This window comes from Rattus norvegicus, chromosome 7, assembly GCF_036323735.1.
Source record: "Rattus norvegicus strain BN/NHsdMcwi chromosome 7, GRCr8, whole genome shotgun sequence".
NCBI lineage: Eukaryota > Metazoa > Chordata > Mammalia > Rodentia > Muridae > Rattus > Rattus norvegicus.
In genome coordinates this window covers 119,005,167-119,548,187 of record NC_086025.1, presented here as the reverse complement: position 1 = coordinate 119,548,187, position 543,021 = coordinate 119,005,167, and the positions used below count along the sequence as shown (strand labels likewise).

At 49.2% G+C, this 543,021-nt stretch overlaps 3 protein-coding genes, 2 long non-coding RNA genes and 1 other non-coding gene across 15 annotated transcripts; 3 read left to right on the top strand and 3 right to left on the bottom strand.

Moving 5' to 3' along the window:
* Positions 1 to 90,916: 90,916 nt before the first annotated feature.
* On the bottom strand, positions 90,917 to 375,904 carry Tbc1d22a (TBC1 domain family, member 22a). Of its 6 annotated transcripts, none has more exons than XM_039080323.2 (14): positions 375,635 to 375,904; positions 358,028 to 358,084; positions 356,960 to 357,291; positions 353,388 to 353,564; positions 296,463 to 296,533; positions 286,668 to 286,796; positions 284,835 to 284,897; positions 276,200 to 276,314; positions 242,232 to 242,341; positions 224,784 to 224,859; positions 197,078 to 197,205; positions 141,759 to 141,854; positions 92,474 to 92,598; positions 90,923 to 91,443 (listed from the first exon to the last, which is right to left on the bottom strand). In XM_039080323.2, exons 1-14 carry the CDS (start codon positions 375,694 to 375,696, stop codon positions 91,416 to 91,418), a joined length of 1,569 nt encoding a protein of 522 aa, XP_038936251.1. In that variant the 5' UTR covers positions 375,697 to 375,904; the 3' UTR covers positions 90,923 to 91,415. The 6 variants fall into 6 exon arrangements, 4 of the variants coding, with proteins under 4 accessions (NP_001388807.1, XP_038936251.1, XP_038936255.1 ...); XR_005487292.2 differs by lacking the exon at positions 90,923 to 91,443 and adding an exon at positions 94,603 to 94,701 and having other exon boundaries at positions 92,502 to 92,598; NM_001401878.2 differs by having other exon boundaries at positions 90,917 to 92,598; positions 375,635 to 375,823.
* On the top strand, positions 123,697 to 123,759 carry LOC120093936 (U7 small nuclear RNA). The gene has a single exon (XR_005487648.1). It is a non-coding gene; the product is annotated as a U7 small nuclear RNA (small nuclear RNA).
* Tbc1d22al (TBC1 domain family, member 22a like) lies at positions 375,880 to 376,509 on the top strand. Its single transcript, NR_176818.1, has one exon. It is a non-coding gene; the product is annotated as a TBC1 domain family, member 22a like (long non-coding RNA).
* Positions 376,510 to 398,302: 21,793 nt separating this feature from the next.
* Positions 398,303 to 442,514, top strand: Cerk (ceramide kinase). 2 transcript variants are annotated; one of them, NM_001134861.1, is made up of 13 exons: positions 399,618 to 400,017; positions 417,610 to 417,723; positions 418,307 to 418,429; positions 423,799 to 423,924; positions 425,802 to 425,865; positions 427,221 to 427,366; positions 430,965 to 431,039; positions 432,860 to 433,012; positions 435,940 to 436,045; positions 436,714 to 436,790; positions 437,541 to 437,746; positions 438,744 to 438,952; positions 439,995 to 442,514. In NM_001134861.1, exons 1-13 carry the CDS (start codon positions 399,876 to 399,878, stop codon positions 440,047 to 440,049), a joined length of 1,596 nt encoding a protein of 531 aa, NP_001128333.1. In that variant the 5' UTR covers positions 399,618 to 399,875; the 3' UTR covers positions 440,050 to 442,514. The 2 variants fall into 2 exon arrangements, with proteins under 2 accessions (XP_038934781.1, NP_001128333.1); XM_039078853.2 differs by lacking the exon at positions 427,221 to 427,366 and having other exon boundaries at positions 398,303 to 400,017; positions 418,307 to 418,506.
* On the bottom strand, positions 417,306 to 418,413 carry LOC134479762 (uncharacterized). Its single transcript, XR_010053459.1, has 2 exons — positions 418,286 to 418,413; positions 417,306 to 417,937 (listed from the first exon to the last, which is right to left on the bottom strand). It is a non-coding gene; the product is annotated as an uncharacterized LOC134479762 (long non-coding RNA).
* A 1,798-nt stretch (positions 442,515 to 444,312) lies between the features above and the next one.
* Gramd4 (GRAM domain containing 4) lies at positions 444,313 to 517,963 on the bottom strand. Of its 4 annotated transcripts, none has more exon segments than NM_001427302.1 (19): positions 444,313 to 446,603; positions 446,918 to 446,986; positions 447,606 to 447,690; positions 448,469 to 448,562; positions 449,358 to 449,502; positions 450,728 to 450,882; positions 451,008 to 451,117; positions 451,184 to 451,227; positions 451,649 to 451,720; positions 452,898 to 452,946; positions 453,923 to 454,014; positions 454,467 to 454,558; positions 455,559 to 455,584; positions 456,139 to 456,271; positions 459,011 to 459,084; positions 463,158 to 463,278; positions 478,009 to 478,129; positions 486,802 to 487,012; positions 517,764 to 517,963. In NM_001427302.1, coding segments are annotated over 19 exon segments (1,827 nt in total). In that variant the 5' UTR covers positions 517,793 to 517,963; the 3' UTR covers positions 444,313 to 446,498.
* Positions 517,964 to 543,021: the final 25,058 nt, after the last annotated feature.

The following is a 543,021-nucleotide window of genomic DNA, read 5'->3' as shown; positions in this document are numbered from 1 at the left end:
AAAGGTTCCATGTCATTTTATAAGTGGGTTTTGGGTATCTGCAGGTTTGGGTGTCTGCAGGGGATCCTGGAAATGGATCCGGAAGCTATTCTGTGGGAGCCACTGGGGCAGGGTGGGGAGATAGAAAGGAGACAGGGCACGTGGGTGGAACTAGCACATAGCTGGAAGCAGAAGGTGGTACTAGCCAGAGCTCCTGTAGGGTCAGGGCTGACTCTCTTCTTCAAAAGCTAGTTAGGTTTTTGTTACCTTGACACAAGCTAGGGTCATTTTAGAAGAGAAAAATCTCAATTGAGGGAGCTCTTCCTGCTCAATGGCCTGTAGGCTTGTCAGTACGGACATTTCTTTTTTGATTAATGACAGATGTGGGAGGGTCCAGCCCACTGTGGGTGGTGCGACCCCTGGGTTGTATAAAAACCAAACTGAGTAAGCCAGAGAGGCTTCCAGTAAAGCAGCACTCTTCCACGACCTCTGCTTCAGCTTATGCCACCAGGTTCCTGTCCTGGCTTCCCTTTCTTTCCGTATTGGGCATCATTTTATCATAGAAACAGAGAAGCAACCAGGTGAAGCTGGGAGCTAGAGCAGTCTAGCTGCCATCATGGACAACAGAAAGAGAGGTGGCCTCAGAGAGCCGGGGACAGTAGATGTGCCTTGGGCTCTCAGGCAGTTCATCCAACAAAGCATGGATCCAGAACATAGAAAATCAAGTTCCTTCTTCTAAGGAAGATGGAGCACATTCTAACATTTCATGGCTTCTAGAAGAACTGACACTTCTCCTTCCCTCTGAACTGTCCTCCCCCAGCTGTCCCACACACACCCCACAACTTAGCAACACTACAACATCCCCCAGCTCTAGGAAGCACAGGGTCTACATGGAAAAGCTTGCAAAGACCGAGAAAGCCACGATCACTGAGGGCTGCCGCCCCAGTTTGCAGATGTGATCCCTCAAGAAGAATGCCCTGGGGACCATCTGGCACCTAGACAAACTTCCTCAGAAAGAGTTTGCCACGTGGCTCAAAGGCGTGCCCAATGCTCTCATCAAAAGCCACAACCAGTGCAGCTTCAAGACAGGAAGAAGGGGAACTCCTTCCAGAAAATTCCAAGGTCAAGATTTCTGAATGCAAAGCCTGCCTATGGCTCTGGAATGATAGCACGGTAGAAATAAGGAGATGGCGTCTGCTGGGGACCCTGCTGTCTGCAGACAGCTGCAGAGGACGTGGTCAGAATCCCAGTATGGTGGTCTCCTTGTGGTGTGAACTCCAGGGAGGGGAGGCTGGCTCCTGATTTGGTGCTAGGACAGGGGGATTCCACCCTAGTGGATTCACTGGGGCATGGAAATTGCCTTCCCTATGTGCCTAAGCACAGACTTCTAAGACCAGCGCAAATTTATTTGAAAATATAAGGAAGCACAGAGAAATGGAAAGGCGTTTCACGATGTAGTTTATGGATTCAGAGCAAAAGCATCATCTTTAGAAAAATGCAATCAGAGACAGCTCGTCAGTGACGTTGAGTGAGGGTTATAATTTGAAGGCTGAAGAGGAATTATTAAAGTCCTGGGAGCAACATCTGTGGATGGTGAGGGAAATGTCATCATTATTTTGAAATATTTGATATAAAATTTCAGCTAGATTCAAAACCTATTTGCATGATTACACACACACACACACACACACACACACACACATCACACACACACACACACACATCCCAACATTATATTTGTCAGTGAAGGAGAAGAATAACTCACTAGTTGGGAAGAACAAGATCACCGTCTGGCTCAGAGGAGAGAACAGGGTCAAGGACCTGGGTCAGTCCTGAGGTGAGGTTGCCAGTGGGCAGAATGACAGCAAGTGGCGTTTGATCATTTGACCCCAGGGTCTGGCTAGAGCTTTGTGTCCGTGCTTTGAGAAGAGGGAGCCAGAAGCCACCGGAGGCCATTTCAAACACAAGGTCGTGCAACAAGGTCACTGTCTGACTTTCATTTTCAATCTTATCTTTATTATATTTTATTTATTTATAGAGGGTGTGCATGCCACAGAACACACATGGAGACCAGAGGGCAACTTACAGGAGTTACTTTTCTCCTTCTATCCTGGGAGCCCCGGGAAATCCAACTCAGGTCATCAGGCTTGGTGACAGGTACCTCCCTCCACCTGCTGAGCCATTTCAATAGCTCAATTTTCATTTTTGAAAAGGTTTCATTTTGGAGCTTAAATTCAATATTCAGTGTCTGTACCATGTGGTACTTTTCTCCATACTGTTCTATGATGTAAATCTGTGAACATTGGCATGAGGGGTGTGTTTATGGTCCTGGCGATGAGAGCAATATTCAGAGACCCCAAAGACTGGGCAGCTAGCCTGCAAGCAGGACTGTTAGGTACAAACCCTGTTCCTCACAGGCAGGTGACCAGACAGCAATGGGGACATTCCAGTCCTGGTTCTTCGCATGTAGAATGAAACACCTCACCTCGGAGAGTTGTATCTGCATCCAGAAGGCAAATTCACTAATCAGAGCAAAATGACTGTTGAACACACATCAGAAATCACATTGCAGACAGAAGACAGACATGGAAGGCAGTAGCAGCCACTGAAAGCTCACATGACTGGGCACTCAGGTGCCAGTGATCACGTCAAGTCTCAGCTGAGTGACAGTAGAGCCCGGGCTTGCAGGCCAAAGCTCTTCTGACAATCTCTACCCAGTGACTGTGGAGATAGCAGGGTCAGCTCACGAGGCCTAAGTGCTTACACTGCATACAGCTGTGCCCAACGCCCATTTGTTTCCACTGTTCCAAGGAGCCATCAGCTCAGGCTGGGTCCCCAAGGAACATCCAGTCACCTCAGTTCCCTGTGGACCACACGCACCTGGAAGACGGCTCAGAGAAGATGGAGTGGCAGTGGCCTCTTCCCACAGTCTTCTCATCACAGCTCACTCTGAAGCATTCTGAATCATACCCTAAGACCCTGGACATACTCCAGTCAAAGTCAAGGTCCTGCCAGGCTCGATGCGATAATCAGAGCTTTTGCTAGCATCGCTTCTCCAAGAGACGGGTCCATGTCAGTCAGTCATTGGACCTAAAGAGAGATTTTTTGGAAATTTATCAGGGCACATGGAGTGTTCTCCCACCCAGACCAGATGGAGGCAGAAGTCCCTGGGGATATCTGTACACACACACACACACACACACACACACACACACACACACACAGAGTTGACTCCTTGGCATCATTAACTAGGAATACATAGACACCACAGGCGTCCAGTGCATCTCAGCCTCTTGCCAGCTCTGCTGCCTCCAGCCAACGAGCAAGGCCCTGTGAACAAGATGCCACAGAAGCTGTCAGCATGGCCTCTGCCTTAGCCATAAGCAAAGCTGGAGAGACCAAGGCAGCAGGCACCCATCTTCTCACAGGGGAGCCTACACACCCATGTGCGAGGTGTGCGGGGGCAAGGCTCTACCAAGGTGTCTCTCCCCACCTTAGAAACCATCTTCTTCTTGGGCCTGTGTCCAGCTCAGGCTTCCTCCTATAACAACACCAGTGACGTTGGATGGGGGCCCACCTGTATGACCTCATTTAGCTGAGTTACCTTCGTAAAGTCCCTATGTCCAGACATAGTCACATCCTGGGTCTAAGGGGTATTCCACCTGATAGATTTCAAGGGCTACTCTCAGCCCACAACAATTAGCAAGTTTGTCCCTTGATGTCTCTGGACCCTTATCTCTTCTGTCTCCTGATAGCAGTGTGAGCCTGTCTGCCCCTGGCATGGCCAAGATTGTCACGAGGTTTTGGAGAGAGCCCCTCACAACTTGCTTGCCAGCCCAGCCCACCTTCCTGCCTCACACAGAGGGGAAGGAGCAAGAAGCAGGTACAGTTCAGGCAAGAACAGAAAAGTGAACATTTTAGGAAGTTAATGAGATCCGGTTTATGGACAGACCATAACTTACTCCTGGGTACTTGGAATAACTGCCCTCAAATGAAGTGGATATCAAGACAATACACCTGTTGTGAGAAACCCAGAAATCAGAGAGGAGCTCAAGGAGAAGGTGCCCATTTGGTGATCCCATCCTGCACCCACAAACCCCAAGCCTGAGATCCTGATCCTGAAAGTTCCTGGGTCAGCAAGCCGCCTCAGCTCAGGTGACCAGTTCAAGTTCAGCAGGGTGTCTGACCTATGCAAGGATCTCAGGTGAGCTTGATTCCTCACACCAGCTGGATTAGAGCTCCTTGTCGTCTTCTGAAGGCTTAGACGTTATCAGATGAGACCCCAGAGCCTTTCAAACTCAGGTCCTGCAGCCTCCCAGGATGGAAGAGAGACTAGGAGAGCCTTCCAGGACGTTCCAGAACATTCAGGGAGAAAATCCAACAAAATCCAAAGAATACACATGGACAGACCTATGGCTCCAGCTGCATATGTAGCAGAGGATGGCCTTGTTGTGCATCAATGGGAGGAAAAGGCCTTGGTCCTGCCAAGGCTCTACAACCCCCAGTGTAGGGGATGGGTGGGGAAATACCCTCATAGAAGAAGGGGGAGGGGGAGGGGAGGGAGGTTTACGGACGGGAAACCATGAAAGGAGATAACATTTGAAATGTAATTTAAAAATATCCAATAAAAAAAATCCTACATGATATAAGAATGATCTAGAAAGCCTAGAGGACCTAGACCCTCTCCTGTGCCAAGTGCAAAGTGGAACTCTCAATGGCTCAATGGCTCAATGAGCCATTTTTGAGGAAAGCAGTGGGGTATAGAGCCCAGCTGCATGTTCTGTATGCCCTCTGATCTGGAGAGACCCAGAAGGTCAAACGAATGTATCCATAAACTCCTTCTACTAGCTGCTTTGCCTTGTAGGGACTGCTCAGAACCTGAACTCAAAGAGGCTCCTCCTGGCAGGGAAGGGGTGTGGGGAAACCTGTATTTCTAAAGTTATAAGAAGCGAAGCCTACTTTCACCCCTCAGATGTCGCTGGAGGACTCACAATTACAAAATCTGCATGGCGCACATACCCTCACTTCATCTTCCCATCGGATCCCCGGTATTCCCTGCCCTGCTTCAGACTCACACACCCATCATAGCCGGATGCACACTGGTAATTATCTCCCCCAAACCTCTGGCGGAGGCCAGTCTTCTTTGATTCTTGTCAAATCGCTTTAATTATGAGGTTGCAATTGGCCCATTCACAGACTCACCTGGGAGTGGGCAGCCTGCTTTCCACTATGCCAAGTTAGAGATAAGTTGAGCAAGCTGAAGAGTTCAGAAAGAAGTAGATTTTGTAAAAATCGAAAGTGCAATCAGGTGGGGGGGGGGGTTGGCAAAGGCCCAGAAGCTCCTGACTACCAGGCCCTGCTCCCACCTTCCCTCCTCCAGATGCTGGGAAGCTACAGCCTGTACCAGCTGCAGAGAACAGAAGACTTCCTGGGGATAGTTGACAGGAAGGGTCCAATGAAGACAGTCTGTGATGTTTCTAAAATTATACAGGGGCATGCTCACACACACACACACACACACACACACACACACACACACACACATACACACACACCTTGTTTGTAGGTCAGATACTCCCTCCCTTTGTGCATGGGTAGCCTATGACTTGCTTTGACCCAAAGAATCTAGCAAAAGTATTGTCAGGTATAGTCTGGCTTCAAGGGACCTTGTGAGATTCCATCCCATAAGAGCTCGGCCTGGAGCTCGGCTGAAGGGCCTGTAAGCAGAGCAAACAGAAGCAAGCCGGACAGATCACTTCTGCCCATGAAGCCTGATGGGTCCAGGTAGGATCAACTACTATAGCCCAACCGAGCATGCAGAAGTGACAGGCACTCTGACCCACTGGATTGGTGGGTGCTTAGTTATGCATCAACACTTGGTTGATGCTGACATCCACCCCAGCCTTCTCCTGAGCCTGTCCCCAAGAGGCAAGCCTTGTGACAGGGCAGGCATCACTACCCAGGCTGTTCACAGCCACCTCAACTCTGAGGCACAGGGGAGAAGTCCCAAAGCTCACACTTCAGGCCCATGGTGAGGTCCTGCCTTACAGGAGGCCTTCCTTTGACCTCCCTCTTTATTTGAAGCCACATGCTCCGTGTCACCCATCCTATGCCTAAGACCTACCCAGACTGACCACTGATTTCTTTCTCTGCTGGGAGCAAGTGACACCTACACACACACACACACACACACACACACACACACACACACAACACACCACACACACACCACACACACACCACACACACACCACACACACACACACACCATACACACACACACCACACACACACACACCATACACACACCACACACACACACCACACACACCACATACACACACACCACACACACACACCACACACACACACACCACACACACCACACACACACCACACACACCACACACACACCACACACACACACCACACACACACACCACATACACACACACATCACACATACACACACCACACACACACACACACCACACACACACAACACACACACAACACATACACACACACCACACACACACACCACAAACACACACACACCACACACCACATACACACCACATACACACACACACCACACACACACCACACACACACACACCACACACACACACCACACACACACACCACACACACACACCACACACACACCACACACACACACCACACCACACACACACACACACACACGCACACATCCAGCTTCTAACGATCACCCCCAATTCACCCGCAAACCCATTCTTCTCCAGTGACTTAACTGTCTTCCTGTTCTCAGCAGCCAGCGCACTGCCCAGAGGCCAGAAACCTGATGGATCCCAGCCAATGGCCAGCTGGTAACCTATCTGCTGTTTTCTCATCTCAGACATGGACATGTGTTTAGGATGGTCACAGCCTGGTCACAGGGGTGAAGTCCCTATGTGAAAGGCAGCGCTGATGCAGAGGAGGATCTGGAATGGGCACACTAGGACTGCTGAAGGACAGCACCCACATCTTCTGCAGGTAAGTTCCTGATCAAACCTGCTGATGTCTATACTCAATTCCCCGGGCTTGCTGCTACAAGACCGGGTGCAGGAGATCACGACCCAGACAGTCACCCCCTCTACCAAACCAATGTCCCCAGCGGGCACCTCTTTTACTTCCCACCTGGACCTGTGGAGCGGGTAGATGTAGCCTCCTCCAGTCCATCCCCGCCAGATAATTAGTCTACGGCCTTGCAATCTCTGCATTTTGAAATTCATCCTGAACCCTCCTAACCCGCTGGGCTTCATCTCAAATGCCCGCGTACTTTCATCTCTCCTTCATTAATTCTCACACCCGCACCCGGGCACAGCGCAGCCGCCTCTCCTCACAGGGCCGTCTGCAGTCTCGGCCCTGCAAATTGATCGGTGCTTCCTCCTTGCTGGCATTTGCACAACGGGAGACGGTCTATGTGTCTGCGACCGGCCAGCATCTCCTTTCCCTTCAATTTGCAGACGGCTCAGCTCCCAGCAAAGAAGGTGAGGTGAGATTAATTGGCAGAGCCGAACGAGGGCCATTCTGCCCCCCAAAGTAGGCATGAGGCCACGAACAAGTCACTGTCTAATTGGTTACATGTGACCCTGTCCTTTTAAAAAAAAAAAACTTAATCCTCAGTTTTAACATTTGAAGCATCATCAATATTAATTGCTGCCTCTCCCTGGTCACCCCTCACCCTGGAAAGGGCACATCCATTTCTCACAAGGAGCACGATAGACTTGAGAGTGACCTTGGAGTTTCTGAAAGAGAAGGCTTGGCTCCCTGTGTTGGGGAAACTGAGGCTCAGTGAGCAGCTGGCTCCCCTGCCTTCTGATATCTGTCTTGCTTTATGCCTGCCAAGTGCTAAGGGAGAAAGACATTCATTTCTCCTCAGATCTCCTGGCACTTCTCGAGGGTTGGAAAGGTCCTTTCTTGACATTTCCAAAGGATGGACTCTTGGCATTGCTACCAAGGGAATGGCCTAGCACATGAAGGCTCTGTAGAGATGATTAGTAAAGCCAGGGACTGGTTCTGAGCTCGGTGCCCAGTCAGGGTCACTGCCTTCTATCCAGAACAGGTAGGGAAGACTGAATAGGACCCTTAGGGTCAAGCGTGATTGCTTGCACTTGTAAGTGGCACTGAGGTTCCGTCTAGCCACCCTCCACAGGGAAGGTCCTATGCTGCAAAGGGCCTGCTAACCGCAGCGTGTTTCCCAGGGCACATTAGATACAGGGGTCCCTGAAGCAACTGCAATACAAATGGGTAGCCTTAGAGCACATCCTGGATTTTCTAGGAGGCAGAGTAAAGCATACATGGAGTCTGTTTGGTCTTCAGGGATGGTACCTACATCCTAGGCTCCTCACTCCAGAGACACTAAGGGTCTGAGATTAGAATTAAAATAATGTGTCTATATACCAAAGGACATTAAAGACAGTCAACATACATACTGTGCCAAAAACTTCAGAAAAAAAAAAAGGTTTGAATCAGACCCTCCATTAGCTCATAGGGAGCATAGCCAGACAGTACTGTGACTTCTCATCTCGGGACCCAGAAATGACAAGTGACAAATTTCTACTATGAAAACCATGGAGTTTGGGGGTTGGAAGCAAGCAGGGAATTAACACAAAATCCATTGTAGAGTCCCGCCTGGCTAGGGTACGAGTAGGAAACCTCTGGCCTACCCTACACAGAGGTCCTAGGTTCCCTCCCCAGTGTCACAACAAGAGAAAAAGAAAGACAGCTAAGGCGGGGGGGGGGGGGGAGAGCTGAGCCAAGGTGACCAGTTAGCCAGCAGTGGGACCTGTGCTCTTGAGCCCTCTTCCCCAGGCAGGAGAAGGCCACCTACAGCTTCTCAGGGGCAGAAAGCACAGGTTCAACTCTCACTGCCCACACTGGTACAACATCTCAGAGGCTCCCCTGAGCCCTGGAATACAAGCTGGGTTGACTCATGGCAGATTGAGTAACTGCAGGTCCTGGGTGAGAATCACATCATCAACCCTCAATCCCAGGGGTGTAATGAGAGAAAAGAGGTTCAACTGATAGCAACACCAGGGCCACTAACATGCCCTGGGTGAACCAGACAACAGAGCCTGAGCTCACAGCTTGTCGTGTGTGCGTCCCTTCCCATCAGGCCCTGGGACACCTGCTTCAAGCGTCAGGCCTCAAGTTCCAGAGGTTTCCATCACTGATTACAAAATGCAGTTCTCTGAGCTGCCTGCTCTAATTGCAGGCAAAGATTACTCCCACAATTTCAGGGCCAGCAGCTGGGCTAAGTGGCCGTCCCCAAAAGCCATTTCCTGCCTGGCTGGGTACAGAATGTTCTTTCCCTCTAAGTGAAATAAACAGGTCTGTACTCGTTGGACTTTCTATCTGCCGTCCACTAAAGCCTTCCAGCTCCTGAGTTTCCACACAACTAAGATTTATAGTGTCTATTCTCCCCAGAGCAGAGTCCCCAGATAATGTTAATAGATGGCTAGTTTTGTCAATAAATCCCTCTGGCAATGGAAATATCTATTTCAGATGAGTTCTCTGGAGCCATGCTCCAAGTGTGGAGGGCACTTAGCCTGCTTCCACCCACTTTGCAGGCAAGAGCACTTCTGCAGAGCTGGACTGCGCCGCCCTCTTCTCTCAAGACCCAGGCAGGTCTCAGGGCTGACGGCTTAGGTGGGAAGCCTTTCAGAAAGGGCCTCTGAGACAGCAGAACAGCCTTCCCTGGGCTCAGGGGGGAAGGGGCCCAGGGCAGGTCTCACCGAGTACCCACTGCACCTATTATATGGGTGGTGGCGGATTGGTCCAGATGCCATATCCTCTACTGAGACGGTTTCCCTGGCTTCTAACCCCACCAGCCTAGAGGGTATCAACCCCTCCCAGCTTCTGCCTGTATCTCCTGACCCCTTCGGCCCTGGCGCTGCTGAGAGCCTCTTACAGTTCCCTGACCTTGAGCTGTCCAGCCATCTGTCACCACCCATGGCCATATCTTTTGTTCTAAAAGTTGGTTTTCCAGAACAAAATCCTCCCAGCTCTAGTATTTCCATTCAAATTAAGAACGAGGCTGCCAGAGGTGTGTGAGGGGACCCCATGCTATCCAACGCCCTGCACAGCTGGGTCCCCAGCTCCCCTTCAGCACTAGCCATGTCCAGAACTGGACAATCTCAGGCCCGTACTCCAGTTCTGCATTCCTCACTCCCCTCTACGGTAGGAGGTCAGAGTTCTCTATCGTATCCTGTACCTCTGCTGAAGGCACCTAATCCTGGAGGGCCAGCAGGAACCACCTTCTTGGAGGAAGATTGTTAACTCCAGCCTTGGCCACATAATGAGTCTGTCAGAAAGAAGGAATTGAGGAAAGAAGGAAGGATGGTGGGAAGAAGGGGGAGGAAGGGAGAGGAGGGAGGGAGAGAGGAAGGGAGAGGAGGGAGGAAGGGGAGGGAGGGAGAGAGGAAGGGAAAGGAGGGAGGAAGGGGAGGGAGGGGAAGAAGAGGAGGGGAGGAAGGATGAGAGCAAGGGAGAGAGGGGGAAACACAGCTTCTGGTTAATTCTAGAGCAGCAGATAGAGACAGATTCACTGGTATCAATAATAAGAATTAATGGAGAAGGCAGAACTCACATTTACCTCTGTGTTCTGTATTAAAATTGCACTCATGTAGGGCTGGGGATTTAGCTCAGTGGTAGAGCGCTTACCTAGGAAGCGCAAGGCCCTGGGTTCGGTCCCCAGATCCGAAAAAAAGAACCAAAAAAAAAAAATTGCACTCATGTGTCACTGCCAGCACACAAGTGACACATTTACTTAAGCTCAGTCACTGCTATTGTTGCCTACAGACTTGCCTGATGATTCTTCCTCCATGGCCAGGTTTTCCCTCATAGGGGCAGCGAACCCCCCACAAGACCCCATGGACCCAAAAGCAGTAAGGACCTGCTGGGCAGTTTTTTCTCTAAGATGAAGTTCTGTAGCCTGGGGTGTACATCTGTCACTGGGGGACAGGGGACGCCAGAACAAAGCTGTTCTCTACCTCCCCATATTCAATGCTGGTGTCTCCCAGACCTAAAGCCACCTAGACCCACGCAGGCTGGGCGGGTGTCTGGCCTCTGCCCCTCTCCCCCCGTCAGCCTTCCAGAGCTGATGTCATGTTCCTTGGTTACTTGGTATCAGGTGAGACCCACCTAGGTTAGTGGGCATACTCGCTCCCTAGAATACCAAGCCTGTTGGTCACCCTGTTGCATTAGGTCAGCCTCAGGAGCCAGCTATGGTGGTAGGCTAACATTCCCAGCCACCTCTTGCCCTTTCCTTATCAATCCCTGAGCTTCTCCCAGTATCTCATCTGCTCCCGGCCTCCCCTTACCACCTAATCAGGGGGATTCCCTCCCCCTCTGCCTTCCCAGTGCCCTCATTCTCAGCAGTGTTCTCACAAGCACCAGGCCCCATGAGACATCCCTGTGAAGCTTACCTCCTCTCCCGTGTACTATTTTTTTCTCCCTCTGTCACAAGCGGCAAGCTGCTCAACACCAGTGCAAGTCTCCTGGAAGGGCAACGCAACATAGTTGCAAGCAACGGAAGCCGGGTTAAGCTCAGCAAAGAGGGAGATTTGTAAAAGGTCAGGTTGGGTCACAAGGACAAAGACTCTGGAGGGCCCAGGGGAAAGAGGGGCCATAGAGAGCTGTATTGCAACCCAGCCAGGGTACTTGCCAGCTTTGTGATCAGTACTGCTATCAGTACTGCACCCACTGGCCTCCCTCACTGGACTCATTGACTCTGGCTGCACAAGTTGGTGATCCAAGACCTCCTTTGTGGTCAGTATAATGCAGTCTTGCCGTGGGAGGGCTCTGCCAAGAAGGCGGTCTGCTGGGCAAGCAACTAAGAGCTCTATCAGTGGTGCAGCTACTGTCCTGAGACACAAGCTGCTTGCAGACATGTACTGCGGTAGAAGGGGGTGAGTGTGGGGGGATTAATGAACAATAGGCAGGATGGATAGATAGATGAATGGGTGGAAGGGGGTAGACAGATGAACAGTTGAAAGAATGAATGAATGAGAAGATGGATGGATGGAAGATGGATGGATGGATGGATGCATGGATGATGGATGCATGGATAGATGAATACATGGACAGACAGGCAGACAGACGAATGGATGGATGACAGGTGAATGGATGAATAGATCAACGAGGAATGGATCCACAGGAAATATTAGAGGCTCCAGGCAGGATACTTTCCTTTCCCTGTAATCCTGATGGCCCTGCTACTCACCAGAAACAGTTTCCTGGATCCTGCCACATCCACCAGGGCAGGCTGGTCATACATGACTTCCCAGCTACAACATTGTCTCTCTAGCCTGCCCTACCTGGGACTTCCCAGCAGGGATATAAAACCTGTGTTGGGGAAGTCCTTGGTCACCAGGCATCTCAGGCAAGCCTCCTCCTCTGCTCACTGAACACCTTTGCATTTGCCAGCCACCCATCGCCTCCATGGTGATTGCCTCCTGCCAGGGGAGTCAGTGGTAAGTCCTCCAGGAATGGAGATGGGGAGCCAAAGCTTGCAGAGCTGTGCTCTGGGCTCAGGAACCCACCACTTAAAGAAGACCCAGCTTCACTCATGATGTTCGGACAGTAGGGAAAGGTCATCCCTTGGATTCAGGACCAAGTTCCATGACCACTAAATCTACTGCAGCCTCAGGGACTGTCAAGCACCATGATAGACAGTAAGTTGGGCCTGTGAGAACAGGAACACAGACACAGCTAAAATGTTGGCCATGCTGATCAGCCTCCTTTTGGTAGACATATTGTCTTCTCCCCCTGTCCTAAATGTTCCAGAGATTAAACTAGCTCCCTAGTATGCAAGAATCAGGCCAGGGGGGACAGTTGGGTACCAAGGACCCCCCACCATCACCCCCACCTGGCAGAGACCACAAACAATACTTACCACACAGTTGAAAGCAAGAAGAGGTCAGGGATGTGGCCAAGGCCGGGTTCTGATCTCCCTGTGTAGTTTCAGCCTCCTGAGTTCTGCTTACTGCTAAGAACGCGCTCATCCTGCTGAGAGTCTCCTGGGACTCACATTCTCTTCTTTGTCCATTTTCCCAGCATAACAGTGGTTCGATAGTGGGCCAATTACTCAGGAGTCACCCATCCATGAAATAGCCAAGCCCTCGTGCCTTCCAGATAAACTGACCATTTCTTAGAACTTGCTTGAAATCTCTGTCTCCAGCCTCGGAGTCCAGGCAGTGAGCCCCCCCTTCCAGGCTATGGTAAGGGAGGGGCTGTGGTGACACCATCCCCAACCCTCTCATGACTGGGGTAAAAAGTCCCAGCCCTTCCCCAGACAGGATGGAATAGCATCGAAGGCTGTTTTCTCAACTGTGCTCTGCAGGGATTTCCTTGATCTGGAGCTAATTGTATTGGCATTAACCTGTTTTAACAGGACTAAAGTATCAATAAATCATTTTTTAGTAGCTCTTCTTATCACGGCCCTCTGCTAATGCATCGTGCTCATGGTGACAAACAGCCATGAACCACAGCTTTCCTGTAACACACTTTGTCTTTTTTTGAGCCTTTTCTCACTTCCTGCTACTTCTGAGACTTCTAAAGTTGATTTAGAGGCCAGCAAATATGAACGCAAGGCCACCACGGTGCCTTGGCCATGCCTGCCTGCTCGCCACCACGGCACCATCTCTCAGTGGCCGTTTGGCCTATCCCGCACACAACTAGGCAGCAGAAAGCAGGGACGTCGGAAAGGGGCTCAGAGCAAAGTATCTTGCGAAACAAGTCTTTGTGGGAGATTTGTGAAGCAGCAAACTCCAGATGCTAAAATCTCAGCATGGAGATTGACAAAACCTAGTGCCAAGCCTACTGGCAGCCAGGGGGTAAAAAGGAAATACTTTCTATATTTTATTTGTTTCCAATCAAATAAAGAAAAAACTGACTGAGCATTCAGGAGATGCTCTCGCACAGTTCTGGGTTCTAGGAAGACTGCTGTTTTTGTTTAGAAACACCATGAACAAACAGAACATCGCAGCAGCTCTCCCTGACCGGGTTCTCAGGAGGCACAGGCCCAGAAATTACCCAGGTGACAGAAGGGTCATGACACCCTACAAGACAGGATCTGTACTGCTCCCAAACTTGCACAAGAAGCTGTGGAAAAGAAAGGACAGAGAACCGACACTCGACAACCCCCATCTTGCCTGAGGCTGGCATCTACCAGGAAGGTTCCAGAAGATGCTTGGGTGATGTTAAGAGAATAAACGGCAGCAGGGATCATGCTTGCCCGCAAGATGCCTCCCTCGGCATCACCCCAAGGACGGGCTGTTCATAGTCTTGAACGTGAAGTGCAGAAGACATGGATACAAAGCGTTCCAACACTTACTACTTTGTACCCTGGGTTAAGTCCCTCCAAGTCCACCTCACTGTGCCATAAAATGTACTTTGCCACTCTGTGCTGGAGCTAAATGAGGAAGGCTGATGCGTGTTTCTGGGGAAGCCTGGCAGATGGTGAGCTCTTGGTGGCTGTTGGCCAGAGTCAGAGGGCAGAGTGCAAGCCTTCCTCACCTAACTCCAGGGGCATCAGCTAAGGTCCCCTTAGCCCTGAGGTCCCCTTGTTTCACTGAAGTATATAGGACCAGGGCTGTCCACAGAATGCAAATCTTTTGTTAACAGCTCTAATGAGGGTGTCTGTTCCCATTCTCCATCAGACTTTCCATCTCCAGAGACTCTCCAGAGACCCTTCCCCAGCAAGAAAAGCACAAGGGGTTCATGAGAACAACCCTTGCCACCCAGAGCCCTGTGACTTTACATTTTTCTAGATATGCATTAAATTTGCTGCCCCCTTAGTGAACCCTCCCCACTCAAGGTCACAAGAAGTAAAGTTTTCCAAGACACTTTAGAAGGCCTAAGGTTGAGAACATGGGTGTCCTAATATGTCATACTCCTCTTCACAGACCTCAGTGCCTGTGCCATGGAGCCATTCACCCTTGACAAGATCAGCCTTGAAAGCCTAGCAGCCATGGCGAGAGGGCCAGGCCTAGGCTGTGACAGTTGGTTTCATAGGAGGGTCCATTTCTGCTTGGGAAGCATGAGGACCCAGGTGTACAAGTGGACACTGCCTGAAGGCATCTGTATCAGAATAGCCTCATACCAAAGGGATCAAGTCTGGAGATAGCTGGGGACCCAAACGCCAAGCTGAAGAAGCCACGTAAAGGCAGCTGCAGGCCAACCCTGCCTTGGCGAGGTACCTACAGTCTGTGGAAGACCATCAGAGACTTACACAGGGTAGATATGCCTCAGGAGCTTGGATCATCAGAAACTTCATCCCTGTAGTCTGATAGTCTGATAGACAACAGCATAGAGCAATGTTTGTATTTGAGCTTTAATATTTAGTTCATCGTGGACTTGGACATTAATTTTGATGTTTGAAATTACTGCATATATATATACATATATATATATATGTATGTATTTTGGAGATGAAGATGTGGCTGAGTCAGTCAAACCCTTGCCCCTCAAGAATAAGGACCTGAGCTCATCCTCAGTATCCACAGAAGATAAAAGCTGGGTTTTGAAGCAAGTTACCTGTGATCCCAGCCCTGGAAAGGTAGAGGCAGGAGGGTGACTGGCATTCACTGGCCAGCCTGTCTCACCAAATTTATTATCTCCAGAGCTGTCTCTAAAGATAAGGTAGAGAGGAATGGAGGAAGACATCCAGCATCAACCTCTCTGCCTTACACACACACACACACACACACACACACACACACACACACACACACACACACACACACCACAGAGAGAGAGAGAGAGAGAGAGAGAGAGAGAAAGGAGAAAGGAGAAAGGAGAAAGAGAGAGATACACACATGCACAGGCACACGCATGCACATGCGCACACGTATACACACGCATGCACACATTCTCTATTGTGATGGCGGAGTTTAAGGGTCCCTTAAATTTGGAATTGCAAGAGCATGTCCAGTTCTCCTTCCACTGGTGTGAGCCTACAAGTGTTCCTGTGTCCCTGCAGGTGGTAACTGCGTGGGTTACCCTTCAGAAATGGCCTTGCAGATTAGCTGGAGACCTCTCTAGGCCACTTGGCACAGAGCTGGTGTCATGCTGCTCCTGGATCTAGGCCACCAAGGCCTGTCAAAGCCCTCCCCCAATTCCCCCCACTGAGGGTTAAGGATGCCCAATTCCCTAGGTCCCCACTTCCAGCCATCAGCCAGGGAGGATAATTAATCCTGTTGATCCCTAATTGACTCGAGGTGGCTCAAATACCAAACATGATAGCATTCCCTTCTCGCAGAATTTCTTCACTGAAAGTAGCTTGCGGTCCTCTTTGGAAGCAAAGAATAAGAAAATGAAAGCCACAGGAAGATAAGAGAGAAGAGAATAACTAGAGAGTATTTACATATGCAATCAGGAACTGTGAAAGGCTGGAAACAAGAAAGAACAAAGCGCGCGTGCAAACACACACACACACACACACACACACACACACTTGGTATTCTAGAAAGGTCTATTTCAGAGAGTGCAGCCCACAGAAGAGAGTACTTATGGTGGGAAAGAGAATTCTCCATACTTGTTTCTCTAGGAAGTGAGGAGAAAGGCCGTAGTGGGGGAGGCCTGTGCTTACAGACACAGCTTCCACTCTCCCTTGGTACCTTGGACGTTGTTCTGAGTGTGTGAGTGCCACCCATGCTGCCAAGGGCAGGGCACTAGTTGCAAGGCCCCGACTAAGGTCTTGTTTTTAATCCCTCACACTGATATGAACAACCCAGGTCTGCCACCACAGGGCCTCTTGGGGTGCTGATGTATTGAGCCAGGCCTGTGAGGTAGTCAATGGATCCCTTCTCTGTCCTCATGGGGACTCTAAGAGGCTGAATTTGTGACCTTGTCACAGGGCAAAGAGGCAACAGCCCCCAGATGGGAAATCATACTCATTTCACATTCAGGCTCTTAGTCACTGAACCCTGAGAATCAGCACACAGGTCACGTGGTCTACTATAACACACAGCTCTGTCATTGTGAGTCCATGACACACAAACATGACCGTATTCCAATAAAGCTTTATTGACAAAAACGGACCAGGGGCTACATCCAACCCCTGCTGGATCTCTGAATGGGTGTGGCCAGCCTCACCCCCCACCTTTGTCAGAATGTCCAGTCTCTGGGCTGGGTCCTGGGACATACATAAATACTAACGCTGAACAGGGCATGGCAGCTTCATCCCCACTGGTCTGTGATGGAAACGACAGGCATAAGAGTCCACACAGGCACCTATGAGAAGGGTCATGGCTTCCAGGAGCATGTGGCCTGGTGGAGGTGGCTGCCATGGGTGAGAGTGTTGATGGTGGCTGTGCACCAGGAAAGCAGGCAGGCGACAGAGCCCCCACCTAGCACCTGAGGACAGACTGGCATCGAGGCCTGTGGACTAGAAACTTCAGAGTCCAGCACAGGTAAGAAAGACCCATTGCTCCTGCCAACCCAAGTCAGGGGAGGAAAAGAGAAACTGGTCATAGGCAAAGAGTCAGAAGTAAAACGAACTTGGACAACCTAACCCAAGCCCGAAATCTCGAGCACAGAAAAGCAACGCCTTGCAGGAGCTCAGGAGGGAGTAGTCCTGGCTGTGCCTCAAGCATAGAGGAAGATGGGTGGTATTGTCTGGTCCGTGGAATATCAATGGTAGGACTTTTCTATATCATCCCTCTGGCAAACCACCCAGGAGAGAAGCAATATATGAGCTATGCTGGGGTAGAGAGTGAGAAACACCCCTGAGGAAGCTATAGGCAGCTACAGCAGGCCACAGGCAGCCTGGATTCTCGGACTCCAACAGATAGAGTTGTCACCATATCAGCCCTCTACAGAAAACCGGCACTGGGCAAGCCATGATGGAGACCCCTGCTCTCCATTCTTTCCTTCATGAAACTCTATAGAGGTATGGTGCTGCCATCCACTTTAGAATTCAGGACACAGGGGTCAGAGAGATAGCTCAGTGGTTAAGAGCACTGCTCTTCCAGAGGTCCTGAGTTCAAATCCCAGCAACCACATGGTGGCTCACAAACATCTGTAATGGGACCTGATGCCCTCTTCTGGTGTGTCTGAAGACAGCTACAGTGTACTTGTATATAATAAATAAATAAATCTTTTTTAAAAAAGAGAACTCAGGACAAAGGGGTGCAGACTTGCTGTAGCAACTCCAGATACCTACTCTGTCCTCCCAGCCCAGCTTTGCTTGTCCCTTGGTCCTTATCACTACATGGAGCATCTGTCTAACGAAGGCAGAGATGCACTAGCACGGCCCCTCCCGCCTCTGCAGGAGGGGAGTCTTGTCCTGACTTGGGAACCCTGTCTGTTACTTGCAGCCAATGCTCTTAACCTTAGAGCCGTCTACTCAGCCCCAAGGTTAACGTCTGAAACCATTTCAGAATCACAGTGACTCGGGGAGGGAGTGTGTAATGTGCCCCTGCTGTCAGTAAAAGGCAATTATGTAAAAATGTTAATTATAATAATTCATTAGACATATCATTGGGATTTGGGGGAGAAAAATAAACTGTGTAATAAACATGCAATAATTTATAAGTTATGCATCTTCTTGTTTTATTCTTCATCTTGGTTTGACAACAGATTGCACACCCTTTATGTCGTAACAATTAAACTCCATTTGCTTGGCTACTTTGCCAGCTTTCGGTTACCGAAAGGATACTTTGTAACTTTATACACTTTCCTATGTTGTTCCTACAAAGGTGTCTTTGTCAAGGAGGGAGCGTGGAAACAGTTCATTAGCTTGAATTATAATTCATACATATTTGAGAGCATAGTAGCCAGGGTTTTGTTTATACGTTTGCCCAAAGCTCACAAATGTGAGAGTTGGCATAGGTAGGGGCAAGAAAGGAGGGAGATAGAATTAGGACAAGGAATTCAGGGGGCTCTAAACTTCTAGGAATATTTCCTGCAGGGATGGTGGCTGTGTGGGAAGGAAGCCATCGCTAGTTTTCCCTACATAGTGGTCACAGTTGGTTTTTTTCTCATTCTTTTGAATGTATGAGCCCCAAAACAGTAGCAGATAACGGAAGAGAGGTGGTGGTATGAGAAGCCTTTGCCTCATGTGGGGACAGTGAGGTCACACAGGCAGGATAGGGCAGCGGGAGGGAAAAGACACACAAGAGCATGCTCTCCCGGCTGAGTGCTTGTCTCAGACTCCACCGTGCCTCCGCTCTGCTCAGAGAGAAAAGCCTGTTGACGTTTCCCCTACCAGAATTGTTAATAACAGGCTTTCTCTTCGCTGTCGATTCTAAACACAGTGCTTTCCCATTTTGGGAAATTTGGAGATGAAGACTAAAAAGCAGGGATCTATCTCATGACCCAGAGGGAAGCAATGAAGATTGGGTATAACGGCCTTTCAAACCGTGTCTGTCTTTCTATCTACAATTTTCCCTGATTGAGATCAGCCTCCCAAGATAATTTCTACCTTGTTTTTCTCACTTAATATGCTAGACGCTCCCTCTATGTTATTACAAACTCATTGTAAGCATCTTTGGCTGCATAATTTACTTAATCATCTGCTCATTAGAGGACATTTAGACAGGCTCTGGTTTCTCGTAAATTACTGCGATGTGAACAGCGTGGAGGATTCCCACTCGCATCTCAGAACCAATATCTAGACATGGCCTGGGAGAATCCTTAAGAAGCAGTGACTGAAGACTATACATGCATGCCACTGACCTATCCCATTTATATACTGATATGTGGTCAGGACACAGTATCCCTTATCTGAGAGCCACAGCAACAGGCAGACTTGAAATCGCATCCTAGCTTTGCAAAACATTGTCTGGGCCATCTCCAAAGCCACCACCTCGTTGAGCCTTGAGTTCTCACCTTTCACTAGGGTAGTGTGGCGGCTTGTATATGCTTGCTCCTATTAGAAGGTGTGGCCCCGCTGAAGGAAGTGTGACCTTGTTGGAGGAAGTGTGTCACTGTGGGTGTGGGCTTTAAGACCCTCATCCTAGCTTCCTGGAAGCCAGTCTTCTGCTAGTAGCCTCCAGATGAAGATGTAGAGCTCTCAGCTCCTCTTGCACCATGGTTGCCTGGACGCTGCCATATTTCTGCTTTGATGATAATGGGCTGGACCTCTGAACCCGTAAGCCAGCCCCAATGAAATGTTGTCCTTATAAGAGTTGCCTTGATCATGGTGTCTGTTCACAGCAGTAAAACCCTAAGACAGGTAGACTCATGACCAGGTACAGCACTCAGAGGACTTGAACTAGCAGAGTGTACACCATGCCCAATGCCTACATCCAATAATTGATGGCCAACGCTAACATCTTTTAAGCCCATCTCCTTAATTATGTCTGAAAAAGGATTCAAGGAGGTTCTGATTGGCTTGCCTAGAGTCGTGAGTCATCCCCTGAGCTGGTTACTATGGGCAGATAGGCATTTCAGTCCTGTGCTCACCTCTGAGTCCATGACCACTAACTCTGATGCAAAGTGCAGGGTGGTGTACATACCCTGAAGCTGTAGATAGGTGTGGAATCACACCTACCCGAACTGTAAGAGCTGAGAATGCCAAGTCCTAAAGAAATTAATTATATTCAGGAAGGAAATGAGCTACATTGGGGGAAATTATAACAGTACCCCAGGCTACTTGGGGTATCAGCTGGGGCCCCTGATAAACCACTGAGACCAAGCAGACATGGGGGTGTAACCGGTACAGTATGTGCTTCCAAGAAAGGATACAAAAGGCTGAAGCCTGCTGCAGTGACTTCTAAAGGCATAGAGGATTGAGGTTGGACAATGGTTCTGTGGGTTAAACACTTGATACACAAGCTTGAGGGTCAGAGTTCAGATCTCCAGCACCAGCATAAGTTTCAGGCGTTGATGGCAGCTGCCACAATCACAGCACTCAGGAAGAAGGGGACAGAGGTTCCTCAGAGCAGGCTGGCTGGCCAGATTAGCCACATCAGCAATCACCAGGTTCAGAGTTTTGGCTCATGAATGACGTAGAGAGCAATCAAGGAAGACAGTCTACCTCTACTCTTAGACACATTTTTGTATCTACACATACACACACATACACACACATACACACACATACACACACACACACACACACACACACACACACACACACACACACACACACACACATGTTTCCAAGACTGAAACATCAGGTAGGTGTAATTGGGTTGAGCATGCTACTCCAAAGACACCAGGGCTTCCCTAGCTGGGAACATACACCTCCATCAGGGAAATGTGGGCGGGTCCTCTGTCAATGGACATAGATACTCCCAGCCACTGCTCTAAAAGCCACATTCACCTCATACCTATCCCTATCCAAAAGCCTCCTCTGAGGATCCTGCCGAGCCTATCACACAACCCCATGCGTCACCATCAAACAGGCATTCATAGGCTTTCCAAGTGCATCCTATATTCTGCCGACACCTCCCTCCTACCCAACAAGGCTCCCAAGGAGCCGTAGAGCCCACTCTGGATATAGGAGTGGGCTCAAAGTACCAAGACCCACAATAAGGTCCAAGATAAGTTCAGGGTGCGCCCACAGTCAGTGTGGGCTTTACACCTCATCCTGCCAAAGCTGTGTGCAGCTCACACTGGGCTAGAGCTCTCTGGGCATGGCCTATTCACACTATTCCTTCCTTGCCATGGGTTACTGGCTGGGAGAGAGCAGGGTCATTTCTGCCCACTCCAGAGCCCCCACTGAAATAATAAAATTAGACGCACTTCTGGCCCTATCAATGGGAGCCACAAGCCATGCAGGAAGGTACATTAAAGTTTCAAGGCCACTGTACCTCCACCAAGGGGACATAGAACCCATGTCCAGGCCCCTTCCATTCTTCCTCTCCTGCCCTGTTCTCTCTCCACACCAGTAGTCCAGTTGCCCAAGCTGATGCTCTAGTCAGAACTGAGTCCCTCTGGGTGAGAGGTAGGATCACAACCAAAGGTGGGCTCCCTGTAGGAGTCTGTTTTTGCAGTCCTATAGAAAGGGGGTGTCAAGCTTGCTGTTTGCTGGCTCCTTGTCAGCATCTAAAAGCCTACCTGTTGTATTCAAACATCTGACGTTACGATGACATCATTGCCTACAAAATCCATACTCCAAAACTGCACCTCTCTCTCTCTCTCTCTCTCTCTCTCTCTCTCTCTCTCTCTCTCTCTCTCACACACACACACACACACACACACACACACACACACACACACACACACACAACCTTTTCCCATAGCATTTTAAGTAAGCTAAAATTCATATTGAGCCAATTCATAGACATCTTCAGCTTCATATGGCCACAGGCTGGGCACATCCAAAACTCAGAAACGATGGTGACCTTAAGGACATCAGCAAACACTGGACTGGAGAGGGCAACGGGGAGAGTCACCATACCTAGCAAACACAGAGACTCCCGCCTGCCACCATTGATGAAATAGCTTCATGTCAACCTTGACTCTTTCAGCTTCTGATCTGGCAGATTAATTTTATCTTAAATCTTCTGCTAAGGAAAGCATCAGAGTGGAAGTTATTTTTACAAGTAGATATGGTAACAAGACCAAAATTATATCTGTATTTGGGCAGCGTCTGCTAACACTACATAGCACACTGGGAGAAACCCAGTGGCTGCACAGGCCAGCAACTGTCTCTTCTCTGTTAGAAAGGAAGTGTGAGAGCTGCCTCTCTGCTCAGGTCTGCTGAGCCCCAGGAACAAGTCAGTCACTCCCTAAGTGTGAGCCAGACAAATGATGGATCACCTCCCGGACACCCATGGTGGTCTATTATGCACCCCTCCCTCTGCCTGGAGGCCAGATTCTAACAATATAGAAGGTAAAGAAGATCTGGGCCATGGGAGGCCCTGGCCAGGCAGCAGCAATCTGAGAGGGCTTCCCACAGCTAGCCTTGCTGGTCTTGAAGGCAAACAGGATTCACACTGAATAAAACAGAAAGGGAGTTTGGACTTCTTCCCTATCTATCCCCTGCTTAGTGTAGGAGATGGCGGAGCCATTTGCAAAGGCCAATACTTGTCATTGAGGAGGAGAGATGCTCTAGGGGTAGATCAGTAAACCAGTGAGTGCACGATGACCAGGAAGAAAGATCTGCAGTGGAGGGTGCCAAGCTAGAGGAAGGCAAACGCCTGAAGGCACAGCACACCCTCAGCAGGACCTCTGGCTTGCCCCTGGAGATGAGGGATATTAGCAGAGGAGAAAGCCACACAGGGTCCCTGCCAGAGCAGGGCCTCAGAGGGGAAGTTCTGAAAGTTTGGATATAAGAGGAGACTAGCTGTAGAGGAGACTAGAGTAGAGGAAGGGAACGGTTTGTCCCTTATAGGTTGAGGCTCCATCCAGGGCATTGGCCCCAGCTGGGCAGACCCAGAAACCTGCCAGCAGGGTCACCTTAAGATCTGTAAATCTCAAGTCCCAACTTCTCCAAGCCCGAGAAGACCTGTCTTCTTATAGCCTGAGATAGCCTTGTTATAAATAAATAGCCTCAGTCTCCTGGCAGATGAGGAAAAATAAGAAAAGAACAGGGAAGGCCTGTGAGCAGAGCCAGTGTCCCCTGTGCTCAAGCCTCACCCCACCACCCTATGATATGGAAGTCTTCAAAGTCTCCCATGGAAGGGACAATAAAGACATATGTTGACGACATTGTCAGGTTGCAGAGACTTGGGGGACATGGCCTTACTGGAGGGGGCAAGTCACTGCCTCTCCCTTTCTCCCATCCCACCTGTGACTGTGTCCCTCTGCCTTCCAGCCACATGGAGGCAAGTCACGGAGTTCTCACCATGTATGCCTCACCTTGCATACAACCACAGGAGGACCAGAGACTGAAACTTTTCACACAGTGAGTCAGAGTGGATCTTCCTCCCCTCAGAATGACTCCTTCAGGTATTTGTTACAGTGGCAGAGTGTCTAACCAGCACCCAGCAGCTCACCCAAAGATGCTACTGCCTGGCCTTCTGGACTCAGGTCCTGTAGTCACTATAACGAAGAACCACAAGCCCAGAGGCTTAAAACACAAAACTGTTACCGTACAATTCTAGGTGCCAAGAGCCTCAGGCGGACCGAATGGATGAGATAGGGGTTCTAGGGAGGGCCCTCTGCCCTGTTTTGCAGCTTTACCCCACTCCTTAGGCCATTGGCACATCTTGGCTTATGGCCCCACATCACTTTGACCTCTGCCTCCGTAGTCCCAACTCCTTTTAGCCATGGAGCCTCGTGTTGCTCTATCATGGAGACTCTCCTGACAGCCTGGAGCCACCAGATAATGCAGGGACTGAGGAGTCTCCAGGGCGACTAAATCCATCCTACTGAGCCACAGGGAAGCCCATGACCCCCCTCCTGTACCCCAGACACCTCTAAACGTACAGCCCAGAGTCAAATGAATAAACCATTCGTCCTCCCACATCTTGAGAATCAAAACGGCATCAGCTGAAGGTTTTCAAATCCTCACCCGAACCAAGATCAAAAGCAGCTTCAAAGGTGGATCTTGTTCCTCGCTCATCTGAATCTGTCGATCCGAAGTTCACCAAGGACCCTTAAAAGCAGAACGATGGGAGGAGAGAAAGAACTCAAGCTGTGCTGCCATCCTCGGGGCTTCCTGGGGAGGCAGAGGCATCGCACATGCACTTGCTCCATATCACCAGGTCTCTCCCTGGTCATCCTGGAAGGGGCAAATGCTCGCTTTTACCCAGGTTGCTGTGTGCCTGCGTGCAGCATTCGCCATCCATCCTCCTTCAATGGGTATGGAAATTGTCTGCCCTGGGGATGGTTGCTCAAGGGACTCCTTGACCATGGGATGGGAATGGAGGTGTGCTATAAGCCACTGAAAGAGCTTTCTTTTCCTCTCCTGCCTTATGCCAGCAAATGCTCCAGAGAGAGCCTACACCTCAGCCCAGGGCCCACATGAAAAGCCAACGCCACTTTGTGACGGCCACGAAGCAAGGGCTTTCAGGGATGCTGTTACTGCAACAAAACTTAGCTTAGGCTGGTAGATATGGAGCCAGCTGAGCTGCAGTAATGATTTACCAAGAGCTCACAGAGCTGGCAGCGGATTCCAGTCTGGATCTGCCTCTACACTTTTGTCTGGCCCTTCTTGCCTCTCCTGGAAACTCTCTAACCACAAATGGTAGGACCACAAAGATAATCCAACATGGCTACACTAGATAGATAATCCAACATGGCTACACTAGTTAGTTAGATAATCCAACATGGCTACACTAGAGTCAACTGGGAACAGGAAACATCAATTTAGGGATTGCCTCCACTGGATTGGCTTGTGAGCAAGTCTGTGGGACACTTTCTTGACTGATGTTTAGTGGAGACAGGTCCAGCCAAAGCAGGCAGTACTTTCCTTGGGCAAGTCATCTTGAAAGTTGTAAAACTATCCTAGCAAGCCATAGAGAGGAAGCCAGTAGGTAAAGCTCATCTGAGGTCCTTGCCTCTGCTTATGCTTGGGTTCCTGCTCTGTGATGGGCTGTAAAATGACGTAAACCCTTTCCACTGCAACAGTAACAAACCGGTGGCAACAAGCTTTCAAACGGACTTTTGTCTCTTAGCTCATGAGGAAAAAAGGCCTGTGCTGGATGGCCCAACATCTTCATTATGCCAAGCACTATGTAGTCATCCCAAGGAACAAACTCAAATGACTCAAAGGTGGGAACATTGAGAGCATACCATGTCATTCCAGTGTTAATCTACCTAATCCATGCCTTAGCACCTATACAGTGCCCCACAGTATGAATGCAGTTGTATACAAGGACCAGCTTTCCTGTCAAAAAGCATATTAGCATCTTCCAAGATCTGGGGAATCACAAGCAACATGGCTGTTCTGGTGTAGATCATGGGTGAGAGAGCGTACAGCTTCACAGGCTGCAGCCATGACTCCAGAGTAGCCAAGATCTGGAAGTGGGACTACAGAATCCAAGAACACAACTTTGACAGAAACCAAGATAGTATCCACAAAAGAAAGCAAGCCCTACGCTCACTAACATAATGCCAGTCGGCTACCAGTGCCATTACCAACCAACGTTGTCACCAATATTTAAAACTCACAAACCCAACAGCTAAAAAGCAGCACCCTGTTGTCTTTGACTCTCTTCTGGAGCCTTGTTGAACAATAGACAACCACTGGGCTCTGTCCTCATCCAGTTTCTTCTCAAGGCTCCTCCTCCTGGTCGTTCTTTGGCTTTGGACCTGTGGCCCTTTCCTCCACCCCACATCATGTGCTCTAGAGAGGAGGCCCATGTCTCCAAGTCCCTCATCCTGTGGAAGATGTCACCCTAGCCAAATGTGCTCACACTGAGACCAAGAATGCAAGTTCATATAAAGCGCATACTGTGTGTTTGGAACATTGCTTAGCATTCTACCCATGGTGGTAGGGCGGGTCTCAGAAAATGAGACCCTGCAAGCTTGACAATGTGATTATATCTCTGTATCTTTCCAACACCCAAGGTCTGTAGAGAGTTTACATGTAAGGGCAAGGAAACACAAGGACTTCCTCGACCCCTGTGCCCACTGTAGGCTTCTTTTCTGTTTTTTTGAGGCAAGGTCTCATGTAGCACAGAATGGCCTCAAACTCACTGTGTAGTCAAGAATGACTTTGAACTCCTGACCCTCCCGCTCGATTTCTGAGTGCTGGGATTACGGACATGAGCCACCACACCCTGCTTCCACAGTTCTTAATAGTCAAGATATGGTTCAACCTGAGTGCCCATCAACAGGTGAACAGGTAAGGAAAATGTAGCATCAATGCACAAGGTAGCACTGAGGGCTGGGAATATGACCCAGTGGTAAAAGTGCTCATTTCACAAGCATGGGGACACAGGTTGAGATCCCCAGAGCCCATGAAAAGCTGGACACAGTACATTTATAACCTCAGTGCTCCTTCAGGAAGATGGGAACTGCAGAGAGGATGAGAAGCTCACGAGCCAGCATACCCAGAGGTCAGTGAGAGATCCTGAGTCAAGCAAGGTGAAGGTGAGAAACACATGGACACGATGGCACATGGACACAATGGAATGCGTGTACCTGCACTCATGCACACATATGCAGAAACACACATGCACAAACATGCACACACACATACACAGAAACAGATAAAAACATTTGGGTGGGTTGATATGAGCCCATGGTAGGGTAACATGTCTAGCATTTGTGAGACTCAGGGTTCAGTCCCCAACACCACACAATCACAAAAAATGACAAGCTCTTGCTCCACATAGAACTCGCTATGTAACTCAGGCTGACCTCCTTCCTTGGCCTTGCAAGGACATGACTCTCCTTTTAGTTCCAAAATCCAAAGAGTACATAAATCAAAAAGATTTTTCATAAGTTACTTGGTGGAAAAAACAATCTGCCCTGATGTCCCACAAGAAGGCCTGGAATCTTTATTTACTTTCTTGGTTTGAATAGCCAAGCTTTGTTTCTAAAGTAAATTTGATTGGGGAGTATTTACTCTGGACCCACAGGCAACCTTAGACATTGTGATGCATGCTCTATCATCTTCTCCAACTTCGGAAGCAGCAGCAGTGGGAAATATACCTGTCACCAAGGCTGTAACTAAGAAACTGCAGCCTTGCCTGCCATCCTCCTGTTACAGAAAAAAAAAAATAGTGAAGAGACCAGTGCCTCTCCTCTTGGGCATGCTGCTAAATGACAAAGTGCTCAACTCTGACCCAGTGACTGGACACTTGTCTCAGCCTGGTCCTCTATCTACCTGGCTTCCAGTGCAAGCCTCTGGCTTATGAGTTCTGGAGGGAAAGCTTGGTAAGAGCTCCACATTTGTATGGTAACATGTGGCTTTAGGTTGAGAGACAGAGATGGGCCCATTAAGCTTACTTGTCTCATTAGGGCTGCAATTCCAGGATGATGTCATGATTCATAAATGCTATTCAGGTACCGGGACCCCTGGCAGGTGCCTAGATACCCCCTCCCCAGCCTGTGGCCGGGAACAGAGAAACACTCTCCCCCCAGGTGTGGCCAGAGCTGGCAGGTGGGAGGATGGCTAGCTCCCTCCTTGGCAGACTAGTTTAATTAAAAGCAGGACGGGGTGCAGAGTGCTTTTGGAGACATCATTAGCCGATCAAAGCCTCAGGTAGAAGGCAGTAATTGCATTTCACAGAAGTTTTACTGCTATCAAGGCAGAAGCAATCGATAATTAAATTAAAAGTGGAAACAGGTTGCTCCCTGACTTAGCAGATACCCAGTGAGCCCCATGATTTTGTTGAGGCCTGGAGAGGAGGGAGGCTCAGCCTCAAGTCCCTACCGCCACCACCACAGTCCATGCTCCACCAAGAAACTATCACCATTAAGAAGAGTTTATCCCCATCCAAGGCTAGAAGGGTCTTTGATGCAGTGGGTTGGTTCTAAAATATTATCATAGTGCAACCCTACGTCCACTGAGACAAAGAGGTGAGGGAGCGGAGCTACTGGCTACAAAGAACCTGCTTGGGCTCAGCTCTGAGCCCTGTGTTCTGGAGTTAACTGGCAGCCGAATTCCACAGGACTGAGCCATGCTTAGATGAGTTTGGATACCAAGGCAAGGAGATGGGGAGATGGGAACTCCTTGGACCTCCTAGGAAATCCCAGTGGGCTCAGTTAACATCTGAGGCCACAGAAGCTCAGTGTGAGAGAGAATAATCAGGTTCATCAAACCAGTAGCTTCCAAAGGTGAGAGAGCCTGAGTTTGAGAGCCTTCATTTAAGGTCCCGTGCCTGCTGCACCCATGTTCTCCTTGCTCTTCCTAAGCGTGTTGCCACCACGCCCACCACCACCTTACTCCTCTCTCTCTCTCTCTCTTTCTCTCTCTCTCTCTCTCTCTCTCTCTCTCTCTCTCTCTCTCACACACACACACACACACACACACACACACACACACACACACACCACTCCCCTTGCCCTCAGATGCACGAGGTCATATAATGTGCCTACCATGAGCAGTGTGAGTGGCTGCCAGGCTGTGAGACACTACACTTTGCATGGTGTCTGCTCACTCAACCCCTTGAGGATGGCTCCATTTGTGACACAGATGGAGATAAGCTGTCTGAGAAGACAAGAAAGCTTCAACAGGATGTGAGAGGTGATAGAAGGGCCTGGATAAAGAGACTTCCTATCCCGGTCTCCAAGGACTGAGTTCTGGGTTTAGCTTGCCAGAGGCAGGAGATGATGCTTGGGATGGGGGCACAAAGGTGACATATCTTCAACTTCACTCCTTAATGCCCACAGTGGCCATGGCATGCTGGGGAGATTACAGAGAAGCTGGGCATCCCCTTGGCCTTCTCTGCTAACAAATATCCCTTATGGGAAGCTTAGGCACTGTCTCTGGCTTCTGAGGAGAGAGCTGACATGAAGAGATGGTTTCTACCTGTTTCCACTGGCCTTCCTCCCACTGAGACTCTGAAATGTAATCTTCCCTCTCCCTGTGCTTCTCTGCCTCCAGGACCAGCTGGTAAAATCCTTCAAGGTCTATCAAAGTCACCTCTTCCGTTCAGATCTGCCAAGTCTGAGATCTGATCCTCCGTTCCAGATGAAGGTGGGGAGAGGGAGAGCATGCCCTCCCATCTACACTTCCAAGATCACAGCATCTGCATCGTGTGTACCGGTTCACTGAACATGCACTGTGTCCTTGGCACTAGATGAGAATGAGGAGACAGACTGAGCAAGAGAACATGGCTTCTGTCCTCAAGAAAGCCCGGCAGGAACAGCCTGAACTGATCAGACCACCTGACAGCTGGCGGAGAACCCAGACTGATGGTGAGCTCAGTGGAATGGTTTTAGCAGCTGAGTAGGGGCCACCAGCTTGGCCACTAGCCTAAGAAAGGGAGACACTGGGCCAGCTGTCCCTGATTGGCCAGCAGTTATGCGGCACCTTGGATACCTGCCTCAGCAGGACTGCAAGGTCAGATGAAATGGGAAGGGTTTCCCTGGGTAACCAACCACTGGGGACCAGAAGGAATCAGTCAACCTGTCCTAGAGAGCTCATCCCAGAACAGAAGGACATAGATAAGCTGTCTTCTGTGACATGGGAACTCAAATCATAAGGGAGATCTGGGAGTGTCAGGGAAGGCTTCATGATCTTGATGTGACAGAGGAGAGCAAGTGCTCCAGGGGCCATGCTGAGAAAACAACAGCAGAGGGAGAGGCTCAGGGGAAGAACTGGACACACAGAGCAGAAGCAGGGCATAAGGAAAGGGGTCCCTGGCTACTCTGTATAGATAAACAACAGCAGTGCTCTTGGGGGAAGGAGAGGAAAATGGTGTGAGTCCTAGAAATATTCATCAGAGCCAACAGAACAGCTGAGAACATTCAGCTTCATTAAATGAATATGAATGCAAGTTAAAGCAACAGTGTGCCACTCCGACCCACTTTGCTATGTCTGATGAGACCAAATAGAGGGCAACTTGGAGTCACAGCAACCTACACTCTATGTGGCAGGGTCCCAGGCACCCACAGATACCTGCAGCCAGGGAACAGTCATTGCAGAAGTCAGGTGACCATAACCTTTAGGTAGGAATCAAGCCAGGGTCTGTGCATGTAATGAATAAGCATTTTCCCTCCCTTGGTGATGCAGATATGGACCAGATTAGACCAGATTAAAAGTAGATAAAGAGAAGTTTATTAGGAAGCAGCTCTTGGGTAGGCTCACTGATCTCACAGATAGAGGTCCATGAAGTCACACATCCAGGCTAAAGCAAGGGGGTTTTATAGAGCTTAGGCAAGGAGTGAGGATGTGCCAGCTAGAAGCTGGGATTGTATCCATTAATGGTCAAAAACTAAGCCCCTACTCAGGCAATCTTGGGTGGGTTGCTGGAAATGCTGAGTGAGAGGATGTTAACCAGAGATTTCTCCAAGAAGGCATGGCAGGGATGGGGGATTAGGGGGAGAGTTTTCTCTCTGTGGGCAGGGCTGGCGGACGGAGGACAGATGGGGATTCCTAGCCCAACAGTAACACCATGTCCTGAAGTTCACCATTCCTGGGGGTGGTTAGCAAGGGTTCATCTCGCTGCTGCCCAGATGCTGTGATGAATTTGCTCAACATATAATTACAAACAGCAAATGCAAAGGTTCTTAAAATGGCAGACATTGGGGGAGGATGGACAAAGGAAGGAAGGGCCTTGGCTACATGAGGAAAGAATGATGCCTGGTGTTATTAAGACTTGATGGTGTCTTCTTTTCTTTTCAAGTTGCCCTGATAAAGTGGACTGATGAGAAGTGTCTTAAAGGAGAAAAGGGTTGTTTGGCTCCCAACTCCAGGTCACGGTCCACTGGAGAAGTCATAGCAGCAGTAGCTTGAAGCAGCTGGTGACATCATAACCATGGTCAGAAAACAGCAATAAATACACACATGCCAATGCTCAGCTTGATTTCTCCAATCTTATATGGTCCTAGATGCCCTGCCCAGGGAAAGGTGCTACTCACTCACTGTGGGTGGGCCTTCACAGCATCAAGATAATTCCTCCCAGGAACGTCAAGGTCAACCTTTAAACAACCCCTCGCTGAGACTTCCTCCTTTCTAAATCATGTCAGGTTGGTAATTAAATCTAGCCATCCTCTATAGCAGCACACACACACACACACACACACACACACACACACACACACACACACCAAGAAAATACAAAAGTACAGTCAGGAGGTCTTGAGTGAATAGCCCTACCTCTTCTGTGGCACCAGCTAGCTTTGGGGTGCTGGGGTCAGGCATATTACCTCTGTATTCACACCATGTGCATCACATGTGAACACACTGAGTAACCAGTTGGTCTTACAATGCTACTGGCCCTGAAATGGTCTTATTCTAAGACCACTGTCTTAGTGACTGTTCTATTTCTATGAAAAGTGCTTGCTTACCATTTTAGGGGGTTAATCCACGATCATCAAGGCAGAAAGCAGACGGACAATGCACTGGAATAGTAGCTGAGAGTTTTACAGCCTGATCCACAGGCTGTAACCAGTCAACCGGGCCTGGTTTGGGCTTTTGAAAATGTGAAGCCTACTCCCAGTGACACATTTCCTCCAACAAGACCATACCTTTTAGTCCTTCCAAAATACTTTCACTTCCTAGTAACTAAGCATTTAAATATATGAGCCTATCGGACCATTCTCACTCAAACTAGCACATTCCACTCCCTGACCCCGTAAATACACAGGAAAATCCTACAACCCCTTTCTTGTATCCTTGACTCTAAAGCCAGAATCACTTGACTAAAGCTACAAAGTTATGCTTGCTTGGGCTGAAACCTAGCCCCCTCCTTAAATTAGATTTGCATAAACTTTCTGTTGATTTTAGGTGTAGGAAATCCTGCTGGCCTTTCCCTTCACAGATTGCAGGATTCACCGAGTGGGGTCTTGCCCTGAGGACTTAATTCCACTTAGCATCAGGATTTTCTTTAAAGTTTGTATCTCCTTGAGCACAGAACTTGGCTCCAACATCTCCCTTCCTAATGTTCTTTTTCTCCTCAAACTGAAGAGTTTGCATTTCTCTAAGCCCTGATTTCTAATTTTCACTGTAGATCTGCATAAGAATGATTGCTAGTAACCACATAATATAGTCAGTACTAGGCTGTCTTGAAATTTCCTCTGCCAATGACATTGATCTCAAACTCCTTAAATTAGCCTCAGGCAGATCTTTAGGACAAAAGTAAAATACAGCACCATAAGAATGGTCTCTAGGTCAGCTGATAATATTCTTCCCCTCTGAAACCTCTGGATCTGGACCTGACAGTTCACACATTTACCTCGCACCGCTGTCTTCCCTGCTCCTGCTAGAGTGGTCCTCTAAGTTCTTCTTAAGTCCAAAGCCCCAAAGTTCACATCCTCCAAATGACAGCATGGTCAGGCCTGTCACAGAAATACCCCACTTCTGGAATCAAATCAGTGTTAATCACTGTTCTATTGCTTTAAAAGAAAGTATTTAACTGGGAGCTTGCTCATAGTTTTAGAGGGTTAGCCCATGACCATAATGGTGGTAAGAACATACACATGGCACTAAAACAATAACTGAGAGCTTTAACTCTTGATCCACAGGCATCAGGCAGACAGGTAGGCAGAGGGGTAGAGGAAAGATACTGGGTCTGGTGTGAACATTTAAAACCTCAGAGTCTGCCTGCAATGACACACCTCCTATTCTCTAACAAAGCCACACCTTCCAATCCTTCCTAAACACTTTTACTTCCTGATGACTAAGCTTTCAAATATTTAAGCCTATGGGGGCCATTCTCATTCAAACCACTACAGCTATTTTAAAAAGAAAATTAAACTATAACCTATCTATGTTTATGAAAGCAAAATTTAAAATCCTTTAAATGACTATTTGAACATTAAAACTTAAAAATTTTAAATATTCTTGGGGGGCTTGAGAGACATTTAAGTAGTTAAGAACACTTCCATTCTGGAAATCAGTCTGGAGTTTCCTCAGAAAATTGGACATTGCACTACCTGAGGACCCAGCTATACCTCTCTTGGGCATATACCCAAAAGATGCTCCAACATATAACAAAGATGCATGCTCCACTATTTCATAGCAGCCTTATTTATAATAGCCAGAAGCTGGAAAGAACCCAGATGCCCTTCAACAGAGGAATAGATACAGAAAATGTGGTACATCTACACAATGAAATACTACTCCGCTATCAAAAACAATGACTTTATGAAATTCATAGGCAAATGGAGGGAACTGGAAAATATCATCCTGAGTGAGGTAACCCAATCACAGAAAAACACACATGGTATGCACTCATTGATAAGTGGATATTAGCCCAAATGCTTGAATTACCCTAGATGCATAGAACACGTGAAACTCAAGAAGGATGACCAAAATGTGGATGCTTCACTCCTTTAAAAGGGGAACAAGAATACCCTTGGGAGGGAATAGGGAGGCAAAGTTTAGAACAGAGGCTGAAGGAACGCCCATTCAGAGCCTGCCCCACATGTGGCCCATACATATACAGCCACCAAACTAGATAAGATGGATGAAGCAAAGAAGTGCGGGCCAACAGGAACTGCATGTAGATCTCTCCTGAGAGACACAGCCAGAATACAGCAAATACAGAGGCGAATGCCAGCAGCAAACCACTGAACTGAGAATGGGACCCCCGATGAAGGAATCAGAGAAAGGACTGGAAGAGCTTGAAGGGGTTTGAGACCCCATATGAACAGCAATGCCAACCAACCAGAGCTTCCAGGGACTAAGCCACTACTCAAAGACTATACATGGACTGACCCTGGGCTCCAACCTCATAGGTAGCAATGAATAGCCTAGTATGAGCACCAATGGAAGGGGAAGCCCTTGGTCCTGCCAAGACTGAACCCCCAGTGAACGTGATTGTTGGGGGGAGGGTGGTAATGGGGGGAGGATGGGGAGGGGAACACCCATATAGAAGGGGAGGGGAGGGACTAGGGGGATGTTAGAGGAATAACAATCGAAATGTAAATAAGAAATACTCAAGTTAATAAAGATGGGGGGGAGGTAGTCTTAGTACTTGTACCTTTTTTTCCTAGTTTCTAAGATTAAAAACTCTGAAAAATACAATTAAGGAGAAAGAGGCTTATCCTGGCTTACAGTTCAAAGTACACCACATCATGGCAGAGAAGTCGAGGCAGCAGGAGCTTGAAGCAGTTGGCCACATTGTGTCCAGTCAGAACTGCAATGAATGCATGCTCATAGCTCGGGATCCTGCGCCTAGGGAATGATTCCTCCAACACTTAAGCTGTGTCTTCCCACATCAATTACTCTAGCCAGAAAAATTCCCCACAGATATGGCCAGAGGCCTGGCTCCCAGATAGTCCTGTGAAGCTAACATTGACCATCAAATGCCTGTGTGAACATTTAGCCCCAGGTTCTGCCTCTGTCCTGAATCTATAGAATTTTTTAGGATCATGTGCTTTAGTAAGATTTTAAACTTTTTATTAAAAAATTATTCATTGCCTTGCATTTACTTTTAATCAATGTATTTTATAACTCTCCTAAAAGAGACCCACTTCTAGCTTAGAAATTCTTCTCTCTGCAGGAATGTAGGTTCTTCACAAGCCCAGAGAGAGTCATGGTAAGCAGACAGCATTTCCAAGACTAATGCTTCTGTTCAGCAAGCAGAAAAAGTGTTGCTGTCGTTGACCTCTATTCATGGTGTGTGTGTATGTGTGTGTATGTGTGTGTGTGTGTGTGTGTGTGTGTGGTATGTATCTGTCTGTCTGTGTGTGTCTGTGTGCATCTGTGTGTCTGTCTGTGTGCATCTGTGTGTCTGTCTGTGTGTGTGTCTCTCTCTCTGTGTCTATGTTCTCTCTCTGTCTCTCTCTCTGTCTCTTTTTTTGTGTGTGTGTGTGTGTCTGTCTGTCTGTGTGCATCTGAGTGTTTTTCTGTGTCTGTGTTTTCTCTCTCTGTCTCTCTCTGTCTCTCTCTGTCTCTCTCTCTCTCTGTATGTGTATGTGTGTGTGTGTGTGCATCTGAGTGTTTTTCTGTGTCTGTGCTCTCTCTCTCTCTCTCTCTCTCTGTGTGTGTATGTGTGTGTGTGTGTGTGTGTTGTGCAGGTGCACATGCACATGTGTACACATGTAGGCAAAGGTCAACCTCAGGTAACTCTGTCCACTCCTCTTTTGAGACAAGGCCCTTCACTGAGTTATGAGGTTCACCCATCCATCTAGCTTGCTGTCTAGCAAGCTCCAGAGACCTCCCTGTCTCCACACCTCAAGAATTGGCATTATAATTGTGTACTATCAAGTCTCAGCTTTTACGTGGGTATTAGAGATCTAACTTGGGTCCTCACACATGCCTGGCAGGCACTCTCTGCAAGGCCGGCACTCTAACGACTGAGCCATCATCTAGCCTACCCAGGTAGGTATTTTTGACACACCTTATTTCACAATATGTAGAATGTGACATAGCTGTCCATGATTCTCCTTGATAACTGGCCCAGTCATAAATGCCAGAAAATTCCTGGCCTTGTTGTCAGCTCCCTCTCCACCCTTTTACAAGTGGACCCAAGGAGAGTTAAGAACCATGCTGACAGGATCCTCCAATAGGCCAAAGATATGCAAGGTGTGAGTCAGGACTACAAGTACTATGAACTTTGCTGTACCATATGCAGCCGTGTCATATGCAGCCCCTCTCACTCGTCAGTGGCATGTGCCACTCCCACTTCATCACACGTCCTATGCAGCCCCTCCCTAACCTTCTTGGGATAAATGGCAGCTGTGTTCCTGCATGAGAGCTTTGTTTCCCATAATTACAATTTGCTAAAAATGTTAATAACTGACATTTGTGGATTCTATTCATGATTGCTTCAATTAAGGATTTCCAACTGATTTTTATACAACCACATCCAAAATTTAAAGGTTTGGTTTACAAAGGGCTTCATGCCATCACAGGGTACTGGAGTCAGCTTGCCAAGTAATTGTCAAGGGCTCAAATGCTCAGGAAATCTGATGCTGAGGAAAATGGGAGTGCTGCCATTCACAGACATGGTAGATTTAAAAATATATGTATTTTAAGATCACACAGTTGTTGATTTCAAGGTTCTCTGGCTGTAGGTTCTGAGGATAGCCACTATTTAGGCAAGGAGATTGCCACACATCACTAGAGAGTCTCATGGCCACGTACACAGATCTCCACAGTCAGTGTGGCAGAATTATTTTTACCATGACATTACACTTGCCAAAATTTGTTTTCCTACTGAAACTGTGAGAACAGATAATTTGGTCTCCATGCTGAGTTTTCAGATGAGTTTACAACAGCATTATGATTTCACCAACAACAAAAGGGACTTCTAAATCCTCACAGAATCTGGAAGTCATAAGAAATGACTGAGCAAGCACTCCATCCAGCAAGGATATTAGCCTGAGGTCCTCATCTGGCTTCCAAAGCATTTATCCTAACAGATCTGCATCTGAGCAGGTCTCCCCATTTTTGAGTGTAAGAGAACACCTGGAGGGGAAACTGAGAAAATCACTACTGAGGATGAGCACTGAATCCAAGTGAAAACTCATGACTCACAATGGCATGTGGTCCTCCTGGGATTTCCTAAAACCTCCCCAGTGCTTCCTCTGTACCTGTTCCTGCATGGTACCTGCATCAAATGTGAGGATGGGAGAGGGTATGAACGCCAACAAAGAAACGTTCAGTTTAAGGGCTTTTGAGTTCATTGATTCTAAAATGATTTATGTAGAGCATTGGAGAATATGTGATACCAAGCAATCAATGAGTGGATTGGAGAGCAAGGTATCACATGAAGTACAGACCTCTGTAGCAGACTTGCTGACCACTCCTGGGCTGTGCCACAGATGATCCCACTCTCCTTCCAGAAACACTTTGTCAACATGTGGATACATACTCTGGATGTCCCATTTGCCCTCTGTGACAACCTGCTCAAGCAGGCAGGGCACAAGATTCAGGTGGTTACCAAGTGGCTGCTAAGTTCGTCCATGCCCAGAGTTGCCCCTAGCTGTTCGCAGACTGGATTCCCAGGAATCAGACTAGATAATAATCAAGTTTGTTGCTAGAGTTTAGACTTGAGTTGTTCCTACACAGAATCATGCTTGGGTCACTCATTCTTCAACATATGAAGCTATGAGGATGGCTATGGAACTATCATGGAGCCATTAGGAAGGCTATGGAACTGCTGTGGTGCTATTAAGAAGGCTATAGTGTTGAGGGCCGTTAGCATAAGTGGAGAACAAGAACCTTGGAAGTTCCAGGTTACATTCTGTGCTTAATGTCCATTTCCATGTGATAAATCACCAACCTCTCATTCCCACTGACACAAAGCCAGTCCACGTGCTGTCCCTACTATAAACTAACATCTCTGAGAAGTCATAGGCCAAAATAAACCTTTTAGCCACAGCATCAACAGCAAATGGCTAAGACAGAAAACAGGTGGCAGAGAAGTGGAGTTGATGGTGTGATAAATGGCCATGAGGTTCTTAAGTCTTTGGAATTAGTTTCCAGGAAGAATTTGGAAAAGTTCTGAACCATCAGCCACAGAACCCCTAGAGCACTATCAACAGAGCTCAGTAGGTGATTCTGGGGGAGCTCAGAAAGCCAGAGTGATGACAAGAATGTGGACACTTTATAGACAGATCTAACAGTCTATCAGGAATGACTCTAGAGACCGTTCATGTTACATTCTGGCAAATATCTGAATACATTCTATTCATGTCTTAAGAACATGAGTTATGGTAGATTTTAAAAAATAAATTAGGGGTTGGGGTTTAGCTCAGTGGTAGAGCACTTGCCTAGCAAACACAAGGCCCTGGGTTCTGTCCCCAGCTCCGAAAAAAAGAAAAAGAAAAAAAGTAAATTAATTTGATGTTTGGGTTTCTTTTTTAAGACACACACACACACACACACACACACACACACACACACACACATATTCTCTCTATCTCTATCTCTCTCACATACAGAGAGAGAGATAGAGGGAGAGAGAGAGAGAGAGAGAGAGAGAGAGAGAGAGAGAGAGAGAGAAAGAGAGAGGTGAGAGACTGTACATGCACACCAATATGCATCATATATGTGCAGATACCCCCAGAGGCCAGAGGAGGAATAAGGTTGTCTGCATCTAAAGTTCCAGCTGGCTGTAGGCTAGCTAACCTGCATGTTAGGAACGTAACTACAGTCCTCCTCAAAAAGCATCAAGTGTTCTTAACCACTGAGCCACCTCTCTGGCCCCTAGAATGGATTCATTTGTTTGACAGGGAATGTTTCAAGACAGAACAGTATTGAGATTGTGGCATGGTTGTTACTGGCTGCCTTTAGCCAGGTTTGGAGTGAGAATGAAGACAGCAAGCTCCTGTAAGCTCCCTGTGCTGCTGGGCAAGTGTATCTGTTGCCGCTTTTATTGTTCAAGGACAGTAGGATACAGCTTCTTCAACTTGTTAGCACAGGGAGCCTCTGGCTTCAAACCTGGATCAGAACTCCTGGGGTATTGAGCTGCTGGGACTGAAAAGCCATAGATGGTCATTTGTGGACAATCCAGCCTCTGTCATATAAGCAAATCCTCCAAACATCTTCTATGTATGTTAATGTATGTTTTACTTACCTGAAGTAATTATCTCTGAGGCTTCCTGCCTCAGTATGCTGACCTAGACCTAGTCCTGGAAGCTTCTAGCACCTCTACAATCTCATCTAGGCCTAAAATGTTTTCAGCCTCTGAGACTTACTGCTAAACAAGTTCACCCCTTTTAGTTCTTTCTGAGCTCTGGCTGGCTGGTTCAACTCAGCTCTTCTGGCTCAAGCTCCTCTCCAAGCTGACTGATTCAATCTGGCTTCTCTCTCAGCATCTCTTGAATTGCTCTGCTTGGCCTCATACTAACTTTGGCAATCTTTTCTAATCTTCTGGCTCCTTCTCATTCTCTGGCTCATTCTGTCTTTACCCGTATCTAATTTATCTCTCTACAAACTATCTCTAGGCAACTGTCCTGGTAAAACTGCCTCTTCCCTCGCAACTCTCTCTCTCTCTCTCTCTCTCTCTCTCTCTCTCTCTCTCTCTCTCTCTCTCTCTCTTCCCCCTTTCCATTTTTAGACCCTGGATGGTTTTGTTCAATTTCTTCACCTGTCTGGTTGCATTTTCCTATAATTCTTCCAGGGATTTTTGTGTTTCCTCTTTGATGTCTTCTTCTACCTGTTTACCTGTGTTGTCCTGTATTTCTTTAAGGGAATTATTTATGTCCTTCTTAAAGTCCTCTAACCATCATGAGATGTAATTTTAAATCAGAATCTTGCCTTTCTGTTGTGTTGGGGTATCCAGGGCTTGCTATGATGGGTGAACTGGGTTCTGGCGATGCCAAGTGGCCTTGTTTCTGTTGCTTAGGTTCTTGCCCTTGCCTCTTGCCATCTGGTTTTCTCTGGTGTGAGCTGGACTTGCTGTCTCTGACAGTGGCTTGACCCTCCTGTAAGTCTGTGTGTCAGCACTCCTGGGAGATCAGCTCTCTCCTGGTGGGATCTGGGTACAGAGAGCTGTGGCACAGGGTTAGTTCTGGGCCCCACCTGCTCTCTTAAGTAGCTTCCCTTTCCTGTCTCTCCTTGTGGTGTGTTGGGCATATACTATTCTGTCAAATTTCTCTCTGATTGTCACTTTGTCTCCCACTCAATTTGATACCACTTTCAAACATGAGTGCTTCTTCCAACTAACTAACCTTACCTTCATTTCTTAGGATTAAAGGTTTGATTAAGGGTGTGTATATATTCCAGCCAGAGATATTAAAGGTGTGGTAAGGCCAAGCTACACCACAACTAGAAACAGGTTTTTTTTTCAGTAAATAACACAATCTTGGGGCTCACAGTGTGATCAAGTATCCTGCAGCAGACATGTCTGTGTGTGTGTGTGTGTGTGTGTGTCTGTGTCTGTGTGTCTGTGTGTCTGTGTGTCTGTGTGTCTGTGTCTGTGGCAGAGCCCAGAAGTGCTCATAAAGCCTTTTACAGAGCTTTGTAGTGATAATTGTTTCCTTTCTACTCTCCATTCACTCACCAATTGTTTGGTAACACATATTCTCTCAAGCTCACACTCATACACACACACACACACACACACACACACACACACACAATTTGTTCTGTTCTTCCAGAGAAATTTGACTAGTAGAGAGGTTATCAGGGATGGCTGGCTATGAAAGGAGAACCTATGTCCAGCCAATCTGCCCTTTATACCTTGTCTGACTGACTTGGTTGTCAATACAGCTGCCCTTTCTGGGCAAGACCCCTCTCTCGCTGGGCCACCAGGAATGGAGTCCAGCACCAGGCTGACCTGCCTGACAATCTCTCTGAAGCCAGTCAGATAGTCGTTCTTCAAAGAGACCCTGGGTACTTTCACCTGGGCCTTTTTCTAGGGCTCCATTAGCCTACTGCCTGCTTATATCTGGTTCTTGAAAATACAAGTTTGTATCTCAGCTGGGCAGGGTCAAGATGGGGTGGTGGATGGCAGCTGAACATTCTAATTTGATGAAAATCATTGGCTTGACTCACCCACTCCTGGTGAGACTGTGGTACACAGACATGTGAGAATGCACACACATGTTTACTAGACCCTTACCTCCTTTGGCTGACCTCCATGAGGTCAATAATACTTCATCTAAACAACAGAACCTCAGGTAGGTTACCAAGAAGATCTGGGGTAGACACCACCTTGGAAGGCATGGGGCATAAAGGACTTCCCTGCTAACAACACACTCCTCCAGCAACTGTCCTGCCTGGGAGAGACTTTCATCTGCTCTTTACCTCTCTCCCCATGAGGAATTCAGAAAGGAGGTTGGTTTCAGGTTTCAGGCAAAAGCCAGGGGTCGGGTTGAAAAGAGTTTCACGTCTGCTGTGATGGGTCATGGGTAGGAGCCTTGGGTGAGCCATAGAACCCCTTGAAACACAGAACACTACTTCCCATTCACACTAAGCCTTCTACCAGGGAGAAACAGGCTGTGGCGACAGACCCATTGGGAACATCCAGAGCTGCAAGGTGGAGTCAGGGTATTGCTAAGCCTTACTAGGAATCCTGCCACCCCTGGATGTATTGCAAGGCCTGGGTGCTGGATGGGGCAAAAGTGGAAGGAAGTCTTGAAGTTAACAGAGAGAAAGGTCTGTGATCCCCAAATCTGTTGAAAAACAATGTCCAGAAAGAGCCTCATGTGTTTCTGTTGCTGACTCGTCTGTGTTGGATGACCACACGGGCAGGGAATCACAGCCTGAGTGCCGAGACTCGGTTCATGTTGAGATTTAACTGCCACCGGGCTAGTTGGCCTGGGCATGTTGCTATAGGTGGTACAAAGAAAACAAAAAACAAAAAACAAAAAAACAAAAACAAAAACAAAAAAACAAAAATAACAAAATAAAATAACAAAAACAACAACAGCAAACAGGGTTTCTTTCTGCCTGGCTCCATAGCCTGCAATACACACACTTTACCAAGTCATCTTGCCAGGATCTTGAGGAGCTCATGACAACAAGCTGACCCCTCTGTGGGCAGGTACACAGGTAAGAGATTGTCTGTCCCTTTGTTGGCAGTGAGATCTAGACGAGAGATAACAGAGTTGAGGAGCAGGAGGCCGCCTTCACAGACGCTGGCATCCTACAGAGTGAGTGTACTACTCAACTCTGTGAACTCAAAACACAGAGACAGTGAATAGTGACTGTTCATGCCCCCAAGGGGCAGGTTTTCTCACATGGTGCCCATACTGTTCCAACTCAGCTGTCTAGTTCATCCCTGGACCTGAGGCCTCTGAGGCACAGCAGCCTCCCGAGACCCTAAGCCCATCACAGTCTTTCTTAGCAATGGAGATTGTGCAGAAGAATTGCTGTGAAAAATGACCCCACACCAAGTAGAGGCCAGGCCCTTACACTGGGCTTGTTTATCCCATTTCCCAGATCTGGAGAGGCCTGACTTCAGAGAAAGTGCACGGGATAGACCACCTTTTCTGAGACTCAGGAGGAGGACAGGAGAAGACCAATTCTCATGCCCACCTGCCCTACTTGGTCCATGCAAGGCAATACAGTGTCACTGTGTCAAAAAAGAGCTGGACCAAACACTCTCTGTGCAGTAGTAACAAGGGGTAGGGAACAAGACCTGGGGCTGCCAGCAGACATGGTAAGACTGCAGTGTTGCAACTTAGCTCGGCATGGCAGGCACACAGAGTAGACAGCTTTTCCTCTTTCCCTCCGCCTGACCTCCTGCTCTGTATACTGGAGTTCCCTTCCCCAGACACTTTATCAACAGCAGCAAAATATGTCTGTCTGCACATCCATCTGCAAGCCTGTCTCCTGCCAGTGCCTGTCAGATAACAGAGATACAGACAGAGAAAGCACCTTGGGGACATGAGCTGGCCAGGCTGCCGAGAGGCCCAAGGAGCTATCACCACATGTATAGGAAGGAGGACACAGATGCTGTGGGCCAGCCAGCATATGCCATCACAGTCTCCACCTTCAAGGTGAACCCTTGGTCACTCCTTGCTTCTTTCCAAGGATACCTAGGAAAACAGTGGCCTTCTCCCTGTTCCAGTGCCTCCAGATGAAACCAGCTCTGTGCATCAGCCACACACTCCACAAGGGCCACTATCTATCTCTGGATCATCTTCTGTAATGGTGGGTCCCGGAGGTCCAGGATGGGCCTTAATCCATTTGCAACGAATACACCATGCACAGGGAGCTATTTCTCAGTGCCTGGTTCTGTCCGTGGTGCTGAAAATATTTCATCCGAACACGGCAGTATCCTTCCTCCTTCTAACTTAACCGGGATCCTGACCCTGACCTGACCCACACACTCCTGCCCACCTCAGAACCTTTACCTGGCACAGACAGAGGCTTGATGAACAAGGAGAGCAAGAATTTGACTTCCCATACAATGCAAGGCCATGAGCTGCTGATGCACGTATGCTGCACAGGATGGCCGGAGATACAGACTGGAGAATAGTCAATGCTCTATAACCCCACTCCTGAGGCAGAGATCAGGCAGATATGTCATCTGGCTACCAACCTTGGTTCGTACTGAGAACACTGAGGCTAGGAGCTGGGAGGCTCAGTACAGAATTACAGTTTCTCCACAGCTGGATCCAGGAAAGCCGTCATTGAGAGATGGGTGGTGTCAGACTCAAAGCTAGGCTTCTTCCCCATTCAAACCATAGAATCTGCCCAAGGGGAGCAGAGGGCATCACAACACAGCAACCCAAGAAGGCGAATGAATGTCTTCCCATACCTAAGCTGTACAAACAGCCCATCCCAGACCCCTTCCCTGCAGGACTTGTCCAAGGAAGGCCTGCAGAGGACAGCTGAGTGCACACAAGGTTCTAATGTGAAGTCTGTACAGGTCAAAGTGTGCAGCACAGACTCTGAGGCTCTAGCCAGGGCTCCACGTACTGAGTCCCCCACCTCTTGAGCAGTTCCCTAGATGTCTTCATTTCTGATGCTGGTGTCTCAGGCCAAGTGTTTTGTGAACCTAGACCTTCGTTCCCTACAACCACTATTTTGTGCATGTAAGTGTGCATGTGCCTGTTTGTGTTCATGTTCACACATGCACACATATGTGCCTGTAAGTCAAAGGTCAACCTTGGGCATCATTTCTCCAGCCTAGTGCACTTTTATTTTTTCCAAGGCAGGATCTCTCTCTGTGGCTTAGGACTTGCTGGTTCAGCCAGGTTGGCTCCTAAACACGCATCAGGGATCCTTCTGTCTCTGTTATCCCAGTGTGGGGATCACAAAAGTTCACACCAACGCCCTGCATTTTACATGGGTGCTGGGGACCAAACTCGGGTCCTGATGCTTGCACAGAAAGTGTTTTATTGACTGAGCTCTCTCCAGCCTTGTGACCTTGCGTTTGTTTTCTCAGACAGTGGTTAGCATTCCTGAAGCATTAATGATCTACTAATATGGACAGCTAGGGAAACAGAAGGATTGTAAAGAACACATTTTTATTCAAATAAATTACATGGGTTTTCTATTAAAATGCCCCACTTGTAATGGACACTTAGTCACAGCCCTTTCTGGACATCCAGTTCCACGCCTTCCTCGCAGCCATGCAGAACAAAAGGTCTATTCAGAGCACAGGCTATTTGGAATCCAGGATGGTCCAGATTGCTGCATCCTTGCTGCCTGCCCATTTGGTACACCTCATCCCTCAAACCCACTTCTCTGGAAATAAATCAGTTTTGAGAGCCAGTGCAGAAAGAGGAGAAAGTTCCCTCCGCCTCCAGGCCCGCTCTTCCAGAATCTTCTCCCCCAGGGCCCTTTCAGGCTCTCTTTGGCTCTGCCTGTGCTTCCTTCCATCTTGCAGCTGACAGCAGCTGGCAGAAGGTTGACTAGCTGGCCCAAGCATCCTCTGAAGTAGGACCCCAGCCACATATCTATTCTAACTGTTCAGAGAGCCCCATTTCCCCGAAGGCCTGCCTCTGCACTCATTCTTTTGTTGTGATGGATGCCACGCGACCCCATCTTCCCTAAACAGGTTGCCCAGTCCCATCCAAACTTGGCTGAAGAACAAATCCTGCCAGTGTTGCTTCAGGGATCCTCCTTTCCTGGCTGTGCAGCTCAGGATCTATCCCTAACTCCTGGGTGGCAGAACTAACTTCCTCCTGCTTCTGGTCCTGAGACTCAGGTCCCAGCTCATGGCTGACCCGTCACTCACACAGTGTTCACAAGAAGCAGGCACTGCCAGACTCTGTCACAAGCTGGATACAGGCCTGTCAGTCTTCTTATCTGTAAAGGGGAGTCAAACAAGACTCGTTGCACCCTCCTCCCAGGCAGCCGAGAGTAGAATAGTATCAGGGAATAAGGAGACAGCATCATCTTACCGCACAGTGTAGTAACAGCAAGACAGGAGACATTGGCCTAGCTGCCAGAGAGGCTTCACTCCCCATTCTGAGCCACACCAAGGATCTGATTGGCCTGCTTATTGAGGAAGGAACTAGAACACAGCCAGTGATCTGGCTGCCATAGTGCCAGCCTCACCAGCTCCCCAGCCCAAAGCCGTGCCCCCATGCTTCCTCTGTGGGAAGCCTTCTCTCCTGATAACAATGGTTCCCTTCTCTGCCACCTTCCTCGGTGATCTCCCTCCTAGAGGTTATCTATCCTCCTCAGTAACCTATCCCTTCTTGACCTCCTGTCCCCTTTGTGACTGCCTTTGGAACTAGACCTCTATAGGAACTAAGAAACCCCTCTCTTCAGGTCACCTCTAGCCAATCAGCTCAGCCTGGTCCTAGTTCTTTTACTTCTGAAATGTTCTGTACAGGTTACTTTCATGGCCTGCCTCTGCTCATTCCTGAATGGAGCCCTTGGTCTCCTGATGACACCTTCCTCTTAAATGCATATTCTTTGTTGGTGTGTGTCCTGGAGTCCTACCTGTTACCTCTAGGATGTGTTTACCTCTTCTGAAATCTGGGCTGTGTTCTCTCAGGAACTCAGGCTCGCTGAAGAAGCATTGGGTTCCCTCTGCCACCTGCTGGGCTGCAAAGTATGTTCCTCAGATCACTGTGGTCCAACACTCTCAGAACCCCACAGATGCCCAGTTCTACGCCTGCCCAAATTTTCCCTTGAGTGACACCTCCCAATGCTCACCCAAACTCCAGGCTGTGTGCACTGGAAATCTGCCTTGAAGACATGAGACACTGATGACCACTCACCATGGCAGCAGAAAACACTATATACGTCACAGTGTCATCTGCGCATGCTTCCAAAGAGGTCTAACGGGGCCATTTTCCCAGTGCAGCCCAGTGAGCTCAGAGGGAGCACACAGCCTGCCTTTGTGTCAGGGCAATGACCAACTGGGAGCATGGGCCGTGCAAGATGGCAGCTTTGGCATATCACAAATATCCAGGAAAATGAATAAATGAAGGGAAGAGTCATTTGGGCTCGGAGTGTGAGAGGCTTGTCTCTTCACTTTGGGCCGCGATGAAACAACATATGGAGGTAGCCTAGGCAGGACAAACTGCTTCGCTAAACCAGCAAGCTAAAAGGAAGAAGGAAGAAGGAGCCAGCATCCTGTAATTTCCTTCAGAGTATGCTAACAGTGGCCCGAGGGCTTCCCACTCGGCCTCACCTCCTAAAGCTTCCGCCACCTTCCCATAGTAGCGCTCTGGAAACTAAGTTCCTAAGCCCTTGGGAGACATCTGACAGACAAACCACAGCATATGGTCAGAGAAGTGTGTGGACCCCAAGCGAAGGGGCTGAAGCTCAAGGCAATGCCAGCCAAACTGTTAAAAGTACGGTGAGCCTAGAGTGCAGAGAAATCCAGCCCATGGGTACATCAGCATAAATTTTTCACAACCTGCTTTTAATAAGGGTTCAACCTCTCCTCTAACCCACCACCCAGCAGAGGTGGTGAAAGAGAAAAGTTATTAGGATGTGGGGGAAGTGGACCTGTTCAGCAAAAGTTCTTTGGGGGCGAGCTCAGTCCCATAGCAAACACCAAATAGGACTCTGTAGCTACAGACCGGACCTTTCAGCAGGCAGTCGCTGGGCAGCTGTAGTTTAATCCTGAAGAAACTGCCAGGCTCACCAAATGGCCTGAGGCGAGGCTGCACTCTGGAGCAGTCCTTAGACAAGTTTCTCTCAATGACGGTGCAAGTTGAGGTCAACAATGCTGTGTAGGGAGAACCAATGCATGCGAGCGGAGCAAACCAAACCAAACCAAAGCTCAGTGCTCGTCCCCTAGTGTCTGTGGGGTCATATTCATACTCCTTCATCAAGCGTCCTTTCACACGTTTGTTATGTCCAAATATCATTTGACCCGTGTTTGCTTCAGGAAAACAGTCTTTCACGTGTCTGCTTTAGCAAGACATCCTTTCACCTGTGTGCCCCAGCAAAACATCATTCGATGCAACTGACTTTCCAAAGAAACTAGAAGCTTCCACTTCATAGGTGAATAGGTAAACAACACCTATGGCAGAGGAAGAGGGGGGAGGAGAGAGAGGGAGGGGGGGGCCTGAGAGGGAAAGACTGAGAGGGAGAGACTGAGAAGAAGAGAAAGAGAGAGGGAGAGGGAGGGAGAGTGGAGAGAAGGAGAGAGAGGGGGAGAAATGGGGCAAGAGGGGAGAGGGAGAGAGGAGAGAGGGAGAGGGGAGGAGAGAAAGTGAGAAAAAGAAAAAGAGAGAGGGGAGAGAGGGAAAGGGGAGAGGGAGGAATGAAGAGGAGAGAGAGAGAGAGAGAGAGAGAGAGAGAGAGAGAGAGAGAGAGAGAGAATGAGCTATGGATCTTGGAATCTGGTGAAATTTGCATTTCAAATTCTAGGACCCTTCTGGAGATGGGGATGAGGAGGATGTCTAGCTTCATTTATAAAACTACAAATTTTCAGAGCCATACCTCTACCAACAAACTTCTTGTAAGGTCACAGAGGCCCCCGAGAGCAGACGTAAGAGAACATGAAGCTGGGGTTGAAGGAAAATGAACAATGGCTTCATCCCCTGATCCCAGAGCCTTGGGATTTCAGAAAGACAGGAAACCCCCCCCCTTCACCCGCCTCCCACCCGATACCCTGGAGACCAGTTAAAAACTGAACTTAACTGAAGTGATTCTCAAATCTCAGCACAGTGGAACTTTTGGGTGAAAATGTGACCAATGATCAATGTAGCAAATTAACACAGGTAGAAACACCCAGCCCAGGTGTTAGAGGTAGCACACGATACCTTATAATGTTACTGTGAATTTGATAATTAATTTCCAGGAAAAAAAAATGTGGTCAGAGTGAGAGCCAAGAATTTTCAGCAACAACATATAAAGTTCTGCCTGGAAGACTCATATTTCCACTGGGAAAATAAAAATGAAACTAAAACTCTAAAAAATGTTATTAATGAAATAAATAATTATTGAATAAGTTGGAAATATACCCAACATGTCTTAAAAACTTCAAAAAATGACTAACTGGAGAAATCTGGATAAAGCCAGTCCTAATCAAACTATTGAAAGTCACAGAAACATACTAAAGTGAACTCATAAGGGGGGGTGGGGCCTACACGACGGTAGGCAAGATGACCTTTGATCCTTGTCTCCAAGCCTGATGATCTGAACTCACATGACAATCCCTGGGACTCACATGACAGGAAAGAACTGAATCGCCCAAGTTGTCGTCTGACCTCCACATGTGTGTGGCATATGCATGCGCACATATAAATAGATAGATAGATAGATAGATAGATAGATAGATAGATAGATAGATAGATAAGATTTTTAAATTTTTTAAGAAAAACTACCTGAAAGGGCGTGGGGAACAATAGCTGACTTCACAGGAAACAATGCCATTAAAAAGACGACAGGAGTGTTTTTTGAACCCTGGAAAATATGGTCAACTAAAAATTCTGTATCAAGTGGGGACATTTTTAATTGAAAATAAAAATAAGGATATATCAGACGTCATCGTTAGGGTTCTATTGCTATGAAGAGACACTGCGACCATGGCTCCTATAAGGGTCAGCATTTAATTGGGACTGGTTTAGAGGTTCAAGGTTTAGTCCATTGTCATCATAGCAGGGAGCATGGTGGCACACAGGCAGACAGGGCCCTGGAGAAAGAGCTGGGGGTTCTACATCCTCATTGGCTGGTAGCAGAAAAAGAATGCCATATGGGGCGTGGATTGAGCAGCTGAGAGCTCAATGTCAGCCTCCAATGACACACCTCCTCCACCAAGGCCACACCTACTCCAAAGCCACACCTCCTCCAACAAGGCCACACCTCCTGATAATGCTACTCCCTGTGAGCCTATGGGGGCCATTTGCATTCACACCACCACATCAGACAAACCAAAGTTGGGAGAATAAGTATGTAGGAACAGGGAAGCGACTTCCCCATATCGGGTTAGAAACAGGACTTACAAAAATCTCCTTCCCTTCTGCAGAGGTCACAATGGATGTTTAAGACCTTGCTCGCCTCCGATGTGTTCCTCTACAAGCCGGGGTCACTACAAATAGATGAGAGGGGTTTTCAGGGGTTTTTTGCTGTTGTTCTTTTGTTTTTTAAAAAAGAATCTCCCCAGATTGGAAGTCAGAGGGTAGGCTCCATGTGCTGGGGGGTGCAGTACCTATATCCCTTCCGACCCAGACACATTCCCTCTGCCATATAAAATGGCCACATCCGGGCCTTGAGCACAGGATAGCATCATCCCTGCTGGGTACCAATCCTCATTCTTTTTCACAGGCTTCAGATATGTGAGTTAAAGAACTACTGAACAGATGACTACTAGGCGGGCTCCCTGTCAGTGTGTATACCATATATCTGGAATGGGACCAATGGGATCCTCGGCCATGACGAACCCAAATTAACAGGCAGCCGGCCCTGTCCAGGGTCAGTGTGGCTTCAAGGTCAACACCAGCTCATGGATTTCAGCCGTTATTTCACCTTCCACGCCTTCTTGGCTGAAAAACAGGGGAAAGGTGAGTCAAGACCCTACTTAATGTCCTCGTGGTGACTAGAAGCTGTCCCTTCCACCTGTAGTCAGAAGCCAAGACCCTCTCGTGGAATGCTGAGACCAGCCACGGCCAGTTCATACCATCGTCACCACAGGTCCGTGCATGAACTGTTTCCTGCCAGGGCCCTCTGTCCAGGTTACTTGGTTCCACAGCTAAGATTCCCACCTGACTGTTTCTTTTGTTTTGTTTTTTTGTTGTTTGGTGGTTTTTTGTTTTTGTTTTTGTTTTGTTTTTGTTTTTGTTTTCTTTTTTTTTGCCAAGGTGAACTTGAATCAGCAGGAAACTTGCCTCATTCTCCCCAAAGAGCAGAACTTAGCTTCCCCCACACCCCATGCCACACCACCACCACCAGAACTCCTTCATGTCCAGTCAATGGATTTATGTTTAACTGCTGCTTAAAGGCACAGGGGTGGGACACAGGGGTAGGGAGGAGGGACAGAGACAGAGGAACAAACAGAGGCCTGGCCAATTTTTTCCCATTTGAAGAGGCCAGAAGACAGAGTATACCCCTCCCTAAAGTACAGCGATAAATACAGGAAGTCACCTAAAGACCAGCAGCACAGAGATAAGCTGTTAGATAAGATGGTGAGCTCGTAAGGCCCTCACAGCTGAGAAGAGAGGGCTGGGTGAGGGTATGGGCAGTGGGACCCAGACCACAGTGGTCATTTACCCCAGGGAGCAGCAAGGTGTTTTCACAGGAAACCCCAGAACCCTCAGACCCTCCAGCCTGTGCTGCCTGAGGAAGATCAGGCTCCCTAAGAAGAGCAGAAAGTACCCCAACACTAGTGCACTGTGGACTCATCTTCAGGCCATCAATTGCCCCCTCAACAAGCACCCTTTGAGTCTAAGCCCCTGCTGGGAACAGATAAGAATGGTATGTCCCCGCCCTTCCTGTAGGAATGCTACACAGGGGAGGTGAGCAGGCATGTACCCAGCAGGACTCTAATGAATCCACTCTGGAAAGTTCCTTCTTCGATAGGAGAGGGCAAGCCTTAAAAAGGATGCTGAGACCATAGACCAAGAGCCATCTACAGTGAGCACAGAGGGAGACGCCAAGTCAATGCTATGGCCACTGGCACCTCAGGCTGTGGGGTGTGAGGTTCCCATGGGAAAACAGATTTGGAAGTGAGCAGGGACTGAGGTAGCTGTGAATTCATACCCAGTATGCAAAGACCCTCATCTTTCAATCTTTAATCCTTAAGGCAGCGTAGCCTTAGAGATGAGGAGCCCACCCCAGAGCAGGTAACTGGTCTTCCCCAGGACACACAGCAACTGACTCCAAAAACTTCCCTTCCAACACCATGACCCACTTGGCATCCACAAGCAGGCCCCTCCCAGATTAGCCAGTTTGAGATCTGGCAAGAGCCAGGTCAGCCAAGCTGGGTTGGTTTTACAGTGAGCAGTCTCCTCCAGACTGAGGACAAAGTTGTCCTTCCACGGGGAGACATAAGGGGTGTGAAAGAATTCCCTTCTATCAGCAAGGAGCTGTGCAGAACAGAAAAAGCACTGGGTCTGGGGTCGACTGCTTACTGCTATTGCACTCACAGACCAGACACCTCGCTGAGCTGCAGTTTCCCATTGCCAGGGCTGGGGATAGAGGAACTTCCTTTAAGTTTATACAAAGATTTGCATCTTTCCCCTAGACCAGAGTCTTCCGAGGGGCTCCTACATCCTCCTTCTGTCTTTCTGTACCATCTAGACTATGAGCTTGGCTCCCAGTTCTCTCACAGAACCCCTGCCCTTCATCTTGTGCATGGTAAGAAAGCTGACACCCACCCCTCACTCTGCTCTGATGAGCTGTGTGGTGCAAGCCCATGACCAGCCAGTCAACACCTCAGGTTTCCCATATGTAAAGCAGCCATGATAATGTCTCCTCGTAGTATTTAATGAGAATTAACTGAGTCTAGAATAGTGACTATCAAATAGTAAGAAGAAATGTTAGTAATTACAGCCACCACTTACCAACATTATCCTTACTGCCCTCATAATGACAGGGTCATAACTATCACCAATACCACCACCATCTCCACAGTCACCATTGCCACATCCCCACCATGATCATGGCCACTATAATTACACCATCATCATCACCGTCACCAAACCATCACCATCATTTCTCATCACTATCGCCACACCACACCATCACAATCACCACTGCAATCACCACCATCATCAGTACCACCATCAATACCACCAGTGTCATCACCCATGCCAGCATCACCCACAATCACCACCATTGTCATCACCACCACCACCATTACCAGTTTGTTCACCCATTAAGTAAGCAGGTGGCATCAGGAGCTTCAGAAGTCTCCTGTGGCTTCTTGACCTTTGGCCAAGCTCTTATGTAAAAAGGACTTTCCTATGTTGGAGCAGAGCGCAGCCTCTCCTACACCCCATCACGTGTTTCTGCCAAGTGACTGCCTGCCATGCTGCAGAGTTATGAGGGGCCATTTGTCTCACCGGTGTAATTGGTCTGAGCAGCCTAATGAACTCAGTGCCGCCCTAGCCCACCCTCAGGATGAAAAGGCCGCTCCAGCTCTGCTCACCCCTGACCCAGTGGTGTCTTTTATGAACGAAGTGTCACTCAGAGGACAGTGGTGGCTCGTAACTCATCAGCAATATTCATTTGGGCTTCACAGAACCGCCTTTATGCCTATAAAGTCCAAGGCAATTCAGCCCACTCCCTGCCAACCCTGCTCAGGTAGGAATCATCTGATGTTTCCATGGCAACTTCCTGACCCATATGCTCACAGACTGTGCCAGGTGCATCTTCCTAACATGCTGTGGGCTTGGAATCTTCGCCGTGTCCCCAAACCGCCATCTCTCACTGGACCTTTGTAGAAACCTCCTCCCTAGATCCCAGGCTCCAAGCTTGCTTATAGCCTATCTTCCATGTGGTCCCAACCCAGTGATTTTTACAAGTCAAATATGGCAGGCCCCTCAATCTCAACCTCTGTAGTATGTCTGTGGCTACCCTCTCCCATCGTGGTCTCTATCACACTCCGCACACAATGTGGTGTTCTGTTTCTCTAACAATGAGACCTCCCTCTCCACCCTCTCTGACCACAGCCTGCCATGCAGTCATTTCTTAAGGCCTGGGCTACAGCATGTAGCTCTTCTGGGAAGTCCCCCTACTCCCAATAAGGTCATATACTTTACTAATGTTTCTAGATGCTCCACAAAGAAATCCCAGGAGGAGAACTAGAATAGCTCCATCTCTGAGCCTCAGGGCTCATCATAAAAGAATGGCCAGGAAGAGGTCAATGACTGAAGAATGCATGCATGATGGGTAGATGAGTGTGGATAGATATATGGGTGATGGGTAGGTAGGTGGATAGATTTATAGATGATAGACAGAACAGATGGCTAGATAGAATGGCTGGATGGATGGCTAGATGGCTAGCTGGATGGATGGATGGATGGATGGATGGATGGATGGATGGATGGATGGACAAATGGATGAATAGATGAATGGATGGGAGGATGGATAGATGGACAACTGAATGAATGGATGGGTATGTGAATAGATGATGGATGGATGGATGGACGTACAGATGGACAGACAGATGGATGGATGGTTGGACGGATGGACAGACAGATGGATGGATAGATAGACAAATAAATGAATTGGTGGTAGGTGGGTGGATGGATGGATGGACAGACAGACAGATGTATAGGCAGACGGATGAATGGATGGAAGTATGGATGGATGGACAGGTCAATGGATGGATGGATGGATGGATGATGGATGGATGGATGAATAGATAAATAAGTACATGTACAGATTTGTGCACACAGAGTGGTAGCTACATTTGGACAGGTGGACAGATTTGTGGAAAGACGGAAGAAGGGTAGATGAGTAAATGGGTGGGTTTGTGGATGTGCGGTATATTCTTGAATGGATGGGTGGGTTGAATGAGTGGGTGGATGGATAGATGGCTGATGGGTGAGTGCACTTACTGGTAAGTCATGGCTATCAGTGTAGGAGTCTGTTTTTAAGCACTCTGAGAGTGTTTAAAGCGCTTGCTTATGGCCCAAGTGTGTGTTTATCTCCACACCTATGTTCTGTACTGGGGGCATTGCATTTACCCTTCAGATTGCTTCTGTTCTTTAAACTGTTTGAGTGTGGATGGGACTGAATGTCATTTAGTGGGACTAGAGGTCTGAATCTTCACACTGCTGAAAGTATTCTTCAGTGTCTGCGTCTCTTGGTAAAGATGAGGCAGCAGCTTCTGACTCTTTTTCAGGAAGATCTGACTCCGCTTTCTTTCCCACTGACCCTCTCTCTGGCCGGTGACCACAGTAAAGATAATTCCAGTCATTGCTGAGAGGAACAGCTGGGTGCTCTGGGTCTGTCCACAGCAGAGTTGTATCCTGTGCTAGCCTAGTACATGGGTGTGCACCCTGAATGGATGCCTTCAGGACAGCCCCTATACATTCTGAGCAGAAACTCATGCAGAGGCCCTGTAGCCTAACATGAGGAAATCCCAGGACAGCTGTCACCTCCAGTGGGTACTCAGACCCTGCGAAGGAAGACCACACTAGAAAGACTATCCTCCCAGGCTGGGAGGCAGCAGGGTGCACCAGCACCTTATGTGTGGTGCTGGCCCCTTTGCACATATTGCCATCCAATCCCCAACAACCCTGGGAGGTGGGGATGATGCCCTATTTCACATATCATAGGAAGATGTGGCACTCACCCCAGATCAGCAGCAATTACATGGCAGAGTAGATTTCAACCCTCAGAGGATGGCTTGTCCCATAGGAACCCTTCACCTCTGGTAGCCAATGCCCTGCCCTGGACTGCTGCCCCCTGGAGTCCAGGCACCTCCCCTTGAATTTAAAGTGGACTGGGCTGCCTTCCATGACCTCTGTTCTGTTCTCGCTGGAGCAAGCCCCCTCCTCACAGGCTCTGCATCAGAATGGAGACACCTCCTGTGCGGATCCTGTGTGGATGCATAGAACCCTGGCTTGTGCTAGCTCAAAAGATGCTACACCACTACCTCTTCTGTTCCTTTTGAAAAGCCGTAACAAACAATTTGGAGCTATCAAAGCTTTCATTGCATCTGTGTTTAAAATATTCCATTCTTTTCCCTGTAAACTGAGTGATTGTCCCCAACAGTGATGCTTCTTAGCTGAATGAAACTGTGGCATGGTTGAAATGTTTTACACATCACACACACACACACACACACACACACACACACACACACACACACAAATAGAAACATTAAGGAATTTGAGGAAGTAGCTGTTGTCCTCTCTCTAACTGAGGTCAGTGTTGTCTGCCTCTCTCTCTCTCTCTCTCTCTCTCTCCCTCCCTCCCTCCCTCCCTCTCTCTCTCTCTCTCTCCCTCCCTCCCTCCCTCTCTCTCTCTCTCTCTCTCTCTCCCTCCCTCCCTCTCTCTCCCTCCCTCCCTCCCTCCCTCCCTCTCTCTCTCTCTCTCTCTCTCTCTCCCTTTCTCTCTCTCTGTCTCTCTTTTCTCATTCTCTCTCTCCACCCTTAGTTTTTAAAACTGGGTATTTCACTGAACTTGAACCTCACCAATTTGGCTACACTGGTTGACCCGCAAACCCCCAGGACCTCCTGCCTCTACCTCCCAAGTGCTAGGAGTACAGGTGCATACCAACAACACTTGGGTTTTTATGTCTGTGCTGGGGGTTTGAACTCAAGTCCTCAGGCTTGTGTTGTCAAACATTCTAGCCACCAAGCCACACACCCCCACCCTACTATCTTTCTTGACAGCAAATACTTGGTTCTGTTCAAGCCAGAAAACGGTGCAGGTCATGGGTGAGGGAAATCATGAGTGCGCAAGTGCAAATGTATCATGGGGTGGCCTGTACCCATGTGTGCAGGAGTGCAGAGGGCAGAGGTCAACCTTGGGCCTCATTCTTCAGTCATTGTCTGCTTTTTGTTGTTTGTTTGGGGAGTTTTTGTTTTGTTGGGGGGTATTTTTGTTTGTTTGTTTCATTTTTTGAGGCAGGGTCTCTCATTGACTTGGAGCTTGCCTATCAAGCTAAGCTAGCTGACCAGCAAACCCCAGGGCCTGCCCCTCTTCACCTCTCCAGGATTACACGTGGCCACTATGCTTCACTTTACTGTTCTCTTTGTTAACATGAATTACTACACCTGACTGTTCTAGGAGGGTTCCGGGGATCAAACTCAAATCCCTAGACTTGTGTGGCACATTCTTCACCACTGGGCCATCCCTCCGACCCCTAGGCTTGTGTGACACATTCTTTCCCCACTGGGCCATCTCTCTGGCCCTATCTTTTATTAACTTAAATCGATCCTCCACAACACAGGCTTCATCGTGACTTTCGAAGAACTTTGGTATTTCTAGGAATTCATTTGAGAATAGGACGTTCACATTGCGGACATAGATCTCCAGAACTGAGACTTCATGCCTGTTCTCTGCCCGGCAGGCCCCAGAAGCCACCATGCAGTCTGAGAGAGTAATGTCTGCAAGAGTGAACCTTTATACCTCGCCTCCTTGTTTATCTCACCTGTCTCCTTCACGCCTGCTTTGAGAAGCTGCAAAAAAAAAAAAAAAAAAAAAAAAAAAATTGAGGCTTTTGAAGCTTTCATCACATCTCTGTTTAAATACCTCAGGCATAGTTTGAGTCCGGGACAGGGTTCTCTTCCCGATGAAGACTCTGTGATATTCTGTTGCAGTATTGTACGAGGCCTATTCATTTATCACTTGGCAAGCGTATTAAGGTCCATCTGCAGAATGGAAATTAGATAAAAAAAGCAAGATAAATCTCACAGAAAACAAAGAAACAGGCAGGAAAATTGAGGGGTTTCTGTATTAGAAAACCAACTGAATGTTCCAGTAAACCAATATGTAACACCTGTAGTTTTGTTTGCCTGTGAGAAAACAGACAAATCTCTGGGAATGTAACTCAAAGCATAAAGCACACAAAAAAAATACATAAATTATAAGGGTGCTGTGGGTGGTTTTATGTTGTGTAATAATATAGTCTTGAATTTTCAATGAAATGGAGCATTTCCCTAGAAAAATCAAAATTCTAAAAACCCCAGACAAACTCAATGCGGATAAACAAAGCAAAGAAAAATTTAAATGTAATTTAAGCATCTCTCCACTGTTCCTGGCTTAGCCAGCTTCAAATAACATGCCTCCAGTGCCAGATAAACAGCTCCAGACCACTGAAGTAGGTCCCTCGTTTGTTTGATAACAGCACCTAACCTTGAATCAGAACCTTCGCTTCATGATATTCGAAAAAAACCACAGGCCGATCTCACCCGTTCACAGGCACTCCAAGTCCCTCCTCTCGCTGAGCTGTAGCAGTGTGGATGCCTCAAGCTTTGTCTCCAGGCCCAGCATAGAACAAAGCAGGGAAGAAGTAGACACACTACATACAAGTCCATCAACAGAACAAACACATCAGCAGCTGGCAGGGACAAGCACCCGAGGACTGTGGCAGCTAGTCCTGAAGGGCTAGGGGGTCATATGATGTCCCAGCCCAGGGAGGAGAAGGAAGAGGAGGAGGAGGAAGAAAAAGAGGAAGAGGAGGAAGAGGGGAAGGAGGAAGAGGAGGGAAGGAAGAGGAGGAGGGGAAGAGGAAGAGGAGGAGGGGAAGAGGAAGAGGAGGAGGGGGAGAGAAGGGAGAGGAGGAGGAAGAGGAAGAAGAGGAAGTGGAGGAAGAGGGGGAGGAAAAGGTTCCTCCAGCGGAACCAACAGGGCACCCCTTTCCTAACAACAGGGCATTGAGGTGCCCCTATGAACAGTGGGTGCAGAACAAAGGCTGTTTACCTCTGCAGTGTCGGGAAAATTAAACCCCATCTCCTGGATCTGCCCAGGTGCCAAGACAGAACAAGTGTCTTGGTGTGACATCAACTAGCGTCGACTTGGCTCTCCACGCCCACAACTGTGGCATCTCTACAGTTGGCTGGATTTGGAATCATGAAGGAGACAGACTCCTCCTCGGTGTGTCCGCAAAGATGTTTCCAGAGATGCTGACCGAGGGGGAGAGATACACCGGAGTGTGGGCAGCACCATCCACAGACTGGAGTTCCTCGCTGAATGAAAAGGGGGACAGCAACCTGAGGACCAGCGTTCATCTCTCTCTGCTTCCCTACCACAGACGCTGTGTGACCGGCTGCCTTGTGTCTCTGCCACCAGACCTTCCCCATCACACATGACTTCCTAACCCGGGAAGTTGTCGTATTAGTTATTTCCCCATAGCAATGGGAAAAGTAATTAAATCCGGCTGTGGTGGCACACAAGATGCAGAGACAGGTGGATCTCTGCGTGTTTAAGGCCAGCCTGATTTAAAATAAACAACAACAAAAAAAATTAATATAGTTAGTTAAGAAGAAGCTTGTTTCCAAGAAAGAGCAATCATGGGGTAGAACCTTCCCACAGCATAGACAGCATCATGATTCCCGAGAAGTCGTCTATAAATCTCTAAATAATCCCAGAGAAGTTACCTTAATGTACGTGCACATACACAATTTCGCTCTTTGACTCTCAGTTATAAATAAATATTAAAAATCTATACTTCTCCTATAGAATAGCAATTACCGGTTAATGCCCATAGTGGAAAAAATAAAGCAGTTTGCTCAAAATAGCAATTGAGGAAAAAAAAAACACATCAGACTTAGAGTAACTGCAGTTAAAAAGTCAGTGTTTGTGGCAGGGAAAAACATTACAGGTTTCGTTGAGAAAATGTGTATGTATATGGAGAACATAATATATTATGAAAAGTCCCAACATCATAAATAGGTCAGTTCTCCTAAACATGTTAAATATTTGCCCCGATCCTAGAGGGAGTTCAAGCTGAGAAACAAGAACAACAACAAAATACCACAAAAAAAAAAAAAAAATCAGGTCTTTCCTGGCACCTAAGCAGAGGAGAATTGAAAAGAGAGTTTGGAATTGAAGGGGAAAGAGGGACCCCTCCTCCTCCCTACCCGATATTGAAATGCACACATAAGACAATGGGACTCAGACAATCTCACAGCCACAAGACTGCGTGGGGGTCTGACATCTGTAGACCTAAGCCAGTTCTCTGCATGCTCCAATGGGCTATCAATGTGTCTGTGAGGGGCTTTCCAGAAAAGAATCACTATGGGGTAGGGCCTTCCTCCAAAGAAGACAGCATTTGCTCATGATGACCCTGGATGAAGAGGTCTGAGGACAGCATGGCACTGCCTGTGTGCCTTTACTGCTGGCTGGTGAAGGCATCTACCCTACCATTGCTGTGGGGATCCTTCTCTAGCACCAGCTTTTCTATAAGGATCCCCGGTCCTGTGGACTGAGCAGCTACTGGATTCTCAGCCCCCTGGTGTGCGGGTGGCTACTGTTAGAATATCCAGACAGTGTCGTGTAAGCCAATGTAATAAATCCCCTTTACAGTGTGTGTGTGTGTTTGTGTGTGTGTGTGCGCGCGCGCATGCATGCATGCATGTGCGTACACACACATGAATGCGTGAAACGTCAATATATGTACGTATACTCATACTGTATTGGTTCTGCTCCCCTAGAGAGCTGACTATTGCATGTATAGCACACAAGAACTCTCCGAGAGGAAGCCACAACTGACTCCTACTCCCTCTGTGGGGATGGCACCATCACCCCGTGAAACAGCCAGTGTTACTGAGGTGTCCCTGTGAAACCAGTCTAGGACTTACAGAGCATGCCTCCCTGGATCTGGCTCTAAATGACAGAAGGAACAAACTCCAGGCACCTTCCAGATGGACAGGGGTCTCAGCTCTTCTCCCACCCCCACCAGCTCTGTGATATCAGCATGTGGACCCCAACCTGGATCCTGGAAGCAGGTGGGTGAGCAAACTGGAATTCTCAAGAGTACAGGACTGGCCATCCGGGAAGGCCCTAGAAGATACCAGTATGGGTGGGCTCTGCTGGAGACACGGGTACTGAGTCCTAAGAGCCATCTAGGGAGCCAGGGTAAATGGATCAAAGCCTTTGTAGGAAGTAAACACAGAGAGGAACAAAAGCAATGGTGGCTCCTGGCAGCTCCCACTAGAGCTGGCTGCTGGCATCCAGTGAGAGCGGAGGTCTACCAAGGAGAGGATGAACCATCAGGCACCCATAGGACTCAGAGCAGAGATGCAAGCCCCACCCGTGGCTCAAGTGTGAGGATCAGTTTGGGTAGTTCTATTTCTAACAAGCCAGGCTGCTGACACTAATTGAACGCCACTCTGTGTTCAGTGGCAAGGGACTCATGACAGAGGCTACTGGGCCACAAAGCCAAAGCTATTTATTCTGTGGTCCTTTCCAGAAACATCTGTCAAACTCTGGGTTAGAGAGAAAAGACCAGACTCCTCAACGCTGCCAAGCTGCTACAAGGTATGTATGGCACCAGAGACATACAGACACCTCCACCTAGACAGCCGGAAGTGCCACAGGGCAACCCCACTCGCCAATCACATCTTCAAAATGACCCGGTGGCCCACTAATCCTCCATGAAGCTGGATTAATGCAAGGAATGGAAAGAATTCGAAATTTTCTAATTAGCATCCCCAGAGAGACTCAAAAGGATATCGTAGCCATAAAAAACAAACCAGCTGTGATGTTTCGAGTGCAGGATTAAAGAGCGAGAAGGAAGACTTTGATATGGAAAACCTAGTTATTGGGGGCTGGAGAGATGGCTCGGTGATTACAAGTGATTGCTGCCCATGTCAGGGACCCAAGTTCAGGTTTCAGCACCCATACCAGGTGGTTCCCAATCACCTGTAACTCTAGCTGCAAGGGATCGGGCACTCTTCAAGGCTCTGCAGGCAGCCACACATATACCTCTCTCTCTCTCTCTCTCTCTCTCTCTCTCTCTCTCTCTCTCTCTCTCTCTCTCTCTCTCTCCCTCTCACTCACTCACTCTCTCTCGCTCTCTCGCTCTCTCTCTCTTGCACATACACACACATACACACACACACACACACACACACACACACACACACACACACACACACCTTACTTATTCTTAAGGAAGGAAGAAGGAGGGAAGAAAACAGGGCTACTAAAATAGGAGCCCTGGGTGGCATGACTGGACCCCCAGTTAGGAATTAGGCAGCATCACTCAAGTCTCGTCAAGAGAAAGAGATGGAGCTAAGAGCGTTGACTTAAGAGACACTGACTCCAGTATTCCAGTGGGGCACAAGGAAGGAGGTAGAGAAAAGAACCAAATTTTAGAAAGTAAGCAAAGTAACCTGTGAAATGAAAGGTCACAAGTCCTCAGGTCATGGCTTCCTGAAAAGAAAGCCGGGGAAAGGGACACATTTCTGCTTAGAGCCTACTGAGAACTCTGACTCGAGGCTTAACAATTTCTTTAAGATTTCCAAGTAAAAAGTAAACTAAAAATCAAAACAGCTTAGAGAGAGTCTCTGTGACAACTCGGGCTTGTGTCAAGTTGACACACAAAACCAGTCAGTATGCCTGGTTTCTACTGGCCATCCTTGTCTGCTCACTGAATGGAGTTCCAAGCCACGGTGTTCCAAGGGAGTGGGACTCAAAGCCACCATTCTAGATCCAGACAGATACAGTCCCATCCTGAGGGCAAAATGAACTTGGACTGGAAAGTGACTGTACATGGCTCTGTCAGACAGAAAAATAACCGTGGGGGGCAATTCAGCAGGATGAAAGCAAAATAAGAAAGGGATGGAATTAGCATAGAAAACAATGATGAGCAAATAGATCATTAAAAGTTATGGTTGAGTCCAAGTAATTACTGAGAAAATGAGGTTTAATGCCGTTGTTAGGAAATAATTCCCCGAATAGACAAGTCATAATGTTCTTAAAGTAATTGGCATAATGTAAAAGAAACTTAGAGACATTCTGGAAAGTACAACTCCAAATGATTGTGATAAAACTGTGCCAAATGTCCTGTCATATTTGAGTGGTAATTTGTGGCAACTGCACAATACTTGAAGTTGATGGGAATATATATGTTTTAATATTTTATTAGTTAGGGTTATTTTGGTCTCTTAGAGCAGAAACTCAATTTCCCCGGTTTAAGTAAAACTGGACATTTTGAAAGGATGTGGCAATGACTCATAGGACCCATGGGAAACATTAAGGTTGGCTCTCAGGGACAAATGCAATCAGGGGCTGAGACACCAAGGATCTCCACCATTGTCTTCCAGTGACCTTCCTCCACTCTTGAGAGCCACCAGCAAGGCCTGGTCTCAATGGCTGTCCTAGCTAGGGTTGTATTGCTGTGAACAGATTCCATGACCAATGCAACTCTTATAAAGGACAACATTTATTTGGGTCTGGCTTACAGGTTCAGTCAATTATCATGAAGGTAGGAGCATGGCAGCACCCAGGCAGACATGTGATGCAGGAGGAGCTGAGAGTTCTGTATCTTCATCTGCTGTAAGACTGCTGACTTCCAGGCAGCTAGGATAAGGGTCTTAAAGCCCACACCCACAGTGACACACCTACTCCAACAAGGCCACAACTTCTAATAGTGCCTCTCCCTGGGCCAACCCTATATAAACCATAACAATGGCACTTGCTCCCTAAATCTGTTTCTTCTATGGCACTCAAAGAAAGTTTGGTTTTGCTCTGCTCATTTACAGTCTCAGAGTCTCTGGGGAAGACTCTAATTAGCAGAGCTTAGATCAATTCCCACCCCAGCATCAAACCAGCTGGAGCCAAAGGTCAAGACCATGTTGTTTATATGGAAGTCAGGAGATGGGGTTAGATGTATGATGTGGGTCAGTGGCTTGGAGAAGAGGTTCTGGGTAGCCCCTCTTCTGACTAGATGTCCAAAGCAACCAAAGTCAGCATGACAAAGGGACATGTACACATCCATGTTTATTGCAAGAGAACTCACAGTGAGAGGAGAGAATAATTGAGGTGTCCTCAGTGGATGAGTGGACAAAGAAAATGTAGTCAATCTGAGGATATAATTCAGTGGTATGGAGTTTGCCTACTATGTGCAAAGTCCTGGCTTCAATTTACAGTGCTGAGAAAGAGAGAGAGAGAGAGAGAGAGAGAGAGAGAGAGAGAGAGACAGAGAGGAAGAAGGAGGAGGAGGACAAGGACGAGGACAAGGACAAGGACAAGGAGGAAGAGGAGGAGGGGGAAGAAAGGAAGGAAGAGAAAACAGTGTATATTCATACAAGGTAATATTGTTCAGTCATAAACAGAAGCTGAGGACAAGCCCTCATCGTATTTGAAGGTGCTATGCAAGCTGCCAAGGGAAAAAAAGCAAATAGAAAGCCACTGAATCAGGGTATCTATCAGCCTGGCAAAATGTCACCAATACTATTGTAGTGGCACCCATGCCTTAGAACTCTCTAATTAGACTTGTTCAATAGGAAGGGAGACAGGTCTGGTACTGTAAACCTAGCCAAGAGCCCCAGGGCTGGAGAAGTCATAGATGTTAAAGGAGAATCTAATACTGCCAATTCCCTGAATCAATAGTTTCTATGTGCATCCTGAATGCCCTATGCCTATAGATTAGTGGAGCTCTCAGCCCTCTTCCAAGAAGTTTCCTATGGCAGCAGATGAATGCCATTACAGAAACCCACAACTTGTGAAATGCGGTGACTTAGTGGAGCTTGCCCAGCCCCAGTTGGTGCATCAACAATACAACTCTTCTACTGAAGCTCAGGGAGCGTCTCAGAAGAGAGGGCAGGAAGACTGTAAGGGTCGGATGACCAGGGCGCCTGCTGTGAGACAGTGTCTTCAAGGTTTGAAAAGGACGCTGCACACATCATAATCTCAACAAGATGGCTGCCTGCCTAAGACCTGTATGATGACCACAGCGGTTGATGTGTCAATATAGATGGTGAAATAGTCCCAAGGCCCCACTCCTAGAGGGAGAGCTATTGACTGCTCTCAGTGACTGCTGACGGTGAAATCAGTTCCTCAGGGGATGAGCACATCCAGTTCCAAGGGATCAGCCCTCAATACACATACATATGCACAACACTGAGTTGACTCAGTAGGATATATATGTAATTATAAAAGAAAGGGCCATGAATTCAAGAAGGATGGACAGGACATGGAAGGAGTTGAAGGGAGAAGAGGAAAGGGTAGAAATGATTTTAATACAGAATAATCATGCATGAAATTATCAAAATATTTAAAAAAAAGTATATAATCCTGTAATTTGCAGCACCATGGATGAGCTAAGGACATCACACTAAGTGAAATAAACCAGACATCAAAAGACAAATACTGCACACTTTCTCCCAAATACAGAATCTTTAAAAATTGGTCTTGATGCAGAAAAAAAGCAAGGTGGTTGTCACAAGAGGCTAAGGGAAGTGGGTTATGGTTCAAATAAAGGCAGACCTGGGCTCAAGGCCAGCTGCTCCCCACTTCCCAGCAGTGTGATCCAGGAACCTCTGTGCCTCCTTCCCATCCTCCCCAAAGACTGAACTTCCTGCCCCTTACGGTAAATAAGGGGATGTCAGCCTGACCATCCCAGAGCTTGGTGTACAGTAGGTCCCCGGTGAGAACTCTTGCTTCTTCTTGTGTATATGTCATACCTCTCCTGTGCTGCGTGACAAACTGTCCCCCACAACAAGCGGGAAGACTTTATCAGCACACAGCTCGATGACCAGGGTCAGAAGACAGCTCGGAATTCCAAAACCACCCCCCATGGTTGATGGAAAACAAGACCAGCTCTTCAGTGAAGAAGAAAATCAAGTGACACAGGGAAGAGCGGGAAGCTACTAGTGATGTGCTTCTAGCTCCAGCTGGAAATGCAGCTTGTAACGGGCTGGGCTCATAGATTCGAGGGTGTGAGCATCTTCCAAGGCTGTGCGCTAATCACGCAGATTTTGTAGGTCAGCAAGACCCCTCCCCCCACAAAGTGACTTATTTTCTTTAATACAATAAAAGGTTGTCTACCACACCACACTGAAAGACAAGACCAGTTTGTCTTCCCAGCATAAGGGAGAGGACTCACCCTTAGGGAATCAAAGCTTCAACTCCTCCAAGGACAGAGGACAGTCGCTCTAGCTTCCTTGTATCCAACAGGGCAACATCATATGCATGTATACATTCAACAACACACATCAAATTAAACAAAGAGGTGTGGTTTATGGTCTACAGCTGGATCAAGGAAACGGGTTTAGCTAATCTCAGTAGGAGCAGTCTCTGTAGGGAGCAGTCTTGTCTGTAAATATCCCCAGGGGGGGAGAAAGTCAGAGTGGACATAATCGACTATGTACACTGTCAACATGGACACTCAGTCACCCAGGGCTGCTTTGTCTTCCCTCTGAGCTAAGGGGTCCTTGACATGACAGTGCCTATGTCGATGACATACGACATATGACAATGTCAATGACACATGTTCGCTCAGGACTTCCATCATTCAGGGTTTCCTCCACCCCCCTCCCCCACGGCATTACAAAGCACTAGACTCAGACTCCGTACACTGGAAATGCATGGTTGAAGGGCTAACACTCACTAAATGAGAAGGTTCAGCAGCCTCTAAATGGAAGTGCGTGACGTAAGAACCGTTAACGGAACGCTCTACAATTATTTTAACGACCTGTTACTTCAGCTTTATTTCAGCTTTTCCCATCTATCATAAATACCTCCAAGTGTATTTCCATGCACGTAATTCATAAACACCTGTGTTGGGCACAGAGTCCGGCTTACCTTCAGTAAGGAAAGATCCAGTATGAACCAACTGAGTAGTTACATGAGGGCAGAAATAAGGAGTGCTCTGTGTTTGAGTCCTAGCCACACCTCAGCATCCAGGTGTTCTTTTCCTCTCAGTCTCTGTCACCTCACCTGGACACTGGGTACTAAGTGCCAGGCTGAGTGGGGAAACTGAGGACTGCAGGATCTGCCCTTGACTAGGAATGCAGAAAGGACTTGGTGCTGCGTTCTGCACAATGTGAATTCCATCGTACCCCTTCATGAAGAAATAATAGTCCCCAAGTACACATGCTTCACACACTTTGTTGTGTGACATTATTCCTGGGGAAATGGGAATGAACATCTCACCTGTTAAGAACAGATCAATATAGGGATCCCATCCAAGTCCAACTTGGTGGCCCAATGCGTTTCTCTTGGTGGGGGTTGGTGGTGTTCTGATAGGAATGAGAGGTTACTACAGGAACAGAAGACTCCAAGGCAGCTGCATCACCAAGCCCATCCCGCCATAAAGTCTGGAAGCCTAGAGCATCCAGCACAGCCTGCAGGAGCAGCAGGTTAGACAGAGTCCTTTCCGGGCAGCGTGTCTGGTCTCTGCTCCTTCCAGGCAGCTCAGCTCATCTGAGCTTCCTCCACAATTCTCACTGCTCTTGTCTCCTTGGGGAGGGCAGGGCGTAGTGCGGCCAGTTTCAGTGAAGTTCTGAAGCTTCCAAATTGTTCGTTTACAGAGTCCTGGGGAGCCTCCCTTCAGAATTTCCCGAGTCTCTAGAACTTGCTGAGTCTTAAAAGCTTTCCTTTAAGACAGAGTGCTTCAAGTGGGAGAAAATTACTACCAACACATTTGTGCATACATTGCATGCTCACACACACACACACACACACACACACACACACACACACACACACCATATAGCACGCACACCCTCTATACCACAGAGGCTACCTATACACGCACTGCATGCCACACACCCTCCCCAACACACCACATATGAATACCACACAACACATCTCCCTTCTACACTATACATCACAGACAAGTATGCATTCTACAACATACATACATACTGCACATACCAAGTATACATGATGCATGTATAACATTCAAAATACACCATCACACATGCACCACACACGATATCAAAAAACCACGCATTACCTCACACATACCATCTGCAACCCATCCTGGTACCTTCCTAGTTTCCTTCCCAATAATATTCTCTTCATCTTGACCACAGACAGCGAACCACAGGACCAGCTTCTCTGGGGAAAGAGCTGGCCATTGGCAACTCAAAGCATGCCATCTGACAAGCCCTGTTCCCTTTATTCTCCCCACAATCTGACAAGAATAGGGGTCACCCCCACGGAATTAGTGAGTATTTGAGGCCCAGAGAAGGGACACAGTCAGTTGAAGGCACACAGCTGGTCAGTGGAGAAAAGCATGGCCCTGTTCTCTTAGCCTGACCTTCAGCAGGTGCTCTGCACTAACGATCTAACCTGCAGATGTCCCTGCATTTCATGGGACCATCTGCCTTGGGATGACTGATGCCTTAAATGGACGATCTCACGTGACTTCTGTGAGACTATCCATGTGAACGGACTTCAAGTCTCCCAGTGAACGGGTTTGAAATTCCCCCCACATTCCCAGAAAGGTCCGGAGCCCCATCTTGTGATAAAGTTCCAGCCCTTTAGAGGAAGTCACTGTCTGGGGTCAGCAGCTGTACCCTCCACGGTCTGTGAAAACACTGATGGGCAATGGCTCTGTGGCCGGCCTGGAGAACAGGCATTAATGAGCAAGAAGCTGGCCTCCCCTAAGACAAGCCCCAGAGTAATTGACCAGATGCCTAATGAACACCACAATGAAGCATTTGGCGTAATGGCAGCCTATAAAATAAACAGGGGAAAAGTGGCTCTCTCTCAGTCCCCACACAGCAGGAACCAACTTACAACTGGACCATCTTCCTGAGCCCACCATCATTAAGGAGAGGCTGAACTAGAGAGTGTGGACCTTCCGCAGGGGCCAATCCTGGACCAGTCAGGTACACTTCATCCCAACTGCTGAGTGGCCTTGAACTCTGCACCACCAAGCTTGGAGCACATGATCTATTGTGGGAGGAAGGTGCTGTCATTTGTAAGCATTGGTTTACCTGTGCAGTGGGGGAGGGAGCACTACAGGGAGCACAGCAATATTCTGCATCTACTCAGGGAGCAAGGGCCCCTAGGCTATATCCACGGTGGTGGTGGTTTCACTCTGCCTTGGCTGCCTCCATTTCCCTGAGGAGCAGGACTGGCTGCTTTCATTTAGCTATTGAGGATTCAACTATAGAAGACACACACACACACACACACACACACACACACACACACACATACACACATTCATACACACATACACACACACATACACACACACATACACACATTCACACACACATACACACTCACACACACATACACACATTCACACACATACACACACATTCACATACACACATACATACACACATACACATACATACACACATACACACACATACACACATACACACACACACACACACACACACACACACACACACACACACGCACACACGGTACCCTCACCCCCCAGGGGCTGCCAACACTTAAGGACACCGGCAGAGCTTACAGCTGGGACATCAGAGTTGGCTCCTGTTGAATGAGCCAATGGCTGAAGTCAGCACTCCAGGATGGACACAGTGGTGTGTACAGCTGTGACTTGAATTCCAGGTGTCACTGTGTCCCCACTGAGGCCCTGCATGGAGTCAGAGGCTCACATTGTAGGGGACATTTACAGATTGGGGGTATAGCTGGGTCATCCATAGCAGGGCTTCCTGCCATCGGCTCATCACAGGCCTTTTGCAGCCAGGGGTCAGACTGGGAAGGAGAGGAGGGACAAGCAGCCAGTCCATGAAGCCAGCGATGGGGAAATCATTCTGTGGAGCTGCAGAGAGCCCAGGGAAAATTGAGCTGGCACTCGTGGTGGAGGAGCTGAGTCTGAGGAGCAAAGAAGGGCCTCTAAAAGCCTGGAGGCGACTCTTCAGAAAGGAGGAAGTGCCGAGACAGAGGCCCTGCGGCTGGAGGTGCTGAGGACCTGTGGCCAGGGCCAGGGGACAGGAGGGAATGTGGCACAGACCAGGCACAAGATCACAGCCAAAACCAACCTAGAGAGGGAAGGGTTTATCTGGCTTATACTTCCAGGTCACAATTTGCCATTAAGGCAAGTCAGGGCAGGAAGTTAAGCAGGAAGAAAGGGAAGAACCACAGACAGAAACTGCTTAACTGGCTTGTCCTCTAATTCAGACCCACGCTCATGTTCACACCTCTCTGAGGTCTTTCTTGACAGCCTGGGACCACCTTGCTAGGGACGGCACCACTCAGAGTTGGCTGAGCCCCCCTACACCAAGTAGCAACCAAGAATATGCCTGACAGACATTCCCATAGGCCCCATAGGAATTGATGTAAGCAATTCCTCAGCTATGGGTCCTTCTTCCCAGGTGTGTCAAGTTGACAGCAAAACTAACCAGGACATGGTCTATATTTCTATATTTCCTGAGGACCGTGGCGTTTCACAGGATGAGATAGAGCCAGGATGTGATCAGAAGCTTCCTTGAAGCTTCTGAGGGAGCTTCCTTCAAGCTTCCAAGAGAACATTGGTACCATGCTGAAGCAGTGCCTTGCTCTTACAGTCTGGCTTACCTCAGCTGCCTGCCCTCCTTAGCACACCAATCCAAATGCAGGAGACAGCTGTACAGACAGGAAAATGGCGGCACAAGGTGTCCAATTTGCTGATATCCAGAGCCACACAGACAAGAGGAGTCCACCTGGGAGGCAGCCTGGATTGGACCAGGTGGAGACAGGAATATGGGAAATAGAGTAGAGGATATTGCTAGGGGTGGCACAGGATAAGGGACAGCAGGAATCAGATGAAAGGTCATAGGGACACCTTGAACTCACCCCCTTCTTATCATACACATCCCTGGTGGGCTTCCATAGATCAAGGCTGCATGCATCAGCCTCAGCTCCTATCCTCCTCTTCCCATGACCAAAAAGCTACCAGATGCAGCACCGAGAAGGCACAGGTACAAGGGCCTCATGGGAATTGCCTTTTGTAATGACTTGCCGTCAGGGGCTACAGCATGACAAAGCTTCTGGTACCCCAATTTTCAGATTCCAAGGCTGAAACAGGATGCTGAAGGACTTTCCATGAGGTGTCGGGGGGGGGGGCTTGCATAGAATAGGTGTCTTACAGGAGAGAAAGGCAGGTCCTGAGCTCTGTGCTGAAAGCATGACCCCAGCGCCTGCCTTCCCAGCCACTTTTACTGTCCTGTGAGGACAAAGGGGAGGGACATTCTTGGTCAGGAGGTGGGCTCGTTTCTCAAGGACACAGGGGCTGGGGACTGCCTCTCTAGAGATGACTCTTCCTCCAGAACACTCATTGAGGGAACTAACAGAATAAGGACAGGAGCCACTCAAGGGTGACAGACTCCTAGACCCATCAGCTCCAGCATCAGGATGCCCATAGCCGAGATGGATGAGAGTCACCCCAAGCACATCTCTGCTATGCCCTGTCACCTCTGCCCTGGGAACTTTGACCTTATCTCTAGCTGCCTACCCTGCAGGGGAACCTGAGAACCAGCCACACTCACGCCATAGCAAACGGGGCAGGCTAGGCTTGTCGGATGCCTTGCCACTCAGGCACGCTGCTGCCAGCTATGGGGGAGGGGCAGGGCCAGGTTCTGTTCCCACTGCACACACAGTCTGGGCAATGCCAGCAGACAGACCCCCATGAGGTGAGGAGTAGCTGACAGTGCTGACAATCCCTCCCCTCTCTATGTGACTACAAGGAGCCGGAGCCAGAGAGGGGAGTAGAGTGTCCACCATAAAGAAGCACATGAAGGCTAGTGGGGACCACATCCCTGAGCAGCTGACAAGAGGGGACCACATCCCTGAGCAGCTGACAACGCTACACACTCTCTGGGCTGCTTTCCACATACAAGGGTCAATTTAAGGACAGTCGGTTGGTCTGTCTGCCTGTTTGGCCATCTATCCTACACCTGTACATTTTGGGGGTACGGTGGATTGACTTGAGGTCTCATACATGCTAGGCAAATGCTCTACCATTGAGTGACGTCACAGTCCTCCTCTTTGTATATGAATCAAAGGTGCATGATTCTTGGCTCTCTACAGCCCAACAGTAAGCTTCCCATATAAAGCAGCATCTCCTCGGGGGCTAGGGAAAGGTGACAACCCTTTAAGAGTCATCAACTTATTACCCTCAGGTCTCAAGTAAAGTAAACAGGGTATACACAGGACAGCCGTGATAACTCTATTTAGTGCCCATATTGGCCTCAGGACCCAGAGACACCCCATCCTTGCACAGAGAAAGACCCCAGGAGACTACCCATAGGAGAAATTGCTGTAGCAGCCATGTAGTGGCTTGTGTAGCTTTGACCAAGGGTGGTAGTCCTCATCCAGGATCTTCCTGCGTTTTTACGCTTCATCCTCCCCAACCCACACAAAGTTATGTGCCCAGGGGATGGGAGGGAGCTTCATGCAACCGCAGGTCAGTAGCCCAGGCTGGCAATGTTCCTACCCACTGGCAAGTGGACCAACTTGCAACGGGGAGCCTGATCAGTTTAAAGAGGTAGGGATAAGAGGAACTCATCCCTCACTGGGTCTTTCCCAAGCCTTGACATCAGTCACCTCTGGGAAGGAGATCACGATCTCCAGGAAGCTCCAGGACAGAACTGAGAAGCATGGTCTAGTGATGGCACAGTGGGCAAGTTATAGGAAGGCTCTTACCTCTTGGTTGGACAGAAGGATGTGAAATATAGGAGAGCAGGAGAGGCAATATGCAGATGACTGGCCTCCTGATTTACAGAACCCCCACAACACACACACACACACACACACACACACACACAAAGAGAGAGAGAGAGAGAGAGAGAGAGAGAGAGAGAGAGAGAGAGAGAGAGATACCAAAGATGGGTTGATTACAGCCATAAGCAGGAGAAAGAAAGGCTAGTTGGAGTCTCAAACCACAACCACCTACCCCAAAAAGCCAATGTGTACTTGACCTCTGTCCAAAGGTCCAGACGTCAGGATGAAAACACCCATGTCTCCCATAGAACAGTGCTGGCCACAGGGCCCACACACAAGCAGTCAGATGAATTGCTATGACCCAAAGACCCACAAAGCTTTGACCCGTTAACCAAGAGGTAGGTTGTGTGACCCAGGTTGGACCTGCCTGCTGCGCCCAAATCACCAGAAGGAGCCTGTGCTGTACTCCAGCGCCGAAGACGGTAGGTTGGTTTGGCAGGCAGGTGCTAACCTTCCTGGAGTGGTTATTATACTCCGAACCTCGGCCACATGTCTTCATTAGGTCACCAAATAAATTATTACATTATTACAGTTGAAGTTGACGAGTAAATCTTATTATCCGAGTGTAATGACACTATAAAAGACGTTTTATTCATCTGCTTCGTCCTCTCGTTCCCAGTGACACTTCATTACTGCTCCCGAGACACGGAGAACTAAAACATTAATTTGGAAAATCGATGGAAATCTTTCGGGATCCGTGCTCTCTGAGCTCCGCTGTGGAGCCATGGTGACCGCTCTAGGCCAGCACCAGCTCAAAGGCTGGGGCAAGCCTCCAAGGGTGGGCCCTCCGTGAGGACACGTAGAAGGGCTCACCCAACCCACCCTGAGGTGCTCCCATCCACCCTACCAGCCTTGATCAACCGTCAAGCTGGTCATGTGACCTTGACTGTAGTTCGGCACTCTCCCCAGTCCCTCCATTTTTAAAAGGGAAAAGTGGGTGGCAGGCAGCTGCAGAGAGGCTGTGAGGATCAGGGAGAAAATCAACTCTGGATTCAAATTCCCACTCTGCTTCAACAGCTCCATGAGACTAGGGAAAGGCCTGAGCTCTGAGCTTTGCCTCAGTGGCCGGAAGACAGGGTATGTACAGGACTGGAGCTGGCACCCAGGAGTTAGCCCTGGGGCCATGCCAGCTAATAGAAGGTCAGGGAGGGAGGAAACATAAACACAGCTTGTCATGACTGCCATTCAGATAGATGGCCTGTGCAGGAAGTGTGGTTCCAGGGGCCAGAGGATGTGGTGCAAGGATTCCACCTAGATGTCCAAGGCTCAGTGACAATGCCATGGGGGGGGGCAACCCACTCATAGAATTAGAATCTAGGGGTGACAGGGGACCTTATCTGGCCTCCCACCCAGTTCTCCATTTCTAGAGCTTTCCTAAATCTGCTGTCCCCAACCTGGAGGAAACAGATGACAGACACAGAATGTCACCACCACCTTTGTCTCAGCCCCCACAGGCTCAGCTGCAACATGGCCTCTCCCCTAGGAACCGCCACCACCCCCCTCCACCAAATCCAGTGACAGATGTGTTTGGTGTCTTCTAAACTGCCTCTAATTGGAGACAGCGCTCTTGAAAACAGCTCGATTTAAAGTTGTGATTTTAAGGTTGATCATTTTTCCTTCTTTCTGTCATCATTAGCAGAAACACCAGAGACATTTCTAAGCAAATTATTTGAAACTAGGAATAAATGGTCTCCAGAGGGCCCTGAGGAGAGATGATGTCAGTGGGTGGGTGGAGGGCTGCCAGGGAGCTAGGCAGCAGGTCCTGTCCCCTACCTGGATGCCATATCCACTGCCTTGGCTCTCTTGGATATCCACATTAGACCCAGGCCCCTTGAAGCTGTCCACTCAGGTGTGACCTAGACCTTAGACTTCTGCCTTCCCTGTTTCCATCAAAGGACTTCAGGAGGTGCTGACTCCTTGCTGTGCTGTCTCCAGGCACAGGTGTCTTGCTGCCACTGACCCACAGTCATGCTGCTGGTTCTTGGTGTCCCTGCACAAGAGTCACCTACTGCCGGGTCCTCTCCCACTTCTATCCCAACCTTGCAAAGTACCTGGCCAAAGCCATAAGCACAACACAAGCACTAGTACCATCCCTGACGGCTCCAACGTGACCGGAGAAAGGAGGACCAAAATGACCTGAGTGGGGACATGTAGCTCCTTTGAGATGGCACCTCTACTGGAAGGATGTAGCGAGGAAAAGTCTGAGCACAGAGACCTCAGATCTGGTCCTAAAGTTCTCAAGATGCTGGCAGGCCAACACAGTGCAGGCCACACAGGGTTGAGGACATCGTTGGACCTCAAAGGAAGAGTCAAGAGTCCCCAGAAAGACCAGGGCACATAGGGCCCTCAGCTCACTGGGAGTCCCATTCCCTGTCCAGGATGCCACCAATGGACCTGAGGGGAGAATGAGGGTGGTGTGGGTTCAGGACAGCTGTGGGGGCCATGTCTGCTCGCTGTGTGGGGGCATCTCTTTTCCCAGTCCCTCTTCTGCCTACCCATCCTTCCCACCTCTCTCTGGAGAGTAACCCTGCAGTCTTCACTGGACTCAAAGATTTAAATAGCTGAGCGATGGTCCCAACTCATCTTGGTTTCCATAGCAACATGAGAATAACTCACATTTCCCAGCCAAACCGAGAGCGAACACATATTTTCCTCCGTGTTATGGGTGGCCAATTATTTTTAATAGCCAGGTCAGCACCAGCTGTCCCCAGATCCCCAATCTTCATTAGTATTCCCAGGGGATGACCACATGAGGGTGCTGGCCTCTAAGAGGTCACTTAGATTGCCCCAGAGAGGGGACCAGAAGTATATACTCTGGCTACGTGGCCTTCCAGGAGCGCTATGGCCAAACTGTCCCGTGCCCACCCTATTGTAATGTATGTGAGATTCTGGTTCCCTCCTTCCACAGTCATTGGCCACTGTAAAGAGCCTAGAAGACACTAAATGTTCAAAACACACTGAGCTAGTCCATCATCCATCGCTCTCCACACCCCCAGGCCAGCCTCACCCACTTGCTAGGCAAAATCTAGCCTCCACAGCAGATCCCTGAGGTAAGTCTAGCAGTCATGGCCTTTAGCCTTGGCAGTGGGGAAGGGAGACCAACTGAGGTACACCAGAAACACCCCGCAGTTGAAAGAAAGCTGTGTGAAGGAATCGGGCAGCCCTGGCCTGACATGGTCTGAGCGTGCCCGTTAGCCCTTCCCTGGATATGGCCGTAAGCCTGCTCATTAGCCCCTCTCAACTTCATTTCCCGATCACTCAATAATCACTAGGACTGGCCCTGTGTCTGACTCCATGTTTGCTGGGAATAAGCGTGGGTCGGGGCATAGCCTGCTCTTAGAGTAGGCAGCCTGGAAGGGAGATGAGCATTGTCTAGCAATGCGAAAGGGGAGGTGTTCGTCCGGGTGTTCTACAAGAGCAGAGCTGACAGGGCAAAAATCTATCAAAATGAGTTTATTAGGTGGGCTTACACTCTACCACATGGCTCATTCTGCGATGGCCACCTGCACGCTGGAGAGGCTGAGAACCCAGTAGCTTCTCAGTCCATGAGGCTGGCTGTATCAGGAGTCCCACTCCTGCCTGAAGGCCTGGGAGATTCGGGGAAAGCCACTGGTCTTCATTCAACTTTTGGAAAGCCAAAGGAGCTGGGTTCTTATCGAGGCAGCCAAGGACAACACTGGGGCGGAGGCAGCAACAAAGTAGATGAGCCCACCAGCCCAACAGGAAGGCAAGCAGGCAAAAGGCAGAAAAGAGATTCCCGTCGGTCTGAATTCCTCCTTATTTTTGGACAGCTGCTAAGGTGCTGTCTACATCCAGGGTGGGGCTCCCCACTTCAGTTAATCCCTCATAGGTGTGCCCAGATCCAGTCCAGTTGGCACTGAAGCTCAGACAACACAGAGCAGAGGGGAAGGTAAGGAATGAGGGGGAGAAGGGAGGGGCAGCCTATGCCCAGGCCTGCTCCATTGTCTGCCTAGTGGGATCTTAGCTATCTCTGAGGGTGCCTGTCCCTCTCTTCTCCCATGAAGAACATTCTAGCATTCCACCACTCACCTATGCCACTTGGTAGCTGTTGGGCAGAGGCCATCACTTCACCTTCAACCCGGGCCGCCCTCCTTCTGGTCAACTTTTCTATATCTGCCTCCCACTGGCCATTCCACCTCAGTCTGGGATGCCCTTCAAACGTATCCCTGACCCCCTCAACCTGTCCCTCTGTCTATATTCTCCACCCTGCTGCTCCTTTTCCCTGACCTCCCTGCGTTCTGCTTGGCAACACTCAGTCAGCTCCTTCTACCTGCATCCAAATTCAGTAAGCCTGCCACCCCATTTTTTTTTTTTGGTTCTTTTTTTTTTCGGAGCTGGGGACCGAACCCAGGGCCTTGCGCTTCCTAGGTAAGCGCTCTACCACTGAGCTAAATCCCCAGCCCCCTGCCACCCCATTTTTAAAAATGTGTTTAGTAGAGTTCTCTACACCCAAATCCCGTGGGAGGGAGAGCTAAACCTTCAGAGAGGCAGACAAGCCTGGGAAACCAGAAGAGACTGCTCCCTGCACACACATCTCGGACGCCAGAGGAAAAAGCCAAAGACCATCTGGAACCCTGGTGCACTGAAGCTCCCGGAAGGGGCGGCACAGGTCTTCCTGGTTGCTGCCGCTGCAGAGAGCCCCTGGGCAGCACCCCACGAGCGAACTTGAGCCTCGGGACCACAGGTAAGACCAAATTTTCTGCTGCAAGAAAGCTGCCTGGTGAGCTTGGGACACACGGAAGCAGAATTTCTCTAGGACCGGGCACGTTCTGTGTTTACCGGAAGTCCCACACCCGCGGATCCCGGCCCGCAGCAGCTCTCTGCTCCCAGACCCGGTGAGAGAGAGACCCAACCGCCTGGTCAGGTGGGCACTCCTGAGGCTGCAGAGCGGAAGAGACCAACAACACTGCTCACCCCTGCCCACATCCCTGGCCCAAGAGGAAACTGTATAAGGCCTCTGGGCTCCCGTGGAGGAGGGCCCAGGAGCAGCAGGACACCTGCCTGAGACACCACCGGAACCGGAAAGAAACAGACCGGATAAACAGTTCTCTGCACCCAAATCCCGTGGGAGGGAGAGCTAAACCTTCAGAGAGGCAGACAAGCCTGGGAAACCAGAAGAGACTGCTCCCTGCACACACATCTCGGACACCAGAGGAAAAAGCCAAAGACCATCTGGAACCCTGGTGCACTGAAGCTCCCTGAAGGGGCGGCACAGGTCTTCCTGGTTGCTGCCGCTGCAGAGAGCCCCTGGGCAGCACCCCACGAGCGAACCTGAGCCTCAGGACCACAGGTAAGACCAAATTTTCTGTTGCAAGAAAGCTGCCTGGTGAACTCAAGACACAGGCCCACAGGAACAGCTGAAGACCTGTAGAGAGGAAAAACTACACGCCCGAAAGCAGAACACTCTGTCCCCATAACTGACTGAAAGAGAGGAAAACAGGTCTACAGCACTCCTGACACACAGGCTTATAGGACAGTCTAGCCACTGTCAGAAATAGCAGAACAAAGTAACACTAGAGATAATCTGATGGCGAGAGGCAAGCGCAGGAACCCAAGCAACAGAAACCAAGACTACATGCCATCATCGGAGCCCAATTCTCCCACCAAAACAAACATGGAATATTCAAACACACCAGAAAAGCAAGATCTAGTTTCAAAATCATATTTGATCATGATGCTGGAGGACTTCAAGAAAGACATGAACACACTTAGGGAAACACTGGAAAACATTAATAAACAAGTAGAAGCCTACAGAGAGGAATCGCAAAAATCCCTGAAAGAATTCCAGGAAAACACAATCAAACAGTTGAAGGAATTAAAAATGGAAATAGAAGCAATCAAGAAAGAACACATGGAAACAACCCTGGATATAGAAAACCAAAAGAAGAGACAAGGAGCTGTAGATACAAGCTTCACCAACAGAATACAAGAGATGGAAGAGAGAATCTCAGGAGCAGAAGATTCCATAGAAATCATTGACTCAACTGTCAAAGATAATGTAAAGTGGAAAAAGCTGCTGGTCCAAAACATACAGGAAATCCAGGACTCAATGAGAAGATCAAACCTAAGGATAATAGGTATAGAAGAGAGTGAAGACTCCCAGCTCAAAGGACCAGTAAATATCTTCAACAAAATCATAGAAGAAAACTTCCCTAACCTAAAAAAAGAGATACCCATAGACATACAAGAAGCCTACAGAACTCCAAATAGATTGGACCAGAAAAGAAACACCTCCCGTCACATAATTGTCAAAACACCAAACGCACAAAATAAAGAAAGAATATTAAAAGCAGTAAGGGAAAAAGGTCAAGTAACATATAAAGGGAGACCTATCAGAATCACACCAGACTTCTCGCCAGAAACTATGAAGGCCAGAAGATCCTGGACTGATGTCATACAGACCCTAAGAGAACACAAATGCCAGCCCAAGTTACTGTATCCAGCAAAACTCTCAATTAACATTGATGGAGAAACCAAGATATTCCATGACAAAACCAAATTTACACAATATCTTTCTACAAATCCAGCACTACAAAGGATAATAAATGGTAAAGCCCAACATAAGGAGGCAAGCTATACCCTAGAAGAAGCAAGAAACTAATCGTCTTGGCAACAAAACAAAGAGAATGAAAGCACACAAACATAACCTCACATCCAAATATGAATATAAAGGGAAACAATAATCACTATTCCTTAATATCTCTCAATATCAATGGCCTCAACTCCCCAATAAAAAGACATAGATTAACAACCTGGATACGCAACGAGGACCCTGCATTCTGCTGCCTACAGGAAACACACCTCAGAGACAAAGACAGACACTACCTCAGAGTGAAAGGCTGGAAAACAACTTTCCAAGCAAATGGTCAGAAGAAGCAAGCTGGAGTAGCCATTCTAATATCAAATAAAATCAATTTCCAACTAAAAGTCATCAAAAAAGATAAGGAAGGACACTTCATATTCATCAAAGGAAAAATCCACCAAGATGAACTCTCAATCCTAAATATCTATGCCCCAAATACAAGGGCACCTACATACGTAAAAGAAACCTTACTAAAGCTCAAAACACACATTGCACCTCACACAATAATAGTGGGAGATTTCAACACCCCACTCTCATCAATGGACAGATCATGGAAACAGAAATTAAACAGTGATGTCGACAGACTAAGAGAAGTCATGAGCCAAATGGACTAACGGATATTTATAGAACATTCTATCCTAAAGCAAAAGGATATACCTTCTTCTCAGCTCCTCATGGTACTTTCTCCAAAATTGACCATATAATTGGTCAAAAAACGGGCCTCAACAGGTACAGAAAGATAGAAATAATCCCATGCGTGCTATCGGACCACCACGGCCTAAAACTGGTCTTCAATAACAATAAGGGAAGAATGCCCACATATACGTGGAAATTGAACAATGCTCTACTCAATGATAACCTGGTCAAGGAAGAAATAAAGAAAGAAATTAAAAACTTTTTAGAATTTAATGAAAATGAAGATACAACATACCCAAACTTATGGGACACAATGAAAGCTGTGCTAAGAGGAAAACTCATAGCGCTGAGTGCCTGCAGAAAGAAACAGGAAAGAGCATATGTCAGCAGCTTGACAGCACACCTAAAAGCTCTAGAACAAAAAGAAGCAAATACACCCAGGAGGAGTAGAAGGCAGGAAATAATCAAACTCAGAGCTGAAATCAACCAAGTAGAAACAAAAAGGACCATAGAAAGAATCAACAGAACCAAAAGTTGGTTCTTTGAGAAAATCAACAAGATAGATAAACCCTTAGCCAGACTAACGAGAGGACACAGAGAGTGCGTCCAAATTAACAAAATCAGAAATGAAAAGGGAGACATAACTACAGATTCAGAGGAAATTCAAAAAATCATCAGATCTTACTATAAAAACCTATATTCAACAAAATTTGAAAATCTTCAGGAAATGGACAATTTCCTAGACAGATACCAGGTATCGAAGTTAAATCAGGGACAGATAAACCAGTTAAACAACCCCATAACTCCTAAGGAAATAGAAGCAGTCATTAAAGGTCTCCCAACCAAAAAGAGCCCAGGTCCAGACGGGTTTAGTGCAGAATTCTATCAAACCTTCATAGAAGACCTCATACCAATATTATCCAAACTATTCCACAAAATTGAAACAGATGGAGCCCTACCGAATTCCTTCTACGAAGCCACAATTACTCTTATACCTAAACCACACAAAGACACAACAAAGAAAGAGAACTTCAGACCAATTTCCCTTATGAATATCGACGCAAAAATACTCAATAAAATTCTGGCAAACCGAATTCAAGAGCACATCAAAACAATCATCCACCATGATCAAGTAGGCTTCATCCCAGGCATGCAGGGATGGTTTAATATACGGAAAACCATCAACGTGATCCATTATATAAACAAACTGAAAGAACAGAACCACATGATCATTTCATTAGACGCTGAGAAAGCATTTGACAAAATTCAACACCCCTTCATGATAAAAGTCCTGGAAAGAATAGGAATTCAAGGCCCATGCCTAAACATAGTAAAAGCCATATACAGCAAACCAGTTGCTAACATTAAACTAAATGGAGAGAAACTTGAAGCAATCCCACTAAAATCAGGGACTAGACAAGGCTGCCCACTCTCTCCCTACTTATTCAATATAGTTCTTGAAGTTCTAGCCAGAGCAATCAGACAACAAAAGGAGATCAAGGGGATACAGATTGGAAAAGAAGAGGTCAAAATATCACTATTTGCAGATGACATGATAGTATATTTAAGTGATCCCAAAAGTTCCACCAGAGAACTACTAAAGCTGATAAACAACTTCAGCAAAGTGGCTGGGTATAAAATTAACTCAAATAAATCAGTTGCCTTCCTCTATACAAAAGAGAAACAAGCCGAGAAAGAAATTAGGGAAACGACACCCTTCATAATAGACCCAAATAATATAAAGTACCTCGGTGTGACTTTAACCAAGCAAGTAAAAGATCTGTACAATAAGAACTTCAAGACACTGAGGAAAGAAATTGAAGAAGACCTCAGAAGATGGAAAGATCTCCCATGCTCATGGATTGGCAGGATTAATATAGTAAAAATGGCCATTTTACCAAAAGCAATCTACAGATTCAATGCAATCCCCATCAAAATACCAATCCAATTCTTCAAAGAGTTAGACAGAACAATTTGCAAATTCATCTGGAATAACAAAAAACCCAGGATAGCTAAAGCTATCCTCAACAATAAAAGGACTTCAGGGGGAATCACTATCCCTGAACTCAAGCAGTATTACAGAGCAATAGTGATAAAAACTGCATGGTATTGGTACAGGGACAGACAGATAGACCAATGGAATAGAATTGAAGACCCAGAAATGAACCCACACACCTATGGTCACTTGATTTTTGACAAAGGAGCCAAAACCATCCAATGGAAAAAAGATAGCATTTTCAGCAAATGGTGCTGGTTCAACTGGAGGGCAACATGTAGAAGAATGCAGATCGATCCATGCTTATCACCCTGTACAAAGCTTAAGTCCAAGTGGATCAAGGACCTCCACATCAAACCAGACACACTCAAACTAATAGAAGAAAAACTAGGGAAACATCTGGAACACATGGGCACTGGAAAAAATTTCCTGAACAAAACACCAATGGCTTATGCTCTAAGATCAAGAATCGACAAATGGGATCTCATAAAACTGCAAAGCTTCTGTAAGGCAAAGGACACTGTGGTTAGGACAAAACGGCAACCAACAGATTGGGAAAAGATCTTTACCAATCCTACAACAGATAGAGGCCTTATATCCAAAATATACAAAGAACTCAAGAAGTTAGACCGCAGGGAAACAAATAACCCTATTAAAAAATGGGGTTCAGAGCTAAACAAAGAATTCACAGCTGAGGAATGCCGAATGGCTGAGAAACACCTAAAGAAATGTTCAACATCTTTAGTCATAAGGGAAATGCAAATCAAAACAACCCTGAGATTTCACCTCACACCAGTGCGATTGGCTAAGATCAAAAACTCAGGTGACAGCAGATGCTGGCGAGGATGTGGAGAAAGAGGAACACTCCTCCATTGTTGGTGGGATTGCAGACTGGTAAAACCATTCTGGAAATCAGTCTGGAGGTTCCTCAGAAAATTGGACATTGAACTGCCTGAGGATCCAGCTATACCTCTCTTGGGCATATACCCAAAAGATGCCTCAACATATAAAAGAGACACGTGCTCCACTATGTTCATCGCAGCCTTATTTATAATAGCCAGAAAATGGAAAGAACCCAGATGCCCTTCAACAGAGGAATGGATACAGAAAATGTGGTACATCTACACAATGGAATATTACTCAGCTATCAAAAACAACGACTTTATGAAATTCGTAGGCGAATGGTTGGAATTGGAAAATATCATCCTGAGTGAGCTAACCCAATCACAGAAAGACATACATGGTATGCACTCATTGATAAGTGGCTATTAGCCCAAATGCTTGAATTACCCTAGATCCCTAGAACAAACGAAACTCAAGACGGATGATCAAAATGTGAATGCTTCACTCCTTCTTTAAATGAGGAAAAAGAATACCCTTGGCAGGGAAGGGAGAGGCAAAGATTAAAACAGAGACTTAAGGAACACCCATTTAGAGCCTGCCCCACATGTGGCCCATACATATACAGCCACCCAATTAGACAAGATGGATGAAGCAAAGAAGTGCAGACCGACAGGAGCCGGATGTAGATCTCTCCTGAGAGACACAGCCAGAATACAGCAAATACAGAGGCGAATGCCAGCAGCAAACCACTGAACTGAGAATAGGTCCCCTATTGAAGGAATCAGAGAAAGAACTGGAAGATCTTGAAGGGGCTCGAGACCCCAAAAGTACAACAATGCCAAGCAACCAGAGCTTCCAGGGACTAAGCCACTACCTAAAGACTATACATGGACTGACCCTGGACTCTGACCCCATAGGTAGCAATGAATATCCTAGAAAGAGCACTAGTGGAAGGGGAAGCCCTGGGTCCTGCTAAGACTGAACCCCCAGTGAACTAGTCTATGGGGGGAGGGCGGCAATGGGGGGAGGGTTGGGAGGGGAACACCCATAAGGAAGGGGAGGGGGGAGGGAGATGTTTGCCCGGAAACCGGGAAAGGGAATAACACTCGAAATGTATATAAGAAATACTCAAGTTAATAATAAAAAAAAAAGAAAGAAAAAAAAAACAAAACAAAAAAAAATGTGTTTAGTATACAATCTGTTCTGAGTTGGGGTCACTAAACTGGCAGGCCATGCTCACAGCCTTTTTATGAACTAAGCCAATGGGGGAAGAGAGGTTTTCTTCCTCCAGATTAGAATCCAGACCAAAACCACAACAAGACAATGTGCACAGCCTCCGTCTGCGTGTCAGGCTCCCTGGCTGCTGACACAGAAACTCCATTAGCCCTGCAGGGGTCAGGAGCTGAAGACCTAAAGTAAATAAGGTAGGGAGCTCGCTGAGCACTTAAAGCCCCACTTGCCAGGGTTCCTCAGGCCCAGAAGTCGAAAGCTAACCACAGGGCTGTAGAGCCCGACCCCATGGCCACACATGACCCACATGTAGCCAGGCAGGACCTAGCCCAGCCTTAGGAGGTTGGAGTTAGCCAGGCTCTGTGCTCAGCTGCTGCTCTGGAGCCCCTGGTTCACAGGCCACTGAACTCCTGGATTCTGATCACAGCATTGGTACAGGGTTCCATGAAGCAGTGTGAACTGTGTCAGACCGAGAGGGCCGCAGATCACACTCCAAACCAGTCACTGATTATTGTTCAGTTCTCAATTTCTTCTTGAGTCAGTTTTTGGAATTTGTATCTTTCTACCTTAACACGTTTTCTAATTCTAGGCGGTGGCTGGTGCTGCTGCTGCTGCTTCTTCTGCTTCTTCTGCTTCTTCTTCTTCTTCTTCTTCTTCTTCTTCTTCTTCTTCTTCTTCTTCTTCTTCTTCTTCTTCTTCTTCTTCTTCTTCTTCTTCTTCTTCCTCCTCCTCTTCCTCCTCCTCTTCCTCCTCCTCCTCCTCCTCTTCCCCCTCCTCCTCCTCCTCCTCCTCTTCCTCCTCCTCTTCTCCCCTTCCCCCTCCTCCTCCCGCTCCTAGTATTTGTGCCAGAGAGATTTGTACATGACTCAGAGTATAGCAACAGACAGGCTCATGCGCCAGCTGTGGGATTGTTAGCAAAGGTAGTGGAACTTTTAGGAGGTGGAGCCCTCTGAGAAAGGCGGTGAATCACTGGGAGCCAGACCTTCAGGCTTTTTTAATCTGAGCCCCACTTCCTGGTCTCTCACTCTCTCCCTGCTTCCCTCAGTATAAGCAGGCAGGCTCCTACTGCTGCTGCCATGATCCCTCACATAATAGGCAGATCTCTCTGGAACCATGAGCCAAAAGAAACCCGCACTCTCCTAAGTTGCTTTTGACATAGTATTTTATCACAGCAATGGAAAAGAAACTAAGACAACTGTTATTTTAAAAAATAGGTACACAAATCAAACATTTGCCAATAATAAATCACAAGGATTTTATTTTGAGACAACTCTTTAATAGACATATAATTTTACCAGTTATTGAAGACCGAAGCAGATCTGCATGTTAATGAGAAGACTTGTTTACCTTTACATAAAGATTAAGTCTCGGCAGAATATTTTATACTGCAGGAAACAGAGCATCTTTAAGGTTTTGCAGAGTTGATCGATATTTTGATCTTACAATCGTCAATGCCAAGAGCACCACTTCACGCTGACATAGTACAAGATGACATCGTACAAGAAGTATGTTTAGGGCCATTTCAGAAATTGCTGGAAATTCCGTCTTAATTCCAAGCCAAAATTCATTTAATGATTTTTTTTTTTTAATGACTCTGGTCGACAACCAAAGCAGCAATATTAAGGATCCGCCATTAGGATACAATACAATCCAGTGTTGTGCTAATTTTTGAGATGCTCTGAGGAGTGGCAATAGGAAAATGTGAGGTCTCTTTTTTCTTTAGTTGAACCATGGTGTGTCTGTACGAGTGGAAAGCTTAGTGTGTGCAGTAAGGGTGCAGCAGTTCACAGCGTGCGATAGTCTCAACTCTGAGCCCGGGCAGCTTTGGCTGGCTCTGGCTGGCATATGGATACGTACAGTGCAAGGAGCTGGTGCTGGGCATTCAGAACTGAGGCTGCAGCAGGGCCAACAGCTGTGGTCCAGCACTGCAAAAACACCCAGATTCATTTTGCCTTTGACGCTGCATTCACCCGTGGTTGTTGGGCACTCAGACACTTTCTACTATCAGTCACTTTTGCAAAACCCACATTCTCTTCAGTGACCCCAGACAGCGGCCTGGGCCACAGCTGGGCTGTAACTCAAAGTCGCTCGGCCACACCTGTGCTTTCTCCAGCAAATAGACTGCCATTTTAGAGCAAGGTTGGAATTGTAACAAAATTCAGCAAAACCTTTTGAAACACCCTCTTCATGCCCCACAGGACTTCCCTGCATTGACGTCCCATACAGCCACAAAGATGACTCAGTACAGTGACACAGATCAAGTCGTTCCCTCAGCTCAAAGTCCACTGTGCACCTTGTACTGACTCTTGATGGCCGATGGCTTGGGGAAAATGTGTGACCCCCTCCCCCATTACAGGTGCAGAATGGCCTCCCTGCTGAAGACCCTTTCTGGCACCTGTTCATAACCTCTGCTCTGACTTCTGATCTTCCTAGGTGTCTACAGTTTGGTCTTTTCCAGAACTGGCTTTCTTCATTGAATGCATAAGTTTTGCTATATGATTTTTTTTATCTTTATTAACTTGAGTATTTCTTTTTTTTTTTTTTTTTGGTTCTTTTTTTCGGAGCTGGGGACCGAACCCAGGGCCTTGCGCTTCCTAGGTAAGCGCTCTACCACTGAGCTAAATCCCCAGCCCCTTAACTTGAGTATTTCTTATTTACATTTCGATTGTTATCCCCCTCCCCGGTTTCCGGGCCAACATCCCCCAACCCCTCCCCCTCCCCTTTTATATGGGCTTCCCCTCCCCATCCTCCCCCATTACCACCCTCCCCCCAACAATCACGTTCACTAGGTGTTCAGTCTTGGCAGGACCAAGGGCTTCCCCTTCCACTGGTGCTCTTACTAGGCTATTCATTGCTACCTATGATTTTGAAACTCATTTCCAATGACAACACCCCAACCCCCAACCCCAAACAATGCCACTGTGCAGATGTAGCATCCTGGTAGTTCACTTATTGAAAAGCTCTTCATGCCTTCACCTTTGATAATTACACATGAAGAGCTGCCTTGGGGTGGACTGACCATTAAGCTCCCAAGTCAACTGACTGCTCGTAGAGCACACTGTGGAGGAGTCCTGTGTGCTAAGACTGTGTTGGGGGTGGGAGACACCACCAAACTGTAGCCAATGTGGCTGCACCACACGGTCATTCTGGTGAATGCCAGAGGCGCCCCCCTCAAGCCTTAAAACTCTTTAAAACATGACTTTAATGGCTGCCTATAGCCATTGCGTGAATTTACATAATCCATTTACTCCCTTAGTATAAAGAAAGTTGTTTCCTTTTCCGTCTACATCGCCGATGTGGCTGTGAGGGTCGTCGTGTGTTCCCTGTACTGTTCCACAGGGCAGTAGCAATGGGGATGAGGTTCCGGAGGCTCCTCACCCTCACCCATACCCAATTTGGATCAATTGTTTGGCTTTGTTTTCTTTTCTTCGAGACAGGGTTTCTCACTGTAGTCCTGGCTATCCTGGGACAATCAAAGTGATCTGAACATTGACCCTCTAACAGTACAGGGGCACCTCACTATTTAAATCTGTAGTTCTCTAATAATATATGGAAGTGGGGGAGGGGGAGGGGGAGAGGGGTCAGACGGGGATGGAGGTGCAGGTAGGATGGGGAGGGGGAGTTGGCAGTGGGGTAGAAGTGAGTATGGGTGAGGGTATGTGGGTGTGGAGGTAGGAATTGGATGGTTAGGATGGGGTGTAGGTGAAGATGAGGTAGAGGTAGAGACAAGGGTGGGGTGGGGTAGGATGGGTTGAGTGGAGTTAGGGTTTAGCTGAGTGAACCACTCAGGCACCTAGCAGCAATGGCTGAAAAGCCCCATTGCTACTTCCCTGTGGAAGAGTACTGGGAACCCACAACGCCCCTCACAGTCACATCAGTGATGTAGAAGGAAAAGGAAGCAACTTTCTATATAATAAGGGAGAAAATAGATTATGTTAATTCAAGCAATGGCTGTGGGCAGCCATTAAAGTCATGTTTTAAAGAATTTTAATGATTGAGGGTGGCGTCTCTGGCATCAGCACATCCAGACATCCCAGGAGCTGTCTGTCTGAACTGCAGAAGGCCAGAGAGGTAGACCGAGTCATGAATAGGCAAAGTGGCCGCACCACCCACCCTGCAGCGGCCATGCTCACCACCTGACTCCAGGGGAGGTGGGGAGCGAGAGCCTCACACCTTGCAGTGCGGGAAGGTAATTTGTCAGTACCTATTACTGTGACAGATAGCCACCATCTGGCCCTGCATTCCCATTTCTAGACAAATGCTCAGCCCAACAGTGGGCGCTGGCCCTCCAGGAGATGCGCACACAGATGTTGTGAGCAGCTCTGTTTATAACAGCTCCAGCCAGAAACATCCCAGACGCCCACCAGAGTCACGAATCATCACATGGTGCTCTCTTCACCTAGTGTCAAACCACCCAGCAACGGGGACGCCCGGGAGATTATAGACAAGTCTGAAGACAAGCCAGAGAAACGTCATATCGGTGTACACCGAGGGACAGTGGGATGGCTCAGAGGGTAGAGGGGCCTGCGGCCAAGCCTGCTGACCTAAGTACCATCCCCGGGACCCACATAACAAAAGGAGACAATCAACTCCTACAAGTTGTCCTTGTTTTTTTGTAGGGGCATTTGCAATACACACACACACACACACACACACACACACACACAAATAAATAGATAAATGTTTTTATAAAGCATATATTATACTCTCCATGTATACAGTGGAGGCCCAGGCAAACCAAAGCATGAATGATGGCTAGGGTGAGTTGTGTTCGTGTTTAAGGAGATCCTTCAGGGCTGGACCTGCTCTGTATGTCCACCTCAGCTGTGATCCCTTGCTCTGCCCTTCATGATCATTTTCTGGGTGCTAGAGTCAGGTCACGCCCTCCTTCAGCTGTGGCAAACTTGACAGTGTTAAAGCAGAGACCAAGCTTTATCTTAGCAGAAGCTTCATGAAGACCGGAGACGAAGAGTGTGTCAGTTCTCTACTGCTGTGTAACAAGTGAGTCCACCCAGAGCCCAGGGTCAGCAGCCGAGTACCAATGGACAGAGATTTCCCCGGTCAGGCAGTGGGTACTGACTGATGGGTCCAGCATCTCAGGTCAGAAGCCAGGCACTAAGAGACACAGGTCTTAGCATGGATTCCCCTACGTCTTAATGAGTAGAGCTGTGAATGTGTTACAGGCGCTCGTGCTGTTTCCCTTCCGGAAGGGCAAGGCTCTGTGCTCGGCTCACTTTTACAGATTGCCGATAACCATGTGTGCTAAGGAATTCTGGGCAGTTGAGGGGCCAAGCAGGTAAAAGGGGCCTGACAGCCTGAGTTCCATCCATGAAAACCATGGAGAAGAAGGAGAGAACTGGCTCTTGCAAGCTGTCTTCTCATCTCCACTCTCCACATCAGGCGTGCAACACACATTACATAAATGTTAAAAAATTATACTAAGGGATTTCAATGACCCCTCAGTTGAGAGTGTGCTAACCCAGCTTGGCTATTACCCTCGTTCTGTGAGCCTTTCGAATTCAGGCAGGCCCTGTGGCCCAGGAATTTGTCCTCCTATTCTGGTCTGGGTCTGTTTTAACACCAGTTTTGTCATTGGCATGGGGTTCAACCCTTTGTCACCTCCAACTATAAAAACAGCCATCAACTCTTAATCGCGGCACTTGGAAGGGCTGGCAGCCTCGTGGACCAATCTGTTCACTGAGAGTTCATTTGCACACACACTCTTTTCTCCAAAGACTAAGCATCCTCTGTGCACAGCTCCACTTCAAGCTGTGTTTTGTTTGGCCAGGCAGTGTGTTATAACTGCCAGTGCCATCCTTGGTTGTCAACTTGTCTACATCTAGAATCAACTGAAAGCCAAGCAGTTGGGTACACCTATGAGGGGTTTTTCTTTCATCACCCGAAGTGGGAAGGCCTCTAATCCAGAGCTTTTGAGGTGGGAGGACACACCTTTAATCTTGGCCATGTCTTCTGCTGGAAGCTTATCTAAAGGACAGGGAAGAAGAAAACTCTCTTGTTTTGCCTGCTTGAACTCTCCTCATGTACACATCCATTCCTTCACTGGCATTAGCGCCTACGTCTTCAGGACACCTGCATATATTGAAGACCAGCTGAGACATCCGGCCTCATGAACTAACCTACTGGATTCTTGGAATTTCTTCTGGTAGATGGCTATTGTTGGACTAGACAGACTATACTCTGTAGGCCACTGTAATAAATCCCTGCCCCCATCCATATATATATATATATATATATATATATATATATATATATATATATATATATATATATGGAATTAGATGAATGTATGGATGGATAGATAGATGATAGGCGATAAATAATAGAGATGGATAGACAGACAGACAGATGGGATCTTTCTATCAGTTCTGTTTCTCTAGAGATCTCTAACACACATACTGTTTTAAGGTCCATATCTTTGCAGTATAGTTGCCATTGACCAGTATGGTGCTCTCTAAAGCTTTGCTTTAGCTCATTGGGTGGGCTGAGTTTTACATTCCAAATGTATCTTATGGTGTTTTCTTTCTGTGGGTTGGAACTGTGGCAGGGATCTTACTGCACAGTCTGGAAAATGCTACAATCTTGGCTCTTCGGTCCACAGACAAGGGCATCTTTTGGTGTAGCCGTACCTTCAATGCTTTAGCCTTTAGGATAGTAGATTTCCTTTCTTGTTAACTCTACTCTTGTCTTATGCTGACTACTTTCTTGTTAACTCTACTCTTGTCTTATGCTGACTACTTTCTTGTTAACTCTACTCTTGTCTTATGCTGCATTTTGCTTTATTGCAACCACTGTGAATAGGGTAGATTCCTCCCTCTGAGTTTGCTGCTGTCACAGCAAATGCTATGACTTTAATTCATTTACCAGTTGTAATTTCTCTTTTGGTAGAACCTGTCATGCCAACAGCAAATAGGAATGGGTTAATATCTTCTTTCTGACTCCTTTTTAAATTCTCCTCCTTATCACCTTGTCCAGGAAGGACTTCTAGCATTAGGCTGAGTACCTCCAGTGTTGTACTGAGTTCCTCCACTGGTGAGAGCAAGCAACCTTCCTTGTCTCATTCCAGGCCTTAATACAGGCTTCAGCTTTCTACTGCAAATTGTTGGCAATGGACGTCTCACACAAGGTCTTCACTCTGCAGAGGTATCGTCCTCTATACTGTAAATAATTCCTCATTTGGATACTTTTTTGTTTTCAAGACAGGGCTCTGTATAGCCCTAGCTGTCCTGGAACTCATGTTGTAGACCAGGTTGGCCTCAAATCACAGAGATCCCACCTGTCTCTGCTTCCCCAGTGCTGGGATTAAAGGTGTGCAAATCATCTAGCGTAGATAATGTTGTTAATTATGAAAGACTACTGAAAGCTTCAGTTGCTCTTCCTACATGTAAAACATGACCACATGGCTTTTTCATTCTCTTAATCGCCTGACTTACCATATTTACTGGTACGCTTAGGTTGAAACTCTCTTTGCATGCTGGAAACAAATGCTACTCAGTCTTCATAGACTGTATTTCCATGTGTCATAAATTCATGGAATTATTAAGGATTTTCATTTGTCTTCCCCTTGTCCTTCTTTTGACTTTTCTTCTAGGGCCCAGGCCTGTAGTTTAATTGTTTTATGAGGTCCTTGTCTGGTTTTGGTACCAAGGAGACTGAACACTGGCTTTGTAAATGGAATTTGGAAATGGTCTCTCCTCTTTGGGTCTTTGAATGTGAGGAAGACTGGTGTTAGCTCTTGAAATATGCGGCAGACTCCAGCAATAAACTACCCGGCCCCACACTTTTCTCTGATGGGAGATGTTAACCAGTCTCAGTCTGTCAATGAAATGGACTCAAAGGCTTAAATCATCTGTGTGTGCCTCCAAAGCTACCTGTTAAGCAGCTCCCAAACCAGGGACTGCAGAGTGGGTCTGGAAGGCCTCCCAAGTTACATGGGGCAGATGTATGTGGCCCGGTCCTGCTAGCTGCATATACTGGAGGGGAGAATGCCTGGGATGAGAGAGGAGTGGGCCAGTGCACAGAAGGAAAGGTAGGGAGGCTCCAGGAGGGGCAATCAGGCTTTCTGTTCCCACAAACACTCCTGGGCAAGCAGAACCCTGGCTCGGTGTATAGGAGCCTGACACCTTGGGTTGGATCCCTGATGTCCACATGATAGAAGAGAATCGGCTCCAGTAAGTTGTGCTCTGACTGCCACAGTTGGACCACGGCACAGGTACACACCCCACCCCGAGTCCCCACCAGAGAAATGCAATAAAAAAAACACAGGCCATATGAAGCATCTTTATTTCGTGTTTCCAACACATCACATTCAAAGCACACATCCTGCCCGGCTCAGCTCATGGCTCAGACACAGGACTGTCGCCAGCGTCTCGTACACCCAGTCAAGCATTTGCACACATAAAAATACATTCAGGGCTTAAGTTAACCTCATGGGTCCTTGTCATCTCATTAAAAAAAAAAAACACCATGGGGCAGATCTTTCTGGGTCTACCCTTCTGGCTGAGGGGTGATCTGCACCATGGAAGGATCAGGAAGGATGGCGCTTCTCCACAGAGCCACCGAGGCAGCATTCCTTATAACTGGGTGCTCCTTACCCAGGACAGGCACTGGTCTGAGGAAGCATGTCCCTCTGCTGATCGAGGACATTGGATTGCCTGCACAGCACTCTGTTGATGTCACGCCCCATGTGACCCAGGATGATCTGAACAGAAGCAGGCACACTCTTCCCTATGTCTTCCCCACAGCCTCTGGGCACAGTCCTAGTGCCTGGGCAGTGGTGTGCTGCTCCTGAAGAAGGGACGGGCCAGAGAGTGGGCTGTAGTGGGTAACTGAGGACAGGAGTTTGCGGCTCTTGCCCCAGGTGGCCTGGTGGTCCTTGGGGATCCCACATCACAGAGGCCAGACTGCCTGGGGGCATATGTGGGAAATACGTGTGGGAAGCCAGTCTGAGGGCCCTGGAGAAGCCCAGTAATGGGGGGCAAATGCTCCAACCCAGTGGCTCTGGAAAGGGGCCATAGGGCATGAAGGGGTGCCAGCCCAGCAGCTCCTGGCTATTGCCATCCAGATGGTGGTGGGAGGAACCTCCCTACACAAAGCTGGGGCTCTAGAACCACCAACTCCTGCCCTGTCATGGCCAAGTTTGGGATAATCTCTGGGGCCCTGACTGACAAAAGCCCCTGCCTACCTGGGGGTTCTTTGACCCTTCTCCTCACAAGGGCAGGGAGTGGGGCAATTAAAGACAGAAAGTAAGGTGACCATGAGAAGCCTCAGCCTGCCCTGGCCTTTTATTGTTCCACAGCCTCCCAGGATCCAACTCCTGATCTAGCTGTATTTAAACCAAGTCAAGCCTAAGCATGGCGGCCATCAAAGGCTCTGTGTGCAGAAATCCTAGCTTAGCCTAACTCATGCTCAGCACTTTTTCCTGGACTTTATTCTTTCACTTGACAGAACAGATTTGTGCAATCGAGAGCAGGCTTGAGATGGCAGCCCACCTCTGCCTGGCACCCATATAGCAGGGCTCTCTGAGGGAAACTTCCTCTTGGCTGACTGGACTGGGGGCTGTAGGGAGGGCATTTGGCAAGGTAGGGCCAGAGTGAGGGAACTCCTGGCCACACTGAGCTTCTGAAGCTAGGATTCTCTCCTGGGCTCTCTTTGGTATCTCATCAAACGAGGCTGCCTATCCTGCCAGCCCTGGACCATGCTGGGGCCCATTCTCTAGGTCAAACCAGGAAAGGGCCAGTCCGGAGGCCAGCAGCTGCCCAGGCAGGGAGGGGTACTATCCCCAGGGTAAGGCCACTGCCATGGGCCCCAGGCTCACTTCTTGTAGTGATTGGGGGCGTCTGCGAAGGCAAACTTGAGGCGATAGGCCTCAGCCAGCAGCAGGCTGACGTCCTGATCATCCCAGCGGGCAGTAGGCAGGTTCTGGAGGAAGAGCAGCAACTCCTGTGGGGAGAGACAGACAGTTCAGAGTCCAGGTTGCAGGTCAGGTCCCAAACGCACATACCTGGGAGGCCTCCCCATCAGTAGGGAGACATCTTGGGGCAGTGTCCTCAGCCACTGTGGCCCCTCCTACTCACTCCGCCTTCAACCCCACCCAGCCAGACTCTGGCTTTTACAGAGTCTTATCTGCTACCGAGCTCAGCATCTGAGAAGCCATACAGTAGATCTTTCCCATATTTCAGTTAGGACCCCTTTATCTAGACACTCCAGGGAGAAAGTATCAGTCATCCCCATGGCCAGTCAGGCTGCAGGAGAATTCTGAGAACCAAAAGCCTCTCTGAAACCAGAGAGTGACTCACGACTTCTAGCTGCCAGAGACACATACTTCCTTGTGTATAGGTGACCACCTCAGATCTCAGCACTGTGCTTATACTAGAGGGCAGAGCCAGCACAGAGGTCCCCTAACAGTCACCTTTCTCCCATATTCTTCCCAAAGCTAAGGTAACAGGTTCTGATATTGGGGGACTTGGCAATAAGATACCCTACTGAGTACCCAGGGACAATCATTCTTGTCACCTACAAGTTCAAAGACCTCCTTTGTAAATACACCATGACTGGTTTGCCAACCAAGGAACCACAGGGACATGTCCAGCACCAGACAGACACACAACAAACACATAGACACACTTGCACACAGTGGGCAGACAGCAGATTCAAACTATATACACTAGGCATGTACTGAATACAATAAACATGCATTGCACACAGTGGGCATACATCTGACATACCTTCCACACAGTATGTGCACAGTATATACACACTGCTTATACTGGATGTGTACTGCACACATTGGGCACACATTGAAATGTTCCCACCACTGCTACTCAGTACTGCTGGCACCAAGGACAAGAAGCTCTGCTTTGGAACCTCGATGCTACAGCTCCCCTGCTTTACCCAGCACCCCAGGTATGCACTGGGCCATGTCTCAGAGTAGGGGTGCCCCATAGGCTCAGGAATGTATTGTACTGACAACAGTTGAGGCCTATGTCAGAAGGGAGAACACTGTCATGGTCTTGGGGTATCATGGTACAATGCAGGTGACCCCTCACATCATGGCAGTGACAGCTTGGCTTCTCCTGTCAGATGATGGCTCACATAAAGAAACTCGGGGGACTTCATTAAGTGCTGGGAGAATCCTGGGAGACTGAAATACTAGGAGGAAATAAGCAGACATGGGTCTTAGAGGTCTATGTGGTTATCACTGCTTCCCGCAGAGGAGTCTCCAAAGAGGAATGGGTATAAGTTAGGCCCCCCTCCAGGGAGCAGCACACTCCCCTCCAATGGTTTTGCACCCTAGCTCAAGACTTGGGCCCTGAAGCCATCTTACCCTGGCTCCAGACAGCTAAAGAGACAGAGAGCAGCTGGCCTCAGAAAAGTACAGCCCAGTGGGCCTGGTTCCAATCTATGGCAGCTACTGGACTGGCCCACCAAGCTTCCAGAACCCTACTTAAATAGCATGATGGCTGGAGCTGCCCCTTAAGGTAGTACAGGACAGCATGGTCGGCATGGGTAGAACCAGGAGAGGCCACAGTGATACTCAGGAGGGTAACCCAGACTTGGCTCTGCCCCATCGTCTCCAACCCAGTGAGGAGGGAACCTCCAGCCTAGGGCTGCATACCCCAATCACAGAGCCATGTGCCAGGACGTTCTTTAATTGCCGTTTACTGTTGCTCCCCACCCCTATTTCCTTTGCATTTTGGATACTTTCTGAGGGCCTTTAAATTGAATTCATGGAGCAGATCTCCCTGGCAGCATGTCCTCGGGGACACATCAACATCAATCTACTGTCTTCCACCATTAGATGCAACTTACACGGATGCCAATCCAATTCTGAGCAGGTCATAAATAAATACCTTTGGTTTTATTTTTAATCCACTTCGCTTCATATTATCATGACCTCGCTACTTGCAAGGTGAGAAGCAATACCCTCCCATTACGGTAACTTACCGACTCCACTGCACACTCAATTTCAGAATCTAATTTAGTCCCCCAGGTTCACTGGATGGAGGGAGAATGGAAATGCCCGGCTCTTCACGGCCTGCAATGCTAAAGAAGGAAAAATCTATCCAGGTGACCTTTAAGGCAGGCAAAGAACACAGACAAACACGGCCTTAAATACAGATTTCTTTTTTAAAAAGGCTTGTCTTCCTGCTACAGCAGGCAGGGGCATCTCTTATCTGAGAACATGACGCATTTATTAGAGACTGTTGTCCATCACGAACATAGTACACATGGCTAGTGGTAACTCAGGAAGCCACTGCTGGCGGGGTACGGAGGCCGTGGCTGTCCGGGGACAGCTCTGTATTGCACAACTAGAGTGACTGGGTATGTCCCTCCAGGGAGCCCATGTGAGAACTCTGCAGGGAGCTCTTGAGCCTTCTGCCTTAACTCTAGAACCAAACCAGTGTTGTGACCACACTGGTGACTGTAAAGTAGAGGAAGGCATCTCTCCTGACACTGGCGCTGTCAAAGCCACTGTGCGAGTGCAATGGAGTGTTATACACACCTGCCTCTCTTGGTGAACCTTGTCTTTCACCAAACACAGGAGGGCCCTGTGGGGTCTGTGCTCAGTGAGGAACAAAAGTGGTAGAACTCACTGCATGTCCCGTGGGTTAGTGCCTCTCAGCCATAAGCACGTATTGTGCACTGTGGTCACCTGAGGAACGCTAGAGCCATTCTAATGCCCACGGAACTGTTGCCGTTGTCAACCTTTAACATCAACCTGATGGTGGTGCATTCCTCGCTACTCACCCCACGCTATCCACCCCGATGTTCTGGGTTCCCGAATGAAAGACACATACATGGGGCCTTACATTTTAATGTCTTAAACAGCTCAATGGCTCGGCCACTCCAAAACCTTCCCATGACTAACACCTCCCTCCAGTACCCCTGAGCTATTACTTACTAAAATCTATATTCAATCTTTGTTTCTCTAGTCCCAGTGAAGGGGGTGGAGGGCCTGGGGCTGCTCTTCCCCCGCTCTTATGTGTCGGCTGTCTGTCTGTCCTTTGCTTCTCTGGTGTGACGGCTACTCCTTTCCCAGAGGAAGGCTCTGTCTCCTCCCCCTCCTCCCCAAGTCCCTTGTCTGGGAACCCTAAAGTCCTGCTTCTGTCTCCTCGCCTACCATTGGCCGCCCGCAACTTTATTTACTAATCAAAACCTTTTTTGGGGATTCTCCTACAATTCTGAGAACTCAATTAACACAATACAAGCATTAGACCAAATCCGCAACATGACATAATCCAGGGAGACATCTCAGATGAATGAATGGGCTTAGACCCCAGCAGTAGCCTATGGCCAAGGGTGACTGGGCCATATTCTGGACACCATGGCTCCCAGATGGCACACTATGGATCCAGACAGTTTTTGTGGCAGTAAGCAACCCGGTCAGGGTGCACAGTGCCTCCCCTCAGGCGTGGGCACTTTCGAAGATGCTGAGTGAAGCGCTCAAAGTCGAGCTGCTTCTGCCTGCTCTATGTGAAGTCCTAAATGACACCTCTTCCACAGCCTTGCTGCCAAACCCGATCCTTGGGGAGGTCCCAAAGAAACTGGCTCTGTCTGCTCCTTGATGAGGAGTTGCTGTCCAGACAGTCAGTGCTTTGCAGTGTCTTCTGCACACAAGTCCTTCCATAAAGGACAATGTGGTGGCCTGCTTACATTCTTGGTTCCTCTTAGGATCCACTGCTGGGACTCTGAAGGCTGAAGCAGCAGTGATGGGGGAGGGAGGATATATGTGAAGGATCTTGGGGTCAGAGGTCAGTGGATTTTCATCCAGGCTCTGGCTCTGACCTTACCAACCTCACTGAATTCCACAGTCACATGTGTCTGTTGGTTCCTCAAACTTGGCACATGGCCCTTCATGGTCAGTGAGTGTAGAGAGCAGGCAGGATATGGAATCAATGCTTACAAATGCTAGGCAACCAGGGCCAAATCCCACTCCTGCCTTTGTTGCTGTGTGACCCTGGGCAAATCTCATACCTCTATAGCTTCTGTTTCTCATCTATAAAATAGAGACAGTGCTGAGATCGCCCCTGTTGGCTGCTGAGTGTGGGTACACTGTCCCAGAATGCTTGCAGTAAAAGGTTCTGTGACAGCGGCCTGCTGCTGTCACTGATTAATAGTATAACTGTCACTACTGAGGTGGCCGGCACCCCAAGGACAGGAGGAGCTTCTCAGCAGTACAGCTTGGAAGAAGAAACCTACTGCTGAACAAATTCCCTATCTATGGGAAAGAATAAGTCATTTAGCAGGTAGGCTGTGGGGGGAGGGAGGCAGACAGACAGACAGACAGACAGACAGACAGACAGACAGACAGATGGCATGTATGTGCTCATGCAGGTAGAGGCCAGAAGACAATCTTGGGTGTTGCTCTCAGGAGCTGTCCACCTCAGTGAGACCTGGGTTCACCATAGGATTAGGGTAGGCTGGCCAGCCAGCAAGCCCTAGGGTGCGTCTGTGTCTGCCTCCCCAGTGTTGGAATGACAAGCCTGCACCACTGCACTTAGCTTTTCCACAAGGGTTGTGGGGTCTGGCTTGGGTCCTCACCAGCACTTTACCGAACGAGTCATCTCCTTAATCAGCAGAGAGGTTTAAGAGAACAACTAAATCTGTTGGGCATAATGCTCAAAGATGGAGGATGGCAGCACCTTGCCTTGCTGCTAGGGGGCTGCATCGGCAGGGATGAGGCAGGCTCCGTGGGAAGAACTGCCATCGAAGCTGTGATGCTGCTGTGGGGAGGAATCCACTGCCCCAGGGAGCCACCGAGCTGGCCCAGCTGACTCTTATGAGACAGCTACCCTGCCTGCCTGCACCACACCTGGTGCTCCTGAGGCCACCGAGAGGCAGAAGGAGGTGTCCTTCAACCTCATTAAACCTGCTCTCCAAACTCCAGCCCAGATGCAAAATGAACTGTATTTAATTAGAAACATTTGCCAAGGGCTGGTGGGGGCAGGAACTGCTAAGTGGATAAAATGGGAAAAGCTCCCCCACCACACCACACCTCTGTCTGGGAAAAGCCTGGCAGACCTTCAGGGCAGGTGCACTCATGCCCTGTAACGTGTTCTTGTACAAGACCTGCCTTGGTGTGGTGACAGTTCATACGATTCTTCTATGTGGATGATATATCTAAGTTGGCCAAAGAGGGCCACTGCCTGTCTGTTCTAGTGAACACCAAGCCCCAAGACACAAGGTTTCTTACATAAAAGGCAAAACTGTGCACAGCCCTGAAAGGAACCATCAGTGTGGCTCTGCCCCTCATGCATGACCAGGATCCACGGGAGAGTCCAATATGAACAGGAGACAGAGAGGGTAGAGGGGAGGCAGGCTAGACCCGGCCTCTGCGTCAGGATTGAGGGGAAGAGAAAGCGGAGGGCTCAGTCAGTGACCAGGGAAGGTTAGGATGTAGGGATTACCACTGCACCTTCTAGCTGGATGCTCCACATATGAGGGTTAAAGAGAAAGGTACCCCCAGGACCTACAGCTCAGGGCTCCCACAGCTATAAAGACCCTGTAAGTGCAAAGACTAGTGGGACAGAGCTGTGGTCAGCCATGCTGGCCACAGAGTAGCTGCCAGTTTCACTCCTGGGCACACCTTGGCCTCCATTTTCTGGGCCAGCATTCTTTCTGCGGCTGTGGGGCAGACTGTAGATATGCCTGCAGGCTGCCTTTCTGTGTGGCCACACAGATTCACGGGCGTGCATGATTGGACCTGATGTGACTGGTGGAGATAGGGAATAAGGTAGGCTTATAAAAAAAACAAAAAAACAAAAAAAAAAAAACAAAAAAACAAACACCTCTCTGCACTTTCTCACCTTTTCAGACTTACATGCATTAGCAAATACTAGATGGAAGGCCCACTTTGAGTCAAGGGATGGCCTGTCAGCTAGAGTGGCCTGGTCTAGACCCTTCTTGTACAGGTCCTCTGACAGTGTCCCTGCCTGGTTACAGAGGCTCTCTATTTAAAGGGACAGGGAGAAAGCCTGGGCAGTGTGGGACATCACTGGCAAACAGAGTGGGAAGGCCAAATTATTCATTCACTGGGAATGTAGTTGGACTGAGGACTGTACTTTACCCTGGGCTAGCCTTGCAGTGATGGGAAGTCAGTAACAAACAGAGATGGTGCTTAGAGAAGCCAATGGATCTAACTGAGCTGCCTGCCTGGCTGCTATAGGCCACAGGACATCTGAAACAGGCGACTAGCTGATGTGTACCACTGTAATTCTGGATGTAGGCACCAAAAGAAGGCAGATTTTCTTTAATGATTCTATATGGCGTGCAGATTAAAATGATAGCATTTGGCTTTGCTGAACTAAATAAAGAGGTTTGTTAGACTTCATTATATTAAAATTTTAGTTAGCATTACAAGACAGGTTTCATTATGTCATTTTCAGACATAAAAATGACTGTCACTCACCCTTGTTCTCCTGTTTCTGCTTTCATATCATGTGCAGATAGTTGGACCCAGGGTAACTGTACAGAAGAACCCTGGCTACCAGCCTGCATTAGTCCGGGCTCTCTAGAGGAGCAGAACTCACAGAATATATATGCACATGGGATTTAGTAGGCTCTCATGCCAGGGAAGGAACAGACTTGCCAGCAAGAGCAAGCAGGAAGAATGCAAGCTTCCTTCTTCCATGTCCTTTATATAGGCTGCCAGCAGAAGGTGTGACCAGATTAAAGGTTGGTCTTCCCACCCCAAAAGACCTAAATTAAAAGTGGGTCTTCCCATCCCAAAAGACCTAAATTATAAGTGGGTCTTCCCACTTCAGATGATTAAAATAAGAAAAAACATTCCCTCATGGGTATACCCGGCTGCTTGGGCCTTAGTTAATCCCAGATGTAGTCAGGTTGACAGCCAAGAATGGCCACCACACACCTTCTCTTGTCCCTCTTCCCCTTTCCATTCCTTAAATGGCACTAAATGTGTTATTACATGTTTATAGCTCTGGCAGTTGAGGGCTGAGGTGGATGCAATCCAAGTTCAAGTCCAGTCAGGGCCATATACAGAATCCTGATCTGGAAGAACAAAGATAAACTCGTGAATGGATGAGCAGCCTAAGTGGCTGTGCCCTGAGCCACGCTGCTTCCTGGCACCCCTGGGCCCTGTGTGCAGAAAGACCATGGGCGTGGAGGCCAAGCTCATCAGCAGCTCCCGCACAGCAGAGAACACACAGGTCTGCTTAAAGCTACTCAAGCCTGAGGTTTACAAATTGCCAACACGCAAAGATGAATAAATTAATCAGGACAGGGCTAAAAGGGCCTGCTTGTCTCTTCTCATTGCTTTCTTCCCTAACTGGGAACGATGAAGGAGGGGCCTCCATCCTGACACATGAGGCAGAGAGCGAGGTTAATTGGTTTAATCCACCTCCCATCCTGCTCAGCTCAGCTCTGTGTGTTGGCCAGAAACTCCAAGAGCTGGAGGTGCTGCAAAGAGCCCCCTCCTCTGCCTGGAAAGAAGGCCAGGTGCCATCTCGGCCACTGGAGGAGACATGCAGGACAGAGCACAGAATTTCTTGGGCGATGGGTTCTTGACTCCTTTCTCCCAACTTGTTAGTCTTTTAAGATGAGGAAACTGAGGCACGGAGAGGCTGGGAGATGGCTGGAGATCGTGAGGCTCTCTACACACCTGCTAAAGAATGATACAGCTCAGGAGGCAGCAGAGGAACAACCAGAGCCCTACACACTGTCCCTTTGAGGGCCACCCTGATATATAAGTGAGAAGAAAGGACCTCTCCAAGCAGGAGGGAGGTGATCGTGAACCAACCACACAGAGGAAGGGTCCCAAGAACCAACTCAGTTTCTGTGTCACCTTCACAATGACAGTCAACCATGCTCCCTCCCTCAGGGCAGAGTGGGGAACAAACAGGCCACACACCTGAAGCACAATACACAGGTTTTGTTAAGGGATTGCCTGCTCTGTGTCCTCACTACTATAGTCCTGGCTATGTGAACCTTCACACAACCCTTTACAGAGCAGGTATGAAATCTGGGATCCTAGAGGAGTCAAAGGGCAGAAGAGAGGCCTCCCTGCACCTGGCTCTGGAACCTGGACTTCCATGCCCTCTGCTGTCCCGAGGCTGATCTTGTGCCTCAGTAGCCATCTCTGGTTCAAAGCTCCGCACTCTGGCTGCAGACTCTCAAGTATCTGCAAACCTGCAAACCTTCCCAGATGGGAAGCCACAGGTCACGGATCTGCTAAAGCCCAGACCTGAAGCAGAAGGCAGGGGGACAGGACATTTGTACTCATCTGCACTGAATTGCCGGGATTGTACCACAGCCAACATGAACACTTGTGTTAGGCACATGGGCAAAATGGGAGTGTGGGGGGCAGAGTGTGGGGATTAATGACACTCTGAAACAAACTGGCAAAAGACAGGAAGAAAAGGGTTACAGAAACAGAAGACCAGCAAAGAGGTATGCTCCAAAATGGACAGAAGGTGAAGCCTGGAGACATCACTGGCCACCAGCAAGCCCGGCACAAATCCATAAGGTATAAGCCCACTCGGCTGTCAAGACCAGTTGTCAAAAATAGATCTGGAGCTAGGGAGATGGCTCAGTGGGTGAGGTGTCTATTGCCCAAGCACAAGAACCTGAGCTGGATCCCTAGCACCGTCATTAAAAGCAACAACAAGAACAGAGGACATGGTGGTGTGTGCTTGAAATCCCAGTGCTGGTGGGGGCAAAGTTCGTGGAGCTTGTGGCCAGCTAACCTCCCTCTGCAAGCTCCATGCCCATGAGGTACCATGCACATTATACATAACGAGTGCACACACCCCAGACCCGGGGAGAAATGGAGAGAGGGCACCTGAGGACTGGCTAAGAACAGTGAACTCTGGGTGAACTCTGCTGGTGCGACCAAGGTCCCAGGCCTGTGCGCGCGCGCGCGTGCGCACGCGCGCACACACACACACACACACACACGCACACACACGCACACAGATCACCTCAGGCATTTCTCTTATTGTTGTGAACAACTGAGACAAACAAATAAAGGGAGGATTTCTTTCACTCGTGGCTTCAGAGGGCTTGGGCTTGGCACAGCAGAGCAAGGCAGCCCTCGCTTTGATAGCCAGGAAGCAGAGTGGGGGCCGTGTTGACTGTATTTCTTCTTTTCTCTATCAGTCCGTGGGGTACTGTGGCCCACAGCCAGAGTGGATCTCCTCTCGGTTAACTATTTTTGAACACCCTCACAGTGCCACTCAGAGGTACACCTCGCCAATCACCTAGGTGATTCTAAGCCCAGTCGTGCTAGCAGTGAGGGCTGCCCATTGCCCTCGTGAAGGTGCTGGTCTTAATGGTGGACCCCCGAGTTGGCTCACCCCATGCTCAACCCCTGACTAGCAATCAGTAGCTGAACAAATCTGTCTGCTTGCCAAATCAAGGTGCTATTCTCTCAACCACGCCTTCCGTTTTCCCATAGTTAAGTTTCTTTAGTAATCAAATGTCAGAGAAAAAGACCGCCCCTGCTAGTGCACAAAGAGCCTTGGCATGGGGCTGGGGATTTAGCTCAGTGGTAGAGCGCTTACCTAGGAAGCGCAAGGCCCTGGGTTCGGTCCCCAGCTCCGAAAAAAAGAACCAAAAAAAAAAAAAAAAAAAAAAAAACCAAACAAACAAAAAACAAAGCAGTTTAGCAGTTTAAAAATGTGTTCTCAAGAGGCATGAAGATACCCCAGTGTGTGACAGCGAGAGAGGTGACTAGGGGGCTACACAGGCACTCAGGGCCCTTTTTATGCCAACAGAGGCAGAACAGCAGGAAATGGTCCCTCTCTGGAAGAGCTGGGCTTCAGGTGGGAACGGCTTCCCTGTGACTTTCTTTTAAAAATGCTCTTTTCTAAGGGTTGTATTTTTGCAGGGGAGAGCATTCAAAACCATGGTTTCCATTTTCAAAGGCAAGCGAGGCACTTCCTCCACCGCCACTGTAGCTGGCCTGGCAGTGTCTCCTCTACAGCAGGACTAGGCGAACTCCCCACGGCACAGTGGAGGGACTCACACTGTGCCACATGCCCCGAAGGAGGGCTGCCTTCTCACTTCTCAACATTCTGGCAACCACAAGGCTTCTTGAACTGATAACTGATCCACAGAGTAGTGTGGAGCCTAGACTCCATGTCCATCCTTACACACAGGCCAGCCTGCTTTCAGGGCTATGCTGGGCCCCATGGTACAGAGGATGCTGAGGGGAGGAAGTGGGGAGCCAGGGACAGTTCTTTTGCCTACCAGATTTGTCCATGGGCAGGCTCCAGCCTTCTGAAGCCTATTTCTAGAAGCTCAGTGGTGTCAGGTGTGGGATATAGATTGACGCTGAAGAGTCTGGTATATGCAAATGACTACATCTCTGACTTGGGGGATTTCTGCCCAGGAGATCAGGCACCAGTCTAGGTCAGGAGTTCCTGGGGAATGGCAGCTCAGAATTGCAGGTGACATCAGCTGAAGCCCCATAGTTGTCCAAACCTACTAATAGGACAAAGCTGCAATTCTACAAAGACTGTAGGCCCTGGCTTCAATGGTGTATGCTACAGCATGACTGCTAAGTCACCATCCTAGCTCTGAGCTTGGCCACCAAGGAGGGCCTCCTGGGTGTTCACCACCATCTGATGAACCTGGAAGCCAGGAGCCTCAGTCAAAGCTGTCTGAGACTTCCTGTATGCCCTCAGCTCAGGAGTATGCAGAACAGGCCTTGTCTGTGGTACAGGAACAATGACAAGTCAGGCTGGAAGGGCCAAAGCCCCATCTCTGACCAGAGGGAGGGAGGCCACACCCAGTAAGCCCGTCTCTTATCTATTGCAAGAAACAGGAAGGCAGCAAAGGTTCTGTCTCTGACATCACAGGTCACTCAGGGGCTATAATCTAGTAAGTCAAAAGCACACAGAACTGAATCTAAGAGGTTGTGGCAGGCAAGGGACCACAGCAGGGCAGACTGTGCTGGACCCACACACTGCCTCGGTGATACACTCTGTTGGTCTAAATCCATTCAACTAAGGATCTCTGCCTCCCAACAAAGTCAATGTTGGGGTGACCTCAGTGCCTAAGGAGAGACCACAGCAAACTTTGCAGACTTAATTGTGAGGCCCCTGGGGTGTCCTGGGTCCTAGCTGGCCCCACACCTGCAGGAGGAGCTGTAGGGCTGTAGGGCCCTACGATCCCTCTACTTGCCCCACAGGGGCCCTGAAGTCCTTCTGCCTCACTCCCAGCCCATCTTGTAGGCTCAATCTCAGCCTTGACAGTTGGCTTCTTTGACAATACACTTACTAGTTTGAGAATCTTGTCAAGTATGGTCCAGATCAGGACTAAAATTAGGTGAGTGACAGCAGGCTGGGACTGAGCTACTGGCTGACCATCTCTCGGGCTGACCTCCCACTCAGTGGAAAGAAGGGATGCCTCAAAAGGGCCACCCTCTGAAGAGCCTACAACAGCAGTGGGGACACAGACAGTCCTTGTAATTAATTTCATTTTTTTCCCCAAAAAGAAAAACCAGCATTTGGTGCTGAAAGTGGGCTGGCACAAAGGCTCCAGCTGAGCCGGCTCCCCTTTCATCTCCCAACACAGCTGAGAGACTTCTGATCAACATTCAGAGAAAGCTCACATCCAAGCACTGCGATTAGAGTCTGTTTCATCCCCAAGCAGAATTCTTGCTTTGTGGCACCTAAGGCCAGGATGTGAGGCCATGTGGTCCTGGGGCATCACTGGGAAGGTGGCGGGGCTTAAGGCAGGATATGATCACAGGGAAGGAGCCCACACCTCCACTCTTATCTACAAGACAGCAGACTCACGGCCCTCACACCGGGATCCCTAGAGAGGGCCTGTGGAGAGGGCCTCTGTGAAGCCTCTGCCAGCTCCTAATCTCAGAGCTGTCACTAGGAGGCAGATGCAGGATGGACAGGAGGGGCCACAGTACTGTAGCTGTGGGCCTGGCATCCTGGGCCTTTCTCAAAGCAGCTGTCAACTCCACAATCTGATTCCAGGCCCAAGGGCAGTGGCAGTGCCCAGGTATAGGCAAGTTGACTGAGAGGCACAAAGGAAGAAAGGGTCCCCTCGCCTCCTAAAAGCTCCAGGTAGTCCTGACTCTGCTGGACTGCACACAGGGAGCCTCAGACAGTGCATGGGTGGGACCTGGTCATCCGGTCCTGTCATCACATCCAAAGGTAGTACAGCAAGAATGTAGGAGGGCACTGCATAGACCTGTCTTCAGCAGCAAGGAGTGAGAGGCACAGTGAGAACATGGTCCTGGGCTTCAGCAGGCCTAGACGTGACCAGCCATGCAAGCCACAGGTCCCATGTTTACCCATCTCTGCCCTTGTCTACCTATAGTTCAGCAGCAGACCCCACCATCCATCAGGCCCGGCTTATCCTTGCAGCTCTGCTTTGGAAATAACGGAGGAAACTCAGCTTGGCCATGAGATGCCTTTGATCGCACATTGCATGCAGTGTCAGGTAAAGGCCACACAAAGTACCAAGCCTCTTACCAGAATGAAAGTAAGGTACAGACTCAGCTTTTAGATATACTCGGGACAGCTGGTGAATGTGGCCCCATCACTGCCCAACATACAACTGCTACCCAGTGAGCAGGAAAGCCAGAGCTGCAGCCAGCACAGCCCTGTCCCTGCATCACAGGGCTGTGAGGAAGGTGTATCCCACAGACCCGAGTCCAAACAGCCTGCAAATGAATGGGACAGAGTTGCTGGGCCACGGCACTTGGGCTCTGTGTGACATGTGCTATGACACCTACACTCAAGACAGGGTCTCTCATTCCTTTTGTAAGTACCCAAGGTTCAGCCTTCCATTTCTCACTCATCAAGGGTCCTCCTTATTCCCAGGGCAAGATGGGAGGATCTTCCTGGTAAGGAACCTGTGACCATTGAAGTCACATTCAGGGGAATGATATCCCAGAATGTCCCCAATGACAAGGCGAAGTCAGGCCTAGCATTCACCACAACCCAGAAAGCTAGCACAACTCTGCACCCATCAAAATTCAGCAGTCAACACAGCCCAGTGCTCCTCAGTCACCCACGATTCCAGCCAAGGGATGGAGTTCCTGCCCTTCAGAGTGGGTCATGAGAGAGCTGGGCTTCAAGGTCCCCTCCCAGAAATGAACCAGCATTCAAGAATGCATTTCAAGGTACAGATTACTGACTGTCACAGAGCTGAGTTCACAGGTTCACTAGGAAGATGGCATTTTCCTTGTAATATACTTTGTAAAAGTTCTTCAATTTTTAGAGTTGTCCAACTCTGAGTTCTCACATTGATTTTCTGCTGTTGAAGAAGTCAGGTGGAAAGACATGGAGGGGAGAGGGGGGATCTGGAAAGGTCAGTTTCTACGCTAGTGCATCCAGGGAGCCATGACCTGTCTCAGCTGAGAATGTGAGGAGTGGACACAAAATCTCATACTGACCAGAGCACAAGAGGGCACCAGGCATCAGAAAGCCCCTCAGAGTGATCGACACTGCACTGAGAATGGTAGCCCACCCCTGCCTTGCTGTGTACATGGGGAGGGCAAGACAGTGGTGCAGGTTCCTCCTCTCCTCAGACACTGCAGAACTAGAATCTGCAGACCACAGGTTGAGTTAAGGGAACAGGTCCTGGTGTGGGCACGAGCCCCGGGCAGGGCAGAGCACTCTGCAGCACTTCTACATAATGACATGTTGGCATTCTGCATCAGTGCATCTTCCTTGAGCCTTGATTTCTCTGCAGACAGTGGGAGAAGGGCTACAGCCATCTTGTACCCACTTGGGCACATGGCTGTCAATCACTGTTGGTCACATCTATGGACTGCCAAAGGAGACATGGCTGGAGCAGGACTGGTCTCCTCAAGAGAAGGTTACCCATGGGAACTCTGTGGGTGTTGAGGAGGCAAAGTTTGCATGTAAGAGTCCAAAAGAAGGACAGGCAGCAGGTAGGCAGCCGCACAGAGTCCTGGAGGTCAGCACTGCTACCCACCTACTGTGTCCGAGAGGTCAACCTGAGCTGGCCTATGACTGTGTAGAGCAAATGGATGGACCTGCAGGAGAGCCAGCTAAGAAGCACACTCAAGTTGGCAGGAAAGGCCTGGGCAAGCAGGCACAGGAGGGCTGAACAAGGACTGACCAAAGTGCAGGGCATCGGCACACTTGGTGAACCAGACTACGCCAGAAAAGGTGCTGGGGCAGTAAGTATTTTGGATGGAAGGGGCAATCCTAGAACAGGCTGGCATGCAGGCAGAGTCATGACCTGAAAGCTTTCACCCTCTAAGGATTTGAAAAGAGGAACTTGTAAGTGGGAGACTGACTTCTGACAGCTCTGAGTGCTCCAGCCGCGTGGTGTCACTAGATGAGTATTACGATTTCCCAGTACTGGCAGTGGACTCTGACCGCCTGATTGCATGACATCCACTCTGAATGGGGGGCACTGACAGCACCACGAGCCCAGGGTTGTTGGTCTCAGGGGTGTGCAGAGCCCGTTTTGAGGTCCTTTTTTCACTCTACGAATGGGCTTAGAGAAAGTGCAGGTGGAGAAAACTACACAGAGAGGCTCTGACTGTCCTTCAGGATACAGACACAGTTCTCCATGCCCCGAGGGAGGGCCCTGGGCTTTCTGCTGTATACCCCCTTGAGGCACCTGACTGAGTCTGGAGACTGCAGCAGAGGGGTGTGTCACACACTCTCAGTTGAAGACTGCACCACAAGTGGTCACAGGCAAGTCATACTATTGGGACACTTTCAGGAAGTCATTAAACCCTCAAAGGACCAAATGCTGCAGAGCCCACAGATCTTCTTAGGTGCCCTTACTCCAATAGTACTCCTTTCTTCCAGAAGTTTCCTTCTTGAGTCTCCATAATGGACACCTGCAGCTTACACTAGCCTCATTCAGCCACTTCCTCTCCCAGCCCATCTGCAGAACACAGACCACCTCAGAGCTTTCACCTGAGCAGCGGCAGCCATGCCATGAAGGTGCTACGGTACTGTGCTCTGAGTGCTACTCACCATGTCTGCACGTGCGGGGGTATTCACTTCTGCAAAACGAACAATGCAGCCAACTCTAGGGATAAATACTGGGCGATATTTTACTAAATATCTAATTAAATTCCTATTTTTAGAACTTTGGGGAAATCATGTGAGGGAGATAAATGGAAACTACATGCCATCCAGCAGCTGTGTGTGCCACACAGGTTCTATGCTAATGAGGCCTGGGGCACAAGCACCCCAGCAAGCTCTGAGACTGTGCCATCGTAGAGACCAACTACGTCCTTAGCAGATCGTGGATAGGGCACTTGGCATGCCTGTCATCATGGGTCCTGCATGCATCCCTCAGGAGAAGGACCTTCTAGTGTCACATGACCCAAGCCTTAGGGTGACTGGAGAAGTAGATACTGCCTGATCATGCGTTGGAAGGAACAACTTTGACCTGCACCTTTCTACACTATGCCTGGGAGAGTGAGCCCACAAGGGACAGAGACAGCCTGGGAGGGCGGAAGCTGACAGAATGAGCCTGGCAGAGAAAGTCAGCCTTGGATTGTGGGCCTGGATAAGGTACCTTAAGTCAGAGGGAAGAGACACCATGGGAAAGGCTCCAGAGAGCTCCTTGCCTTCCCCCACTTCCTCTGGGTGGTACTCAGTCCGTCAAAGCCAGGCTGAGGCACTAACCAGGAAAAGGGGAAGTTGGGACTCACTCCTTGTCTAGGGTCTCATGCAGGATCTACAAACTGCTTAGAGACATTTAAAAAAAAAAGATTTCTGTTAAGTCCAACTGTTCTTTTTCTCTCATGCCATCTGCTGTCCCTTTCTGCCTGTATTTGTTTCAAATCTTCTTTCAAGTGTTTGCAAAGAGATGTGTGGACTGGGAGCAGCCTCCTCCCAGCAGGGTCTTCAGTAGATCATGGCCCTGTGGTGGGATCTCACACTGGGGGGTCCTCAGGGAAATCCTCCTTGCTGCCTGACAGGACAGAAAGGGTCTCTCCCTGTTGTGCTGGGTTAAGTACTTCCCACCTTTCAAGTGACTGTCCCAGGGCTCCCTTAGGAGTTCAGCAACCTTCCTCTGGCATGGCCCTGCATGCTGGCTGCAGCATTAGCCCAGTGGGGAGCCTCCCCCCCCCACCCCCCGCCCAGCTCTCTAACACATCAGAGGAGGTTCCAGACTCATACTGCCCCTCATGGACTTGTTTCTCTATCTTCGGAATGGGCTTATCAATTCACCCTGGTCCTCAGGCTTTGAGCCAAGTGCTTGTTAATGAGGGCCAGACCCTAAGTGCAGCTCTGGTCCTCTTCTCCTTCCTGGCCCCAAAGGTGCTATTCCCTGCTGAGCAATTTGGAGCCAGAAACCACATTTGAGCTGCGGTGTAACTATCCCACTGTTTTCTCAAGAAGTAGCACAGCCCACCTGGTGCTCCAGGGGGACAAGAAGGTGACTCTGAATGGAGGTCCCTATAGGAGGGAATCCTCAGTCAAGAGTTTTAGCTGCTGCCCTGCAGTCTCCAGATGCCCGAAATAGCATCTGCTGATCAGAGGTGCTAGCATGAGAGATTACCACTTTACTAGATTTTCCTTAAGACTTGAGGATACACACCAGTCAATGAAGCCACTATGAATGTCTACTCCTTTCCTAGCTTTTCCTTAAGACTCAAGGACACAAAACAGTGTTGTTGTATGAAGGGAACAGTGCCCCAGTCCACCAATGTTTCCTTGGGTGGACAGCCCACAAAGGTTGGCAGCAGTGATAGACAGGCATGTGTACCGTGGAAATAAATGGGACTTGATGGACAGGAAGAAGGTAACAGTGTTACAGACAGGAAGGCAGAACACAGGTGCCATGCTCTGTAACCTCTTTCTAAGGAGGCACCAGTTAACAAAAATCAGCTCAAAGTGGATCAAAGACTTTAAGGGAAGACCTGGAAGCCTGAGTCACTAATGGGAAGCAGGGAGTGCATGTAAATCTGGACGCGTGCAAGGGCTTTCAGAGACGGACTCCACTGGCTCAGAAAATGACAGCAGCCCTGACAAACGGGCAGCATTAAATTAACGTAATTCTGCACTACAAAGAAGACAGCCAACGGGTATGGAAAGACACCATAGAGCAGGAGGAAGCCCTGCAGACCGCCAGCCAACAGAGGATTAATAATCAACACAGAACTGCACTAGGGAAAATGATCAGTAACTGGGCGACTGAATGGAAAACATTTCAAATGAAGACCTGGCCATGGTCAGTAAAGCTAGGGCTGCATCTTAATGTACAGTACTGACTGAGCATGCTCAAGGCCTCAGTTTGAGCCAGAGCTCCTACGCATACCACCCCCAAAAAATTATGGAAAAGAGCTCCTCTTTAGCCACCAGGCAAATGCAAATCAACCACACTGAGATTCCATCTCATCACAGTAAGAAGAGCTTCTCCTCACAAAACAAACAACAGATGCTGACAAGGTCTGGGGAAGCAGGAGAAGCACCCTCATACACTGCTGCCGGGATGGAGTTAGTACAGCTGCCATGGGAACCAGGACGGAAGTCCTTCAAGACACTGAAAGGAGACCTACAGTGTGACTCGGCTACACTCCCTGGGCACAGTGGGAGTAACCTATGTCCACTTCCCACAGCAATACACAGTAACCACCCAGAAGAACCAGCCTGGGTCCTGTAGATGGATGAATGCACACAGAGAAACATGCTGTGTGCACTCACAGTGGAGTTTTACCCAGCCCGGCGGAATGCTATTAGGTTATTTGCAGGAAAATAGATGGAGCTGGAGATCATCGCGTTAAGTGAAGTAAACCAGACTCAGACAGGCAAACGGATTATTCTTTCTACTGCTGTAGTATAAATACCCTAGCAAAAGCAATTTAAGGAAGGAAGAGTTTATCTTGGTTTATAATCCAGTCATGACAGCCAGAGCTTGAGACAGCTGGTCACATTGTTGGCCCTCAGCTCACTGTCTCTGTTTTTACAGCCCAGGATCCCAGTCTAGAAAAAACGAGAGTCTGCACCTCAAGTAACCTAAGCCATAAAATCCCTCACAGGTATGCCCAGAGGCTAACTAACCTAATTCAGCTACTCTGTTACAGTTTCTCCTGGAGGAATGTCTCCTACAGAACTCTGGATCCTCTTATGGTAACACCCAGTGTCAAACATCGGAGTAAGTGTCTTCTATCCTATGTGGATCTAGGGGGAGAAAAGGGCATGACAGCAAAAGGGGGACATTGGGGTGGAGGGGGGAAAGGAAGGGACGTACGTAAAGTAATGGAGAGATGAAGACAAAGTACTTTATACACACTTATGCAAACATCAAAATGAAACCTTCCACTTCATCCAGGTAACATGCATTAATGAAAAACGACAACAAAAATTCTAGTAGGTCAGGTGTACAGACATGAAGCCATTTCCTAGGAGGAGAAGTGTAGACATGAGGTTTCCTGCTTCCTATTGTTTTGTAGTATTTGCTGACTTTTTAAGTCTGTAATCTGGTTCTGAGTTCTTTTCCTAAGCTAAACTGACATGGACCCCCAGCTTTGTGTTTATGGCTTACACTTTCCTACTGAGATGTCTTCCAAATCCTGTAGCTTTCAGGGCCATGCCCATGCCCCTACACTCACTTAACAGTCATGTGAGCACCCCTTCCACAAGCAGGTGTCTGAGGGGAGGAGCTTCCAAGGGGAGCTCGAGCATGTGGACCCTATGTGCCTCCCTGCCTGTGTGGCCTGAGAGCAGGCAGCCTGGCCTGTCTAAGAGGAGGAAAGGCAAGCGAGGCAGTGGACCTTCCCACATCCACCTCTGTGAGGCCAGACCCCTGTGACCACAGTTGCTAGGTAGAACTAATGAAGAGATTGAAAGAAAACTCTGTGAGCTTCATTCTGCAGATGGGAAGGGCTGGCCCACAGCCTCTTGGGCCAGGCAGACACAGCTGTTATCTTCCACGTCGTCCCCACCAGCAGGGCCTCTTAATCTCCAGCCAGGGTGTCCAGCACCTCCGCCTTCCTGTAATAGTTCAGAGATAATCAAATCGGATTACCTCTCAGACAGGAATTGATTTTGGCTGGCAGTGGAGCAGGCAGCCAGATGTTTCTTCTGATACATGGTCTGTGACTCAGTGGCCAATTCTAGATTTGGCCGGAGGAGGGCTATGCATGCTGGGAAGCAGGGGGTCTTCTCAGAGAAGCAGGGACTTGGGCCAGGACTGGTATCTTCCTGTAGTCACTGTTCTGGCACTGTGTGTAGCTAGCTGCAGATGGGGCTCTGGCCTCAGCCGTGCACTGTGGAATATCTGCCATCTGCAATGGAGCCCACGGCCTTATGGAGATCATACCTCCCCTTCCTCATTCAGAAAACACTTACAGGCCATGAGCCTCAGGGTGACTCAGCTTGACCAGACCTGGGCTGCACTGGAGCAGGGTTGCGGGAATGTGGGACGGGGCAGGTGGGAAAGTGGCCCTGCTGACAGTCTAGGCTGCATGTAAGTTGGACAGGAAAGGAGGAGACAGATAGACAGGGCTCACAGTCACAGGAGGGAGGTTCATGAGTGTGGGGAAGAGGAGATACACTGATGCAAAGCCAGTGGAGTCACGGAAGGAGGTACAGAGGACCGTGACAGTCGGCCTGTGTCCAGGACAGCTTGGGAGATAATGGAAAGCCAGTCTACACTGTAGCATGGGACACGGGTACTGACAGGTGAGTGATGTGGTCATCTGGACCCTAGGGAGACTCAGGTTCCACTCTGACCTCCGCCTCAGCACCAGCCTGCTTCTACCACGTCACAAGCCTCAGGAGTTCCCTGATCTTCCACAGCTCTCACGGGCGCCTTGGTCTGCCTGGCTGTAGCTCTTTGTTGGAAGACCCCAGGCAAGCACCTGACCCACCGCTCACTCCCACAACCTCAGTGCCACCTACCTCCCAGGGTCCAGGAGATGCTGAGGCTAAGAAGCCAGGAGTAGGGCTGGCAGCCTGTCAGAGGTTTGGCAGAAGCAGCCCCACAGCCTCCTCTAGTCGCTCAGCTTATGCCAACAGAGTTCTTCCTTCCCCACTGGAACTGATTTCGCTGGGCCCACCCAGACACAGCCTCTGAGCTCAAAGGACTGGGAAGGTCGAGCCTAAGACTCAGTCACTGGAAAGACCCAGGCACTCCATGGGGTTTAGTCAATGGAGAATGAAGGCCTGGCTCAGGAAGTGGGGGTGGAGGAAGTCAGGTTTTTTCCTAAAAAAAATCACAGGTATGAGATCCTGGAAAAGCCTTCAGCCTGGTGTGTGGGGACTGTCTGGCCTTTAAATCTCCTATAGTTCAGGAAACCAGTTATCTAGAAGTGTTAGTTTGGGCAGGTAGTGAAGAGTTAACATGCAGTGTCCCAGGCACCACGAGCGGAGGATGAAGTGGCTTAGCATCCTACACACTAGAGGTTCAAGGAAAAGGGAGTTTTCCACCTTTCCCTGTCTCTTCAGAAGGACTGAACCAAGCCTCTTGTCTCCTGTACCTGCCAGACTTTTTTAAAATGCCCCAGGCAAGGTTCTAGAGACCAATATTGGGCTGGTTCCTCCTGACTAGTCCCATGGTGCATATATATGCACAGTTTCCCACAGGATTCTAGGCAAGGCTACCTGCTGGGAGAAGGCCTCTGCACTTCCCAGGGCCCAGTGCTATAAGCCACCCAGGTTGTCACCACATTGAAGGTGTGCAACAGCACTGATGGTGATACTTAAAATGCAAACTTATTCCTGGAAGCCATTCAAAACTAATTAACTAGCCTGGACCCGGCTTCTCACTTTCTGGTTCCAGGAAAACCCAGGCTGTAAATCCTCTGCTGTTAGGACACTTTCCTTTTGTTTTCAAGAATGTTAAAGGGTCACTGCCAAGTACTTTGGCCTGAGATTTATAGACTCATGAGGGCAAGCACTGCTTTTAGGGCTCCATCAATTTGTAGACCTGCATGTCTGCTCCTCAGAGGCAGGCCTTGAGCTTAGAAGGGTGGGGCCTGCAGGCTCTGGGGTCCTGACACCTGGATGGATCCCCTCAAAGTCAGGGTTGGGTAGGAGCACACTCCTCCCAGGGGTTCCCTCTAGGAAGCTATGTGACACAGTGTTTTTCACAGCGTGTCTCCACATGTTCTAATGCAAAGGCTTAGTTAGCATGGCCCAGCACAGGGCTGAGGGAGGAAAGGTAGTAACCAAACAAAATGGGTTCCCACCTTGGGGAGTTCAGGCCGCCGTGCATGAATGAGAAGTGAGAGAGGGGATTTATGAGCTATAGCAGATGAGGCGACCTGTTTCACAAGCAAGGCCTCCAACAAAGTAAGCATGGACACCTCATTTAGTAACCTATGCATATTCATATAGGGGCTGTCCATTCCCGAGCAAGGCTGTTAAGCAGTTCACTTCTGAGCATGCTCAATGTGTCATAAATAAGAAGGAAAGAGAGTGGACACATTTGGGGACATGCTTAGCTCAAGGTCATGGTACACAGGTGTAAAAGTTAAAATGGTGGACAAGAGTGCCTCCAGGAATTCTCAGCTTTCATAAAAACGTTTTAGCTGAAAATAAAGTAAATGTCATTTGAAGGTCCATTAACATAGAAGACTGCCTCTAAAGCTGCCCGTCTCACTAAGGCCCCCAACAGGGTGCTGTCCAAATGAATGTGGAGCGCAGGGTGGGCGTGCGACTAAGTGGAAGGATGGCCGTGCGAACAGGCTGGGGCTGTGTGAGGGGGTGAGTGGGCGGAAGTGTGGTGGGGTGAAGAGTGAGTGAAGGGGGTGGGGGTAGATAGCTGGATATGTGGGGGAAGAGAGAAAATAAACAATTCAAGCTCTGCAGCCCTAACTTTCCCACTGGGAATGTAAAAGCTGGCCAGTTCTAGGAGGAGCCAACCTCTGCATGAAGGCACCAGGCCCAGCAGTGGCAGGGGCAGGCACACATTACTGGTCTGGCAGAAGGTTGTGCACGCAGGAGGCTGATGTCACTCACGTTCTGTCAGCACCATCAATGGCAAAACAATACACAGAGAGCCAGTGCATTCCATGACGGAGCACAATTTGGAAAAGTGAGAATTTCAGTTAAGGCTTAAAACTACTGGGCTAAGCTATGCTTTAGAACTAGTAGAATCCGATAGATAAAACTGTGTTTTTAAACCAAAATATTGGTCCTTCTTTCCTTCCTCCTGCCCTGCCCTCCCTTCCTACAAAAACCAAGAGCTCTGAAACAGATGATTGGTACACATTGTGTTCCTCACAGAACCATGGTACCTGACTGCATAGAGGCATGTTGCCTGGGACTTTCTGGGGAACCTAGGCTCAGCTCACCCAGTCAGGTGCCAGCTGTATGACCCTGGCCAAAGCTTTGAACCTTCAAATGGAGGCCACCCTACTTTCCTAAAACGATTGAAACACACCAGCATACACACAGCACACCATGCAAGACGGTGCTCAGATCTTTTTTCTTTTTTTTTCTTTTTTCTTTCTTTTTTTTTTTTCTTCAGAGCTGGGGACCGAACCCAGGGCCTCTACCACTGAGCTAAATCCCCAACCCCGGGTGCTCACATCTTACACATATTAGTGACAGCTGCCTTGAGGAGGGAGAAAGGCAAAGCCAGCCCACTGTACTGTGCTAAGGAGGAGCAGAGCTGAGGGCCCTAGCTCTGGAGCCTAAGGCTCAGGTCCTGCTGGTCTGCCTACCTGTTCTAGGCTGTTTGTACAGGTAGGGAGTGTGTGTGTGTGTGTGTGTGTGTGTGTGTGTGTGTGTGTGTGTGTGTGTGTGTGTCACTGCACAGAACAGCCACTCCATCATGTGTCACCCATCACAGGGTCTTCAAGGCCACAGTAACTGAGAGCCCCAGAACCACCTATCCCTGGGCCACCGCCTCACCCAGACTTTCAGGGCAGTTTGCGGATAAACAAGATGTGTTTTCTGAACTAGGCTCTGCCATGAAGCATTTTTCACAACTGATGCGATCCGTCTGCAAATACGTGGAGCAGGCAGAGCTGCCCTGGACAGAACAGATGGATTTGGCACTCACATTCAGAGCTGAGGGATGGGACCTCTTCAATTGATTTCTAAATGCATACATCTCAATTTCCGTTTCGAGTCCACTGTGCCCAGCGAGGAGAAACGGCCTAAAAAAAATTGCCGAGCTTCATTTGGGGTGTCACTGCTGTTCCTAGAGACCAGTCTCCACAGTGACAAAGTCGTCAGATAATGATTATAAAAGATGCTAATGTGGCGGGGAATGTGGGCAGGATGGCAGATAGGTACTTAAGTGAGGAGATTCCAGTTCTGCGTGATAATGGAAGAGGGACAGTCAAATCATTTGACTTGGTGACAGGCTCACAGGCTGTGTCTCACGGACGGCAGGATTAGGTTTACTACAAAGGATTATCTGGAGACACAAGCTGAACCAAGAATGGGGCTGTTAGTAAGGGAGGATGGGTGAGGGGGTGCAGTTTACCCTCCCTCCCCACCTTCCTGTCCTCAGAGGATGTCAGTGTAGACTTGTGGCATGCCCCAGGAGAGGTGCTTCCCCACATCCAAACAGTGGGAGGCCCTTGTATCCTGTACTCTACATGAAAGAGCTAGGGAGACATCCTGTGTGAAGGAGCTGGGTAGAGCCCAACAGGGCTGGGTGACCCTACAGGGACACTTCTGGTCATCCTGAGCAGTGAGGATCCAGGGCCGCCCCAGCCAGGAAGCCCTCCAGAAACCAAGACAGGTTTCTGACTCCTGAGGCAATGGGAGCTGTGACTACCGGGGTACCTGTGGCTCATCCCAGAGGCATTCTCTGAGGTACTGACCTCAGTGAACTCTGTCTCAAACATGTGTTTATAGTAACCACTCTCTAGAGGCTTTGGATCACTGTACCCAAGCAACCCTGGATGAGTAAAGAAAACCACCCAGCAAACAAGCCAAAGGGCCCCAATCCAGGTGGGTCAGCGTGGGGGTGGCCACAGTCCAGGTGAGCCAGCCATGCTTCAAAAAGCTGGAAGGGATGACTGAGTTTATGAACAAAGGTGCTGGTGTCACCCCGGAGAGAAACTTTCTCAATTCAGTCAGAACTTACAAAAAGGCCACTCTCTGCTGTGTCACCAGCTATTAGCTTTCAGTGCTACCAACTCAGGTGAGCTAGAAGTCATGATGAGGCTACACAGTACCATTCTGAGGTTTATACCACAGCACAAGGGGATGAAGCTCAGGCAGGCTCCCTGAGGACAGAGGAGTGAAGCGTACATAGGCTGAGCTGGGCTGGCTGGCACATGCTCAGAGACACTATGTTCAATGACAGTCCTCTGCCCCTGGCACCAGGCTTGCAGCACCTCCACACTGGCACACGCCATTTTGATCTGCATGTGCATGGTGGGTTGCAATACATGCACTCATATTCTTTGGCAAACCTTGACTGTCACCACCACCATTAGGTCTGTGGCAGCAGAAGTGGCAGCTGTGGTCACAGCAGCAACTGTGGAAGTGGTGGTGATAGCAGCAGTGGCAGTTGTTGCCCCAGTCAGTGCAGTGCTGGAGGCTGGGGACGGTGTACAGCCTTGCAGGCAGCATAATCCTGACTGCTCTCAAACTCTACCCTATCTTGAGGCATTGCATGGCTACAGGGCCATGCCTGGGGGATGGAAAGTGGGAGGGTGGTGGTGACTGTCAGCTAGGTCATGGAGAAGGGGGCTTCTGACCGTCCTGAAAACACCCTTGATAGTGTCAGGCCTTTTCTATTGTGTCACTATGATCTGAATATGCTGACAGGGGAAGACCTGAGGTCACAGAAGAATCCTTCATGGGCTAGTGACCTAATAAAAGACTCAAGAAACACTTTGTCTCTTCTACCAAGGCCAAAGGAAGAAGGCCTTGCCTGTCAGACCCCAGACCCCTCATCTTGGATGTCTAGCCTCCAGATGTTGAGGAGCAGATGTTTGTTGTTTACAGGCTCCCAAGCCAGAAAGTTGTTACAGAAGCCCATGGCTAACTCACAGGGATGGCACTGGAAGCGTATGGTCACCAGATGGATACTCAGAAGACCAGAGGAGGAAGCAAAGGATAAGCTTTGGTCATACCTGCTCCAACATCTCAGGGAAGAAAGGCAGCATGGTAGACGGGAACGTGGGTAGGGGCTAAGACATGGTCCTACACTTCTCCACAACACCTACTGCTTGCGGCCAGAGTCTCTCGGACCATGCATCCTCAGCCAGCACACAGGCACACAGAGCTGGGGACTGGGGCACTTGCTTAATAAGCTGTAACTCCAGGGAATTTTCCCTCACAACGGATGAGGTGACTGCTGTACTTTTTCTGCTTGGTGACCCCCTTAGCCTCTGGACTATAGGGAGACTAGGAGGCCCACTGGGTGATAGACAAGCACCCGTGGTGGTGACGGGCCATGGGCAGTTATGCTCCAAGACGTTCCTGACACCTCTAAGTATACCTCACTGACTGGCTAAGATGGCTACTCACTGGCTCTGGAGGTAGCTACAGTGAAGAAGCCATGGAGGAGGCAGGGCCAAGCTCCAGGATATGAGGGCAGGCATCACAGCACCCCAAAGTTAGGGCTCTGTAAGGCTGTCTCAGTAGAGGACGGAAGACAGGAATTGAAGGGAAATTGGCTCCTTGCCGAGGGACAGAGAGTGTCCCTTACTGTGGTGGTCCTGAGGCTAAATGTCAGGTATGACTAGAGCCCCCCACTGTGCCAACCTCTCTGAGAATCATACACACTAAACACAACAAGAACAAATATTTTTCTTTGCATGAGGAATTAAAAAAAAAATCAATGCAACTTCTTCCGTGTGCTTTATCTCAAAAAAACAAACACCCCAAAGTTGAATTGAGAAATCCTGTCGTATTTGCCGTAAAAACCCTCAAACAAATGTTCCTTAGCACCTTCCTCCTATCTCATTTTATCTTATTCTTTTATTTGTGCTAGATGTGAGTGAAGACTTAACAAGGCCCCTGTGACAAGTGTCCCCTTCCTGCCCTGCCCCTGCTCTGGGGCTGGTGGCTGAGGCACTATGCATTGTCTGGGACAGGTCTGCAGGGATTCAGACAGAGGAACGCATGCCACCCACTGTTGAGGTTTGGTCTGTTGCTATGCACTGTAATGTCAATCACTGGCCCCAAGCTCTGGTTGCCTCAGGAACGAGGAAATCCTCACAGACACCAAATGATGCTATGTAGCCTTGCTCCTTAATTTAAAACTATTGGTTGAATAAAGACGCCTATAGCCTACAGCTGGGCAGAAGAGAGGTGGGTGGGGCTTCGGTTCCCAGAGTTGGGGGTCTGAGGCAGGGACCATACAGAGAGGAAAGTGAAATGGAGAAAGGAGAAGATACCATGAGTAAGGGATCCCAAGAACTGGCCATGAGGGCTGGTCAGAGTAAGAGAGGTCCAGGAGGAACATGGCAAGTCATATCTCAGGGTTACTGATAGGAAAGTAGACAAAATAATATAGAGGGATGGTATCTACCCGGCTCCAGTGCTGTTTAAGGCCTATTACAAATATAAAAGCTTTGTGTCTTTATCTGGGAAATAATCAACGGTGGGGCAGATTATTGATATTAAATACTAACCACAACCCACAGCACTAACCTGGGCATCGGCAGCATCCTCCCTGAAGGCTGCGCACCCTTCTTAGCACTCACCACCTGGGTCGAAGGGGGACAGCAGGGACTCACTACCTGGGTCTAATGGGGACAGCAGGCAAAGGGCTGCTCAGGGTCCTACACGGAAGTGACTAAGTCTTCAGCCTGGCACCCTAGGTTTCTCTTACCGCTTACCTAAGCCTCTCTAGAAGTCAGTCTCAGCTGCTGACTGGGGACTTCCACTGCATCGCCAGGCCTGTGGTGCGAGCTGTCCCGCCCCAGCAGAGTCCAGGAGGCTGTGTCCCAGCCTGAGCCCCTTCTCTCCATTGGCTAAATAAACAAAGGAGATAGGGCACACCAAACCAGCAGTTCTCCACCAAGAAGCCCAGGGGTTTGCTAGTCAAGTGACTGCTGTAGGGTTTGGGGTGCTGGTCACACCCGTCCAGCCAGTTTCTCCCAGCTACTTTTCACTCGGGTTACCTCAAAGTGTCAGGTCCTCTCCTTCTCAGCCTTTGCAGGTCAGTGTCTACCAAGGTTGGCTGAATCCTCCAAATGCTGGCACACGTGAGCTCTGTGCATGAGGCCTGCTTCCGCAGGTGCCCACGAGGACAGCAGGGATCCTTGGGTCTGAGCAAACTGCAGGCTGCAGGCCCACCAGCCTCCAGCAGTGCTTCTCTATGGCAGTGTCATTCTTATTCCCAAGGAAGACTTGTCTCAGTGTCCACAAAAGGAAGCAAAAGGGGACATGTGACTCAGAGAGGGGACATTTTAATAATGCCCAAGCTGTAATTACATTTCTTTGAGGACCAAGCAGGCAAGCTTCCTTTAGTTCATCTGCCTTAGATATCAAACACCATTAATGAGATAATAAGGCCTCTCAATTAATGATTTGAGTGGTGAGTCTAATTTTTTCCTTAATGGCAGGATTAATTCACAGGCAAATGAGTGAGAGATGCTGGCAAAGTTGTGAACACTCAGCTGCCCTCCAGCTCACCAATGGGCACAGCTCTTCTGAATCGCCTGCAGCTGCCTAGGGAAAAGGGCCCTGGGGTCCCTTCACCCCACATGGGAGGACTTCTCTTATAAAGGGAAGTGGGGAGGAAAATGTACCTGTCAGAGGAAACTGCCCAGGTAAGGCCATGCAGACCTGCAAAGACACACAGGACCAGAGTAGCTGCAGCTGGCCAAGGCTGCTGCTGTATGAGACGTGACTCATCTACAAAGCCCACAAGTGCACACAGGCAGAGGCCACGTTCCAAGTGGCACAGCTGAAGCTCTGCTGCCCCTGCCACCTGCCAGCCCCAGGCCCAGCCCCATATGGAAGTGATGGACCACAGTAAGGCAGTGTACATAGGGGCCTGCCATGCTCTAGGAGAGCTGTCCCCTAAGCTACTCCAGACAGCCACAGTCCCTTTCCAAGGAAGGCTGACCCTCAGCTATTCTACATAGGCATAGTCACTTCCCAATGAGGGCTGACTTCCATCTATGTAACTGTCCCAGTACATAACTGCTGGAGGAGCAGAAAGGCCCCTCTGCCAGGGAGGTGGCTGCTTCCACATAAACTTTGGTAAATAGGGAGTCAGGCTATGCAGCTGCAGAGCCAGCTTCCCCCACATGAGGGCCAAACTGAATCCTGTCTGAGAGCCAAGAGATTGGTGACACAGACAATAACAGCCAATCGGGAACTGCCACTCAGAAGACAGGCTTGCTTGGGACCAATGGGACTCGGGTGGGGGTGTATGAAGGGCGCTCCTCAAGGATTAATAAATGAGTTTTTTGCTGCATTCTCACCTGCTCCCAAGTCTGAGCCACTGTTCTACCCCTTCTCACCCACTGCCCCCAAGGGGGTGCCAGGCAGGACTGAGGACTCAAGCAACACATAGCCACAGTCCCTTCCCAAGGGACATAAGCTACTCCACATAGTCACAGTCACTTCCCAATGAGGACTGTCCTATGACTCCCAACACAGCCACAGTCACTCACTAAGTTTTTCAGTTCTATTGTGGAGCTGAAATTTCAACCAGACAGCAAGCACAGGTTCTGGGACCTCTGTATGGCCAGGTAACAGCTCGTATAGCTCTTACCCCTTGGGGGCCATTCTTATTCAAACCACCATATTCTACTCCACGGTCCCTATAAACTTGTAGTCACATAATTATGCAAAAATGCATTCAGTCTAACTTCAAAAGTCCCCATAGACTTTCAGTATCAAGACTGCTTTGACCTCTGCCAAGACTCAAAGCATTCTCTTAACTGTAACCCTGTAAAATCAAAATCAGAATGTAGACTGCATACTTCCAACATACAATGGCATAGAATAAATACTGCCATTCCAAAAGGGAAGATATAAAGCACAGTGAAGGAACACTGGACCAAAGCAAGACTGAAAACTAGCAGGACAAACAGTCTGCATCTCCATGTCTGATGCCAAAGTGCTCTTCAGATCACCAACTCTTTCAGTTCTGTTGACTGAAACACGTTCTCTCCCTTGGGCTGGTACCTCATCCTGTCAGCAGCTTCCTCGGCAGGTATCCCACAGCTCTAGCATCTCCAACATCCAGGCTTCACCTTCACAGCTTCAGGAAATGGCCTCTCTGGGCGTCCAGGTAGGGACACCTCTGACATACATCTGGCCTCAGGGGCTGTCCTTAGCCGTGGAGGAAGATTCTACAACCCTTTTCTTGTATCTCTGCCAGAACCATGAAGGTGAGACAAGGCAGAAGCTGCCATGTTCTGCTGCTTGCTGGGGCTGGTACTCGGCCCCCTCTTTCAGTAAATGTGCTCCCACTTTCAGTTCCCGATGGTTCGCTTCCCTGTTAAAGCTTTAATCCCTTCTCACAAATTGGAAGCTTAGCTGGGCTGGGCCTTGCCCTGAGGTCATCGCTGCTTCTTCATTTGGCACCAGGATTTTCTTTGAGTTTTTTAATCTCCTTGAGCACAGGACCTGGCTCCAACATCACCTTTCCTGGTGCTACTTTTCTCCTCACTCTGCACATTTTGTATTTCTCCTTGCTCCTCTCACACCTTTACACTGTGGAACTGTGTAACAGTGGCTACTAATAACCCCATGACAAAGTTAGTAAGTTGTTTTGAAGTCTCCTCTGCCAATGCCATTAATCCAAAATACTTCAGGTATATTTTTTAGGACAAGGATGAAAACACGCACTTTCTTTGCCAAAATATGAAAAGAATGGTGTCTAGCCACTTACTATTCTCCCCCCTGAAATGTCTTTACTGAGCTGCCACAGCTCTGCCCTCAGCACTGCTTTCCATGAGTCCTGCTTACAGTATCCAGCCGCTCTTCCAGTCCAAACTCAAAGTCTTCCATGTTCCTCCAACAAACAGCCTAGTCCGGCCTGCCAAAGCAAAACCCCATTCCCTGGAACCAGCTTTTGTCTTCATCACTTTGCTGTTGCTCTGAAGAGACACCATAACTAAGACAACTCTTATATAAAGAAACATTTGATTGGGGGTTTGCTTACAGTTTCAGAGGTTGGCCCATTATCATGGTGGAGGGGAGCATGGCAGCATTCAGACAGGTAGTAGCTGAGTAACTTTACATCCTGGTCCACAGGCAGAGAGAGAACCTGGGCTGAGCATGGGCTTCTTCCAACAAAGCCACACCTCCTACTCCTATAGAAGTGTTCCACTCTCTGTAGACAAGGTATTCAAATATATGAGCCTACTCTAAGGAACTAAAACACAGCCAAAACTCCATGGTGAAGATGTTTTCTCTTTTAAGAACAAAGTAATGTGCCCAGTCCTGCCTGGCCATGCAAAAGAGATGGCATGACACAGTTCTTGCCCCTGTAGCAGAGCTAGCAGGACATAGGCCTCTACCAGTGTTGATGGTTACTGGACACAAGGCTTGCCTGTATAATTTATTTTATGTTGGTTCTTCAGGAGATGTTCTCTCTGCCAAGATTAATGACTTCATGATAATTAGAAGCAGCATGAGCCTGGAAGGCAAGGGTGTGTCTAATGTTCTTGGCAAAATTGTAAATGTTGTGATCTTAAGGCTGTGGGAAAGAACTCTGAAAACATGAGTTTAAAAATGTATAATTTCTCAACTATGCAAAATATATGGATAAAATAGGAATTATATGAGGGGCTAAAAGAACAGAGGCAGCTGCACTATGAGCCAGCTTGTCAGAAAGATAATAAAGAAGGAGATAAAGAAAATTGAGGAGTATGATCACAGGTCAAGATCTCACCCAACTAAGTTTATTGTTTGTGCTTACAAAGGCAAGCAGATTCCTGAGTTCAAGGTCAGCCTCAGACAGAGCAAATTTAGGTCCAGGCATGGTAGGAATGGTAATCTCAGGACAGGATTCCACCCAGCTGGCTTATTGTCTATGCTTATAAAGGCAGGCAGATCTCTGAAATCATTTGCCATGTTTTGTTTTGTTTTGTTTGTTTTGTTTTGAATGTACTTGCTGTTTTCTAAGAGTCAGAGGGCTAAGGTCAAAAAATGCTAATTCATGGGATAATCAAAAGGGAACTTTGGTAAACAAGAGAGAGCTACCCAGAGAGAACTGTTTGGAGAGTGAACACAGCCCTTTCAGAATTTTTCTAGCAGCTATTCTGACTTTGGTTGGAAAATCCAACAATTTTTTTCTAGCAGCTTTTCTGACTTTGGTCAGAAAACCCATGAGCTATCCAGAAAGCTTTTAGAATTATTCTCTAGCAAGAGAGCTATCTCAAGTAGAAAGCTATTTCCAGCAGAAAGCTAACTCAAGCAGACTATACAGCCAAGAGTTATCTACAGAAAACTGTCCAGGGAGCCATCTTGAGCAGACTACAGAGCTGTTACCTTGCACTCCATCATTTGACTTCAAGTCATTTCTTTCACTACTCCCAAACACTCCTTCCTCAGAACCCCATCTCCAAGCTGAAGATGGTCCTTGGCAGAAATGGTTTTCTAATTTAGCAGTGAGTAGTTTAAAACTGGCCACAGTGCTAAGATCTTGTGCACATGTACAGATGATTTGAAGTAACCAGTTTAAACCTACAATTTATGGTCAGGTGCCATCCATTTTATGATTGTACACTAGAATACACAGGGTATTGTTTTTTATAACTATCACCTAAGCATGCTAATTCTATTTCTGATACTTATTATTTTCAAGTCTCAATGTCCTAACGCTGTACCAGCCACCTAAACTTATATGCTGCTTGGGTTGAACCTGACATCTACCATGCAGACATCAAGGCCTTGGCTCAAAGTGAAATGCAACCAGAAGCTGGATCTTCTGGTGATGTGCTATATTGAGGATGAGCATCTCTACATTCTGGGTACTTTCCACCCATCTAAATAGCAATGCAATGATGAAGTGGGGATACACATATCCCATCTTCTGTCCATAGGGAAAGGTGGGGGTAATTCATGTCTAAGCTGTAATACTCCACCCTGGCCCCTAAAAGGTTCACATACATTTCAAACTAAAAGGTGCATTGCGTCCATAGCCAGGAATTCTCAATGGTTCAAGCTCCGCTCAAGGACCCAGGTGAAGTTTTCTCTGAGACTCAAGGTAAATTCTTAGTTGTGTAACTCTAACATACAATGATCCAGAGGAAACATTTCTATTCCAAAAGCAAGGGGCAGGGCCAAGAAGGAAGAAAAAGAAGAGGACTGAAAGCTAGCAGTATACACAAACAAATGCACATCAGTGTCACGGTGGCATGCTAGAAGCTCCGAAGAGCCTGGAAGCACCCCGCCAGCTCTGACAGCCATAGAGCACACAGTTTTTCTCCTTGGATGGTGTGTTAGTTAGGGTTTTACTGCTGTGAGCAGACACCATGACCAAGGCAAGTCTTATAAAGGACAACATTTAATTGGGGTTGGTTTACAGGTTCAGAGGTTCAGTCCATTATCATCAAGGCGAGAACATGGCAGCATCCAGGCAGGCATGGTACAGACAGAACTGAGAGTTCTACATCTTCATCTGGAGGCTGCTAGCAGAATATTCACTTCCAGGCAGCTAGGACAAGGATCTTAAGCCCACACCCACAGTGACACACCTACTCCAACAGGGCCACACCTTCTAATAGTGCCACTCCCTGGGCTGAGCATATACAAACCATCACAGATGGCTCTCTTCACTGTCTGGAGCTTCCTATGGCAAACACTCCATACCCCTGGCATCTCCAGTTCCCTTAGGTCTTCACTGCATCTAACAGCTTCAGGATCACAGCCTCATGTGCTGCCCTTTGGTGTGGGAGATGCTACTTGCTACATCTTACCTGGACTCCCAATACTTCAACTTGGATGGAGGCTTCCACTTGCATTCACCAGCAGCACAAGGGGTAGTGATTTCAAGCAGCAGCCAGGGCTCCTAAGACCACAGCTGCATGAGCCTGCACATCTGGGCTTCCCAGAACGATGACGTGAATCTCCATAGGTGACCCCTTGTGCACAGCAGGCCTAGGTGGGACGTCCTTCTCAAAGGAAAGTCTTTTTAATGTGCTAATACTTTTATACTCATTAGTGTCATAGGAAGGATCCTGCCATTCCTGAGATGCCATGGAGGCAGCTTTTCTACTGTCCTGGTGCAAAGTCCATGGTTACTCTCTGCTGTTACTAATCCCTTTAGGCAGCAGGTTTCTCAGTCTTAACTTTACATTCGCTTCTCTTATAGACAAGTTACAAGGTTTACTCACCCTTCTCTGTTTTAACCATCTTCAATGCAAACCTGGAAGCAGCCAGCAAAGCTTGAATTTTCCAAGTTCAGCTTTATGTAAAGTCTCCAGGTGTGGGTAAAATGTAGACAAGTTTCCCTCTACAGTAAGTATAACACAAATGGCTTCTGGTTCACTTCCCATTGGAAGCCTATATCAGTCTTTACTCTCCACATTCCTAGTCACGTTCTGGGTCCTGAACTCCCTTGAGAACCACCCACTAAGCTCTGCTTAAAACAGTGGTTCTTACCCTTTCTAATGCTACACCTTTAAACCTCATGTTGTGGTGACCCCCCAACCATAAATGTTTTTCATTGCTACATCATAACTGTAATTTCGCTACTGTTATAAATTGTAACGTAAATATCTGTGTTTTAAAAACAGTCTTAGGAGCCTCCGTGAAAGGGTTATATGGCCCTCTGAGAGGCCATGACCCATAAGTTAAGGCTTAGAGCCTACCTCTCCAGACTTCTCAATGCCCTCCCGTAAACCAATTACATGGTCAGACAATTACAGCAGTGACCACTTGTGACAATTGTCCATGGCAGATACAAAGGTGTATGCAACCTAGTGAGCTGACTCCATGGCTCTTAGGACTGAGGCAAGGCAGAAAAATCATGATGGGGCAGAACTGTCTAAATCATGGAGGCCAGGAAGCAGGTGAGAGAAAAAAGCCAGGGACCAACACACTCTTCAAAGTCATAGTCCCAAAGACCCACATCCCTCCAACTAGGCTCTACCTCCTGGTCTCCATCACCTCCTAGCAATACCACAAACCCATCAATGGATAACCCCTTAATTAGCCCAGAGCTCTAGAAAGAACCTAGTAGTCACTTCTCACTGACTGGCTCCACCAGCTGGGATCAAGTCTTTAAATCATAGAATTTGGGGGGACTCTTTATGTGCAAACAACTATAGCAGCTGAGGGAAACTTGTCTGTAAGAGAAGAGAATGTAAAGTTAAGAAACATGAGCAGGCAGCATGCAGTGGAGCCACTGTGCTGGAAAGGCTGGGCAGAACAGAGTGGGCTTAGTGGGGAGGTTAGAGCCACAGGGCTGCCACTGATGCTTGGAAGACATCTTTCCCACTGTATTGGAAAAAAGTACTTGGTTCTTTTTTGTTTTTGTTTTTTAATGAATTAAATTCCTTATCAAGATAGTAATTAAATTACATTTCTCCATTCCTTCCCTCCAAACTCTCCCACATACTCTTCCTAACTCTTCAAATTCATGGCTTCTTGTTTTACTAATTGTTATTATAATAATGCTACTCTCTTTAGCCACTACATATTTTTAGCCCACTTTTTCATGTATGTGACAAAGAAATCTGACACAGAGGAGTGGTGTGGTCAGTGGATACTCCAGGAAACTACCCAGTGCATTCTGTCAGCCAGGAGACAGAGCAGGAAGAGAGGAGTCAGCTCCTGGTAGAATGTAGGAAGGTGACATCACGTAAGGGTGGCATGTGGAAACAGCAGGGCAGGGAGAAAACAGGATGAGTTTGATGCAAGGAAGAATAACTTCAGACTTGGAAACCTGGGCCATTACCCTACCCCATCCCCCAGTGCCCAGGATCCTCTGCTGAGCCCTGCTTATAAACTAAGGAAATGTCACCCTACAGTGGTCCTCTCTGGCTTCCTTCTGGGGAAGAGGTGCACCCCAAAGATCCTGGGATCTTCTTCATTAAACCCGACAGGGTTAAATGGCTGAAAGTCTTCAAACTTTTTCTGCTATTTACATGAAGCTGTAACACACTGCACACTGAAACACCCAGTGACAGATTCAGCAACATGTCTAAAAGGGTGCAGGATAGACCTGGTGAGAAGGTAAGGGAGATGAGAGCCGGCCACTTCAGACACAGGCGTACACCATACACGGATGATCTTTAGAGCTATCTGCATATGTTCACACTTCTTCACCTACTGTACCTGACTCTGGAAGCACTGGGCTTTCCCGTGTGCTTTGGAGGTGTGCAGACATCGGACCACCATGAACAACCACCTCACAGGTCTAAGGTGTCTGTTAACCATTATCCCAGCCACGGCCAGGCCATAGACGTGAGGTTGTAGCTGCTCATCCCCCCAAAGAAGGTAAACTCCAACACAGAAAGATAACTTAATAAAATATGTAGGTGTGTCTGAGCACAGTCACAGGGCTCAAATTGATTTTCTACAGCTTCTAGACTTCCATCTCTTTCTCTGAGAACTGCCTGTGGGCTCATTTCTTAAAGGGGAAGCGACAACAGCAAGTCTGAACTACCGCAGCCCTCATACCTCTCCAAGGTAGGTGATACAGAGAGGGCACATGGACCCTCTGCCATGAGGGTTGGGGGTGAGGGGGCAGGAGCAGAAACTCGGGGACTGGGAGGGGGACAGGCAACTCCTCTCTCCACCAGCCACTATCCTCTTGTAAACAGTGAGAAGCTGAGGACAGTGGGATGTTAGGAAGGTTGGGAGGTAACTCAGGGCAAAGGTGAAGACTGGATGTCCCCAAAGGAAGGGCCACCAGGTACTCCCAAGAAGGCAAATGACTCAGCCATCCCTGCCCACAGGTAGCCCATGCTCTGCAAGTACACTCCAAGTACCTCCCATGGCTCCAGAGAACGTACAGACAGCCTCTCATGGAATTTGGCTGAAGACCCATGAAACAGAGGTTCCTCCTTCCCATACAGAAGCATGCATCTTCCTTTATGAACACAAAAAGTGAGCTGGCCTCATGTGATAGTCAGATGTCCCTCAGAGACATAATAACTAAAGGAGCAAAAGCACAGGGGTCATTGTACCAAAAGAAATCATTTTTCTTTATGACTAACTCAGCAAGAACTTCCCATTTGCAAAGAGAAAGGGTTTTTTTTTTTTCCACATTAAGAAGGAAAAGGGTAGCCACATTCCTCTTCATTCCTTATTTCCTAAGAAATACTAGGGGCATGTATGCATGTTTGTGGATACATGTCTTCATGTGTGTTCCCGCTTATATGCTCGTGTGTGTGTGTGTGTGTGTGTGTGTGTGTGTGTGTGTGTGTGTATACACTGTCAGTATGTTGACACATGCTTATATGCATATATGTATGTCTGCATGGATGCATGTGTTCATTCACTTGCCTATATATACACATAGGTGCTGTGCGTGTGTGTGCATGCGTTCGTGTGTGTGTGTGTGTGTCTGTGTTTGTGTGTTTTCATGTTGATGAAGAAGCTGCAGGCCAAGCCCCTCCTTCTCAGATGAGAAGTTCAGACACAGCAGAACACCCCCGTGGTGCTGCCTCTCTTTCTACGGACTTCCATCTAGGCTGGGAAGAAGCAACCGCCTGCGTCAGCACTGCCACTCTCCTGGGTAGCAAGCCCCAAGGTATGGCTTCCTAGTGCTGCTCCAGAGCTGTGCTTGGCACTGCTCTTTGATGGCATACAGTCCTAAGGCTGGTATTCCACAAAGTTCACTCTAGCTAGGACTGTGAAGCCTGGTACAGACCTCTGTAGGGCATCAGGCTGTCCTTGCAAGTCACGTCAGGCAGCAGCAAGGAGGGTGTTCTCGGGGTGTGCCTTGTGCTTTCCTTGTTCAGCTGAGCCACAGGAAAGCAGTGCTCATTACTTCTCTTGGACTTAAGGACTGTAAGGCTCCGGGAGCCTCTCCCACAACCCGCTCCTTTCATCTTCCCTCATGCCTCATCTTCAGCCTTTAATCACTTCTCCTGATAAGAAAGTTGCTATTCAACTTTGTAGCCCACAGGATACTTCGCTCAGAAATGGCTCAGATCTTCATGCCTGCCGCTATTACCATAATGAGCAGTGGGGCTTAATAAGGAGGGCACATCTTCTGAGGTCGGAGAAGAAAATTACTGTCCATATTCAAATGTGCAGGCCAGGAAACAAACACTCTACCGTGGCACAGGGCACAGGGGTGGGGTGGGGTGTGGGGAACACAGACAAAGATGGATATGACACAAGACCCTCAGCCTGCTCATTCTCCACGAAAACCGTGTCCTATAACATGAGTTTGGGGTGGCAGGCTCTGTGCAACAGCTGTCCTCAAAGAACAAGGAAGCAGGCCTTGCTTAGAGCTGGGACAACTACCTGAGGATGAGTCCCCCTGGGGCAGCTAGACAACTCAGGCACAAATTCTGTCCCCTCATACCTAAGTCTCCCCACTCTCTCCCTGAACATAAACTTTTCCAGCCCTTTACTACATCTAAGGCTGGGCCTGCCCCTTCTTTCCAGCAGGCCCTGTGGCCACTCTTTTCCTGTCCCCACACTCCTGCAGCTGCCCAGTTGGGAATCCTGCAGCTGCAGGCTCTGTCCTGCTCTATGTGTGAACTTACCTGTCCTCCCAATTGCCCGGTGGCCTAGAATCGCCAGCCCGTGTCTACACACCGACTGCTGCCATCCCATCCCATGGGGCAAAGCCTGTGCCCTCAGCCTGCGGCCACTGCTCCCCCACTTCTGGGCCCAGTTATTCTGGACATTCCTCTGCCTCCTTCAACACAGCTCCTACCCAGCAGGCTTACCAGCCACCAGCCACCAGCCACCAGCCACCAGCCACACTTCAGGTCTGCATGGCCTCTGCTCAGAGCTCCCACCTCTACCAACTGCTCCTTGCTCTACTGCAGGCTGTGCCCACGGCCTCTCCTGGGCATGCTGTCTCCTCAGCACTCTGGCCCTCTCATTCCAGGACACACAGCAGCACCTCACTCCCAGCTTTGCTGCTGTGTCATTGTCTTGCATGGCCCCAGACCCTGATGACGAGCCCTCAGTGGGCAAGAGTAGACAGAGAACTAGAGAAGGTTACATGGAGCCAGCCTGGGGGTGAGCAAGGTCTGCCGTATGTGCAGCCCACGCACTCAGACACAGTTTGCCGTGTGTAACCTGCCCACCCCACATACTCAGATGTGTGGCTGTATGCTACCCAACTCAGGGAAGGCCTGCTGTCTCTTACCTCCTAACATCAGCAGCATAATGGGCCCATCTCACTGTTAGTCCAAAGGCCCTACTACAGGCCAGGCAGGACCCACCTGCCAGTAGGGTCATTCCAGTCAGTCCTGCCCTCTCCATGTAAGTGGTCTAGGACTCTATCCTCTCTCTGCAGGGATGTCTGAGGCCAGAAAGTACCCCCAACTGATCTGGCACAAGGCCATATAGTATAGGTAGTGTCCCTATATCTCATCAGGGCATGGCAGGTCAGGGCCTGGGCCCCAAGGTCCTGTTCAAGAACTTAGAGTAGCTAAAAATCTCCAGGCAACTCAGAATCCCCACAGCAACACATCCCCACTATAGCACACAAGCCCCACACGACACCCCCACACTACAGCACAGGATCCCCACACAACACCCCCACACTACAGCACACAAACAGCAGCACATCCACCGCATTACAGAGTAACAGCCCCACACAACCACACACCCAAACTAGAGCACACAAATGCCGCCCACACAGCATCACTCACCACACCAGAGTTCACTAGCCATGAGCAGCAGCACTCTCACACTACAGCACGGGGCACTACCTACTCCACACCACAAGCAGCTCTACCTACCCCTTCAACCCGCTTTGCAGCAACCTGCCAGAGCAAAGAAGAAATAAACATTCATTTCAAAGATCCCTTTTCTATTGACCAATTTTGTCTTTAAAAATGCCTGGAAACGATGAAGAAGATGATCTTTAGTTTGGCATTTTGTGACATTTGCTGCTTTAAGGGTACACTGGGTGAGAGAGACATCAACCCATATAAAGCCATTAGCCTACAGCGGCTATTCATACATTCAGTTAGGCACTGGACAGGAAAGTGCGTGCTGCCTCGAGTCTGCTACATGGCCCAGGAGCCAGGACATGGCCTCTGAATAATGAGCTGGGCTAGACCTGAGGACCAGTACAGCAGTGGTCAGAAGAACTGATATCGGAAGTAAACACTGTGTGTGTGTGTGTGTGTGTGTGTGTGTGTGTGTGTGTGTGTGTGTGTGTGTGTGTGGCCAGCAGCACTCTGGGAACAGCAATCAGAAGCAGGGGCACAAGAGTCTTCGGCAGGATAAGCCTCGCAAGAGCAATACAAACCCAGGCCCCAGTCAGCTCAGCAGACGCTGGTGTCTGATACACCTTGATACTCTCAAGCTACCTACTCCAGCAGCAAGAGACCTTTCCAGCTACCACAGGATCTCTTGCCTCTGGCCTGGCTCTGACCTTGATGATTCTGGAGTGTCTAGAACCCTGGCTGACCTGGCCCCACAAACACAAAAGCCAAGCCTTCACCACTCTCAAGGGAAGCCATTCTCAAGGTGCGCCTGCTGTCCCTGTCCCACCAGTGCACAGACTGTACTGGGAAGTGGGACTTGCCAACTATACCACCTCTCCCACTGTCTGCTGTCTCTGAGTGACCTGCCTTGGGACCCCAATGGCATCACTTACAGTTGTCAGGTTCACTGGCCAAGAGTTGTCTCTCCTTTTTATGTGTGAACAATAAACAGTGTGCTAATGGATACCGGACTGCCTGCATCTCTGTGACGCAGAAGTTGCCTTCAAGACAGACACCTAGAAGTTGTCTGGATGTAGGCCTACAGGACAGGTGGCAGGGGATGCTCCCTCATCACCCCATTTCCAGCAGACAAGTGTCCACAAGGACCCATGAATGGTTCTTCTAATAAGTAGGTTGGAGTCTGGAGTAAGTGGTCTCCCCAACACCTTCAGGCAGAATTTCAAAGCTGTCACCAAGCTGAAGATAACTTCAATTACTGAGATGCCATACATGCCAACAGCCAAGGCCTTCGCCATGGAGCCCACTGCTTTGAGGCTGCTCAGAAGGCAACAAAGGGAAGTTCAAGGTCTGTGTCCCAGGAGGCTGTGCATTCCTCAGGGATGGTGTCTTAGGCCCAGAAGCAGGGCCCATCTGCACGCTGAAGCTGCTGGGTTTCTGCCAGGATCCTGCTCTTTGGTACAGTCAGGCTATTGGGGATGGGGGGGAGGTAGATTTGCAGATAGGACACCAATGACACCAGGAAGAAGCCTGTCCCAGGGAGCAGCCTTGACAGTCATCCATGGATGGGCAACAGTTCCAGAGGTATCCTCACAGTGGCTACCAGAGGAGAAAAGCACTAGCCACCCCAATACATCATACAGCTTGGGATCTGTGGGGGAACTACGACATCTGCTTCCCATGCTGTGTGATCTCCTGCCCCCGCCCCACTCTCACCCTGCCTCCGAGGCTCTCCTCTGTGATTCAGAGAGACACACGTTATCCATCACTGTACGTAGGCACATGTGAGCAAGCAACAAGGTCCCCAGAAGAGTGGGGCACATACCTTACCTTATACCCAGCAGTAAACTCCATGCATGTGTGCATCTGCCCACAGGCCTGACTCCTACACTGCATCCCATGAAGTCTGTGGGCTCAGAGCCCGGCATCCCTCAGTTCCAATCCTGAATCATGAACTCACAGAGCAGGGGCTGCCCTGAAAGTGGGCACTGCCCTGGTTGAAGAATCACAACTGTGCATAATGGCTGGGAGCAGGGGACTGAAGGGAAAGGGCCAGACGAGAGAATAAAATTATCTAGACACTACTGACCTAATCTGAATAATGATCACACAGTGGCCCTTTTGTTCAGACTTCTCTAAGCTTCAAACACGAGCCAATCTGGGGTCATCTCTGCACTGCTGCTCCTGTGTATAGGAATGTAATCCTGGGCCAGGTTTCTCCACAGAAATGTGTGCAGCATTTCCAAAGCCATCAAGGTTATCTAAGACCAGTTTGGGTAGTTATAAAGTATTCCAAACAGCCATTCACATGGCTTGGATACAGACTGAAAGTATCCTAGACTCCATGGATCACAGGCTGGCGCTGGGTCAGAAGTCAGCCCTGGACTTGAGGTCACCAGAAAGGCTCTATACCTTGGCCTCCAGGAGGGGCAGTGTACAGCCTGCTCTGCTCTACACCGCTGATCTCAAAGTACACTTTACAAAGCTCTGCCTGCTGACAGCATCGCCTGTGTTCACTTCCAGTTCTATATTAATGACCGGAATTTTTTCTAAATGGTTGCATAATTTTTCAGTAACACGTCTGACCGCTCTGGGTGTCTTCATTCATTTTCCATGAGGACATCTCCTTTTTATTTTTTCTGTGTGGATTCCCTGTATATTAAGGACATGGGGTGTGTTTTAGTTCCAGCTGAGACCCCCCCCCCCAAAAAAGCTATTTCTGATTCTCACCTGCCCTTTAATTTGTGGTGCTTCAAACAAACATTTAGGTTGTCAGTACATGCTCAGAATAATCTAGAGCAATACCTTTCCCTGAGGCTCTTGTCAGTTAAAAACCAACATTTAGTATCAAGTGTCATAAAAGTGATGTAAATGCTACCCCAAATGTGTGCTGGTGGGCTGCAGCAGGTGCTTCTAAAAGAGGCTCTGACTCTTGTTCCATTTAGCGAGGCCACAGACAACAAGAACCCAGGAGCTCGGTCCTGCCTGTATGTTCTGGTTCCAGGTCAGGGCTCTAGTCTTACTTCAGGGGAAGGATCTGACACTCCTTTGCTAGGCCTGCTTCCCCTGGTCCTGTGACAGCTATTTATGTAGGGGCTGGGCCCACAGCAGAAAGAAGTGTGTGCCCTCAGGGCATAAGCTGATGCTGGCCTACTCTGAAGAGCTCATATGTCTGGAATGGCCATGGTGGGTGTGCATGTGCACATTTGTGCATGCAGGGGTAAGCAAGCCTTCCCGTGCTGCCTCCGCACACTACAGATGCAGCGTACACTCCTGTTTCCATCCCTTGGAGTGGAGTGGAGGCTGCCAGTTCCAAACATCTCAGCACTCTAAGACGACATCACTGTTTCTACTCAACAATGGAGCTGTTCTTTCTCTCACATTTGGGGAATGCTACCATGTGTTGTAGGCGGTCACGTGAATCTGCCTTTAGTACATTCCAGGATGTCATAACAAGAGTGTGTGGGAAAGTGGTCACCCTTTGCATGGCATCTGGGAACTTAGCTTTTGACCTACTCTGTAGGTGCTAAAGGAAAATACCAGGCCAGCTTACCTGAACTATTCACATACCTGTGCTAAAACACAAGAGTTTCTCACCTGATTTCAGAGGGCAGACAATGCCCCATGACCAGCCCACAATAAAAGCCTAGTTCCTGGATCTCTAATGGGCATGGCCCCTCATTTTCTGTTGGGAGAGTGTGTTCCATGCATCTCTCGTCAGGAGTATATGGGGACCCTGCCGTGCATGCCTTTCCTTCCTACTGATCAGGTCAGGTCTCAGTGGCAATCCCACTCAGCGTGAGTTATGACCAGGGCTTAGTCATTATTAGCGCTTCTAATGGAGCCCAGATGTCTGGTGACAGGGGGACTCCAATACAAGCAGATGTGCATACAGTAAATTAGCTTAACTCACCTAGGTAAACAAGGATTATGAAATACAAGATCAGTACATTGATAAACTCAAGAGTATCTGTATTTAGACTTGAGTGGAATTAAACTGTTATCTTTCCTATTATTTTATATTATTATCTTTCCTCTATTTGGTCATGCTTGTGTTCCTACATGGTATCTGGTAAATCTGTGAGACGTGCCTGACCTGTGGACCTCATGTATCCCACATGTAACTCTGCACCTCAGTTTTGATGCCTCCAGCATTCATATGGGGGCACTTAGTCCTCAAGGTACTAGTACTAAGAGGAGTTAGTACTTTCAGGAATGTAGTCCCCTTCACAAGCAGAGCAACACCCTTACCAAAGCATTGAGCCTTAGTCCTTTTCATTCTCCGCCTTAACTACAAGAAGACACAGCACCAAGGCACCATCTTGGAAGCAGACAAAACTGACAAGGAGCTCTTGGACATCCCTGCCTCCAGAACCATGGAAAATATGTCTATTACTTATACATGATCTCATCTCAGAGACCTATGGAGACCAGAGATGGATACAGACATGGAGAGAGATGACTGGCTGACAGAGGCATACTGCTCAGCACTCCAGTGTCCAAGGGCAGGACAAACTGACATGCCCGAGCTCTGTTAAATGAATTTCCCTCTTTCTGTGGGAACTATGGGAACAAACTCCCAGAAGGACACATGCCAGAGGCAACAGGCATGCTCCAACCTTATCTTACTCATGCACAAAGTATGGATCTACCAGGCTGCAGGGCTTAAAAAAAAAAATCATCGATGCAATTTTAGTATTGCATGTTCTCCCCAAATATCTAAATTCCTCTTTTTTCACACACCTGCTTCTTGGCCTGCCTGTCACCGGCAGTTTTAAATCCTCCAGAATACATCTAGCAACTTACTTATCAGCTCCGATTTCTTTCTTTTAAATTGTGTACTCGAGGTGTGTGTGTGCGTGTGTGTGCGTGTGTGTGTGTGTGTGTGTGTGTGTGTGTGTGTGTGTCCTGTGTAAAAGTACATGTGTGTCAAAGATACAGATGGAGGCCAAAGGACAACTTGCCTTCCGTCCTCTGGAGTCAGGTCTTGATGTCCTCCAGACTAGCGGTCTCTCCTGGGATTCTTCTGTCTCCACCTCCCATCTCCCAGCAGAGGAGGGAGTACAGGACTCTACATGGGCTCTGGCAGTCATGACAAGTGTTTTACCCACTAAGTTATCTCCCTCACCCTCAACTCTGGCTTCTAACCTCCTTGTTTTTAATTACTGCTTTCTTTATTGTTATAAACGGACTAATTTCTCCTCTTTTTGAGCTAAAGGTGAACTTTGTTTATTTTGGATAATTTTAAATAAAATCACTTGAGTTTGACATCTACTTACAAGCCTAAAACCCTTTCTGTAACTCCACGATCATTTTCACCCTGACCTGTGTTAATGCTAAAGCTTGGTCATCTGTTTCCCAGATTGTTAGTGTCTGGTTTAGTTTTTTTTTTTAAATTAATTTTATTTACTCTTTTTTCCTTACATCCTGACCACAGTTTCTCCTTCCTCTTCTCCCATTCCTCCATCTCCCCTCTCTCTCAGATCCACTCCCCGCCCCATGTTTCCCTTCAGAAAAAAGCAGGCCTCCCAGGGATATCAACAAACATGGTATAGCAAATTTTAGTAAGACTAGGCACGTGCCCTCATTTAAGACTGGATGAGGTGACCCAGGAGGAGGAAAGGGGTCCCTAAGTAGGCAAAAGAGTTAGAGACAGCCCCTGTTCCCACTGTTAGGAGTCCAACTTGAATACAAGCTATAAGCCCTAACACAGAGGTAGAGGACCTTGGTCAAACACATGCAAGCTCTCTGACTGTCATCCTTCAGTCTTTGTGAGTCTCTATGAGCTCTGGTTAGTTGATTTTGTAGCCCATGTTCTCCTGGTGTCCTTGACCCATCTGGATCCTACAATCCTTCCTCCCCCTCTTCTACAGGATTCCTCAAGTTCTACCTGATGTTTGGCTGTGGGTCTTTGCATCTGCTCCTATGAGTTGATGGACGAAGCCTCTCTGATGACAGTTATGCTGGGCTCCAGTCTGAGAGTACACAGTATATATCATTATGAATCACTTCATTGATGTTTTTATTCTCCAGTCATGTTTGGTTCTATCCTAGGTCTCTGGGCTATCCAACCTCTGGTTCCTGGCCATCCAGGCAGTGTCAGGCGTGGGCTCCCTCTTGTGGTGTGGGTCTAGGCAGCCTACATGGATGGCTACTCTGATTCTGAAAACTTTCTGGCTAAGGTTGGATGACTTTTTTCTATGTTACAGCACCTTAAAAGACGGATTCTCTGTTAAAACTTAGTTTCTATCCAGAGCTTGTCAGCCCCTCTCATTATCAGACTCAGAGTGACGTCATTTTATCCAGATGAAATTGGACTTGGTTTCCTTCTGTAGGTGCTCTGCTCAGTTCCTCTGTATGTTCACACAGCTGGAGAAGTTCAAGGCTCATGGCTTTCATGATGATACATGTGCAGCCACCACTCAGTACCATAGGAGACATGAGGGCCTGTACCACCAAGGCTGTCTGTCTACCACCCATCTGAGATGCTTCTGGCTCTGAGCTGAGGTGGCAACCCCAATGCAGAGTCTGTGCACGGACCACACAGGATCCACACTGACTCCCCACAGACTGTTCTACTGTGCAAACATGTTTCCTCCTCCTCAACCTGAATGGCACAGCCTCTTTGCACGATAAAGCCCCTGTCCTTTCACTGTGACTGTCAGGTTCTCTCTTCTACTCACTGGCTCTCTCTGGAAATACTGCTTCCCTCTGCCCTACAGTTCCTTCTGTTTCCCCATCCCATCCAAACAGGCTTTTCTCTCAGACTCACTCTTGTTGCCTCCCACACTCCTTTGCTGTGGGATATACTAGGTCCTCTTTCCAATGTGCCTGTCTGGTCACCACCCCCAACCCTGCTGAACCTCGATATTCCTTGCCCTGGCTATAAGGTCCTTTCAGGGAAAAAAGGAGGCTGTCCCTGCCTGTATTGCTCTTCTCCTTTTGCAGGCAGTAGTCACCAAGCTCAGTTATGACAGCGGCACTCTTCTCATGTCTCTTCTGATTTCTCTTCCCTGTCCCCCTGCAGGTGCCCATAACAGAGAGTCTCATGTTTTCCCCAGTGGAGGATCTCCCCTCACTCCCAAGCCACTTCCAGCACGAGCTGCCTTCCAGGGTGGAAACAAGACCTGAGCCAAGCAGAACTCTGGGATGATTACTGAGCAAATGTAGAAATTGTGGATGGAGGTTGAGAGGATGAGGGACCACACAGTCTGGGGCTCACATTCAGAACTGCCCTGTCCTGTCCTCTCTAGAGTCTCACTCGGTAGCCTCAGATACTTCAGGTCTTCACTCATCCCAAAGGGGAGCAAGAGGAGGTACCAGGTCATTCCCTAAAGGCAGGCTAGTGGCACTAGGAACGGGGCCTATCCAAATCCTGCTGGCATAGATTTGACACACAATGTGGCTTTCAGAGCAGGAACTGCCTCTCATCCTGTGCGTGCTGCCTCACAGGCCCCCAGGCAGCACTGGCCACATGCACACAGATGCTACTTCTCATGATGAGGGTGGCGGCTGTGCAGGAACAAGACACAGCAGTACGCTGATATACAAGAGTGTTCATAGACCACCAAACCTGCAGGCGCCTCAGCAGCTGGGGTCCACAGGAAGACCCACGATTGTCTAGGAGACATCATTTAAACAATGCTGCAGGTGGCTGCCACCTCCTGTTTCCACAGAGCTTCTATCTTTAGGACTGAGAATAAAAGTCCCACTCCTCCCACAGGTAGAAGCCACTATATTGGCTTACTACTCCTCTGCTCCAGCTGTTTCCGGAGATTGGCAGGACAGGGCCAACCCTGTCTGGGCTAAGCGAAAGGATGCCAGGAGAACCAGCCCTGTGGATCAGCCTATGAACACAATGCCTCCTGGGGAGGTATCAGCAGTCTTATGTGGGGCCCTGCATGGTCCACATCTCAGCTATGTAGCCACTTAAGAGTGCCACACACCTGTCAAGTGTCGTCAAGTCACACTGCAGTCAGCACTGTGGGGTCATGTGCCCTAGAGGGAACAGCAGGTACTGAGGGAAGGTACAGGCTTCCTTCCCCTCATTCCCAAAATTACTTACTGAAGAAAAAAAAAAAAACCCACAGAAAATAAGGAAGGCAAAGAGTGACAAGTCCCTCTCCCCACCCGAGATACAAGACGTTCTACATCTTTGAGTTCCTTTTACCCCAAGACTCCTTAAGACTCACTGGCTTGTGGAGAGACCCCAGCTAGACACATGCTGTGCAGAGGCTATAGGCATCATGGGTAATGTCCTGGGTGCACACCACACATAGACAGCAGGAAGGTGCCTATAGGAGGACCCTGCCATGTGGTACAAAGATCCTTACACACCGAGCCATGAATGTTCCCTCAGGGGGTGCCTCCACCCACAGTCTAAAGACTCAGTGCACAACCAGAATCCATGCCTGTTCCACTCTCCCCAGCTGGCCCCCAACATCTACAGAACCACACAGAACCAGCCCACAGGCAGCACCCTAGCTGCCACCTCCCCTCTCTGGCCTGCAGGGCAGTACCTGCTTGCCCTGGGTGTGCCTCCTCCTCAAGCACAATTCCGAGCCTATGGAAATGACAGGCAGCAACACAGGACAGCCTACACGGCCAATCCCAGTGAACAGAGCAGTGGCTGTGACAGCCATTTGCCAGGAACACCCCACGGCCAGAGGCTCACCCCACCCCACTTCTACAGGGCAGAATCAATCCCTAAAATGTCACATTGGCAAGCATAACTTCTGGCACTCACCAGGACCCCAGGGTTCTTCATTTGATTTAATTCAGTTCTCTACAACACACATTTGGTTCACGACACACACTCTCTCCAGCCTCCAGGCCATTAAACCACTACCTGACTGCAGTGCAGCCTACAATCTACCCTGTGGCTCCCTGTCCTCCCCATGCACACCTGAGCTGCAAGGCTGCAAGGATGGCGTCCAGGCAGCACCACACACTGTACTGTCCTACCCCGTCCTCCTAACCCCAGGTTGTGTGAGGAGGACAGGAGGATGGCGATGACACACACAAGAGGCCAGCAGCACCCTGGATTCAGCCTCTCAGTGTGAACCCATAGTCAGAATAGCACAACTGCAGTCAAACAGCAAGTACTTACACAACCGTGTGCTGAAATAAATGCAGCCTGAGCAAGAGCAGGGGTGCCATCATGCAGCCTGTCAGGATGCCATGGGTCCTGTCTATCACACACATGGCCACAGTGTCCCCAGCCACTCCAGTGTCTGGTAATTGCACATACCTTTTGATCACCTCCCAAGGAGCTTGGGCCCTGCTGTGACACATCACTGCATATCCTTACAAGATAAAGAAAGGCTGTACCTAAGAGCCCACGATCCATGTTCTTGGTCTGGTCCCTCACCTATCATCAGGCCTTCCTTCTACCATGCCCTTATCCAGGCTGCCACCCTCACTAGGAGTGGGTTTTTACACACCTCTTGAAGCAACCGGGGCAACTCTTCAGGTGAGGCCCCTACACAGGTCATTCTAGTTGCGGTAACTGTAACTTCTGAGGTCTTACAGGCTTCTGTGGGACTTTACTGATTCCTGACAGTCATCAGGTGGGAAGCAGGGAGCTCAGCGCCATCTGAGAAGCACAGAGCTGAGGAATAAGATCACTGAGCTGCCACAAGTTACCACGAGGCCCCAAGGACCACAGGCCACCTAGCCTATCGAGAGCTGGAGGCAAGGGCGTGACCACAGATCACAGACCACAGAGTTCTGTCCCTACAATGCTGGCATCTTCTTGGCTCTACCCTAGACTGCCCACCCTGCCCAGCAATGACTTTGGCCACTAGGCCTTATGAGCCAGACTCAAGGACTCTCTGACACTCAGTAATAGCAGAAAGCACCTGGGAAGAGTCAACAGTCCTCACAGTACCTGGGCCACCTCAAGGGGATTCAGGTAATCCAGGATCTGGGGACCTGGACTACAGGGTTTCCTGGTAGAACACAAAGCTGGCAGGACATATGGTCAACAGGCCAATGACAAGTGGGTTCCTTACAGCTCTACAGTTAAGCTGGTAAGGGAACTTGCACAGAGAGGCTAAACAGTGCCTCCCAATTCACGCAGCTACCAAGTGACTGCTCAGATAGGAGCTCAGGCTGTGTGGTTTCTTTTCCAACTCAGGCCCCAACATATCACAGGCCCGGTGATGAGGGCCCTGGGAACTGGAGGTTTTGCCAGGCCCTCCAGGTTCACAGTGGTGAGGACACCCAGCTCAGGGAGCCTGGGGCTTGACATATAATAGCTCATGATGCCAGCCCAGTTCACACCATGGAGGCCAAGTGCCATCAGCTCTGTGTCCCAGCAGGAGGAGCTTCCCAGCAGCAGGAGGTCAGCGGTGGGCCACAAGCACTGCTCCTCACAGCTCCTCCACAAATCAGGCGTGAACTAGAATTTAATAAACCTTTCTCCCAACAGAAATCCTAACTCAGGCTCTTCTGAACAGCGGTTACTTACTTGAAAATCTCTTTCTTCTAGAATTTCTCTCCTCCATCTCACGAGGAAAGCAGCACAAACATATAAGTGGAAATGAGAAAAGCCCTCGGGTTCAGACTGAAAGAGAAAAAAACAAGGAGAGTTGTTTAGTGTACGGAGCCATCACCCAATGGGTAAAGCCATCCGGGTGGGCTCTCCAGTCAGGGGCATAGTGAAAGTTCATTCTCACTCAGAGACTGCACTGAAACATGCCCGTCTCACTACAATAAATGCCATTTTAAATACCCACGGTTTGGTAAACAGGGTCCCAAGCTTTCTACAATGTCAAGTACAGTAACTTTCTTTAGTTTGGATGATGACAGCCGGGATAGTGCTGGTAGATTTGGTGATGTCCATCCTATGCCAGGCACCAAACCTGAGCGTTGGAGAGCAGCTTCTACTTCCCAGAGTAGAAAGCAAGCCTGAAAGTTGAGGAAGCAGCCCCTGTGGGATACCAAACAAGCAGTGGAGAAGAGCTGCCTGCTATGTGGACACCAATAAGGAATGCAGCTGGCAGGACAGGAAGTCTAGTGGTTTCTACTGGAATTCCCACTCCTATGTCTCTCTCCAATGCAGTCAGCTGCATCCGTCCCTCTGTTCTTACCACCTCACACTGCTGTCACCCCTGAAGACCTGCTGGACCTGCCCAGGCCACCCCACTGGGCCTGCACAGCTCCGTTCTAGAAGGCTCTCATTCCTTCACCCCCTGCAACTCCTACTTAAGTTCAAGACCATATCACCAACTATTCAGACTAGAGTTACCAAGCTCAGGGCCCAGTTTGTTACCTTCATGGTTCTGCTATGTCCACGCATACCTATGCAGCTACTGTCACTGGCATATTAAGTAATGTAAGTATGCAGTGCATCAGAAGGTAACGAGCTTTGGGAAAAAATACAGCAGCAAGGAAGGGGAAGGATAACAAGAGGGGTGTTTATGCACACTCAGGGACCTGCTCTAATCTCTAGACAGTGATCAGTCAGCTATAGAAACACTGAAGCAAAGAACCAAGAGGGAGTGCCAGGCAGACAACAGAAACACAAAGGCCCCAAGGTCAGAGAGTGCCAGGGACTACCCAGAAACACTGTCAGCAGCACTAAGACAGACAGAGGCTGGCAGTGCAGGAAAGCTTGTGGGGGACAGATATGCAGGGCCCATGTCACCAGGTGTTCCCATGAGCCTGGAAAGCTCTTAGCAGGCAATTCAAAGGCTCCACTGGCTTTCCTACTGAGTACAGGGACAGGGCAAGGAGGAGACAAAGAGCTCAGGATGAGCTTGAGGCATAAAACTGACAAGTGTGAGCTCCTTGGCACATGCCTTTAACCCAGCACTCAGGATGCAGGGGCAGGCAGATCTCTGAGTTCAAGACCAGCCTGGTCTACAGAGTGAGTTTTAGGTCAGCCAGTACTATACAGAGAAACCCTGCTTCAGAAAAATAAAACCAGCCAAACCAACAAAACAAGCCCGAAAGGTGTTAGTGATGTGTGCCAAAAAGTGGGCAAGAGCCTGTACCTATCATGCACATTGTAGGTCCACAGTAAATGGTGAGCCCATAGTGTACTGCTACATGTGAGACTTTGGGGTTTAAGGGAAAGATGGGGGAAGGACCTTAACTCAGGCGGATTTGCAAAATGAGAGGCTTTGCAACTGTAGCAGAACACATTTGGCCAGACAGCTGTGACCCTAAACTTTCGCATGGGATGTGCAAGAGTTAAGCAGTGGTCTTGAGCAGGCAAGCACACTGGCAGTGGTCAGAGAGCCTAAGAGGCCCCATGCAAGGAGAGTGGGAATGTAGTCATTGGTCTTAGTGACATGAAGGGCACTGGGCAGGGCCGGCTGAGCACCCTCGGCCCTAGGGCTGGGCACTGTTTCTTCATCTCTCTGCGCTCCCTGCCCAAGTTGCTGTGGTAGCAACTTGAACAGCCAAGACACTCTGCCTCTATTCCTGACTGTGAGGGATCGACTGCCATCATTTCATTGCAGAGAATGATGTCTACTGAGGCCTGACATCACAGCAGCTAAGGAAAGTCTCTTGTGCTCCAGGCTGAAGAGAGTTCTGATCACAGTCACACGTGGTGTCTGTATTCACCAAGATGCTCACTGATCTGGTGATGGAGAAGAGTGTTCCCTTGACTGAACCAACCTTGCATTCTCAACATGAACTGCATCTGGTCACAATATACCCCAGCTTTTAATGATATCTAGGTCCTGACTGCACTCACTCTGCAAGATGAGACTCTAGATGTCTCTTCTCTAACTTCTTTGTAGGGTCTAAGCATCCAGCTGTTTGTCTCTTTCCCTTTTCCTTTCTCAGAAGAGCACGCACAAGTTTGGGGTGTGCTTCCCTCTGCTTCCTGATAGCCAGCCCCGATGTGGTAGGCAGGGTCTGATGACTTCTCTATGAGACAAACTGTACCCCTGAATTATTTCCTATATGGTTCTCTATATGCTATCCCTAGGTTGGTGGTTCTGGGTTCTATAAGAAAGCAGGCTGAGCAAACCTGGGAAGCAAGCCAGTAAGTAACACCCCTCCATGGCCTCTGTGTCTTCTCCTGCCTCCAGAATCCTGCCCTGTCTGCTCTGTCTGTCCTCCTGTCCTGACTTCCTTAAACAGTGAACAGCAGGTGATGTGGAAGGGTAAGTCAAATAAACCATTTTCTCCCCAACTTGCCCTTGGGTCATGGTGTGTCCTCACAGCAGTAAAACCCCTAAGATACTGAGTGTTTTGTCAACTTCTCTGTCACCTTGATTGTCCCCCCCCCCCCTTCTCTCTAAATGCAGAAGTAGAGTGCTTTCTTTTTCCAGCTCCTTTTTAACTTTCGAGAGCTGGCTGCGAGCTCATTAGTGTCTGGTTTTTTCATTTCTGATACAAGCAACTGATACATCTGTCAGTTGCCTTCGGAAGCCACACTTGAGCGGCACTCCACTCTCAATGAATCTGCATCATCAATGTCAAAGAACATGCCACTGGCTTTTAGATGGCTTTTTTGGATCATACCTGATTTATCAGTACATTTTCCAATCTGAAAATGCATGGCTCTTTTTTATCCCTTTAGCTTGTGAGTACTGACTGCTATTAATCGAGTTCTTATAGGATGGGACTTCAGGACTCCAGTTCTTTGAAGGTAATTTGGATTTAGGTTGGAATAGAACACAGCTTCCACAAATGCTTCCTGAGGCAGCATCCTTGAAGGACAGAGTGTAAACAGTGAGGCCACTGTCCTGGTTCTCACACAGCCAGGACTAGGCTGCCAGTGAGTGACCCATGTTGACCAGCTCACACTCTGTAAGTAGCCATAATGGACTCACCAACCTGGACCTGAACAAGATCCTTCCTTTGTTTTGCTAGTGTCAGAGTGAGTAGATGTTTCTTTAGATATCCATAGAATAAGTCGTGCCATAAAATGCCCGCTGTTCTTAAATGCATGGCTGGAATTCCTGGAGGCAGCAATTCATGTATGTCTATTGAAGAAAATTAACTCATTGTGTTAAAAAATCTTCACTCTACCAGGAAATAAGGATGTATTTAAAAATACCTATGGCAACAGTAGATTTATTCTCTTCCTATGGTTCTACCAAATTTGTTTTCTGTACTAGAAGGTATGTTATTGGGTACATACGAATTCAAAATGTCTTCTATGTCACCGCCGGTTAGCATCACCCCCTTCATCTTAAGCAATCCACTGCAAAAGTCTCTGGTTTTGAGCAGCAGTGGGCTAGCAAGATACAATGATGATCATCTATCAGCTTTGCTCATAATCTACTTTAAAATTAATTACATCCTGTATGTGTGCCCTGTGAAAACATCATCACAGTTAGGACCACGCACACATCTATCACCCCTATCATATGTCACATATGTCCTTGCAGCCATTCAGAAGTCCTCCCACTGTGCCAGATGACTACTGAGCTATCCTTTGACACACACCAGTTTACGACTCATGCTTGTTTTTCCTAATGTCCTTCACCCAGAGCTACTATTTTGAAATTTGTCTGCCATGTTCCATGCATCCGGAGTTCATTCACTGCAAATTCCACAGAACCTTCCCCTGAACAGCACACCACAGTTTGTCTTTCCATTCCCTGTAAATGCTACGCTTCCCCTGAATGGGCATACCACAATTTATTCCCCACAAATATTGAGGTGGTTCCCTGTACCTATTCCCTGCAGAGGCTGAGGCATGTAGTCCTGGATGGGCATTTCACAGTCTATCCATTCGTCTATCTAAACACACGGAGCTGCTTGCAGCTCAAGACTATGGTGCAGAGCCGTGTGCACATTTGTGCATTAGTCTCCCCATGGAAACATGCCATCACACGAGTTTCCACAGCGGCTCTACCGTGTTATGCTCCCAGGAGCGGTGAAGGAAGTGCGTGCTGCACCCCATCCTGGCCAGCACTCCACAGAGCCAAACAACTCTGATAGCCTGCAGTAGTGTTTCACTGCGGCTTCCAGGCTCCTAGCTACACTTCCCAAATGACCACTGGCTAAGCGTCCCTCATGTCACCCAACATCTTTTGGTACTTGAGGCTTTTTCTGGCTGTTTGCTATTCTTGAGTTTTACAGGTTGTTTTCTTATCTTCATCATGATAAGTCTCTTGTAACCCTCTGTTGGGAAAATATCACTGGACTAGACCTTGTCTTTCCACACTCGAAAGAGTGGCTTTGGGGAAAGGTGTCTTAAATTCTGCTGGAGGTTCCATTTTAATTTGTTACATCTAAGAAACCTTCCCCCAACTCAAGGGCACACAAGGTTTGCTTCTATTAGAGTTTTACGTTTTCTGTTTAGGCCTCTGGTACATTGCCAATCGCGTTTTCGCAAGTGTAAAGAAGCTGAGGGGCGCTTATGTACACGGACACTGCTCCAACAATTTGCTAAGAAGCTGGTGCCCACCCCACTGAGTTAGGGTTGCAGTCACCCTGGCTTTCATGTTTACCCTTCTCCAGAACTTGGCTGCCTCGCACCTCCTCCATTTTGTATTGATTGCACTGTCAGTTTGTCAATTACTACAGAAGAACTTGTGAATCTACGGATCCTGTGTGTGTGTGTGTGTGTGTGTGTGTGTACACGTGTTTCTGTGTGTGTATGCATGTGTGTATATGTATGTCTATGTGTGTCTGTGTGTGTATCTGTGTATGTGCACACATGTCTATGTATGTGTGCCAATGTGTGTGTCTATGTGTGTCTATGTATGTGTGTGTATGCACACGTCTATGTATGCGTGCTAATGTGTATCTATGTGTGTCTGTGCCGCTGCATGTTTATCTGTGTGCCTGTGTGTACCTGTAATTGCACACACGCCCACCTTAGAAACCCTGAGTTTCCTGACCCTTCACTCACTTAAGTCTCTTTATCTTCAGCAGCACTTTACGGTTTTTGGGATTTAGGTAAATTGCAATGTTTGCCAGAATGTCCCTAAAAATGTCATTTGTTCTAATGATACTGAAAACATTTTCCTAAAATCTTCCAAATCTGGTTCCTTGTGGTAATTGTTGGCTAATTTCTGGAACATGTTTTTCTTTTTTTTTTTTTTTTTTTTTTTTTTTTTTTTTTTTTTGGTTCTTTTTTTCGGAGCTGGGGACCGAACCCAGGGCCTTGCGCTTCCTAGGTAAGCGCTCTACCACTGAGCTAAATCCCCAGCCCCACATGTTTTTCTTTTTAAATCCTTAATTTCCCTTTGTCTCTATAGTGACAGATCTTTCCAAATGAAGTCAGGGTCCCTAATTCAGCAACTTGGTCCCTGCCAACCATGACTGACATGTTCTGTTATTCTGCATCCTAAAACTGGCAACCTGCTGGTGGCTCCCTGTCCTCACTTCCTTTCTTCCTTGTAGTGAACTGACTTGTCTTTACTCATTATTCCAAGGTCTATGTCTAATTGACCCAGAAATTAGCAAGTCTCTGCTCTTGGCTTAGCAGTAGCCTTATGTTAGCAGACAAGCTTAACTCCATGGTGAGCATGGAGCCTGCAAGGTGATATATGGAGTAAAGGTGATTGTCACCTGCCCAATCACCCGATCTACACATTGTCCTCTGACCTCATGTGCACTGTGACAGACAGACAGACACACACACACGCACTAAATATACAATGAAAGAAAATTAGCCATTACCCTTATCTTAACCCCAATCAGCACAGGAAGTGACCTTCACTGAGGTCACAGCCAAGACACACATTGCTTCCTCCTTCCCCAGCATCACACGAGGGGTCTGCATCATCCTGGCTACCTTCCTTAGAACCTGGGATGTCGGGGCTGGGGATTTAGCTCAGTGGTAGAGCGCTTACCTAGGAAGCGCAAGGCCCTGGGTTCGGTCCCAGCTCCGAAAAAAAGAACCAAAAAAAAAAAAAAAGAAAAGAAAAGAAAAGAACCTGGGATGTCTTTGGTGTTGCTTTCTGTATTAACGCTCGCTTGGATTTGCTCAGAGAGATGTCCTGTCTTTTGAGGTCACCACTTTTTGTGAAATCCAGGAACCCAACTTTCCTCTAGCAAGGCTCTCTTGACTGGTCCCCGCAGACTGCATCCTCACTTACTCCATTGCCATCCTCGGGGCTGTCCTATGCTGTGGTCAAACAGTTCGTTGCACTGTATCCTAGTTTCTGCTATTTAATGCTCTCGGTCTATTTGTTACTCAGCCCTGGAACTCTCTTTGGCTGCTCTCTAGAACCTTCCTTGTGCAGTTTCCCTAGGATAGTTATTTTGTCAGAGATGTCTTATCTTTTGGCATGTAGGGGAGCAGTTCTTATAAGAGGAAACCATGATCAGATCTGTTAACTTCACACCAAGAGTTCACCCATCTCTCTGATGGTCTTTGCACTTTTCTCAGAATTCTGGTGAGGCTGATTTAGGCTCTTGTCATTCTAGCCCGCATTTCTGTTATATTTTATATGTCTGTGGGCAATTCATTTTCTTTAAATCTTTTTTTTTTTCTTTTTCTTTTTTCGGAGCTGGGGACCGAACCCAGGGCCTTGCGCTTGCTAGGCAAGGCTCTACCACTGAGCTAAATCCCCAACCCCCATTTTCTTTAAATCTTTAGCTAACTAATCTTCTCTCCCTCTGTGTCACAATTTCCTTTTAAAAATTTTTACTACATTTATTTGCCTCTGTGTGTACGTATACACTTGTGCACAATACGCAAATGCATAGCATAGCATGACAGTCAAGTGGAGCTCAGAGGGCCACCTGGGGGTCTTTCCTCTCCTTCCACCATGTAAGTTCTGATGCTCAGACTCAGATCATTAGGCTTGGTGGCAGGCATCCTTACCTGCTGAGGGATCCTGCACACCCTCCATGTTATGCTTGCTGTTTAGTTCATTTATCACATTTGACTCTGAGGATTTTTCAGTCTTGCACACTGTGTCGGCTCCCTTTCCTTCTCCTTCATTTAGTACTTTCCTTGTTCCATCTCCAACAGCCCAAGCATACTCTAGGCTGCATTTCAGCACCAAATCACACCTCCCTCTCTGAAGCTGTCTTTTCTGCTGACTCCTCTGTCTGTGACTCCCTTCATTGGAACACAAGCCTGTCGGGATTCCCTGAAGCTTTCAGACATGCCTTTCCTCTGCTTGGTGCCTCACAGGACTTTGAGCTACTTAAAGTCGATTTTCAATGGGCAACTTTTCCAGGCAATTGTCAAATGACCTGGAGCTCCAAGCCCACCGGAATGTAGGACAATGGTTGGAAAGTGTGTGGGGCTGGGTCCTTCCTTTTTCATTACCTCAATGGCCAAAGAGACAAAAGGAAAGCCTCGCACCTGGCAGCCCTGAACAGGGCCCAGGTAGTAGCAATTGGCTCATTAAAAGTAATCGGCAGACCCCAGAGATCACAGGGCAGATGTCTGGGCAATACATCTTTGGGGCTATTCCTTCAAATTTCTCAACTTAGAGTTCCCCCAGATGTCTGGTCTCTGAAGTGGTGTTCACACTTGTCAAAACCACACCAGCCCTGTGGTGCATCCTGGAGGAGAAGGACCTTGTGGATTTCGCCTCTGCCATCTTACTTCCTTTAAACAGTCTCAACTTCTTCAAAAGCATGCATTCGATCCTACTAACCTTGTAGCATGTCTGCTGTGGTAGCTGCCACAGCACCAACAACACACAAAATCTCTCTGTAGAAACAAGCAGCAGCTGAGAAGTGTGGTAAGATATCGTAAGACCTTCACCCAGTGACCTTAGCACTCTGTCACAGTGTGACTAGGATGCCTCCTCTAAGAGGTACTGTCATGTACTATCATATCATGTCACTAACCATGGAGGACCACAGTTGCCGTCAGCCTCTTGTCTGATACCCCTGACCTCTGACCTTCTCCTGCTTCCTCCAGTGCTCCAGACCTGAGGCCTGCCTAGCTTGTGCTGAACTGTTGGCACACCATATACCCTTGATCGGCCAGAGAAACCCATCCTCTTTTCAGTCAGCCGAGCCCGCCCCACCTCTCCTCACCAAGGCTGCTGCCATTTCCCACACTGAGTCATTGATGGGCACACACTCTGTCTTCTAATCCTCTGTTCCACCGACTCTGGGGTCTCTTTTCTTTGCAATTTGTGTCCCCAAACCCAACAGTAGAATTAGAGACAGAATGAAACCCCATTTCCCACTCTCCTGGCTCCCCTGAGAGTCTGGTGTGGCTGGCAGGCAGCATTAGTGGACAAGACACTGGGTATCTACAGACCCAGACATTCGTTTTCCTCTCTCATAAATACTGAAGGTGAGCCGACACTTAAGGGCTGGAGGGAAATTCCCTAAGAAAGGAAGGGCAGAGCCCAGCACTGTAAGCTGAGAGGACCAGGGGGTCAGGAGTGCTGGGGGGTGCTCCAGATTGATGCCTTCTCTGTGAAGTCTTGGACACGCTCCTAACTCTGCTCATTTTATTAAGCAGAGAAGGCTCAGGTGGGCTGCAGGACACCCTGCAGGCCAACCCCACAGGAACTGAAGAGCTGGGCTGTGAATCCTGCAGCCTGAACTGTCTCCAGCTGAGAGAGGAACACGGCGTGAGCCAAACTGCAGAGAACAGGAGTTATGGACAAACGGAGTTTTACAGCTTGGTCTAAGTGGATTATTTGTCTTCAGTGACTTGGTAAATTATATTAGAGTAACAATTTGATAAATAGAAAATTCTCATCATAAATGGAAAATGGGCCTCTGCTGTAATGAAGCTTAACCCAGATGATTCATACAGCATCCCAGGAAGGGCGCATGAACAGTGGGCAGGGGGAGGGCAGCAGCTAAAGACCACAGGCTGGACCTGCTCAATCTCTTTCACCACATAGTTTGTCACCACTCGGGACAACAGTCAAGCCAAGAGGCCACTGGTAAGCCTTGTAAAGAGCCTTACGCCAGCAGAAAGGGCCATGGCTTCTAGGATTCCCTTGTCAGTGACATTTCAAACCACAGAGAATTACAGTGTAGGCTGTTTGTGTGCTCATGCTGCATATCTGGACCACGGGCTTTTTGAAAGGGACTGAGCCCTGGTCCAGTCCTTCCTTCCAGCCCCGGTTCCCTGTCCTTGCTGCCCTCCCTGCCCATGGCCACTAGGACTGCCTCAGTTTCCCAGGCTCTAGGCTCCATGAGGGAGGCGAGCAGAAAAGAGGACAGGAAGAGTTGTCTTGGGGGAAAGAGCTCCTGGACAACTGTGGTCCTGTCTTGTCTGGGAATTTCATGGGTGGGGCAGGAGCGTGAAAAGCTCCCTCCCTCAGCCCAAGTACCAACAGAACTGTAGGGATGCTGGGAATGCCCTGCTTTTCCCAGCAGGAATCCAGAAGTCACAAAACACCTGTAGGAATGGTTCTAGAAGTCACCTGTAGGAATGGTTCTAGATTGGGGAGGGGAGGGTATCAGGGAGGGTATGAGGTGCTTACTGGCCATCGTATCAGCTAGGGGTTAATATGTAATTCCTGCACCTGGTTAGATAAAGAGACCCTAGCTACAGAGATCCCTCGACAATGGGAAGGACCCATTGTCCCCAATGCTGGACCTGCCCTGCTTCTGCTCCTCTGTAACTACAGCCTGAGAGACCTGAAGAGCACAGTCAAATCCTGGAACCTGATGGCTTATAACTAAGGTGTGTCCAGAGTGGAGCACCGTGGCACTGCCGTTGCTGTCTTCGAAGGAGCATCTGGATCTCATACAGGAGGCTCCCACCCAGACATGGTTCAGAGGTATGGGAAGAGGGAGTACAGCTAGAGCCACCCCGAGATGTGCTGGTGGCCACTGGCTACCAGTCTTAGCAATGTCTTCATTCTGTCCCAGGGCTCCTCCCTGTAGGAGTGGCACAGCCCCATTGTCCTTATACCTCCTGTCTACAGAGGAAACACCACAGGAGCACTGAAGGAGAACTCAGGGTTCAAGGTTCTTATCCTGTGGTGTGTTAATAACTCCCTGTTGCTATGATCAAACACAAAGACCCAGAGTGACTATGGAGGAAAGAATTTATTGGGGCTTATGGTCTCAGAAAGTTGAGTTCATGGTGGGAAGCATGGCAGCAAGGGGACAGGCACTGTGGTCTGAGCAGGAGGCTGAGAGCTCACACCCTAACTATGAGCATGAAGAAAGAGAGAGCAACCCAAAAGTAGAACCCCAGTGACCCATTTCTCCAGCTAAGGCTCCACCTCCTAACCTTCCCCCAAAGTTCCACCAACTACGGGCCAAGTGCTCAAACACCAAGAATGTGAGGTCGTCTTGCTGGAACCACCATCCATGATAACAACAGAAGAGCAGGTTTTGTTTCCAATCATTTTGGCATTACTGTCTTAATCACTAGGTAAGGACACAGTAAATGACGACTTAGCCGTAAGTCTGCCAGGGCCAGACTCAGTCTCGCCACCCATGTGAGCAAGTTGGGAAGTGCTCCTGAGCTTTGAGAAGGAATGTGATGTTTGAAACAGATCCTGCCAGGCTCAAGTGCTGCCCCACAGAAGCCCAGAGCTAATTTAGTTAAAGCTCTTTCCATCTACCCAGAGACTGGGTATCATGCTCCCGTCCACCATTTGTAGAAAGGATCTCCTCCCTGACAGGGCTAGCAATGCACTGAGGATAAGCCAGGACTAGCCTGTGCCAACAGAGATGGGGCAAACACAGGCTTGAGAAGCCACTAGGTGGGCTTTAGTCTCTCTACTATATAGCCCCAATCACTTCCCTGCAATGGCTCCCATTTGTGGCTGTCATTGCCTGCCTGTCCATCATCGACTCTATAGTTTATGTCCCTGTCCCCCAGCACAGGCCTCTCTAACCCAGGACTGAGGCTCACTGTCCTCATGAGAACACACATCCAACACCCAAACTGGACGGGCCCTTAGGATTAGCTTGGGTGGCTCAACCACGATATCACCCAGGGCTGTGTGACTGCATCCCCACTGTAGTTCAAGGATACAAAAGTCCCAGTATGAGGAGCAACCCTGATGTCTACAGGGATGTGACAATACCTACCCTATCCTTTTCTAAAATTTGTTTTTACATACCAAGGGTGGAGCTGAACACTGACTTACAGCTCTTCCCAGCTCCTTCCCCAAAATACAACTCACCCTGGCTCTCCCACCCACAGGCCTCCAACCCTTTCTACACTTCCCCCTCAACCCCTTGCTTCCTACATGTTTCTAGAAGTGAAAGCAGAGTCTAAGTCCTTCTTTCTCTTTACATCAAACACTCTCCACCCTTTATGATCCATGATAAGAATCAGGAGTCTCGGCTTTATAAGGGCCAGATTTCCACCTCTGCAGTGATCCTAGCAATGAAAGCATAGAATGGGCAGCTAAGAACATTTCCTCTAGAACATTCTCCCATACTGGGAATGTTTGTGAGGAAGGCACTCATCCACAGTTCCTCTCCAGTTGTGACTTTTCTATACCGTGTGGACTCAGAAAGTCAAGAGCAGCAACTACGCTCCCTACAACTACAGGCTTCCCACAGACACCTGGCCCACACCTACGAAGAGTAGCCAGATACCAGGGGCAAAAAGCCCCATGTGCAGATGTCCCTGGAGTCTACACGTCACTCACGGGGAAGAGCTGCTGGTTATGATGACAGGCAGTAATGACTGCCACCTGATCCATCATAGAGCTGTGGGATGGAGGAGTAGGGCATCTGTTGCATAAGACAGAGATGAAGGTGACACTGTGACCCAGTGACAATGGCATCAGGGTGAAAAGATGACGAGATGAGTCATGGCTGTGCCTGAATGCACCTTGCTGCTCCCACTGTACCCTGAAGACAGATCTGCTGGGAGAGGGCCCTCCTACCTTGTTCACCTTGGAATGGCAGCACCCTTCCTTTGACATGGTCTTCCTTAGTCATTCAGAGCTCCTCTTAGCAGTCCTAAGTCCCCCAGACCCCGGCTAAGAGACAGACAAGTCTGGCAGAGTCTGGTATGCTGAGAAAAGACCACTAAGAAAGCCTCAGCCCACACGGCTACATCAGACTCTGGCGTCTCCCAAGTGCCCTCTTAGTGTGAGCTACTGTGTCTCTGAGCTTTACCAGGATGGAGCTGAAGATATAGAACCAGCGCAGTGAGCCTGGCTCTGTGTGAGCTGAGTCCCCACAATCAAGCTCATCAGCACATCTGTCACCCTGCAATTACCTCTGTATGTGACAAAAACTCATCAGACTCCCTTCTCAGCAAATGTCAACTCTCTATACAGAATTGTTTAAGGTAGTCAGTAGCCTGTGTTCTCCATGTCAGAGCTCATTGGTCCTGGATAACTAGAACTCTACACCCTTTCAGATAGCCCCATTCCCCACCCCAGGCCCCAGCAACCACCATCATTACATCTGTGAGCTCAACCGGTTTAGATCCACATGCTAGTGAGATCATGCAGTACTTGTCTTTCTGTGCCTAGCTTAGTGCAATGTCCTCCAAGGAACATGAAAGGCAAGCCCTCCTCCCTGGATAATGCTCATGCATTTAATATATATTATATATGTTATATACTGGTACATAGAATTATGCATATGGCTGCATGCCACATATAGCTAGAATCACATGCAAGTTTGCCCACCATGTCTTGTTGAGAATAGACATCAAGGACCTTTCCTGCCTTGGTTATCAGGAATAATGTTGCAAGGATCCTGGGTGCAGATGTCCCTCAGGACTGACTTAACTCCACAGCAGGATCACAGACCATATGGCAGTTCTATCTCTAACTTTCAGGAGATGGCAAACTGGTTTCTATAATGACTATGCCAATTTAAAATCCCACCAACCCTGTAAAAAAGGAAATGCTATTCTTCAAGTTCTCTAGGGCAAGGGCATGTGGAGATGGGTACAAGGTCAAAGGTGAAGATTAGTACAAAGTCAGTGGTGGAGACAGGTAACAAGGTCAGAGGTCAGGCTTAGAGTTATTTGTAGTTGCAACACACTCAGTCACTGTTGAGCTGTGTGACAGAGGAACGAATAGAGCCCAGCCTTTCCAGCCATCGAGGAACTGAAGTACAAGAGCAACAGACCCAAATCCATCACGACAGACCAACGCTAGCAACACAGAGCTGCATTAATCACGCTGTGAATGAAGTTTAAGCGTGATGCTATTAACAGACTGTGTATCCAGTGTACTACTAAATTGTTTATGGATATATACATTTGATTAATTGACTAACAGTTTACAAAGGGGATGATAAAAGCCAATTTCAAGGGACTTAGCTATAGAAAGGAAGGGAAAAGACTTTGAGGTACATATAAAACTTAATTTCTAAATAAATAAAGACCCAAGGCAGGATATTAAAAAAAAAACTCTTAGATTTAATATCCTGGGTATTGAGTACATGGGTATTTGTTGAGTTATTACCGGACTTTTCTGTATATTACACATTTTTCATAATTAAGAAAAACACCAGAGACCAATTTTGCATGGTCTTCCATAGCTATTAACACTCTTACCTATTTGTAGGGTCTCTCCATCTGGGTATTCCAAGCCTGGGAACCACAGGATGTAAAGACAAGAGTAGTCTGCCCAGCCTTCTGCCCTGCTAGGCAGATTCAATGGCCTCATCTCCTGGCAGTCTGGTTATCATGACCTTGGGCAGTCCTGCCCAGTAGCTTCTTTCTGGCAATGTTCACAGCTGTTCCTCCTCTCCTGGCCACACTTCTTCCCCTGGCCCTGAGCTGTGGGACTTCTGACCACTTGTTCTGTTAGAAACTGCCTGTCCCTGGTCTAAGCACCAGCATCCTGGAGCATAGAGGCACCCAAGGGGAGAAGTCACTCCTGTCCATCAGCTACCTCTGACCATTGGCCTCTCCTGTCTGTCAGCTACTCTTGTTCATCAGCAACTCCCCTCCATCAGTTACCAGAGGAAGGGAAAAAGTAAACCTTGATACCATGACATCAGGTTTCCCAACCCTGAATACCAGCTTCCAGTAGTTTCCATGTGACTTTCAAAATAAAATGAAGTTCAAAGGTGACTACAGATTAACTAAATGCAAATTACATATGATGTGCAGTTTTTAAAATGTAATAAATAAGGCAGGAAAAAAAACAAAACCCATCTATAATCGCTTTCAGTTTGTTGAGGGTGTGTGTGCGTGCGTGCGTGCGTGCGTGTGTGTGTGTGTGTGTGTGTGTGTGTGTATAGTAAAGTGGTAAAAGGAACAATTTTTCACCTTTAATTGCATCATTAAATTATACTTATAAGTTTTGGCACTGGAAAAACTGACTGGCCTCAGGCACCAGGAGATCCCCGATGTACACGTATTTACATAGATGTATTCTGAGGCCATTCTAATGAAGGAGACTATTTCCCAGTCTCTGCTCAGATTCAAATATACCAACTTCAGCTGTGCAGGCAAATGCTGGGCCATGATTTCCTTTGAAATATTCATCAGCAGGCCACTGCATGACACAATTACCTGCCGGTAATGCAGAGCACGGCCCTTTTAAAATTCACACCAACATCCCTGTGTTTGGTGCATAGGCCAGTAATGAGAACTGTAAATCACACTTCATTATGCGGCCAAATCGTGGAGCACAAATGAGCCGGCTTCAAAGTGACCGATCTATCAACTCCACGCCAACCTGCATTAGCTTTGGCCAGATACTTATTGGCAGGTGTCTGTCCATGTCTGAGAGCATTCCAGCTGCTTAAATGGCAAAGGTCACTGGCTATCACATCTGTGTATCATGAGGCAGACTCTCATTGTTCCAATCTTAGAAAGGAAGCCTTTGGGAATAAGATGACCCTCATGGTCTATGCCAGCTCCTGGGATTTTGGTTGGTGCCCTCAATACATCAGGACTCCCTGAACTGAAGCTATTCTTCAAAAGCCAGCAGGTATCATAACACAGGAAATAATACTGTCAGGAATTTCTGGTTAATGTATTCATAAGGGACATCCAGAGAAACAAAGCCAGAGAGAAAGAGGGGTGGGGTGGGGGAGCATGTGTGTGTGTCTCCATCCACACATATATGTTCATGCTAGGAGCTGATAGCATGCAGCCAGAGACCCAGAAAAAGCAGTTCAAGGTCAAAGGCCATATACCAACAGACTTCCTTCTTGCTTATAAAGTCAGTCTTTGATCTTTTATGGCCTTCAGAGATTAGATAAGTCCCCTCTATGTGATAGAGAGACATCAGTTTTATACAAAGTCCCCTAAGTTTAATTGTTAATCGCACTCTAAAAATACTCACAGAAACTTACAGAACACTGCTTGTCTAACTACCTGAGCATGATGGATCAGCAAACTGAAGTATAAATTCATCATCACAGTCAGTAGCCATGCAGGTCAAGGTCTGCCTGCAAATCTGAAGGTGTTTTCTGGTGCTATGTCTCTAGGTCCCTTTAATATTCCATTAACTAACAAGAAATCAATATTCCGTAAGGAGCTCCACTTCTGTGTGGCTGGTGTCTCTGAAGGGGTCAACCAGTTATTCTAGCAGATTGTCTGGAAGAATCTAGAGATCATGGGAAGCAGAGAGCACCCTTAAGCCCCTCTGAACCACTGATCCAGGATCTTCGTTTGGGCCTGTGAGGAAAGAACAACCTCCAGCACACAAATGAACCCCAGCAAAAGGCAGCCAAGAAACACACATAAAGGGTGAGCCTGACTTACATATTTGAGCAAGGGTCCCTCAGCACAGACACTCAAGGCACACACGTGGGACAGTGTGGGATCACAGGGCTGTCTGTTACCACCATGTCTCACATCACAGGGAGCACACTGCCTGCAAATGCTTTCTCCTTGATAGAGGAAATCAAAGGCACCCTTTTAATGCTGCTGGGTCAAAACTCCATGAATTATACAAGCACTGAAGGACTGTAGGGGGGCCTAAGGAAAGAAAAATTGACCTACCATGCCCCCCTCCCACGTCCCAGACCTTACCATCCCAAGTCTGTCTCAACTCAGCAGTTTTAGAAGATGCTGTGCCACTGTCTGGTCTATCAGTGCTGTCGTGCGGGAACCCATGACACCCTCAGCAACCTGAAACACTCCAACACTTTTAAATTTGTGTCAAGGACATTCCTGGCAAACTCAAAGGAAACTCAAAGGAAAAGATCCTGCTGTGGGCCCTGATTAATTTTACTTTGAAGAAAGAAATGACATCATGCCAGTTAGTAACTCAAAGCCTCTGTGCAAAGCCAACTTAGCCCAAAGGGCAAGCGGGCAGAAAATGAGCAAGGGAGCTGCAGTCAGGCCCTGTCAGGGGTTGGGCTGTTCTCCTGGGCAGCACGCAAGTATAAGTAAGCATCCCCAGCAGAGACTGAACAGCCTGCACCCCTGGGCACCACTGCCACTGTGTGCTTGCCAAGCCTGCACCATCACTCCAGTCCTCTGCCTGGGGTTCCCATCCACTTTCTCCAAGGACTGGCCCCTATTCTCAGAGCTGGTAAAGCCCTTCTCCTGCCCTCCTTTAAGGTCTTTGTTGGCTGAGATCTTTGGGCTCCTTCCATTGATTACTACTCTTATCCTGTGCTCTGGGAGCTTAATCCCCACCACCACTCAAGGACACTTGTGGACATTGCATTATTCACTGGCCTTCCCCAGGGGATTCCTGAGGGAATGTACCCACCTCCAGTGGTCCCTAGATGTAGGAACCCACCCCCTAACCTCCAACACCTTCTATTCTGTGGTAACATAGGGCTACTGCAGCCAGAAAGGCCCTTGTAACAGCTCCCATCCTCAGGACAACAGACAAGTCACTGTCCTGTCTCAGCGCCATCCTCACCTACACAACCACATAGTATCTCTGGTCATCCAGTCCAAACCTAAAACATAAGGCTGGCTAAACATACAGCACAAAGGCCCGTTCTCAGCTGTCATTGTGTCTGATGCTGGAATCCCAGAATTTGAAGGTTGGAACAGGAGACCTACAATGAGTTTGAAGCCAGTGTAGGCTACATAGGGAGTTCTAGGCCAGTCTGGGATATATAACAGGACTGTTTCAAAAAACCAAATGCAAAACCAGCTTTACACTCCAAACTGTTGGCTGTGCATGGTGAAGCCAATGGCCTCCGCATAAACCTCAGGGAGAGCAGCAATGTGAAAACTCAGCATGCATTTCTCAGCTGAAGAGAGGCAGAGATAACCAGATAAACCCTGAGGCCTTAGGAAGCATGGGGGCCAGACCACAAGGCCTGCATTCCAAGGCTCTGGACCATCAGAAAAGAACCACAACAAGTCTACTCCCCCAAGAGATACCCCTTGACATGAGCCCCAACTGGGCCACACGGGAGTCTCACCTGAAGCTAAGGCTACACGGCCTGGCCGTCCACCATGGGCACCAGGTGGGCCTTTGGGAGCCACATCCACCTGGAGAGGGGACAGAGCCAACCACGTCTTAGAAGGCAATGGAGACCTGAGTGCGGGCTGGCAAGTTAGGCTTCTGTGGTGCCAGTGGGGATTCCAGTTGGAACTGGAACCTGTAGGAGGAGCTGGCAATGTAGAAATAAATAAGAGGAGCTGTGCCTGATACTGAGACGGGAACAACCGGTGTCCCTGAGGTGACCTTGAGCTGGGGATTCCTGAGGACAGTGAATGGACCTCATGTGACCTAGGGCCTTCACCCTCAGCTCCCAGCATGGAAGGTACACTGGTGGGCACACAGACACTCTGCCCTAGGGTAGACAGAAATGGAGCTCCTGGTGGTGGCCGAGCAACCTTCACTGTAACAAGCTCCAGAGAGATGGCTCCCACCCATAGCAGAGATGAAGAACCACTTGCTGGGATACAAGCTTCTAGAAGAGAGGCCTTTCCTTCCCCTCGTGTGGGTCCCCTCTGCACCCCTTACTTCTGCTCTCAGTGGGGATTCACAAATGAAAAAGATAATGAGAGAGTGAAGGGATGCTGTGCAAACTTCCACATCATTTGCTAATTGGTAGCTTCCTGCTGAGCCACTCTGACCCCTGACCCCTGACCATAGCTGATGGCTGAGCACTTAAAGGGCCCAGGACCACCAGCCTTGAACAAACATTGGCACCTGTCCCCCAGCAAATTGGGCTGTGAATGTGTCTTTTATTGCTTTGAAACCAATTTCAACAAAAGGGATCACCTAACAGACCTTCCCCCAGGGAACTGCAGATTTAGCAGGAAGTAGACCAAGAGAAGAGTTCCTGATGAGAGGAGACAGGGGACCTGCAGCCCAATGAGAGAGAGTGAGAGCCAGATGAGTGGGGCTCCCAGTCAGGCAAGCTGACCTCACCCCCAGGTTCCAGCCTGTGGCTGCTGTGGCCACTCACCACCTGCAGGCTTCCTGTACTCATTTGCTCAGGCCAGACCTATTAAGTGTGTGAGTAGGGGGAAGGGGGAGAGAAGTTGGGGTGGGGTGAGGGAGGGAAGTATGTAGTGTGTGGGCATGTGCATGCCTATGTGTATATGTGTGTGCATGCACTCGCATGTGTGTGCATACACGCCTGCCAGTGCATGGGGTGTGCGTGTGCATGACTTGGTTAATGAATACAGCACATCTGGATTATATCCACTTCCGCCTAACTTTCCAGACCTCCCCATTTCCCTCACAATCTTATGTCATCATCGTCTTTTAAAAAATAACCCTAACAGCTTTCTGTTCTGGACTTAAGGCCCAGATGCACAGACTGGAACTTATACCTTACTGTGAACCAAGTCTAAAGCCAGTTGAGGAGGTCATAGGCCCAATTATGGGTGTTTGGGGTTTTTTTGTTTTTTTGTTTTGTTTTGTTTTTTTGGTTCTGGGGTTTTTGTTGTTGTTGGTGTTTTTGTTTGGCTAAAGGGACAGAGTCTCAAGTTACCTTCTACATACCTGTGTGTATACCCATAGACTAGTGCGCTCACAGCTCATAGGGAAGCTGCTTTAGGGAGCAAATGGTAGTTATAGAAACCCACAACCTAGCCCTGAATGGGGTAGCATTTTAAAAGCATTTTCAAACAAGCCTCTTCAAAAGCACCATTTGAGGAGATTACCTGTTCATCACTGGGATGTATGAGGATCGCAGCTCCACCAAGGAGTCTCCTTGCCAACCCCACCCCAACCTCACACCACTGGATCATTCAAAAGCCACCCTGGGTGCTGTGCTACACGACAAACTGCTTCTTCTAGAGCCAAAAGCTCTTTTCTAAAAGCAGAGACATTCCCACCTGAAACTGTTCCATTTCCTCAGTGTAACTCAACGAGCCTCCAAATCCCACGCTCCCTCAGTGCTGCTCTGCCCTGATGGGCTTCAAATGCAAGCTCTCGATGTGTGGAACAGTCAGTGCCCTGCCTCTCAGCCTGTCTCAGACCCTCCCAGTCCCACGCCTGTGTCTTGTTTCCTTTGAGAACCAGTCTTTTGTTAAAAGGGGAGTCCACCCTAGTCTTGACAGGGCCATTCCTACAGTGGGGGTCCTACCTGTACTTCTTCCCTGGTACTTCCTGGAAACTGGACTCAAATTGAAAGGCTAGGATTGTACTCTGAGGTATTTGGCATAGTTACACTATCAGGAGACACTGAATGCCCATGGTCTCCTTCTTACAATATAATGATGGAGCGACAGGCCCAGGTGCTGCCATACATAACCATCCGTCAAACAGCTCCCTGCAAGCTCTGGGTCCAAGTGCAGCCAGGCAGGGCCATCCGCTGCCAAGTTCCCCTGGCTGGCTTCCCAGGGGATGGTGAGTACTGCCTTGGCTCACTGTTTCTGTACGTCACACTACAGGTCTCCTGCCCCCTCTGCACCTACACCTGCATTTCTCCCTGAAGAAAGTGTGCTCCTTCCAAGACTGCCTGGCCACCAGGAGGACACATGCACACCTGAATCTTTCCACTTGTTTACCAGCTGGTGACAGCTGTCTCTAAAGGAAAACTAGGGTTTTCTTTAAAAATTACAATGAATCCATAGACATATAGGCTACCCCAGTAAATGGCCCTGAGGAAGGCCTCCTGATGTCCCTTAGCTCATCTGGGGCATCCTAAACCAGGCCTTTCCTACAAAGCCCTGGTCCCTTCTCATAGGACATAGTGGAGGGCTGAGGCAGGACTGTTCCCCTCCCCACATTCCTTTCGGATATAGTGATTTTGCATGAAGAACTAGGTATTATAATTTCTTTTTTTTTAAAAAGGCATCATAATTTTAAGCCAAGTCTTAATTCATATTTAAGATTACATAGATTTTAAGTCTTTGAATTCATGCTTGATTCTCTTCTCTCTGGTAATAAAAAATCTTAGTTCCTATGGCATTATCATAATTACCTATTTGTTTTTCCCTAATATACATATGTAAATACGCATTTCAGTCAGTGTAAACAGTTTCAAAACAACACTAATATTACTACTGTGAATGTTTGTCGAGTACTGCTCTTAATTTATTTTTTATTATTATTTTTTATTTTTTATTATACATGCGCACACACACACACACACACACACACACACACACACACACACACACACAGAGCCTGAGCAGTCTTCTTCACGGACTGCACACTATAACAGCTGGAAAGTCTCTCTGATGCAGTTCTCTTTGGATAACTAAAGCACAGACTTGATGGAGCTTAGGATTTAAAAAAAAAAATCAGTTTTACTCTGATCAGTTTTACTCTGGTTTTCGAGGACAGGTTTCGTAACTTGGTGCACTTTGGTTTAATAATTAAATAAAGCAATCCATGCTTCTAAAGTGAGAAGCAGAGTTCTGAGAGGCTGGGCCTCACTCCTGCCCCTTCCACGTGACTCCCTCTTCAGAGGGCCTCTTTGTCGGTGGCTCCTGGCTCACTCCTCCATTGGTACTCCATCTTGTGTAAGACACAGGGACGCAGCAGGTGTGAGCATGCTCACATTCTGCCAGGCAATGAACAGATGGGCTATGGGGTCTCTTGTGTGCGCTCTGCTTCCCCTAGTAAACAGCACTACAGAGCTCGGTGGGCAGGTGCACCCTCGGTCCTGCCACCACACAGAACACTCCACATGGAGGCCTGGGTGGACTGGAGTCCAGGTCTGTATCGTCAGTCTCTGTGCCGTTCGTTTCTCCTCTCTCCTACTGGAAACAACTTTAATGAACAGGCCTAGAGATGCCACATTTCATGTCTTCATCAGTTTATCTTGGGGGTTGACTCTGGCCAACAAGAGAACAAAATGTGTGTTACTTTCTAGAGTGGCCTGCATTTTCTCTTACCAAGGACTGATCGTGTGTCTGGCCTACCTGTGATGGTGGTCTACCCACTCCTTGTGACTTACAAAGCTCACTGCAGACTGTGTGCTCTCCTCTGCTGGTCACTGGACATGCACTGTCTCCCACACACTGTATTTCAGAGGAGACGGACCACTGTTTAAAATAAAACCTACCTGAGATAACCACAGACTCCTGCTGTATGATGAACAACACAGTGATCCCATGGCCTTTGCCCAGGGACTGGCTACATTCTAAATTCACAGTAAAGGAAACGGTGGCCTATCCTCTGCCCTCACCATCGGCCCCTTGGGTAACTTACTGAAGAGGACAGATGTCACCTTTGGTGGATTCAGCCAGACATAGCAGTCAGTTAGGGATGTGACACAGTCCACTAACTAAGCTGTTCATTCCAGTAGGTGCTAATGCACATGAGAATCTTAATCTGGGCACATGATCTCATAGGGCTGAGTTTAGTTTGCATTGCAGTCAACAGTGAGCAGGACGCACACGCAGATAACCCACGTACCTATACTCGTGCATGTGGACATGAGTGTGACTCCTTCTAGACAGGGTCTAGCTAGCTGTTCTCTCTCTATACTGCTGGTGAGTGACATTAGCTCAGCCATAAGTACTGCAGGGCGAGGGCCCTTGTGTGACCTCACAGTTCGCACACTGAAGGGAAAGTGCCTGAGCTCTCCGTCTGCCGTGCTGACGGCTTAGATCCCCGCTGCACGGCTTATCTTCACGCTTACAACAGACGCATTCAACAGGGGTTTGCTACAGAATAAAGAAAGAGAAAAGAAGGAAAAGAAAAGGCTAAAGAGGTTTTCTCTAACCTAATACCAGCTTCCTGAAGCAGGCGCTGACAACTGAGTGTTAGCACCCAGTCTTGATCCTGCTCAAGTCCGATTTGGAAAGCTTTGCCCAGCATTGTGTTCCCAGCCCTTCTCCATCCTTTAAAGGCAGAGGAAGTGCTAAGCTGCAGTTAGAGCAGAAGTGACAACCAACGATTACAGGAATGAAAGGTTTGCCTAATCGAAGGGTCAAAGACAATATTTTTGGTATTTTATTTACTTTTTTGGAAAAGTTAGCTACACGTAATCCTCAAAAACTACAATTTTAAGGGTTTTAAAGATTATTTAATTAAACATTAGGTAATACATAAAAATCGGTGTGGGGGGGGTTAGCATCTGAGTAGGGGAGATGGCTCAGTGGTTAAAGCTGTGGCCATGACAGTGTGAAAATTGGAACTGTTGTCCCAGAACACATGAGAAATGCTATGTAAACATAATATTCCATCTGCAATTCAACCTTGGAAGGCAGAGACAAGGGGGACCCAGAGAAAGCTGGTTAGCAAGACTAGCCAAACGATGAGTCTGTGTTTGACTGAGAGACCCTGCCTCAATGAATAAGGAGCAAGAGCAGTAGAGGATGCTGCCTGCCATCAGCCTCAGGCCTCTGTGTGCACGAACACACAAATGCACACTACACACATGAGAAGTGACTACAGACAGACAGACATAATACATAGTTCTCTCTGTGTGTGCATATATAATACACACATATATATTTATGAAAGTGTGTAATGAGTCAGTCCAAGAGCCTTGGGCGTTAGCATCCTCCCACTGTCTGAGAGGCAATGTACTGGCAGGACAGCCAGCTCTATCCTCGAGAGCCAAGACACTGCAGGTCAACTGTCCCCTAAACGTAAAACGTGCTTATCACTTGCTCGGTATCCCTGTCTGTGCCACTGTCGTTTGCTTTGGTTATACTTTTAGAGAAAGGCAGTGTCAGATATGCGCTAAGGACAGCTTTCTTTCCATTCCCCCCGACGGTCCTGGAACACACTCCCGAGCTCCGTGTAGCCAGCTCTCCAGCTCGTTTACCCCTTCCACCAGCTGCTGATGGATGCTTAGGTTCTCTAACTTTGCTTATTTAAAATTCACAGCTGTTTTCAGGCTCGCTCTCTCCGGAGCAGAGGCGCTGAGTCTCTGAGGCCCACACCCAGGACTTCTCCTTCAGTTCCCCCAGTTCTGTGTGTGTTGCTGGCCACAGGGCACACTTGGATAACTGTTCTGAAGCTGCACCGCTGACAGAACTGAAAGCATGGGCATGCCTTCTGCCTCTGCTGAAGTAGAGCGGCGAGAACCTGAGGGTGGGCGTTAGCGCTCGCAGCACAGCTAGGAGCGAGCGGCTGAAGTCGTCTTCTTCCTAATTGTGACTCACAGAAAACAGCCCTGTGTGGCTAGCAGCTGCCACTGGGACAGGGAGGTTCTGAGGAGCTAGAACTAGGACCCCGGCAAGGTCTGGCCGCTTTCTGCGGCTGATTTTGATAGTTTAAAGTCCCCAATATGGACGACAGTCCTCACTACTTGATGTTCCTTTATTTTGCTGTCTTACCTTCACTCCAAAGCAGAGTCCTGAATCCTCACTTGCATGCAAGAAACACACACACACACACACACACACACACACAGGCATGCGTGCACACACACACACACACACACACACACACACACACACACACACACACAGACACTCCCCTCTCACTGGAGGGCCCAGAGTGCTCCCTAAAGTCTGGGGACACAGCAAGGGCAGTGCTTCCTCCCCACTTAGACGACTCTGCGGTTAGAGCACTCCAGACCAATGGCTTCGTTCAGGGGAGTCCCCTCAGCTGAGGGGAACAATGTACACTCTTCTGCCCCAAAGCCTGGGCAGGTTTCCCAGCACAAACCTCAAGCTCCTAGTTTGAAAAGCGTATCTCCAAGGTTTCACTCACTGGGTTTGGGTCTTAACTTTTTTTTTTTCTAGCCAGAACTTTAAAAAGAGTTTCTTGGCTTTTTAAATGTATAGTTTATAACACAGAGACCTATGCATGCTTTTTGATGAGTTTTGCAGACAGAATTCACCTGTGGGGTCTGCATCCCTGTCAAGGTGAAGAATGTGTCCTGTCACCAGGAGCCCCATCCGGGGAACACACTCGGATTCCTATCACCTGGTCATTCTGTCAGTTCCAGAAGGTCCTACTTGTGCACCTGAGACTTAGCATGTGTGAGCTCTTCATACACGAGCCTTGTTTCATGAATATAAACATGTGTTTCTTATAAAAAAACAAAAACAAAACCAAAAAGACAAAAACCCTGGGAGATAGAGCTGTTGAGTCATCATGGAGAGGAGGGTTAATTTTCTGAGAAACTCCATTTGCTGTCACGGGCAGGCATGCTGGAGACTTCTGCTATTGTCCTCGCTGATTACTGGTTGTCCTTCCCCTGGCTGCTGTGCTGAGTGTGCACAGCCACATGTCACTGAGGTTTCAGTGTGATTTCCCAGGTGACTAATGAGGCTCAGTGGTTTTCAGGTGTTCCTGGCTGGCCGTCCATCTTTTCAGAAGTATCTGAGTACTTTGATTGTTGTTAAGTTGGGTTCTTACCTTGTAAACATGGGGCATGAGGGACCTTCTGTCACATCCGTATTGTAAATACTTCCTCCCAGGCTCCCTCCTGATTGCTCCTGACTGGGTTTTCCCTCTCCACTCCATCACCACCTCGTGCCTGCACACACTCTCACCACTGCAGCTCTGGCCCAGCCTTGAAACCAAGAGGACGGTCCTCTTCCTCAGTTCTTCCTTCAGCAATGACTTTCTCTCAGACCCTCTGCGCCTCTGTAGGAATTTTACCATACTCCTGCTAATTTCTACACAAAATCTTGATACAGATTTGAAATGCCAGCGGCTCTACAGAGCAGTCTGACAGGACTAGCACACTGTACTGTCTTCACTCATAGGTGAGCACCATGTACTCAGGCCCGTTTCAATGACTACAGTGTGAGGTGGGGTCCGGTGTGAAGGCTTGGAGTAGTTTTGCTTGAATTTCTCCTATATATTTTTATGGCCATCCATGTAACATATGGTATTTGGCTCCAAAATGTTTTTTTTTCCAGTTGTTAACTTCTAATATTCAAAAATCTAACCACAGCTAACATACTGACCTTGTATCCCATGTCTCTTTTGGCAAATTCTTTACAATTTTCTAAATATGATATACATAAAGTTGAACTCAGGCTCTGCCAGTAAACTCTTTTCAATTTGCTGTTGTGCCTGTCTGGCTCTCTGACTGTCTACCTAGCTCTCTGATTACATGGCTATGTGACTGCCTGGCTGCCTAGCTCTCTGGCTATCTGGCTGTCTGGCTGTCTGGCTGTCTGGCTCTCGTTATCTATATCTCAGCTCTCTGTCTGGCTGTCTGGCTATCTGGCTGTCTGGCTATCTGGCTGTCTGGCTCTCTGGCTGTCTGGCTCTCTGGCCCTCTGGCTCTCTGGCTGTCTGGCTGTCTGGCTGTCTGGCTCTCTAACTGTCTGCTATGTCCAGCTCTCTGGTTGTCTAGCAGCCTGGCCTCCAAGACAACACTGAAGGTAAATAGCAAGGACAAGCATTCTTGACCTGTTCTCAGCATGGGGAAAAGCTTTGACCTCACCAGGACCAACCCTGCAAATCCCTTACTGTCTTTGTATACAAAAGCTTCCTCTTTGTCTAGCTAAGTCATGGTTTTTACATGAGTGGGCCCAGAATTTTGTCACCTGCTTTTTCTGGATCTATTGACATAATTGTAAGGTTTCTTCCTATATTCCGTTAATGTGGTCAATTACACTGATAAATTTTTGACTGTAGAGTGAACCTGGCATGTCTGGGGTAAATCCCACATAGTCATGATGTAGTGCCACTTTTAGACATTAGGAGAGCCAATTTGCTAATGCTTTCTTAGGGATTTTGGCATCAGTGTTAATGAGAAATGTTGGTTTCTAATTTTCTTGTAATGTCCTTGTCTCTTTTTGGTGTCTGAGTTATACTGACTGGTAGGAAGTGGAAAGTGCCCAATCTTCCTCTGTTCTTTGAAAGACTCTCAGAAGTCCCCAGCAAAGTCACCTGAGTGTGCCATGGTCTCTTGGAAGAGCACTTAATGACAAATCTATTTAATGGCCTTCAGGTAGCCTGAGCAGGCTCCGTTTACTGCTGTGCAGGTGTTAGAACCAGCCCCCTCACTACCTTTCTCATTTAGTAGAATTTCTAGCCATGTACCCTCTTCCATTCCTGGAGCTGTTAACCCTCTCTAGCCCTGATTAGCCTAGCTGGGGAGGTTTTATTTAGAAGTTAATTATCTTTAGATTTTGGTTTGTCCTCATTGACTGACTGGTGCTGTTTCACTGAGTTCTGCCCTCTCTATTATTTCCTTCCTTCCAATTCCTCTGAGTTTAATTTCCTCTTCTCTCCCCAGCTGCTAAAGGTAAGGTTAAAACGATCAATTTTAACTTTTGAGTGTGCGCACCTAAAGGCACACATGAGCTGTCAGTGCTGTATGCTGCAGCCCACAGACATAACGGCACCCTGTGGTAATCATCCTCTCAGCCGAGGTGTGTTCTCATTTCCCTTTCACTTGTTTGACTCATGAACTAGGCCGGAAGTGTGGTGCTGATCAAAGTGCAGAATTTAGGAATATCTAGGTAGATCTTTGGTTAGTTTTTAATTTAATTCCCTCATAGCCAGATATACTTTGTATGATTTCAATCTTTCAAACTACATACAGACTTTAATGCCAGCTTAAGTGGCAGGCAATGAACACTTGGACAGAGGCTGTTGGCACCCAGCATACCCTTGTGAGCTGCTAGTGAGACCTACAGGGCCCCTGACCATTTCCCTTGAGTCCAGACATTTTTACTGAACTTGGCCCATTCACCCCATCATTCAGTGGATCTCTGGTTTTGGTTCGTTTTTCTGCTCGTTCAAGTGTTTTGTAAACATGTCTCTACGGCTATGGTTTCCAGGTTAGCAGAACCTGTCAACATTAGAAACGGTCCTTGTTTCACTTGGGCAGCCTGGGGTCTCCTTCACCTGAGAGCGACACAGCCCGCATTCCTTTGACAAGCATTGCAGGACTTGTCTCTCTTCCCACATCATGGCATGAAAGTGCAGCCCATGACTGGTCCTAACCCACTTACATTCAGCATCGAGGTAGTAATGTACTGCCTCTTCTCTATTCCTGTGCTGCCTATGCTTCCTGCCCACTGTGGATTTTAAATAAATGAAGTGTCTTGGCACTAGAGAAATCGCATCCTGTTTAAGAGTGTACACTGCTCCTACAAGAGAGCCACAGTTGAGTTCGGCATGCACATTGGCCATCTCCAGCTCCAGAGGCTTCAACGCTTCTGGCCACCACAGGTACTCACGCTCACACGTACACACCCGTACCCAGAAGCACTCAGAGACAGAAACATGTACGTATATTTTTAAGTTCTGGTGTGTTTCCATCTTGTCTGCTGCTATTTGAAACCATTTTAATTAGTTAGCAGTTGCTGTGGGGTTTTGAACCACATGGCCTTGGACCATCTGAGCTCACCCATTGGTCATAATGAAGCTGCACCGTAGTGGGGTCCCTTTATTTACTTGCTTCTTTCCCCTTGTAAAGCTGTCCATGAATGTTTTGAGGGCTTATATTCAGTGAAAAGCTGCCCGTGTCACAACGTTCTAGGAATGGAGCTTCAACCTTTCCCTGCAGCGATGGCTGCCCACACCTCGCCTTCCTTTGCAAGAATAGCCCCACTTAAACCAAGCTTAGTCCTGCTCCCGTGTGCATGTGTAAGGGTTGGGCGGTCAAGCTCACAGTGACTAAACACTCTCACACTCACTCTAACTAGTCCCGGGCAGCCCTGATGATCTTGAGCAACCACACCAGTAGCTCCAGATGGGGAAACTGAGCTCCAAGGCAGAGCTCTGGTGTATGAAGGGGACTGGAGGTAAACACAACAAGACATTTTCCAGATTGTGTGAGTCGGAATTAATTAAGGAGGCACCATGGTGAGGACAATGCTTCTGTCACCACAGGTGACAGCAGAAGTTAGACGCTCATCCAGAAGGACACAGCAGAAAGCATGCTACTTCGTAGAAGGCTTCCTTCAACACAATGACCAAGTCCCATGCTCATTTGCAAAAAGTGAAAAATGGCCCACATTCCTGTCTCTACACCAGGCATGGCTGAGAGGACAGAAGAGCAGCTCTCAAGCAGTTAGGTGCAGAAGGTGGCCCGCCCACAGCTGTATACGGAAGGGGATGGTTTGGAACCAGTGTGCCAAGTAAGGGTTGCAGTGTGTGTGTGGCTGCCATACTTCCTGTGTCAGCCATGGAGGCTTCAGAATGGCTTTGATTTATTCAGTGTTCACGGCAGCACTGACAGGCCGGAGTGTAAGAACCCCTCTCAGCTAAGCATCTCAGCTTCACCTGGTGAGCACAGCATCAGGAAAGTGGTAGAATGGCTTCCAGATGGCATGGAGCCCTGACCCTCAGCAACCAATGGACAACAGACCAAAGACACCATCAGCTCCATGGGAGCCAGAGGTCAATGTGCACAGGCAGACACTGTAACAGCTGTGGGTCTGTGTCTTAAAACCTACACAGAAGAACAAATTAGTCACTTGAGTGGCTGTAGCTTAGGAGCCATCGCAGACTGAGTTCACCAACAAGCCTGTTTCTCTTCAGAGAAAAGAAGCAGGAACTGCCCAGAGAAGGTTAAGACTCAGCACTAACACAGTGCCAGCTTTCAGCAGCGATGGAGTTGCCATGGTAACCAAGATATTGACACTAGCCAGCGGTTTCTCATAAGTTGTCCTTCTGGATGTGGTGGCACATGGCAGGGAGAAGTCTACAGAGCTCTTCTGAGCCATCCCGGCTAGCTGGCCACAATCTGTTTCCTTCTAAAACAGGGCCGGTGTGGCCAGTTGTCAGAGGAGGGCTGGAGGATGGGACACAAGCACTGTCACATCATCACCACATGACTATGGACTAGAAGTGCCAGGCAGGATCTGGGAGGGTGTGAGGTCCATCCACATAAGGTTGCAGGCACAAACATGGCTGGACTCAGTCTCAAAACCCCTTCCTTCCCTGTGTCCTTCCTTCCCTCCCTATGTCCTTCCTTCCTTCCCTATGTCCTGCTTTAACATGTGCTTGTCAGACCCCTCCCTGCCACCATTAACTGAATCTGAGTGACAGGTCCCTTGTGACTTCATGGTTCTAACTCATAGCTTCCATCCAGCACAGACAGGCTGGCAGAGCTCTGGGGAGACCTGTGAGGGGTCTGGGTGCTCCTGTGTGAGTGATGGCACTTAGACTGTATCATTTGTAGGTTTGGGTCTTTCCTGCTACTTGGCTGGGATGCTGCAGTCTCCCATCAGAGAAGGCTAGGTGATGAATACCCAAAAGACATGATGTTATTGAGTTCATAAAAATGCCAGCAGCTCAGAACAAATTCCATACTTCAAGAGTGCGAATAACAATACTTGTTTGCCTCAGCCCTTAACATCATGCAGATGTAGTTTCTATGAGTGCACCCTCTCCTGTTTCCTCTGCGTCATCTGGGTCATATGTATCTCTTCACCCGGCCTACACTTCTGTCTCCACCGTTAGAAGAGTCTTTCAGTATCATTTTCCCTGCAATAATTTGTTATCCATCATTTTTATGTCAGCGCTAAATTTTAAGAGAGAATTGAGAGGGATAGAAAATCTACTGCATATTCCAGCCCCAAAGAAAGCCCTTAATAAATTCAGAACTTTTCAATTTTACATTCAGGTTGGACCTCAGAGCCAAAATCCTGCCTAGCATAGTCTGCCCTTCACACAGGCGCACGGGGCCAATTACCCAATTGTCTGTGGCCCAGAGATGGCTCAGGCAGGCCTCCTGTCGGGCAACCATGAAAGGGAAGGCAGAGTACAAGGCCTCTTGCACCCATCCAAACACTTGCCGGCTGTTCACAGCAAACTCCATCAGACACCAGGTAATAGTAGGTTCCCATCATGCTCTGCCCAACCCTCAGAGATGCCAGCATACTGGGTCCTGTGCTGGGTAAGGTCCAGCCAGGCACAACACCTGTCATATAGGATATCATGGGTTGTAGGAGTGGCAGAAACTGACTGAGTTCTAGAGCAGACAGAGTACTAATGTTACAAATAGGAATACCAAGGTCTCAAATCCATTGTGTGTGCACCGCAGGCCAGACTCCTGGCTAAACTGACCTGGTCCACCACTCTCAGCCACATAGGACCAACCAGGCCTTATGCTGCTGGACAGGGAGATACAGAGAGTCAGGTAGAGTAGCCCCAAGGAGGAGGCATGACCAGTATGGCTTGAATCAACCTCCAGGTATCTGGGCAGTCTCACCCCAACCAATACAATTCTGGACCCCACAAAGTCCCCACAAAGGGTCTGCCCATCTCTCGTTTTCCTTCCTAATCCCAAGAGAACCTGAGCAAGCTCCTGACCATTGCCTCTGCCCTGGCTGGCCCTCCATAGGCACACTATCCATGGAATACAGGCCCTCCTTAAAAATGCGACATTTTCTGTAATACTCTCAGAGACCATGGGGATATAGGTCTGCTTCCAGCATTAAGCCAAGCATGTAATTTGCAATACAAACAGGCAAAATGCCTCCCGAGACGCCATGCCTGAGCCTGGCCAGACCCCGTGTGCACTTTATCATCACCACCAGGATGACGCACAACCAGAAATCTTCGTTCTGCTTCAAGAAAGAGATGATTGATGCCCGCCTCATATTGACTCTCTGGACTCCGAAATTCAAATGAGGAAATAACTTTTATTTATTAGGACTGGCTCATTCCTGTTGCTCTTTCCCAGAACCTCAACAAACCACAGCCATAAAGCATTAGCAAGTGTTTCTGGATTGACAGATCAAATCGTGGGATGATTAACAGGCGGTGTTTCATTTGAAAGAAAGAGGGCGCAAACAGCGAGGCCAGGTCCTTTCCTTCCAGTTGAGCTAAGGCAAAAGCAGACAGCCTATAAAAGTGGGTACCGGCCACCCACGGTAGACAGACAAGTGTAAGAGCAAAGGCTACGCTGTGTGCAGGTCCCAGTATCTGGAGCAGGGCACAGAAGGATTCGGCCACAGGGCCTCCCGTGTGCTTCTGGCCCTCCTCTATCTCGCAGCTGTGACACCTCCTTCCTAAGCCTCAGCCGCATCGACAGGAAAAGGGCTCCAGGTTCCATTCCTTGTGGGGTTCTTAGGCACAATGTGCTTACGGCACTGTCAGAACTCCGGGCTTGTAATAAGTACAATATTTTTACTCTGTCCTCTAGTGACTTTTAGGTTGTCCACTAAAAACTTTTAAAGTGGGCCAGGTGTGGTAGCTCACATCTGTCATCCATACACTCAGAAGGCTAAGGCAGGAAGACTGAAAGTTCAAGGCTAGTACTTGACTAAAAAACAAAAAACTTCTGTGTAAAAAAGATTAAATGCTTAAGTATGAAGCTCAAATATTTACAAAAGGGCTTGTCACTTTAATGGTGATGCCCTCCCACCAACAAATGTGTATACATTTAGTCCCTCAGCAATGCAGCTCCTAGATCATCCTGGTGTGGGCCCCAAGATGGTCTAGTACAGCACTGAGAGGCCACAATGGATGTCAGGGCCTCCTGAGGATCACACCACTTCCCAGAGAGCACCATGCAGGTGGCACAATCTTGTCCTGGGGCAACTTTCCACCCAACCACTCTGGTCACAAGGAAGCTGGCTTTCAAGGTTCAGCATCTAGATCAGACTTGGGACAAAAATTCATGTGCACCTGGGAGTTCTTGATGAAGCTTGGTAAGTTAGTCAAATTAACTCTTCCAAAAACTTGTTTTTGTAACTTTTGTTGTATTATTAGATTTTGCAATAGGAGTTATTTTAACAATGCACAATATAATTAGCCACTTAATGTTATTAAGAGAATTTATGAGCCTTTATGCGTTGAAAAACAGCCCCAAATAGTATTTATTAAGTATCCAAGACTAAAAATAGGGCCAACTGCCTCAGTGAACCAAGTTTAAAAAAATGTATAGTCACAAATAATATGTCTAATTATGTATTAAACTAATTCTTGCCTTCACCTTTTGAATTTCTAAACTCCTTACCTCATGTATCATTTTAATTATTTTTCCAGTTCATTCCCAGGGAAACTGGCTGATGGGGAATTAATTAATGGGCCCAATAAAGAGGCTGCAGCATTGTTCTACCACAGTCTGCACCCGGACTCATTTGCATGTCTCCTCTTATTCCAAACAATAGCACTGCTGAGATTTCAGCCTGAAATTGTTAGCTCATTAAAGAGGACACAATCATATCCATCCCCACAGATACTCATCAATTATCGCCTCTTACTGCAACATGAATCCATGAATAGAGTGCCCACCAGAGCTCCTGGACCCCGAGCAGCAGAGACACCGCAGGCATGAGGATGCGGCAAGGAACAGGCCACTTGACGGGATGACTGAGGATTATCTCACAAGAGGTGGGCACAGAGACTTCACTTCCTGTGTAACCACTGCCACAGAAATTGCAGAAAAAGACACTGCTTGCTGGGAGTGGTGGCACATACCTATTATCCCAACACTTGGGAAGCTGAGGCAGGAGGAGTTCAAAGTTACAGGCAGCCTGGACTATACAAAAAGGCTCTGGATAAGGAAAGGAAAGGGAAGGGAAAGGGAAAGGGAAAGGGAAAGGGAAAGGGAAAGGGAAAGGGTAAGGGAAGGGAAGGGAAGGGAAGGGAAGGGAAGGGAAGGGAAGGAAAGGGAAGGAAAGGGAAGGAAAGGGAAGGAAAGGGAAGGAAAGGGAAGGAAAGGGAAGGGGGAATGGGGAATGGGGAATGGGGAAGGGGGAATGGGGAAGGGGGAAGGGGGAATGGGGAAGGGGGAAGGGGGAAGGGGGAAGGGGGAAGGGGAAGGGGAAGGGGGAAACCGACTTCCTATGGTGAAGCCTGCTCTCTGGATGGCCAGTAACAGTGGGTGCTTGTTCTGTGCCCAGCCATGATGGTAGAGATAAGAGAAGAACAATGGGAAGTTGGTGACTCTCCCTAATCAGAGGGCATGCAGAGGAGGCTGCCGCCCAGATGACACAGAACAGACAGCTGCTCTTCAACTGTGGCAGTCAGGCCTGCCAGAGCACTGGCCTCACACTGGCACAGAACTTGGTGAGGGAGAGTCTGCTTGACAGCCTCCACTCCCCAGAAGACTCCTCCAAGGCTGAGGGCCACCTTCATCACCTCGGTGGTATCCCCATGGTCCACATATAGCATTAGGAAGAGCCTTTCAAAGCACATGGACAGGAGGATGGACAGGTAGATGAGTGTGAGTCAGGCAAGCAATGCCTGTCTGTGGTCCTAGGCGGAGCAGGAAGATGAAAAGCCTTGATGGAGTAATACTTGGTCAAATGCTGCAAGGTCCAGTTGTACATGTGTCCACTTGCTCACAATGCTTTATGTGTTTCTCTCGAGTTACCACATAAAAGACCATGTCCCTTCTTGGGCTTCAGCATCTATCTGCCCTCATACATTCCTATGTGACACTGATAATTCATAAGAACTCGCTCCACCATGTTGAGCTTCTGACACAGTGAGACAGGGTGTGATGGCCACCTCTGGCAGTTCTCACCACACTCTGACTTTGCAATGGGTGCCTTTACAGGCTGTGTGCTAACGTCATGTGCTGTTCAAGTAGGCACACATGGGAAGGGCTGCTGAGGATGGAAAGACTAAGACCACCCTTCTGTCAGTCACTATATCCTTCACCCAGCTTCTGGGTCTCTCCTGAGAGAATGAATAGAGGAGGCCATGCAATTTATTAATCTAACCCCTGGAGAGCTAGAACGAGCGTTCATACTATAGTATTTTGTCTTGAAAGAAAGAGACCAAAGTAGTTCGAATGGCTTTATAAAGAAGTCAGGGTCAGGGAAAACAAGCCAGGAACACTGGCAGCCACCAGTGGAAGCTCCTGGAAAATCACACTTCTCATTAACAGCAGACTCGGAGGATTTGCAATTGGCTGTCCAGATGGCACTAGAGCTGGGTCTTTGGGAAAGACAATGGTGATGGAAGCCAGGGGGTGAGAGCCAAGACTCTGGTCTCCTCGGAGAAGGCGCACAGCTGAAAAAAGGAACCAAGAAGTGTGTCTGCTCTGTGATGTGCAGGGTGGACAAGTTCCAAAGAAGCTGGCTGCTCCAGGAGTTCTGACCTCCCAAGGTTCTGGGTGCTCATTTACAGGGTCTGAGTGACAGGCTCTCAGCGCTGGGCCTAGCTTCCACAGCAAGGCCTTGAGCAGGACACATGCTGGACACACTTCTCAGTCTCTGCCACATCTGGGCAAAACACTCAGGGCTGGGCCACCTACAGGAGTCGTGGGCAGCCAGACATCTGCCCTCCCCACCTGTTGACTATCTCATTCAGGTTACCTGCACCTTGCTTAGGGCCTCTGTGCCCCCAGCAAGCTAGTCATATTCTATGTAACTCCAGGGGCCACTTCCTTGCCTGCTGCTACCCAGATAGGGAACAGGGCGGTAATGTACTTCTCTAAACAATGTCAGCTGGTTTTGCCATTTCCTGAGTCTAGGGGTCCTATGTAGCAAACCAACTTTTGTGTGTGCTTTGATTTACTGAATGTCAGTGGCTTCCTTCTAACACGGGATCAATGCAGCCAGATTATTCTAATGGTCTGTCACCTTCTCTAACTGCCCTCGATGGGTGCAGTTCTTTCTGTGAGCCTGCTCATTGCAAACTAGGGCTCAAGGATCAGGGTTTTTCTGGAGTCACAAGTCCAACCTTCACAGGGCATGTCCCTAGATGCGCCTGAGGTCTTCAAACTCAACAAGCCCGTGTATGGCACTCACTTTCCTCCCAGATAGGCCTTTGTACCTGTACCATGCAGAGCCAGGCATGAGAGCTGCTTGAGGAATGGGCAGGAGAGTTTGGAAAGCTGCCAAGGAGCCCTTCCTTCATCTTTTCACCTGAGGACTGGAACACATTAGCTCAGAACACTTGCAACTGCTGTCTCTCAGCGCCACAGAACAGGGCAGCTGATTCCACATAGGAGGCCCAGGCTCCAGAAGCAAAGGTCTGGTGATGCCCTTCCCTGCCAGTCGGGAGATAGGAAGGAACTGGTAATCTTTTAAGCTCACGGCTTCTCACAGGCCCCAGCAGCTGTGCAGTTCTGATTCCCAAGCGTTGGACCCTCTGACTCTTGCCTACAGCAGTGGCTTCTTCACAGTGCTCATTCTGAGACTCCCACTCCAGGAGAGGACAGGGGCATGCAGGGCAAGGGAATCAGGCCCTGGGGAGGAGCTGGCACTGCTCTGGGCAGCATGGTGCCATGTGCTGAGCAGGTCCATGTGCAGTGCATAGCTGCCGGGGGACCTGACCTTCACTGACCTTAGCAGGGAGCCCAGATAGATTCAAGACCAGCCTTAGATCACCAGCACCACTGCTCTCATTTGCAGGGTTGATAAATTCTTCAGCAACTGGCCCCATATACTGCAGGCAAACGAGTGTGTAGTACATTTCTCAGAGAGACACCGTCAACCTCAGGGAAGAAGTTATAGCATTCTAGAGCTAACACCCACAGGATGTGAAATTTAATTAAAAGAAAGTCATTCTTGATGCCTCCATGGCAGTGATCCTGAGGAGGAAGGACAAAAGATGACTGCAGGGTCGCCCTGAGTTTAAGAACATGGTTTGCCCCTGTCTGGTTTAGATAACTGGTCCTGCTTTGTGGTGACAGTGATTGCCAGGCACTGAAGCAGGAGTCATACACAGCCCTGCTCTACAATCAGGGGACTGGCAGGCCCCTCGGGTGGCACAGGTTTACTGGTGGCTACAAGGGGGAGGAGTGCTGTTTTCCTGAGGCCAAGCTACCACCCTGCACTTAACTGAAGCATCATCAGGTGGAATGGTCAGAGGGTGCCACTGGCTCCTTCCTGACATCAGCCACGTTTAGGGGCAGAGCTCCAGACTGGACTGACCTCCATGGGCATGGGATTTCCAAACTGAGTTACTAACACAAAAGGAGGGAGGTGCCCAGCAGGAGCGGTGGGAGGAAGGGACACCTGCTCAGCTGGTGGCATCAACTGCAGCAGAGGGTCGACACAGCAGAGTCCACAGCAGGCCCTGAGCCAGAACTGTTTGTGTGTCTCTACCTTGTCCCCAGAAAGTGACACAAAGGAATACTGTGCGAGTGTATGTGTTAGAAAACAGGGTCTGTGCAGTTCTAAGAGAGGGGTACACTTCACTGGGGTTGTGGTGTGTGGCGGTGCTACATTCCAATGGCTGCCCTCAGAAGACGAAGCAATATGGACCTACACACAGAAGAGGCTATGTGACACTTGGGACAAAGGGGAGGGATCCAACCAGTCAATGGAGAGCCTGGGGAGCATCCTCCTGCTAAGCCCTTGTTTATCTTTATTTATCATGTGTGTTGAGGGAGTGTGGAGAATTGTGAGTGTGCCCGTGTGTGGAAGCATGTACACGCCTATGAATGCCATGCAGAGGCTTGAGGAGAGCATCAGGTGCTCCACTCTATTACTCTGTATTTCTTGGAGACAGGATCTTCTGTGAACATGCATCTGGCTTTTTCTTTCCTTTCCATTTCTTTTCTTTTCTTTTTTTCTGGGCCAGCAAGCTTCAGCAATCCTCCTGTCTCCAAACAGCACCAAGATTACAGGCATAGGTGCAGCCATATATGGCTTTTCAGTAGGGGCTGAGATCTAAACTTGGGTCCTCAGACTCACACAGCAAGTGCTCTTACCCACCACATGGTTTCCAGAACTCAGTGAGCCTGTAGGAGGAATGGCACTGCCACACCTAGCAAACTCTGGCTTTGCAGCTTCGAGGGAACCAGTGTCTGTATTCATAGCTCTGTCTATTATACTTGCTATACAACCCCAGGAGCCTGATTCACTGGTATGTGGATCCCCAGTTCTGGGGTGTGGCTAGGAGGGTACCACACTCCACCTAAGACTGATCACAGACAGCCCCAGCTCCTAAGAAATGAGGTATGTAGACGGCTCCCTGCCCTGGACCACAGCCAGCCACTTCACCCCTATTGCCTTCTGCAGACTGCCTTCTGAGAAGGCATTTCCCTTCCATGCCCATGCTCCCGGATACAGTGACCTCTCTTACAATACCCCAAGGTTTACAAGTATGTGGGTGTGTTGTATGAACATGATTTGCCAAGCCTAGGTACTTGGTATGCCAGGGAGAAAAGGCAGATCTCAGTGTGGGGACTGTGTACCAGGAAGTACTGTGCCAAGCAGCCTGGTAAAAATGGGATGAGAGGAGGCAGCTGACAACCAATGCTACAGACTCGAGACGTGTGTGGCTCCACTGGCCCCTATCCATGCCACTCTAAAAAGGAGCTGACTCTGCTGAGATAGCACCACAGCCACATAATATAAAGGGGACTCTGCATGGGACCAGGCCATTGTGTCAGCACACGGGACATGTCAGGGCTCAGCCTGTCTATCACCTGTCTCTAACAAGCACCCAACAGAGTTAGAGTCAGTGGAAGCAAGGCAGAAACACTGAATAGTGGCCAGAGTCACTGAGCCAAGGACAAAGCTAGCTGGAGGTCACTGGTAGGATGGTGGGGGAGGGGCTTTGACTCTGCCCTGGCTGGCACCCTTCTCCCAAGAGGGAGGACTCCCTGATCACAAAGTACTTCTCAGATGAATGCTCAAAGGTTAGAGTGGAGCTGATTAAATTGCATTTGCATATGTATTCCCATTTTCAATATTCAAGGCATAAAAAAACTTGCAATACTTTTTAATAACTTGGACTTAATTCATATTTAGATCTGCCTTTGTGTGCAGCTGCTGGCTTTGTTGGTGGTGAGAGAGCAGACAGGGCCGTGGCAGGTGGGTATCTGCTTATTGTTCAGACCTCTCCAGGCCTGCTGGGGGCTGGGCCAATGGACCCCACTGATGGTCTGTACTCCTAGAGCACGGAGTAGTCCAGACTCATAGTATGCTTGCGGCCTGGTGTGAAGAGAATTACACAATCATGTCTGATGTGAAAGGAATGATACAATTCTGTTCACTGGGGGTCTCCACAGGCTGCTTATGCCTGGCCCAAAAAAAAAAAAAAAAAAAGCGTGTCCAAATAGGCTTATGGCCCTACACCAGGCACAGACTTAAGAGAGGAACTCAGGTTGGCTTAGCTCAGTCTGACAGCTCAGGGAAGACCCATGCTTCCTCATCAGTTCCAACTTCCTCAGTGAGCTGAAGGGATAGCCCAGATGGTTAGACCCTGCACCCTCAGTCAGAAGACCACTCAGTGCTGGAGGAGCTCTTCTATCCACATACAACAGCCATGGTCCCACACAGAGTACCAGCGACCAGACACCTGAAGCAGGTGATCAGAACCCCGGAATGCATGGAGACCATGTAGCTGTGGGGTTCAGCTCCAGACAGCACAAATGAACACTGGCTGCCAGCCTAGAAAGTCTTAGAGACACCCTCAAATCCCCAGGGAGGTTCTGCAGAAGGAACAGACCACTGCACTGATAGATCACTGGAAGGCAGCACTCGCTAGGCACAGTCCACCAAGCAGCCCACAGACCACTGCAGAGAGGTCTCTTATAAGTCCTATCTCCAGAAACGCAGACTTGAGATCAGCATCTGAGTCTTGGACAACTTGGCTGGTGTTCCACATTTCAGATCTCACAGGGGCTTAAGAGATGTAGTCGTTTGAATAAAATGCTCATATATTTTAATGCTCACTCCCTGAGAAGGAAGAGGGCTTTTCTAGTTGGAAGAAGTGTGTCTCTGGGGATGGGCTTCAAGGTTTCAGCAGCCCAGCAGGCTCAGTGTCTCTCTTCGTGCTGCCTGTGGACCCAGGTGAAGAACTCTGTACGAGTCTCCAGCACCACATCTGCTTCCGTGCCACCATGCTCCCCAACCTAGAAATGGACTAAACCTCTGAAACTTAAGCCAGTCCAATTAAACTATCTTTTATAAGAGTTGCCGTGGCCATGGTGTCTCTTCATAGTAATAGAACACTAGAACAAGAGGAGATTGAGGAGCTTAGCTCAGGCTGGAGGCCCGAGTAACTACAGTCTGCTCTCTTATCTGCCTTTAAGACTGTCAAGGCCAGGTGTCTACTGAGGATCTGACATCTCACTCCACCAAGAGGTGAGGGCCACCACCACCTGCTGGAAAACTTCTGTGAAGCAACAGCATGTGGCTGTCATGCACCATGCGGATGGCAATGGGTGGGGTGCAAGCATAGCATAGAGGGGCCATCCATCCTCCCAGAGCTCTGGTGCTTGTGAGCCCTGAGGAGCCTCGATGGCATGCCACATGCCCCCTGCACTGAGTTGGTACAGTTGTGGACAGAGGCCTCCAGCAGAGTGGGGAGAATGGCCATCAACCATTGTGAGCACAGAAACTGCCACAGAAAACCTCCCCCTCCCCATGCTTTTTCAGAACCTGACCCAACCCCATCAGGAGCTGGAGTTTGGATCCCCTTGGACATGGACTTCCACAAAGTAGAAATCATTCCTGGTAACTGCCAAGATGAGGCCATTAAGACAGGCAGTTGGGCGAACTTTCTCAGAATTCAGCTACCATGCAGTGAGGACACTTGAGCAACCAGACACCCAGTAGGAAGAAACGAGCTCCAGCCTCAGCCCTCCAGGGCCCATGCTGAGCTAGTTCAGCACGCAGAGTCTGCCAGCCGGGCAAGCCACGTTCAGGGAGGGATCTCGTCATCATGCCGGCCACCCTACCATGCTGTCCCCGCTGAGCCTGAAGAAACCGAACAAATGTGACTGAGTAACAGCTGAGGTCTGAAGCCACTTAGCAGGAGTGTGGGACGATCTGTTTCACAGAAGAGAGCCTACTCCAGGTGAGACAGACATAAGGACAGCCTGAGCTGGCACTCTGTGAGCCAGGTAGGGGCTAAGAGGCCATCTGAGCAGAGGTGAGGCCTGGCTCTGGGAACTTGCACAGCCACCAAGTACCATATGTCAATCTGGTCTCAGTGCTAATCAGACTCTAAAACACACACACACACACACACACACACACACACACACACACACAGACAACACACACAGACACATACAGGCACAAACACGCATACTTTCTCCTTTCCCCCCAAGCTAAAATCCCTAAGGTCTAAATGCCTGAAAATCACAGCACTGAGAGAGGAAAGGCCCAATGGTTAGATCCTAAACACTGTGATCCCCTGTGGAGGGCCTGTGGGATGCTGTACATGGGTAAGAGAAGAGGGGAGGCTTCTGGACTCTGGAGAAGGGAATGGTCATGAATGTGGCCACCACACACACCTCAGCTTGGAAATGTGTCACGGGTCTACAGTGTCATCCCATCCATCAGGATGCTGAAACCCCAGGAACAGAAATGAATCCAAGAGCTTGCTTCTGCCTCAACAAGATTAGGAAGTTTCTGGATGGCTGAAAAGCACTCACCTTCCAAGCTGGAAGAAATGACAGTGCTGCTCTGCTATTGGCTACACTACTGACCCCGCCACACTTGTGCTACATGAGTACACGCTAAGCAGACTTCTATAGGTGCAAGAGAGCAGGACACAAGGCATAAAAGATGAGAAACTCAACGAGCTATGTCCACGTGAATATAAACTGAGTCTCACAAGAAATTCAAAAGAGCAGTGTCATGTACAAAAATGAATATAAGTGCACTTTCATAGGAGATGTTTCTGATGAGAAAAGGCAGCTATTCACGGGGATACAAGATTGTGAAAGCCAGTCAGGCTTGCAGACTGCTTCCATGCAGCTGACCAGAACCAAGCCTATGAAAGACCCTCGCTCTTTCCTGTGCTCTACAACTGTCTGCTCCCCAACTAAGCTGCTGGAGGTACGCCTGCAGTTCACTGTGCTATTTGTTTTGTGTCTGTCTCATTTCAAAGCTGTATCTGTTCATGCCTTCCTGGCTGCCACGAGGTGAGCACTCTCTGTTCCCTGTACTCTTCCTGTGACATGCTGCCCTGTCACAGGCCCAAATGCAATGGACTGTGAGACTTAATGGCCCAGGGTCACGAAGGAAGAAGGGTAAAGACAGCTTCAACCCCAGAAACCTCAAAGACAAGAACTGCCTATCTCCCCTCCTCCCAACCTGGCACCAGAAAGCTGGCTCTCCCACCATTAAGCCTAGTAAGAAGCCCCCACCCTGATAGTTATCAGGCTTGGCTCTTGTTTAACTTTATAAGCCAGCAAACCCACTGCCTCTGGACCCACAAGCCCTGAGTATGCAGATGAAGGACCTCCAACACCCATGCCCTAGCCAATGGCCACACAACCTTGCCCCAGAGACCCCTCACCAGGAGCATAAATGCCCTTCCCCCCTCTAGTAAACAGAACCAGTTCTCTAAAGCTGTTGTTGTCCAGGTATGTGTTCTTTACCCACACACTCACAGGCAACCAAGATCCTACCTGCAAACCTAGCCTCCCAGGACAGCAATGGACTCCTGCTTGTACCCCACCCATGCAACTTCCAAAGCTATGCCAAGATAAACTTTCCTTTTAAAATATCGTTCATTACTTTCACGTGTATATATGCATTTGAGCGTAAGAGCCCACGGTGGCCAGATGAAGAACTCAAAGTCCCTGGAACTAGAGTTAGAGACGGTTGTAAGGCACCATGTACATCTGGGAACTGAACCTAAGTCCTCGGTAAGAGCGGCCCCAGTCCTTCTCCTTCGAAGAGGACTGTTTCAAGCACGTGACAGTGAAGGAAAGTCACAGTGTGCTGTTACAATGTTGACTCCATGCATTATGCACAAAACAGACACTGCAACGGCATCCTCAGTGGATGAACAGAGAACTTCTTGAGATCTTGGTGCTTTGGTGATGGCACATGCGATGGTGTGAGCCATCTCACAGATATGTTTAAGGTGATCCACCATGGTGGCTCAGATGTCCTCAGTGACAAAGCTGGGCATACACAATTACTAACTAGCAACGTGTTTACGTACTTGACTTTCTGGCCAGTCTCTATGAGTACGGCTCACTGGCTGTGGCTCTATACCTACACCACTGCTGTACTGTTCCTGAGTATTACTGCTTGGTACCTTAGTGCCAAGTGGTGATGCCCACCTCGGGGGAATGATAGGGAAGTGGGTGGTCATTCAGGCACAGAAGCAAGGCTTGGGTATGAAAATGGAAGAAGAAATAGGCTGGGTGCTGGGTGACAGGTAGCAGGGGTCATAAGCTACTGGTGCTGGACGAAGAGAGCACTTGGGATTCAGAGTGCACCCATAGGTGAGAACAGCATCTCTGATAGAGTGAGGCTGGCATCTGAGGGCGGTTATCATGAAAAGCTGCCCAGGGAGGTGATGGGATGGGAAGGAAAAGGTCTTCGTTGAGAGCAGGAACCTGTGTTATACAAGGGACCTCTCGGTAACTTCCTGTCTCCACCTCATGAGGACTACAGAGCACTGCCAGCCTTCTTCCTCCTCTCCATCAAGCATGACCCTCATCTATCACCACAGCAACCTCCCTCCACCAACAGAAGCATGGTGATGTGTGCTGGGAGCTACCATGGACCACTTGGAAATAAAACAAGAACATGAAATTCACTCAGGACAAAGAAAGCGCCATCCCACCACACGGCCAGCCCTGTGTGAGTGGCCAGACACACCAAGGTCAGCAGTCCTCAGGCTTGAGAAGAAGGCCCAGTCTCTCCGGTACTTGTTGAAACAGAGCACAGGACGCCACGGATCTGAGGCCGAGCAAATGCATTCCCAGGTGGGCACCACCAGTTCCCTCTAAGGACAACCAGGGGGCCAGTGACCCTGCTACAGTGGTGTTGCATGCGGTGTGAAGGCCCAGCAATGCTGAGAAGCCTCATAATCAAGCAATGAAGGTGGACACTCCTGACCACACAGAAGGCCTGGCAAACTCAAGAGCATGAGAGAAATCCAGACCAAAAGGGGGCAGACCACACGCCTATGCTTAACCAAGTTCTAGAAGACATGGAAAACAAAGCCACGGACAGACATTGACCTTTGTTGAAAGGCTGAATGAGGGGTCTGGCACCACCCTGATGTCTGTGCAGTATCTGAGGAGAGCCCAGGGACAGATGGCACACTGCTGAGGGTCTGGCATTGAGTGTAAGAAGGACAGACGCCCTAGAGGCCCCAAGAACACAGAACAAGGACAGACTATAAGCAAGGCAGAAGAGCTGAAGAAGTGGAAGCAGGGCTGAGGGCTGAAGAACATATATCTGGGAGGGGCCTCCATCTTTCTGTTCCCACAGAAACAGCTTCAGAGCATCTTCATGCAGGACATGGCATGGGGGTGGCCCCTCCTCCATCTCACATGCACAAGATCCCAGTGCTTATTTTAAGTGACTTGAATGTCCTTTGGGGACATTTGGAGTGGGTAGACAAAGCCTCTGATGATTAAGTGTAAATGACAGTCCTCACATCTGCTGACACAGGGACCTGAGAGACCAGACAATGACAGGAGGTGCCAGGCATGAGCGGCACCTGCACAGTAGACAGCTTCTGAGGGCTGAGGTGATGAACCGGCTCCAACTCACCCACTTGCCCTTTCTGACAGCGCTTCCCCGCTATGCCGTTTGGCAATTATTTGCCTGGTGAACTATCAGTGACTTTCTCCTAAAGAGAAAGAAGCCCTTAGCAGCTGCCACTGAAGTTCAGAAGGGCCTGCTCCACAAGGCGGAGACATGGAAAGACTGGCTTTGAACAGCTCGGCTTTAATGACAAGCAGAGCTGACGAGGAAATACAGAAACAGAGCACCAAGAGCCATGACTCAAGTTACCTCAGTCTTGTCCCAGTGGGGCCTCTGCAGATTCTCAGATCGCCAACAAAGGGAGGCCGGCTTGATCTAGTCATGGATCCTTGTTCACTCAAGCCAGAGGCAGGCACTCCTGCTCACTCTGACATGGGAAGGTCTGTTAACTCTCCCATGTAGCTCAGCAACAAAGCACCGAGAGGACACCCCTTACTGCCTAAGAGCCCTGACTCACTTCGGGTGAGTGTGTACTCTGTGGGCTGGCTGACGCCTACACTGAGGGCTGCCACATGACTCCCCAAGACCCCTTAACCCATGACAAGTCTTCTACGTGACCTCATACAGGTCCACCTGTCTTCCCGACCTCCCGAGGCTGTTCCAACCACCTTCCTACCTGGTAGCCCTTCTGTAGTATGGGTGGCATTATAAATGTTGAGAGGATAAATATCCCATTGGTGTGCATCTTCAAAGTACTGCCCACCCCACAGTGCAGAGGACTGAACCCTGCTAGGCAAACGTTTTCCCACTGAGCTATATACCCAGCCAACTCCAAGGTTCTGAATTCTGTCTTTGTAAGAAAGAAGGCTGCATGAATTGCCCCAGTTAGTATCAGGGCTCCTTTCCCCACCAACCATCCTCTGACCTGTTTGCTAGGGCACTCCCTAGCTCCAAGCAGCCACTCTAGGCTGGTGACCTGGAAATTCCCATGGTACCTTCTGCCTAGGAAGTCATACACAGACCAAGTCCCAGGTGAAGGGATATGGATGGGCGGAGCTCAAGAAGGCTGAGCAGTGTGCCGGATCAGCTCCTCCACCCGTAGCCACGCCGTCCTACAGAACATCTACCTTAGACTCCTGTGAGCCACAGTGGTGCTTTAAGAGTAAGAAGACACTAGTTCCAGAGAGAAGTGGCCCTACCCACAAAGCCCTACAAAGGACTCATGTACCCCTAAGCCTATGCCCAACACCAGTGCTCCAATATAGGGTGATGAAGGAGAAGAAGAGGAGGCTCCAAGGCCACTGAGAGGCCACCGCTCTCTTAGTACTGCTCCTGTGTGTCAGAGCTATTTGTCCCCGACCACAGTTTTCATCAGCGATCTCCCAGACCCTGCTGCTGGCCCTGCTACTTGACTTCAATCAGCAGCAAAGTGCCTGTCTCCTGTTATCACATCCAAGAGGGGGAAATGAATACCCAGGCTCCAGCAGGCCTGTGCAGGAAGGGAACCACACTGTAGGAATGGGAATGAGCTGCTGCTGGAAAGCTCTTGGCTGTGCCAGAGGGGAAGTGCAGAGGAGGGCCAAAAGCAGAGGCTGAGAGGGAACTCAGGAGCAGAAAGGACACAGCCAGAGAAACAGCCCAGAGTAGAGTGAGGCTGGGTGTAGCACGGACCGTGGACAAACTGTACCCTCTGCAGTCACAATGATATCCACATACAAACACATGGTGGTTGCTTATGGTTGCAGTTCGCTTGGTGAGCGTGCTACAGTGCTAACTGCCAACTCCAACATGTGGGATGAGGCTAACATGTCCTGCTAACACTTTTGTGTTTTCCAAGCAGTGCCCACCTGTGTTCGCTCTAGTAGAGTCCACTCTATGGTTTGTGACAGCATGGTGGTTTAGAAGTGGAGAAGGGCACCTGCTGGGAGGTCCAGGCACTGAATGAGATGCTCCTGTCAGGACTACCTCCTCCTGCACTACATTCGGGAGGTTAATTCCAATGCTCAGTGATAGGGCGGCAGCAGCTGGCCCAGGAAGCTGCCCTAATGTCTTAAAGCCTGGTTCCAACCGGCCTAGGAAGAGGAGCCAACCACGCTCCCAAGAGGCAAAGCTGTGAGCGTTGCATCAGGCACACAGGTGGAGCTGTTTACGGTCCTTCTGACCATAACAAAATGTTACAGAAAAGAGTACTGGAAAGCTTGAGACTCCCCACACTGGGGTATGCCAGGTTGAGCTCCCGGAAGCAGGTCCTGGGTAACTTATTTTTTAAGTTCTTCCACAGCACATAAAGATGGAGGTCATTTTCAAGCTAGATGAGTACTTACGGAAGTCTCTAAATCAAGGCCATGTGGACAGAAAGCACTCAGGAGCATGATGCCTGCTGGGACCAGGGAGGCTTTCCCGCCTCCACGCAGGGCTTTGGGACCAGCACGGTTGCCTGGAAACAGCAGTTTTCCTCAAACCCTGGCCTGGGGCACTCTACAGTTCTACAGTTCTCTCCCCTGGCCCTGGGGTGATATGAGCAACAGGCAGGGATGTGGAATCTCAAGTCAGGACCAGGAGTGAGAAGCTGGGGGATAGAAGGGAGTATATAGGCTGATACAGGGGGGAGATATGGGTGGCCCTGATCCCCAGGGAATACTTAGTTCCTAATTACCAGTTGCCCTCTCCTCTTCAGGACTGGCAGAAGCACTCTGAAAAATCTCGAAGTCAAGATGACCCTGCCTTTGGTCCTTATCCTTTGTCTAATATGCTGGGTACTGATTCTACATGACACAGGGTCACCAGATTACTAGGTTAACTACTCAGGGTAAGTGCTCCTAACCTCTGAGAACAACAAAACTCACATAGTACAGAGGAGCAGCCCGCACCTATGCAGTAGCTGAGGCTAACAGAGAGCTAACACCAGGGGGACGCTGGCCCAGATTAACAATAATGAACATCTCCTGAGCTACGATGAGTCAGGTCCATATAGATGCATGCTCACCATACAGGGCCAGCCTGGGCTCCCTTTCCTATGTTCACAGAACCTGGATCCTAGAGGAGCTATGTTTTAGGTACAACAGCAGATCTGGGGCTCTTGGGACAGCCAGGAGGTACCCAGACCTCAAGTGAGCCCTTTTTCAGTTTTTTCTTTTCATTACAGTGTCCTGTGGACTGGGAGCAGGCGACCCTTGCACATACAGAAAGCAGGTAGGCCATTGCTTCTAATCAGCTTCCCAAGAGGAAGTCAAGCCTAATGGCCGCGGGAAGCAGTAAGGATAGAAACGCGAAGCCTAGTCTGCTCCGTGCCCCAGGTTGAAATCAAGCCTGTGCCTCATCAGGACAGCTGAACAAAGCTCAGAGCAAGTCCCAGGGAGAAGCTGAATATCCTCACAGAAGCAGGAGGTTTGTAGGACCCTGGAGGGTAGCATAGCCCCATAGGATGAGGACACACATCACCCAGAAGCAGGGGAGTCCTCAAAGAGGAGTTCTACAGGCCCTTTGAAAGCTGCTGGCTCCTCTCTGGCCCCAGGCCACAGCAGATTCTTGTTCTGTCCCTTCCTGCTCTCATCAGGACTGTCTGGCCATCCGTTCCTGTCACTGTAAGTACACAGTAGTCGTTTGTTGAAAGCAGGCATATTTGTACCCTCCCGCTCAGCGTCCCAGCATAACACCCCGAGAGGATGACTGGATTCTCTGGCCACAAGGCATTCAACGATTCCCTTAAAGCATATGGTTCTTATCTAGGACACACAGCCTTAGTCATCATCCGTTGTATGTCCACCCTTGTAATCAACTGGGACTCTCCCAGGCTGAGCCTTTTTAGCAGAGAAATGGGATACTGATATTGTGAAATGGTTAGCTCCCTGGGGGGTGACCTGCTGGTGGCCTCTGCCCAGGAGAAGCCATCTCACACATGCCAGGAACCAGGGCTCCCTCAACGGCCCTGATTTTCTTGAACCTAGAGGCCTATAGAACTTAGACAAGTTGCTGAAGGTCCCTCTTCAGATAAAATATGCATGAATACATCATTTCAGAGATTAGCAGAAGCAGGACAAGAACAAAGTCTTTGTGACACTAGGAGAGGCTACCACCTCTAACATCTCCCCACTCCTGTTGGACAAGGCCACAGAACAGCCAGCCACTCCTTGCCCTGGGTGGGGAATCCAGGACTCAGGTCCTAGAAGATCATCAATTCATTCATCAATTGGCATGAAACCCCTTCACTGAACCACACGGTGAGTGTGCACGCTTAGAGGGGCCCATGCCCTCTGACATCAGCTGCCTTAGCATACAGCGACTTCAGTTTCAGACCTCAAATTCCAGCCACACAGAGAGACTCGTACCTTCAGGGAAACCCAGTCTTCAGATGTCGTGTGTGCTCTGGGATTCCTCTCTTAGCTGCACGTCCTCTACCACCTACTGCACATAGGGAGGAGCAGCCCTCTCACTGGACTCTGCTTCGCCCTCATCAGTGACTCTAGCATCTGACTCCTTGTACAGTTCCCACACTGCCTCTAAGGGATAATCAAGGACTGAGAGGCTTTTCCCAGAGGTCCAGTGGCCTACCAGAGACCCATATGGCCAGGGTATCCCCATGGAGCGGTGACCCCACCCCCACCTGCAGATGCTCCTGTGAGGGCAAAGCTGCACACTGCTGGCCTCTAACATATCACAATCTGGGCTGCTGGAGGGCTCCATGGGGACATCACCTAGTGACTTCCACATGAAGACCTAAGCTCTTCTCAGATTTGCAAATGAAGGCTTTCCTAAACTACCATGCATGAGGCAGAGGGAATCCAAGGACCTTCTACTCAGCTCCAGAAAGCTGGACCTCAACATTACAGCCTGTTGTCCCCATTCCTGGACCCTACTGTCATCTTAAAAAGACTTGTATTAAAATCTCCCTCCTGTGGATAAAGTCTGTGCATACATAAACAATACCACATGGACAGCACTTCATGTCATCCACCCAGGAAATGTCACTCTGTCCTCCGGAGGGGCCCTCCTGCAGTCCCCTTGCTATCACCACAGCAGCAAGCATCCTTCTGCCATTTTCTTTTAAATCCCTTGCTGCAGAGCCTTGAGATCTCCAAGCCCAGTGCTGTTTCATACTAACTTCTGTCATCTACTTCTAAGAATCAGATTTGGGGGGTGAGGGGAGCTGGAAGTAAAGTGTGAGGATGGTCAAGATGCTAGATAAGCCTAGGGTCCTGCCTGGTTCTCCACATCTTCTATTTCCCAGATGGGCACCAAGCACTGACCCATCCACAAGAGGCTGTGATAAGAGGAGACCACAGAGGTCAAAGTTAGTGACCTAACTATTCTGGTATTGCTTCCTGGTTGATTGCCTTGGTCCTGAGCCTAGTGGACATGCACCATAAAGCTAAGTTGTTGAAGTGGGGACTCAATGAGTAGATACTTTTCACTCTCCAATTACAAAATAGTATAGCCAATCAATTCACCTCCAGAATTAGCTACTATTGTTGCCTAGCTTAAAGCAAATACAAAGAAAATTATGCAGAGTGGTCACAATGGGTTGCTGTGTAGTACCTGTTAGTAATGCTACAGGGAGACCAGATGCTGGGAGGGAAAGGACAAAGAGCTTCCTCTGGCCAACTGGCTGTTCTTAACGAGACTCTGTAGATCACTCAGAAACACAGGGCAGTTCGTGGTCTGTAACTGTATGTACATTCCCACAGACTCTGAATGGCTAAGGCGATGAGCTGCCTGCCTAGCTGTGGCTAGAAGCTGAAAACAACACTCATTCATCAACAAGCTTTTCAGCTCCACTAACGTCTGTAGATGGATGTCCTCCAAAGGCCCATGTGCCCAAGGCTCTGTCCACAACCTGATAACCACTGGGAGGTGGTAGGACCTTTAAGATGCAAAGTTTGATGGGAGCCTTCTAGCTGGGGCATAAGCTCTTGAGAGTGAGAGGAGTACTCCAGGCCCTTCTCTCTCATATCCCAGCCTTGGCATTTTCACCCAAGCATGCATGCTCTCTCACCACAGGTTCAAAGATCATAGACAGAAATTTCCACTAGAACACACCTAAGATCATTACCTCAGGCACCTGTGACAGCAGTGGGACACTGATCTAAACATGTCTCACACTTTTTTGACTGGAAGAGAACTAGAGATATCAGCTCCAAGGTGGGCTTGAGAGATGCCCAGTGTCAGAACTGTGGGGAGGTGATGGAGCCTGGACATCACTCCTCTGGTATGTACCTGGTCCACACTACTGAGCCCTCCCTCACACACCTAACCAAGAAGACTGAGTAGTCCTGAACTGCAGAGGAAGGAACTGTCTCCTTCACATTCCCTAAGCTCCAAAGGCAACAACTCTGATGATCAAAACTGGAAGAAGAATGGCAAAGCCCAGAAGGCTACTCCAGACACACCCTAAGCTGGCCTCTCCAATCCCAGGACACAGTGCTGCTACTGCTGCTCTCAAGGGGCAGGCTCAACCTTTCGTCTTCCGGTTCCTCCCTGCAAACATAACTGCAGTGAGCCAAGTCTTGCTGAGTGTTCTGTTTCTAAAGCCTTACTAGACTGACAGTGATGTATGCTTGCTTCCTGTAGGCGGGTAGGCATGAAGAGCTTACACTCTCAAATCTTAATGGGCTTATGAAAAAGTGTGTTGTATGGAGACCTGCTTCCTCAGGCTTATTAGATTAACCCAATCTATCAGTTCCAATGCCACCTGAGCCACAGAATCTGTGCTGTGGCACCCAGGAGGTCCAGAAGCCATAACTGCTGTCAGCTGGGTGTAGCAAAGGGTGTAGCAAGTGCTAGGAGCCTGTCCTCAACCCTGGACTCCAGGCGCCCTGCACAGCCATAGTTGGTCCTGCCTCAGGCCAAGCCAGCTGTGACTACCTGCCTCTGAACTCCATGTAATGCACAACTGGCCCACTACAACCTACCACAGTCACCACACTCTGTGTGGCAGACTAAGCATGAAGTCCCTGCCTTTAGAATCCTACTCTGTCCTCCTTAACTCCCTAGACAGGAAGGTCCTTGCCCAAGGTGCCAGTGCCTGGTTTCATTGTCAACATAAGCATGGCTATGATTCTGTCACATATTCCCATCCCAGGCCAGCTGTGAGCTCCTGGAGTCCTTCCTCGGATACCATGATGCTGCCCCATGTCCTCATGCAGGCCTCTCCAAGGAGCAGGTGACACATTATAGGTGACAGTGGAAAGACAGGAGGATGGATGGATGTCAATAGCAGACAAACCTCCTGGGAGCTCAGAAAACCTTGGAAACCACAACTTAATCCAGCTTCATGGTCTGATGCTCACAGGCTGGACCTACTTTAAAGTGACTTCTGGGCATTTTCCACCTCCAATATGTCAGCCCAACCTCTGCCAAAACCACTTTCCTTTAAAAGCAGGAAAGAAGCCTACTCCATGCTTACTACAAACTGGTGTCTGGGGCAGAACCTTCATCCTTCCGTGCCTTTATAGCCTGACCCTCCTTACTTCTCTTAAATGTGCCCGAAGATGATCCAGCTAGATCTAGGTGCCCTGAGTCACACCACTAAAAGCTAACAGGCTGCTCACATGCATAAGAGCTGATAGTTCTTCATCCCATGCTCCAATTTATCTTGTCTAGTCTTAATGCCAAATGTGAGTTGAAATACCCATGGCAACAAAAATCTAGCATGTAACTAGCTACTCATTGCTCTGAGGATCACACAAGCTTGCAGTATATGCAATGGTGATGCCACGGTTCCCAGCGACAGAAATCTGCCATGCAGCTTCTGGGGCTTCCATAGCTATAACAGAAGTGTCCTTTAAGGGCTGGGGTCTCTTGAGGATAGACTGGGGAAGGCTCTGTCCTCTAGCCCAATGACAGCTGATGGCCTCAGCTCCAGGTGGCTGGGAACACAATTCTTCACCCTGTGGGAGGCTCTAAAGAGTAGCCTCTCATAAGCCAGTATAAGTGCAAACAGGAAGTCTCTACTGAGACATGTGTTCTCTATCTGCTGGAAGAAATCCTCGGGCCTAGTCCTAGTCCACACCAAAGGAGAAACCATTCCAGAAGCTTCCCACACACCTAGACTCATCTTCAATCCCTGAGCATGGCCTTTGCACAGAGATGCTGGAGCACAGAAGCATGCGTGAGTGGAGAAGGTTCTGGCCCTGGCAGCATCCACTCTGCATAGCCCACTGTTTCTTACTACAGCCACACAACTATGTCCAAATGTGAGTGACCCCTGCCCTAAAGCCTTTCTAGCAATTCCGTGCAGGTTCTGATCTTACCCTCCCCCTATAATGCTTCATCTCCTCCATCCTCACTAGACTCCTCCAACATAAAACGTTCTTCTTCACGGATATCCTGTAGAGATCTAAGCACATTGACCACAACTCAAAGCCACTTGTCACTTGCCACCCATCCTGCAAGAATTGCCCAGCTCTGGAGGTCTTCTACAGCACTGCCCCTAACACCTGAGACAGAGGAACTGACAATAGCATCTGGTCTGTGTCCTGGAACATGGTCCTTTGAGATCACAATCCTCTCTGCAATACTCCTAAAGCCCAGGGGCTCAGGAAAGTACTCATATGTGTGAACTGAGTGGCTCGGGGATCCCTAAGACTCTCTGATGACAGGGCATGTGCCAAGTGCAAGGAGGCCCTGACTCCAGCTCCTTTCCAACCCACTGGGGTGTGTGTGTGTGTGTGTGTGTGTGTGTGTGTGTGTGTGTCCCTGGTGTGTGTGAAATGGCAGTGAGGACAGTTAATAAAATGAGGTGTTCTAACTAAGATGTGAATGGGTCAGGTGAGAGGTCAGGAGCAGCACAACAAGCCATTCTTCATCAAAGACATTGGAGCACAATGCCTTTGTGTGGGCAGAAAGCTATATGTCCCTGCCACATGGGAAGAGTAAAACAAGATGGCTGGCTGGGCCAGTGAGGACACTGGCCCAGGACTGAGTTAACTGAGCCCCTCTGCTGCAGTCCAGCACCCAAAGGACAAATTCCAGAGCTGCTGTCATGTGTGGAGCTTAGTCTAGAGGGGGTGCTTCTGGCAAGGCTAGATCCTTACCCTAGAGAACACTTCAAAAGTAGCTCACACAGACTGAAAATCTTTTAGGTGTGGTGACCACTGGTCAATCCATGGCTGTCACATCTGGTGCCAGCTATTGTGATAAGATGGCAGAAAACCCTGAGGGGACACACATCTGCATGACCCATGCCTGTCCCATCCTAAGACAATTCATTTCATCCATTTCCTGCCCACAGTCTCGTCCAGGGGCTTGGCGCAAGGTACTCATCAACCATCTTCCCATGGCATGTGTCCAAAAGGATCTTAAGCCACACTGTAGGGATGGCCTAGCCAATAAACATCCTGCTATACAGAGTGACTGCTCATCCGTTGTCCGAGGATGGCCATGTGCTTCCGGTGCCAGAAAAGGCAGCTCAGCCCTGGAAAATGGAGACCCACTGACTTTAAGATGAGAAAGGCTTATGACCAGGGTCATATCTGTTCAAAAAGGAGCTCTGATACAAAGGAAATGATTCATGACAAAATTAAATTGCAGGAAAATTAACTCAATGAAGAAGAGGTCATGAGTATTCTCAAAGTCTGAATGCCAACTGAGCACTTCAGGGAAACAGTGCAGGACATGGCTGAGCTGATCTGTCTTCTGTCTGCTCGAAGTGTGATTGACTTGATACCAGCTTTATTCATAATGGGACAGAATTGCAAGGAACTCTGAGCTTAATGAGCAGGCCTGGGTCATGAATAGTCTAAGCAATCACAGGAATGAGAGCATTTGCAATTTACAGGATATTAGGTTTTGTTTCCTGCCATCCGACAGAAAGCTAATCGATACACTGGACTGACAGCTACTTCAGCCAAACAGCTGCAGGTAAGGCTTTAATTCCCAACTAGTCTCTCTGAATAGGAACTCTGTAGTGCCAAGTCCTGAGTAGAAAACCTACAAATCAGGAACATGCTCTGCCATGAAAACACAGACAACCACACAGCTCACAGAACATTACCACACAGGCCTCCATGATGGACCACAGAACACAGGAGGCAGAGCAGACCGAAGGCAGTTTTAGCCACTTGTCCCATTGCTTCAAAAAACACCCAGCAAAGCAGCTTGAGGGAGAATGGCTTTGCTTGGCTCACAGATCAAGGGTACAGGCCATCGTGTTGGCAACTAGTCACATGACATCTGCATCAGGAAGCAGTGAGCTTGGGGTGCTGAGGTTCAGATCCCTCCTCCTTTTCATTCAGTCTCTCGGCTGGGAGGAGCCTTCCTACCTTAACCTAACGTACATAAGCTCTCAGAGACTTGTCCAGAGGCTGGCCTAATGTAAATACTCTCTCACAGGGAGGCCCAGAGGCTAACCCTTAGGTAACTCTAGATCCCATCAAGTTGACAGCATTAACTCTCATTATAGGTATTAGGAAAAACAAAACTGTACACAAACGGACACACAGATGCACCACCAGCATTTAGAATGAAGGGTGATACTTCTATTCAAGGGAGTTCCAAACTCAGGCAGAGATGGCAGATACACTGGCCCAACAGCGCCCAGAACAATGTGCTGCAACTTCTAAACCAAAGACCCCTCCCAAAGGTTTAGTCTTGTTGTGCAAGGGTCCTGTATGCCCATGTGCACAGTTCTAACACTGAGTACTATGCAAAGCCTGGACACATGCCACCTTATACTACACATGCTACCCGGAGCCCTATCTTCTAGACCTGCGCCCAGCACCAGTGCAGTGCCCCCTTTGCAAATCCCTGGCACAGAGCCCATCCAGGGCTCTCACAGCAGGGAGAACTTGATCTTTTACTATAAAAGGGAAACTCACTTGGTGCTTCCTTCCTAACTCTGTGGAGATCTGACGCCTCTCCCCTGGCGGCATTGCTGGATTTTGTGAGCCAGTGCCTGCACCCCATGCACACAGGGCAGTCTGCAGGCCTCACACACAAAACGAAAAGAGACTAGAATAAGCAATGGACACTCAGGGGAGCCAAGGCGGATGCTTCCGGAAAACTCAATCTCCTCAAGACATGAATTTCATCAAAATTGGTGAAGAGTGGAAAATTTCATATTGTGCTGCATCTGTCTGAGGATTTCTTTAAATCTTTATTGTAAGTAACTCAAAACATAGACAACACGTGAGTCCCGAGTGTGAAGTTCCTGGAAGAGCTGCTCGGATGTACAGCAAAGGTACATGATTACTAGGCCATACTTACAGTTTAACTCTGCTTAACATGTAAATTGCCAGTGAGAATGGGAGGGGACTGTCACCACCAGCTGGAGTGCAATCAGGTGACAAGGAGAATCTTAGAAGGTCCTTGTCCTTGTTCTACATATAGCCAGATGACAGGAACGCCAGAGCTAGAGTATTCTGTTAAGGCTTTGTTGCAATGAAGAGGATATTCGGCAAGAAATGCAGCATAGGAGGAGGCAGGGCGGGGCTGGGGCCATGGCCGGTGCTCACCTGATAGGTGTCCCACAGGCGGATGGTGCAGCGCAGGGGCAGCTCCCGCATCAGCAGGTTGTTCATCCAGCGAAAGGCAAACTGCAGGTACCTCACCTCGTGCCCGTCCAGATGCCGGTGGACTCGCTCTATACAACACAAGCACAGGCTGTCAGGGGAGCCTGGGTCAAAGGACTAATTCCATCAAGGAAGGGCCCCAGAGCCCACTCTTCAAGAGAACAATTAAGGGCTGGAGAGATGGCTCTGTGATTGGGGCACTTAGTGCTCTTGCAGAGGACCTGGGTTCAATGGCTAGCACCCAGATGACAGACAGTTCACCACCATTTGTAACTCCAATAAAGGGGCTAAAGGAGAGACAAGGAACTGAGCCATCAAGCTTCTAGAGATCCCATCCTAACCCAGGCACCATCCCTCCTGTACACAGACCCAGAAACCTGCTTCTGTCCAGACCAGGCAGCCTCTAGATGCATGACTAAGGACTAAAAACAACTGGGCTTCACAGAGAGCCAGGCTACTAAACATTGTCCCCAAAGTATGGACCCTGACTTATTTAGGGTTACTATTACTGAGATGGAACACCACAAATAAAAGCAGCTAGGGGAGGGAAGGGTTTACCTCACTCAGTTTCATACAACAGTTCATTATCAAAGGCAGTGAGGGCAGGAACTTGAGCAGGGCAGGAGCCTAGAGGCAGGAGCTGATGCAGAGATCACGGAGGAGTGATGCTTGCTGGCTTGTTCATCATGACTTATGTTTTCCTAAAGAACCTAGGACCACCAGCCCAGGACAGCACCACCCACAATGGGCTAGGCCTTCCCCCAACAAACACCAATTAAGAAAATGCCCTACAGCCAGATCTTGTAGAGGTATTTTTCTCAACTGAGGTTCCCTCCTTTCCAGATAATTCTAGCTTGTACTAAGTTGATATAAAATTAGTCCGCACAGACCCCTACCAGCTAACTTTTAGCTACATCTCAAAAATAAGGCTTTCCCAACGACTGAAGGGAGAAGCCTGCCCCGTGCTTGCTGTGCATCTTACAGATGACTCGCTTCCGTGTAAGAATGTACACACTGAACTGCGCTGCTTGGTGGGGACATGTCAGGCCCGCAGGAGGGAGCGATGGGCTGGTCCTAGAAAAGCAAGGCCTCAGCAGGCAGGCAGTCCCTGCACTCTCTGCCCACTGCTGTCCTCTTCTGGGGCAGGAAGCTCCCGGCACTGAGCCAGTTTGGCAGTGCTTTGTCCCCTCAGGGTCCATGTGCTGGAGGCTGGGTCCTTGCTATGCAATGGAAAGAGGTAATGAAAGCTTTAAGGGGTTGAGGATTTAGCTCAGTGGTAGCGTGCCTGCCTAGCAAGAGCAAGGCCCTGGGTTCAGTCCTCAGCTCCGGAAAAAAAAAAGAAAAGAAAAAGAAAAAGAAAAAGGTTTTACAGGAGGTCCTTATGTTAAGGAAGGCTTGCCCTCAGGAGGGACTCAAATGCAGCTCTCACAGAACCCTGGTTGGTTCTCAACAAGGGGCCTGTCACAGAAGAGGAGCCTGGCCATTTTCTGACCTCCTCTTTGGCTCCTGTTCCACAGCGTGAGCTGTTCCTCTCACAACTTTAGCGCCACCATGATGACACATGTCCTCCTCAGAGATGAACTGACGCCAGTGTCCTATGCGTGAACCTCTGGAACCAAGAGCTAACTTAGCCTCTTCTTATCAGTAAGCAGTTGTAGGTATTTCGCTATAGTATCAGCAAACAGGCTGGGTCTAGAGAGAAAGCTTAGAGACTAGGCCCTTATTAATGATGAGAAATAGAAAGCAATTCAAGATCAGTTAAAACACAGTGCATAGCTACAGAACAGAGCTGATGAAAGCAGCCATGTTCCCTCCGGTCGTCACAGAGGCTGGGGTAATGTACTAAGAAAGAAAAGGGCCCTAAGACTTTGAGGAAAGGGACCCAGGAAGTGATATCCCTAAGACCCTCAGGAAAGAACACTGGGTGGAGTGATGGTCCTGAAACTCCCAGGGAAAAATGTTCCTGATCTAAGAAGCAGAGGGACACAGAGGTCTCTGTGTGTTTGCCATATGCTGCTTCTGCAGGAAAAGACTAAGGGCCAGGTCTCCAGGCCCAGCAGGAGGAGGCCTGACCCCATCATGCTGCTGGGCGATGGAGCTGCCTGCATACTAGCTCTTCCAGCTGGTTCCATTACTGCAGACTCTAGAGTCTGTTTATTAATCAAGTCTGGTACAGACCTGCGCAAACAGGATTAATCAACTTCCTAATTCTATATAGGTACATTTTTTCTTAAACAAGACAAAAATTCTTTCCAGCCTGAAATTAGCTGTAGCTACAAAACTGAACTGACAGAAAGACCCAAGGGCTCAAGTGGCTCTTCATCCCAGCAACCTTTGCAGCTCCCAAGGGCACATCTGCTGGGACAGCAGCAGCCTCGGCTGTGGCCCAGCGCACTGAAGCAGGGCGCTGCAGTTGATGTGAAATTCAAATCTGATGAACACTTGCAAACCAGCAGTTTAGAAAATGACTGAATTTACTGAACAAGGTTCTTTCTACACGGGAGCATGAAGAATGAGTTTTCATGAATATGCAGGTGGCTGTTACGGGACCCATAGTCCAAGGGTGGTGGCAGCACTGGGGAGGAAACCCTGGCATCTGGAAATGGTAGGCAATGAGGGCAGTCTGCAGGCAGTGTAGCTGAGGCCAGAGCAGAGGTCCCAGGCAGGCGCCCTGGTTCCACTGCTCACTCCCAGCCACAGGGATCCACTACTATCAGCCTACAGCCGGCCTCGCTTCTACCATCAGCTGCCATGGGGACGTCAGTGAAGGGCTGTGATGGTCTGCATATGCTTGGCCAAGGAGTGGCACTATTAGAGGAAGTGTGTCACTGTGGGGTGGGCTTGGAGACCCTCCTCCTAGCTGCCTGAGGATGTCAGTCTGTTCCTGGCTTCCTTCAGGTGAAGATGTGGAACTCAGCTCCTCCTGCACCATGCCTGCCTGGACTCTGCCATGCTCCTGCCTTGATGATAATGGACTGAACCTGTGAACCTGTAAGCCAGCCCCAATTAAATGTTGTCCTTTATAAAACTTGCATTGATCATGGTGTCTGTTCACAGCAATAAAACCCTAACTAAGACAAGGGGTCAGCAGCCATGCCATCATCCTTTCCTGAGATGGACATACTAAGTGACTGCCAGGTCTTCATGGTTAGACTCAACTTCTCCAAGGGAATAGTTTCCTTGGAGACACAGAGATGGTCTCCTTGGAGACTTTCTGTGTCAAGGAAACAGCTGACCCTGGAAATCTCCACAGAAGATAAGAGAGGGTAAAGAGGAGAAAATGAGTCACCACAGGGACTTGTATCCAGGAGCCACAGCCTCCTATGCTGGCCACATTCTGCCTCGATACCAGCAGCCCACCCACCATGGGGAAGGTAGGAATCTTAGGACCTGGAAAACAAATAGTTCTGACATGCACCCCGCAGGCAGGCAGCACTTTTCTAAGACAAACTAGCCAGAAACTACTCTGAAAAATTAAACACATTTCTGGACGATCTATCATCAGAGTAACCTAGCAGAAAAGCAACCCTTCCTGCCCTATAAAAAGCAGGCACAGGAACCAGAAAGCTGCAACCCCCAGGGATGGCTGACTTGGTAAGGACAAGTTCTACCAGGGGTGCATGATAGGCCCAGGTGTGGGCATCTGCCTTTGCAGAGCACCAATCCTGCAGAATGACCACAACACTGACAGCAATAGTTACTGCTTATGTGCCTATGTAAGGGCACTGGTCTACCCTGCAGAGGAAGGCTTGCAGAGAATCATTCCCCAGAGAGAATACACCCTCTACACCAGGGCTGTCTGCGAAACCAAGCCACTGGATGGCAAGCTGCTCCTCTCCTCCAAGAACCAAGCAGGACAGGATTAGAGCCTCTCGGCTATCTATGTGACCAAGCTTCTGAGCACCTGGCCTTCTCTTCTGCTCAATGTGGAACCTTGAACTCCTAGGAGTTTGCAAAAGGGCAAAGGCTACACTCATTAGGTGGTGAACCACAACATGAGATCATCAGGACTCCTGTGAGTATCAGTGTCCAGGGTTCTAATGTGTGGGCTAAGCACTGACAGATGGAATGCTCAGCTTATAAGCTGCCTGGACAGTATCCTTGACCACAGGGAAGCCGCCATTCTTCACTGACCGCATGCTACTTGGGAAACGGGTAATGAATGAGAAAGTGGACCAGCCACCAGCTCTCCAGCCAGCTTCTAATGTGCATAATGAGTCTCTGACAGGGCCGCCTCCTATTCTAAACATAGTGTAAGATAGACCGCTAAATACTAGGCATAACTTCCGACTTCTATACATCAGAACTGCAAACATGTGTGCTGAAATGACTCTTCTCTCTTGTTTTATAAGTGACTGTGAGCTCATGCTCTCTCACTGATAAAAGAATCTGGTCAGCAATAATTCCAAAACCAGAATTTCTATTTCACTGGCAATCCAGAGTCAAGCATAATGAATGAGTGAGCAGACATAATTACTATCATCTTTCAAGCCAAAATGTCCTGTGTGGCAGGGCAAGGTGCACTGCTGTAAAGTCATCAGAAGGGACAGCAGCCACAGCCTGCAGACCGCTCACCTCGGTGCTTTCAATGGTGGGTCCATAAGCTGAAATCCTGCAGAAAGCATCTAGTCTTCTGGACTGCAAGTGCAGGTAAATTATGTAAACACACAGCACCCTGGAGCTCCCGCTACAGGTTAGCAGTATTGACACGGGACCAGGCAACAAAGATTTATTTGTGGAAAGAGCAGACACAATGGCCCACATTTAGATATCCAACAAAGAAATCTTTCAATCCCTGTGCTTAGCTGAGGGCAGACTGAACACCGCCTGCATTTGCTGGGCCTGGCTGGAAGGAGCTTTGATTAAAGGGAAAGATTCTGATCAGCTCGTCAGTTAGGAGGATAAAAAAAGCACAGAAACAAGAGCAACCAACGCAGTCGAGGCAGGGCCTCTGCACGACAAAGCTGCTTCTCTGCCACAAGAAGAGTCGGGTCCTAAATGGGTGCTGCACCCAACACACCAGCCAGCTGGAGGACCTGGGCACATACCCTGCATCACAGTGACAGGAGGAGAGGCCAAACCAAGGACAGGAGAAGAAATCTTGGTGGCCAATTTCAGAAAATGACCAATCACTGGAGGTGACAATAGCAGCAAACACCCTCCCTGAGAAAACAGCCAGGCTTCCTCTCAGCAAGGCCAGCGAACCAAGTGTGCCCAGTAGAGTGTGCTCAGAAAAATGACAAAAAGGCTGGAAGTGGGAGAAGATTCAAACAGATGGCTTACAGCAAGCAAGGGCTATGGAGTCACACAGGTCAGGGCTGTGCAGGCAGGACCATAGAGATCAGGGCTGTGGGGATCGGGGATTTGAGGACCAGGGTTCTGAGGACTAGGCCTGAGAAAAGCAGGCTGCTCCAATCAACAAACAGGAGTAGACCTTCCGAGCTCAGGGCTCCAGTCAAGGAGGGTGGCTCTTGCTCCTTCTTGGCCTAAGGGGATAGAAGAGCGAAGCAAGGCCCCCGGGGATGGAAGGCTGGGTTGGAAGAGCCTCTGGGCCAGCCCTGAAGCTCAGGTCAGGCTCAGTTCTGCTCCTGGAGATTATCTGGTTTAGGAAAATCTGAATGCCCAGGAACACAAGTGACCTGTACTGCCACCTAATGAGCTGCAACACTTCCGACAAACACGTCACTACACTCTAGGAATGGCCAGATAACTTCCTCAGGAAAAAGAAAAAAACATTTTCCTCAGAAATCGTAATGGAAATCAATAGGAAATGAGATTTATTTAGAAAATCTTAACATCATTTCAGAAATGTGCAGATCAGGCAAGGGAGAAATCCCAACATTCCCACTGCTGCTCCTGAGCCCAGGCCTCAGACCAAAGAGGCTGGAAGGGTTTCCTGCCCCTCACACTCATCCCAGGAGCCCAGGAGGCAGATGAGAGCCTGGTAAATTATAGCCTCACACAGAGGCTGCCCTACTGTGTGATGAGCAGCTCACCAGTCCCTGTGCCAGGTCCTGACAGGCCTTGAAAACCTAGCCTGTCTCTGTCATACTAATCAAGTTCCTGGCAGGTTCAGACGGTTCTGGGGGATGGGGACTGGTCACCTAAACCAGGAGCCTTGCTAGACCCTGGGAAGGAGAGGGAAGCTAGACTGTGAGTACCACTACATATCCAAACTGTATGCCATGGGAGTTCTCCGGAGCTGGCTTTGTGGAGATTCTTAGGAGGTCAGCACTACGATTCAGTGGAGAAGTGTTGGTCCTGATGCCACAGGGGCAGGCACAGAGCTCCCTACAATAGACTCTACCCTATGCATCTCTTCATTGGGTTGATCCTCCTGGCCCGTGCCCCCACAATAAAACTGGGGTACTTCCTAGATCTAATGAGCCACTCCAAAAAGCTAGCTAGCTTTAAGGGTTGAGGACATTGTTGAATTCTGAACCAGTCAGTAAGAAATGGACATTGCCTAGGTACCAGAATATGGCTGGCATGTGGGAGGAGAGTGGCCATGGTGACCTCATCCTATCACTTGTAAACTGACTCTAATTCTAGATGGATAGCATCAGAAGTATGGTGGCCACCAGGCTAGGCATTCAGAGGGTAAATACACTCCATCAAATGCCCCAATGGGCATATCCCCAGCAGACCTTAGGGTAGAAGCCAAATGCATTCCTTCAAAACAATTCCTCCAAGGGTTATTTTAACAAGGTCGTCAAGGCACAGGACTGCTGTCTTCTTAAGGTGCTCAACACAATGAGTCGGTGAGGCAGTCAGACCCGGAAAGCACAATGTTTCAAGGCAGGCAAACGTAACATGGCCATTTCTGCCCCAGGAAGGAGGCGCAACATACTCAGGCCTAGGCCTTGCAGGAAGGAAACAATACCTCTCATTCTTGGGACCCCAGTGACCATGAGCCCAGAATATAATCAAGCCTCCTGGCAGGCTGCATAGCATCAGCATGGATCTGACACCCCAGCACACAGTCTTCTCAGCTCAGAGGCATTAAGGTCTCTGTTTTGACAGTAACATAATCTAAAATACAGGTTCTTCTAAAGCTACACGGAGCTAAGCAACTAGGCATTAGATCACTCTTGCTTCACAGATGTGCTCATAAGCATCTCGATAAGCCCCTCCAGGTCAGGGCTATCATCACACCAGAAACAACCAAACAGGTTTGGGTGGAAAAGGTGGCGCTGAGTTTCCTGAATGCCCAGCACTCAGTAGGTCTAACTGCACTCTCCATGACAGATCAGCAACGCCTGCAGAAGAGAAGCAGATCAGATGACAGGGTAGCTAGAAGGAAGCTCCAGACGACTTAGTTCCTGACTCCTTTCCATTCAATGTGTCGTTTGTGTGTGTGTGTGTGTGTGTGTGTGTGTGTGTGTGTGTGTGTGCGTGTGTGTGTACACACGTGCATGTGTGTGTGGAGGTGGCTTCCTCAATCCCTCTCTACCTTATTTTTTGACAGTGTATCTCATAATTCAACTGAGCTAGCCGGCCAGCGAGCCCCTGACATCTTTCTGTCTCCACTTCCCTGTATCTGGCATTGAAGTTATGCACTGCCACACCTAGCCTTGATACACGGCTTTATATAGGAGGGTGGGAGTCTGAACTCAGGTTTTCATGCTAATGTGACAGGCACTCTGCCAGCTGAACAATCTGCCTAGGCCTCATCTCATACAACCCTCAAGAGATGATACTCTAAAGATCCGAAACTGACTGTAGCATCTGGAAGGCAGCTCTTCTCACTTTGGATGGAAGCGTCTGAAGAACACGTTTTAATTTTGATATCTATCCAAATCTCCTTATGCTTCCTGGTGTGGATGGCTTTCTTTTCTAAGAATCGACTCCAATACCTAACATCACGCACAAAGCCTCTGTTCCTGTAAGCTATAGACCCTGAGGTTTAAAGGGCCTCCTCCATTCAAGTTCACTTTTTAAGGTGGAAAGGGCATGATGCAAGTTCCTTAACATAGTGTGTGTATTCTGCCAATGAATTTCCTTCCCGCCTCTGTGGAAGTCAATTGTCATTACATGCAGCTCCCTCCAAATGCTTTTCTATCCCAGTGCTCTTTGGCTCAGTGTCACTAATGCATGACCTTGATCACCCACCACTCTTGAATTCAGACAAACGTGGACCTAGCGTGTTGTTCATCTTGCTGGGTATGCCCAGGTATGCCAGAGTCTCTGGATCTGCCTGAGAACAACAAGATCAGTGTGCCCCTTTCTACAGAATGCAGGCTGGGATCTTAACCAGGATTGAGCTGAATATGCAGTCAGTAAGGGAAAATGTTATTTAATACCCTGACTTTCCAAGTCTACGGGCAAGACTGGGGCATTCTGGATTTTCTCAGTTGTAGTTTTGTAGCCATATTCTGTTTTCCTGATAAATTTCACATTTCTATGCTATAGTAACCAGTGGTGTTTATTCACACTCATCTGCTACTGTCTATGTGTGTACATGTGTGTAAACAGGCACTCAAGCTGGAATGCGCCATCCACATCCACCTGGTTAATTTTGAGACAAGGTCTCTTGCTGGCCTGGAACTAACTCACAAGTAAGCAGGCTGGTTGGCTAGTAAGCTGCAGGTATCCCCCGTCCCTCCCTCCAACACTGGGATTACAAGCACACACTGCCATGCCTATCCTTTTCCTGTGCGTTCTGAGTATCAAACTCAGATGCACCATCTGAGCGATCTGCCCAGCCTACTCAATTGCTGATTTCTTCATGCTATTACACAGAAACATTATTTCTGTGTGCTGGCCTGGTGTCCTGAAGTTTTACGAAACTCTCCTCCGGGTTCTAGTCAGTTCTTTTGTTGCTTCCACTAGCTCTCAAAAGATGGAGGGGTTTCCTTTCTCCTTGTGCAGCCTGGGGGCATCCATGCACCGTGTGTGCTTCCATTTGCCGGTTTTGCCTCTGTGCACTGGCTGGACTACCTGTATGCGTGCTGAATAGCAGTAGGGAGAATGAACAGACCTAGAGAAGCATTCAGACTCACACTGCCTGTATGAGTTCGGCTGCAGGCTTTTGCAGAAACCCTCTGGCAGAGTTAGGAAGTTCCCCTCCACTCCCGGATTACTGCTGGCTTTCATTAAGAACGAACACTGGGCTTTGTCAAATGCTTCTCCTGCACACACTGAGATAATTTTATGGGTCTGTCCTTTTTTGATATTTTAACATAATGGACTATATCAGAGGCTTTTCCAACAGTTAAATCAGCCATGCATTGGAGGATACAGCACATATCACAATGATATATTATTCTTTTAATGCCGTGTTTGATTTGATTTGCTAAAAGTTTTGTTCAGTTATGTTCACAGAGGATACTGGTCTGTAGTTCTTCCTTTAGAAGCACTGTTTAAAGTTTGAGAATAAGAGAAACACCAACCTTATGGAATAAACTGGGAAACACATGCCCCTGTTTATTTTATTTTCCCTGTAGCCCACGTAGAATCCATTATTCTTTGCTGAATGCTTTTCAGTGGAGGCCTAGAGTCTTCTTTGAAGGAAGATTTAAATTAAGCTCTGGCTCATTTGCTTTCAAGATCTGGGGAAGTTCAGAACATCCCCCCTTTCTTCTAGGACTAGCTGGATGTGTCATTCTGTTTGTAGAAAACTATACATGTCTTATAACATGGTCAAATGTGTGGGCGACAGTCCCCATTTCCTTCATGCTTAGGGAACCTGCACAGCCTCATATTGGCAGTTTGTTTGTTTGTCTGTCTGTTTGTTTGTTTTCCCTGAACACTTAACTATAAGCATCTATTTATTAACTTTTTCTAAACAAGCTTTTGGATCCACTCCATGTGATGGTTTGTATATGCTTAGCCCAGGGGGTGGCACTATTTGGAGGTGTTGTTGAAATAGGTGTTGCCTTGTTGGAGTAGGTGTGTCACTGTGGGCTTGGGCTTTAAGACCTTTGTCCTAGCTGTCTGGAATCCCATATTCTGCTAGCAGCCTTCAGATGAAGATGTAGAACTCTCAGCTCCTCCTGTATGATGCCTGCCTGGATACTGCCATGTTCCCGCCTTGAAGACTGAACCTCTGAACCTATAAGCCAGCCCCAACTAAATGCTGTCCTTTTAAGAGTTGCCTTGGTCATGAGGTCTCTTCACAGCAGTAAAACTCTAAGATATTCTGCCTAACTACCCACCCCAGCTCCTTAAATCGGGAGTTGAGATCCCTGATTTGATAACTCAGGTCTCCTTCAGGAATGGTTGTCTAGTACTATGTGTTTCCCTCTACCCACTACATTGTCTGTGTTTGATGAATTCTGTGCTGCTGTATTTCTGCATTTTTCTGTTCACTCACATCAAAATACCTAATGCCCCTTGTGATTTAGCCTATGGGCTACTCTCGCTGGGTTACTTAAAGGGATATAGATTGATTTAGAACTCATTGGGCATCTCCCAGGTAGCCTACAGATTCTACACTAGCTCCGTTGTTCTCAGAGGCATATTGCATATTTATTAAATCCTCTCGGCCTCCCTGAGACGTCCACTGTGCAGATGTGTGTGGTAAGATATACACCCTGAGAACTCTCTGTAGGTCAGGCAGGTGCAGCTTACTGACAGCGCTGTCTGGGTGCTGTGTGCCCTCACTGGTTCTCTGTCTACTGTCCTGCTACTTAAGGAGAAGTGATCAAACCCTGCAGCTATGCCACAAAGACATCCACCTCTTAAAAGTTTGGGATTCGGGGTTGGGGATTTAGCTCAGTGGTAGAGCGCTTGCCTAGCAACCGCAAGGCCCTGGGTTCGGTCCCCAGCTCCGAAAAAAAAGAAAAGAAAAAAAAAAAAAGTTTGGGATTCAGTGCTGAGTATTCTGAAACTGTCAGTTCACGCATTAATACCTGGTAGTGGGAGCAGGTGACTGACTTTTGCTCTTATAAAATGACCACTTTGTAAAATGTTTAATGTACTGACTATGAAGGTTTCTATAGCATATATGTAAATACGTATATAATTATACTGCATAAAAGCTTATATTCTTCACTCTGAACTCTAACTTTGAACAGTAGCTTTCACTTTGTTTAGAGTGTTGTGAGATCATGTTATTTTTAAATCACGTGTCTTTGTATTTAAGATGAACTTCTTTCATCAATCGCATAGGTCAATCCTACTTTTTAGTCCAGTCTGACAGATCTGCCTGATGATTGGCATGCAAGGCCATTGACATGTGCTTCTCTGCATGCTGAGCTGGAGCACAGAGCATGGCCCCTGGTGCTCCATTTGTCCCATCATTCTCTGCTCACCTTTCACAGTCTTCCTGTCTTCCTATAGTAAGTACGTCAGCCGTAGGATTCCACTTTGCCTCCAGTACAGCTCTTGAGCCACGCTCAGCTTTCTTGTGGCCATACAGTTCACAGCCTAGTTGCCTGTCAGTTCACCTTTGTGTGTTTTGCACAGCCTCTCATACAGTATGAGGTCCTGTGACACCAGTCTGTCCCTCCCCGGCCAGCATGGGGCTGTGTTTTCCTGATTCTCCTCCGTCTCTCTCCACATAGCAGTTGTCATTGTCACTGTTTCAGTTTTAACTTTCTAGTTCTTCCTGCTCTCTTTGGGATTCTTTTACTTTTTGGTCTAAAAGTGTTCCCTCTGCCTCTGTTTCTGGGATGCTTTTTTCTGCCTAGCAACGTTGGGGTTTTCCTTCCAGGGGGCAGAGCATGTGGCTCTACTGCATTCGGTCTGAGATGCTCCTAAGCCATCTGCCTGGGCTGTGACCTTGTCCAGTTTGCTTTAGAGTTTTCTTTACCAGTGGGGCTGAGCACTCTGACTATGAGGTGACTCAGTCTGACTTGCTTGCCTCTAATGCTCACTTTGTGCTTGCCTCCGAAGTTCTCAGAACTTATTAGCTTCATCCATGTTTTCTAGAAGGCCAGTACATTTCTCCTAGGGTGTTCTCCCTGTTCCCCTAGAATAGATACCAATCACAGGTACACAGTCTGTACCTTCCTTGAGACCACATGTCACCCCATCGTCTTCTTCCTAGTTCTTTCACACAGGGGCGGAACACAGCCCCTGCTGCTGTGATCAGGAGCTTCTCCAGAGTCAAACCTCCCGTAACCCACACAGTGTGGTTTCCATGTGTTTCACTGAAGTCTTCCATAAACTCAGTGGGGACCACTCTGTCTCTCCTTGACTTGATCTCTATTTCTCCAGTTAGAAAGTCAAAATCACAGTCTCAGTGTCCCTGTCTAACCAGTCCAGCCCCTGAGTAGGGTAGGGTTCAGCTTTCACTGACATCTGGCTCACTGCAGTTCCCTGCACCACAGCCTGCACTGCCAACACCAATGCCACCACAGCCGAAGCCCCAACCTACCCACCCACCCCACCCCCGTGCCCTTGGGAGGTGGTGCTGGGTCTCTGGGCTTGTTTGGTACTGACCAGGTGACCTCTTGTTTTTAAGTTTTCACCCACAGCACTTTGATTCTTTCTTCGTGGCTTTGGGTAGAGGGGTGCCTGGGTCTGTCCCCTCGGTGCTAAGGAAAACTGAAGTGGAAACTTAAGGGTTCTTTGGAGTCAGTTGTGTTGGATGGCACTTTGCTGGGGCAAACACATCAAAGAGTGTTTTCCTGAAGTGGACACAGGTGAAAAACTAAGGCAGACTCATGAAGGAACATTTAGCTGAAGCAGACAGGAGAAAGGATGATCTGCTAAAGCAAGCACGTGAAAGGACTCGTGCAGAAGGATTCTCTGCAAAACAACATGCATGTCTGCCTTACATTGTGTAGATGAGCTCTATTTGTCAGGAATCCATGCATGTGCTGAGGCAAGATAAGTGCTAAGGCAAGACACATAGAGGACATGATGTTTGGAGGGTGTAAATAGGACTCCACAGAGTGGCAGACAAAGCTTGGCTTGCTGGTGCAGGTAGCTGTGCAATGCTTGTGAGTCTTTGCTGATCTGTGCTTCCCTGAGAGGGGCACAGCTAAGAACTTCCCCTGGCGTTCCTCCTGGTTCCTCCTGGCCCCTCCTGGTCCTCCTGGTTCCTCCTGCTGACTCTCACCGAGGATGAGACCTCACTGTCTCTGCTAGGTCATGCCACTACTATTGCTAACCTGACGCTACCAAACTGATCTGCTGGTGTATCCGTGACATGTTTGTAAGTGGACTGAGCAGCCACTAACCTGTGAACTAAACTGTTGATTTCCAGACAACACAGATGGGATTTGCTCTAAAGAACCTTTCTAAACAGGCCCACTTCCCTGTATGCTTTCTTTTACATTACCTCTAGTGGGTAGTGGGTTGCAAGGAAGGTTAAAGCATTTAAGAACCATCATTAAAAATAAGGTTTATAAAAACTAAAGTAACAGAAAACGGTTCTGAGCTCTGCTCAGTGATCACAAGTGTGATGCTCATTCTTAGCTCGGACTTTCAGGGACGGACTCCATCTCCACACCGAGGCTTTTGGCCTTTCCTCTGTGTCTATCCTGGCCTTTCCTCTCAGCTTCAGCCCTTCCTCAGACTCTACTGCCTGCACAGAGATCACTGGGGTCTTCGTGGGTTCCTCCTTGTTGTGCCCAGAGAGACAATTGCCACAGACTGATGACAGGGAAGCTTTGTGGTCCAATTTTGAAGTAGGGCTTCACAAAGCTGCAAATAGAGGTGGGTTTTCATCCAGAGGCTGGCCTGAAGAGACCCTGTTTGGTGAAATCCACTTGCTTACAGCTGTATAACTAAAGACCCAAGCTGTGCTGACTATTGGCTGAGGTCACCTGCAGGTCCTGACCTGACCACATGGGCTTCTCCAACCAGCTGCTCGCCTCAGGAGCGAAGAGCATACCCAATACCATTCTGCAAGGCAGAATCCTCAGATGACGTGATGAGAAAGTGCTGAGTGCTCCCACCAGCACTGCCATCAAGACCTAGGTATCACCAGGACTACAGAACAGCTGATACACAAGAGACAGGAATACTACCACACAGGACATAGCTCTACTAACACACCACCCTAGGGTCTGCCCATCACGTTCTCTTCGTGCCTGCTCCCCTCTGCAGCATGGCACAAAGGAGGGAGCTTGACTCACCAGAGTCCAGCTCATAGAACACCCAAGACTGTGAATGAAAGAGAATCAGGGCTACTCTGCCAGACTGGCAACTCCGAACAACAGGCTAAGGCCTAACTAAACTGAGGAAGACACAAAAATTCCCAGCCAAAAGAGCATAAAAGCCTAGACACATGACAGATCAGCTCCTCAGAGTCAACCCTAACATGGCCAAAGTGAGGCTGAAGCAACCATGTTCTCAGGACACATACCACCTCTGCTGAACCAGCCTGATGCTGGGAGCACAGCCACCACAAAACATTCTAAGCTGCAACCTAGACCCAAGACCTCCCTGTGCCAGCTTTCAGACTCAGCACATCACAGCCCCGCCCACTCCTGACTTCCCTGCATCCCACAGAGCCAAATACCTGGAGGATGGAGGATGGAGAATGGACAGGAGCATCTATCTGTAACTACTATGCTGGCCTTGGTAGTCATGGTACCTCACTGTAAGACTGGGCACTTTTCCAGATTCAGGACCAAAAAAACACAACATAGGAAAAGATTTCCATGTTAGCAAGAGGGTCAATTGTGCAGACAGACCAGCAACTGCAGGGTGGATGACTCGAGACAGAGAGGAAGGACCAAGGCTTATGAAGAGGGTAGACAGGTGGGTGGGAAGGAGCATCTTCAATGCACTACGTGATAAATACCCACATGGAAGCCCCTAGCAGTACCTGAAGTTCATCATTCACTTTCTACAGTGAAACTGGGAGCCCTGAGGGTTAGGCCCTTCTGTGAAGACCCAGAATGGCAGACCCAGATCCAGTCACATGAAACTCAGGGTCACCAGAGATGATGGGACACATATGCCATCCTCAAACTGCCAGCATCCAGGAGCATAACCTCACATCATAGTCATTCTTGAGCAGTCTCGGTGTTTGTCACCACCCCCAAAGCCACCAACTAGCTGAGACATCATCAGAAAGCTAATCACCCTGCAGCTGTTGGTCAGCAAGCCAAAGACCCTCCAAACACTGAACTCCTAAGGCCTTGTTTTATAAGAATAAAAGTATATTTGAGAGTTTGCTATAAATGTCAGTCCAAGGGCAGCATCCGTCATGGTCATTATCACAGCCAAAGGCCTCAGAGGCACAGTACATAATTCTAAGAGGAAAGAAAGATCTAGGGCTGAAAAACTCCACTCTGAGAATGGGGGACAGATGGCTCATGGGCTGGGAGGGAACAGGACCTTCAAAATATTCATTTGTCTGTGGTACATCTACACAATGGAATATTACTCAGCTATCAAAAACAATGACTTTATGAAATTCGTAGGCAAATGGTTGGAACTGGAAAATATCATCCTGAGTGAGGTAACCCAATCACAGAGAAACACACATGGTATACACTCATTGAAAAGTGGCTATTAGCCCAAATGCTTGAATTACCCTAGATGCCTAGAACAAATGAAACTCAAGACGGATGATCAAAATGTGAATGCTTCACTCCTTCTTTAAAAGGGGAACAAGAATACCCTTGGCAGGGAATAGAGAGGCAAAGATTAAAACAGAGACAGAAGGAACACCCATTCAGAGCCTGCCCCACATGTGGCCCATACATATACAGCCACCCAATTAGACAAGATGGATGAAGCAAAGAAGTGCAGGCCGACAGGAGCCAGATGTAGATCTCTCCTGAGAGACACAGCAAGAATACAACAAATACAGAGGTGAATGCCAGCAGCAAACCACTGAACTGAGAATAGGACCCCCGTTGAAGGAATCAGAGAAAGAACTGGAAGAGCTAGAAGGGGCTGGAGACCCCATATGTACAACAATGCCAAGCAACCAGAGCTTCCAGGGACTAAGCCACTACCTAAAGACTATATACATGGACTGACCCTGGACTCTGACCTCATAGGTAGCAATGAATATCCTAGTAAGAGCACCAGTGGAAGGGGAAGCCCTGGGTCCTGCTAAGACTGAACGTGATTGTTGGGGGGAGGGCGGCAATGGGGGGAGGATGGGGAGGGGAACACCCATAAAGAAGGGGAGGGAGGAGGGATTAGGGGGGTGTTGGCCCATAAACCGGGAAAGGGAATAACACTCGAAATGTAAATAAGAAATACTCAAGTTAAAAAAAATTTAAAAAAAATAAAAATATTCATTTGTCCTTGATCCCACAGGCCCTGCCACAGACCCCTGCCAATGCAGCTACTTAACTCACGGGTGAGAAAGTCCACCCTTTGACCATGAGAAAGACAAACCACATAGACCCTCTCCAGCAGCCATGAATAGGAAGGATGCTGGGGACATTTCAAAAGCAGATCTGATGGCCTACATTCAGGCCAAGACTTTTCTTCTTGAGGTCAGGGCAAATCTCTGTATTTGGATGTTTCTTTCTACAACGTAATTAACTGGTCTCAGCTCAGCAATAAACCCTGAAGATCAATCTCAGCATGGGGGCCACAGAGACACCATCATCTGGTCCAGAGCTGGCCGGGCTTCATTCCCTTGCACTTTATGGCCCATGGTGGACACGGCCGCTTCCAGGTGGTAAACACTGCACACTTGGTGCCCATCACAGTTCTGCCTCCTTGTCCCAGAACATCTCAGCGGTTGGAAGAAAGATGCGGGGGCAGTGAAGAATCAATGCCAAGGAACAGCAGCCTGGGTCTCTGTGTGGTCCTGGTCTTGCCCTCCCACCTTGCAGTAACTGAAGCAGTTTGGCTTTCCCACAGCCATGAAATAGGCTGGGTGAGGGAGTGAGATACCTGAGGGCCTTTCTTTCTAACCATACTCCTTTGCAGCTGTGCTAAGTATGGCCTGGGGAAAGGGCTCTCAGAGCAACTATTAACATTCTGATGTAGGACAGAATGTCCTCTGCAGTCACAAGCCAACTGCCCATCAGCATAAGGCCTTAAAATGAGGGAGATGGGGGGAGCAGACCTGTCCTGCAGGAGATTTATGTATGGCAGACCAGAAGGCCACATGTCCCAGGATCCTTGGGGCACCCTCATTCTACAAGTGGGATGACAGACTGACCCGTGATGTTAATAGAGCCCTCAACTCGTTCTGGAAGAGTACTGAAGATGAGCTTGTGCTGGGAAGGAAAAGGGAGAGGTAGCAGGGCCTCCAGAAAGCAGTGAGTGAAGGAGTGCCCCAGGACAGGCTGCTCTCCAGGGTACCGCTTTAAAAGTGGAGATGGAGAAGATGGGCTGTTGGCCTGAAACCATGATCCCAAGACAACCATATGGACTGAAGCAATCAAAGAGTTGTAGCAAAAGCTGGTAGAAGAGCAAGCCAAAGAAAAACCAAAAACATTCAAGCATGGGGACTGGCTCCAGGCTCTCAGAAGGAGGGAGGCCAGAGAGCCCTGTGCTGGTTCACAGAGCCTCCAAATCAGGTCTTGAGAGCAGGGATGTCCGAAAGGAACGGAAGGACAGACACCATCACTGTCTCCGCGGATTCTGACGGTATAAGCAGGAGAGCATGGCACGCCACCCAGAGTGATGCCCATTTAGGAGGAAAGCCAGGGAGCCCAAGGGACCTGCAGGTAGACGGGCATGCAAAGACACAACGACTAGGACACAGGGACACCATCCTCAGGGGAATATGAGCAAGCACTGCGGCCTGGCTCTTGCCTAGCCCTCCACTGCGCATGCTCCTGAGAAAGCCATGGCCTAGGGCTCACACATGGCTTCCTCTGCCCGAGGGAACTTCCCTAGGCTGTGACATGGCCCTATAGGACCTCATTTACACATGTGCTTTCCAATCAGCTTATCTGCATGTCTCAAATGGAATACCATCATCATTTCCAGTTTGGAATCAGCCATTCTGAGGTCTAATGAGGCTGCACACTGGAGACGGGCTGCTGTGTAGCAAGAGGCGGTCACAGTGAGGACTGCCCGGGCCTGAACCACACCGCTGATTTATTCTCTGCTCTCCGACTGCTTACCTTGTCGGGGTAATAAAAATATTTTCACTCAGCTGGTAATAAAACTGAATCTAGTTTACTAGCTGTAACTGAGTCCTACCTTGAAAGAATAAGTCAATTTTAACCTTACAATGTAGTCATGACAGCTTTCAGAGAAATTTCATTAAAATCACATTTTACTGGAATTAAAAACCCAAGAAAGGGAAAATGTACAAGGAGATAAAGCCATTTAACAGGCAGAGGTAGGACTGCTGTTCAGCAATAAGTTCTAGTGTTTTCTTCCTTAAGGAAATGGAAGCAATATCAGTAAAAAAAAAAAAAAAAAAAAAAAAAAAAAAAAAAAAAAAAATTGACCACAGGCCCCTCCCCAGCTCCCAGCAGTAGCCTTTTCTCTAACTGGTTATTCAGGAGCTACACTGCGTGAGCCACTATAAGCGCCTTATAACTCTCTTGACCTCACACACAGGACAAAGGAGAGGTCACTAATCTATGCTACTAGCAGGTGATGGCAGGTGAGCTAACCTCCAGAACTGAGGCTGAAACTCCCTACCACTGGACAGGGAATGAGACCCAAAGTGCTCAAGGTTGGTTCCTGGGCAGGTCTGTAGGCTTTTCTTCCGGAGCACTCAAACTAGTCTCCAGAGCCCAAGTCCCTACTTTAACTCAATACCCACATCTTTCCTGACACCCAGCCTCTAAACTCGAGGGATCTACAGTCCGTCTACCTGGAGCTAGAAGTCAACCCATCCGTTGCACTTCTGCCAGTTGATGGGGTGCTAGCCTACTTATTCTTCACGGCCAGTCTCTCCATCCCATCTGCATCCAGCACCAGACCACACTGGTTCCTGCTGCTACACGCAGTCACAAGAAGCACTTTCTGGGAGACAGGCTGCCAGTTACTCACAAAACTGTGAAGCTGCCCTGGTCCCCTGATGCTGCTGACTCCACGGGTGGGCTGTTTCTCAGGTAGCCGGTAAACTAGAGTCTGCCTCAAATATCAGCAGCACACAGCCTGGCCCTAGATATAGATGCAACTTTATAAGGGGGTCCCACTCCTTGGGGCACACCGAGTACCTTCCACAAAACTATACTCGTCTGTCTGTATCTGGCCCCTTCTAGGATGTGAGCGAGAAGAGCAAAGAAAATAGCTCTCATACTTCAGCATCTCAGCATGTGGTCCACACACTGAGGCAGGGCTCAGCACGTCACAAACTTCCAAACCTCTAAGGGATTTTATTTCCTTAACAGTTGTTCTATCAGAACTTTCTGGAACACATAGCTTCGAGTGCAGTTTTAGCCAGCACAATCTAAATTCTTCAGCACTTTTGGTGTCTAAGACTGAGCAAACTTCTAGGTTTTGTTCCAAAAGAAAGGGTGAAGGACCCTCCTCTCTTCCTGTCATATCATGGCCTGTCTTGGAGGATCTGGTACTCGGCGAGTTCTTCCATGTCACTTGGACACAATATTAGTACTCTCCCAAGTCCCCGGGTTGAAGGCTGACTGTCCAGATGAACCTGCCCCATCCTGGGAGCCAGCTGTGCCATCACCTGGTCAGTAGCTATAGCCGGAGCACAAGACCTGGGTCCAGCATGCAGACTGACCTAATAGGGTATTTACACTTGGAGATGGAGCCCTTTGAGAGCTAGATAAGGTCGTGAGGGCTAAAGCAGCAGATGTCAGTGACATAGTGATTCAGCACAGAGGCCAACATCCTGGGCCACTGCAAAAACAATCCCATCTTCCTAAGGCTCTGAATGATGGCACACGTATCTACCAAGGCAGCACAGGAACCTTGCGAAGAATCACTAGTGAGACGGAAGAGGACGAGCTCCACTGAGAGCAGTGGATGCCAGCCTCAGCACGGCATCTCACAGTGGAAAGCCAAAGGACCTAGTGCTTATAGAGCGCAGTCAGACTTGACCACAGATGAGAATCCCTTGGAGAAGATGAGAAGCTGCTCCCATCAGACCAGGACACAGGTATTGTCCAGTACCAAGACATCTGCAGGACAATGACAAGAACAATAATGAATGGCCAGTCAACACATCTAAAGGGTACATGCGTGCATGTGTGTATGTGTGTATCATATGTATACAGCTGTGGATATATATGTATGTAGATGTGTGCATTATACACTGGTGCTGTCATACAGGTATGTTTATGTACATTGTGTATATAAACATATAAAAAGATATGCGTATGTATATATCTATATGTGTGTGTGTACAGATACATGTGTGTATACAGGTATATAATATCTGTATGCAGTTGTGTATACTTAGACTCATGTACATGTACACCATATGTACAGGTGTGTGTATGAATATACAAGCATACATATATATGAGTGTGTATGTGTACTTATGTGTATACAAGTGTGTATGAATATATATATACAGATATGGATGAATGTATACACAGGATAATGTATGTATATAAAGTGTTTTTGTGTATACAGATGTCTAACAGGTATGTGCAGGTGTAGTATATATGTATATAGACATAGGTGTATAAATATACAGGTACATATATTCATAGGAGTATACACATGTATATACTAGATTATGTATAAGTGTATATTTATAAAAATATGTATATATAGGCATGTATGCATGTGTACTCAGATATGTGCATGTGTGTATTTTGTGTACACAGGCCCGTATGTGTGTGCTCTATGTACATGTACATGGTTTGTATACATCAATGTATGCAAGTGTACTAAGGCTATGTGTGTATAATTTCAAATAATCTAATACATTTAAGGCCATATTCTCCCCATTCCATGAAGTGTCTAGAAAGAAAAGTGAGCCTATAGCTTGGATTGGGCTTAAATTACACTTTGCCCCTCTGAGCTCATCCTTGGAAGGGTTCCAGATAAGATACAGGAAGCCCAGTGAAGTCTGAGCTTCAGTGAGTGCTGAGTACTGCCCAGGCATGTCTCATTAAAACCTGTCAGTGTTCACCTGAAGGTCAAAGGCCACTGGGCTGTATTTTACTTACTGAATCTGGCACCCTAGACCCATAGCAGCCATGTGGGGTGGAGAATTAGGTGGGAGACAGAGTTAGCGCTGTCTTACTGAAGGGGAGAGAAAGCACCATGAGTGAGGAACCCAGGAAGGCGCATTTCTGTAGCTCGGCAACAGCCTAAGAATGCTATTGCAGCAGCGTCTCTGGCTGACCTTCCTCAACAACCTTTGCTCAGCCTGCTCACCACGGAGCTTCCCAGCCCACCAGGCCCAGCAGCGTCCCCTGCTTTAGGCTACCACCAAGAACCTGAGACAAAGCCCAGTAGACCCAGGGCTCCAGAGAAAGTCAAAGAGTTCTTGCCTCTTCTCTACTCCCTGGAGGCACCCTACACTGCCCCCATGTCTCCAGAAACAGGGAAGAGCTAACACTCTCCTGTCTGTGAACTAGTTATCTATAATCTCATCTTCTCACGGGGCAGGGCCAGCACTTCTTTGGGCACTGCTGAAGCTGTATATGCTCAAGTGGTCTAACATCAAGCAAGTCCATATGTCACATATGTCAAAAGACACATCAGATGTTTCATTATACAGAAGCTCCTGTGCCACCGCAGACATGACACAAGGAGAAGGTGCTTTGGTTACAGCCTTTGGGAGGCAAAAGCTAGAAGCTTGCTCACATCTGGCAATTTTATTTTGACAGTAATCTAGGCCATGTAATATAGTGGATGCTAATAACAACAAAATGTGCAGGCGATCGTTACATTCATCGGGAAAATGTAAATTCTCACTTTCAAGTATACACAAGCATTCCAGATGCAACAGGGGCAAGATCACACACCACATTCTTTGGACTGAGATTCCACTAGGAGGCAGGAGACTATCGAACACCTATCAGCACAATAGGAAATTACGAACTTGTGGGAGCAGGTGGCTACTGCCTGTAAAGAGCTTTAATAACCCAGACTAGGTGGACAGTGAACACACGTGTCATCTTCTTGAGCCCACAACCTCCTGAATAGAGTTAAGTAATGAGAGAGGCAGGAGGGGCAGCACAGGCAGCACTCTATTCCTGCTTTCTGAGGTGCTCTGTGACACACACCTGCTTGAATATGGACAGAACCAACCATGAGACACATGTAGCTGTTAGTCACTTAAGCCCCTTGGCCATGAGCCTTATTCTTCCTGAATAAAAATGCCAAGCCCTGTCCTGACTTCAGATGTTTGTAAAATGAATTCAATAGGACTAAACCTTCCAGGACTCTCTGGTATCCTTTCTGAGCCCGTGACTATAGTGTCCATTAGCTGTGCTCAGAATTTCCCTCTCACCTTAGCTGTCACCTGGCATCACTGTAGCCAAACGCTGGGCTGCCCAATAAAACGGGCTTTTGTTCCAGTCTCTACTGGGCACACTAGGAACTCATACGTGCTTCTCAAGGCATTTCTCTCTCCTCCTACCTCAGGTACTAGCCAAGGACACTTCTGTCAGCTGCTACCACCAGTCTGGATCACAAAGTAAAGGAAGAGCAGCAGGACAGAGCCCCCGGCCCACCACAAGAAAGGCCGTATGAAGACAAAGCCTGTCTAAGCTACCAAAGTGCAGCCACTCTGATTTCCAAGGCAAAAGCCATGCTCCAGCTTCTATTCATGGTGTGGACTTTGACACTCAGTCCCTTGGAATTTGGTCAACACCTTATCCAGTGTAATTTGAGTTCATGGTCATGCACTCAGAAACTACAGAGGGTCACAGCTAATCTTGGAGAAGCAGACAGCACTGAGTCAGGCAGGAATCAACAGAGGCCACTAGAAGAAGAAAAGCCGATGCTGATACAAAGTCAGGAAGGAGGTGGCAGCAGGTACATGTGGGCACAAGAGGAGAGCCACACGGTGAGGGGAGGCAGGCCTGGAGGACAAGCACCACAAATTGGCCCACATCCCAAGCAAGCACCAGAGTATTCAAAACCCACTGGGCTATCAAGGCTGGTCTGAGGGGCTTGGTCCTTGTCACACACAGTCCTGCACATGGGTCCTGCACAACAACGTCCCAAGACCATTAGTGCTGGTGGCAGCACTTCTGGCAGATGGTAAAGACCTTTACACCACACTATTACAATCTGGTGGTGATGGCTCTGCAGAGGGGGCCAGAGGTCTGTGTCACAGTTCAGCTGCAGATGCCACCTGCTTCTCCCGACAGAGAAACAAGCAGATCAAAAAATCAAGTGTCTATGAAAGGGGAAAAGCACTGGGTGCTATTTTGAGCCCATCACAAGTGCCATGCCTTGGCCTTTGTTTACAGTGCCCCAGAGCACCTGGTACTATGTGACAGTGTCTCCTAATACCCATGTACTAGCAATCCAAATATCCCAAGTGAAACTCACTTCTCCTGAGGTGGGGAGGTAGCCTCGCAAGGCAGCCTGGCTCCTTTCCTAGCTGCTCCTTCAACACGAGGGCAAAGCAGCATGATTAGGAGGGAATGGGGCCCTTACCAGGAACCACAGCACTGGGGTTGGCTCCAAGCATGTAGCCCCCATGGGGAAAGTAAAGATTACAAACCAGCTCCTCCTGTGAACATAGCTGCGCTCATGTGAGAATCTTGAATCCTTACCAATGTCCTGGAAACCAGTGATTTGACTGGGCCTCTACATTTCAGATGCAGCCAGAAACAGACTGTACTTCTCTGGAAGTAATGCTGCCTGGTCTGCTGCAGACTTCTTGAGGAGCAGCCTTTCTCTCTCCACAGGATGGATATGGTGCTAGGCTGTGTCCTGCATTAGTCTAAAGCTTCCAGAGACCATTCTCCTGGTTATACCTGGTAGTTCCTAGGTGAGTTTATTCACTTTCCACTTTAATTTATAGGATGCATTTGCTGAAAATGCAGACCCCAGAATGGCGCTCTTTAGCAGACTGATAACATCATCTGCTGTATTTATTGAGACCATTCCCAAGGAACAACCATCACTGATGGCAATGACTGAAACAGTCCCTGGGTGGGTGCTGGTGACTCATTCCCACACTCAGGAGCCTGAGGCAGGAGGATCAGAGACTGAAAATACCTAACTCTACATAGTGAGAGATTCCTAAGAAGGCAAAATTTCCCCCCTTGGTTGCTTTCATTAAATCCATTGTGATGTATTTGTACAGTTTCTCTGTTGGTTCCATTCAGGATCCACTGGCCTCTTGAATCAGAGAGTTTGGCACCACTGTTTCTTCAGATTACTAACCTCCGTCCTCCTTTCCTGTGGGGATTCAAGTTCATGTTCATGGTCTCTGCCATTCTGCATCTCATGTTCAGAACTGTGCTTCGCTGGGGCTTCCCTCTGACCCACCGTCCGGGGCCCTGGCTGCTCTGCTGCCGTCATCCGATGTGCTAAGCCTGCTCCCCCAGCTCTTCACTAGCTTTTGCTTTTTAAGAATCATATTTTATTATCAGTGTGTGTGTGTGTGTGTGTGTGTGTGTGTGTGTGTGTGTGTGTGAGAGAGAGAGAGAGAGAGAGAGAGAGAGAGAGAGAGAGAGAGAGAGGTCAAAGAGCTCCTCCATGAACCTAGTTCTCTCCTTCCACTTATGTGGGTTCCAGGGATCAAACCCAAGTCACCACACTTGCATGGCTGATCATTTTTCAAATTTCTAATGCAAAATTAAGCAGTCTTCTACTCTCTGAAGATACAGTCATGATTCCTTTTCTTTCTTTCACAGTAAGAATAGTGGTTTTGCTGTGTGTGCATACAGATCAGCAAAGCTCCCACTTAGTGGCCCTGGCTCTTCTATCTCCTTACTCCTGCTACAGAAGCCTTGTGCATGGATCCTCTCTGGCTGTGTACAGGACACTTCAACTGAAAACAGAATATGGTGAGAATTTATGTTTTGAAGGTTTCCTCTACAAAAGATATTGTTTTCCATGTCATAAGCCTTGTGAAGAGAGAACACCAGAACAGAATCTCCAAAAACACAGGTGCCAACAATACCAGAAGCTGTGCTGGGTGATGTGAGGGCCCTGTGACACACAAACATACACACCCTGGTGTGTTACTCTTCTGGCTCTCAGGAAGCAGGCAGCATGTCCCAAGACCCCTATCCTGAGTAGGCCAGGGTCCACCTGACACCCCAGAAGGCTGCCAGATTAACAACTCCCTGAGACTCCTTGTTCCGGAAGTGGGCACACCCACCAGAGGGCAGTGGCTTTGATGCTGGCTGATCTCACCAGGGCCTGACACAAAGGTCCCGTAACCCTTAGATCTCTGGCAACACAGTATCCCTTCTCTCAAAAGACCCTGGTTTTCTTTTCTTTCTTTTGTTCTTCTCTCCCCCCGCCGCCCCCCCGGGCTTTGGAAGCATCCTATGTGCCTGGAGAGCTGTCTTCAGTGGGAACCCGCTATGGTGAAAGTCCTCGATCTCCACCTTCTCTGAAGTCCCACCTCCAATGGCTCAAGCTGACATTCCAACAGGCTTCCACGATGTCTCATCGGCCATCCGCCTGCTCCAGAGACAGTCTTTGCTTCCATTTCAAAGGCTGCTGCCTGCTTCCTCCTCTGTATCCAGGGTAGACATGACCCTCCTTCACCTATGCACCCTCATGTCTACCCGGCACCTTCCTTACGAGGTTCAGTCATGCTCCAGAAGCATTACTCAACATGGGAAATTACTTAAAAGTGTCTCTAGAAAAGTCTTTACTCCTTACAACAAGAAAAAAGGGGATGGCACCCACCTGCAACAGTCGCCGCCCTTCAGGGCCTCTTCCTTCTCAGATGCTGCCTCTCTTCCGACCTCTGCCCATTCCAAGCTCCCTGTCTCTGCTCGGCAGTTGCCCTTTTTTGCACCACCCACTTGGAACAGCACATAAACCCCTCATTGTCAGCAGGTCCACAACCACATTCCCTCTCCACGTTAATGCTTTCTCAAACAAACACGGTCCGTCTACTCCCTAGCACTGCAGAAATCAGGCAAGAGGTTAGGGGCTTTTTTCTACACAGAATATCCTGCCATTGATGAAGGCTTTGTGAGTCCACTGGAACTGCTGGAGCTGCCGCCCTGAAGCTTCTCCAGATACTGGTGGGGGCAGGATAAGGAGGCTGCCAGCCAGAGATGAAGGCCCTGAGAATTAGACATTTCCTGCTTGCACAGTCCAGCATCCTTACAATGAGGCAGCTACACAGATTTCCAGAGCTTTTGTCAAGAGAAGACAAGCAAGCAGGTTGCGGCCTGCCCTGGGACACTAGACTCCATCCTGTGCTGTCAAGAGTGACCCTCACGTGGAGATAGGGGTTTTACCCAGATCACAGACATGGGCAGCTCTGCAGTAGTCGCTGCCGCTCTTCTGCACAATCACAGTGTAAATCTGCAGTGTGCCTCCTGAACCACAGCACAAGAAAAAAATCAATTCAAGCATTTCCCCAACTGCAGCGCTGGAGCAAGCCAGCCCTGGCCACAACTTAAGGCTCATGGAAAATATAAAATAGACCTTCTAAGGGGCACAGGAGGGAAAGAAGAACCTGCTAGAACAGTGTAACTCGTAGCTCCGGCAAATAGTATTTCAAAGAACTAAATGAGGCCGGGGACACTTGTGAAATCGCTAGTAGGAAAAACCTACAACCAGAGCCAAGCAAGAGCGCAACGTGAGCGCGGAATAAATGCACAGGGTGCACTGACAGGAGAAGAGCGGCACTTTGGAGAGAGCTTGAAAAGCAGCTAAACACACTGAATCCAATACAGCATCCCTAGAAGTGCGTGAGACTTCATAATATGGAAATGAGGCAATAACTATCAGACGTAGCGCCAACTCCCAGACTCAATCAAGGAATGCAGTGCAGTTTCAAAGTTTTTGGCTCTGGTTTATAATGTCACTCAGTCATTTCCCAAACCAAGTGTCTTCCTATGAAGAGGGCTATGACAGTTTTCTCCTGCCATGGGAGTGGCCAGGGGAAGGCTGGGAAGAAGCGCGCGCACACAGAAGGTGCGCAGTGAGGACTCCATCTCAGTAGAGTTCTCTGCACCCTCGGTCAGGTGACTTGTCCGACTCAGCTGGGACTCTGGGAAGCGGAGAGAGCCTTCTACAGCTCATGGCTGACAGGCTGCTGTCACATACATACACAGGTCTGGTTCTGCTTGGCGTCACTTTGTTAATGCTCTGCTCATTAATTTAACAAACTATCAGGAGGCCCTGCCTGGAATGGGCAAGCATTATCTCTCAGGTTCATTTAATTAAACTGTGCTGCTGCAGTATGACATTCAGCACATCGTAGGGGGAATTATTTTAAGGACGAAGGTAAAAAGTATTTCAAAGGCCTCACTTAAACATGAAAGCATAATCTAAAATTGCCCGAGCACACACTATAATTTTTCTATAATATTGAAGATATTCTTTCTGGACTTGGTAATTAATTGGATTCCATGGAGAAATTATTCTATCCTCCTTGATAGCAAATGATACACCAGGCAGGGGAGGCGAGGCAAAGGACAGTCATCAGCAACCGCCCTGCCGCCCAGAGGAGAAGCTGCAGCTGACCCAGGAGGGAAGCTGGCTGCCAAGAGCACTACGGCTCCTTCCCCTCGGAGGCCTGACTAGAGCACAGAATGGGAGGGCAGGACAGCACCTTCTCTGCTAAGGATGCACTTAGCTGAGAGCTAGCTGACCCAGGTACCCTGGACAGATGAGGGAAGGATGGTGGTGTCTGGCTGGGCTGGGGAGCAAGGCCACCTCGCTAACCTCCCTCTAGCACTCTCGATGCCGCGGGGAGGCCTGGCTGTGCTGGACGCTGGCTTACCGTCAATCCGGCTCACAAGCTCTTCCAGCATCTTTACTTTCATCTGAATCCCTGGTTGGGCAAAGGTGTAGTTGTCCTAAGGGGAAAAAATAACAACATATATTAAACACACATAAAATAAAGCAACGTTGAGACTTTAAATTCAAGTGCCCAGAACCCACATAAAAGCCAAGCCGCTGTGGGGGCCACCTGTAATGCCAGCACTTGGGAGGAGCAGGCAGGGCATCCCCAGATCATGCTAGCTAGACTAGCCACAACAGGTGAGCTCTGGGTTCAACCAAGAGACTGTACCTCCAAGTAAACTGGAGTGTGACTGAGGGAGGCAAGTGACATCAACTCCAGGCCCACACAAATACCACTGCACACATCCTCACACACGGGTGGCCATACATAAAGACATGGCACACATGAGCGCCACCCACTCCAATAACCCAGATACTCCAAAGAGGAAAAAGCAGTGAAAAACAGTTTATAATGCAAAACCATTTTAAAAATAAACCAATTACACACTGCTAGGTTGCCTCACGAGAAACAGGTACAGGGCCACACTCTGCATAACACCAACAGAGCACAGCACCGCCAGGCCTCACTCCCATCTGATGTTGGAGGATGCACACAGCTCCCAGGAATGCTTCATGGAACATTTCTATTTGTTAATGTTGGATATTTACATTTAAATTGAACAAACCAGCACCCATGTGTCCGGCTCATTGAGCAGAACCAGCGGCTGGAATGACCACCTCGCTGGGCACCTGGACAGCCAGCACCCGGCCCACCAAGGAGCCAATGAGAAAAGGCAAATGTGCTGACAGTGCAGCACTGAAGTGCTAAGAATGCAGTCACCTCGTGAGAAGTGACATGTGACTGCTCTCAGTGATGTGGGTGGGGCTCATGCAGATTGGAGGCAGGAGAGGAGGGGCAGATTTGGGGAGGGAGCTTTTGTGACGGGGGACCTGGAATAGAAGCATAGCTAATACTTAGGAGCTACATGACATCTACAGTGTGTGGTCTCTCTGGTTATGGGTCTCATCATCTGTGAGATGAGAATTAGCATCCCACCTTCTAAGACTGTTCTGAGACTCAGACAGGACAGAAGCCAGTAGCAGAAGGTAAGGCTTTCAGATGCAATGTGGGCAAGGCAAATGCAGCCCTCAAACCTAAGAGAACACTCAGAAGTAGCATGGAGCACTGGGGAGAGGACAGGGAAGAATGCCCACTCCCTCTCAGCCAACAGGGAGCAGGTTCTGCAGCTTCACAGATGGTGGGGCACCCAGTCTGCCTGCACCCAAGAGCAGCAAGTGTCTGCAGTCAGCAGGCAACAGAGCAGAGTCAGAAGCATCAGCCCTTGATGCCCTTCAGAGCATGCCAATAGCACTCAGGGAACCTCAGCGCCTGATAGATGAATGTCCAGGAAGATAGAAAAGGATTAAGGACAAATGCTGGCTAGCAGAAGTCCTCAAGGCCAAGCTGCCACTGGGGCTCAGTATTAACAAAGCCTACAGATAGGTGTCTATCTGCAGCAGGAAGAGCAAGGCATGCTGGGACATCTCTCTGAGACAAACTGCAGTGAGGGCCTCTATATTTGCAGCTTACTTTTATGCGAGAGTTAGACCAAGAAGAGCTGTGCCTACCAACCTCAAGAGGGCCAGGCAAGGCTAGGCCTGCCATTCCAGAGACTTAAGGCAGCAGCAAAGACAGGAACTGGGAACATGGTGGGACCTGCCAAGGGCCTTAGGATGGATTCCTAAGATTTGGAAGGCCAGATCTCTGACAGGCTTGTGCATGCTCATAGAAATGAGCTCTCAGAAGGAGCAGCTATTGGGCTCAGTCTCATGCTTAGAACTTCAGGCCCCAAGGAGCTGTATCCATCCCAGAGAGCCAAGCATCCTAATAGCTGAGATGGAGCAGAAACCACAATCAGAACTAACTGGGTTCTAACATACCTGACCTAGACTCCAGAGAATCAAATAACCGTATTAAAAATAGGGTACAGAGCTAAACAAAGAATTCTTAACTGAGGAATATAGAATGGTGGAGAAGCACCTAAAGAAAGGTTCAACATCCTTAGTCATCAGAGAAATGCAAATCAAAGCAACCCTGAGATTCCACCTCACACCAGTCACAATGGCTAAGATCAAAAACTCCGATGACAGCAGATGCTAGTGAGGATGTGGAGAAAGAGGAACACTCCTCCATTGTCAGTGGGATTGCAGACTGGTACAACCACTCTGGATATCAGTCTGTTGGTTCCTCAGAAAACCGAACATAGTACTACCTGTCGACCCAGATATACCACCCCTGGGCATATACCCTGATAGTGTTCCAACATACAACAAAGACACGTGCTCTACTATGTTCATAGCAGCCTTATTTATAATAGCCAGAAGCTAGAAAGAACCCAGATGCCCTTCAACAGAGGAATGGATACAGAAAATGTGGTACATCTACACAATGGAGTACTACTCAGCTATCAAACACAATGACTTCATGAAATTCATAGGCAAATGGATGGAACTAGAAAAATATCATCCTGAGTGAGGTATACCCAATCATATAAAAAAATACACATGGCATGCACTCACTGATAAGTGGATATTAGCCTAAAGGCTAGAATTACCCAAAATACAATCCACAGACCACATGAAGCTCAAGAAGGACAACCAAAGTGCAGATGCTTCAGTCCTTCTTAAAAGGGGGAAGAAAAATATTCATAGGAGGAGGCATAGAGACAAAGTATGGAACAGAAACTAAAGGAATGGCCATTCGGAGCCTGCTCACCTGGGGATCCAGCATACACACACACACACACACACACACACACACACACACACAAACACAGCCACCAAACCCAGACACTATCACTGATGCCAAAAAGTGCATGCTGACAGGAGCCTGATATAGCTGTCTCCTGAGAGGCTCAGCCAGAGCATGACAAATACAGAGGTGAAAGCTAGCAGCCAACCATCGAACCGAGAATGGAGTCCCCATTGGAGGAGTTAGAGGAAGGACTGAAAGAGTTGAAGGGGCTTGCAACCCCATAAGAACAACAACACCAACCAACCAGAGCTCCCAGGGACTAAACCACCATCCAAAGACTACACATGGACAGACCCATGGCTTCAGCTGTATATGTAGCAGAGGATGGCCTTGTTGGGCATCAATGGGAGGAAAAACCCTAGGTTCTGCCGAGGCTGGACCCCCCAGTATAGGGGAATGTCAGGGCAGGGAGGCAGGAAGGGGTGGGTGATTGTGTGGGGGGGGGTTAACATTTGAAATGTAAATAAAAATATCCAAAAGAAAAGAAAAGAAAAAAGAAAATTTGGTTCTAGCCTACAGCTCTTCAGAGTCATTGTCTTTGGACCTGAGCTTGCCGAGTATGACTTGAGAGACTTGATGTCTCCTAGGAGGCTAGCAGGAGGTTACTGCTCCAGTCTGTGCGTACATGTTTGCGTGGAGGAATTTATGAACAGTCCCAACAGACAGATGAGAGATGACCTAAGGGTGGTTTTTCAGCCTCTGGGTCAGGAAGCCTTACTGACCAATTACTATGTTCTAGTCTGACAATCTGCCCTGCACAGCTGACTAGGGCTACCCCAATTACAGCTGAAGAAACTAGGGGTGGCATATCCCCTAACTTCCACCCTCACCTCGGGTATGCTTCACATGGTGAGAGCTCCACCCCCACCCAGGAGACTAACCACTGCTCTATGGGAGACAGAGGCCTGTGGGCTCTACGGCTTGCCCAGCCCTAGCTTATCAACACTGGCTGGAGACGGAGTGCATTTAGCCAGCCACGTGGCTTCCACATTAGAAAGCCACTGTGCACAGGAGTGGCAGCCACTGTGCACAGGAGTGACAGCCACTGTGCAGCAGGAGTGGCAGCCACTGTGCACAGGAGTGACAGCCACTGTGCACAGGAGTGGCAGCCACTGTGCAGCAGGAGTGGCAGCCTCCTTTGCTTCCATCTGCCGCTGCCTTGTTTTATTTCTCAGTTTGTTCAAAGCTCAGAAAGGGAAGCTGATTTTTCAGAATCCAAACACTGAGGCAAGAACAATACCATTCTATAAGAGGAAAGAGGAGAAAGAGGGAGGGGTTCTATTTTGCAAAGGCCTTCAAGGCTAATGAGAAGGCCTTGGCATTCCAGAGACAGGAGAGAAAAGCAGCAGCATTCTGACTGGTCCAATACTGGACAGGAGAGAAAAGCCCACCTTAATGGAGGTCAGGGCGGTCCAGCTGGGGGTGGCCCCATTCTATGTCTAGGTTGGCTCTATGGCTTGAAATCTGTCAAGTCCAGATTCCACAGAGCTCTAGTAGCAGCTCTAAAGGCTACACAGAGTGCTCCAAGATGGCAGCCCTAAAGCTGAGGGCTGCAGAGCTGGGCTGCAGAGCTGGGCTGCAGAACTGGCTCAGAGAAGGAACAGCCTGTTGTATGTCCTGCTGACTACCAGCCTACACTAACAAAGACAGACACACCAGGCCAGGACTTGTCTTTAGGGCCACCCTGTTGAATTAATTATCACTCAACAGCCTGCTCTCGCGCGCTCTCTTTCTTTCTCTCTCTCTCTCTCTCTCTCTCTCTCTCTCTCTCTCTCTCTCTCTCTCTCTGTCTCAAAGATCTGGCATGGGACATGCCACACTTAGAAATTACCTGCTGTGCCAATCTAGGGACAAAACATGTAGATGCCACACAGCTCAGCACAGAAGGGAAGACCACAGTGAGTGCTGGCCCTGGGGTATAGTATAGGGCCTGGCTGGGAACACCACTGTGAGGATGTGAGACCTAGGCTGCATGAGATAAGGTTCTAAGTAGAGCTATAGGTGGTGAGCAGGGCACAGAGGGTCCCCAAGGTCCTTAGGGAGCATGGCATATTCAGGAAAGGAGAAGTGTGGAGCAAGGCAAGAGACGGGAGGAGGCCATTCTGAAGGAGTTACAAGCAGAAGGTGAGAAAGCACAGCTACCCAATGACGTCAGCCAGGGGAAAGGGCAGCTGTCCACTGTCATGGCTACAAGATTTGAATTGTGGTAAGATCCCTGACTGTGCTATGTAGAAATAACAGAGTGGGACCACAGAGGGTGAGGGCTATCAGCTACAAGACAAGAGCCATAATGGAGACAAAATGATGACAGAGCTTCCCACCGAGGACGCAGTCAACCCAAACTGTCCCAACTGCTTCCCACTGACCTGGTCTGACTGGGTTTTTGAAGTTGAATGCAGGATTTTACATTTATTCCCATTAGCGTGCTCACTTGATTGGTTCTGGGTTGGTATTCCAAGCAGCTGAACTCATTCTGAATCGTGATTATGTCATCCATCACATTAGCTGTCCCTCCAAGCTTAGACGCACTGGTTAAAGCGATACCCCTGAATGTCTCCATTACAGCCTCTGAGAAGAGGCGGGAAGGACAAGGACAAGGACGGGGTTGTGGCAAGCCTCTCAGAGTACAGTCAGCACAGACCAGCCACTGAAAACACATGGTGCCTTGCCTAACTCCTTGTTGCCCATCTGCTAGCTCAACTTCCTCCTGCTTCTCACCTATCAAAGACAGGCAGTATGACCCCTCACAAGGGCGTAGGGTGAGCAATTGTATCCAGTGGGACCTACACAGCCCCTACCCCAAGTACATTCCCAACCTTGCTGTCCCCAGCTTGCTGATCACAGGACAGTGTCTAACACTGAGGGAGGGGTTCTGGGAGACACCGCAGGGCCGCAGCGCTCTTCAATCAGCCACGGAAGAAACATGCCCAGGCTCATTTTCAGACAAGGGTCAAGCAGCAGCACAGCAACAACACTGAGGGCAGGATCCAGTCAGACAGTGCAGAGAGGTCAGAACAGAGCCGCTGCTGGATAGAGGACAAAGTAACAAGATGAGCAAAGTCAGTGTGGAGAGCACACCCTGCCAACCATGTGACATTCTGGAAAAGACAAAACCATAGGAGACCAGGTTCCGGTAGAAGGCGAGGTGGATGAACAGGAGGCACCTGTGTGTCTACTAAGGACTAATGGACAGCACATGTTGTTAGGCATCTGCCAGACCCATAGTCTACAACATTAATTAAACTATGAGTTTCAGTTGTCATGACTCACTGACAGTGCCCTGTCAGTCACAAGTGTGTTACGTTCTTCAGAACAGAGCAAGTGTGGCTGAGGGGAGGGAGATTACATAGGAACGGTCCAGGGTTATGATTTATCTGAAGCGGCTCTAAACAGCTATTAAAAGGAAGTTTGAAAAGGAAGCAAAATAAGATTTTATCACTAGATGCCAGGCAGTGGTGCCACACACCTTTATTCCTGGCACTTGGGAGGCAGAATCAGGTAGATATATGGTTCAAGGCAACCAGAGCTATATACTGAGACCCTGCCGAAAGAAAGAAAGAAAGAAAGAAAGAAAGAAAGAAAGAAAGAAAGAAAGAGAGAGAGAGAGAGAGAGAGAGAGAGAGAGAGAGAGGAAGGAAGGAAGGAAGGAAGGAAGGAAGGAAGGAAAGAGGGAAGGACAGAGGGAGGGAGAGAGGGAGAGAGGGAGGGAGGGAGGGAGGGAGAGTAAAGGAAAGAAAGAAAAAAGGCAAGAGGACAAGCACTTTCAATAACACATACACAGTCCAGAGAGAGGAGAGAAGAGGTCCCAATAAAGGAGATGCAAGTGTTTGGTGCCATCAGACAAGAAGGGACTCATGATGGGACCTTGACAAGAAGCAAGCCGCATCACAACAGCAGACCCCTGTGACATACCAATCTGCCAAAACAGCACAGTGGTCCTCGGATGCACAGCTAGCACTAAGATTTGGGTTATGTGGTAAAGTCTAGCATAACCAAAGAACAAGGCACATCAACTACAGCTGGAAGTCTCAAAGGCCTCAGCAATCCAAGGAAGGCCGACAGCACCGGGAGGACGGCAGACTGGGTTAGCACATCAGGCAGTATGACCTGGCAATGACACAAATCTCGCCCACAAAGAAGAACACACATTCTCTCTGCTTGGAGTGTGAACCTGGACTTCCAGAACTTCAGAGAAAGGCAGCTCTCACCCCTCATCAAAGCAGCTTCTTTTCTCAGCAGACAGAAACAATCACAAAAGGATACAACCAGCTAAAGTGTCCAAAACAACTGACTGTGGTGAGCCCAGTCCCACCCATACATCTACAACACAACTCTGCCCCCAAGGCTCAGGGAACACTGCTGAAGCAGATGTTCAAAGATTGCAAGAGCCAGTGGACCAGGAAAGACTTCTACAGGATCGTGTCTTCCACATGACAGCGAAGCTACCCTCCTGAAAGCCTAACATCATGGCTTCCCCAAAGATCAGCATCCTGACTGGCTAACCAATCCCAAGCGGTCAGCTCTAAAAACATATGCATGTAAGCAAAACTAAATGGACTCATACACATATACAACAACAACAACAACAATAATAATAATAACAATAATAATAATAAATAATAATGAACAAGAGGTCATAAATTTGAAAAGGACTGATGGGGAAACATGTGGGGGGGCCCTAAGGGAGAGGAGAGAGTAAAATAATGTTGACAGAGAGAGAGAGAGAGATGCATACATATACATATATACATATATATATACACATATACCTACATATATATAAATATATATATTACATATATTTACAGCTATCCACGCATTCGCACACACACATACACACATGGTTCTGGAAATCAATCAGTCAATTGGCTGGTTCATTTTCAAAGGCCCTTGGAGCCAATTTGGAAGAGACGCAGGCAGACATGAGCAGACATCGCAGAGTCTGCTGTGCCTGCTGCTCTAGCTCTCTCTCCTCCCAGCTACTGCTGCCCTCTGTGAAGCAGCTCCTCAAACTAGAAGCATGGAGTAGAGAATTCCTAACAGTCAAACTCTTGGGGTGAATAAGGCTTTGGCACTCACTGGTGACCAAGCATTACGTTCTCTCAGCCTGGATAAACAGATGAACAGTCCACAGTCTACCCTGACTGAAAGAACCCTTGACCCAAAGTACTGTGAACACAAACAGCAAAAGAGAGCAATGTGATGTGTAAAAAAGAATGGACGATAATCTTTGTCAGCTATAAAACATGTATTTCTATCTAGATGTTATCATATATACAGTAGAGAAAAATACCAACAGCAATATACTATGTAAGGTAGTGTTGAAAACCCCCAATTAAGCTGGGTGGTGGTGTGCATGCCTTTAATCACACGAGTTTGGGAGGAACAGGCAGGCAGATCTACAAAGTGATTTCCAGGACAGTTAGTGCTGTTACACAGAGAAACCCCATGGGGGAAGGGAAGAAAAGAAAAGAAAAGGCAAGCCTCCAATCAGAAATAAACAACATATGAACAACAACAAAAACCCACACAATGAAAACTACAAAATATTGATAAAGTTTAAACTTAAAAACTAAACCATGTTCATGAACTCTATGCTGCAAATATCAACTCTAAGAAAACACAACTAATAGCTTCACAACTGTCCCACTGAAAATCCCATCAGACTTGTTCTGTTTTTAAGAAAATAGCAGATTAACAATAAACTATATGCAAAAAACCAAACATCTTCAAGACAAGTTCTTTAAAGAGCAAAGTTGAAGAAATGCTTCAGAATTTACAAAAGGAAGGGCTGCATAATGAAGGCCCAGCAGTCCTACAATAGACAAGAACCAAATCCAGAAACAGACCCTTAGACAGTTAAAATTCAGAAGACACACTGAAGCAATCTAATGCAGAAGAACAAAACTGTTCTTAACAAATGGCATCGTAGTCACTACACAGTCTACAGAGAAACACCAACACGCATGAACACACACACACACACACACACACACACACACACACACACACACACACACACACACCTCCCCCATCGCATATGCAAGAGTCAGGCTGCAGACCCACAAGGAAATAATGAGATGTGATGGTTAGGGTTGGCTAACGTGGTAGAATCTAGGATCGTCTTCGAGACGGCCCTCTGGGCACCTGTGAGGGACTATCTAAGTGGAGGTTGGCCTCTGACCATGTCTGTGAGGTATTAATGATGTTGATATGTGAGGGCACACCTTAACTGTGGGCAGGCCCACACCCCGGGCAGGGATCTTATCTGTATAACATAGACAATGCGTTCATCACCCTCTGCTTTCTAACTGTGAATGTGACGTGACCGGCCAGCTCATGCTCCTGCAGCTGGGATGTCCCCACCATGATCAACTACGAACCAGAATAAGCCCTGCCTCCTTCATGTTGCTTTTGCTGGGACATTTTATTACAGCAATGGAAAAAGAAAGTACTACATCTATGGCCTCTAAAAAAGAAGCATAAGGCATCCTGTGAGTTGGCAAAGGATTTTTAGTCATGACAGAAAATAATAACACCCCCTGAAATGGTTCTATCAAAAGTAAGAGATTTCCGTTCATTAGAAAGCACTGTCTGGAGCTACGCTACTATGCCATGGTGAGGGGAGAGTGCTCTCCCGATACACACGTCTTGACAAAGGATCGCTATGACACACAAGTGGGGGCAAGGAGGAAGTACAGTGTGGAAGAAATAGTAGCATTCCAAGTTAGCCGGGCAGGATTAACAACAACAAAACAACCTGACCCTCCTTCCACACCGAGACCCAGCCACTCCTGGTAAGGAATCAAGAGAAGTGGGTTTGTCAGTGAGACGGCCTGGACTGGGTATTCACAGAAACTCTGGAGATACACTGGCTTTTCTCAGCAGGTCAGCTGACTGACATATTCAGGCAATGGGGAGTTTGGTGACTTAAAGGAATACCCCTTTTGTTCAGGCAAAAATGTGGATTTTTATCTTTTTTTTAAAGATTTTAAATTAATATTTTTTATTTCGTTTGTAACTTGCTTACAGTTCATTCTTAAAGAATCTTAGTAGCCCAGTTATGGGATGATTTTGTCTGTCTAATACACCTCCATTTTACTGACCAAGACTCTAAAATCACATTTGACTCTTGAAGACACAAGCCAGCCTCAGCAGGATCCACATGAGGCCCATGGTTCCCTTCTGTAAGCGGACATGTGCCCCACCCACTCACTCCCAAGTCAGTAGGGTTTCCTCCAGGCTCCTCTCCTCACTGTCCGCAGAGGCCAGGGCAGAGCCTCCTGTCCAAGCACAGTGGTCCTCCCTTGCTCCCCTTCCTTTGAACTGAGTAAGCAGGAGTTAGCCTCTGGGACAGACAGTCTGAAGTCCAAGCTGTTGAAGCTCATTCCTGAGGGTCACCACATCTCCACTTGAAGGTCACCTCCCATGCTAGGTCAATGCCCACTCAGGCACCAGCCTTCTCTGGTGGCCTTCTCACCAGCCAAGTTCCAGGATAACGGAGCTACTTTCCCTCCCATTCCTATTCTGTGAGGGCCACCAACCAGTTCTCAGATTGAATAATTCTTCCCCAAGGAAAAGGAAATGTAAATGACTAATTATAAAAGGCAACGGTTCTTTTCTCCTCAAAGAAGCTGTCCTGCTAAGTAATGAGTCCAAGAGTAATAGTATGACTTCAGGGTAGGCAGGCACGGAGCCGTAATTCAGCAGTAATGGCCAGCCGACAAACCCCGGCCTGAGTGCTGTTAGGGAAATGAACAGACTGGCTGGAGCACAAGAATAATCCCCCAGGAGCCGGAGAAGGCACTGGCAGCCCAGAACTCCTAACTACCCAGACTTTGGACTCCATGACAGCAAAGGGCTCAGACTCCATAGGGGTCCATCACCAGCCTGCACCCTAGGAGCACTGACATTCAAACCAGCTTCATCAGGCCTGAAGCCAGCTACCTGCCTTCCTGCAATCCTTTGTTAAAAACTATCCAGCCAGCAGAATCTGTTGATATACATTCCCACAGTCTACACCAGAAGCCATCCCACAGAGGAAGCATTAGACACCAAGAGCAGCATTGACAGATAACCTGTGTGTCAGAAACAGCTGAGGCAGGAGGATCACAAGACCCAGGTTAGCATGGGCTATACAGAAAGACCTGTTTTAAAAGAGAAATAGAAAACTGTAGAATAAATGGAAAAAACTAGGCCAAGTCAGTTCTTTTTGAACTCTACACCTCTTGCTGGCCTGGAAGTGTACTGAGGGGCAGAAACAACGGTCCCTGCATAGGCTTCAAATACCAATATACTGCAGGTCTCACCTCATATCCTCGATGGCCACAGGGAGCCAAGCCAGAGAAACCCATGTGCAGTGGAGTTGCAAATTGGGCCTGTGTGACCAAGAGATCAAGGCACCCAGAAAATACTCAGAGATTCCTGCAGACCAGGGGAAGGAAGGGAACAACACAAGATTTCACAGAGGACCTGCCATCTGCACAACCCACCACTAGGGGAGGAAACCCGGGAACTCTGCCTCCATCATTGATGACTGCATCAAAGCTTTAAAATCTGCGTCAGAGGCTCTATGGCAGCCACTGGGTCTGGATGCCAGAGCTAGCAAGTGCCTCACCACCAAGCACTTTCCTTTCAGCCTCATCCCACCAGAGTCACAGACAGGGTCTCCTCCTGGGTGCAAGTGTCTGTTGACTGACAGTGTTCCTTCCAGGGATGGCCATAAGATCCCACCAGGCACTACTAGCAGCTATTGCCTCCACACAAAGGTGCAGCCCAAGCTGGTCTCAAACCCATGACCCTCAGGCCTTGGCCTCTTCAGCATTTCCTACCAGCATGGGCCATGTCAACCTGAACAATATGGTGGGTCCACACAGAGGGCCTGAGCACAGTTCACTCCTCTAAGCCTGTGGGACGCTCCCAGGCTGTGAGCTGTACAGTCCCTGAGCAGCTCCTAGGGCAGCCATTGTCACGTGCATCCCATGTGAGCTATAAGAGTAAGTTTGCTCTCTGGCTACCTCAGGACTCACAGTGTCCACTGGCTGAGCCTAAGGCTGCAGTATAAATGCTCCCCGTCTTAGGAACCCTTCGAGATTTTCACTCGCAAGTATTAATTACGCACAGCAATGGTTTGGTTCTATTTTCATCACCTCATTGCCCCGCCCTCCCACTCCTTTCATGCCCTGCCTCCTCCCAGCTATGCTCCTTATACGTTCATGGTTTGGGTTTGATTGGGTTTGTTGAGACAGACCCTCACTATATAGCCTGACTGGCCTGGAACTTACTATGTAGATCAGGCTGGCCCAGAACTCTGCTTCCCAAGAGCAGAGATTAAACGTATATGTCACCATGTCCAACTTTCATGTTTTGCTTTTGTGTTTTAATATGGGGGATAACCACATAGACCAAAAAGGATATGGGGTCCCCTAGAGCTAGAGTTACAGGTGCTGTGACCTACCTGAGTGGTTCCCTGGAAAGCCTTTAATCAGGGAGCCATATCTCTCCCCCGACATAGTGAATTCTTATCCTTTTGCCCTGACTCCTGAGGGGTGGCTGAGCAGCAGCTGGACCGTAAGGGTCCAAAATTTCAATATGCTGCAATCTAGCCGGGAGGCATCTGGGACAGGCTAGGACAATGGCGTTAATGGTTGCACTCCCCCCACCCTTTCTTCCCTTCTGTTCCATTGTGTTTGGCGTGACTATCTTAGACAGGGCACAGCTGGCTCTCGGGTTTTCAATCCAGTCTACTTCAGCAGTGTCTTTTTTTCAAAATGTCAAGCATATCTTCCCGCTTTCTCCAGCCTCTGCTGTTTCTGGGGCTGTTTCTTACCTACCTCCACCTCCATCTCTAGTCTGTAGTCACCACCTACCCTCCCTCTGTGTGTCCCTCATGGCTGCGTTCCACACCTCCCACCTCACATCTGTATGGTTTGCACTTTGTCCCCCCCCACCCCCGATTCATTTTTATTTGTGGACTCTAAGGAACAAGGGTCAAGATTCCAAGGCTAAGGTGAGTGCGGTACCCACACTGTAACTTCACAAATAAAACAAACAAAGCAAAAGTCCAAACTTCTCAGTCATCATCTTCCTACTGCTATCTTCCCTCCAGCCATTCTCTCCTCTGGGTTCACTCCACCCCTTCTCCTCAGACCCCTTAAGTCCACTAACCCTCTCCTGTCTACTGGGTTGCAGGATATAATGACTGGAATTCTAGCTGCCAAAAGTTCCAGTTAGTTTGCTCAAAGTCTTCAGAGTTGTATTCTGGTTGCAGACTGTGCCTCCTCCCTTCACATTTGAATTTAACATTTTAGTTAAACCGAGGCATATCATACTCCCTTCAGTCAATGTACTAGGGCTCCCATTCCTGTCAACAGTGATACTGGATCTTCCTACCACACAGGCTCTCTGTCTGCTCTGTTGTTGGGAGTATTTCCTAAGGCCCTGGTGTACAGAGAAAAATATATAGTTCTTACTCTAACACCAGGAGCATGCTTGGCAAGGCCAGTCAGTAATGGCTTGGGGCTAGGGTCTTGGAGGACCTGCAACTTCAGATCCTGAAACTCAACTCTTATCCCCTTAAGGACTGTGGCTGTCAGTCCCAAGGCTGCTGTGAGCTCTGTCTATGAGGAACTTGAGATATCCTGTGTTCTCCTTGTGCAACACTGCTTGATTAGCTTCCATGCCATTGTATGATAGCTTTCTACTGATTCAGTCCCATTTTCCCCCTGCACACAGTATATAAGATGATGTGCTTCCTAATAAGTAGGCTTGGAATAAGCCGTCAGTTTGTGCAAGATCACCTGATCCCAAACGTTCCTATCGTCTTTATTTTCTCATCCCCTGGTCCTCTCTGCCAGGACTCTGATCCAGATCACTCTGTACTTTCTCTGGGCTCACGAGACTGCCATGTGCCTAGATTAAGAAAGCATGAGTCTCATTCAGAGTCTTCGATGACCAGCCAGTCAACTGTTGGGGTCCCTGAGACCCTTTCAAGTAGTCTGTTAGAGCAAAGCTGGTTTTAAAACAATACAGGGACACAAATGACCTTCTCCACTGTGCTGACATTTGTACTGAAACACACAGCACAAGTGAGTAGACACCAGCACGTGAGCAACAATCTGGGCAGCAGCACCAAGCCTTGCTGGTGGTCAGTGCAGTCCCAAAGCTCTAGGACTTCAATCAAAAGGCAGCCCCACTGAAGAGCACCCTCATGAAGAGGAATCTAACTGCTACAATAAACTTAAATCTACCTGGGTGGTGGTTGCTCGCACTTTTAATCCGAGCACACAGGATGCAGAGGCGGACTACTATCAGTTCAAGGCTGTCTTGGTCTACAGAGAGAGTTCCAGAACAGCCAAGGCTACACAGGCAGACCTTGTCTCAAAAAAATTTTTTAATTAAGTCTAATTTTACTACTGGGAGTACTCAAGCTCTGTCTGGAAGAAGCACATCTTCCAACGTTTTGAGGCAGGATGGAGGGCAAGCTAAGCAAGCTACCCTCCAGGAAAGCGCCACACAGCTCCTGCAGCTGTGAACTACACCGGATGCCCTCTCCACTTTCACAGATAAGCTGGCTATGCAATGTGGGACCTTACCAGTTATTTTCCCCAAAATGAACAGTTCCTCTACAACTTCAGATAACAGATAGTGGTTGTTACCAATAATAACGTTTGAACTTCCAAGAATGAATTTGAGTTTTGGAAGATTATGGTTCACTACTCTGAGGAAGAAATGATGCTAAGGGGTGTGACTGGTGACTGTCTAATCAACATGGTGAATCTGTGCACTGAAACACATGGGCACGGGCAGCTCTGCTCTGCACACCCTGCCACCCAGATCTCCCAGGGCAAGGCCAGCTCTTCTCTTACTTCACGCTTCCAAGGCAGGAAAAGCTGTGGGTCAAAACTCCTTTGGTAAACCTCTATCTCCAAAACTATTTATATTACCATTTATAGCAAAATTACACTTATGAAGTAGCAAGGAAAATAATTTTGTGGTTGGGGATCAACACAATATGAGGAAGTGTATTAAAGGGTCACAGTATTAGGAAAGGTCACACCACTGCTTTAGAACCTGTCTATAAGACAAGTTTATCTACTTCAGCAAAGCAAAAGCCACAGAAGCCATGGGGGTCCAAATGTGGGTCCCTTCACAGGCTGTGTAACCTGGGGCAGTGGCCTTTCTCTCTGAGCATCCACCTGGTGTACAGGTAGGACCTTGGATCTGACACAAGGCACAATGCCCACATGCAGGAGATAAACCCAACTCCCATTTTCATCCCTGAGGGCACTGCCTACTAACCACAAAGCCAGTGACCCTAGTTTGGTCCACAATTTGGAACCATGACTCCATAGAAGCCCCCCAGGAAGTGGTATGGATGCCTAACACATTTGATAAGTCAACCTAACCTTCCTGAAGAAATAAAGACACAGGTCAAGGCCAGATAGGAGAATCTGCATTCAGCAAAACAAGACTATTTTCTGAGGGCTTTCAACCTAGACCATGGCACAAGGAAATGGATATTCAGAAAAGAACACTCTAACAGAACAAAAATAATGGAGGAAAGAGAGGTGTGAATGGGAGTGGAAAGTCAACACTGGTAAAGAACAGGGCCATGCAAGCCCTTAAGGAATAGGCTGCTGGTCCACTCAAGTCTGTATTGTAACCAAGCTCATACCCTCGCAGGCTAACCTAAAACAAAACTGGCTCTTGCATGGAAGAGCCTTGCAGTCTCCAGGCTATCGGGATTGCCTGAGCCACAGGAATCCAGTCAAGCTCCCAAATTCCGAACGGTGAAATGAGGACATTCAACGTCGGCTCATAGGAGGCCCCTGTGAAATCAATCCTAGCCATGTGAGGGAAAGACAGATAGCTCCCACTGAGCTATGAACGTGCTATAAACATAGGCACCAGAGGACTGTGGTGCCTTCTGCTTCTCAGCCCTGTCAATAAACCACTTTGCCAGACAACAAAGCTCAGGTGAAAAATGAAAGGCCAGCATTGATTCTGTTGTACGGCCATCTTATTTACAAACAGAAGCCACATAATCTTGTATTTAAATGGCACAAGCCCCATCACTCACAATCAGAGAAGTGACAGTGATAATTTATAAACTTTTACATTACGGTTCAATCCCTTCTCTAACAGGGAAAGGCCTGAAGTTCCTGAAGAGGGAGTAAATATGAAAACATTAAAAAGGCAGGAGGTGATGAATTGATGCTTGGGCCCAAACAAGTCTCTAGTGGGCACATTTGTCTTTACAAGAAACAAAATAAGTCAAGGGCCATCTGCATCAAGAGCAAAGAAGAGGTTTCCGCTCCTCAGTTACACAGGGGATGCCAATTTCTCCCCGTCAGCCTCAGTATGAAAAGCAATGCAAACCCAAGTCTCCTTGACATACCACTTGGCTGATCCACTCAGACTAAGCCTCAGGGTCTAAGCCAAACACCTTATGAAGCATTATTTGACCTTCAGGTCCAATAGATGAGCTGAGACACCTACTCAGAAAGACGAGGACAACTGTGTCCCAGCTGGCTTCCTGATGCTGTGGAGACCAAGACTTTCCCTTGGCTGGCATAGCACAACTCGTGGTTTTCTTTGCATGGCTTCTGCAAGTGGTTCCCAGAGAAAATCTTGGGAATTCAGTCCCTTCCCCTCCTCTGTCAACAAAACTCCTTGTCCTCCTACAGCATCTCTTTTAGACATAATTAATCCTGGGAGCCTGTACTTGCCACCTCCATACACATTAAAGAAACATCTGGGCCACAATCCACAGTGTGGTCCTCTAGGTATGACTCATGCCTTACTCAATGCTCCTTCTCAAGAGCAGAACACAATGCCAGGTATAAAGCAGGTGTTTAGGAAGGGTATTCTGGGCCAAAACATCCCACAGGGCAGCTGAGGGTTGGTTTGCCTACTTCAGCCACTGCTATACAAGTTATCCAGCCGCTGTCCCCATTCTGTGCAGGTTTCAACACACACAAATACTGTTTACATAAAACCAAGCTATCATGGGGCTTTTCTGTGAACATCACAGCCACTAACCCTAACTTCCTTACGGAGATCAATGATGTCCCCATCATGATGCCCAGGTACTCAGGACTATAAAAGCTAGAGCCTCCCTATGGATCAGGCACAGTGGGAGTGACACATGCATACAGAGTCATGCCATCAAAGCTAGAAGAGGGTTATGGACTGCTTTACAGTCCTAGAAGGAAGGTACAGTCAAGGGATACTGCCTAGATCTGATGCCCTTTAAGGAATAGGCGCCCAGTAGTTTGCCAAGGATTTTTTTACCAGTTTACCAGTGCCCACAGTATTGCTAAAGGCTAGAGGATACAGGCAGAAGCAATGGGGAGATCAGAGAATGGGGATCAAACTCCACACACCAAGTATTGTAATACTTGGCAGGACACAATAACTGTTCCCAGAACCAGGAGCATGTATGACCTACCACATGCCTTGTGACCCTGAGGCAAGTATGTGCTGCTCCAGACAGGGAAAGGCTGTCCGCTTTTTCAGGTAGATAGCTTTAACTCAGAAGCCAGCTAGTAGAGTGTATCCCAGTGGCCTTCCCAGTAGGCTATGACATGTTGTCCGGAGCCCCCTGAGCCTCCCAAGTTGCCAGCTCACCTGAATGCCATCCAGCAGCTTGCTCATGCACCAGTAGGTATCAGCCTCAATGTTGCGAAGCACCTCTGCAGGCACGCTGGAGACATCGACCTTGTCTACGTCCTCCTGGTCTGTGCAGAACCAAGTATGGAAGATACAAGAAGCAATCAACCACATGAAATAAACAAACCGGGAACCCGGCCATGCGCATGCATGCCAGCCTCCCTCTACCACATTTTGATCATGCCGAGTAAATGGCTCATGAGACCCACACCTCATCACTTAATGGTTCTCAACTTTAATACCTAATTAGTTGCAGATAATTAATATTCTGAATCCATTCCAATTAATTAGCATAATTAATATATTATAAATTATTACTTCTCAGATAGCTCATATTCTAGAAAGAGAAAACCTACCATACATTGCTAAGCCCTATCAGAACTGAAAGTTTCTCCATCAGTTTTAAAAACTCTGCTTCTAATAAGCTTACAAATTCATTCAGTAATAATTCTTCTGGAATACGGTTTCTGAGGTAGAGATTCCCAAACTGCTCTGGGTAAATATTTCTGTGCTACTATCTAATGCCCCAGAAGGCAGAGGCACAGATGAGCTTCAGAGAAGACAGTGGTGTTCAAAATAATTTCCTTCTGAAAGTACAGAAAACAGATGCCTAATTGAAATGGTTCATCAGATATTTGAGCAAATTCATCTTGGACCCTGAGAAGGACTATTACCCAGGAAAATGCTCATAAACAGTTTAGAAATTGACCACCCATTTTATCATTTTCTTATTTTCATTTTATTTGCAAACACATGTGCATCTTTATTTTAAAAATGTTCTTTAAGAAGAAAACATTTTAGCCCACATCCATTTTGAAAGTCTAGACCAAACCCAGCAATGCTAACACCACTGCTAACAATTTTCAAGAGCTTATCATTTTCCCATCACCCCCCTGCGTCTCAGACATGCCCACTCAGGTGACCTGCCACAACTCTGCTCCCATTGTCAGGCTCTCTGACAGCCTATGGCATGCAGAGAAACAACAGCACAGCAGAGGTTAGCAAACAGCCTGGGATTCAGGAAGCCCACAAGGGACCTGGGACCTGGGTCAGACCTCCAGCCACCCAACCATCCTTAGCCATCACACCTTCCTAACTGTCCCCCACAAAGGACCTGGGGCCAACGCCCACCAGCTTTCTAACCATCCTCAGTGATGACTTCCTCTCCAGCACTTGCACGGCTCCTGGCACACGTAAGGATGAACACACTGCCTTCCTGGTTCTTTCTGTATAACAGAGACCAGGAAGGTAATGAGAAAGAGTTGTCACATCAAAGTCCCTGCGTACAGGCTGACAGGCAGGCTCTTTGTGCCAACCTATAGAGCCTAGAAATGGTGACAATCCTACACACAACCAGCAGGACCCAGCCCTTTGGCACCAGCTCACACCTTACCCACGGTGATACTGGTCTGTAAGAAATGGTGCTGGTGCCCCGGTTCTCTCTGTGGCACTGCTTAAGTTGGGGGTTTTCTTTGGTTTTCCTTTTAAAATGTGACATTCATACCATGAAATCTACTCTTTGAATGCATAAAAGCAGGACCTTCACCATACCTGCATACTGCAAACACATGTGCAAGTCTGGGGAAAGAGCTTGTGAGATCCCCGCCATGAGCTCCAAGGTATTTTCCTTACCGCAGTAAGAATCCCTGTCCCCTTTGGGAGTCACCCCTTCCTACCCTCTTCCCAGTTCCTGGCAGTACCTACCAACTCCTGTCTGCATCCATGCCTATTCTGTCTGCATCCATGCCAATTCTGGATGCCTTGTGGGGAGGAGCAACCTCCTTGTGGCCTTCAGGGTGCATGTGTGCTGGAGCCTGAGCAGGACTTGTTTCCTATCAGCTGGCAAACAGTGGATTGTCTAGATTACGGGGTGAAAGTCACAGCAGGTGCTGGACTGATACCTTTCACTGATAGGACCTATCACTACAGACCAGGACCTGGGCAGAGAGATAGGCAGGATGGACAAAGATCCCACCAATTGAAGGAAAACATATGTTCAAGGGCCAGAACAGCCAGGTAGCAGAAAGCCAGAACCAGGGTCAGTGTGTGAAGGATACCATCACTCATGTCATACTGGACCCAAAGAATTCACAACCCACAATTGGTCACCAACTCTCCCCCCTTCCGTTGGATACAGGTCAGACTGACAGGCATGGCTGTGGTACCTATCTGACCCTCCTTTGTTGTCTTGTGACACTCATATAGTCCTGCATGGATGGAAGAATCCTTCCTCATAGTCAGTCCTCAGAGACCCACTCCTGGTAAGTGTCTGATCTCGGAATGCCAGCATTTGATCTCAACACACCCTTTAGTGAATACACCGTTCCCTGATTTTGTGAGAAAGGTGCTCTCTCCCTGGTCCCTTGGGTTGCAGTAGCAGAAGTTATTACCTCTCTCAGGTGATAGATACTATAGGGAGAGCACCACAGCCTGCCTCACATCCAGTCCAGCCCAGTGCCCCCTTTCCACTGAATGAAATGGGAAGATCAAGAATGCACACGTGGGTGTGAATTGTCTCTTCCTGCTCCCTGGGAAAAACTCTTTAGCAGAATTGATTCCCATCCTGTGAGCCTCGGAGCAAGTCTGATTTTATTTTCCAGTCTCAGGGCATTGAATCAACAACCACGTTCAGAGGACATCTTCTGAGATGTTTTCCATTGACATACCCCTTTTCAAGGGCCTTCCAAGCACAGAAACATTTCCTCAGGCATAATCAAAGGTAAACACCAAGAAGGGCCCTCTCGGACCTCCAGTTCACAGAAGCAGCCGGGCTAGCACAGCCTGGACCTGCAGAAAACAGGCACTGTGTGGGGCAAGCAGAAGCCTCAATATTTCTTAGTCTGTTTAGCCAGCCTATTATTTTATCCAAGGAAATGTCAGCAGCCTATTCTGGGTGTCATTTCTCACAGCAGGTCATTTGTTACTCTTCAGTGTAACGAAGTAATGGCATTTAACTCCAAGAAGCCCTCTGCCAATTTGTCTTCTAAACGCCAAGAGGATCATGCTTGCCCTCACTGTTAGAATGGAATAAATAGGCTCGCCCTTACAGTAGCCACATACACTGTGGACAGGCAAGGATGGAGATCTGGGGCACTTTGGAAGGTCCACACTGTGGGTACAGATTTGGAACCCAGTGCAGACTGCCAAGACCACTCAGACAGGTCACCCCCAAAAAGAACAGGACACTGACCATCCCAGGAGACATGGCCTAGACTACACCATAGGCAAGAGCAGTTGATATGACCCCCTTCTGTCTACTGGAATGGATATGGTGACCTAGTGACTCTACAAGTCAGAAGACAAGGAAAGGGTTAGGGAGTGCTCTCAGGCAAGATCATCTAACTCCAAACGATACGTCCTCCAGAGTGTGCATGTATCAGAAGGGTATGTCTGCCTAGGGAAGGGGACAAAAGGGCAAGCTGGAGGGAATGGGACAGGGAGCTAGGAAGCTTGCACTGATACGGAAGAGTCTAGCTCCACAACCAGCCCACATCCCAGCTGCCGCCATCCTACCATGACCATAAGGAGGAATCGCCATCATGTCAGTGGGGGAAAAATGCTTCCGCTAAAACGATAGATAAGAAAGACAATATCAGCACTGAGGAATCCCAAGCAAGCCTAGGGTTCTGAGGAAGAAACACATTTCAGGAGGAAAAACTACCAGCGGTAAGGTGAAGATGGGATGGGAAGGCTGACCTGGGCAGTAGCCAACTGCGGAGCAGGGCCTAAGTGAAAATGTTCCAGCCAACTCAGGGCCAGCCAGGCTGTCCTTAAGGGTTCAGTGACCACTGTTTTCTCTATGCGCTGAGTAGGAGAAGTGGCAACTGTGGTGGAAGGTGGGTGACACACAGTGTGCCCCTGGACTCGGAGAGGGCATTTATAGCCAACCTTAGCTCAGGAATCTACCCAGACACCCATGATAGGCCTGAGTACTTCAGGGACTCTCCAGGCAACTTTTGATCAAATTATTAAGTCTATTTCATCTGAAACATGGCAGGAGTCTAGCTCCTGCTCTTCCCCTCAAGTATAAACTAGACCGGAAACAAGTGTGTGGTCACTGCTCTGTAGTGTATCAGCCTTCTCTTTTCCACAATCTCAACACCTTCTCTCTCCACTCCGGACCTGAATCCTGAGCCCTGTACCTTGGAAACAAAGGACCCTCAGAGCAGCCAGAATGTTAAGTGGGGTGCACAAGTTACTTCAGGGAATCTGGAGGAAGCAGAAGAGTCTCCTGCAGCCAGGGCACAAGCTCTGAAGTCCCAAGAGGATCCCAAGGGAACACTAAGTCACAGAATGAAGCACAGATATAAGATTCAAGGCGAGCTGATTTCTTAGACCATGAAAAGGTTTGGAAGATGAGTTAAATGAGCTGCTTTGAAAATGTTTGCTATGTTCCTAGGCACAAAGTCAATCTGAAAATAATATCATGTGGTCAACAATCCCATTTACACTGCAGGCATCGCCAGGAGGCCCCTGGCTCACGGGGATACAGGGAGCTGGGCAGAAGGATCCAGGGTAGAGTGGAAGAGTTCCATAGAGAACAGGAGAACTGCTGCTGCTGGAGCCGTCTCAACAGCTCATCTCTCAGCTCATCTCAGGGATGCTAAGGACAGCATGACCGTGACACCTGCAGGCCTGTGGGCAGAACCAGGTGAAGAACGCTAGTGCGTCCAACAGACAGGTCCAGTGCTATAGGGAGGGGACAGCACTGAGGAAAAGTCCTAATCATCCCAAAAGTCTGCGCAGATGTGAGTGTAGACAGAAAGCTGCAGGGGACTGGAAATAGGTGGTGAGAGGTGGGTGGACAGATAGAAGAAACAATCTAAGTGACTTAGACAGGAGGCAGGCACAGGTATTTAATTGTTGTTTTATAATATAAAAAGGCTATGTTAGGGAAGCAAAGAATGAAAATTTCTGCCCATCTTCCCACACCCAGGAACAAAGAGGAGTAGAAGGTGAGACAGACTCAAAATGGAGACCAGGGCAGTGATAGGGCTGCCTGCCACTTGCTAACCACTGAGTCTTTACTCTGATTTGTGCTAGAAGCCTGTTTGCATACACTCAACCCCCTTAGTGGAAGGGTGCCTATTAGGGCACTGTGGCAGCCTATGGGGAAGTGGTGCGCTCAGGACAAGGTGTAGGGAATTCTAGCCTGGTATGCATCCTGGGCATTCCCTCCACATGTCACCTGCCTCTCAGATGCACTGTAGCCTCTGGCCCAGGAAACAGTGGAGGAGCTCCTGAAATAGACAACTGAACCAGCTTATACAATTACGACTTTAGAAAGTAGGACTCAATGAGCAGAAACTGTCAGTAAAACGTTCAGCACATGGGCTGTCACTCAAGCAAAGGACTGAACTGGTGCCATGACATTATCCCAAGTTAAGGGCTCCTGGGTGAGGAGGCCTCCAGGGACGACATCAGGCTTTGAAATGGCTGAGGTACCTGAGCACTAGACTTTTACCTTGTAATATTAAGGCAGTGAGTGGAGTTAGGATCTCCTTCATATCAATTCATGTAACAGAGGGCGGTAACTGGAAAGGAGGAAAATGACTCCAGTTTATATGTCTTCCCTCTTGCCAAAGGATCCTTCGACACTGGTACAGATGTCTAGTATGCCAGGCTGTAGAGTAAAGAGCTAGCACCTGGCAGAGAGCAAGCTCCTGGTGGTAGGAAGGAGGGAGAGGCTGTTGTCATGACGACACTAATCACCTATGCTGCACAAACCCTGCAATAAACCTCTTCACATAATTAGGAGCTTAACTGGTAATCAAAAATATTCTGTTCTTTATAAGCAAGCTGGAATTGCTCTATGGTTCTAATCTTCACATTTCCCAACTTGGGAGCTTTAAATTTGACACTTCAGTGATGGAGATTGTACCACTTAATTACGCAGATTTGGTTTCTGTTGTGGAGAAAGGGTCTTGCTTTGGTGAGGGTAGCGCCACAACTCCAGACTATAAATTCACAAAATTCTGGTTCAGCAAAAACAACTAACACAGTGATCAAATTGGTTTTGCGGTGGGAATATTTAATTCTAATATAAATAATGTTCAATTCAAGGTTATAGAAAAAAAAACACAGCCACCATTCCTCTCTACTCCAAAACTGAAAACTTCAGCCACCATCTGTGGGGCCATAGCACAAACCTACAATTGGAGGGAGGGGTGTGAACAGACCAGAACCACAAGATCAGAGTGAGATGGGTGAGCTGGCACATATCCAAGACCAGAGAGCAGTCCAGTGGCCTGGGAGAGAGTCCTGGGTGATGAGAATCAGCAGTCCCTTCTCTATGCCTTACTGAACCCTGATCAACACACAAGCAGGAAACCAAGACTCAGGAAGAAAGTGGGCCTGTGATGAAGGATGCTGGTGGGGATGCAAGCACAGAAAGAAAGGCACTTCCTGGGCCTGTGATGTCACTTTTCTTCCTTCAAAACACAGCACTCTTACTATGCCTGGACTCTTGGGTTCACAACACCACTATGAGTAGGCATTTTTGTTCACAGAAAAACTACTCACTGAAGTAGTAACTGGTTCTACCGAAAGCTTGAAGTACTAACAAGAAACCAGGATAGGAAGGGAGAGGGTGAAACAAGAGCATCTTTAATGTCTAAAAAGGAAACTGCTCCTTCACTGCCCTCTGGACTCAGTGTTTATTGGCTGCTCATTGTACAGATGTCTGCCAGTTTAGAAGGAAGGAAGGAAGGAAGGAAGGAAGGAAGGAAGGAAGGAAGGGAGGGAGGGAGGGAGGGAGGGAGGGAGGGAGGGAGGGAGGGAGGGAGGGAGGAAGGAAGGAAGGAAGGAAGGAAGGAAGGAAGGAAGGAAGGAAGACCCAGGAGAAAATAAATGAGACAGAGATGGAAGTGTAGGGGTGTCTGTCCGGTGTAGATGCCTGCCCATACTAAGTTCATGGTGGAAGGGAGGAAGGGAGGGAGGGAGGGAGGGAGGGAGGGAGGGAGGGAGGGAGGGAGGGACTCACAGAGCCTGGGCACTGGCTCTGGGCTGACCCATGTAAATCCCTACCATCACAGAGACACTGAAAGTTGAGAGCCAAGCCAGCCTGAGGTGGCCATAGGACAGGACAGAGAAAGCTGCAGAAACACTGAGGTAGGCAAGGGCCATTGGGCAATGTCCCCAGCAGCACAAATGAATATGGTCCACTGCAGTCAGCAACTGCACAGGGACAGGTCAATTCCACAGTCACAATCCCCACCACAAAGGACAGAATATAGCCTCAGAGGCCCCACACAGCACATGCCACAAGCTCTACCTCCCACCTCTGCCTTCCTGACACTTACCCTCAACACAGAAGAGCACTTCACAACCTGTGTCCCTAGCACCTACAGCGGCACACAGCACAGAGCAGATGCTCATTAAATGCATGGCGAGGGAATAAACAGACTTCCTTCAAAGAGCTTGTGGTCTAGGAGGAATGACTAATTACAAACATAATGAGAAAAACTACTCCTTGAGGAATGAGAACTAGGCGCCAGCCCAGTTTCTCAGCTACAGAAAACACTCAGGCTACTACTACTGACGGCATGCGTCAGAACGCTCATTTGAGTATGCCAATGACAGCGCAAACAACACTGCAGTAAAAAGGGATTCACTCTAGTTGGAGGAAGCAAACATTCTTCCCAGCATGCCCCATTCTTCCCAGCATGCCCCCTTAACTCACCCTCATCACCTCCTCAAGAAGACTCAGTTCTCTCAGATGATGGAGAACAATTTGGCTATTTTAAAAGCCTCAAAAAGCTACAGTTGTTAAGAAGCTGAGTTTGCCTTTGAAAATTATACACAGTTTCTCAGGAAAGCAGGGTGCTTATATGTCCCTGGGGTTAGTCTCAGAGAGGAGGGTTTCAACCCCAACCCTGTTCTTCCTGACACAGGACAGCAGAAGCCACAAGTTGTGCAGCTGAGAACAGGCTCGGCACTCTGGCACCTCACAGGATGCCGGCCTGAATGTAGTATTAGGAGATTTGGGTCCCTGGTTATTCCTTAATGAGGAAAGGCGTCTCAGACTTTCAGCTAAGATCTTCTTTCTGAAGCTGTATTCCAATTAGGAGACTGTGCAGACATCCACCTCCAGCAGTGGGAACCTATGGAAAATGAACTTTCTGGGGACACAAACTGATCATAAATCAGTCCACTAAACTGATTTATCTCTATCTAATTAAGTCAAAAGGAACCGCTGGTCTTTGCATCAATCAGTAAAATAGACCTGGTCACATTGTGAATAAAGCAGCAGAGAAAATAAAGACCAACAGAAGACCAGCGACCCAGGCTGCTCACCCTGAACACATGGTCAGTCAGCCCCCAAAAAAACAGTTTCAATCACCCCACACCGGGGTCTTCCACTGGGACAAAATTCACCTCAGTAGATTGTTTGGGGATCGCTCTTGTTACAAACAAGAATGCAGAGCAGGCTCTGGGAAAGCTGTGTGGCTTAACCACACGCCCTGGGGGCAGGTCAGGAAGGCAGCTGGAAAAACAGGGCTACTGTATCACGTAAAAACTCTTAAGTGCTTGTAAGAGGGAAAGTCCAACAAATTTATTACAGGCCAACGGCTCATAACAATAATCTACAAAGAGTTATTTCTTGGTAAGAAATACATGGCAGTAGGCCACCAAAGAATAAAGAAAACACCCTCAAACAGCTTTGTAGGAAAGAAGCCAGCTAAAGCCATGAAGTAAAACCAACTGATCCATAAGACACTGCTCACACACTGGGAGGTTCATTTCAGTTAAAATGGTGCCTACCCAGTCCAAGGAATAAGAGGCAGACTTTTATAACCCACGAGGCCAGCTCCAAACATAGTACTCAGCCCTAAGAGGATCAAGAAGACCTTGTGGGGAGGGGCTATCAAAATCCACTGAGATCTCCCTGAGAGCACAGGCTGGCAGGAAGAGTCAAAGGACCGTCCCCCGTGGTAGAGAAATCAGTGCAGCAGAAGCCTGAAGCAGCTGGCCAATCGGAAGAGAGCAGTGAATGCTGGTGCTCAGGCTTCCCCGCCAGAGAGTGGTGTCACCTCAGTGGGCGGGTCTTCCTGCCTCAATTAACATAATCAAGTGTCCGAGAGCACTCCCGGGAGACTCTAGAGTCTGCTGAACTGACCATCACAACCACTAACAAGCAAGAGTCTGCAGGGCAGGTCCAAGTCCTCCATTGGAGTAAAATACCCAGGCACTTTCAAAATCAGTCCAGATGGAATCTGAGTCACTCAAAATACTACCTACAAGGGAAAATTAGTCACAGAGATGTCACCAAAAATATGACCACTGCAGAAGCTGCTGTGCGATCTTCCAGGAAGCTGATCCCAGTTGCTCAGCCACACCCCTCCTTTTGGAGGCAGACATCAAATCACATGTCTTACTCATTTTTTAAGTTTTATTTTATTTTCTGCATATGTAGGAGTGCCTGCGCGCATATATACTCTGACTGAGTACTTGGTACCCTCAGAAGCCAGAGAGGATGTTGGACCCCCTGGACTGGAGCTACGAATGGTTGTGAGCTGCCATGTGGGTGCTGGCAACCACTCAGTTCTCTGCAGTAACAAGGAACGCTCTGAACCACGGAACCACACCTACTGTCATGAGTGTCACACAAGGCGGCTCTTCCGCACACAGACGCCAGGATCACCTAGAGCAATCAAGTCAGCCACCTCAACTTCAGGCTACAGGTGGAAAAGCAGGCCAGGCTGGGGCTCCTGACACAGGTTGGTAGGGGCAGGCTCAGATTTACAGGCTGCCAGCAGGGAGTGAGACTGGTTACCCTGAAAACTGCCCCTCAGCCTGGCCCTCTCCCTTTGTCCCTTTACATTGGGTAGGGAAATAACAGCATCAATAAGTCAGGGTCTCCATGCTTGTATTTTCCCCTGCTAGAGGAGGTTCCTAGTTCCCATAGACATCTGCATCTGCCTCTCCTTTCACAGCAAGTACTCAAAGGTCTCAGGAACGCTGCATCAACACACAAGTGAGAAGCTGTCCCATTATCTTTCTCTGCAAAGTAACCCATCACAGTCCACAGTCACAATACTACCTAACATGCAACCTCCACAAATCACCTGTCAGTTAGGACACTGGTAGTCATGCATGGTGGTGGACACCTGAAATCCCAGGACTTGAAGCTGAGGCAGGTAGATCAAGACCTTGGGACCTTCCTGGCCTACAGAGTGAATTCTAGTCTGGCTTAGGCTATATGGAGAGGCATTAGTTTTTTTTTTTTTTCTTTTTTTAAAAAAAGGGGTGATGAGGGAGGAGATGGAGATAGGGAAGGATTAATGGCATTTATCCTACCTCCCAAATCTAAGGACTCACACTGAGTCCTTGGGAGGCCCACTGACACATGTCAAAACCTGGTGCCTCAATTTTCTGGGGTGAGCACAAGGCCACGAAAAAAAGAGCTATGAAAAATGTGGTCTCTATCAATCAAATTACAGAGACATTTTCTTCTCCCTATGACTGTGTTAAATGCACAAAATGCAGAATTTGGGGTATGGACACGGAAAGTCTCAAGCCACACAGAAATTAGGGTACATTACTGAGACAGGAGCCTGGCTCCTAAGACCTCTGTGCTTGTTAAAAATGTGTATGAACTCTAAGGATGGGTTAATCATCCATGTGATGTGAGAGATGCAGAAACCTGAGTATAGAGGCAGACAGACAGACAGACAGACATACCTCATCATCTAAGCTGCTGGGGTTTTAGTGGGTGAGCATGAGAAGGAACCTCAGTGTCAATCCACAGCCAGAACTCACAATGAATGTAGGGCGGAATTTTAAAGGAGTTTAGAAACAGCCTTGACATTCATTTGTCATGTTCCATGACATTTTCAGTGGATTTTCAAAACCTAGATTGTCATAAATTAGTGTAATGAATATCTATGTTTATTCAAAAGCAGCTAAGAAATTAGGATCAACACTAATTCTATGTGAGATAAAAAGGTTAACTATAAGGATGAATGCAAGTTATCGAAAAACCTAGGGCAAAGGCCTGAACACCCTTGACCCCGAACTCCAAATCTAAGGGCTCCTGGTCCTTAGACTTCAGAGTACCATGCCAGCAATCAAAATATAACTCCAGGGCTCCTTGGTCTTTGGGGTTTCACAAATGGGGTGTTCTACCTAAAACTGCAAACCCTAAGTACTGACATCTAGATCTCTGGCCCTGCATTTCAGATAGGGAACGTTCAGCTTCTACCCATATTTTCTAGGAGGGTTTTAATGAAAGGTTCTTTGTGACAGGAAGTCTGGCCAAAGGCTTTTGTTTCTCATCTTTAAGAAAATTCATTCTTTTAAAGTTGACTGGGAATCTTGTTCTGTGCTGTGTTCAGGTGGTGTTGACAAGCTAGATGGCCTAGACGGTCCAGTGTATGTCAATTTGAGGGTCTGAGTCAAGCATCAAAAGGATGCGATTTCTAAATTGGGTCTGACACCGTGACTCACACTAAGGTTTGACAGCAGTACACATCATGTTGGTGCCAGGTTTCAAACAGACTCAGAGGCTCTCCGTTGGAAGCTGGAAAAGAAATTCGGTAAATTGGAGGGACAGCTTGGACTTGTGGCCTTGCCTTGATTCATCATTAGTGGGCAGTCCCTCTGTGAGAGTCTCCATCTTCCAAGGGCCTGAGCAAAAACAAGCCTGAGCCTTTGACACAGTGCCCCACTACCAAGAAATCAGAACCATATTTTGGTCAGAAGGCAACAGGAGCCTGCTGATGAAAACAGAGGCAGCTTTCAGGGATACCTAGGGAGGGAATGCTACAAAGGCCAAATGAAACGGGTCAGCTCAAAGGGCTGAGCAGCCAGACAGCATTAAAGGAAACAGATACATAAGCTAACAGGATCAGTGCCTTCTAGAAAAGCAGTCCAGGCTGACACTCAAAGAGAGAATGAATACAAACTATGTCAAAGAAAAAAATATTCTGCTACCAAAAAAGAACTGGTTGCACCAGACTGCTGGGAAAAGGATACCAGACTACTTCCTGGTTCCTTGGCTGCTTTGAGCAAAGGACTGTCAGTAAAGCAGCTGGACAGACTACCACTACACCAGCACCTGCCATTCAAAACACACGAGGAACACCTTTGAGCAGCTACACAGCACTGCAGCTGTTTGCGGCTGAAGCACAGCCAAACGCTTCAACAGTTTACACCATAGTCCCTGTCAGTCTGGGAATCAAACCTCCTTCCTCTACAAAGACACATGCTGTCGAGGAGCTAGACGTGCTTTTAGGTGTAAGCATTCGTATCTCCTACTTTGCAACATCAACACTTATATCTCAAGCAATTTTTGAGACACGTATTTTCCCCACCAACCTAAGAAGTTATTCGTAAAGACAATCACACTGGTATGAAAGCCAGGGCAATGAGAACCAGCAACAAGGCTTTTAGATGTAAATTTGGGGTAAGCCAAAATTAATAAACCACTTCAATGATAAATCAAAAATCATAATTAGTGTTTTAATTTTTTTATACATAATAGACCACGTAACACTAGACCGAATATTATATTACCACCACATAATTACACCACAACATGCTATACAGCCCATCCTCAACACTGTTATTAGACTCATAAAATATGCTTCCAGAATGAGAAAAAATAGCTGTCAAGAACCGCATCTTATTATTCAACTATTAAACTTTCTTAATCATCAATCAGTTTAATTGCTCCTGACATGGGTTATAAATAACAGTTTGTGGTTCAATAAAATACCACCAGGGGTAACCCCTTCACTCCCAAAGCTGATCACATTTTCTTCTTGGATATTCAGGGATGATTTTATCTTGAATTCAGTCATTTCCATTTTACCTGCTTTTACAATTTTGAAACATTTTTGCTAATTTATACAAAATCTGTTATGACATGACTGTATAAATTACACAGCATTATCTCCCATTAGGTCCTAGCATGCAGACAACCCAGTTCACTGTAGCTCTCGTGAGGCTGAATGAACACATTAGTGCTTAAAGTGTTCAGAGCTGGTGACTGTCAGTCAGTAGGGTCCTTAGTTCTAGCTTTGCCACCCACAGATGGAGCTGCATCAAACATGGGGACAACCAGGAGCGCTCCTAGAGGGACAGAAGACAAAGCAAGCGCTGGAACAAAAGGGGTGGGGCTCTACTTCTGACTATGACAAAGTATTCTTGGTGCTATGGATGAGGCTAAGGAAGGGAGACAAGTTGAACAGGGTCCACAGCCAATGTCCTCAGGCTTCAGCCAGAAAAAGGAAGTGGGGTGGGAACAGGCAGTCAGGCTGAGGCAGTGGTTCTGCAGCCAAGGAAGCTCAGGAGCCCACAGAGGAGGGGAAAGGGGGCAGGGCAGTAGCCCCCTACTGTGGCCATGGCTCTTGGTATAGAGCTGGGAACCTGTGCCCTCTGACCTACATAGCCTTTAATTAATGCAACAGCCAAGACCGGAGCAACAACCAAGGCATTCAGCAAGGCACTAGCCTGTGAGGAACAGAGCGAGACATAGCTGAGGAGTCCAACAAGAACGCTTGTGCCCCTCTACCCCTGGTCCCCTGGACTCAGCTGGAATGAGCTTGCAGACCTCCCAATACAGAGTTCAAACTCAATGCAGGAGCTTCCACAGCCCAGCTCAGCAGCCTTCTCTACCCAGCTTCCTAGGAACTGTAAGACAGGCCCTGTTCCTCTTCGGGGTTCTGAAGGAGACACACAGGAAATGGTCCACTTACTAAAGCCTGACAAAAGTCAACATCTGGCAAAGTTGAAGAACTGCATCAACTGGTTTCTGAGGACTCCCACTGAATCCCAATCTAAGTGAGTAAAAGTAATTCTGACAGCAGACTTCCAATGGGAAGCCTCGAGCTGCAAATGAGGAAGAACATCATTAAACACTGAGAGAAGAAACTGGCAACAGAATTCCTAGCTGTGGCTAGCCTGGAACACACTATGTACACCATGCTAGCCTCAAACTCAGAGCTCTGTCAGACTCCGCCTCTAAAGTTCTGGGATTAAAGCATGTGCCCCTGCATCCAGAGTGAGTTCCTGAAGTAGACAGACAGACAGTATGACCGAGGTCAGCAGGGCCTGAGAGCCAACTAAAAGGGCTCTCAAAGACCGCACTGAAAAAAAAAAAATCACCAGTAAATCAAAGAATGTAATAGTGGACTATAATAACCCAAGTCCTAAAACACTCTGCAATCCCTATTGAGACAAATGACGGGCACGCAGGTGAGAGATGGGCAGACCTCCCATGAGGAAATGCAAACACTAATACAGACCCTGCGAGAAGTAGAGAACAGCACCAATTCCCTTAAGTGAAGGCTGGACAATGACTTCCATCCAAAGGACAGGATGTAAAGCGGGAGCAGAGGTGCACTCTGGAGACAACTGAAAAGCAATTATTGCAAGCCTGGGATCGCAATGACCATCAACAGTACTGAGGCCATGTTGACAATATACAGCCTTGACCCCATACGATAAACTCATTTCTCTATGCTCCTCCCAGAAGCCCATTATCCCAGTCTACCTATAAGAAAGACACTACAGAAAACCAAGGCCAGAATGATGGGAAAGGTCTAGCAAACAGCATAGTTTACTACACGGGGACAGGACCTGGGCACAGGCTGAAAAGAAAGACCTCTCAATGCAAGTGGAAATCCCTTTGTGGTCACAAGATGTCTCTGGGAGAAAAAAGATACTCCTGTTTACTGTGCCCAGCCCAGAAAGCAAAGGCAGAGTGTGGTCAAACCAGAACCAGCGTCATCGGGGCCCAATGACATGGTACCAGAGAAGGCATAGGCAGAGATGTGGAGCTGCTCCAAAGGTGGAAGACAGAAGAGACGGTGAGGCATAGACCTGAGCCCGAGGTGTAAGGCAAGGTCTTTGCTGTCTGCACGTATTAGGTGGATGCACCATCGGAGAAGAAAGCAGAGGCCTAGCGCCTGACATGAGCGTGTGTGACCTATGTCTTTAGGTGCTGGCCAGGAGCCAAATGATGTAGGGAGGGGGACTCGGGTGGCAGGTCGGATATAAAAGTAACAAGCACCAGGTCTCCCCTGTGCACACCATCAGCACCCCTGTGCAAGTGTGGTGAGAAGACCCTTATGTCCAGAAAAACACAAGTGTGGCGTGTGGCTTGACTTCTGCAGTCCACAGACCAGCTACAAAGAGCTTATGGCCATCTACACACACAGCACAGTGAAGCTATGAGCATGCCAGAGCAGAGAACAGAGAAGGAGAGAAGGAAAAGCAGAGAGAACAAACGCCAGGTGGTAGAAGACACACAAGCAACAGAACAAGGAGCAGAAATGACTGCAAGGAAGGGACCATAGATGTGGCCAGGAGGGCTCACTGGCCTGGAGCCAGAAGGGAAAAGCTTTCAAAGACAAGTGGACAGGCCACAGAGGAACACAGTGACTGCTGGGCTAATGGTCACAGTGGCCTCGGAAGGAGCTTACTCCGAGAACACAAAGGGTTACGCCCGTCCTGTACAGATGTTCCTGACTTGGCCCTGTGGCTCATCTTGTTCTCAGCAATGATCAGCGGCCTCCTCTGGTGACTCCTCCCCTACCTACCACAACTGCTCCAAGATGTGATTCCAAGAGGCAAGAGGAGTGAGCAGACCTGTTGGTCCTGCGCCTGTGCACAGAGAGAGTGTGCTTTCACCACATAACCAGGACTGGGGACAAAACAAAAGCCACTGGCTGCACAGTAAAGCTGTGCATTTGAGCCTTCTGCTGAAATAGCTCAAACTTCATTGGTTATAAATCAGGCTTATGAATTTTGTATGGATCTGAAGGAAAAAAGCCATCCGTCACTGCTGAGATGCTTGTCCACTTCCTGCCTCACTGTAGCTGGACAGCAGGCACAAGAACTTGTCCCTAATGACGCATTAGCACCAAATCAAACTCCAAGGCATGGAAGGCAGTGGCACCCAACCTGGAATGAAAGACAACCTTGTCAATGTAGACTTCCGATCTGTCCTTCAGCACCACTGGACTGGCCATATATTTTCAATACTTAGTGCCCTAGGCAAAACTGCACAACCTTCATTACTCTCTGGAAATACATTATACATGAATCATGCATTCAGTTGCAAAGGCCCAAAGTTAGATGGTGTAGCCCAGCCTCAGAAAGGCACTGTTGTTCCAAAGTGATTCTGTATTTTATTGGCAAACTGGTACATTATTGTTGTAATAATGATTTAAATATAAATACCATCAGAGCTATAACCATAATGCACGTAACTTTATTTCAAAGACTCCCCAGCACTCATCTCAGTCATTAACCTCCCCTGAGCAGAGACGCGCCTGTGCTGTGTTCCGCAGATGCTGAGCCCGCAGCAGAGACGAAGGCAAGTAGACAGACAAGGGAGGGCTGGGAAGCTGCTAGTGGCTTTTCCCACACATACACAGGTGCATACACACACGGGTGCAGATGCAGCCCCCACCCCATGCCTCTAAGAGCAATATATACCTGTATCTTACAGGGAACAGAAGGTAGAAACACTTGCAAAATTTCTCTGAGGAACAATGCAAAGTCTGTTTGCATACTGGAGCAAAGGTAGAGCAGACTGGGATGGGCTCCATCGCTCCTGGAGTTCTCGTTCCCTAGGCTTTACACACACAAGCACACGAAAGGCCCCGGGACAGTAAAGGTCCACCCCTTGCCTTCCTTCTCCTCCCTTTCGGCAGCATGGTCCCCCACTTTCCACTCCTCTCTTCTCAGGAAGGTCTGTGGCAACCTCATTGATCCACATGTTGCCATTGCCCTTCTCTGTGGATCCTGAGATGTCACCATAACCAAACTAGAAATGATAACCAGCCAGCTTTGAGACTGCTGGCAACTAGCTCTGACCTTGGGCAGGAAAAGAAGAGTTGGGAAGCCACAAGCCTCCAGCTGGCTGCCTGGAGGAGAGTGTTACACTTCACAGTAGATTCAAAGACCTGGAAGACGATGGCCAGATCAACAACTCCCATGTTTCCTCTGATAGGAAAGCAATGCTACAGGGTCATGACACACAGCACAGCTAAGCCTTCCAAAGGCCACACCTCTCTCAGGATCGCCCACCCTCTCTCCCACAGGGCGCGTCTGTGGAACTATCTCTGAAGCCTCCTCCTCTTCCCTATGGCCTTTCTCATTGTCTTCTTTCCCTCCTGCTCTTCCACCCACTGCCCAGTGCATCAACAAATCCTAAGCAGACATCACCACCTTCTTCAGCAACCCCTAACTCCAAACCACCATCACAGGCTGCCCACCTAGACTAGCACAATGGCCTAGCCGGTCTCCTTAAGTCTGGCTACCTTTCCCTCGAATCTATTCTCAGCACATTTCCAAAGTGCCCCTTCACAAATGAGGTTACAATGACCAAAGTCCTACTATTGCCTCTCTGCCTATGGATCTGGGTGCTCTGCCCAAGCATGGAGTACAGTCTCCCCTCCTGGGCTTGTTCCAGCCACAGGGGCAGAGCTCCTCCTCACCACTGTGAGGTCTGGGCCTCCTCTAACTCTCTGCGGGCTTCTCTATGGTGAGCCTGGGGCTAGCTTACACTCCCAGAATTCATTGTGGGGAAGCACAGACTAGCTCCAAATCAACCGGACCACTGATCACCACCTTCCTCGCCCCAATAATCCCTTCTTCTCACTCACTCTGCTGAATACTGCCTTTTCTCTATTGTATAATATAGTTCTTGAGTGAAGAAATAGGCAGGAAGCATGCATGGCCCGAGAGGGACAAGGCACAAATCTGCTAAGTAGAAATCAGATCAGATACTCCCAAGAAACAATTCTATGCCCTATCACAAAGTAAGTGACAACTGTCAGGAACTGCCCCAGCCACTTGAAACACCTGTAGCGGCCCACCCTGTCCCTGTCCCCACACCACAGCACAGCAGGTGCAGCACAAGGAAGCCAGACGTGGCTTCTCCACCTCAGCTCCTCAAATGGGTCTAGAAAAAAACAGTCCTCCTCAAGGTTCGGTTTCCTCTTGTGAAATGGGATGATGACCCACAGGATCACAAACCTCCTTCTGTCACTCAGACTCTGCCTCCACAGTGACAAATGTATCCTGCCATGCTGTTCAGGGCTATGCCGGTATCTGAAGGGACCTTGAAGCTACACCTGTCTGAGGGTCAGTTCCAAGGACAGTGCTCAAAAGTCAGAGCATCAGAGGAGCCACACATCTCACAGTAGTGGAAGGGGCGGGGACGCCTCCTGTGCTGTGTCTGTTCCCTCTATGTGTTCTCTGTCCAACACATATGGCTGAATTTGCACAGGGCCTGGGCCAACCCTCAAATAGATTTGAGTGTGCTAACACATACTTTCATGTGTCGGTGTAGCATGGCAACAGGAGGGAAGTGACACACAATGGAGTAGAACACTGCTCACATGTGTCTCAGGCTCTGAATTATGCACTTCTTTCTTCCTGAAAGGTTGTGACTTCCTCTTTCTGGGCCAAAGACCACTGTGCCTGCATCAGCGGTGTCCCAAGCTAATGAGAGCTGAAGCCACCACTACAGAACAAAGGACACTAGCTCCCATGAGGAGCCAGAGGCACCATGCTCCACTGAGGAAGGGGCCCTGTCCCATGGAGGCCCAGTCCATGGGACGACCAAAGGCAGTGGGGTCTCACACCCAGAGCTTGGGTCCACGCTAAAGTGAGTCTCTACTGGGGTGTACCCAGGAATGCATGAAGCAACTGATGCTGTTCTCTAGCAAAGACTGAGGAAGAACTGGCAAGAGGAGGAAGGAGTGAGGACCACCTCCTGTCAGTTTAACAGCTGAAGGGAAAGCCTGGACGGGTTGAGCAGCAGTGACTTCTTGTCTCTTGTTCACCTAAATGGTTCCATTTGATGGCATGCAGGTTGTTTAGTCCTCAGTGTGCCCCGTCAATCTCTCTTGTTCATCTCTAATGCTCCGACCCTCTGTCCTTGTGGACCTCCAAAGGCATGTTTCCTAGACAACACGGCACAGCTCCGAACACCTCATTTATGCAAGGGTTACAAAGAACATCCTTCTCTCAGGCCCAGCTGGCATTAAAGGCACGTTTATCAGGTGAGAGCAGGAGTCTAAAAGCCCTGGCAGTTTTTTTGCCTCTCTCTGGAGAAGAAAAGCTCAACACACAGGTCCCCCAAGTAAGCAACACAATGCAAAGGGTAGCAAACTCTCCCAAAAGGACAGTCAAGCTGTAAGCAGATAGACACAGAGAGGGTAGGTGACCTCATTTCCTGCACGCCACTCAGACCAAGGAAGGGAACAATCATGCCAGCCATGGCCAGAGCTCCCATTCAAAGAAAACCAGAAATGTGCAACAGACAGACAGACAAATGGACAGCAAATAGTGACAGGCAGACAATGGCATTCACACACTGTGCATATGCAGGCCTGCACCTCTCTGTCCTATCTGCAGGGACCCAAGTCCCTTCCTTGCATAAAATCTGAGGACAATTCAAAACCACTTATAATAGATGGAAAAGCCCAAGTGGAAAAGTTTACTTTTAAAATAACAGTATGCTCCTAGTGGCAGAGGCTCGGCACGGAAAAGCTGGGGTGGGAGAAGGACCAAGAGTCTAAGGCCAGTTTTAACTGAGTAGCAAATTCTAGGTCAGCCAAGCCACCTTATGAGACCTTGTCTCAAAAAAAAAAAAAGGAAAAAAGGATCCATTTAAAGTTAAAAGGTTCTTCGATGAATCCAATCATTATGAAATAAAACTGTTATATAAAAAAATAAGAAGCACATAAAACATAATCAACATTATTAGTCACCAAACAATATAAATTAAAAGTACAATTAAATAGCACTTTGTATCCACTAGCATGACTAAACTGGAAGAAGGGAAAACAAACCTAGTAAGCAGAGCTGACGAGAACGTGACTAAATGAGTACCGTGCTACCAGCAAGGCTGTAAAATGGCACAGGGTTTGGCTAGCATGGAATCCCACATGGCCAGCCGTTCCACTCAAGACGTGAAATCACTTCAGTGTAAAACAGCATGGGTGAAACCGTCCCAATGCCCACCCACTGAGGAATGGCTGGCAAGTCCTCGTCACAGAACTCCTGTTACAGAAGGATGCTGGTGTGTGCTGCCCAGGGGGTCCAGAAGCCTAAGACGCACAAGAGCAGCCAATCAGGAAAGGTCAGACATGGACAACTAAACATGTAAGGCGGGCAAATGCACACACAGAAGTGATGAGAGATGACTGGTGGCCAGAGTCTGGGAAGGGTGCACAGTCAGAGCATGGTGTCCCTCTGGGGGGTAAAGCAGGCCAGTGACGATGGCTGAAGGCTGATGGGACAAGTCCCTGAAAGTCTTTTCAGTCACCATCCCCGGCATTCTGGCCTGGCCATCTAGCAACACTCTGCCTTTCACAGATAAAGCTTTAGCTAAAAGATTGGCTCTCTCACTGCCTCAGTTCTAAATTCTGCTCCTACAGACATAGCCACATTGCAACACTGGACCATGTGAAGAGGACACTGAAAGCCGGCCTCTGACCGGGCTAAGCGCACTCCAACCAGCACAGCACCTCACAACTTCCGATGGGAGATGGGGCTCACTAATTACAGGGAGATGGATGCCACAGAGAGGCTGGGAGCAGCAGCCAGAGCGAAGCATGTGGTCCCCTCCAGAGAACATCTCTCCCCTCCTAATTACATTAATTGCAATTAACTCTCTCCTCCCTCACAATTCTCCCACTCTGACACCTGCCCAGGCCGTTGGCTTGAGTTCAGCACCATCTTAGCTTCCAGTGGTCCTCGAGCTCATTTACATGGAGTCCCAGAAGTGAAGAGCTTCTGTCTTGCACCCCTGGGTGTGTACACCTTGGCATGCCTTCTCTACATTCACCAGTGACCCAACACCTAGTCTTCAGAGCAAATTAGTATCTCTCATCCTCAGCCCGAAATAAAGTCACTGCTGACAGACACTTCATTTTTTCCTCATAATTCATTCACCCTAAAGGAAAAGTTTCATAAGTAATTAAACTGATTTTCCTTCCTATTTGGGACACAGATCTATTAGGAACAGTAAAGCAATGGAAAGCCTGTTTCCCATGAGAATCCCTTTGGGAGGCTGGCAATCTTCATGTTCCAGCAAGAAGTACGTCCTGGGATGCAGTGGAGGGAGCCTCAGCGGACGGGGAGCCAAGTGCACATCATCTCTCTTCCTAATTGACATGTGCTGTATACATTACACTCAGGAGGGGCTCACAGGCACTCTCTGGCTCTAGAAAGGCTCTTAAATATTAATGCAGTTTGAATCCTTCTTGAATACTATTCAATGCTTATTACTGAAGCAAAATCTCAGACATCTGACATCACTGGCATCACTAAGCAGCTGTGAAAGTGTGGCCAAACTAGCCACTTCTAATTACCCACAAGAGACTCACCGACACTTCCCTGAAGAAACAGATGGCCACGGCTAAGGTTGGGCCTTTGGGAGTGCAGAAGACACTCCCATAAAGCCAAGCTCTTCAGCCACACACAGACATACTCTCCCCATCCATCACTCAGAATGAGAAAGTCCTCAAAATGAAAACACAAGACAGCTCCACTACGTGTCCCTGAAGGTGACCAGCACAGAAGGACATCATTCTGACATCCTAACCCAAGCAAAGAATCAAAGAACTGTGCGAGCTGTGTGTTCTCAACTGGATAAAGTTTAGAGTCCACCCACAACCATGTTCCTAAACTTCACCAGCATCAATTTCTCTGTGATATGGGATTGACTTTAAGGACCAGAGAGAATGTATGTATGATGTGGGGCGCTGTGTGTGCAGGCCACAGCAGGAAGGCTTACAGCTTTACAGTCCATCATGTATGGAAGGAAAATGCCCACAGACCAATCTGATGGACACAATTCCTCAATTGAGCTTCCCTGTTTCCAGCTATGTCTGCCCTTAGGTCAGGTTGGCAAAAACTAACCAGCGCACTTCTTACCACTGAACCTATTTTCTTGTTTTTTAAAGACTTATTTATTTTATGTATATGAGTACACTATAGCTGTCTTCAGGCACCAGAGGAAGGCATTAGATCCCATTACAGATGGTTTTAAGCTACCATGTGGTTGCTAGGAATTGAACTCAGGACCTCAGAAAGGGCAGTCAAGTGCTCCTAACCACTGAGGCATCTCTCTAACCCCAAGAGCCCATTTTCAAATCTGAAAATCAGCTGGCAATCTGCATAGCCTGTACATGTTCCAGACCTAAAATGTTAGAAGCCCATTTGGGAAGACTGGCCCTGGGCCATCACCTGAGCTAGCACTCCAGTGTAAAGATAGCCTGAGCGATCATCTCCCCAATTGAGGACAGTGAACCAAGCCCTTGCCACTCACTGTCCATGGCCCTCCATATTCATGAGACCCACATTTATGGATTCTAAAAAAAAAAAAAAAAAAATCACAGCTCAAGATCTCTGTACAGAACAGGCACAGCCATTTTCTTGTCATTATTCCCCGATCAATGCAGAAAAACAACTGTTTACAGCACATTAACATGCACGGTATGATGAGTCATCTAGAGACTGGTTAAAGTCTACGGGAGGAGGCGAAGGCTGCATGCAAATACTGCGCATGCATATATGGATGTGAGCATCTGCAGACTGCACTGTCCACAGGGGCCCAGGAGCCAATCTCGATAGATGCACAGGGACTGCAATTGCTCAGCAACCATCCTGAGTAAACCTGAAACATCTCAGAATTGCAAATCCTGATGGCACATTCCATATTCACTGTGGACAGACCCCACCTGCATAGGGCTCCTCACATACTGGGCTGCTGAGATGGAGTCATGACTCCAAATGAATAGGGCTCTGTTTCTTCTATGTCCATTACCTAGGCACACTGCTTTTTCAATATTTAAAGGCCTTACTGCCTTTCTGACGATGCCCACCTCCTTCTCTCTATAATGCACAAGATTCTCACCTCTAGGTTTATGAACAGATGTGAACACTGGATGTCTGTGTTTCTGCACCTCTCCTCCCCTTTCAGCAGCCAGCCATCTATGAATGGCATCTATTACGTCTGACCTGAAAACACCACGAAAGAAGAAGGGATACTCTGCAGTGTTGTTCTAAAAAGCAGTGTGACATTGCCTGCTAGAGGGTGGATATTGACTGCCCCCCAATCATCCATGAGTAAGGGAGGGGCTACTCGTAAGTAGTGGAAACTTACAGAGGTAAGGCACCATGGGAGGACCCTAGGTCATTGGGGGAATGCTTCCGATGGTGTCACAGAACCCTAGCCCATCACTTACAAAGTCATGGATCCTGCCACACCACATAGGCAAGTGCCTCAATCATGTGCTGCCCCACCACAAGAGCACAGCAACACAGCCCAGTAATCTTGACCTTCAGCCTACAAAACTATAAACCTAAACAGACCTCTTCTTATTGTAAGTTAATGAGCCCAGTGTTTGGTAAGACTAAAGGAAAGCTAAGGAGCACAGAGCCCTGCCTGAGGGGTAGCTGGTGAGGAGATGCCCTCCCTACACATCCCTGAGATTTTTGTCTACTCACTAAAGTCACCATCACCTGAGGATACAGAGTAATAATCTGCCCCAACAATCAGTGTGCAATCTATAGTCTGCCAGCTAAGGTGTGTCCACTAGTACAATAGAGGCATGACTGCTACAGGGGTAACAATTGCTTTCTGATTAGATTTGAGACCCACTCCATAGGAAGAATCAGTCCCTGGAAATGTATTCCTGATCAAAAGCCCATAGCTGGGGACATCGTAGGGCTCAGGGAGAACCTACTATTACTGCATTGCTAAATTGATGGGTTATCAAACTGCCTTCTAAATAGTTACAGTTATATCCATAGATCCATGTTGCCCTAACCTTGGCCAGGGAAGCTTCTGTTTGCAGTGGGAAGTATTCAATTCACAGAACCATAACTGGTCAATGTCAAACATCATCACAGAGAGGGAACCTAAAAACCTGGAAGACTAGGAAGACTGGAGTGGAGCTTCTGCACATAGCGTGGCTATTGAACCCACAAAGTCAGCAGGCGGTGCCTGCTTGGGCGCGAATTGCAACTTTATGTCATAGGTGAAAAAAATTTTTCATGAGGCCCACACACTTGCCATCCTGTTTGGAGGAGACTCTCATAAGGCCCTATGCGTCCCTGAAGAACTACATGCAACTGTTGTTGCTGAGAGGGAAAGTCAGTCCTTGAGCGGTACAACCACTGCTAAACTGCCCTTGCTCAAGTAGACAACCCCCCAGTCCAAGGCAACCCTAATTAAAAGCAGTAGCATGTGACCACACGACCACACGTACATGAAGACACACACACACATACACATTCATACATGTGCACACAGAAAAGCAGAAAGGGAATAGAAAGAAGGGATTTGGTGGAAGAAGAAGAGGATAAAAGAAGATAACTGGGGGGACTTGGATCAAAGAACATTTTATATGTGTATACAACATTGTGAAAAAATAAATTTTTAAAAGAAAATGCCCCACTTTTATAGACTTCAAAAATGGCCAGAGTCTGGAGAGCAGTTTGTTCACACAAGGAGATTTTGCTACTTTGCTTTTGGGTTAGTGATTTTATTTCTACTTTGTTGAAAGAGAAAAATAGAAATAACACAGGTAGAGAAAGACAATGGCTGCCACCAAACACTGCTTACCAACATCATCCTCCTAATAGCAGATCAAGGGGATGACACAAAGCAAGATCTACTGCTCAGTACCACCTGGAGGCAGAGGAAGCAGGATTCAGAAGAACAGAAAGCCCAGCAGGCAGCCCTTCTCTCAGACTCCCTCCCAGGCCCAACCACCTCAAAGTTCCACAGAGGATAATGCTTCCAAGAGGAAGGAAGGGCTCCCTCTGAACTAGGCATGAAAATGCTCCTGGTGCAGCATGGATCCTAGACCTGAGACAAGAATACAGCACAAAACCCACAGACAGGGTCACAAGTTCGACCTAAGAGTCCGACAGAACAAACAACAGGAATGCCGGGCCCTCTCCATGTGCTCCCCCTGATTGTGGCCCACTGGGGTGGATGAAGCTTGAGTTCTGAGGTCCTCAGGCCATACCAGGAGCTCAGTGTACCCCAGCAGCCTCAGGAAGTTGCAAGAGCTCATGGTGCCCCATGTGCTCAATGAGGAAGAAGGTGCGATGGCCCAGGGCTTTTAAGGATGCAGGCTGCAGAGTAATTAAGCACTTAGCACAGCATCCGACAAAGTGAGCTCGTTAATAACAGCAGTTAAGCCTGATCTGCAAAGCACTTACACCTTCAATAATCTCACAAATGGCTTCACACAGGAGCCAGAGAGGAAGTATCATAACACCAGAGTAAGAATTCTGTAACAATCCATCAGTGTGCCAGCAGACATCTGTCTTCTCAGGTTGTCAGTTGAAACACAAAGTGACAAATCAGAACACAGTGAAAGGACCTCATAACTCAGGGGAATGCCTGTGACCCAACACAAACAAAGCACACAAGGGAAGCAGAAGGCAAGGCCACACCTCAGGAGAAGCTGTTGGCAGCTCCCGGGTAGTCACAGACGACAAGTCAGATAGGCCAGGAAACTCTGGACCACAGGTCAAGGTCAACTCCAAAGCCAGGCATCTTCCTAAGAAGGACCATGCTTCACATGCTTCCTTTCCAGAAACATCCATCAGAGGCTAGCACAATGCAACCAACGTGGAGGCTACACTGCTACAAAGCTGGCTGAACCAACCCTGTCCACTTCGTTAACCCAGAACTAGAGCACTCCTGTGGGCACAGTCACTCATGTACCAAGTCCAAGAGACTGCCATGCTGACTTCTGCTACACGCCACAACTGCAGTCGCCAGGTTCCAACCCACTGCTGGCTGTTCTGTGTGTGCGCGCACACATACACACACACACACACACACACACACACACACACACACACACACATATGTCTTTTTGCATTTCCTTCTAGGGCTGGCAAAGAGGCCCTTTACTCTTACCTGAGGCAAACACTCAAACGTGAATACTGGGGAGAAAACTAACTGCTGCTGTTCACCAAACCCTCTGAGCCACTGAGCATCTGAGCTCTGGGCCATGCAGTCTTGAAGGATACTATCATGTCTGTAAGTGCACACAGATGAGCTTTCTCCAGTCAATCATGTTAGATCATACCAAAGACAAGAGGAAATGGAAATCCCACAAACAGCTGATGAAAATGTGTAGTCAGTCATCTTTATGGTAAACTGCCCAGTAAATGCTGTCAAGATGTAAAAGTGGCTGCAGACGCTGATTCAGTGGCACCTCTTCCAAGAATGAGTCAGTCAGTCATTCTTGGTGCCTCTGATACTACAATGAAAAATAATACAAGTGCAGCCTAGAATATATTTATTCAAATACTGTGTGTATTATCCATAACAGAAAAAGAAGCTATGCATGAGTTTGTCACCAGGAAACTACCAAACTGTGATTTCTCCTCACAAATAAGGAGCTCCATTTTTTTTTTGAGATGCAATTCACATATCACTCAATGAGGTCATTTAAAGGTATTCTTAGTGTAGGGACCAAATTAAGCAGTCACAATCACCATCTAATATAGCATTTTACACCTCCAAAGGGGATCTTGCACTTATTCCCAGACCACCCCACACCACATCCTGGGTGTGTGTGTGTGTGTGTGTGTGTGTGTGTGTGTGTCTCTCTCTCTCTCTCTCTCTCTCTCTCTCTCTCTCTCTCTCTCTCTCTCTCTCTCTCTCTCTCTCGGCATTTCTGTTGCTGTAACCAAAGGCCTGGCAGGAAGTAATTATGAAGTTTACCATGACTCAGTCCCAGTGTGCAGACCAGCACAGCACAGAAGACATGGTGGCAGGAGAATAAGCCTTCTGGTCCCACTGTATCAGCAGTTAGAAAGCAGAAGACAGACAAGGGGTGGGTTGAGACTAGAAAAATCTTAAGGCCTGCCACCAGGGCCCACCTCCCTTAGAAAGGCACTACCTCATAAATGTTCAACAACTGTCCAGAACAGTGGCAGCAACTGAGAACAAGTGTTCAAACACATGGGCCTGTGGAACAGTTCACATTGAAACCACAGTCCTTGTCATGGCCAGCCTTTCTAAGGTAGACACGAAGAGCTGGCTCAATGGGTCCAATTTGCCTTCTCTAATGATTAATGACAGTGACGATTTTCACACATTTTCATTGGCCATTTGCAAATCATCTCTGGAGAAATGTCCACAAAAACAGTTTTCCCTTTCTTTAAAATAGGCCATCTTTCCTGAGTTATGAGGTCTCTGTGCACACACACCAGACAAAAGACTTCTGGCATACTTATAATTGGCATACACTCCCCCTATTTGGCTTGTCACTTCAGTCTTGATGGTATTGTTCACAACACAAAGCTTTTCATTTGAGGAAGCCCCTTTTTTTCTTTTGTGTCTTTGCTTCTGGCAAGACATCTGAGAAATTATGGTCTGACCCAGGTCCTGATGGCTGACTCCTCTTCATCATCTCATAAACCCCCTGGTTTCTATTTGTTTGTTTGTTTGTTTGTTTGTTTGTTTGTTTGTTTGTTTACTGAGTCAGAGTCTCACTACATAGCTGTGGCTAGCCTTGAACTCACCTTGAACAAGACCAGGCTGGACTTCATTTCTGAGCTCTACCTGCCTTTGGCTCCCGAGTGCACCGCTGTTCGTGCCTGGCCTCTCATGATCCCTTAGACTGAGGACTGTGGCCCACCTGCTCCTGTCCCCTGAGAGGCAGGGTTGAAGGTTTATTCCTTCAAGTGATGATATCTAGCTGTTCTAGGACCATCCCTTCTAGTACTTCTTTGTAAAATATTTTTATTGCCAAAAGGGTCATTTATATTGGGTTCTGTCAATATTTTTTTCTATACTGAATGACATAAGCACTTGGTTTTAGTCTCTGGTCTGTAGATAAAGGGTAATACATTGATTTTCATACACTGAAGCATTCTTGTCGCCATGGAATAAACTCCACTTCTCATAATACGGAATCCTTTCTCCACTTTGCTACACTGGGCTTGCTAGCATTTGTTAAGGAATCTCAGTGGATAGTGTTCCTCTGGCGGAGTCTCCCTCCTGGTTCTGCTCACAGAGCAACAATGGCCCCCAGTGGTTAGTGTAAACCATCCCTTCCTCTTCTGTTTAAGAAACTCTGTGACACAAGCATGTTAATTCTTTATCATACCTAAGTATGTCTTGGCATTATGGGACTATTTTAAAGATTACTAGTGCAATCTCATATATATGTAATAATTAGATATGTGTTATATCTACAAACACGTATGAGAGAGAGGGGCGGGGGAGGGAAAGAAACCAATTTCCAGGAAGCGCCTCATGGGACTGTAGAGCAGGGCAAATGTGAAATCTAAAGGTATGTGGGGCAGATAACTTAAGGCACACACCCTGCTTCCTTGGCACAGCATTCTTTCTGGCCACACCCTTCAAGTGCCCAAAAGGCAGAAGCCCACCTCTACATTGGGGGTTCTCTGCTCTACTCAGAGGCAACTGATTTAAATGTCACTCATGGAATTCACAACTGTAGCCACACGCACCGTGGCTAACCATCAGCCTGGCACACTGAATCAGTCAACACAGTGTGCCCTGGCTAACCATGTCCTCCACGGAATTCCTCAGCTCTGAACTTACTTTGCGGGGTTACTCATGAAACCCCCTTGGTGCTCTGCAGCTCTGAAATTATCAGTGTCACCTGCTCCAGTGCCTCCCTCTCTCCCTTCCTCTCCTTTTCAAGCCTGCTCAGGTCACCCAAAGCTGTTGGGACCTTCCTTCTCTGGTCTGCTGTCCATGTCAGTTATTTCCGTTCTGGGCTAGCATACCCATCCCCCACTGTTTGTTCTTCCATTGTCAGCAATTGTAACCGCATCTGAGTGCAGTCCGCCCACTGTGGGTCTCTGCTGGGATAGAGCCGGGCTGCACCCTCAGGTTCTGTGTCTATTTTTACTTTCTTCATCTCACAGGAACTTCCTGTGTCCTGAGTTCTAAAATTCCCATTTTTTTCAGATGGTCACTGATTTCTGCTCTGATGCTACTATCTAGAAGAACACAGATGCCTGATTTGCATGGGCTCTCTCAGTGCCAGCAAGTGTCCTATGCTCTGGAAAGGAGCACATCCTCTGTGCTGCTGAGAAGTGCATGGTTCTTGCTGGCCCTCCATCTTCCAGACCCTCGCTGGTCTTCTGCTGTGTTTTCCCACCCATTATGATAAGCACTATGCTACCATTGTTTAAACATTTCTTTTCAAATGTCGAATGACTCCATAAGTACTTGAATAGCAAAGAGACAGGTAATCCTGAAATATGCACACATGCACACAGTACGTACATTGTGGCTGCCATGTACAGCGGTGCACTGACAAGGCCTAAGAAAACTCCAAATCTCCCAGTGACAGCTTCTGGCCCATGTGGGCCACAGTGTGACCAAATTTGTTTTCCAATCTGTCAGCGGAAGCCCACTGCTCTGGCATTTTGTAAATGTTTGGAAACTCACAGGCACTGGGGTCCACACCTGTGTCGGTAACACTCTATCCACTCACGCCCTGTCTGCACTTCCTCCTGGGTGACAACGGCCACAGAGGCTGCACTGTGCACAGATGTTCCTTTTGTGCCTCTGCAGGCTTGGGAACAAACAGTGGATGGACAGACAGACAGACGGACAAACGGACGGCAGCAGCACCTCCCCACTGAGGAGCACTCCAGGAAGCCTGGCAGACGAATTTAGCTGCGGTACGGGCTTACATCACACGTGGGAAAGACGTGTACACTGAGGTAAGCCTGAAGGCCAGCGTGAGAGCACGCACTTCTGAAACTGATGCTGAAGGAGAGGCTTCAGCATCATCCCCTCTCGGCTGTCCCTCAAAGTCCTCCTTCTGTGGAAATGCATGCTGGAGGGGGGACCATGAGTGTAACCCAGCCATGTCCAGTCCTCTGGCATCGATGTGCTTCCTGTGTAACCAGTGTGGTTACAGCCTGGCAGCACCACATACTTCAGCCATATTCAGAAACATCGGCTCCAGAAAGCAGAGCTAAGAGCAAGCTGTACTTTAAGTTCTGATATACCCGGGAAACAAAGAAATAAATATTCTTAATGCCCACGGGGAAATGCATTGTTTGTTCCAGTCCCCTGCCATGTTTGCTTTCAAGAGTAATTTATGAGAGGATGACATACAGAATCAAATCAACCTGAGATTAAGCCTCCTGAGCGAGGATCCACTGTGAGGCCGTCTTCCCGTGCAGCGCCGTCATCACCATTCCTCCCGAGCAGCCGACGAACATTCAATTACCCTAAGGTATCAGCCCGAAGTGCCTGGTCAAAATTGTTTCTAAATTGAAATAGCAAAGACGCGTGGGGGGAATGCATCTTTGTTTTTTGTGGCTTTGGTTTTTTTTTTCTCCTATACTCAAAATATTTATTTAAACTAAAATACATCCTCTGTCGGAAATGTGTGAGCCAAGGTGATGGAATAATGCTTCTTAATTTTAAACCAAATTTAACATTCTTGGACAGAATATGATAGTGACTGTTTTAAAAGTACAGGATTTACTTAAAAATTATACCATGGGGGGAGGGGATGCTTAAAAAACTCCAATATCGGCAGAATGAGTTCATGAATTATACGACCTTATCTCACAGAATGCCACATGCAGGAGGCAGGAGTAGATTGAGGCAGGAAGACATCTCAATACACTAGAGAAAGCGTATGCTTCTATCAGTGCAAGCAAAACGCTGAGCACACGGTGTGCTGCCAATTGCAGTAATACAGGTGTGCAGAAAAGGATTCAGAGGGAGCGCCAAAATCGCTGTCACCCACAGGCGACTGCTGGCTGCCTGTACAGCAAACCTCCTCCCATCCGATAATGTTTACTGTGTCCCAGGAACCTGAGCGAGCCCTGAGCTAGCTAGAGGAGAGAAGTCCGAAAGAGTGGCCAGCCCACTTTTTCTTTCCCTCTTAGCTGTACTTTGCAAAAGTGGTAACCCTCTTTCTCTTAGGAGTTTACAAGCTCTGGCTTTAACTGCACAACAGAGAGACAGCTTAGGGATTCAATCCAAATGGAGTTGCCAAATTCCTACTGTGCATAGCATGACACCAACTTGCCCAGTCCCAAGTGCAAGGAAAAGGCAGACACCCAGGAAGGCGTATGCAAACCGACTCGTAATAAGCCATGGGTTCAGCTGCTTGCTTGCCTCCTGTTGAGCCATCTCTCCAGGCCTGTGGCCTCTTCCCTTGGCTATGTGATCTTGAAGATCATGCGGACCCTCTCAGACAGACCTGCCTTCCTCACAGCTAATCCACAGCAGTGATTGCCCACGCCTCTCAAAACTTCTGAGACTTGCAGCCCATGCACAGACCTTTCCTCAGAGCCTGCAGAAAAATCGACTGTAGGGAGGTTTGCAAGCCTAGGTCACCCATGCCCTCCAACCAACAACAGCTCCAGACATCTCTATGAGATGTCTCCATCTCTCTAAGCTCTCCAATACACTATCATGGTCACCAATCCATCCTTCCTGGGCCCAGAGTCTCTCCTCCACATGGGGCTATTTCTCTGAGTCTGTAGCTTGAAAAAAAATTTTTTAACTTTTATTTAGTGTGTGTGCATATTCATCTTACCTTTACATGTATATATTCGTGTGTTCGGATATATGTATATTATGTTCAAGTGGGGGAGAGGAGGCCTTGCAAGAGCAGCTCTGAGCCCAGGTCCAGATTGACTTGCACAGCACAGTTCCTATCTCCTCTCATCATTGTTTCTCCTAGACAATTAACACCACAGTCATGGCCACTCACCCTGTCTGCTAATGATCAGGAAATGCATTAAGAATCACTTGGGTCTTACAACGTAAGACGATGGTAAAGCAGTTAAAACAACTTATTTACCACATTAATCAAATGGCCCATTTAGCCTGAACCATCAATCCTCTAAGCAGCGTGGCTGAACTTCACCATTGACTGAGGACCACAGACAGGGATCCTACAGCTCCAGGACCCTTGTTACCTCTCAGATGGTCCTGACAGTGGCTCTCCGTCATTGCTTAGCAATGACCTATGATAGAAGCAGCTCACTGACTGGATGCATTGCCATCCTCAGGGTGACCAGTCCTTGATTGATCCCATCTCTCCAGATGATCACAAAAGGAAGGATCTGCAGCTGACTGAGGGCTGAAATGCTCTAGCCTATAACCACATAAAAACAAGGCAGTGCCATACAAGAGGTAGGCTCATGAGAACAGATGGTGTCAATTTTAAATCAGCATTCAAACTGGAGAGTGACCCATCCTGTGTGCTTAATGTTTTCACACATGAATCAGAAAGTGCACACATTACTAATCAGACATGTAGTAAATGCTAAACTGCTCAAAGCAGGTAATGTCATGCTATGGTTTGCTACTCTAAGGTAAATGAAAGAAAGGGATGCATGAGCAGGCAAGAGAACACAGTGAGTGGGTAAAGAGGCTTGTTGCCAAGCCTGACAAACTGAGTTCAATCCCCAACATCCATATACTGGAAGGAGAGAAATGGCTTCCACAGATGGCCCTCTGACCTCCACAGGCATGTTGAGGCTTGCACCTACCCTATCTACCAACCAACCTACCTATACACACATGCACAGCTGCACGCACACACTAAAGGTCAAAAATATATATAAACATACACAACTCTGAGTCATGACACAGTCTACCTCTCACACAGCTAACTGATCTGAAAACCAACCTGAGCACACCTGGTTCACAGTCATACACAAAACACTGAACTAGTCACACTCTACTAGTATCAGAACATTAACCCGGCCCTGAAAGCCAGGGCACTGAGGCCACTAGGAGAAACCAAACTTCCAAATAGACTCAGTTCTCCCACATATTATTTTAGAATGGGTTGCTGTCCATTGTGAGTATATCTGCAGTGACTGAGTATGGATTTAGGGGAGGTTTTTCAAGCTGGCCTCCAGGATAAGACTGTCCCTGTCCAGGATTTGTGATGGCTATTCTTAGTTGTCAAACTTGACTACATCTGGAATTAACTAAAACCCAAATAGCTGGACACACCTGTGAGGAATTTTTTTTCTTAATGAAGCCATTTGAAATGTGAAGATCCACTTTTTTCAATTTATTCACTTTACATCCTGCTCACTGCCCCTCCTCCTGCCACCCCCTCCCACAATCCTTCCCCGACTCCCTTCACCTCTGAAATAGAGGCCCCTCCCCCAAGTATCCCTCCACCCTTGCACATCAAGACTCTGCAGGGCTAGGCACATCCTCTCCCACTGAGGCCAGACAAGGCAGCCCAGCTAGAAGAACATACCCCACAGGCAGGTAGCAGCTTTAGGACAGCCCCGCTCCAGTTGTTTGGAACCCACATGAAAACCAAACTTCACATCTGCTACATGTATGTGGGGAGGCCTAGGTTCACCCCATATATATCCTCTTTGGTTGGTGGTTCAGTCTCTGAAACATCCAAGGGTCCAGATTAGTTGACCCTGTTGGGGAAGATCCACTTCTACCCTGGATCTTTGAGGTGGGAAGATCTACCTTTAATCTGTGTCACACCTTTCTGCAGGCAGCATATGTAAAGTACGTGGAAGAAGGAAGTTTGCTGTTTTTCCCCACTTGCTCTAAGTCTTGCTAGCAAGTCCATCCTTCCCTGAACTGCTTCCTCGGAATTCCAGCATATACTGAAAACCAGCTGAGACATCTGGCCTCATGGACTCAACAAATACTGGATTCTTGGACCTGGCGACAGCCATTGTTGGATTAGCTAGACCACAGCCTGTAAACAATTCTAATAAATGCCCTTTCTAGATAGACGGATAGATGGACTGATGGACAGACACAGATTCTCTCTAGAGAACCCTGACTAGCACCCTGCCACTCGTTAAGACTGTGAGAGGCAACTTTCGGCACTGGTGTAAGTATGCAGGGAGGACAGCAAATCCACTGATGCTCACACTGGGTATTCAGGAGTCACGGTGTCGTGGTGTGCACCTACCTGTGTACTCGCAAATGAAGACCACGAAGAACGGAGTGACCAGGTCATTTATTCCCTGAACGTATCCACTGGCAGGGTGTCGGATGGCCCAGATAAACAAGATCCTTTCGAAAATCTGAAAGAAAATGGAAGTGGCAGTAAAGCAAGAAATAACATGGTAAAAATTTAAAACGCACTCAGGTTTTTAATTAAAATATATGCCATCAATATTTCTCACTGTCTCCAACACTAAGGCACAAAACATAGACAGACATCAATCCTAGTTTCTCTGCAGAAGTCCAACAGTCTTCGCTTTTTACTGACTCACAAGCACCACAGTGTCTACCAAACCCTGGGCTCAGTGCTTCCCCAGCGCCAGCATCTCTGCTCCTTGGAGACAAGCAGATCATAGGGACACAGAGCAGACCAGAGCTTGGTAGACAAGGGCTCTTTCCTTCGTGATAGATGGGTGGTCGTGGAAGAGGGAGAAGGGGAAGGAGGGCGGAAAGGAGGGAGGGATGCAGCACATGTGTCTGCATCCGAGTTCCGCAAGAAAGTTATCTCCATCCAAGAAGACACACGTGGAAACCTGCGCCTGACTATGTTGAGTGCCCTGACTTCCTTCCTCCTCAGGACACTCACACTCAGCTGATCCTTCCTCTTCACCATCCCACTCACCCTGCTCCATCTTCCCTCTTGAGATAATCTTTCAAGGTACAGTACTCCAACACCACCCTACATGCCACCTACACATATCTATGCACACCTACACTGATGGCTTCAAGATCTTCCTGTCATCCGTAAGCTTATCGCCCAGGTCTCCCAACTCTGGCCCTGCCACAGGGGCCTCTTCTAACCCTCCTCAGAGGCCAGCAGGTTGCCATCTCAGTTCGCCCAGCCCTAAGGACCTCTTCTTGCCTCTGGCTTAACTGCTGGTATTTGAGACCAGTTCCAAGCACTCCTTTCTGTGCTGTCTGCTCTCTGCCCCCCTTCTTTATGGAAGAGCCAGTCACATCCTACCTTGTGACTCTCTGCTCTCCCTCCTTTCCACTGTCATTCACTGGTGGCTCCTGCTTAGAGCACATGAACCCCGGGATTTACAAAGGAGCCCTGACAAGCAAAGCCTCTGATCCCAAGGCCTGGGGTCTACTATTGGCAAACTCAGACCCCACTGCAGTACAGCATCACCCGCTGTTCAGGAGAATAACAAGCCGCCACCACCTGTAGCACAGCAGGCGCCAGCTCAATATTTGCTGAGTGAGTGGCACGCTCATGCATACAGATTCATATACATTTTTCATCAGTCAATAGTTTCCCAGAGAGAAATGAATATTTAAGCAAAGTTCAGAGGCTGGGGTACAGCTTACTAACAGATCACTTGCCTAGCAAGTGTGAGGGCCCTGCAAACAATCACTAGTGCCACAGAAAAATTAAAATAAAATAAAAACAAGTTCAGAAGCTGGGGACATAGCTCAGTTGCAAAGTGCCACCCTGCAAACACAAGGGCCTCAGTTAGGATCCCAAGAACACATGTGAAAGTCAGGGCGGCTATAAGCCCTATCATGTAATCATATAATCCTGGCGAGCAGGGCAGAGACAGGTAAATCCCTAAAGCTCAGTGTCCAGCCTGCCCAGGCGAATCTAAGAGTTTCAAGGTTAGTGAGACAAGCTGGCTCCAGAAACAAAAGTAGGGGCAATCAAGGAAAGACACTCAATGATGACCTGGGACCCATGCACACACCAGCCCACACTAACAAATACATCGCACGCTCGCGCTCGCTCGCTCTCTCTCTCTCTCTCTCTCTCTCTCTCTCTCTCTCTCTCTCTCTCTCTGAAATCTGAACCTCCTCAGAGGCCCTCAGTACACAGGAGGCTGTCACAGCTACCCAGGAGCAGAGCCCCATCTGCTCACACCCACACAGGCAAACAAGACATATGCTGTGCCCTGGCCTTGCACACACCATGAAAGGCCTGAGAAGGCTGAAGAAAAAGGCTTGAGCTGGCCTGGGCTCTTAAGACTTTGGTTCTAAGCACAAGCTTCTATCAGTGGGTCTCAAGGTAGACTCAGGACCACCCAATAGTACCAGCACCTTCCTGGGAGGAAGAAGACAAACCAGTAGCAAGCACAGAGTTTGTGCTGAGCACAGAGGAGCCCAATTTGCAAAAAAGAGGCCAATGCTTTCCTGCACCTCCGCAGAGATGCAACAGCCCTCGCTGAAGGAGCCTCAAAGCAGGGCTCTCCCAGCTGCTGGTAACACAGCACACCCTGTCATTATACTGTAGCTGAAAAGGCAGAAAAATCCAGAAATATTCCAGTTTCTTGTGAGCAAAGGAAAGCTCACAGTCAGCTCAGCTGTTCACAACTTAATTCCACTAGATCTCTCTCAATGACCTGAAATTTCTACCTTACGGCTTTGTTTCTATAACCACAGGCGTAGGCTTCAGGAGAATAAGCTAAGACTGACTTCCAGTCAATGGGCAGTGGCTGGAACTGCAAAAGCAGTCCTGATCCCTTAGTCACTTAATATCCATTGAACCTTCTTTGTCATATCATCTGAAAACATTCTTGGAGGTGGGAGTCATTCTTCATGAGGCCATAGCCCGCAACTTTATGAAAAACCCTTGGATTTTTCTACCAATTTGAGCAGAAGAGTGGAAAAAACACGCTCTCTCAAATAGGACTGTCTGTGGTAGCAGGGTCAGCTCAGCAAAGAACAGATGTAAGGAGAAATTCACATCGGGTACAGAATGTTAACTCAAGCTGAAGTGCTGTGGGGAAGCACACATGATCCACCAAAGGGCATGACGAAAGAGGCCTTGAACCATGGATGTGCCTACTGGAAACAGACTGGTCTGAGAGGCCCTGACCATGAACACTCACAGACATTATTAGCCCTTGGAATTCTGTTCGACATTCTTGATATCCATGTCTGTTGGAGGGAGCTACATTAAAAGTAGCAAAACTTTGAACTCTTCCCAAAGGCTCCTTTCTGAACCTCTGTAAAGAAAATACTTGCTACCACATGTTCCCCCAGGTCTGAAGAAATCAAGAGGCCAGGCTGGGGCTCAGTGGGTTATGTGCCTGCTGTGCAGGCATGAGGCCCTGAGTTCAGAATCCCAGCACCCACCAAAAAGAAGTCAAACTCCTTGGAGAATGACAAGAATTACAGCACTGGGGGAGGGGAGGGAGAGAAGGGAGGTGGGGAGCTCACAATTATCTAGAACTCTAGTTCCAGGGGATCTGACCTCCTCTTCTAGCCTTGGCAGGCATGCATGTGGTACAGGCAAACACTCATTTACATAAAATAAAAAAATAAAAAATAAACACAAAATCAAAACATGAATTCCCTCCAAACTGATCAATAAGTGCAACTCAAAATGGGGGAGTCCAGGACACCCAACAAGCTGATGTCAGCATATAAAGAGAGACCATGAAATATAACAGGAACAGGAGCCTGGGCCTGGCCCAAGACTCAAGACTATAATAACCAAGGCCAAGTCAGGACAAAAAAAAAGATAGACGAACCAAGGGAGCTAAGGCCAGCCAAAGGAGCCCTGGCACACTGGAAATCCTGAGAGACAGCAGACAGGTATGGCTGCTGGTGGCCAGAGCCACAGCTGGCTTTCCACATGGGAGCCATTCCAGAAAATGGAAGTACAGAAGAGCAAGCCACAAGAAAAGGAGCCATGATGGAGGGATCACAATACCCAGCCTCAAACTACACTAAAAGACACAGGAACAACACCAGCGCTAACTAACAACCACAGCAGCAGACACACAGGCCGAGGGACAGAGGCTCAGAAACGAACCCACAGCTGTGCCCACCTGACTTCCCATAAAGGTGCAGAAGCCCACAGAGAGGGAAAGACGGCCTTCTTCTAAACCACTGGAGAAGAATGACTTAGATCCTGTCTGTCACCCAAGTGATAAAATAAAAAAATTCAAAATGGATCGCAGGCTTTAACAAGACGTCACACTTTGAACTTCCAGAGGGAAACACAGGACTAGGGCTTTCAGTGGTCAGGACGCCTCAGCAAGAACTGATAAACGGGACTGTACAAGGCACCCAAGGAAACACCTCGGGTGAGTGCAGAGACAGCCTGCAGGACAGACGGGAGGAGGTCTTTGCCGTCTCACGAGTGGGAATCTAGAGTCTACAAAAACTTCAAAGAGTCAAACACCAAAAACATCCATAAATGGACAAATGAACTGAACATGCAGGTCCCTAAAAAGGAAAGAGATCGGGCCAACAAACACATCAACAAGGGTCCAGCATCCTTGGTCATGAGGGTAATAACAAATCCAAACTGTGTTTAAAGTCTGTCTCACCCTAGTTGAAATGGCTACCTTTGAAGCAACAACTAACGCTGGTGAGAGAGGAGTGCATCATCCCTCAACTGGGGATGTAACCTGGCGTGGCCACTGTGAAAATCAGCCTAGAGTCCTCAAAGCACCCAAAACAGAACTGTCATATGATCCTGTGACACCACTTCTGGATATTTAGCTGGAAAGCACATTTACAACACTATGTACAACAGCCAAGTAACAGAACCACCCCAGATATCTATTAGCATATGAATGGATAAAGAAAATACGGTATATGTAGATAATGACATTTTACTCAGCTACAAAGGATAAAATTGTGCCATCTACAGGAAAACGGGCAGAACAGGAGTACATCATGTTAAGTGACATACTCAAACGAGTATCACACATGGTGTGTGTTGGGCTTTGCTGAAGGAGGTGTGTTACTAGGAGTAGGATTAGAAGTTTCAAAAGCCCACACCTGGCCCAGTCACACACCCTCTCTCTGCTTGCAGCTTTCATATCTGATGTGAGCTCTACGCTACTGCTCCAGTGCCATGCCTGCCTGCCTGCCTGTGTCATGAGCCCTGTTGTGACGATCACGGACTCACCCTCTGAAACTGTAAGGCAGCCTGATTAATGCTTTCTCCAATAAGCTGCCTTGGTCATGGTGTCTCCTCATAGCAACAGAACTATAACTAAGACATCAAGTAAAGTGACAAGGGTCACACAGATGTGGGAGATACCAGTCCCAGTATTGCCAGGCTGTGGAGATGCAGGTCATTGCTCTAACCACAGCATGCCCACATGGAGGAGAAAAACCAATGAGAAGAGTCAGGGACCAGCTTCTCCCTGGCAGGGCCTGCAGACCGTGATGAGGCTAGGACACATCAAATGAGGTTCTTGCCTTACAGAGTTTAGGGTGGGGAGACTGCAGCACAGCCGCAGCAAGGGTTTAGAACACAGGTGGCTGCTGCTGGAGCCCCAAAGTACCTTCAGCCACCTGGTAAGCACAGGTGCAGCTCAGGAGGCCTGTCAACAGGGCAGGAGAACAGTACTCCAGAAGCAGGGACCAGCATATGACCCCTGCCCCATCCCCTCCCTAACCATACCTAGGCACATGGGGACCAGATCTGGATCTGGGGAGGCTGCCACCTCTACCTGTAAAACCTTAAAGCCTGACAGAAGAGGCTAATGCTCCATGCGTCCCTTCTCTCCCAGTCACAGGTGGCTCCTATATCCACTCGAAGTTACAGATCAAAAGTTCAGTTTCACGGCCTGTGTGGCTCACTCTCCCGAGTCTGTTCACGTGTGATAAGACATCGCATCCTGGTAGCAACCTGACTTCTGAACCCGAGACTGCTCTAAAGAAGCAGAGGGCAGACAACAGGGCAGCTGTGGAGGAAAGACCACTGGGCAGATACTGAACTTGGCAACATCTGCTCTTGAATATGGTCTTCAACAGACACAGGACGAGCCACAAACAGCTTGGTGTCACAGGTCATGTTAAGATGGAGTTCATCAACGAAAGGGGCAGGGACTAGAAAGTGAAAGGTTCCTAAAAAGTGATCTTTCTTTCACATTACAGTACTGGAGAAAAGAAGAAGGTTGATTTCAGGAAACACTGCAGAACCCCACAAGCCGCCACACGAGGTTCTACCCTCAGGACCCAGCTTCACTTTCCCAGCTGCCATCCAGCGAAGCAACTCCATGTCACCAGGCTGTGACCAGGGAACAAGTAGTACCACACGGCCAACTCACATGACCCCATGGAGAAGTGCCTGCTCATTCCTATCTGTGTCTTACTATAACTCCCTGCTGGTGGGATGCAAATGGGAATGAGAGCCAAGCAGATGACTGGACTCTGAGGTTGAAGCCAAGCACACAGGGGCGACCGACTGACAAACAGCTAGCTCTGGGCACAGTCATCAACTTCTATCTCATGAAGCTGCCGCAGCAGTAGATTTGTTGTCACCGTGATACACCCCAACTTCTAGGGGGTCAGAAGTCTAACTGGCTCCTGCACACTGGCCGCCACGAGACCCACCTTCCAATGCTTTTCCTCAAGGACCTGCTCCTCATTTCATATCCCCAAATCCACAGTCACGCTCAAGTGATCCATGGTCACCCTTGGCCAGCCTGGGTAGTCTGCCCTCCTCCCCCAGAGGTCTGCCTGTCCTGAAGGCTGCACAGCCCCTGCTCAGCCTTGCCAACTGCTAACTGCACACACCTCTTAGCTCTGGAGGAGTCTCAGGGCTGAGTAAAACCTGCTGCCGGGGAGATGCTCTTGAGTAAAAGGGCTAAGGCCTGAACACCATAACTGTGGCCAGAGGCCACAAGGCCAGCTCTGTGAGCAGTGTGCCAAGCTGTAGAGAAACACACACACACACACACACACACACACACACACACACACACACACGCACGCACAAGGTCTGTTTTCCATTTTTAAAGAAAAAGTTAAGTAAAGAAGAGGTCGTAATGCATTACCCTTGTTTCCAGCCACTGTAAGCACACCACTGAGAAGGGCAATCAAAGAGAAGTGCCTCAGAGCGGCCGCTCCTATGGAAACTCATTCTCCCCTTTTGTGCTCCACAATCTACGAGCACTTTTACTTCAGCAATGTCGGAATTTTTTAGCAGCTTTACTGCGCAGGCAAGAGATGTCCACGTTTCAAAATGCATTTACTGGGGGAAAATAAAGATGAAAAACAAAGTATTTCAGAGGGTAAGTATACTTTAAAGGGATACCACTTACTTTAGTGACAGAAATATTGAAGGTAGGAATAAATCTAACAAAACATACATAGGCCTTTCATAAAGGCTTGGTCTGGTGGCCCAGGTCAGTGGTCTCAGCTACTGGGTAGGAGGAAGCAGGAAGTTCAGGGTATGTGCAAGCTACAGAGTGAGTTCGAGGCTACCCTGAGCAACTCAGACAACCTGATCTCAAAATAACATGTGAAAATAGGACTGGAAACAGAGCTCAGTGGATGAGCACCTGCTGAGCAGATCTAAGGAGTTTAAGCAATCCCATTCACAAATCAAACAGACTTAAAAACCCCAGCAACATGATTTGGAAAATGGCATGAATGAGTAAGACTAAGAGGACCCAGGCAACTCCTAAGAGGAAGGAGGCGGCACTGACGCCCCTGGGGATGCCTAGGAACATGGGGCAGATAGAGAACCCAAAACTGAAGTGATAAGCACGAGTCCGTGCACAGCCCCCACTGTGGCTGGCTGCCCCTGCCTGGGTGCTGCTATTGGCTACAAATTAAACACGGGGTGGGAAAAGAAAAATCTCAGATGAGGAGATGGGAGAACATTTACGAAACAGATGTTGTGGGAAAACAGTTCTTAAAGAAAGCATCCCATGATAACCTGAGAGGGCATCACATTCAACTCAGCAAAGCTAAGCCTGTCCCATCAAATGACCGACAAAGAATTAGAATCCCAGATGTATAAACATCACAAACTTATTTTTTTTAATGGGTAAAAACAAGGAAGGGGATGGGACAGCCAGTAACAAGCATTTACCAGAACAGGGTATATACAGGAAGTGGTACAGCCACGGGAAGTGAAGCCAGGAGCATGATGGGAATATCTACCAGACACACAGAGCTCAGGAGCCCGGCCATGTTCCAAGAACTACCAAGGAGTGGAAACCCAGGTTTCCAGCGCTTCAGGTGAGCCCCGGCTGCAGACCCTCCAGAAAGCACACTGATGTTATCCTGAGAGCCGTGGAAAAACGCTCACAGGGTATACCTACATAAATAGATGTGACGGTTCTAGCACACTGTCCCAACTGCATATGGCTAGGACGAGCCCAAACATTCCCCCTGACTGCTACACAAGCAAAAGAAAGAACAAGCTGCAGAGGCTGAATTGCACAAAGAAAGCAACACACAGCTCAAGACACAACAATTCTACCACATTGCTTCCTTAGTGCTGAAGTCACAAAGGATGGCAAATACAATTTGGAACAAACAGTACACCTCTTTGGGGGGCTTGGGAGGGACAGAAATGGAGCTGCAGTAGCAGAATCATGAGCACAGAGAAATAGTTTCTATGCTACCAGTTTCAAACACCTAGAGGTAAGCACTTGGAGAGGTTCTAACTCCTAAATTCCAGGGCATAAGTTTCTACTATAAATGCTCTCACACATATTGCATATATTCTTTTTGCTGTATTTTTTGATGTACCTCAAATAAAATATTTGAGAACAATCAGTGATTCCATGTCCACTAATTATGGACTGTGGAACCTCCTGGATCAGGCCCCTCGAGTGCAGTGAGCAATGGTCACACGCAGAGACAGGCATCAGCAGAGACTCCCCGGCCAGCGCTCCTCTTACCTCTGTCACCTTGGGCTGAAGAATCAGTGCTTCTGGGCTCATCCGAGGGATGTCAATATGGATCTGTGAATGCAACCGAGACATATGCTTATCTCATAGGATGAGAGCTGTCCTTGACGATACCTGTGACTTGCCCTTAAGCTGCTCTGAGAGGACTGTCACCAGGCTCCTCCATAGGAGGTGCCCAGAAACATACTCCACCTGAGCGAGGCTCGACTGTCCTCAGGTGACAGGCATGCCTGACCCTTCTCCGTCCAGCAGCGCTTACTGCACGGTTAGGAACAGAGTGGGCCCTGGGTTCCTCAGTAGCGTGAGCCAATGTGGTCACTGCACATTCATTTTCAGCCTGACACTGGGTGGGATTCAAGACACTGACAATGCCCTGTTTCAGCAGTGACAGGGCTGTCTGCAACATAGGCCACATTCTCCTCTATTTCACAATGTCCGTGAGGAATCTAGGACACATTAAAGGAAGCATTTGAAAGTCTCTGCTGGTGTCAGCAGATTCCTGTGTGAGCACCATCTGACATGAGAGTTTTGACAATGTTTGCCAGCATTACAGTGCAGACTGCCTGAGAGTGGGGTCTAAGAGGTGACCCAACAGGAGTGCTCAGAACACAGCGGGCACCACAGGCTGGCTCCAAACCCCAGGAGCACACCCCACACCAGTAACACTAGCATCACTCTGGGACTCCAGGGAAACAGCCTGTACAAACTGAGGGAGACAGCATATGTTAACCCAAAGGGGACTCAACAGTTTAGTTCCATCCTTGCCCATGTGTAGAGAGGCAGCTAACATCCAATAAACAGGGTCACCATTTCACTCTGACACTATAGCCTGTGGCCAAGAGTAAGCCACTTAGGCTCAGCCTCTCTATCTACACAAAGTCTGCTCTCTGTGTCCTTTCAAAGGACTACTGGTGACAGGGTCTGAGTCCTCAGCACAAGGGAACAAGATGAGATAAACTTGCACTCAGGGCACACAGAAAGTAACTCCACAGGCACCCTTGCTGAGGGACACCTACACAGACTCAGAAGAGCCACGTGTAGGAGTCCAGGTATGGGTAAGGAACAAGGCTGCCCAGGTCCACTAGCAAGGCATCCTGGGAGCCACCAGTGCACTGCTCCCTTCAGGGTCAGTCCTGTGAACAGATGCACGGTGTGCTGGCCTCCTACAAGATGAAAAGCAGGCCTGACCTGCCTCTACACCCAATACCAGCAAGGATCCACAGGCAATGTGCTTCTTATGCAGCCAGAACAGCATATGCATCCTATCCCAGATCCTGACCCTGGCCTGGCATCAATAACAGGCCTGAGAAAATAGGGAAAAGGCCACAAGTATCAGCAGGATTAACCTACAGAGAGGAAGACAAGCCAGACAAATATTGCCGCTAACTAGATCCATGTGACTTAGACATAATCTTCAGTGAGACAGTACATACATGATAATACAGTGCAGGAAGGCATGAGATCAGGGCCCAGGCCAAGGCACTGCCTACAGAAGCAGGATATAGAATGCTGGGCACAGGCCAAGGCACCACATGCCAAACATCACCCGAGGCAGAGCCGGTCGTCACTACCAGATCTCAGCATGTGTTCTGTAACCTGACTCAAGCCTCATGCTTTCCCCTGAGAAGGAACACAAACCGCCGCAGGCAGCTGCAGGCAGCCGGTCGACATCAGTTGCTTCCACGTGGTTATTGTTAGAACCATAAATCTGCGAGCCTATCCGGTTCCTGACAGTTGAAACGCATGCCCTGCAAACCACCTCCAAATCCCAGTATTGAGTGATGAGTGGAAAAGAGAGGACCCCTCCCCCTGTAACACACTCACCTGGCGATAGGTGTCCTGGTGAACTTCGTCATTCCTAGAGTTGTAATAGTGCTCAATGAAAGCAAAGTATTCCTTCTGTTTCCTCTGCAGCGTGGCTGGTCTTCGGTCAACATTGGCAGGAAGGTAACCCTGGAGGAACAAAAGAAACGCAGGCGTCTGTGGTTACGGTGCATGAGAGTGAAGAACAAGCGCCCATCCAGTATGGCTCAGGGGTGCTGGGGCCCACCTAACACAGGAGGAAGGACACCGAAAGAGAAGCCCACACAGAACAAAGCAGCAGGACAGCACACAGCACCAGCGCTACCCCAACCAGTGTCACTAACCAGTTCTAAGTCACTCACATCCAACAAAAGTCGGCTCATGACACCCAGACCCAATGCTTTCTTAACACATGGTATAGAGATACTAAACCCCTTCTCCACACAGCTTACATCCACAAGGAATGGGGAGAATGCCTGCTCTCACACTCAAACCATGCACACATATACACACATACTGATTTTATGTGCACAGAGCTGTCATGTGGGCAAGTGGGCCTGTATTCTCCAAAGCCTCTGAGGGGCCCAGCACTATGCCACACATAAAATGGACACTCCATGTGGCTTCGCATTTGTTTCCTTTGTCTACGTTTTAAGTTCATCGTTTAATATGATACATACAGTATAACTTTAAATTTTGTTACATTTAAGTGCAGGTCTACGGCCATGAGGAAAGCTTCAGGCAGTAACTACTGTTCCCAGAAAGACAGAAGGTACTTGGCACTGCCCAAAGCAATGGTGCTCTCTGCAGCCCACTCCCACCGTCCTGCCTGGACCCCGGAAGTGCTAGTTTCTCACTAGAGCTGACTGTGTCTGTCTGGGACTCTCCAAACACAAACTCGGAACCAAGGATTCTGTGCACTCTGTCTTCTGAGCTTTGGCCACCTTTGGGTATGAGTCTGCATGGCATGTGTCAGGCCACTCTGGCAAGCCACTTCTGAATGAACGAAGCTTGAAGGGGATTCTTGCAGACCTTGGAGGTCTGCATCTCTGACTTCTCAGGGATGAATAGCAAGGGGCAGAGGGGCTGCATCAGAATGTAGACAGAAGTTTTTAAGGAACTGCCAGATCTTTTCCAAGGAGGTGACACCCTTTCACATTCCAGCCAGCACTGACTGGGACACACTAGATGGGTACACCATTCAGCAACCCAAAGCCAAGAGCTTTTCTTTGCTCTTTCCATGAATCTGGGTGAATACAGGCAGTCTGAGCAGTGGTAGCCACCATGAGCACAAGGGTGAGGCTAAAGCTGATGCACAATTGGTCCTTTGAGGAAAACACCCATTACCCAACATTCAGGTTCATATGCTGCACTTTAAAATCATAGCCAGTTGGCTCTCTGCTCCTCCCTGTTCCAGAGACAGCCGCATCTTCTCGTGCAGTGCCAGCCATCAATGACCCTTTTACTGACCTCAACTACATGGTCTACATGTTCCAGTATGACTCTCCCCATGGCAAGTTCACCAGCACAGTCAAGGCTGAGGATGGGAAGCTTGTCATCAATGGGAAACCCATCACCATCTTCCAGGAGCGAGATCCCGCTAACATCAAATGGGGTGACGCTGGTGCTGAGTGTGTCGTGGAGTCTACTGGCGTCTTCACCACCATGGAGAAGGCTGGGGCTCACTTGAAGGGTGGGGCCAAAAGGGTCATCATCTCCGCCCCTTCAGCTGATGCCCCATGTTTGTGATGAGTGTGAACCACGAGAAATATGACAACTCACTTGACTGTCAGCAATGCATCCTGCACCACCAACTGCTGAGCCCCCCTGGCCAAGGTCATCCATGACAACTTGGCATCGTAGAAGGGCTCATGACTGCCATCACTGCCACTCAGAAGACTGTGGATGGCCCCTCTGGAAAGCTGTGGCGTGATGGCCGTGGGGCAGCCCAGAACATCATCCCTGCATCCACTGGTGCTGCCAAGGCTGTGGGCAAGGTCATCCCAGAGCTGAACGGGAAGCTCACTGGCATGGCCTTCCGTGTTCCTACCCCCAATGTATCCGCTGTGGATCTGACATGCCGCCTGGAGAAACCTGCCAAGTATGTTGACATGAAGAAGGTGGTGAAGCAGGCATCTGAGGCCCCACTAAAGGGCATCCTGGGCTACACTGAGGACCAGGTTGTCTCCTGCGACTTCAACAGCAACTCCCACTCCTCCACCTTTGATGCTGGGGCTGGCATTGCTCTCGATGACCACTTTGTAAAGCTCATTTCCTGGTATGACAATGAATACGGCTACAGCAACAGGGTGGTGGACCTCATGGCCTACATGGCCTCCAAGGAGTAAGAAACCCTGGACCACCCACTCCAGCCCAGCAAGGACACTGAGAGCAAGAGAGTGGCCCTCAGTTACTAAGGAGTCCCCATCCCAACTCAGCCCCCAACACTGAGCATCTCCCTCACAATTCCATCCCGGACCCCATAATAACAGGAGGGGCCTAGGGAGCCCGCCCTTCTCTCTTGAATACCATCAATAAAGTTTGCTGCACCCCGCCCAAAAAAAAAAAAAAATCATAGCCAGTCATAGTGGCCTATGACTTAAAGCACTTAGGAGGCAGAGGCAGGTGGTTCTCTGTGAGTTTGAGGCCAATGTGGTCTACAAGAGAGTTCCAGAACTTTACAGTGAGATCCTGTCTCTAAGAACTCAAAACTGAAAGATAAAAAAATAAAAACACAGCCATACCCCTACTGTGATTAACTGCCATTGGACACCAGGAGACACTAACTGAACCTACACCTACTTCTGTAAATGACATCTTGCTGGGCCTGCTTAAATAGAGTGTGACTGCTCCTGCACAGTGTCCACAGCACTGCATGCCTGCATGAGATCCATGAGCTGAGCACTACATGGCTGCATGTGATGCATGGGCTGAGCACTACATGGCTGCATGTGATGCATGGGCTGAGCACTACATGGCTGCATGTGATGCATGGGCTGAGCACTGAATGGCTGCATGTGATCCATGAGCTGAGCACTACATGGCTGCATGTGATGCATGGGCTGAGCACTGCATGGCTGCATGTGATCCATGAGCTGAGCAGTACATGGCTGCATGTGATGCATGGGCTGAGCACTGCATGGCTGCATGTGATCCATGGGCTGAGCACTGCATGGTTGCATGTGATCCATGGGCTGAGTGCTGCATGGTTGCATGTGATCCATGGGCTGAGAGCTGCATGATTGCATGTGATCCATGGGCTGAGCGCTGCATGGCTGCATGTGATCCATGGGCTGAGAGCTGCATGGTTGCATGCGATCCATGGGCTTGCTTACTATGAAGCCCTTACAAGAACACCTGGCAGCCCCTGCAGAGATAGCTCCCTGAAGGCAGCACAGCCACACCATGCGTTCTACAAATATTTACAGAAACTGCCCCATCTCTAACACAATGGCCAACAACATCTGATTATTTCCAGATATGAATTCCTCCTACATGTGAGCTGTGAGCGCCACAGATCCTGCTACTTACGCCCAAGGAGCACACAGGAGATGACCAGTGACACACCCCCACAGCCCACTTACTAATGAGTCAAATACAACTCACAGCAACACACTGCAAAATGCTCGCCCGATAGCTGTCAGCGGAAAGAAAGGCTCAGGACACAGCGTAATCTACAGGAAAGCACAACCCTCAGATGCTTCTCTTCTCTGCAGAAAGGAGATTACCAAGACTCCACTTCACATTCTGCCGCACACAGCAGGTACGGCACCAATAGGATCAGAACCAGCCCAAATGTCACCCACCTGGTAATCAGAGCCACTTGCAACACACCTGGGAACATCCCAACAGAGCTCTTACTGTTAGGGACACTAAGGACGGAACCCTGCCCCTAAGATGAAGGCACAAAATTACAAGGGTAGGGTACAGACAGACGCAACAACAGGTAAGTCTCCATCCAGTTAAAAGCTGCCCCAGGGAGAACCCATCCAGGCAGGAGGCTTTGTCCACACCTCACCTCCTTTCTCCCTGGAGCTATCTCAGCTTCAGTTCATATGAACTTAAAGAATAACAATTTCCTAAGATACATCTTGTTCTTTGTCTGGTACCACCCATCCACAGGCCTCCAAGGAAGGTGCAGCCCCAACCAGGCACAGGCTGGCTTAGTCCTAGCCTTTCAGACGTAGTCAACATTCCCACTTTCAGACAGGGAGAGACTTGGCAAACCATGGTGACATGATCAGAGCCAAGATATGTGAGGTCGGACTCAAGCCAAGGCCTCCCCACATCGTCGTCCCTGCCCTTAACCTACAATGCCACACGTGTCAGGGATGCCGGCCGACTCCCGGCTCACAGAGAGCTTAGGCACAGTTCACACTGAGGCCTTGTCACACACAGCAACATCTGTGTCCTCTGCTCAATGTGTGGAGCAAAGTGGCTCTAAGAAGAAGCCAGATGGCAGAGAGCTGTCCGTGTGAAATATATATGCCCCACCCCCTCCACTCTCTGTCCTGGTGAGACTTAACTCTGCATTATGGCTTTGGAGATCCACATTTTACCATAGTATATGGTAAAATGGAGACCACTTTGCCATAGCACCCCTTAAACTCTCAATGGCCTCTCGTCACACTCAGGGTGTGATCCCAGGCTGTCAGGGCCCTGGCTGACCTCTTTTCCCACCTGGCTGGAGCACACACACTCCTTCTTCTCTATGTGACAGATTCTCTACCTTCTAATCGGCTAAACATGCCTCAAACACTACACCTCCCCCTCACGGTCTCCCTCTGAACTCACTATTTCCTCCACTGGGACCCACTGACTCCAGTCTCAGGCCAGGCAACTCTAACCAGTTTCTGTGAATAAAGTGTGCAGGGAACACGGCAGTATGCAGCCCACATCAATTCCTTGGCTACTTTAGTGCAGAATAACTGGGCTGCGCAGCTGAAGCAGGCCCACAACACTGACTGGGCTGGCACCTTAGGATCAAGTCTGATGAGTCCTGTTAGTCCAGTGGCAACCCTTTCACAATCCCACACCCTCTACAGTCTCGACTCTCCCTCTGCTGTCTCAGATCCCAGGGCCATTGCTTCTGCAACTCATTGGTCATTCCTGTTCACCATCCATGCCGATCCCTTCTGGGGATCAAAGGGACCGTATGATCTGCACGGCACTCAATGTGGCACTGAAATAGTAAGGACCAGACTGTATATCCAAATATCGGCACAGCCCTCCCTCAAAGCTCTCTGATCTTGCTCATATCCTGACCAGCACCCATCTCACCTCTGCCAACTTCCCCTACCCAATGTACTTTATCTCTTCCGGTCACAATGTAAGCTCCCCCTTTCATCTCAGAACTATACCCGAGAGCTTAGAACACTGTTCCCCCATAACAGATACTCAGCAAAGGCTTGCAGGATGAATGGATGATGTCAGCAAGATGAAAAGAGATGACATAGAACTAGGGTCTCAGGGACAGACCAAGTCAGCAGTTTCCTGGCTTGGTTTGGTTGAGACAGTAGAGAGAAGGCAAAACTACATAGAGCCTAGGAGTATGCAGGAAGTGGGTCCAGGCTGAGCAAAGACCAAAACAGAGCCTGGCAGATGAAAGGCTGGCTGCTTCACTCAACAGCCAGAGCGAAGGGCCCGGGCCCAGTCTGCACTTCAGGGCAGCAGGATCACGTGTGGTCAGCAGGGACAGGGTAGATAGCCACAGCGACCAGCATCCTTAGGGGACAGAATGAGAACTCTCTCAGGTTTCCTGCTCCCAGAACATGAACTTAATGAAATGCAAATTCTAAAAGGCAAGTATGCCATCCTAAAAGGCCCACCCATTCTCTTGCCATCCCCTTCCTAGAAGAAAAAAACACATGTGCAAGTGCAGGCCTCTTGATAATTAAGCAAGACTAGAAATTATGCAAATGAAATACATTCAAGTATGCAATGAATTTTAAATGACAGAACTACAGAAGACTTAATTGCTGTATTAGCATGCTATAAAAACACTAATCATAAATGTAAAACAATGCATGCAGATACTTAAATCCAAACTGTCCTGGTGACACAAAAATCAATGTGTTCCCTCCCACTGCGTTCATATGCAAACCAACTGTAACACACAGAAAGACGCTACGCTGATACTGGAGCCTCACTGTCAGTTTTAGCCAATATCCTCACTAGCACAAATGTTAAATGTTTAATTAGTTTTTGTTCACTCTTTCTGAAACAGTTAGTTAAAAAAAAAAAGAATCAAAAGTATGATTCTCTTTGGGACTAATTTTGAAAAAAGGTCCTATGCTGCTTGCATGTAATTTAAAAGTTAAATATTAGCGCTAGTATTTAATGGGGTGCCCTGGCTACAGAGCTCTTCAGAATAAGAGCCACACAGCTAGATTTCTCCTCTACAGAAGAATTTCCTCTCTTTAATTAAAAGTAACACTTGTCCACAAACACTAGAACTATGCTAATGAGAAACCGTGGGCATGCTGGAGGAAAGCCACTAGTGGGCCAGACCTTGAACTAGGCTCACAATCTAGTCCCCACTCACCCACGGCCACCCAGGCCAACCTATTGGTCTGGATGTGTCAGGCCCAGTGAGCAACTGCCTTCAGTGGGGTCATGCATTGTTCAGAGACTAGCTTCCGTCTGCTTCATGAGCATCCTGGTCCTGTTTCCCATGCTGCCTGGATCCCTAGAACACTGGGGTTCGACCTGGGTCCACTAGCAAGCCCAGGTATCAAGATTGCCCAAACTCCCGAGTGACAGTTAAAATGTCACTAGTCAGACATGGAGCAGTCAAGAGGAGGTCACTGTGGGTGGGTCCATCCCTCGTCTGGTGGTCCTAGATCCTATAAGAAAGCAGGCTGAACAAGACACAGGAGGCAAGCTGGTAAGCAGCACCCTCCACAGCCTCTGCATGGCCTCTGCATCAGCTCCTGCTCCAGGGTCTTACCCTGTTTGAGTTCCTGCCCTGACTTCCTTCAGTGACAGACTACAGGTATAGAAATATAAGCCAAGTAAACTTCTTCCTCCCCATCTTGCTTTTGGGCATGATGTTTCATCATAGCAACAGTAACCCCAACTAAGACACACGCTGAAGCTGGCAGCATCTGCAAGCTCCAGGGTCCAGCTAGTCCCAGCTGAGAAAGAACCTCGCCAATTCTGACCAACTCCTACATGACCACTCCATGTCTGACTAGCATCCCAGCTAAATGGCTTCCTCTCCTATGTAGGTCCTGAGCCTCCAGGCAGCAGACTACAGGAAAAGCATCACAGAGTTAAGTGCTAAGTACTCAATGGCCTGTGCCTGTGCCTGTGCCTGTGCCTGTGCCCTGCAGGGGAGCCAGTCTCTGCCTGCTCTAGTGGCCACTGACTCCTTCCCAGCCATCCCAACTGACCCTGACCCAACTCAAACCCCTTCTGGTTTTCCTGATCCCCCTGGGGGTTGGGGGGAGGCACCCCATCACTGCTAGACATTGAACATAAATAGTTAACTTGGTGACAGTCACTTGCACCTTCTCTGGAGGACACAACTCAGCTTTGAGTAAGTTTGAGTATGCCTTGTCTTGGACACATACAATAAAGGAACAAATGGAACATAAAGCGTGCTTGGGGCACAGAAAGGGTCCTGGGGAAACAGCTCCTTTTCTGTGCAGTAAGCCCTGACCTGCACTGTGTCGTAACAGAACGGTAGGCATTTTCTCTGTGTTGTGTAGGACCCAATAGGGCTGGAATGTAGTCTCAGGCATACCCTGTCCTTTTCCAGCACCAAACATAATGCCTGAAACATGCAGAGTTCAAGTAGTCCCCAGCAAATAACTAAAAGTACTAACCAATGGTTCTATACAAGTTGTTCTCCTTCCAGAAACAGCTACACACCCCTGGCTCAAGTCCTTCAGAATGAGGGCCATGTTATCTGGGATCAACCATACATACACATGGTCTCCTCCTGATCCCTGGCCCTCTGCCCCGCCTTCCCAAGGAGGCCTGAAGTAGAAGCACTTGCCTTGTTTGTGCTACTGACCAGCCCCACCCATACTGCACCCGCTAGCCTTGTGACCTGACTACTTCCTCCTCCATGTAACACTGGCATCCTTCAGAGATGCATGGTGAGCTTGCACCCATGCCAAGGAGCCTTGCCCAGCATCCTCACTTGTCTGTACTACCTCCTTGGCAAAGAGCAGATCTTCTCTCTAGCCTGAAATTTACCTTCTCACCTGTCTATTCAGATTGAGAACTGTCCTAGCCTTCCTGATCTCCTTGTGCACATGCAATGGCCTTGGAGACACCAGTGTAAAGACTCCTCTTCGCAAAACTGACCCTAGGAACTGGCCACCCCATAGTACCATCCCAACCCCTCCCCTTGGCTGACACTTAAGCCCTGAACACCTCACAAGTACACTGTACCAAACTGGGCTGGACTTACCCTGCTGCATGCCTGAGCCTCTAACCTCTTCCTAGAAGCAGCTGGGTGTCGATAGCCTTCAGTGTTTCTGGGAAGCCCTCTATAGTTTTTCTGTGGTCTACACTGCCAGCACTCCTGTATATAGACTCCCAGGTCCATACCAACACAGTGAGGTTACCCACTACTCACCCCACCGCAACCCCTGCTGTTCCTCTGATACAACCACTGTGCAGCTAAGCAGCTCAGGACACTGCAGCTATGACATGCACAGGCGCAGAAGTGATGGAAAGAGCAAGAGCCTCTCATAAGCCTTTCCTCATAAACCAGCTGGTTCTTGATGAGCACAGCACTGTGACATAGGGGCTTCCAGACATTTACATCATAACTTCCTACAAGCCAATCCAGAGTCATAATCTCTTTTAGAGGGCATTTGAAAATGTGGCTGAAAACACTTAAAAAACACAAAAGAGAGTGCTAGTGATCACAGCAGGTCTAGCCTTAATTGCATGAGATATTTAATCAATAAATATTTGCTGTTCAGAGCTGCATCTGCATTTAGGATTACGAGGTACTGAACTGAAAATTTATTACGACTCATTAGCACAAAAGTCTTTTAAACACTGAAAGTCAGACTCAATTTAGAGTAGGTACCCAAAGTTCCCTGTGACTGAGCTCCAAAAATAAAACAAAGAGAAAAGAGAAGCAAACTGCCAGTGAACTGTTCTCACTTCCAACCTGAAGCCAGGTCTGTAAGTGAGGGCACACAGACAGCCACCAACCACTGAACATTCCCTGAGGTCTTCTGGGGCAGCAGCTTAGTGCTGGGGCTCAGGGCACTGGCCTCTACTCTCCACTACACTAACAGGCTATGTCCAACGCCTCCTACCCCACCTCCTTGTCCTCTTCTACTTCCTCCTCTTCTCCCTCTTCTACTTCCTCCTCTTCTCCCTCTTCTACTTCCTCTTCTTCTCCCTCTTCTACTTCCTCCTCTTCTCCCTCTTCCTCTTGTTCTTCCTCCTCCTCCTCTTCTTGTTCTTGTTCACCAACAGCACTGCTGACCCTTCTTGGCTGATCCATACCCATTTCCTCTGGGCTCTGAGGGCTTCTGTGCTGTAAGCTCCTGAGTCGCGAGCCTGCATACAGCATTCTTTAATGGTGGAAGTCGGTGGGAATGAACACAGCTGTCACAAGCTGGTGCTCATCTTCGCTTTCTTCCAGACTTGCCAAACCAACCTTGAAATTAAGCTAAAACTAGACAATGCCTTCTTGGACACAGCAAAGGCTTGTGTCATTATGCAACCAAGATAGACAAGTGTGTGGCCACAGCCAGCAAGCCATACTCCTCCACCCAGGTGTCAGGCCACTGGACTCACAGGAATAAAGTAACTAGACTGAGCACTGGTGTGCAAACTTACTGAGAGAAGTTTCCATGTCATTGGACGAACTGGCTTTGGGATTCCGGACCAGCTCAGCTTCCGTAATTCCTCTGTTGGAAGAACAAAGAAAAGCAGGGTTACAAAAGGTTCTACAGCAACTTACCATATCCTATCAGACTCCTCAGTAGGCAGAAAGCCCCACAAATGGAACCAGTGTAAGCCTAATTGATAAACATTTCAGAGTGAATGACCTCAATACACAAAAGATAACGAATAACAGCACCTTATTAAAGCAAACCAGAGCACTGCCTGTTTGGACAGCCCAGTTGGCTCTCCTCTCTCCCACTCCGGACCACTCGCTGCTTCGTAATGATTTATTTGTTTTTGTTTTTATATATATTGACACTCTTCCTGTTTGTATGTGTATATAAGGCTATCGGATCCCCCTGGAACTAGAATTACAGACAGTTGTGAGCTGCCATGTGGGTGCTGGGAATTGAACCAGGTCCTTTAGAAGAGGAGCCGGTGCTCCTAACCACTGAGCCGTCTCTCCAGCTCTCACCCTCCACCTCTTAATGCCTGTCTGAGTTGTCCCCTCAGCACTGGTCTCTGGGAGGCGAGCTTGTCTTCACACACCTGACAAAGGTGTGCTACACGATATATAGACAGGATAAGAGAACTTCAAAGTGGACAAACACAGGCCTGGATGTCTTGACAAATACCACTAACGAGGAGAACCAGACAAGGATTGGCGGGAGAGAGAAGGGCTGGGACTTACAGCCATGACAGTGAGTGCCTTAGAGGATAAAGAAAGTCACTGTATGACATGGGTGACATGGGGAAGGACAGTAGGCCCTGGTTCTTGTCTCTGACCTCCCTGAGTGGCTGGGGCACACATGTGGGTGTGCAAGGGCGTCCACACACTCCAGCCCCAGCAAAAAAAGGCAACTGCTTCCTTTGCCTCCATTAGAAATCTACTATTAGACTCTTCCAGCAGCTCAGAGCTCATGATTAATACTGGGAATAAGAGAAGTGATTACAGAGAAGACTTTGGTAATATAATCAACAAAATGCAAAGTCCTGACATCTAATCTTTTTCCAATTACTAAAGTCTAAGTAAAATGAGTAGAGAGTAATTGGACGACAGCACCAGCCATAACCTGCAGTCACAGAACCCTCAGAAAACATCAGATCTCCCCCAGCTCCGCAAGGACACCATGGAGAATGGGGACCTAATATCCAAATGCTGATAGCAGTGTTTGCTGACAGCACCTCTGCCTCTCCTCGCTGTGCCTCTCCCTCCGCACAGCGCTGTTTTCTGGCTGTGGTTTCTGAAGAAAGCACTGAGAACACACACTGGTTAATGTTCCCTGAACCCATGTCCACATCACACACACACACACACACACACACACACACACACACCACACACACACACACACACACACACACACACACACACACACAGTCAAGAATGTTGAATGTACAGCATGAGATAAAGTTCTCGTCTTGCCGAGGTACGGTGTTTAAAAAGAGCTTTGCATACATTATCTCAAAGCAGCTTGGATTAATCAGGGCTGTGAGCCCTGTCCATGAATGAGAACTGGTCTCAGAGAGGTTAAGTAACTTGGCCTTTAATACCAAGCTGTCTTCACTGTATTAACTCCTATTCTTAAAGACTTTGTAGCACAGTCAAATACCACTTATCAATACAGACAGAGATCGCAAAGAAAGTCTTAACAGATCCGAACACAGTAGTCTATCTGAAGAATAGCTCACATCACATGATTCACTCCAAGGGTGCAGGCATGGGTGTGTTGAATCCACTGTTGGAGAAAAGCCACTCTCAGCATCGACAGATGGCCCAAACAGGTGTTCCCTCTCTAGAAGAATGTTGCTTGTGCAAAGTGCCCACAAGTCCTGAGGCCAATGTTGAAAAGCTGAGATGTGACGAGGCATTGGCAAAGCACATCCCACTCCACTCCAGCGAGGGCCTGTGAGGTGCTGGTGCACAGCTAAGCCCCTCCCCGTGGTCAGTGTGCGTGGCCGATGGATTCCATCATAGATATTGGGAGAATAGCACAACTGCTCAGGACTCCAAGGAAGGCCTCACTCCTAAGGAATCCCTTGGAAGTCACCTTCTCTCTCCCTCTGACAGGGTCCCAGTTAGACTGAGACTGAACACGTTAAAACCATCAACTACAACCTACTGAAGAGAGGAAGAAGCAAGAATGAGGCAGGAAATGTAGTTCCACACTAAGCAAGATGGACAGGCAGTGCACAAACTTGCCAAAACCAACAGCTTTTCCCTGTGTGACTGAGAAGAGAAAACTATGAAAAGCATGAACCTAAAAACTGTGCAGGCCAGCCAGGCATGGTAGCACACGCTTTGAATCCCAGCACTTGGGAGACAGAGGCAGGCAAATCTCTGAGTTCGTGTCCAACCTGCTGTATAATATGAATTCCAAGACAGCCAGGGCTACACTGAGAAACCCTGTCACAAAGACAGAATGAACAAAAAAGTGTACAGGCCATGTGAGGAAACTAACTTACAGGTTTCCCTTGGAAGAGCATGGAGACAGGCAGGTGCCAGGCTCGACAAGTTTAAGGTATAGTTCCTCTGGGGTGGGCTGACAGCTAGAAGTAAAGAAAGCCATGTCCATGAGCAACAACAAATACGGCCTCTATGTCTAGCACTAGGGAGGGCTCACCTCCCAGCCAAAGCAAAAATAACTAAACCAAAGCCATAACTAAACCGACCACTCAAGAGAAAGGGTCAGAAGAACTAGGGAAGCTGAGTGGGGAATGTTGCTTCCGAAGGTCAGGCTGGTTCCTTAGAGAACATGACAACAGAAAAACTAAGTCAAGAAATGGGTGATTGAAGCCCAGGAGCAGCTCATGAAGTCCATGGTGTGGACAGCAGACTGGAGGGCCAAAGGTGGACTCACGGAGACTGAGAAAGCTTAGCCTGCAGGGGAGGGCAGCAAGAAAGAAACACAAAGACCTGAGAGAAAGTAGACGGGCAGAAGGACAGACAGACAGATGCTGAATAAAAACAAGACAAGTCAAACCAAGTTAGATAGATAGTGAGTTTCAGACTGGAAATTTATGTCAATTGTTACTCAGAAGAAAATGTAATTTTAATATAAAGAGAAATAAAATTGCAATGGGCTTCTGGGTGTACGCTAAAATTTGGCAAGTTCATCTGGAAAGCAAGGTCCTAAGAGAGCCAATAAAATTCTTAATAAGAATAATGTGGGAGGGGAGGGGAGAGGAGAAACCTTAACATAAATTTTTCAAAGCATTTTTAAATAAATAAATAAAAGAATAATGGGGAGAGGGCCTAAGGAGATGGCCATCTCCCAAGGGAGTGACTGCCACCTAAGCCTCAGGGCCTGAATTCTAATCCTAAATGCCCATGTACCTACACGGCAGCACATGTTGGGATTCCAGCATGCCAGGCAGAGTTGAGCCTGAGCCTTGCTGGCCAGCTAATCCAGAAAAATTCATGAACTCCAAATTCTGTAAGGAACTTTCTCAAAACATAAATGGATAATTTTAAGGAAGAAGCATGACATTGACCTCTGGCCTCTATACTCATGTGCATACACATGAACAGACATGCATACAATACACCACACAGTAACTAAGATAAAAGAAGGTGGAGCTGGAGAGATGGTCCGGTGATTACTGCTGTTCTTCCAGCGGACCCAAGTTCAGTTCCCAGCACCCACATCAATAGCTCACAAGCATCTGGAACTCCGACTCCAAAGAACTGGGTGCCTCTGGCCCCTGCGGACACAAGCACTCACAGGCACATTTTCACATGCAGACAAATGCCTACATTACTTAAAATAATAAAAATAAGTCTTTAAAAATGTTTTCAAAAAATAAAGGCATGGTCACAAAACCTTTAACCCTAGCACTTGGAAGGCAAAGGCAGGTGGATCTCTGTGAGTTCAGGTCAAGAGGTCTAGACAGTCAAGACTAGAAAGGAACTTTGTCAGTTGATAGATAGATAGATAGATAGATAGATAGATAGATAGATAGATAGATAGATAGATAGATAGATAGATAGATAACTTATATATGTAGACAGGTAGAGAGACAGACAGACAGATGGACAGACAGATGGACAGAGCGAACAGATTTGCAGTGGAGAGTTAAGAAACCCATGGCAGAGTTATGGGCATGAAGACAGGAGCCCTCTGTGAGAGCCTAAGGGACAAGCCCCAGGAGATGGGAATAATGGTTCAAAATCAAACGCGTGCACACATGAGCACTGAGATGTGATAATGCAGCATTCACACGACACGGTACCTATTTCTACAAAGAGTCTGGATCTTACCACAGAAGCAAGGTCTGAATGACACCAAGTCTACATGAGGGCAGCCCGGCTGTTTCTGTGTGTAATAGGAAGGCTAAAGACTAGAGGGGACAGAATCTTCTGCTATGTTTTGAAAAGGTCTTCCAAAATATAACATGAATCTCAAAAACGACAAAAAGATTAATAAACTAAATATACAAGTTAGGAGGCAACTTTACAGTGAAAGAACCTAGATTATCAAAACAGCAAGTGGCAGGTTTGACAATTTCATGTAGCATATGAAGGTTCACAGTACTTATACATAGAAGGCACATACAGAAGTTAAAAGACAAAAGAGCCCAGAGGGGAAAAATGAAGATTCCCAGAACAGCAGAGGCTACACAAAAGCAAGGCCCAAAATTCTTGATGTGATCAAGAACTACACGTTAAAATACAAAATCCTCCAAAATAAGGTTGGGTTAAATTGTAAATGAACTGTAACACCCAACGGGTGAGCACACAACTGCTCTCAGGCAGTCTGCTGTGAGCATAGACTGGGGTAATTTCGACTTGAACAGCCGCTTTACCTGAGGAAGCCTCTAACGTCACTTGCAAGACCACATAAGGGCTGTGCCCAAGAACTTCATGGAAGAATAACACATGTGCCCTGTGCTGGCTGCCCACAAAGAGGCTTCTCTTCTGAAGAGGGCAGACATCACAGGGACACTGCTTTCTGACACAAACGACGGTGACTCAGATGCAAATCCCTAGCAGCATGCCAGCCTGTCCTGCTTACTGGTACCCACCAGGCAGGTGCTCCAGAAGTTTTTTCTGTCATATGCTATTTCTCTAATTGATGCTTTTCTACTTTGAACAGAACCATGAACTTTGTTTTTAATAATGTACACACAGAGAGCATGCTTTAATCAGTAGGGAACAAATCCTCCTGAAATAAAGCTGCTTTAGGGCACATAGGAACAGTTCCTGTGTCACTTCTGCTGGGTGTTCTGCCTCTCCTCAGCCTACCATCAAGGACGCTAAAGCCTTCTTTTCTAAGACCTAGAATCATCCCTCTACTGTCACTGTTAAGAGCCTCCTCTTTGTCTGCTCTTCTGTATCAGTGGAGGAAGCCTCTAGAAGGTGTCCAGACAAGAACACCAGACATACTGCTTGGGACTGCTGAACACCAGCCTGTGACACTGGACCCAGCTTGTTGCTACTCAAGCTACACATAGGTCTCAGAGGTCAGACCAGGAAGCAGGTACAACGTGACCTGCAACCTGAAGCTGCCCCCCAACCTGTAGGACCCATTCACAGCAGCCAACCTGAATACAAGAGTATTACTAAATGTCAGGAGTAGGCTTGCATAAGAGCTGGCTGGCCAAGAGCTCAGAGATGGAATGTGTGCCCAGCATGCATAAAGCTTAGGGTGTGACCTCCCCCGCCCCGCCCTGCCCCAGTACTAAGAAGAAAAAATAAATAAATAAAACGAATACCACGGGTGCCGTTAACAAGCACACATGCAGTCAATGGAAAATGAAAAGACCATGAAGAGGTATTTATCCATGGAAATACACAGACAGCCAATAAGCACATGAAAAAGACACTCAAAGTCACACTGATAGGAGGAGCCACTTCACACGCAAAAGCTAAAGTTTTAAAATTCAGGTAAACCGGAACCCTCCCACACTACTCTAAGTGTGAAAAATGGCCCAACAGAAGACAGTCTGCCAGTCCTCAGCACATTAGACACCCTCAATACCTATTCGAGAACACTGGAAACAAGACTTACGGTCTCCACTGTGCTGTCCACTGGACTCGAAGCAGAAACATCCACATCCATGAGAGGATGAGCGGACACACAGACTGCAGCCTGCGCACCATACTTGTCAGCTTTCCACTGTGGCAACCCTTAAGACAACCAGCTCCTAAGAGAAAACGGTCACTGTGGCTCACAGCTAATGGTTTCAGGCCATGGTTTGTTTGTTGGCCTGGCTGCAGACTGTGACAGAACTGTTCACAGCCGTGCCTAAGGAACAGGCTGGGATCCTCACATTCTCTTGGAGGGCATAAACTCCATGGACCATGAGATCTGGTAGGCACCATGTCTTTAAGGTTCAGTGTACCCTCCCTCAAAAGTACCACAGGCTGAGAGGACCAGACATTAACACAGGGATCTTTGGAAGACACATACAATGGAATAATTATTCAACCAAAATAAATTAACAAAGGTTGCATGTGGCAGTGTGGATAGGTGGAAACACTGTGAAAGAAGCCAGTGTGCAAAGACCATCTACTTAGGGTTCTGCTCATAAAAATGCTCACAATAGGCACATCCAGGGCAGAAGTAGAACAGTGGCTACCTAGATGAGGCAAGAAGAGGTGGGACATGGGGAAATAAATCAGGGACACATACTCCCTTGGGGAAGTGGTGAAAATATCCCAAGACTGACAACAGTGACTGCACAATTCCACACATGTGCATACACTAAAGACCTCTGAACCACACACTTTAGATGTTGGATCCTGCGGTATGTGATCTGCTCCTCAAATCACACCATCTCCTCAGGAAAGGGGATCTGGAAGACGGAAACTTTGCAACAGTGGGTACAAGGCCAGGCTTTAGCAAGCAGCTTTTGTTACAGTCAGAGGAGGGCTGGTCCTACAGGATGGAAGGAACCATCAGGATCTGGAGCAGCTAGCCACAGGATGGACAGACAGTACAGAGTACCAAGAGGAACTCGGGGAACACTCCACCCTTCACCAAGTAAGAGGTAGGTGGGATCCTGAGTGGATCTCTGTGGAAGGGGTCCTCTAACCCACATACAAGTTCATCTAAAATGTTCCCACCCCTGGGCCAATAGCTTTGTTCATGCAACTCTAGAATCATCCACAGTACAAACAGCACTTAACGCCCATCATAGCACATTTAGAAAAGAGTTGGTTCTTTCTCGGTTCCCCCACCCTCTCTCCCTACCACCCGCCCATACACCCCAGCTCCCCCTCTATCCCTACACACACACAAATACTGTAGTGTGGAATCAGAACTCTAGCTATCTGTGGTCCCCAGGCCTCCCATTAGGCCTGACCTATAAATGTGAAACCTTTTTTGGAGGGGTGTTCTTTTCCTTAAAGGTCCTAAATGAGTGTCGCTACCCAAGGTATAGCTGAGAACACACCCAAGATAGTTAAGGAGAAACTCTAGCCTTCCAAAGACAGGGGAAGGGGCAGGGAAAGCAAAGTACAACTAACGGGAGGAGGGAGCCTTGTGAACCAGCTCCCTCTTCCCAGCCTGCACGAGCCCTAATCACCTGTTAGTCACTTCACAAGGACTGAGTACACTGGCTTTCCCTTCAATACATTGATCTCACAGCCAATGCTGCATGGCATTTAATTAAAGGAAAGGCTACTGCTATTCCATGTTAAAAATCTAAATCCTTGCAAACAAATTAGAAGCTTGAGACTCCCATTTGTGCTTTCCAGTAAGAGTCATTGAAGACAGACCCTGGGCCTCCTAAGAATTTCAGCATACAATACCGTGTATTTATAACATTTGTACATGTGTAGGCGAGACAGGGAAGGGGGAGAAGAAGTGAGAAGGCTGTACTTAGCCCTGCCCCACAGCGGTGAGACTGTGACGACAGCACCAGCAGCTAGGTACTCCCTTGTACTGATGCTACTACCCACAACACTGAAAGGCAGGAGTGCAGGCTCCTAAAGACAGCTTCTGTCCTATCTGTGCACAGGTTTAGGAAACCAGCCCAGCCACGTATACTCACCCCAGCTCTCATGCTGCTGTGCCATCCTGACACCATCCACAGAAGCTCCTCAGACCAAAGCCCTGGACAGCTATGGGAGGACAGCGGTGTACCCAGGCACTCCGGAGGGACTCCCTTGGACTGCTTTCCTTCTGCTACCCAGAAGGAAAAGTGGCTATCCAGAGGATGCCACATGTGACTGTAGGGTCTGCTGGCAGGAAGATATATGTGCTAGAAGGCCAGAGACAATCATGTCTATGATAAGCCAATTAACTTCAGATAAGTACCCAATGCTATTATAAAGACAAAGCAAATATATTCTTCCAGTCCCTACAAATGATGTCACCTGTGATGCTCTGAGAGATAGCTTAGGTGGCAAGGAGAAATCTGGGGCTGCCAGGACCTGGCCAGAGCCACCATCCATCTGCCCAGAACTCACTGAGCAGACTCAGGCTTAGGGCGGAATCAGACTACTTTTGTTTAGAACACTGTCTGTCCCAGGTTCTTACCAAAGTCCATCACTGACCCCAGAAGAGTGACCCTGTGGGCACCGCAGTGTTCCTGGTGGAAACAGTGCTGAAATGAGCACCCCTCACTCTCAGAGTCCTTGAGCCTCCTTTGCCCCACTGTACAACTATTGTCTGACTTGCTTCCAGGCTAGTGTGTATCCTGGTCCAAGCTTCATGAGGATGTGGGTTGACGAGACAGATATGAAATAAGGGCTTGTCTTAGTTGATGTTTCTATTGCCATGAAGAGACAGCATGACCAAAGCAACTCTTATATAACATTCGGCTTACAGTTCAGAGATTTAGTCCATTATGGTCACAGCACGAGGCATGCAGGCAGACATGGTACTGAGGAAGAAGCCAAGATTTCCACATCAAGACCAGCAGGCAACAGGAAAAGAAAGTGACAGTGAGTCTGGTTTGAGCATTAGAAACCTGAAAGCCCACCTCCAGTGACACACTTCCTCTAAGAAGGCTACACCTCCTAACAGTGCCACTCCCTATGGCCCTACGAGGGCCATCATTCACAGCACCACAGGGTTCCAGGTATCCCCCATTCACACCTATAGATGGGTAACCATGTGACACACTGTTCAAGCCAACAAGGTGAGACATGGTAAGTAGTCATCTCAGGATGTGTGCAAGCATCAAGAAATACTCTAGCTGGCACAAGGCTTCCTTATGACACTGGGACCACAGAAAATGGGGAGAAAAGAGAAAATGCTAAGCCCCACCCTTGTGTCCTCCTTGTGACTCTGTCCTCAGAGTCTTCTATCATCTTAACACAACGTTAACAGCTACTATTCACAAGTGTCTGAAGAGAGCAACAGGTACAGTTCAGTCAGACCAGCAGGTTGCTGTTGTAGAGAACAAAAGTATAAACAAGACTCCAATTCCAGAGGGCACTAAGTAGCAGGAAGTTAGGCTCTGTTCTGGAAAATGAAGATTGTGAGAGTTGCAGAGGAAGGTCCTGTTACCATGTGACTTCCCTCCTTAGAGGATAGGGAATGAATCAAAGGGGAGGGAGAAGTGAGGAAACTGACTGGAGGTCACCCCAGGTTAACAGAAATGAACTCTGAGGCTAGAGAGATGGCTCAGTGGTTAAGAACACTGACTGCTCTTCCAAAGGTCCTAAGTTCAAATTCCAGCAACCACATGTTGGTTCACAACCATCTGTAATGAGATCTGATGGCCTCTTCTGGTGTGTCTGAAGACAGCTACAGTGTACACAATAAATAAATCTTAAAAAAAAAAAAAAAAAAAAGAACTCTGACCAAGGGCAGGCCCACATGCACAGAGAAGACCAGGCCAACATGTGAAAGAATAGGGACAGATTGGCTGTCACTTTATCTGACATGTTGAGAGTTAACAAAGGCCATCAGGCATTTCCCTAAAAGACCAGGGAGACCGGCCATCTAAAGAGTAGGTCAAGATGGCAGCTAGTGCTGGGTGTGATGGCACGTACCTTTAATCCCAGCATCTGTGAGGCTGAGGCAGGAGGATTTTTAACCTAGGTTACTACATAGCAAGAACCTATCTAAGAAAAGGAAGGAAGGAAGGAAGGAAGGAAGGAAGGAAGGAAGGAAGGAAGGAAGGAAGGAAGGGAGGGAGGAAGGGAAGAAGTGAAGGCAGCTAACCTAAATGAGATGAGAGGAGAAAGGGAGGATGGAGAGAAGGAAGGCCTGTGGCCACCTGCTAACACAACAAGATATACGATGCCATCACATGCACACGGGAGAACATGAATGCACGCCTTGCTCTGGCTGGCTCTCCACTCTGCTTCCCAGCAGCTGTAAGTTCGGCAGCCTCTGCCTCTGGCTTCGACTGCCATATTGTTCTCAGACTCAGTGCAACAGAGCCTGCCAACCATGAACGCAAATAAGTATCTCCCTCAAGTCGTTTTCTAGAGTGTCTGCCCCTGTGGTAGGGGGTCTAACATGATGACCACGCCATGTCACTTCCCAGTGAGGACATGCCACCCTGCAAGGCAGTTCCCATCCCTACTTGACAGATGAGGAGAGGACTCAAGGCTGACTCTCAGCCTAAGCCTGAGCCCTCTACACTGCACTGGCCTTGTTTCTGACAGAACAAGTCAGCAGCAAGGCAGAGGTCCTCTCCAGAAGGGTACCGATGCACAAAGTTCAAGAGCTGAAAAATATCCACTCAGAAACAAGAGAGGATTTTAAAGAAAAGTCATGAAACTCAGTTTAGTAAATGAGGTGTGAGGGCAGAAGAGTGGAGAGCCTGGAAGATGCGTCACAGACATCTAGAGAGGAAAGCTTTTCCAAAGAGACTGAGAACCAGTACCCAGAGGAGAGAGCCTCAGAGTCAGACAAAGAGACTGAGAATCAGTACCCAGAGGAGAGAGCCTCAGAGGCAGACAAAGAGACTGAGAACCAGTACCCAGAGGAGAGAGCCTCAGAGTCAGACAAAGAGACTGAGAATCAGTACCCAGAGGAGAGAGCCTCAGAGGCAGACAAAGAGACTGAGACACAGTACCCAGTGAGCAGACAGAGGGCTGGGTGTCCAGTTCTCCGGTGAGAACTCACTGATGTCTACTGGAATCCACGACCCTGTTTAGGAGTCGTTTCTTTTTCTCTGAATCAGAAAACTGAACTGACTTCTTGGCTCCAGCTCATCTCTCAAGAACATCTGGGCAAAGGAAAGGTCTTTGAATACCTTCAAATTTTCTGCTTCTGCAAAGTGAGAATAAAAGCCAGATTCCCGGCATGTGGCATGGTGTATCACTCAAGACAGCTCCAACCCTAGGAACTCAGGTTGGGGGAAAAGATGGATGTTCTGCTCTAATCTAGAAAGCCTCATGGAGGTGGAGCAAGCCTCAAGCAAGTACGGGCTCACAGACTCCCACCCCATGTCACTGAGTACTCTGAGTGCTCACGATTTCTCTAGAGGCAGGGATCTGGGTGCCATCACCCCTGACTTTTCAGGACTGGACAATTCTAACGGGCCCCTGAAGATGTCTTCCTCAACCCTGCCAGCACGTGAAGAAGGACAGGACAGGAACAGAAGGAAAGTCTGAGAAGGCAGGGCCAGAGTCAAAGACAAGGCTGAAGAAGGGACAAGAGAGACAGGAGCATGCTCGGCAGTCAATACTCCCCTGCCTTGGCCAGTCACCCACTACCTTCTGAGTCTCAAACAGCCCTTCACAGTCACCTCAGTGAGGAAGGGCTGCAAACCATTTCCAACAGGTTCCAGCACCAGGAAATCAGGCCATCTCCCAGCACCAAGAATGGCTCCTGGTTGGCAGACATAGCAAGCATTCCAGGACAGGCAGGCTGGAGGTTGGGAGATGACCTGAGTCTAGTTCTCCCTCAATCAGTTGGGGCAGTGTGGGGAGACAGGCAGACGCTGGAGGAAACACTGTAAGCAAAGGTACAAGCAGGAGTGTGCCGACAAAGTGTGCAGACGCCTGACGGGAGGCTGTGCTCAGAAAAAAATGACCAACACTAGTGCTAGAGCCAAGTGAGAGCCAGAGGCCGACAGGAGTCAGGAGAGGGCAGTGAGTACCTCTCAGCCCATAGCCACACAAGATATCTCTGGCAGCAGCTTCTCAGCATCTGAGGAAATGGGGGCCGTGGACGACTGAAACTCAAACATGAGCAGATCCCAACTGTACACAGGGGTCAAACACCGACATCATGTGGCCTCTGCAGGCCTCAAGAAAATGAGTAGCAAGAGCTCAGCATCACTTCACAAGGGCCAAGCCAAAGACATGCAGAAGTAGCTGCCCTGAGCCCTAGGCCCTGGGCCAGGGGAAGCCATGCCTCCTTTCCCAGAGGGCCCTGCAAGTAAATGGAGCCTCCAAAGAGCCTCCAAAGAGCCTCCAAAGAGCCTCCAAAGAGCCTCCAAAGAGCCTCTGCACCCTTGTCTCTCTACCACCCTCCTCTCCTTGGGCAGCAAGAGATGCCAGACCACACACACCCACAGCATCTCTGCAAAGAGCCAAGCACACAGTGGACAGGAAGCACATCTGATCCTGACTTTGCCCTTGACTTGTTGGGAGGGCACTTCAGCATCCCTGGAGCCCCACACAGTGAGACAAGGCATCCTTTAGGAAGAAGCCCATCCAATCATGCACCTCCAACACTGAATATGCAAAAGGAAGGGCTCTGGGAAGTCCCTGCCGGCTGGCTAACACTGTTCTCTTTTGAATACCCATTTCCATAAGTTGACATCCAGGCAGGAAAAGTATGCTCATCAGAAAGACCAGAAACCAGCAGCTACTCTGTGCTGAGCAATGGCCTCCTCCTGCCTGGCTCCTCCCCCCCCCCCCCCCAGTCAATAGCAACAAACTCAGACATCTGAATCTACATTTCTACTCCTCCCCAGTGGCTATCTTGTCCCCTCTGAGGTGAACTGTGGACTTTCTGGTCACTGCTCTAATTCAACATCTGGGGTCACAGAGGAAAGCTCATCAGACTCTTGTTTTGCCTTGTGAGCAAAGAGGCCAGGCTAGGTTTAGCCCTTGAAAGCAGAAGAGCCCATGCTGGCTCAGTACTCAGTCCAAGTCGCTACCTTCACATTCACGCTGGGGTAACAGAAGGGACTCAGGACAAGCGCAGGGACACAGGAGAGACCATAAGAGATACCCAGTCCAGGTGTGAACCAGTAAGGTAACATCAGGTGGCAACACACGGAAAGTATCATCAGTCTTCCTACCCAGGATGATCTAATACCATCCCTCCTATGCGAGAGACCAAAACCTCCCTAAGAGATGGCCTCTGCCCTATCCCTCAGACATGGCCCATGACAAGTGCCAAAATACACATCAATTTAAATTTTTATTGCCACATAATTCACAAAAATTTAAATGGACAATTCAGCCACTATGTGTGTAGGGGTCTTAAGCAGATAATCAGAGCTGCTATGTGTCTAAGAATGCAGTGGTCCTGGAGGAGCACAGGTTAGGTGAGCTGTATCACATGTGCAATGCTTTTCTGTTTTCTCTGCTCATGCCCACTGCCCAGCTGCTCTCAACAACCATTTCAGGCTGTGAGAAGGGCAAGGTGGACATGTGAGTTGACTTAGCTGTTCCCTAATAAAGATATCAGTGACTGCGCCTTAGTCAACACCAGGTTGGTGAAGGTCAAGAGTGTATGGGAGATACTCCAGAAGGTAATGGGATCAGAGGCCACAGACCCCGACATGTTCAGAAAGGAAGGGACCAGACACTGTTACCAGAGACTAACACACACCAGGAGAAATGCCGGAAGAACACGAAATTGCTCAGCCTTGTAACCCAAAGTGTACATGCCTACTTACAGCAACATGTCATAATGCAGTCAAAACGGTAAGCATATTTATGACTATTTGCAACAGAAATAGTACACAATAAAAAAGTGATATAGAGAAACAGCATAAACATCATCTTACAGCTCTAGCTACAGCAACCAAAAGGCCCTGTCATGGAGAAAGAGGTGATAAATATCTAGCAAAGAGCCCAACTTGGCACTGCTGTCTGCAGCGCTGAGAGAGTCTGCAAAGTAGTGGTTAGCTACCACGGCCCCGGTCACCCTCGACTCTGAGAACCCTGTGGCCTGCTCTGAAGTAGCTGTCTCAGTGAGGCATTACTTAAAATTCCGATGCAGCCTGCTTTTAAAACCACTGCAGTTCATCAAGGGCCAATTTATGGGCCTAGAATCAACCCCAGCTAGCTACACGAGAAGGGCCTCTCCACAGCAGCACCCCTTGCGGTTCTCAGGGTCCCTGATGCCAGCCTGAGATTTATACTTGCAGGAGCTGAGGCAGACCCTAATCTCCATGAGGATCTTCAAGAGCTCCTGTCAAGTCCCTCCTCCACACTGTCTGAGGGAGTGAAAATACCAGAGGCCCTGCAGACAGAGGAAATGTATCAAGCCACTCATAATGAGCAAAGCCCTCGATGACAATGCCATCCTTCAAACAACAAATAAGCTCTCACCCCACTCTGAAACAGGACTGCCACCCAGGAAGAAGGCCTGCCACTGAGGAGGTGCCCAGGGACGTTCTCGTCCGGTATTTTCTATACAGACACCCACACTTGTGAGCACACATGCTCGCTCTCTCTTTCTTGTCTCGATCATTTGCTCTGTTTGTAAACTGTTTCCCAAGTAACTCAGGACTGGCCCTTAACATGCTTTTTAGATGTTTTGTTTACAAATGTCAACTTGGAGTTGAAACTCAAAATCCTATTTTCTCTCTCGGGAATGAGGGGGACCGCAGTGCCTTGTAGGCTCTAAGACAAGGTGAATGTGTGCGCCTTACCATAAGAAACTCCCAAGTCCTGACTCAGGAGACACTGAACTCCAGACCTCACTAGCAAACCTGGCAAGGATAACCTGAGGGAACGAGACACGAGATGGACCTAGTTGGTCCCACACCCAAGACCCATGACGATCATGAGCATGGGAACCTGGAGCAGGGCTGTGGGACAGTGGGACTATGGAACAGGACATCTCAGTGCAAGTCACCCTGCCTCCTGGGCTCCTAAGCAACATCTCTTCTAAAACTAAATCTTCAGAACACACCACATGTCCCTAGGCCATCAGGCCACTCGAGCCACTGATTAGATTCTTCCTTCTGAATGGTTTTTGTCAACCTGAGACCTCAGCCCAAGTCCCAGTCAGCAAAAGACCACAGGACTTTCTGACTGTGAGTGGGAAGGCAGATAGCCTGGGAGGCCCAGGCCTGACCTGCTGCACCCCCAGTCTCCACTCGGGGAGGCCTGTCTGAGGGGCTCTGGCAGCACCGTGTTCTGAAAATAGATGGAGACGGAGAGATTTTTTTCATGCATACTGAAGCACAGGGAGGTGAGATGACATGATGTCTGGGATTTTCTTTGAAATACTCCAGCAAAGAAAAAGGAAAAGAGGGACAGATGAGCCGACCGTGGCGGCAACTGACAGTCGCTGAGTGTCGCTGAGTGTCAGGGACTGGTGTCCTGGCTTCATTGCATGTTCTCTTGACCTTTGTGTGTGGTTGAAATTTTTCATAACGCAGGTCTTTTTTAAAGGCATGAGAGAAGGTAAAGGAAGAACAGGCCTTCTGACAGTGACTGATGACACTCTCGTTCTGGAAAACTCCTGCTTCCCAAGAAGCAGGGCCTCCCCCTTGTGGTGAGGAGCTGCCTCCCTCTCACACCCAGGCACCCCAGTATCACCCACATTTCTTACTGTGGCCATCCAAAGAGCTAACGTCCTGGCAAGGAAGCTGTCGCCAGCCTGGTGACATGCAGACATGGGAACAGATGGACGGATGGACGGACGGATGGACGCTGCTAATAAGGAGCCACATTCAATGCATCCTCCCCACTGAACGTCAGAGCAGTGACTGCCTGCTGCTCACCTCAGCTTCTGACAGCACTGCTTACCTGTGGCACGTGTGTGCTGCTGGGAACACATAAGGGGAAGGGAGGAGCAAGGCGCTCAGCCGCAGACCTCAGTGGCAAACTCCCAGGGTTGGCCTGGCAACAGCACTAATGGCAACATAACTCTCGTCTTGTCCCAGGCAGATGGACGTCTAAGAAGCCTCTCATCCTTTAAACACAGAGCGTTCCCTCGAGCCAACACCCCAGCCCACCCACAGGTCCAGTATTGCCAGGTCCCGGCTGACTGCTGCAAGCAGGAACTGCGGCAAGACACCAGGTCATTCCGGAGCCGCCTTGCACCACTTCCTTTCTGAGAGCTGGAGCCCCAACATGATGATGGCGACCCACTCTGAGGTCCCCAGCCTGCAGCCTCTATGCGATCATCATTCTATCACTTTCAAATAAGAGCCTAATATTTTGAGCATAATGATTTTAAGGAGCTCAACAATTTCTTTGCATGCATTATTCATTTGTGACACAAAACTGTTATTTCACTGAGATTACTGTAAATCGCTACATGAAGAGCTGGCTTGCATGAACAATTAAATGATAGATATGATAAACTAGATTTATAAGCTTTATGTTCCTATAACATAAATTCCCTGAATGATTTAACTCGGCAGAGCCAGAAAATTCCTGCCAGATGCCAGGTCCGCGGATCTGCAGCTCCCCCACCAGCATTTCCCAAAAACTTATTCAAGGCTGAAAGGAAAACATTTAATAAAAGGTTTAATGTCACTATGGCAACCAGAGCAACTTGTTTCAAAAATGAATAATAGCCCTGTTAGGTGCTTCATTAAAATTTTCCCAACCAAATACTGCCCTTAATCTTCTCAATGGAACAAAAGGCTTATTCAGAATACATGTACACGACTGAGCCTGAGTCAGACACAAGCCTGCGCCTGAACGCAGACATCCGTCAGTCGGCAGCACAAAGATGGGATCTAATCAGCTGAGATAAGAGAAAGTTGGGTATTTATCCGGAAACAATTGATTAAAAACCTCAATATCCCACTGTTTGGGTCTTTTCTTCACTAATCAGAAAATTAAGGGCGGTCCTCCTCTCAGCAGTGTCTCTCTCCTGTACAGGTAACACAGACAGCACAGAAACCAAAGACTATAGAATCCTAGACCCCAGGGCCCCTGGGCTGCCAGCTGGACAGAGCTTTCTTCTCCAGAGTTCTAGAGCAGAAGCAACAAAAACGTAAGACCTGGCCACTGTTAACAAACACCTGGACAAGGCTGTGCCCATGTCCGACCCAACATGTTCCTGCTGCTGTCCATTCAAAGGTCAGTTTAGGGCCACAAGCTCACAGTGCTTTCCAGCCCACAGTTCAACATGCGTTCTGCCCATCAACTGCTGTAGTGCCCAAAGGGATGCTGACACTGTCATACTCATGGGTCCAGCAACAGATCCTATAGGGGCCCAATGGATGATCTGACTCAGGCCAGCCCTGTTTAGGAATTATCTAGCGGCCTTGGCTTGTGCATCCCAACTGAGCTGTACTCCTGGGCTGTCCATTCCACCCATCAGCTCTCCCCGTTCTCATACCCAACCACATTTGAAATTTGTCCACCTCAAGCCTTAGTCACATGGCTGTTATGTGGTACAGAGGAGCTATTTATGAAGCCCTGCGGGTGAATACACAAAGTTAAAGGGGCCACGCAGACTTTCAGCAGTTACCTAGGGTTGTGCATGTAACCTCCAAATCAGGAAGACGGGGGAAGGCAGGAGCACGTGAGCAACTGCTCATGGTCTGCAGGCAGTTACGTGTACCCAGTACATACAGCAGGGAGAGGAAGAAAGGAAATGATTCTCAGTGGACTTTCCCCAGAGGACCCAGAAGGATTGAATAAGAGCCCAGTGCCCACACCCACCATACCCTGCTCTTAAATCTGCACCCAAGTGAGGTCAGTCCACCTAGCCCAAGACTGTCCTCTTTTGCAAGTGACAGGCCAAAGAGAGATTGTGGAATCGTGTCTTGCTGACCACCACCTGCACCCAGCCTGAGCTTTCTTACCACCCTCCCAAAGGCTTTCTAGTCCACCACAGGAGGAAACCGGCAGCTGTGATGAACTGAAAGCGCTGCCCTTACAGATCATGTGAGAACACCGGGTGTTGTTCGCTGCTGCCTGTCAGCGTCTGTTCGCAGGTGAATCAGCTTCACAGATGCAACTCACTTTCATTAATAGGAAAGAAACTTGACCTTTGTCATCCCAGAGAAGCAGGAGGTGACACAGCTCTGTTTGCCTGATACCCTCAAAACAGATAATGGATCCAACAGCCCTCCTCCGAGAGCATCCAAACATCCCTAGGAGCTAAGCACAGAGCAAGGGATTCCCACAGCAGCTTGTTTCACCAAAGGCATCCTGGGTCTACAATGAACTCCAGTGTGGAGATAACAAACAAAGGCTTAGTAACTGCAGAGGGTGAGCTCATAAAGCAGCTTCACAGTGACGCCGTAAAACACGGCTGGTGGCATAGTGCACGGGCAGAACATTTGCCTAATATGTACGTAGTCCATGTCTTGCAGCCCCAAGGCTTCAGAAAGAGGGGAAGAAGACCAACAGTGTCCCCATCACTCAACACCCAGTGGGGCAGCCGCATTGTGCCTACTCAACTCTGTAGACCAGGCTAGCCTCTAACTACCTTCCATGTGTTAGGTGTAAAGGTGGGCACCACCATGCCTGGCTCCATTCTTGCTACTAAAATTTTAAACAATGACGCCTACAACCATAAAAGGAGCTAAGCCACTGCATACACTGAGCACAGCACTGTGTAAGCACGACCCTGAGGATTTTCTGGAGTCCGGGGCTGCTAGTGTCCCAACCAGTCAGGTACCTTGCCAGCATGTCATACACTGACTGTTCAGAGCATGACCAACCAAAGGCATTGCCACTCTCTAACACACTCCCTACTCCTAACTTCTCCAACCAGCTTGTTACCATCTAACAGGGGAGGACAGTGAGGCACAGAGAAGCCAGTGTTCTTAGCTTAGCCTGGTGAAAAGTAACAGAACATGCTGGACCCCATGGTCACCACACCACAGTAGAGATGTCCTAAACAAGGAAGAAAGCCTAAGAACAGGCTCAGAGGTGAAGAACTGGGTGGAGAGAAGGGTGTGGAAATAATCAATCCCGAGTGTGTAGGACAAAGTACATCCCAGCCAAGTGCCTTGGTTCACAGAATGTCCTAGGAACCACAGTCATGTCACGGTCCAGTCAAATCAGGATCCAAGTCCCACCACTCTTTCCTCTGCCTTCCTGTTAGCACACAGACTTCATCCATGCTGCACAGCCCCTGTGCACTTCCCCACAGCCATGCCTGTCAGGACACTCACCCCTCCTTCCCATGCCAATCTATCAAACATACTTATTGGGTTCTGTTTGTATAGTCTGCACTGCAAAAGAGTTCTCTAGCACTTCCTGAAGGGATGCTTGCTAGGGGCAACACGTTTGTGATGCAAACTCATCAAGTGAGAACTGTGCTGGAGATTTGAGCATTTCATGTGTAATGTTTACTTTCTCCAGAAAATCCATACCTAGCCAACAGCGTGGACATTGCCGTCAGGGGTAAATTAACATATGCATCTCACTTTGAAATGCATCTCCAAAATGAGGGATGGCTATCTAGAGATGGGCAGATGGAACAGACGTGTACCATTTGATTTTACTTCTTCCTTTCTGCTTTGAGGCCCTGGGTTGGCTGGGTACTGTTTTTCTCCTTTACCCTCTGTTCTGGCCAGTGCTTCCACTGCTATGCTAACAGTGGTGGTGAATCCTTGTACTGTTCTTGATCTTAGAGGAAAGTCTTTCAATTTCTCACCATCAAGCATGGGCTAACAATGGTCTGGTCCTGCACAGCCCTTGCTAAATTAATGTACATTTTCTCTTTTTAACTTTTTACTGGTTCTTTGTGAGTTTCACATCATGCACTCCAGTCCTGTTCATCTCCTTTCACTCTTACAACCAACCTCCCAAAATAAACCACACACACACACACACACACACACACACACACACACACACAGCATAGAAAACATCTCATAATGGGAGCCTCAGTATGTCACAATGTGCCCCACAACATATGCCCCTGTCCACACATCTTCGCTTGCAAATGCTCACTGCAATGAGTCACTGATCTGGTTAGAGAACTCTGGCTTCTGTGACACCATCAATACTGGACCCTTACCAGGACCCCTCCTGGTTATCCTGTTGTTGCCCTGTGTCATGGAGATCCTACAGCTTTGGATCAACAGGACTGGGCTTTTCACATATCCAAGCCATTCACAGACGTTACAGATTTTGGGGTGGGCTAACAGAGCCCTGGGTCTGGGCCTGGGTAATAACTGAGATGGTCAGTGCACTGGTTCTCTCTTATCCTCATAGCCAAAGCTCTAGCACAGCTCTGGCTAGGCCACCCAGTGCCACCACTGACAGGAGGTAATGTCAACTCTCCTGCTCTCATGACTTCAGGGCCCACTCACCCACACCCATGTCACTGGGCCAGCTCTGCTATGCTGCCCAGTCAACACGGGGGGCCACTCTCCCACGTGCTACAGCCTATAAGAGGCTGGACCACCTCTCCTGCTCTCACACTCTCAGGACTGGCTCACCCGTGCCTTGGCCATCAGAGCTAGTTCCACTGTGTTGCTCAGGTGAGCGCTCCCAAGTACACAGGCAGTAAGTGGGTAGGACCAGCTCTCCCATCTGCCACAGGTGGTGAGGTAGGAGGGCACCACCTCTATATCCATACTTCAAGGCAGATGAGTGGTAGGGCCAGCTCTCCCGTGCTCTCAGTCTAAGGGGCAGCTCACCCACCCACCCACCACCCCACCACCCCACCACCCCAGGGCTAGCTCCACCATTCTCCAGATGCAGCAGCCAGTGAGGAGCAGAGCTGGTTGTGCACAGCCTCTGGACATCCATTGGTCCCTGGCTGCTGCTCTGACCAGGAAAGTCTCCTTGCTCTCTAATAGAAATATGAGCCACATCATTGACAATGACCCATGCACTGTGTAGCCACGGACTCAGTCATGGCACTCAGTGGCACTCAGTGGCAGCTCAGACTGGCACTTCACCATGGTCCCAAGTGATGGGGCTGGCCACTCCACTCTGGAGTCTCCAGTTCCATCTCTCTTCATAATGCTCAGGCTGCTCTATTTATCTTTCTCTACCACATACTCCCACACTGAGGTGGCTCCTGCTGCAGGCTGGCCTTGCTGCTGGCAGGCCCCTGGGCAACATCCTCTGGTAAACGAGTGTTTACGGCTGGCTAGGGGGCAGGTCTGTGAGTGCCATGGTGGTCCACAGTCTGTATTCTTCCTCCTGTGCTGCACTGTGTGGTGTCAGGCAGGGCTCTCTGTGTCTATGGCCCACCCCAGCTGTGGGGGAGGAGGACAGGTCTCTTACGTGTCCTAGACATAAAACAGCATTGGCCACCAAGCCAGGCATCAAGCTAGGTAGGATGAGTAAAGGACTGCCATCTGTTCCACCCGACTGATATAAGAACAGTTCCACCAACAAGGTGTCTTTGCCCACTGCCAGGATGGGGGGGGGGGGGGGGTGTTAATGTGTACTTTATACCTAATTTTATTGAATTACTTTATTATGCAAAGACACTGACTTCCATCGAGGGCTTTTTCAGCACCTACTGAGAGAGTCCTGTGCTAATTTTCCCTCACCCTGCTACTGAACCTTATCACATTTGATGGTCTGTGTATGCTGAAGGACCAGGGTGTTAGGTCCTGCTGCTGAACTGCTGAATCTGGTTCTCAGGGCTCTGTTGAGAATGCGCTCTTCGGTGGTCACTGGGAATGCCGCCAGCAGCTCTCCTGTCTCACGGTGTTCTCTGATTTTTCATCAAGTTGCATCTTCTAACACAAGTGTAGAACTGTTCCCCTCACTTGAAACTTTAGAAGACTAGAGGAAGGACTTAATTCTTCCTTAAAACTGAGGGGAAGTTGCTGTGCAGTTGCCTAGCTTTGGGCTCTTCGCTGGGCGTCTGTGACCACTGGTTTAATCTTCATCTCGTTGCTGGTTTGTGTATGCATCAATCTCCTGCGGTGCATGGAAGCTGTGTACTCTAGGAATCAACCCCTCCTTTTATTATCTAAGTGCATACAGTGGCCTCACATCACCCCTGGTATGTGTGCTACAGGCTATAATGATGCCTCCTGCTTTTAATTTTATTTGCATTCCCCTCCTCAACCTGATTAGTCTAGCTAAAAATATGTTCATTTTCTTTTACACACACACACGCACGCACGCATGCATGCACACATGCACGCACACACACACTAACACACCCTTAGTTTGGCTACTTATTCTTCCTGTTCTTTGAACTTAGTTTATTTTATCTCTTTCCTTAAAATACAAAGTCCATCTGTTTACTTGAGATCATGTTTCTGTTGGCATTTACCACTATAAATTGGCCTCTTAGGTCGGCTTGGCTGCATTGGTATACAACATTGGTATGTTGTATTTCCATTTTGATCTAACTTCTGTTTTGATTTCTTCTTTAGCTGACTGGCTGGTTGAGAGTGTGCTGTTTAATTACCATGTTATTTGTGACTTTTCCTCCTGTTACTGACTCCCGGTTTTACACCACGATGGCCAGAAGAGAGAGTTCATTCCACTCCGTTTGTTAGATTTGTTGTGGCTTAGCGTCTGCTCTACCCTGCAAGTATCTTCTGGACTGTTTACCTACTGAGACATTTCAGTAGGTTTCTTGTTTTGTTTTGGTTGGTGTTGGGTCAGACAATGGTGTCATTGACTGGTAGTACTAGTAAGCTTTGATTCTTTCTTTTTTTTATGTAAACTAAAGGTTTTTCTTTGTGATTACAAAGAATATCACACGGCTTAAAGAATATCAGAAAGAACAACAGCCTTTTGAAGCTGATGACAGCCCAATAATCCATCTGACATTGCTGTAACAAACATTCATTCTGAGGAAAAGGCCCAGGCCTGGGGAGGCAGAGTCAAGAGCATCACACACTCAAGGCCTGCCTGGGCTTCAGAGCAAGTTCAAGGCCAGCCTGGGCTTCAGCTCAGTGAGAACTTGTCTCAGTTGTTTTAAAAGCAGGGATGTAGCTCAGCGGCAGAACATTTGCCTAGCATGTGTGGCCCTGGGTCAACCCCAGGAATGAAAAAGAAGAATCTTTTTGACTCATAGTTTGGAGATTCGATCTACCAGCCATCAGTGCCATTCCTTTAGGATCTATGACAAACAGCACATTATGGCAGCAGCACAAATGGAACTAAACCGTTTCACCTCACGGCCAGAGATCCAAAGGCAGAGAGGGAGTGGCTGGGTCCGATAGTTCCTTCTGGCTCCTTTAGGCTTTCCAGTCCCTCTAGGGATAAAGGTAACCTACACCACAAGGGAGTTCATCTGGATCTGAAGGAGAACCTCACAGTGAGCTAGCCTTCTATGCTCACATACATTACAGACTCAAGGTGAACTCCCTTAGCTCCTGCTTTAAAAGCAGGCCTAGTGATGGGTGTCCTCCGCTGTCCAGTCTCCTGGAAAACCCTAGTCTCTCCTCCTCTCTGAAAGACAGCTTGGCCAGCATGGGATATCCTGGGCTAGCAGGTTTGTTTTTCATGGGGTATTTTGAATGTATAATCCCACTATCTCAAGTCACAGTTTCTGTTGAGAACCTTCTGGTAAGTCTAATAAAGTTCTCTTGTAGAGGACAAGTTGCTTTTTGCTTCTGCTTTCAAAATCTCTCTGGATTTTAATGAGGTGAGGCCCAGCAGGGCCTAAGTGTTGATGTCTCCCCTCAGCTGAAGCGTTTTCAGTGAACATTTCTTGACACCTCTCTCTGCCTCTGTGGCTTTTCTCCTATTGGTTCATTGTTGGGCCAGGGAGCCCCCATGCGGGCTTCACTCTTATTATTCCTATTTCCTGTAACTGTAGGCAACCATCTCTGAGCTCCCTGGCTCTACCTCTGCTTGGAAGGCTCGACTGCGACTGCGGAAGCTCCTGTGCGCTTCCCAGTTCAGTCACACTGCTGAGCCTCAGCTCTTGAGTTTGGCCGTGGCTTCTGTTAAATGGCTCGCTTTGTTCATCCTGTCTTCTGACAACTGTAAGTCTCATTCATTGTTCCCTCAGCTTCCATAAAGCAATGACTGAATCCTTCATGTAGGCCTCCATGTCTGTGGGATATGTGACTGGAACTTCCGTGTGCTTCATACCATGTCTCCCTAATATTGTCTCTTCGTTTTCTTTGCAGTCTTAGGTAGCTATTTTTACACACTTTTGCTGAGTAGCTTCAGAGAAGCTCTTCTCGGGGTTTCCTAGTTGGCCTTCTGTTACTGTGACAAACCACTATAATCAAAAACAACTTGGGGGAAAGGGTTTATTTGGCTTACATGTCCCAGTCACAGCGCACTACCGAGGACGTCAGGACAGGAACCCCAGCAGAAGCAGAAACAAGAATCCCAAAGGAACGCTGCTGCTCCCAAGGCTTGCTCGACTCCTCTCTCATGCCACCCAGGACCTGTGCCCTCCTACAGCACTCATAAATCAAGGAGATGTCCCACAGACTAGCCACAGGACAAGCTGATGGAGGCTGTAGTTGACAAAGACTAAGCAGTACAAGAGGAACAGTAAAACATTCCACTTGTAGCCCCTCCGCCAGTCAAGTCTGAGAGAAGATCTTGCCGATGCATGCACAGCAAAGGTCCAAGAGGTGCCTGTTTATTCCCCTAAGGCAGTGCTTGCAAGTGTTCAAAGTCAGGTTCTGTCTCCCAAGCCAGTGAAGTCAGAGTTGGCTGTCTGTGTGCTCAATCTGTGAAGGCCATGTACTGTATACAGGGAATAGAAAGATGACCTCAAAGGGCTTGCTTTGGGCAGCTGCTGGAAGATCACACGGTCTAGGTGAGGGTATCTATAACAGTCTAAGGCTCGAGGACAGGTCTCTTGGTGAACTCGGCGAGGCAATTACTACAAACACAGTCCTCTGCGTTCCAATCACTGGGGAGCCCTGTTCCTTTCCCCTAGTATTGCCCTTTTATTGCCTTAAAGCCTCTCTTCCCTGCCTCGATCAGCCGCATGATCCCTTTAGTGCTGTGAGTCAGCAGCCCATGGTGGCTTCTCAACGTTCACTGGTTCACTGACGGCAGAAATCAGAGGCTGACACTGGCTGGATGGCTCAGCAGGCAAAGGAGTCCAACCTGAGTTCCATCCCCAGAACCAAATGGTGGAAAGAAAGAACCTACTCTGACCTATACACACACACACACACACACACACACACATACACACACACACACACACACACACACGCGCGCGCGCGCATCATGGAGCACACTCACATGCATGCATGTGCACACCAAGTAATCTTTTGGCACTGGGCAGTGTTGTCTTTGGGGTCAGTGTCATAAGTTCTTACTTTCTTCTATGTGCATTCTTAAGTTTTTGCTTCAAGAGCTGAGACCTCTCACTAGACTCCCACACTAGCATAAAGCTCTCTTCTGTGGGATGAGTCCTGAGCCCCATCCTGCACTGTCACATCCATGTGTTATTTACTCTGACAGTCCCTCATACCCTCTGGCTCTCTGATGCTTTATCCAACCCAGCCATCTGTGAATGTGTTCCTTAATCTAGAGATGAGCTTTGTGCCTGCTCTCCTCTGCTGTGGTTGAACCTACTCAGAGGCCTGGGCTGAACAGGGATGAAACGCCCCCTGCTGGAACTCCTTGCACCTCAGTACTATGAAGTGCAAAGGTCAGGAGCCAATCGGCTAGAAGCAGCTGCTCCTTTAACAGACACCTCCACCCTACTTCAACACTCCTCCCCAATCTTTGGACCTACTGAAGCCCAGATTTTTTGCCTAAGAGCCACCTTCCCTCCTCGTCAGTCTGGCTAGATTAGCTCTTTCCTCCTTTCAACATAAGCCTTTCTCACTCACTGATATGCATCCCTTCACCTCTACAGCCTTTGAGGGCCTGGACCTGTAACACAACACAGCTCAGCATGGGACACAGTGGGAAGACACTGCAGGCAAGGAGCTGCTGGTCTCATTTCCAGCTAGTGAGCATTTGTCTTAACTCAACTTCAGGTGGTCCTAGGACTGGTCTTCCTGAGAGGCTACTACAACAGATGGCCATCAGCAGGAACAACACTTCCCGTGAGCATGGCCAAATCAAGGGTCACAATCATGCTTTAAGGGGAGAATATGGGGACCAGAGCCTGCTCGTCACACATATACATCAGTCTGTAAAACAGATTATCCTCCATTAACCAGACAGCTCCAAATTGCATGGAGGCTAGGCTTCCCAACCAGTATAGGCCAACAAGCAGCAGGGCCCACTCCTGGTATGACAAGATCTCAAAGTGCATGTTTGCTTTGTGGTCCCCAGGCCCCATTTACACACGCAGCCATTCTCCAGGCAACTGAACCACCAGTCCGTACCATTTACCCTGCCCCATCCATTCCTGCATCACACATTACAGAATCCACTGGGAACTAAAGGAAGGAAAGAATTAAGACACAAGCTTTCTTTATTGTTATTTTTTAAGTCATGTGTACATGTATGTGAAATGTGAGTCTGTGCAGTGCCCACAGAGACCAAAAGAAGGAGTCAGATCCCCTGGCCTGGAGTTATAGGCAGCTATGAGGCTCCCAGTAAAGGTGTTGGGAACCAAACTCAGGTCTCTGCAAGAAACAGCAAGTGCTCTTAACCATTGAGCCACCACTCCAACCTCAAGTACACAAGACCAAAGCTAACAAGGTGACTCCTCTACCAGCATACCTTGCCCTGTCCTCTTACATTTCACCCACCTCTAGCCCTGGTCTCGAGGGCCACTGTGAAACACAGCCTGCCCCTCCTTTACATACACTGCATTAGACTGTACTTCCTGCCCAAACCCGGCCCCTCTAGGCCACCCCCACTTTCTATAATCAAAAGCTTGAGCTTGACTCAGAAATAAAAAAGAAATCTGCAGTTTCAACTGACAGCTTTATTCCACCTGGGAAAAAATAGCACTGACAACAAGAGAAAAGAGAAAAAGAGGACCTTCCAGTACAGCTATAACACCAAAGAGTAGATTTCCACGGAATCAGCTAATTTTCATACTTAAAATATTCCAGCAAGTTAGCCTGTCCTTCACTTCACTGACTTTGCCAGGATGATGGACGGCCCCTTCTCCCTCAAATGGATTGCCAAACAGCATTTTATTGGGGATTTCCTCTAAAAGGCAATTGGAGGTTCCTGCAACACAATTTATAGGTGCATTGTTTCCATTTATTTTAATTTTATTTATAGCCCTCTGCCCAGAGCCGTTGGGCACGGGCAGCTGTAAATCAGAGACCAGAGACAGTGCTTTGTTCCATGCAGATGTTCAAATGTCAGGGAATTGTTTGGAAAGCTCTAATCTGAATACTAATTACCTTTTCAATCAGACCTTAGGTGTGAACTCCCCTTTTTAAATACTACACAAAAACACTGCACCAAAGAAAATTTCATTATCTAGCACTCAGAATCCTGACCTGAAGAGCATTGAGTGGTCCTACTCCAGAAGAGGCGCCACCTACTGGAGGGCACACACTCCAACACCAGGAGTTAACTGTAGATACAACTCCTGGATGACCTTGGGCAAGGTTCTTGACTTCTGTGAGCTTCAATTCTCACAGCTATTAAACAGAGTAGTGGTAAGGAGAATCCCGTCTAGAGAGTTACTGTCCACCGAATGAGATCCCGGAGCAATGTCCAGCAGTGTCCCTCCAGGTCAGGGTCCTGCCAGTGCCAGGCAGGTCAGTGTTGGAAGGGCTGTCTTCTTCCATTGCCACCCCAGGTCTCGTGCTACTATGACCAAGTATCCAGCACTAAATGCCTGCCCAAGTATCCTGCCCAATCTGCCCCACCTCTCACGGCCTTTTCCATGCCATCTACTTTGGACTCTGGGCTGACCATGCAGTTCCCCATGCGACAGCCTCCGAATCCTACTGACTCTCACCAGAGACCACTCAGTTTCCTCTGACACCACACACCACTGTTTGGCTCTCCACATGGACTGCCTGGTTCACATTTTCCACGTCACCAAAATGAACTTTCTGGAAATTATCACTTAGAGATTAGTCTTTTAGACAGCTCGGGTAGCCTGCATCCCTGTTGCAAAGGTCGGGCCTCACTATAAAAGGATTATGCATTCTCATCTGCTGTCAGTCTTGGCTGGGGGCCACCAGGTACTAGAGAGAAAGTGGTAATGACAAGCATGGAATCCTGGCAAGGCTTTGAGAGGCACCAGGAGCCTCCACCAGCTCCTTGCCTCTACCCTTGGCCATGAGAACACAGTCTGAGACAGGACTTGTAGCTTCAAAGTTGAGCCCAGAGTGGGAGAACACTGGAGCTGTCCATAGCCCTTCAGAGACTACAAGGAGCCTTACTCTTCCCAGATATAACTACTACTGTCAACCAAGGATAACAAGGCCTTGCCCTCAGGAGACTATGGCCAATTGGAAGGAGCTGGGTGCAAACAGGAAGTGACTAGAAATGAGTGGCTAGGGTTGACTCTTGGGGGTTGACTCTTGGAGCTGGCAGGCAAGGGTCTCATAAAGAAGCCATCCACGACTCTGGCTGGCCCTGAGTGCCTCCCCAGCATAGACAAACACAAACACTCATGATACATGAAATCCATGCCCAGCCCTGTTTCCTGCTGGCCCTCCCCAGGCCTGCTTTCTCACTGGCAGGTGAACCGACTGCATCTCCAACCAACTGGCAGCACCTGGGACAAGAGTCTGTCTGCCTGACTTTCCTCTGTGCCTCCTGCTCTGTTCACAGAACAGTGGTCTGAGTCTGCCTGCTCTAGGGTTTGTTTTGTTGGTTTGCTTTTTCCATAACACTCCCACTGTTCAAAAATACTGACATACTCACTTCTCCTAAAACCTTTTTTCATAACCCTACTCCAAAGATCTGGCCTTCAAACAAGAAAAGAGATCATTTTGGAAAGAGAGGTTAGAAGTGACCTCAGAAACCTACTGAGGAGACTAAAAGCCAAGAGACCACTGGAAGACAAAGAAATGCCCCTGTCCCAGGTCGATGAATAATGGCCGAATTAGCATTCTCTACCTTGGGCAAACAGGCCATTGTAAATGCTTATTTTATGACTAGAGTTTCATAAATTATGCAGGGAGATTCTCTCAAGTGGCCTTCCTCTGGCCTTCCAGATGCAGTATTAATTTGGCAGCAATGTTAAGTAGACGGATCCACTCCACGCTGGTAAGTCTGTTAGGACGTTTGGGTCTCCACAGCGAAACCAGAACTGACTTCACAGCACACAGAGAACAGCAGAGCTACAGCAGGGCAGTCCTCCCTCTAGAGCTACAGCAGGGCAGTTCTCCTCAAATCTTCAGACACCAGGAAGGTGAGATTGCACACTGCAACCTGCACCAGGGACAGTGGGATGTGAAAGGAGAGACAGCCTTACCCTTGGGAGCTCACGAGCCATTGAGAGTGCTCCATATGCCCACACAAGTGACTTGCAGGAACGGGAGGAAGCCAAGGTGAATTAATTAGTTGATTATTAGATGCCAGCAAGAAGAGGCATGAGAGCAACAATGTCAACATCTCAGTTACGCTTCTTGGGAGAAAACACTGGGACAAAGGAACTTGAGGGAGGGGTTTAGTTGGCTCTCAGTTTGAGGTTAGAGCCCAGCATGGTAGCAGGCTTGGTGACAGAAGCTTAAGTCAGCTGCTCACACTGCACCCACAATCAGGAAGCAGACAGCAATGAATGTTTGTGCTCAACTCACTGTCTACACTTACACAATCCAGGGCTGTGGCCCAGGGAATGGTGCCACCCACATTTAGGGAGAGTCTTCCTACCCCAACTAACTAAAGAGTGGTTGTGAAAGGGGGAAGATGTGATCAAGCTATACTGTATGTTGAAAACATTAATAAAACAATTTTTTTTAAAAATTTACCACAGATATGTCCTAATCCAAATAGACCCTCACAGGTGCGTGTGGAAGCTTGTCTCCTCCTCATGATACTCAATCCTGTCAGACTGACAACTTCTAACCAGCACAGTAGAAGGGAATGGAAGCACAGGCAGAAACAAGGAGGCTTGGAGTTGGGGATTACAACAGCCAGATAAGGTGCTAACCCTGGTCCTGTGACCTGGGAGTCTGCTTATAATGTCAATGTCTCAAGAAAAAGACACACAAGGCACTCAGAATAAGCCTAGACACATACAAACTACACACAAACACATACAAAGTGAGGGAGGGTGTGTGTGTGTGTGTGTGTGTGTGTGTGTGTGTGTGTGTGTGTAGCCCATTAAAAGAGAAGAGCCCCCACCTCCATGGCTAGAGAGGAGCTAAGAGGTGCAGAGTAGCCACAAGGAGCCAGAGGATAGGTGAAGGCCAAAAGGAAGAGAGGTTTGGCCACCTGCCCTGGCCTAATGAGTTGAACTTCACTTTGACCCGAGACAGGGCCTATCAAAGGCTCCTAAGGCAAAAGCTAAGACAGCAGACTTATGTGGTACAATCCCTGGGCGAAACAGACAGAAAGAGACCACCATCCACAGTGGCCCAGAGCCAAAGGACTATGGACTCAAGGACAGCCATGGAGCAGAGAGTAAAATGCAGGAGCCGTTGGGGTCTTCACTGCACTTAAAGCACAGAGCCATCAGTCAGAGCGAAATCACCTGAGAATACAACCAACACAGTAAGAAACGTCATCCTTCCTCCGCTTCCACTCCTTGTCTTTCTCCAGCCACACCAACAGATGCTATGAGTCTGAGGGAGAGCCCATGCTGAACAAATAGAGAACTGGCTGCAAACAAAGCCTCTGCTGCTACAAGACACAAAAAGTCACCAAAGCCCCTTGCCTCAGGGCTTCCAGTTGCCTTAAGTGGAAAGGCAGACAGCAGAGTACCAGCCATTCTAGGGACCGCCCTGTGAGAGCAAAGAAACCCACTCACCTGACCAGGGAAGAGGAGGCACCCGCTGACCAAGCCAAGGTGTGCGTCCAGGTAGAAGGGTCGCCCACACCACCTGGGCAGGCCATCACCCATAATGAGCAGGTGTGCTAGCTGGCAGCCAGGCCTCTATGGCTCAAAGGCCATCACTCACCAAGTATCATCAGGTGTATACTGAAATAATAGGTCTAAAACTAGGCATTATGACATATACCTAGAATCTCATATCCAGGAGGAAAAGGCTGGTAAGTTATGGGCCTACCGGGTGTCTTTCAGGACAGCCTGGGCTACACTGTAAGACCCTGTCCAAAAAAAAAAAAAAAAAAAAGCTGTGGCAATAGCTTCATCAGTAAAGAGTTTACCTTGCAAGTTCGACCCCCAAAGAACTTGGGCACGGGTAAAGAGCAGGGCAGTGGCACTGACTTGTACCTCCAGCCCTGGGAAGCTGGAGATAGACTGATCCCTGACACGCTCTGCACAGCCAGTCTAAGCTACTTGGAAAGCTCTATTGATCAGAGACTCTGTGTCCTGAGAAACAAACCTGAGGTTGACCTCTGACCTCCACACAGGGGAGTAAGAAATGTCTTCCCATGAGAATGGAAATGAGAATTCATAGCATCTTGAGGATGAGCAAGGTGGGTGAAGCAGCCACACTTACAACATTCACTCACAGTGAAAAGACCATGCTCTGCAGAGGAAGTGAGCTCCAGTCCTCTGTCCCTAGACTGTGCTCACCACACCCATGCCACACTCCCAGCGACAGCAGCTGGTGCACCAGGAACACTGCAGGACACGGATTATAACCAAGCGCTGCTGCTAAACTGTGACACTTATTAATAGACGATGAAGAACATTTTAACATAATTTGCTTTCCAGGCACAAAGAACCATGTCAGTCAACTCAGTACCCCAACAGAGGCAAGAGTCTCTGCTGGTGGCTTTCTGGCAAATGAAGAAAAACAGATTTTACAGTGAGCTAATCTGTCTTTAAAATAAAAATAAAAAATGAAGGCTGAAACTGAATGTATGTTTTCACTTATTCATTCGACAACTGGATGCTAACCAGGAGCCAGGAGCCATCCTGAACACAGTAGCCTTAAGTTACACTCTGAAATCAGATGAACATGGGGGACACTCAGGCCCCCGTCTCCACAGCTGCAGGGCTCCCACAGTTGGTTTGCACAGCCTCCTGTCCATGGGAGCAGGTCATCACTCCGACAGGTGGCAATGGCAGCATGTGACAACTCTGGGACAGGGCTCACAGCAGCCCAACTACATTGGGTAAGAGCCAGAAGCTTCAGTTTCTTGCTACAGCCGCTCCCAGAGACATCAGAAGAGCCAGCCTCCAGGGAAGGCCAACCGTGGAGAGCTGGCAAGGGCAACTGAGATAACGCCACCTCTTGCACATACATGGCAGAAGCCCCGGGGAAGCCTGCGCGACATATGCAAAGTGTCAACTTCCATTCCAGAGAAACCGCAGGAAGGCAGAACCACGCCTCTAACTTGAGGGAGCTCCACTCAGAAATGACTGCACTTATTCTGGAGTTCTGAGGCAACGCAGAAAGCAGAGCAGTCAGCCTGCTAGAGAAAGCAGCCAGCGGGGCTTCGGCTGGCTGGGCCTTCCTGGAGCTCCACAAGCATCGGTGCTTTATTACCACGTGGCTTCGGTGCTCAGATGGCATTGATTACCATTTTAATTTTTCAAAAATCAAAATGTACAGACTGCACAATCAATGAGCAGATTTACCAGGCCAGCACTCTGTGTTCTAGCAGCATTGATCTCACTTAAGCTTCCCAGCAACTCTGCCAGGTGGAAGGGTGCTCATTAACCTCCCTGCAGAAAACAGCACCTACAACAGGCCATGGCTCCTAAAGGGCAGAGTCGGACCTGAGCCAAGCCTTGCTTTCCAGAAAGAGTGGCTGAGAGGCAGCAGGAATCGACCCAAGTACTTATGCAAATGTGTGGTCGGAAGCTGCCTCCTTTTAAAATGGACCAAGCTCCAGTCATATTCACCTTAATATGAGGTGGAACACAGAGGAACAGGAGCCTGAAGTTAGTGACACCCTTCCCTTAAATGGTGGACCAAGATGGAGGACCCTCGAGCTGGCCTGCTGCTCTCTCAGGTAAAATGGGTATAACAGCATCCCAGGGATCACTGTGAAAGCTAAATGTCAAGTGTGTCCTTGAGCCCCACCAGTACAGGCCTGCTCTAAGAAACACACACACACACACACACACACACACACACTCACACTCACACACCAGGGACTTGTCCTAGAGAGCACTCACAGCGGTCCAAGCACTGAGCACAGGCATTCATCCACTTTCCAGCACAATGTGGGCTGGGCTCCTTAGGAAATGCCCTTACAAGACAATAGATGAGACAGTATTGCTCAGTGGTCAGCCCAAGCGAGGCACTAGGATTTCAGTACCCAAGAGACTGCAGCAGAATGTGATGGTGTTAACTATCAAGTTGACTTATGTGGCACCTGAGGGAGATTATCTTCATTGTAATAACTGATGTGGAAAGCCCTACCTGAAGGTGAGACCATTCCCTGGGCAGGGGATCCGAGACTGTCTAAAATGTACACAGCAAGCTGAGTGCCAGCTTGCATTCACCCTTCTGTTTTCTATTTGGGATGCAATGCGACCAGATGCTTCAAGCTCCTATTGCCTTGACTTCCCCTCCCTGACAGACTACAGCTTAAACTGTGCACTGAAATAAACGCCTTCCCCTGAAACTCCTCTTTGTCAGGGCCTTTTACTGCAGCAACTGGAAAAGAACCTAAGACAAAGGAAAAGTGTATGTTGGGGCCAGCCTGGGCTACTTGGAAACCTGACTGCAAAAACAATAATGGCAATAGTAATGATGAACAGTAGTAATCAATCAGGAAAACTGATGACAGATAGATAGGTCCATGATAGGTAAGCAAAAAGACGATGTGCTCACGTCTTAAATATGTGTGGCCTTTAAATCAATGAGTTTCTGTATAATAATTATCCCAAGAAAGCAACCAGAGACAGAGCAAAGATGCCAGCACCAGGATGCTGAGAGCAGTGTCTGGCAGGGAGACTTGGGGACAAAACAAATGCATAACAATAGGGGGTGTCTCTATAAACTGCAGCAGCTCCAAATGACGGTTCTGTGTGGTTATTAAATATTTGCTTGCAGAAGGACGTCTAATCATACGGAGAGCGGAGGGTTATTATTAATTGTACAAAGAACAGCGACAGCCTCACAGCCTAGATGAACTTCTGCTTGAAAAATATTTTCTCATATTACATATTTAATATGTATGTGAGGCCCGTTCTATTGAAAACCATTCACTGTGATCTTTGTGGAGAGGATTCACATAATTCACATCAATGGAGGGACCGGCGGCACTCTCTCCATCCAACAGCGGAGGATCAGGGACGGCTGAGAACCACAAAGCTATTCAACCTCTGTAAGGAGCTATCCCAGACACCCCAGACTTCAGGAAGCCCCAAAACACACAGAAACCTTATTTTAAAGGAAGACATAAGTACCACCCATTCTTATAGCACAGAAATATGTAATGGCCCAAGGAGGTCAGCACGAGGGTGAGAAGTGTATTGTATAGAAGGCCACATGACTCCAGGGACACTTGGCCTGTAGACATGCCACCATGGCCCCTCTCTATCCCATTGTTCCTCAGATGGCACACTTGTATCCCAACTTTATATGCCCCCACAAAATGTTCTTTTCTCCCAAAGCCTGCTCCTCGAGTGAGCGCCTCAGTAGGTAGATGGCTAGCAGACATTCAGCCACAGGCTGACACTCATCCTCAAGGGCCTCCTCCAGTTCCCCATACTCAGCCCATAGTATGTCCCTTCTCTAGAGCTCTGAGAGCCTCCCACAGGCTACCGTGCTTCCCAATGCCTTCCACAGCATACTCCTTACTCACATTCCCCTTGGCCTCACACAACCCTCCTAAGCCATCTTCCTACCTTCGTGGACAAGCCACCAGCACTTTCAGGAAACTTAAATCTCTTCCTGATAGTGATTAAAACCTCCCCGTCCTCCGCCACTGTCAGCCTGGTATCAAACCTCCCCACTGCCTCCCCCACCAGAAGCTCAGCTCTGACTGTTCCACGGCTTCCCCACGCCACTTCCCTCGCTGCACCAAAGCCATAGTAGCCTTAACAAAGCCCATCAGCACAGTGAGCTCTTCTCATGTCCTCTCTGCCCAACTACCCAGGACTCAGACCAAGGCTTAAATATGTCTTCAGGGGCTGGAGAGATGACTCAGAGGTTAAGAGCACGGACTGCTCTTCCAGAGGTCCTGAGTTCAATTCCATCAACCACATGGTGGCTCACAACCATCTGTAATGAGATCAGGTGCCCTCTTCTGATGTGCAGGCATATATGCAGACAAAACATTGTATACATAATAAATAAATCTTTTTAAAAAATACATATATATGTGCATATTGTATATATATTACATATAATATGTACGTCTATTACTTCAGGAGGAAGCCCAACCTAATCACCTGGGTAAGGAGATGCTTGGCCCACCTAACTCCAGTCCTGTGCTTTCCAATACAGATGTCACAGTGTCTACAGACACCTAAAACATGCCCATATAAGATGTCCCCTATGTGTGAAACACATACGAGTCACCGCAGTCAGATGGAATGGTTCCTATACCAGTTGCACATGAAATTATGTTGTGATAATATTTTTATTTACTGGGATAATTAATAAAATAAAAATAAATCCCTAGCTGCTTGGCTCTTCCTAACAGAGTCAGACGATGCCACATGGCACACATGCAGGAGGCAGCATCTTACCCGGGCAGGACTGCTCCACTGCCATCCCATCCTAGTACATCCCTCCCTGAGCACTGTCAGCTTTACCATCAGATCGAGGAGGGCCTCTGCCAACTCCCCAAGTGCACCTAACCGTCAGCACCAGGACCTTCGGCAGCAAAGGAACCCAGTGAGCTAGCTGAGCTCAGGAGAGAAGAGACCACAAGAAGAAACCTGGTGGCAAAGTCAGCATTTACAAAGCACTATTCCCTGGGCCATGAGGCCCTAAGCACAAGTCTGCAGCAAGCCTGGAGGCACCGGACATCAGCGTGCCACTGCCATAGGTAGTCTACATGCTGAGTAGTACATCTCAGGCCCTCCACTAGGCTGTCCCCTGGGGCGCTGACCCTGGTGCTGACCACTGTAGAATGCTCATTCTACCCATGATTCACAGAGAGTGGGCCCTAGTATTGACTGTGCTCACATACTCCCGAATCCAGATTCCACCCATGATTCTGAGGTAAAAGGAGACACTTTTCACATGTGCCCAGCATCCCTTCAGCAGCTGACTTGAGCTCCACTCGTCCTCCAGGGTCCCATTCCTGCCAAACCCACTCTAACCAACTCATCTTCTTCCTCAGCTCATCCATGGGCAGGGCTGCCCTGCCATTCTGGAGACACTAGGAGCTCTCTGACTCCCCAGGCACAACTGCTCCAACCTCGGTGTGCTGTTCACAGCAAGCCCTGATGTACCATTGGGCCCACAAAAACCTGGCACTGTTGACTTGGCACAGTCCTCAAACACCTTGTCTCCTTCAGTTCCTCCTTAGAGGCTTCCTGGTCCCGATGGAGAGCAATGGCCTCCCTCTGCAGTCAGGGAAGCTGTGAATTTCTCACACCACAATCTGTACTGAGATGAAGGGAGACCAAGTTCCACCTAGAGCAGAGCTTATTTGCCAGGTCACCAAGTACTTGGAAAATGGGGCCAGCTGGTGCCCTGGCCCCAATCCCCCTAGACTACACAGCAGGGAGAGGACAGGGGGAGCCAGAAAGAGCTAGGCAGGGTGGGCCCGAGGCAACTCTAAGGGAGGAGAAGATTAAACAAGTAGGAGCAGCAGCCAAGAAAAGCACTAGGCAAGGAAGCAGGATAAGAAGGACAGGCTGCAGGACAATGGCTTCTGTGCCACCAGAACATGAGGGACAAAGAACAAGACAAGGACCCCAACTCTAAGTGCCAAGTGACTGGCCTGTTGCAGGGCTGAGTAAAACTGGCTGCAGTGATGGTCTTTTGTTTTTAATGTATTCTGTTTTTTTGTTTTGTTTTGTTTTTTGGTTTGTTTTTTTTTTTTTTTTCTGAAACAGGATTCCACTATTATAGCCCAGGCTGGCCCAGAACTTGTGACCCTTCTGACTGGGCTTTAAGTGCTAAGATGCCAAGCCTATGGTAAGGAATGACACCCGGGTAAGAAAGGCAGTGTTAAAGAACTGTAAACAGGACAATTCCAAGCTAGTCTCCCATCCACAAAGGCCTCCCCAAGATCTATCACCAGAACTCACGGTGGTGTGTGCACTCTGCAGGCTGCACCAATCCCTGTGGCCCTGCACTTTCTCTCTCATCCACCTGCCTACACAAGCCTTGGCTCCTGAAGCCTCAGAAGGCTGAGCCTTCCTGTGCTGCCATCCACACCACCGGGACACTGCCGTGACTACCTGGTGGTTCCCAGCACAGCAGCTCCTCCAGGGAGGCTCACAACTATCAGGTACACCTTTGTGTCCTCAGCATCCTGAACCGGACGGGAGCTTAAGAAATGTTGACAGATAAATGAGGGGACAACTCAATGCAAACAGATGAATTAATTAGTGAGGAGGGAATAAATTAATTCAAATGAGAATTGGCTGCAATCTTGTTAAAACTGCTTACTGACCTTTGAGGAGTCCAAGAAACGCTGTGCAGAAAACCCTTGGCAAATGGCACACTGGAAAAGCAGGCTCAATCTCTGAGGGAGACAGCAGCAGAGTCCAGATAGACTGCTGTGCTCCCTCAATTCAGAGCACTCGATACAGACGAGGGGGAAAGACAGAGGGCAATGAGTCAGCTGCTATCAACCTACCCAGGAAGGCCAGGGAGCCGCAGGGTCAAGCACCACCACAAAGAAAGCAAGTTACCAGCAACAAGCCTCCATTTAACACCAAGTCCTCTTGAGGACTCATACTTGGAAGCACAGAAGGTCTCAGACTCTGTGTTAGCTGTATGACTGACAGGGCAGTAACTAAAATTCACAGAAAACAGAAGCAACACTAAAAACAACTTGTATCCACCTAAGCAAACTGGCTTAAGAAATGTCCAGTCTATTGTGAACAGAGAAAGGACCATTTTAAAGCATGTTGCAAAAGCACTCACAATCATATTTTCAAGAAAAATCAGTGCCACAGGAAGCACTATTAAGAGAAGGAAAAAGGGGTTGGGGATTTAGCTCAGTGGTAGAGCACTTGCCTAGCAAGCGCAAGGCCCTGGGTTCGGTCCCCAACTCCGAAAAAAAGAAGAAGGAAAAAAAAAAAGAGAGAAGAAAAAAAAAAAAAAAACATGGTCACAGGGGGAAGACGGGCTACAAAGGCACAGTCAATCACACAGGACCTAACAGAGCCTCCAGAGGCCACTGCAGAGTAAGCTACAGAGTATCTCTCCTCCTAACTGGAGGTTACATCCCTGAAGTAAGATCACGCCCAGAAGCCTCAGCTACATCTAAGTCAGCCAGTTCTCACAGTGTGACCTTGGCCCATCTGGCTCAGTCTACCGTCTTAAAATAGAGTGTTGAAAGAAGAATGGAGAAATACATATAAAATACTTCGCACCACCCCAGGGGTACAGTAAGAATTTAAAAATATCAGGTACTATTGTTTTTCTTAGTATGTCCAATGTTGGCTAAATTCTAAAGACAAAGCTAGGTCATTTTAAATCACGATTAGTTATGTGTTATCTGAGATAAACCAACCATTTGGGAGGTCAAAGTCCAAGGATTTCAAGTTTAAGGCTGACCTAAGAAATAAAAGAGATGCTGTCTCAGATAAAATATTAAAAGTGGGGCTGGAGAGGCAATTCAACAGTGGGTGCTGTCGAAGATAAGGGAGGGAGTGCAAGGCAAAGGAGAACCAAGGATGCAGGCCAAGGTGGGAGGAGTAACAGAGAAATATTCCCGAAGACACAGCTACTCCTGCACCGGCAGCTGGTGAAAGAGGAGAGAATGTGTGCAAAAGCTGCTCAGACGTAAAACCCATCATGGCTCTTCTAAAGGGACACCAGGGCCTCAAGCCACAGACACCCAGGCTACAGCACCCCATACATGGTCAGGACTCATTCTGGCCCAGAAGGCATCCCCTCCTTACACTGCCCTTACCTGCCCTGATCAAGGTGGAACTCAACCCCAGTCATGATGGACCTCAACTTGGCTGGAGGTAAAGTTCATTCAACTCAGGTCAGGGTGGAAGCTCACCCGACAACAGTAGCCAGCAGCACAGACATCACGTATGCAGCCATCCCGGCACTACATGCACCCCAACCAAGACCCAGCAAACACATCACTCCCTCACTGCCTTCCCAGGACTGGACACATGCAGCGTGTGCCTTTCCTTCCCGCCTCTGCAGCAGCCACTCACGCCAGCCCGGTCCTCCTGTCTCAGGAAACACTCAACATCCTAAGGCGCATACTGCAACTGAATGAAGTAATTTCCACTCTTAATAACAGCATTTTCCTTCTACCCCAAGAAAAGGAAGAAACTTTTAGGATAAAAATAAGATTTATCTCTCCGAGAAAAAGAGAAAGTCAGCCATACTAGCCAAAGAAACTTTAAAATCTCATATGACGTAACCATAAATTAAATGCCACACACACGGGAGAATCAGAATGGCTTGGCTAAGTAGGTGCTATACTTCACTGCGTGCTTTAGGTAATGGAGATGATTTTCAAGCATAGAAGACAGAAGAGTTTTAATGGCTTCTGAGAGAACTAGCACATGAATGAAGTGTGCGTCTTACTAATTCATAGACATTTGTTCAGAAAATAACCATGAACAAACGGGAGAAAGGAAGGACAGGGCTCTGCTACACAGTTAATGGTCTGCGCTGGAAGGGCTCAGACCAAGGGCATAGGCAGTGACAGCCTAATCCCCTGCACTAAGACTGGAGGGAATGGACAAGAGGCAGGGGAGACCTCCTGAGTCACCAAAACAGCCTGAATGTAAGTAGATCTGTAATGTGATCTGTAACGTACAAGACTATGTGACCAGAAAATGGCTGGCAGGGAACTAAAGGAAAAAAATGTAAAAGCAGGTACAAGATTACCTCCAAATGGACAAGCTAGGATTTGGAGGGGTCAGAGAACTTTCTAAGAGAGCTTTTCTAAGGAGTAGCAGTCCCAAAACTTGACAAGGTACTAAGTTCAGGAAAGTCACCTATAGTTTGAGCCTGCCCACATCTCAAATTGAAATGCACCTCAGATACAGTGAGCCTGCCACAAATTCCCACCTCCTCAGCCCCTGAAACCTATTTCTAAATGATTCTAAAGAACCAGGCAAAGGCCTGGCAGCCACCAAAATGGCAGCCAGGAGCTTGTTCCAACCAGGGCCCCTCAAGTCAGCTGGGAACCGCAGCTAAGGAGACCCCAGGGCTAAGTAGACAGCGTGTGAGATCCCTGGGGCCTATGTAGTTTGAGTGCCAGCGTCCTGTCTGTGGCCTGTGATCCTGATTCATGAACAACCCCAAGTTCTCTCTCTGCCACCAGCCAGCTCCAAACAGCCTCATTATACTTGAGCCTGCTGTGACCATAGGGTATGCAGGGAAGAAAGGGCTGGTGCCAGGGAGAGAGCAGGCAGGAGGAGGCAGCGGCAGGGGACAGAAGCTTCTGCCAGACCCAAAAATGGCACAGAGGGAGTTCCAAACAGCTGCAGTTCAGAGCCCAACTAATTCACTTGCTGCTGAATTTCAAAGTGTTACCCACATGTTGCTACCTCCTGCCTTCCATTGGGATTGTCACAAAGGAACAGAAGGCTGATTAACCTCCCCCAAGCACAGTTCCAATCACCTCCTTCCCTCCAGAAATATCCCATGGCTCCCAGGTAATCCCAGAACAAAGTCCAAATCTGGAATCTGGAAGACTTTCAGACCTATACAGTCATCTTCACCAGCTCCTTCATTTACTGTCAGAGAAACTGAGGCAAAGCATGGTGTCAGTCATGAGAAGGTCTGAGGCTGCCGAGGCAAATCTGGAGATGTCACCATCTTCTCTCCATCTCCAGTGGTCTCTTCTTGGCACACCAGCTCTCTCAGAACCAAGTGCTTGGCCAGCAGCCACTGCATTGTAAGCATTGCCCATGGCCTCTGCCACAGAACCAACACTCGTGCAGGCTGGCCAACTGAGACCACCTCTCAGGCCCACCTGGTTTCAAGGGCTGCTCTACCAGTGGGTGACCCTGAGACTGGGAATGACTGGTACCATGCATACTGAGCTTGCACACAGCTCTGAATCACCAGGTTACTCCCATTCCCTGGGATATCTACCTTCCCTGTCCCCTTTTCCTAAGCTTTACCTTAGGGGAACCCTTGCCCTATCTTCCAGTCACTGCCATCACACTTGTAAGACGAGTGTGATGTTTTACCCATGAACTCACCCATGAATACCTGTCTTGGGTAACACGCTCAAGTGTGTGCATCACCTCCCAGCATAAATCAGACCTGGGCAAGCAGCTACTTACATGTGAAGAGCAGTCAGAGCAAAGTGCCCTCTTCTTGGCACGTCCAACAGTAGCACCACCCAACCCCTGCCTGCCACTTCCTCCCACTCCAACCAGCTACCCTTGCAGCATACAACCAAATACCAAAGCCTTGTCACAGAAGCCTGCTATCACTCAGTGTTAGCATCTAGCAAAGCACGTTCATTTGTGTATCCAGACACCCCTATGCCTAGCACATACCTGCCATGAGGCATGCTCAGGAAGCCCTGAACCTGCTCTCACACTAAGTGTGTGAGACCATTCTCAACTATAGCTTTTTTTTCCTAAGATTTATTTATTTTTAGTTTAAGTGTGTCTTAGTTAGGGTTCTATTACTGTGAAGAAACACCATGAACAGTCACAAAGAAAAACATTGAATTGAGGCTGACTTACAGTTTAGAGACGTAGTTCATTATTGTCAACCATGGTTGCATGCAGGCAGACGTGGTGCTGAAAAGGTAGCTGAAAATTCTACAAGCACAGGAAGAGACTGAGACAACACACGTCTTCCAGCAAGACCACACCTACTCCAACAAATCCACACCTCCTCACTGTGACGCCCCATTTGGGTCTATAGAGGCCATTTTTATTCAAATTACCACAATGTGTATGGGTATTTTGTCTGCATGTATGTCTGTGTACCACATATAAAATGCCTGAGGAAGTCAAACTCCCTGGAACTGGAGTTATACAGATGGCAGTGAGTCACCATGTGAGTGCTGGGATTCAAACATGGTTCCTCTGGGAACCCCGCAAGTGTTCTTAACTTCTGACTATCTCTCCTGCCCCCAACTACGGCTTCTTAATAGCTGAAAGCTGGAATTACTAGGTGGTGTTACAATGGACTTGGGAATACTAGGCAGTGCTACAGTGCCCATGAACAACATAAAACAAGTGAACAGCTACATTCTACACTTACCCAGGATGCTTCATCTTCCCACTAAGCCCCAAGTCCTCTGCAAGAGGTGGCCTGACAGAGCAGAGCAGAGCACACAGGGACTGTGTGCCAGAGAGTTGTGGCTTCAATGCCCATTTCTACCCAAGAACCTGATGGTGCAGTGGTTTTCAGTGATTTTCAGTGCTGCTGGATGTGGAATCATTTAGGAGACACTTCTCTGAATGTGTCTGTGAGGGTGGTTACAGAGAAGATTAATCAAGACCCATCCCACAGGCTGGGTCCCAGACGGAATAGAAAGGGAAGAAAGGAGAAGCCAGTTTAAGCACCAACACTGGTCTTTGTTTCCTAATAGAAGCAAAAGGTCCAGCTGCCTCACCTTCCTGCCACCCTGTCCCCTGGCCATAATGGACTGAGCTCTCGGACTGGGAGCCACTAGAAACCCTTCCTTCAGACCTTGCTTCCCCAGGTGTTCTGTCCCAGCAGGAGGAACAGTAACTAATGCAGACAGAGGGGTACCAGACCGAGCACCAGGATGTGCCAGGGAGACATTATCTGCCGACCAGAGGGAAGAGCGGGTGGACTGTGCCTGGTAACCACTTCAGTCTCGGTGCTATATTCCTGGGCTACCCTGAGCCTGTCATCCTAGATGTCAGTAGTGTGAGTGAGTAGCCCTCATGATCCCACAGTCCCCACAAGACAAAGAAAAGAGTTGACAAACCACTTTCAAGTGGGTACCTGGATCCTGACAAAAAGAGCTCTGTGATAATGGGGAGCACCTGAAGAGGCTACCCTAGAGACACAGGAAGGGCCCTCTCTTCATTCAATAGTAAAAATGAGAAGTGCTTAGGTTCATAACTATTACAGAAACCTTTTCAGATGAGGGACCAGTTGTCAATCTTCTGCAGGACAGCCATTCAAGGAGGTGGCCACTGGGAGGTGGGGGTGTTTACCTGTCTGCCCTCAGATAGCCTGTTGTGTGTTATTTTAATGTTACATGGACTTTGATAAAAAAGTATTTTCTCGGGGTTGGGGATTTAGCTCAGTGGTAGAGCGCTTGCCTAGCAAGCGCAAGGCCCTGGCTTTAGTCCCCAGCTCCGAAAAAAAGAAAAGAAAAGAAAAAGTATTTTCTCAAGCACTGATCGGCTCCTGTGGCATTTTGAAACTGGTGAGCAGACAGGAGGCTGAGTGAGCTGCATGCTGGGTGCCTCCTGTCCCCAGGCTCCTGGACCGTCTAAGTAAGGAGTGAGTACAGAACACCTACATGCTGCCATTTGTATCTCTAAACAAGTAGGAGGGAGACAGTGTGTTAGCCACGCCTCCTCCTAAGAAGAGACAAGACCCAAGGTGGCTGCTGCATGGCAGAGGGAGAGCAGTCACTGTGTGGGCCCTTCGGGAACATTCCAATTCTCTAACGCTGTATTGCAATGCAGCTTTTCAATTAAAATAATTAGTGAATCAAAAGTAAAAGGAGGCATCCCCATTCCCCAGACTCAGGCAGGCCTCGCCTCCCCCTCCCCCTCCAGAATGTCAGTGAGTAGCATTCCTGTTATTGCAGTTTAAGTCATGATTCTGAAGACCACAAAACATGTCAAGGTTTTGATCAAGCATAAAAATAAAATGCTGCTTCAGATGGATATGCAATTTTAATACCGATTTTACATAAAGATCGTTTGTGTAGCCGTTTAAAAAAGGACGGCGAGAGGGGCTGGAGAGATGCTCAGCAGTTAAAAGCACTGGCTGGGTCCCGGGTCCAGTGCTAGACCTGGTCCACTCTCCTGGAAACCTGCCACCCTCTTCTGGTCTCTTTGGGCCTCTGTATTCGCACAGTGTATATGAGCTTACACAAGAGCACAACATACACATTAAATAAAGTTTTTAAAATTCTAAGTGGTGGTTGCAGAGGAAGTGGTAACATGGAAAAGCTTATGATAGCATTAACCAGAGAAGAAGGTTTAAAAAGGGAAACTAGCAAATCACAGCATTCTTCCCCGACAGCCTCCATGGGAAAGCAGAACGGGGAGGGGTGTGCATAGGAAACAGGTCGGGTGGCTCCTCACTAACCACTCCCTGAGGGGTCTCATCGCACCTCCAGGAGCTTGCACTACGTACCATCGCCTGTTCTACAGGGGATGGAACGGGAGTTCTAAGGAGGCTCTAAGAAGCAGGACAATGACCAGGCAACCCTGTTGGTATCACGCACAGTACAGCAGGACCTGTGCCGTTTATACCAACTTGAGAAACTAAAACAAATATGTGGGTAACATCATGGGTTAAAAAAGGTCTTAGTTGTTGTAGATTGAGGTGTGTCCTTCAAAAGGCACATAGTAAAGCCCAACTCCCACTGTGACACAGGGCTAGGGCCAAACAAGGTCGTGAGGGTGGGCCGCTAGGGGACAGTGCTGCACCTCCAAGTATAACGCACTTGAGTGTACCAGCTATCTCTCACTAACTGGGTTCCTTCTCTCTTCTCCTCCCCTCCCCCCGTGTCTCTGTCTCTGTCTCTGTCTCTGTCTCTCTCTCTCTCTCTCTCTCTTTCTCTCTCTCTCTCTCTCCCTCTCTCTCTCTAATTCTAGCTCTTTCCACTCTCCCTCTCTCTCCTCCTTCTCTAACTCGAGCTTTCTCCCTCCAACCTACCTGTCTCTATCACTAACTCAGGCACTCTCACTCCTCTTCCTCCTCTTTCTCTCCCTCTTTCCTTTTCCCCCTCTTTCCCTCTTCCCTCTCTCTTTCTCTAACTCTAGCACTGTCCTCTCTCCATCCTTGCTCCTTTTCTAAGTCTTGCTCTCTTTCTCTATCTGTTTGTACATACACAAAAGCAGAGCCATGTGGGGACAAATTTTAAGTGCCGTCTTCAACGAAGAGGACAGGCATCACCAGAAAGTCCCTCGGCCCACCCCTGATCTTGGACAGCCATGTGGGTCCTATGAGCCCCACACGTGTCCAGGGCACTGATCTGTGACAGCAGCCTCACGCTCGCCACCTGTTTGGAATTCCTCATCTGGAGAAAGTGTTATTCTGCTGTCAAGCACTGGGCACTGTGAACAGAGGGAAACCTCCGAGACCATTTCAACAGCATCTGAGGCTGCATCAGAAAGCCTGTCCCGGACATCACACCCACACAACAGAATCAGCAGATACAATATACAACACAGGCATACAGAGACACACAGACACACACTCACCATCCACACCGTCACCATCAGCACCGTCACATCAGCACCGTCACCATCAGCACTGTCAGCATAGCACTGTCCATCATCACTGTCATCATCACTGTCATCATCCTGCCCAGGGCCAGTAGACAAAAGGAACAAAAACCCTGTAAGCAAAAACACTGAAAACCAAGAGAGACCAACAAGCTAGTGAAGCAGAAAACACACTGTAAGCTACATCATCACTGGGTCAAGACAGTAGCAGATCCTGAAAGAATCTGAGAACTAATCACTCTGTACCCACTGGGAGATGCACCCCAGAACACAGTCAAACAGCACCTCACAAGAGCTTCCTGTCCTGAAACTCAGTGGGGATCCCTTCCACCCACTTAGAAAGTGAGACCCAGAGAAGCACAGCGCCATGGAGCACCCTGCAATCCTGCTCAAGCTGAGACAGCACTGATAATAAGAACATACCCGGCATAAGATAACTACATGTGTAGGCAAAGCCACAGCAGAGCGTTGGGACAGCTGGACCACACAGCAACCTGAGGGAAACAGAAGCTGGGAAGAATACTCAGAAGTGATCCCTGGCTAAGGGCTGGACAACGACTAAGGGAAGGCTGACCCCTGCTGTTCAAGGCAGAAACCAACACCATGGGCAACCTCATGTTTGTCACTGAGGCGCTACAAGCCTACCAGTCTAGTAACAGCCCTGGACAGCATGCAGAGGGGAATGGCACCTCAGGACTAAAAGCTAGTTCCACCTAGACACGGCAAGCCTCAACCAAAGCATGCAGGTGACAGGAAGAAGGCCTGGGGTTGGGCACATTGCTCAGTAGGGAGGCCTTGGTTGCTCTCCAGCACCACAAAAAAATTAAACAAAAAACAAACAAATAATGACCCAACCAACAACCAAACCCCAGATGGACAAGTCCAGTGCAGAATCACAAAGTCAGGCCGATGGGAATCCTCCAACTACACAACCGACCTCAGTGAGAATGAATCGGACGAATGTCAGGGAATTCAAAGGAATGGTTTGAAGAATGTTGGCAAAATCAAAGAGACACGAACTCCTGAATGAATTCAAAGACAATACAAACCGCTGGATGAAATAAAGATGTCAATAGAGCAAATGAAAGATGAGTTCAGTAAATATAAATACTGGAAAACTCAAATTGAAGTAAGTCAAAAATAAATCAGGGGAGACCTCACCAATAAAACAGATCAAGTGGAAGGCAGACTATCAGGATGTGGAGACGCTGGATCAAGAAAACTGAAATAATTCCTTGCAGTCCATCTGACCACCACAGACTACAGAGCAGAAACCAACAGCAAGAGAAACTGCAAACAGACAGGGGCATCCATGAGACTGACACATCCTACAATCAGTAAATTAAGGGAGGGAAATTTACATTCCTAAAATGTAAAGCTGTAAAAACTCATAGGTGCACTATGGGTGCAGTGAAAGAAGTTCTAAGGGGAAAGTTTAATACAGCTGATTTTTAAAAAAAAAAATAATTGCATGTATTTCAAATAAATAACTTAATGACACCTGTTAAAAACTCAGAAAAAAAAGGCTGGAGACATGGCTCTGCAGTTAAGAGCACCCAGGTTTGAATCCCAGCACCCACATGGTGGCTCCCAAATGTCTGTAACTCCAGTCCCAAGAAATCTGATGCCTTCTTCTGGCCTCCATGGGCACCAGGCATGAACATGGCACACAGATATGTATGCAGGTAAAAAACTCACGGATATAAAATGAAATAAAAATAAAGAACTTAGGAAAGCAAGAACAAGCCAAATCCAAACACAGTAGGCAGGAAGAAATAATAAAGATGAGGGCCAGAAGCAATGAAAGAGAAACAAATGTATTACTGGCGGTGATGGTTGCTTTTGGAAAAGATAAACAAGATTGACGATCCATTAGATAAACTAATCAAGAGAGTAAGAAGGCACAAATTAGTAAAATGAGAGATGACAAAGAAGACATTAAACTAGACACGAATGAACTTCATTAGGTCACCAGGGCATACTTTGAAAACCTCTATTCCAATAAATTGGAAATTGTAGATATGGACAGATGTGACTTCTCAAAAGCACAGATATAAACAGCTTAAATGAATCTACAATCATCAGTGAGACTGAAGCAGGAGTAAATTCTCCCAACTAACAATAAGGCCCGGATGCGGGCGGATTCACACTGAACTCCACCAAACCTTTCAAACAGAGCCATCGAGAGTGCTTCTCAAGCTACTCGGTAAAGCAGAAAGAAAGGAATGTACCAAACTCCTCGGTAATGCCAGTGTCACCAGTGTCACCCTGATCACAAAACCAGAAACACACGCACAGAAAATTTACAGCCTACTTTCATGAATGAACATGGAATCAGAATTTCTCCTTGTTTAGCAAACACACATATTAAAACATTAAAAGAGATTTTCGAAAGTACAAAAAAAAAACTGGACATTTTTAAAAGAGATGGGTAACTTTCTAAGGCACATTACCTACCAACGTTAACTGAGATAACATAAAGAACACTGACGAGGATAAAACACAGCAAATACAATTCGACAATGCACGTAGAAGATCATTTGCCATGATCAAGTTGACCTCATTGCAGGGATGTAAAGACAGGTCAACATAAGCAAAGCAATACATGCAAAATATCGCATACGTAGACCCAAGGACTCACATAATCATCTAACTGATGCAGAAAAGGCCTTCAACAATATTAATATTCATCATGCCTCCATGATACAAGCCCAGAGAAGCAGAAGTAGAAGAAGCATGCCTCAACAAATAAAAGCTATGCACAGCCACCCGATCACCAGCAAGCGGCCAAATGCAAAAGCAGCAGCTGTAAGGAAATAATTAAGATGAGGGCAAAAATTAATGAAATGGAAATTTAAAAAAAACCAACAGGATGAAGAATTGGTTCTTTGAAAAATAAAAGCAAAGTTGACAAACCCTTAGAGCTAAGCAAACCAAAAGAAAGACCCAAATTAATAAAATTACAGATGAAAAGAAAACATGATAGATACCCACAAAAATTCAGAAAAAAAAATAACATACCTTTGACACATATTCCAGGCCCAAGAGATGGTTCACAAGATAAAGGCGCCTGCAGCCAAGCTCAACAACCTGAGTTGGGTCCTGAATCCATGTAGAAGAGAAGAGAGAACAGGAAGGGGAGGAGGAAGAGGAAGAAGTCGAGGAGGAAGACGAAGTGGTGATGAGGTGAAGAGGAAGAGTAGCAACTCCTGACATCTTGCAGCACGCACATGCACACACAAACACACATCAAGTACTTTAAAAAAGAAACAGATTTTTAAAAATAAGAAACAGAATACTGAACTAGGAAAATCTAAAGCAAAGGGTAACTTTGTAAAGGACTGTCACCAGCCAAAGTCACAGTGAGATAGGATAAAGAATAGAAACAGATCTGCAGCAAGCGACAAACCGATGCAGTCATTTAAAATCTCCCAATCAACAATAAAGTAAGTCCAGGCCCTGATGGACTCACTGTAGAATCTATCAGGCCTTTAGAGAAATAACAGCGATCTTTCTCAAACTATTCTGCAAACTAGAAAAGAGGAATGCCTCAAACTCAAGCATTACCCTGCTACCAAAACCAGATGAAGGACACACACACACACACACACACACACACACACACACACACACACACACACACTGGCAGTGATCAGGGACTTTCTGAGCAGGACTCTTAACAGCTCAGAGAATAGGGCACGACAGTCAGCGTGCGGGCAACTGTGAAGCTTGCACTGCAGAGGCAATACTGAGTGAAATCTTTGCAGCTGTACCAGTGGCAGAGAGAGAATATCTACAATGTCTAAAAACATCAACAGATTAGATACCAAAATGCCAAGCCATGGACTAACAAAACAGACCTCAAAAAGATTAAGTTCTGGCCAATGAAAACCAAAGTCCAAAAGCCTTGGCCATCAGGGAAATACAAACTAAACAACAGTGACGTTCTTTCTCTCCCTGGTCAGAATGGCCGTCACTAAGAGAGTGGCAATGCGGGTGGCCACAAATGCTGGAGATGATGTAGGGAAAAGGGAATCCACACAGGTGCCACTGGAGTGTAAACAAGTTCAGTCGCTATGGAAATCAATATGGAGATTCTTCAAAGAAAACTGAAACTGGAACCACACTGTGACCCACTAATCAATCACTCTGGTATGAATACCTACAGGACTCTAAGTCAGCACAGAACTAACTGGAGATCTATATTTACTATGGCAGTGCTAAAGACAGTCAGACTACCAAATCTGAACAGAAATCCTTCTACAAGAGAGTGGACCAGACAGTGGGACACACACACACACACACACACACACACACACACACACACACACACACACACACAGAGTCATACACAGTCACACATACATGGAGTTTTACTTAGCCATAGGGAGAGTGAGGTGATGTCACTTGCAGTAAAACAGGTACAACTGAGGGTTGTGTTAAGTAAAATAAGTCAACTCAGGGGCAAAACCAATGCCGCACATCTGCTCTCATTAGCAGGCCCTAGATTTCGCAGACACTGACATCATCCTTACACACCTATGGCGTTGTAACAGTAGAAGTGGCAGTGTTTGGGAAAGGAATGCCATAGGGGGAAAGGGCAGTGGTACTTCGGTGACAACGTCTTTATGAAACCATCACCGCTGTACCATGAATCTATGTCAACAAAATACATTAAACAATTCAAGTCTGCATTTCTGACTCGAGGATACAGACACAAGATAATGATCGCCACCTTGTGGCCATGAATGAGAGGACAAGTGACTTGGAGGGAAGATCCTTGGCATGATTGAACTAGATTCATTAACTCCCGTCCAGACACAGTCCAGAGAAAAACACAGCACTATATACATAAAGCCTCTGGGTCTGGTTTTCTGTTATCTTCAGAAAACCCTTTCCTTTGGTACCCTCTAACGCAAAGCAGCCTATGTCAACTGGTGAGACAGGCATACTGGTAACCATTAAAAAAACACTGGGCAGGGGATAAGCTGACATGTATGACTCCAGTAACTTCACTGGCACTGCCCGAGACTGTTCTCTGCACATGCCTGTACAGGTCCCTAGAATATAAGGACATGTGCCTCAGCCACAGCCTGCAGGAGGCCCAGTCTGTAGAGTGGACAGAGACACAAACTCTAATACTGTTAAAGGCAGACAAGTGATAGGTACATACACACACTGCCGAGAACAGGGAACAAGGAACTCCTGCGGTTCTTAAGCACCCTTCCATTCTTCTGTCCTCAAGTAGAGGACAATTTCACATTGATTCTGCTGATCCTGTAGTCTCTTAATTGCATGATTATTTAGCATCCTAATCTTCAAAAAAAACACTGAGAAAAAAGGCCAAACATTAAGGCTGCCTGACTGTTTAAAACTACTCAGTGGCCTGTGACCACTGTTTAATATTTTCTCTGAAAATTACATACCAAAGCTCACCATCCCCAGAAACAAGTTACCTCAAAGAGCTTTGAACAATACCCTACTGCACTGAAGATACACCCAGCTGTAGTTAGTAATGAAACGACTACTTCGTGCAAGGCCACATTTGTTAAGTTTGGTGGTTTTAAACGTAGTGACATCGCATGTCAGTCAAATGTCACATTCAGCCATGGAAATGTCACTAACAGAGAAACAAAGGTGGAACTGCAGCTGAGTCAGGAACCAGTATGATTATCTAGGTCTCAGACACCTTCCAGAGCTGTAGGTGAAGCTGTAGATGTGGGGAGGCCGTCTTGGCATTCGAAGGCTAGGCAGGAAGTGACTGGGAATTAACGAGAGGGTAAGAAAGAGCATGCCGCCTCAGAACAACAGGAGCACGCAGTGGCCATTTGGTTTTGCTGCATCTCCCATCTTTTCAGTGCTCCCGGCTTTCAGTCACACTGTCATTAGCGATGTGACAGAATTGCTACGGTAAGACTTGCAGAGAAGAGGCAGAGCTTCTGACCCAGGTGGGAGCACACAAGCCAACGGGGCTAGGGAACAAAGACAGGCCAGCAGAGGCGGCCAGGAGCCTATGGCTAGTGAGCCCTGCCCCTCTCTAATGGACGCATCACTGTACTGTGGTTGAGCTGAATTGATATGTTCATAACAACCATTTACTACAACTGAGTGCTGCTTGGGCCCTTGATATATGAAGGTGCAGTGAACAGGGAGCCATGGTAGGGCAGGAGAATGTGCTTCCTATGTGTCGGGTCCCTGTGTGTTAGTAGACTCAAAACAACTTTCCCTGATGACATTTGAGGCAAGAATTAGCTACTTCTTGCTTTGTCCCTCTCACAGCATCATCATGCTGAACACATAGTCTCTCTCTCTCTCTCTCTCTCTCTCTCTCTCTCTCACACACACACACACACACACACACACACACACACACACACACACACATACACACACATCCTTCTGTAACACCCAACAAAACCCAACTAAGGGCATCTTGCTATTATGTGTCTCTGGCTACTAGAAAGGAACACTGGACATTGGCGGGCCAGCTGCCTGTGATATGGGAATGGCTTTTCCAAGCCATCCCAGGACGCCTGTGGCCAACCTCTTCTAGACCAGATGCTAACTATTTCAGCAAGACCACAGGAGAGGAAACAACTTCTGTCCTGCAAAGAGCACTAAGAATGCTGCTACCTATATTAACCAAAATCAAAAGAGAGCTGGAGGCGGGGAACAGAGCCCAAAGCCAACCTCATCCTATCCTGCCCTGCTCTGCTCACTGAATGGTTGTCTCCTGAGCAGTCAGCACTAATAAGGGACAGACACGGGGTGCTATGGGCTTGGACAGAGACATATGAATCCTGAGATGCCATGGCACTGGTCTGCAGTTCCTCAGTGTATCAAAGGATCAATGTTTGCTCCCTCTGGTGAAATGATCTTTTGAGAAGTGCTGTGTCTGGGCCACCAGGTCTCACATTCTTGCTGCCTCTGGCCTCTAAGCTATTACGGTGTGGCCCTCTCCTTCCGGTCCCTGCTTCATGTGCAGCCAATCAGGCTCACCAGGCAGTACTTAAATCACCCACCACATCCAAGGCCAAGACCCTTGGCTTGGCTTCCTCCCCCCAAGTAACCATCTTTGCTCTCCTTCCCCTCCACACCTTGCCAGTTAGCCCAGAAATTCACCTAGGCCAAGACTACCTGCCACCTCTTGCGGGAAGCCCTCAGGTGCTTCCTTCCAAGCTTTACTCTACAGGGTTCCGAGATCCTGCAGCTTCACACTGAGTTCAACAAAAGCTGTGTGCCTCCTCCTGAACCCATGAGCCCTGAATGCCTTCCTACTCTACTTGCCCCTCTCCCCACCCCTCTCAACCTCAGCACCTCCTCCCTACTCCTCAAACAGCTGAGGCTCCCCCACCACAGGACCTTTGCACCCTGGCTCCTCTCCCTGGCATGTCTTCCTCCCTACTTAGCCTCTCTCCACATAAGGTCCAGCAGAAACATGCTCATCTCAAAGGGTCTCTGGTGACCACCTGCTGGCCAGCAGCACCTCAGTTATCCTCAGCACTGCTTCCTCTCCAGGAGTACTCATCGCCTTCTCAGCATCCCTGGGGTATCAGTGTGGGCTTGTGTCTGTCCATCTTCCCCAGACTAGACTGACAGATCCTTGAGGGCAAGGCTTATGCTGGTCTGGATCCCTATTTCTCCCCTCTGGCTGGAAGCGTAAATGACCTCCTGCCTTCACAAGAACTCTGTAAGGAGGCTGGATCTCCCTCTCTCCTCTGAGGTGAGATACTCAGTGAGTTTGTCACAAAGAGAGTTAAGGACACAGCCAGCACCCATGCTGGGGTGGTCTCTATTGTCATAGACCCTGCAAAGTGGCCCTCAAGTCAAAGGCGCTCAGGGGCATCTACTCAAAGCCATGCTTCCAGGGAACATGACTCCATACTTCATTCATGCCTTCCTCCCCCTCTACACAGGCACATTTCCATCCTCAAGCCCAGAATGGATAACATGGGTACCCAAGACCATAGCTCTGTGCCTGCCTCAGGCCTCAGAGCAAAGGGGACATCTTCTGTTCTGCTGGCAGACAGCTCTCTAGTGTTGAGCTTTGCAGAGCCTGCCCACAGGGGCGCAGTGCAGTGTAGCAGTCCCTCAGCAGCCCTCAGGAAACATCACATTTTGCATATTCCAAATGCTACTCCTGATCAGCAGACACACGTGATGAACATGAATGCCTCCAAGTGTCATTTTCCCAGGCTTCGAAGCAGGCAGGCTTTGTGTGAGTAAATATTGAGTTGATGCTAAGAGGGGAGTGAGCTGTTAAGTTCTGTTTGCCACTTTCATCCCTGGGCTCATCATAGAGCATAAGCTACACAAAGAGCAGCGAATGCTGGCACAGGCCTTCGGCAGGTAGAGCCATTTCTGCTGGTCCTTCGCACATCAGCGATTTGCTTCTCCAGCTTCGGCAAATATTTACCACTTTGGTTTTTATGTAATGGGAGGATAATGTATTCCACTGTCCTCAGAGCTACCTTAAAGGCCTTAGGAAAACAGGCAATTTACAGGCTATGTTTCTCTTGCCACTAAATACAAATCCAGTAATTGTTTATCTTTGAAAGCAAATGGTTTTAACTTTTTGGCTTTAAACATTCAAACAGAATTCTTAAAGAAAAAATAAAACCATAATCACAGCAACCTGACAAAGGGCCAGGTTGACCTTTCACCCTTACATACACATGCTGACCCATAAGCCCTGGAAGCTTTACTGCAAGTACAATTTGACTTCTAATGCTGCCCTAGTGGCAAGACCACAAGAAGAGTCTAGTCACTGTCCAGAGCTGAATCAGATCCTGCCATCCAGCAAACCCATTTTCATCAACTATCTCCTGGCCACCTGGCCATATGCTATGGCATAAACCAATGGGCATAACCAGGAAAATGTCTAGAAACAACTCACACACATCACAGATCACCAAGGGTCCATACCGTGGTAATCAGTATCCATTGGCATTTACTATGGCCAGCACTCTAGTGGTCTATGCACTGTCTCAGTCCAGCTCCAGGCACACCTTACAGGTGACAAGGTCACTGAACAACCAGAATCACAAGTTCCCACACCTGCTCAAGGTCTCCACCCAGATGGCCGACTCCAGAGCCTCTTGTCACAAGCATATTGAGACCAGCCTCCTCCCTACATATTCAATGAGATCCACTGAGGACATTGCTGCTGACAGCCCCTGTTCAGTAAGCACAGGTGCAGTGTGCTAGAAAGGCAGAAACAGGATTCCAATTTCAACTAGGAGATTCTGCTTCTTTTGTATGAAAAACCCTAATTTCCTATCTTGGTGAAGGGAACTAACTTCCATCCACCTAGCTCTATGCCAAGCCTAAAAACGCCACTGTCTGTAGTCTCCTCCCCACCCCAGGTGAGAACTGCTCCACAGACACCATCATCAACATGGCAGATGTTCAGAAACTCCTGCCTTATCTGTACAAGGTCCTAGGCTATAGAAACAAAAGGTCAGTGCTAGCCTCCATCCCCATCAGTACATATTATGAAATAAACTGTGGGGCACCCATTGAGTGGCATGTGGCTCCCTATGCCTACTGTGTAAATACATCTAAATTCAAAAAGTAAGGTGTGGTCCGGGATCCCCACCTGGGTGGATGAAGAAAAAGCACTGCATAAGTGCACAGTCTCCAAGAACCACTCTCCAGACTGCTGCTTAGGTTCTGAGAGATGAGGAAAGGGTGAGAACACACATCCCAGAATGGTGCTTCTGCTAAGAGAGAACCATTCCCCTGGACCTAATCACAAGGAAGCCTCAGACACACACAAGCAGAGGGACCCTGACAAACAACTGCCTGCCACCTTGACTGTGTCAGGATCAAAGTGCACATGCGGGGGAAACTAGCATCCCAGGCTCACAGAGATATCAGGGCAGAGAGGACTGTGGGGAGGGTGCTGATGAGCTCCAGGTTGTGGACAAGGAAACAGGAGATATAATGAACATTCTGGGGTACAGATAGAAAAGGTGAACGAGCACCATGCATCCTCCCAAGGTAAACGGCACTGTGTCAAGGCTACATTTCTTTACATTGAATAAACTGACTCCTGTGATCTTAGGAAGTGTACAGCAAAGCTCTTGGGAGGAAGTGGAAGGATGTCTCCGCCATACTCTCAAGTGGTTCACACACAAGCACAGATGAGAGTGGTGAATGGGTAAAATGCAAACGACTGGGAAAAGTGTGACATGTGTGTAGAAGCTGCTTGCTCTATCCTGGAGGCTGTTCCTAAGTACAAAGTTACATACATAATGTTTGGAGCAATGCACATAGACCACCCCTGACACAAGGCTCCTGAAACAGGAGCGCAGAGGCTGGTTTTCACTCTTGATCCTCTTGTGCTTCGTAACACTCTGACACAAGCATGTGCTACTGATTTTTTTTAAACATAATTAAAAGTCAGGCATGGTGGTGCATCCCAGCACTCAGAAGAGCCAAGCAGATCTCTGAGTTCAAGGTCAGCACGATCTACATAGTGAGTTCCAGGACAGCCAGGACTACATAGGGAGACCCTGACTCAAGAAGGAAAAATAAGTTACTAAGCTAAGAGAAAAACCCCATTGAACAGACTAAGACCTAAGATGTCCTGCTCCAGCCTTGAACAGAAAACCTGGCCATCCTCCCTAAAGCTTCCCGAATGCACAGCTCAGCTTCCTGTGGCCCATCCACAGGCCCCACTCGCCACCTCCTGACCAACATGGGCATTGCACCTCCTCAGCTCTCAGCGTGCTACTCTGGCACTGCCTATATCTTTTATGTTCAAAAAAATGTTTCTCTGTTATGAGTGATCCCGTGGCCAGGACCACTCCTGGCCCTCAGAAAACTCAGTCCCTAATAAACACGTATCCTTGAGTTCATTCAGAAATGCAGGCTGTGAAAATGAAAGAACAAGCTATCAGATGGTAATTCTACCACACGATCATGAAAGCAAGTGTCCTGGAGACTGGCCAGTGTCCACACAGGTACTGCAGTTGACCAAGCAACTCACAGGAATTCACCTCATGACCATCCTCTCTCCCCACCGCCCACATGGGCCTTACCTGTCACACTCACACTATCCCTAGTCTCCTGTCTGCAAAGGACAAACTCAGTGGTTGAGGATGGTGGTCACCCCCACCTCATCCCCCAGATGTCACTGTCACAATCACCCACAGTCTATGAAAAACAAGGATAGCCACTTGCCAGGCCTCTAGGGACTTCCCCTGAGGACCCAGTAGGAAAAGCATACTGTAGCATTAAGAAAAAAGGAATATATATATCTGCACACACACACATACATATCAGGAAACTGTGTTGGGAATATGTTAGCAAGCATGTCTAAAGGAATTAATCAGCCCAACTACAGCATCTAAGGGACTCAATGTCATGAAAACACAATGTGGCATGTGTGTAACCACTTATGACACCTTTGATCTTGTAAGAAACAGACAACCCACTCTCAGGGACTCACCAAGGTCTGTGTTGGGGCCAGCAAGCAGCTGTTTGAACTTGTCCAGTCGAGAGGTCTCTCTCTTACTCAGGGCTGAGCCACCAAGGGCATGAGTGTCAGATGTCCCACTCAGTGTCACAGTGGCTGAGTGGGGAAGAGACTGGGACCGCTGCAGAGGGACTGTATCACTGGTGCTCTCTAGAAATTATAGAAGAACAGAAGGCAAGGTTAGCATAGGCCCTTGGCCTCCTGACCACACCTTCTCCCTTTACTCATGTGCCCATGTGCTCACTATGTTACTCCCTGGCCCTTTGTGAACACCATCTGGTCAGTTTGCCCCTCCCCCCATCATCCAGCACCAACACTAAGTCACTGAGGAAGTACTGTTCACCAGAAAGACAGATACACCTGCACATGATCACATTGTGACAGCCAGCAAGGTCTAAAGCACTTCTCTGTGGCCTTCAGCTATCCACAGGCCTGGAAGGTAGAACAGGCTGGCACAGGAGTCGGTTTAATGGGTCACCCAGGTGTACTCGGCAGGCAAGCCACTATTCCACCAGGAAAGGAAAGGATGATGCCACAAAAGCACTGAGGACAGCAGTGACCAGGAGGCTCAAGAGGACCTGGCCACAACCAGAGCACATCTCACTCAGTGCCCTTCCACCCAAGTTCTAGCATACAGGGGCAAAGAAAAGCAGGCAGGAGCCTTCACGGACAAGACAGGCACCCCTCCTTCTCTCAGGATCTCCTTAGCTGCTGCCTCCAAAACCCTGCGGATTCAAGGAGTCTTGAGGGGGAAGTGAGATGACACAATCCGTTCTGGAACCTGGCTAGGAAGAGCCCAGAGAGGAACCAGGTCACTCAACACAGAGCCACAGTAATCGAAGACATGAGGCTCTGTGGTCCCTGACTGCTAGGTCTAACTCCACCCAGCAGCCTCTACTCTCAGAAACCACAAACCAGTTTGTAGTCAAAAGTGAGCTCCAGGAAACATCGAATTCAACATGCTGGTGTCTACCTAAGGCCCTACAGACAAGCGCTCAGAGTACACCCACCCACACAGCAGCCCTGGAGTTCAAGAGCAGAATGGCATGGGGAGTTGTTGCACATGTATCTGTGATGCACATAGGTGCACTTGCATGTAGAATCTGGAGTTCAACAGCAGGTGTCTTCCCCAGCCCTCACTCTGTGTTTGGAGGCAGGTTCCTTCTCTGGACATGAAGCGCACTGATTTAGCTAGACTGACTGGCCAGCAAGCCCCAGAGATCCTCTGTTATCCATACACTCTAGCATGCACAGCTGCGGTGGCTTGAATAGGAATAGCTCCCACAAGCTCATACAGTTGAATGGTTGGTCATTAGGGAGTGGAACTACTTGACAGGGATTGGGAGGTGTGGCCTTGTTGGAGTAGGTGTGGCCTTGTCACTGGGGATGGGCTTTGGGGTTTCAACTGCGCAAGGCAGGCCTATCTCTCTCTCTTCCTGATGCCTGCAGATCCAGATGTAGAATTCTCAGCTACCTCTCCAGCACCACACCTGCCTGCATGCCACCGTGCTTCCCACCATGGCAATAACAGAGGAGACCTCTGAATGGCAGCAAGCGCCAGTTAAATGCTTTCTCGTTTACACACTGCTGGTCATGGTGCCTCTCACAACAATAGAACACTGACTAAGACAGAGGCCAGAAGAAAACATGCCATGGAGGCAGAGTCGAGCACAGCTATCTGGGAGGCACAGGAGGGAGTGACTAGAATCTGGGCTAAGGATCCAGTGTCCCTCACACTTCTTCCTAATATGAGGAAAAGTCAACAGCCACCGTCTAGTCTTGGGAGTCCCTTGCAAGCAGTCCCAGCTGTTCTGACGAAGAGGTGAGCTGTTACATTGCACTCTATGACAAGAGGGACAAGCCCTGAGTAGAGAAAGAGAACATCTCCACACATTCCCGCAGCTCCCAATGTAACTAATTCTGGCAGAAGTCTCACTAACTCCAGTGCAGAACTCCCTGTCCTCACCAATGGGGTTGTGGGTAATGTGTCTCTGCTAGGGCACTGCAAAAATCTGAGCGGCATCTCTGCCCCACATGCCATATTCAGTGACACGCATACCCTGACCCAACTCTAACACACACTATCCAACATACTGCCACACAACCACACATACCCTGACCCAGCTCTAACACACTATCCAACATACTGCCACCTGACCATGCATACCCTGACCCAGCTCTAACACACTATCCAACATACTGCCACGTGACCACACATACCCTGACCCAGCTCTAACACACACTATCCAACATACTGCCACATGACCACACATACCCTGACCCAGCTCTAACACACTATCCAACATACTGCCACCTGACCCGTGGGGCGGGATCTCTAGATGAGCACTCCTGGTCTCTGCAGCACCAGCACTAACAGGAGGAGCTCTGGAGCCACAAACCCTACACTCAAACCACCCCTATCCCCAACCCCCAGGCCACCTCTCCTAAGCAGCTCAGGTTCTTTCTAGTACTACATCTATAAAGGAAGAACAACACAACCCCTCCTAGAAGCTGAGGAATTGGAAGAATTTACCATCCTGTGGGCTGGCTGTGGTACTAGTCATACAATGAACAACAACAACACACTATTATTATCAAGTGTTAAAAAAAAAAAAATCTCTCCCTAAGAGAGATACAGGACGCTCAGCCCAAGATTTGCAGGACACAGCAAAGAGCTCATAGCCACTTCCCCAGTAATAAGACTTCCTAAGTGCTAACTTTACTTGTACTGGTGAGGCTGCTACAATGTGACATCGCCAAGCTCCATCCTCTGCCTGGACATGAGTGTGCTTCTGGTCAGGACCCCAACCAGACAGCACGTGATTCACTGCTCTCAGTCCCTCCATCGGTGTGCTGAGGGCCATCACCAGCAATAACAATGCCCTCGATGGTCCAGCCAGCTGTGGGGGCCTAAGAAGCTGTGTCCACTGCTCCATAAGCACAGGGGTGAGCAGCAGAACCCAAGGTTCCGGCCGACTCTTGGATGCCACCACTAGAGGGCTCCCTACCTAGGCTAAAGGGACAGGAGGAGTAAGGGTGCAATCCCCATCAGAATTCAGAGAACTCAAAAGCCACCACAGTTCCCCTGTCCAAATTTGTTCCAAATGAAATAAAGCCAGCTTCTCACCTGAGGATACTGTAACATTTTAGCGCATCAATTCCCAGAAGGCAGTTTTGAAAAGCAGGCTAGGTAAAAACCCCTTTCTGAATCTAGCAGGGTGGCCATAGGCTGCTATGGATCTGTTCTCATCTGGAAATGAGATGAGAACCAGGGGAGGCATGCTTGGGCACTCCTGGCTCCTTTCTGAAGAAGCCTAGGATCTCCCATCTCCTGTGCTCCCCAGTGGCTCTCTTCTTGGGCCCCCACACAAATCACAAGCCTTGATGACCTCAACTTGACAAATAAAAGACCACCTGACACCCACAGGCAGCTGTTTCCTGGGCCTGGGAAGGTTCTCATAGCCCAGAGTCCTGATGCAAATGGTCACATGGCCCTCTCTGCTCCAGGCCAATCCTTCAGGGCTCTACTGTCCCTTCATTCCTACCTGAAGGACAAGGAGTGTGGCTCTCACTGACAGACTTCACCAGGCGAAGGTCGCCACTGGGAGCTACAGGAGGCTCTGCTATGGGCTGAGGCTCTGGCTCTGGCTTCTTCTGTGAGGGCTGGTTCTGCCTCTGGCTGTGATTGCGCAGGACACGATGTGCTGTCTCCATGACCACCTCAGAGTTCAGGCTCTCTGTCGCCATTGCCAGGAGCTCATCGTCATCTTCTCCCGCATCCCAAGCGTCACTGGTATTGCTCTCAAACTCCTGGAAGGTGCTGACCCGCTTGGCCTTCACTGGGGTGGTGGGCACCTTGGGCGTGGACTTGAGCAAGCTACAAAGCAAAGGTGTCTTTACTGTGCACACTCAGCCAAAAGAAGAATCCCAAGGGAGAGGACACTTCATCTAGATGAGGGTGCCAAGGAACACGCAAAGTGTGGGCATCAAAACAGGACTTGGCACTGCGCACTCTCTGTGATAGAGAAGCATTTCAGTGAAGAGTCAAGGAGCAGCACGAACCTACACGGAGATGGTGCTGAGGCTAGGAAGCATGTTCTCAAGCTCCCTCTATCTCAGCCAAGCTCCTAAGGCAGCAGCTAAGGGGTACAGAGCAAGAGGACCTTGCAGGGAACGGGGCCTTTGCATACACACAGAACAGACTATAGGAGATCCCGCCGAGCTTCATCACACACCATAGGCCCCAGTATAAGTCTACAAATAGGACAGAAGGGGAAAGCCCTGAGGGCCACACCAGCACTGCGCTAGGCCTAGTACTTAGGAAAGCCAACACCAGGGCAGGGAGAGTGCACGACCAAGGAAGGATTCGGGTGAGGTATAAGGACAGTTTGGAGCCACACTGCCCTCAAGCCAAGAGTGCCAGTTCTCTGCCCTCTGCAGGGTACTATGACCAGCAGCCCCCACATCCCACTGCCCAGCTACAGGGGGGACTATGTACAGGCAGCAGTGTCTCACAAAGCAAGTGGCTAAGCCATCTGCTGACTGAGAGAACATTTCCCCTCCCTCCGAACCTCCAATGAGCTGGTGGAAGCAGGTCACTGACTGCCACTTACGTGCCGTGTAACAGCGGATCAAAAGGTGGGTGCTGGGCTCCATACACATGCTGGATGCTAGGAAAACAGGGAAACAAAAGATTAGCTTTTTTTTTTTTTTTTTTTTTAGCTCTGCTGAAAGCCCAACAGTGAGTCAAGAAAAGCACCAGCTCCTCGGCCACATGCCCAGGAAGAGCCAACCCTATCAGCAGCTACATGCCCAGCCACCCGGGGCTAAGAGCCGTCCCATGAAGAATGGCGACACAGGCTCACATACCCCACAACAGTCTGGACCTTCAGGCCGACCCTGAGAGCAGGAAGCTTGGCTCTCTGGGAGCCTCCCTTCAAGGAGCCTCATGAGCCCTCTCCCAGTGGGAACACTAGGATTCCTGAGGCACTGCTCACAAATGTGTTTCATTAGCAGAGCACAAGCTCACAAGGGAACTTCACTAGGAATTTCCACCAGACACTCCCCCAATTATCCAAACATAAAGAATTTTGTAAAGATTTAATCAATTTAGAGATATACGAGGATGTAATTCTTCCACCAAAAACAGACAGGCTCAGCCAACAGGACCTCAGCTCCTGAGTCAGGCATGTCCTAGAACAAAGGTGAGGTGAGGCCTGGATATCTCTGTCACCTTTCCTCATGAGAAGTCTCAAGAAAGAAACCACTTCTGGAGGCTGGTACAGCAGAAAATAAAGAGTGGCCCTGTGATGGCTTCCATGAGGGAGGGGTCCGGGCGACGGCCTCCTTTCCTTTCCAGGCACAGGAGACAACAGAAAGCCTACTCATCAGAGCCGCTGCCATCAGACACCCTAACTGGCATACCACTCTGGGGTTCTGACACAAGACTCTGACAGAGAAAGAGGTGTGCAGACAGAGACATAAAGAGCAATGTAGGTAAACACATGCATGCTTTAAAAAAAAAAAAAAAAGAAGTCCTGGGACCACGGGTGGCTCAGCCGGTATGGGCGCTGTCTGCCAAGCCTGACAACCTGAGTTCAATCCCTGGGTTCAATCATCTACATGGTGAAAGGAGAAAACTGATCCCTAAAGTTGTTCTCTGATCTCCATCCAAGCACTGTGATGTGTGCATATGCACACACACACACACACACACACACACACACACACACACACACACACAAATATATGCAGTATTTTTAAGTGAACTAAAAGATGTTTTTACTTTTAATTTTTTTCATAGACTATACTTTGATCCCTCTCCCCAGAAAGAAAAAAAAAAGATCAAAACAAAAAAAAAAAACAAAAAACAAAAAAAAAAACAGACAAAAACAGAAGGATAAAAAAATAAAACAAAACAAAAAGTGCACAAAACAACCCAGAGTGCTTGTGTTGGCCAACTACTCTGGAGTTGATATACTGGTTGATATACCCAGTCAGACTGCACAGGAGAAAACAGATCATCTCTTCCAGTCTCTCGATTAAGGGTGGGACTTTGTGTGCCCACTTCCCCTCCTCAGTGCTAGGATTTGATCTGGCTTGAACCTGTGCAGCCTTTGTGCCTGCTGTCAGCCTCTGTGAACTAATATGTGGATCATCCTGTTGGGTTTCCCTAGAGTCATCCAGCTCGGAATCTTTTTGCCTCCTTTTCTGCACAGATCCCTGAGCCTTGGACAGAGAGGTCTGATAAAGACTTCCCACTGAGGGCTAGCTGCTGCACTCCCACTCTCTGCACACTGTCCCGCTGAGGGCTAGCTGCTCCACTCCCACTCTCTGCACACTGTCCAGTGCTGATTCTGGTCTCTGGGCTGATTCCCATACACAGCAAGGAAAAGCTTAGAAGACATTTTTACTTAAACCCTGGGGTTGGAGAGAGGGATCACCAGTTAAGGGACATACAGCTCTTGCAGAGGACACAAGTTCAATTTCAAGCACTCACATCAGGCACCTTAAATCGACCTATAACTCCATCTTCAAATAATCAAATGTCCTCTTCTGGCTTCCATGGGGACTTGCATTCATACACACAACCCTCCACCACCACACACATAAACATAATTAAAAGTAAAAGAAGGAAGAAAATTTAGGATCACTATGACAACTCAGTCGGTAAAACTGTTTCCCCTAATCCTGACAAACTGAGTTTATTCAATCTCCAGGACTGACCCATATAGTAGAAGGAGAAAACAACTCCTACAATTTGACCTCTGACCTCCACCTACATGCTGTGTGTGGCACATATATACACATAAAAAATAAATATATAAATAAAATAAAATATAAGATTTTTAAATAATAAATTTTTTTAATGAAACCCTGCCTTGCTGACTCTGTGATGTGAAGTATTTCCCCGTATCATTACTTCCCTCTTCTTCAGTTTACCTAAACCATTCGTTTACCTTCAGATGTGTTGGCTGACGGGTAAGGAGCCTACAAGTAGCACATGGAAAGGTAAAGCCCACTCTGAGGCGGAGAGTGCTCAGACTTCCCTATACACACCTCTGCAGCTCCTTGTAAGTCTCAATTATTTCAGCATTAAACGCTTTAAACCCCACAGGAATAGAATGAGCTCTGGTTGCCTCATCTCTGGCCTGTGCCACCTCCCTGGACGGCATCACTTCTAATTTCACACTGTGCCGCCATATGGCTACAACATAATGAGTTTACCCAAGGTTGACTGTGAAACACAGAACTGATTTAAAATTGTTTGTGGTTACAAGGATAGCAATAACACCTCTGGAGAGGAATGGCTACACAGCACTCGATAACCTCCTAAGGACAAACTCCTGCGATGGGAATGCTCTGGGCATAAGGCACACACTTAAGGAGGTTGGGCCATGCTGCCAAAGGACAGTCAAGTAGCTCCCTCTCCCACAACAAGGGCTGGCAGACGGCCAGACACCACTAACTGGACAGAAGCAATCTCCACGCTGGCTCTGTGCCTCCGATATTTCTCACTGGTGCCTCTTCTTGTGTAAACTATTCGTACCCTGTGTCCACCTGCTAACAAGGATTCAGTTTCTTACTAATTTGCAAAGTGAGAATTCCTTCACGTCATCCATGCTATACAGCCAGCAAACAGCAGTCCACCAAAAATGTCCACATCCAGAACCTTTGAGTGTGCTACTCTTTCCTGCACTGACATCAGAACAGTGCACCTACCAAAGAGAACAGTAGCCCAGTGCTAAAACATGCTGTGGTCATTCCTATGGGAACGTAGCATGAGCTCACATTACATCCAGTGTTGGTTTTCCCTCAAAAAAAAAATAGTATACCTGAACCTAAGAAAAGAGTGCCAGGCAGAAAATTCTAGACAGATGGGGCTGAGGAGATGGCTCAGTAGTTAAAAGGACAGGAGTCTGGAATCCCAGGACCCGTGCAAATACCAGATGTGTAAGTGAGCATGGTAGCTCATCTGGAATTCCAACCCGGGGAGGTGGAGACAGAGGAAACCTGGAGCAGGCTGGTTAGCAGGACCAATGGTACCACACCAGCCAGTTCTGGGTTGATTGGCAGACCTTGCCTCAGTGAAAAGGTGAAGAGCAATGGAGGAAGTCTCACACTTTAAGGTGGTAAGGACAGCCACATAGATGTGAAGTGGGTGGGTGCAGTTACACGGGATATGAGGGGTGGGTGCAGTTACACGGGATATGAGGGGTGGGTGCAATTACACGGGATTGAGGGGTGGGTGCAATTACAGGGGATATAAGGGTGGGTGCAGTTACACTGGGTATGAGGAGTGGGTGCAGTTACATGGGATATAAAATGGGAGAACTAATATGCTTGCTGAACCCTAACTAACACCTGTCTGGGTGTTCTCTCCTCAACCTAGTTGATATTCCATGAGGAAGCCCTAACTGGTCCCATGAAGTGCCCATGAGTACCCATCTCAACTGAGGCATCATAACTAACATCCTGTAGCAGTCACTGGCCACAGTAAGACAAAAAAGTGAAGAGCCTCACTTCAGCCCCAGCCTTCCAGTCCTCCCAGTAACTTCCAGAACATCCCAGGGCAAGAAACGAGCCCCCAGGGCCCTGTGCATTAGCTGAATTTTACAGAACCCAGGAGAATCAGGTATGTGCTATTTGTCAAGGGAGAGAAAAGATCTTTAGTTACTCAGTTCGTACACAACCTAGAGTGTCCTTTCTCCCAATCTTACACAGGTGTCTGGCCCTGGTACAGAGCTCTCAGGATGAGAGTCGAAAGGCCTGGGCTCCAATTCCAGTGCCGACACTCACTGGCTGGGAAATCTCAAAGCAAGTCAGCTCTCTGGTCTTCAGCTCCTCACCCTGGGAGCGGGAATGAGGATTTGCACAGGGTGCACTTGTGGATGGGTGGCAGAGTGGGCTGGCCTGTGTGAAGCCTAGCATCCAAACAGAAACCAGTACACACGTGGCCAAGACAGCCACAGTGGTAGCACTGTGGATACAGAAAGTGATCCACACAGAGCACCTGTCACAAGTGCCGATCTCTCTTGCCGCTAACATTCACGTGCTGCTTCTTATTCCCAATATATTTATATTCAAAACAGTAGGCGGCTTGGCCTGCAGGGCACTATTTGCATGTCATTTTCATAAAAGTCTCTGCAGCATTATCAAAGATTTCAGGCCTTTCCCTCCCAGCAGAGCGGGAAACTCATTAATTCTTCATAGGCAAACCACTTGTGTTTATTGAGTAGAAAATGTTCCAACAAAGTTCAGGCTCAGACTTAAGGGAGCCTCGCTTTTATCTTATTAAAACTGCATTTATTTGGTCTAGCATTGCGGAAAAAAGGAAAACAGAGTTCAGTGGAGCCACTGAAAAGCACTGGCAAGTGCCACGCATACTTACCTCAGATAAGGAAGCATTTCAGTAAGAATATTCATGGCTGGGGGCGTGCTGCAGAAGTATGTGCGCAGGATCTCTCCCCACTCCCCCGATAAGTCCATAAATACGCTTCTGAATAAATTATACATCTTTTAAAACTTTACAGTTCTATAGGACCCTAGGGATACTCTGTGAAAAGCAAGGACATGTGACATACCGCCACATCCTGACACAGAGACACAAAAACTCTTGGGTAAGTACATAAGGAAAGAGGCTCGGCAAAGTCTGTGGCACTACTCAGGGATTCAGAGTCTTAGCAGGGCTGGGGCCTCCTGTGTGCTGTGCCAACTCTACCACTGAGCCACACCTCCAGCACACACAGGACCAAGACACTAAGTGATAAGGCCGTGGCCAGCATGCAGAAGGTTCTCTCTCCTAGATGCTCCTATAAACTGAGGAATGAGCACAAAAGAAACAGAGAAGTGAGGGTAAAAAACAGACCAGTTACCAACCATACCAGACAGACCAGGTACTAACCATGATGAGCAGAAATGAGATTAACTGACCAACAGAACACTGAAAGCAAGTTAAAAATAACCATGTATATTTAATGTACAATGCATGTCACTAGTAAGTGTTGGTGCAAAACTTTTTCCTTTTTGCACGTGTACCTGAATGCAAAAATAATTCCTATCACGTGTATCTTTCTATTGCTATGATAAGCACCACGACCAAAAGCAACCCGGGTCGGTGGGGGGGGGGGGGGGACTCATCTTACACTTCCAGGTCCTGTTCATCACTGAGGGAAGTCAGGGCAGGAAATTAAGCAGGGGAGGAACCTGGAGACTGGAGGTTTTGAAGGAGCTCCATACAGCACGCATGAGAATGAAGGTGGAGTCAGAACAGTGACTATTTAGAAGCAGGGAAAGGACCTGAGATCAAGGAGAAGACTCAGTAACCTCCACTGTGTGAGACACTTCTTCCTGAGCTGAAGGAGACACGTGCACACGCGCTCTACGTGCTATAGTAGTCTCGACAGTTGGTTTCTATCTCTAACTAGTCTTCTAAGGAACGAGGCTCTAGGACAGAGGTTCTCGACCTTCTGTAACACTTTAGCACAGACTGTTCTCATGCTGTGGTGACCCCAACCATAAAATTATTTTCGTTGCTACTTCGTAACTGTTACTTTGCTACTGCTATGAATTATAATGTAAATGTGTATTTTCCAATAGTCTTAGACAAATGAAAGAGTCATTTGACCCCCAAAAGGGGTGCAACCCACAGGTTGAGAACCACTGCTCGAGGGTCATAAGAGACAGACTCTCGTAAGGCACTGCATCACTAGCCAGAAGAGTCGAGGCACGGCAGTTCTGAGAGGCAGGTCATACAGATCTGACAAATAGAAAGCCCCACAGAATAACATGACAAGCAGTCAACAAGTAGAAAGGGCCTAAAGTCTGTCACTTGAACAGGGAAATAAGGGTGATGTGTCCATACTGGAATATGGACAAAATGAATGAATGAAGCTAGGTATGTGCTGCCTACCTGTAACCCCAGCACTCACGAGGTGAAGGCAGGGGAACTGAGTTCAAGGTCATCCTTTGCTACATAGCCAGACCCTGTCTCAAGCAGGGAGTGAGGAAATTACAAATGGTCCCCAACATATGATGGCTCAGCACAATTTCCAAATTTCACAATGGTGTGAAAGCAATATATACTAAGCAGAAAACACACATAACAATTTGAACTGTGATCTTTCTCAGGCTTGCAACATGTGATATAATACCTTTTCTTAATACTGGGTGGCAGCAGTGAGCCCCAGCTACTGGCCAGCCCTACAGCAAGAGCAGAACTCACGGTGCTACACAGCACAGGACGCCACTACGAGGCTAGGAGGTCTGGCGGGCCACAGAGCGATGTACACTTGCAGCTTACAACAGGGCACCAGGATGGAATCCTCCTGGAACCAAGGAACACCTCATGTCTCAAGCTGTAGCACAGACAAGCCTTAAAAATATGCCAAACAGGCTAGACAGTGGTCGCCACACCTTCAATCTCAGCATTCAGAGGCAGGCAGATCTCTGAGTTCAGGGCCAGCCTGGTTTACAGAGTAAGTTGTAGGACAGCCAGGGCTACACTGAAAAACTCTTGTCTACAAATATATGTGCACTAAGCAAAAGGGAGGTCAAACAGGACTCAAGAGGTTGAGAAAAGAGGGTACTAGGTCAAAACCAGCCTGGGATACACAATGAGGTCCTATCTCAAACAAACAAAAAGTTACCAAGATATGCTGTATGATTATAGTACATGAAATGTCTAAGGATTCACCCACAGAGTCCGGTTTCCAGGGAAAGGGTAGAAAGTAAGGCTTAGTAAGATATGGTTTTTCTTTCTTTCTGGGAATGAAAGTATTCTGAAGTCAACTGTGGTCCTAATTACATAATTCTAAATGTGCATTTTAAAATCCCAAAAGTCTGGCTGGCAAGATGGTTCCTTGAGTCAGACACAAGCAGACCTGAGTTTGAGTCCCAGAGTCCACAATTTGGAAGGATATCAGACTCCCAAACATTGCCCTCTATTCTTCATAGATAGGTTGTGGTTTTACCTACATGCGTGCACACACACATACACATACACATACACACACACACACACACACATGCACATACACACATGCACACACTGTTTAACTTGTGGACATTTTAAGTGGGTGAATTGTATGGTATGCACGTGATATCACTATACAGAAGGAAGGAAGAATGAGTGGCAACAGGCCAAAAATAAACAAATAAACAATCAGGGTGCTTCACATGAAAAGAACAAGAACTTTACATACCCTCAAAGCAGAAAAAGAAAACTTTACAAGGACTCCTTGGTCACCAGAGTGTATTGTACAGAGAGGGGCTGTTAGCTATGTTCCACTGTCTACCCTGCACAGAGCTTGATGATCCCAGAAGAATGCAGGTAGGAAGGGCTCACCCACGGAGAGCAAGCCAAGTACAGCATTGAGGCCACAGGTGGCAGCCCTGGACACAGCACAGGCTCTCACTCACAAGTGCAAGGCAATCTCCACAGAGGGCAGCACAGGACTCAGTGAGCCAGGGGAAGGGCAGCAGAGAGTCGACCAGGGAGCAGACACCTCACAGCCCCTAGGGGGCTAGAAAAAGTTACCTTTTTCAGGACAAGGAAGCCCCATTAAAATGACAGCTTGGAAGAAGAAAAGGGAGGGCGGGAGGGAGGAAGGGAGGGAGGGAGGGAGGGAAGCCAGCCAGGCAGGTAGGCATCAGTGGCTCACACCTTTAATCCCAGAATTTAGGAGGCAGAAGCAAATGGATGTCTTGAGTTCAAGGCCAACCTGGTCTACACAGTGAGTTCCAGGAAAGCCAGGAATACACAGGAAGACCCTGTCTTGAAACCGCCCCTCCCCAAAATGACAGCTCAAGAAGGGGAAATGAAAAGGTAAGGAAGTGATGACATAGCCCAGGAATCAGAGGTACCTCTAGAGAGCTGGTATGGACAGGACAGGCTAAAGACACTGAGGAATTGCCCAAAAAAGAAAGAGAAGCTCTGAGGTATGTGCCACATTAGGACTTTGGCCAGAACAGTCTTTACCAGTCAGGAGAGTACATCAAGTTCTCCAGCTTGGTCTTTGCTTAAGGGGCACCATAAAATACTGTCTGCTCTGCATGCACGGCTCAATAAAGTCTCATCAAATACCACACACCAGCAGCAGCCAATGCTAGCACCAAAGGGGGCTGGAAAAACAAGTGCCGCTGGGTTGCTTCATGAGGTGGACAATTCATTAGGACACGGCACAAAGAACAGTCAAGGAGGAATGGCCAGAACTCAGTCACAAGATCACAGGTTCCAACAAGGCGGCTCCCAGGCTGGGAAAGGCAGCTGTCCCTGGCACTAAGATCCATAGTGACACGGATGAACTTGCCCCTCTTCGGTATCTGGTCTTTGCCCTACCTCTCTACTTGCACATATGTCCCCAGCCAGCATCCCTCGTCACCCAGTAAGAGCTCATTTCTATTCAGATGACAGGGATTAGCATCGTCCATCTGGACTTGGAGTAGAAATGTTCAGAGAAGATGCTTTTTTCACACCAGCACAGAAACATTTGTAAGGGAACAAGCAGACAGTAGCTTCTGGACCTCTGTCATTCAGATCTGGCTAGTGCGCAGCTTGGCTCAGGCAGGCAGTGTGCATATAGAGAAGCAGTTCTCAACCTGTGGGTCACAACCCCCATGGGGGTCACATAGTGGATATTTGTATTATGATTCATAATAGTAGTAAATTTACAGTTAGGAAGTAGGGATGAAATAATATTATGGTTGGGGGTCACCACAAGATGTGGAACTGTAGTAAAGGGGTGCAGCATCAGGAAGGTTGTTGATAGAGAGGAAGAGAGCAGAGCAGCATGCTGGACAAGCCCTGTGCACACATCAGGACTTGGGTGCATTCTCAGAGGGCAAATCCTAGCATGAGAAAGTACACCCAGGATGAAATGTGGGACAGACCATGCTTCACATGAGGTAGAGAAAGGCTCTAGGTTGAGTGCGCATGCCTACACCGGTCCAGCCAGCTCACAGAGGAGCAGCAGCTTCCTCACTGCAGCCCATGCAGGGAGAGTAAACAGCACACAGAGGGACTCAATGAAAGGCCAGGCTCCACCCGCACTGTCTCTCCAGTCAGGGCAGCTTCCTGGGAGGGAAAGGGGAAAGTGGAACCTCCCATACTATTCCAAGAAAAGAGGAAACAGCATTTCAGAAAAGGAGAACAGAAAGGCCAGCGTCCTCACAACAGCAGTCCCTAAGACAAGCCACAGGAATGGGAAGAACAGTGGTCACACTCTCTCGGACCCTGGGACACCCCTGCCTCTTGTCTGAATACCAGCACGAGCCTGGAAGAAGCCTGCCTCCTCAGCAGACCTAACGACATGCCTAAATGCAGCCCAGCAGCTCTGGCGCTCAGTGTTCTCCCCATGGGGAGGAGCCCAGCACACCCCGAACACCCTGAGACGCTGGTGGGAGTCTAAACTACCCCTGAAGGGCCCAGTTCCAGTGGGCTGGTGTGAGTCAGCTTTTTAGAGATGTACAGCTAGAGGACTGGACAGAGATGAGAAGCTGTGTGCTATGACAGTCGGACACACAGTAGATAGAAACTCCTCCAGTTCAAACCCAGTCTCTGCTGACAAGCCACAGGGCTCTGAGCAAGCTTCGTGTGTGAAGGGGAAAGCACAGTCCCATGCCCAATCAACCACTATGAGGACTGGCCACTCAGTAAACAATCCCACAGCCCTGTCACCCGCTCTGGGACTCCCACCTCCATAGCACAGGCACAGCACGGATGCCCTGCGCTGGAAATGAATTCTAGTCTAGTATGGTAGATTCCATGCTAGGAGAACATGGTCAACCACGGCTGCTCCAGAGGTCAAGTGATGCTACCCACAACCCACTTCTGGGTGAAATCCTTACAGCCAGTCCCCTTGCTGGCAGAAAGCTTGGTTCCTGGTGCTAGACTCCTGTCACAGAATGGCCTGCAAGACTCCACATGGCAGGTACTGGGAAGTAACAGATCTGGGGGGAGGGAGCATGCTAAGCTGCAGAAAGAGAAAGGTCATTCTCCTGCCCAGAACCTTGGCATGTTCCCATGGCCCTTGTCCTGATGGAGCCTGGAGATCTAGGGAAGAGAGCAGAGCAGGTCTCATTGTCTTCCCTTTGCCACACTCCTCTTTTTCCCTGGACACAGCAGGGAGCTGAGAGTCCACTTGCTGCCCTCAAGGTATTAACTACATAAGAAATAACTCCAAATCAAAACGCTGAGGTTTTGGTTGCTGGGTCTGGCACTGAGAGGTGCCCAGCTTCACATATGCCAAGCCAAGCAAATGCTCCCCCTGTGAGCTACACCCAAGCACGGGGTTTCTTTTCTCTTAGTTTTGTCTTCATTTAAAATTAATTCCAGTATCGATTTGCTATATTATATATGCAAGGGAAAATATGACTCACATTTATTTTCAAATGTTGCTGATGAAATGAGACATCTGACGTGGCAACGAGAAGTTCTCACTGAGGGGTAGGAAAGAGAACTGCGTACACAGCAGAAATACCTGCTAGTGCTTCCACACACCCCCAGTCACACAGGGTCCCTCCACAGGGAGAGAATCCCGCTCCTCTGAACACAGTCTTTATAAGGAGGCAAACTTCAGGGTTTCTAAGATGCTGAGAAATGGAAGTGTGGGCACCACACAGGTAAACAGCACTTCAAAGCCACAAGTCAGGAGACAGATCTCTAAGAACATGGGGCAACAAGAACAAGACAGGCAGACCTGTTTGATTCCAGGGCCAATGGAGCAGGACACAGGAGTCCTGCTCACTCCCAGCACCCAGAGTAAAGGCACTTTGCAGCAACTATCCAGCAACTTTGAAAGCTGCTAACCTGAATAACCAGCCCATGGTCAGGAGCACGGCTCTGCTGAGGAAGGTGCGGGGCCACATGCAGTTCCTCCCCACTAGATAGCCTCAGCACACTCCATACAGAGAACAGAAGGTAGAAGGTGACCTGGGTGTCAGCAGACGAGTCTAGACGCGTGCCATTCTATGCTGGGAGCTCAAAGGCGAAATAATTTCTGCACATTCTAGCTATGGGCAGACAGATTCTTGCAGTTAGAGGAACAGCATTCCCGCTCTCAGTACAACACTGCTCCAAGCTTCTCAAGACAGCACATTCCTTGGTATCCGGCTCCATTGTCCCTATGCAAGGCCAATAGCTGTGGACCAAGTTCCAATCACACTGATTTTCTCCAACCATTTTGCAAGTTCACATGGTTATACTTGGACCCGCTACAGGCCAGGGCTAACCCTCAGTCAAGGCCACCTGGTTAATCACATTGACTTCCCTCCGTCATGTAACGTGTCTTACTCAGTTTTGAGGGATGGGGACACAGACCTTTGGGACCATGATTCTGCTAACCAGGCCACAGGCTGGTAATCATGCCCTCCCCTGACATCCAGGCTGTCAATGAATGTGCAAGTTCCTTGGGCAGATCTTTGACCCTGTCTACTCTTCTCCAACAGCCTCTGCCTTTAGCCTGCCAGCTTCCTCTTTCCCACTCTGCAAGGCTGAGCACCATGCCCTGCTTAAAGACCTTCAATGCTCTCAAGACTTGGTATTCAGACCCAGATCTTTTCCACAGCCTTCAAAGGCCTCCAAAGCCCTTTGCAGCATGGTGCGCTGTGGCTGCTCTCATCCCTCCTCAGCCACAAGTGTCCACTGCAGCCCACCCTACATGTCTGAGGCCAGTCTGGCTCCTTCTGCACTTCCAGGTCCCAGCTTAAACAGAATGTCCTTGGAAAGGAAGTGATCATTTCCCCTTGTAGGATCCTGGTATTAAGCCAACATGCCAAATTATGGCCTTCATAGAACTTCAATCAGCATGCATATTCACATGTGCACTGACCCTAACCCCTGCTGGCCTCCGTGGGCTACATCTGCTTGTCCAGCATTCAGTCTCTGGCACATCAAAGGTGCTTATACACATGTGAATGGCTCCATTATCCCCAGCATTCCTCCCCCTTCAGTTGAGACTGAATCGGACCTATTGAGCAGTCTCATTTGCTCATAGTCCTCATGGCTCCAACAGTAGGGGCTGAAAGCTCTCCAGGGCACAGCACTAAGGCTGCCCCTCTGCCCCAGCCTTACCCCAAGAATGCAGGACCTCACCATAATTGAGCTTGGCCTTTCTTGCCAACATTGCACTTCCAAATACCATCCGGCGCCTACCCCGGCAGCAGGCACTCCTTCCTGTCAGCAGGACGCAGAGTCAAGCAGAGCCATGCTGAAATATTAAGCATCAGCTCCACACTGAAAGGCTGCCTGTGTTCACAAACCCAATGCGTGGGAGTTTGTCTTGGCATTTAAGTTAAGTGTGGCAGGAATTCCAGCCGTGGTGATGGCAGAAAGCAACACCTCCTCAGGAGCTGACAGAGTCAGTGGCTCCAGAAAGAATGGGCCCATAAGACCCATCAGGCCTTCTGATTTTTATTACTTGCATACTGCCTTCCCCACTTCAATAACCACCACTCCTGTCCTCGACCTGAAAGTGTTCCCAGAGTCTCCTGCATGGTCTCCCTGCTTCTGCCCTTCTCCTCTCTGCCTTTCTCTCTTCATTAAAGCAACCAGAGTAACCCTGTTACACAGATGGTTGCTGCTGCCACACAGCTACTCAAGTCCTCGGAAGGCTCTAACCCACTCAGAATCAAAGAGTAACAGTCCATATTTTTTTTTCTTTATTTTTCAGAGCTGGGGACCAAACCCAGGGCCTTGCGTTTGCTAGGCAAGCGCTCTACCACTGAGCTAAATCCCCAACCCCAACAATCCATATCTTGCTTTGACCACATAACCTGTCCACTACCTCAGCTACAGCAGCCTTGTTCCTTCTTCCTATCCTCACATGCCAGCCCTGTTTAAGGAGCAAAGCCTCTGGTACTTGCTATCCCTTTGCCTAGAGCCCCCTTCCTCTGGCTACCCATAGGTACTGCCTACAGATCTGTACTCAGAAAGCACTTTCTCAGTGAGAGGTGCCCGGTCACTGTATCACCATGAGACCCTCCAGCTACATCTATCTGACTCTACACTACCCACTCTCCTTCCTTGCAAAGACTTAATAGTGGTTACCACCTTCTTCCAACAATCAGCACTCCAAGGACAGAGCACAAATCTTAAATCAGTTTTGTTCCTGACAAACAGCATGAGTTAAATAAAAATAAATAACTTATCACGCTCTCAGGGAGTCCAAGAGATATCTATCTATCTCTATCTCTGTCTGTCTGTCTGTCTGTCTGTCTATCTGAAAGAATGGAGCTAGGCTGTGTTAAATAGTTCTGTGTCAACTTAACATGAGCTAGTTATCTGAAAGGAAGGAACCTCAACTAAGAAAATGTTTCCATAAGATCTGGCTGTAGGGAATTTTCTTAATTAGTGATTAATTGGTTGGGGAAGAGCTCAGCCCATTGTGGGCAGTGTCATCCCCGAGCTGGTGGTCCTGGGTCTACAAGAAAATAGGTGGAACAAGCCATGGAGAACAAGCCAGTAGGAAGCAGTCCTCCATGGTTTCTGCATCAACTTATGCCTCCAGGTTCCTGCCCTGTTTGAGTTCCTGTCCTGACTTCCTTTGATAATGAACAGTGATATGAAGTGTAAGCCAAATAAACCCTTCCTCCCCAACTTATTTTTGGTTATGGAATTGTGTCACAGCAATAGAAAGCCTCACTAAGACACAGGTCAAGCAAATCTTCTCTTGGCTGCCACACAGATCTACTGGTCCCGTCCCATTACAGAGAGAGCAACCAATGGCTTCGGGAATGGCGTAAATTGGAAATATCACACAGATCACAGGAAGAGATAGCTAAAACCCACTCAGATTCCTAGCCTACTGGTAGAAGGTATAGTCTTTCTATATGTTAGCTCATCCAGAAAAGGAAAATTCTAAAACAGACTCCATTAAATACTCATACAAAGATCAGGAAGTGCACATAAGAGAGGGGTCTTAAGGCCATCTCTCGCACCACTCTCTAAACCAAATCTTTTTCTCACTCCAGGCTAATGTGAGAGATCAGCCACCATTTCTCCATCCTTCACCAGGAAGATGAGAGCAGGGTGCTTCCTAAACAGGCAGAGCTTGCGTCCTAATTGAAGAAGCCGGTGCGTGAAAGAGTGCTTGAGCTGTGGTTGAACCACCAGAGCATTAAGGAAGCAGGGTGCAGATGAAGTGTGAAGAGTGAAAACGTAAGCGAGGAGGGAAGGGACATTCATTCCGCTAAACAGAGCATGAAAATGCAGCTTTCTGTATAAATGGAAAGTACGGCATGGGATTTGCAAGACCCTAGAAGCGAAGGCCACCAGCACTGCAAAGCTGAGCAGTGGCCAGGTTACAAAGGTGTGAGATAGCACAAAGGAACATCTGTGTGTAACAAGCATCTCTAGAGAAATGGCCAAGGGCTTTCAACCCACTCTGCCTTGCTGAGTGTTGTCTATGGGACAAAGCCATGTTTTGTAAATGGCAAACTCCTAGTAGACAACATATCAATGGGAGCACCAATATGGAATATGGAAAACACTAGGTCCTTGATGGAACGCCATTCATCACCTTCACTATCAAGGAACTGAGAAGGGTTCTGCTATACAAAACTCCCCTCGCTGTCTGGAACTCAGAGGTAAGACTCTGTGGTCTCCCTGACACACAGGCCCAGGGCTTCCCTGGTCAAAGACAACAATCATGAGGCCCACTTGAAGAGTGGACAAGACCCTGGGAGCCTAGTTCTCTGCTAGCACTTTCCTGTACAGATGGAAACCCAGAATGTGGGTACTGGACAACTCAGGAAGGAATGGGGCATACTTTTGCACACTCTCCTTCTGGAAGAATTCCAGACTGTCACCAAAATCAGAAACACTACCACAGGGGAGGGCTACAAGGCAAAAGGGCAGAGCAGAGGCTGCACAGGCTCTCTTCAGGGCCCAGCCTCTCCCTTGTCCAGTCCTTAGCAGCACCCTCCAGCAAGTCACAAGACTCCTCATCAGCTCTGTAACTTGGGAGCTGTTCTCAAAAGCACCTGATACATAACACGGCAACAAGGCTGAGAAGAAAGAAGTCTGTCTTTGGTAGTGTGGGGTCACACCAAAAATTCTGGGACTGTGTCACTTTCCTGTGGAAATGTTTCTGCTCTTGGGTCGTGAACCCAAGATGTCAGCAGATTGTGCTGTCAGTGAAGGCCATTTCCCGCCATGATTAGCTTCTGGTGGTTGCCGGCAATCCCAGTTTTGACTTGTAAACACATCGTTCTGATCTCTGCTTCCATCAATGCATGGTCATCTCCCCTACCTCTGCCTCCCTCTGTATATAAGGTTCCATGTTCTTATGGGAACCAGAGACTGAATAAGGGCCTCCCCATTGCTCAATAATGTCTACAAAAACCCTGCTTTCAAGCAAGGTCACAGTCGTAGTCACTGTACAAGTGTTGGGGATGTCACCGTTTAGCCCAGTACAAACTACCACACCAGGTGTAGTGACCCACTTGTATACTCGGGAGAATGAGGTGAGAGGATCAGAAGCTCAAGGCCAGTGTGCACTATAAATGAGACCCTATCTCAAAAAAATAAATAAATAAATAAATAAATAAATAAATAAATAAATAAATGCATTATGAAGAGACAGCATTTGATGGAAAGGGTCATTGAATTCTTCTTTTATATATACTTATTATTTATTTTACTATTCCCTTTATATACTGCTCACTGCCCCCTCCCAGCATCCCTTCCCACAATCCTTTCCCCATCAGGGTCATTGAATTCTACAACTCCATACAGCAACTCCATTATTTTTATATCTCAGTTGACTCTTAACAATAAATTACGGTTCATACTTAAGGGAAACTGAGTCTCAAGATGTAAAGGCAACAGCAGAAGTCACACTGTCACCTGCTTCTGTTTATCTGGCACTAAGTTCTACATGTTTGTTCCTGTCATAGTAGGACCTGCAACTCACTCTTAGACCAGTGTCTTCCACTCATCTTACTTAACTGGGCTGGAGAGATGGTTCAGTGGGTAAGAGCACTGACTGCTCTTCCAGAGGTCCTGAGTTCAATTCCCAGCAACCACATGGTGGCTCACAACCATCTGTAATGGGATCTGATGCCCTCTTCTGGTGTGTCTGAAGACAGTAACAGTGTACTCATACATAAATAAATAAATCTTTTTTAAAAAAAAAAGTTCTTAACTGTTCAATCAAGCCTAGTCCTGATACTGTACAAAAAAAAAAAAGTGTCTGGGCATCTCTGAGGACTTCCTTCATCTTCCAAATCACTGTGGTCCAGCAGTCAGTGACACCTGCTGACCCCCAACCACTCTGAAAAGCACATTTTGTGGTTGTGTACAGTGGATGTCAAAATTTACAACTTTAACACTCACACACCCACACAATGGTGTCTCTTATAAAGCGAAGAAGACGGACCATTTTCTGTGCTCATGAATGGTTCTATTTTAAGTTACCTCAATGTCAAAATCTTCAGAGTTAGAGAAGTGGCTAACATTAGAATCTATCTCAGACTTTGGTTTGGGAACAGAATAAACTATGTTTGAAACCTTGAGATGAACTTTTCTGAAACAGAGTCTAGTCAGTAACTGACTTGATCTTAGGTATTTTCCGGGTGCTGTCTCTTCATTCCCTAAGGCCTTGAGAGGCATCAGGCCATAACCAATCACAGAAGGACTTTGGAGCTCGATAGCTTCCAACAGCACCCAAGTGTTTTTATTATTATTCTTTGTTTCCTGTTGCTGTCAGAAGACTGGTGTCTAGAGGCCAGAAGGTGGGAACCACAGAAATTCACAAAGCGCTTCCAAGCTCAAAGCAAAAGCATCAGTCCACCAGAGAGACGAGAGAAGATCCAAGTGGTCAAACCACCACACACCCTGCTGAGACCAACCTCCCCTGAAGGCGCTGCCTCTCCCTGGCCAGTTTCCTGACTCCACCAAACTCTCCAGGGCATGACCCGGGTCAGTTCCTTCCAGCTTCCCCAGGGAGCCAAGGAGTTTCGCAGGAGAGAACATGACAGGATCTGGAGGCACTTGGGGCAGCTCCTCATCCTCCTTACTCTTAGGTACGGCCACTGTCACCTTCCAGACCCCACACTCCTACTGCCGACCCCCACTTCCCTAGCCCCTCACATAGCCCAGCAGTCTCCTTGGAGCCCAGGTTCCCTTCCCCAGACTCCCACTCCACCCACAGTCCAACAGGACAGCACGGCCACCTGACCTCTGACCCCTGACCCCGACCTGGCCCTCCCGTCACACCCACCTGCCCGGGACCTTGCTGTTGCTGCGCTTCCAGAACTGCTTCCTGGCCCCGTCGCTGGCCATGGCCGCTCCTCATCCCTCAGATCCGCAACCCTGACACCCGAGAGCGGCCGGCCAACCTCCAGCGGCCCTCTCCTGTGCCCGGTTGGCCCCTCAGAGATACCAGGACTCCGGAGCGTAGACCCGAGAGGCGCTTCCGCCTCCGTCCGGAAGTTGTGACTCGGCGATCCCGGAAGTCCCGCCTCCGTTTCAGGCTGTGCTTGACGCCATGAAAAGGCGACGCTGGGATGTGTGCGTGGCTGTTGCGCAGGAAAGAATGCAGTCTTCGCGTTGCGTCTGTTCGAGCGGGACTGGGAGCGCTCAGGTCGACAGGCACGGTCTGAGGCCGCTGGATCCCGGCCTCTGAGCCCACCGGGGCGAGTTGACCGCTATGAATTCCGGAGCCGCGTGCCTCTGAAGACCAAGTCGGCCTTAGTTTGTTCGCAGCCCACTAGCAAGTGCGGAGAACCAGAAGGAGCAAAATACACATCCGGACCCAGCTGCGAGCAAGCGGACGGGAAGGTGGAAAACCTCTCCCGCTGTAATGTGGTCCAAGCCTCATCGCCAGGGCATTGACCACGGACCAGTAAACACAGCACAGTAAAGTGAAGGAAGCAACTACCGCCGGAGCATATGTGGGGCGATGGTGCGGATCCGCCCGGACTTCACCTGAAGAACGAATAGGCACAGAGGCATGAAGAATTCATCTTGCCGGCGCTCGCGTGCTTCTAAGTCCGCAGTAAAGTGTGCTTTAATTGTAAGATACAGGCAAGATCCAAAAGCTTAATATGGAGATGTTAATTATAATTTCACATTAAATGATATTATATATATATATATTGGGTTCTGTAGAATATGTTAAGTTTACTTTCACTTTTTGCTGTGTGACGTAGCTACTTGAAATTACTTACGCGATTGACGCAAAATTTCTATAGTCTTAAACTCAAGGGTGAGAGGCTGACAAATCAGCCGGGAGCTTTAGTGTAACACTAGTAGTGCCAACTGCCAGTTGCCTTTATTACTGAGAAACATTCACCACTGCTGTCTCTTGCACTTCTGCTTTTGATATGGTCTCCCTGTTTAACCCAGACCCTGATTATATTCTCAAAACCCAAGCTTCTAGACATATTGACAAGTGGTGTTGGTTTAGGCTGGATGCAAGAAAAAAAACACTAAAGGACCTTCAATGGCTCAGCCCAGTTGTATGCCAGACTTCTCGGTACTCAGAGCAGGGTGAACGGTCCAGTGCTCTATCTCAACTTTGTTCCCATCCTTTAAGAATAAAGCCTTCCGCAGCTCCTTATAGACTGCAGTAGTTACCCAACTCTACTTTAACTCTGCAGAAAAGGGTGGCACCTGTTCCCCTTCATTCCCTGCACAGCTGTGGCCTGGGGAACTGAAATAGTAGACCGTAAACATTTGCTGCCTGGATGACAACCCCAGGGCTCTCCAGGAATCCCTTTTGACACAAGCATAGAAAAGGAAATACAAGGGACGATGTCAGCGAGCCCCATATGATTCCCTTCAGGCACAACCTAGAGAGAATAGCTTCAGCTTCTCCCTGGAATCCCATTTCTAATAGTCCTTGGAATCTGGGAGGTCTGACCGAACTAAGATTAATAACCATTTCCTACCATTGCCTAGAGAGCTCCTGGAAGAAAATTTTAGTGGCGCCCAGCTGTAACCCTGCTTCTCAAAAGGCTGGGGCAGGAGGATGGAAATTATAAATTGTGTGTGCTCACTTTAGTGGTACACATACTAAAGTTGGAATAATACAGTCATTAACATTGGCCCTTACAAAAGGATAATAAACTGGTAATGTGTTTGTGCGTGTGTGTGTGTGTGTGTGTGTGTGTGTGTGTGTGTGTGTCTGCATGTGTCTGCGCGCATGTGCATGCATGCATGCATGCATGTGTGTGTGTTAGGCAGAAGCCAGCAGTCAACCTCAGATGTCTTCCACTGTTGCTCAACAACCTAGCCCTTACTGTACCTTCTCACATCAACTGCCTAGACTGTTCTAGGGAACCTCCCTTTCTCTGCCCATCCAGCATTAAAGTTCTAGGACACACCAAGATTTTACATAATGCTAAGGATCCAAACTAGGTCCATATGTTTATGCCACAGACACTTCCCATGAGCCATCTGACCACCCCAGTATGTCATGTTTTTAAAATAAACCCTAAGCATTGTGGCATAGGTGTATAATTCCAGCCATCCAAGGCTGCAGATAAAAGATGCCTCAAGTCTAAGGTCAGAGGGTATATAGAAATACCCTCTCTGAAAAGAATTAAGATATAGATAGTATATATATATGAAGCTGGGAACATAGTGGTAACAGTGCTTTCCTAGCATGTGCAATGCCTGGGGGGAAGACTTAGAATCCCCCCCTAGTAGAGTTCAAGAAGGCCACAGGGGCCAGGCCTGGTGGCATGAGCCTTTAATCTCAGCACTTGGGAGGCAGAGACAGGAGGGTCTCAGTGAGTTCAAAGCCCGCCTGGTCTATATAGACTCTGACTCAAAAAAAAAAAAAAAAAAAAAAAAGAATAGGCTCCAGGGACCTCTTCCTAATCTCAGCTATGAGACCTCACCAGAGATAGGGTCCCAGTAGCCTTAGGAATCTCCTTCAGGCAACACCAAAGACAGTCCTCTCAAGCTCAGTTTGGTTTTTATGAAAAGACTGAAAAGGCAAGGAGCCAGCAGGACTAGGAAGAACTCTGGAGCAGAAAGAAAGAAAATGCTGTGTAAGAGCACAGGGGAATCAGCAGCTGCCCTGACAGGTTAGGTGTGACAATGGTGCCCTAAATTCAGCCCTCCAGAGCCTGTAGGCTTTCCTACGTGCTATCCTGGGTCAAGAAGTGAAGCCAAGAGCTGCAGCATAAGGTTATGTCTCACTCTGACACTATATTAGATTACACTGATTCATGATGAGACAAGCTGGTGGGGAGGCCAGGGGGAAACAAACCCCTAGTGATTGGGGACAGCACTGTCATGACTGTCGGTCACCAAGACAAAGCCAAGGTGGGGAATGTATAAAAATGGCTGTGGGAAGGGCAGGCATGGATTCAAAAGGAAAGTATAGGAGGATAGGTTTAAAAGTTACAGCAATATGGAGTTGGGATTGGGACCTGTGCAAGAACCAGATAGGACAGAGTTCCAAATACCTGAAGTAAGAAATGTCGAGTAGAACGGTTTGGGGAGGAAGACAGACCCTGGCTGTTACTCAGGATGGTCTTACCCTCCTACTCCACCTCTCAAGTGTCTAGGACTGTAGGTGAAGCCAACAGTTGTTGGGCAGCAAGCACAAGAGGCCTCCATTCACTGAGGTTTAGACAAGCAAATGAAAAGCAACAGGGTACTGTTTGACAAGGAGCAGACTGAAGAAAACTGAACGCCAAGACGCATGAAAACGTGGGTTTGTAAACAAAGACAAGCTCTTATGGCCTGCAGGAGGGGGTTCAAACGCATTCAATAACTTGGGCCATTTAGAAATTTCTAGTAGATAAAGATATTGTGCAACTCAGCAATTTCCCTCAGGTTATGTACCCTGGAGCAGAGCACCCAGCTGTGCAAGGAAAAGAGTGTTCATTTCATCTTCTCTCCTAGTGGAGGTGGGGGTTGGAAGAAAAGCAATCAAAATGTCATCTGCAGGAGAATTGACAAATGAGTTTCCCGCTAAAATACTCTGGTAATAAAAAATAAATTCACTTTTACAGACATCGACATTAATTTCACACGGTTGAGAGAGAAGGCTTTAATGGAAGCGTATGGCACAACACCATTTAGTAGTGTTCTGTTTTATTAATGCCATTTTTTTTAAAAGCACAAGAATGCTGAAAGCGAAATTCAGAAGAGTGTTCGCCTCTGGGTGTTGGAACGATAATCAGAAAATTCATAGGTTTCCTTGTGCTGTTGTGCTTGTATCTTAAAGCAAACTACTTTGAGGCGCTTGTGACAGTCTGTGATTTTTCCCACATTTATGATCTTTGACTGTACATCAGCATGTCTTTGAGCTCCTGCTCTGCTATGCACTGAGCTGCTGTGAACTTAGGGGTGAGGCCAATTCAAATAATGCAACAGAGCATAGGCAGGGTTCACCGGGAAGCTTGTGGGGTGGGGAAGATGTTCACACTGGGTCTCTTGTAACCATTGCTTGAGGCTGGGTAGGTGAGACAGGACAAAATACAAGAAACGTCATTGCTTAAGGGAAGAATATGAACCAGTGGGTAACACAAATGCCAGGGAGTCTGAGTGGAATGCCCGTGCCTCAGCTGGCCCTCCTTCCCACTCCCCAGCTCTGACGCTCTTCCCTCTTTCCTGTGATGTTCCTTGAGCCCTGAAGACAATGGATCAACACAGAGGTTTCCTTTAGGCCTGAGTACTCAATATTCTCTTTGAGTTGTTTTGAGTCTCTGAATTGACTGCTGCAACTGCAAAGAGACGCTTCTTCGAACAAGGAGAGAAACAGAAATGTTTAAAAGGCAGTTTGAGAACATGTCTATTCAGCAAAACAGCCGTAGTTGGTTTTTCCCTAGGGCCTATGACTTCCCCAGGCATGGACTCTTGACCAGGTATGAATTTTGTGCAGTACCCGCCATGAATTCCCTCCTGTGTAACAGGCCTCAAGTTTAGTTTTAAAAGTGGCTGATTAGACCGTGACAGTCACACCACTCTTGCAAAATTTGCCTGGCAGATCAGGTACCATGGCATTCAGGGTCCACCTGTGGCAAAGCCTGGAACATTCATTCAGGGCAGGTCCTCCTCAACTCTGGCTGTTGTATTCTCTGCACATTCTGCCCAAGAACTGCAAGCAAGATGAAAATCTCTGGTGCACCCAAAGCCCCTCAGAGACCTACCCACCTGCCTTTGTTCCACAGGAGCTGGCAACCTTCTGTGGCAGCGGCCCAGTAAGAAGGATGTTATGGTTTGGAAGTGAGATGTCCCCCACAGGCTCCCATAATGGAAATCCTTAGTCCCCATCTGCTTGTGGATTTAGGGAAACCCCAAATCCTTTGGAAGTGAGGCCTCAGTAGGGGAAGCTTATCATTGGGGGTATACTTTATGGAAGTAGTCTGGCCCTAGCTCTCCGATTCCCAGCTGCCTCTACAATGCAGTCAGACGGGGACCACTCCGACTGTATCCTCTCAAACCACGAATCAAGATAAGTCCTTCCTCCCTTAAATATTCTTCTCACTACAGCAACAAAGCCGGAAGTATGTGATGAAGACCGGTTCAGTGTATTACAATGTTTGTCAAAAAATTAACAATTGAAATGAAAAAGATATAAAAACAGGACACATGGCCCAAACCTGTAAATGTCAGCACCCAAGAAGCAGAGACAGGAGGATCCAGAGTTCAAGGCCTGCCTAGGCTACACAGTGATACCATCCCTTGAAAAGAAAATGAGACTTAAAAAGTTTAATAGAAATAGCATTCATTCATCTCTAGACGGACAAAGATGAAAAAGAAGGATGTAGAGCCAGGTACCCAGGCTGAGGCAAAAGAATTGCAGGTTCCAGGGCCAGCCTGTAAAACTTAGCAAGACCCTATCTCAAAATTTTACAGTTTAAACATTCAAAGGACTGTGGATAGGACGGTGGATATGACTCTAGATACGATGATTACCTACCAGGCTTGAGAGCCTAGGTTCAATGCCCCCAGAAACAGAATAGGTATGGGGCGCTTGCCTTTAATCATAGCACTTGAGGAAGCAGATGGATGTCTGTGAGTTCAAGGCCAGCCCGCTCTACATAGAGAGTTCCAGGACAGCCAGGGCTACATAACAAGACCCTTTTTCCTAACAGATAATCCTTAGTAAAATGCATGCACATGCGCGCGCACGCGCACACACACACACACACACACACACACACACACACACACACACACTAGATTAAGGCTATTATGATAGCTGAGAAGCAGCACAATCACTGAGAATGTAAACCAGGACCATATTTCTTCAGTGACATTTGACAAACTAGATGAGTTCAGAACTCCACAAACGTGCAAACTTTGTGCACTCCAGCGTCTAGGAATTTACCCTAAAGAACTGGACAAAGAGACACACATCTTAAGCGCCACCTCTACGTCTACTAAAAACTGAAAAATCACAGTCATCTGTCCAACTGTAAAAGCAGTGGGTTAAATGAACTTTGACACAGCTGCCAGTGCGGGGCTGAGAAACCATGGTCAAATGATGGCCCCAATATCTGGTTTTGTTTACTTATTTATTTACAAAGGAAAATGTTTAAGCCAGACCTGGGAGTTCAGACATTCTTCACATTTAGGAAGGTGAGGCCAGAGGATCCTAAATACAAGGCATGCGGGAGCTGCAGAATGACTTCAAGGACAGTCTCAGAAAACTAATTTGACACTGTCTCAAAATAAAAAGTAAAAAGAAGGCTGGGATATAGTTCAGCGGCTGAGCAGAAGTTCAGTATTCATGAGGACCTAGGTTCAAGCCCTAGCACTAGGACACTAGAAATCATTTTTAGGCTACTATTCATGATGGCATTTCCATCTTTTGTTAGAAGTTATACATGTAGACTGAGAAAATTCTAGAAGTCCATTGTATGAGTTAAAATGTTTCCAGATGAACAAAACATACACTGACTTAAACAATTGCAGGAAGTTACTGGTTGAGCAATGAGGGAAAAAAAAGTAGGACAAAGTCACACTTTGGATACAACCAGCCCAGGCTGCAGGTCCACTTAGAACGAGGCTCTTGCCTCTGCCCTCCTTCTTGTGGTAATAAAAGCTGCAAACCGGCTTCCCTCATTATCATAGGATGGCTGCCAGTACCCAGCGGAGCTGAAGGCATTCTAGTTTAGAGCCACTAAGAGTTCGCCTTGTAGTGATGAATCCAGTCCTAAACCAGGCATGGTGCCCTAGTTGGATTCCTGACTTCAGCTTAGATACCAGTTGTCACTCTGTATCTACAAGTTTCATGTCTGACTTGTTATTGCCTTTCCCTAAGTAGAGCAGTATGACAACTACCTCATAGACTTGCATTGTACTGGGGGTTATGTAATCTATGGCTAAAGTCCATGGGAAGGTATGCATAGGCTCTGTGCAAATACTGTACTCTGTGTACATGTGGGTGTGCATGCACACGTGTATGTGTGAGCGCTCATGCCACATGTGTCCACATACATGTAGAGCCCAAGTCAAATATCTTGTTCATTCCCTCTCCACCTCATTTTTTGAGACAGAATCTGTCACTGAACCTGGAACACACTGACTTGGCTAGAGTAGCCAGCAAACACCAGGAACCCCTCTATCACTGCCTCCCTAGACCCAGAGTTACAGAAGCCGGCCACCATGCCCAGCTTTTACATGTGCGGCAAACACTTTGCTGAGTAAGCCATTTTCCTAACCATGCACTCTTCTACAATGGACGAACTGACACATCTGATAATTATTGGGGGGGGGGTGTCTGTATTCTCCAAGGATGCTGAAGGTTTGCTGAATTTGCCATCCCTAAAGCATTCACCCTGTGAAAATGCAGGGCCATACTCTGATTGGCTTATACCACTCACCCTTGGACATGGAGTAAGGGCAGCCCTTCTCTACCCTTCAAGTCCACTAAAATGCAGAACTTTGTGACATTCGAATCCACTTCAGCAAAGCACCATAATGTTGATAGTCCTGCCTGGGTTGAAGCTAGGGGCAAGTTATCTATCAGGATACATGTAATATATTGCCAGTTTCAGAAACCTCTTACAAAGCTTGCCTTGCAAGATCATTCATCAATCTTATTACGGTGAAGCTTTCCCATAGCAGAGGCTAGCTGTGTCTTTTCTTCTTCTTCTTCTTCTTCTTCTTCTTCTTCTTCTTCTTCTTCTTCTTCTTCTTCTTCTTCTTCTTCTTTTTCTTCTTCTTCTTCTTCTTCTTTTTCAGAGCTGGGGACCGAACCCAGGGCCTTGCACTTGCTAGGCAAGCGCTCTACCACTGAGCTAAATCCCCAACACCCCCCCCCTTTTTTTTAAGATTTAAATTTATTTTATGTGTATGGGTGCTTTGCCTACATGCATGTCTGTGCACAATGTGCCTGCAGTACCCACAGAGGCCAGAAGAGGGCATTGGATTTCCCTGGAAGTGGAGTTACAGACCATGTAAGCCGCTGTGAGGATGCAGGAGTACCAACTTGGAGAACAGCCAGTGCTCTTGACTGCTAGGCAGTCTCTTCAGCTGTCTTAATTAGGGCTTTATTACTGTGAAAAGACACCATGACCAAGGCAACTCTTACAAGGGACAATATTTAATTGGGGCTGACTCACAGTTTCAGAGGTTCAGTCCATCATCATCATGGCAGGAAGCATGGCAGCGTGCAGGCAGACATGGTGCTGGTGAAACCCATTTCTATAGCTTGATCTGAAGGCAGCCAGGAGGACACTCTTCTACGGGTGGCCACACTGAACGAGACCTGAGCATAGATACCTCAAAGCCCACCCAAAAAGTGACGCACTTCCTCCAACAAGGCCACGCCTACTCTCACAAGGCCACACCTCCTACTAGTGCAACTCCCAGTGGGCCAAGCATTCAAACACATGAGTCTATGGGGCCCAAACCTATCCAAACCACCACACCAGCCCATTATAATTTCTTCACATCAGCATCTCCTGTTCCCAGTGAGGTTTATTCACCGCGTTTTCTGTAAGTGGGGTTTGAAGAGCTCCATCCTTTGAGATGCCTGATAGTTTGTCTGTGTTCTATTCATAAGATATTTAAATTGTGAAACAAAGAGGGTTCAGGGCAGGGATTCTGGAGGGCTGTATCTGGTACATTGAACAAGCTGGGACTACCAGGGGACTTTCGGGATGAATGTACCACAAATGGACAGGTAAATCAGAAAGAGCTTCCCGGCAGCAGAGAAGCCCCGTGAGAGCGCATGCCCAGGAGCTACACACCCCGGCTCTGGTGAGCGGCCCCTCCAACCCTGTGTTCCTTAGTGTCCTCTCATTCTCACTGGCCCAGGCTTCCCGGGAGTGATACCAGGAGAAGCAGTGATTGTCTGACACCGTGAGTTGTCCCCAAAGGCAGTAGCTGTCAAATGGGAGGCTCGGGGGCAGGACAAGGAGGTTCAGGGGGCGGTTCCTTGCTTTGCGCAGGAGGATGTCTACACAGAGGGACAACCAACCTACACGTGCAGCAGGTGGAAGAAAAGAAAACAGCAGTGGAGGTTTTGCAACCTGGATTCACCTCTTCCCAAGCCCCTCTCGCCTTGCTCTTAATTACAGGAAAGTTTTACAGTGACCTTGATGACAGACAGTGCAGCTGGGAGGAGGCACTGGAGGCCAATCCTGAACAGGCTCCACCCTCAGCTCTCCCGCTTCCCACTTCCTGCCCCCTTTCATCCTTTGAGCTACGGTGTGGTCTTCACTTCTCCAGGTACTAAAGAAGAGAACAGGGGCTGGGGATTTAGCTCAGTGGTAGAGCGCTTACCTAGGAAGCGCAAGGCCCTGGGTTCGGTCCCCAGCTCCGAGAAAAAGAACCAAAAAAAAAAAAAAAAAAAAAAAAGAGAACAGGCTTCTAGGGGAGAAACACCCAGCCTCCACCACATCTGTAACCCCAGGATTGTGAAGGTAGTGACAGAGGCCATGACCCTGTGACTCAGGCCAGGGTCAGCCCTACAACTAGCCCCTCTCTTGCTGTGAGAGAAAGGATTGGGCTAAGGGCAGCCTACCACAGGAGAAGAGCCCTATTCAGAAAGAATAAATGTCTCAGGCTGCTTGGGGTGGAGCTGCTCATTAAGAAAACGTGGTGTTAGAGAGGACAACCTGGGCAGTGTCAAAGAACCCCATGGAAGCAGACTTCTTAGGCCTGCATGGAACTCAAGGTCCTCCCCCTAACCAGTTTTCTGGTTTTTTGAAATAGTATTTTACTGTAGACCAGGCTGGCCCCAAACTCACAGAGATCCGCCTGCCTCTGCCTCCTAATGCTGGGATTAGAGGTGTGTGCCACTACCACAAGGGTTCCTAGCCAGCTTTGCTACCCTCTCCCGACCCTCACAAGGCAGCAGGAGGCTGGGGGGCTGGGGAACTTACTGCTAAGCATATCCACTTTGGATGCCAAGTCATGAAAGGAAGGGACTGACCAGCAGATAGCCCACTATGGCAGGCAAAAGTGTCATCTCCAGCAGGGGGCTGGACCCCTCACTAGACACCGCCATACTGTGTGTTATCCTCTCTGCATCTAGCAAGTCCTCAGACAAGCTGTCTGAGATCCAGCTCCTCGCTCTAGCCTCACGGTTCTGGCTATGCAGAGAGCCCAGCAAGTGACAACCTTCCTCCCACTGCCTCTGGTCAGCGGCAGGCAGGATGTTCAGAACACGCTCATCGAATAAACTAGAATTTAGACCCTTGCCCCAGAAGGCTATAGGGCCACAGAAACCTTGTCCTAAATCGCAGGACACTCTTGGTCCTTTCTGATCCTACCACCCAGCTTATGGTTGGGGGGGCCGCAGTGGGGGATGGAGGTGGGGGGGGGGAGACAAGTCTTCACATTCTTCTGTAGTGATGTAAGCTTTGAGAAGAATGGGCTTAGCTTCAGGGCTGGGTCACCTGCTTCCACCTTAGTCCTTCCTGGCCTTAGACTTGATATTGTTGGGGGGGGGGGGAGTGACCTGGGGCTTCACCTTTCCTGCCCATAAAGTAGGGATTATGATTTCTGCCCCGCCCAACCCACAGACCTTCTGTCAAGATCTAGGGGAGGCAGAGGAATGAGGGAAGAACTGGAGAAGGGGACAGAAAGCTTAGTCAGAGCCTCCTCTTGTTTAAAGCCTAAATTGAGCAACTGGAAAGATCCTTAACCCTAGGCTACCCCCTGTGAGAATCTTAGCTCAGGGCTCATTTCTAAGGGCTGTCAGAGCTGGAATGTGGCTTTCCAGCACCAGGCAGACGCCAGGGAGGGCATGGCAGACAGAAGACAAGTCGGGCTTAAGAGCATGCCCTGCCCACTTCCTTATTTCTCTCACTCCTGTCAGTCATTGGCCCCAGATGCCATTATTGCCTGTCCTAGCCTCAGCTGGTTTTCCAGTGGCCCGGTGCCCTGCCCATGGTACACCAGGGACTATGCAAGCCAAGGAAGACCTGACTCCCACCAGCTCCCCCAGCAATCTCTCCCCACAATGGCTACTCATTCTCCTCCGGAGGAGTGTGGCCCATCACATAATGGTTAGCCCAGGAACCATCAGGGGCTTCCAGTGTCTATGGGACAACTCTGTGTTGGGTTCAGACTTCTCAGAGGGTTCCTCTTCTTGTCCCTTTCCCCAGTCTTCTCTGTATTGACTCTAGGACCATTTCAACCTGTTGCTGAGACCCCTGGAACCCTATAGCCCCAGGGTGGCCAATCTCCATTTCCAGGGCTTGCCTTTCTAATTTGTGCCTTCCACCAGAGGCTTTCCTGTCCCAAGTGCCAGTTGACTTGACGATGTCTTTCTGGAGTATCTGCAAGATCCCAGAGCTGTCTCTTAGGTGGCCCAAGCTTCATGAGACTCAAGTATATCCTAGCCAGCCTCACTCTGAGCCTAACCACACCCATCTGTAAAAGAGGGAGCCGACTCCATCTCGCATACCTCATAAGTAAAGATCAAAGAAGCGACAACTGGGGAATTGCCCTGGTGAGATGCAGTCTCCTGCCAGCTCCTGGGACTGGGATTTTGTTAGCACAAAGGCAACTCAGCAGACAGCTCTTCCAAGAATTGGTAGGAGTGAGAGCCCCAGTACCCAACAGATCCTCCTCAAGTCCGTGAGTGATCAGATGGCACCATGCCAGGCTCAGCCCCACTACCTTATCATATGTTCCAATCCCACTCATCTCCCCATCCCTTCGTATCCACCCTCCACCCTTGCAACCTCCCCTCAAAAGAAAATAAATAAAAATAGAAAACAAAAACAAAGCAAAAAGAACACACACACACACACACACACACACACACACACACAAACAAACAAAAGTCTCATCATGGAAGCTCTAGTGTGTCACAGCGTGTCACACAGCGTATTCCTTTTTTGTCCACACAACTTTACTTGCAAATGTTCATTACAATGAGTCATTGGTTTGGCTCGAGACCTCTGGCTTCTGCTACGCTATCTGCATTGGATCCTCACCAGGACTCCTCTCGGATATCCTGTTGCTGCCTTGTGTCATGGAGAGCCTGCAGCTTTGGATCTGCAGGATCTTCAGGACCTGCAGGGGGTCTCTTTCCCATGTCTCCCTATGGCTATGGTCACAGTGACACACTGTCATGCTTCCTTCAGGCTATTTCCTTTTCTAGAGAGGAAGAGGGTGGATTTCTTTCTGTACCAGTTTAGGCAGGAAGCAAAACAAACTCTGTGCACATAAAACCTGCCTCTCAAACTCCCAGACTTGTCGCTCCCAGGACTGTCACAGAACGTACACAACAAAAAGCGCTTGGTCAAGTGACTGGAGGCCAAGGATATGACCAGAAAGCCTTAAAGAGTCACAGACAGTAGGGAATTCCATTGCTCCATCTTGAACTGTCCCCCTTTGCAAGTGGGCAAGCCAGGGCCTAGAGACCAGTGAATCATTCAAGAAAGTCATGAAATAGCCCTCCATTGCTAGCCGAGGCTATAGCTGGAGCCCCTCTATTCTGTGTATGTGTGCGTGTGCATTTACACGTGTGTACACATGTGGCAGAGGGTATGGGGAGAGGGTACAGGTTGATGTCAGGTACCTACCTCAGTTTCTTTCCACCTGAAAGCTCTGGTCTTTCACTGAACCTGGTGCCTGAACCTGAGCAAACACCAGCAATGCCCCTGTCTCCACCTCCCCAGCTCTGGAATTACAAGAGCCTGCCACCTCACCCAACCTCTTATGAGTGGGTTCTGGGAGTTGAACTTGAACCCTCATACTTCTGTGGCTGGCACGTTACCAACTCGAGCCATCTCCCCAGCACTAAGCTTTGTTTTGATTTTAAACAAAGAGTTAATCATTCATTCGTTCATTTATTTTCACAGTGGTGGACATGAAGCCCAAAGTTTGGTGAGTGCCTTAATGCTAAGCCACACCCTATCTCTTCCTCTCCACTCTGGCCAGAGTGAGCACCCTCCTCTCTCCAAGGGAGGCAGGACAAAAGAGAGAGGACCATGGGCAAACAGCAGAGAGGGTGATGGAGAAAATATGAAGGTACAGGCGGGCTAGTTGCTTTCTGAGACTCCCCTCTCAACCCACGGATGGTTTCTGAGGCTGTAACTGGCTGCTAGCTACAGGGCGGCCTAGCAGCCTGGGCTCTGTTCCCTGAGAGCCAAGCTTCTGTTTGAAAATTGAGAGCACAGTCCAGGCCCCACAGTCAGCACATAGGTCCCAGAAAGACCCCCTGAATTCCTTTATCCCCTTGTCTGCTTTCAGGAGAAAAAGAGTCAAACAAGAGAAAGGATAGGCCAGCATCACCTGGCTGGACCACAGAGGTCCAATGGCTTCCAACCAGGGACCACTGTTTTGAGTAGACAGTAGCAGGGGGCTGGCTGCAGTGGTAACCCTGTAGCCAGCTCTAGGTCAAGCCCCACTCAGACACTGACCCTCTCGGCTGTCTTTTGAGGTAAGGGCTGTAAACAAGTGCATTGGGTCGCTGCCTTTGGGTGGGACAGAATAAGGCCCCCCACTATGCCGTACTGCCCAGGGCAAGGACCAGCTGGGGATGATCATGTCACTGGGGATTGTGTGAAATATGCAGGTTCTCTCCTGATCCAGCCCCCAAAACCTATGGAATCAGCATCAGTGTGGGGGGAGTGAGGAGGGGGTGCTTTGCCTCCCCCATCTCATGTGCAAGCTGCACAGTTTGATGTGTCCCTGGGGGAAGGGACCTCACACTCCTGCCCATACCGGAGGAAGAGTGGATGGAAATTTCCACATCCCAGACTGTCAGAGGCTGTGGCCCATTTGCAAGCCTTGCTGATGAGCTAATTAGAGCTGCTGGTCTATTTCTGCTCAATACCTAAATGAGGTCACCAGCCTAGTGTGCCTGTGAGGTGCCTGGTGAGGAAACTAAGGGTAGCTGGGCCAGAAGGCAGGCTTCATCTCCGAGGAGGGCTGTGGGACCTGGAATTTTGGATTTAGGACTGAATATTGGATGTAGGACTTGAAGTGATGAAGCCAGGGTTGTCCCAGCAGGATAACAGGAGTAGTCACTCCAGCCACCCTAAATTGTCTTCATGTAGCTATCCCTGGTTTGTTGTTTGTTTCTTTCTTTCTTTCTTTCTTTGTTCTTTTCTTTCTTTGTTTCTTGCTTTGTTTCTTCCTTTGTTTCTTTGTTTATTTCTTTGTTTTTGAAGACATGGTGTGTAGCCTTGGCTGTCCTGGAATTCACTGTGTAGACCAGGTTTGCCTCAGATTCAGAGATGGGCCTGTCTCTGCCTCCTGAGTGCTGGGATCAAATGCATGCAACACCACACCACCATGTCTTAGGAACTCACCCTTCATGCCCCTCCCCCTCAAAAAGACCAGCATCTGGGTCCTTAGATTGCTCTTCCTCTCTGCTTTAGCAAGCTCTGCCCTGTTCCAGGTGGGACCAGAATCTGCAGGTGTCCATACCTGACATCTCAACCTGGCAGTCACTCCAGAGGCCTTTCTGCTACCCACAACACCAGGCTCATAGGGAATCATGATTTCATGACTCCCAGATGTCTCCACTGTGCCCCAAACTGTGGGCTCCCACTTTGTGGATTCATTTAGGGAGCTCTATGCTATATCAAATGTTGTGTGTACACCGGCTACGCTGGGCACCAGCATGGCATCCCATATGGTTCTTTGTTTTTTTTTTTAAAGAATTATTTATTTATGTATACAAGTACACTATAGCCATCTTCAGAAACACCAGAAGAGAGAGCCAAATTCCACTACAGGTGGTTGTGAGCCACCATGTGGTTGCTGGGAATTGAACTCAGAACCTTTGGGAGAGCAGTCAGTGCTCTTAACCGCTGAGCCATCTCTCCAGCCCATGGTTCTTCGTTTACAGAGTATGGAAGTGATGTATGGAGACAGTGCTTCTTCAGGATGCATTTGGCAATGTCTGGAGGTGGTTTATTCTTAGCATACGGAGAGCCATTGTGAGCATCTAGTGAGTAGAAGCATCCCACAGTGCTGGGGACAGCCCTACCACAAAGAAGGTAATATTTTCCTGAGAGACCCTAGTGAGGGCATTCGGCTACTGGTAGACAGAGCAAGCCTGGGTTTGAACTCTAGTCTTTGCCTACTTGGATCTGTGATCTGACTCTCAGCTCTCATGCAGAAAAACTGAGGCTTCAAGGGATGAGGGCACAAAGCTGGGTCCCCAAAGCCACCCCTCCCTCTCCAGACCCCTGGCATCCTCCTTGCTGTCTTGCCGGGGCCATAGTGCCCTTTTGGGATCCTCTCTTCTGCCAATTGTCCTTACAAGTTGTGGGCAGCGAGGCCACTAGTCACCTACAGAGCTGCTAGGGAGAAGAGAGCCTGGAGGAGCAGCTGTAATGATGTTGGCACAGTAGGTACACCTCAGGACTGTCCCAGTAAACAGAGTCATGGGGCTCCCTGGGCAGATCAACAGTCACATGCTCAATGAGCAACAGTCTCAGATGTGACCTCCGGCCCAAACACACAACCCCATTGGCTTCTTGGAACACTTGTCACACAACGACAAGAACTCACCCACCCAGCTAGGCAAATGTGGGACCCAGACCCTTATTGCCCACACCCCGTCAATCACTATAGACATCAGTTCTGCTTTGGGACCACCCTGATCCAACCTGCTCTGACTGGTCTAGAATAAGCCAATCTGGCACAGAAACTAATGTTTTTTCTGATTTATTTCCAGTGCTGAGAATCAAACTGAGGATGACAGAGAGACAGACAGAGTTGGAACTGGAGAGGAGGATAAACAAACAGAAGCCCTGACAGTGAAAAGTCAAGTGAGAGGAAAGGTGTGTCCTTAGTACAGATCAGATCTGTTTTCTCACAGATAAGCTAGGCCAAACCCAGTGAAGCAATTTACACCAACTAGGATACTTCAACGCCAAAGCAGCTCTCGCCTCAGTGGGGACAGGAGATAAATTATTCCAAATCTAAATTTAAGTGACCGTAGCTCAGGAACACAGATTTAAGTTATTCCAAACTCCGTGTTTTAACAGGAAGTAGTTTCATGAACTTTTTTATAGTCAAAAATGAAGAAAGTCGTAAACCAGGGTGCTTTTCAAGTACATTGGTGGGGGCATCAGAGAGATGGTGGCAGCAAAAAAATCTCAGCCACGGGCCTCAGATGTTGTCAGATAGTTCTTCACTGTGAGGTTGGCGGAAGCTAGTAGTCTGCCAAGTCAACACATTCCAACAGGGTTTTATCTGTTTGTCTTAGAGCACTGGGTCGGACCCACACAGGTGAGCAAGGAATGGTTATTAGGGGCCTGAAGATAGTGCGAGGTAATTGTAATTAGTCCCTGAATGTGTAACATCCCAAGCTAGCCACAGTCGCTGAAGTTCTGATCAGTTAATCGGCTTTCCAGAAGGTGCAATGGAAGGGACAGCTTCTTTATGTGAACTTTTGTTTACAGATGGCTACAGCCAACAGGGAACCATAATCAACAGAGCAAACACGCAAAAGGCTGGACGCTTCTGTGCCCTTCTGCGCTTGTCAGGCAGTGAGGCTGAATGGGAAACAGTCTGAGGGTTCCTCGAACAGTTAAACGGAGAGGGGCAGAAGAAATGACATTGCCACTCCTCTGTGTATCCACAAGAACTCGATCCTGAATGTCCAGAGCCACATTATTCCTACAGCCAAAGAGCGCAAGCAACCGAACACCCATCAGCCCATGAAAATGAATGCGGCACACCATGACGGAATACTAGTCAGCCACAAGAAGAGTGGAGACAGACAGAAAACGTAGATAGGCCTTGTGTTGGTTTGAATATGCTTGGCCCATTGGAAGTGGCACTCTTAGGAGGCGTGGCCTTGTTAGAATAGGTGAGTTTCAGGTCAGTCTGGGTTACAAGGGGAGACTGAGTGAATGAGTGGAATGATTCTGTCTCCAGTTTTGTGGCAGCAGAAGTGCACTGAGACACCAAATCAGCAGTTCTCAACCTTCCTGGTGCCGCCATCCTTTAATGCAGTACCTCATGGGATGGCTGAACCATAAAGATATTACTGCCACTTCGCAACTGTAATTTTGCTACTGTTATGAATCATAATGTAAATATCTGTGTTTTCCTATGGCTTTGGGCCACCCATGTGAAAGGGTCATTTGACCCCAATCGATTGAGAAACAAGGCACTAAGTGGAAGTCAGGCAGAAAGGCCACTTAGTGGGGACTGGAAGTGGAACTGCATGGTAAGGCATTTCTCTAGTATGTGCAAGGCTTGTTCTTTTCCCCTCAGAGAGCTGGGAGAGGGGTAGCATGTAGTTCCACTTCATGAGAAATCTAGAACGGGTGAAGCCAGTCAGAAACGAGGTTAGTGGTTCCCAGGGCAGGTGCAGGGCAGGGTACAGAGTGGTGTCTCAGGGTTACAGGGATCCTTTATAGGAAATGAAGCTTTTCCTTCCATGGTGAAGGTATTGATAACTGTGAGCCTTAATTGAGTGAACTACCAGGAACATGAGTCACATAGTTCATCAAATCAGGAACTGGAACAGAAGTGGGCTGCAGGATGCTCTCCCTCTGACCCTGGTACTTTCCTAATCCGTGACTATCCACACCCCTTCCCCCATCAGCACGAGATTGCAGCTCCCCTGTGGGGCCTGGGTCTCCAGGGTAAGCTGGTACCCTGGATTTGGGGCCTGCCATAAGAGGTTTTCCCTGCTGCCTCCCAGGGATGGGAGGATCCCAGTGCAACCTGTTCAGTCCACTCTCATCCAGAGTGTCTGCACCCAGCATATCTTCCACATGCTTCCAGCAGAAACATCTCTCGGGTGTCTGTATCCTTCCTGTCTGAGCATTTACATACAATGCTATCATGTGTTCATCCGTCTCTGCCGTCTGATAGTGACCTTTTAAGTCTAGTTTAACCCTGTGCTGCTATTCCAGCCATCACAGACTGGCCCTTGGATGCCCCAGCCTGTGCTCAGACTCTATCATGCAGCAAAACATTTCCCACTTTAAAACCAAATCCATTACTATTTTAGGATCACTTATAAAAGCGTCATTTCCCGTCTTCTCTTGAATACTCTGCCAAGCTAACCACAAGGGTCCTTGTCTCTAACTGGCAGCAACCTTTTGACAGGCAGATCTCTGCAGGGGAAGAGTATGGCCCTGCTCTCTGCAGAAGTCAATGGCTGGCCTACATAGAACTGAGTGTCAAGGGCTGGTAGAGAATGTCAGAAGTGACAGCCCTGGGAGGAGGATGATATAGGGAAGTGGGGTGTGTGTGTGGAGTTACTGGGCCAGCAAAACAGTTCAGCAGGCAAAACTGCCAAACCTAATGACCTGTGTTTGATCCCCATGATACACGTGATAGAAGAAAATTGACTCCTGCAAGTTGTCCTCTAACCTCTTACACACACACAAACACACACACACACACACACACACACACACACACACACACACACACACGTAGGCATTACAGCGTCAGTTCCCCAGTCTGTAGATAATGGTGATGTGAGCAGCATGAGGCTTCCTGATCTCACGTGGTCAGCATTATTCTCAAGGTGCAGCACCCCCTTTCAATTCAGGTTTCCCCGCTCCCCACTTCCCATGCCAGGCTTCAGGCAGACTGTCGAGGGTGGTAGAGTTGGCCCCTCCTCTTCCTGGGTAGCCTTGTGGCCACCCACCCTTCTCTGCCAGCACTGCCCAGCGGTACCTTTGGCGTGGCCTTTTTTAGGGGCCACAGTATCTTCCTTGCCACCCATGAACACTGAGTTTAGTGGTATTCCGTTTCTACTCATCTTTTTCTTTTCTTTTTACACTTTTTAAATCTCTTCTGGTTTTGATTTGGGGTTGGATCTGATAACTCCCCACCCCCACCCCAAACCCCAGTGTTACAAAGTCTGTTGCCTGTGGGGCTCGTATTCTCTCTCTGAAATGGTCTTCTCCAGAGAGTGTTGCTTCCAAGACCCTGGGTTTGTCTGAAAGTGGCTTTCTCCTTGTTCCTTCACTCCAACACAAAAAGACAAGTAAAACCTGCACACACTGAAGAAAGCCTCCTGCTCCTCCAAGTACCCATGAAGGGACAGTAATGGCTTCTACATTCTCCCATCTCTTTCTCCAGATCAGGGTCCCCAATGGTTCAAGGCCACCCAAGCAACTACCAATGTGCAAAGGCCACTCAGTTGAGTCTTCAAGGATCACAGGTACCACGAGTGCACACTTTTGGTGGTGAGTTTCATCCAATTCCTAAAACTAAACTTTGTGGCAGCTTCTACTGGCCAGAATGAGTCAAGGTTACATTGTATCATTTACTGAAGCCTGGGAGAGCTGGGCACACATTCTGTTCCCTCTCTGAGTCCTCCCCACCAGCACCATTGTCAGTCACCTCCCCCTGACATGGTCAAGAGCTGTGGGTCCACAAGGCTGTCCATCTTTCCTTCAGCTGCAGGGGAAACCAGGGAGGGGTTTCTCTGTAGCCCTGGCTGTCCTGTAACTCACTCTGTAGACCAAGCTGGTCTCAGACTCACAGAGACCCACCTGGCTCTGCCTCCAGAGTGCTGGGATTAAAGGCCTCTGCCACCACTGTCCAGTTCACGTTCACTTCCTAAGAGATAGTGTTTTTTCCGAGAGGCTGCCACAAAGCAAACTTCCTTCCTTGTGGGTTGATATTCTGGGCAACTCACAGGATACTCCCCATCTGGGAAGGAATGCAGACAGTGGCCACCAGGCTAACGGGCAGGGGAGGCCAGGTCCTGAATCTTGTAGTTGTATTCCTTCCTAGTTCTCTCTTTTGCTTCATAACCCTGGGCTCAACCCCTACGCTCACAAAGCTATTGCCTTGCCTTGTGGGCACAACATAAGCTTCAGCGAAGCAGAGTACCCAGTCCCTGCTCAGGATAGGTCACCCCTGCAGGTCTGATGAACTTGCAGACTCAAAGCAAACCAAAGTCTGGTCTCTGCCCTCCCCCATCCTAGATAGGGTACTCCCCCAGCTCTCCAGAGGAGTAAGCACCCCAGTCTTTGGCTTTGATACAGAATTATTCTGGCCAGACCTACCTTAAAGCCTTTCCAGGCTCCGCCACACTAAGGGCCAACCGCTCTTCAGCCCAAGCCTAAATTTCTTAGATGAGAGAGGATAGTTCTGCTACTATATTCTTTTCCTACCTGCCCTCTTGAAGGTGGACTGGCTGTCCCAGTGAGGTGCCTGAGAAGCCAGCATGGCCACTGACAGCATTGAACTTGGCTTTTGCTACTTTCTAACTTCTCATTTCAACTCTGAGGTGTTGGAGGACAGGAGAGCATGACTACCCTCCCATCTAACTGCTTCCTCTGTCACTTGAGGAGATCAGTTTGGTTTCTTGAGTCTCCATCTGCCATCTGTTTAATAGAATAGATAATGAGTGTTTCCAGCCACTGTCAGGGTCCTGAGGGCAGGTTAGAGTTGTGTGCATTTTGTGAATCATGAGTCTATCAAACACCAACCAGGCTCTGGAGCCCAGGACGTTTCTTCCAGGCAGGCAGCTCTGACAGCTAGTGTTTGGAAGGTTCTTCCTCAAGGGTGGAGGGCAGAGGGCAGCATTCCTGGCAACCTGTGGGTATGGCCTGCCAGATCCCCCGGCCCCGCCCAGCAGTGTTCCAGTTTCTGATGTCAATTAGTCCTGCTGACTTCATCAGGGAGGAGGCGTGGGAAGATAAGCAGGCAGGCCAAGTGTAAACAAGAGCATAAACCTCCTGGAAGGAGAGGAGCTCAGAAAGAACTAAGTTGGAAGGTGCTACCTCTTCGGTGGGTGACCCAATGGGTGAGACACTCATATTTAATGGCGGTGTGTGAGACTAGACAGGACCTCAGGAGTCAGGCAGTCCGTGTGTGAGAGAACCTGGCTCCCAGGAGAGAGTGTGCTGGCCATAGTTGGTCAGAATCCTAGATGTAGATGACCCAGAGCATCAGGTCAGAAACTGAATGGCTCAGCTTGATGTATGCTGGGGAGTGGGGCACGGTCAAGACAGTGTGTAGCTCATGAGGGCTCCAGGCTGCTGGGGCTGAACCTATGCCCTAGTCTTCCCGTTCATATGACCCTTCTAAACCTGGGGCTAGCTGTGCATATGCCAGGCCAGCAATAGGCTGGGACATCATTGGCTGTAAGAAAGTTAGGCACAGGTTGAAGTGCTGTGACAGCCAGGGGCCTCGGCAGGTGACTGTGGATAAGGAGAGTGGGTAGCAACTTTGCAAATAGACATGTAAGAGGGTGTTTGGATCAGGGCCCAGCAAGGGCAGGGTAAGAGGTGAACCAGGTAGCTTGGGGAACCATCAGGGGGAACTAGGTGTGGTCCCAGTGTAGAGGCCCACATCCCAGGACTGATCTAGGCTGCGTGGGTGTTTCCAAGGCCCTGTCAGCTGCTCTGCCATATGCTTTCACAGCCAACAATTGATGAGCCCCGGGGGGGACTCAGAGGCAGCAAGGGCCTGGCAGCTGCTCTGGATAGAGCAGCCTCCTTTCCTTCCACCTCCAGCCCTGTGCTCATTATGTTTCCCCGCCTGGAGGAGCCCAGCCTTTCCCTGCTGTCTACCTCAGCTTCCCAGAACACAGCCCTCATTAGGTTGCCCTCCCCTTGGCAAGAGGCTCCCCAGCGAGTCCTGGCACTGCAGCTACCCAGCTATCCAGGTTGGCAAGCTAATACACTAGTTGGCCAGGGTCACCACAGAACTTTTAACACCCAGGAAGCCCAAGACCAAGGGTCCAACCAGGCTGCTGTCTCCTGATGGCCATTCCTCGGGTGCTTCTCACAGTTTGTGTTCTAGGTACACATCCCTGGATCTGTGTTCAAATCTCCCCTATACTAAGTACACCAGTTGATGTGAATTCAGACTACCTTCATGGTCTAATTTGTTTGTACACATGTGTTCCTATGTGTGCGGGCACACATATGTGGATGAGTGTGTTTGGAGGAGAAGGGGCTACTTCTGTTCTTGAACTAAGCTATTCCCCAAACCCCCTAAAGCCCTCATTGAATCACCTCTTAAAAGGCCCTGTCTCCAAATAAGCCACTATCTACGGCACTCAAACTTGAAGCTTCAGAATTCAAATGGAGGAGGGGAAAGGATACACTTCAGTCCGCAGTAGCTACTGGGGGATCCTGGTTCCCACTAGTGGGCTATAATTCACGCAGGGCTCTTTAGTATTCTGTGATCCGTGTGGCTCTGTCTTCCTGGATGGAGCTTCTCTAGGACTAGGAATGGCGTCAAGTCCTCTTGGGGACCCTGTCTGACTATGCACACACACACACACACACACACACACACACACACACACACACTGCATGATTTCCCAGGCATGGTGGCTCATACCTTTAATCTCAGCACTTGGGAGGCAGAGGGAGGTGGACCTTTAAGTTCGAGAGTCTATGGAGTGAGCTCCAGGACTACCCAGAGAAACACGGTCTCGAAAAAAACAAAACAAAACTCATCATCATCGTCATCGTCATCGTCGTCGTAACAAGCCATGCACGTTTAAATGTGAAGGGGCAGGAAGGCCAGAAGAGACCCCATCAGAAAGGGTGGTGTTCTAAAGTCCCTAGGCTCTGCTGCCCTGGCCTGGCACAACCCCTCACTTGTAACAGAGGCTGCATCGCCAACCATGACACCATGTTTCTGAAGAAGTTTCATGTTCACGTTCCCCAAGCCTCATCCCGAGAGCCATGGAAGGAAAGAGCTGGGGCAACCCTTGCTTCAACTAACCATTGAGCTAGATCAGGTCCAGCTTGCTTCAGGGTGGGGCTAGGATTCTGCCTGGGCCTAAGCAACACTCCAGGGCTGTCAGGGAGCCTACAACTGGGCTGGGCTTCCAGGAAGCAAGTGATTCATGGCTGTCCCTGCCCTGCAGATGGACACAGAGCACGGACAGGATCAGACCTGTACCTTAGCCCTCTGGTACCAGGCACAGGCAAGGTAGACTTGGCCAGCTCCACCTCGGTCTGCAACAGCAGGAGAGCTGAGGGGGAGGGCAGGAGGCTCTCCAGTCTTCTTGAAAGCTCACCCCTCTGTGAGGCTTAGCTCTGACACACCACAGCTCTACACTCTTGGACCAGTTAGCATCTCTGAGGAGACTCTTCCTTGGTCAGATGTAAACAAATACCATCAGTGCAACCAATATTTGAGTAACAATGTTTATGTACAGGGACCATTTTAGACACTGGAGACCCAATCAGGGACAAGCCCATATGCCCATGGAATTTTCACAGAAATGGGTAGATATGCTTTGAGTGCAGTACTGAATTCTGCCTTGCTGTGCTTTGGGATGCTTTAGCTGTGAGAGACGGAGTCCAAGAAAACCTCCCTGAAGTGAACATGTTGAGCTTGTCCCATATTAAGCTGCATCAGGAACAGAAACTCCCATTTCGTGGGCCTATTTGGGAGGGAACAGTCCGGTGACTGATGCGAAGACATCAGTCTCTCTGGTTGGTGGCTGTAGACCCACACATCCAGCTTTCATTCCCCTGGAAGGTGACCCCTGTCCTCTCCCTCCTAGCCTTCCTTCGCCTACTGGGGCCATCCTGCAGGACTCTTACTAGCCGCCAGGAGACTAAGACCTAAAAAGAGACGGATACCCAAGGTCACATCGCTCGTGGGCGCACACCGGCAGTTCCAGGGCCTCCCATCGCCTGCACAGGACTGCCCGGGCAACATTTCCACGCTGCTGGGACTCCGCCTGTCTTTTCAGCCCTCCCCACCCCGAACCGCATGCAGACCCTGCAGTGCCCAGGGGTAGCGAGGCCACAGACTAGCGTCGTTCAGCGCACCCGGCGCTCCGACCGCCCTCCCCACGGCTAGGTCCCTCAGTCCCCTCCTCTGACCCCTCCCGTTCCTTCCTAGGCCTCTTCTGCTCCTCAACCTAGGGCTACAGCACTCGATCCTGTTTCTGATTCTTCTCTGTCCCCAAGTCCAGCCTCTCCAGTCCTCACCCTGGTCGCCTCCTCCCGGATCCCCGCCACCCTCTCTGCGTACCGGGTGACGCAGCACCGCCTCCCGCTCCCGCCTCCCCGCGCCGCCGCCGGGCAGACTGCAGGGGCCGCTAACGGTCCCGCGCCCCCCGGCGTCCGCGCGCCCCGCGCCCGGCGGACGAGGCCGCGCCGGCGGCGATGGGCGCAATGGGGGCGGCGGAGCCGCTGCAATCGGTGCTGTGGGTGAAGCAGCAACGCTGTGCCGTCAGCTTGGAGCCCGCGCGGGCTCTGCTACGCTGGTGGCGGAGCCCGGAGCCCGGGCCCTCGGCGCCCGATCCCGGTAAGTGTGGCCATCCCGGGTTGGTGGGGCCGGTGCTGCATCCATCCCCGGCCTGCGTAGCCCAAACGCTCGGGGCAGACTGGGATGGGGCGGAACTCGGAGGGAGGAGACCCGGGGCACGGGGAGAAGCGGCCGGGGCACCGAGGCGCGGGGAATCCGAGACTCAGAGCCCCGGTGCCGGGCGGTCTAAGTACTACGCGGCCTCTGGCGGGGAACCGTCTGAGCTCTGAGAGCCCAGATACTCCTGGAACTGGCATGACAAAGCCTCTGGAAGTGCTGGAGGCGGAGGGGAAGAGCGGGCGTCCACTGCCCTCCCCCCACCCCCTACACCCCCAGCATCCGCGGGACCCCAGGGGAGGTTTGTTGCTGATGCTACAGTCGGCTTGGCGCTGGCACACCTGAACAGGACTGGTTTCTGGTCATCCCCTTCCTCCGAAACAGTGAACCTAAAGTACAGACACATGCTTCTCTATGGGAGAAGCCCAGAGGCGCCCTGGCAGGGACTTCCTGCGATTAGGCAGTTGAGCCAGGGGCTTTGACTTTCCGATGGGGTGTGTGGAGCTCAGGGTTGAAAGAGGAGTAGCTTAGATGGGCACAGGGAAAGATGCAACCCACCCGCAGTGACTGAGATGGTGCAAGGACACTGGAGCCACTCTCCCGGGCTTTGCTGAAGGTTGTCTGGTAGCTGAGGGATTGGCTGAGATTTGAAAGATGTCATTCAGTCCTTCTTAAAAGGATTACCAGAGGATTGTGTGTGGACACCCAGGGTGGGGGCACCCAGGGCTGGCCTTGTAAATGTATTCAGTTTCATTCATTCCTTGCTCTTTTCTTTCTTTCTTTCTTTTTTATTTTTTTAGACAGTTTTCCTTTGTGGCTCAGGCCTCAAACTTGGATTACAGATGTGTGCCACCAAGCCCAACATTTTATTTCCTCTTTCCCTCTTTCTTTGCTGGGAATGATAGAATCCAGGGCTTGTGGCTTGGTAAACACAGGCTTTACCACCAAACACCAAACATCCCCTGCAAGTTTCCCCTGAGAGCCTTGGGAGTCTAGCTCAGCCGCTGATGGAATGGGGTTTTTTCCACTTAAGGAGGCACAGAGAGATACATGGGGATAAGTGCATCTAATGGACTTGGATCCTGAGAAGAACCTCCAAGGGTAGGCATCAAGCCTGAGTCACAAAGGGGTCGTCACTGACCAATACAGGATGGGCTAAGCAGGCCTCACTTCCTTGGTGGCACTTGCCCAGAGAAACCTTGAGGGGCTGAGTGCTAATGGCAAACTGATAAAGACCTGAAGAACCTCAAGACATGGGTGTGTAGAGACAGAGCAGAGTAGAAGAAAGGCAGTTGACTCAGTCTAGGTGGGGACAATGGAGGCAGACAAGGTTGGGTGAAGCGGGGCTGTCACCTTGAGAAGGCACCTGTGAAAGAAGCATGGGGTTTCCTATTAAAACTTGAGAGTGGGCATAGTGGGAGTCGGGACTCCCTGTAGGACACTCTGCATTTCAGTTGCCATTCATTCATTCAGTCAGTCAGTCATTCACTCATTCAACCCAGAATGACTTTTTGGTGCTTCTGCATTGTGCTGTGGGGCTCTGCAGACTGAGCTGAAGGTAGGTAGGGCTAAGGTAGCCTCAGACTCGTTTCTGGCCTTGGGATCAAAGCAGCATTGTCTTCAGAGTGCCTTTCTGTGGCTCAGTGCCTGGGACTTGATTGCCCTGAAGTTCTTCCCATATGCCCCTGGCACACCCTCTCGGGGCCATGTCTCTCTTGTCCTCTGACTTTATTACCACTGTTCTGCCTAGGCCTGAGTGGGTTGAATTTCAGGTAAGCCTTTAGGGCCTAGCATCTAGGCTTAGGCTAAGAATGCTTTTGCATAGGGGTGCTCAGTATGTGTGAGCGGCAGCCCTTTGCTCTGGGTCATACAGACACAGGCTCCGAGATGGGGCGCTCGACAGACTCAGCTGAAGCTGAGCAAACCCAATTTCACGGGAGAGCACTGCCTCTTCTGGTCAGGGAGGCCACAAAGACTCGGACAAGACCCATCCTCCTTTGTGAGATGTGGGATGGGAAATCGCCCGTTGCCCATTGTCGGCGTTGGCACAGTTGATCAGCTGCTCTCGTGGTTTCCGGTGCCCACACTCTAGGGCTTGGTTTGCTGGCAGCGTCTGCTTTCCGTCGGCTTGTTTTTGCTGGCAGGTGGCTTCCACAGCTGGGCAGGCTGCGCGAGTATTGCGTCACCTCTGTGAAGTGTGCTGCCACTTTTGTGTAGGCTCGTCCACTGCCACTTGGGTAGCAGCCCCAATAGACGCGTCTTCTCTAGGACTGGCTGTGAGGGACCAGTTGGTAGGCTGCCTCAGAGAGCACCCTGCTCACTTCCCCTTTCCCAACGCTCTCCGCCTCCTGGGGTGAATGCAAAAACAAGTTGGCAAACCATCTTGGTTCCTGCTAGCCCCGTGTTTTCAACCCCCAGAGAAGCAGGCCTACTTGAGGATAAGGTGAGATTTGAGTCTGTGGAATCAGAGAGCATGCTCTGAGCAGTTTGTGGCACATTTAATTCAGTTAGCCGGTGGCACTTCCAATCTGCCACTCCCCAGGTGTGTCTGGACACACCTGAAATGCCTGGGCTGGCAACCTTGGGCAGAAGATTGTGCAGAAAGAGATTGTAAGACATTCGAGAGGCGGGCAGCCCTGGAACTCCCAGACAGCCCCTAGGGACACTGTGCACGCAGCTGGCTATTTCTTCTCCTCCTTCATCCTCTCCTGCTGTAGACATGAGAACAGGAAGATGTGGATTACTCGTTCCCTAGGTGCCTGGTGCACAGCAGAAGGGGGCTCTGAACCCAGACAGATATTCTTTCTGGGGTGGTTGCCACGCTCGCTGCCAAGTACCCAGCAACAGAGATAAGGACTCAATCTTGGGAGGGGGAGATCAGCCCAGGAGGAAGCTGAGCCAGCAAGTGCTTCTCTCCAGGCCACAGCCTGGGCGGAAGTGGGGCAGACTAAAAACAGGAAATGGGGGGGGGGTTCTCTAAGTGGATCACTGGTTGAACTTGAGACAGTCTGTAGTGGCGGCTGGGCTTCTACTTCCCCCGTACCCCCAGCTACAGCAGGGCACAGTATCAATCCTGCGTCTGTTGGTCTTCAGAGTACAGGCTGTGTTTCTGAGTGTACTGAGGGCTCAAGGATGGCATTGGGGCCACTGCCTAGGCTCCACCTCTGTGGGGAGAACCTCCTTTGTCTTCTACCAGCCCCCACCTGGGTGCCCCAAAGCTGGCAGTGAGCTCATGGGCAAGTCACTGCTGTCTTTTGCCTACACCCTCATCATTCCCCACCGTGGGCTATGAATAAGCAAGCTTACGAAAATAAATCATGGGGCTGAGGGGTATAACTCAGCCGTAGAGGGCATATCAAGAGACACAAACACACACACACACACACACACACACACACACACACACACCAGGTCGTAGGATGGGTCCCCAGCAATAAATAAATAAATAAATTAATTAATTAATTAATAAAATCCTGAAAGCAGGGGCTGGAGACATGGCTCAGTGGTTAAGAGCACACCGCTCTTGCAGAGGACCCGAGCTTGATTGACAGCACCCACATCGGACTGCTCACAGACACGTGTAACTCTAGCTTCAGTGTACCTGCACATACTCTCACTGACATAGACATCATTTAAAAATAAAAATAAATCTTAAAAAAAAATCCAGGAAGCAGAAAAAAAATACTTTACTATCATACACACAGAGAGTTTGATGTTTGTGTTTCCGTGTGTGTAAAATGCATGGGTGGGGGAGGGGAAAGATTAGGAAGTAAACAGTGATTTCCCATATTATAGTTTGCTGCTGTGGAACTTTGTTTTCTGAAGAGTGGCTTCACCGAGATCTGATTCAACTGCAATAAAATCCTCATGTTTTAAGGGCACAGTTCGTTGTGTTTTGATAACTGCACCTGTGTAAGCATTGCCAAGATAGGGCCTAGGAGCCACGGCCCAGAACCTTCCCCCACCTGCAGTTCTGAGGAAGCTCTGCCAAGCCCAGCTCCAAAGGATGGGTTTACTCTACCAGTGGTTCTCAGAAACACAGCCACACAGAAACACAGCCAAAACTCCTTACTGGTTTTAAAAACCGTGGATCTGTGGTTAATTCTTTTGGCTTAAGTAGTGTGTGTGTGTGTGTGTGTGTGTGTGTGTGTATACACACACATTGTTCACACACACAGTTTACACATATGTTGCGCTCATTCACTTGTTTCCACCTTTGAGTAAGAATTTCGGAATCCTTTTGGGAACACCCACTTTCCTGTCCCTTGGGTACAACTTTAAAGAAGAAAGCTAGACCACGTTAGATTAAGGAAAAGGATTATTTCAAGATAAGCTTCTTATTGTTGCAATTTATTGCATGAAAAATCACTACTGCCCTTTTGTTGTTGAGGGTTTGAGATTGAGTCTTGCTCTACAACCCAGCCTGGTCTATGTAGCCTGGGTTATCCTCACACTTGAAGAGGTCCACCTACTTGAGCCTCCCAAATGCTAGAGTTAGAGGCATGGACCGTACCTTTTCTTGGATACCTTTGTGAATGATTAGTGAGAGGAAGTTTCTTAAAGTCAGAGCCAGGGGGATTATAGATGTTTATACAAAAGCAAATTCGTTCAAGAAACCCGAGAAGCTGTGGATGGGGGACAGGCCTTCTTAGCCTATGAGGAAGCAGGAAAGGCTAAACTATATGTCTATACAAAAATTGTAAAACCTTCATAAGGTGCCCCGCAGTGGTGGCACATGCCCTTAGTCCTTTAGTTCCAAGCACTCAGGAGGCAGAGACAGGTGGTTCAAGGACCAACCTGGTCCACAGAGTGAATTTTAGGACAGCCAGGGCTATACAGAGGAAACCCTGTCTCTAAAAACCAAAAGGAAAAAAAAAAAGATGGGTATGTGTGCGGCAGACATGATAACAAAGCTTAAAAATTAAAAAAAAAATAACTTTTAAGCATCTGTGAAAATTAAAGGCAGGTCTCATAGCACATATCTATAATCCTAGGATTTGGAAGGCAGGGGGATCAGCACCAGGGCCATCTTGGACTCTACAGTGAGTCCCTGTTTCCAAACAAAACAATTTTGGTAGGAAAGTGGAACCAGGCACAGAAGTGCACACCTATAACCCCAGCACTTGAGAGAGATGGAGTCAGGAGGACACGAGTTCAAAGACATCCTGGCTTACCTAGCAAGACCTTGTCTCCAAATAGACACTCCATCAGAGCAGTGACAGGAAATAGAAGAGTAGATAATAATAGATAGCTTGATGATCGATAGATAAATTATTGATAGAGAAGTAGATGGTAGAAAGATGGGATTGTAGATGATTGATAGACGTATCACTAAAAAGATGACTGATACATTATTGTTGATACATTATTGTATGGTTGATACATTATTGTTAGACAGGAAAAGATAGAATACTGATAGGTTGGTAGATGATAAGTAGCAGATACATAGATAGATGGATAATTGACAAGAGATGCCATTCACAGAAATAGATCCTGAGGTGGAGGCCACAGAGATGTGCTGTCCTCAGCCTGTGACTGGGAGGTTAAGCCAAAGAGCATCCCTGATAGAGATGCTTCAGGTACCTCGGGAACCACCCCCCACTCTTCTCAGGGGGAGGCATAGTGGAACGGTCAGAGCTGTAACTACTCTAGGGAAATGATCTGAATATCTTGAAATTTGAAAGTAGTTTTCTTTGACTTAGCATTTAATTTTTTTTCCTTTCTTGGTGCTGAAGGGGGAACAAGGGCCTCACACATGCTAAGTGTCAGCTTTGTAAATGAACCCCACACCCTGAATTCGAGGGACACAGGAGGTAGAATGTGGGGCACTTCTTACTGTGAAGATCTAATGTCTGTGTTCGTTAAGACCTTGCCAATATGCTTGCCCAGTGTATTTACTTCTTCTCCAACCTGTGGTCATGCTTGTCGGCCCTCCCCTTTCTGTCTGCCAGTTTATTAACAGATCCCTCTGCCTTGTCTTGATGCTCTTCACTGGTAGCTGTGAAGATCTGTCCAGATCTGCCCCCAAGGTGTTAGCTTCAGGCCCTCGTATTAGCCCTTTCCCCCCACTTTCAACCCCCGTATGGCTTGAAGGTTGTGGGCCTGCCACTATCTGTGGGCCCCCATAGGTCTTGACAATGGAGCCAACTCTAGCCCTGCTGGTACAGGTTTTGAGGTGGGGAAGCACCTTGTGTGTGGAGCTCTCTCATAGGGAGAAAGCCCGTTATGTCTGCACAACTTGACTGTGTCTGCCCCTCTGGGAACCCGAGGAAGGCTGCCAGAACCCCACATAGCTGTTGGTTCAATTCTTCCAGAGACTCCAGCCTTTGTGTGGTCTCTACGCTGCCCGCCAGGGGAAAGGGCTATCTCTGCTTTCTCTCAGGAGTTGGTTCTAACTGTCGGCCCGGAGACAGCCAACATCTCACACAACACAGAGGACTATGAGCCGGCTGCTCTTGTAGGTGGGCTCTTTTGCCTGTCGGCTTTCTCTTCTCTAGCCTAATTCTTCCTCTCTGCTCTCGACTGAACCCAGTTCTGTTCTTTGGGTCGCAGACCGGTTCAGACAACTACCGCCTACACATTCATGGTCCTCCTACCTCTGACCCTGGCCTTGGATCCTTTATGATCACCATTTCCTATCGTTGGAACAATCTTGTGGTGGAGGGACCCCAGGCATCAGGATGCGAAATTAAAAAGTAAAATAAAAACTAAATCACCCAGTTCAGTCCTACTGACTTGTCAGTGCTGTGGGTGTCTGACGGGCCTCTGTGCAAACACAGCTGCCCATCTTCCAAGGGTGAGTGTCCTGCACCTTCCCCCATGACACAATCCTGACCCTGCTCATGTCCCCCATCACGTGCTGAGCCACTGGCAGTGCCCAGCATCCCTGGCACTTCTCACCGTGGGCCTCTCTAACCAAGGTGTTTTTCTTCTACTTTCCCACGTAAGCCTTGGTCTCACTCCTGTCCTTCAGGGTTCAAAATGCACTTTGCCCTTCACGGGGCTTTTCCTCTGCCGGCCATTTCTTTCTGTCCCTTGTCATGTGTTCTTATCTGCCTCCTTCTCTGGGGCAGGATCCTTGCCAGAATCCTCTTCTATGTGCCTCCTGATTCTTCAAGGACTCCCCCATCCCCCGAGTAGATGCTTACAGGACAGGGCGTGACAAGGACAAGGACAGCTTACTGTCCTTGCTCAGCAGTGGGGTCAGACTTCAGGCCCTCTATCAGGAGGACTTGGGTCCCTGACTCAGGACCCCTTTTACTCCCCCATCAGGATCAGAAGTTGCGGTTGGTTGGTGGGTCTCCTGAGGTCACGGAGTCTCCTGAGGTCACGGAGTGTGAGACACAGGAGGGAGGAAGGGGCTTCCTGGTAAATTCTTGCTGGGTGACGTCACTCCCCTCTCTTGCCTCTGAAGGAGTGTGAGTTGGAAGCCATCAGGGTATGAGGAGGCTGAAGAGTTTGTGCACAACCCTTGTGTCGCCCTGGTATAAAGGGTGCTGGTGTTAAGTGCTACCCGGGAGGTCTCAACCTAACAGAGCCATGTAGGCGTCACTCATGCGCCTTTAAGAGGCCAGAAGCAACAGAAACGATCAGCTCGCAGAAAGCGGACGACGCACACACGTCCTCCTAGTGTCTGTGAAAGAAATAAATGGCCATCAGGTCAGCCTACATCAGACACAGATGTGTCCTTCCAGATCAGTCCAGTGGTCACGACAGCCCTTTGGATCGAGGGCTTCGCAGCCTCCCAAGACAGAGGCTGGAAGACATCGTTCAGGTAGCAGCCTCCGCTGGCGTTTCAGTGGCCCTTGAGAGATGACAGGTCTCAGAGGTCCTTGCAATAGTCATAAACTCGTAATCGTTCTGACTGGACTTCCTGGTTAACTTTTGGTAGTCGAAAACATGTCAGCACGTGGGTGTGGCTGTCCCTGCCTGTGATCCCAGCTCTGAGACTAAGAGGTTCCAGAGTGGCAGGCAACCTAGGCCAGCTGTGAGACCTTGTCTCCAATAAAAATAGTGTGTCCCTTAAGGCAGGCATTGTCTAAAAGAGACTGACAGGCCTTTTGGCTCTGTGGGCCATCTAGTTACTCAGCCCTGCCTGCTTCTTGGGGGTATAAACCACCACAGACACTCTGTCAACAAAGGGTCATGGCTGTGTGCCAATAAAGCTTTATTTACAAAGAAAGACAGCAGCCTGAATTGGGGAAATTCCCTGCTCTAAGTCTCTCTCTCTCTCTCTCTCTCTCTCTCTCTCTCTCTCTCTCTCTCTCTCTCTCGCTCACTCGCTCGCAAAGAGGGACTAACAGGGTGTTGTCTTGTAAAGGTAGTGAATCCAGGTGGCTAAAAACAACTTAAAAAGCCCAACACCTGGGGTTGGGGATTTAGCTCAGTGGTAGAGCACTTGCCTAGCAAGCGCAAGGCCCTGGGTTCAGTCCCCAGCTCCGGAAAAAAAAAAGCCCAACACCTGAAGGAAATTGCTGCTGCTGTTTGAAGAAGGTGCTCACTTGGCAGCAGCAGCAGGTATCTGCCAGGGGGAAACCCATAAATTCAGGGTAGATTCAGCCCCTCTGAGGAACAACATCTGCAGCTGCAGAGCCTCAGGGCCTCTGCGACTTGGATTCTCACCTCTCTGACCAGTTCTGTGCGCAGATCAACTGAAGTTGGCCCTGGTGTGCCGGAGTGTTGCAAGAATTTTCATCCCGAAGGGGCACTAAGCGATATCAAACCCCACCCCACCCCCACACACACACCTCCTTCATAAGGTCCTAATGACAAACCAAAGTCCGCACTACCAGAGAACAAATGAGTTTAGTAGGCTTACTTAGGAAGCACAGGTGAGAGGTTACAGGCAGGAGTGTGGGTGATGCTCCCCACCACCACCCGACACCCCCCCCCCCCCGCCAAAGAAACCATCCTGGAAGTCCTGCACCCAGCGTGGATGATAGCCCCCTCCTCCTTCCCCTTGCCTTCCCCAACCTATCTACACTCTAGCCCCTCCTCAGGACCACACCCCCACCTCATCAGTTGCCATTAGGGCAACATTGTATACAGGTAGCTGGATGTCTCTGCTGCTGCCCCTCGTGCTTCAGACGCCCCCCACCCCCCACTCTGCCTTTTAATTCTCTACGTGGCAGAGAAAATGAACCTGATAAATACCCCTAGTCTGTCTCAGTTTTGGTGGTTCAGTTTTGAGGGCTCCTAGGAAGGATACATCCACCCCTGAAGGCAGCGCTGAGTTCTGCGTGCTGTCTGCTTTCCAGACTTGTGTTCCGTCTGTTCTTGAGGTATTCAGGCACAGTTGTGATTCACCTATTTCTCCCTTCAGTTCTGTCGGCCTCCACCTTACATTCTGCAGCTGTTTGGAGGCTTGCCGCACCCCCCTTTTGTCTTTATACAAAGGGCCCTCCATCTCTGGAGACTTCCTTTTGTTTTGGGCATTAGCGTGGCCACCCCTGCTTTCTTTCCATGAGTGATTTATGATTCCCAATCTTCTAGCCTCGCCCATAAAGTGCTTACATCTTGAAGACCACAGTGAGTTCCTCAGTACAGGTGCCCCTTGGAAAGGGGGGGCTGGCCTTTTCAGTGGGGCGTGGTGGTTCTTGTTCAAGAGAGGCTGGCCCTGCCCTGGCCTAGGGCTGCAGGGAGCTGGCTTGTGTTGACACTCTTGTCTGTGCGCACTGGTGTTTCCCATAGCGGTTTCTTCTGTCCCAGATCGGAGCTCTGTGGTGTAAAAGGAAACCCATGGGTCCCTTGCCTGCCCTCAAACTCAGGTACCTGTCTTGTGCCTCCGCCTCTCAGCCTCCATAGTTGGGTATCATATCTGAAGTTAAAGAAGGAAGAGCACATCCAGTCCATCCCAGGGCTCGAAGGTGTCTGTGTTTTCAGACTAGACTGTTCCTACTGACCCATTTCCTAGGCATCGCCTCTCCTCATCGCCCCATATTCTATACATTCTGCCGCTGAGCACTGAGAACAGCTTGTAGTTTTAAGCATCAGACACAAAGCTTCTCAGCTCCGTTCCTGACTCTCTCCTGAGAGCCCCCCTCCCTCTTTGTCCCTACTCAAAGGCTTCAGGAGTGCCTCAGCAGGTGTGGAGCCCACAGCCACCTCAGAGCTCCCACTTCGTGACTCCTGTGTCTGACTCGCTTTGTTGTCTGCGCCCTTGAAGATGCACCGGGCGGAATTGGCATCCACATAGAAGAGCCCAGAAAGAAGGGAACAGAATGACTAGCCATTCTCAAGAAAGAATCATTGCCTAGAGAATCGCGACTTATGTGGTGTTTCTGCACTCCCAGGGGTCCACGTACAGAGCTTTAACGAAGGCCAGGCGTTCGCTCGGCACATGCTGCCGAGTGGCCCTATGCCAGGGAAGTGTGTCTGACTCCTTTTTAATTGCAGGGCAGTGAGACGTGTTCCTCATCCGGTTCTCCTGGGTGCCTCTGTTGCTCAGGTTCCTGTACACGCTGGGTACACACAAGCCAAGGTGCTTAGAGCCAATTCACACCTATTTTCCATGGGTGTGTTGCCTCCGCCTTTGCATGACCTGTGAACCTCGATAGTGGGCACTGGGGGAGTGGCTGTCCTGTCCTAACCCCTCTTCTCCTGTCACATCAGACCTCAAGGTCTTGGAGAGCCATGTGCAACAGTCGTGACCTTGATAAGAAACTTCTCACCCTATTGCCTCCGTTCCTCCAGGCTGGGATTCTAAGTATGGGCCATGGTGCCCAGTTTGTCGTCTTGATCTTAGGAGGCCCGACTGAGTGGCATATCCCCACTATCTTGACCCTTGTCCGACATGTGTGGGCTTATGTGTGTATGCGCCTGGGTCACTGGTGAACCTTTCTGCCCTAGAGGCATGTGGGAAACTGATTGCATCCCAGAGTCTCCGACAACACAGTTGAGCGGAGGCAGACACTGTCCTGTCAGCGAGCTGTGGTCACAGCTCACACACACAAACAGAACAGAACCAGCAAGTGCTAGAAGCTGATGTCTGTCTACTCCACGAGGCTATGGGATGACTGCAAATACCACAGCAGGCTGTAGAGAAGGTGCTGGCAAACTCAGCCTGATGACAGGGACCAGCAGGCCAGCCTCACCTGCCAAGGGCAAGCTGACTTTTCTGGAACGCGATGGCCTTTTGTCGCAGGGCGAGCTTCGGACTCACATGAGTCGCCTTGTCGTGAACAGAAGGGCAGGAGAATTTTTCTATTGTCAGCAAAAGTGCTCAGAGTTTTAGCCAAGATTCACTTACAGGTTTTCCGTCCAAGGTTAGAAAGGAATAGGAACGGTTGAATGTATGACATTGTCCTATTTGAATCAGTAATGGTTTTTTTTTTCTTTTCTTTTTATTAACATGGATTGATTTTGTTGTTTTTGTTGTTGTCGTTGTTGTTCCGAGACTGGGTTTCTCTGTATAGCCCTGGCTGTCCTGGAACTGGCTATGCAGATCAGGCTGGCCTCGAACTCAGATCTGTCTGGCTCTGCCCTCCTAACCCTGAGTGCTGGATCAAAGCTGGCTGGCGCAGACTGTTCTAATGTCAGGAGATGAGTAGTGAATGGACTCGTACGTTCAGGTTTAGCTCTGCTGGCTGGAAGTGAGTAAGGGCCCCAGCTCGTGTCACAGGCAGCGGCTCCATCGCGGTGAGGACACGGCAGGAAAGAGACAGAAGATTGATCTGTGATTGGGGCAGACACTTCTAACATCTCTCTCAGCTGAACTCCAAAAATGTAAAAACCATTTAAAATACAGTCTTGTAAGAGGTGCCAGAGGAGGTAAGATGAGCCTGCCCTGATGTGTTATCTAAGAGTCCCCTCATAGGCAGAAGCCGACGGAGACCAGATCTCATAGCCACTGGCTGTTCTAACTGGAGTAGTGCTTTTGGAAACAAAGGCCCTGAGCACGTGCGCATGGTCGTGCAGGTGCGTGTGTGTGTGTCCCTGTGCATGTGAGCAATGCATGTGCATGAAGGCACATGGACATGTGTAGAGGTCAGAGGTTAACATCAAGCATCTTCCTGGTTCACGTGCCACCTTTACTTTAATTAAAAATCTTGGGGGCTGGAGAGATGGCTCAGTGGTTAAGAGCACCGACTGCTCTTCCAGAGGTCCTGAGTTCAAATCCCAGAAACCACATGGTGGCTCACAACCATCTGTAATGGAATCCGATGCCCTCTTCTGGTGTGTCAGAAGACAGCTACAGTGTACTCATATACAAAATAAATAAATAAATCTTTACAAGAATGTCTTTCCTTAAAAAAATTTTATGTTTATTTTATTTTGTGTTCATGAGTGTTATGACTTCGTGTATGTGTGTATACCATGTGTTCCCGGTGCCTACAGAGGCCAGAAAAGGGCATCGGATCTCCTGGAACTGGAGTTACAGATAGCTGTGAGCTGCCATGCAGTTGCTGGAAATTAGACTCATGTCCTCTGCAAGAGCCGCCAGAGCTCTTAACCACTGAGCCATCTCTGCACCCTGCCCCCATTTGTTTTTTGAGAAAAGTGCTCTTCCTGGGACCTGGGATTAGACTGTCTGGCCAGTGAACCCCCGGGGTCTGTCTTTCAGTCTCTACTCACCCACCCTTAAGCCTCCCTGAGATCACAAATGTGCACCACACTAACTGGCTTTCTGAGTAGGTGCTGGGGATCGAACTTGGGTCCTTTTGCTTGTACAGCAAACGTTTCACCTACTGAACCCATCTCCTTGGGCCCGGTGAAGACTGTCGTCCTCACTCTGCTTGTGATTTGATTAAAAATTACCATGGTAGGCTGTCAAGAAGCTGGAATGGCCGGGAGGGGGGTAAGGGGGCCAGGGCGGACTCTTGAGGCAACGGTGTCTGGAAGGGGCCCCTGGGAGGCACTGCCAAAGCTCACTTGACCTGTGCAGTGAAGGTAGGAGGGGCGGGGGTTACACTAACCTCTGGATTCTGAAGGGAAAGGGTAGATTTCTCTGGGGAGCAGAAACTCACTCTGGCTCGATGGAGATAGTGACTTCTCAGTGCTCAAGTCACCGGCAAGGAGATGACACTGTGAGGTGGACCTCACTCCTCTGACTAGGCCCTCTGGTCAAGTATGTAGAATGGTTTAAAAACCATGGCTGGTTATAAGGAGTCCAAGGCTGGACCCACAATTGGCTAGTTCCTCATGCAACAGGCTGTTGGGGATGCATCCAGAATTCCAAGTGGAGTAGGCAAGGACACTTGTGAGTTCTCACCTCACCTTTACAGTGCTTAGGCACCGGGCTAGAGTGAAATGGCCAGCCCTGTAGCCCCAACAGGTTGGGCCCCACTTTCATGTACTCAGGACTGCAGCACCATAAACAGGGCCACTTCTCAGAATGGCAGGGACACCAGGAGCAGCACTCTGTGTCCCCACGTCAGGTGTGTGACTGGCACACTGAGTGGCAGGGCACTGTGGTCCCTGGGAGGGGACAGGTAGAAACTGCACAATGAGGGGTGTAGGTTTGGCCCTGAGGGCTGTGGGCCACAGCATCTGTCATCCAATTTGTGTCTTGGACACTCACTGCTCCCGCTCTGGCTGGCTCAAAGTCTGACTGTGGGGTCCTGGAAAGGGGGTTGATATCCTTTGTAATGATCTAGGACATTTGCCTCAGAGTCATAGCCAGACATTATTTTATTAAAGGAAAGGGGGCTCGACTAATGACTGCCAGCCTGCTTTTCTGTGATCAGGAACAAGATCCCAAGACCCTGGAGTAGCACCCACCACTCACAGCAGAAGTTGCCTAGCAAGCTCTGAGTGTGGTCCAGGGTGGGCATGAGAAAATTGGCTGCTCTGGGCACATCCCTAGATTGCACAGGACACAGCAAGACAGGACACCATTCTTGGACCAGATGAGTTATGCTTAACCCTCGATTTCTCATTCCTTTCCCTTCAAAGCAGAAAGATCCCTGCAGGGCAGCCCTTTCCCAGAGTCACCATCACACAGGCCTGGGGCCCACCTGGCCTGGGAAAACTGCACTTCTCATCCCGGGTCCCTGTGAACCTTCTAACCTTGCTGGGCAGTGTATGAGGACGTATACCCAAGATATTAGCATTCCACAGGAACAGAAAGGGCCCAGAACTCCTGCCTCTTGGCCAGCTGTTGGCCAGGGTCCCCCACCTGTTTTCAGTTGCTGTGGTTGATGTCATCAAGTGTCCACGAGGCCATCCCGGTGTGTGGATGTCTCACCGTGTGATCTAAACTACACAGCAGAGAACTTGTTGGAGGGGCATTGCACCCCAAGAGGACCAGCCGCTGGCTCCTCCAGTGTCTCTGTGTCATGCAGTTGTCCCCACTGACCTCTGTGATTGACAGTCTGTTTCCCAAGGACATGGCATTGGATGCAGAGGTAGCCTTGTCTGCTGTGCAGGGCTGCTGGCCTGTAGGAAGCACAACCCCACCAATGATAGCTCAGGTTTCTGACAGGTCACTTTTATCAAACCATCCTTCTGTGTCCACAGAGCCTCACTCCTTACCCTCCCTTAGCTCCACCCAGCCCAGTCCCCAGCAGGGTCAGAGTGATGCTGTTATCTCCCACACTCTACATGACATTCTCATTCTTGAGTTCCTGTATCCCTGACCCCTTGTCCCTCGCTGCTTCTTGGCCCTCTTCCTACTGTCGCTCTCTCAGAAGCCTCCGAACCACACTACCCTGATCACGAGATCTCCCCAGCACCTCCCTGCCAGGCCTGAGTCCCGCCTGACAGCTCACGTGACTGACTCTAGTTCTCTGTTTTCCGCCTCCCAGCCCACACTCCGGTTATGTTTGTGGGGATCTGAGCAATGCTGGTTTTAGAGCTTTGTTCTTACCAAGGGACAGTGCCAGTATCACATGAGCTGTGGCGTGGCTTGTGTGCCGCAGCAGCTGTGGAATGTATGTGGGCTGTGTGGCTTTGTGGGGTCCTTGGTGCAGCATGGCCTTTGGGGTCTGGCCAGCAGAGCTTGTGACACACTAGGACACTGTTCTCTTCTTCCTTGGGCCGAGTCTCCCTCTGAGTATGTAAGACGAAGCATGGGTCATGGGCATGCTTTCAAGAGAGTTGTCCAACAGTCACTGGTACGCCTTAGTTATTTTGTGATATAGCACACGACTGTTGCCTCCTAGTCCTCTGAATATCAGCTTATCTCATCTCCACTACTGTGCTCAGCAGCTGTGACTTCTGTCACCTGATTCTTAGGGACAGTCACAGTTAGGAATAGAGGCACCGGGAGTTGCTGGAAGTCCGCTCTCAAGAGTCCTAGACTCACGGGTCACTTTATCAAAGGGTCGCTGCCTTAGGTCTGTCCTGCCCCCACCACTTGGTACCTGTTGCGAGCCAGCCTGGCAGGTGACTCATAATAGTAGATAGATGTGCCTCTGTCACCTCCCGATGTTGCAGGAAGGAGGCCGTCAGAGGTCAGGTGGGTACCAGGGAGTTGAGTGCAGGGTCATAAGTGGTGCAGGATTTGGGGGGAGTTCTGTGAGGGCCAGGTCAACGCCCCCCAGAAATGGGGAAGAGGGGTAAGCTGCAGAATAAGGGGAGAGGCCATGTCAGAGAACTGGCGGCTGGTGGCAAAGCTACTTGCTGGGTAGGTGTCCAAATGTCTGCCACGGGGGCTGTCCTGGGTAGCATCAGTGTAGAGGCAATGAGGAACAGTGGGGGACAAAGGGGAGGATCAGGGAGGGGAGAACTAGAAGCAGCTAAAAACTGAATTTTGGAGGCACAACAGTCTAAAAATGTGAATTCCAAGAGGCAACCACCTGAGGAGTACCGAGGGTGGCCCCAGACCCAGGGTGGGCACGGGGTCCACACGGCAATGGGCTCGATTCTGCTTAGTTCAGCCCCTCCCAAGTGTGTGTGCCTCTGGGGACTCTGGGGGCACGGCTACACTCCTTTCATGGCTCATATTGAACCTTCCCAGGTTCTGATGACCCAATTTCAATAGCCACAACTGGGAAAAACTACCACAAAGGGACCACAGGCGCCACCACAGCATGGTCTACTAATTTGGCTGCTGGCAGAGACGCAAGACTTTTTAGCTAGACTGCGGGGTTGAGAGCCAACCTAGGAGGCCAGCAGGTACCAATGCTCATCTGTACAATAATACAAAGTGATTCATAAAGAAGCATTCGGAGTCCAGCCTGTGTTCAAAGAGGATGCTGCTGTCTGTAATCTTCTCTCCCCTCCCCCACCCAACCCCGACCGCATAGCCTCAGCCCACAGTGTCTCTCAGAACCTGTTATTTCCTAAGGCTGTGTGCCCAGCCTAGAACTTCCTTTTGATCCAAGTCAAGTAATTGCAGCCTGCCTCAAACAAGTTTAGATCAGTTGGCTTCTCTCTGGGCTACCGGGTTAGAGATTGTTAGGCACTAGGCACGATGGAGGGAGCACACCCGTAATCCTAGCACTCGGGGAGGCTGGGGCAGGAGGATTGAGAGTCCATGGCTAACCTGGGATACCTAGAAAGACCTTACTTAACTCAAAGCAACAGAATCAAACCAAAAGATTTCTAGGCCAGTGGTTCTCAGCCTTCCTAATGCTATGGCCCTTCAATACAGCTCATGTTGTGGTGACCCCCTAACCATAAAATTCTTCCGTTACTACTTCAGAACTGTAATGTTGCCACTGTTAGGAATCATGATGTAAATATCCAATATCTGAGATGCAACCCAAAGGAGTCTTGATCCCCAGGCTACTCCGGGCCTAAGTCTTCCCATCTTCCTGCGTCCAATCAGAGCCCAGTCACTCCGGAACACTTCTCCACAGACTGGACCCTGATTCTCACACACTCTGTGGCCCTGGCATCCTGAACTGCGTGTCTTACCTCCCTCTTGGATTTCTGAGCCACTTTCAGCCTCAGAACATGTCCAGAGCACGTCTCACACAGTACAATAGCTCACTCGGTAATCAGCACTTGGGGCTTAAACAGTTGAATAGACCATGTAAAAGCTCATAACTCGAGTCTACCCTCCAATGACACTAAGCTGCCTCTTGTTCTGAGTGGTGTTACCTCTAACATTCCAGGCCTGCCTGCCTGCCTGCCTGCCTTCCTTCCTTCCTTTCTTCCTTCCTTTCTTCCTTCCTTCCTTCCTTCCTGCCTTCCTTCCTGCCTTCCTTCCTGCCTTCCTCCCTCCCTTCCTTCCTTCCTTCCTTCCTTCCTGCCTTCCTTCCTGCCTTCCTCCCTCCCTTCCTTCCTTCCTTCCTTCCTTCCTTCCTTCCTTCCTTCCTTCCAAAACAACAAAAAACAAAAAAACAAAAGAAAACACCACAGTTCATTTATTGGGAGAGGCTGCACGCCTTGATGTGCTTTGGGAAGTTAGAGAACAACCGGTAGAAGCTGGTTTTCTCCTTCCACCCTGCAGATCCCAGGATTCCACGCAGGCCATCAAGCTTGGTGGCAGGCCCTTTTACCCGAGGAGCCATCTTGTCAACCCTAGTCTTCCTTTCTGTTTGGGGTATCTGACGAGAGTAGGAATGAGTATCTGCAGTCTTCGGCGTTGCGGCCCTCTGTCTGTGTAGCTCCGATGGATCCTTGGATCTAAGTGTGGTGTCCTTGCAGATGCCTACTCGGTACCAGTGTCAGAGATCATCGCCGTTGAGGAAAAAGAAGTCCACCAGAAACAGTCCTCCAATGGCCGATGGCATAGAATGGAAAATCCGTTTGCATTCACAGGTGAGGGAGCCTCAGTGTTTGCCAACCCCACAAACCCTCCTCCTCCTTCCCTCCACGCCCCACCCCAGTTACCTCCATGAAGACGGGGTACTTATCAAAGCCAGTGACTGGCTCATCTTCTTAAACTCTGATCGCAATTAATTACTCTTTGGGCTGGGTAAACGTGAGTGTAAAGTGCTCTCCACGCCTTCATGTGTTGCTAAAATTCTTCCTCCTCCCAAGGACAAACCCAGGCAATTTAGCACCAAATTTAGCACTATATACCCTGGCCCCGCCCCCTGGCCCTGCTCCCTGACTACGCGCTGCACTGCCAGGTGGTAGAGGGCAACTGGATATTCAAGTGATAATCTCTTGCCCTCATTTAAGCCTCTACAAAGGGGGTGTACACTGTCAACCAGCCCCGCCGGGGTGATCTTTTGCTAGGGAGCACAGCTGAACTCCTTAAGATGGTGGTTTGGCTATCCGGGAATTCCTGCCGTGAGATAAGGGGTGGAGACAAGAGACTCCTATTGTGCTAGCACAGCCCTGAGGGCTCCTTTCCGAAGCTGTAGGTACTGCTAACCAGTGTTGGTTTTCTGTGCAGTCCACTGTGTGAAGCGAGCTCGACACCACCGCTGGAAGTGGGCACGGGTGACCTTCTGGAGCGCCGACGAGCAGCTGTGTCAACTGTGGCTGCAGACCCTCCGAGAGCTGCTGGAGAACCTGAGTACGTGGGCGAACTTTCGGATTTGTTGCCAGGCAGCACAGCTGTGGTGGCACGCGGGACTCAGTGGCCTGACCCAGGTGGACGTGATGGATCCCTTTGCTTTGTTTCCGTGTTTCCTACTTAGAGGGTCACAGTGGAGTAGCAGAAGTGTGTGGACTCTGCAGCTGCAGTGCTGGCCCAGCCCCTGCTTAGGAGCAGTGAGACTGGAGCAAATCCCTCAGGCCCCAAAGCCTCTTTATCTTTCTCTGTAAGCGGGGTGGGTGCCAATATTTTCCAGGTGTAAATGAGGGCTGGACAGAATGTGGGAGAACGGCCTCTTACTTTCTAGGAGTGCCGCAGAGCCCAGTGCCTCATTTCGTGTGTGCCAAGGGACCAGTTCTTTTCTTGTCTCCTTAAACGTGGCAGCTTGTTCTTTTTGCACCCGTAACACTGGGTCATGTTATAATTTTATGTACAAAGGCAACAGCTATTCTTTTTTTTTTTTTTTTTTCTTTTTTTTTTTTTCAGAGCTGGGGACCGAACCCAGGGCCTTGCGTTTGCTAGGCAAGTGCTCTACCACTGAGCTAAATCTCCAACCCCGGCAACAGCTATTCTTATAGACTTGGACAATAGCAACAGCCCTGTGGACTAGCTTTTTTTCCTTTTGGGGAGTTAAACTAGAGAACAAGAGAAAAGGGGGGCAGTCACTGACAAGTTCACTTCCATCTCCAGAACCCATATGCCAGAAAGAGACAAGCTGTCTTCTCACCTCCACACACACAATATGATATGATATACTATACTATACTATACTATACTATACTATACTATACTATACTATAATATGGGGAGGGGCAGGGGGAGACAGAGGGAACGGGGGGAGGGAGGGAAGGAGGGAGGGAGGAGAGAGAGAGAGAGAGAGAGAGAGAGAGAGAGAGAGGATTATAAGGTATTTGAAACCGCTGAACCAGGTCTCCTCATAAAACACTTCTCTTGTTCACTCTAGGGTACTTAGAACTGGTTTTCTAAATTCTGTTTTGTCCTGGGACTGGCTTCCCCGCTGCCACCTTCTAAGATCACCCTGAGTTTCTAGACTCAGGTGCTAGCTCGGTCCCTTGGCTACTACTCTCTGTGGTGCCCCAGTTTCTCTTGCTTTCTGGTCTCTAGACTCTTCTTTCTCTACCTCCCCACTCCCGCTCACTGCTTGCCCCCACCCCCACCTCCAGCCTTGTTTCCATGAATCTCAGTCAGGTTCGAGCCTATAGACTCTGACTCCCCTGGAATACTGGAGTTCTGGTTGGTTTTGCGTTTTTGTTTGTTTTTGAGACAGGGTTTCTCTGTGTATCCCTGTCTGTACTGGAACTTGCTCTGCAGATCATGCTGGCCTCAGACCCTTAAGAGATCCTGCCTGCCTCTGCCTCCCACGTGCTGGGGTTAAAGGCATGTACCACCACCACCTGGCCCACTGGAAGTTTTACTCTTTCTCCGTAGCTCACAGAAAACCCCCACAGGCATAAAACATCACATGAGCCTACTCCCAGCTGCTCTACTTTTAGCTTCTAGTTCTATTTCTCTGTGTGTATGCCTGCCTGCCTGTCTGTCTGTCTGTCATTCTATCTGTATGCGTGTGCACATGCCAGTGTCTCTCCAGTCTCTCTTTTTTTTTTAAAGATTTACTTATTATTATATACACTGTCTTCAGACACACCAGAAGAGGGCATCAGATCCCATTTACAGGTGGTTGTGAGCCACCATGTGGTTGCTGGGATTTAAATTCAGGACCTCTGGAAGAGCAGTCAGTGCTCTTAACCGCTGAGCCATCTCTCCAGCCCTCGAGACAGTGTCTCTCATTGGCCAGACAGTCACCAAACAGCCTAGACTGGCTGGCCTCAGGGGATCCACTTATCTCTACCGAATCAGCACTGGGAACACAAGTGTGTGTACCAACACCTAGCTCCTGGAAAATTATGAGCATAGATCCAGGTGATTGGACTGGTTCAGCACGTTATCGAATGCACTGTCTCCCCAGCCCCGTTTAACATATGTTTTAAATTCTTTTTTTTTTACATGTATTCACTTGTATTCACTTTTTTTACATGTATTCAGCCCTGCCCTGGAATTGGAGTTAAGGGTGCTTGTGAGCCACCATATGCGGGATGGGGAGTAAGCCCAGGTCCTCTGCACAAACAGAAAGTGCTCTAAACTACTGAGCCATCTTTCTAACCCTAGAGAGGTTTTTAAAATGTATTTTCAAAAGTCTTTTTTTTTTATTTTATTTTATGTGTATGAGTGTTTTGACCCCATATATGAGTGCACATCATTTGTGTGCAGTATGCACAGTGGCCAGAAGAGGGCGCAGCGGAAGGCTGTGAGCCCCTGTATGGGTGCTGGGAACTAAACCGGAGTCCTCTGCAAGAACAGCAAGAGCTTGTAACCGTGATCCACCTCCCCAGCCCTGCTTTAGTGTTTTAATGTCTTACTGAAACAGAGAAGTGGGTTTTCACACTGAACATTCTGTAACAGCCTGGCAGGTCACTCAGTGAGTCCTCTAGGCCCCGACTCCTTCCCAGATGTCACCGTGATCCTGGGAAGGTCTAAAGAACTAGACCCATTTTTTATGCTTCGTAGATTGAAAGGGATCAGCATCAGCTCTTTCATACCTGGCCTTGAGAAGAACGTCGTCTCGTTATCTCGTGTGTGGCTGTGGTTGTTCCTGCGGCCGCTCGGCATCCTTAGCCTCATAGTAGTCCCTCCCGCTGAGGCTCATCTCCACGGCTTCCATGTGCACGTGGGCCTGTGGCATTTCTCCAGGGTGTGCTGAGGACTGGACGGTGGACACCACACAGATGAGCTCCAAGGGTCCCTCTGCACACACCCACCGTTGAGTCCCCTCCACTGGCTCTGCAGCCTGGGTGTCAGGGTCAGGCCTTATATCATACTATTAATCTAGATTTCCCTGATGCTTGAGACATAATCCACGTGTTTTCAAAGGCCAGCCATGTGTTTTCTGGTGCGAGGTCTCACTGTCTACTTCAAGTTCAAGGCTTCAAACTCATGATCCTCCTGCCTCGGCCTCTGAAGTGCTAGGATTATAGGAAAGAAACGTCACACCTGACCCACGTTTTCCTTGCTTGCTTGCTGACACTTAATGGAAGTCCATGATTCTCCTTGTTAGATCTGCTTATTGCTCCTAAGGCTTGCATGGGTCACCTCCTTTTTTGTGACCAGACTGGGCCTCCAGTGAGGTTGTGACAGCAACACTGGTGTCTCAGTCCTGACTTGGGGGATGCTCCACAGAGAATGCAAAGGAGAGCTTCCTCACAATACTGTAATCCCCTTCTGGGGAATCATAATCACCTCAGAAGGGGCTTCAGGGGGGCGGGGCGGCCACAGGTGTCGTTCCTACTCGGGTCTGGTTGTTAATGCTCTTTCTAGAGCAGCCATCCCGTTGTGCCCTTCGCCCCTTTCTCTATCACTGCATCCGACTTCCTGAAACCTCATGTAGGAGTTTCTCACCCAGGTTCAGGGAGAAGTAGGCCTGTGACTTCCTTTCCATGACATTCCTGTCTGGTTTTACCTTGGAAGTCACAGTGGCTTCCTATGAATCCTCAGAAATGCTTTTTTTCCTGTCCTTCGGGAAAGGTTACATACAATGGAGGCTGGATTTCTTTTTACTCCTTTCTTTTTCCTTCCTTTCTTCCATTTCTTTCCTTCTTTCTTTTCTTTTCTTTCTTTTCTTTCTTTCTTTCTTTTTTGTCATTTTTTCTTTCTTTTCGTTGTTGTTTCGAGGTTTCGAGACAGGGTTTCTCTGTGTAGCCCTGGCTGTCCTGGAACTCCCTACAAAGACCAGTCTAGCTTGGAACTCTGCCTGCCTCTGCCTCCCAAGTCCTGGGATTAAGGGTGCGAACCACACTATTACCCAACATCTACCTGGCTCCTCTGTAGGAACAGAGGATCTGAACTCAGATCCTCCTGTGTGCACAGCGAATGCTTTACCGCGCCATCTCCTTTACCCTGCACCTGGGTTTTCTTTCTTTCTTTTTTTTTTTTTTTTTTTTTTTTCTTTTTTTTTGGAGCTGGGGACCGAACCCAGGGCCTTGCGCTTGCTAGGCAAGTGCTCTACCGCTGAGCTAAATCCCCAACCCCACACCTGGGTTTTCTGATACAACTAGAAGTGATAAAATATGACCCAGACAGGTTGTAAGTCTCTTCATTTTGTATTTGTTTGTTTTTACTTGTTTATTTTGAGAGTAGTTCTAATATACGCCAGGCTGGCCCCAGATTTTCCATGTAGCCAAGGCTGGCCTTGAACTCTTGACCTTCCTACTTCTTTTTTTTTTTTTTTTTTTTTTTTTTTTGGAGCTGGGGACCGAACCCAGGGCCTTGCTCTTGCTAGGCAAGCGCTCTACCACTGAGCTAAATCCCCAGCCCCTCTCTCTCGGTTTTTTACCTTTTTTGAAAGGCCTGCTTCATGCTCCACTCCCAACTGTTTTCTCTGGTTAAAAGAGCGCCCTCCCACATGGCCTTGCTTCTTTCACCACTTGAGTCTAGTGCAAATGGAGTCACGTGGGTGAGCTGTCTTGTCACCCCTGGTATACATCCATGGTGCTTTTGACACCTGTCTACTTGGTGGTGCCCCATGGGTAGCCGCTCACCCACCCTCTGGATAGGTGTCTTGCTACTAGAGGTTAGCTATGCATCTCTCCATTGGGTGAGTGTTTCATGCGTAGCTGTTAGCCTCCCACCCAACCCCACTGGTATGGGGCAGCCCCTTGCTGGCTAACCTAACCAGCTCAGTGATGAACACCGTGTCCAAGTTTGGGTGTAGACTTTCATTTTGGGTTTCCCTGGGCATCTTCTTTCACACTACTGTGATTTGATAGACTTAAGAGGCTATGTACTTCCAGCAGCCAAAATAGATGTAAGGGAATTTCATAGCAAGGGGGGGGGCGTGCCTCAGGAAACCCAGCCACTGGTGGGAACTGAGGGAAGGCCTGAAGCCAGGCCTGTGGTGCTGTGGGAGCCTTTCTTCCCACTGTGCATCCAGTCGACTCATTCTGTCTCTGCGTGTGCCTGTCATCCTCTCCTCGTGCTCCTTCTGTATTCCCATCTCCTTCTTGTTCACAAAAGCCTCATCCTTCCCATGGGCAGAAGGAGCTACAGCCACCCATGCTCACCGCTCACGAGACCCAGCCAGGACAGGGACCTTCCTGATGCCCCACCCGTGTGTAAAGCCCTGCCCTCACCTCAACAGATGGTCCCTTTTCTCCTTTGATAACCCAGAACTCTTTGTCAAGACTGATCAGCTCTTTGCACCGGCAGCAGCGGGCTGAGGTGGAATTTATTGCACCCATCGTGTGTGACTGACCGCTGCGGATGCTGTTTTGCAGCTTCAAGACCGAAGCATTTGCTGGTATTTATCAACCCTTTCGGAGGGAAAGGCCAGGGCAAGCACATCTATGAAAAAAAAGTGGCACCTTTGTTCACCTTGGCTTCCATCACCACTGAGATCATCAGTAAGTGTTTCGGGGCAAGTATGCAGGGGCCAGCTCGAGAGGGACCCACATGCCACCCCTGGAAGAGGCTTTATCCTAGCGCAGTGGTTCTCAGCCTTCCTAATGACAGGACACTTTAATACAGTTCCATACTGTGGTGAGGAACTGAGGTGACCCTGCCCCCCCCCCCCACCATAAAAGAGTCTTGGTTGCTACTTCTCAACTGTAATTTTGTTACTGCTATAAACCGTAATGTAAAATCTCTGGTATGTGACACCAATGCGGGTCATGACCCCCAGGTTGAGAACCACTGCCCTAGTTGGTCATTTTGAGCTCGGTTGGGTTTTTTTTTTTTTTTTTTTTTTTTTTTCCGGAGCTGGGGACTGAACCCAGGGCCTTGCGCTTGCTAGTCAAGCGCTCTACCACTGAGCTAAATCCCCAACCCCTTGGTTGGGGTTTTTATACACTCAGTTGGAAGAAGGCAAAAGAAATGATGCACTAGGGGGAGGGGCTTGTGAGGGTGGTCCCAGGAGGAGGGCTGAGATCAGGATGTAAAGTGAATAAATAAAATAATGGGGGGAAAAAAAAACCTATGTACTCATTGTACTTTGCTTATAAAGTACTCACAGGGATAAAATTAAAAAACAAAACAAAAAAAATGAAACAGTTCCCTCTTAAACAGGAAGTCCTTGCAGGAAAAGATACAAGCAGTGGATGTCTCAGAATGTCACAGCATGGGTCATTTCTGTAACCCTACATCACAGCAGTCTGTCATCAGTGAGATGCTGGCTTCAGAGGGAGAGACAGACACAGTCCACTACTCCTGCAGGCCTTCGGGGGTTTAATATAACCCTGGTAGAAGACACTTAGTTCAGCTGGGCATGGCTGTAACCCTAGCTTTCAGGAGGCTGAAGTAGGAAGACAGGGGTTAAAAGCCAGCCTGGTTACCCAGAAAGACCCTGTACCCAGAATAATAATAATAATAATAATAATAATAATAATAATAATAATAGCAATACAAGTCAAAAATAGAAAGATGAAGAGGTCATCCCAACATCCTCTGCTTCCCAAATCTGAGCATAGTCAGGTACACCAAGACTGGGCACTCAGTTATCCCTGTCGTGCTTCAGGAAAATACCATACTGGTAACATTGTAGATGTCCCCAACAGGAGATGTGAACATGAAATCCTGGGGGGCTCCAAAGGACCAGTAGACAGCAGCTTCATTAAAGGGGCCTTTCCCAAGGATTCTCCAGCATGAGAGAGAGATGGATGTGGGGAACCGCAGGCACAGAGACACTCGTGTGAGCAGTAAACTTCACTAGTAGTTTTGCCTTTTCACATGGGGGGGGGGCAAAGACCACGTGTTAGCCTTATCTCCTTACATTCCAATGTATGTGTGTGTGTGTGTGTGTGTGTGTGTGTGTGTGAGAGAGAGAGAGAGAGAGAGAGAGAGAGAGAGAGAGAGAGAGAAGAGGCTGGCCAGGAACAAGTGGAGAGGTAGATAGGGAGGGAGGGGGAAGGGGAGAAAGAGAGAAAGGGGTCAGAGAGGGAAGGCAGAGAGAGTAAGAGAGTGAGGAGGGGGCAAACAGCCCCTTTTATAATGAGCCAGGCCTACCGGGCTGTTGCCAGGTAACTGCTGGGCGGAGCCTAAAAGGAAAGCCAACACCAAGAATGTCAGGTCCTGGTAGAACGGATGCTGAGATCTGGCTGTTTCTCACAGAGGCCACCTTACTCATTTGTAAAAAGGCAGTGAGGGAAGTCCAGGGTGGGACTTGCGGGAAATCTTTCTGGAAGCTCCCTGGGTCCTCTTATAAAATAGTATTGGTTGGCAGTTAGTTACACATGGGCTCCAAGATGTGGAGATAAACGGTCCCATTGCAACATTTCCCCCACAGTTACTGAGCATGCCAATCAAGCCAAGGAGACTTTATACGAGATCAACACAGACAGCTATGACGGGTGAGTTACTCTTGCTTTCCTCATGGTCACAGACAGTGAACGCTGTCGGAGACGTACCCTGCGGGAGCTCTTGGATTGCCCTGGACTGTGGGCATTATCCTCGGTATTCCCTCCTTGTCGGAGGACACGTTTGTCCTCCACATCCGTGTACACACGTCTCCATGCCTCTCTCCAACCATCCCCAGCATGGGACAGCGCATTGTAAACCCTGTCCCAACCACCCAATATCTCCCCTTAGCTTTCCTTACCCACTTATTTGGCCTGGCTCTTACCTGGTCCCCTCTACTCCTGTTTCCCGTGTTCCTAAGACTGTGCCTGGAGCTGAGGGATTGACAACAGGAACAGACTTCCCCTCTTATCTGGGTACAGCAAGGCCACCCAACTAGCTGGTTCCTCCCACATCAATCAAGGTAACCCTCTCGCAAACCCAGATGGCCATAGCTCAGTCTGATCCAGACAGTTCTTTAATTGAGGTTCCTTCTCTCCAGGTGAGTCTAGGTTGTGACAAGTTGACAATAAAAATGAAGACATCAGGGGCTAGAGAGGACAGATGGCTCAGCAGTTAAGACAACTGGCTGCTCTTCCAGAGGTCCTGAGTTCAATTCCCAGCAACCACATGGTGGCTCACAACTATGTGTAATGGGATCCGATGCCCCATGAGGGCCTCTCAGCAGCTACCAGACTGGGCTATTCCTGCCTGGCAAGCTTGAATGCTAATATGCGACGTCTTTTACCTTTAATATCTATTTATGCAGTGTTGGGGATGAAACCCAGGGTGTTTGTGTGCTAGGCGGGCGCTTTGCCACTAAGTTACCCCAGCCCAAGCTATAGTTGGTTTGTTTGTTTTTTTATATTATGTATGTGCTGGTTTGTTTGCATGTATGTAAGTGTATGTACCATATGCAAGCCTAGCGGGCAGAAGAAGACATCAGGTTCCCTGGAATTGAAGACCTAGGCAGTTGTAAGCTGCCATGTGGGTACTAGGAATAGAGCTCTGAAGGAGCAGTGTGTGCTCTTGACCACTGAGCCATCTGTCCAGTCCTCAAACCATAGGTTTTTGATGATGGCTGACCCAGGTCCTGGCACTGCATACCCTTTGCTTAGAAACCACCAAAATTCCACATCCCGGGCAGGAAAAGCCAGGGTTTGTGAAGAATCCTATTTGGAAAAGTAAATTAGACAGACTGGCGGGACCTCATCACACAGGGGTGGGGTCCAGAAGCTGTTTCCAGATGTCTGGCAGGCCGACCTTGCAACAGCAGTCCCCTGCCAGCCCCTCCCCAGTATCCACCCAACCCCCCAGCTACTGCAAGTAGAGGACGAACAGACTCACCAAACCTATGCTCTTCCTGCAGCATCGTGTGTGTTGGTGGGGACGGCATGTTCAGCGAGGTGCTGCACGGGGTAATTGGGAAGACGCAGCAGAGCGCTGGTGTTGACCCCAATCACCCCCGAGCCGTGCTGGTGCCCAGTACCCTAAGGATCGGCATCATCCCGGCAGGTAGGGTACACCTAAGGCTTTCTCTCCACTGCTGAAGTTTAGGAGGAGGTCGGCACGCACAGCCACAGGGCATGCCCAGTCGTATGGTCACATACACCCCCACCACCCCAACCCTCATTAGTAATGCTTCCAACTGGGATTTGGGTTTCAAGTGGGGGGAGTAATCTGTCCTGGTTCATACTTTATGTAAATTGTGACTCTGCCATCGGGGGAGGGGAAGAAAGTACTAGATCATCCTCAACTACATACTGAGTTCAACCTAGGCTACATCAAACCTTCTTGTTGTTATTGTTGTTCTGTTCTGTTTTGTTCTGTTTTGTTTTGTTAAGAGTGATTTCTCAGGGGACTAGAGAGGTGCCTCATAGTTAAAGCACTGCCTGCTCTTCCAGGGAACCTCGGTTCAATTCCCAGCCCAGCACCCCCATGGCAACTCTCAACTATCTGTAATTCCAGGATCTGGCACCCTCATAAGACATACGTACATGCAGGCAAAACATCAATGCATATGAAATAAAAAATAAATAATTTTAAAAAGTGATGGGGCGGGGCTGGAGAGATGGCTCAGCAGTTAAGAGCACTGACTGTTCTCCCAGAGGTCCTAAGTTCAATTCCCAGCAACATGGTGGCTCACAACCATCTGTTATAGGATCGATCCAATGCCCTCTTCTGGTGTGTCTGAAGTCAGCTACAGTGTACTCACATACATAAGATAAATCTTTTGTAAAAAGCGATCTTTGTAATTTCCACAACTACACTCCTTTCTATGAGATGATGCATGGGTAGCAGAAAGAACATGACTGTGTGTCTGGGGAAGATGCCTATCCCAGAGCTGAGCAGTAGACGAGACAGTCTCTGCTCTTTGAGAACAGACATCTGGGGGCCAGTGGGGGCTGCTGTCCTGGAGTCAGGAGGTATCTGGCCCCTGGGGATGATTATCCAGAAGAAGTGACTTCTAACTGACCTGAGAGAGCTGGGATCTGGGCTGATGTGAGCTGAAGGAACCTGCCCAGGATTCCTGGGACTATAGGAGGGGACACAGATGAGGAAGCTACGGCAAACCCAGGGCAGACTTCACCCACTTTTGGAGGAAGGTGTGGTGGCCAGGCTGTGTTCTGAGGGTGTCCGTCTGCCTGGCTCAATGTGTCTAATGCCTTTATAGAAAGTTCCTAAGGCAACTGTAAAGGTGCCTTCATTTTTATTGTCAACTTGACACAACCTAGACTCACTTGGGAAGAAGGCATTGCAGATGAAGAACTTGTCTTAAGTAGACCAACCTTCAGCCATGTCTTTGAGTGGTTACCTCAATTGATGTGAGAGGACCCAGCCCACTGTGGGTGGTACCATCCCTACGCTGATGGGTCTGGGCTGTATTTAGAAGCTAGATAACCGGGGTTGGGGATTTAGCTCAGTGGTAGAGTGCTTGCCTAGCAAGCGCAAGGCCCTGGGTTTGGTCCCCAGCACCGAAAAAAAGAAAAAAGAAAAGAAGGAGGAGGAGGAGGAGAAGGAGGAGGAGGAGGAGGAGGAGGAGGAGGAGGAGGAGGAGGAGGAGGAGGAGGAGGAGAAGCAGCAGCAGCAGCTGCTGCTGCTAGATAACCAGGAGCCAACAAGTGGTGGTAGCACAATCCTTTAATCCCGGCATGCAGGAGCCAGAGGCAGGCAGATCTCTGAGTTCAAGGCCATCCTGGTCTACAGAGTGAGTTCCAGGACAGCCAGGGCTACACAGAGAACCCCTGTCTGTAAAAACCAAACCAAGCAAAATGAAGGAGGAGTAGGAGAGAAAGCTCCTAGTTCTTAGAAAATCCCATGCGATGATCTTGATTTTTACCACCACTGGGTTGAAAAGCTAATCATATTGGGAAAGAGCACTCCTGGGTGTGTCTGTGAGGGTGTCTGGGGGGAAAGGTTTGGTGGGACATTTGCTGTGTCTGAGGGAGGAGCTTCATCTGCAGGCTTAGTGAGCATGCTCACCAGGGTCCTTCTTGGTGAAAGCAGGCTGGCTGAGAGACCCCAGGGAAGACAAGGTGATTTCCCAGTTAAAGGTGTAGAGCTTTACTCTTAGCAGGTTCCTTTCGAGTCATCCCTTGGCCATTAGAGTGACCAATGGGGCCACCGCCGAGCCTCCCAACTCTATGGAAGTCGCCACATGAATAACTTGTGATGCTTCAGCGCACCGGCTTCTCTAAACTTAACCAAGCAGTTCCTATTATTCATAGAGACTTGGGGAACTGACCTCTGCTCCGTAGGTGCTGTGACCAACTTCTGTGTCACCAGGACTGTGTACTCCAGTTGGCTGCTGGCCTGCTGGCCAGTTGGCTGCTGGCCGAGCACCCCCAATGTCCTGTGTGTAGAAAGTGCCAAGTGTCACCACGGGCACAGGTCACTCTTTCGAACTTGACCCTCGAATGCTAAGGTCATGCTCAGTCATGCTAAGGTCACACTTAAGGTCATTCCCAGTTTCTGCTTCCACTTCTTCTGTTACTACGGCAAAGCATTCTGACGAAAAGCAACTTAGGGAGGAAAGGGTTTATTTCAGCTTACACTTCCAGGTCATAATCCATCATTAAGGAAAGTCGTGGCAGGAACTCCAGCAGGAACCAAAGTAGAAACCATAGAGGAAGGCTGCTAACTAGCTTGCCCACTGGCCCATGCTTAGTTGGTTTTTGCCTAGGCATAGTGCCACCCACAGTGGGCTGGGTCCTCCCACATCTATCAAGGTAACCTCTCACAGACATAGCCATAGGTCAATCTGATCCAGACAGTTCTTCAATTGAGGTTTCTTCTTCCCAGGTGAGTCTAGATTGTGACAAGTTGGCAATTAAAAAAAAAAACGAAGACACCAGGGGCTAGAGAGGAGAGCTAGCTCGGCAGTTAAGAGCACTGGCTGCTCTTCCAGAGGTCCTGAGTTCAAGTCCTGGCAAGAAGAAGATGCCCTCTTCTGGTGTGTCTGAAACAGCTACAGGGCACTATAAATAAATAAATGAATGACTAGATACTTAACAAAAATACCAAAGACACCTTCACAGTTAACTTTGTTTTGTCTGCTTTCCCATGATGCTCTGTGCAGGTTCACTTTCTTCTTAAGGTCTAGGCTGGGCTGTGAGGCAGTAATGCCAGCTATATAAAGGTGGGCAGGGCCCACATACCTTCTAGAGCCTTAGAAGGGAGCAAAGTGGCTACTGGCATTACCAACATCTCTTAGAAGCCCCCAAGAGGGTTCAGGGTGGTCTCCGTGTCCAGGTCTGCTGCAGGCCACTTTCTGGAGCTCTGTAACAGTACCATATGGCCTTTTTCATGATAGGGTTTCTTTGTGTAGCCTTGGCTATCCGGGAGCTCGCTCTGTAGACCAGGCTAGCCTCAGACCCACAGAGATCCACCTGCCTCTGCCTCCCAAGTGCTGGTATTAAAGGCGTGCGCCACTGCTGCCACCTGGCCAGTCATGGGGCATTTTTAAGTACCTTTAACATTCATCTGGTGGGTAAACTCCTCTTATTCTCCAGCCGTTTCAGGGTCACAGAAGGACAGGATAAGGTGCCACTCACCTGACAGACAGTTCGGGACAGTCACATCAGCGCTAAGGGTTTTCTTGTCCTCTTTGCAGGGTCCACAGATTGTGTGTGCTACTCAACGGTGGGCACAAACGACGCAGAGACGTCAGCTTTACACATCATTATTGGTGAGTCTGCTCCTTTTCTTCCCCCCGAGCTTTCACTGTTTCTAGCTCTATGTGTAAGGGTGTTTTGCCTGTGTGTACGTCTGTCTACCACCTGTATGCAGGGTGCCTGAGGAGGTGGTGAGCCTGGGAATTGAACGCAAGTCCTTCTTTCTCAACAGCAACAAGTGCCCTTAACTACTGAGCTAGCTCTCCAGCCCCTAGTCTTGTCTTTTTCTTTTTAACTTATTGGTTCTTTATGAATTTCACGTCATACACCCCAGTCCTACTCATCTGTCCTTTGCAAAGTCTCCTGCAAAGGAAAACAAAACAAAACACCCCCCCCCCAAACAACAGTAACAAGAACAACAACAAAACAAACAAGCGAAAAACAAAAATGGAAAAAAAAATCTCGCTGTGGAGGCTGCGTGTGTCACACAGTTCACCTTTTCACCCACACAGCTTCACTTGCAAACGTTCATTGCAGTTGAGCCATTGGTCTGGCTCGAGACCTCAGGCTTCTGCTACTCCATCCATACTGGATCCTCCCCAGATATCCCGTTGTTGCCCCGTGTCTTGGAGACTCCTCAGCTGTGGATCTGCAGGCCGAGTCCTGTCTTATACACGTGAATGCCCCCAAGGAGCCCCAGGCCCCTGCCAGCTCCTGTGTAGCCCTGTTTTCTCCCCGCCCTCCTCCCTTAGCTGGCTACCAGAGTTAATCCCCATTGTGGAACACCTGCAAGGCTCCAGGGTGAGTTACCCTTTGAGTGACATACACGCCCCGCCCCTCTTCCAGACCTAGTGAGAAAAGCCACGGGAGATGCAGCCTGAGGCTTAAGAGAAATGGCTGATGTCCCTGCCCACCCCATCTCTCTTTACAGTGTCCTGTCTTACTTGCAGCCATGGAAATATTTTGTTTTTGTTTTGTTTTGTTTTGTTTTTTGAGACAGGTTCTCATGTAGCCCCAGCTGGCCTAGAACTTACTAAGGTAGACCAAGCTGGTCTCGAACTCACAGGGGTCTGTCTACACCTGTTTCCCAAGTGTAATTTTTATTTTTATTTTTTTGAGACAATCCTCTTAGCCTGAGTCTCCTGGGTGCAGGTGCGAGTGCCTCCACACCTGGCAGAGTTTGTGTTTTAAGTGCTGCGTACCTGTTTTCAGCCTCGAGCCTACTTTTCTTCCATTCAGTAACATGGATGCCCCAACCCCAACCCCGGGGCACATACTGTTCTGTTCGTTCAGAATGATTCTCAAGCCTTGCTTAGAAATATGAGCCACATTTTGTCACTGGAGAGCTTTTTTTTTTTTTTTTTTGAGGTTCCACCACATACATACCCTGGGCCCAAGAATGATCCTCCTCCAGGAATATTGTTCTCTGACAGAGTGAACAGCTTTGGGAGGGATTAAGAAATGAAGGAGCGGGGCTGGAGAGATGGCTCAGAGGTTAAGAGCACTGTCTGCTCTTCCAGAGGTCCTGAGTTCAATTCCCAGCAACCACATGGTGGCTCACAACCATCTATAATCAGGTCTGGTGCCCTCTTCTGGCCTGCAGGCGTATATGCAGGCAGAAAGCAGTATGATGTATACATAATAAATAAATGTTTTTTTAAAAAAAAAAAACAAGACAAAAAAAAAAAAAAAAGAAATGAAGGAGCAAGGGGACACCCACCTAACCTGGTACGCGCAATGGCGTAACAGATGTCGCAGCCAACTAGCTATCATATCCTACTTTTGTCGCTCAGATGGCCACGTTGAGCGCAGTCTGTTTCTGGTGTCTTCAGAGTGCTGTCTGGGGCAGGGCACAGGAGGGGACCGGATCCCTTATAGCTCTCCTCTCCCACAGGGGACTCACTGGCTATAGATGTGTCCTCCGTGCACCACAATAGCACGCTACTGCGGTACTCGGTCTCTCTGCTGGGCTACGGTTTCTACGGGGACTTAATCAAGGACAGTGAAAAGAAACGGTGGATGGGCCTCGTCCGGTATGATTTCTCAGGTACGCTGAGTTCCCAGACATCAAGTTAATACACAAAGACATCCCCAGATGCTGACAGGACAATCGGGTCTTGCTTTCCAGAATGGGGTTGGGACCTTGAATCTGGCTAGTGTGACCCAGATCCTGTTCCCCTGAGAGTCATAACATGTGTCAGAACCACACTGAGGGAGGTTCTATGGATTGGACGGTTTGTTTTATCATACGTCATGTAGGTGATATTAACCCAAGGTGCCAGAATTCATAGAAAAAGATTCTTTTTGTGATCACCCTGAGCCTACAGCACCTGAAGTAGAAGCACCCTTCCCTATGAAGAAGCTCAGCCCTGGGCATCTGCTCTTCGGGCTCAGGTTCATTTCTTCCCCTTCCACAAACACACTATCTGAGCTTCTACGCTTAGCGGCCATCATCCATTTGGCTACGTCTGCGAGCATGCGTAACCGAGCATGCGTTACCGAGCTTGCATAACTGAGCATGTGTTACTGAGCTTGCGTTACTGAGCATGCGTTACTGAACAGGTGCGTTCTGAGGTCTGCATCTGCTTGAATGGGACTTCAGCAAGGTGGGGGAGGACTAGACAAGTGTTCTCCTTCCTCCCTGCCCTCCTACTGTGCACAGTCCCTATTTCACAGTTGAGACAATAAGCAGTGTGCTTAAATGACTTGCCTAGACCTGGTGTCATCCTTCCTGTGGGTCAGTGGCTCTCAGAGGGAGTGGACATCAGTGTCCCTGGGAGGTTTGTTAGAACCCAGACCTTGGGACCTTCCCAAAGTGCTGCTGACCTACCTCGGACCTGCAAACAGTGGGACCTGCAAACAGTGTGTCCACCAGTGCTCTATGGATGCAGAAGGAGCCTTCAATGATAGCCATGTCCCCTTACCTAGTCACCAAGCTAGGAGGAACAAAAGGCAGGTCAGCTTTGGGCTACACAGAGTTACCACCTGCTGGCTTCAGGTCTCGTGTGGGTGCCCCTCCCTCCCCCATCAGGTTTGAAATGCCAAGGAGAGGAGCTTAGAAAAGTATTTGAAATGTGGTGTACTGCGTTCTTATGGTCCAGATGAACCCTTTCCTGTGTTTACTGTATCCCTGTGTCTGAGCCCTGTTCTCTGTAGTTCACCATTGGCAAAACTGTGTAAAGTTTCATGACTCCAAGCATCAGAACCTACCCTTTTCCTCGTGAGATGGGGGAAGGCCACCCAGAGTGTGTTAGGCAGCTTCGACTCTGTGGTGTGGCAGAGGTACAACACATACCCAGCCATTCTGAGAAAAAAAGGGCTCTGGGTGCTGGACAAACCATGACCATTTCCATATTGAGGTACCATGCCTGCCCCATCTGCCAGGATGCCACCTGGGCAGGCCTGAGAAACCCCCACTGTGCATGCCTCTGGCCAGTGCCTTCCTTCCTGACCTTCCCCGTCCCCTCAGAACACATCTGGGAAGCCCCATCCTTCCTCTCAGGCAGAGCAGCTCTCCTGGTCTTTGTCCCCACTGCATGACAATCCTTACGTAACGACTCGAGGGTGTTAGCACACACTGGCTGCAGTGGAATGGGAAGTGTCCACTTTGATGGGCAGCTGAGGGTTTTATGAAGGAGAACGAGGTGTGAGACGAAGCCTTCTGTCCTGGACTCTCAGACACTCTAGGGCCGGCCAACTGCAGCCAGAGGTGGGAACCTAGGAGCTGGAAAGAGACTATAATGCCAACATGCAGCAGAGGTGGCCGAAGCCCCATGATCCACAGCCATTCTCCACAAAGCTCCCCCTGGCATCCTTTCTACACCTAGCACCCAGCATAGAGGATTAGCACCTGGAGGGGCACTCAGACTAGGGTGGGAGGAGCCGGGACTCTCCCCGGGGGTCAGGTGCCTGTGGCTTTGTAGATGAGGGTATGATAAAGCAGGGCCTGGCCCCTGGATGGAATGGCATGGCAGTGTACTAGGGGTCAGATGGGGTGGACTCCTCAAGGCCAGCATTTCTCCACAGTGTACATAAACTACACAAAGAGGTCACGCAGGACCAGGGCAAGCCCACCTAGTCCCAGAGCAGGTGGTCACCCTAAGACTTGCAGGGCACACCTGGACTGTCCCGTGCCTCCTGCCTACCCCCTGCTCTCCTACACACAGCTTTCCCCATGTATTATCAGAGGCCCAGCAGCCGAGTCTGCTGGCTTTGCTATGCTGGCCTGCACCATGCAGCTGGCAACACGGATATCGTGACTCAGTAGGAACTTTGGGAGGCAGTGCCACCTTGACCTTTGTCCTTAATTCACCCAGGGGACACTAATGTTGTGGATGATAATGACCCTGGTGTGGGTTAAGCACACAGGAGGCAGGAGCATTGCTGACCATGTCGAAGAGGGGTGGTGGAAACCCTGAGCCTTCAGGACAGAGGACACGCCCGCTGTCAAGTTCACACGAGGTCATTGCTGCCAAATATGTAGCAGCCTGGATATGTGGCCAAAGCCCTGACCACAGCTCTCACTGTGGGTTTTTTTTGGTAGTGTGGTACTCGGACCATTGGGAGGAGGACAGAGTCTGTTCCTCTTTCTGGTATAGTAGCAATGTCACTTGCAAGGGCCTTCCTGTCCCCTGCAGACTGGTTAGCTCCCAGTTTTCTTTTCTTAAAAAAAAATTATTTTTTATTATTTTGTGTGTCTGAGGACTACATACATGCCCAGTGTCTGGAAAGGGCAGAAGAGGGCATCAGATCCCCTGGAACTGAAGTTACCTATGGTTGCAAGTCACTATGTGGGTGTTGGGAATTGAACCAGGGTCCAGTGGAAGGACAGCCAGCACTCATAAGTGCTGAGCCACCTCTCCAGAGCACTGCTCTCTGGGTAATGGTGGTGGTGGTGGTGGTGGTGTGCATCTAAGGGCACTAATAACCAGATAATAACAAATGGGTGCTCTTTCTCATCTGCTCTTTTCCCAGGGTTGAAGGCCTTTCTCTCCCATCAGTACTATGAAGGGACAGTGTCCTTCCTCCCAGCACAGCACACAGTGGGATCTCCACGAGACCAGAAACCCTGCCGGGCTGGGTAAGCAGGTGCATGTCTGCTTGGGTTTTCATTGTAAATTACTTGGCGTGTGCAGGGCTGGTTAGGAGCCTGTTCCCGTTGGGACAGTGGATGCAGAAGGACTTTCCAAACGTGGAAAGGGAGTCCCCGAGCTTCATAGGTTTGCGTAGAGCTTCCCAGTTCATAGATGCTTCCAGGAGAGCTGGCCTGACGACTCCATCCTGGCGATGTGCCCAGCAGCTATGTTCTCCCCACGGTGCAGACCCAAGGGGCAGGGGGTCCAACACTAGGCTAGTCTTACCCACACCCAGATGAGAAATCTGTGCCAAATCAGTGGCTCAGCTCTGAGTTACTGGCCGGAGCACAGGCTCATCACGTCTGTTCCTTGAGATAAAGGCACTCTCACCCACCACCGATGCATCCAGAAGTAGGCAGCCACGCCTATCCTCGAGGTGTTTGCAAGCCCTGGAGAAGGAAGCTGCTGGCTAATAGGCATGAATTTAGGTCTAATCTTGAGAGTCGGAAAGTAGTACCCTAGAGAACGATTTCTGGTGGAGCCTTTGAAACGTGAGCCTCTTACTCCCTGAAAGGAGTGTAAATGCTTTTCCGTGTGTGAAGACCAGGGGCTTGGTTGTTTAAAGGCACTCAGCGCACGCAGTAGAGGCCAAGAGAGCACCTCTGTCTTCCAGGTGCTCCGTGTGCAGGCAGAGCAAGCGACAGCTGGAAGAGGAACAGAAGAAAGCCCTGTATGGCCTGGAGAACGCTGGTAATCACCGTGAGCGTGCTCTTGCACAAGCCCCGCAGCTCGTGACCTCTCCTGGCTGTCCACCCTACCTCCCTCTTTTCCTAGTTGTACTGTGTCAATGTTTCTGTCTAGCTCCAGGCAGCATCGAGTCATTTCAGCTTAGCAGACACTAGGGAGCCTTGATATTTGTAGAAAGGCCTTCCATCACTGTCACAAGGCTGGCCAGAGCCACGGCTGCTGTTCCAGCTGCTATGAAATACGGATTGGCAAATGCCCTTCTTGGGCTTAACTGAACGCATGCCTTCTGCCACACTCACCACAAGGTCTTTGTCACACCCCCTTCCCTGCAAGAATGACAGCTATAGCGTGTGGATAAGTGGGCGTGTCACGTGCCTGTAGCACTGTCTACGGACTCCTGAGATTGGAATTTTGTGTAGTGTTCTTTTACAAGCTATTGTTCTCTTAAACGTTTTTAGACTGCCCAAAATCTGTGGCAACCATTCTTTAGCCTATAAGCCATATGAAGAGAAATGGTAGGTCAGTTTGACCCCTGCATAGGGGCTACTCGTCCTTGTCAAACTGCTGTCCAAAAGAGTAATAACCTGCTCCCCGTAAGACCTGCTGGGGTCCCGAGGTGGGTGGGTGGTTCAGGCCAGAAGGAAAGAAAGCCAAGAGCACGCAGCAGGAGTGAGAGCAGCCAGCACCCTTTGCATGCTACGCGGCAGCCACTGTGCTACATTGACCCTAACACCCACCTTCTGTCCTCCGCAGAGGAAGTGGAAGAGTGGCAAGTGGTATGTGGGAAGTTCCTGGCTATCAACTCCACCAACATGTCCTGTGCTTGTCCCCGGAGCCCTGGGGGCCTGTCCCCATTTGCCCATCTGGGAGATGGGTCTTCTGACCTCATCCTTATCCGGAAATGCTCCAGGTTCAACTTCCTGAGATTCCTCATCCGGCACACCAACCAGGAGGATCAGGTGAGGCGCACTCTTGCCCCGAGGTCATTTACACTTGGGCAATCCCCGCCACACCAGTTTGTAGGTTCTGTTGTTAACTCCAAGGAGGAGAAATCTCTGGATGTGTCTATTTCATACTCCTTAAACTCCTTGGAAAATCCTGCATGTAAAGTTTCATATGAATCCGGGTGCCAGAGAGATGGCTCAGCAGGTAAGAGCATTGGTTGTCTTTACAGAGGAACAACATTTAATTCCCAGCACCCACATAATGGCTCTCAATTGTCTACAACTCCAGTTCCTGGGGATCCAGGGCACCATGGGCACCAGGCACGCATATGGTGTACAGATACACATGCAGGCAAACCTCAGCCCCCAACACACACACACTTAAAAATAATTAATTCTTAGAAATAGAGAATTCTACAAACCACCCTTAATGAAACATAGGAATCTTTAAAGTATTTATATCTGCGGAGGATTTTTAAAAATGACGTGTGTGTGTGTGTGTGTGTGTGTGTGTGTGTTGGATTTTTTCCCCTGGAACTGAAGTTACGAGTAGCTGTGAACTGCCTGATGTGGGTTCTGGGAACCAGACTTGAGTCCTTTGTAAAAGCGGTATGAGCGCTTTTCTTTTTTTTTTTTTTAAAGTTATTTATCTATTTATTATATTTAAGTACACTGTAGCTGTCCTCAGACACACCAGAAGAGGGCATCAGATCCCATCACAGATGGTTGTGAGCCACCATGTGGTTGCTGGGAATTGAACCCAGGACCTCTGGAGGAGCAGTCGGTGCTCCTAACCGCTGAGCCATCCCTCCAGCCTCAGACCTGAGATTTCAAAGGTATCAGCAGTTGTGTGACGCTCCTGGGAGAGCAGTGCACATCTAGTCTCTCAGTTGTCAGATGAGGAGGGCTGGTGGCCTGGAGACACTGTTGTCTGACCTGGCTAGTTGAAGCAGCAGAGGTGGAAGTCTCGTCTCACACACCCACTCTCTTCCCGGGATGTTTGCCTTGACAGTTTGGCTTCACTTTCGTTGAAGTTTATCGAGTCAAGAAATTCCAGTTCACATCAAAGCACGTGGAAGATGATGACAATGACTTGAAGGAACTAGAGAAGCAGAAGTTTGGGCAGATCTGCAAGGACAACCCCCCTTGCGCCTGCCCAACCTCTAGAAGCTCCTGGAACTGTGATGGGGAAGTCCTGCACAGCCCTGCCATTGAGGTCAGGTGAGTGGGCGGGACCCCCGCCACCCACCTCAAATGTCTGTCCGGGAAAGCTGTCCCCGCCAAAGGGTGCTTCACAGACATCAGGAGAGCTCACTGGGGTTTGTGGCAGAAAGCAAGAGGCATCGTTTCGCCGTATCCTTATACCAGCTGTGGTGGCTGTGTGGTCTGAAGTTTGCATGGGGCAGGTGCTGACTTTGGGACGCTATCTGTTGCAGACAGGTTCCTGGGGTTTTGACGCTCCTCTGCTCTGTTCTCTTTCTTTGCCATTTTTGCCATTCTGCCCTTGGTCTCTGTAGGTCATAGTCACACACCCCGCCCCCCCCCTAGTCAAAAATAAGCAAAAGCGATGGCTTCCTAGGTGGTTTCTAAGTCCTGGACTCCCCCCTTCCCCTGCCTCAAGCATTTAAGGTCAATGATAGGTGCTCAGGGTTGGGATGTGGAACCCCCAGGCAGGAGTCAGAGGGACTGGGAAGGGCATACTTATTCTGTCAGGCGAAGAGGAAGGATGTACGAGCCTCAGAGGAACCCAAAGAGGCCATGCCACACAGCCTGAGGGGCCCTGGAAGCTTCAGGTGGCCCATAAGGACATGTGCAAGAACCTGGGGCCAGGTGGCTGGCTGTGGGCGACTTCACCCACTCAGTCACCAAGGTACTCAAAGGCAGCTCAGAGAGAGTCACTCTTAACCAAGCTTACAGGGTTGGTACTAAGCCTTAGTGAGTCACCCCTGCAACTTGCTAACTAGGCCTCCAAGTGCCCAGCCTCCAAGCAGTGAGTATGCCAGAGGAAGGCCCACTCTTGCTGCTGGAGGGCATTTGCTCCCCAACACGTGGTATTGGAATAGAATCCAACAGAACAGAAGAAGGAAAAGTCCTTCCCCACAAGAAGAATAGAGCAAGTTGTCTTTTGAGAACAGACCGTCAGTGTGATTGTGTACATTCGGAGACCTGGGGAGGACTGTTAAGATCCTGGGAGGTGTGGGGCTCAGGTCAGCCGTGAGTGGTGGAACACATGGAGTTTAAACGCCGCCGTTTGTCTCTGCAGGGTCCACTGCCAGCTGGTGCGCCTCTTTGCTCGGGGGATCGAAGAAGAGTCCTAAGGAAGAATCCCAAAGCCCAGGAGCTTTGGGAAGTGTGAATATTACTTAAGAAAATTTCGACTGACCAATTATGTTGACATATCCACTTGAATTTAGAAATTTATTTTTGATAGGTAAATCTTGGTTTTTAGAAAAGACAGCTTTGTCAACAGTTCTGTATACATACCCGGCATCCTCGGCTCCGCGTGCATCCACGTCGTTTTTCACTCGTTCTCGGCAAACGGCACTCGCTGGTTTGGGGCACTGGCTTCCTAGATTTTAGCCATGCCGACCAGACGAATTTCAAGACGGCCCTTTAGTGGTTACACTGCAATAATTTTAGGGACATCATGACATGACTCCGTCCCAGGAATCAGGTTACACCATCTGGACACACGGGTAATGGCCCGGTCACTCTGACCCCTCTGGTGAGACTTTCTCTGGAGTCATCCATGACCAGGTTTGGGAAGGCAGATGGCTGTCTTTGCCTTCACTTTACGCCCACCTTCATTTATGATCGGGATGAGTCGCTGTGCAGCCCTTGCCGTGCACCGCAAACCGTAACTCAGCGAGGTCGTCTGCCCAGCCACACCTGCAGAACAGGGCCACGTCACTTCGAGGAGACGCCCAGGGTGATGTCTCATCCTCAGGATCCCCACATCTGCTGCGTTCATAGCTGCGTCCTGTGAGACAATCCAGCAAAGCACCCACTTGGAAGCTTTATTCCGTCAGTCTTGGTAGCCTGCACGCCCTGGCCAGGGCAGTCCTCGAAGCACTGGCTAAGAGGAGGCTCTATTTGGAATCAAAGCACTTTCATAGCTGGGTTTGTCGGGGAGGCAGTGCAACATGGCACACACAGAGGGTACTTTGTGAGTTCGATACCGCCCTCAACCCGACTGTCACCAGCGGGATGGTAGGTGATCTCAGGTCACCCCTCCCCCCAAGTACTTTGGTGCAAACTTTATGTCTATTCCTGGGTCTACATCCATTCTTCCCACACCATGGATTCTGTTCCATGTACTTATTTCACCGCTTTCTCCCTGTCCATCAAGAACTATGTCCAACACAATCCACGACTTGGCAATTTGCTCTCTCTCTCCACAAGGGGGCGCGAGCTGCTCTGGCTGAAGCCCTGGGCTCATGACCAGTTTTCCTCTGAAGGCATTCCTGACCCAGGGGCTTCTCAGCCACGCGCTATGGCCTCTGCTGTGTCTCGAGACGGACGCAATCTGAAATGAGTGTAAAAGAGTTTTATGTGAAATTCAAGACTACGCAGCTTAATCTTGACTTGCAAATGGGGGAAGGGCACTGACTGTTACAAGAGTAGGTTTTAGGTTCTGCATTGGGGAAAGCGTGCATCCCAGAGGGTCCTGTTACTCTTCCACAGAGTTCCGCAGGCTGCACCTCTTTCTAGGTGCTCTTGGACTGACTTATATTTTGAGGCATGCAGGAAATCCTTCTGTTTAGTATTCAGTCCCAGACAGACAGAAGAGCAGCTGCGAGGGTGGCCATGTTAAGGAACCACTTTAAAGGCAATCTTTAAAGGCGGTGCTATTCAATGATTGGTTGTCGAGTGGAAAGCTGTTTAGAAAGAATAAATGCACCTAGCAATTTCTATCTAGATCTGTCCCTGGATGGACAGAACCCAAAGGTGTCAGACTAGCAGCTCTGTGAGTAGGTAGGCAGCTCTGAAGCATCGTGAGAAAAAATGCTTGGTTGGTCACCTCGACGTGCCCACTCACCCCTGGCATTGGAGAGGGGGCTCAGGGCCCGAGGCAGCTGTGGGCGCCCCTGGATCTCAGGAACTGCACTCTCCTCCAAGGATTCAGATCTTCATTGGCCTTGCTACCTGATACCCATGCCCTGGTCCACCTCCTGCCAGTTCTGGAGGAGAGAGGCAGACAGAGGGTGCTTTGATGGTGCTTTGCACTGCATCCGGGATCTCAAACCTTGGCGCTATCACGGGGCATCATGAGTGTCTGACACTCAGGACCTTTGACACGGGTGTGCAGGATGGGCGGGGACCCCTGACATTCCCAAGTAGTAGACAGTCTCCATGATGCTTCTTAGATGCAATACCCCAACCTCCCCGGGTCTTAGGTATTTTAGGAGATAAAAAAAAACCCAAAAAAACAAAAACCAAACAGGAGTAAAGGTTAGACAGTGGCCACATAGAATCCTGTAGGGGGTGTGGTCCATGTTTTAACTCCCTCTGTAGCCCACCAGTGCACAACAGTTAGGCAGCAGTCATACGCGGTAACTTATTCTTGTTTATAGAAACTAAGCGGCAGAACAAGGAGCAGGTGGTTTCCCAGAGGATGTTTCAGTCCTCCACGCAATCTCCTGGAGCCAGGAGCACTGACTGGGAGCACTGACACGAGAATGGCCCAATATGCCTCCCGGTCTTGCTGGCCTCAAGATTAGGAAGTGGCATATTTAATCTGATATGTTTGAGAAAACAAAAAATAAAGTTACTTTGGGCAGAATATGGCTTCCCCTCTCCCCTCTTTTACAAGTTCTTTTCAAAGCAGATTTAAAAAAAGAAAAAAAGGGGGTTGGGGATTTAGCTCAGTGGTAGAGTGCTTGCCTAGCAAGCTCAAGGCCCTGGGTTTGGTCCCCAGCTCCGAAAAAAAAGAAAAGAAAAAAAAAAAAAAGAAAAAAAGATGAAAGCATGGTTTAATGAGTCTTTGCTAAGAAACTGAATGACACCCTAAATATTCATTGTGCTCTCCCTGACCTCCTCGGGGGTCGAGCTCTGCTGCCATTTTAACTATTGAGTAGTCCCTCCCTGTGTCACTCGGGATGCATCTCACATAGCATTATTATTTAGCTAGTAGGCTCTACCGTTGGCCTGAAGGACCCGTCTCTTACTGATACAGCTGTGCTTGCATGTGGCACATGTCAGGGTCTACATGCCTTGTGCCCTCAGATACTCCGGTTGGCCTAAGGGAACCAGATGAGAGCCTCAAACAGGACTAGGTATGGTGGCATTAATAGCTGAGAGGTCGAGCCAAGGGCTCAGGAAGCATGGCTGCAGAGGCACAGAGAGGGTGAGTGAGGAGTGATTAGGTTGTCATGGTGGGGTGTGCTCTCGGGAGAGCTGAGAGTATCTACTTTCCAAGTTCCTAGGGAACCCTCACTATGCTATGTTACAGCACCAAAGCCAGTGTGTGTGATGGATGGATGGATGGATGGATGGATGGATGGATGGATGGATGGATGGGTGGGTGGATGGATGGATGGATGGATGGATGAATGGGTGGGTGGGTGGGTGGGTGGGTGGATAGATGGGTGGATGGATAGATGAGTGGATGGATGGATGGATGGATGGATGGATGGATGGATGGATGGATGGATGGATAGATGGATGGATGACTGGGTGGATGGGTGGGTGGGTGGATGGATGGATGGATGGATGGGTAGATGGATGGGTGGGTGGATAGATGGATGACTGGATGGATGGGTGGGTGGGTAGGTGGATGGATAGATGGATGGATGACTGGATGGATGGATGGATGACTGGATGGATGGATGGATGGATGGATGGATGGGTAGATGGATAGTGTGTGCTTGTTATGGATGGATAGAGGGAGAAAAGATGGTAAGTGGATAAATTACACATGTATGAAGAATAGATATACACATACATGATGGATGGGTCAGTAGATTGATAATGTATAGGTGAGTGCACAGAACATGCAATGTCTATCCTATGGCCACACTCCTGGGTACCCACTGGTTGTAACCCCTTTCCAAAGAGGTTTGGGCAGCTTACTGGGTGTTCATTGGGGACAGAGGTGAGACCAGGCACTAACAGCGTGCCCATACTGGTGTTGACTCCCAGGTTTTCTCCTACCCTTCTGCATCCAATGTCAGCATCTGAATCAACGTTACAGCTTTGCCAGACTCTTCTGTTCAGGACCCAGGGCTGGCAGTGACCACAGCTCAGTGGAGCCAAGGCCTACACTGCAACCCCAAGGCACTGCCTGCTCCAGACTCCCCCCTTCCCCCACACCACACAGGGCCAACCGCTTCTCCCCTCTGTCTTTCAGGGACCATCTCCTACTCCCAGCCTCCCTCACACCAGGGGGCGCAGTACAGCAATCAGCACCCACTCCCCATCCCACTTCATAACCCAAGCCTTCATTCTTGTTATTTTGTGCTGAACCCAAATGGCACTAGTGACCACAAGGACACCGGTGTGGTGTAGGCCTGGGACCTACCCAGCTGCTCTACCGACCAACATCTCCACACTCTGCTAAGAATAGAGAGGATCCCCCAGACTCAGCACAGAGCATTTTAGGTTTATTAAATAAAAATTATAATTTATACAAGACTTTGTATCTAAACAAGGGTTTCTTTTTAAAAAAAAGTGACAGAGGAATTTTTTCCTATCTTCAGTTCTTTATAGAATATGATCCTTTTGTAGAACAAAAGTTACACCAGTGACAATTATTTACAGATCCCAAACAGACTCAAGCTTTACACACACAGAATTGAACATTCTAGGTCAGTGATTAGTCAGCAATTAAACACCTGCCCAGATCACACAGTTCAGTACAAACCCCAGTGTCTCTGTAACTATGACTAGAGGCTGCCTAGGCCCCTGGCCCAGCCCTGTCCCCCTGAGCTCCACCCAAAGACCTGCTGGTGGCCAATGGTGGAACTAACAGTGGAACTTGGGGCTGCCACCGTCACCTCCCTGACCCACTGCCCTGGCCTATGGTCAGTCTTCATCTCTCTTTCCCAGAGAAAGAGACTCAAACTAAACCACTTACTCCACCCCGAAAGCCTCCACAGCCTAAGGCCTCTCTGTGGCACGATAGGTGGCAGCGCTCACTAACCCGGGCACTGCCAGGGTCCATAAAGCGTTAACCACTGTGTGTGGCTATCACCTGTGAAGCCATCCCCACAGATGGGCCATGTCGCCCCCCCTCTGGCATGTTGGGGTGGTCCTTGTCTCGCTCCATGCTCTTCATAGCATGAGCATAATCCAGGGGCTCAAGCCACGCCCCTGGGTGGAGGAGGGTCCCGCCTCCCTGTTCAGAATCCTCCGTCTATGTACCTGGAGCTGTGTGGCCTTTGCTGCACGTCTGGCGTGGCGTGTGTGCTTGATCTGGTTGCCTGGCGAGCCCTTCCCACCCCCAGTGCGTGGCCTGAAGTCCCTGGGAATGAGGTGTCATGAGCCCAAGCCACCGGGCCTCACACCCACGTGGGCAAATGAGCGTTGGAGCAAAGGTAAAAATTACATTTGAAAAATGATACAAAAATAAGAAAGACAGCTTGCTCTCTGTAAAAAATATAATCTTCTGTTTCTTCAAAAAAGCAATCTCAGTGACATTTGAAGGACTCGGGACAAGCTGAAGGAGCCAGAGTGGTCCACCTGGAAAATCCACAGGTGGGGATAGTGGTTGTCCCCTTCAGCGGCCGAGGCCTGCAAGATCGCCCACCCATGAAGTTTCCACCTTTGTCTGGGCAGGAAGCATGGGTAGGGTGGGATCTGCCTTGCCCTTGCTGGGAGTGCAGAAAGAGAGAATACTGTTAGATGTTAGAGGTGCAGGGCAACTCGGGCCCCCAACCTCTAGGCTCTGCCCACAGCTGTCTCCTGTGGCACAGGGCCCTTGCCAAATCTCCCTGACAGTCCCTCAGGACAGTTCCTTGAACCCACCCTGTTACCCCGAGTGGTTGCAGTCTGGAGGCCAAACGCCAGCCAGATGACCACTTAATAGCAGAGTGGAGAATGTCCCGTCCCCCCCCCAAACCTTCCAAAGAGCAAAGTGTTAAAAAGGTGTGCTTTTGCCGACGCGCCATTCTGGACCCTCGCCGGACACCAACCACTGGCCTGGCCTCTTGGCTGGAGTGTCAAGCCATGATGAGTGACACTGAAAAATGGAGGGGGAGGTACCCCAAAAACACCAAGCCCTGAGAGGCCCTACCCAAAGCCTCGAAGTGCCCACAGTAGGTCCAATGTGGAAAGAGGGTCTGAGGGCTGGGTGAGATGACTAGCCATTTCGTCACTGGAGAGGGCCCTCCCCACCGTTTCTGTCTTACCACCCCTGCAGGAAGAGGCCACAACCATTCCCAGCTATGGCTTTGGTGGAAAAAGCCTCTGGAGAACAGGGGTTATAAGACCAAGGAGCCTCTCGGGACAGCAGCGGCTGGGTCTGTACCCAGGCCGGAAAGGAGAGTGAGGAGCTGTGCTTAGCAGGGCCTGAGGTCCAGTGTCTTGTGTGCCATCCTTCAAACAGGTGACGTTAACCACCTGTGTCCACAGGTGGTCACGAAGGTACTTCACGCGCTCAGCACGGGCCAGCCCGGCACCGCTCCATGAGTTCCAGCCCTTCTGGTCTGCAGAATCGAGGCCAATAGGACCGGCCACGGTCCGGGAGAATTATTGCCGAGGATGGTGAGGACGCCTGCTCCTCTAGCCAATGGTTGGAAAAGATTCCAGCAACATCTCAGTGTCAATACTAGCTGTCACCGCCAGAGGCTGCTGCAGACGTGATTTTCACATACTGGCTGAAAATGGTCTCAAAGGCTTCGTCTCTGTGCACCATGGCGCCGAATACCAGGGGCTGGCGGAGAAGAAATGGATTGCTGGGGAATGAGAGCTTCATGGCCAGGCTAGGGTTACAATGGCCCCGGTCAAACCCAGCCTGTTCTCCTTGAATACAAGCAGGATCCGTTCCCTCTAGGCTTCATAAACATGTCTGTCCTGTAAGTGTATGGCGCCCAACCAAGCTAAGCGTTCTGGACCTTGACTCCATGGAGTAGGTTCCTGTGCTGAGGGAGAAGGGAGCTTCCCCTCAAACTGAAACCACATCCCTATCCCCGGGAGGCTCACTTAGGTCCCAGGCCAGGGGTAGGGTGTCATCTGCCAGGTACTTACTTTCTGAGTTGATGGTGTAGATACAGCAATTCCCATGCCCGAGCCAGGGAGGACAGACAAGACTTTGTACTGAAAGGAAAGAATTTCGGCCATTACCACGGGCTTCTCCCGAGGACAGGGGTGAAGCTAGTCCCCCACGTGACTAGGACACTGTCCTTCTGTCAGACACACAGACACCAAGACCTGTAGAGGATTAGGACACCCCAGCCACAGGAGCTAAAGGGCTGTCTTCTGATTTTTGTGGCACCTCCCCCAAATGACTCCCGGGTGGCTGATAGTCTGTGTAAGGCCACCTGTTAACATGGCTGCTCCCTAGGGAAAGGCTAGGACGACCCTGGCCTGGCCCTGGCCCTGGCTGTGTGCCTTCTGGTGACCTGTGAACCTGGGGGAGTAACTAGATAGCCATGGGCTGAACCAAGGCAACAGAGCGAGAAGGCCCTGTCTTGTACTAGAACTATTCATGACTACTGCCAGCTTGGACCCAGGCTACTTGGTTGGCCCCAATGCTCAACAGATTTCTTCCTCTGATCCACTCCCCCAACCCCTCTCCAGATACCTGGAGAAGTCTCTAGATCACACCCCCCCAACCCTCAACCCCCAACCCTGGGCTCATATCCACAAACTTCTCCATCTTTGTGGCCTGCCGACTGCCCAGGTTATAAGTGTGGCGGGATGAGTTGGTGCCCACCTTCTGGATATCTGTGATGTCCATCAGCTTGATCACCTTGTTCCTCTTTGACGACCCAGACTTGGAGCTTTCGAAGCACAGGTAACTAGAAGGGGAGGAGATGCAGAGGCCTGAGATAGCCGCCACCAGGCCAGAGAGGCTGGGGTGGAGGAGGGGGGCTTCCGCTAAGTAGGGTCCTCTGACTGCCTCCACAGCCCCGTGGAGCTGGTCAGGGACCCACCACATTCAGCATGTGGAAGAAACTGAGCTTCTCTGTGCTACATCTAGGCCTTTCTCTCCCAGAGGATTACTAGCAGGAGTGGCAGGGAGGTGTCTTGGGGCCCCACCAGGCTGTCCTGGGCAGAGTCCTTTGACAGGATGAGCAGGAAGGGACCTGGGGCTATGGGCTATTGCTGCAGGTATGGGAGACAGCCCATGAGGATGGCCGTCTGTACAGCCTACCATTGTTGTAGCCCTCAAATCCCACGGGGTACTGAGGCATAGCATGGATAAGGTACTTTGTAGCTCCACATAGTGGAGAAAGGCCAAAGCTACCTTTAGCCTAGCCTCAGACAGCGGGCGTCATGGAGTGGACCCTCAAAGGTCACTATATAGTCTACTTCCTGAGAGGTTCCACCCCTTACCTATCAGAGTAGCCATGAACCCCACACGAGCATCCCAAATGAGAGAATCCATCAGCCCAAGGGAGGGCGGGGCTGGCCCAGGAATGGAGTCAGGTAGTCCAGAGAGATGGACAAAGTATGGAACTGAGGTTGGGCTGGAACACTGCAACACATGCCTGCTGGACCTGGGCGTGTGTCTGGGACCTAGGGACCTCCCACTTCCTCCCCAACAGTCACGCTTGGGCCTCTGGCATCACTCACTTCTCTGTCACATACAGAACCCCGTTCCTGATGTAGTCCGTGGGCATCTTCCGGTCTCGGTTAATGAGGCAGCAACGCCAACCATTCTCACACACTGATGGAGAAAACAGACCTGGAATTTCCTTCCTCTGGAAATGCCTGGGCCTTGACCTATGTTGCTGCCTGTCAGCACCAACTTGTTAAAGATGTAACCACATCCACGAGGGGCCGGCAGAATCAGGTCCAAGTGTGGGCTGATGGGGGCACAGTGCTCACCCAGCAAGCTAGCCCTGGGTTCCATCCCAGCGCTGTGAATACACACAGAGTCGGGGGAGGGAGATGTGTCAGGAATGAGATCACCTAGTGTCTGGGGCTTCCGCCATCTGTCAGTAACCAATCCTTACTGACTTAGGCGGCTTTCCACACACCAAGCCTGCAGCACAGGCCAAGCCTTAAGATTCTGCATCTCAGGCACTTACTGAACACCTTTCCAGAAGGCTGACTGGACAACCCAGTCTTGAGGTATCTGTGACGGGTTGCACACTCAAGCCAAAGTGCCAGGGCACGCCTGGGCTAGCGTCCGGTTTGTACCTTGATGCTATGATATGAGGATCCCCAGCAAGTGGATCAGGCTGAGCCCCATTCTCTGGGGATTCCTGCTTCGACAAGGCCCACCTGAATCTATGCTGAAAACATAGCTCAGGGACCTTGATGTCACAGGTCCTCCTGATTCCTGGGAAAACCCAAGACTCCTATGTCACCTCTCTGGGAAGTAAGTCTGGGCATTTTCCTCACAGGTTCCTTCAGCCTGTCCTAGAGGTGGGGCCATGCCTCCTGCGTGGGCTAAGACCCTGTCCTAGTCTTCCCTCTATTCCGGGACTGGCTGGGTCATGGACTCGTCCTTACTTACCTGCTAGTGGGCGTTCGTTTTCGGTCAAGTTAAAGATTTCGTGGAAGTTTCCCTTCTTGGTGCTGTGAAAGCGACCGGCGTCTTCATCCTTACTCAGCCCGGCTGGAGCGCTGGAGACGTAGCTCCGTGACGACGCCGTCTGCAGCTGCCAACAGTACACAGTGCTGGTCAGGCTGTGGCGAGAGGCGGCTGGACCCGCTGCTGGTACGGGGACACACTGGCCTGTCTGCCGATACCAGCTGCAAACTGACAGATAGGCTCTATGCCCTCTGGAAGAGGTAGAGTGGGGCGCCCGCAGGCCCCTTTCGGTGCTGGTCCTGCACTGGACAGATTCCGCCTGCTACCTGGGCTAGAGGAGACCCTTTCCCCCGGGGATACACACAGTGCTGAGACCAAGCCTGGGCTTTAGCACGCACAGGACACGGCTGCCTAGCTCGGGTTCTGCTCTGGGGTTAGTTAAAGCTGACATTTCAGAAGTCAACTGGCCACACGAGGCTAGGAAATCAATCACAGCACAGCAGTGTCATAGCATCAGCTCACAGCAGGCCCAAGGGGGTTTCCACACGGACACGGTACCTTGTCATGCCCTGATAGCTGGCCAGAAAGGTAACAACAGGCACACACATGACCGTTGCAAAAGAAAAAGGGGGGTGCATGTGGTGAGAACTCGTGAGCACAGAGTATTGAACATAACTCAGAACACACACATGGGGACTGTGGGCCACAGGGGACAAAGTGGGCTAGCCTCCACCAGGATGTACCAGCCATGCCTGAGTTTAGGGTATGTGGTCTTGAGCCCTAGGAAGTCTCTGTCCTCAGCCAGTCCAGGGCTAAAACGGGCCCTCGGTTTGTCCCCAAAGGCCAAGCTGTGTCCTGGGTGACCCTCCACTTGTTGGAAAAGAGTCAGTGGTGCTTCTCCGGGCCTGGCTACTCTGACCTATGGCTGACCTCAGCTTCCCCACAGATTCTCGTGTCCTGGACCCCAGAGTGTGACCATTCCAAACCAACTCAGCGTTTCATTCTTACAAAAAGCAGCAGGTCAATGGCCACTCCTGAGAGAATGCTCACGTGGAGACGCTAATGTAACTTCTTACACATCCCTGAGAACACGGCTGGGCCTGAGCACGCCACCTGCCTAAGACCGAGAGGAGAACATACTGGCCCGCTCCTCCCAGGGCTGGCTGGCCCTGACATATTAAGTGGTGGTCATAGGGGAAATCCTTATGGTGCTTTCCACTGTCTGTCTCAAAGGCTAAGGCCTGGAAAACACCAGGCTCCAAGTGAGCAGATGTAGAGTCAGAGGTCAGGGTCCATCAGCTTCATGTCTCTGCGTGCACCCTCCTCAGGGTGGTGGGGACTGGGGGACTCACCCTGCGTGACACGGTGGCACCAGCACGCTCCTTGAGCTGGGGGTCAGTGGGCAGGCTCCTCCAGATGATATAGGGTGTGTCGTACTTGGCTCGAAGTCTTGGGCAGCGTTTGAAGATGAAGTCAATTAAGAAAAACTTGATGCCAGCATAGAGGCCTGAGGAGAGAGCAGGGGATACATCCATGCAGACAGAGGGCGGGAGTTCTGGCCCATCCCCCCACCTTGTGTGACACTTCCTTTAACAGTTTCCCAGGTTGGTGGCCTTTTTTTTCCCCCCTTACCAACAGCAAGCCCCACCAGGCGGTAGGGGAAGAAGCAAGAAGCCAGGAAGGCGGCCCACAGGGCGACATACAGCTTCTGCGTGATCTCAGGTTGCACCCACATGAACAAGCTGGAAGGAAGATGGAGGTCAGGTCGGGTGGTGCACACCACCCTCGCTGCAGGGACAGCCACTTACTTCTTGATCTTTTCCAGAATGTCGGCCATCTTGCCAAAGAGATTCTGCATGGAGAAGAAACTCAAGTGACCACAAGCTTGAGGGTCTGTCTATCACACAGACACCCCCAGAAGGCACCGGGGAAATACACAGCCTACTATCACCAGAGCCCTGTGGTCCTACTCCGCCACTCCCAAGTCTGAGGTTGTCGGGGCTAGGGCTAAGCTCACTGGATGTAATGAAGAAGGCAGACGATGTCGGGCTCTGACTTTCTGGGGATGCTCAGCCCTGAATTCTTGGGGTGCTCAGCCCTGGTGGTGAAGGGCTCTGTCCACATAAGGCCAGAGATTCATCAGGAAGCCATGTATCTCTCACCAGAGTGAGAGAGATCGACTAGAAGAGGCAGGTCAACCCACAGCAGGCATGCAAAGCCTCTGTAGCAGGGGTCCTCCCTCCCAGGGTAATGGGCAAGCTCAGAGGTGGCACCTGTGCTTTCTGGGCGACATCCAGCACCAGCTGGAACTTCTCGGACACGGTCAGATCTTCCTTCGCAGGTTCCTTCAGTCAAAGGGAAGAGAGAATTTTCCACTGGAATTTAACAGTTCAGATGAATTACTGACAACACAGCTTGAAGACTCCCGGCCCTAGGGATCTGTGGGTCACTGCTGTCCAATAGAGCCAGAGGACTGGCTGTAAACGCATCTGCTGCGCTAAGGGTGGAGTCTCTCCTGCTGCTTGTTGCCCTGCAGGAGGGGGTAGGCAGGCTGCAGGTCCCCACAGGGTGAGCATACACAGTGACTCACCCACCCAGCTCACTGCAATGGTATATCTTGTCAAAATTGCCCCCATTCACTCCTTGACAGTCAGGGTAACCGAGGCCAGGCCCATTTAGGTTCACATGACTACTGCTTCAGTAAGAATCTCCTAAGGGCTCCCCCATTCCTAGGGCGGGGTAAGATACTGGCTTGCCTTACTGGAGACTGCCCCAACCCTATGTACTCCACAGAATATCAAGTATACCTACAGGCGTTGCGGCCTCCCTCTGTCCAACAGGCCCAACAGTCCCTTGAGACTCTAGAGCAGAGGTTCTCAGCCTGTGCATCATGGTCCCTTTGGGAGTTGAAAGACCTCCTTTTGCAGGGGTTATGTTCAAGCCAGGTAGGGGCTGGCTGGACAGAGGTTGTGGTGTCCAGGACAGGGTCGTGACCACTTGTCTGGAATCCTGTTCTCCTCCCTACCCACAAGCTATATGGAGGCTGTAATAATTCCCTTCTTGCCCCTTCATCAATCCCAGATAGAAAAAGTCAACCAGGGGCTGGAGAGATGGCTCAGTGGTTAAGAACACCCGACTGTTCTTCCAGAGGTCATGAGTTCAATTCCCAGCAACCACATGGTGGCTCACAACCATCTGTAAAGAGATCCGATGCCCTCTTCTGGTGTATCTGAAGACAGCTACAGTGTACTTATATATAATAAAATAAATCTTTAAAAAAAAAAAAAGAAAGAAAAAGTCAACCAGGACAGAAGGACAGAGCAATCTGCTTCTAGGTACTGAAGCTTGATCCAGTTGAGGGTCTGATTGGGTAGCCTCCTGGAGCTCAGGGCTAGCATGCCTGGGCCCTGGTCAGGGCAGGATTCTCATCTGGACTCCCCATGATGAGGCCCTAGGTTATGAGTCCTGACTGGTTACGGGTTCCGGTTAAGACAGCGGGACAGACTGCCCCCCAGGACTCACCACAGCTTCAGACACTTCTGGCACAATGCTCCATTGTATCCTCCAGCCCCTAAAAAACAGAAGCCACCACAACCATGAAAACGTCATCTGAGTCACCTTCGGGAGAACAGCTAGAGTATGGGCCGTCTGCTCCTCCAGGGATCGCCACAGAGGAGAGATCCTGGAAGCTGGGCTGCTGAGATCTCACTGGTCACCCATGCTAGTTCTCCTCTGCTGGTGCATATTCGACAGCAGCCATTGTGGGTGTGGAGAAACTCACACTGCCTGTTTTATCTCATCATGCCCACTGACAGGTCTGTTAATAAAGTTTTATTGACATCGAAATGCCTCTTAGTGGATTGATGGTGACTAGGGGTTGTGGACGAATGGGGACTTAAGACTCCTTCAGAGGCATTTTAGTGTTTCCTACAAAAATCATTTTCAAGTGAATTCCCATGACAGGCACAGAAGAGAAGGGCAAAGACTGGTATGTGGACTTGTAGTCTTTTGAGGGGCTGAAAGGAAATCTGGAGTCAACGGCTCTGTCACAGGTCAAAGCAACAGGCTAATGTTTACTCCTAGGAGCAACCACACACAGGTGAAACCCTCAACCCAGGAGACGTGGCTTCTCCAGGCATGGATGTTCAGTGAGGACACAGTGACAGAGGGAACGGCCTCAGCCTTGGTGGAGTGAAGCGGCTTCATGTAGGTGTGCATGTGCGTGCCGCTCACACTGCAAACTCTAACCTTGTCTGCTCAGTGCTTCCTTATAACCAACAACTATCAAGATGTTCATGGGGGTGCAGCATTCTGCAGTTCTGCCCACCCACCCCAGGGTTGGGGAGAACTTCCTGCCAAACACTCAGCACCCCAGGGAGGCTGTTGGGGTGATACAGAAGCCATTGCCTGTCCCCTAAAGTCTCCAGAGCCTCTTGGAGGACCACCCACGAACATGACTCTGTAGCTTGTGTTACAGCAGTATGGGGCAGCAGGCTACCCAGCATAGCCATGTGCAATGCAGCCACACAAGAGCCCAGGTCACCTACCTGGCGATGAGGTAATTGAGGGACAACCTCAAAATTGCTAGGAACAGGAACATGGGAATGGCCCAGCCATGCCATACAGCATTCATGTATACCTGAGGGTGAAATGTGAGGGATGTGGTTAGGAACATGTCAGAAGGGGAGGGACATACAAACAGAGCGCTCTGGTATGCGCTGTGTCCTGCCTGCTTCCTCCTAGCAGTTAAGGGAGACCAGTCCCAGCTCTATAAACATCTAGGGACATGTGGGTTGGGGCAGTCGGGAAGGCAGCAGGTGGTGGACAGGGAGGCTGCTCTGTGTGAGCAGGGATCAGAAAAGGGTGGTGGGGCCCCATGAAGAAGTTCTGCTTGTCCCCAGTGTGATTCCCATGCTGGGTTCTGACAGCAGATGAGGGTGCTCACCACTGCACACACCCATATTGCTGACAGGGACTGAAGCTGAGCACACAGTCCAAAGAAGAACTGCCTGGGGGCTCCCTCTAGGGGCCTCACGGGGAAGACTGGTCCAGGCATCCTGCTGGCCCTACCCAGCCTGGGAGAACACTCACCGTGAAGGCGATGGCAGAGGTGTAGACAGAGTACCAGTCAGATAAGGCAGACAAGTTCTTCACGAAGTTAGTGACAGGCTTGGCACCGCGCTCTGGGGACAGAACAGACTGCAGCAGTCAGCACAGCACCAGCCCGCCCTGTAGCACACAGACAGGGTCACATGGGCCCCGAGGCAGAAGCAAAACAAGCTCAGCAGTGCAAGACCAAACCCACTGAGGGCCCTGCTGCCAGTGTCCCTCCTGACCACTGACCATGGTCCCCATAAGGAGATGCCACCTGCCCCAGCACAGCCCATAAGTAGCAGGAGATGGGGAAGGGGAAGAAACAGTGAGGGGAGCCGCCATTTCCACTCTGTCTCTGTAGGGCTTAAGGAATATTGGAGGACTGAGCCATATTTCATCCTGAATCAGTGGTTCTCAACCCGTGCTCCAAACCCCTTTAGGGGTGGGGTCAAATGACCCTTTCATAGGGGTCGCCTATGACCATCCAAAAACACAGTTACATTAGGATTCATAAAAAGTAGCAAAAGTTATAGTTATGAGGTAACAACAAAAATAATCTTATGGTTGGGGGTCGCCACGATAGGAGAACTGTATTAAAGGGTCGCAGCAGCAGGAAACGAGAGAATCGTTGCTCTAAATTTTGAGTTGAGCAGAGCAGGCTCAACACGCCACTGGCCCTGAAGGTTACGGTATATCCCAGACACACTTCCGCCACAAGCTTTTGTCTCAAGGAGGACGGGGCAGGGGGGGAGGGGAAGTTGCCCTTAAATGCTTTTCTGGGGAGTTTTATTCAGCTCACAATCACAGAGGCTGCCCTCTTTCCTCTCCTTCCCTCCCTCTCTTCTTTTCCCCTTCTCCCCTTCCCCCTCCCGCTCTGCTCCCTCCCCCCTCTGCCTACTCTCCCTCCTCTCCTCCTCCCCCTCCCCCTCAGTCTCCTCCTCTTCCACCTCTCCTCCCCTCTTTCTCCCCCTCCTCTCTCCTCCTTCTTCCTCTTCCCCTCTCCTCTCCACCCCCTCAGTCTCCTCTCCCTCTCTCCCTCTCTCCTGCCTCCCATTCCCCTCCCCCCCCCACGAGCCCCACAGTACTTACTCAATCTTCTCATATTTTCAGTTAACCTGAGAGAGGGAGAGAGATTAGGCTCAGTGTGAAGTCACCAGCAGCCCAGCATGCCACTCTGAGAAGGCACCACTACTAACTGGTTCAAGGGCAGCAAGGAGGACCTCCAAGTGCCTAGGACACTCAGGAGCCTGGAGACCGTGCGCGGTGACACAGACACAGTGCTCAGTGCCCTTGCTGCTCAGGAGGCACCTTGACGGCCTGACTCTCTAGAGACCCTGGGGTCTACAGGGACGTCTGATAAGGGGAGCCTCTGTTTTTGGATGGACCATGTCCATGAACCATTAAGCTACCCAACCCCCATGATGGACATGGGGCACACACAACCCTCACATGACTTCTGTCACAAACCACAAATGAGTCAACGTGGATGTGGCATGATTCTGATTTTCCACAAGCCCAAGGAGATGGCCCAGAAACATGGGCATGAGGGGTCTCCAGGAGCTTGAGTCACCCACTTGAATGGGATATCAAAACTGACCAGCCCATCAAAGCTTAATGCAGGGCCCTGGTCCTGGCACGGAGCTCCTTGGTCTTGGTGAGGCGCCCCTACCTGCGGGCACTGAGGGGTTCCTCCGTCTCTACTGTGTTCTCCTCTGGCTGGAAGCGGAAGTCCTCCACGTACTCCCCAAACCTCTCGTAGAACCACTTCTGTACACGGGAGGACAGCCCCTGGCTGCGGCGCTCTGTGGGAAGGAGCAGACATCAGAGAAGGCCACTGCAGATCCACACAGCCCCTCCTGAGGTTGGAATGAGATGTGGGGCAGGCATGGGGCCTCACAGAAAACGTCAATCTGGGTGGGGATATGGGAAAGGTTTAGAGGAATGAAGGCTTCACTGTGGAGCATGATGTGAAGGACCCAGTCAGAGTCTTTGAAGGCCTTCGTTCCCTGAAGATTCTAGGTTCAAACCAACAAACACAGGCCAGAGGCACCCCAGCCAGAGACCCTCCAAAGCATGATGTCTCTCATCAATCTCCAGACCTTAATCTTCCTGGCAGCCTCGGGCTTATGTCCAGGCCATGTCTGACCACGGGAAGAGGCTGAGTGGGTTCACCATGCCAGGTCCCGCAGTCCAGCCAGCGTGTGCAGGGCATACTGGGGCACAGGGCCCAGAGACTAAGCTGCTGGCCAAGGTGCTCACAGTGATAGGCTGTGTCTCACAACCCAAGAGGATGTCAGGGCTCAGTTTGCCCAGCAGTGCCCCAGACTGCACCCTAGAGAAGACGAGATACGGAGTTGCCTGCAGGGGGCGCTGTTCCACCATAATTTAAAAGCCTGGGACTGGCAGGCACCAGGTGGCCACCAGACACAGATATCATGTGCCATTTGAAACGTAAAGAAAACACACCAGGTGTACGGTGGAGCCAGGGAGCGTGGACAACGCAATACAAACAAAGTTGAAGGTCGGGGTTGGGGATTTAGCTCAGTGGTAGAGCGCTTGCCTAGGAAGCGCAAGGCCCTGGGTTCGGTCCCCAGCTCCAAAAAAAAAAAAGTTGAAGGACGCAGGTCACTGGGGGTGGAGGATGAGGGGTAGAGGGGAAGGTGGGTAGGCTGAGATGTGTGCCTCTTGGTGCTACCCAGACAGCCTGCAGCTTATCCAGCTCTATTACCATCCACCAAGGTTGGCAGGTGGATCCAGGTAGGCACGGAAGCTTGTATGGCAGCCAAAGGCAGCTTAAAGGCCAGGCAAAAGACGGCCAGCCTGTGCTTCCTTGGATTATTTATGGACACTGGACAAACAGAAGTTCACTTACTGAGAAATAATCTTCCTTGTGTGTTTTTTTCCCCTAATCATTTAAATGTATAAAAAGCGATTTTAAAATGTAAAGCCAGGCTGAGCAGGGAGCCTGATATAGGAGGGTCAGCCTGGGCTACATAAAGAAATCTTGCCTCATAAAATCAAAAATGTAAAAAAAGAAACCCAGACAGGGTCTGTGCGTTCTGGACCCCAGATCCAGGGAACACTGTCATCTGCCTGTAGGAGGCAGTCTTCAGCTGGTCCAGAAGTCCTGAGGCCCTGCGTGACTTCCAGGGTTGGGGGGGGTGTTTTCTGCCACACTCAGAGCTAGCTTCTAGGAGGGGAAAGGCCTGAAGCAGTGCTTCATGCTCCGAGGTGTACACCTGAGGTCCAGGGATAGCCTGATGGCTAGCTTTCTTCATTTATCTAGGATGTGGCAGAGCCAGGGTGTGGTCCCTTTCCCTACCACATCCTTTCTCTCTTGGAGGGTGACCGAGGGCCACAGTGTGGAGAAGGCACAGAGTCCCACACAGCCCACCACACCTGGAGACCATGCAATCAAAAGTAGGTTTGCAGGGCTCAGTGGCTCAAAGTACCAGCTAATCTTCCAGAAGACACTGGTTCGACTCCCAGCACCCACACAGCAGCTTACAATCACCTGTAACTCCAGTTCCAAGAGATTCTACGCCCCTTTCCTCTAGCTTCCGTGGGCACCAGATACTCATATGGTATAGACATAGGAGAAGGCAAAACACTTGTATGCATGAAATAAAAGTAAATCTTTTTTTAAAAAAAGAAAAAAAAATAGACCTGACTTTGATGAGAGGACAAGGGGTCCCCAGGCTGTGAAGGATTAAGGAGCTGGGTGACCTCACACTTCTCAACCCTCACTATCACCAAGCACTAAGGGTCTTGGAGTCTTCTGTGTTGCTCCTGGCCTGGTAATCAAGATTCACAAGCTAAGGGCTCTCTGAAGCCTGGGAATGGGCCAGGGATCCTCCGGATGGCCCAAGGAGGCCGCCTCCCAAGGGGATGCAGCTGCCAGACCTGCACTGGGGCTGGCTGCCAGTGGGTGGAGTGAGGCTAGACCTGGGAGAACCTTAGGAGAGGCCTCCTCTTCTGGGTCTCTTCCTGACGCTGGCAGCCTGGAGCCAATGACCTAAGCCATAGCTTGTGCCAGGCTTACTGGCATAGGGGAGGGAGAGACTTGTGAATGGTCAGAATGTTGGACGGACACTGTCTGTGAGCCAGGGCCCGCAAGAAGTGTACAGAGGACGGAGTTCCCTTCTCTGAAGGGCAACTTCAGAAGCTAAAGTATGTGGCAAGATGGATGTGGGTGCTAGGGCAGGAAACATCCTAGCAAGACTAGAAAAGGCTTGCTCCTTACCTGGGAGGTTAGGGCATTCCTTGCTGTGGCCTGCCACAGTCTACTCAATACCCACATGGATGACCAGTCACGGGGAACAGGTCAGCGAGTCAACGTAGCATAACCGGTATGTGCCTTTTGGTGCCTCTCGGGAGGCCTGGCCAAACTAGACAACATGTCATATCTGTGCACGGAAACGAGATCACCTTTGGGGTGACTTGAGCCACGGTGAGGGACACTGACCCAGTTTTGATGGCAGGAGATTTCCACACGGGAGAGGCCTGGCTAGGGAGAGAACCATCCCTGCCCAGGGGCTCACCTGTGCCTGTACCGTTGCTGGCCTGGCTCTGTCCCTTTGCCGGCTGCTGAGGCTGAGCTGGCTGCTCCTCCGACCTTAGACAGGACAAAGGCAAAGATCGTGAGTGCAGAGGCCTGCAGCCCCACACGTAAGTGGGCTTTGGGGACAGGTGGGCTCTGCCAGCTCCTGAAGCCCTGAAGGCTGGAGGGCTAGAGAGGACGGAGCCCAGCATTCGCTAAGGTGCTTTCCCTGTGACCAAGTAGGCCTCATAAGCAAGAGGCTCACCATTCCTGTTAACTTTAACACAGTTGCTTATTTCATCCTTAAGCTCAGAAGAAAAATAATAGCTTACTAACGAGAATACCACGCACCTCTTTATCCAAAGCTGAATGATACCCCAAAATGGTTATGCTGGGTTCCAGCTAGGCCATGCCAGTCATCTCCCTGGCTTCCCGCCTCCAGCTCAGCTCACGATGATCACAGTCTTCACTGGGCCTAACAGCCCCTCAGGCTCTGCCTTCAGCTGGAGTCTTGTCTCTATACCTGTCAGACTCTCGCCATTACACACTTAACTGCACACCCTGAGGGAGCTATATACCCCAGCAGCAGCCTGGGTTGCATCCCTTGGGTGGCGACCCTATTCTGTTTCTCTGGCCAGCTCTGCCGTCCTCTGGAGTGTTGGGACACCAGCCATCTCACCCCACATTGCCTTGGGCCATGGGCACACAGTAGCTGTCCCTGCAGCTTCAGGCAGAGGTGTACCTGTGGGGTATGTGGGCTACATACACTGTAGGTTTTGTGTGTTAACTTGACGCAAGCTAGAGTCATCAGAGAGGAAGGAGCCTCAGTTGAGGAAATGCCTCTGTGTGATCCAGCTGTGAGGCATAGAGAAAAATCAGTGATCACTTGGATAGGGCGTAGCCCATTGTGGGTGGGGCCATCCCTGGGCTGGTGGTCCTGCGTTCTATAAGAAAACAGGCTGAACAGTTATGTGGGCAAGCCAGTAAGCAGCACCCCTCCATGGCTTCTGCATTATCTTCTGCCTCCAGGTTCCTGCCCTGTGTGAGTTCCTGTCCTGACTTCCTTCAGTGATGAACAGCAGTGAGGAAGTGTAAGCTGAATAAATCCTTTCCTCTCCAACTTGCTTCTTGGTCATGGTGTCTTGTGCAGGAATAGGAACCCTAACACAGGTGCTGGGTTGTGTAGTATATGGAAGTGTGCATTGCGTGTGGGATGAGGTCACAGGTGAGGCAGGTACGAGATAGAATGAGGCCTGTCATTGGACGAGAAGGAAGGATGGGCGGGAGAAAAGTTTGAAGGAAGAGGAGGAGAGAGAGAAGCCGTGGCGGGACAACATGGAGGCTGACGTTAAGACTCCATGCTGTACCTTTACAGGTTGTTATGAATGTTCATAAGGGATGGATGTGTACAGGGCTTTGTATGTGTAGGTGGGCAATTATATCTTATCAATTGGATCAGAGGTCATTGTGTTGTGTGTTCTTTCTTGTGGAGAATTGAGTTGGGAGAGTGTGCGGTGGCTGGTCTGGGCCACCATGGAGTTGGGATGTGTGCTTCTGGCATGGAAACCTGCCTGGGGAACTAGATAGTAGAGAGACTGATGCCAGGCCCAGAGAGAGGCCTTTGGCAGTGTGAGATGGGATGGAGCAAAGCGGGTGAGAGGCTTTGCTGAGTGACACTTAAGATATCTACTAGATATCTTGGGGCACTGTGGTGCCAGACCTAGTCGGTGATAAAAGACAGCATTTTATTTTTTATATTTTTACAACAACTGTGTGTGTTTGAAGTGTCCCTACACGGCCCTTCTCTCCGCACAGTTCACTAACATGATCAGGAACTAGGAAGTCTTCCCCCTGATCCTCAAAATGTCATTCACTCCAACCCCTTCCACTTTTCAGGCTTCCAGAAGGCTCCTGAACTCGTCCCCATCCTCAGAATAAAAGCAAGGGAAGAGGCCCCTTGCTTCTCCTGGGAACTTCATTTTCTACTTCCTGGGGCACGACCCGGATGTTCCTTCCCTTCCACATCCTAGTTGGACCCTCTATGTCCTCAGAACTGACTCGGGGCCCAGCAAGCTCACCCGCCAAGGAAGACAGGAGAGAGAGGAGGGCTAGAGTCTCAGCATGGGGCTGGGGCTAGGGGCTAGATAATGGGCAAGAGAAGCGGAGGCTGCTGCGACAGGATCTGCCCGTGGCTGAATGCTCCTGCTACGACCACCAGGGGGAGCCTGGCCTTGGTGGGAAGCTGGGGAGGCAGCATGGAAGAAGGCATCTTATGCATAATGAACACATTTTACTCCTGAGTCTCTGAGGTCCCAGTTCAGCCCAGGAGAATTCTAGCTGAGGACCCTGGTGTGGAGAGCACTAAGCCTGCAGCCAGGGCTAAAAGGCAAGGCAGGGTCCCTCCTCCCCAAACAGGCCCCATGGTGACCCCTACCCCAGAAGACTAGACGGGTCACAGTGACGTGGGGAGGGGAAGTAGGGTAACCAGACTAACAGGTGCCATAGACCACATGAATTGTCACCAGGAATGTCAGGACAGGGAATAGGCAGCTTCTCTTCCCAAGATCTGAGCTTCTCAGAGCTGCCACTATACGCTAAGGCCCAGGAGGAAGTGGAGGAGACCGCACAGGAACCTGTTACTCAAGACTGAACCATGAGCACTGCCACCAGTGTGACTCACACTTGAGGGGCAAGATCCTAACAAGGAAGAGACTTGGTCCCCACAAGCGAGGTCCAGTTGGGGCATCCCGGAGGCAGAAGTAGGTGTCCCAAAAACTGACGAGAGTCATTCGCCATGGACCAGCAGGGCCAGGGACAGAGGCTGAGAGTATAGCGGGGTGAGGGTGGTGGATGCTGAGGTGAGGGAGCTGGGATCCTGGGCCCCCAGCCTGTTCTTCCAGGTGGCACCATGACAGCTGTGCAGAGGGACCTACAGTTCGGTCTTAGAGCATGTATGATGCTCTTTACTGATGGGCCTCCTACCAGAGACAGCAGAAGCGGAAGCCATGCTCCCGAGGGTGGTCAGGGGGATGGATGAGTAAGGGGGCTACCGGTGCCCGGGGACTGAGAGTTTAGAACGCATTTCCAAGGAAAATCTCTCACCTGTGAACGTCCCCTGCAGAAGCTGGGGTGGCAACATCACCCACAGAGAAAGCCTGTGACGGTGAGGGTGTGATCTCGGTGGGTAACTCTAGGAGGTAGTATATAGTGTGTGTGCTGGGTGGGGGTGCTCAGGACCCTGCCTTGAAGCTGCAGAAGCAGCCAAGCCTCTGTATAGGCCACAGGGCCTGAGCAGGAGTGAAGTAGCCACTGGGAGAGGGCAAGTTTAGGAAAATACAAGGCAAGGGGCGGGGCAGGGGGAGGTCAGTGTCCCCAGAGGGTCCCAAGAAGCCCAGCCAACTCTCTGGGGCTAAATAAATAATAGATTTAGGACAGGGCCCACGGGTCAGGGAGCAACTTCTAGTCAAGACTAGAAGGGTATAAAGTGTTCTGCTGTCTTGAGGCCATCTTGAGTCGCGGCTCTCTACGTAGGTCTGGCTGGTGACAGATTACCCAGACGAGGCTCCTCACCTCCGGAAAGAAAGATACTTTTCCACGCTGTGGCTTGGATAGGCTCAGGCAAGACTTGAACCTAGGAGTCCAATCTGGCCAGCAATATGATTCACTGTGTACACCTTGAGGGACTAAGCAAGACTTCTCTGATGGCCTAGTTCGAACCACTCTTAGGAAACCCTGCCCATTGAGGAGGGAGTAAATGCTGTGGATTAAAGGTGGCTTGTTTTTTAAGGGCTCATGGTGATCAGTTCTCAGTGGAGGGGTTGGGGGACCTTTAAAGGAATGGGCCGGGTAGAAGGGTCTCAGGTCCTGGGAGCAGCTTTGGGAGGGAGCTCTGGGAGCCTCGATTAGTTCTCACCAAAGGGTCATTAAATGTGTTTGACCCTGCCTTGCCTCCGGCAGACTGTAACCTCTCCTATAAATTCTCTTACCATAATGCTATATAAGCCATGAGTCCCCGACCAGGGCTGAATCAACGCCAGCTCCGAGTTCTTCAAGCTCCAGAACTGTGAGCTAAATAAACCTCTTTTCTTTGTAAGTACCAGCTTCGGGGAATGCGTTACAGTAGTAAGAAAAAATGAATGTGGGGTCACCTGGCCTTTAGCACCTCCTGCATTTTCTGTTCCAGTTCGATCCGACGTTGCCGCTCCCGATCCAGCTCCTGCCGCAGCATCTCTGAGTTGGTCTCTTCTCGAAGCTTCCGGAGCTCCTCCTCTGTGGAGAGGAGATCAGGTGATCAGCATTTACACCCACTGCCCCCTCTGACAGCACTGGCCAACTTGAGAGCACAGCAGATAGGCTCCTGATAAGTAAGAGATCAGAGCACACGAACTTTCTCCAGTTTGCTGAGCGCTCAGTTGACAGTGCATTCTGGTTCCTGTCTGCTATTGGTGAGGGCCAGCAGCAGTTCCTCTGGGCCCTCTGAGGTATACAGTGGGGGAGGGAGGCTCTTCACTGGGGCTACTCTTACACAGTGGAGACAAGACTGGGGCAAACCATGGGTTTCAACAACAGTGCAAAAATCCTTTAGCCAAGTCACCGCCACACAGGACACCGTGAGGCACACACCACCATGTGATTCAGTCAACAGGACTGGGCCAGAAAGGCTAAAGGCGCCAGGAGGTGCCAGCAGCAGAACAGGCAAGCCAGCCCTCAGGTCACCTCAATACAGGGCAGCCTGGAAGTAGTAAGAAGTCTGGGAACCGGGTGGGGTACCTCTGGAAAGACCCTCACGAAAGTCGGATCAGAATTGAGACCCGGATGACTGCAGATAGCCGGGGGAGGGGCGTCAGGTAGAAAACCTGGCAGCTTGGAGGGTAGAAGCGGCCAGGAGCTGACCTAAAACTGCAGATGCCAAAGTGTGAGGTCAAAGTCACTGAAGATTGTCCTTTGTTCGCACATGTCACGCCTCACAACAGCATGAGGTTTGTCCCCTTCCACCTTCTCCACACTGATATGAGAAGAGGGGTCCTAGTTAGTACCCTTTTCTCTCCCTTCTCCCATCATCACACTCAACATCATGCAGCGTAACACAGCCAGGATCCGGGTGGGGAAGGGCCACCGCCCTCAACACCCTGCTTTTTTTGTGCTCAATTCCCCCACAGACAGCTAAATGACAACCCTCAGCCCTGCCCTGGCCAGTCGTGAACCCAACAGGAAGGTAGACAGGAACGGAAACAGCCCTCTAGGGGGAAGGGAGGTAAGGGCTCAGCAGAGAGGGACAGGGTGGCAGATGGTTTGGGCTGAGGGTCGGAAGAGAAGTGATCTAGGCTACAAGAGCCTCGGAGGGCTCGCCCACTGGAAATGGGTATGAACAGGTGAGGACGGAAGTAGGAGATGATGCCAGCAAGACCATCTGGGATGTGAGCCCAGGTAGTCAGCTCGAGCAATAAGGCTTGCTTGGAGCTGCAGCCCAGATCCAGGCCTGGCTGCTAACTAGCACAATGGTGGGCTGCGGTCTGGGAGAGCCCCCATGGACGGTCTCTCGCAGTGCTGCCAGGCTTACATTCCACCTCTGGCTGGGCTATCCCTCTGAGACCCAAGGGCAATGACCAAGTCAGCTCTGCAGAGAACCTCCTGGGGTCCTACCACCTAGGTCGCAGGTAGTAGCTATTTCACCTCACAGAGCTGCAGCCGGTCCTACAATGCTAGGGGATACTGTGTTGCCTTAGGCCTTTCCCTGAGAGGGTCATGGGATGGCTAAGAAAGCCCGGGTCTCTGAACAGCATGGAGACTACATGATCACTTGAGATAGACAGGCCAGAAGCCTCCCTCCCCAGAACCCGGCTCTCAGCCCCCTGGGGTAGGTATAGCAGAAGAGCTATCGGGGTATCGGTGTCCAGTGAATGAGCAGGTAGATAGACTGACCACATGACGTCCTCCACTAAGATGACCAGCGAGCTTTCTGCCAAGGGAACCCATCTACCTGGCTCAGCCACGTACTCAGGTATGCGTGTAAGGCAGTTAATTGCGCATGGCCAGCTCGAGGACCAGGTTTGGGAATACATTTTTTTTTTTTTAAGGGAATGGGGATACTCAGCAGTTAAGAGTCCTCTTGTACAGGACCTAGGTTCTATTCTCAGCATCTACCTCTGATACCTCACAGCCACCCATACTAACTCTAGTTCTATGACACCCTCTCTCTGCCTCTGTGGGCACCTGCACTCAGGCGGCGCACAGAAACTCACATGGGCACACAAGTACTGTCATCGTTAGCGTTTCTGGTGCTGAGATGAATCGCTATGACCAAAAGCAAGTTGGGGAGGAAACGGTTTACTTGGCTTACGCTTCCACATCAGAGTCCATCACTGAAGGAGTTGGGACAGAAACTGAAGCACGGCAGGAACCCGGAGGCAGGAGCTGATGCAGAGGCCATGGTGGGGTGCCACTTACTGACGTGCACCCCAAGGCTTGCTCAGCCTACATTCTTATAGAACTCAGGACCATCAGCCCGGGGATGGCCCCACCCACAATGGGCTGGTCCTGCCCACATCAAACTAATTATGAAAATGCCCTACAGCTGGATCTTACGGAGGTATTTTCTCAATTAAGGTTCCCTCCTTCAGATGACTTTAGCTTGCATCAAATTGACATAAAACTATCCAGCACAAGTACATATAAAAAAAATACATCAATCTTTAAAAGTTTAAAAATAAAAGAACCAGGTGTATAAGCAGACTCAGCCCGGAGGGTCTCTACTTTCCATCATCTGTCTCTCTACTGGCAAAGCTTATACCACGGATAAACAGAGCTAAGAAACGTTACATTGTTGGTATGGCTGGAGGGAGACTGAAGGAGGAGGGCTGAGGCTGGGGGGTCCGGATGCTTTCCTGCCTGATTACCTGACCACGCCCACCCCCACCACCCCTTGGCCTCTTGGATCCCAGCCCACGTGAAGATCAAAGCAATTCTTCTCTATGTTTACAGCACACGCCGCTCAGCCAGGAACAGGAAGTTAGACTTTCTTTAATTGGCCTCCCTTGAACGTCTGCGTCTTCCTGGTGTCACTGTATCAGAAAGCTCATCACCACGTTCCACTCACAGCGATGATTAGCCAACGTGTGTGTGTTGGGGGGGGGGGGAGCGGGAGTAGTCGCACTACTGATGGGCACAGAGGTCCCTTCCCAAGGTGAGCAGGGTACATAAGTTCTCTTCGGGGCAGTAGGGCATGTGTGCCCTTGAAGGAGGAGTGTATGTCTCCTTGACATACCTCTAGCCCCTCTCAGGACCCCCGAGGGCGGGAAGCTCGGCCCAGCAATAGTACAACTGCATCTTCTATTTCCTGCCCTCCCCAGCCATTAGGGGCTCAGCTGCAGGGGCAGCTCCACGGCAGCCCTTGCCAATTTAGTGAGTCAGCCTGTCTGTTCCCAGCAGAGTCCCCGAGGCTTTGCACCTTTTTCTGGTGGCGGGGAGAGCTAAGCGTGTAAAAACCAAGTGGGATTTCTGAGCCTTTCTTTCCCTGAACTCTTTCTCCCTCAGCTAATGGCTCCCTGCAAGGCCCTCTCTCTGCAACTGAAATGATGAGCCCCGGTTTCTCTTGGTAATGTGGGCCAGCTTCCATCCCACGGTGACACATTTAGGTCAGATGCAGTGCAGTGCCGGGTCCTGCCGGTCCACAGAACAAAAGCAATACAAGCCCCAGTCATCGGTTTCTCCTGCTCCTCCCTCTCAGGGAGGGAAAGGCTGACTGCCTGCCAAGCAGAAAGCGCTGAGTTGGCCGCCCGTAAGGCCATCCTCACCCAGTCTCCTCATGGCGTGGAGTCATGAGGTCCATGGCAGCCCCGTTCTATCCCCAGTGTCTCTGTCTTGACATCTGATTGTGGCTGGTTAACAGCCCCCGGCTTTCTGCCTCAGAACTTTGGGTCCCCCATACTGTCTGTCACTACTATGACTTGGGGATGGGGTCACCCCAGTCTCTAACGCCCACTGATGATGCTGGACCCACCCAGGACAGACCGTTGGGATGTGTGCCCCCTGGTCCCTCAGTCATGGGGCAAAAGTTTCCCATGGGGTGAAGGGTAGGATGATGGAGCCCCTTGGATATCTATTTACATATTAGCTTCTTATGGCTGCTAATATTATATTCTGACTTAGTACACTAGTCACTATCTTACGGTTTTAAAGGTCAGGAGATCAAACAGGCTTTGATAGAATAGGATGGGCTGGTTTTATTCGGAGGCTGGTGGGAAAATTGGGCATACCGCATCCTTTCCAGCATCCAGAGGAGCATGCTCTGCTTGGCTGGTGACTCCCAAAGACCAATGACTTCATGCTGACCCACCTCCATCCTTCTCGACGGCCTCCTCCTCGAGACTGCTTTGCACCCATAGATAATCGTGGATCTTTCTCACCTCAGGCTGACAATCCTGTCACATCTGCTAAGGAATGACCACGTGCACAGGTAAACACTCTTGGGGAAATCGAGATTCTACCTACCATGTTCTCTGCTAAAACAATAACAGACAGACAGAGCAAAGGAGACCCCAATAGATAGAGGTCCACAGAGGACTTTCCAGCCTCACGGCCCCCTGAGCATCACAAAACAAGAAGCCTTCCTCTGATGGGCACAGTGGCCTTCCTGGGTCTAGGGATCCCACCCCCTCACCCCAGCTGGAAGGTCCCCCCTCCCACCTTACTCTTGTCGTCTCCGATTATATCCCCCTACACAGAAGCAGGACTCCCCAGCAACCCACTGAGGCAACCCAGGCGTGAATGCTTACATAGACGTTCTCATAACCCAGTAGTCTTGAGAAAGGAACCAATGAGCAGCACATTGCCAGAGGCAATTGGTGTGCCATCCTATAATATGCTCACATAACCCTGAGCTGCACAGAAGAAAGACACCTGCTCTCCTGTGCCCTCTGTCTGAGGACAGAGACAGATACAAGCTCAGAGCCCTGTTTCCACATGGGAATCTCACAGGCTCAGTCAAGTGAGGAAGACATCCGGAGCCAGCACCTAGGTCACAAGGGAGGATTTAGGCAAAAGCCATAGCCTAGCACATTAGTCCACAGAGTCAATGAGACTATGTATCACATGCCACTAACGGTGTGGCACAGCCCCTAGACCAGGGTTTAGCTTTTTTACATGGCCCAGTGCTGACTGTAGCCGACTCCAGGCACTCAGCTGGCCTGGTTACAAAGCAGGGATGACGACCATGGAGCCTGCAGAAGGCCAGGGGAGTGGAAATGCCCGCTGAAGATGAGTCGGTCCCTGAAACCTCTAAGTCCTCGGGGTGTATTTCAAAAGAAGAGTTCGACATTGAAGTTTGGAAGCTCCGTTCTAGGCTTTTGCTCACACAACACCCATGCTGTCACCGTGTTATTCATTTAAGCAGACCAGCAAACCAACTACTAGGAAGATACACAAGATGACTCAGGTGTACAGCACCAGAGGGAACCAGGACAGTCGCTGAGGGGCAAGGTCTACCCCATCCCCACCCACCTGCATAGGAGCTGTTGAGGCGGCAAAATGAATGTGGAGGAGAGAGAAAGCCAGGGGGCTATTTCTGTGTCAAGGTATACACACATCTACATAGGTCTAAAAGTGCCAGCTCACCTATGATAGTGACCTCCAGGGACCCTAAGGAGGAAGAGATTCTGATCCTCATAGCCAGCCCCATTCGGGGACTGCCGGATATCTCCAAGGCAAAGAGGCAGGACGAACTCAAGAGCGGGAGCCCCTGAAGCCAGAGGGACCTGGTACAGCAAAGGATTCCTCACAGAACACGCATGACAGAAACTATGAGGGACTAGTACAGCTAGGTCACCTGTCCCCACACCTGCTCCAGGCTTTAGCCTCTCCAGGCTCTGGAAGGTGGAGGGCAGGTGGACCCCGGACCCCCGAGAAACCCCTTCCGCCCTTCTCAGTGTGCTGATTCAAGGGGACACAGAGGAGATAACTCAGCCCACAGTCATGGCCTGCCCAGGCTGCGCAGCCTCCATGGCTCCCGGCCCACAGGGGGAGGAAAACAACTTCAAAGCTATTTTTAAATTTGCAAGAGCAGATCTCTCAGGCAGGAATCCCTTCGGCACAAGATGCAACAGGCCTAGTCAGAGGGGGGGTTGGGTGGGGGGAATCAAATGATAAGCTTTAAATAAAATTTCTCCCCACCCAGCTGGAGCACATACACGGGAAACCTCCCTCCCGGAGGGGAAAAGAAAGCTGTCTCCAGCCAGGCTGGGCTGCACAACTGGGTACCTGAATGGGTTTTCCCAGCCCAGTTTCCCTTCCTGTTATCCTTAAGAACCTTTCTAAAAGACAATGCCTTGCCCTCCCAATGGACTAGGTCCGAGTCACCTCCTGGGTTCAGGGTACCCCTTCACCTTCAGCCCTAGAGAAGTGGCATTGTGTGATGCTCCTTTTCTCTGGCCACTGCCGCTTGCTTGCTCCGGAGGGTGTCTCGCCCTGCATGCCCCCCACAGCCTGTGTGCTCTCCTGGAGCTCAGTTATCGCCATGTTATTCATTGCTCTGCACAGAAGTGGAATTTACAGCATGACGAACTGTCAACACCGAGCTGAATGTTCCTTCAAAATCAGGTAGTGTGCGGCCAAGTTCTGGACGTTTAGCATTCTAACGTGACAGGCTGCTGCCTGGGTCGGCATCCTGGGTTTAGGAAGTCAGTTGTGGGACTAGGGTGGTGTCCTGAGGTTTGTGTGCAGATGATAGATAGATAGATAGATAGATAGATAGATAGATAGATAGATAGATAGATAGATAGATAAGAAGGGAAGAAGAAAGGAAAGGAAGTAAGCAAGCAAACAAGAAAGAAAAAAAAATGAGGTTCCAGTCAGAACTACTGCCCAGAAAGGCTGGCTTTCCAGACCCAACATGGTCCTTCAGTATGAGATGGGAGTTGGGGGGTGCCATGCCCCTGCCTCTGATGTTCAAGGCTGGACTCCGAGGCCCTGGCTAGCCCTGGGCTGAGAGATACGGTTATTCCAAAGTCTCTACCCTTGGGTCTGGAAGAAGGTCAAGGGCTGGAGAGATGACCCCATGGCTAAAACCATTGGCTGTTCTTCCAGAGGACCTAGGTTCAAGTCCCAACAAGCACGTGGTGGCTCACGGCTGCCTGTATCTCCAGTTTCAGGTCTCCATGGGTACCAGGCACGCCTGTCATGCACGAATATCTTGCACATGTAGGCAAAAAGGCATGCACACATTCTTTTTTTTAGGGGTCTGCTCTATCCACTCCATATCTTCTGGACACATCTCTCCAATCATGCACCAGCAGCCAAACTTTCTCAAAGCATCAAGCTTACTGCTAGATGCCCGGTACCTGCTTAATATGAGCAGGAGGGCAGGCACCTACCGCCAGGAAGGTGAAGTGAGCTCCAGAGGTTTGTTCTCAGTACACATGCTAGGGAGTGGAGCTCGGTAAGGAGACACTGTGCCCGGGGACCGAATACCTGATGTAAAACAAGGTAGGATACGGCTGGAGAGTGGCTTTGGGTGGTGCCTAGTAAGGCCCCAGAGGATGTACAGAAAGGCCTGCCTGGGTGCGAGGCAGCGCTCTGACCGTCTCTCCACTCATCCCATTATCTGTGTGCTCACCTCTGGCTGGGGTAGCCAGCGATCTGCTAAGTCATTCATCCACCCAGATGTGCGCTGAACGCCCTGCAGCTGCCAGGCTCTGGGACTGGACAGGTGAGGCAGCAGCTGGCTTCTCTCCCTCCCATAAAACCCAGCTGGTGAGTGCCAATGTAGACAGGCGAGTGTGCTGGGATATACAACACACCCCACATGCCACTGGACATGTCTCTGCTACATGAGGCTTCCCATGGGGGACCACTGGGAGCAGCGGGGGACAGCTGCCCACTGGCCCAGGTGTCTTCTCTCCCCGCTACAAACACAGGACTTCTAACATGCCTCCCAGAAGCAGGAATGGGATGATACCTCTCATGGTCCTGGGAGCTGAAACTGTGCCCATGGGGCTGGTTATAAGTCCCCACAGAGGTCACAGAGATGGATGGTGGCTCCTGATCGGAAGACTCCCATGACAAGCAATTATCATTGCCCAAGGCATCCTGCCAGGCGGGGAATGTGGAGCCATCAGCATGACGCAGCAGATGAGCTTGTCAACCTATGACTTCACCATCTCACCCCGATACTGCAGAAGGCCTGGCCCTGGGAGCTGCACCAGAGCCAGCACCAGGGTATCTGAGCTTCTCCTCTGAATTATGAGCTACAGACGGGCCAGGGGTCTGGTGAGTGGGGTCGGCCTTTGTGCTCAAAGAACTTATATCCTGGGTAATGACAAGTCTTCGAGACGAATATTTCACCTTCGATGAAATCTTCAAGGGTATGCTTTACTGGGCAACAGAAATGATTTAGAAAAGGTTTAGGGCTCCTCCCCATCCTGGTACTGGGCACAGATCCTAGGGTCTCAAACATGCTAGAAAAGAAGTCTACCGCTAATCCACACCACCCAGGCACAGAAATATGAAACCTTGGGCCTAAGGGCCAGAGCTTTAATCATTTTAGGGGCCAATTTCATCTTTTTCCTGGAAAATTTCCCATAGGACCTGTGTCTGGTTTATCTCAGTTTTCAGTCCTAATTTGGTCGCTGACCCCTTCCGCCCACCGGCTTCACACTAGGGACAGAAGCAGACCTTTCCAGGCTCGGTCCCTGGGGCTTACCTTTGAGCTCTGCTGTACTCAGCTTATAGGAGGAGGCAGAGTCAGGAGGGCCGGGCTGCCCAGCAAGACTCTGCAGCTCTAGGCCTGGAGGATTGGGCCCAGGCACATTGTCAACCCATGCAGGTAGCTCTGTCTCTAGATGGCCTCAACTGTTCAGAACCCTGGAGGCATGGTTGGTGTCTCCCAGCCTTCTGCTGTCCATAGACTGATAGTGAGGCGGTCTTGCTCTGATCACTTAGGTCAATCACCCCGGGGCTAACCTGTGCTACAACGTCCTGTGTTTTTCTGAATCTGTACATCCAGAGGTAAGCCCATTCCTGCCTTCTTCCAGGAGTCTTCCCACAGAGCAAGGGTCAGCCGTTCTAGCTTCCCTCCCCATCACCTGTTGAACACGAAGGGGACTTTTAGAAGTGCCAGGGGTTTGGAGCAAAGGCCTCCTCCCTCCTAGTTACATGCTTTGGGAGTCACCGTTGTCCACTGGCTGCCTCCACTGGGAATCCACTTACCCCGCTGCATACAGGTCAGCAGCTGGAGACAAGGCGCAATCCCTAGGGGAGTCTCCTCTAGACTGATCAGGGAGGTGCCGGCAGAAGTTACCTTGGGGAGGTATCACCTCAGAAGGGCCCTCAATCCACACACAGCCCAGCAACCAGCAACCAGGAGGCTCCTGAGAGGCCTGAAACACTTTCCCCTCCAAAATCCAAGCTCACCAAGATGCTTTGGGGTAGAGGCTGTGTGCACGCTTTGCAGTGCTGGTGGCCTCACTTTTCGGAGCCTGTATGCAGCAAGCAATCAATAAATGCACGCTTGGTAATAGACGCCTTGGAATTGAATGCGTTTAGGTCCTGCGAGCAATAATCCAGTGAAAGGTGCCTCATACTTGCTGGATGTTGACACCGTTCACTCATTTATGGTCTTTAACAAGCTTAGACCCTTGCCTTTGGCTGGGATTAAGGCACATTTCAACTGTACCGTCTTCATCCCGTGCCATTTTCTCCCGGGAACATCTGTACCCTCCAATATTTAATCACTGAAGAAAACTACTGTGCACTTGGGGCTATTTCCTTCCTCTGTGAAGAATGACAGGCTGTTGTCAGAGAAAGGACAGCTGAGACAGTTGAATGGAATCTGAAAACTAATCACTTAGGTGAGTATGGATGGAGCCAAGGTCCAAAAGAGCTCATGCTGAGCTGTTAGTGAAAGAAGGGAGCAAGAGCCAAAGCGTAGGTCTCGAGACTAGCCTACGGCACTCCCTACCCTACACATGGTATTTCCCCTGCTGACCAGGAGGGACAGGGACCACCAGGCCAGCACATGTTGCATAGGCTCAGTGACAGCCAGAGTATGTCTATGTGCCTCAAGGCTCTAACACTGTATTACCCAGGAGATTGTGGTGGATGCCATGTTGGGAGGAGGCATAGGCTCCTCTGTGCCACTCCACCTCTGTCAGGCTTTTCTGCAGTTTCTTCCAGTCACTCAGCACCCACTACACCGGAGACATCAAGTCTCGGGTACAAAAATAGGTTCCCCCACCCTCAAGGTGCAGAGGGCCCGGGAAGGGCTGCCTATAACCAATAGCCGGTGCAGAAAGCTGGAGATGGTACAATCAGTCACCAACAGGCAACCAGCAGATTGGGCCACACCCAGACTGGGGACACAGACAGCATACAGGGCATGGAGTATCTCCGGTACCGTCCTAGTGTGAGTGCCAGAACGCGAGTGTGCACAGAATGTGAGTGTGCTGACACTTATCTAGAGGGGAAGGCACAACCAAATAGAGCAATCAAGAGCAAGGATTATTAAGTTACAAGAAAATCGAGACTCTAGAGGACACTCAGGTTCCCTGGCTATCACTTGATAGTGCGGCCTGATAGACCATTCCGTATTATCTTTTTAAAATCTGCTTTTAGAAGGGGTCTCGCTGTGTTGCCCAGGCTGGTGTTGAATCCCAGGGTTCGGGTGACGTCCTGGCTTAGCCTCCCTGTGCTTCCGCTGCTGTAAACAGTTTTTCTTAACTGGGTGCTTTTTTTCTTCCCCCCAGTACTGTGGAAGGGACCCAGGCCCTCGCTTGAGCGTGCTTGGCAGGCCTTCTGCCACTGAGCTACACCCCCAGTTGCAATAATTTTAGATAGCTACAAGAATTTAATTTGACAAGGAACTCTTGGCATCATGCAGAATGAGATGAGGCGATATCCTATACCTTGTGACCAGCACTGAGGACACACCATCATGGCTCTGACTTGCAGAGCAAAACCCACATGACCTGAGTCTCCGTAAAGCAACAGAAAACATCTAAACCCAAGCCCATTCTATAAGCAACCTACCACATGCCTCGAAACACACCTGCTTCAGGAAACAAGTCAAGGAAAGGAGCTTAAAGAGACAACGTGTGACCAGAACTTCCTTTTTGCCAAAAAGGACCCGAGGCAACGGTGAGGCCGCAATAAGGTTTTGTACCAGGTAATGGTACGGCAACATTATTTCCTGGTTTTGATAGCTACACACTGCATACCACAGCTTGTAAGAGAATAGCCTTGCTTTTTTTTTTTTTTTTTTTTGTTCTTTTTTTTTCCGGAGCTGGGGACCGAACCCAGGACCTTGCGCTTCCTAGGTAAGCGCTCTACCACTGAGCTAAATCCCCAGCCCCAATAGCCTTGCTTTTAAGACACATGGCAAGATTATTTGGAACTCAGAAGCACCATGTCTGAAACAGACCATCAGGCAGCTCAGAAGAAATATATAAATAGATGGGCAGATGGACAAATGGATGGATGGGTAGGTGGATGAGAGATGGAGGGGGGTGGAGGGGTGGGCTGGTGGGCAAGAGATGGATGTGGTAGATGGATGCGTGAGTGGGTGAGAGATCCATAGATGCATAGGGGGAGGATTAATGGGTAAGCAGGATGTGGATGGATGTGTAAACGGATGGATGGAAGATGGGTGGATATGTGGGTGGACGGCTTAATCGATGAGAGGTGGATGGGAGATAGATAAATGGACGGATGCATATATGTATATGTAAATGTATAGACGGCTTATATGGTGGGAAGAGGGCTGGGTGGATAAAACCCACGGACAGGTGAGTATGGCAACATCGTTACGCTTTGAGGAGTCAATCCATGAGAACACATTCTCGGTGCTATTTTTGTAACTTTCTTCTGAGTCTGAAGAAACTCAGCCAAACAAAGGTAATCTCTATAAACATCAGAAGTGGGAGAAACATTGAAGCCGGCCTTGCACTCCTCAACGGCAGGGCCGGAAGGCAGTAACAGGAACCAACTGTGCAGGTAGCATTCCAATGAAGAAACTGACCCTTCCGTAGTGAGATGATCCCTTGGGACAGAAGTGGCAGAACCCCACAGAGACTGGGCTCAGTGGTCCCCAGGCTGGTGGTGGCCCTGGCGTGTTTGTTTTATTTTTGAGACAGGGTCTCACTGTGCAGCTCTGGCTGGCCTCTCACTCACAGCCTCCTGCCTCTGCCTCCTAAGAGCTGGGATTAAAGGTGTGCACTGCCACACCATGGTGTTTGTGGGGTTTTGTTTTGGTTTTGACAACGTTTCTTTCCTTCTGTATCCCAGGCTGGCCTCCTCAGCGCTGGCATCATAGGTGTTTACCACCATGCCCAACTGGTCCTGAGTCTAGAATATATGATTGTGAGATAAGACAATTGAGTAAGGCTGTTCCTGCTCGTGGAAACCAAATTCACTATGAGTTGAAAACACGGTCACAGTAAAGCCCCAGTGAGGACCAAAAGACACTCAGGAGTCCTGGCTGTCTCTTCCTATGGTCACCTGTCTGAACCCATACTGCCCAAGCCCTGGTCATTGTAATGCTCAAGACACAATGACTCTTGGCTACAGTGACTGTCCTGTAATCCTCAGTTGGTCTCCATAGATCACTTTCCACAGAAGAGAACCGGGGCTGCCTTGAAAAATGGTTAACTCCAGTACTGGCGCAGGATGTGTTAATGGGGGGGGGGGTTGTTGATTACCTTGTCCCACTGTGAACAAGCCAAGAAGCCAAGGGACGCATGCATATCCCAGAGGCAAAAACATGAGCACACACACAGGTCATAACTCCATGATCGCTCCTTGTTACTGAAGCTTCCCCTGATCCTAAACCACATAGGGGAGCAGGCAACCTCTCTGGTCTCGGGTGGAATATTTAAATGTCACAAAGGGAGGAAGTTTGTGTATCCCACCTTTCCCGTGATCACTGTACCTCAAGGCAGAAAGAGCCAAGAGAAACTCGTTTTCAGAAACTCGTTGGCTAATCAGTGGAGCAAGAACAAAATCGACCGGTCTGAAAACTCTGCTGAGGGGCCTGCTCCTTGTGATGTCGCCTGGGGCGACGCACATCCACGTCATGAAAGGGCTGGCCCAAACACAACCATCACTGTGGAGGAGGGATAGCAGACATGGCGACTCTACAGGACAATACCCATATATCCAGTGGGGGAGCCCTGCCTTGGCGAGCCAGCCACCGAAGATTATGGCAGTAATAGAGAGAGAGAAGACGCCAAAAGACAGAGGAGATACGCCAGCCGTTCCCGCCCACGGACCCTGTCGAGAATCAATTCAGAGTTGTCAGAAACCTATCGGGGAGATCCCAGCTCCAGTCTCTGATGCAATGGGGGGGGGGGGCGCTGTGGTGCTGCTCTGCTTCCCATCTTGGTCTCTCAGCTTTTGTCATTAAAACATACTGAGCGATCTACTAAAATATTTACAGATGAGGTGGTAGAGCGCGGGCTGAGCATCGCCCAACCCAGAGGGGGAGGAGCGAAAGCCAGCCTGGCCTGGAATCCGCTCCTGGAGAGACTGGGAGCCTCTGATGATTTCTGCTTTGTTTCCATGTATATTCAAAATCTTCCATAATTAATGGAGAAGCCCACACACTGTCAGGGTAAGTGCCACACCTACTTTAGGAGTCACCAAGGAGGGTGGTGGTAACGCACTCAGGGTGGTATCCCAGCACTCAGGGAGCAGAGGCGATCGGATCTCTAAGTTGGAGGCTAGCCTGGTCTATAAAATGAGCTCCAGGACAACCAGGACTATATAGAGAAACCCCATTTCGGGAAGCCCCACCCCCTTCCCCAAAAAAGAGAGTTACCAAGGAGCAGGATGAGATACCTCTTTGGACAACACTGAGAAAAGAACTGTGGGCATGATCCTAGGATGCCGGCAGTGTATCCTACAGCGGAATAGCCAAGTATGCACTTCAGACATTTTCCTTCATGGTCTAGCAGCCTTAAGAGTCCTCAACCCCATCACCCCCATGAGCTCTGGCTGGCTCCATGCTGTGCACCTTCAAACTGCTCCACAGTGGGGACAGTGCTCCCGCAGCCCTCCTATACCCTGACCCTGGCCAGGGCTTGCTCCGTGGATTCACAGTGACCAGCTCTGGGCAAGCAGGACTAAAGCTCTCTTCCCTTAGCTGCTTCCCAGTGTCCTGGGCTCCTGTGGAGCCTCAGCTCCAATGACATGCGTCAGGGGCCACAAGCAGCAAGCCAGGTTGGCTTAAGGCCTTATTACTACTCTGACCACATGGCAGGATGACTCGGTCACCCGTGCCTCAGTTTACTCATCTGCAAGACCAAGAGGATGTGGGGGTCACGAGAAAGATCAAACATGAGGTGGGATCAGGCTAAAACTGCAAAAGCTCCTGTTTTGACAAAAAAAAAAAAAAAAACCAAAAACCACCGCCTCCTTACTCCAAAGGTCAAGATCTGGCCAGTGGGAGCCAGGAGGGGATGTCCAGCAAACCTCGGGGTCCCAGGGTCCTCCTCCCACTAGCCCTCTGTGTGTAACAGTACAAATGGTTTCAGATGCCTCTGAGGAGCTCTGAAAATTCTGAGTTAACTGTGCTTGACTCATGACTGTCTTCCCAATCTTTACAGAATAGGTCACTCCTTTCCGAGACTTCAACTGCTTCCGCACCCCATCTGCAAGGCATAGGCCAGGGCTGGGTTTTGTGAAGCAACAGGCAACAGACAGACAGGACAGGCATTCTGAGGTAATATCAAAAGTCTAAAGTCGGGGTTGGGGATTTAGCTCAGCGGTAGAGCGCTTGCCTAGCGAGCGCAAGGCCCTGGGTTCGGTCCCCAGCTCCGGGAAAAAAAAAAAAGTCTAAAGTCCAAGTTCACACCTTGGTCCAAGCCTTTCCTTGCACCTACCCCCACGCATGCGTATGTATGTTCACATGTGCCTGCCCCCACGAATGCCTGTCCCATGTCCATACCATAGCATCTCCGGCTCACCCTGACTCAGCTGTGACCCATCCCCCGATAAGTACTTCCTCACACTCACGAAGAAAGTGCTTTTCCAGTAAGGCGATTTCCAGGTGACCCTTGATCTCATTCAGTCGATCGAACTCGGTCCTGCTGAAGTCCTGCACGCCTGCCGCCATGATGAGGGTCCCTGGACCAGCCTGGAAGGAGAAGACCAAGAGTTCAGAGGACCACACAGAAGCAGCCTTGCCTGATCCCAGGTGGTTTTAGAGGCCCCAGAACCCCAGATCGCAAGGGAAGGTATATATTGTGGTCAAAATAACGGCCAGAGGCTCCCCGCAGGCATTTCCCTGAACATACGAGACAAGGGCTCTACAACTCACCTCGGAACGCTGGACAGTGTGGGTCTTCTCAGACCTGGCATGTTAAACTTGGTTTCTTTTATTTTTTTTTTTTTTTGAGACAATCTCATGATACAGTCCAGACCAGCCTCAAGTTTATGATCCTCCTGCCTCAACCTCTCGAGTGCTGGAAGAACCGTGTGTATTGTCACGCCCAGCTGGCATTAAGCCTCTTGATGATAGCAACATTGACTACACATGGAAGAAACTGCAGGGCTGTCCAGCCAGCAAGTGACCCCACCAGAGCAGTTACCCTCCTAATGGAAGCCCAAGGGTGTCTATCCCACCCTGAGAAGATCAGTGGGAAAAACAGCTTCTAAGTGAGGTCTATGAGGAACCAAGAGGAGCACATGCCACACCAGGTCCTTCCTGTTGGTTCTCCAGTGAGTAAATTGTCCTGTCCCGGAGGCCAAGGACTAGCTCTAGTCACAGCCTCCACAGCCACGGCCATATAGGTGCTGGATCCAGCTATGCAGCCTGCTGACCACCCAACCCCACCCAGCACTGCATAGCCTCCCGGGCCAGTGGGAACACACGGGGTCATCCCTACAGCTGCACCCTGCCATTGACGTGGCAAAAAAAGGCACACGGATGCCTTACACGCAACAGAGGGGACCTGGCCACCTTGCCTGGGTCCCCAACCTCTCCTAGGTAATAGGACATGTGTGTAAACAAGTCAACTGAGTTAGCCCTGACGATATGTGTACCTCTCAGGGGCCACAGTCTGGGATGAAGGGGCTGGAAGGCCACAGGCTCTGCACCAAGTCCTCCAGTCCACGGGTACCCTGCCTGTGCCCCTGGTCTGCACCTCCAGCTCTGTTTGCCAGGGCACAGGTTTACAGGGACATGGACCAGGTCCCCCGGTACAGACAGTGGCGTGTGAAAGCTTGGGTTGGCTGAAGGCTAAGAGGCCCTAGGGTGTCACTCCCCAGCTCAAGGCTGACGGATGAAATTCAGCTAAGAGGCACCTGTTCTAAAAGAATTAGGGGCTCACGAGTATCCCAGCACTCCAAAAACCCTGTCTCAGACAAGAAAACTCCCCAAGAGGATATGCATCCCCACCTGAGTTCCAGGTCACATAGCAGTAGATCCCAAGAAAGCTCACCATCAGATGGGAAGCTAGATGACCTCCAGCCCAGAAACACCAGGCAGTCATCCATACATAGGTGGCTCAGATCCAGCCAGCCCCGAAACTAAACATATCAAGCCAGGAGAAAGTCACTGAGTCTGTAGTGGCCCATGTGCAGGACTCCATATATACAGGCTACAGAACCTGCGGGCAAACTCCAACATGGCTGCCTGTAGCCATCCCTTCTCATTTTGACTAGCTCCTGAAATGTTGAAGGTAGCTGGGTCATCAGATGCAGGGAGTGGTTGTTTGTGAGGGGACCACGGGACTCACACAATCTCAGATGCAAACTTCAGGACACATGTGACCGGCTCATCTCTAAGCCAGCTGTGGGCCGCATGTCGACCATCCTGGTCAGCATCTAAGTCCTAACTTTACCCTGTCTTGGCCTCCTATCGCTTCACTACCCAAAGAGGCAAGCATACTACACCCTCCCTTGGCAGCTCTGATCAGACAGGTTCTAGCATGTGCACCCCGATTTCTTTGTCTCCAACTCCTCTTCTCTGGCCCTCTTGTCTAAGCACCTTCTAGAAGTTCTACTCATTCCCCGTGTGCCTGAGTCACACCTAGCCTCCCTGCCCCAGGCATACCAGGGCAAGGCCTATCTTAAGAACGGGGTCATCAATGTTGAATTGAAATGGGATCCAGCAAGCCCAGGAGCTCTGCAGCCTTGTCCCTGTTTCATCTCCAAGAAATGCCCTACACTCTGACTGCAGTCTGGGCTAGCCTACAAGGAAATGTGTTAAATATTTCACTAGCTCTGCTCACAGGCTTACAGGAGTATAATGTTGGGCTTAGCAGGCCTGTCCGAGGCCCCCTTTGTCAAGGGACTGATCCTACAGCAGGAATCCTAGGTGAGCCAGGCCATAGGAATGGGTACAGTCAATCCAGGAAAACTGAGGCTCTGCCCTGGAGATGACAGGAGGAGGAGTTACCCTGGAGGTAACTGTCAGTTACATAGCAAAGAAAACCCCATGAGCAAGAAGCAAGCTCTACCCTGCACGGTACCGGTGCTGCTGGCTCTCCTCCTCTACTCCACTCAGGTTTTGCCCTCCTTACAACCGGTTCCTCCCAGGATTTCCTCATGGGATGATGGAGGGAAGAGGGAGCCTGGGAGTCTTAAGAAGGCAGTGGACTTGGCCTGGGAGATCTGATGGGAGCAAGGACACTAACCCTGGGAGAAGACAGTAGAGGACTGAAAGCCCCAAGCAGCCAGCTCTGGGGTAAGAGTGACCTTCCTCTGCTGGAGCTGTCATTTGGCCCCAAAGAGTCCCCACAGAGCCCTGCTGTGGAGGTTAAAGAAGAAAGTGAGGGACCATCAGTTGTCACTGGGAACGAATAGAGTATGTGTACCCATGTCCCTTCATCCTAAGCACCTGCTTTGACCACTGGGGGACGCCTTGGAATGGGGTTCTAAGACAAACTGCTCTAGGCAAGAATTCATTCCCATGGGGGGAGTGGGGGAGGAGAACCCAAGCTTTTTGTTTTGTTTGGTTTTTTTCAAATCAAAAGATAGCCACCTGTCAAGTACCAGGCATGGTACAGTCACCCCGACACTCCTTACGTCTGGGTATATGTGCTGGTCCTTCTAGCAGCAAGGTCAAGCTCCAGATTCCTGGCTGGGGTTATAATGGGACCACGGGAGCCCAGAGCCTACAGGTAATGCCAGTTTTCAAAGCAGCCCGGGAGGCCAACTGGATTCAATGATGACGACACTCTTCTGGCCCAGTTGGGCCAGGAAGGGTGAACCCCAAGTGATGGGGGTAGGAAGGAAGCTTGGAGAGGAACCAGTACCTCCCAGTCTGTAAGTCAACCTTCCCTGAAGAGAGCAGGGTGGCCACGTAACAGGCAAGCGGAGGGTGAGACTGGCAAGAAAGGCAGAGAAGGCCGGAGAAAGGCTGGGTTTAGCAAGCTCCTGCCAAAAGCAGCCAGTTCATCCCTGGAGGGCCAGCGACACTTGAATGCACTCACTCACATCCCTGAATGGGTATCCTAACACCTGGCCTCGGGGTTTGCAATCAGCAAGGCAATTCTAGAGACCTCAGAGGAGAAGAGGTCAAAGCTCTGGGGAGCCCCTGGCTCCAGGCAGCACTGAAGGGTCAGCCTAAGGAACTTGGCCAAGTGATCAAGGTCTCTAACAAGGGTGACAAGGCCCCAGGGTACTGTGCTGAAGTTCTGGTCCAAATCCTTCTGCAAGTTCCCTGGCTGGCCCTTTCTCAGACTCAGGAGGAGTAACTGTGACTTGGGAGCCAGGAGCCTAGACATAGATTGAAGCTGGGACAAAACTACTATAAATTTCCATATGCCATTTTTGCCTGAATTAGCTGACACAGGAGTTGGAGGGAGCCCTAGGCAGAGGCACAGGAGCATGGGCCTCTAGGCCAGTCATGGGGAAGAAGTACATTGCCTGGAGGAGGGCAGCTCTCAGCAGTCTCCGGAGGCTCCAACACTCTCCCATGACTCAGAGACCCAGCAATGCCTCAAGCTGGAGGGCTCCAGTGTCCCTCAGCTCGGGGAGGTCACTGAAAACAGAAACGTATTCCACAGTGGGAGCCTGAGAGAAGCAGCTCAATGGCCCTCAGAGAGTTCCACAGAGCACTGGTGGATAGGGCATCTGTGCCACCCAGACCACAGGAATCGACAGGCTCCACATGTGGGAGTGGGGAATGGCCTCATCACCTGGGAAAAACAGCATAGCAATTCCCTCAGAAGCACAGGGCCTCCACGTGACCCAGTGACTCCAGGTGCAAACAGATGTTTGTGCGAAACGATATTCCTGGTTGTTCTGTTGTTTGTCAGAGCCCCAAAGCGGATACAGACCTAGTGTCTGATGTTTTGTGCGTGGATAAACAGACGTGGTCCATCCAAACCATGGGTTTTGTTTTATTTATTTTGGGGTTGCTGCTGTTTTGATTTTGAGACAGGCTTGTTGTATAGCCACGGCTAGCCCAGTACTTGCTATATAGCCTAAGCCGTCCTTGTCATAATCTTGCTTTTAGACTCCTGAGTGCTGGGATTAGACATATCCCGACACTTCAGAAAATCAGGCACATAGATACACTTGGGAGGCTGCAGGGCCTTGCACGGGCTAGGTAACTTCTTCTTTGCTGAGCCATACCCTCAGCCCAAACCGCAAGTCACTATTAAGTCACGAAAAGGAAAAATGCCAGACACCAGAGGCCATACCCTGTGCCAGTTGTTTTACAGGAAAATGTACAGGATGGGCAATGCCAGGCCAGTTAAGGGTAAAGGCACTTACAGCCAAGCCAGACAGCCTGAGTTTGAACTCTAGGACCTGTATGGTGGTAGATGGAGAGAATCAACTCCCACAAGTTGTCCTCAGACCTCTATTGTCATGTCATGATGATTACAGGAGGATGGATGATTGCTAGACAGACAGACAGACAGGCAGGCAGACAGAGGCTGTTCTGGAACTCATAGAGATACCTGCCTCTGCCTCCTCTGTGCTCAGATTACAGGCACGCAATACCACGCCTGGAAAAAAAAATATTTTTTAAGAATATGCAATGCCAGTTGGAGAGATGGCTCAGAGGTTAGGAGCACTGACTGCTCTCCCAGAGGTCCTGAGTTCAATTCCCAGCAACCACATGGTGGCTCACAACCATCTGTAATGGGATCTGATGCCCTCTTCTGGTGCGTCTGAAGACAGCAGCAATGTACTTACACACATAAAATAAATAAATAAATAAATAAATAAATAAATAAATAAATCTTAAAAAAAGTTAAAAAAAAAAGAATATGCAATGCCACGGAGACACAGCAGGCCAGCAGTGGGCAGGGCAGAAGCTGGGGACTCACCGATGACCACTATAGTATGCACGGTCCTTCTCGGGCTGCATAATATAAAACATACCCTGGAGACCACTGAATCTGACTGGCACGATGGCCCCCGTAATGCCGTGAGGGTGCTGCTATTAGCCTGGCATCAAATCAACCAACCACTGAGGCTTCCATGCTGGTGCCTGGGCAACCAATCTCTCCACGAGGCTGCACAAAGGAAAAGGCCACCTCACCCCCAAGGAGGACCAGGACAGGTGTGGAAGAGGAAATTATTTACCAATGTGCAGCCTGACCTGGAGTCCCCAGAGAGAGACCCCATGAAATACAACCAAGCCTCTGCAAAGGACCTGGGAGGAAGTCTCTGAGTCACTAGTGTAGGGTGCTGAGACCGGCCTGCATGGTAACAGTGGGCCAGCTAGTATTACCTCACTGAAGTCTCAAACCAGGACAAACACCAACGTGTCCCTTTTTTAAACTGTGGGTACTGAGGGGTGGGTTAAGGGCAAACAGCATCACCTAGTCCCTCTGCAACCACAGTGACCTGAGGTGAGCTAGGACCTGTTTTCTCTTCCAGGCTGAACCTGTGACAAGAGATTCCCCATGACTCCTGGTACCCAGGTTCCCCTGGTGCAGTTTCCCTATGAGGAACCTAATGCCTGAAGGTATGAGAGCTGGGATTCCAGGTCTGACCTTGCCGAGACCTCTGCGGCAGCTGCTCTCAGCTGCAGCCCAGGAAGTGAAGCCTACATCTCAAATCAACACATCCCCCAGGACCTTCCTGCCTCATAGGGAGTTTCTTATATGGCCCATCCAACTAGCGCCATGCCCTGGAATGTCCCTTCTTGCTCTACATTCTCCAAACTATACCTTCAAGCTAGTCACCCTAAAACAACCTAGTTTCAGTTCTGACCCTCCCTCACCAGGGCTCCTAGAATTCCCTAAATCCAGATGTTCTGCCTCTAGCTAAGAGCTCCACGCCCTGCGGTCTCCTCTCCTATTTCTCTGTTGGCCCAGCACTTGCACACACCCTCTGGGCTGACTCCCTTCTGCCTAAGACCAACTCACTCACTATGGCACCCTGGTGACGACAACACACACCAGGGACAGGCCTTCTCCCTGTGACATCAAGACAAGCAAGATAGCTAGACCATGCAGCTACTAAGTGACCAAGTGAGGCTATGACTTGGAGAGCAATATGCTGTAGGATAGTTGATCCCACTGTGAACCCCAAGATTGTGTTATTTGCTGAAAAACCCTATTTCTAGTTGTGGTGTGGTTCGGACCTCAACACACACCTTTAATCTCTCTGGCTGGAACGCAGATACACTTTGAACCCCAAACAATGAAGGTAAAGTTAGTATAAAGAAGGAAACACCCATGTTCAAAGTGATGCTTAACTGAGTGACAGAGAAAGTAATGAATGAATCAGAGAAAGATTTGACGAGGAAAGAAAAGAGAGGCTACCTAAGAGAGCAGCACTGAGAGGCAAATGGAGAGAGGGCAGTTTTACCAGGAAAGTTGTGCAGAGACAGGTTGCAAAGAGAACAAGGTAGACAGAGGTGAAGACAGAACAAGCCAGAGAATGAGAAGGAGCCAGAAGATTAGAACAGATGGTCAGAGTTAGTATGAGGCCAAGCAGAGAAATTCAGTCAGTGGCCAAGAGAGAAGCCATATTGAATCAGTCAGTGTGGAGAGGAGTTTTGCGCCAGAACAGCTGAGTTGAACTAGCTAGAGTTCATCAAGAGCTAGAAAGGGTGACCTTATTCAACAGTAAGTCTCAGAGGCTGAAAACATTCCAGGCCTAGATTAGACTCTTCGGAAGCTAGAAGCTTCCATGACTAGGCCTAGGTTAGCAGACAGAGGCCGTAAACCTTAGAGACAACAATTACTACAGGAGAATAGAAAGTCACTTCACACCCATATACCACCCTCTTCTGCATACACTGCCTCATGTTACCTCAGACATGCACACAGGTAGGTCCTTTTGGCCACTGAACCTGAACCCAGAATCTCATACTGTGTGTGTGTGTGTGTGTGTGTGTGTGTGTGTGTCTGTGTGTCTGTGTGTCTGTGTGTCTGTGTGTCTGTGTGTAGGCACACACATGTTCATGTATGTGTGTATATGTATGTATGCATGTGTGTCTATGTGAGTATATTTGTGTGTTCATGCATGGATGCATATATATGTATGTATGCATGCTTATGGGTGTGTGTGTGGTAGGCACACACATGTTCATGTATATGTGTATATGTATGCATGCATGTGTGTCTATGTATATGTGCATGTGTTTATATTTGTGTGTTCATGCATGGATGCATGTATATGCATATATGTATGTATGCGTGTGTGTGTGTGTGTGTGTGTGTGTGTGTGTGTGTGTGTGTGTGAAGGGCAACTCTTGCCCCTGAGGTGCTCAATCCAAAAGTTCTCATCTTACTCAGACCCATGGCTTGCACACCTCCACCCCAGCACTCGACAAGATACTGTTTTTCTGTCAAGTCTATAGTACTCTGTACAGTCCCCTGTAAAACAGGACACACCCCTAGACCAAAAGCTAAAGGACTACCCATTGACTTTGAACTGTGGGAACAGCAGCAGTCAAACACACCAGGAGGCTGGCTAGGAAGGCAAGTGGCCCCAGGCTAGGCAGCACAGGGCACACAGCCAGGCTCTTAGGAGGCGGTGCTAGTGAATTATTAATCTGCCAGGAGCAGTACAAAGTCACCATCCTATTATGAAGCATTAATAATACAAGAGCTAAGAGGCCAGTGATCGCAGTCACATCTGGAAAGATTACCAGGCTCAGGGGCCGAGAGAGCAAAACCCATGGCCATCAAGTACACTCAAGGATGCTGGGGTGCTAGGGACAGAAATGGAGCAGATGTGCACATCACAGCCAGCCGGAGACTCAAGGGCCTGTCCAGAGGGAAGACTGTAAGGCACTCACTTACCCGGCTCCCCTGCCTGACACACCCATGAAACACAAGCTCTGGAAGGCAGGGGCCCTTGGTTTGTTCACACCAAAGCCTTGCCCGGCTAGGGTTCTCCAGTGACATTTGATGCCACTGGCCACTGTGAGGGTTAATGAGGACTCAGTCACTGGCTGGGTTAGTGACATACATCCTGGTGTGGACAGACAAGCTGGGTGCCGGTAACTTTTAGACCGGCCAGGCCCTGCCCTGTCACTACACTAACACTGGAGGCAGGGTGACTGGGAGGGGACAGCCAGGCTACAACATTGTATTTATATGACAAGGTTCCCAAACGCCCAGAAAATCTACAGCTTCTAGACAAAGCTCTATGCAGAAGTACCACCCAGACAAGGGTCAGTCCCGATGGGCTCTGTGGGTTGTTGTGGAAAGGCAACAGGAGACAGAGAGTTGGGCTTCTGAGCATGTGTGTCTGAACAGCCTAGTCGGGCATGAATCTTCCCACGTCTATACTCAGCTTGGCCACTTACAAACTGGGCATAATACCCCTCCCCTTGCCCCCACTGTCCACATTGAAAGATGTAAAGGACTCAGGGACTGGCATACTCACGGGGTCCCTGAGTTCCTCACTGTCCCGGGGCGAGGGCCGTGACGTCTTCAGGGGGATCTCGTCTCCACACTCGGTGTCCGAGGCATTTGGGGACTCGGCGAGATCAAGGAAGTCCTCTCTCTTGTGGCCTCTGAACCTGATCCTATCCAGTCTCCTGAGCATGTTCAGCACGGCACTCCTTGGCCTCACCTGCACATGACGGGGTGGTTCCCTGTAAGAGAATGGAGCACATCACTGGCTGCCTGCTGGCTGCTGCGCACCGCCTGCCATGTTTGGTTCCAGCTCTTTAATGAGGCTGACAGTGAGCACCTAGCACCAACCAGATCTGACTGGACCAGACAACACCCAATCATGGACGACCTGGCCAGCTCCTGAGGTTCCTCCTGTGCAAAGTCCTAAGGGCAGAAGGAAGCCCCAAGTTCTCAAGGGCGGGAGATCCTGGCCATACAGATGGTCTAGCTCAGGTCACCACACTGTAACAGATGTAAGGGTCTGGGATAACTAGAGCTGGGAAAGAAAAGGTTGACCGTTCTCTAAAATGCGCAGAGTTAAGGCTGGTGACCAGTCTTACTGCAGTACTGCACACTGCCTGCAACAGCACCAAGGCTGGATCTCAGCGTCATTTCTGCCTCCACAGATTCCCTGCAGGCCCACTACGACCTGTGGGGAACCGACCAGGGACTGACTCCATCATTCTTTTGTCTGCTCAACTTTCCCCCTTCACCTTCAAACACTGGCTTGGCCTTGGAGGCCCAGCTCCTAAAACAGAGTCCTGCCAGAAATGGACTCAGAAGTTGGGGAAAAGGCCTCGTACCATGTCCCACTACACGCTGTGTGCTGCATGCAAGGCTCGTGTAAATTAACAGACAATAGGTACCAGACCATGGGCACCCCCTGGAGGCCTGTTTTCCACCCTGCTATACTAACTGGACCAGGAGAGAGCCATGGCAACCCTTAAAATACCTCCCCACCCCCTGCAGGGGGAAGGGCTGTTTTCCCACTCTGTCCAGCTGGCCTTATTCCCAGGCCCATAGCTGGGCTGGCTAGGCAGGGAAGGCCCCAGCTCCTATCCTACAGCCCTGGGTCTACAGATCAGCATCCACAGGCTGCCCTTCCCACTGATCCTGACATCCTTAAGAGCCCCAGAGCACCAGGGTACAGCACAATGACATGCCTGGGTTCCAGCCTGCTCTGCCGCTCACCGCCTCTCCGAGATGAGACTTTCGTCTCTGAAACAGAAATGATTCTTGACCAGGCCGAAGTATTCTGGGAATTCAAGATGACACATACTGAGGGCCTGACCCCAGGCCTGGGCTTAGGCCCAGTCAGCCACAGGACTGTTTTCACGCAAGGAAAACCGGGGGAGTGAACTGGACTGGACTCAGTGCAGCAGGGTGGGAAGAGTTTCCTGTATGGCGCAGGAGCACGGAAGCCCTCAGTGGACAGATAAATCATAGCCTGGACAGAGTCTTGCAACAGACAAGCCTGCCTGCCCCCCAAGGCTCCTTCCTGCTCTCCTTGGCATCAAGGCCCTCGGCAAGACTAACTAATAATGAAACCCGTAAGCCCTCTGTCGAAATTGTTCTGGGGGTCAAGAGGGAATAGATCAGCTGTTAGCCTAGCATGGACAAAAGCTTGGGTTCCATTCCCAGCACCGTCATCCTGGCACTTGGAAGATGGAGGCGGAAGGGTCAGAAGTTCAAAGTCAACCTCCGCTACACAGCAAGTTCCGAGCTAGCCTGGGCTACGTGAGATCCTGTCAGGAAAAAAAGAAGGAAAGCAAATGGAAAGAAGTACAGGGTGGGGGAGTGGGGATTTAAAAAAAAAAAAAGGAAGGAAAGAAAAAGAATTTGCTCGTTCTAACCGCAGAGCAACGGAGGCATGCAGCCTATTGGAAGGGCCAAAGTGCGAGCACACCACCAAGGGAAATGGAGCCTGACCTATGCCCAGCCATGGGCAGTGTGGTGGGTGGGGCAAGCAGTCACTCAGGGTGGGGAGCAAATGCCAGCCACTAGGAGACTTATCACATGCAGGAACTATGAATTTCAGGAGAACTAAAGGGACATTAAACTTAAAAGCATACACAGAAAACACCAGCAGGGAGATAATTGAGAAAGTATCGGCTGGAGAGACGGCTCAGCCAGCAGCTCAGCGTAGTTAAGAGCACCAGCTACTCCTCGAGGGGACCGGTTCCCAGCGTGCACACTGGGGCTCGCCACCATCCAAACTCCAGGTTCAGGGATCGGGTGCCCTCTTCTGACCTCTGCGGGCATCAGGCGTGCATGTGGTGCACATACATCTATGTGGGCAAAGCACACACAAAAGCACGCACGATAATATAAAATAGACAAATATAAAAAAAAAATGTTTAAAGAGACTGAAAAATAAATCCACAAAGTAAAAAAGGATAGAAACTACTGGACAAATGTAAAAAAAAAATAATAATAAAAAAGCTCAGGAGTGTTTAAAAGCTAAAGCATGCACAATGAAATCGAAAATGCCATTGACAGTTGGTTCACATTTCTCAAGGCGGCATAAATAAACGAGAGTGGGAGACGGTGCGTGGGGGAAGGCAGGGGGCAGTGAGGAGACCACTTCCTGGCTCACACAAAAACTGGCCAGGATGCCAAGCAGGAAACCACTGCTAGAACACGGATGTCTGCAGAGGCTGTGGTCCACGTTGTGGGATCTGACCCCACCATCAAATACAAACGGGGAAGAGCACACTCTGTATGGGGAAATCCTCACTGTGTGTCACCCATACCCACTACCAGCCACATGCAGGGTGGGGGCAATGGTAGTCTATGGTGGCCTCATACAGGACACCAGCTGCAAACCACCACAGCTCTGTGGTCACTGTGCAAAAAGGTATGAGAAGAGATACAACCCTATCAGGGTGCTGGCTTAGAGCAGCTCCAGCCGGTCTCTCTCCAAATGTTCCACAGTCGGTCCAAATGTTCCACAGTCGGTGCCTTTCCACGGTTTTGTTCCAGCGATTTATTTACTATGATAAGACGCATGCACACCATAGAGTATAATAAGTGAAGTACTTTTCAGGGTACATTTGGTGGTGTTAACTATATTCGTCCATCCTGGGATGCTGTCCATAAAACTGCAACCACCTTCCCTTGCTGAACACCAGCCCCTTTCCCTCTTCATCCTGCCTCTGAGAACTTTGGTGCCTATGGCTTTAATGTAGAAAAGTAAGATCAGGGGGCAGGGGAGAGGACCCAGTGGATAAGGGGGCTTGCTACAAGCACGAGGACCTGAGTTCAAATCCCTAGCACCCGTGTAAAAAGATGAGCTCAGACACACACACACACACACACACACACACACACACACACATACACACCTGTAGCCATGATGCTGTGGGGGCTACAGACAGGAGGAACACTGGGGCTTTGCTGACTGCTAGTCTAACTCTGGTTTTAGTGACAGACCTATCTTGAGGGAATAGCTGGTGTGACAGAGGAAGACATCTGATATCCTCCGCTGGCTTCTGCATTTGGACAGGTGCACACACGAGTATACATGCAAGCAAGCACATGCACACACACACGTGTGTGTGTGTGTGCGTGCGCACGCGTGCAGGCATACAGAAATAGAGAAAGAAGATGAAAGGAAGGAAGGAAACCAACACACAAACAAATAACAAAAAGCAGGTAGAAGGTCCCTCACAACCGGACACTGACCTCCTTTTTGTTCTAGGAATGGCCAGCTCTGTTCTTGCTGTTAGAGGCTGAAGAAAAAAAGGGGAGGGGGGTTGTCAAGACTCAGAGGCAATGGGCACCCGGATGCAGGAGCACAAGCATCCGGGTGGGCACAGGCTGAGGAAGTATGCTTTTACATGGAGGGAGCTCTTGGCTCTCTGAGGGTTCCCTTAAGAGGGTTCCCCTGTCTAAGATTCTACAGTTCCTGGAACTAGGGCCAGCTTCTCCATTAAGCCTCAACAAGCAAACGAGAAGAGGGAACAAAGGCAGCCCAGCATCCAGCCTGCCACCACCTGAATGGAAGGCACTGGAGGCTGCCACGGGAGTTCAGGCTCCCCGCCTCCTGATCAGCTCCGCACACAGGGGTCCTGCTGAGCTGTTCGCACTGGCACTGAAGGCAAAACCAGGATGTGTAGACTCCCCCCAAGCAAGGGGAACCAGAAGGCCTCCTCCTGGTCCTACTGCTCTCCTTTGGCACCCCTAGGACGCTCAAAAAGGTGAACTCTTTGCGCTTCAGAGACGAAACCTAAGCTTCCAGAGATAGGTCCCCTCTGACTTCCCCAGTAAACCGTCAGCCATGCAGTCGGCTGGACCATCACTGTATCTCTGTCTGGAAGGAGGCAAGCTTAAACACACCCCCAGCTACAACTGGTCAGGGGCATATTTCAAGGACACGGTGACTGCCAGCCTCAGAGCCAGTGTGGCAGCAAAGTCTCAGAGTGGATGGTGCCTGCTGCCCAGGTTTTGATGATCCGGGATCTGCAGACCCTGGCAGGGCAGGACAGTGGGTGTTCTCTGCTCTCTAGGCTCCTCCGGCTTCGGTGGCAAGCTGCCAGTCCCAGCCCCTCTGTGCAAATGTGCCCTGGAGTGCCGTCGCACACCGTGCTGGAAAGCCGCTGAATGGCTTCCAGACACACAAAGGAGGCAGTGTCTGGGAACCCTGGACTTGGGAACCACAAAGGGCTTTATTTCCCTTTCCAAGCCTGAGACTTAAAAAAAAAAAATAATAAAAGCGGCTGCCAAGCTTAGCACTTGGCCTGGGAACAGCACTGGCTCACCTTCCTGCAGCCGAAAACTCCTCTCCGAATTCAAAGTTGGACTTAGGAGACACCAGTCTGCAGCCACAACCTCAAGCACAGCTGCACTCCTCAGCCCTCCTTATCGGGGAGCTCTCCCACAGATCCCCAGATAAGCCACATCCTCTTTCCTATTGGATGCTAACCCTTGCTCCTGCATAACAATCCCAGGGGTCCCCAGCTGCCAAGCAAAACTGAGCTGCCTGGCCCTTGGCCAAATCTGTCTTCTTGGGAAGGTGGCCCCTAATCCTCGAGGGCAAGAAGGGGGTTAGACTTCCCATGGTCAGACAACCACATCAGAAGACGTGAAACGCTGTCCTCTGGGCGAGCCGCCATTACTGTCCTCAGCAGAGTGGCTGAGACTACTTGCAAGAGACCCCTTGCTGACCTTCCCTCACAGAAGAGGGTGGAGAGGGTCACTAGAGCCTCCTCTCGGATTCTAGCAACTCCCTCCCTCTACATCTCTAGCTGTAAGTAATTCCGCCCAAGGGAGGTGACAGCGTATACAAAGTAAGGACGCTTGGCTGAAAGGAAGACTCCTTTTACACAGCCATGGAGAAACTGTCATCCATCTATGCTGGGTTCAATTCCTAACACCCACATGGCGGCTCATAGCTATCTGTAACTCTAGGCCTGGGAGGATCCAACACCCTCTTCTGGCTTTTAGAGGCACTGCATGGACAGGGTGCTGGGACATAATGCTGGTTGACACTCATACACATAAAATTTAAAAATAAAAATAAGAAAGCAATGATGAGACCAAGCACATAACACCTCTGCTTGCGTTTAAGCTTCCAGCTCCAGCTCGCGGACACTTTTTGGTCGCCCACACCCCATTGCAGGCAGTGCCCCTCCCCCATGCTCTCCAAGTAAGGCCAACAGACTCATTGCTTCACCAGATTGGACTTTGGTGGAATTTTCATTTCAATGTGTCGTTGGTGCCCTATCTGGGGTGAGCAGATATTTGTCTATGACTCTCCGAGAAAATGCCATGCAGCAGCTGGAAGCGAGGGGGCGGAGCAACAGTGGATTCCAAGGCTATGATGGTCCTAGATCCCTCTAAAACCAGGAGCCCCAAATTCAGTGTTTTCCCCTGTAAGTTGCGTTGATCATGGTGTTTGTCACAGACTGAAAAGTAGCTAAGACAGGTGATGCTGCCTCTTGAGGATCTGGGGTGAATCTTACCGTCCTGTGCTTCCAGTACCAATTTGGGGGCAGGGCCACATCTGCAAATACACTAGCGGTGGGGAAACAGAAGCTAGGTTCGATCACCTGCCATTAGATTGGCCCTTGGCCATGTGGTGCGGTGCCAGGGACAGCCTGAAGCCTGCAACCTTGGCTGTGTGATTTCAGTCACGTGAGTTCTCCATGCCCTGGGTTCCTCTACTATCAGATATAGAGAGTCCCTAACTTGCATGGCCATAGAGGATGACCTGAAATGGCACCAGAAGGACCCAGCACCAGGTCTGGCACAGTAGCAAAGACAAAGATCTACTCTCCAGAAGCAGACCAGCAAATATTGTTAGGCAACCCCGTAAATCTCTGTCACATAGCCACCGGGCACTATGGTGGCCCTCCCATCTAGCAGGGGATAGAAGAGAGAGTAGGTGGTTCTGAGATGACCCTAAGACTGTCTCCAGGAGCTTCTGAGCAGCCTTGGGGGTGGGGACAAGGGGACCACATGGACCAGGTATCAAGACAGAAGGACTCTGACAGCCAAAGTACAAATGTGTTTGGGGGCAGGGAGCAGGGGTCACTTTAAGGAAGCAAAGCTTCTCCAGCCAAGCTCTTTGTCCCTGCCTTCACAAAGCCCTCTGCCCTCTGCGACCAGGTCCCTCGGTAGCTCTGCAGGGCTAAGAGGGAAGTGAGTTCCTAGAGCCAACCAGTCCTGGCCGCCTGGACTATATACGAACCCCACCCACATCAAGACCATCTCCAGGTGACCTGGGCTCTGCCCAGGCTCCCTGCACAGAACCCCAGACAGATGCTCCAGGTAGCTGTTACTACGGCACACTTAGAGACCCCGGCACCTCCCCGAGATCCTCCTTCCTCCAACCTGCAGAGAACACAACCCTCACCGGCAAAGCAAAGCAATCATGGTTGGAATGTTGTCGTCAACAAGCACAGTCACTCTGGGACCTCTATCCTCAAACCCGGAGGCCAGCATCTCTCTTGTTGGCCCCTTCCTTAATTGACAAGAAATGGAACAAGCTCCCCAACTATCCATCCCTGCCCCACCCCCCAACACACACCAGATCTCCTTTCACCACACTGAGGTTTGCTGATCCAACTGACAGTTGGGGAAAATGAGGCTTGGAAATGCAGGCAGGGTACGAGGTAAGACAGCAGCAATATACGTTGATCCCAACACACTCCAGAATTCCAAGCCCAGACATCCTCCCCAGTATAATGGAGCTTGCAGGTCCCTCTGCCTTTGAGACTGGGTGGAAATCTAGCAGAGTAGCCACACGGCTTCATTTAAGAAAACAAAACTTGTGGGGGGAAACCTGCATTTCAGCAGGTAATTGAGCAAAAATCTCTTATTACATAAGTCATGACGCTCAGCGACAGGAAACACGAGCGAGAATTCCTCACTAGCAGAGCTTTCTTTCCCCAACTCCAGCCGTCCTCAGAGCAACCAGGAAGGATGGAATCAATGAGACATCTGCAAGGAGACACCCTCTGCAGTTCCTGGATACAAACCTGTCTCCCTGCCATGGCCCCGGCCCACACTCCAGAAAGCAGAACGTGGCACCCCCCCCCCCCTTGATCTAAAAGCATGGAACCTGCTGCGGGAACAGGGCTCCGCAGATGGTGCTGCGGGAAGCCCGTTGGCTTGGGGGCCATCTAGTCCCTGCCCAACTGTCTGTCACAATGCCAACAAGCATGGTTGTGTGCCAGTCAGCGTTTACAAAACTGGGCAGAAACAGGTAGCTGTATACACCTTCCATCTCAGATCAATGCATCTATGAAGAGAAAGAACTCCCACAAGAGTCCTGGCCACCAACTGGTTGCGCGGGCCAGCAAGAACCTCAGACCCATGACCAGCACTAGGGTTCCACTTTCGGAGGCCTGAGGAACACACACCCTGGAGGAAAGGAGCAGGGTCAGGTGTGAACTACATAAATCCAGGCCACATGGAGACAGAGGAATCCAGTAAGAGCGTACACGCTGCCACTCACCCTCACATCCCACCTCTGCTGTGCACTGAGCGGAAGAGAGGCTACAAGACCCTCGCCAGCCATAGGCACAGGCAGGAAAGCCAGCTGTGAACAGTCATAGTACCCAGCAGTGGCCAGAGCTGTCCCTTATTCTCCCAACCAAGCACACAGTACAGAGGATGTCATAAGATCCAGATCAGCCCAAAACAGGACAGTCACTTGAGGGTTCAGACAGAGGCCAGACTACCCAGGATTGATCAGCACCTTTTCAGAGATCCAGCTGTTCATAGTGGCAAGCATATGTTGGGCACTTGATCATCAATGAGGCCCGTAGGAACACTGGATCAAATGCCACCTCGTGGGGACTCTAGGCCGTGTTCCCAGACCCCTGCACAGGCTTTTCCATGTCCCCAGGGTACACTAACTGGAAGACTGAACCCAGTGACTTGTGGGCCTGGCCACCTTCACAGCATGTGACTCCCCGGGTGTTACGTTGAGGATTTGAAGCGTCCCCTCCTGAAGGGTGGAGGGAAGTCCATGAGATCCAAAGCTAATCGAACTCACACAGTTCAAAACGTTTGTAAAAGACTTCACAAGGCCTAGAAAAGCAACACTCTCTGAGGAGTGGAGATTTCCCTCCTGGCCAATCTGTGCTGCCCAGAGAACTCCTGGCATGGTAGCTTTTTTTTTTTCTGAGTCATTACCATATTGGGTGGGCTATTCAATGATGGAATTGCCTTTGAGTAACCCCTGTTTCTGTAAGTAACCCCAATAAATTCACTGGTTCACTACCCTAGACTTTGTGTGATCATTTCCTTGGTTTACTGTCCATGCCTATCCAGGGTGGATAGAAGTTTGTTCATGACTCTTCATATACAACTGGACACAGGGCTAGCACCAGGTGAGTGATGGGCCTGCTGGGAGCTCAGAAAACGTCCATTGAGTCCCTAATTGACCCTTACTCCGGCCTTAGATAGCTTCCCAGCTAAGAGCTTGTGAGCCACCAAACCGTTCCTTCTAGTTTTCTTAAACCAGTCACTTCTAGTTTTCTTAGCTTGGCTCGGCTGTTATCAGAGGCCATGCCTGAGATTCTCACACAGATCAGGCAAGCCCTGAATATGTACTGACCACACTGCCAGCACAACTATCAAACATTTTATGTCTAAACCAGGGAGACGGTTCCTGGCTGGCTGGCAGCCCTGGACCCCCCCAGCACCGCTGACTTGTAGCCACTGCTTTAAAACAAATCTCAGCCAGGTGGTGGTGGTGGTTCACACTTTTAATCCCAACACTCAGGAGGCAGAGGCAGGTGAATCTCTGAGTTCAAGGCCAGCCTCTTCTACAGAGTGACTTCCAGGACAGTAAGGGCTACACAAAGAAACCCTGTCTCAAAACAATAATAGACAAAAACCAACCAACCAAACAAACAAAAAACTCTCAAGTCCCATGGATAGGAGAAAAATCGGAAAAAGTGAGTTGCAGAGCCTTCTGGGTACAGCTGAAGCCTACCACCCAGGTAACCTGAAAGCTGAGTGCTGCAATCAGAAATGGTCTTGAGGCAGTCTTCAGGTAGCCCAAGGGCAAGGTGGTAGGAAGCCCGTGTTCCTGGGAGTGCTGCAGTCTGAAAGGATTTCATGGGAGGCTCCCAGCCATCCAGTAAGGACAAAGTGTGTGAGTGTGTCACTGCTCAGGAACATTGAAGACAAACACCTATTAGGTGTTCTGGATGCACCTACTGTGTGCCAGGCATGCTGCTGCTGCTTTCCTTTTTTCTTTTTTTAAATCGTTCTTGTTTGAGACAAGACCTCACTCACGCTGGAGCCAAGGCTGGCCTGTAATTCACTATGTACCCAGGTTAGCTTCAAACTAGCATCAATCCTCTTGCAGCAGCTTCCAGAGCACCAGGACTATAGACATGAGTTTTAGGCACACTTGATTTGGGTACTGGGGTGCAGTCAAGGTGAGGGTGAGATTGCTGGAGCTGTGAGTGCTGGTGTCAGGAGGGAGAAGAATGTCCCTGGCCTGAGGGGCAGACAGTGACAGCCCAGGAAGGCCACTCCATTGAGGTAAAGAGCCAGCTGGTGGATATGCAGGGAAGGCAGTGTGGCCAGTGTCCTCTTACCAAAACAAACCAGAGAGGAAACAGCAGGGCAGTCTTATTAGGATCATCTCATCCCCAGCACAGGATGGGGCTCCAAGTGACCTGTGACTCACAGAGGGGAGAAGGCAGTGGTTAAGACTCAGGAAAAGAACACAGGCTATGGATGTGGAAACCAGCAGGCAGCTCAGGGTTCATCTGGGAGACTCAGTCAGAGTGTACAGGGCAGCAGAGGTGGTGGGAATTGGCCACAGGTAATCAGCCCACCCAGCCTTCAACAATTCAACGCCAGCCACGCTCCGCTGAGGACAAGCGACCTGCTTGGCACTTCCCAGGCCTCACCTCAGTGAAGACTGCTGACAGGAGCTGTGTTCCTGGCTCCTCATCTCTGCCTCTAGGCATGACACACACTAAGAAAACCCTGGAACTTTCTATGGTGATTACAGAGGCCTTTCTTATGAGATGAAGAAACAGGAAGCAGGGAGGAAAGATATGGCCATCACGAGGTAGACGATGGAATCTGGCTTTGCTGCTCTAGTCGTCTTCGGGTGCCCCGCCAAGATGCTAGCCCAAGATGCGAGCCGGAGTATGAAGCTGGGTGAATGGAGAAACTAAGGAGCCTGCTCCCAGAGAGTTGTGCTGGGCTGGCTTGTAGAACCAACAGTCGGGATGGTTTTGCTGCTGTTGTTGTTCTTAGTGGTGCTGTGTGTGTGTGTGTGTGTGTGTGTGCCTGTGCACAGTCACAACCACAGGGGACCATAGGGAGGCAGTTCCTCTAAAATTGAAAAGACCCAGTGACCCAGCAAGCTGATCTCTGAATCCACATACAAGAGAGTGGATTCAGCAGCCGGGGCTGAGGTGTCCACAAGCCTCTGCGCTCAAAGTACCTACCGAAGCACACCCGGCCATCCTCGGGTTGTCCTGTCCCAGCGGCCCCTATGGAGAGCTACAGCAGTGCCAGTGTTCCTCTCCCCTGTCCTCCTCCTTGTAATTTTTGTAAGTAAGCTTGTGCTGTGTACGCGACATGTTATGGGGTTGTCACGGACATTCTTCAGTAAGTTAATAAGTATCTTTAAAGTCTTTTTACTTTAACTTCTGATACAAGAGGTCGCCATAGACACAAGCCACATAAACACAGCCTGGAATGTCCTTAGCCCCTGAAGGCTGTGAGGGAACCGAGGTGTAGGTAGAGACCAACAGGAAGGAGTGGGAGGTGGGAGGGGCGTAAAGCAGACTCGGAGGCCTCACAGATAGACACCGGGCAAGCAGTGGACAGCCCGCCTGTGACCTCTGACCTGCCACTGGGTCCCAGAGGACTAAAGCGGGTCCTCTAGGGAGCTATAATGTGTAAGAGAGCCAGGTTGAGAGAGTCTCACTTTAAAGAGAAGGCCTGAGGAGAACCAGAATGCCACTCTTGTCACAGGGCCAGCTAGGGCACCCCATCTGCTTTCTGGTCACAGCCAGAAACAGCCCTGATTCATCTCTAAGTTAGTAGGACATCAAGATCTCTAGTCTGCCTCACTAACCTATCAGAGGACCTGAAGGTCAGAGTCAAGGCTGTTGGGTGGCCCCTTGTATAAATGTCACAGTGAAGGAGGACACAGCCCAGGATGGCTCGGCAAGTGGCCACTGTCCACAACACCCACTAGGCAGAACCTGGGAGAAGCTGGTACCCAGGGGTGTGGCAAGGAAAAGGTGGGTGTCTGTTGGCCTAGAGGCCAGCAAGTGGCTTGGGCAAAACCAGATGATGCCGGCACAGAAACTGAGGGGGTGGAGAATGTCAGGGCCAGGGCTCCTCCCAGCCCTGACCAGAGGTCACCGTGCATAAGGGCTGCTGGGAAGGGAGAGTCTCGCCCAGACATCTCGGGGTCCTCCGTGACCCAACTTTATCGTTGTGTATCTGACAGAGGTCTACCTCGTCAATTCTCTGCCTTTTGGCTAAAATCAAGGATAGAAGTCACCACCCCATTACAGAGCACAGAGAGCCTCAGCAGGGCGGGACAGTGCCCTGCTCCTAGTCAGGACTCCAGGCCTTACCACCATGTGGGCCTTAGGCCAGTACTTGTGAGCCTCTGCCCTCTTAACCGCAGCATGGCTTTGTCCCTCCCCAACAACACGAAGATCAAGGGTGGAGGCCCAGTAAGGCAGGAGGGCCCTCCAGATTTCTTCCAGTCACACTGCCCCCACACAACGGCAGATTGATGTTACACTGACAGCCAGCCCTGTACAAGCCCTGTTTCCCAACGCACGTACTTCCTGGAACCCCTGCTGTGCACAGCTGCCTCTTCCTGGCCCTCTTCCAGGAAGTCCTCCCTGACTCCCACAGTCCACACAGCAGTCCTGAGGTACCTGCACAGCTTTGTGGGTCTGCGCACCTACACGGGTTACCTGTGCGAGCTCACTTAGCCATGAGGGCTTGCTCAGGTGTACATATGCTCCCCAGCGCTGAGCTCTGCTGCATGCCCTTCCCTACCGCCTGTGTTATGCATCTTCCCCAAGGCCCCATATCTGGCACCCCTCCCTTTTGGTGAAGACCAAGGCTTTCCATCAGGAATGTGCTAGACAGGTTCAGGATGCAGCCCCCAGGTGAGAGCTCTGGGCAGCCGTTTCTATGCCAGTGGCGGCATATGGTGGAGGGTCTGGTTATGGTCAGCCTTAGGCCACTGGGCATGAAATAGTCACTCTCCAAAACAGTTTGAGGAGAATATTTTATGACTAAAGGGAAGGACATGTCCACAGGACTCCCATCCCACCCGTTGCCTGTTACAGGGTGCTTTGGTCCATAAGTCCCCTGCCTCAGTTTCCCTATATCCCAATAAAGTTAGAAAAATGGAGATCTGTAAAGAGGAATGGGTTTGTTCAGAGTTATTTAACAAGCGGGACAAAGAAGTCTAATCCGCCTATGTGTTAACTTCCCATTTATAGACATTTTTGAGGTGAAGGCCAGAATGTATGTATACTTGGCAGAGACAGGTTAATGGCCCTGTCTTGTGGGGAAAAGCGCCTGCACTCTGGGTTGTTAACTCATGTCCAAATGAAACGAAAGAGGGCATTAAAGATTCCCCAGTTTTGGGGGCTGGAGAGATGGCTCAGAGGTTAAGAGCACTGACTGCTCTTCCAGAGGTCCTGAGTTCAATTCCCAGCAACCACATGGTGGCTCACAACCATCTGTAATGAAATCTGATGCCCTCTTCTGGTGTGTCTGAAGACAGCTACAATGTACTCATATAAATAAAATAAATACATCTTTAAAATAAAAAATGATTCCCCAGTTTTACAAAATTGCGGAGTATGGCGTGTAAGGTCTCAGCCTGCCCAGAGCCTGGTTCTTTGTCCCTTGGCCTCTCCTTTGGTAAACGTGGAGTGCAAGTCTTTTTCATCTTCTGCATAGATCAGCTTCAGCTCCCATTCCCACATGCCTGTCACATACAGACATGAACAAAGGTGAAGGGTGGCCATGGGATGGTCTCTCCTCTCCTGTCAGGGCGTCAGTGACACTTGATTCATAAGCAGCAAGCTTCCCAGGTGGTCCAGACTACGGAGGGAGAGAAAGGTCGCTGGTGGCCAGACACAGCTGGGAGTCTCACTAACTTGCTGACGAGAGGACACACCCTGCCCGCACTGGAGAGTCCTTACCCAGCATGGCCTAGGAAGACGCCCACCCATGCCTTTCTCCAGCCAAAGCCAAGATGGCATAACCCAGAGTGGGGGGGGCTGCTTCACTGCAAGGGACTGTTGGGTGGAACATTCACATCTTCCCCGAAGCACAGAGTCTTGTTTAAAAGAACAAATTCGTTGGCTAATTTAGGTTGTCAGGTAATCCTACTCCAGGTGATATTAATTCTTTAACAATGAGGATACCCAGAAGGGAAAGCCTACAGCCATCTCTGCATCAGTATCCCAGAATGCACAGCTCCCAATATACCCAGGCCCACACCCATGCAGCTTCACAGAAGTACCTGCCCTGGGCCCTCTACGGGCGCAGTTCTCCAAGGGTCTCCTACTTGAATGTTCTGGATTCTCGTAAGGTCTTGGGCCACGATGACCTGACATCACAACATCTCAGTGTACGCCAAGTCCACATCCCGACCTTCCCGTGTCCGTCCCCAGCATTTTCCATGCATGCCTCCCCTCGCTGAATCACCCCTCCCCCAGTCCCAGCCTGAAATAGGCCTCAGCGCTGGCAAGGGCATCTCCTCAAGATCTCCTGAGTCTCCTGAGTCCACACAGCTGTGGACTTGACTTTCAGCTCCTGTATCCGTATCAGGTGTCCCTGCTCTCCAGGAGCTCAGAATTGCACCAAAACGGTGTTACCACAAGGTCCCCTATTCTACAGTCAAGAGCTACCGTTGCCCAGAACTGACCCCACACAGTTCAACCCACACCCAGAACATCCATGAGCCAGGACCCAGCAGCTGGCAGATCCTACGTCATATAGTGTTGCAGAGCTCCAAAGGAAAGATGAAGATCATGGATCATGTCCTGAACCTTTTAACAATTAGAACACGACAGCAAAAACCAAGACGCGAGCTGACGTCTCCCTCCCTTACCGACTCCCCCACACTCTTCTTTCTCTCCACACGCCCCACTGTCCCCTCCCTCCAACAACCTTATGCCCCGGCTCCACTATCACGGCAGCAAGAGAACCCCAAACATCTCAAGAGTCAGCCAAATCCCACCAGACAAAGGCCACCACAGGGAAACCCTAGTAAACTAAACTGAAAATCAGTAAAATGCATCTGACCGGAACAGACCACTCTCTGCTTTGAAAGGTGACGACGAACTCTGGGTCAAGTACAGTTGCTACAAACAGTAACTTCAGACTTTATTTTATTTTTTAAAGTGTACTTGTTTTATCCTAATGAAAAGAAGAAAATCACCTGAGAGGAGAAAGGCGGAGATCTCAGCAAACACCCAAACTCACCGAGCTGTCTCATGCCCACAGGCCTCGGGGCTCAGACTGAGCTCTCGCTGGGAGAATCCGAGCTCCGAAGCGTGAAAGTCCAACTGATACACGGCCTTGCCACCTGGCATATCTCCTTCCACAATCACGCCACCGCTCCAAGGCCACACCTGGCGCCTGGCGGAGGCTTTCCCTCTTCATGGGACAGCGACAGCTTCCACAGCACAGCTACTTCACAGCCCTCAGGGCCAACGACCCAGAGCTCAAAGGTCTGGCCCTAAGTCCCAGGGGTGGGCAGGACTCAAGAAGGCAGGCGTGAAGACCTGGCTGGGCCGGAAGAACAGGTTCACAAGAAATGTGGAGTAGGGAGGCTCCTGGTTTTTTCTACCAGACAGACAGACAGACAGAAGCTGAGTCAATTGTGAAGTCAGGGAACTTTACAAAAGGGTGGCTGGGTACTGTGAGGGAAAGGTCCCGGGATGAAAGAGAACACGCTTTGTAGAGCCTCACCTCCGAATTCCAAAGGCTAAAAACCCCTGCCTGCCAGTCAGTTGAAATGGAAGACCAGAAGCTGGGCTGGGCTCACATACCCTGAAATCAGAGACGCACCGGCCTCCACCCACAGAGGGCACGGGTGCAAAGCTATGTCAGGCTTCATAGGGTCCTATGTCCTTGGTCCTACTTCAGGCTGGACCCAGTGACAGCTGTCGCCGTGCCACATGCACACCTGCAGAAACTGACGCCTGGCTCAGAGACGCCACCTAACCAGCTAACCACTCCTTGACCTTCCAAAACACAGCTGGAGTCCCTCCACACAGAAGCCATGGAGCTGGGCCTGGCTGCCATATCCTTCCTCATCATCAATCCAGGCGGAGACAACAGAGAGAAACTTCAGTGTAGTGGCCTCTGACTTCCCCTTGAGGTACCAGCCTGGGACCATGATGACAAGTCTAGAGAGTGTCAGTGAAAGCAACTCGCAGGCTGCCAGAGCTATCATCAGGATGGTGACATAATGAACCCCCCTGTGCACACCACAGTCAGCTCGTGCCCGCTCCTAACGTGCACCTTCTTCAAGCCCTGGATAAGCAGTGAGGCGGTCAAGGTAATGGAGTAGTCATGGATTTCAGGCCAGGAACCTAAAGAACCCAGAATGCACTAGCCACGGGTCCCTAACGAGTCACGTGCCCATCAACCCTTTACCTTGCAGACAGGGTAGCCACGTGCCATGTGGTGTGGGCTTTGTGATTCTTCTGTCTTGGCCGTGACAAGACCCAGCCGTTCCCCTCACAGCTAGGAAGGGGCTCTGGGAGAAGCCAGGGGTATGGGGCAGGAAGAGGGGTCCCCCATGGCTGGCAGAGGTTGAGCTGCCTCAATCAGAAGTCCCCCCCACCCCCGCCGCCTCCTCTCAGGATCCATAATACTTTTCTCTTGAGACCACAGTGTCCCTGAGGGCCACTGGGCCAGAATATCAGGTTCACAGACAGCCATGGGTGATAAAAACCGGGTTTGAATGAACTTTTCTAGGGAAGACCCAAACAAACGTCTGCTCCTCAGATAGAGTCCCGGTGACAGACCAAAGTACCACGCCACCGGAGTTCAACTTGATGCCCCAACATGTTTACTGGACTCACAGAGTATGGGAGACCCCTAAATATCAGTCAGCATGGATAATGACTTCTCCACAGCTACATAGGTGGACCCCCTACAGTTAACCTCCAAGTCTCTATACCTATAGCTCCCTCTCAGAGTCCAAGGCCACATGCAGGTAGGGCAAAATCATCCTCAGAGCCCTGGGGAGCATAGGAGAGTGACTGAAATCTCACACATAGCCCTGTGGTTCTCCTTACACTCTTCTATACGGGAATGCCAACGGTCAATGGGGCTTGCCTGCCTCAGGGGTTTCTTGCATGTGGTCCCAGCTACTGTCTGCAGAAGGTGGCTGTTATACTCAGAGAACAGTGATCCACATGAGGGGCCTGTGCAGGTGTGCATGTTTGCAGGGGGTGTTCCTGTCTCGTGTGGCTTCAAAGGGAGAATCTGTAAGCAGAAAGCCAGAGTGGGAAGACAACCTTTGCTTTGGAAAGCAGCTAGGTCAAAAACCTGCCCTGTTAATGGATATAACACACATTCATATTCTCATTCTCATTCGCGCTCTCTCTCTCTCTCTCTCTCTCTCTCTCTCTCTCTCTCTCTCTCTCTCAAATCTTTTCGACTGCTCCAGGTGGAGATACAGAGAGGTTCTTCCATGAGCCTGGGTCACTTCAACACAGAGAAAGGGACATTTTTCTGGGCCTGATGCTGGGGGATACAGACAGCTGCGTTCACTTACTTCTCAGCTCCACAAGGCTCTGTTACCTGTAGCAGGTAGGCACAGGAAAATGGAGCTGAGCGCTGGGGCCACACCAAAAGGTCCTACTCCCTGGTGTGTGCACACGTCAACAGAAGTCCACAAGATGGCAAAAGTGGGGAGCCTGTGAGCCCGCCCGCTCCCTCCAGGCTGGCTCCCTTAAACCTTTCCATTTTGGGGGTCTCAACTTTCCCCTAAGGGAAAAAAGTCCCCAGGGGATTCTGTCATCGGAAGAGCCACTGCCTCCTGTCCCGTCCCTAACTCTGTTTTGCCTCCTGAGAAACCTGTTCTGCTTAGAGCTACCTGCAAGGTCTCTCCTGACGCAGAGACTGTCTCATCCTCTGTCTGGAACTCCAAGAGACCTGGAAGCTTCTTTCTGAACTCTTGCCTGCCTCCTTATGCCCCAAGCTATTCACTCCATGCACATCTACACTTGTCTGACTCCTCTACCTGCAGGCTTCTGCACCTGTCCTGACAGAAAAGATGCTTCTCTCCCCTAACCCAGCCAGCCCTGTCTGATGAGAAAGCCTTTTCCTCCCTCCAACAGAAAGAACCAGAGAGCAAAGACAGCCAGGAGGGAGAAAAGCACGCCAGGAAGGCACCAGGTTCTCCAGACAAGCCGTGGTAAGCTTGTGCATATGGAGGCCAGAGTTTGACTCTAGGTGTCTTCTTTGGTGGCCCTCTGCCTTATATGGGTAGGGAGGATCTCTCAACTGAACCCAGAGCTCACCAATTTGACTAGGCTGGTCATCCAGCTTGCTTGAGGTCCTGTCTCCTGCACACTGGAATTACAGGTGAGCTCTGTTCCCTCTCACATTCACATAGGTGCTGAGGTCCAAACTCTATCCTCACACTTGGACGGCAAGTACCTTACCCTACTCACTGGGCATCTCCCTAGATCCAAATCATTCTCTTTTGTTTGTTTGTTTGTTTGTTTGTTTGTTTGTTTGTTTCCGAGACAGGGTTTCTCTGTGCTACAGCCTTGGCTGTTCTGGAACTCACTCTATAAACCAGACTGGCTAAACTCACAGATATCCACCTGCTTCTGCCTCCTAAGCGCTGGGATTAAAGGCATGCGCCATCATATCCAACCCAAATCTCTTTCTTAAGGACCTGCCCAACCTCTCTAAGCAACAGGATCCACCTCCATCTGTCCTATGCGCACTCCTCAGAAGGCAGGGAGGGGGTCACCTGCTCTCACATGGGCACAGATCCACAGGTATGAGGCAACTGAAAAACAGCAGAAAAAGCCACGCATCCCGCATCCCCCACTGTATTACCTCACTCTCAACACCCTGTGGAGACAGGAGACTACCTGCGGTGGGAGCATTCCAGGCAGGGAGATGTTCTCACCCAAGGCCTGGGGACAAAAACCACCCCAGTGAGGACCCAGGGAGAAACCTGGGGTCCCTGAAGTCGGGGCTCATAACATGACAGAGTTAGCTCTCCTTTCTGTTACTGGTAAAGGAGAAAACAACAAGTCGAACGGAGGCGACAGGCTTCTGTGTTACTTAAGCCACTGCATCATTCTCCCGCATCTGGGAGCCCAGCAGATAAAAATCAATTCCCTTCGTGTCGTTACTCAAAAGCTTTCTTTTTTGAAAATACGTGCAGCGATGGCTTGAATTTAGGTTATGTTGCTGAACCAAAATAATGGCCGAGAGGAGTTTCTATCTTCTAATTATACGGAATTTAGGACAAAATATCGTTGCGATTCTGAGATACTTGATAAATAGGCCATAACGGAGTTCAATTTGCTGCTAAAATCCTTCACACTCAAAACAGTAGGGCTAATTCCCCTATCAGGAAGAAGTGGCAAGACCGGGCGGCCGGCAGGAAGCCACAGCCCCTCCTTCAGGCTGGCATATCCTGGAAGTGAAAACCGATTACAGGGCTAACTCCCATTCGTGTAAACTACTGGACCCTAAGTCCCCTGTGGTGGGAGGCCTGCTTTGACAAGTGTAGGGAGTTGTGCCGCCCCCCACACCAGCAACATCTCCCCTCCCACTGCCCTCCCCCATCTTCCCACCCCCACCCCCCAGGCCTATGCAGTTAACCAATCCCGCAATGAATGAGCAAGGCCCCAACACAGCCGCTGAGCTTTCTGAATCACTGCGGCAACACCCTGGACTATTTTCAATCCTACCATTAAATACTCAATTACAAAAAAAAAAAAAGTACACCCTCGCCTACCTTAAAGGAACAATACTTATTTGTCAATTAAGTTAGTGGTCGGGGAGAGGGGAGTTGACAGGGGAAGCTGGCCTCCCTCTCCTGGCAACAGGATCCTGCAGAGACTGAACCATACCTGTTGCACAGCCAAGACAAGCCCTGGTGGCCTACTGAGCCAGGCCGTGGGGACAGGATTTGTACTCAGGCAACTGGCACCAATGGGCTCTCCTCAGACATTATAGTGTTCTCAAAGCCTGTCCCCAGGCCCACAGCCAATTGTTGGGGACAGAGGGGAGGAGGCACCTACCTTTGTAGAGCCTGCTGCAACAGGAAAAGGGATGGCTGACTGGCCAGCCCTCGGGTTCAGTGCTAGCCCTGAAAGTCCATCAGTGTCACCTGACACCTGACTGTGCCTAGCTCATTGTGATGAGGTGGGAATGGCCTTTCCACCGGACACAACAGTCCACATTTGTTGGGAAGTTCTGGTGAATCTAGGTTTAAATCAATAAAGACTTTCAACCCCAGGTCATGTCAGCGGTGGCATCTAGAACTGGTAGCTGAACATCTCTCTCTCAGAATCCCTCTTTTCCACCAAAGTGAGGTCTGTGACAGCCTTGGGTCTACACCAGCCTCTGCCTCAATCACTTAGTTCAGCAGTGGGGACACACAGTGGCCTTGGAGCCACCAGCCTCACAGTTTTCTGGCTATCTAACCAGACAGGCACCTAACCTCTATGAACCCAACCTGTAGCACTGAATGCATTAGATGGCGGGGCCTCGTATCAGTGAACACACCATGCCACGTGCAGGCAAATGTTGGGAGGGTCCTAGGAAGGACTGGGGGTTATGTGAGAGTCTGACTACCCTCAGACACTGTCTGCCAGGAGGCTCCCCAGGGGAGGGAAGAGGAAAGAGCTTCAGACAGACACAAGAGGACTTTCAGGAGTACATATGATTGGAGGGAAGGGGGGTCACCCAGAAGCCCGAGGTCAACAAAAGACTTGAGGGTTACCCCTCAAGGCCCATGCCCAAGAATAAGAGTGAAGACCCAGCACTGACCTTTGGAAGTACATAGACCATAGAGGGTAGCAGGATGTCAAGAGCTTGGACCCCACCAATAACCAAGGTGGGACCTCTCGAATGCCTACTTCCTCATCTGCACTGTGAAGATCACATGGGGCTACTGTAGAGGGATGGCAGCCTCCTTCCTGTACCCTCTGGCCCGCCCACTCATGCTCTGCCTTAGGCAGCCTCAGGCATCCCTCCCTGGGTCCAATCAACCCAGCCCCCAACTGCCATCTGCCCTTGGGCTACCTGGGGCAGAGACTTTACTGCTCTCCAACCTCCCCCAATGTCCTGGGTTCTCTCCAGCATCCAGGGTTCCCATAGCTTCCAGGACTCTCTTCCTTTGAGGAAATTCCATGGCTTTGGGAGTTAAAGAAACCAGAACACTCAAAGAAGGTCCCTTACTTTGGAAAAGGTCCCTTCTAGAGCGCTGTAGCAGACATCATGCACCACCAAGCAGTTGCCCCGGATAGCTACGGACTACCAGACTGCAGACCCCGACTTTACTCAGTGACAGCTGACGCTGCTTAGGTGGGCACTTTCCACACGTGACATCTCAGGACCTACGAAGAGTTCTGTAGCACTGACCTCACTCTGAAGGATAAATGAGAGACACTCAGAGAGACTCGCTCAGCCGCTTGCCCCAGGTCCCACCATTATGACATGGCCAAGGGCAGAGGGCTTTGGCATGGGTCAGTCAGGGAGACAGTCATCACCCAGACTCATCCAATCCAATACTTTTCCCCACACCTTGTGGGACCACCAAGGCCTAGCCCAGTGACAGGGATGTAGGGCTAGAAGTATCCCTGTGGTACCCCGGGGTGGGAGAAGGGAGAGTTCAAGGGCTGGAGTGCCTAGAGCAGGCCTAGGCAGGAGGCCAAAGTAATGACAGGCAACTTGCAGCTTTGAGGACCCCAACCCCCAGGCCCATCTATAGATGGGCAATCCTGATGTTGCTGTAGGAGATCAGATGGAGCTTTTAAAAGCCCAGAAAGTAGTTGGCCAGGGCCCAGCTCCCCTTTTCCTTCCTATAAGCAGCCCACCCTGCCCCACCCTACATACATCAATGCAAACAGAGAATCCACCCATTGCTGTCTTGGGAGCCAGCCTAGCCTGCCCCTCACCCATGCAGTATTGCTAGTCTCAAGGAGCTGGAATGCTTGCCTTCCTCTCAGGGAGCTGGCCTGTGGGCCTCCTCAACCCTGAGGATACGTAACAGCTACACGAGCAACCTGGCATCTGGTGGCACTCATTGATCTCTGTAGGTTTAGAACTAGTATCACCTGGATCGCAAGGTCTGTCCCTCCCAGGGAATCCCCAGGGTCGTCCACTCTTGGGGTCACAATTTCTGGTGTTCAGCTCAGAGAACAATGCTCAGATAGCTCAGATCAAGCCCAACATGGACCGACATCCCTAACCCCAATGGACTAGATACCACCCTCATCAGCCCCTTCTCTGCCCTTGGTGCCCCTCCTGACCACACCCTTGTCCCTTTGCCATTTGCCTCCAGTGAGGGGAGTGGGGCTCTCAGCAGGGCGGAGGGGGTGTGAGGGTAGGAGGCCATCCAGGCCATCCTCCTGGGGCTCCGCCCTGGTACTGCAGGAGGCTGACTCATGCCTCATTTCCTCTCTACAAAGACAACTGAATGTGTGGTAAAGTCGCACGTGGGCCACTCCCACCGTTGGGCAGTGGCCCTGAAGACCCAGACTACCGGTGCTCACAGAAGTCACTTCTCTGAACTCTACCTCCAGCACCTGAGTCCCACCCTTCCACTCCTCCCTCTCCCTCTCTCCTTCCACACCCTCCCCCCTCGTTTTCACTGTTTTTAAACCTTCTGACGGAAATGCCTTCCGAAGTGATTCACACACCCCTGCACTCTTCAGCAAGCTGTTGAACAAAATGTCACCTTCCTCTTGATCCAGGATCTAGTAAGCGCACGCCTGTTCCACTTTCTTCGAGGCCCCACCACCTCTGACCTGCATCACAACCCTTGTCCCATCCCCCACACCACATCCCTACCCCCTCCTCATCCCTAGCCACCTCTCTGGCACTGCCTTGGGAGATGATGCATGACCCCCCACCCCCACACTCCTCTTGTAAGACCCCTGACCATTCCCTATGGGTAAAATGGGTGGGGAAGGGGTAGGCTACAGAAACCAGCCTCCGAAGCTAGCATGGGACCCCAGATAGGCATATTCTGAGGTTCTCTAGGGTACAGACTGCACAGCTTTCTCCTATGCTGGGCCCGGGGTATCATTCTGGACAGCTGGGCTACCAGCCAGCCTTCCAGCCCTGCCCACACACACTCGAACCTCAGGTTCCAGTTCTCAGACTTGTGAAATGACTCATACGCCTCCTTTGATACCTAGCAGTGGCTAGGGACAGAAGAAGAAAAGAAAAAAATCATCTCCTCTAGCTCAGGGTCCCCTCCCAAGTCGCTGGCTCGTCAGAACCCAGAAGGGTCTTGTGCTTGACTAAAAACTCCTCTGACCGAGAGAGCTGTCCATCCTGTTAGAAATCTATGGAGGGGTCAGAGCTAATCATAAAACCACTACCAACATGCGGCCTTCCCATTCCTTGGGCAGCTGTAGCAGGCTTCCCAATCCTTCCCATTCCTTGGGCAGCTAGCTAGCTGTAGCAGGCTTCTTCTAAAGACAGAATGGGTTCTATGACACGGAAGTTATAGATGTTTGTTTGTTTGTTTGCTGTCTGTACTGACTATTGAACCCCAGAGCCTCATGTATGCTAGGTGACTGCCATAGCACTGAGGTACATTTGTGGCTCTTTTGTTTTGCGACAGGGTCTCCCTATGTAGCCCAGGCTGACCCTGAACTCAGTCTTCCTATCTCCTGAGGACACATGCTCAGTCATATCCCTGCTCTGCACCCCCCAACCCCCTTTTTTAAGAGCTTGGTTTCTTTTTTCTTTCTTTCTTTCTTTCTTTTTTTCTTTCTTTCTTTCTTCCTTCCTTCCTTCCTTCCTTCCTTTCTTTCTTTTTTTTAAAGATTTATTTATTTTTATTTTCAGTGTATGACTGTTTTTGCCCGCAAGCATGTGTGTGCACCGCGTGCATGCCTGGTACCCACGGGTGCTAAAAGAGGACATCAGAACCACTTGGACTGGAGCTAGATACACGGGAGCTGGGAACTGAACCCTGGGCCTGCCAGAATAGTAACTAGTGTTCTGAGCCATGTCTCCCCCCTGAGTTTTAAATGACAAACTGCTCACTCGATGGACCATCCGGGGTATGCCTTCCTGACATCATGGGTCTCCTCCCAGGTGTCCTCCAAGTTACAGGCCTTAACAATCTGTCTGGGTTACAGGGTAGGACAACTAGGTGACCGTGAAGGGCGACAGACCTGCTTCCCAAGGCTGCTTTCTCAGGCAATAGGCAGGCGTTCTAGCCTCCCTTCCACCACAGGCCCCCAGAGGACAGTGACGACACTCAACACTGTCTAGTGTCAAGCATGGAGCAGATCTTTGATAAACAAGAACAGAAACAAGGCTGGGTGTACAGCTGAGCTCTTTCGAGCCGAGGCTTCTTAAACTACAACCAGAAGCTCTCCCCCATATTAGTATTCAACAGTGGGAGGGAAAAATGCTTCTAAGTTCTAAATAAAAAAAGAAAGAAATCTATAGAGGAGACGGCAGTCACCATGCACAGGCAGCAGTCTGCTTGCCCCTCCCTGCTAGTGTAGACAGCACAGATCACACCCCCATCCCCTCTATTCACTTCCAAGCCCATCAGGGATTGGGGTGGCATCTATCCCAGGGCACACAGAGCTCAGCCTACATCATGCAGAAAATAGAATCCCAACCACGAAACAGCCTCATTGAGCCCAAGAGTCGCCTGGTGTCCTATCTCACTTGGCTCAAGCAGAGAGCAACAGGAAATAGAAGAGTTGTCTAGGTGTCTCCTGAGCCTGGTCAGGTGGCTACATTCTTCCGAAACATCAGTGTCCCCCCTGCCTGTTCTCAGGTCCTTATCAGGCCTTATCTAGTCACCCATTCAGCCCACACATATCACACCTCCAGCCTACACAATTCCTGTTAAAATAAACGCTGTGCATGCAGGCCCCCCTACCGTGCCACAGGCACCAGCTACCGATGACCTGAACAGCTGGGATAGGGCAATGGCTACCACCGAGCCCACTATAGAGAAGGGGAACCAAGCCAAACCCAAGTCAGCAAAGGAGTGTCCACTTTATCCCCTTTTCCCACCATGGGCGGCAACTGTGGCACAGCCCAGAAAGGCAAGTAGGTGTGCCTTCTGTGCTCAGAGACCCATTCAAAGAGTCCTCCCTGCTGACGTGGCAAGTTCAGTGGTAGAGAGAGGAGAGAGGAGACAGACCCGGACAGGATCAAAGCCAAAGATCTCTGAACTCCAAAGCTGCCAGCCGACCACAGCCTTTCTCCTCCCTTCTTGAGGTCAGACTATGAAGATTCCTTCAAAAGTCAGCTGTTGAGCATAGCAGACAACCCCTCCATCCACAACTTCCCCTTGTTTCTCTCTCCAACACAGAACCAGTCCCAGAAGCATCTCTGGGGAGGTGGCTGACCCTCCCTACACTCTGCAGGCCCAAAGTGCATACCCGCTGCATGGTACGGCCTTGGGTTGGCAAACTCTCCCTGTGCACTGCAAGATAACCGTTCCGATCTCACTTTGTGAGCACTGACACGGAACGATTAAATGCACCAGTAGCTGAGGGAGAAAGACCCTAAGCTCCATGCTGCTAAGGTGAGGCGGTATTGATCTACAAGGAGAAGAGACCAGAACCATCCATGGGTGACCAGACAAGAGCTAGCCGTCTGTGAACACAGTCCCCTTGTTATAGACACAGATCTCCACACGTGGATGTGTTCATGAACAGATGCAAGCATGTAGGGGTCAGAGTTCACACATGCACTTCCTTTCCTTCCATTGCGGGGGAGGGGGTGTCTAGAAGCAACCACACCCAAGTAGCAACCAGCACTAGATCTGGGTTTCTGATGCTGCCTATAGAATGGACAGACTCTGGGGCTGAACCTGGAATGTCCTATGGGGCAAAGAGCAGTGAAAAGAGCTTAGGTTCTTGCAGGGGTGAGGTGTCTAGGGGACCCAGGGGTAACAGCAAAAGAACAGCGTAAGGAAAGAAGCCAAGTGGAATCGCACAATATACTGTAAAATGTGAATCAACATAATAGACACCAATGATTAATAAGTGGCTAAGAAGAGACAGTTCCCCTATCCACACAGAATTCCGAATAATTCTGGTTCTCGGGGTAGCACGGAGCCCCTTCCCGTGTCTCAGTTGTAAGATACACCGTGAGTTCCCTCTGAATAGCGGCGCAGGGAGGGCTTTAACAGAGAGGCTCCTTGACCGACAGGGAGCATTGGAGTCACACGGAAAGATAGAATCCAGACATCAAGAATGCTCCAGCCCGGGGGTTGGGGATTTAGCTCAGTGGTAGAGCGCTTGCCTAGGAAGCGCAAGGCCCTGGGTTCGGTCCCCAGCTCCGAAAAAAAGAACCAAAAAAAAAAAAAAAAAAAAAAAGAATGCTCCAGCCCTTCCCAAACCCATTACCCCAAGACGCATCACGACAAGATCATCTACATTTCAAGGGAGGATTCCGGAGTGATACGCAGGCTCCAGCACAGGGCCCCACGGACCACCACACTCCTCGAGGAGTCAACCAAAGTCTGAGACAGGGTCACAGCCAAGGGGAGCCTAAGGAAATACACAACTAGACATATGTGGACATGGATGGGGTCCTGGGACAGAAACAAGGACATGAGGCAAAAAACGAAGGCAACCTGTGAGGCAGGGGACTTCATTAAACCATGGATGGAATCCTAACCCGATGACCTGAGTTTCATCCCTAAGGACAGAGAACCCCACAGTAGGAGAGAACTGACTCCCAAAAGTCGTCCTCCGGCCTCCACATGAAAGATGTGGCATTTCGCACCCAGAAATAAAGACATTAAATAAATGTAATCTACAACTCTTTAAACGCATGAGCACTAGTCTACAAACAGTAACAAGCAAACCACGCCAGCTTCAAATGTTAAAGGTATGACAGAGCGTTGACATAGGGGGTGGAGTGGAGCAGGGCAGGAAGGGGGACAGATGGACACTGGGCACAACTGTCACCAGGACACAACCACAATGAACAAGGACAGCTAACGCAAAGGCCACCCACCGTGTGATTACAGGTAGCATTAAGTGTCCAGAAAAGGCAAATCCATAGATAAACGATCATGGTGATGGCCTCGGCTGGGGAAAGAGGCAGTGGCAGGCCAGCTACCCGGTCCTTGCCTTGTTCTGGAAACCTCCTCTATCTAATACTTACGGTGATGGTTGACAAGATTATGAATGGGTTTGAAAGCAGGAATTATCTCTGCAAAGGGTGGATAGTGTGGCATGTGAATTATTCCTCAACAAAGATGCTTAGAAAGAACAAATTCTCTCCTAGGCTCATCCCCTCCCCGAGGCAGCTGTCAGAGAGCCTGGCCCCTCCTGGTCACACAGCCTGACTACAGATGAACCCTAAAGCTAGGGTCTGTGCAGTACAAACTGCCAAATGGCCCAGAGAAGACAGAGTAGGATGCCCACTCGGTGACACTGAGGCTCACCAGAGGCTGCCAGACCCAAGGGACATGGTGCTAACTGGGTGTGGGAGAGACCCAGGCTTTGGAAGTACGCACCCTCTACATGGGAGGAGAGACAAACCGAAAAGAAAACAAAGCCTTGTATCTTGGAAAAAAACAAAACCCAAACTTCTCTGTGTTAGAGGTAGCCTTCCTGTGGGATGGAGCCCACCACAGAACCCACCTTCAATAATCACAAAAATAAACCATGAAGGAGGACATCTCAGAAGATGTCCAGGCCCTGTGAGAGATACTGCCGTGCCTTTAAAAACTACAGGCTCCCTTTAACTCAGCTTTACAAAAGGGTTACTATGGGGCCCTGGAGCTGCTGTGGCCACAAGTTCAAACCCTGGCTTTGGTGCAGAACTAACAAGCACTTGAACAAGCTATGGCCCTCTCTGTGCCTCTGTTTCCTTACCTGGTGATCATAGCTAAAGTGCGTGGGGTGAGAGGATTCCTGAGAGGCACTCGGCACAGTATGTAGTGTGTAGACTGCTTTCTCTTACTACTATTTTGGGTTTTTTTTTAGATAGGCCAATATTTCCTGTCTTCCTGCCTAACCACAGGGGACTTTAATCACAGGCTTAAGTATAATCGCAACCTCGGTTATAATCCAAACACCAAACGGTCTTAACAATGGCCTTTAGATGTCAAACGTTATTAGTGGTGACTTATAGTCCCCTCCCATGCCTTCTGTACTGGCCACACGCAGACACCCCAGGAGACAAGACTGACGTTTCTACTATTAGGAAATCCCCAATCTGTCACAACCAGGTTTTTTTTTTTTTTTTTTTTTTTGGCTTGATAAGACGTTTCTCCATCAGTCACAGCTCTGACCTGGTACAACTGCCCTGGGCCCACCCACTTGGGCTAGGCTAGGCCTCCTCCCTGAAGCTTGCCCACACCTGGCTAAGGACTTCCACCCTCTTTCTAAGCACCATTTTCTTGTTCTACACAGAATGAAGAAAAGCAGGAAGCCACCAGGGAAAAGCCGAGGAGAAAGCAGCCCCAAAGCCACTACGAATGGCACTGAAAAGTCCCCAGCCCTGCTTAAAGAGCTCACATACCAAACCTTCCAGATTCCCCTATTTATAGTTAAACTGCCCTGGGGTGGACGCCTCTCTGGAAATGGCCACCTGAGGCCAGGGAAAGAGGATCTGCTTCGCAGCAAGTCTCCATTCACCTGTGACTCACTTTACACGGCTCCCATCTTATCTCTGTAGATTCAGAATTGCTCTTGACACACAGCAGAGTGGTCAGCGGTTGTCCCAACAGCCACCTATGCAAGTGGGCCTTAGCCTTGCCCCCGCACTGCTAGAGGGCCAGCCGCACCCTTTCAATCTACCTCACAGGGAAGAATGCAGAACCTCATAAGGTGGCCCAACCACACAAGCCAGTCGCAGCATCTCCCACTGAAAGGTACCTGCCACCGCACACGAAATGTTGCCATCATGTTGTACCAGGAAAGCCAAACACCAGAGTAGAGAGGCCAGAGGGGTGCTCAGGAGGAGAACCTGTCCAGCTCTCCAAAGAAGATGGCCCCCAAACATGATCCTCACCCCATGAGCACCCCAATCCTGTAAAGGCTCAGTAGATCCGGCTTCTAGAGAGAAACCCTACAAGAGCATGGGGAACTAGATAGGGCGCCCGTGTGTCCCCAGAAGGAAGGGACACCACGTAGCACATTAGCCAACAAGGATCCCACAGCAGGATACTGATCCTTTGGTTCTCTAGACATGAATTCTGTCCCAGCTGGAGCTGCTATTTCTAAACAGCTGTGACTTCCTATGCTGGGGCCATACGAGCACAGCCAAGAGTGTCTCAGAGCCTCCGGTGACACTGTTTCATTGTGCAGAGCACTCTCTACTGTGAGGCAGAAATGTTGATTCAGGAAACAGGTCTGACTCTCCTCTTTCTAGGTGGTGAAGGTGAAGCCCGGCGACAATGAGGACAGCAGAGGCCATGGCTGCTGGCACTGGCAACTGTGCTGTCTGCTGGCGCCACTTCGGGTGAGCCAGGATCACAGAGGGCGCCAGGAGGTTTGGAGAGAGACCACTGGTTCTTCCTTAAGGAAGACACCTCTGCAAAAAAAACCCCATCTGCCTGCCTGGGTAGGAGGCACAGGATAAACAGGTGGCCAGTCTGCATAGAAACACACCTCACCTCTGAGACTGTCCCCAGAGTTTATAAGAAATAAGTCCTAGCCATGTACTCAGACAGACATCTCTGGGACCAACAGGGACAGCCATGCTCCCCACCATCAGCCAGAATGGCCAAGGAAAAACAAACAGAGCAGGAAAATGAGAGTCCACAAGGAATCTGATCCTGGGCATCCAACTTCCTAGCCACCTCCTAGCCCATGCTCCCTGGGAGTTCAGCAAAGCCAGGGGGTTCTAACGTCAAAAAGCAGTTTGGGGAGGAGGGAGGAGCAGGCATACTGACGGAGTCCTCCAGTTGGGGTGTCCCAGAGAGCATCTGTGGATTGTGGCTTCATTCTAGCCTGGAGCAGGGATAATAAATAAAACACCCCCACTGGACCAGGTTGTATGTCCCCAAACGGGCGTGGGACCAGGTTGGACAGAATGAGAGAAGATTCTTCAGGTCTCTGCAGGTCCACTAAGGCCACCTAAGAGGCAAAGGGTAGGATAGCCTCTCCTGACTCCTCACCTAGGGTGCATCTGGCCAGCAGGGAGCTCGTCCTGTCTCTTTAACACTTGTCTTGTCTTTTCTCACTCACTGAGAAGGAAAACGAGGCAGGGATGGCCACTGCCTTGCCCAATGTCACAGAACAGGTAGGTACCCGAGAAAAACTAACTTACAACTGTCCTTTATTTCAAACCCTACAGAGTCTGGACCCTGACCCTCCTCCTGGGCCTGGCCTTAAAGCAAGCCCCTTTGCCTGGCTGGGCTTCAGTGAGATTGGGGTGTGGGGGTGGCTAGGACTCAGCACCTTTAATTTTGTCCCTAATCTACACAAGGCAAGGCAGGAAGGGAACCCACTCTGAACAAGGTCTCCCCCAAACTGAATCTCTCTTACCTCTGGAAATGGGGATGTTCCAAGGAGTGCAAGGTTCTGCCTCTGGCCCCGGAAGCCTGCTCCTTACCCTGGCCACAGGTAGGGACAGGGGAACCAACATCCAGACTTGCCCTCTCCACCCTTCAGAGGTGCTCATCCCGCTCTGGACAGATGAGGTCTTAGGCTAGGGACTGCCACACAGCACCCCACCTTAACGGTTGTATAAACACATAGGCCTAAGCTCCAGCCAGGTGACAACTGTCCCCAGAATCCCATAGGCAAATGTCCAAATGCAAGGAAAAGACACACAGAAAGCAGGGTGTGGAAAGGAAGCAAGCAACCACAACTTTTCCCAGGGGCATCTCTTGGACCACAACGGCTTGGACAGTCCTCCTCCTTTCCAGTCCTCCCCCACCCCCAAGAGTGGGTCAGTAGGACGACATTTACTGCGCCCTCACCCTGACCCCCCCACCAGCGGCCTAGGCATGGTGACCCTTCTAATGACTCCCCCACATCATACTTTGGGCCCTGCGTCCCATCGACGTCTGCCTCTCGCTCACCAGGACCCTGACCCACACAGCGCCCGTGGTACGCACGAGGGACGGCCGTGACGCGCGCCCTGAGAGCGTGTGTGCGAGACGCTCCCGCGCTGCTCCCGAAGGGAGGGTCGCCGCTGTTGGCCACCGAGAGAGGCACAGCGCACGGGGTCGCGGCCCGGCGGCCGGGACAGAGCTTGGCGAGCGTCGCCCAGGTCCGTGTGGGAGTCCGCGTGCGCGCCGCTTACCCTGCGGGATGATCGGGGCCAACTCTCATCCACCCGCCGCCGCGGCGCCCCCTTGGCCGGCCACCCGGCCGCGCTGCACCTGCCGCCCTCCCGGGAGCCCAGCGGCGCCGGGGAGCGGGGACTACGCGGCCCCGCGGGTGCCGGCCACGAGCGCGGAGGCGGCGCCGCGTCGCGCGCTCACGTCCTGCTGCGCGGAGTCTGCGCGCCCCCGGCCGGACCTGCGCAGCCGCCGCCCCGCTCCGCCCCCTCGCCTCCCGCCCTCTCTGCCGGGTTCGCGCGCGCGCGAGCCCGATCACGCGGCGCCGCCTTTGTTTGGGTGACCCACGTGGGTCCTCGCCGCGCGTACCCACGCGCACGCGTGGCCGCCTGCCAGTCGCAGCCACGGGCACAACCAAGCACCAGCATACACTCCACTGTCACCTCTCTCCGGTGAACTGGCTTGACGGTTTCCGCGAATGGGGACCCGTGCTTGGAGTAGAAATACTTGACCTGGCGTCGCCAAGCTGGACTCAGCATAACTGCACACTGGGAAAAGGACATGGAATCTGCACCTGGAGAGCAGTGGGCAACTCCTCCCTTCTCCCCCACTCAGTACCTAGCCAGAAATGGCTCCACACACCTTTAAATGTCACCTTAGCGATAGGAAGTCTATTTCAGCCCTGGCACTACCTTAAGGAAAAGAGATCCTCTAGTAGACACCTCCCCGTTTTGACTCGGCCTTTCAAAAACAAGGGTTGACAAGGTCCCAGAAAGGTAACTAATGAACCGGGTAAAGACCGCACCCTCCAGAACCCCGGGCCCTAATCTGGTTGGAGGAAACAACCAGCAGCACCATACTTGGGCTGACCTAGGAGGCCAGCTATAGGGTAGGAGGTGACTGTAGCAAGCTAAGCATCAGCAAGAGGAGACAGCACATTAGACTTGTGCCCACATGACTCTATGCTTGCTCCGAGGGCTTTGACTACCTCACTTCCAACTCTCTCAATCCAGAACTGTCTCCACCTTATGTTTCAAGCATAAGGTGGTTTGAGGGGTGCTGAAGGACTCTGAAGCTTTCTGGGGGACAGGATTCGGGCCCCCTTTGTCCTCCAGCATTGCCTACCTTCCAGACAGGCCTTTGTACCAGGGTCAGGGCTGATACATCCAGAGGGGCTCCGGTGGGTGAGTTCTCTGCAGAATAAGCAATGGTCTCAATGCTGGCCTGCAGCACAGCATGTGGTCTATTCCATGGCTCTTGGCGGGCATTGTGAGATGTCAAACTAAACTGCCTGCAGGGCTTGGTCTTGGCAAGATGAGAGCTACTTTGGGCCAGAACCTTGTCTGAGTCACCTTTGTGCGGCATCTCAGCCCAACGCCATGCCAATCTCGCTGGTTCCTCCTACCTCTGGCCTTTCCAGCTTCCTCTTTGCCTTCTTTGCCAACAAAACAGGGCTCTGGTTTCCCCACAAACACAAGTTCTACTTTCCTGCCTCCAGGATTCCCAGGGGGAGCCTCTCCACTCTGACCCTACCAACCTTCCAAGCTAACTCCAAGGTTTCAGCTCCACAAAACCTGCCTTGACCAGCTGGGTTAGAAAATGGATCTAGCTTCCCATGAAGCCAGAGTTCTCAGGAGTCATTCCGCACCCCTCTTCCATGAACTCAGCTGGGCAGCTTCTACAAGGAAAGGCTCAGTGCATTTCATGTAGGTGTCCCTCCCTGCTGGAGTTAAAATAGGTCCCCAAAGTCCCTTCATTAACAAGCTTAATCCCCAGTACACCCATGTGGCACAGCCCTCAGGATGGCTTTATGATTGGAGCTGGTTTTGTAGAGTAGGCTGTTGAAGGAAGACGTGTTGGTTTGGATAAGAACGGCCCCCATAGGCTCATACATTTGGATGCTTGGTCCCCGGATGGTGACACTGTTTGGGAAGGATTAGAAGGTGTGGCCTTGGGGTTGGGGATTTAGCTCAGTGGTAGAGCGCTTGCCTAGCAAGCGCAAGGCCCTGGGTTCAGTCCCCAGCTCCGAAAAAAAGAAAAGAAAAAAAAAAAAAGGTGTGGCCTTGCTAGAGGAAGTATTTCTCTGGGTTTGAGGTTTCACAAAAGTTAACTTTCTCTCTGCCTTGTGGCTGTGTCTCAAGGTGTAAGCTCCCAGCGACTGCTCCAGCACCATGCCTGACTGTGCTACCATGCTGTCTGCCATAACAGTTATGGACTAACCCATGCCCCAAATTAGACACTGGTCTATAAGTTGCCTTGGTCACGATGTCTCATTAAAGCAATAGATGAGAGCAAAGTAAGTCCCTGACACGCTCTCCTACACAGCTCTCATGAGGATGGCACAGCAGGCAGGTCCTCACTACCAAACAGGACATCCATCCTGAAGCCAGTCAGTACAACTGCAGAAGCGCACACTATGCCGGGTGTTACAGGAAGCCCCACCCCTTACTTCCAGTCACTCTCTCTGACTTCCTGTTCCTCTGTAGACAGGCCCTGCCCTCAGGGAATCCTTCCTAGCCCTATTCCTGTAGCACATTTTCTTCTCTGCTGTTTCTGGTTCAGCCTGCATGCATTGGGGGTGATGGGAAGGGGAAGGGAGCCTGGGAGATGCTGGAGCTTCTGGTTAAGCTGAACCACCTGAGATCAGAGCATTACCCAATCAGGAAGGGAGCCAGCAGATGCACGAAACAGCCCGATTCTTGCATAACCCAGAGGGTTCCCAGGGAACATTCTTTGCATGAGTGTCCAGGATTAGGAGATAGACAGCAGGAGCCCAACAACGGAGCCAGACTTCCAAGGCCTTCCCCCAATCCTCCCCTTCTGCTCACAAACATCCACTGGGTGCCACTTCCAGGCACTGCCTGGTGAGAAATGGAACTGGTTAATAAAGTACATTCTAGAAGACAGATTTGGACAGACACTACCCCCGGGAGAACTTGGGGTTACCATGCCCACCATCTACTCAGAGGCTCCTCACAACAATGGCCCCTCGACAACAGATAAAGATTATTGTGGTCTGGACTGTGTCTCACGGGTCTGAACATTGAAGTCCTAATCCACCAAACCTCAGAACAGGACTACACGGGAAGACAGGGTCTTTACAGAGGCCTGAAAAGCCAGTGGGGTCATAGGAGCTAGCTCCAGTCTAGTTTGCATGGTTCTTGGAGGGTTTCTCTGTGTAGCCCGGTCTGTCCTGGAACTCAATCTGCAGACCAGACCAACATCAAACTCAGAGACCTACCTGCCTCAGCCTCCCAAGTGCTGGGATCAAAGGCATGTGCCAGTCACCACTGCCCAGTTATCTGCCTGATTCACAAGCAGGACACAGACACACAGAAAGGGATGACCATATGGAGACAGAGAAGGTGTCGCCACCACAGCCTGGTGCAAAGGAACTGGCCCTGCTGCGTCTTGACCTTGGACAGTAAGGAATCTCTGTTGCACCCGCTGTCCTAAAAGCCACCCGATATGAACAGCCACACTCACACTGAGATCCAATAATGTCACCACTGACCCCACCTCCTCTGCCCAAAGTGAACTAGATATGGAGGGACAGCAAAGGCGGGGGCCACGCCGGTAGGTGCTTCTGAGCTCCTGAGCCTCCCTGGAATCTATAGGAAGGTGGTTAGAACCTGTTTACACTCTGAGGCCAGCTGCACCCCCTTGTTCCCCAAAGCCTCTGGCCATATCCCTGAGGAACATTGAGGAACAAGAATGTCCAACAAACGTCTTCTGCTTTCCACAGCAGGAGAATAACTCACTATTAAGGGACTGGGTCTCAGCCCCTATTCTCTTCCCACCAAGGAGGTAAGCAGCAGCAGCCTGTGGGAGATCAGGGCTCAGAGCCTCCAAGAAAGAGTTGGGAAGCCTGAGCATCTAGGGCTGTGTAGTCTCATGGTGCCAGGCAGACGGATGTGTGTCTGTGCACAGTGCCTGTTCCTCTGCCCATTATAAGCGCTCCATGAGTAGAGGCCCGATTTCCTGAAATCCAAATCACATATTTTCTTGCCTTAATGCCCTCTGAAGTGAGAGGCCCCACCAACATAGCAGCTGTTTTTCAGGGAAAACCCCCAACCCTGGTGTGTAAGGTACCTTATACTCTGTTCTAGGTGTTCCCATGACAGCCTGGGCAAGGTACGGGCATCTTGGAAGGAACTTGGATGTGATAAGACTTGACACATGGGAAGGTTCTGCTGTAGGATCTCCAACTGTGGCTGTGACCCTTGGAGGTTCTGCTCCTGGAATCGCGGGTCTTCTCTACAGCCTCGCCAGGCCTTGTGGGGTGGTAGAAATCAGGCTCTGAGACAGCCTGGCATGGGAGCTGTGGGTAGTGAGCCAGTGCACAGGAGGAAGATGAGGGCACTGGAGATGGTAAACTGCAAAACTCTCTTAACAAGTTGAGGGGGTTTTTTTGTTTTTGTTTTTTCTTTAGCGCTGACAGATGCGCCACCTTGTGGCTGCGAGTGGTATCACAGCACAGAGAACAGAAGTCACACTCCTGGATGGCCTGTTGGGGTCCTACCATCCCTCACCCCTCTCCCTACCCAGCGGCCTGCCAAGCTCAGACACCACTTGGGACCACAGGGCAGAGTATTTTTTTTGGTTCTTTTTTTCGGAGCTGGGGACCGAACCCAGGGCCTTGCGCTTCCTAGGTAAGCGCTCTACCACTGAGCTAAATCCCCAGCCCCAGTATTTCTTTTTTTGTACCTCTGTCTGTGTCCACTTTGGGAGAGACTGCTGGCCCTGATCTAGTTTGGCTCTGATTTTCACCTGCTTGGTGACCTTGGCCAGTCCCTATAAGGTCTCAAAGCCTTTACTTCAGAGGCTTACTTTTCCCTACCCCTTGCTCTCTCCACAGCCATTCTCAGAGGCCCATGACCTGCAGATCTGGCCCATGAAGACCTGCTGGGGATGAAAGACCCATGTGTGAACCATTTATGACATGCTCACTAGTGCCAGGGGATTGGAGGGGAGGCCTGTCCTGGCCTTTCAGTTACCAGGAAAGGAAAATTTAAAACCTAGGAAGGCATCTAAGGAGGTTAGACCACGGAGGGGTGACAATCTTCAGGATCTTTAGGTTCCGAGGCCAATGCAAGTCAACACTGGGCTGAGGAAGCCAGGGCATATATAAGACAGTATGAGCAGGTGGAGAGATGAGGGGCTGGGAACAATGAGTAAATGCAGGGCTGAGGGGTGGGGGCAATGAGTAAATGCAGGGGGGAGTTGGAGGAAGCAATGAGTAAATGCAGGGGTGAGGGGTGGGGGCAATGAGTAAATGCAGGGGGGAGTTGGAGGAAGCAATGAGTAAATGCAGGGGGGAGTTGGAGGAAGCAATGAGTAAATGCAGGGGTGAGGGGTGAGGGCAATAGTAAATGCAGGGGTGAGGGGTGGGGGCAATGAGTAAATGCAGGGGTAAGGGGGTGGGGGCAATGAGTAAATGCAGGGGTAAGGGGTGGGGGCAATAGTAAATGCAGGGGTGAGGGGTGGGGGCAATGAGTAAATGCAGGGCTGAGGGAGTGGGGGCAATGAGTAAATGCATGGCTGAGGGGGTGGGAGCAATGAGTAAATGCAGGGCTGAGGGGGTGGGGGCAATGAGTAAATGCAGGGCTGAAGGATTGCAGACAGTGAACAAGTGAGGTGATAGAGTGAGCATTTTGGTTTCTTTAAAAAACCCAGTTATGTGAATATGTTTTGTTTTAATCCCAGGTGGGTGTGGGATATGGGATTGTCCACAGCCACTATGATTGTCTCATGCTCTAGGAGGGGTGTGATTTTGCCACCTGAAGTTAGTCTGTTTGGAATTCTGGGGACTCTTGAGAAAGCCTGCTGGTCCCTGCTGCTGTGTCTGCTATGGCTGGATCGGTTTGCTGGATTGGTTTGCTGAATTGCTGGATTGGTTTGCTGGATTGCTGGTTGGAGATATTCTGACAGTAAAGGTTGGACTTGCCTCATAGAACTCAACGCCCCTAATCATCAGGAAGTAGCCTAAAGAGGTCTACGACCCCTTTCCCCTCTAACCTTCTTTCCCTCCTACCTAGTGTTAGGGTGAAATGAGGGTTGGAATGGTGGTAGACATGAGAGCCCAATAAAATAGCCCAAAAACTGTGCCAACAGGTGGTGAGGAGCTGGTGGAGGAAGTGAAGAGCTGGGCGCAGTGATCCAGTGGGGAGGCGGGGAAGGGGGAGGGAGTCATCGAGCCAGTGCAGGGGTGTGAGGGTCTGGGGGCAGTGAGCAAGTGTAAGGGGGTTGGGGGGCTGGAATTTGTGAGCTAGTGGTGGAGGTGAGGGGCTGGTGGAGGAAATGAAGGGTTGGGGGCAGTGAGCCAGTGCAGGGGCCTTTGGTAACTCAGGCAGTGAGCTGTGGGAGAAGTAAGAATTTGTACAGAGTCAGTGGTAGAGCGCGTGCCTAGCAAGCACAAGGCCCTGAGGTCGGTCCCCAGCTCCGAAAAAAAGAAAAAGGAAAAAAAAAAAAGAATTTGTACTTTGGAGAAGGTGTGCAAGGAGAAGATGAGACAGTAAGATGGCAGGGACCTCAGAAAGCCAGGTGTTAGAAGCAGCCTTCATGGGGCCTGGACCCGGTTGAGGAGGGGACTTCGAGCCTGTGGTTCTTGGTGGTTTCGGGAGCAGGGTGCAAGAAGAGCCGACAATATGGAGAGTCTAGGCATGGGGGAGCCCAGACATGAGTTCTTTCCTGAGGATACAACCTTGTTCAATCCTGCAGGACAGTCTCCCTGAAGAAGAACAAGCAAAGGAATGGGACCCTCCAGAAGCAGGTGGAGGTCGGCAGACAAGACAGGTCTCCAGGATCTGTGGGAGAACTGTAAAGGAAAGGACAAAGAACAGTTGGGGGGGAGGGGAGTGCAGCCCAAGACAAGGATACCCATGACAGGTAGCCACAGCCAGCACAGCTTTCATGGTCCCGTGATCCCTGAGAGCAGAAGCTTTCTATGTAAAAATGAACTGTAGACAAGAGTGATAGCCAGGCCCCATCTAAAGTTCTTGTAGGGGACGCTTTAGAAGTCTGTAGACCAACACTGTATACTGTCTAGAATTAGACATTTTCTACAGCTACTCTGTTCTAGCCGGTGTCCCCATGAAACCACACGTGGCCCCTGAGCAACTGAAATGTAGCTGCTTCCAGGAAAGGGAACTTAACGATTGTGTTTTGGCATAACAGATTGCAAACAGCCTGCCTGGAGAGTGAGGCAGCAAGCTGACTGGAGTCTAGCGCGGAAACGCGGGCCATCCCGCCGTGGGAACTGGAGCCAGGGAAACCACGAAAGTGACGGGCTTGTGAAGGAAGGACAGCATGATTCACTAGAGCTAGAACACAGATGAGCCTGTTAGAGAAAGACTGCACATTGGGAGAGCCCGGAAATAATTTGAAAGAAAGGGGAGCATAATTTTAGAGTGGATACAATCAAAACAGTTCTGATGAATAAACACATCACATCATATTTTGAGATGGACAAAGTCAAAGAGGGGAAATTTTTTTAAAAAAAAGAGATTTTTTTTTTAAATTATGTGTATGTCTGTGTGGGGGTATGTGCACACGAGTGCAGTGCCTGAGGAAGCCAGAAGAAGACATCAGAGTCTCTGGACCCTCAGGCAACTGTGAACCACTGACTTGGGTGTTAGGAGCGAAACTTGAGTCCTTTGTAAGAGCAGCAAGTGCTCTTAACTGCTGTGCTATCCCTCCAGGCCCAGGATTTGTAGGCTTTTAAAATTTTGTCTTTTGGGGCTGGAGAGATGGCTCAGCGGTTAAGAGCACTGACTGCTCTTCCAGAGGTCATGAGTTCAATTCCCAGCAACCACATGGTGGCTCACAACCATCTGTAATGAGATCTGGTGCCCTCTTCTGGCCTGCAGTCACATATGCAGGCAGAATGCTATATGTAAAATAAATAAATAAATATTTTTAAAAAATTTGTCTTTTGATTTATTTATATCTTATGCGTATGAGTGTTTCCCTTCTTGTGTATGTGCATTGCTCACACAGGGCAGAAGAGGGGATCTGATCTCTTGAACCTGGAGGTATGAATGGTTGTGAGGCACCATGTGGGTACTGGGAACTGAACCCAGAGCCACGAGTGCTCTTAGGGAGAGTGCTAGCCCTGCCCTCTCCCTGGCTATAGCACTTAGGAGAGTGGGCCCTGTTCCTTGACTGGGAGGCACAGTGGATTTGGAGGTGTGAGTGTGGTGAGCATGTCCCAGGGGCAAGAAAGTCAGGAGAGCTGAGCCCGCCTCCTCCTGATGGCAGCACTGGCTGGCCTAGCCAGAGTAGTGCTGAAGAACTCAACGTGGTGGTGCGGATAAGGAAGATCCAGCATACTGACCTGCTCGACTACCATCCAGGCCAGATCCAGGGCACCAAGTTGGCCCACCCCCAAATCTATATCATCTGTGAATGTTTGGGGCATGTGAAAGGGTCAGTCTTGCTGATCCAAAGCTGCAGGGTCTCCCTGAGACAGGGCAACAACAGGATAATTGGGAGGAGTCCTGATAAGGATCCAGTAAAGTTGGTGTCACAGAGACTGGAGATCTCAAACCAGACCAATGACTCATTGTGTGAACATCTGCAAGGGACGATGTGTGGACCGAGGGATCTACTGTGGGGCACACTGTGACCCATAGCTTCCACGACAAGATGCTTTCCCTTTTTTTTTTAAAACTTTTTTCTTTTTTTTTTTCTTTTTTTTTTCTTTTTGGTTCTTTTTTTCGGAGCTGGGGACCGAACCCAGGGCCTTGCGCTTCCTAGGTAAGCGCTCTACCACTGAGCTAAATCCCCAGCCCTTTTCTTTTTTTTTTTAAATTGGATATTTTCTTTATTTATATTTCAAATGTTATCCCCTTTCCCGGTTTCCCCTCTGGAAACACTCTATCCCCCCCCCCTGCTTCTATGTGGGTGCTCCCCACCCACCTACCCACTCCCTCCTGCCTCCCCACCACTGGGGCATCAAGCCTTCACAGGACCAAGGGCCTCTCCTCCCATTGATGCTCAACAAGGCCATCCTCTGCTACATATGCAGCTGGAGCCATGGGTCCCTCCAGGTGTTCTCTTTGGTTGGTGGTTTAGTCCCTGGGAGCTCTGGGAGGTCTGGTTGTTGATATTGTTGTTCTTCCTATGGGTTGCAAACCCCTCAGCTCCTTCAGTCCTTTCGCTAACTCCTCCATTGGGGACTCTGGATGAAATGTTTTCTATGCTTTGTTTTGTTGGTGGTCGTTGGTTGTGTTTTTAATTTTAGGAGAGGAGGTTGCAAGGGTGAAGGGCGGATATAAGGGGGTGGGGAAATAAACAAGACTAGGGTTGCATGATGTGAAAAAACAACAAACAAACAAAAAAACAAGTGCTTTTACCCACTGAGCCTTCACTCCAGGTCTCCCACACTCACACTCCATAGTTTTTGTCCCAGTTCCTGCCCCCTAAAATGCTTTTCAGAAGTTGGCTAGAGGGGTTGGGGATTTAGCTCAGCGGTAGAGTGCTTGCCTAGCAAGCACAAGGCCCTGGGTTCGGTTCCCAGCTCCGAAAAAAAGAAAAGAAAAAAAAAAAAAGAAGTTGGCTAGAGAACTAGGATTTCAGAACCAGCCTGAGACTGGAGAACATGGCTATTGTTGGGTTTTGAGAAGCTGGCAAAGTACACCTGAAGTAGTGTCCACATACCATCACACTAGGCAGGAGTCACCAGGATGCCCAGAGGCAGCCAGTCACCTTGCTAGATACATGGAAGGTGGAGATGAAGGTAGTTTTTAATGGCGTTTTGTAATTTGCCCTCCCTGTAAAGCTCTTTAATTTGTGTCTTTTTCTGTAAGAAACTGCTTATAATAGGCTGTCTTGTGCTTAAGTCACTTTGTCACTTTGGATGAGTGGTGTGACCATTGGGCAGAGGGGACAGCAGTGTTTCTTACTTCTGGTGATGCCTGTTTCTGTGGGATCTGTAGGGGAGCCAGTAAGGACCGGAATTGATCAACTAATACAATACACACTGGCTCTTTTTCTATAAGTTGGTTATGGCTCGATTCTGATGTGTAACAGTTGGGCCTGTTAAACCTGACCACAAAAGTGCAAGCTTGGAGGCTCTAGAATGTATCCTGTGCACTTATACCAGTTACTTTGTCTACCATAATGGCAACATTTTAAATGAAATGTTTTACATTGGCAAGCGGTGGGGAGTCCTGTCTCTTTCGCTTGCTACTCTGTGTAATTTAGAGTCCAGTCGGTTTTCTTTCCTAACTGGACTGCACTTGTTTTCACAGTCGTAAGCCACTGTGTATATAATGCTTTCCATAAATCCTTATTCTCTGAGTTACCAGCTGACACTGCAAATGCTAATTGGGGGTTCTATTTATAGGGAGTCTAGAATAAAGTATGAAGTTCTTCCATCAGCTTGAGTTTCCTGGTGCTGTAGTTGGTCTTACATCTAGCTTGTTTCTTCTCCAAGGAGAAACCTTGGTGCTGGTCAAACTGCCCAGCTTCACAGAAAAGACTGAAACTTGGGTCCTTACCTCTCACCCTGCACAAAACTCTACTCAAAATGGATCAAGGACCTTGTCTTAGTTAGGGTTCCCATTGCTGTGAAGAGACATCATGGTCAAGGCAACTCTTATAAAGGACGACATTTAATTGAGACTGGCTTACAGGTTCAGAGGTTCAGTCCATCACTTATTGTGGCAGGAAGCATGGCAGTGTCCAGGCAGATATGGTGCTGGAGAAGGAGCTGAGAGTTCTAATCTTGATCCCAAGGCAACCAGAAGAAGACTGTCTCACGCTAGGCAGAGCCGGAGCATATATAGTAATTACCTCAAAGGCCCACCTCCATGGCAACACACTTCCTCCAACAAGGCCACACCTCCCAATAGTACCACTCCCTGGGGCAAGCATATTCAAACCACTCCGGACTAAACATAGACCTGATACCCTGCCTCTGCATCTCAGTTTGGGTTTTACTGTTGTGAATAGACATCGTGGCCAATGCAAACTCTTATAAAGACAAGGGGCTGGCTTACAGGTTCAGAGGTTCAGTCCATTATCATCAAGGTGGAGCATCACAGTGTCCAGAGAAGCATGGTGCAGGAGGAGCTGAGACTTCTATGTCTTCATCTGAAGGCCTCTAGAAGACTGGTTCCCATGGGGTTAGAAGGAAGGTCTCATCGCCCATCCACATAATGACACACTTCCTCCAACAAGGCCACACCTCCTAATAGTGCCACTCCCTGGGCCAAACATATTCAAACAACCAATTCTGAGAGAGGAGAAAGTAGAGAATATGTTTGAACTCCCTGGCAGAGTAAAAAGACTTTCTGAACACGATCCCAGTATTTCAGTCATTGAGACCAACAATTAACAAACAGGACCTCATAAAACTAAAAGAATTCTGCACAGAAAAGAACACTGTCACTCCAGGAAAGTGGCAGACAACAGATTGAAAACAAACCAACTGAAAACTTTATCAGCTAGAAGTCTGATAGAGAGTTAGTACCTAGAATATATGAAAAGATCAGGGTAGAGGGCAGCAAACAGTGTGGAAAGTGAATAAATAAATTAACAGGAAAAAAAAAGAAAGACAAGATCAAAATCTCAAAAAAGAAAACAAATAATTTTAGATGGGGCATAGAGTTAAACAGAGCTCTTGATAGGCAGTGGTGGCACATGCCTTTACTCCGGCACTCAGGAGGCAAAGGCAGGTCAATCTCTGTGAGTTCGAGGGTAGCCTAGTCTACGTAGTGAGTTCCAGGACAGCCAGGGCTACATAGAGAGACCCTGGCTCAAAAAGTAAACGAAAACAAAATAAACCCCAGTTCTCAAAAGGTGAGTTATGAATTGGTAAGAGCTACTTTTTAAAATGTCCGTCATCCTTAGCCATCAGGGAAATCCACATAAAACTTCTTTGAGGTTTCACCTGATCCAGGTCTGAAATACAGAGATTAAAGACAATGATGACAATACTAGCATAGATGAGGGGAAGGGGGACTGACCATGCCAGCAGGAATGCAGGGAAAGGAGAACCCTCATTAACTAGTGATAACCGGTTAATCAGTAAGCAAAATAATGTAGCTGCCATGGAAATCAGGGTGGAGGCCCCCCCCAAACCTAAAAACAGATCTCCTACGTGATTCCACTATCCAAAGGACCCCACATCCTACTTCAGAGATATTGGCTCATCCACGGTCATTGCTGCTCTACTCACAATAGCTAGGAAAAGCAACAGCCTAGATGCCTGTCTTCACAAACGGATATTGAAAATGTGGTATATTTACATAATGGCATATTATTCAGCTACGAAGAAAAACAAAATGATGTAATTTGCAGGTTAATGGAGTCGGAAGCAATCACTCAGTGAGGTAAGCCAGGCCCAGAAAGACAAACACCGTATGTTTTCTCTCACCTAGGAATGTTAGCTTTGAATCCTGAGATGGACCTGTGTGTTTCATTTAGAGTATCCATCCAGGCCAGAGGCTCACTAAGGAGCCACGCCAAGAGATGTGTAAGGGAGGGGCAATAGAATATACTGGAATAAAGGGTTAAATCAGAATAATGGAACAGGAAGTGTTATACCTGGGAGAGAGGTAGAGGGAAGGTTAGAGGAAGGAGTATGGGGAGGGATAAATGACAGCAAAGACCTTTCAAAAATACATATAGAAACCTACTGTATAAGCTTCCTAACACACACACACACACACACACACACACACACACACACACACTATATTATATATACACATATATAAAGAATGAAATTTCCCTATGTTTTTAAAAGATTTGTTTTTATTCTTTTACATGATTTTTTTTGGGGGGGTTCTTTTTTTTTCGGAGCTGGGGACCGAACCCAGGGCCTTGCACTACCTAGGCAAGCGTTCTACCACTGAGCTAAATCCCCAACCCCTACATGATTTCTTATTTCTACCTCTGTGTGTGTGTGTGTGTGTGTGTGTGTGTGTGTGTGTGTGTGTGTGTGTGAATGTTTGCTCTGTGTATGTGTGTGTGTGGAGTGTTTGCTCTGTGTGTGTGTGTGAGTGTTTTCTCTGTGTGTGTGTGTGAGTGTTTTCTCTGTGTGTGTGTGTGTGTGTGTGTGTGTGTGTATGCATGTACACACACGCACACGCTGATGGAGGCCAGAAGACAGAGAACATCAGATTGCCTGGTAGCTAGAGTTACTCTGTTATGGCCTCCACCTCCTGCCACACGACCTAGGGCCCCCCTCAAGCTAATTGCTGCTGAGAGCTGAGCTAGGAGCCTCCAACTTGCCCAGGCAGAGACTAGACCTGGAGTCATGTGCTACAGCAGTTCTCTGGAAGACAGCTGGGACCTGCAAGGGACTGCCAACTATACCCCACTTCCAGCTCACTTGACATTGGGCAGGAGCCGTCATTCTGTTCCCTTCCGTGGGAAGCCTAGATCCTCCTGGGACACCTACCCCCCCAACCCTGGTCTTGGCACTTTCTAGTCTTTGTGATGGATTAAGAAAGTAGAGTTGGGGGGTTGGGGATTTAGCTCAGTGGTAGAGCGCTTGCCTAGCAAGCACAAGGCCCTGGGTTCGGTCCCCATCTCCGAAAAAAAGAAAAAAGAAAAAAAAAGAAAGAAAGAAAGTAGAGTTGGGGTTGGGGTTGGAGAGTTGGCTCAGTGGTTAAGATCACTGACTTGGGGAAGGGGGGTGGCTGAAGAGATGGCCCAGCAGTTGAGAGCACTGGCTGCTCTTCCAGAGGATACCGGTTCCATTCCCAGTCCTATGTGGTAGCTCACAACTGTTCGTAGCTCCAAGATCCGACACACATGCAGGCAAAACACCAAGGCACATAAAATGAACGAATTCTTTAATAAAAGAGCACTCAACGGTTCTTCCAGAGAACCTGGACTCACTTCCTAGCATGCACATCATGGCTCACAATTATCTGCCACTCCAGCCCTAGGAGATCCAACATCCTTTTCTGGACTCCATGTGCACCTGGCACACACATGGTATATGGACATACCTACAGGCGAACACACTCATACACATAAAATTAATTTTTAAAAAGAAAGAAGGAATTTATAGATTTGGCAACTCACACTGGCTCCAACTGAAATGAAATTCTTTATGTATCTATCCACATACTTCTTTATTTGTTTTTGTATCAGGGTCTCACTATGCTGAGACCATATCCAGCTCTGAGATCAACCACAGCTCGTTTATTTTATTGTGTTATATTTTATTTAATTTGCATGTATGTGCTCGAGTGTGTATGTATATATACCATAGGTACCTATAGAGACCAGATGAAGACATTGGATCTCCTGAAACTGGAATTACAGATGTTATGTGTTGCTCTGTGGGGGCTGGAAACCAAGCCAGGTCCTCTGTAAGAGCATCAGACACCCTTACTGGCTACGCCATCTTTCCAGCTGGTTTCCTTGTATTTGAATTCCTGTTAGCAGTGCTTCCTCAGGAGGAATCCTGAGGCCTCACTGGCATTTCTCCTTCAGGAAGTATTTCTGCCGGTTATAAAGAGGGTGCTTTTAATCCGGGCCAACTTTAATTTCTTTTTTTTTTTTTTCTTTTTTTCGGAGCTGGGGACCTAACCCAGGGCCTTCGTTTGCTAGGCAAGCGCTCTACCACTGAGCTAAATCCCCAACCCCCCAACTTTAATTTCTTGAGTTGGGATTTCCCTGTCTCTGAACAGAGTGTGAGTTTAACCTCAGTACTGGGAGAGCAGAAAGCCGGCCTACGGTTACGCATTCCTGAGGGAAATCATTGCCATTTTGAAGTATCTTTACCCAGAGTTTAGAAGCAGTGGCCCATATTTTCCAGACGGTTCTCTCTATTGACAGGCTGGTTTGAGAACCACTAGCTCCCTAAGATATGACCTCGCTTTGGGGCTTACAATTTGGAGCATTGGGATCTTAAGTCCTCTCCCTAGTCATCCAGTGCTCACCGCTCTGCTTTGCCAAACGAGCTGTTTGCCACTTATCTCTGTCTCCAGCTGTTTCTACAGCTGTGTCTTTCCAGAAGGCTTTTGTCTGACAGTGCTACCTGTGCAGACATTTTGCCCGTGTCAGGAGAGGGAGTATGGGTGATTCTCCTCACCATGCTGTCAAGAGCCAATCAATTCAAGGCTCACTCTGGGCGCTGTGTTACGATGTTCTCGGCTGTCGAAGCAGCTCTCGCCTTGCCTGGAGCAGATTTTTAAAATTACATCGATTTATTTGTTTGTCTATGGGTATGTGCATGCATGCAATGGTGCATGTGTGGAGGTCACAGGCCAACTTGCTGGAGTCAGTTCTCTCCTTCGCCATGAGTGTGCTGGAAGTTGAATTCGGGGTTGTCAGGCTGGGTGACCGATACCTTTACTTGCCAGCCCTGGGGCAGGTATCTAAAGGGAACTGGGAATGCGAGGTTTTGTGGGTAGCTTATGAATAGGGCTGCTCTGTGCCTGCTGTGTTTTCTGCTCCAGGCTTTGACCTGCATGTGTACCCTTTCTGGTCACCTTGTAGACATTCCTGAGGATATCCAGGACAAGGGACAGCTGGAATCACAGGAGAAGGAACAGTAGACAAGTCATGCTAAGGGAAAGGGCTGTAGATTCATCCCATCTGGATTGGAGAGTACCTGAAAACCAATGGATTCCTTCTCTATTTTAGTGGATGTTGCCTGTGTCCAAATGGGGCTCCTTGGAAGAAATGCCTATGACACAGCCAGTTGCAATGCCACCCACCCTTGGGGCCCTGCTTCTCCAGAGCACTCTAGATCCACCCTTATGGCCCTTCCATCTCAGGCACACGCTCTCCTCGCTCATTTGCCCCAGCGTCTCAGAAATGTCCCCACTCCCCACACTGCCTGGAGGCTCTGGGTTCCAGGTTGAGCCGTGGCAGCAAAGAAGGCCACACGAGCTGTGGTGCTCCGAACTTCTTGCCTGCATCTTGTCCCCGTGCCTCTTACAGCTAACCTGATTCTCCCTGTTCGGATGGCATGCTTCCAGAAGATTCCAAAGGGACACAGCCCCGTCTACCTTATAGTTGTTGCTTCACCGCCAGGAGGATAGCTTTTCTGTCTTCCAGACCTGGCCTGAGTTTTGTTTCACAAAGACTGTAAGAGCTCCAACTCCAGGGACAGACCTGTATGTAGCCAGGGACCCACCTCCTTCCCCTATACCCTGCTTCAGCCCCTGACTTCACTCTAGGGAGCACAGAGAGCCTTCTCTTCACCGCCTCTAGGTGGTGTCCCAAACCTGAGCTTGGAATACAGCCAAGAGTCCCTCACACAGAGGGAGTTTAGCTGACTGAGCTAGGAGAGTGCTTCTGCTGTAGCTGGGCCCAGTTTCCAGAAAAGTCTTGTCGGGTAAAGGAGGGAGGCAGAAACCAACTTCATGAAGACAAAAATGTAAGGAAGATTCAACTGGCCACTGCTGGCTTTGAAAATGGAGGAAGGGGGCTGGGGATTTAGCTCAGTGGTAGAGCGCTTACCTAGGAAGCGCAAGGCCCTGGGTTCGGTCCCCAGCTCCGAAAAAAAAGAACCAAAAAAAAAAAAAAAAGAAAAGAAAAGAAAAGAAAATGGAGGAAGGGCCAGGGAGCCAAGGAATGCAAGTGGCTTCAAAAAAAAAATTAAATTAAACAAGAAAAGGTGTCCTCTCTCAGGCTCCAGAAAGGCATGTGGCACTCCCATCATCTGACTTCTGCATTGGCTGAGACCCAGTGCGGACTGCCCAACCCCAGGACTACAAAATAAATCACATCGGCTGTGTTAAACCCTTAGGAGTGTGAGATTTTGTTACATGGGATACAAGAGACAGAGATGGAGGCCCAGAGAGAAGAGAGACTTGCCTGAACCCACCATGAGAACTGCTTTAAAAACGTATTTTTTTTATTTGCATGTTTACGTGTATGTGCTCATAGATCTGTCTGTGCACCGCACGAATGCAGGTGGCCAAGGAGGCCAGAAGACAGGGTTAACTCTCCTAGAACCAGAGTCACAGATGGTTGTGAGCTCTCCAATGTGGGTGCCAGGGACTAAACCCAGGACCTCTACCATGGGTGCTCTGAACTGCCCAGCCCCCTCTTCAGCTCTACCTCCAGGCCTTTTGATGGCTACCAGCACTATTCTTCCCAGGGGATAGCAACATAGGCCCAGCAAACATGTTCGCTGCTGGTTCTGGGAGAGCAGAGGACTTTGAGTGGATTCTGTGGACGGAGAAGCCAATGGGCCCTTGGTCACTTAAAAAAGCTAAGCAGGCAACTGCAACAGCAGTCAGAATTTGAAGGAACCAATCGCTCTGCCACTATCTTCCTGGGTCTCCCTCTTCCTCACTTGCAGGTTGTAGCCAGCCTTGGCCGTCCGAAATCTTGGATGTGCAGTTCTGTGAGCACTGAAAACATGTACCTCCTGGCCCCCCAGAGGCTGGCTGGGGCTCTAGGCTATTTACACTGCCCTCATCCATCTTCTTCACTTTTGATCAGGGCAGGGTCTGAGCTCCTCTTCCAAGCTGCAGATCTCAGCATGCTCAATGGCATTCCGTCTCAGCCTGACTCACTGTTTGTGCCCCGTGGGACCATGGCCTCTGCCAGCAATGCTGGTGGGGCCCTTGGGATCCTCCCCTGCCCAAATTTCAGCAAGCTCTGCAGACTCTGCGAGGCTGAGTCTTCCTTCATTGGAAAGAGGGCCTTCCTAGCTTGCCTCTTTTACCTGGGGGGACCTGCATCATGGAGCCCCTAAGCACTGATGGCTCCTTGGGGCTGGTATTTCTTGCTGGGAAGCCATGCATGGCCCACCCCACCCCTAGTTCTTTTCAAACTGGAACTCTGTTTTTCAAGGTATTCTGTTCATACCAAGAGCCCAGCAGCCTGTTGGGCTTCATCACATATTCTGCCCCGGCCTCTTAGAGAGGTTTGCCCTTCCCTGTATTTGGCAAGTGTGCTTTACCGTCTTCCTATGACCAAAGCCAGGAGGCCTGTACTCTGTCTCTGACACATCTCTGTCAGGTGGCTGGACTCAGGCACGAAGAGCTGTGAAAATAGCATCAGGGAGAGGGGGAGGGCATTCCATTGTAACAGAGACACAAACAGGGAGGCTTGCCAGTCACTGATCACTAAACACAACCTGTCACAAGTGCTTGTCCTCTACTCCATGGACAAGGCCATTAGTGTCCCAGGAAGGGAACTCACAGAGACAGCATCAACTGGAATGGTTTCTAGCTTAGGGGCCAGAGTACTATGGCTGGCTGGCTATCTATCTATCTATCTATCTATCTATCTATCTATCTATCTATCTATCCATCACCCATCCATCCATCTACACACACACACACACACACACACACACACACAGAGGCATACACACATTTATGTATGTGTATATGTGTATACACACACACAAACTTTTATTTAGCATGAAGGCCTCTCTCCCGATAGGCAAGTGCCACACTACTGAGCTACATGCCTCAGTCCTCTTAACTTTTGCTGTTGTTTTTGAGATAAGGTCTCACTACAGAGCTGCCATTCTGCTGTGATTTCCCGCCTCAGCCTCTCAGGTAGCAAGGATCAAAGACCAGATGCATGGCCATGTGTGAGTGCATGTGTGTCAGAGCAGTGTCTGAGGAGTCTAGAAGAGAGCCTGGGATTCCACGGAGCTGGAGTGACAGGCAGGTGTGACAGGCAGGTGTGACAGGCAGGTGTGACAGACAGATGTGACAGGCAGGTGTGATAGGCAGGTGTGACAGGCAGGTGTGATAGGCAGGTGTGACAGGCAGGTGTGACAGGCAGGTGTGACAGGCAGGTGTGACAGACAGGTGTGACAGGCAGATGTGACAGGCAGGTGTGACAGGCAGGTGTGACAGGCAGGTGTGACAGACAGGTGTGATAGGCAGGTGTGACAGACAGATGTGACAGGCAGGTGTGACAGACAGGTGTGATAGGCAGGTGTGACAGACAGGTGTGATAGGCAGGTGTGACAGGCAGGTGTGACAGGCAGGTGTGACAGACAGGTGTGACAGGCAGGTGTGACAGACAGATGTGAGCCACTGGACCTGGATGCAGGAAACTGAACCTGGCCCTTCTCACAAAGGCACCCATCTCTGTTAACTGCTAAGCTATTTCTGCAGCCCTCATTTTATTTTTTTTGTGAGCCACCATGTGGTTGCTGGGAATTGAACTCAGGACCTCTGGAAGAGCAGTCAGCGTTCTTAACCACTGAGCCATCTCTTCGGCCCCTCATTTTATTTTTTAACGATATAACTCGGTCAGTGGAATGCTTGCCTAGCAGGCGTGAGGCCCTGGCTTATATCTCTATTATAAGCCGAGTGGGATGGCAAATGGGTGCAATCCCAGGATTCTTTCAGAGCAGGAGGATCAAAAGTTCAAGGTCACCCTCAGCTGTAAAGTGTTGCAGCAAGCTGGGGCTGCACAAGACCTTCACACACACACACACACACACACACACACACACACACACACACAGGACTATAACTCATATTTGGGCACGAGCTCTATCTTTTACCTTCTTCATACTTTTTTCCTCTGTAGAACCACTGAGCAAACTATTCTTGCCCACATCACCTGTCTTCCAGAAGTTTTACCCATTGAGCCAAAGAAATCAATAAGTTAGGCCCCCACAGCTGTACATGTGCCCAGCCATGTCTTCCCTCCGGAAGCAGGTAGGTGGTCAGAGCATCTTCCGCATCCCTGGGTAGGGTGTTTGAATCCCTCAAACCAGATTCCTGGCTGAATGGTCACTGGGCACCCTCAGGGTTTCGGCAGAGACAAGGCTTCCTGACTGAAGAAGCATCTGTGTGTGCCCAGTGTGGGGGTGGAGGGAGAGTGAGAAGGGCTCTCAAGGGGCAGTCAGTTACTTAGACACTGATTGCCTTGTCTCTCTCACATCCTCACTCCTCCCCATAAGTCAGACCCACTGAGTTACCCACAAACTCCAGCCCAAACGTCACCACATTTATGTTCTCTGTGGTCTCCTAAGTCCAGCTACATCAGGCAGAAAGAAAATGAAGCAGAGGCAACTGGCTTCCCTCAGACCCCACCAGATACCTCGGGTCAGCTTTAGAATCTCTCCCTGTGCTGCCCAGGGACAAAGGAAAGTCCCCGAGGAAAGTCCCCTATGAGACATTGATGATAGAGTCATAGCCATAAAGTAAACAATGGGAAAATAAAGAATAAATTCAAAGGTTTTTTTTATGTGCAATTTTTCACAGAGAACAGCATCTTGTTCTCTCTCTCTCTCTCTCTCTCTCTCTCTCTCTCTCTCTGCCATAAGAGAGTCAGATGTGGTATAATCCTAGTACTCAAAGCCTGCGGCAGGGGGATTGTGAATTTGAAGCTACCATGGAAGGAAAAAAAGAAAAAAAAGGAAGGGAGGCAGGAGAAGGAAGGAAAGGAAAGAGAAAAGGGAGAAGGAAGGAGAGAGGAAAGGGGGAAGGAAGGAGGGAAGGAAAGGAAAGGAAGGAGGGAGGAAAAGGGGGAAGGAACAAGGAAGCAAAAAGAAAGGGGGAGGAAATTACTCCAAACAATCAACATTAATTAATTAATAATTAACAACACTTATTAATTAGTAATGATCATAATTAATTACTTTTAACAAGTAGAGTCCATGCCCCAGTCCACTGATAACTGGCTAATTGGACTGTGAAACACCCACACCACTGACACTAAACCTTCAGGGAAGGGCATAAGAACTGAGGCTGCGCTGAGGGAGGCGCAGCCACAGGCAAGCATGGAGAGACTACTAGGAAACTTCTGGAAGAGACAGTTCCAGACAAGAGGTTTACCAGCAGGTCTGAGGGTGGAGGGGGTTAGGGTGTGGAAGATTGCACTTGATCTGAGGTTTCCCTGGGTGGTGAAAGTGTGGAATTGATGGTGAATACGCCCACTGACCCAGTCATAAACTTCAGAAAAGGAAAATGTATGATCACATGAAGGTCTATGTTTTCTTTTCATAATGTTAAGGTTTTGCTTACAAAGCTTCTTGTGCAGAAAGCAAAACCATTAGAATCACAGTCACCAATCACCATTACCACACTAAAGCAAGTTTCACACAAACCTCTCTCCACGAAAACGGGAGGTGCGTAAGGAATGTTGTCAGGCAAGATAATGCTATTTCTCCATGTCAACCTCAAGAGTGTGCATTTGTTGAGGGCTGGGGGGGGGGTCAATAACACTAGTAACAGGGACAGGGACATTTGGTTCTGTGACATAAGGAGGGCGGGTGCTGCTCCAATTGCACATGGCTGTCTTCTTTCTGCGGCTTCCAGTCCATCCCGGCTGGCTCTTCTCTTTGTGGTTTCCCCCTGCTGTAGCAGCTGACCCCTTCCAGTGCATCGGCACAGGGTTTGACCCTTCATCCCTGGGTCTAGCAACCAGCTCTGAGAGTACACCCGGAACCTTAGTTTGCCACCGTCGACAGTAGAACTGGGAACCCTTGGGCTGTAGAACTTGAGGAGGGGTTCAGGGATCCCAGAGGTATGTGGCCGCGTGTTCAGGGAATACTTGAGGTACAGGTCTGAGCCCCTTGGGGTGCACACTCCATCTGGAGTGTGGCTCCCAGTGCTGCAGCCTGGAGCCCAGAGGCTACTGTCCTAGACATCTGAGCGGGAGGTGACTACTGGGGATGTTCTGAGGTGTAGAGACATAGTTTAGTCACTAGGGGGCAGTGTAGCCTGGAGATGGGACCTATGCAGGGTGTATTACGGTAAGTACTGGGGACCCAAGGAGGCAAGCTGTAGGGGAAGGAGGGTGCTGTAGGGATGAGAACACATAACCTTCCCTCCCCACCCAGAGGGACTACAAGGAGGTTCTGAACATGAGATTAGCCGTCCTGTCTTCACCTCATTTCCAGTCACTTCCATTTCCTCCTAGGTACCTAGTCGTGATACCCTGGATCCTTCCAGATCTTTTTTTGGAGCCTGGACTTTCCTAAAAGTTACACAGGTGGATCAGAGACTGGCATGTCAGAGGACACCAGAGGGGTCCAGTCCCAGAAGGTGCCTGTGCATGGGCCCAGGGAAACCACACCCTGTGCTGAGGTAGAAATGGCGCTGCCAGTGTTTGGGTTGGTTCTGGCACCTCACTGGCAGGAAAATATTTTTCCTTTTTTGTCATAAGTTACACGCCTGGTGTCTCCTGAAAAGCCAGGCTAGAAGACATGGGTGATTACGATCTAAACCCCTTAGTTCTGTTCTCTTGCCTCTATTGGCATCCTCATTAATGCAAAGACTCGGTTTTTGTTTCATGTTTCAAATGTCATGATTTTTCCATGAATCAACTCCCTCCCAAACACAAGGTTGCCAGGTCCAGTGGGTGGATGGGCTTCAGTGCTGCTCTTCAGAAGTCTTTTCCTGTGAGTTTTAAAAGCAGAGGAGCGGATCACGCTGCACCTGGACTCCCTCTGTGGGATGGCTTCTTGGGGGTGGGGGAGCTGCCTGTTGATGAGCTAGCTCGGGAACGCACGACGTAAGGAACAGAGTCCAGAATTCACGTGGATCCCAACTTGAGCCCCCGGCAAAAAGCACTTTAAACTCAAACCCAACTCTAGAAATTCGTAGCTCCCGTTGCTTTTTTTTTAAAATTTTTTTATTGTTTCTATTTTTAAAGTTGATGTGAAATACCTTGGAATGCTTACAAAATAGATATATCAGTCACAACCCCCTGCGCCCCTGGGAGTGGTGGCAGCAATCCCACACGCATTAAATCATCCTGAACAGGATGGCCCCAGGTAGTAATCTCAAGGGATCAGCACAAGAACAACATGGACTGTTTCTTTGAGCAGGATGGAGGCCAGCTAGAAACCCAGGCTAGAGCGCATTCTTCAGGCAGTGCTGGATGAGGCTACCTCCGTCCCATCCCATTCCACATCCCTCTCCAAAGACCCAGGTGTGTGTCTTCCTTTCCGTAAGTACCTGAAGGATTGGACCACAGATTCGACGGGAAATGGGATGAAAGCTAAATGCCACATCCCTCAATCTCCTTGGCTATGAACACAACAAAGTATGTATTCAGGCTGGAGAGATGCTTGGCGGTTAAGAGCACTGACTGCTCTTCCAGAGGTCCTGAGTTCAAATCCCAGCAACCACATGGTGGCTCACAACCATCTGTAGTGAGACCTGATGCCCTCTTCTGGTGTGCCTGAAGACAGCTACAGTGTACTCATATACATAAAATAAACAGTTCTTAAAAAAAACAGCATGTATTCTAACATGGAATTATACACACACACACACACACACACACACACACACACACACACACACACACACACCAGGCTCCAATAGATGACATTTGTTCTCACAAGAAGCCTGAATACCTTTTCTGATACTTTTTATTTATTCATTTTTACATCCCCACCACAGCTCCACTCCCTCCTCTCCTCCCAGTGCATTCAAATCCCTCCCCCATGCATATTTTTTAATTATTATTTTTTTGTAGGGCTAGGGCTGGAAGCCAGGGTCTGGAGCATGCCCAACAGGCACTCTATCTCTATCACTGAACTACATGTCCCATCTCTGTCCCTTGGCTGCTACTGGGCCACCCTGAAGCCCCATTGCAAGCTGCAGCTTGTCTTTTTATCCGTTCCCTTTAAAACCGTAGTCTGAAGGCCCTGGGTTCGGTCCCCAGCTCCGAAAAAAAGAACCCCCCCCCCAAAAAAAAACCGTAGTCTGAATGTGCACTGGGAAAGAGGATGTAGCTTATGCACTTAGTAGTACTGTGAAACAAACTCAGCCAGGTTTGGAGAGGGGCACCCTCGGACCCCGCCCGGTGGACTGGGGCTTGCTCCCGACCTGCCTATGAACAGAAAACTCTCGTTTGTTGGTCTGTGCTGACAGCCTGTCAGCCAGATTTGCCCTTGTGGGCTGGCCTGATCTCTGGGACCAGGAAATATTAACTGGGAGCTTGCAGGTGTCTGATTCCAGGAAAGAACCCACACCCAGCTTACTGGTTGCATTTGAATTCTGTTTATTTAAACCCAACCCACCCTATTTAAAGTTCTAATGCAACGTGCACTATTGGGGGTGGGGTTCTCCAGCTTTCTCCCTCTCAGGTCCAGAGCTCTTTTTCCTGAGGCTCCAGAACCTTGAATTTCCTGTAAGTGCACCCCCACCCAAGAGCAGCCTGGGATAAAGTGGTCCTGGTCTTGCCTCATTTAAGGGTTCGATTTTTGTCTCCTTCCCCCCTCTCCTCACATATAGCTCTAAAGCAGGGCTCCCAAGATTTACAAGGGTCCAAAACCAGCTCTACTTCCCGGTCAGTGTAATGTCTTTGTTCCCAGGGAGAAGAGAAGATTATTTTCAGCTACTGAGATAAACTAGAGATTCATCTATGACATAAATTATATGCTATATGTATGATGATATATATGCTGTAACATTATATGTATATATATTAGTACTTATATATGCTATAAATGCTGAGGGAGATCCCTTGACTGTTTTTTATTTTTTTTTTATTTTTTATTTATTTATTTTTTTTGGTTCTTTTTTTTTTCGGAGCTGGGGACCGAACCCAGTTGACTGTTTTTTAAAGCTACCCTGTCCTGTTGTCATCCTGCTGGGTCCTGACTGCTTAGAAATCCCAAATCTGATGGTGACCAAGCTGCCTTCAGGGCCCCACTCCTTCAACTGATCCCAGGAGAAATCTTTCAAAGGCAAGAGGCCTGCCCCAGTGTGTTCATGCGTGACTGGGGCTGCAGTGGGCTTGGACCCCATTCAAGGAGGTGGGGAAAGGTTGCAAAGCTCCTCCTCTCCCCTCTCTAGTTCTGAAGCACCGCCTTCAAGGTGTGCTCCTTAGCAGTCTTGGCGTTGTCTCGAAGATCTTCAGCCACGCCCCAACCTTTCACGCAGGGCGTGAGCTAACGTCTCGACTCCACAAATTCTCCAGCCCCCTTCTCCGGGTTCTCCCCTGCTTGCCCCTTCAGTGTTTGCTTGTGCCCAGATGGGCAGAAACTAGTAGTTTGGTTACAGGTGGCCTCCTCCACCAATGTTCAGGGTCCACAGCAAGCGCTGGGGAACAAGGTCCCTCCCACTGTCACCTCCAAACTAGATTATTTTTCTTTCCATTTAAATGTTGCACTTTAAACAAAGTGGGACCCGAATCCAGTCAGCTGCCGATTAGGTTTCAAAGCCTAAGGAACTTGTTGGAGTCAAGCAGTTTAGCCATCTCGAGGTTGGAATCTAACAGTCCCCAGTTCTCTGCCACCGTCACAACTTTACCGAAGTTTTCTAGCACCTCTGTGACTTGGAACCCTAGATCTAACCCTCGCGATGCAAGGGGCGGCTAACTCATAGATCAGCCCTACCAGGTGCAATGTGAGCCTTGAAC

Excerpts from the sequence above, each read along its gene's own strand:
- Tbc1d22a (XM_039080323.2), bottom strand. The coding sequence starts at position 375,696 with ATGGCCAGCGACGGGGCCAGGAAGCAGTTCTGGAAGCGCAGCAACAGC. Across the intron at positions 357,292-358,027 it reads GATCCGCTGTTACACGGCAC|CTTGCTCAAGTCCACGCCCA; the intron begins GTAAGTGGCAGT and ends TTTGCTTTGTAG. Across the intron at positions 91,444-92,473 it reads GCCCCCAATCACTACAAGAA|GAGCAGCACACCACTGCCCA; the intron begins GTGAGCCTGGGG and ends TCCCTTCTTCAG.
- Cerk (NM_001134861.1), top strand. The coding sequence starts at position 399,876 with ATGGGCGCAATGGGGGCGGCGGAGCCGCTGCAATCGGTGCTGTGGGTG. Across the intron at positions 417,724-418,306 it reads AAATCCGTTTGCATTCACAG|TCCACTGTGTGAAGCGAGCT; the intron begins GTGAGGGAGCCT and ends TTTTCTGTGCAG. Across the intron at positions 436,791-437,540 it reads GTATGGCCTGGAGAACGCTG|AGGAAGTGGAAGAGTGGCAA; the intron begins GTAATCACCGTG and ends TGTCCTCCGCAG.
- Gramd4 (XM_017595281.3), bottom strand. The coding sequence starts at position 486,963 with ATGCTCAGGAGACTGGATAGGATCAGGTTCAGAGGCCACAAGAGAGAG. Across the intron at positions 463,279-478,008 it reads ACTGGAAAAGCACTTTCTTC|AGGAGGAGCTCCGGAAGCTT; the intron begins GTGAGTGTGAGG and ends TCCTCTCCACAG. Across the intron at positions 446,604-446,917 it reads CTACACCATCAACTCAGAAA|CCCCTGGTATTCGGCGCCAT; the intron begins GTAAGTACCTGG and ends CTTCTCCGCCAG.